At 46.0% G+C, this 576,716-nt stretch overlaps 1 protein-coding gene across 1 annotated transcript; it reads right to left on the bottom strand.

Annotated features, from left to right (window-relative positions):
* Positions 1 to 290,532: 290,532 nt before the first annotated feature.
* LOC147672972 (sulfotransferase 6B1-like) lies at positions 290,533 to 556,624 on the bottom strand. The gene is made up of 7 exons (XM_086947847.1): positions 556,118 to 556,624; positions 436,884 to 436,993; positions 426,989 to 427,078; positions 354,702 to 354,828; positions 346,398 to 346,492; positions 321,752 to 321,908; positions 290,533 to 290,797 (listed from the first exon to the last, which is right to left on the bottom strand). The coding sequence occupies exons 1-7, from the start codon at positions 556,308 to 556,310 to the stop codon at positions 290,667 to 290,669; spliced, it is 903 nt and encodes a 300-aa protein (XP_086803973.1). The 5' UTR covers positions 556,311 to 556,624; the 3' UTR covers positions 290,533 to 290,666.
* Positions 556,625 to 576,716: the final 20,092 nt, after the last annotated feature.

Genomic DNA, 576,716 nt, shown 5'->3' with positions numbered 1-576,716 from the left:
AGCTCTACCAGAGTGGCATTCTGGTCATAACACCGCTTAATTTCCTCTTGGCTGGCTTCCAGATTTGCCTCAGCAAGTTGCCTGAAACACCTAGTCTGATTTCTGAAGACCAGCATGTAGCTATATACATTCTGGGGAGGTTTCCTGCGAGATTGCTCCCAGCCTTCCTTGACCAGACTTAGAGGTCCTCTCACTGGGTGGCCATACAGGCGCTCAAAGGTTTTGAACCCTAGAAACTTCTTTGGCACCTCACGGTAAGCAAAGAGAAGGCATGGCAAGAAGACGTCCCACTTACGCCTCATGGGTTCTTCCAGACCCATAATCATGCCTTTGAGGGTACGGTTGAATCTCTCAACCAACCCATTTCCTTGGGGGTGGTAACCCATCAGTGCACGTCCCACCATGGGGGCCGTCACTGTCCTAAGAGGGATGGCTTCCGGGTACCGAGTGGCATGATCCACCAGGACCAGGATGAACCTGTTGCCCATGGCTGTCCTGGGGTCCAGAGGCCCCACAATGTCAATCCCCACTCGCTGGAATGGGGTACTGACCACAGGGAATGGCTGGAGAGGACCCTTCTGCTTCCTCCCACTCTTTCCACTTGCCTGGCAAGTCTGGCAGGTCCTACAATGAGCATCTGAGCTCCTATGGATTTGGGGCCAATGAAAGTGGGTGACAAGCCTTTCAAAGGTCTTGTCTTGCCCCAAATGTCCTGCCAATGGCACATCATGAGCCAGCCCCATTAGGAAGGCTCTGAAACTCTGGGGTACCATCAGCACACGGGCTGACCCAGGCTCAGCAACCTTTGGCTCTGAATACAGGAGGTCATTCTCCCGATAAATGAAATGTGTTCCAGACTGATCACTGTTGGCCTGGTCTGCAGCTTGCTGCCGCAGACCAATGAGAGAAGGACATTCCTTCTGCACTAGGCAGAATTCCTCCCTGGTGGGCCCTCCTTCCTGCTGCCAATGGGTCAGCTCAGGCAGGTCCCCCAGTTCAGCTATATGTTCCCCTGTAGGTTCCAGGGCATCCCCCTCAAGGTCTGCTTCTTCCTGAACCGTGGGAACTACAGGGGCTGGCTTCCCGTGCCTCCTGCTCCCTCTCTCCAAGGCCGGTTCCTGGGCCTCTCCCTCAGGCTCCAGGACTTCTTGAGCACCCCTACTGACTGTCATTGACCGGGTGGTCACGCACGCCCAGTCAGGCAGACCCACCATCCTCAGGTGAGTACTTTTCTCCACCTTCTCCCAAGGTGAGCTCTCCAAATCATTCCCTAACAAACAGTCAACAGGCATGGCAGTCCTTACAGAGACCTGAAGAGTACCAGACACCCCCTCCCACTCAAAGGGAACTTTAGCCATGGGACACTGAGTCTCAGTGTTGTCTGCGTTCACAACTCGGCAGAATGCATGCGGGACAACCTGCTCTTGAGACACCAGGTGATGCTTGATGCTGGTCACACTGGCTCCTGTATCTCTAAGAGCCCCCACGTTCTTGCCATTGATGGTCACCCACTGCCCATATTTTTTAGTGTTCTTGGGCAGGTGGCTTGCTGGGACCACCTCACAGTCTCCTATTGAAACAAGGGACATCTCTGCGGGACCTCCCCCTCCTTGGACAACCCATTCCTCACCCAGGGCTACAATAGCCATCTGCCGGGGGGCGGCACCACGGGGTGCAGATTTCACAAACTGGCGACACTTGAGGTCATTGGCAAAATGACCCAGCTCACCACACTTATAACATTTCGGGGGCCCTGTTTGAACAGGGGTATCTGTGGGGGCCCCACTCGGTCTTGGGGGTGGGGGAGGCTGAGAACCTTTCCCTTGGTTCCCTTGGGGATTACTTTGGGGCCGCTTTTGGAACTCCCTCTGTTTGCCCTTCTCCCCCCCACTCTTCTGCTGGGGACCCTGCTCACCCTTGGCTGAGTCTCCCACTTGACCCTTGTGGACCCTGGTGCTGACCCAGTGGTCCGCCTCCTCAGCAAGCTTCCTAGGGTTAGTCAGCTTGCTATCAATCAGGTGCTGGCGTAGCTCAGGAAAACAATTACTAGACAAGTGCTCCCATGCCATTAAATCTAAGAGACCTTGAAAATCATTCACTTTGCTACCCTTCACCCAACTATCCAGTGCTCTGCAAAAAAAAGTCACATATTCAACATAGGTGCTCCCAGGAATTTTAGTACAACCCCTGAACCTCGGTCTGTACAATTCAGGAGTAAACTCATACCTTGTCATCAAAGCTTCCTTCATGTGGGGGTAGGAATTATGAACTTCAGAAGGTAGATATAACAGTGTGTCCCGCCCCTCACTGAGGAACCGCCCCCACAACCCCGCTCCCCAATCTCTCTCATGGACCCTGTGGAAAGACATGGCTACCTCATAGGCCTTGAATCACTGCCCTATGTCATCATTCTTATAAAATTCCTTAACCACCTCCTTGGGATGTACACCCTTGACTCTACCTGCACTGGCGATGTGCTGCCACCAGAGGGAGTATGTGCCCCTTGGGCTCTCAGATCCATCTCTCTCAATTTCATCTCATGCTCCATCTGAATTCTTCTTTCTTCAAGAGCCATCTTTATGCTTTCTAGCTCCAATTGCCCATTGATTTTCAGTTTTGCTAACTCCATTTCGTGTGCCCTGGCTTCCTTCCTGTCTGCCAACTCCTCTGGCGACAGGCCTCTGCCAAATTCATGGAGGTTCTCTGCTTGTTCCACATCCACCACATTATCAGGAGCCCTTGACTTTATCCAGGCCCTCAGCGCCTTTAGGTAGTCTGACTTAACTTTGAATACACTGTGGGAAACTTTACATTTCTAGCTAAAGCCCTTCAGGTGGGCTACCGTGTAGCTCTCTAATCTCTCCTCTTCCCAGTCAACTTCAATCCCATTAGAGGTTACAGATGCTGCCCTTTCCACCATGGCTGAACCAGGCATGACTTCTTTAGCAAAACAAAAATTAATCAACAAGTATGTGGCTGCGTTATTAGTCTGAACTCACTACATTGTGTTTAACAATCTCTGTATATATATCATAAATGCAAATTCGGGATCCTTACCGCTGCCTCCAATGTTAGAATTGGCGGTCTCTGGTTGGCACAGGTGAGTACTTGTGACAAGCAGGGACCCTCTCCACTAATCAGGGCAAGGGACTTACTCTTTAAAATAACCCCTGATCATCCTCTAGGTTGCGTGGCGCGAGCAGACAAAGCTAAACCTCAGAGCGTTTTGGGTTAAGCATTCATGACAATATATATTGATAACATGACACACCACAAATGGACGCCACTCTAGATTTATATCAAAAATAAGTATTTATGTAAGGCTTAACACAAGGTCCATATAACGTTTTAAATTAGGCCACAATACTGTCTAAGCAAAAAGAGTTCTTAAAAATGCGTGGTTTAAATAGTCTGTGCGAGTCGGGCCTCTTAGATCGACCATGCGGGGATGAAATGCAGCCACAGATTTAAATGCACGAAGCGGACACTCGGGTCCGAAGCGCCTCAATTGCAGAGGGCGAATCGTACACAGTGTCTGGGGTTGTCACGGACGAGGCGTTGAGCTAGCTCCAAGCGTTAAATGCGGCGTTGTCTTCTTTCGTGTTGCGAGCTACGGCTCGTATGGGCCCAGTGTCACGTTACTGGAGGAGACGGGGCTTTATGTGGTGTGGGGGCTGCTCGTTGCGGCGTGCGCGCCGTACTTGGGGAGCAGATGCCGGGATGTTCTTCCCAGCGCAGTGCGATGCCGGCAGTGTGCTCCGATTGTGCGAGATGTACCCGCCGGGATAATCCTTCAAGCGCAGGCTGATGCCGGCAGTACGCTCCGATTGAGCGAGACATACCCGCCGGGATACTCCTGCAAGCGCTGCAGCCAGTCGATGTCAGAAGCAGGGTGTCGGGGGAATAGGACGGTGCGAAGGGCTGAAGCCAGTGGGCCCAGCAGAGTCCGGCCTTCACTTTGCGAGCTACGGCTCGTAGGGCCAAGAAGTTGCGTTCCTCGGGCCGGGCGAGTCCTGCCTTCATGTTGCGAGCTATGGCTGATAAGGCCAAGAAGTCGCGCTGCTCGGGCAGGGCAAGTCCTGCCTTCACATTGCCTGCTACAGCTCGTAGGGCCAAGAAGTTGCGTTGCTCGGGCCGGGCGAGTCCCGCCTTCACGTTGCGAGCTACGGCTCGCAGGGGGCCAAGTAGTCGCGTTGTAAGGGGTGGACAGCTGGACACGGGTCCTCAGGGTGCGCAGTGATTCTCCACGAGGCGCACACGGCTCCCTGCTTCAGTGCGGCGGGAAAGACTGTGGTTTCAACTCCTCTCCAGGTTGTTAGAACGCAAGTGTCCTGGGGCTCTGTTCAGGGGGAAGCTCACACATAAGCCCTTGGAGATCGTATTTAAAGATGCACAAGTTGAATAAAAATCACTTCAGTCTTTTCCTCTCATTCTTGCAGCAAGGCACCCACCACAGGCCAGTCTCCCAGGTCAGAGACAGTACTCCCCCATGCAGCTTTTCCAGGCCCTTCTCGTCGGGCAGAGGTTCTTCTTGGCGTAAACAGGATCTGGTTTCTTAGGAGCAGGGCATTTATACAGCAAATCTTTTGTTCTTTCAGGCCAGGGGGCCTGTGTCTTGCTCAGTCTGGTTCTGGAGCACCTTGTTGTGGTGACTCTGGCTTGTCTTTTCAGTGTGCAGGGCTGAGACATCAGACACTCCGCAGGAGGTGGAGCCAGCATTGTGGTGGCAGAGCACAGCCCTATTCAGAGTCAAGGGGCACTCCCCCCACCCATCCTGGTGTAATCTCTCTATTCACCACCTGGCAGCCCCAGCCTGTCTCCTGAAATACCCCAGCCCTGTCACACACAAAAACCAGACAGCAGATACACATCCTATCAAGGTGGGCTGAATTGGTTAGGCAAGCTAATACCAACTTTCTGAAAATGGTATTTGCAAATACAGTATATTAAAATAAACTTTGCTAAAATACTTATTTTATTATTCTGAGTTCAGGCATACTAAACTTGACTTTCTCCATGTTCCCCGAGTCTGTTAAGAATGTATGATGTAACAATTCCAACAGCCCATTCTGGCCTATGAGAACAGGTAGCCTTACAATAGTGAAAAATGAAAATGGCTGTAATTCACTATTAGGACATGCCACTAACATCAGGGCTTATCCTACCGTATGCTCATAATGCACCCCGCCCTTGGGCCAACCATAGGGGTGACTCACATGAAGTAAAGGAAGGTTTAGGGCTGGAAAGTGGGTGCACTTACCCAGCCAGCATGACAGTACCCCACTGCACGCAGGTTCTGCAATGGCAGACCTCAGGCACATTTTACAACTTCTGTGGGTGGCACGACCCGTGCTGCACGCCCACTAGCAGCATTTGGAGTTACAAGCCCTGGCACTCCTGGTGCACTTTACTGTGATCTGACAGAAAACCAAATAAGCCAATCATGGAATCCAATCACATATTCACTTTCCATAGGGAGCACTTGCACTGTGGCACTGATTGGCAGTGGCACAGTGCCCTGAGCATCTAACACCATCAAAACACATGAGGCACATCAGCAAAAAGTGGAAGGGAGACTCAGGCTAAGGTGCCAGGTGTAACAACGAGCATTCTTCGTGTGACCCGGCGCTGGACACGTAGTACATCCCAGGTTTACACGCATTATCAGTTTCCTGACTGAACACAGTGAATAGGGGTGCACGATAGTGCTGCTCATTGCGTCCTATGGCCCCTTCATTGGTTGGAAGTGATTGTTGGGCTGGAGAGGAGCTGTGAATGTGCGTAAGCGCGGATATAGCGCCCTAGTGGTTGCGGCACTGGACACAGTGTTTGTGCTGGCTATGAAAGCTGCACATTGAGGTAGGGAGAAAGGAAGCACCTACAGTTGCCTGGGGTGGGGCAATCACCAGATGCTGGCATTCAGTGGCCCAACTTCTAATAGGAAGGCGCTAGCAGCCGAGGGGAAAGCAACTCTTTAATTGGTAAACTTACCGCGACGCCATCGGGCGGTGCCGTGAAGGGAACGGCGGCTTCAGCCAGGCACACAGAGACGCCGGGAGGCATACCGGACTACACCCCCAGCAGCCTCTGGGGCAGCGCGCCCGTGACGCGCCTGGAGCGCCCGGAGGCGCTTGAAAAAGGCTGACCCCGAGAGCCCCGGGGGAACACCAGGAGCTTGGTAAACTTACCGCGACGCCATCGGGCGGTGCCGTGAGGGGAACGGCGGCTTCACCCAGGCACACAGAGACGCCGGGAGGCATACCGGACTACACCCCCCAGCAGCCTCTGGGGCAGCGCATCCGTGACGCGCCTGGAGCGCCCGGAGGCGCTTGAAAAAGGCTGACACCCCTCTCGCCCCGCGAGTCGCGCGCGGGAGCGACCGGGAGAAGCCCGGGACAAGGGCGGGGCCGTCTGTGGCCGTCCGGGGATGACCGAGGACGGGACGGGCCACCCCCCTTGGCATAACTTGTGAGTACGGGCAAGCGGTAATTTGTGGACGTAACATTGTTCATGTTTTTAACAACTGTCCGTGACTTCTGAATTACCCCAAAATGTCTATCCAATCTACCTTACCAGATAACTATTTACTGAAAGTAGTTACCAGAATCAATAGTGACAGAAGGAAATCGCTGGGTAAAAATACTGTATCAGACCTCCCATTGATTTCATCTGTGGATCCTAATACTGCAGATATGAATATTACCAATGAAACTGTAACAGCAGTCGAGACTGATAACATCTGTGTCAATGCTGAACTAACTGAGGCCTCCGACAACTTGATTATGGTGGAAGATAACCCGTGTGAGAACTCTGAAGGTACCCTTCAGCAGTCCATTAGGGCAACTAAATTCATGCGAGCTTGCAGGAAAATGGCACCTAAACGGGGAAATCATTCTGTCAGAAAGAACAAAAAAGACACCATACACAAGGAGAACATAGAGGAAATAGGGCCATTATCTAAAGACAGTTGTGTTTCCATTAAGCCTGACCAAATTGACAAGTTAGTGAGTACTATCGATAATAAATTCAAAATGGTTGTAGAGCCCTTGCTAGCTAAAATTGATGATTTGTGGGCAGAAGTATTGAGACTAAGGGCCGTGGTGGATCAACATGCAGACAACTTGGATAAATCCATATCAAATATTAAAAATACAGCGTGTCCAACCACAGTCCCTATTAAGGATAGGGTACAACCACGCCTTACAAATAGTGCCCCTTCTACTAATAATAGGAAACAACTACCCAATGAGTTACCTGTATCAACACGTACAATAGCTCAGGAGGCGGGCCGACCCTTACAGACACCGGCAGCTGGGTCAACAAGTGTAGTGCCGGGTAGTTCACATAATGATGTTAGACCAATACCAGCCCCAAACAGTGTTAAGACTGTTTCGGTGCCAGCTGTTTTAGCTACGCCTGCTGCCACTGGGGGGACTAATGGGGTACCTGTAAGGATATGTAGGCGCCCAGTAGACCTTCCCCCTGAATGTGTACCCTACGTCGTGGTCTTAACTAATGTCCCGACTCTAAGTCAGGCCCCTCATACCCAGGAGTCGGCGGATTCTCTAAAAAATAAAACAATTTCTTGGTTAAACCGCCACTGTGGTTATCCAGTTGGCTACTCTGATCAAATTATCTCTATCAAAAGAGTCAATTGGATCGGGAATACTAGAAAGACCTGTGGGGGCGACTGCGTGATTATTAATTTTAAACACCCGCAACATGTTGCGACTGTCCTGCTCAGAGCAGCCTCACTCACGCAGTCGGAGACAGATGTAGTTGCAAGACCATTGGGCTATTTCTATAACCACCTTAGCAGGTTGCCTTCTGCTAATTACAGGGAGGGGGCAAAGAACAATTTTAATTATCAATCTATTGTAAATAGACCTGTGTTGTCTAACTTCTGTCCTGGTTTTCAGGATGGTACACCTATCCCGCCGATGCATATAGTGAATTCTGCCCCAGGCGGGAATAGATTTATAACACACACTCCCAACCCATTTTCAACCTGTGATAGCACTCTCTTGCCTGGTAATGGGATGGTCTATCAAGTCCCAATTCAGAATAGGTACCAGTCGTTGAGCTTTCTGGATCAAAATGATTGACATGAGATTGACCTTTCTCAGGGTGATGCAAACACTAATAATATTGGAGAAGTAACTATGTCCGTAAATGAACTGGTCAATAATGTGATTATAGACTGTATGCAGGTTGGGGGAGAATTTGGGAATTCAATGTATAACATAGAGCTTTTTAACCCAGATGACAACATATCCGTATTAAGTGATGAAACGCCTATTGTCAGCCGTGAGAGGGAAAGGGTAACTTGTTACATTGCCAGCTGGAATATTGCAGGCCTAGTGGCCAAGGAGGACATGCTAGGATGGAAAGATTTTGTGAACTTATTTGACATCATTTGCCTACAGGAAACCTGGTGTAAAAACTTCAAGGGCATCGATGGCTTTGTATCCCATGAACTTCCTGCCATGGCCTCTACCCATGGTAGAGCTAAAGGAGGGTTGTTGGTGTTAATTTCAGTCAAGTTACCTATCTCGGTGAATAAGCATGTAATAGTGGGGGCTCATTCACAAATTTTATGGCTAGTACAAGAAGCGGGTAGAAATATACTTCTGATTAATTTCTACAATAATATATTTGATGGCACCAGACATGTTGCAATTAATGAATTAGATAGTGCACTGACTAATTTTGTAAAAAATTTTAAGGGCGTTTTTGATTTTATTTTTGTGGGGGATTTTAATGTTTCAGTTTGCCCCTTATCATCTCAGAAGTTATGCGGTGTGTATAATCGTTCAGGGGATGCTGATGCCCATTTTCCCCATCATTCTTATGGAGAAACCCTGAATAACTTTCTAATAGATTATGATATGGAAATAATGGAAAATGCCAAAAACGACCAGGGAGAATGTATACCGACTTTTAAAGGAAGGGAGGCCAATACTATCATTGATTTTATGTGCATGTCTTCTACCCTAATTCCCCTATGCTCAGAGCCCAAGGTGGTTGATGTTATGTTAAGTGATCATAACTGTTTAACTACTGAAGCCATGATTTGGAACCATGTCTCCACACGTGAACAGGGTAGTATTGTTAATATCGAACCCCATAGGCCAAATGGTTATAGGTTGAGGTGGAAAGGAGAAAAAGCCGATATAACATCTGATTCCATCATCACTAGTTGTTTGATGGAAATCACGGCAATCCTAGAACAGGATGAAATCTTGGCTGTCAGTATTGACCACTTTGATAGAATTAATTCAACCATCAATAAGAAGTTTACCAAAGTAGCTGGGCACAAGAGTAGATCTAAAAGGGGGTGGTTTGACCATGCTTGTTCTACTGCCCGGAGTGATCTTAAAGAGGCTTTAGCAGCTAAACCAAGAGATAAGAGTCTGGTGATTCAACTTAGGCAGGATTATAACTTGATCCTTAAACGCAGAAAGGCTGAACTACAGCAGGAAGCGTGGGATAATCTTAGCCAAGCAGCAGAACTGAAGAATTGTACTCTGTTTTGGACCACGTGAACAGCCCATTCCTAAAGGACGAAAAGGTCCCAAAACTCACATCAAATGTGAGTATTGAATCATGGATTCAACATTTTTCCATTATTTTTGACTCAGATAATAGACCGGCCTCCTATGGAGAAGACTGGCCCATCATAGCCTTAAATATCACCATAGATGAGGTTATGGTTAGTATAAGAGCCAGTAAGGGAGGGAAGGCCCAGGGACCTGATGGGGTACCCATAGACGTGTATAAAACCGCCCCGGAGATTTGGGGCCCATTGCTGGTTAAGATCTTTAATGCAGCTGTTTGCTGCAAAATACCATCTACTTGGGCGGAATCAATAATCGTCCCTATCTATAAGAAAGGTGACCGGGGCGACGCCAAAAATTATCGGCCAATATCATTACTGGACTCATCTGTCAAAATTATGAGTCGGGTCCTTTTAGTCAGACTAGAGGAATGGGCAGAGACTAATGAGATTTTAACTAACTGTCAGTTTGGGTTCGGAAAAGGTCGTGGCACCATTGAGCAGTGCTTGAATTTAGAACTTTTGGTAGGGAAATATACCCAGGCCAAAAAAGGGTCACTTTATTTATGTTTCGCTGACCTAAGCAGCGCTTTCGATATGGTAGACCACGCTATACTATGGGCTAAACTGATTGAAATGGGAGCTCCCGAAGGTATAGTCTACTTTCTGGCCCGCCTGTACGAAAAACTTAGCACCAGTGTTCGATATGGACCTAATGGGGAGTGTACGACTAAGTTCAGGATAGGGAGGGGAATTAGGCAGGGGTGTGTTTTAGCACCCCTGCTTTTTACCCTTCTTCATAAATGAGGTGGATTCTGTCCTGCAGACAGTTACGGCGGACGTCCCTAGAGTTAACAACCTTAACATCCCTGTGTTACTCTATGCGGATGACGCCGTGCTGTTGTCCAGGACTCCCCTGGGTCTCCAACGCTTGATGGACAGCTTTGTGCAGTTCATCAAAAACAAGAAACTGGTGATCAATAAATCGAAAACATATGTGATGGAGTGTGGTCCTGGACGAGCTAAAACGAAAGGTAATTCCCATTATTTTATAGATGGCGAACCGGTCCAAAAAGTCGACAATTTTTGCTACTTGGGGATCACTTTTTCAAAAAATGGTAGCTGGGATAATGAACATAAAGATGTTAAAACAAAGATGACCAGGAGTGCTACTGGGGTCTTCGTATTCCCCAAGAAGTTGGGGAATAGACGTATTAAAGACATGTTAAAAATGTATCAATCTAGATGTCTTTCTGCAGCCCTTTATGGGGCAGGTGTATGGGGTGTGTCACCAGCCGGGAGCCTTCAGGAAGAGGAGAATAATTTCCTGAAAAGGCTCCTGTGTCTACCCAAATCTACCTCCAACAACTTGGTTCATAAGGAAACAGGGACTCAATTCCTGAACGATATGATTATGTTAAGACCCTTATTACTGTGGCGCTCTGTTTGGCTGAGTGATGGCACCTCATTGAATGGAGCCATTATCGAGGATTGCCTTTCTTTGGACCAGCATTTAAAGATCCCTTGGATTAAATATATATTTGAATGTTTCCAAAAGGTTTTTGGGTTTAATGTGATCAATGACCAATATTGTGCCAATGATATCTCTAAATCAAATTTGAAAATTACCTTTTTGAATTATTGTAACGAGAGGCATTTTTTGGAGGAATCTAAATTATCCACATGTAAACTGTACAATAGCATGAACGACTTTATTGGATTTCATCCATACTTGACACAGGTAACTAGAGTTTCGCACCAGTTTGTACTAACCAGAATGAGGATGGGAATAGTACATTATCTTGTTGCGTGCCCTAATGTAAAAATGCGCCCTAACGGACCCTGTGCATGTGATAATAATGCGGAACAGAGCACTACGCACTTTCTTTTATCATGCCAATTGTATAATGAACTACGGAAAATCTTCCTAAAGCCTATGTTGAAAAGATTTGGAGTAAGAACGATTACGGACTCTATGAAATTGCTTTTTAATCTGCACCATCCGGACATTTGCTTTTTTACTGCTATTTTCCTGCTTAAGGCAATTAGCGCCAGGAAAAGTATGTGTTTTTAATCATTTTAAATATGTATTCCACCCCCCTCTGGATAATATATGTATTTTGTGTTTCTTTTTTTTATGAAATGTTTGTATTTGTAACTGTATGTGCTTTTATGGACATGTTTTTTATGTTCCGAATAAAGCTTTATGAATTGAATTGAATTTAATGCTTCACTGGTCCATTCTATGATCAATCCGCTTTTATTATTTTTAACAAACCTTGCCACTGAAGGGTGTTACTTGGTTGGAAATAACATGTTAGGCCCTGGTTCCCCACAATGTTAGTGCATCAATGGATGTAGGTGCTTAGATTAGATTTCTGCACTCCTGGGTGGGCTGTAGGGTAACATGGTGAAGTGAGAGCAGAGATCCTTCGTTGAGAATGATGGCTGTGAAGTTGTGCGACACCTGGTGTGTCCTCACCTTACACCACAAGTGTGATGGAGGTGCTCGTCAGGGGTGCATGCTGGGCCTCAGTTCAGCTGTGTGGACTTGGGGCAGTGATGCCACACATACCTGCCCCCGTGTCTGCTGAGTGGGCCGGACAGTGGTACTATGGATGGGTGGTACTTGCAAGTGATGCTGTTGTAAAGCAGAGGTACTATGGATGGGTGGTACTTGCAAGTGATGGTGTTGCGAAGCAGAGGTACTATGGATGGGTGGTACTTGCAAGTGATGCTGTTGAGAAGCCGAGGTACTATGGGTGGGTGGTACTTGCAAGTGATGCTGTTGAGAAGCAGAGGTACTATGGATGGGTGGTACTTGCAAGTGATGCTGTTGCGAAGCAGAGGTACTATGGATGGGTGGTACTTGCAAGTGATGCTGTTGAGAAGCCGAGGTACTATGGGTGGGTGGTACTTGCAAGTGATGCTGTTGAGAAGCAGACGTACTATGGATGTGTGGTACTTGCAAGTGATGCTGTTGCGAAGCAGAGGTACTATGGGTGGGTGGTACTTGCAAGTGATGCTGTTGCGAAGCAGAGGTACTATGGAATGGTGGTACTTGCAAGTGATGCTGTTGCGAAGCAGGGGTACTATGGATGGGTGGTATTTGCAAGTGATGCTGTTGAGAAGCCGAGGTACTATGGATGGGTGGTACTTGCAAGTGATGCTGTTGAGAAGCAGAGGTACTATGGTTGGGTGGTTTTTGCAAGTGATGCTGTTGCGAAGCAGACGTACTATGGATGTGTGGTACTTGCAAGTGATGCTGTTGCGAAGCAGAGGTACTATGGATGGGTGGTACTTGCAAGTGATGCTGTTGCAAAACAGAGGTACTATGGATGGGTGGTACTTGCAAGTGATGCTGTTGCGAAGCAGAGGTACTATGGATGGGTGGTACTTGCAAGTGATGCTGTTGCGAAGCAGAGGTACTATGGATGGGTGGTACTTGCAAGTGATGCTGTTGGGAAGCAGAGGTGCTATGGATGGGTGGTACTTGCAAGTGATGCTGTTGCGAAGCAGAGGTGCTATGGATGGGTGGTACTTGCAAGTGATGCTGTTGCAAAGCAGAGGTGCTGTGGATATGTGGTACTTGCAAGTGATGCTGTTGCGAAGCAGAGGTGCTATGGATGGGTGGTACTTGCAAGTGATGCTGTTGCGAAGCAGAGGTGCTATGGATGGGTGGTACTTGCAAGTGATGCTGTTCCGAAGCAGAGATACTATGGATCGGTGGCACTTGCAAATGATGCTGTTACGAAGCAGAGGTACTATGGATGGGTGGTACATGCAAGTGATGCTGTTGCGAAGCAACGGTACTATGGATGGGTGGTAATTTCAAGTGATGCTGTTGCGAAGCAGAGGTACTATGGATGGGTGGTATTTGCAAATGATGCTGTTGAGAAGCAGAGGTACTATGGATGGGTGGTACTTGCAAGTGATGCTGTCGCGAAGCAGAGGTACTATGGATGGGTGGTATATGCAAATGATGCTGTTGAGAAGCAGAGGTACTATGGATAGGTGGTACTTGCAAGTGATGCTGTTGCGAAGCAGAGGTACTATGGATGGGTGGTACTTGCAAGTGATGCTGTTGAGAAGCAGAGGTACTATGGATGGGTGGTACTTGCAAGTGATGCTGTTGAGAAGCAGAGGTACTATGGATGGGTGGTACTTGCAAGTGAGGCTGTTGCGAAGCAGAGGTACTATGGATGGGTGGTACTTGCAAGTTATTCTGTTGAGAAGCAGAGGTACTTTGGATGGGTGGTACTTGCAAGTGATGCTGTTGAGAAGCAGAGGTACTATGGTTGGGTGGTTTTTGCAAGTGATGCTGTTGCGAAGCAGACGTACTATGGATGTGTGGTACTTGCAAGTGATGCTGTTGCGAAGCAACGGTACTATGGATGAGTGGTACTTGCAAGTGATGCTGTTGCGAAGCAGAGGTACTATGGATGGGTGGTACTTGCAAGTGATGCTGTTGCGAAGCAGAGGTACTATGGATGGGTGGTACTTGCAAGTGATGCTGTTGGGAAGCAGAGGTGCTATGGATGGGTGGTACTTGCAAGTGATGCTGTTGCGAAGCAGAGGTGCTATGGATGGGTGGTACTTGCAAGTGATGCTGTTGCAAAGCAGAGGTGCTGTGGATATGTGGTACTTGCAAGTGATGCTGTTGCGAAGCAGAGGTGCTATGGATGGGTGGTACTTGCAAGTGATGCTGTTGCGAAGCAGAGGTGCTATGGATGGGTGGTACTTGCAAGTGATGCTGTTCCGAAGCAGAGATACTATGGATCGGTGGCACTTGCAAATGATGCTGTTACGAAGCAGAGGTACTATGGATGGGTGGTACATGCAAGTGATGCTGTTGCGAAGCAACGGTACTAGGATGGGTGGTAATTTCAAGTGATGCTGTTGCGAAGTAGAGGTACTATGGATGGGTGGTATTTGCAAATGATGCTGTTGAGAAGCAGAGGTACTATGGATGGGTGGTACTTGCAAGTGATGCTGTCGCGAAGCAGAGGTACTATGGATGGGTGGTATATGCAAATGATGCTGTTGAGTAGCAGAGGTACTATGGATAGGTGGTACTTGCAAGTGATGCTGTTGCGAAGCAGAGGTACTATGGATGGGTGGTACTTGCAAGTGATGCTGTTGAGAAGCAGAGGTACTATGGATGGGTGGTACTTGCAAGTGAGGCTGTTGCGAAGCAGAGGTACTATGGATGGGTGGTACTTGCAAGTTATTCTGTTGAGAAGCAGAGGTACTTTGGATGGGTGGTACTTGCAAGTGATGCTGTTGAGAAGCAGAGGTACTATGGATGGGTGGTACTTGCAAGTGATGCAGTTGCGAAGTAGAGGTACTATGGATGGGTGGTACTTGCAAGTGATGCTGTTGAGAAGCAGAGGTACTATGGATGGGTGGTACTTGCAAGTGATGCTGTTGCGAAGCAGAGGTACTATGGATGGGTGGTATTTGCAAGTGATGCAGTTGCGAAGCAGAGATACTATGGATCGGTGGCACTTGCAAATGATGCTGTTACGAAGCAGAGGTACTATGGATGGGTGGTACATGCAAGTGATGCTGTTGCGAAGCAACGGTACTATGGATGGGTGGTAATTTCAAGTGATGCTGTTGCGAAGCAGAGGTACTATGGATGGGTGGTATTTGCAAATGATGCTGTTGAGAAGCAGAGGTACTATGGATGGGTGGTATTTGCAAATGATGCTGTTGCGAAGCAGAGGTACTATGGATGGGTGGTATTTGCAAGTGATGCAGTTGCGAAGCAGAGGTGCTATGGATGGGTGGCACTTGCAAATGATGCTGTTACGAAGCAGAGGTACTATGGATGGGTGGTACATGCAAGTGATGCTGTTGCGAAGCAACGGTACTATGGATGGGTGGTAATTTCAAGTGATGCTGTTGCGAAGCAGAGGTACTATGGATGGGTGGTATTTGCAAATGATGCTGTTGAGAAGCAGAGGTACTATGGATGGGTGGTACTTGCAAGTGATGCTGTCGCGAAGCAGAGGTACTATGGATGGGTGGTATATGCAAATGATGCTGTTGAGAAGCAGAGGTACTATGGATAGGTGGTACTTGCAAGTGATGCTGTTGCGAAGCAGAGGTACTATGGATGGGTGGTACTTGCAAGTGATGCTGTTGAGAAGCAGAGGTACTATGGATGGGTGGTACTTGCAAGTGATGCTGTTGAGAAGCAGAGGTACTATGGATGGGTGGTACTTGCAAGTGAGGCTGTTGCGAAGCAGAGGTACTATGGATGGGTGGTACTTGCAAGTTATTCTGTTGAGAAGCAGAGGTACTTTGGATGGCTGGTACTTGCAAGTGATGCTGTTGAGAAGCAGAGGTACTATGGATGGGTGGTACTTGCAAGTGATGCAGTTGCGAAGTAGAGGTACTATGGATGGGTGGTACTTGCAAGTGATGCTGTTGAGAAGCAGAGGTACTATGGATGGGTGGTACTTGCAAGTGATGCTGTTGAGAAGCAGAGGTACTATGGATGGGTGGTACTTGGAAGTGATGCTGTTGCGAAGCAGAGGTACTATGGATGGGTGGTACTTGCAAGTGATGCAGTTGCAAAGTAGAGGTACTATGGATGGGTGGTACTTGCAAGTGGTGCTGTTGCGAAGCAGAGGTACTATGGATGGGTGGTACTTGCAAGTGGTGCTGTTGCGAAGCAGAGGTACTATGGATGGCTGGTACTTGCAAGTGATGCTGTTGCAAAGCAGAGGTGCTATGGATGGGTGGCACTTGCAAGTGATGCTGTTGCGAAGCAGATTGTAGCATTTTCAGCAAGTGGCCTTGAGGCAGTGGTGCCCCTGGCATGTCCTGACAGGAGATGAGATGCTGATGTGAAGCAGAACACGCCCCCTTATCTGCTGAGTGGACCCGGCTAGTGGTGCCACAGGTGGGGGGGCCCTGTCTAGGATGTTGTTTTAAGCATATGGGGCCCATTTGTAATACTTCCAGTCAAGGGGTAGGTTGGCCTTTCTAAAGTAGTCTGCAGGACTGTAACAACAGATGATGGCCAAATATGTGTCCCATGTCCTAGGTTTGAATTGGTAGTATGTGTATTGTAGAAAGTTTCGTAAGTTTATCTGTGGATTTTTAGTTTATTTTCACAATTTTCTTCCATTCACCCTCGATCTCAATAAAGACCGATAATACCTGCAAATCTTAAATATTCACTGTGCAGTAATTTAATTGTTACATCATCATAATACACATTTTAAGATCATAAAAATACATAAAACAAATTTCATTGCGCGCACTGCTTCGCTTTTAGCGATGCAGTGCGGGCATCGAAAATCGTTTTATTTATTCTTATGTTTACTTACCTGTATTTGGCCATATTCCATAGTTCACTACTCCCCACCCTGCCCCTCCCCAACCCCACATCACCGTGTGAAGCCAGTCCCAATGTGTTAAGCTGATATATAACACCCGGCTTGTTTCTAGGCCATGAGTCTAGACTAGGATAATTACTTTTTCTTAGTTTCATTTCATATTTTGTTTACTAGACAATTTGGCTTGTGTGTGGTCTCATTTTGTTATTTTCTTCATTCTTTAGTATTATTGGGCCATTTGTTAAACATGTACGCTAGGAGCCTCTTGGTGCTATAGATATGAAACTGCTTGGTGGAAGCAATTATAGTGCGAAAATACAGGTTTTTAGCCTTTTCCTTTATTTCAGGCGGGATAGTGGTCTGTAATGGTACAGAATGATCTAACACGTTACACAAACACAAGTACAACAACATTTGAAAGTCTTAGTTTAATAAATGCAACTTTATTCTACATAGATTCCCTTCCTTATGCATTTAGATACCTTTCAGGTACTTAAGTATCTTTATATTTATTACTTTGCACTACCCTAGATCTCACCATATATCTCTCGCAATATATTCCCTACCTCCACTCTGACTCATCTCAAACCTCACTCTCCTACTCTCTCCAATGCACTGCCCTATTTTTAACCCTATACCTCTATCAGTATATTCTCTACCTACACTCTTTCATTCATCCTAAACCCCATACTCTTCTCTCTCTACCCCTCCTTCCATCATCTCATACCTCTTTTACTATTCAGGTCTCCCAAACAAGCCTTTCTAAACCCTTCCCTCTGACTCTTCCACCTCCATCCCAAACCCCCTCCTACTGCTATGAACCCCCCCCAAAAAAACACACTCTAGACCTTTCCTTCCTCTATCCCTCTACTATTCCTTTTCAATACAAATAACAGACTAAGATCTCCACCACTCTGTTTATTATCATATTTCCCTATATCAGTCCCCACTAATTCTGTTTGGGTTCCAGACTAGCGTGCTACCCACCAAAAAGCGCTTCAACACCTCATATGGGATAGTAAGTGCTTTATAAAAGCAAACCTTTTCCCTCTTATATCCCTCCGCTATCCTTCTCAATTCAAGTAACAGACTAACATGTCCATCACTCAAATTACTTTCATATTTCATTATACTAATTCACCACTGATCCTCTATGGGTCCCAGAGTAGCGTGCTATTCACCGTAAAAGCGCTTAATCGCCTCATCAGTGTTAGTGAACGCTATATAAATGCAATTACAATAGGAAGTGCACCAGCCGAAGAGGTGAGGATTGGAACTTTGTGACAGGGATATCATTACCAAGTTCTGTGTTTTTGCAGTATCAACAGCCTGGCAATTGACCTGTCTTTTGAAGAACAGCAAATGTAACATGATATTATCAAAATGTAAATGCTTTATTATCTCTCATGCAGCCTCTGAATTCCAGCATGGTTATTATGGGGGTGCTGCTGCACAGCACCCCACCCGCCCCTACTTCCACTGCCTATACATGAAAGCACCATGCTTTAATATCTGTACTGCCAATAAATTAATGTTTGTTGGTGCTATAGTTTGTAGCAACACTGCAAATGGACTCATTGCAAAATCTCAAATCCCTTCTCTGTCTTTGGGGGGTGGACAGAGTCCCCTTTTTTGCGTGAATTATATCTGTGAACAGTCTAGGTTTTTCAGAGAGTAGCATGTTGTTCTGGGCTCTTTTGACTCCGTTTCATGGGTATTCCATTAGGAAACAAGCATTGGCATAGCAATAGGTCTCGCCTTTGGGATCTGTTGCATAACTAAATACTTACAAGGTCCCAAAGGCGAGACCTATTGGCTATGCCAATGCTTGTTCTTTCTGTTTTCTAATAAGGTAAATAGCTGGAAAGCCCTGCCGTTCTCCAGCAAGTCAGACAAAAGAATTGTTACTCACTTGCAACTTGGCGGCATAGACTGCACAGAACACCCCGGTGTGCACTCGCCGGTTCCTAGGCGGGACCTAAAAAGACAGTCATTCAAAGCCCTGTCGGTGGTTTGCCCACAGTCATTCCTTGCAGTCACTCACTACAGTTATGAACTGCTGGCTTAGCCGATTACTCCAACACACTGAAGCCTCTGTAGTTGCCGTAGATACAATCACTGATTAGGCACATTCGCACCTTGTGGGCAGTTACCGACCCCAGACACGGTCAACTGACAAATATCAAATGATTCACTGCAGACACGCTTGGTCGATCACTACAGACAGCCACTCATCACAGTCACTCACTGCAGACACCTACTCACCTCACACATCTCCGCCCCCGGCAGTCTTTCATCCGGACTGTCTGGTTCTTTTTGTAGCTGTTCATGACATGCAGCCTTATCAAGGGTGAAAGAATCACTGGCATTCCTTCACCTCAGATCCAGCCACTGACAACTGACTGTCGCAGGGGACATAGAAGCCAGTCATTACCTATAACCACAGACACTGTCACTGTTACTCTCTGCAGGCAGAATCATTCACTGAAGAGACTGGACTTCATTGCAGACGGTGGGCTAGATGAAGGTAAATAATTTTTATTGATTCTAAAATACCGAATCTTACCGATTCGGTATTTTAGAAACTGTAAATCTGATGTAGGTAAATATTCGGTATTTTTTACAGAATCGGTAAGGTTTGTTAATTACCGAATCATTATTTATGGACTCGGTAATTGCCATTCATTCCTATGGGCCTGGAGGTCCATAGGAATGAATGTCAATTACCGAATCGGTAATTACCGATTCGGTAAATACCGAATAATTCAAGGGTGGCAGGGTGTCACTTTGACACCCTGTTGCACCCCTGATTACGGCGTGTGTGCCATGTGGCACACATACATGCCCTTAGGGCATAGGTGTACATGCACAGATTTGCATATACACAGGTATTCGTTATTTACCACCAACTTATAGTTGGTGGTTAATAACGAATCCTTAAAGCCCTGGGGCACTGTTGACAGTGCCACCTACATCTCAAAATACAGATTCGGTAATTTTACCGAATCAGTATTTTTACCGAATCAGTAAATTTACTGATTCTGTGAAATTACCGATTCGGTAAATTTACAGAATCTGTATTTTAAGATGCCCTACATCTCAGTATCCAAAGCCTTGATTATTCAAGGCGTTATTTTGAGTAGCCTTGACTACTGTAATGCCTTACTATTAGAATCTTCTAAAAACCTAATCCAGAAATTGCAGCGCGTTTAGGAAAACAGCAGCAAAATTGGCCCTGTCCAGACCAAGGGGCTCCTCTGCCTCACTGTGTTTAGCTGATCTACACTGGCTTCCGGTGCAGCAGAGAATACTTTTCAAATCATTGTGCATTGGATTCAGGGCACTGCATGAATTTGGCCCTAGGCCACTTCAGAAGAAAATGGTCTGGTACACACCCACCCGGAGTCTTCGCTCCTCCTCTGCCTACCTGGCAAGTGTACCCAGGTTTCGCAAGGCCAGACTGGGTGGAAGATCCTTCAGTTTTGCTGCTGCAAAACTTTGGAATGAGCCTCTGCTGGAAATTCGACAATGCAGTAATCTGTCCCTGTTTAGGAAAAAGATTAAAACATGGCTTATGGCTAACAATGCTCATGTTGGCTATATTCCTTCTTCAGCCATTTCTCTTGCTCCTGCTGGTCTGCATCTTACGTTTCTTTTAGCGCTAGGGTACCCGTAGGGTGTTTGTTGTGCTCTATAAGTGCTATATACAATACAATACAATACAAATACCGGTCGGTAACGGCCGAAAATCAGTATTTTCGGCCGTTACCGACCGGTATTTGGATACCTACATCTGGCCCACAGGGCCAGATGTAGGAAGCCTAATACTGGTTGGTAACGGCCGAAATTACCGAATTTTGGCTGTTACCGACCAGTATTAGGCTTTTCAGATGTAGGGGCCTAATTTAAGGATTCGGTAATTTACCATACCGGTAATTTAAGAAATCGGTAAATTACCGAATTCTTAAATACCGATTCGGTAGATTACCGAATCCTTAATGTAGGGAGCACTCAAATGAGTGCTTTTACCATTTTAGGATTCGTTATTTACCACCAACTACAAGTTGGTGGTAAATATCAAAAACCCAAAAAGAAGCAATTTTTTGTAAATTATTACAGTGCCATGTGGCAGACATACTTGCCCTTAGGGCATGTATGTGTGACCCATACACAATTCAGGGGTGCAACAGGGTGTCAAAGTGACACCCTGCCACCCTTCAATGTGTTCCCCCTTTTACCGAATCGGTATTTACCAATTCGGTAATACCTATTCATTCGTATGGGCCTCCAGGCCAATTGGAATGAAAGGGAATTACCGATTCGGTAATACTTACCGAATGAATGCCTACATCCCATTTACCGATTCTAAAATACTGAATCAGTAAAATTCGGTATTTTAGAATCGGTAATTCTGGTTTACCTACATCTGTCCCTAAATAATTGTAATTATCTTCAAAGAATTCACCCATACTGATCACTTCGGTTCAGCGTCAGCAATAAGCACATAGTTTTCAGAAAATAAAGTATTGGAGAAAGAAAGCTGAAAACCTGCCCTTAACTAAATGTTTAACTGTTTTTTGGTGGGCTGCTCAGGAAGTGACTCTTACACAAAAATCTCACAGCTGAACCATAATATATGGGATAAAGTATCCCCTGCCATACATTACAATGATATTGCAGGTCACCAAGGAGTTCAATGACATGTATGGGAGCAAGGACGAAGGACGAGTTCCTTTATAAGGTCAGGTAACTCCAACGTGATGAGCAATATCCTTTTAAAGTAAGTAGAGAGTATCTTATTCCATATAATAAATAATCATACCATCACAATTACCACAAACTACTTAAATCAACTGTATCTTGCACTTTTAATTGAAGGGTGTGGTATGGTTACTGTCATGGGGACTTAAAGCAAAATCTATATTGCAAAATTAAACACACCACAAAGTATGTAGTAATTTGCTAAATTTCATTTCAATCTAAATCAAATTTAAAGAATGCAGTAGTTCAGAATATGTAGACACATGCAGAGCGAGTGATTTCATCTTTCCTGTAATTAACTGACAAAACAAAATATAAACATGTCCATAAATATGTTCTTTCTGCTGACCACACTTCATTTAGGAAAAGCAGAGCCGCAGAAGGAAAAGCCAGCTCTTTTACTGATGTTTAAACCAGAGCTGCAATTGTGCCATGCAGCCTGTCTTTCACCTTGGCTGCTAGCTCTGGTAAAAGGCATTGAGACATTAAAACTCAACCATTTAACTTATTACAGTTTAGCAGGTATTTAATTTCCTAATTGGAGGTGACTAAAGAGGTCACAACTCTCCTGTAATGAGGTAATTAGACACATGCTTTTATACAGGGATTGCTGTCTCCTGTTTGCTATAAATTATTTTCATCCTCATATCTTTATTGCGATCACTTAAGATCATAAAAGACTTTATCACGTATCATTAACCCAACCATTTAGGGTAACAGCATAATAAAACATAAAGGACCATATGTAGGAGAGGCAATAACAGTCGGTAACGGTGAAATTCGATAAAATGGCTGTGGACCAAATGATCTGCCAAAGATGGACATCTTTTGTAGGTAATGAGAGGCTTTTTTGGCAGATTCTTCTTGAGGACTTTATCAGCAGTGAGTATGTGCCAGTGTTTTTGAAAGATATTTACTATTTCACCTGATTTGGTATTAAATTCCGTTATCATACGGACCTCATCAGGTGCCTCTGTTTTAAGTTTAGGAACCAGGAGATCCCTCCTGTTTGTTTTAGAGGCTTTATCACTGGCCTGTTTGAGGATGTTGATGTTATATATATATATGTGTGTGTCTAACAGAAGTAATATGTATGTATATTAATGGTTTTTATTTCTAGGTTCTTCAAAGTTGCAGGAAATAACCTGTACTTATACTGTAAGGTGAATGTGCTAAACTGCTTTTTAAGCAGTACATAAGCCAGGGACTAAAATATTGATTGTGCATTGACAAAGCCAAAAGGGTAATAAACAATTTGAGACCTACTGGATTTAACAAGGCTTGTTTATTTTTATGTTGCAAAGAAATGGTACGTACCTGATTCAAGTAGTTTAGTGAAATGTTTTTGCATTTTGTTTTGTGAGCCTGGGGCAGGTTGTGCACAGGTGTCACTGTGACAGAGATTTTCAAATATGTTTCCTGTTGAGACAAGCTATAGCACAACATTTTGAATTCTTTTTTTTTTAGATAATGGATTTTTCTTTAAAGTATCTTATAGGAAAGGCAATATAATTACCAGGTTCTTTCCTTCATTTGGAGTTCCCTCCTTACCTCAGCTAGCCAACATGCAGCATACAGCAGTGCATAGCACAACTATTCCCAGGCCGGTTGAAGTACAGTTGCAGACTTCAGATGGTTGTATATATTTTTTACCTGCTTTAAAAGTTTAAATACCCTTGGAATTATGACAGTATAATGTTTTTGGTGCATATTGCATTTTTGGGAGCTAATGGATGTTCCAAGGTTTCACAACATTACTATTTATGCATCAGCACTAGCAACTAGAGCTGAAAGTGAAAGCTCTTCTGAAATAATGAAAAATATAAAAAAGTTTGTATACACTAACATGCACTGAGAGGTTTCTTTAAAAGTCAGGTTTCCAGGAAGAAGGGCCACATCAGTTCTGGGCTTCAACATGCCAATAATGGAACACAGCTCTTGGCCCAAAGACTTTTTCAAATAATAGACTTCTAACCAACAGTTGTCCCCATTGCCATGAGGAAGAAGGCGGTGACAGCTTGGTCGTTTATGGGTTCAGATGTAGCCACAACACCTGCCGCACAGAAGTGTCTCATCTGAGTTATGTATTTTGTATTATAATATTTTGCAATACTGGCAGAAGTGGCACTAGGTAGATTTAATTGGTTATATCTCATTATGTTAATAGGAAGATTTGTATTGCTTACATTTTTTTTTAATTGCCAATAGCAACCAAGTCAACTCCAATATATCTGTTATCACATGGAGTAAATGGCCCTTGCAAGAATGCAGAAAGGTTCAACACCCCCTCTACCAACACAGTTAGCACCCCAGAATAATTTTATTTGCAACATGTGTCCTCATTTCCCTCCCCTGTTGGAAGTAATAATGCAATAGTAAGAAATAGTGCCCAAGAAGCTAGACCGCATCCTGCTAATGATTCTCTACACAGCATGGGATACAGTCAGATGACAACAATAGGTAGACAATAGGTAGACAGAAGACTAAGGCGCACTGTTACATGACTCATACACTCCCCATGCAGAAGGCACAGATAGATTCTCTGGCTTCGAAATACCAAGAGGAGAGTATGCCTTTGGATAAGGAGTTGAGCTGTACCCTGCCAAGAACAAAGAAAATGGCCCAAATGACCAATACCATCAACGACGTGAACAAGATAGAAAAGAAATGGATTGCTGGAGGAGGTGCCATAGTAGAGAGCCACTGATTGGTTGAACTTTGACTGAATACCTTTGTGGCAGTTCTAAAAAAGGTTTTCGTTTTTGTGTTGCATCCCGCAGATGAGTGTCATTGTATGAAAAGAAATTCAGCACCAAGATAGTAGCGATGAACTACACTAGCATCGGGATTTACCAGTTAGCTGAGTATGAGGACAAAGATCATGTTCATTGAGATGGAACTGGAATACAAATGCAGATGAGCGAAATAGCTGCCCTTGGTACTCACTATGGCATATCGTCAGCTCCTCCACTGCGCCCAGGTAGAGATACCCTGAACAAAAGGCCTGTAGCTGTCCAATATGAATGTCTGCTTAATGAACGAAATGCAGAATATGTCAAAATACTCCTTAGGCCAGATGAAGAAAGAGCCAAGCAAGGAGAGCAACACTAAGACAGCTTTAAGTGCTATGTTAACGACATACCCTGGATTCCCCCACTAGCGGAAAGATCACCAAGATACTCAGTTAAAAGAGTGCTCATCAATGGACAAGAGCAGGGAGATGATAGAGGGTCACATTCTACCATTTAATCACCAGAAAGGGCATTTTTATCGAATTGACCTTGGTAGGATGAAGGTCTGATGTGGGCCCTACTTGGCAAAATCTTAAAATATGCTAAAATGACCAATTTTCACCATATACAATCAGCAAATGAAATCCCACGGATCCCCTGAATCCCTGGGTTTGTAGGCCGAAGCCAAAGGCCACCGCCTTATGTTAACAAAATCCACTGGGCCTAAATAATTTTAAACGTGCAATTCTGATGAGTTGAACAGCGAGGTGACTTGAGCATCCTGGAAAGTACAGTAGCCTTTCACAAGCACCATTGCAAGATACCCCCCACACACACGTACACAGACCCAGCCGGTACAAGTTGGCACATCTTGGACTCTTGCTGAAATATTGTTTTGAAAGATAGCTTGCACGAAATAAAAGCCACAGCACCTGTTGTAAGTTCCGCTCTCACATATATTTTTAGAGATATGTACGTGACAAGATGTTCTTTGTTTATATCTTGCGGTCAAGCATGGCCAACCGACCATTGAGCCACCTGACTATTTCCTGTGTCCTTGGACATGCGGTCAGCCACCTTCACCTAAAATACGTCAGCAAGGGCGTCAGAATAGAACCATGGTTCCGCATTTCCAAGTATATCAGACCCAACTGGCCAATTTGAAGGCAGAACTCTTCTGCTGTGATCATCACAAGCTGGGTTCTCCGGCCGGCCGTTTATCTGATTTGGGACTGTCAAGCCTACTCTCTCAGGTGATGCCCTCCCAAGCTAGATAATATCTTTGCCTTTTTAAATCTCTGACTGTACTCAGTATTTTTTTATCCACACCCAATTCCTTGCATTGAGGTAATTAGGTCCTGTTTGGCTAGTCTCCCTAGTTAGGTGCCTCCTAGCACTGAATTTTTTATAGAAATGTGTCTTTTCATTCCTTAAGTAATTTCAATTGTGCCTTTTTAATAATCCTGGCCCTTCGCATTCTGGGTCTCTTTAAAATGCTTAACCTGCATGAATAATTCTCTTCAGGAAGGCTTGTTTCAAGTTCCTTATATTTTCATAGAATGAATACTGTGTCTTTTTGAGTCTCTAGCTGATTTAAACATGATTTTTAATAGATCCTCACTCCAGCTTGCCTTATAGTTCTCATCAGAAAGGCTTGCTTCTAGGCACTAGAATTTTATAACAAATGTACTCTATGTCTTTGGATATCTACCCGATTTTCAATTATGCCTTTTTAAAAGATACTTATTTCAGCCCGCCTTGCAACATTTGAATCATTTTGTCATCTAGCATTTACTCCTGACACAGTGAAGTCGGGATTTCTTAAATGGCTTTTGCTCAGTAGTATGAAATGATATGCAGTTTTTGTTCTGCTAAAGATACGCATTTTATTTTTCCTCTTGTGAATTAATAATAAACGTGCCACTTCAACATGAGTCTTTGTCAATCTCATAGCTTTGTTCCTTGTCTCTCAGTGAAGTGTTGCGCCGGTGGCCTGTGACTCACAGCTGACGTGACCACACCCAAAAGGGGCTCGAGTTTCCCCTTCATCAGCGGTAAACTCTGCTCTGTTCGCGCAGTTTGTGGAGTTTTCTGTGCTCCGCGGAGCTCCCGGAGTGCAGAAAACTCTGCTTCACGTAGTGCAGCTGAGTTATTTCCCCGCTCGGTCTTGCCAATCATAATGACCAGGGGAGAGAGATAGTACACATTGGATAATTTTTATTTATTAACAATTGTCTTTTATGTCCTTCTGCGTCTTCTCTCAGTTTCCCCTTTCTTTTTATGTGTGTATGTCCTGTTAATCTTCTGCTAAGTAATGGTCCCTCTTCCTCTGTCCAGGGCAGAACAGAAGTCTTTTCAGTGTCCTTCAAAAGAAAGAATGAATACAGGTAAGTGTTACTGACACACCACCTATTCAGACAAGGTAGGGAGGGAGGAGAGGGCTCACCCAAGAGATGGTCACCCACAACCATGTGCCTCAGTAAGGAAAGGGGAGGACAAAGTGTGCAACTACTTTTGGGGCTTATTTGTGGCTTCCCCTGTCAGGCCCATCGCCTCCCTCCTCCCGAACAGTCCCAGGAACTAAGCACATACCTGGCTTAGCTATGCTCATCCATGAGCGTGGTGGGATGATTCGCTGCTTCCTTTTCTTCTTTGCGGCTCTTCGGGTCCTTTGTCTCATCTCAGAACTTCCCGCCTTCTCAGGGCGGAGTTCCTTTTCTCCTCATCGTCTTCTTTTGCGTCTTTGACTGCGGCCTCCAACACCTGAGCCTCCGCATCTCTCTCGGTTTCCCGAACCTCCTCCGTAAGGGAAATTACTGACTTCTCGGGGCAGAGCCTGACAGGAACTGGCCTCTCCTAAAGGGGAAATGCTTGTATTCTACATACTCGCTGTTTGGATTGGTGACAGGGTCAATCAGTTATTTTGTAAAGCGCACTACATACCGCGAGGGTCTCAAGGCGCTGGGTGGGGGCTACTGATCAAACAGCCAGGTCTTGAGCATCCTCCTGAAGGTCAGCAGGTCTTGGGTCCGTCGTAGGCTCAGTGGGAGGGTGTTCCATGTCTTGGCGGCGAGGGGGGAGAAAGATCTCCCGCTGGTGGTGGTTCGGATGTACCGGCGGTGGCGAGTGAGAGGTCGGCGGAGCGGAGCTGGCGATTGGGGATGTAGAAGGAGAGCCGTCTGTTGAGGTAGGCTGGGCCGGTCTTGTGGGGATCCTTGTATGCGTGGATGAGGAGCTTGAAGGATATCCTCTTGCTGATGGGGCGCCAGTGCAGGTCCCTCAGGTGGGGGGAGATGTGGCCGTGGCGTTGTACATCGAGGATCGATCGATTGTGCCGAGGCATTTTGGATGCGCTGTAGTCGTTTGATGAGCTTGGTCGGAGCTCCCGCGTAAAGGGCGTTTCCGTAGTCAAGTCTGCTTCTGACAAGGGCCTGAGTGACTGTCTTTCTTGTATCTGTCGGGATCCATCTGTAGAGCTTGTGGAGCATTCAGAGGGTGTTGAAGCAGGAGGAGGAGACAGCGTTGACCTGCTTGGTCATTGAGAGCGTTGAGTCGAGGATGATTCCCAGGTTGCATGCGTGGTTGGTGGGTGTCGGGGCTACTCCCAGTGCCGTCGGCCACCAGGAGTCGTCCTAGGCTGAAGGGTTGGAGCCGAACATGAAGACCTCCGTCTTGTCCGAGTTCAGCTTCAGACGGCTGGTCTTCATCCAGTCGGCGACGGCTTTCGTTCCTTTGTGGAGGTTGTACTTTGGCTGTGATGGGGTCCTTGGTGAGGGAGAGGATCAGTTGAGTGTTGTCAGCATAGGAGATTATGTTGATGCTGTGCTGTCGGCCAACGTGTGCGAGCGGGGCCATGTAAATGTTGAACAGTGTCGGGCTGATGGAGGATCTCTGGGGTACGCCGCAGATGATCTTGGAGGCTTCGGACCGGAATGGGGGGAGGCAGATGCTCTGGGTTCTGCCAGAGAGAAGGAGGTGGTCCATTTCAGAGCCTTGTCTCGGATCCCTGCTCCGTGGAGGCATGCGCGTAGTGTGCGGTGGCAGATGGTGTCGAAGGCAGCGGAGAGATCTAGTAGGATTCAGCGGTCTTGCCATTGTCCAGCAGGGTCCTGATGTCGCTGGTGGCGGCGATGAGGGTGGTCTCGGTGCTGTGGTTGCTGCGGTACCCTGACTGGGAAGGGTCCAGGATTCTGTTTTCTTCAAAGTAACGGGTTAGCTGTCTGTTGAAGATTTCCTCGATAACCTTGGCCAGGAAGGGGAGCAGAGAGATGGACCGGAAATTCTTGAGGTCTCTTGGGTCTGCCTTGGATTTTTTCAGTAGGGCGTTGATCTCAGCGTGTTTCCAGCTCTCTGGGAAGGTCGCGGTCTTGAGGGAGAGATTGATGACGTTGCGCAGGTGGGGTGCGATGGAGCTGCTTGCTTTGTTGAAGACGTGGTGCGGGAATGGGTCTGACGGAGAGCCGGACTGGATTGTACGCATGGTCTTGATGGTGTCATCGATGCTCACGCTGGCCCAGGCTAGCAGGGGGCCGTGGTTGATGGTGTGCAGAGGGTCTGATGTGTTGCTGTCTGTCGGGTCTGTCTGGGTGTTGAAGCTGTCGTCGATGTCTGTTATCTTGCGGTGGAAGAAGGTGGCGAGGGAGTTGCACAGGGCTTATGACGGCAGGATATCGTTGGTGTTGGAGCTGGGGTTGGAGAGTTCCTTCACAATGTTGAAGAGCTTCTTGCTATTGTGTGCGTTGTTGTCGAGGTGGTCTTTGAACGAGGTTCTCTTGGCGGCCCTGATGAGGTGGTGGTGGTTGCAGATGGCGTCCTTGTGCTGCTCGGTTGTCCGGAGTTTGGTCAATGTGCCATTTCTTCTCTAGTTTCTCGCAGGCTTGCTTTGAGAGTAGGAGTTCTGGGGTGAACCATCTGGCCCTCTTGCTGGTGTCTCTGTGGGGGGGTTTCTTTAGCAGGGCGAGGGTGTTGGCGCAGTCTTCGATCCAGCGTCTGAGGATGTGGGCCGCGTCGTCGGAGTAGGTGGGTTCAATGGGTGGGCTGAGAGTGAGGTTTGCCTGTAGTTGGTCTTTGGTGATTTTGCTCCAGCAGCAGCAGGGGATCTATTGGGTGCGGTGGTGTGTGGTGGGTTTCTGGAAGGTGAAGTGGATGCAGTGGTGGTCGGTCCAGAGAAGTTCGGTGGTGTGGCTGACGGAGACGTGCGGGCTTGAGGAGAAGATGGGGTCTAGCGTGTGGCCGGCGGAGTGTGTGGGCGATGGGACCAGTTGCTTCAGTCCGAGGTTGGCGAGGTTATCGATCAGGGTTGTGGAGTTCTTGTCATTGTTGTTCTCAATGTGAAAGTTCAGGTCTCCGAGGAGGATGTAGTCGGTGGAGGTCAGGGCGTGCGTGCTGATGAAGTAGATGATGGAGTCGCTGAACTGGGGTAGGGTCTGGGGGCCCTGTAGATGAGGGTGTCTCTGAGGGTAGAATTGGGGCCTGTGAGGATCTGGAAGTGCATGTGTTTGGTGGTGCTGAGCGCATTGTCTGTGCTGGTTGAGACCCTGATGCTGTTCTTGTGGATGATGGCGATTCCTCCTCCGACTCCGTTGGAGCGGTCTCTGCAGGTGATCTTGTAGCAGTCTGGCATGGCTATGGTGATGTCGGGTGCAGAGGAGTCGTTCAACCAGGTCTCTGTCAGGAAAGTGACGTCTGGGGATGTTGTGTCAAGCAGGTCCCAGAGCTCGATGGCGTGTTTGCGCGCGGAGCGGGTGTTCAGTAGTATGCATCGTAGGTGGGTGTGGTCTTTCTTGGCGGGTGGTCCGTTGGTTCTGAGGCAGGTGTAGCTGCAGTTCCGGCAGGTGAAGGGAGCGCGTGTGCATTTCCGGGCGGCCTTGAAGCAGGTGTGGGTCCGTCCAGGGTTGAGGGCGTGGAGCGAGCTGGCATCATAGCGGTGGCGGTCATTGTGGCAGGAGCGGGGGCAAGGGGTTATGGCACTGGGCACGGTCCAGGCGTGGACAGGCGCAGACAGGCTTGCCTTAGGTACGCCTTTAGCGCGCCAGCGGTGCAGCCGCACAGCGGCCGGCATATATGGGGAGGGGGAAACAGCTGTTTCCACAAAAACCTTTTCCACGCATGCATTACAACGCATGCGTGGTAACAATGAGAGGCTTTACCACGCATACCTTTACTACGAAATACGTAGTAAAGGTATGTGTGGGGAGGGTTTGGGGGGTCTCCCCCCAAAAACTAAAAAGAGAGTGGGACTAAAAAAGGGGTGTTGGGGGTACCCCCCCCCCAAAAAAAAGAACTAACCTGAAGTGCCGAAGATCAAGCAATCAGCATCGTTAAAGAGGAAACTGAATTAAACTTCTGCTTCCTCTTTACGACGTACGGCCGATGTAACCAAGAAGATGGAGAGGAGACGAGTTAAAAAGGTAAGGGGAAATATAACAAAAAAAAATTAAGGGTTAAGGGCAGGGGTAATTATAAGGAGTGGAGGCTGGGGACGTGTATGGGGAGAGGTGTAACCTTTAACAAGAATATGCCCTCACCATGCATAAATTAACAACGAAAAACGTTGTTAATCTATGTGTGGTAAAGGAATATTAGTGGTAAAGGTTATGTGTAGAAAACGAATTCCGGTGTAACGCATGCGTGGCAAAGGAATGCGTTGCAACGGAATTCGTTGTAACAACATATAACCGCGGGGGCGCAGGGGACACAGCAGCGGGGGCAGCCGAGGGACGAGGGAGGGAACAAAGGGAAAGGGCACAAAACGTGGGAGAAACGAGTGACACAGAAGGCAAAAGGGCACAGAATCAGCAAAACGAGTGGTACAGAAGGCAGAAGGGGCACAAAAACGATGGGGAAACGAGTGGCAAGGGGCACAGAATCAGCAAAAACGAGTGGTACAGAAGGCAAAATGGGGCGAGAGGCACGGGGGCAGCGAGGGGTACAGAAGAAAGAGAATGGGCAGGGGCCACAGCGGGGGAAGAAGAACACAGCAGTCACGGACACCACAGAGAGAAATACGGCAATATAGTAACACATTCAGGCAGGGGCGTAACACAGGCCCCCGCAGGCCCCGCACTGTGGGGGGGGCCTCTCCGCTCCTGGGGGCCCCCTCGGGGGCCCCCTCACTCTCACAGGGAGGGAGACGGCTGCAGCACTGCCTCGCAGTCTTACTCTTCGTTAACTGCCCACACGGACTTAGAGGCCTCCCCAAGTCCCCCTAAATTAAACGGTGCGGGCACACCACGGTGAAGGCCTCTAAGCCTCGCCCTCTGTTCATTAATAATTATGGTGCTGTGCGCACACCCTTGCCGGCCTGAGCCTCTTCTTAATAAATTATTTAAATAGTTAGTGCGCGGCGCGCAGTATGCCCGGGCCGGCTCTTCCTGATTAAATGGTGCGTGGGAGTGGCGTGCACCATGCGGTGCCGCGGTCCTCAGGGTGGGGGCGGGGCTGGTGACTAATGCCTGCCACAGTCATGCGCAGTGTAATGAAAAGTGCGCGTTACTTGTACTGGGCTGGCCGTGATTCCTGACAAGGGTGCGGCCGCCGCGCAAGACTACCTCCGTGCCAGGATAATTATACTAATAAGAGAGAGAGTATAGCTAGCCCCTGCTTGGTGGCTAGCCTCCTCGTCCTGTCGTCACCTCCGAAGCTGCCTGCAGGTGAGTGAGCAAGATGTCCGAGGCACTAAGGAAGGGCAGGCCAGGAGGAGTAGTGGCCCGAAACGAGCCCAAGTCGTCAAATGCAGTGATCCGAGGTCTCTTGTTCGGTTCCCAGTAAGGAAAACTCTGCCTTCTATCTTTCAAATGTCAGCTAATTAAGTACAGCAAACAATAGCTTTAAATGATGCAGAGCCTTAGTGAAGCTGGGCCTATGGTTCTTTATTAATCATTGCTTACTGATGAAATCTGTACTTGTTTGCCCTTTCGTGACCTCTAAAATGGCAACGTCACCAGCATTCAGACAATAAGCCCTGTTGTAGCTCCGGTTTCCCATGGAATATTAGCCTTGTGTATAAACTCCAGCATGGCTTTGCACCAGCAGTTTGCGGCAGGTTGCTGGAGCGTGTGGCTGTGTGTGTTTCCACGGACTCTGCAACTCTGATGTCCCACCAGCAGGTGCAGACCCACCGTCCCCGGGACAGGCCCTCTTTCCTCCATCGCTCAGCAGGCTTTGATCTCCTGCTCAGCAGCTTCCACGAGCGAACGATTTCCCTCCATGTCACGGCCCTGAAAGTAAGCCCTTTAAAGCATCGCTCCCAGGGCGCTCCGTGCGCCAGGAAGCCTGCCAGGAGGCGCTTCTGCGAAAGTTATTACGGCTCGGCGGGCTCTGGACTCAGGGCCGGGCCTCCATGGTCACAGCTGCAAAACCGTCTTTATCTTCACAGAAAGCCTGATAGCGTGGGACCTGTTCGGAGGTCAATGCTGTGTAAGCATGAGCGAATTTTGCGGATCTCGCGTTCGCGAATTTTGCGGATTTGCGGATTCGCAATCCGCAAAATCCGCGAATTCCCGCGAATTTGCGGATTTTTTTTTTTTTTGTGTTCGCCCGTGTTTCTGCCAGTTCGCGAGGGTTTTGTACACTTTCGCAAATTGCGAACTTACCTGTCGGTCGCAAGTTTCGCGAACTTGTTGTTTCTACGTGTCCAGCCTGTTTGGGACACTCTTCTTCATCACTGCCACTCTCTGTCACCACTGCCACTCTCTGACTACTCATGCCACCCTCTGGCCCACCCATGCCACCCTCTGTTTCATCACCACACCCTCTGGTTGTCCAGTGTACATTATTTTCGGCAAAGCAAAGCACACCTTCCCTGCCTCAAGTGACCTGAATTAATTTGGGGCTGATTCATGTGTCACAGAATATTTTTTTAGCTGGCACCTGCTTCCTTAGTGCGCCCTGATTAGTGATCTTTTGCACTTGCTAAGTGCTTTCATTGTTGCAAAATTAGTTACAACACCTGCCCTGCCCCAACTGACAATAATGAATTAGGGGCTGATTAATGGATTTTAACTTCCAGCCTGGCTCCTGCTTGTCTCCCTTAGCTGTAATTCAGGACCTTTGTGGCATATGTGTAACTATTCTGAGGTTCAGAGCAGGGTCACATACTAGTTTCAACTGGCAACTGAACTCTGGAGGGGCCCCTCAGGAAGCACTCCAGGAAATGGCTACTAATGATGAGCCTGAACTTTTGAACCTGGTAAGTAGTTACTTTCAGTTTTGCTAAGATCGTATTTCTGCAATTTTGCACTTATTCGCGGGGCGCGAACTCACGCGAACAGTGCGAGCAGTGCGAGCAAAATCCGCTGCTCGCGGATTTGCGGATTTTGCGGGAAATTCGCAAATCTCGCGGATTGCGGATTTCCCGAAAATCCGCAAAATCCGCGAGCGGAACGGATTTTCCGCCCACGCCTAATGCTGTGCTCTTCATAGGAGGCTTTCAAAATGGAACTGCTCGGGTGGATTTGACAAACGGTAATAAAAATACTAGCAGCAGGCGTTATTTACAACACTTAAACATGACAGAAGCGCTATTTTTAATTAATGTTGTTGGTGACAATACCTTTTCCCACAACAAGTTATGAACTTTCCTTATCTAATTGTCGACACTCTCCATCTTTGTACCTCTTTTGGCCTCTGCTGAATGGTATTAAAGCTGCAACGTGCTTGAATTGGCGTGGTGACAAACGATAGGAAGCGGACATGTCGCCTCACCTGCTCCCGGCGCCTCGCCCACCTGGAGGGCTGTTTGAGGAGTAAATACGGCGAGCCACTGCCCACTGCACTGCCCTGGGCCTGATGGTGCCGCTCACCGTCCCAAGGTCGGACTCAGAGTGGAGTCTCAGAGAGGTGGGTGGTAGGCAATCATGAAATCCTGGTATGGGGCCCTGCCACTCCACTGCTGATTTCTTCTGTTCGTTATACTTTTTGCAGCGCTTCCCGCCTTAAGAGAAGCGCTGCAAAAAGTATAACGAACAGAAGAAATCTGCAGTGACTGGAATCTGAGGGGGCGGGCGACCAGGCCCTGTCAGCCCGCCTCCGCGGTAATTACCCATATAAACTGACCCCAAGAAACAAAGGGATGATAATCAGTTAATTGTCTGATATTTCCATTTGATTGACACAGGATGTAACTACCAAAGCCATTTGCGTAACTAAGATTAATTTAGCCACTCCACAGGTTGCATGTAGTGTTTACAAAAGTCGTGAATTTTCACTTGCTACTTGATTTAATCGTGATGTAATTTTATGGTAGAGCAAACATCTCATTGGTGTGGTGTGGAGTGGGCATTCGAGTGGGGGGGGGGGGAGGGAGAGGGAGGTTCCTCAAAAAATAGTAGAAAACTTGCATTGTGCAGTTATTTGCAAAGCTTGGAAGGCATTCTCCCAACCATGATCTAGTAGAGGGTTGACACATGTTAAGGGTGGGAATAAATAGCTATCCTGTGTGGGGATGGGCAGGGGGCAAGCAACCCTTGATGAATTTGGAGAACATGAAGTTGATATGGGCTTACATTATCTATATCCAAATTGGGAATGTGGAGGGAACACCCTCTAAATTTATGGGGCTGGGGGGAGGGGGGTGTTTCTATTTGAGTCCAAGAAAAGTTACCCACTTTGTTCACTTTGTCCTAGTTATGTACTTGTTTTATAATCTTTGTAATTCCCTGACCTATTGCTAAGTAAACTTTGCACTTCGAGTAGGAGAGAGATGGAATTCACATTATAAACATTCTGCTTAAAGACTGACGTGAGCAACTGTTAGGGGTGCATATTTGAGATGGATATTGGTGGCAGCTACACTGTGAATCCACGGACAGTGAGGAGCGCTATGATTAACAAGCATTTACAATGCAATGGTCTCGGCAATATTATAGGTAGAGCTATTGGAATTGCTCATTATTTTTTTATCTTTTTTGTATCCCTAAATAAATGGCATTGTCATTTGTATTGGCATTAGCTTTGTTTTTTGCATATGTGATACCTATTGCATTAGCAGAGAGAGAGTGAGGTAGTGAGATAGAGAGAGCGAGTGAGGTATTGAAATAGAGAGAGAGTGAGGTAGTGAGAGAGAGTGAGGTAGATAGAGAGTGAGGTAGTGAGATAGAGAGTGAGGTAGTAAAGAGTGAGGTAGTGAGGGAGAGGGATGTTGTGAGGTAGTGAGATATAAGCATAGAGTGATGTTGTGATGTAGTGAGATAGAGAAAGAGGTAGTGAAAGAGTGAAAGTGAGTTAGTGAGATATAAAGAGTGAGGTAGTGAGATAGAGAGTGATTGAGGTAGTGAGTTAGAGAAAGAGAGTGACGTTGTGAGCTAGAGAGTGAGGTAGTGATGTTTTGAGAGAGAGAAGTTGTGAGATAGTGAGGTAGTGAGATAGAGTGGAGTAGTGAGGTAGAGAGTTATGTAGTGAGAGATAGGTAGATAGAGAGTGAGGTAGTGAGAGACAGAGAAAGTGAGGTAGTGAAAGAGTGAGGTAGAGGGATGTTCTGAGGTAGTGAGATAGAAACAGTGAGTGAGTTTGTGAGGTAGTGAGATAGAGAGAGTGAGGTAGTGAGAGAGTGAGGTAGATAGAGTGAGGTAGTGAGACAGAGAGAGTGAGGTAGTGAAAGAGTGAGTTAGTGATGGAGAGTGATTTTTGGTGGTAGGGAGATAGAAACAATGAGTGATGTTGTGACGTAGTGAGAGAGAAGGATTGAGGTAGTGTAAGAGAGAGTGAAAGTGACTTAGTGAGATAGAAAGAGAGAGAGTTAGTGAGATAGAGAGTGACATAGTGAGTTGGAGAGAGAGAGTGAACTTGCGAGCTAGTGAGAGAGAGTGAGTCAGCGAGAGAGTGTTGTAGTTATTTTTTGAGTGAGTGACTTGTGTTATAGTTACGTAGTGAGAGTGATATCGAAATAGAGTGATGTTATGGAGAGAGTTAGTGAGAGAGAGTGAGATAGTTTTATAGGTATAATTTGAGTAGTGATGTAGTTATTTTTGTTTTGTGGGAGAGTGAAGTAGATATAGAGTGAGGTAGTGAGAGATAGAGAGAGTGAGGTAGTGAAAGAATAAGGAAGTGAGGGTGAGAGTTGTTGTGCTGTATTGAGATAGAAACAGAGCGATGTTGTGAAGTAGTGAGCTAGAGAGAGTGAGGTAGTGTATGAGAGAGTGAAAGTGAGTTAGTGTATTTGAGAGAGAGAGAGAGAGAGAGTGCGGTAGTGAGAGAGAGAGAGAGTGAAGTATTGAGTTAGAGAGAGAGTGAAGTTGTGGGGTAGTGAGAGAGTGATGTAGTGAACTTTAGAGAGAGTGTGTCGTGATATAGTGAGAGATAGTGAGATAGAAATAGAGTGAGGTAGTATATAGAGAGAGTGTGAGATACTGAGATAGAGAGTGAAGCAGTGAGTTAGAGAGAGAGTGAAGTTGTGAGGTAGTGAGAGAGTGTTGTAGTGAATTTGAGAGAGCGTGTCGTGATATAGTGAGGCAGTGAGAGTGAGATAGTGAGATAGTAATAGATAGAGTGAGGTAGTGATGTAGAGAGAGTGAGGTAGTGAGATAGAGAGAGTGAAGTTGTGAAGTAGTGTGTTAGAGAGATAGTTACTGTGGTAGTGATATTGTGATGCTGTGAGAAAAAGAGAGTTGAGTAGTGAGGTAGAGATTGAGATAGAGAGAGTGAATGAGAGATAGTGTAGTAGTGTGTGAGGTAGTGAGAGAGATAGTGAGTTAGTGAAAGAGAGAGTGAGGTAGTGAGAGAGAGAGTGAGGTAGTGAGAGAGAGAGTTCGAAGGGACGGTATAGTGGAGCTGAGGAGAGAGTGAAGGGATGGTGCAGTGAGAAGCTGAGGAGAGTGCATCAGTGAAGGGACGGTACCGTAAGAGGCTGAGGAGAGAGTGCAGCAGTGAGTGATGGTGCAGTGGAGGAGTGAGGGCTGCAGCCTGGATGGGAGGCGGGGCTGAGCAGAGAGTGCAGCAATGAAGGGACGATGCAATGGGGGCTGAGCAGAGTGCGTCAGTGAAGGGATGGTGCAGGGAGAGGCTGAGGAGAGTGCAGCAGTGAAGGGACGATGCAATGGGGGGCTGAGCAGAGAGTGCATGAGTGAAGGGACAGTGCAGGGAGAGGCTGAGGAGAGTGCAGCAGTGAAGGGACAATGCAATGGGAGGCTGAGCAGAGTGTGTATCAGTGAATGGACGGTGCAGGGAGAGGCTGAGCAGAGAGTGCAGCAGTGAAGGGAGGGTGCAGAGTGCAACAGTGAAGGGACGGTATAGTGGAGCGGAGGAGAGAGTGAAGGGATGGTGCAGTGAGTGGCTGAGGAGAGTGCATCAGTGAAGGGACGGTACCGTAAGAGGCTGAGGAGAGAGTGCAGCAGTGAGTGATGGTGCAGTGGAGGAGTGAGGGCTGCAGCCTGGATGGGGGGGCTGAGCAGAGAGTGCAGCAATGAAGGGACGATGCAATGGGGGGCTGAGCAGAGAGTGCGTCAGTAAAGGGATGGTGCAGGGAGAGGCTGAGGAGAGTGCAGCAGTGAAGGGACGATGCAATGGGGGGCTGAGCAGAGAGTGCATCAGTGAAGGGACGGTACAAGGAGAGGCTGAGGAGAGTGCATCAGTGAAGGGACAGTGCAGGGAGAGGCTGAGGAGAGAGCATCAGTGAAGGGACAGTGCAGGGAGAGGCTGAGGAGAGAGTGCATCAGTGAAGGGATGGTGCAGGGAGAGGCTGAGGAGAGAGTGCAGCAGTGAAGGGATGGTGCAGTGAGAGACTGAGGAGAGTGCACCAGTGAAGGGACGGTGCAGGGAGAGGCTGAGGAGAGTGCAGCAGTGAAGGGACGATGCAATGGGGGGCTAAGCAGAGAGTGCATCAGTGAAGGGACGGTGCAATGAGAGGCTGAGGAGAGTGCATCAGTGAAGGGACAGTGCAGGGAGAGGCTGAGGAGAGAGTGCATCAGTGAAGGGACAGTGCAAGGAGAAGCTGAGCAGAGTGCAGCAGTGAAGGGACGGTGCAGGGAGAGGCTGAGCAGAGTGCAGCAGTAAAAGGACGGTGCAGTGGGGGGCTGAGCAGAGAGTGCAGCAGTGAAGGGATAATGCAGTGAGAGGCTGAGGAGAATGCAGCAGTGAAGGGACGGTGCAGTGGGGATGAGGAGTGAGTGCAGCAGTGAAGTGACGGTGCAGTGAGAGGCTGAGGAGAGTGCAGCAGTGAAGTGAATTGTTTAACAGAAACCGTAAACGAAAAAGTAACATTACATTACAAACAAAAAAATTATCCATAAAGCAGCTCTTACCTGTATAACTCCCTTGAAGCAAACAACACAAAATGGCTACCGGAAATGCGTGCCCCACCCAAATGTCGGAAATACCGGAAAGGAAAAGAAAAACACTTTCGTCAAAAGTACAAAATGAAACCAAAAAAAACAAAAGCACTTTCGTCAAAAGTGCAAAGAATTTAAAAAAATGTTGAAGTATACTGTATTTAATGGTAACATTTCATAAAAACACACCTAATGCAATGCATGGGGGAATAAGAGACCAGTCCGGCCCCATTTCTTCCCGCACATAGACATTGAGAGTTACACACTCTGTAATAACCTAACATCTGGGCCTATTTGGTAACCACCAGACCTCCTCCTGTGCACATAGACTCGACCTTCTTCGTTCCTTATTTTTCTCTCTAGCACACACACACCACACCCTCTGGGCGCTACAAAATCAGTCACAGCCTATTTCCAAAGTGTCCGTGTGGTATCCGGAGTGTAGCTCACACCACTCTAGGGGAACATACTGAACTCTGTGAGCTACAAATTAGCAGCCTAAGGCCACAATAGTATTGTCAGCAGGGCAGTCTGGGAAGAGCACAGACTCTCAGTGGAACACAGCCTCCATGGGCGCACAGAAACCACGGGGAGCATGCACAAGGAGCATCCGTGTGAGATGTACATTCTAATAGCCTAAACGCAGCTTGTTTGCAATGCTATTTATGTATATTCTTTTTTAAACAATTCAATGGGACTCGTTTAATGCTTTTAAGAAGTATGAAAGACTAAGTCTTTCCTGGCGGGATTTTAACGTGTGAACTGCAAGTTGCACCTAAAACTCTAAAGCAGGTGCATCAACCCACTGAGCAAGCATAGGGCATAATTCAAATCGTTGTACAAGGACCTCATTCCTGATATAAGGATGCCCTTGCACCCAGAGAACTTAGCTTATCTGGAAAATGTCAGTGAGCAGAGACATCCCTCTGAGAACACGAGGGGAGGCGGTATGTTAATGTCTGGGTGCGGTGCTTCCTTCGAGCAATCAAAAGGGCTGTCTGGAAAGAAGTGTATTGCATTGTGATTGAAGAGGTGTGAATTCCGTGTGAAGTGGACGTGAAGGGCTGTCCCCCAATGTGCCCTGGAGACGCGCTGGCGAGGGGCGCTCTACTGTGCTACAACATACACCCACCCTCCACCCATATCTCCAGTCCTCTATAGCAAAGGTACATGGGCCTTTCCCGCCTAATACTACATGCCTTTCTACGAACACTTGTTTTATTTGGGCATTGACTACAAGGGTCGTACATACTTGTGCGTGCAGTAAAAACAATATGCAAGTGCAGTGCAAATTATTATCGAATAAAATTGCAGTATCATGCAAGCGTGTTATATAAATATGCAGTCTACCTTAATGTTTGTTTTTCACGGCTTCGTTACTTACATATAAATGATGCTAGTAAGTACATCAACATGAGGTACATCTGACTTGAAAAACCAAAGAAAACGTAATTACATTAACCGCAGTCTTGCAAGCATAACAGTAGGAATACAATTGGAAAAAGTAGCTCTAAAATAAAGACTACACCAAATTTGTAAAAAATGTTGTGGATTTCTCTTACCAATATGTCGCTCTGCACGTAGCTGTGTAGCCCTATGGTAATTTGAAGTCGAAACACGTCCCTGATGTTAAAAAGACTTTAAAGATAACTTACCTTATACATGCCCTTACACAGAGCTGAAGCAATGAGTACGCAAGTTGTGGGCCAAGGTAGACCTGTAACTGAAAAAAATAAGATTATAAAAGCAATCAGAGCGCACAGGACACGGACACACCGGAAGAAGGGGGCCATACACGGCGGGATGACGATAACACGGAGAAAGCCAGACAGCCACAACTGCAAACACAGCTCACAAGACTCGGGCACACCGGGAACACAGGTGATAGAAACAAAACACAGAAACAGAAAAATGTAAGCAAGAAAGACAATATAGCTTATTTGACTGTTTGTGCATCACGGAGAGAGCGCTACGGCCACTACTGGAAAGGGAGGTCACAGGCACACCGGGAAAAGAGGTCATAAAACAAACAGAAAAAGAGAGAATGGGAACGATAAAAAACAAGCATAACAAAAAGAAATGTGTTATAAAGAGCCTCTGCACATATATGTGCAGTAACAGGCATAGTTGAAACGTTATGGTGGTGCCCTGTTGTATCCGGTATGACTGTTATAAGGACAGGCATGAAAAGTACATGTTCAGGTGTGACAGGCATTCAAGGAATGTTATTAACAAGCATAGCATAACAGTTTCTAATAGAAGTAGCAGTGATGACACGAGAGAAAAGGGGACAGGCTTAACATACACTCTATAATAATGGCAGCCAATGTGTATATTAATTGCCAAACATGACAGAAAGGAGTGAAACAGCGACAGACATGACACATGCGCATGCCAACGACAGACATGGCATAACTATGACGTGTTTTATAGTCACAGGCATGAGAAATCATTGTGCAATAGTGAATGAGACTGTGCATAATAGTAATAGGCGTTACATTAATTTGTGCACTGGTACAAATGTGTCATGAATGTGTCCTATACTGGCACACAGGACAAGAAGGTGTGGAATAGAGACAGAAAGGCAGCCAATAAGAAGCTTTCGGGAAAGTGTGCAATAGTGACAAGCAACACCAAAATGGGTCCACTGGTGACATACTTGATATACATGCGAGCCTAGGGCCATTCATTAAAGGAATTATAAGCATGCCTGAAGCTTGCTCACTAGTACCAGGAATACCTGTGACGTGACCAATAATGACAGGCATGGCGGATAGGAGTACACAGTGACAGCCATTGCAAAAAATGCAGCCAATAGTTAGATATGTATTGTAGTAACATAAACGGCAGATATTAATGCAACACTAATAGTATGCCAGTATGCCGAGTGGTGACAGACTACAAACTGTGCCCATGGTCACAGAAATGTGCCCATTAATGTTAGGCATGACGGACAGGTATAATAGGACTGCAAGGGAGTGACAGTCACGACAAGACATTGCCCATGGAAGGCAAAAGCATGGCAGAAATGTAGCCAAGGAGTACAAACATATGTGCAACAGTTACAGAAATACGTGCATGGGCTCTGCAGCACACAGCAGGTTAGCGCCCGGCTCTGCTCCAAGTTTCTATCGTAGAAACCCATACTAGGGGCTGCAGGAGCTACTAGGTGCCCAAAGGGGAGAGAGCTCTTTTCCCTTACCTGCCTGGGCTGCCTCTTCCTGCACAGTCCCGCGCCGCCTCAGCATGGACGCACGGCCTGCCTGGGAGTCATGCACTGCCCGCTCTGCAGCTCACTACATCTGGCGAGCATCTGTCCACCCACCCCCTTTCAAATCTGATAAAGCTGTTTAACTGGGCTGACTGTTAGCATACGGCAGCGGGAGCAGGCATTAGGACACTGTAATGTTCTGTAACTACTCTTTTCGTTAAGAGAGGGAGTAACCGTTTAGGTGTAAGTCACTGGTCCAAAGTATAGGAGGAGGCACTGCACCGATCTGCCCGTGCACAGACTGTTTAGAAGTCACAGACGTTTCTGTTTGAGGCGCACATACTTTTTTTTTATTACAGAGAACATTAGAATGTTGGCGCTAACACTTAAGTGGTATATTTAATTAAAACTGACGTCACACACACTCACTGACTTACCCGCTCCCGGCGCCCTTCTCCCGCGGTCACAGCAGCAGCTCCAGCCGCCGGCGGCCTCGGCCACCTCGGGGGATCACAGGGGGATTAAGAGACATTGAACATAGGCTGATGGGGGCAGGGATGCCAACACAGACCTAGGGACAGAACGAGACACACCAGGAGGAAGAGACACAGGGAGCATAGATACGGAAATGAAGGGGTATTAAACATAGAAAGGCAGATAACATTAAGCAGACCCAGGGACAGAGACACGCGAAATCAGGAACACTGTGACAGACAGAACTCGGCTGTCTCCCCGTGTATAAATCACTGCAGCTCGGTCCGCGTTCACGCACATTTCACGCTCAAATGGAAGCCGTGTAAAATGTTATTAATTTCGACTTGAAGCACACTGCAGCCCCCCGTGCCTTGTCGCCCCTATTAGGGGCTCGTGTTTTATCAAATGTCTAATTAATCTCGCAGACATCGCCAACTTCTCTACTGGGGGAGGCCCGGCCACAAAGCTCCCTTGAAACCCCCTTTTAATCGCCCAAATTAACTGCGGGAAATTTGCATGTCAAACGGAGAGAGGGAACCGCAGATAAAACGGATCGCTTTAAAAGCCCCCCTCTCTGCCCAGCTGAAGCAAGCACTTGCTGTCCATTAAATGCCGAGGAGACGGGGACTCGCCCCACGGCCGGGGGGGGCTGCCGGGCACGGTCTGGCTCCGACTCCAGGGCTCGGCTCTGAAAGGGGCCGGGGACGGACGCGCCGAGGGTCACTTTATGCCGGGCCACTGCTGCATCTCATTCCGGGGGAAAAGGGATCAAAACGGCGAATAATTAGAGGCATGGGAACACGTTTGGGGCAGGAAACTCACTTAGGCAAGGCAGCCTGGAAGAAGGAGACGAGACAAACAATGGCGGACACAAGCCAGGCACGGCCTGGCTCCAACTCCAGGGCTCGGCTCTGAGAGGGGCCGGGGACGGACGCGCCGAGGGTCCCTTTGTGCCGGGCCACGCTACGCTGTGTGTCACGATGCCAGGGAGGGAACCCGGACAGAGGTATGACTCGGACATCCTCCGCCCGGGGATGCTGCTGCTGCGTGCATGGGAAGCAGGCAGCGGCCCCTAACGCTCTCCACCTAGGGCGGGCTCCGTCGGGGAAACGGGCAGCATTGCGGGCATCGGCGGCCACAGCTGGGGGGGAGGCTTTCCTTTTCCTGGCGTCGGGTCTGCAGACGGCAGTCTCACTTCCTCCCGAAACTACTCCCGGCAGGGGCAGGAGGGAGCCGAGGCTCCGGGAAGTGCAGTTTCGGGGCGCACTGAGCGGTGGAGAGGCACCCCAGGCGCTACAGCAAGCACACACCGCCCAGGCTCGCACTCGTAGAGGATCTGCGCCCTGGTGCCACCAGTTCAGCGCCTGCCACTCATAGCCACCCCCAGTGCTGACAGACCCCACTCTGCCCCGGATCTCACCAACTTTCCAAGAGGATAGGGATTTCTTACCTCGCTCAGGCGGCGAGGAGGAAGGGAGTCCTGCAGCTCATCTTCGGGGAAGAAAAAAAATGGCGTCCACAAACTTTTGAAATTTTTCGGAATTGGGGGCGTGGTTTTGTGGTTCTGAGTGACGGACAACGTCACTGTCTAAAGAACACAAAAAATCACGCCCCCAAATCCGAAAAGGACGGGGCTACATCGGAGTGACTGATCTCTCCTCCAATGGCTGGCCTCCGTTTAGGAAGCCAGCCAATGGTGGACAGACAGAGCAGGGAGGCGGGACCTTCTCCGCTACTGAGTCTCATTAAATCTCCGGCCTAAGTCTGCGCAAGTGCAGCCTTTTAGGCCTCCGACCTAAAAAGGGTGATGTGTGGTCATAGGTTTCTTTGAATAACTTTTTCTTCAGTATTTTGTTGAGGATGAAATTTTGGCGGTGACTTGAAGGATGTGGTGAAAGGAATTCCAAAAAGCATCCCCTGATCTCTCATTGTTTTCCGCATGCTGCTTTCATCTGCATGTGGGACTATTGGAGGACTTGACCTCAGGTTGTTTCCTGGTTTACATTTGGGGTCAAGTTACCGAGATAGAAAGGACCATATACTTGAAATTATTTGTATACATTACATTTGAATGTAATTCTTAGTTTAATGGAAAGCCAGTGCAGCTCCTTCAAGGCAGGAGGTATTAGACTATAATGATTAAATGATGCTCCTTGGAGACTTGTGTGGATGTCATTGTAGCTCATTGACATCATGCATTCATCAAGTAGCGCTGCCTTTTTGTCTGGCTGTGCATCAAGCAGTTTAGAGTCATAATTCTTTAAATTGCAGTTGATTAGTGTGAGGGATGTGTCTTACACCTGTCTTTACTTACTGTCTTACATTCTCCATGTTCTAAATTGACGTGAGCCCCATTGCCAGTCTTGACAAGTGGCATCAATAAATTAATTAACAGAGATGTTAGGGTTTATAAAGCAAGTTAATATTAATCGAGCTGTTGATTACATATGAGACCAGAACAAAAACATTGCTCAATGATTTTTTAGAAACCCTTAGTGGGTGTCTGCTGCACTTCAGATGAAGCTGGGCCAGACGTACAGCTACGTAACAAGAGTGGGAGGGATAAAAGAGGGGTGGGGGCGCTTAAAGACAGAAAGAGAGGAAAGGAGGGAGCGGAAGGTCAGGAAGGAAAGATGAGGAGACTACAGTTAAGAGAGTAGAAGGGAGGGACCCTGGAAGAAAGGAAAAGGGAGTTGTGGAGAGAAGAATGGAGGGTGGAAGGTAAGTATTGAAGAAAAGCTAGAAGAAAGCTTGAGATGTGGTAAAGCAGCAAAGAAGGAAGGAGAGAAGGAAGGAAGCTTGCGAGTAGATGGGGAGAGAGTGATGGGGCAAAGGAAGAAGACTGCAAGGGAGGAAGAGGAGGAACAAAGAAGGAAAAGAAGAATGGAGGTACAGAAAGGGTTGAGGGAGAAGGAAGAGAGGGGAAGAAATAGAAAGAGTGGAGAGTGAGAAGGGAAGTTTCAAATCAAAATATGCTAGATTTCTGGGTGGTAGGGCAAAGTGGTAGATGGTGGGCCACACCACAGGGGGAGGGGGGCCCCCTCCATGTGCTTTGCAGGGGGGCCCCCTCAAGTTTCGTTACGCCACTGCATTCAGGCAGAAGATGAACAGACTTACGGCTTGCAACTTCCTCAGCAGCGGCAGCTGGGGCAGGGACACACAGGCAGAGCTGTGCGGAGGGGGAGCGACCTACCAGGAGGGCCAGGGGTCCAGCGTTCAGTGGCTGCGGGCTGTAAAAATAGAAGATGGTCGGTGTGATGTGGAACACACCACCTCTCAACGTCATCGTCTTCCTGCACTTTAATACCTGAAGTATTGTCTTCGTGACACTCGGGTAGAATTTCTACCCAGGTGGGAGGAATCTGCGGTCTATGCGCCTGCCAGTCATAAGCGTTTTGAAGCAGTGAAATGATGAACCTCACCTAGGAACTTCCTCACCTTGAACAGCAAAAACAGCAGACCCCCTATCACTCCAACCATCTACCAAATGCCAGTACTAAGGAAGAGCCAATCAGCATCCATCGTATGAAACTGCTGAGGGAAGCTTTCTCTCCATCCTCCGTGACCTCAGTGTCTAGTTCTCCATCCCTCAGCCAATCGCGGAAGGCAGGCAATACTTTTCCAGTGTCTGTGAAAACTGCATCCAAGCTCCGCCTTGTGCTCTGCTAAACCAGGGGCACCCAAAATGGATCTCACCGGTCCTGGTGCGCAAACAGAGTCCTCCTACCACACGTGTCACACACCTATCACACATACATGCAATCAGTAGGACCACAGTGCGTCAGTACAAGATGGCACTGCAGAAAAGACGGGTCAATAGACCACACTGTTGACAGAGAAAAAGGTCTGGTCGTACCAAAGACTCACAAAACTTGGCACGCTGCCTCCACCGCTTTATGTGTGACCGAAGCAAGACATGAACATAAGTCTTATACCTGTTGTGAGGACACATTTGATGCACCCCTCCAGGTCACAGAATAGGTTCTGAAACTCTTCTTACCAAAGACCGTCCCAGTCCTCTGCGCAAAGTTCGGATACCAGTTTCACATGCACTCAGGGTTGAGGCATGCACCTGTCCAACACTCGATTTCAACCAATAGAAGCAGCCCTGACCTCTGCTGCTCGTCTCTTTTTCAGGACTATGAATGTCAGCCCGATCACTCCTGCCCCGACCTCACTGAACTGGGTGCATCCAAACAGCAGCATCACCTGAATGCCTTGCAGATCAAAGAAAGCAAATACTGGAAGGGGGGGGGGGGGGGCGGTCTCTGTCTGCCTCAGTCCTACCTGCAAAACATGCTTTTCCACATTCATCGAAAATGAAATTAGCAATCCCTACAGCATAATATTTGCATACCTCTTTTCTCATATGTAAAACCAGTTCTAAACCTGGTGCACTGCTAAGCTAAATGATTTATTTTCTGTGTTTAATATTCTCTGCAAGCAAGACTGAAGAGTTATACCCCTGAAAGTTATTGTTCTCACTTTATTGTACATATGTCTCCTGTTATTACTAATATGCACATTTCCCAAATAAAATGGTTACTCCAAATTAGGACCTGTCCTGGGACCCTTGTGCCATGCGTCCCAGACGCTCCACGCAGCTTCAATGGGTGCACAGATTCAGAGAGGTAAGGACTGGGGGACAATGTGGAAAGTATCTGAATTAGTGGGAACACATTTGAGGTTGCAGATCCCACTTGGCCTCTGTGACGGGTTTGCTTGCAGGAGAGAGCGGAAGCCTGTCTCTGCTGGGCAGGTGTAGGGTCAGCGAGTGAGGATGTCACAGGAGGTGGCTGCTAATCAATCTCTCTGAGATTCCCATGAAAGGTGGGGCACTACTGAGTTGAAATGCACAATTCCAAGTGACGCACCCTCTCCAGGGCACCCTCGTGTAATGGGGTCTGTGGTGCTTGGCAGGGCCGGACTGGCCGTAGCGTGCAGCGGGCGTTTCCCCAGTGGGCCGCTAAGGTTGGGGGGAGGGGGGGCAGCAATGTCTGCTCCCTGTAACAACATCGGCCGACTGCTTGACTGCACTCATGGACGGCAGCCATAGAAAAGTAAGGGCTACAGCTGACATGCCGCAGCGCTTGCTTCAAGGAGAAAGAGTCCCCGGGTGACCCCATTTGGCGGGCAGTTTATTCGTGTTATCGTAAAAGATATGAAAAGTTAGGAAGCTGGGACTCTGAAACTCATCAACGGAGGCAAAGTCCGGGCTAGGCCCTGAGAGCGCTTTGCGTGTCCTTGCACCCTCCCCCGCTCGCTCCCCTGGGTCGTTGCTGGTGGCTGCTGGCTCCCTCCCTCGACATTACTTATGCTTTTTAAAATGATGCGCTGAACAGAGCCGAGAGCAGCTGCCTGGATGAGATGGTGCCAGTAAGGTTCCTCTGCTGAAGGATGGGCAGAGGCAGGCAGGCTGTTTGCCCACGAACTTCGAAGCCCACGTGTATAGCGCTGTACTGATATGTGACCCACAATGGACTGAGCAGAGCTGTGGCATTAAAGCTATCGAACTCCAGCCTGCTACTTGTCTCTGATCTCATGAAGAGACCAGGGGCGGCTGGTGACATTTGAAAGTGGTAAGGCGTAAACTAATTTGCATATTGCACCGCAGCAATCGAGGGCAGCGAGCGAGCCCGAACCACCTTGCATCCATCCATACATCATTCATGCATCCACCCATCTATCCACCCACCCACCCTGCATCCATACATCATTCATTCATGCATCCACCCATCCATTCATCATGCATCCACCCATCATGCATGCATGCATCCATATATCATTCATACATCCACCCATCCATCCATCCACCCATCCTGCATCCATACATCATTCATTCATGCACCCACCCATCCACCCATCCATCCATCCATCATGCATCCACCCATCATGCATGCATCCATCCATCCATACACGCACACATTTCTGCAGCAGATGCTTTAACACACTGAACTATCTCAAGTCATTTGTGCAAGCTAGTTTACTAGAACACCGAAAAACACACACTCTTACCTTGCTGCCGGTCCCGCACACGTCACAGGCTCACAGCGCCCCTGGCCAATCCTGGCGCCAGGGGCACAGGTACCCTCTCGCCCGCAGCACGCCCATTAGGGCTCCTGATGGGCATGCCCAACCCCGCCAAAACACAAGTGCGCATGCGTGGGCACGGGTAAAAATTCACCCTCCGTCCCGATGCATGCGTACTTGTGTTGCCGTCTGTACAATCATGTCAATGAATCAACATGACGCCCGCCCGGCGGTCTGACGTCATGTTGATTCATTGACATGATTGTCATGAGGGAGCTGCGGGCGGAGTCGGGCAGGGGGGGCTACGCCCCCACGCCCCATTGGACGAACCGCGCCTGGAAGAGACTATCTTGATCCGTACTTGTTGCCTTAAGTCAGATGGTCTCTGAAACTATCAATTCACATCCGAATTACTGTTAACAGATTTCTGTAACCGTTTGGCGGGCGCTGCTTGTTAAAAACAACTATCCCATAGTGCCAATATCGGCCCACTCACCAGCCCTCTCGCAACAACATGCATGCCGCAGAAATAAGCAGACAAGACAACTTTTTTGTTGGAGAAAAATTGCTGCAGGTTTATTAGCATATAAAAATGCCAACAAGGTGGGTTATCTTACAGGCGATCCAAAGGCAAGCCGCCCCTCGCGACCTACCACCTGATGGGCCAATTTGCATCGTGGCCTTAGCCAATCGGTGCTAAGCGGTTGCGGTGAGGAGATGGCCCCTCCCAGTTCCGGTGAACCATTGGTCCACCCTCTTGCTCATGCCCCCCCCCCTACGAGGTGCGGAGCGTTCAAGCGACCCCCGGTTGTACAGGTTCTCAACCGCCCGTGGGATAGCAGGGTGACGTCGCACCCCAGGGTCCACCCCACAGACTTCCTGGGGATATTAGGCCTCAGCATCCTTTGTGCTCCTGAAGAGGGTACTCCTGGGTACCTTTCTGCCTCTAGATCGCCCTGTAACTCCGCCACAGCCCTGGGTCGCAGCCAGGGCCCCCCACCAAGGCCGGCATTCCTCCATACTATTACTAGCGCGTTATTTCTAGGGCCTCTCCCCTAACCAGCCTGAACAGGTCCATTTTGAAAACGGGCAGGAGAGCAAAACTGTCCTCCCAAAGCCCCTTGCGCTTGGCGGAAAAGCCTCCCAAGTCTAATGACGCCCTGTCTCCTCTGCCCCTTGAATTACATACAGTGCAGGACATCCTGCGCATAGGCTCCAGCGCCTCCATAGTGAGCGCCTAGCCTACAGAGATGGAGACATGTCTGACCACTGTAATTTACCTGTCCCCCACTGGTGGCAAAACCCACCGTAAGTTCATAGTGGTCGTTCTATCAGGTGCCATAAAATGCCGTAATGACCAGCGCAATACATAGTAAAAAGATCCTTAGTGCACCCCCCAGGTGTCACGGTCAGGATTGGGGAATAAAGAGTATTGAGTCCGATCATGAGACACTGCAAAATTTAAGCAAAGTGTCAACCTACACTGCTTGCTGAACCAGGGACTGGTCACAGATGCCTGGACCCTGCTAACCGCTTGAGACCCTATAAATACACCAGAGTGGTGTCGACTAAATATAGTGTGTCACAAGGTTCCCTATTTGGTGGATAAGGAGTATCCGCTGGAACCTGTCTCTGGAAGTGTAAATACAGTGAAACGCACTTCAGTCCAGAATACCCTTGCCTGATCCTCAGCGGCACCTAGAGCCCGTTCCCCCCGCAACGCAGGCGAGGGAAAACTGGCCCAGAACCCCCAGACTGAGAACAGAATCACCACCACAGTGTCTAGCTAGAGATTGGCTACCCTTGACCTGGCAAGGCCTGTCGGAGGCTAACCCCCCCTCCCTAGTTGACTACCTAGCCCTGGGGAAGGAGAACTTGCAGTGAAACCTGAAGGGGGGTCAGTGACGATTACATCCTGATAAGAGAGCAGCGAGATACTCAAAAAGCCTACTTCCAAAAAATGTGCCCAACTAAGCATTCCCCTCCATGCTCCCCTCAAAATAATGTACCCCAATCAAACAAGACAGTTGGCCTGGCCGCTAACTTCTCTGCCATGAGTCTAAGGCCAGTATAAGTTTAGCTTAGGCACGTCCCTTCTAATACTGTGAGAGGATCCCCTAGTGAAGATCACATGAACTAATCGTCCCCTATTGGCTGGCACTCGTTGGACCCTACGACCACCCTATATAATGTATATACAAGATGGGATACTAGGAGAACTGATACTTCAACATTCGTACTTCCTGGCGTGAGAAAACTGCAAAAGGAAACCTACTTTAGTACCTGAATGACTATTAAGCATGGGCGAATTTTGCGAATCTGGCGTTCGCGAATTTAGCGAATTTGCGAACTCGCAATCCGCAAAATCCGCGAATTCCCGTGAATTTGCGGATTTTTTTTGTGTTTGCAAGTGTTTCTGCCAGTTCGCGAGGATTTGGTAGTAGTTCGCAATTGCGAACTTACTTATCGGCACGCAACGGTCGCGACTATGTTGTTTCTACGTCTGGTTCATCATCACAGCCTCCCAGCACCCTCTGTTTCACCACTGCCACCCTCTCTTTGACCCATGCCACCCTCTGTTACATCAATGCCACCCTCTGGTTCATCATCACTGTAGAAGATGGGGGGGAAAAGCAAGCACACCTGCCCTGCTTCAACTGACATGAATTAATTTGGGGTTAGTTTATTAACAACACCTGCCCTGCCCCAACTGACAATAATGAATTAGGGGCTAATTAATGTGTCACTGAATTTGAAGTTCCAGCCTGGCACCTGCTTGTCTGCTCCCTTAGCTGTAAATCAGGACCTTTGTGGCATACAGTTAAGGTCATAGCAGGGTCACACAATTGTTGCAAGCTGGCAACCGAATTCTGGAGGGCCCCCTCAGGAAGCACAAAAGGGAATCGTTACAAATCATGAGATTGACTTTTTGCACCTGCTCATTTGTTTTGCTATTGCAAAAATCGTTTTTCGGTAATTTCGCGCTATTTGCGAGGCTCGGCGTCGTGCGAAACCGACCGCGGAAGCCGCCAACTCGTGCGAATGAGCTTTATATTTTTTTGCAGCGTGTTATTTCGCGAGTTTTTTTGCAGTATTCGCGAGCCGCTTGCAGCGCAACACGCAAATTTACCCCAAGGTCGAGTACAGGCGCGGCCATTTTGTTTGCGTGACGTATTTCCGTTTCCGCCCGCTATGTATAATCTCGCGAGGTAAGCGCATTGCGAGTACAAGTTCGCACGAGATCGCGAGGAAAATTGCGTGCGAACTTACTTTCGCGCTCGTGAACGGGCGGCCATCTTGTTTTTCATTCATTTCCTGTGTCTGGGCATGGTGTTTATCCTCTTGCTATCTTTGCCATCCTTTGCTTGTTTTCAGTTTTTTTTCGAACGATTTTGCTTCTTATCAATCCCTCTCTTTTCCTAGCTGTATATTTTTGTCTTTTCTGCTATTTTTGTTTACTTTTAAACTACTTTTTAAACTCTTTTCTTTTCTTCTTCCCTATCCTATTCCTTCTTAATTTTCTACTTCCTACCTTACCTGCCCAGACCATGGTGAAGCCAGGCGCCGTGAAGCTGCCCAGGCACTTGAGGGACGCAGCGGCGGCGGGGAGGAGGAGTCCTGGACCCCGTGCCAGGACAGCATGCGGGCGATTGAGGGGGGAGCAGGTGACACGACGGGAGATCTTCAGCCCGGAGGAAGTGGGCGCGCTGGTCTACTTCGTCCAGCGCCGCTTGCCCAGGACCATCGCGGGAGGCGGCAGGATCGCGGCCGGCTACAACATCCGGGAGCGCTGGAAGCGGTGGCAGAAGGTGTGCTGGGCCATGTCCCAACTCTCCGGGGTCCAGCGCACCTACAGCCAGGTCACCCACCGCTGGACGGACGTCCTGGACAGGGAGCGCGACCTGCTGGACCAGCTCGGCATAGAGATCCCCGGGCTTGGTGAGTAGTAGTAGCTATTTCATCACTCACTACTATGTTTTCTCCTGCTCTGTGTTGTTGTATTGCAAATATTTGTTTTTTACATGGAGCAAGCCAATAATGCTGCTGACGATTACATTGTAGTTAAATTATATTTCAAAATCTTCTGTGCATTTCAGGTGCACTGCTCTCCTTCTCAGTGGCGTTGCTACTATGCTCATTTGTTTTCTATTTTGTGGTCTCATTGGCCTGAGTAACAATTATGTATGAGTGTACTTTACAGAACTGCGTAATGCTAGACACTAGGGGGCAGATTACATTTACAAGCCCCTTGCGCCACGTTTACGTTGCCTTGCGTGATGCAACAGTGGCGTAAACGTGGCGCATCCCTGCGAGTCATTTACAGCGTGACGCATCTAGGGAGATGCGTCACGTTATAAAGCCATGGGCCTGCGCCACAATGGGTGCGTTCCTAGTATGCAGGGTGGGCGGTCCTGCGGCTGTGCGCCTCGCAAAAGTGCCTGCGTGAAATCTACAAGATTTAACGCAGGCACTTCTGCGACGCTGCTACGTCAATTCAATTCCTTATGCCTGCTTGAAGCAGGCGTAAGGACTGACACAGCATGTTAAGTATTGGGTGGCCCTGAGCATTACTGGAGTTGCATTGCGTTGGCGACGTGACTTCAGCGATGCGCCGTTCTTACGTGACGAGTTGCGTCACGCAAGTGCCTACCCTTGCGCCAGGGTGCGCTGCATTGTAAATGAGGCGCATCTGTTGTGTCGCAAGGGTAGTTTTGCGTGACGCATTTGATCTGGCGCATCTCTGGAGATGCGCCAGAACGCGTAAGTAAGTATGCCCCTAAGGGGCAGAATTGCAATTACCGTCGCATCCCTGCAAAGTAGCAGGGATGCGCCAGTAATTGTGCGGCCCGCTACCACCACCAAACATGGTGCGCCGTATTTGCAATGCGGCGCACCATGGGCACAAAACGTCACCGAAGCTTTACTGCTGGAGTTGCCTAGCAACGATGGCGCAACTCCAGCAATGCTCTGGGGTACCCTATCTCCCCAATGCTGGGTCAAGCCGTACGTCTGCTTCAAGCAGGTGCAGGGTTTGTGTGACGCATCATTGTCCTAAAGGTGACTGATTGAAATTTTGTAGATTTTCCTCAGCCACTTTTAGGATGTGTTCCAGCGCAGGAATGCCCTCCCTTGTGCCGGAACGCCCCCTGATGGCGCAGGGCTTTATAACGGGATGCATCTCCCAAATGCGTCACGTTGTTATAATATTATACGCCGCACCATGGCGCCTCTTTTGTTTAGCTGCTGCGTCACAAAAGTCACGCATGAACGGAGCAAAAGAGCCGCAAGTGGCTTAAATCTGCCCCTTCCTTTGTACCCCTGACAATAAGAAAAATAGTGGCGGTGGATTGATAGTTTGACTATTTAAATGACTGGTTATGTAGCAGGCAACTGTTAGTGTTGTCACTGATCTGACTGAAATCACAATGGAGTTTGTCTGTCACTTTGCGTCTTGCCTGCGGACTGCTGCCTGCCAGTCCTAGGTGAACCTTTCAGTACTTTGTTTAGTGAGTTACGTGACTTTCGAAGTCGCAGGTCCGCAAATCAATGAAAACTAACCCTAATCAATATAATTTCGCGGAAATATTTTGTTATTGTTGTTTTGAAATGTTTGATTTGGTTGACATTGACAAGCAACAATCATCCATGTTTTCTGTTCTTTCTTTCATGTTGTACGTCAGCTCCCCCCAGGGGCGAGGGGACACAGGAGCAGCAGGCGGCGGATGCTGTTGAACAGGGCCAGGATTGGGCAGGCGAGGGCTCCTTTGCTGGCCCCAGTAAGTTTTCATTTTAGACTAGTACCTATTTTTCCTAGCGTTCCTCATTTGATTTTTTCAAAATCGTCTTTGATCTTCTTGTAGACTGTATCTAAATTCTTATCCTGCCTCTACTATGACTCCCTGTGATATTACTAGATTATTCTTATTAGTCTGTCTGTGTAGCTAACTAAGATTGCACGGTTGGCGAAACTCCCATTCTAGTCAGCAATAGCTCTATCAACTTAGTGCAGTGCAGTCCTCTGGGATTGTCCATAATGTCTTTTGAAGTGTTCTATCTGCTTTGAAAATTCCCAACTATAAAATGTGAATGACCACCAAGAAAGAATAAGATACTACCTTTTGGTTTGGATAGGAGGACAGTCCATAACACTACTGTTGAGGGGACAATTCTTCTGCAGAAACAACTATGGACAATAAATAGTGCATTGATTATCAATTATAATAGGCGCTGTTAGAGTTTCCACATACCTCTGTGATAACAGACTTTGAACCCCCAATGTCCTTACTGACTGACTACATAGTGTGGCACAGTCATTTACCTCCTGAATTCATCGATGATTGATCCCCAATGATGATTATCCAACGTAGCTCAAGAGTACGGAGTCAGAGTCAAGAAGTGTCAGAGGCACGGACTCATGCTTGCAAAAATTGCAAAACCTTTCGCTCAGTCACTCTAGTCTGGACCAAAAAACACAGAGTCTATTTAAGTTTAAAAGCTTTATTAAAAGTAAACACATTTATTAAAATGAAGTCATAATAAAAAAAACTAAACGTTTAACTGAGAATGGAAAAGTGGTTAGTGCTGACGATTAATTGAAGACATTTCTTGTGGTCGAGCCGAGCTCTCACCTTGTTTCAACTTGATCTTGTTCTTAGAAGTCCATACTCTGTCTGTGTGGAGAAAAATGGTGCGTGTTAAAAAGCCAGCCTTCATCAGTTGTGCCAAAAAGTGCAGTAAGACAACACCCTTCCCTGGAAAAAGGGACATTTTTTTTTTTACTTTAGAGTACACAGTCACAAATTACATTGTTTTCACATGTCTTCATTCCTAGACCAAATACTAGTGAGTGGTTTATTCTAACATTCTTAAATGTACTTTGTAGGTGGAACATCTGGTGGCGGGGCCAACGCAGAGGTGGTGGTGCTCGACACGGAGGCGGAGGGCAATTCCTCAGGGGAGGAGGCGGCGGTTCCAGTGCCGGTTGTGAGAGTTCAGACGGTGGTGGTGGCGGGCAGAGGTAAGCTCTTATATATTCCTTACTTATTGAGATTGAAGACGTGGCTGGGAAGGAAAGAATATGAGATGCATGGCTGGATGAATGATGAAGCAATGATTGGTGGAAGGACAACAGCCTGGGTGGGTGACACAGAAACTGTATGTGTCCATAATATACCTGGATCATGCTACTATCTGACTCTTAGATAGCATATGTGTATCTAGAGCAGGGGTACTCATAGTACGGCCCGTGGGCCGGTGGCGGCCCGGCAAGCCTTCCTTGGCGGTGCGCAGACCTTGCAGACAATCACTGCTCCCCCGGCCCCCACAGAGCAGAGGCTTTGTTGTATTTCACCTGTTAGCGCCCCTGCATCTCCACTCTGACAATCACTGCTCCCCCGGCCCCCACAGAGCAGAGTGGAGATGCAGGGCCACAAAGAGGTGAAATAGAACAAAGCCTCTGCTCTGTGGGGCCGGGCAAGCAGTGACTGTCAGGGTGGAGATGCAGGGGCGCTACAACAAACAAAGCTTCAATAATATGTTAATGGTCTTTTAAAGACCTGTTAAGTACTTTGGTGTGGCTGTCTGTGTGTGCGCGTTGAGGAAGCTGTCTCAGCCCGGGCTGAAGGCTGACACAGACAGACACACACACAGTGAGATGACAGAGGGGGAAGGAGAGGGAAGGCAGGAGGGAGAGAGAGATGGAGAGGGAGGGCAGGAGGGAGAGCAGGAGGGAGAGAGATGTATGTAAATGCTGGGTCTGGTGGCTCAGTGGATGAAGGCATCTGCTGCAGGGACCTGTGTGCAACCTCATGGTCACAAGTTTTCGTTTTGCTTTAGCCTTGCCCCCTCTGACTCCGCCCCCCCCCAGTGCGGCCCTCGGCCACAAACTACACTGTAAATTTAGCCCCTGAGAGAAAGTTTGGGAGTACCCATGATCTAGAGAGAGTAGACGGTCAGTGGATGAACTAAGTGTAACTTTGAAGAGCATGTAACACAGCACCCGCACGTCCGTTCCAGTGTAGGAAAGGCAAGGAAAAGAAGTTGTAATTTTGTCCAAATACTACCATCAATATTAGCAGTAGTTTGTATTGCAAGCACAGCATAGATCCGGTTATTACGGTGGCCACTCCCTACCTCTCTTAATAAGTTTAGTAGTACTCAGTCATTCATGTGTGGATGTATCACTGGTCACTCAATAAAAAGCAAAGCACCTAAAGTCATCCCATATGTAAGCAAAAACATCCCATGTGAAGTGATAGATAATCAGATTATTTATCTTCTTCATTTTTCCATTTCTAGTACTCATTTGCACTGTAGGGTGAAAGTAAAATTAATTAAGCAGTAGCCCTTGTAACAGAGTATTCTCAGTGCCACCCGTAATAGAAAAGTAAGAGCTTCATCACCTGCATGTACTGGACCGGTACAGTAACGCAAGTCTAGGTCACTCATCATGGCGTGCGTCTCTTTTTCTCGGGTGCAAGTTCACTGCGCTGGCATTATGCCGGCTTGCAGAAGATAACGTACCAATTTTCCTAAACAAGAGACAAGAAGAAGAATAAGACTGGTGTACTTTCATAGTCGACTCCAATGGAAGTCCATAGTGCTCGTAGAATTTGTTCCTTAAACTCCCACTAATGTTAGAGCAAGGATGAAGAAGTGGGAGGTTAGATAGATACTGGCCTCAATGCGGATGATGCGAAAGATCTTCCCTTTTCTGCCATTAGATGCTCGCAGAACGGTCACGCAGGCCTTAATCACATCACATTTGGACTATGCCAACAGCCTCTACGCCTGGGCCCCCCAATATCAAATTGAACGCTTACAGATCGTTCAGAACGCGGCGGCGAGGCTGATTGGCAATATCCCTTTTCGGCAGTCGGTTGCAGCCTACCGCAAAGAACTGCACTGGCTTCCAATCGCCAGTCGCATCAAGTTCAAGATGCTAACTCTTGCTTTTCGGGCCCTTAACGGGACAGGACCAGACTACCTACGCAAAAGATTAGTACTATCCCACTCTGCCCGATCTTTGCGGTCAAATAACTTGCGCCTCATTGTTGTCCCTCGGTTCCGTCGCTCCAGAATGGGTGGCAGAGCCTTTGCAGTCATGACGGCTAAACTATGGAATAGCCTCCCCTTAGATCTCAGATTTGCTTCTTCTGAAACTCTTTTTCGTAGCCGACTAAAAACCTGGCTATTTTCACTGTTATAGCATCAACCCCCTTTCTAGCTCACAGTCTCAGCGCCGGGACACCCCCTTGGGGGTAGCCGCGCGCTCTATAAGTTTCATAAATAAAATAAATAAATAGTTATGTAATGCGCTTGCAAGTTGCTAGTTGTACTGCAACACAAATTTCTGCTGAATGATTGAGTTAATCTTAAAGAGCATTGGTTACAGACTATGTCTTTCTTTCTTCATATAGATGCTCCTTCCAAACAAACAAGGAGGAAGGAGCTGGCTAGAGCGGCCCGGCAACGGAGGATCGCTGCCACTGTTGCAGAATATCGGTGGCTGGTGGCCCTGGAGGACGACGAAAGTGTGCAGTCGACCACAACAACAACGTCGTCTGCATCGGCCTCCACGCCCCCACGGGCTGCCACCCAGCACAGTGCCACAGCCAGACTGAGCCGGGCTGCCAAAGCCAAACGCCACCGCCGAGCAGCAAGGACAACAGCTGCCTCTCACAGCCATTGTAACTGCAAGGCACGCCTGCGCCGCAGTACCCTGAGGGTGTCCCGCCTTCAGCAGGAGCTCCACCACTTTACAAACGTGTTGGAGGGCCTCCGCGTAGAGCACGCCTTGCTCCGCCAGGAGTATGATGCCCTGGCCCAAAAAGTAAACAGCATCCACCCATAGTGTCCCTTGCCTCTTTTTTAGAGACTTTTGGGGGGTGGGAATCGGGAGTTGGGTTTGGGACTTTTAAAGGACAACCGTTGGGGTTAGGGAGGGTCTTGCGGGAGATTATTTTGTTAGGGATATAAATATACTTTTCCAAACTTTATCTGAGCATACCTGTTTTTTACTGCTTGCCTGGTGGGTGGGGGTTTAACAGTAACTTTGTTTTCCTGAAAGTTTAGTTCCATTTTCTTCCTTTAAGTGTAAATGCCCAAATGTTTTCAACACTAAGTGCCTCTCACAGAGTAAGTGAAGTGAATTCAAGAGTCCTAGGACTTTAGAAGTACTACCGTCAGTCTCTCGTCTCTCCTAATACTCCATTATACTCCCTCCCACCAAACGCTTATCTTACCTGTAACTTGTGTTTGAAAGTAGGGCTAGACCCAGGGCTGGCTCCACGGGAAACAGCGAATAAGGTTGGCGATCCTGGGCGGATAAAATTTCCTCATAGCGGTGGTACTAGTGGTGTGACACAGTGGCAGTTGCATGCCTATGAAAAAAAAGAAAATGAAATCTGGTTTGTCCTCCTGAGCAATACAACGGTACAATAGAGAATATAGCAGGTGACAGTACACTAGAACAGTGCCACATTGTAGCCTAACAAATGGTAAAGTATAAGTACTAATTCGGTTGAAGTTCTTTGACATTAGCCATGGGTCTTTGTCAAGCAGAGTAAGAATATATCCTCGGATTTCTTCACCAGCCTGTTGCTATCACCTTATCCTCCCCAGCAAGTGTGTGGATTTATTGCTGTAATTTAGTCACACATCATTCAAAACCACACAGCCCGGGGGAAGAGGGTTAGGGTTTGAAAAATGGATGGGTACAGGGGTTTTTGGGAAAGGTTTTGGGAGACAAGAAAAAATAGCACAGCATGGGCAAACAATTGTGAACATAAACAAATCTTTGGGTACAAACCTATCCATCAATCTTTGAAAGTGCATGCACTACTGCATGCATGTCAGTGAAAAGTAAGTAGTACTTTCGACAACTGTGGAAGAAAGAATGCGACAGTACAGGGCGTGTGTGGAAATATTGATAACTATATTCAACATAAGGTCTCTGTTGCCAGATACCTGAGAGCCTTGCTGGTCGCTATAAATCCATTCACAACACTCAATGGGGTTGGTCTGGAAGATATAGTAGGTAGAAAAGGAGAAATTGCTCTTTTTCTAGGTGTCCCCTCACTCACCAGGGTTGCCCCTTGGTGACATGCTTCATCATTGGGGCCATCCCAGTCCTCTACGGGCTGGGGCGTGCTGCGACTTGCGAATTACGTAGGAGCACTTACAAATGACTATGTGTGGTGCAGATGTGATAGTGGAGTGGACTAAGTGATGTGTTAAGGGATCAATTTAGAAGCAGAGAGAGATCCAAGAAATGCAGTCCCAGTCATAGAAAGAAACAATGGATACTGTATCTGTATGTTGTTGTAGTTGTCCTGTTGAAATTGGTAAGTAAGTTGCATGCAGAAAAAAATTCCTCTTATTAGCGGCACTCCTCCATTCCATCTGACGCTTCGTCCATCAATGTTGGTCACCAGAAGACAGCCTGTAAAAAAAACACAGCATGGACAAACAATTGTGAACATAAACAAATCTTTGGGTACAAACCTATCCATCAATCTTTGAAAGTGCATGCACTACTGCATGCATGTCAGTGAAAAGTAAGTAGTACTTTCGACAACTGTGGAAGAAAGAATGCGACAGTACAGGGCGTGTGTGGAAATATTGATAACTATATTCAACATAAGGTCTCTGTTGCCAGATACCTGAGAGCCTTACTGGTCACTATAAATCCATTCACAACACTCAATGGGGTTGGTCTGGAAGGTATAGAAGGTAGAAAAGGAGAAATTGCTCTTTTTCTAGGTGTCCCCTCACTCACCAGGGTTGCCCCTTGATGACATGCTTCATCATTGGGGCCATCCCAGTCCTCTACGGGCTGGGGCGTGCTGCGACTTGTGAATTACGTAGGAGCACTTACAAATGACTATGTGTGGTGCAGATGTGATAGTGGAGTGGACTAAGTGATGTGTTAAGGGATCAATTTAGCAGCAGAGAGAGATCCAAGAAATGCAGTCACAGTTATAGAAAGAAACAATGGATACTGTATCTGTATGTTGTTGTAGTTGTCCTGTTGAAATTGGTAAGTAAGTTGAATGCAGAAAAAAATTCCTCTTATTAGCGGCACTCCTCCATTCCATCTGACGCTTCGTCCATCAATGTTGGTCACCAGAAGACACCCTGTCCACTGCCTGCCTGGCGGATGCTGAATTGCGGCTCGCTAAGGTGAAGCCTGACTCCATCCTTTTTTCCCCATTGCACAGACTGAAACCCGGCCTGTAATTTTTCAACGAAAAACAGGAAGTGATATAATATTACAACACCACTGATAAATAAATATAAGGTATGTAGGCTGTGGAGTGCAAAAAGTCACACTTTGATTTTCCTAGTAGACAGTACAATATTTTTTAAAGTGCGTACTCTGTCTGAGTCACCTTTTGAAGGATAACTAAGTATGGGCAAATTAATGTAGCGGATCTTTCCCCTCAAGCTAGGTGTACTGTAAACGGTGTTTTAAAACATAATTAGATCTTCCCAGCAGTGCTCCCACCCAGACCCTTACTAAAGCCAGTCGCAAAAATGTAGAAGACCCCCAATCAAATCTCAAAAAACGAGGCCTAGCAGAAAAGTGGTGACAAAACGTAGGCCCAAATACCCCCTGATCCACCGTGAATTGTATTCAAACCACTTGCAAGCAATCAAGCAAAAGTATCCATAGCCAGCATTGCTCCATGACTCGAAGCCCCCCCCACCCAAACACATGCAATAGAAATACTGCTAACCCTAACGAACCCTAAGTTAAGAATAGTGGCAAAGGCTTTCTTTAACTATGCCAAATCCCCCCTTTTCCACCATGGATTTTCTTCAAATGACTTGCAACCAAAATTACACATTCTCACGAGTGCTCTAAGACCCCAGAACTCAGTTGCAAAAATCTAGAACACCCCGAAACACATGCAATCCTGCTGCTAGGGCTAACCCTAACGAACCCTAAGTTACAAAAAGTGCCAAAAGGCTTTTCGGCGTGGATTTTGTCCCAACCACTTCTATCCGGTATTAGACCTTCCCAGTAATGCCCCAAGACCCGCCAACCCTCCCGCCAAAAAGCATAACACCCCCAAACAGGCCAAAAGCAAAATCTCATACTTACAATATTTCTCGGCCTTCGGTCCAAACGCGCTGTGTAGCTAGGCCATAAGTCCGGTTTACCACCACGGATTTCCTGAAAAGCAAATGCAATCAAGATTAGAGTGTCCCAGCAGTGCTCACAGACCCCGAAACTCACCCACAAACAGCCGGAACCCCCCCAAAGAGCACCTCAAAGGCAAGCAAGTCAGCAAAAACACCAAAAAATTTCCGCCTCGGATTTGGTCCAAACAACTTTTATCCGGTATTAGAGCTTCCCAGCAATGGCCCCAGAGCCGTCAACCCAGGAGAAAACGAGTAGAAGACCCCCAAACAGCCAAAGAGCAAAAGTACAAAAATGGGGACTTAGTCATTTTTTGGCAAATTTCCCAAATCACTCCGCGCGCGCTCTGCAGCTAGGCCCTAACTCCCCTCTGCCACCGTGGATTTGCTTCAAACCTCTTGCAAAGTAAAGTATCCATAGCCAGCAGTGCTTCCAGACCCCGAAACCCACCCACAAACACCAGGAAGGCCCCCAAACAGGCCCCCGAAAACGCTACATTGAGCAAAATGTCAGAAATAGCAAAAAAAAAATCGGCGTGGATTTTGTCCCAACCACTTCCCAGGAATGCCCCAAGACCCGCCAACCCACCCGCCAAAAAGCATAACACCCCCAAACAGTCCAAAAGCAAAATCTCATACTTACAATATTTCTCGGCCTTCGGTCCAAACGCGCTGTGTAGCTAGGCCATAAGTCCGGTTTACCACCACGGATTTCCTGAAAAGCAAATGCAATCAAGATTAGAGTGTCCCAGCAGTGCTCACAGACCCCGAAACTCACCCACAAACAGCCGGAACCCCTCCAAAGAGCACCTCAAAGGCAAGCAAGTCAGCAAAAACACCAAAAACATTTCCGCCTCGGATTTGGTCCAAACAACTTTTATCCGCTATTAGAGCTTCCCAGCAATGGCCCCAGAGCCGTCAACCCAGGAGAAAACGAGTAGAAGACCCCCAAACAGCCAAAGAGCAAAAGTACAAAAATGGGGACTTAGTCATTTTTTGGCAAATTTCCCAAATCACTCCGCGCGCGCTCTGCAGCTAGGCCCTAACTCCCCTCTGCCACCATGGATTTGCTTCAAACCTCTTGCAAAGTAAAGTATCCATAGCCAGCAGTGCTCCCAGACCCCGAAACCCACCCACAAACACCAGGAAGGCCCCCAAACAGGCCCCCGAAAACGCTACATTGAGCAAAATGTCAGAAATAGCAGCAAAAAAATCTGCGTGGATTTTGTCCCAACCACTTTTATCCGGTATAAGACATTCCCAGGAATGCCCCAAGACCCGCCAACCCACCCGCCAAAAAGCATAACACCCCCAAACAGGCCAAAAGTAAAATCTCATACTTACAATATTTCTCGGCCTTCGGTCCAAACGCGCTGTGTAGCTAGGCCATAAGTCCGGTTTACCACCACGGATTTCCTGAAAAGCAAATGCAATCAAGATTGGAGTGTCCCAGCAGTGCTCACAGACCCCGAAACTCACCCACAAACAGCCAGAACCCCCCCAAAGAGCACCTCAAAGGCAAGCAAGTCAGCAAAAACACCAAAAAATTTCCGCCTCGGATTTGGTCCAAACAACTTTTATACGCTATTAGAGCTTCCCAGCAATGGCCCCAGAGCCGTCAACCCAGGAGAAAACGAGTAGAAGACCCCCAAACAGCCAAAGAGCAAAAGTACAAAAATGGGGACTTAGTCATTTTTTGGCAAATTTCCCAAATCACTCCGCGCGCGCTCTGCAGCTAGGCCCTAACTCCCCTCTGCCACCATGGATTTGCTTCAAACCTCTTGCAAAGTAAAGTATCCATAGCCAGCCGTGCTCCCAGACCCCGAAACCCACCCACAAACACCAGGAAGGCCCCCAAACAGGCCCCCGAAAACGCTACATTGAGCAAAATGTCAGAAATAGCAGCAAAAAAATCGGCGTGGATTTTGTCCCAACCACTTTTATCCGGTATTAGACCTTCCCAGGAATGCCCCAAGACCCGCCAACCCACCCGCCAAAAAGCATAACACCCCCAAACAGGCCAAAAGCAAAATCTCATACTTACAATATTTCTCGGCCTTCGGTCCAAACGCGCTGTGTAGCTAGGCCATAAGTTCGGTTTACCACCACGGATTTCCTGAAAAGCAAATGCAATCAAGATTAGAGTGTCCCAGCACTGCTCACAGACCTCAAAACTCACCCACAAACAGCCGGAACCCCCCCAAAGAGCACCTCAAGGGCAAGCAAGTCAGCAAAAACACCAAAGAATTTCCGCCTCGGATTAGGTCCAAACAACTTTTATCCGGTATTAGAGCTTCCCAGCAATGGCCCCAGAGCTGTCAACCCAGGAGAAAACGAGTAGAAGACCCCCAAACAGCCAAAGAGCAAAAGTACAAAAATGGGGACTTAGTCATTTTTTGGCAAATTTCTCAAATCACTCCGCACGCGCTCTGCAGCTAGGCCCTAACTCCCCTCTGCCACCATGGATTTGCTTCATACCTCTTGCAAAGTAAAGTATCCATAGCCAGTAGTGCTCCCAGACCCCGAAACCCACCCACAAACACCAGGAAGGCCCCCAAACAGGCCCCCGAAAATGCTACATTGAGCAAAATGTCAGAAATAGCAACAAAAAAAATCGGCGTGGATTTTGTCCCAACCACTTCTATCCGGTATTAGACCTTCCCAGGAATGCCCCAAGACCCGCCAACCCACCCGCCAAAAAGCATAACACCCCCAAACAGGCCAAAAGCAAAATCTCATACTTACAATATTTCTCGGCCTTCGGTCCAAACGCGCTGTGTAGCTAGGCCATAAGTCCGGTTTACCACCACGGATTTCCTGAAAAGCAAATGCAATCAAGATTAGAGTGTCCCAGCACTGCTCACAGACCCCGAAACTCACCCACAAACAGCCGTAACCCCCCAAAGATCACCTCAAAGGCAACCAAGTCAGCAAAAACACCAAAACATTTCCGCCTCGGATTTGGGCCAAACCACTTTTATCCGGTATTAGAGCTTCCCAGCAATGGCCCCAAAATCGTCAACTCACCTGCAAAGAGGTAGAACAACACCCCCACAAGTGCTGAGTCTTTCTTCATTGGGCGTAAAGCAGCCCTCTGCTTTGATGGAAATAGGAGTCTGGAGGAGGAGGATAGAGGAGCATGTTCTTCTGAACTTGTGAACCTGAGGAATGCAGACTGCGGCGCCTTAAAATCAATTATCAAACAGTTCTGCTGATGGGCCTGTTTTTGTGATTATGTGATTAAAGTTTGAATTATATTAACTGTGAACAACAAAGAAAGACAGACATACAGGAATAAAAGTGAATAAGGACGAAAAAGAAAGTTATTGATTCGTTGTCTCATTTTCTGGGCTCGGTATCACGGTCCATGAATAAGAATAAGGCATCATACTCTGCGAATTCAGGCAGGGTGAGCTCAGTGTCACCTGACAGAGAAGAAATTCCCTCATCTATGTTGCTGTCCACCTCGTCTTCATCCAGCGTGATTTCTCGTACTCTGAAATCTGGTGGTATGGGGTGCTGATTCATCTTGATCATTGTTAACCTCTCCACATTTTTGGGCGAGAGGCGGCTCCGTTTGGAAGTTACAATGCCACCAGCAGCACTGAAAACACGTTCAGAAGACACACTTGCGAGTGGGCAAGACAAGTAGTTTAAAGCCAGGTTGGAGAGCTGTGGCCACAATTCTTTTTTCCCATGCCAATACGCCAATGGGTCAGCATTAACATAGACCTCTGTTGAGTCATTCAGATAGTCCTTCTCCATCGACTCAAGGTTCTCCTCCAAGGTTCCTCCACTTTGCTTAGCTGTTGCTGTGACCTTTTGAGAACCAAACCCAAGCTGAGCTAGCCAATCCTCTTCAGCCTCCAATGTTACTGTTGTGTCTGGTGGTGCAGATGATCTGGTTGCCGGTCTCTTTAACGGCTGAGAGGTCACTTGTGCCGCAGCCACAGGTGCAGAAGTGGATGGTTGTGACTGGGGATGGCCTGCTGATGCTGATGTACTGCCTTTTCCTTCAATTTGCTGCCGTACTCTTTCAAACCTCTTGGCTGAGGAGGCTAGCCACTGTTTGTACTTTGTAACATCTTCATCAGCAAAAGGAAAGAATGCTTGGCCTGCCAGCGCCTTTTTGTAGCGTGGATCCAGAATAGTAGCACAAATGTAATGCTGGTTTGAGTGGATCATTTTAAGACGTTCATCACCTTGTAGGTGCTCTAATAATTTCTCAGCCAGAACAAAAGGCTCTTGGTTTTCTTCATATTTTTCAAACACAGAACACACCTCCTTCAGTTGGTGCTCCAGCATGTACAACAATGGGATAGCTTTTCCCAAATTACAGTCCTCCTTGCTGACTGCATGCGTGAAGAACTCAAAAGGATGAAGCATGCGTGTCAGGCTTTTAACTATGTTCCATTGCGCCGCACCCATCCTCAGGTCCTCCTTCTGAGCTGTACCCTGTGTTAAGAAATAGTGATCGAGTACCGTATACTGCTCATACAGACGCTCAAGCATGTAGAAGGTTGAGTTCCAACGTGTTACCACCTCCTGGATGAGTGCTTTCACTGGCATTTGACGTTCATATAGCAGGCTCCTCAGATGCTTCCGGGCCTTAAAAGAATGGCTGAAATGGTTGCACATTTTTCGGCAGGTGTCCAATACTCTGTACGCTGCACTGTCTTTATCACTAAAGAATTTTTTGACAACCAGGTTTATACAGTGCGCCAAACACGGCACTCTGAAATAGTCACCCAGCTGCATGGCCTTAACTATATTGGCGCCATTGTCCGTGGAAACATAACCAACCTGGCGTTTTTTTGGGGACAGCCAGTCAAGGACCTTTGTGTTAAACACATCCAAAATGTTTTGTGCTGTGTGACGTTTCTCCAAACCAAACATGGCTAGTGTTGCATGTTTCCGAGCAGCTTTAAAAACAATGTCCAGGTCAACACCTGCGTTTAGCTTTGCTTTAACCCCTGAAAAAGAGACCCAGTGTGCAGTGATGCACATGTAAGCATGGGCGAATTTTGCGAATCTCGCGTTCGCGAATTTTGCGGATTTGCGAACTCGCAATCCGCAAAATCCGCGAATTCTCGCGAATTTGCAGATTTTTTTTTTTGTGTGTTTGCGCGGGTTTCTGCCAGTTCGCGAGGGTTTTGTACAATGTCGCAAATTGCGAACTTACCTGTCGGGTCGCAAGTTTCGCGAACTTGTTGTTTCTACGTGTCCAGCCTGTTTGGGACACTCTTCTTCATCACTGCCACTCTCTGTCACCACTGCCACTCTCTGACTACTCATGCCACCCTCTGGCCCACCCATGCCACCCTCTGTTTCATCACAGCACCCTCTGGTTGTGCAGTCAGTGTACATTATTGTGGCAACGCAAGCACACCTTCCCTGCCTCAAGTGACCTGAATTAATTTGGGGCTGATTAATGTGTCACAGAATATTTTTTTAGCTGGCACCTGCTTCCTTAGTGCTTCCTGATTAGTGATCTTTTGCACTTGCTAAGTGCTTTCATTGTTGCAAAATTAGTTACAACACCTGCCCTGCCCCAACTGACAATAATGAATTAGGGGCTGATTAATGGATTTGAACCTCCAGCCTGGCTCCTGCTTGTCTCCCTTAGCTGTAATTCAGGACCTTTGTGGCATATGTGTAACTATTCTGAGGTTCAGAGCAGGGTCACATAATAGTTGCAACTGGCAACTGAACTCTGGAGGGGCCCCTCAGGAAGCACTACAGGAAATGGCTACTAATGATGAGCCTGAACTTTTGAACCTGGTAAGTAGTTTCAGTTTTGCTAAGATCGTATTTCTGCAATTTTGCACTTATTCGCGGGGCGCGAAGTTGTACTGGGAAGCCGCGAACTCACGCGAACAGTGCGAGCAGTGCGAGCAAAATCCGCTGCTCGCGGATTTGCGGATTTTGCGGGAGATTCGCGAATCTCGCGGATTGCGAATTTACCGAAAATCCGCAAAATCCGCGAGCGAAACGGATTTTCCGCCCATGCTTATGCACATGTAATCAGCGCCTGCGCCACTGGTCCACATGTCTGTTGTCAGATTGTGGTAAATAAAATATTACCCTGTCGGAATTTCTATACTTAAACAATGGGTCATGCATATAATGAGAGGCAGAGTCCGTGGTGTCCGATTCAAAAGGGCTTTATTTCAGTAACTCGAGTTAAGGGAGAATTGGGTTCCGTCACCATTAAGGTTCAGGAAGGGTCTTCTGAACTTTATTCACAGAGTACAATATTTATACATGGAATATACATTGCATTGCATTGAGAAGGAGGAGCGCTCCAGGCAGAGCAAGAGAAAGAGAGAGATAAGAGCATGTGGGCGTGCAAGAGGGCGTACATGTAGGCGTTCACTTGAGGAGTCATAGGTGAGTCATAGGTGGGTGGATACATGGAGGGGGTCTGCATGGCCAGCTGGAACCTTTACCCCACTTGTGTGCGCATCTTGGTCATGACGTGCAACTAACGTGTAACTGGGGGAAGCTGGGGGGAGCTCACTTTCGATCTAGTAGAGAGGCCTTCAGTGTCAGGACGACCTGCTCGTCTGGTATTATCTGATATCTTGGATCCGGGGATGTATTATCTGAAGTAAAAGGTCGCTCAAGCAAAGGTTGCTCATCACTAAGAGCCAGTGTGTGCATATATTTCTTTGTGCATTGCGTGGGGGCCATGGGCTTTCTATGGATGCAAGCTCTGTATATCACTTAAACGGAGACAGAAAGGCTAGGCCCTATCTCTGCAGTCGGGTTCTGTTTACCTTCCTCACTAGGCAGGAATGTGTTTTCTGTGGAACAAGCAGATAACTGTGTGCAAAATACTGTCTTGGCACCCCGGGCTGGGCCCCTCTCGGCTGAGCCAGAAGTATGCGAGAGGTCAGGGATACGTAGCTGAGCTGCAGCTTTCAGAGTGTCTGGAGGCATGAAAAACCTTAATTCAGGTCCTGGCTCAGGCTGTGCCACAAAACGGGTTCATCTCGACTTTTAAACGTGCACCATGCAAATACATTGGCAACATAGGCCTCAATGCAGAATTAACGTTTCTTTCATGGCAGGCTTGGTAACTGACATTCTAATGTGGGACGGAAATGCAGAGGCATCATTATTACAGGCATGAGAGGGAAAATGCATGGGTGACATGCGCATACACTAAACGTGGGGTACAAGCAGGGGACACATTGACCATGTAAAATTTCTATTTCCTCATTCCCTCCTTGTCCCCTACTGTGCCCTTCAGGACACATCTATATTCATGAGACCGTATATCTGATCATACAGCATCATTTGTTCGTCTTTTTTCTTATGTATACGTGGATGGGGAATACAGGCAGTGGCACACAGGCCGCAAATCGCCGGGCCACATTGCAGACAGAGACAGCAGCTGAATATCATAAGCAGTATCATTCCTAGGAACGACAATACTTTCCATCCCCATGCCGATATTACACTCCAGAGCCAACCGGACAAAGTCCATGTGCCTGGGTCTTGATGTATCTCGTGAGCAATCTTGTGGAGCCTTGTTATTGCTGCGTACACGGAGGGCGCGTTATTAGGAATAAACACGCAACAACTGGAGCCGATCACTCTACAAGCCCCGCCCCTATCTGCCAGGATGACGTCAAGAACAAGTCGATTCTGAAGAACAACAAGTCGCATGGCGGACTGCTCCTCGGTCAAGTTAGCCAGGGCAGATGCAGTCTCATTCACTACTGCTTCTAGAGTTCTTGTTAACCTGCGTATGAGTTTACTGTTTTGGACGGGACCTATGAAAAAAAAGAATCCTCTATTGAAATCTGTATATTGCTCCCAAGCTGTCTCTGTCTGATCAATCACGGAGGAATCGGTCTCTCTCCGGTGTCTAACATGCTCTAGTCGTGAATCTCGATGATAATGGGACGGGGCTAGAAAGACAGGGGGCAGAAGGAACGATATATAGCATGTTCCACCCGAGTCTAAGGGCAGATGTGCATAGGCTGTCTGACCGCAAATAAAATAGGAATGGCGAGATGTGTTGAAGGAAGACTTTCCTTGATCATTAAACTCGACTACAGTATTACATTCACTGTGTCCCAAATGTACCGATCCTTTCTTTCTGACGCACAAATCACCTTTTACTGGTAGAACTCTTATAAACGGTGGACCTACATTTTGCTTGGGCAGAACATTCAATATCATGAAGTTAAGGGAAGCGTTTCCTTGCTCGTGCTCTTCATTTTCTAGATCGGTCCCCTTCCTTTGTGGAAGTCCGTCTTCGTCTGGGAAACATGCCTCATTCATTACTTTATTCAAATCTCCCCATATCCAATCGCCCTGGGAAACTGTGGACTTTCTGTCTAGTGATGACATTAAGGCAAACCATGCTCCGCACGAACCATTGTGGGAAAACGGAAAAGGGAAGAAGGGCAGTACTCCCTTCGTCTTTTGAAAAGGTGGAAGTTGGCCACATACCCAACAATTTGTCGCATTGCTTGTTTGATGAGAACGGTGCAACATCCGAATAAAAGTATTGTTGCGCAGGGCTAGTCGATATGACAGTTCATGGGGAGGCAGATCACTGAATGTATGCTCTACAGTGTCATTAAAGAAAGAGTGTATTTGTGAGGAAATAGGAGGAAAGAAAACATGTAGTGTCAAGCTGATACATATTATAGTTATACTCAGAAGAGACATAAAAATCAGAGTTACTATACATCTACTGCGTAATATCTTGCAGTATTTCTCTTTCATTCTGCTCTTTTTGCTATTCTGGTCTACGATCTTATACATGTCAGGAACCTGTCTAACCGATTCACCACCTAGTGGACTTAAACAATTAAACGCTGTCTGACTTACTAGACTGTAACTTGGACCTGTATTCTTGTTGCGGAGTCTTTTCTAGCAAAGGGGGCTTAGAATCTGTAATGTCTTTAGTCTTTATCAAAGTTCCAGAATCTCCAAAGAATTTCTTGCAGTGTTGGGCGTGAAGCCAGCCTTTACGTCCTTCGACTTTGACGGCAGTCCTCGTGGTGAGCAATACTAATTTCGGTGTCTTCCAGCGCGGCTCGAGGGGGCTTGATCGATCAAAATTCCGAACATACACGTGATTACCAGGGACGATGGTGTGCTCCTTGACTTGGGTGTTGTCAGGGAAGGCGGCGGCAACCTGTGAACGACAAGAGAGTAGTGCAGACATCAAGGAAGCCATGTAATCTGTCAGCATGTTACTGTCAACATCAGTTATTTTCTTAGGCATAGGCGTACCCCACATATTCGGTGGTCTACCGAAAACCACTTCATAAGGAGATAGGCCTGTTCTGGAATGAGCTACCATACGCATGTAAAAGAGGGCAACCGGCAAGGCTACCATCCAATCCACGCCTTTTTCTGCACAGACCTTTGCTAATTTCGTTTTAAGTGTCTGATTATGGCGCTCGACAAGTCCGGCTGCTTCAGGGTGTCGTACACAATGAAACTTCCACTGGTATCCTAACAGAAGGGACACTTGTTTCATTAATTCAGAGGAAAATGGCTGACCATTATCTGAGTACACGACACGGGGCAATCCATACCGGGGGAAAAACTCACGCACCAATTGCCTAGCGGTGGTCCAGCAGTATAATCTGGGACTGGGTACGCTTCTGTCCATCTAGATAGTGCACATACAACTACCAGGACATACTTGTAACCTCTACATCTGTCCATTTGGATATAATCCATCTGGAGAACTTCAAAAGGATGGTCAGGAGGATAAAATCCGCCTTGTTCCACCGGAATGCCTTTGCCTGGATTGAACTGGCAACAGATCATACAGGTACGTACTTTCTGTTTCGCTGCTGCACGTAGGTGCTTGTTAAACCATATATTCTGTAAGCTGTCTAGCATTGCCTTTTCTCCTAAGTGTGCTGGACTATGTGCTGTGTTTATGATCACTTGTACCATAGAATCTGGGAGAAACCATGTAGCTTTGCCTTTAGTCATCCAACCTTGGTCAGTCTGGACCCCTCCTTGTTCAGTCCATTTCTTTATTTCGTCTGGAGTGGCATGTGTCTGTATGTCGAGTACATCTTGTGAAGGATCCCTGACTGTCATGCTTTTAGTCGGTAATGGTACTTCTGTCTTTGTCGTGTCTGTCGGTGTCTGGGCTGTAAGTTTAGCAGTTCGGTCTGCCAGGTCATTGCCCTGGGAAATGGTGTCTGTAACTTTGGTGTGTGCTTTGCATTTCAGGATGGCTATGGCTGTAGGTAAATGTATTGCTTCTAACAGAGCCTGAATAAGCGGACCGTGCTGAATTTTAGCCCCATGAGAGGTCAGGAAACCTCTCTCTCTCCATAACACTCCGAATGAACAACACCGAATGCATACTGTGAATCGGTATAAACGTTTACTTTCAAGTTCTTAGCTCTTATGCAGGCTTGTGTCAGAGCATGAGCTCTGCTGCTTGTGCTGACAATGTGTCTATTCTTTGTGTCTCTATGACTTCAGTATCAGTGGTCACGGCATATGCGGCCACTAACTCTCCTGTGCTTGTTCTCATGCATGAACCTTCTACATAAAGTGTCAGGTCAGGGTCTGGCAGTGCAATATCTGTCAGGTCTTGTCTTGGTTTCGTTACTGTATTCATTATTTCCACACAGTCATGTGGTGCAGTGTCTACTGTACCTGAGGGCAAAAGTGTAGCAGGATTGAGAATATTGCATCGTCTGATCTCTATGTGTGGCTGAAATAACGTCAGTTCATATCCTGTCAGTCTCGCTACAGTCAAGTGCTGTGTCTGTGTCCTGTTCAAGAGAACTTCCACTGCATGTGGTACCTGGACTGTCAGGGGATGTCCCAGCACAATGGAGTCACTCTGTCTTATGGCTAGGGCTGTTGCTGCAACTGATTTCAGGCACGCAGGCAGAGCCTGGGCCACTGGATCCAGTGTACTAGAAAAATAAGCGCAAGGCTTGTGTTTTCCTGCTTGATCTTGTGTAAGGACAGATAGTGCTGTTCCATCTCGTTCAGTGACGAAAAGCATAAAAGGTTTGCTGTAACAAGGAGTCGCTAAAACTGGTGCTTGACATAAGGCTCTTTTTAATTCTTCAAATGCCAAGGTATGTTCTTGTGTCCAAGGGAGGACCGTCAAAGACGCTGCCTCCTGTGTTGTTAACTGTATGAGTGGTTTAGCTAGATAGGCATACTGTGGAATCCACTGTCTGCAATATGAAGTGAGGCCAATGAAGGCCCGTACTTCCTTTTGTGTCTTGGGCTGTGAAAGGTTAGCAATTAACTGAATACGTTCTTGTGTCAGCTGTCTACCCCTCTTGGACAGCAAGTGTCCAAGGTACACCACTTGCTGTGCACAGAATTGCAACTTCGAAGGGGACACTTTGTGCCCCTTGTCTGCCAGAAAGTGTAAGACTGTCAGTGATGCATTTTCGCAGTCTGGTTCTGAACGTGCTGTGATTAGGATGTCGTCTACATACTGGAGCAGTGCAGTGTTGGTAGGCATATGAATACTGTCCAGCTGTCTTTTTAATGCTTGGCTGTAAATGCTAGGACTCTCTGTAAAACCTTGGGGAGCTCTCGTAAATTTAAAGCTGCGTCCATTTAAACTGAATCCGAAAAGGTACTGACTATCTGGATGAATTGGGACACTGAAAAAGGCATTTTTCAAGTCAATAACAGTAAAGAACGTTGCCTCGGAATCAATAGCAGTCAGTAATGAAGAAATGTCTGGGACCACTGGGTATTGAGGGACTACACATTTGTTCAATTCTCGAAGGTTTTAGTTTAGTTTAGTTTAAAGGAGTTTGTAAAGCGCCTGGTGACGCCTCCCGGCGTGTCCCCGCGCTGTGGAGAGAGAGTATAAAGTAGAGAGATAGACCATTCACACTGTAAAGAGGCAGGTTTTCAACTTCTTTCTAAAAGAGGATTCATTACTCTCCAGCCTGATATCCAGAGGCAGGAGGTTCCAGTGCTTAGCCGCTAAGGTGCTGAATGATCTGCCTCCCATTCTAGCTTTTTTGGGGCAGGCAGTTCTGAGCAGACCCATTCCTTTGGATCTGAGAGATCTGTTGGGTTCATACACAGATACCAGACCCGACAAATAGGCCGGTGCTCTGTGATGAATTATCTTACGGCACCAGAGCATAGCTTTAAAGACAATCCTCTTACTGATAGGTAACCAGTGGAGGGCTGCTAGAGAGGGGCGTGAAGGGGCTCGGCGGGGAAGCCTTAACACCAGGCGTGCTGCCGAATTTTGTAAAACCTGTAGTTTTTTAATGTTTTTCTCCGATGTACCCATGAGCAGCACATTGCCGTAATCTATCCGGGACGTTATCAGTGCCTGCGTCATGGTACGCTTGGAGTTGATAGGTAGCAGGTCAAGGGTGCAATTGAGCGTTTTCATCACCCCAAAACATTTGCCTAAGTTTTTTTTATGTGGCTATCAAAGGACAGCTTATTGTCAACCCATACGCCTAGATTCTTCGCCTCTCGTGTGGGAGAGGGCAGAGGTCCCAGGCAACTGGGCCACCACTCTGCCGTCCATTTGACCTCATTGCCTCCAATAATGAGGACCTCCGTTTTTGTCCCATTAAGTTTCAGACAATGCTCAGTCATCCAAGTGGCCAGTTTGGTCATACAGGCATTAAAGTTATCAGCTTCCATAGATGGAGCCTGGGTCAGAGACATGAGAAGTTGCGTGTCGTCGGCGTAGGAGACAAGCTCCACGCCGAACGATTGCACCACCTCTGCCAGTGGGGCCATGTAGAGATTAAACAGGGTGGGACTCAGGGCAGAGCCCTGAGGGACCCCCTGTTCAAGCATCACCCTGTCTGAGAGGAAAGTCCCTCTTTGAACTTGGAAGCTCCTGTTAATCAAGAAGGATTTCAGCCATCCCAGTGCCTTGTTGGTAACTCCCGCTTTGTTTAGACACTGTAGCAAGATGGAGTGTGCTACAGTGTCAAATGCGGCACTGAGATCGAGCATGATGAGGGCCATGGTCTTTCCCTCATCTGCTCCCTCTCGTAAGGATTCAGTGGCCCTCAGGAGAGCAGTCTCCGTCGAGAAGCCAGATCTGAAATCCGACTGGGATTTATGGAAGACATTATGGGTCTCAAGATGTTCCATAAGTTGATTATTAGCGATTTTCTCCGCTAACTTGGCCACATAGGGTAGCAAGGATATTGGTCGTAGGTTATCCATTATGTCTTGGCTGATGTTCGGTTTTTTCTTGATGGGTAACACTATTGCCTGTTTCCATTCCTCCGGAAGGCAGGAGGTGGTAAAGGAGATTTGTAGTAAGTGCCTGAGGTGAGGTTCTAATACAGAAAAGGCTTCAGCTAAGATTTTCGGGGGCGCCGGGTCCCGAGGAGATCCCGATTTGATCTTGTTGCACAATTTAGACAGGACTTCATAAGAGGGAACTACAAAAGATTTAAGACATTCAGGTGTATTTACAAGGTTGTCATTTTCAGTGAAGTCCACGGCCGGCTCTATCTGTTTGGAGAAGCTAGTATAGATTTTGTTAATTTTACCTGCGAAGTATTGTGCAATATTATTACAAGATTCCACGGAATCATTTTGAGCGGGGGAAGTCACATCCACTATGGATATTTCTTTATATATCTGAAACAGTTCCCTGGAGGAATTGCCTGCTTCCATGATACGGGTGTGATAGTGTTCTGATTTGGCCAGACGTACTGATTTATAGTATTCTCTCTGTGCTGTTTTATATTGCATTTTAGTGTCTGCACAGAAGTTCTGGCGCCAGGCTCTCTCAAGTTTCTTACATGCCGTTTTCAAGGTCTGCAGTTCTTGGCCAAACCAAGGAGCAGCTTTTTTTGACCTCCTGGCATTGGACAGGGTGCGACTGGGGGCTGTGATGTCCAGGGCCTTAGTGACGATATTATTTAAATTCTTATTAGCTGCCTCACAGTCGACCCCTTTAGGAGGGCCTTCGTCTAGGGCGATTTGAATGAAAGAATCTAGAGAGAAATTCTTCCATTTCCTGCGTTTGTATCGCAGGGATTGATGACGAAAATGCTCCGTTCTGTCAAGTTGGACTGTGATGGGAATAATATAATGATCCGACCAGGGTACGGGTATAGGATCAGAGGTATACACTCCCTGCCAATTTCCAAAAACGGGATCTAGTAGGTGTCCTAATTGATGTGAAGGTCACCAACTAGTCTGTAAACTGGTGGTGCATTAGGGTCTGTTCGTTTAAGAATAGGGATGACAGGTGAATTACATACATTCGAGTCAGTCTCCACTACCACCCCTTGTGCAATGAGTTCGTCAACAATTTTCAGTAAGGCTACTACGGCATCAGGTGGTAACTTGTATTGTCGGATACGTAGTAGTACTACTCCTGTTTTGAGAGTGACACGGTGTGGTGTAATGTGCATGTAACCTACGTCAGTCGGACCTTGTGCCCATAGGTGCTGTGGTACATTCTGGAGTCTGTGGTCAAAATCCTTCAACACATAATGTCCCTTAAAATCACGTAAGAATAGTCGTACTCCTTCCGGAGAACAACATATAACTGCTCCTAGTTCTTTCAATGTCTTTATACCAAGCAAGTTTTCTGGACATGACTTTGTAAGTAGCAAGTCTGTAGTACGTGACAATGGACCAACTCCTACGGAAACTGGTTTCGATACTTCGTTAACAATAGGCTTTCCTGAAAATATAAGGGAAACATTCTGTGAGCCTGAAAGGGGTGCCCCTGGAACCTCGTCATGGCTGATGGTAGTTCTGCTCGCCCCTGTGTCAATCAGAAATTTTCTGTCCTTTCCCAATACACGACTATGTACATAGGGACCCTCTTGATCTACAGGAACCTCGATAAGGGGCAAGCCAACTTCCCTCTCTAGGCTGTTTCATGAGAACTGTTGGTATTCTGGATAGTCTGACTGCGTGTACTGATACATTTGTGTCGGGCAGTAACAGGTGGTGGTGGAGGTGGAAAATTTGCTACTGTCTGTTGCGTGTTCTGTGAGGTGCTATTCTGCCTAGGAGGATGCGGTCGTTCTTTTGTCTTGCCTGTAGCTATATTGTGTTTCAGGACAGCACATTCATTTACATAGTGACCTGGTTGCTTGCAATAATTACAGTTCCCTTTGACAGGTGTCGTGGTATTTTTGCCATTTTTGTTCGTTTGTTGGTACCGATTGGGCAACCAGCACTTTCATTTTCGTCTCTTTCATGCGTCTCTTTTCATGATCCTGCTCATCTCTAATTCTGTTCTGGTGATATTGTAACATTTGCAACATTTGGGAAGGGCTATTTGCTTGCCAAGTACTCTCAACCTTCAGTACTCTATTCTTGATCTGGGGTAAGGAATTCTCTACTAATTTGCTCACGAAAAGATGAGGATAGGACTCGCTACTGGGCTTGAGACCACTATTAATAGAAAAACATTTCTCGAATCTAGAATAGAAATCACTTGTGTCCTCGTCTTGTTTCTGTTTACAGGCTGAAATAGCATTCCAATCTTCCTTTTTAGTAATCAATAATCTCGGCAAAACCTGTATCAGGAGTTCAGGTAGTGCTTTAGCTTTTTCCCCAAGACCAACACCAGGGAGTCTGGCTTTATCCTCTGTTTCCAATTCTGTCCAATTTATCTTTTTCTCTCCCACCTCCCAGTCTTTTTCCTTAAGCTTTTCATAAATACCAGCAGGCAACAGTACTTTCAATAGTTTTATAATGTCAGCGTACGTGTAATCCCCTATGCGGAGAATGTCTTTTAATTCTCGGTGAAACCCCCCGGGTCTTTATCATGGCAGGGCAGCATCTTTTTCATTTCCAGTATTTCTAATTTCGTCAAGGGTGTGTAAACATACACTCGCTGAAGGTCACCCGCTGCATTTTTGACGGGATGTACCTCTCGTAGGGGGTTCTGTCTGTCTATGTATAAGTTCTTTCTGTCGTGGTGTGGGGCGGGAAGCATGCATGTGGTCAGAGAAGTTAAGTACTTATGTTGTTGGTCCAGAATGACATTAATTAAGTCAGTACCTAGGCCTGTCCATCTTTCTAGAAGTATATCGTCCAGTAATTTATACAAGTGACCGGGATCAGAATATTGACTCTCGTACAACGTTATTAAATGTTGAACCATGTAAATACCAGCCAAACGCTGTTCGTTCGGCGGAAGGCTCAAGAAAGTCTGGGCCACTATGTCATTGCTATAAATGTTAGAATTGGACACCCATTGGACGACTGACCGGACCAATTCCTGTTCGTGTGGGGTGTGGGGTCTCTCGCTCTCTACCCGTCGTTTCAGTGCTTTTTCAGTAGCTTGGAATACATTTTCAAGGGAATGTCTTTCTTTTATGGAATGTCCCTGTTTACGGTAGTCGACCACTTGGGCCTGTCAAACTGTCGTGCTTTGCCTACGTAATTCATTTTGTCCTTTTCCTCCGTTTCTGGCTCAAGATCTTCCGATGATGACTCATACTTCCCGTCAGACTCTTCACGGTGTATTTCTAAGATCTCCTTTCGTATTTTCTTGTACATACTTTCTGTCTGTCCTAGTCTATCATGCCGACCGGCAGCTATGTTGTCACTCCAATCCATCAGCCCTTTCTTTACATCTTTGTCTGGTTGGTCTTGTTCCCTGATCAGACAGTTAATCATAAAACGTAGAATGAAGTTCTTAACCTCCACCTTCCTGTGGTCCATGGCCTTCTCTATACTCTCGGGTCCCTCCCCCGTTCTAATGAAATGGTATATTTTATCTAGGTGTTCCTTCATGTCTGGTAATGTGACCAAATAGTCGGCGGCATGTCTTAATCTCAGTGAAAACACGAGCATTGAACCCTCTCCTGGTACTGGATCGTATATACAACGTGGAACTGTTACACCTACATACTTAAATGGTGTCGATGTCATTTGTGGCGTTTGTGGTGGCCCTAGCCCTAGCGGTGTTCGTGTCGTTGGCGGTGTTCGTGGCGTTGTCGGTGGCCCCCCTCCCACTGCCCCGGGACCTACGTCGTCTTTCACGACCTGCGGAAGTTGAAGCTGTAAAAGCTGATCCTGTGGTGGGGGCGGAGGGAATTCTGCGTTTACATAGTCTGGTGCGGGCTCTTCTAGATAGGAGGAAATAAAAGCCTCTGAGGCTGTCGGCTTTGTTCTACGTACTCTAAAGGGTACTGGTGGTGGCGTATGCAACCTACGGGGTATTTCTGAGGGGGTCCCTTTAGCTAGTTCCTCTGAAAGGACGGGATAAATACCAGCAACAAGGGCATTTCTTTCTCTATCGGCCTGTTCTGCCTTGACCCGTTCCCCCTCCTCCCGCAGTTCTTTTTCTTTGGCTTTTTCCGCTGCTTGTTTACTTCTCTCTGCTTGATGGAATTCTTTCTCTGCTCTCCTATGCGCTTCTTTACGCCATAACTCAATGGCATCTTTCTGGGACGGTCTTACTTTCCTTTTCCATAGCGCTTCCTCTACTTTCATAATGCATTCAGAATCCCATGTTCCTGAGGCAGGCCATCTGTACTTCTCCTCTAAATCCTTTGTGTAATCTACCCACAAGTCTAAAAACAATATGGCATCTAGCCCATGTTTATTATACATAAAATGACCAGGTGTGTCTCTAGGCGGGACGGGAACTGACTCTTCGAGTATCCCTTTCCTGGTCCCTATCTGACGTAATTTCGAAAACAGTGGCATGTTGAAACTAACTTAACGAAAACGCAATATACACCAAAATAGACTGACTGAAACAACCATTCACACTACAACACTAAAACATCAAAACAGATACATTCTAACTGATACATGGGGAAAAACATGAACTTGAAAACTGTTAACTTTATGCACTGGAATACAGTACAACCATACCGGTCTCGTAAAGAGACACGTCTTTACCGTGCCCACCGAAACGGACACGTCTTTACCGTGCCCACCGAAATGGACACGTCTTTACCGTGCCCACCGAAATGGACACATCTTTACCGGGCTCAAATAAATGAACCCGTCTTGAACTTTATGCGTTCCCAATAACGGTACTCACCGGGAAGCAGAACTTGAAGGCCTCGGAAAACTCGATACTGCATGAACTCGATACTGCTGCGCATGCGCCTCGGAACAGGTGAGCCTCTCGAAACCTCGGACCTTGCTCTCTCACGGCTTGGGCTCTGGTTGGGATGATCCGCGATCCTTACCGCCTCGTGTGGATGCCTGGTCGCAGTCCGTCTCCTCCGTGGGCCTGAGGGAGTAAGCAGGAAATCCCGCTGGCGTGTACACTGTGAAGTCCGTCACGGCTGTAGAAGGGGCAAGGGCTGGACCTACATCACCGGCGCGTGGGGAGGGGGACTAGTCCCTATTCGGGCGCCAGAATTATGTGGTAAATAAAATATTACCCTGTCGGAATTTCTATACTTAAACAATGGGTCATGCATATAATGAGAGGCAGAGTCCGTGGTGTCCGATTCAAAAGGGCTTTATTTCAGTAACTCGAGTTAAGGGAGAATCCGGTTCCGTCACCACTAAGGTTCAGGAAGGGTCTTCTGAACTTTATTCACAGAGTACAATATTTATACATGGAATATACATTGCATTGCATAGAGAAGGAGGAGCGCTCCAGGCAGAGCAAGAGAAAGAGAGAGATAAGAGCATGTGGGCGTGCAAGAGGGCGTACATGTAGGCGTTAACTTGAGGAGTCATAGGTGAGTCATAGGTGGGTGGATACATGGAGGGGGTCTGCATGGCCAGCTGGAACCTTTACCCTACTTGTGTGCGCATCTTGGTCATGACGTGCAACTAACGTGTAACTGGGGGAAGCTGGGGGGAGCTGACCTTCGATCTAGTAGAGAGGCCTTCAGTGTCAGGACGACCTGCTCGTCTGGTATTATCTGATATCTTGGATCCGGGGATGTATTATCTGAAGTAAAAGGTCGCTCAAGCAAAGGTTGCTCATCACTAAGAGCCAGTGTGTGCATATATTTCTTTGTGCATTGCGTGGGGGCCATGGGCTTTCTATGGATGCAAGCTCTGTATATCACTTAAACGGAGACAGAAAGGCTAGGCCCTATCTCTGCAGTCGGGTTCTGTTTACCTTCCTCACTAGGCAGGAATGGGTTTTCTGTGGAACAAGCAGATAACTGTGTGCAAAATACTGTCTTGGCACCCCGGGCTGGGCCCCTCTCGGCTGAGCCAGAAGTATGCGAGAGGTCAGGGATACGTAGCTGAGCGGCAGCTTTCAGAGTGTCTGGAGGCATGAAAAACCTTAATTCGGGTCCTGGCTCAGGCTGAGCCACAAAACGGGTTCATCTCGACTTTTAAACGTGCACCATGCAAATACATTGGCAACATAGGCCTCAATGCAGAATTAACGTTTCTTTCATGGCAGGCTTGGTAACTGACATTCTAATGTGGGACGGAAATGCAGAGGCATCATTATTACAGGCATGAGAGGGAAAATGCATGGGTGACATGCACATACACTAAACGTGGGGTACAAGCAGGGGACACATTGACCATGTAAAATTTCTATTTCCTCAAGATGTATAGTGTGAACAGCACTCTTCTGCAAAGCTGCCCCAATCACCTCCAGAACATCTTCATGTAGTGCTGGAACCGCAACTCGGGCAAAATAGAACCGGCTAGGAACCTTCCATTTAGCGCACAGCGCTGCCACTAATTCTAGAAAACCAACCCCTTCTACAAAAGAAAAAGGGAGAAGGTCCAGAGCTAGCATTTTAGCCAGCTTAGTGTTATACAGACGCGTCAGTGGGTGGTTGCGTTCATATTGCGCTTCTGTAAACAACATCTTTTTAATGTTGCCCTGGACCAAGGATTTACGGGATAATGATGATTTCTTCGACCCAGTTACGCTCGCTGATGAACTTTTTCGCATTGGTGTCTCACTCTCTCCCACACTCTTAGTGTGGCTCACATGGGGTGTGCTGCTGACAGGGGTACTGGGTGTAAGTGAAGTGTTTGAATCGTCTTCTTCCTCCTCGTCATCATCAGATGAAAAATCAACGTTTTCATTACGTGCAATTTGGGCTTCCTTGATCTCCTTTAGGTGCGCATGCCATTTGACAGTGTGCTGTCTCTCAAGATGACCTCTCTGGCCTCCGGTACCAAAGTTGGTACCAAACTTACCACGACTAACTCGAAGCTTACAAATGCTACAAATGGCTACGTTTTCCTTTTTTGGGCAAACACTAAAAAAGTCCCAAACTGGAGACTTGAAATTTCTTTGGGGGCCGGAGGAGGCGGCGATACTGGTGGTGGTGGTCCTGCTGCTAATGCCAGATGAAGTGGAGGATGTGGATTGCCGAACTTCAGTACGTTTTGCACTTTCACCACCACTAATTGAGGTCGAGGTGGATGGATGTCCCTTCTTGCGAGGAAGAAATATGGAAGCGGTAGGTGTTGGTGTACTAGTTAACTCCAAATCCAATGATTGTTGTATTTCCATTGCCTCCTCGTCGACATCATCATCACGCTCAGCAGCTTCTCGGGATAGGGTAAAAATGTCTCTTTGCTGCATGCCCGCTGGGGCTGCAGTGACCTTTATGATGACTGGCTCGTCGTCATCGTGAGAGGCTTCATCAGCAGCAGTATCCGTCACTTCTTGTTGAGCCTCATCACACTCCATAGCTATGAGTTTTTCGACGACCTTCCTTTTACGCTTAGGTACCTTTGTCAGATCATGGTGTGCCTCACTCTCAGAGGGCAGTGGTGCTGGTTCCCAATTGGGATCCGTATCATCAGAAGGAGGCGGGCTTGAAGAAGATGTAGACACCAACCTTGATCTTTTCCTTGCTAGGGATGTGGAAGACAATGAATGATCATCAGGAGGAGTGGCTTCCAATGATACCTCGGCTTGATTGTCGATTTCCTGATGTGCCCCTACTTCGGGGGGAACAACTATTGTGGGCACTTGTGACCCTCCATGCACCTCTGCTTGCGCATCTCCTTGCGCTGCCTCTCCTTCCACATGTACTTGGGCTTGTACTTGCACATGGTGTTGTTGTTGCGGCTGTGGTTGTTCAACACTTATCAGATGAGTTATAATAACCTGTGTTGATTCAGAGACATTGCTGCTACTTTCTTGCGATGAGCCAACATCACTGGTCGATGGTGATTGGAGAAGTACACTTACTGCCTCTGAAGCACTCAAGGGCTTTGACTTAAGTTGGCGTGGTGGTGGAGGCACTGAACCCAATGGAGCGGGGGTGCTGCTCCCAGCTTGGTCCCCAGCAGATCCTGCTGCTGCTGCAGGCGTACTTTTTTTTTGCTCCCAAAAAACGCGGCGGCCGGCACACCAGCCTCCTTGGTAACTTGCTTCTTCTGCTCCTTACTAGCAACTTTCTTGCTAGAGGAGCTACGGAGACCTTTTTTTGGGGCCATCTTCTTCAGAGCAGGTCAGACAGCAGGCCGCAGTTGCACGAATTGTAGAGTTGTCTGAGGCCAGACGTGACCTCGCGTGACGTTATGCTGCACACACACACCGCTGCAGGACTTCTTCCTGGCACTGGTGGTTCTCTTGAGTCTTGTGCACCTAAAAGCAATGGAAGACAGAGGAACATCAGTTCAGTTATACACCCCAAAAAAATCGAAAAAAACCAGAAAAATCAGCACAATCCCATGCCCTCCATGATGCTTAAATTCAAGACACCCCACAGAAAGACTAGGCACATGCAACACTCACTAGTCACTACCCCTGGTGAAAAGGCCACAACAACAGGCCAAAAAAAACCGAAAATCACAGAAAAATCAAGACAATCCCAAGCCATCCAGCCCCTCCATGATGTTTAAATTCAAGACAACCCACAGAAAGACTAGGCACATGCACCAATCACTACCCCCTGGTGAAAAGGCCACAACAGGCCAAAAAAAACGAAAACCGCAGAAAAATCAGCACAATCCCAAGCCATCCAGCCCCTCCATGATGTTTAAAATTCAAGACACTCCACAGAAAGACTAGGCCCATGCACCACTCACTACCCCTGGGCATAATGGATGAAAGCTAGGCAAAATGGGTGCAGGCCTGAGAACACTGCCTGCATTCAAAATGCCCCCCTCCATCACAGCACATGGCCAGGGCCTGTAGCAGCACTCAAAATGGCCCCCAACCACATGGCCTGTCCACAACAGGCCAAAGAAACAAAAATCACAGACAAAAATCATGACCGTCTGGATTCCATCCATCACGGTCGCTCCCCCAGCTCTCCACTCGCTTCACAGAAGCCCTGTGCTAGCTGCCTGCCTTGCCTGCCCGGATTCCTGCTGACTGCCGTCCTGCTACAGCGCATACATCATCTCACAGCGCTTGGTATCGTTTCTGCACGCATTGATTTTCCGACCTAATTACATTAAGTTTGAGCGCTTGTTATCGTTAATGCTCGCATTGCTACATTTTATTTAATTGTGTAAAGCGGCGATTGTGTTTGTCGGTGGAGCGTCTCTTTAGTTACTTAGTAAGAAGAATCTTTGATTGAAGCTCCGGCTGTGCCCCACTTTCGATTTCATTCTGGGCGGCCATTTCGACTTGTTTGTAGTTTCTCCTGTGTCTCCTCCCAGACCCGCCTCCCAGCTGACCCTCCCACGCTCCGCCCCCTCCACACTTCATTTATGCCTGATGCTCCAACGCGCAGCGTCCACGCGCTGCGGCCGCGCCGAAGGTGCGCCAAAGGTAAGCCCGTCTACGCCCGTCCGCGCCTGGACCGCGCCCAGCGCCAGAGCCCCTGGTCCTCGTAATGCCCACCCTTCCCGCATTACTTACGATGCCACCACCCTCCTAGCCCTTAACCCTGGCCGCTCCCCCATCTGCATCCAAGCCGCTCCTGGACACACCCATGGACCCTTTTCCTGCTACTCCTGCAAGTTCGACTGCACCAAGAACAACTCCTCATCTACGAACACACAACAGATATCCGATCCCAACCACCTACAATGCATCCTGCTCAACACCCGCTCGGTCCACAGACACGCCATTGACCTCTGGAATCTACTTGACACCATCTCTCCGGACGTCGCCTTCCTAACAGAAACATGGATGAATGCCTCTTCAGCCCCAGACATCACCATTGCCATCCCGGAAGGCTATAAGAGCACTCGCAAGGACCATACCGGCCACACAGGAGGAGGCATCGCTATCGTCCATAAGAAATCCATCCGCATCTCAACTAGCTCAGACGTCAATCTCGCCAACTCTGAACACCTTCACTTCCAGATCTACATCGACCCCAAGACCACACTCAGAGGCACCCTCCTTTACAGGCCACCAGGACCCCGCGCACAATTTAGTGAAGACATCACAGACTTCATCACTCCACACGCGCTCCCCTCCGAAGACTACATCCTTTTGGGAGACCTCAACTTTCACCTTGAAAAGAACAACGACCGCAACACCACCACCCTTTTGGACAACCTCGCCAACCTCGGACTTAAACAACTTGTCACTACCCCCACCCACATCGCAGGTCACACACTCGACATTATCTTCACCTCCAGCAAGCATGTTTCCTTCAGCCACACCACAGCTCTCCTTTGGACTGACCACAGCTGCGTTCACTTCACCTACAACAAGCCCACATCCAACAACCACCCCCAACCCACTCTGCAAAGAAACTGGAACAAAATCACCATCGACCAGATCTCCTCATCGCTTCTTCAAAAGCCCCCCGCCCACTCCTCAAACCCAGACCAAGCAGCCACCAACCTCACCCAATGGTTATCCAACAGCGCCGACATCCTAGTACCACTGAAAAAACGACAAATCAAACTAGGCAGCAAGAAGGCCTCCTGGTTCAACGATGACCTTAAGAAATCCAAGAAACTCTGTCGCTCCCTCGAGAAGGCCTGGAAAAAAGACCCAATCACCAGCACCAAGGACGCCTTCAAAAACGCCACCCGCATTCACCACCAACTAATCCGAAATGCGAAGAAAGCAGCCTTCAAGGACCGTCTAGATAACAACGCCCACAACAGCAAGGAATTATTCAACATCGTCAAGGAATTTACCAACCCCTCAGCCAACTCCAACGACATCACCACCTCTCAAGCCCTCTGCGACTCCCTAGCCTCATTCTTCCACAACAAAATTGCAGACATCCACAACAGCTTCGACAACCAACCCGGAGACCAACCCACCCAATCCCCTGCAGGACCCCCACCCCCCTGAACATCCTCAATGACTGGAAGCCAATCTCCACTGAGGACACCATCTGTCTGATGAACTCTATCCACTCAGGATCCCCCACAGACCCTTGCCCTCACCACATCTTTAACAAAGCAGACTCCATTATTGCACCGCACCTCCGAGACGTCATCAACTGCTCCCTCAACTCCGCAATCTTCCCGGAAAGCTGGAATCACGCCGAACTCAGCGCCCTCCTGAAGAAACCCACAGCTGACCCCACCGAACTCAAAAACTATCGCCCTATCTCACTCCTTCCATTCCCGGCCAAAGTCATCGAGAAAGCTGTCAACAACCAGCTCGCTGCATTCCTCGAAACCAACAAATCCCTCGACTCCTCACAGTCCGGCTTCCGAGCCAAGCACAGCACCGAAACCGCCCTTATCGCAGCAACAGACGACATTCGAACTCTACTGGACAATGGAGACACAGTCGCCCTCATCCTCCTCGACCTCTCCGCAGCCTTCGACACAGTCTGCCATAGCACCCTTCTACAGCGCCTCAAAAACATCGGAATCCAAGGAAAAGCACTGGAATGGATCACCTCGTTCCTCTCCGGAAGAACCCAGAGAGTCCGCCTTCCACCATTCAAGTCAGAGGCTACTGAAGTCATCTGCGGCGTACCTCAAGGGTCCTCACTCAGTCCCACCCTCTTCAACGTTTACATGAGCCCCCTCGCGGCCATCGCACGCCAACATAACCTCAACATCATCTCCTACGCCGACGACACTCAACTGATCCTATCACTCACCAGAGACCCTAACACGGCCAAAACCAACCTACACGAAGGAATGAAAGAAGTAGCCGAATGGATGAAGCACAGCCGTCTGAAACTGAACTCAGACAAAACAGAAGTCCTCATCTTAGGTACCTCCCCCTCCGCCTGGGACGACTCTTGGTGGCCAGAGGCCCTTGGAAAAGCACCCATCCCGACGGACCACGCACGGAACCTGGGCGTCATCCTGGATTCCTCACTCTCGATGAACAGACAAGTCAACGCCGTTTCTTCATCTTGCTTCAACATTCTTCGCATGCTCAAAAAAACATTTCGCTGGATCCCTACCGAAACTAGAAAAACAGTCACCCACGCTCTGGTCACGAGCCGACTGGACTACGGAAACACCCTCTACGCCGGCATCACCGCAAAACTCCAGAAAAAACTACAACGCATCCAGAACGCCTCAGCCAGGCTCATATTAGACATTCCGCGCAAAGAACACATCTCTGATCACCTGAAAAATCTACACTGGCTCCCCATCAATAAGAGGATCACTTTCCAGCTCCTAACCCACGCACACAAAGCACTCTACGAAATCGGACCCGAATGCCTCAACACACGACTATCCTTCTACACCCCCTCCCGCCAGCTACGATCCTCCAACCAAGCCCTTGCCACTGTACCTCGCATCAACAAAACCACCATGGGAGGTAGATTCTTCTCCTACCTAGCAGCTAAAACTTGGAACTCACTTCCCACTCACCTTCGCCTTACTCAGAACCACCTAGCATTCAGAAAGCAACTCAAAACGTGGATATTCGACAAGTAACTCCCCACCCTTCTTCAAGCGCCTTGAGACCCTCTGAGTATGTAGCGCGCTATACAAATCTTTTGACTTTGACTTTGACTTTGACAAAAATCAGCACAATCCCATGCCATCCAGCCCCTCCATGATGTTTAAATTCAAGACAACCCACAGAAAGACTAGGCCCATGCACCACTCACTACCCCTGGGCATAATGGATGAAAGCTAGGCAAAATGGGTGCAGGCCTGAGAACACTGCCTGCATTCAAAATGGCCCCCTCCATCACAGCACATGGCCAGGGCCTGTAGCAGCACTCAAAATGGCCCCCAACCACATGGCCTGTCCACAACAGGCCAAAAAAACGAAAATCACAGAAAAATCAGCACAATCCCATGCCATCCAGCCCCTCCATGATGTTTAAATTCAAGACAACGCACAGAAAGACTAGGCCCATGCACCACTCACTACCCCTGGGCCTAATGGATGAAAGCTAGGAAAAATGGGTGCAGGCCTGAGAACACTGCCTGCATTCAAAATGGCCCCCTCCATCACAGCACATGGCCAGGGCCTGTAGCAGCACTCAAAATTGCCCCCAACCACATGGCCTGTCCACAACAGGCCAAAAAAACGAAAATCACAGAACAATCAGCACAATCCCATGCCATCCAGCCCCTCCATGATGTTTAAATTCAAGACAACCCACAGAAAGACTAGGCCCATGCACCACTCACTACCCCTGGGCATAATGGATGAAAGCTAGGCAAAATGGGTGCAGGCCTGAGAACACTGCCTGTATTCAAAATGGCCCCCTCCATCACAGCACATGGCCAGGGCCTGTAGCAGCACTCAAAATGGCCCCCAACCACATGGCCTGTCCACAACAGGCCAAAAAACGTAAATCACAGAAAAATCAGCACAATCCCATGCCATCCAGCCCCTCCATGATGTTTAAATTCAAGACAACCCACAGAAGGACTAGGCCCATGCACCACTCACTACCCCTGGGCATAATGGATGAAAGCTAGGCAAAATGGGTGCAGGCCTGAGAACACTGCCTGCATTCAAAATGGCCCCCTCCATCACAGCACATGGCCAGGGCCTGTAGCAGCACTCAAAATGGCCCCCAACCACATGGCCTGTCCACAACAGGCCAAAAAAACGAAAATCACAGAAAAATCAGCACAATCCCATGCCATCCAGCCCCTCCATGATGTTTAAATTCAAGACAACCCACAGAAAGACTAGGCCCATGCACCACTCACTACCCCTGGGCATAATGGATGAAAGCTAGGCAAAATGGGTGCAGGCCTGAGAACACTGCCTGCATTCAAAATGGCCCCCTCCATCACAGCACATGGCCAGGGCCTGTAGCAGCACTCAAAATTGCCCCCAACCACATGGCCTGTCCACAACAGGCCAAAAAAACGAAAATCACAGAAAAATCAGCACAATCCCATGCCATCCAGCCCCTCCATGATGTTTAAATTCAAGACAACCCACAGAAAGACTAGGCACATGCACCACTCACTACCCCTGGGCATAATGGATGAAAGCTAGGCAAAATGGGTGCAGGCCTGAGAACACTACCTGCATTCAAAATGGCCCCCTCCATCACAGCACATGGCCAGGGCCTGTAGCAGGACTCAAAATGGCCCCCAACCACATGGCCTGTCCACAACAGGCCAAAAAAACGAAAATCACAGAAAAATCAGCACAATCCCATGCCATCCAGCCCCTCCATGATGTTTAAATTCAAGACAACCCACAGAAAGACTAGGCACATGCACCACTCACTACCCCGGGTGAAAAGGCCATAACAGGCCAAAAAAACGAAAATCACAGAAAAATCAGCACAATCCCAAGCCCTCCAGCCCCTCCATGATGTTTAAATTCAAAACACCCCACAGAAAGACTCAGTGCACCCACCACTGAGTACCCCTGGGCAAAAGGCCCCAAAACAGCCCAAAAATCGAAAATTCCAAAATTGTAGTTGCAGCAACTGTAATGCCCCAAACAAACTTACTTGTGAAATTTCTAATCCAAAAGTGATCCAAAGAAAGTCAAAAAGGCCTCAAATCCAAATATCCAGCAGCATCCACAAAAAGTAATCCTTCCAGCTCCAGATCCAAATGAAAAGTGACTAGGAGATGGACAAAGCACTGGGAGGAGCCTGCTGGACAGGAACAGGAAGTTGAAGACTGTGGGGCACTTCCTTCCTCCCACCCCCCCCCCCCTCCCCAAAATGGACTCCTCGCAAAAAAAGTGCAGGCAAATGTCAACCTGAGGAGTTATTCAGATAAAAATCATCATTTCCAGAAGGTTTATGCTGCTTGCTGGTGGATTTCTTGTGCAGAATTGCAAATTTTATATTTTCGCGAGTGCGAGATTGTTGCTGCTCGCCGCATCTCAAAGCTCGCAATTGCGAAGTACCGCGATACGTGATCACGGCGTACTCGCGTTGGCAAACTCTTGCTGTAAAAGTTGGCAAGCCGCGATTACGTAATTGCGCTTGCCAAATTCCCGCGGGATCCCGCAGCAAGATCCAAAATGTCGCAGCACTCGCAAAATATCAAGAAAAATAACTCGGCAAACGATGAATGACGGGAAGTAAACGCCGCGCGCCGCAAAATTGTATCACCAAGAAAAAAAAAATCCGCTGCGTGCGAATTTGCGGATTTTGCGGGAAATCCGCAAATCTCGCGGATTGCGAATTTACTGAAAATCCGCAAAATCCGCGAGCGGAACGGATTTTACGCCCATACTTAATGACCATCCCATAAAATGCTGTCTAGGTGAAAGCTTACCAGAGGACTTGCCCCAGGCCCCTCCACTTTGTGTCAACTCCAGATGTTGAAATATTGACTGTTTACAATATTGTCTGCCCACGTCCGTACCCTACAAGAAAGTTGATACAAAACAGTTGCCTGCATGGCCATAAACGCACCAAGCCTGTGTAGGCCGACCAAGCTACTACCCCTGGCAACCCGTCCCTACGACACCAGGCTTACTTCATAGGCATGGCACCATTTGTCCCCAACCTGCGTGAAAGGCTGGTTGGGACCTACTTAGGCAATCACTCTACTAGTACACCGTTCCGAGTAACTTTTAGTGTCTGTCTCTTTGCCAGATAACCCTGTAGGGCACTCGTTGGACCTAAGGCGGCTATAGACAGCTGATAGATCGAGCTTGGCGACTTGGGACCCTACTAATTTCTCACTGTGTACTTCCTGGTGTGGAATACTGCCTACGATCTCTCCATCTTAGGTCCTGAATTACAACTAAAATAATCTGACTCAGGCCGAACTATTACTAGTGCCTCTAGCCAAAGGCCCTCCACTGCATGTGAACCCCAGCAAATCGTCTAAGACTGAGGTCATTAGCTGCCCACCTTGGTCCCTGCAAGTGAAACCTCGCCAAACAATCGCAGGCCCTCCTGCTAGGCAAAACCTTATTTGACTGGATGCGTGCCAATAGGTCTCTAAATAATTCTGGACACCCGAAAATAACAAACTGATATCCCAAGGCAATTGACACCAAGCTCTTGGCTTAACCGTGGCTAAGGCCCGGGTGATTCGTTAATTACAATCTCATAATTCACTTTTACAATGGTGCAATTAGACCGGAGGTTCTAGAAGCACTTTACAATGTCACCCATTGCCTACACCTACAGGCGCGGGCGAAAAGTGCATTTTCTGTAAAATACTCATGCTTACTTCTATATCATAATCACGCTTCCAACAGTTTTGCAATTCACGCTTCCCAAGCGTGTAAGGAAAATAAAATTGGTTCCTAAACGGCTACAGCCGAATCCCTGAATCGAACCAGGAATCTATAGAACAAATGTCAGAGCTCACTGCACTGAGCGGACACTATAGTTCCCCTTCAGATTAGAGTATAGCGCGTGATCGCTCGAAGTGCTAGGAGTGCAACATTCGCCCCGGAAGCTTCTTCGTGAGTCACTCACAGGATAGCAAGCTGCTACGAGTCCCCGAAATACCGCCTGTGACCACATCCTGCGAGGCAGCGCGCTCAGGCTCGCAACACCCATTGGGCTCACGGGGCTTCAGCCCCCCCCGTCGTGTGTGTCAGCCGGGGCTGACACAGCTTCGCAGGCTGGGGCTGGCGAGCATGTAATTGCAGCCGCACCCGAGTAGTTAACAGGTCTTTAAAAGACCATTTAATTGTAAATGAGGCTTTTGAGAAAGAAAACCCGACGCAGACCTGCTTACATATTGCAGCTCTCTTAGAATTAGGAAATGACGTGGGTTAGGGACGTTCTGCCATAAAAGTGGACTTGTACAGTGCACAGTGACGATTTCCTCCTTGAATATGCAGCACATCTTGGTAAATATTTGATGTCGCTTTGGTTTTACTATAGTAGAAGGGCTGACATAGTTTCCTTTGGTAACTGTTTTGTCTTTGGGGTATTTTAATTGGAAGATGCTGGGGATAAGGTGTAAATAAATGACAGTATAATCTGTGCTGTGCCTGCCAAAACATCACATTAGCGCAGGAATGTAAAACTTGCAATCTTAGTGGCTGTGTCTGTAGCAGTGAGACATTATTAACTGAGATGATGGGGGTCCATGTCCTGTACCTCAGTCGTGCACATCCAAGTTCACGAGGAGTGGACACGGTAGCAGTGGAATTGTAACATTTCTGAGTCTTCCACGCAGTGCTCAAACATTTCCCGCTCTGACAACACTGAGGGAATTGTCTTCTATAGCACACACTGCATATTAAGTCACATCTCGGACATTCTTATTTGTATAATAAAAATACTTAAGAAAACATTGGCTGAGAGAAACTACGTATATGATCTGTTAAAGGTTTTCTAGTAGTTCACCCTGATGGGTTCGGCCTGGCTCGCTGACTGGTATGTGTGATGTATTCACAAGGCCCCGTGGCAGCAGAAGGAGCCTCGTATGTCACCTGAACATAATATAAGGACATTGGCATTGAAAGAGACCTCTCCCTGTAGGAGAAATTGCCAAGTTAGCAGGGCTCATACTTTGCCCTGCTTCTTCTCCCTATTGCTACGACTATCTACAGCACTCCAATGCCTTACTAAATCAATGCACAAAACAGAAGAGCTTTAAAATGAACTAAACAAGGATTTTATGATATGATGTTTTCTTTTCGCATAAGGGGTCAGGTCATTCCATATTGTGATTGAATGTGGTATCTCTCGCTGCTTGAATCCTGCCTACCTATCAGGCCACTTCTCACACATGCACTTCTACAAAGGGGACTCTTTGTGCAGGTCTTATGTGGGTCCGTAACAGCAAAATATGTGTTTTTAGTGCCTTCTTAAAGCAAGTCAAGTTGGACGGATAGCTCAGCAATTCTCGGAGAGAGTCCAGATCTTACTGACCGAGTTGATTGGCACTGTCACTCTCCTCAGAGCATCGCAACACTTCTTACTGAAGTTAGCTGTGAGCGCTTTATATATGGTCTCAATCAATCAATCAGATGGATGGGACTAGGGCAGAAAAAGCTCTGAAGCCTTAATTTTAAAGTTGACTTGTGGGACTTTCAAAAACAATTTATCCTGAGTTCTTAGATTTTTTATGTTACAGTAGAGTGAGATTCTGCTGGATAGATAGAGGAGGACCAAGTACATATATTCATCCTACAGCAGTGTATACATGTATACATCCAGCAGTCAAGTTTGAATAGGATTCCATCATATAACTGGTAACCAGTGAAGGGATTTAGAGCTGCTGCTGTACCATGACTGCTTCTACCCAATTCTGAGACCGGTGAGACATTCTGGGCCATCTGAAACCGATTGAGCCATGAAGCTGGAGGGCCACTGTAGATGCAGTTATATTAATACAGTCTCAAGTTAATAACAGCCCCCGCAACTTCAAGGCAGAAGAGAGTGAGTGCATGACGTGTCTCACCTTTGCTTGTTGGTGGCAGCAACTCTTAATTACAAGCCCTTGCTCACCTAGAGGCATGATCTGCGTCACATTTTGGCCTTAAATACTGTCTCTGTCTTTTGCACTCTGACTGTTTGGGGAAGTTGCGAGGAGGGTGGCTCTCTCCTTGGTTCCAATTAGGATTATAAATGTCTGGGGATAGATGGAGTTCACAAAGAATTCACAGCTTTAATGTTCCTTAGTACTAATATACTACATATTTAGGTGATTTTATTACACAGAAGGCAGTAGTATACGAACCCATATTTCACAGGGATTGCCATTGAATATAGATTTCATCATCAAAATTATATCCCCCAAACCACTCTGCGGAGCTTTACATTGTGAAGAATTTTGAGAGTATGTGGCTTGGAGGACCACATTATGCAGCAAGGTTATCTAATTTGTGTCTAAAAAATTGCAATTTAGGTGGCCCATTATATATATATTTTTTAATTTTTAGAGTTTTATATAGCACAAACTAGACCCGAGACATTGAGTATCAGAGCGCTTTACATGAGCACAAGTTTTGTTACAGATGTACACATTCATTTTTGTTAGGCACTGGGAGATTAAGTGATTTGCCTGTTTTACGACAAGGAGATATTTATCATTTACCAGGGAATTAGGGCGCACACCTGTATGTCCGCTAGGTAGAGAGCACGGTGAAGTGGTTAGTACAGGCAATAGGGCGAGCGGTAATCTCACACAACCGCTCAAAGTTGGACCAGGAAGATCCACACAAGTAACAATAGAACAACAATGCCCCTGCACTATACAAGTATAGAACATTAAGGTGATACCATTTGTAGCAAATGACGATCAGTTAGTATACAACCACACTTTCGGAGTGACTTTAGGAGAATCAATGATCCAAGTTCGGGTACAAGAGTTCCAAAAGGAAAGAAATGTTCTGTTCTTGGTGTTACATAAATGTTTTATTGTTCCTTTGATAATGCCAACACGTGTTTCATCGCAGGGAACCTACTGCGAATCTTCAGGGCTTCTTGAGGAAAGTATGACAACACATGTCAGAAGTGTGCGAAATGCCCGTTTCTGGACAAAGTTCTGGTTAACTGTTTCGAGTCGTACGAGGTCTGTGGCACGCTGCCTGCGTGATTACAAGATCTTATTCAGTTTAGGTATGTGTCAAATCCGGGAGGAGTTGAAGAGAGTATACGAGGGGTCTTAATTAAGACATAGTATTCCTTGACAGGCGGGTACACCTTGTGCGCGCTGAACTCCCTCTTGTGGTTCCCGGTGCCGTTTTCCAATGACGGTCCCGTCATTGGAAAACGGCACCGGGAACCACAAGAGGGAGTTCAGCGCGCACAAGGTGTACCCGCCTGTCAAGGAATACTATGTCTTAATTAAGACCCCTCGTATACTCTCTTCAACTCCTCCCGGATTTGACACATACCTAAACTGAATAAGATCTTGTAATCACGCAAGCAGCGTGCCACAGACCTCGTACGACTCGAAACAGTTAACCAGAACTTTGTCCAGAAACGGACATTTCGCACACTTCTGACATGTGTTGTGATGTAAATATATAATTTACCGTCTTAATTTCTATGCAGGTAAGTACTTAATCAATAATAACTCAAATCGGAAAGAAAGAAACAGAGTCCGTGGTGTTAGAGTTCTTAGGGGTTTTATTCCTTAGAAAGGAATGGTCATGACCTGGCTATCATGTTCCCGCAACCACACAGGGTTCAGGAAGGGATAGAGAGCGTGCGCGCTACATTTTATTGACAGTACATAGCTTATATACTTAATTCATGTCATAGAAAACAGTATAGTAGGCGTAACGGCTGAGAGAAGACAAGATAACAGTATCCACGTGTTTACTAGTACGTAATCAGAAGGCGTGGACTAGGCGTGAATTAGAGGTGTGTGCTAGAAACGTCACCAGGTAGGTGTCACAGAAGGGGTGGTACTAACAGAAATGTTGCAATGTCAGCAGAAATCGGAAGCTTGGATGCGCGCGCAGCTGCATGACGTGTGATTGACGTGAAACTGGAGGGTGCAGGGGACTTGACATTTTCACTGACGGAAAGAGACAGAAGTCTGGCATGTCAGATCAACTTGTACTTCTATCATATCTGATATCTGATGTTTGGGAACCATATTATCTGGACGGGAAAGGTCTCTGGGGCAGAAGCTATTCTATACTGACTGTGAGTGCGTGTATAAGCGCCTGGGTGTCTGCATGAGAAGTATGAGGAGCGTGGGGCATGGGGCCTTCCACGGGAGTATGGTAACAGAGGCTATGAATTACTTGCATGGAGACAGGTTGGCCCTTTGCTCTGCAGATGAGGGGGATGTTTACTGAAGCTAGTAGGCAGGAATGTATTTTCGAGGAGCGGAACAGATAACTCGAAGGTTATAGTCAGTCTTGGCAGGCAGCAGGCTGAGCTGAGCGCGGTGGGCCGCGCTGGAAGTAAGTCAGAGTTCACGGGTACAGAGGCAGCCTGGGCTGAGGTTTTCAGAGTCAGAAGCCAGAACAATGGCTCGATGGCAGAAATTCAGGGCCTACTTTGTCAGAGCTGAAAAACGTGTAAGGTACACTATAAAAAGACGTTGGCATAGCATACTTAGGAACGGACTATTTAACCCATTCAGGGTGGGTCTGAAAGAGGATATGTTAACGTTGGACGCAAATGTATTTGCGTCTTCATAGCTGGCACAGGAGGGAAGTTACATGCATTTTAAGTTGGTACATGGAGACGGTGGGGTACGCGCTAGGGAACACAACTTGACCATATAATTTATATTTCCTCATTCCCTCCTTGTTCCCTACGGACCCTTCATGATATATCGATCCTCATGAATCGATCAGTTTGTTCTTGTAACATCATTTGCTCTTCTTTCTTTCTTTTACGTCTCGAAAGGAAACTGGGATGTTCAATACATGAAGTGGCACACAGTCCACAAATCGCTGGCCCACACTGTAAGCACAGGCAGCAACTGAATACTAGGACCAGGCCAATGCCTAGGAAGGATAGGATCTTCCATCCCCAAGCGGTTAACGTTGTCCAGAACCAACCGGACCAAGTCCAGGTGCCTGGATTCTGATGTATCTGATTTGCAATTTTATGGAGACGTGTAATAGCTTGATATACAGATGGTGCGTTTTGTGGAATGAAAACACAGCAGCTTGACCCGATGACCTTACAGGCTCCACCTCTATCTGCCAAGATGACGTCAATAACAAGACGATTCTGAAGGACAACAACCCGCATGGCGGACTGCTCTTCGGTTAGGTTACCTAAGGCGGAGGCAGTTTCATTCACTACTGCTTCAAGTGTTCTAGTTAATCTACGTATTAGTTTACTATTTTGGACAGGGCCTAAAAAGAAAAAGAATCCTTTATTAAAATCGGTGTATTGTTCCCATGCCGTTTCAGTATAGTCGACAAGTGAGATATCTCTTCTGAGTCTATTCTTTACTAGATTTGCATTTCTGTGATAATCAGGAGGAGCTAGAAAAACAGGTGGCAGAAGGAATGCAATGTAACAGGTACCATCCCAGTCGGGAGGCAGGCGTATGTATGCGGTATGACCACAAACAAAATAGGAATGACTGATAGCTTTAAAGGACGATTTACCATGATCACTGAATTTGACCACAGTAGTACATTTACTATGACCTAAGTGTATTGAACCTTTCTTCCTGATACATAATTCACCGGTGACTGGTAATACTGACATAGCGGACAGAACTGGTGCAGCTTCGGATTCAACAGTAAGAATCATAAGGTTAATTGTGTAATTGCCTAATCCATATACTTCATTTTCTAGATCAGTTCCTATTCTAGTGGGGAGTCCCTCCTTATCAGGATAACAGACGTCGAGCAGGACCAAGTTCAAGTTTCCCCAAACCCAGCCCCCGTCGAAAACAGCAATATCAGGGTCTAAGGAATTAATTATTTTAAACCATGCACCACAGGAGCCATTGTGAGTGAACGGATACGGAAAGAGGGGCAGAGCTCCCTTGTAACTCTGGTAGGGAGGGAGTCGGCCGCATATCCAGCAGTTTGTAGCATTATTTGTCTGATGGGAATGATGTAGCATACTAATGAATGTGTTGTTGCGCAGCGCAAGTCTGTAAGAAAGTTCATGTGGAGGTAACTTACTAAAAGTGTGTTCAGCAGAGACATTGTAAGCAGATTGTTCACGCTTGAAAATAGGGTAGTAGATAGGGAGAAGTATACTGGTAACTATTATCAGAAGGCTTAGAAAAAACATTATTAACAATGTCACTATACAGTGACTACGCAGTGATTTGCAGTATGTACGTTTCTTGAATTCTCTCTCTCTCTCTCTATCTCGATCTAGGGGATACATGTCAGAAACTATTTAACCGATTCACCTAGGGGAGGACTTAAACAATTAAACTGTCTGACTTGCTAGATCGGAGCTTAAGTCTGTATTCCTCTTGGGGAGTTTTCTCTCGTTCGGAAGATTTAAAGTCACTGGGCTCGATACAGTTTTTGGAAGGGGTGGATGAGCCTGGGTCGGATTTCAGTTCATTACACAGTTTAACATGGCTCATGTGGACCCACCCCTTCCTGCCCTCAACTTTCACCGCTGTCCTTGTAGTAAGTAGAACGGTCTTCGGCGATTTCCAGCGGGGCTCCAACGGGCTTTTCCGGTCGAAGTTTCTTATGAGGATTAGATCACCTGGACGGACATCATGTGGCTTTACATCAGTGTTGTCAGGGAAGGCTGCAGCAACCTGTGAACGACATGATTGGAGTGCAGACATCAAGGAGGCAAGGTAATCTGTCAACATATTACAATCAACATCAGTAATCTTCTTCGGAATGGGCGTCCCCCACATATTCGGTGGTCTACCAAAGACCACTTCGTACGGGGATAGTCCTGATCTCGAGTGGGCAACCATCCTCATGTAGAACAGTGCCACGGGCAGGGCGACTATCCAGTCGACCCCTTTCTCTTTACATATTTTTGCAAGGCGTGTCTTTAATGTCTGGTTATGCCTTTCTACAAGGCCTGCGGCTTCGGGATGTCGGACACAATGGAATCTCCACTGGTATCCTAGCAATAGGGAAACCTGCTTCATTAATTCGGATGAGAATGGCTGACCGTTATCTGAGTACACGACACGAGGCAAGCCGTACCGTGGGAAGAATTCACGAACCAACTGCTTGGCAGTGGTCGGAGCAGTGTAATCTGGGACTGGGTATGCTTCGGTCCAACGGGACAGAGCACAAACTATTACGAGGACATATTTGAATCCTCGACAACGGTCCATCTGGATATAATCCATCTGGAGGACTTCAAAAGGGTGATCGGGAGGATGAAATCCACCTTGCTCTACAGGGACGCTTTTACCTGGATTGAACTGACAACAGATCATGCAAGTACGCACTTTCTGTTTTGCTGCTGCTCGTAAGTGTTTATTGCTCCAAAGATTTTGTAAACTGTCTAACATTGCTTTTTCTCCTAGGTGTGCTGGACTATGTGCTGTATTAACCATGACTTGAACCATAGAATCAGGGAGAAACCATGTAGATTTTCCCCTCGTCACCCAACCTTGTTCTGTTTGAATCCCTCCTAGTTCAGTCCATTTCTTTATTTCATCTGGAGTAGCATGTGCCTGAATATCGATTACATCTAGTGTGGGATCCCTGACTGTCATGCAATTTGTCGGTCCTATTGTCTTTGTCACATCCGTTGTCTGAGTGTGAGTCAGTGCTGTATGTTTTGCTGTCTGGTCTGCCAGGTCGTTACCCTGGGAAACAGAATCTGTAACTTTAGTATGTGCTTTACACTTCATGACGGATATGCCTGAAGGCAGATGTATTGCTTCTAACAGTGCTTGAATGAGGGGACCATGTTGGATCTTGGCACCATGAGAGGTCAGAAAACCTCGTTCTTGCCATAACATGCCGAAGTCGTGTACAACTCCGAACGCATAACGGGAATCAGTATATATGTTGACATTTCTGTTCTTGGCTAGAATACAGGCTCGGATCAGAGCAATAAGCTCTGCTGCTTGAGCGGACAGTGTGTCAATACGATGTGTTTCTTTTACTTCGGTTTCAGTGGTCACTGCATACGCGGCCACTAATTCTCCTGTACTTGTTCGCATACATGAACCATCCACATAAAGTGTCAGGTCTGGATTTGTCAGTGGAACATCTGTTAAGTCTCGTCGGGGCTTTGTTACTGCATTAATGATTTCTATACAATCATGCGGGGCTGGATCTGTCATAATTGTAGGTAACAGTGTTGCGGGGTTCAGAATGCTGCAACGTCTGATTTCTATGTGTGGCTGGAATAGCGTCAATTCATAACCTGTCAGTCGTGCTATAGTCAAGTGTTGAGTCTGGGTTCTGTTTAAAAGAACCTCTACAGAATGTGGAACTTGTACTGTTAACTGATGTCCTAGAACAATTGAATCACTCTGTCTGATTGCTAATGCTGTTGCTGCTACAGACTTTAAGCACGCAGGGAGTGCCTGGGCTACTGAATCCAATGTACTTGAAAAATAAGCGCAAGGCTTATGTGAACCTGCTTGATCTTGAGTGAGGACAGATAATGCTGTACCATCACGTTCTGTAACAAAAAGTGTAAACGGTTTGCTGTAACATGGTGTTGCTAAAACTGGTGCTTGACATAATGCTTTCTTTAGTTCCTCAAAGGCTTGTGTATGTTCCTGAGTCCAAGGGAGGACAGTCGAAGTTGCTGCCTCCTGTGCCGTTAACTGGATGAGTGGTTTGACTAGAAATGCATATTGAGGAATCCATTGTCTGCAGTACGAGGTGAGGCCTATGAAGGCCCGCACTTCCTTTTGTGTCTGGGGTCGTGGCATATTTACAATTAACTGAATGCGATCGGGAGTGAGCTGTCTCCCCACTTTGGACAGCAAGTGACCCAAGTACACAACTTGCTGAACACAGAATTGCAGCTTCGAAGGAGACCCCTTGTGTCCCTTGTCTGCCAGGAAATGTAAGACTGTCAGTGATGCTTGTTCACATTCGGGCTCACTTTGTGCGGTGATCAGCAGATCATCGACGTATTGCAGCAAAGCAGTGTTAACTGGCATTTGAATACAATCTAGTTGTCTTTTTAGTGCTTGACTATAGATGCTGGGGCTTTCTGTGAATCCTTGAGGTGCGCGGGAAAATTTGAAACTTCGTCCATTTAAACTGAATCCGAAGAGATATTGGCTCTCTGGATCAATAGGTACACTAAAGAAAGCGTTCTTGAGATCAATTACAGTAAAGAACGTTGCTTCTGAATCAATAGCAGTCAATAAGGAAGAGATATCGGGGACCACAGGGTACTGTGGTACAATACATTTATTCAGCTCTCGAAGATCAATCACCAGCCGATATACTGGCGGTGCATTGGGATCAGTACGTTTAAGAATTGGAATGATGGGTGAATTACAGATATTGGAGTCGGTCTCCACGACCACTCCTTGGGCAATGAGCTCTTCAATGATTTTCAGTAAAGCCACTACAGCATCGGGTGGTAACTTGTATTGTCTGATTCGTGGTAGAACAACTCCTGTCTTGAGTGTAACACGGTATGGTGTGATATGCATACAACCTACATCAGTTGGGCCTGTTGCCCACAAGTGACCTGGTACATTATTCAATCTGACATCGAATTCTCGTAAGACATAATGACCCTTGAAATCCCGCAGAAAAAGTCTAACTCCCTCCGGGGAACAGCAGATTATAGCTCCTAGAGCCTTCAATGTTTTAATTCCTAACAGATTTTCTGGGCATGAGTTCGTAAGTAACAAGTCTGTAACTCGTGACAATGGACCCACAGCCAAGGGTACTGGTTCCGATACGTCATTTACTATGGGCTGTCCTGAAAAACCAAGGGAAACATTCTGTGAGCCTGAGAGGGGTGCCCCTGGGACTTCATTATGGCTGATTGTGGTGCGGCTTGCCCCTGTGTCAATTAAAAACTTTCTATCTTTTCCCAATACTTGACTGTGTACATAAGGACCTTCTTGATCTACAGGAATTTCAATAAGAGGCAAGCCAAATTCCCTCTCTAGGCTGTTTCATGTGTATCGTTGATACTCTGGATAAGCAGATTGGGCATACTGGTACATCTGTTGAGAAACTTGTTGAGTCGAAGCGGTGGGCTGTGGTACCGCTACCGTCTGTGCTGTATGAGATGAAGCATGCATAGGCTGTGTATTCTGCATGGGCTGTACATCCTGTGAAGTCTGTTGCTGAACCTGATCTTGTCTAGGTGGATGCGGTCTCTCTTTAGTTTTACCTGTCGCTATGTTATGTTTCAGAACTGGACATTCATGTACGTAGTGGCCTGGCTGCTTGCAATAATTGCACGTCCCTTTAACAGGACCTGCGGAATGGTTTGTCTGATTCGTACCTTTTCTATTTCCGTCGGTATGTACCGACTGGGCTACTAACATTTTCATTTTCGTGTCTTTCATACGTTTCTGTTCCTGATCTTGTTCTTCTCTAATTCTATTCTGATGGTATTGTAACATTTGTAACATCTGGGATGGCGTATTTGCTTGCCATGTACTCTCAACCTTGTATACACGATTTTTGACTGCTAACAGGGAATTTTCAACTAACTTTGATACAAAAAGATGCGGGTACGATTCGCTACTTGGTTTAAGACCACTATTAATAATAAAACATTTCTCGAATCTTGAATAAAAGTCACTAGTATCTTCGTCGGGTTTCTGTTTACATGCTGAGATTGCATCCCAGTCTTCTTTCCTAGTTGCTAGTAATCTTGGCAGAACCTGTACTATTAAACCTGGTAATGCTTTAGTTTTGTCCCCGAGGCCTACCCCTGGGACTCGTTTGTTCTCTTCGTCTTCTATTTCTGCCCATGCAATCTTTTTGTCTCCCACCTCCCATTCTTTTTCCTTTAGTTTCTCGTAGATGCCCGTGGGCAGCAGTACCTTTAACATTTTCATGATATCTTCGTATGTGTAATCCCCCATCAGTAACATGTCTTTAAGCTCTCTGTGGAAACCTGCAGGGTCTTTATCATGGCTCGGGACTAGTTTCTTCATTTCTAACAGTTCTAACTTAGTCAGTGGCGTGTGTACATACACACGTTTCAAGAGATGATCCTCACCCATAACTGGGTGTACTTCTCGTAAGGGGTTCTGACTTTCAATGCCACTCAGGCATTGCATGTGATATGTTCTCCTTTCTGGGGGCGGAGCGGGAACATATTCAGAGCTTATAAAAGTGTTATATCTGTGTCGCTGTTCTAGAATTATTTGTATTAACTTGGTACTTAAACCTCTCCATCTATCCATGAGTAGTGCTTCCAATGTTTCATGTAAGGGACCTGGATCAGAATGTTGGTTTCTGTATTTCGTTAGGAGGTGCTGAATCATGTATATACCTGCTAGTTTCTGTTCGTCTGGGGAGAGATTCAGAAATGTCTGCGCTAATGTATCATCATTATACATATCCGGATTTTCAGCCCATAATATGGCTGACCGGGCTAATTCCTGTTCATCCATTGAATTTAGTATGTGGTACCCCACTCGGTCTCGGAGTCTTTTATCAGTCTCCTGGAACTGGTGTTCAGAAGAATTCGGGTTGGTTAAGGCAGAGAGAAAAACCCTCTTGCTTTCCGGACGGATACCTTTCCTAAGGTAAGTTCCCTTACCTACATACGCTATAGTATCTGTAGTCTTTTCTGGTTCTTCAAACTCTTCTTCCTCCTCGGAGGAAGCCTTTTCCTTCTCCTTTTGGTGTATTTCTATCACTGTTTTTCTAATTTTCTTGTACATACTGGCTATGCAAGTGCCTTTATCGTGTTTTCCTTCAGATATATTTTGACCCCACTTGTTTAGTGCATCTAACTCGCTCTGATCTGTCCCAGGCCTATCTCGTTCTCTTATTAGGCAATTTATGAGAAAACGTAGTATCTGTGCTTGAACGTCAACTTTCTGACGGTCCATGGCATCCTGAATACTGTCAGGGTCTTTCCCCGTCTGAATAAACTCGTATATTCTATCTAGGCGCTCCTTCATACCTGCATAGCATAGCAGGAAATCAGTAGCAGATCTTAACCGTAGTGATGCCATCATCATTATATTGTCTTTACCGGGTACTGGATCATATCTGCAAACTGAAAGGTTTTCCTTGAATATATCAAGGCTGGGAGACTTGAACGTAAAAGGACTCCGAAAGTCCCTGAGCTGTAACCTGCGCGTCAATGGCGGGGTGTGTAGACCCCCTTCCGCACCCCCTGAGGCGGAGGCTTGGGCATTATCTCTCGGCGGAGTCTGTACCTGAACTTGAATTTTTCTTTTAGTAGGATCAGGTAGAAGTGGTTTCGGTAGATCAACTTTAAGTGCGGGAAGTGGTGGAGGTGGTGGAACAGGAGTATTCTGTTGTGGTACTGGCGGAATTTGATCTTGGGGCGGGTTACCACCCCCATTCCTGTCATTAGGCATGGCGCGGACAGGGAGATTGGTGTAAGCGGGTGCTACATCCTCTAGATAGGAATTCAGGAATATGTCTTTAGTAGTTTTATGCATTACTTTAGTTGGAACTAATGGTGGCAGCAGATTTTTCGGTATTTCTGAGATGGCCTCAGGCGAACCCTCGGCCGCGAGATACATACCGTTTACGAGGTTATTTCGTGCGCGGTCTACTTGTTCGGTTTTTACTCGGATCCCCTCGGTAACTAACTCGTTTTCTTGGGCCTTGTCTGATTCTTTAAGTCTGTCTTCTCTACGTAGTGCTTTTTCAGCACGCTTATGTGATTCCTTACGCCAAAACTCTATGGCGTCTTTCTGGGATTGTCTGGCTTTCTTTTTCCATAATGCTTCTTCTACCTTCATGATGCACTCGGCATCCCATGTTCCGTTAACAGGCCATCTGTGTCTTTCGTCTAGGTGCTTAGTATAGTCGGCCCATAACTCTAGAAATAATATGGCATCTATGCCATGCTTGTGGTACATGAAGTTTCCTGGAGTGTCCCTAGGGGGGATAGGAATTTCTTCCTCTAGTATCCCTATCCTAGTTCCTATCTGCTTTAGCTTGTTGAAAAACGGCATCTTGTTCACTTAATACTGAATTCTCAACCCTAACTACTTAATACTGAATACAATTAGTTATACAAGAACACAATAATGCACAAAAAAAAAAACAGTCACACTCATACCACGACATTAATCACATGAAAAGACATTTGAGACATATATCACTACCCTATATAACGGATGTACTGCTAAACAGTACAGATACACTGTCTAAAAACAGTGCAGACCGGACTTGTGTACCCAAACCCGTCTAGATACGTCCCAGCAATGGTACTCACCGGGAAGCACGGAAACTGAAGGCCTCGGAAAACTCGACTAGACTGGACTCGGCTCGACGTCGGAAAACTTCGGAAAACTTCGGAAAACTTCGGAAAACTGGTGGGCCTCTTGACACCTCGGACCTTGCTTCTTTCGGCTAGGCTCTGGTCGGGATCCTCCGCACTCCTCACCGCCTCGTCTGGGTACTGATCGCAGTCTTCGTCACCTCCGTGGGCCAGAGGGAGATGCAGGAAATCCTGCCGGTACGCGTAGTTTCCTTCTAACTGATGGCAGGGGACAGAGCTTGCAACGCACCAACCGGCGCGTGAGGTGGGGGAGGGGTCCCTGTTCGGGCGCCAAAATGATGTAAATATATAATTTACCGTCTTAATTTCTATGCAGGTAAGTACTTAATCAATAATAACTCAAATCGGAAAGAAAGAAACAGAGTCCGTGGTGTTAGAGTTCTTAGGGGTTTTATTCCTTAGAAAGGAATGGTCATGACCTGGCTATCATGTTCCCGCAACCACACAGGGTTCAGGAAGGGATAGAGAGCGTGCGCGCTACATTTTATTGACAGTACATAGCTTATATACTTAATTCATGTCATAGAAAACAGTATAGTAGGCGTAACGGCTGAGAGAAGACAAGATAACAGTATCCACGTGTTTACTAGTACGTAATCAGAAGGCGTGGACTAGGCGTGAATTAGAGGTGTGTGCTAGAAACGTCACCAGGTAGGTGTCACAGAAGGGGTGGTACTAACAGAAATGTTGCAATGTCAGCAGAAATCGGAAGCTTGGATGCGCGCGCAGCTGCATGACGTGTGATTGACGTGAAACTGGAGGGTGCAGGGGACTTGACATTTTCACTGACGGAAAGAGACAGAAGTCTGGCATGTCAGATCAACTTGTACTTCTATCATATCTGATATCTGATGTTTGGGAACCATATTATCTGGACGGGAAAGGTCTCTGGGGCAGAAGCTATTCTATACTGACTGTGAGTGCGTGTATAAGCGCCTGGGTGTCTGCATGAGAAGTATGAGGAGCGTGGGGCATGGGGCCTTCCACGGGAGTATGGTAACAGAGGCTATGAATTACTTGCATGGAGACAGGTTGGCCCTTTGCTCTGCAGATGAGGGGGATGTTTACTGAAGCTAGTAGGCAGGAATGTATTTTCGAGGAGCGGAACAGATAACTCGAAGGTTATAGTCAGTCTTGGCAGGCAGCAGGCTGAGCTGAGCGCGGTGGGCCGCGCTGGAAGTAAGTCAGAGTTCACGGGTACAGAGGCAGCCTGGGCTGAGGTTTTCAGAGTCAGAAGCCAGAACAATGGCTCGATGGCAGAAATTCAGGGCCTACTTTGTCAGAGCTGAAAAACGTGTAAGGTACACTATAAAAAGACGTTGGCATAGCATACTTAGGAACGGACTATTTAACCCATTCAGGGTGGGTCTGAAAGAGGATATGTTAACGTTGGACGCAAATGTATTTGCGTCTTCATAGCTGGCACAGGAGGGAAGTTACATGCATTTTAAGTTGGTACATGGAGACGGTGGGGTATGCGCTAGGGAACACAACTTGACCATATAATTTATATTTCCTCAGTTGTCATACTTTCCTCAAGAAGCCCTGAAGATTCGCAGTAGGTTCCCTGCGATGAAACACGTGTTGGCATTATCAAAGGAACAATAAAACATTTATGTAACACCAAGAACAGAACATTTCTTTCCTTTTGGAACTCTTGTACCCGAACTTGGATCATTGATTCTCCTAAAGTCACTCCGAAAGTGTGGTTGTATACTAACTGATCGTCATTTGCTACAAATGGTATCACCTTAATGTTCTATACTTGTATAGTGCAGGGGCATTGTTGTTCTATTGTTAAGTGATTTGCCCACAGGATGTTGAGCATGGTTGCTGAGACTTGAACCCGGTTCCCCAGGTCCAAAGTCCACCGCTCTAGCCGCAAGGCTACATCATCATTAGCTAGAAGCAACATTCTTTGTTAATTCTAGAGAATAGGTAGTAAAATAATATGGCAACTGTATTAAATCTATAATTATGTGGTAAACCCTGCAGCCATTGTATCACATAAATCCGAAGTCCCCCACCATTGCCCACTGTTATATCAACAATTTTTTCATGCAAGTATATAAAACCTAGACATTTAAACTGGGTTTTCAAGCTAACTACCCAACACAAAGATGTAATATAAAACTACATAACACTAATGTGTAATATGCAGCCATCTCTGGGCTCTCTCCAGGCGTGAAACGCCCATTGGTCTCAAAGGGCTTCAGCCCCTCCCCCCTGTCGTGTGTGTCAGCCCGGCTGAGACAGCGTCCCGGGCACAAACACAGCCACACCCGAGTACTTCACGGGTCTTTAAAAGACCATTTGCTTGTTAATGAGGCTTTGTTGTTTTTTCACCCCTTTTTAGAGAGCCCCTGCATCTCCACTCAGCATACTGCTGGAAGAATTAGCCCCACCCGAAATTTTTTCTTAGCCCCCCCCCGAAATTTGTTTCTAGTTGCGCCTCTGAGCGCGCTCATGACCCCGACTCTCGACCTTGGACCAACCCTGAACTCTTCAGCCCTGCACCCTGCATGCATGCAAATTACCTAGGGATACCCGCGGCTAGGTGCCTCTTACAGGCATACCCCCCGGACTCCTGCACCAGAAATGACAGATACACAACACAAAACGGATGCCCTTTGCCACTGAAGTTTCTTAAAGCATGTTGCCATACTAAGCAGCCGCAACAGATCTGAATTCCGGTACACAACCCCCTCAGCACACGAGGGGCGCTTACCAGGGTGAAATCTATTCGTGACATCAGTCGCAGTGGCCAAAACCGTGAACAGTTCTATTGTTAAGGCTAGCGTGCATGAAAGAGAGGAGAACAAGAAGCCTCTTTCCGGCCGCGTGCAAAATTGCAGCTGAACAGACAATGCAAAAGGCTATAACACGTGTAGATTATACATATCAAAGAATAAAAAGAAATCTCACTCAAAACAATTCTTTTTACCCGGAGTTGTGAACCCTGTACCCCTGCTTAAAGACTCCTCCACCTACTCGCGCCAATAAGTGAAGAAATAACATTGCGAGAGCTTTCCCGGCCCGACGAAGTGCCAAAATCTTAGTGCCTGGTGGTCGTGACACATGCCTACAAGCCAGCTGCACCGGACTCGGGGGAGAAAAACTTGCTGCTGCGCATGTGCGCCAATTCGCCCAGGTCACCAACACACAACGCAACCATCTAGGGGCCCGGCGTCCATAAAATGTACCAACTTGCATTATCGGACGAGTCGGGAGAAGATGGCCGCCAGGCGGTTTCGCCATGTTCCCCAGGCCTCACCAGGGCTGGCAGCCTACCCCCCCCCCCGATACCCCCCCAACTGAGTGAGAGAAAGAGAAACAGCAATCCTCGCTATCTTTGTCAAAGAGACCCTCTCCCATGTCTACCGAGAATGATACCTCCTCCCATGACAGGTTTTGTATCCAGTTCTTTCTGATACTCGTAGTATTTTCTTCTTTGCTTTGCCCTGTCATTCTGTTGTGTGTAGGGTGAAAACTGTTTCGAACAGTGTGTACTTTGGAAGCGCGGCATATTCTTGGGTCTGATGAGAAAATGATGTCTCTGCTTTCGTAAACAAGAAGGTTTGCACTGGCGCTGGGAACAAAGGGAGAAGAGTTGGCCTAACGGCTAGGGTGGTCGACCTCGGAACTCGGGGGCATATTATGAAGAACAGGCGATAAAATTATCACTGCTTTATCAGCAGGAAACTGCCGCTATAGCGACAATAATGGGCTTGATAATATGCCCTTGTGAATTCCCATAGCAGCCCAGGTTCACACTAGAAGCAGCAAAGCAGCGATAATTTTATCGCCTGTTCTTTATATTATGGCCCTGGGTTCGAGTCTCGGCAACGGCGTTGAACATCCTGTGATTCTGTACAAATTTCCCTGTGCCTAACAAAATGAATGTGTCCTCATGTGACGCAGCAGGTGCTATGTAAAGCGCTCTGATAGCCGATTCGGGTCAAGTTCAAGCTATATAAAACTCTATTAAAAAATAAAAGGGTATGTAGCACACATTATGTACCAACTTTGCCCTAACTGCTCCCGGTGGGGTATAGTCAACCGGTCTGTGTCCATTTTTCATTCACTTTTAGTCTGTGATCATCACAACCTTTTGGATCTTTTCAGCCTGCAGATTGAGGAGTGGCTATTACAGTGAGTGTTTTTCGCAAAGGCTATGGGAGTTTGGTGTCAGAGGGCAGGTATTGGAATGGTTTAACAGCTACCTATCCAATCGGACGACCACAAGACAAGTAGGCAAGACTGTGGCCAGTACTCGGCCGGTCAAAAGGGGTGTGCCACAGGGCTCTATTTTGAGCCTCACGCTTTTTAACATTTATATGGCCCCCTTGGCCAAAGTGATCAGAGCGTTCGGCTTTGATGTTCTATCTTATGATGATGACACGCAAATTCTGGTCACGCTTGGCCTTGATGTTAATGAGACCAAAGGGCGTTTTAAAAACTGTCTGATAGAGGTAAGAAACTGGATGGGCCAAAATCACCTGCAGCTTAACGGCAGTAAGTCAGAGGTCATGCTATTTGGTAAAGCGAGTGAACATTGGACACAGGACTGTAAAAGGTGAGCCCATATTACTACCGATGCCCGGGCCGCCGGCGCAAGTCGCCTCTCAGTTCCCATTCTGAATAGTTACCGAATAAAGAGACGGGCGCTGGAGGCAGGAATCACAAGAACAGGATTTATTACTCATGAGGAGAGCCTGTCATTTCGGACACGAAACACAGTGTCTTTCGGGAGGTGCTCTAACAAGTTCTCAGAGGCATCGCCTTTTATACCTTACAGAACATTCCTTATTGCAACAACGGCATTGTGAAACAAGCAAACGACATCCCCCTAATCCTCGTGTCAATCCCACCCCACATGTATCCACAATAGAAACGCTTGACCTGCTGATAAGAGGAGGGGGTAATCAAGCAGCTGAGTGTTCCGCCGATTCTTGGGACATGTGCGCCTGATCATAGCCCAGGGGGTGGGGAGGCCAGAATCAATAGTGGGTCCTTTGAGGAGGAGCGATTTCATACAATAAGGGGCAGTAAACAGTGTCTCCCGGCTTAGGTGATGGCCTCGGACATGTGTGGATAGTCCACTGCGGAGGGAGGGTTACTGACAGAGGGGTTATTCATGAAAGGAAAGGAGGAGTTGGTCAGGCGCGGCCGTGACTCCCAAGGACAGGGTCTTGCAGAAGAAGAAGGTTTATGACTTGACCATGTGAGGGAGGAGGGGAGAGCCAGGGTGCGCACAGGGACTGAGTTGCATACAGAGAGAGGTCTTATGACCCGTACATGAGAGAACGGGGGCAGTCAGATACGGCTGGGGGGGGGTTATGTCAGCTGAGGCGAGGGATGCTTCTTCAAGAGGAAATGGGGGATTTGATGTGGGTCAAGCAGGAGGGTTGCGTTTCGTAGCAGGGTCGCGTAGAGGGAGAGGGTTTCATGGTCTATGTATGTGAGGGGGGGGGGGTTCAAAATACGCGCAGGAGGGAAGCTGGGGATTCCGGTGAGCGAGAAAAAAGGCCATGGTGCCTAAAATGGCTATCAGGTACATGGGGGCACGGGCTTTTACTGGCGGAGTGGTGTGGTTGACGTACAGGGAAGGGAATGGGAAAGGGCAAATGAACACTGCTTATGTACACCAATTTCATTATTTTCCACAGTCGCCGCTTTTTACATAACAAAGTTCATTTTCCCTATTCTTCCTAGTAAATGGGCGTACATATAAACAAGTGTGGTTGACGAAACGGCATTTGTCAATACTAACATATCGCATATAATCATATGGCTGAGATACCCGCCACCCCCTCTCAACACAATCCCCAAGGATGGGAAACCGGAAACAGTTCTGAACTTTTGGAAGGCGGGAGGGAGTGACCCTCCCGGCCGTATTTATTAAAATATGAAACAAAATCAAAACATTAACATAACAGTTTCATATTATGTACAATTTTATTTCCACATTACGATGTTTTGGCTAACCTTAACATATTTCTAATACAAAGGTTCTCCTAGCCGAAACTAACATCCTACAAATACATTTTAACTTAAAATTGTACATCCTAACGTTAAGGGCCAACGGCAAGGTCGTAACCGGTGTCAGATCCCTAAACCAGAATTACCCCCTCACTTGCGAGGGGCGACCGCACAGAGGGCTGTACCTCATGTGCACATACCAATTTCCCTTGACTTGACGGGGGCCCCAATGAACTCGACGCCATTTTATGGTCGTCCGAGGACTCGTGTGAGGTGTCTAGAAGGTAGCGTAAACCCCCCTCCCCACCCCACACAACTTACCACATCTGCCGTCGCAGATGTCCTGGCCCCGGGAAATTCCCAGGAGGGGCCCGTAGCCCCTCCTATCCAGGGAGGGGCCTTGACCGCCTTCCCTTTCCTTTCGGCGTCCCATCCTTAGAAGGGACCGCCTCCCCGTTGAGGGGCCAATGGCCACCTCCCCCCGGGCGCTCCCATCCGTAATGGGTGACGCCCCCACCATAGGGATCTTCCAATTACTGCTCACCGATCATGACCTTACCGCCCGACCAGAATAAATACGACATTAACTAGCAATACTAAATTAAAAACAAGACAATAACCGCTTTAAGTATGACTATTGGAACATCATTGATCAACACTGGTGCAAAATTACTTTATTCGAAAAACATACTGTAAGGAATCATTCACTTTATTGCATACTAAAACCACACTTTAATCACAACAACCTGTAAGAAATCGAGTTACCACATCAAAACTTTATTTCAAAACCACTTGCTGTCTCCAGGGGCTGGTGGGTGGGTCAAAATTGGCTCTTCGTTCCGTCTCGAGCTCACGTGCAGCGGGGAGGTGCAGCTTCAGAGCACAGGAACAAGAGGATGCTTCCTTGGCTTGTTGCTCCTTTTATCCTTCTTCCGGCGGGCGTAAACCCGCCTCCGCCCGCCTCCGGGGGCGTGGCTGGCGGCTTCAGTGTCTAGGACAACCCACTCTAGGGCGGGAGAAAGCGCGCCCCGGCTACGCCGCTTCGGGCATACCAGCCGAGACTCGCCTCCCGCCCAAGATGGCTTCCCGGGGGGATCGGGGTACTCCACCATACGTTCGGGGGGACCGAGTGGTCGCCCCTTTCCATATGGCTGAGATACCCGCCACCCCCTCTCAACACAATCCCAAAGGATGGGAAACCGGAAACAGTTCTGAACTTTTGGAAGGCGGGAGGGAGTGACCCTCCCGGCCGTATTTATTAAAATATGAAACAAAATCAAAACATTAACATAACAGTTTCATATTATGTACAATTTTATTTCCACATTACGATGTTTTGGCTAACCTTAACATATTTCTAATACAAAGGTTCTCCTAGCCGAGACTAACATCCTACAAATACATTTTAACTTAAAATTGTACATCCTAACGTTAAGGGCCAACGGCAAGGTCGTAACCGGTGTCAGATCCCTAAACCAGAATTACCCCCTCACTTGCGAGGGGCGACCGCACAGAGGGCTGTACCTCATGTGCACATACCAATTTCCCTTGACTTGACGGGGGCCCCAATGAACTCGACGCCATTTTATGGTCGTCCGAGGACTCGTGTGAGGTGTCTAGAAGGTAGCGTAAACCCCCCTCCCCACCCCACACAACTTACCACATCTGCCGTCGCAGATGTCCTGGCCCCGGGAAATTCCCAGGAGGGGCCCGTAGCCCCTCCTATCCAGGGAGGGGCCTTGACCGCCTTCCCTTTCCTTTCGGCGTCCCATCCTTAGAAGGGACCGCCTCCCCGTTGAGGGGCCAATGGCCACCTCCCCCCGGGCGCTCCCATCCGTAATGGGTGACGCCCCCACCATAGGGATCTTCCAATTACTGCTCACCGATCATGACCTTACCGCCACAGGCCGGATAGTTGACCGGCTATCCGGACCCCCCACAAAACTCCTGCCTAAAGGTCATGCTGTAAACTCTTTAACCAAGCTATGAGGTCTCCTATGAGTAACACATTCCCCACCCGGGACAAATGGACCCCATCCTCCAAATACATATTGTCCCCCTTGATACAACCATGAGGAATAGAATGCAATGCATTTGAACGAAACAATCTACTCAATTTGTTATTGACTTTCTTTACCGAATGATTTATAGCAGACACCGGATTCGCCCCCCGCCACACCTTACGTGGAATCATATGGGACCATGCAATTGTGCACCCTGGAACCCTTCTCGCCAACCAACTTACTGTGGAAAGTATCGCCTCGAGAAGAAGTCGTCTACCAGTGGTCACCAAATCGTTGCCCCCAAGATGGACTATGATTATAGATGGCGGTGACCTTGTCCGCCCTAACAAACCCTCGACAAAAGGTTGAAACTGGTCAATACAGAGCCCGCCCCTTCCGTAGAAGGTCACCCTGTACCCGTATTCCCCAGCCACGTGAATCATGTCACCTGCTTTGAATACGTCCGCGGCACGCCTCACGTATGAGTGGCCCACGACCCACACCACTTTTTCCGCAGCCGGTGATGTTTGACCGCTGGTTCCCAGGTGTCGGGTCGACTGCACAGTTCGCCCCGCCTCGTAAGCTTGCGAAACTGTAAACCAAACAAAAACAAGAAGCGTGAGTACATGATAGCAGCTTCACAACATGTGCAACCGCACATACCTTTTGTAACAATTCGAGGACCAACGCCCCAATCGTTTCACTTTTTCCACACTCAGACCCCTGGCTGTAGCCTCAGTAGCAGCCCCTATCCGAAAGGAATGGGTCCCAAACTCGCCGGGGTTCAAGCCCGCGGCCGAAATTGCCATTGTAAGCACCCGCTGGAACTGAAACCTCGTCAGTGGGGTGGCATCAGCGTGTCTCAACAAGGTCCCCCCCCATGATGCCGCCCTCTGCGCTAAATATTCCTCTACGCAAACCACAGGGCACATGGGAGATCCGGGAATCCGATGTATGACTACGCAATCCCCAATCGCACCCTGATCGGCCTTGGACCTGACAAACGAGACAATCATCGTCTCCCCCTTAACCTGAATGTGCTCTCGGCACAGTCCTCCCACCGTATCCCGCTTGTTCTTCGCCACCAGTTCGCTTACCCGCATCGCCCCATGGAATGCTAACGCAAAAGCGGCCCGGAATAACACTGTTTCATACTGAGATGAACATGTCACAGGGAGTACGGATAATAACAGGGCCAACCTATCCAGACCTATCGGGTGCCTCTCATCTACTCTGCGACCCTCAAGGCGTTGCCACCCACGTAGCGCTTTCTGCACAACGAAAGACGCTGTCGGGTCCTGGATCCCATGAGCCCTTGCCATAAAGGAAATGGCGGCCCGATGCCTCTGGCCCGTAGCTACTGACTTGCCTGCCTGATGTAAAGACAGCAAAAATTTTACAACAAACTCTTCCTGGCCCCAAAACTCCCCCCTAGCAGCACCCAAAAAGGACCAATAGGAACGGAACGCCCCTTCATATGCCTTTCTTGTCCTGGGTGCTAAACTCTCTCCCACCAGGTTTTGTAGTTCGGGGCACCGAGAGACCAGAGAGCTTCGGGAAAGGGTGCCGCCACCGGGTCCGCTGTGGGCAGAAAACCCCAGAAGGCCTGCATACGGAAACGAGAAAGCGCATCAGCCGCTTGGTTCAGTACCCCCGGCACATGTCTTGCCCTAAAGAGCACATTCAATTGCATACACAATAACACAATTTCTTTGAGCAATCTCAGAATCCATTTGCATCGTGCTGCCTGACTATTGATACACTCAACCACGGTCATGTTATCAGACCAGAACACCACAGAGTGATCCCGGAACCCCTCCGGCCATGTTTTCAGGGCCACCAAAATAGGGAAAAGTTCAAGAAAAGCAATGTTACTCGTCAGCCCGGACTCGTGCCACCATGACGGCCATTTTTGAGCCGACCATTGATTACCGAATATGGCGCCAAAACCTATACTCCCCGCCGAATCTGTCCACAGCCCCAGCTCCTCGGAGGACACCGCCGGCTTGTTCCAGACAATTCGACCATTGAAATCCGCCAGGAATGCCAACCAAATGCGCATGTCCTGGCGAATCTCTGCCGATAGCCTCGTGCGGTGGTGTCCCTCTTTAAGACCGACCATGGCTTGTGCAATCGAGCGGGAAAAGGGGCGGGCCATTGGCATTACTCTAAGGGCAAAATTCAACTGACCCACAGTTTGCTGCAATTGATGCAAGTTCACCTTAGTCTCCCGAATACATGTTTCAAGGGAGGCCCTGAATTTCCCCACCTTTTCCTTGGGTAGCCGAAAACAACCTTCTTCTGAATCAAGCTCTATTCCAAGAAACTCGAGCGAAGTTGATGGCCCCACAGTCTTACCTGGTGCCAATGGCACACCAAACTGACTCATTAGGACACAAAATTCTTTTAAAGCCTGTGCACATTCTGGATCCCCGGCTGGCCCCAGGAACAGAAAATCATCAAGATAATGCATAACATGCTGGAAACCCGTCTTTCTCATGAATACCCATTGCAGAAAACAACTGAATTTTTCAAAATAAGCACAAGATATGGAGCATCCCATTGGCATACATTTGTCCATGTAATAGCGACCCTGAAACATAAAACCAAGGAGACGCTGATCGTCTGGGTGTACCGGGAGCAACCGGAACGCTGACTCGATGTCTGATTTTGCCATCAGCGCTCCGGGCCCTAGGCGATTCAACATGGCGACGGCCTCATCGAAAGATGCGTACCGCACCGAACACACTTCCGGGTCTATCGCATCATTCACGGAAAGACCTCGTGGGGCTGACAAATTATGTATTAGTCTAAACTCACCCGGGTCCTTCTTTGGGACCACTCCTAAGGGGGAACAAACAAAGTTAGCAACCGGTGGTATATCGAATGGTCCGGCAACCCGCCCTCGAGTCACCTCTTTCCCAATCTTTACCTGTACCACCGCCGTATTTTGCAGGACCGACAGTTGGTTCTTACAACGTGCCTTACCCTGAAAATTCCCCACTGGAATGCGGAAACCATACGAAAACCCGTCTCGCAACACCCCAGCGGAGACATGATCCGGGTATTCATTGAGCCAAGGAATCATTGCCATGGTATCAACCGGGGTAGGTAAAGGCGCCCCTCGGACTATTTCAGACCTGTTTGGCGCTTCCCCTACCACCGTTATCACCCGTTTTGGCTCTGCACATGGTCTCAGGATGCGAGGACTGTCCACACCCCCCACACTCGTGCCTAAACTTGCATGACCCCTGGGGCCGTGTACATTTTCCCCTATTAAAATTCCAACAGATCCCCTTTTTACCTGCGTTGCCACTCGGCTTCGAGTGATGCTCGTTACCTGCCCCCGTCCGAAAGGGCGTCCCAGACGAATGGCGGGAAAACTCACCCCCGCTACCCCCCGACAATGGTGTCTTTAACATGCCTGAATTCTCCATTTTTTGCCAAGAAATGGAGTCGTAACAATCCCAGGTCAAAGCTGGGTCGTGCTCCTTGGCCTTACGAAAAACATTATCATAGCAAAACCACTGATTGCCCTCATATGATTGAGAATACTCCATGATACGTGTCTGATATATGGGCAACTCAGCCAACAACTCAGGCCTTCGTTCCCCCATAATTGAAGTGAATATGCCAAACGCTCTGCCCCAGGTACCTATGTTCTCATCGACCTTAAAGGCGGCCATCTTTGCGCGCCAAACACTCGGATGCAGAAACTCTTTTTGACCCTTCACATGCTCGATCTCGTAGTGATCGGTAAGCAAAGAAAACATGTTTACATACTTATCAGCCCAAATCTTTTCCTTGACTTCAATTGGAATATGCTGGGCCACTTTCTCCCTCCGTGAGGGTACAGACCCCTCCCCCGCAATCGGCAGTAGCCGCTTACCTAAATTAGAAGCTGTAGTCACTGCCGAACTCGTGCCCGCTGCGGTTTCACCCACCGGAGCCTGTGGGGGAACAGAAGATGATGCCTTCGCAGCCTCTCTAGATTCCCGCAGTTGCCTCATTACTGCCCTGGCGTCATCTGCCGTGGTGCCCTCACAATCTTTCCCCAACCACGCTGCCAGTTGTGCAGCCAACTCGGGAGGCATATCCCCCTTGTTCACAGGGGTGACTACGACGGGGATCGGTTGCCCCTCCTTCGGAACCGAGACTGGCTCCTCAATCGGTGTATCGGGAACCGGGGCCTCTCCCCCAGGTGCCCCCCTCTTGGACCTCTTGCCTCTACCGCTGGGGACTACACCCGGCAATGCTGGCCCGACTATGCGTTTCGGGCCTCCTGCCCCGTTCATTGCCGCCATCTGCTTCTTCATCTCGGCCAAATCCTTTACGAGCATGCGGAGCATCTGATCGGTACCGACCCGCTTTCCGACGTTCTTGCTCGGCCTTCTCCAACGAAGATATCTGAAAGAACAAGGACAAAATTACAACGCTCAAAATTGGCTCTTCGTTCCGTCTCGAGCTCACGTGCAGCGGGGAAGTGCAGCTTCAGAGCACAGGAACAAGAGGATGCTTCCTTGGCTTGTTGCTCCTTTTATCCTTCTTCCGGCGGGCGTAAACCCGCCTCCGCCCGCCTCCGGGGGCGTGGCTGGCGGCTTCAGTGTCTAGGACAACCCACTCTAGGGCGGGAGAAAGCGCGCCCCGGCTACGCCGCTTCGGGCATACCAGCCGAGACTCGCCTCCCGCCCAAGATGGCTTCCCGGGGGGATCGGGGTACTCCACCATACGTTCGGGGGGACCGAGTGGTCGCCCCTTTCCATGAACAGTTGGTGTGATTGGCAGAATACAGCACATAGGAAATAGTATTTGCAAACGAACTTCACAGCATAAATGCTTCAGATTTTCTCAAAAATGTGACCAATGAACATTTTGACCAAGTAATTGAGGGAGGAATTCAGTCCAAATAAGATCTCTTCGTCACAGTGTCTTTTTAGCAGTGAGCCATCACTGGTAGGCTCTAGTCCGTGTCCTTTTGTTGGCGCTGTTGAGCACCGGCGGTGGAGCTATAGGTCCAGCTCAGATCCATCCTTATGCGTTGCAGGGTGCGGTCAGTCCTCTGCTGTTAGACCACAGTCCTGTTCCTTAACCAATCCTTTTAATGGTGCCTTATGCGCGGCACCTACATTCCTGTGGCGTAACCCCATTTCCACCTAAATGCTGTTTTTCCTTTTGACAAAAAGTCGCGTGGAAAAGAGGGTGTGTGGTTTCGATAGTCGATGGGAGTGAGAGGACGGAGTGGGGGCAGATTTTCCGGGACACACCAAAGGGACCAAGGGAGCAATGGATAACAAGCGGGTAAGCCCATCAACCGGGCTTGAAGAGGGGGACGGAAGCTTCAGGCACGTGTGGGTAGGCGGACAGAGGGCTTCAGGACAGCCTTTCATCCTTTCGTTTACCACATTGGAGAGTGCTGCCTCGCCCCGTATCTTGTTGTGCTGCAGCTCCACCTTTGGTTGAGGTCGCATGTGTCTCGTGATCTCCAGCCAGGCTGTGCGCCACATCCGACCCTTCTCCTCCGATGATCGTATATCTTGGAATGGGTAAAAACAAGTTTTAGAGAACTGGCAGGAGAAGAGATTTTTAACATTTGAATTCCACTCGCAATCCTAGCACCTTGGGGTCATGCTCATTGGTCATGGTCAGAAGTCTATTATCGTGAAGTAAGTATGTGGGTATTTCTACTGTGCTTGTACCAAGTCTAGTCGGCGTTCATTCATGATACATATGGACAGAGGTCAAATTCCTATCACTTGCGCATTTCATCAAAAAAAAATAAACATTCAGGGGAGACTCGTCCTTCCAACCCGAGCCTTAGCAGTCTTACATTTCCCTTATTAGAGCCGGCTAACCATTTTTAAGCAGAGCGGGGGTGCAATAATCATAGGGCAGTGATAACGCATTTCTCTCGAGGGGCGACAGTTGGTCATGGTCATTAATTATGTATCAAGGACAGCAACTGGGGTCAATCAGGTGGGGCGGGGATGCTACGGGCATTCGCGCTTGGTTGAAAAGAGGGTGGGGCAATCTGGGCATTGGGGGCCAATCTGGACATTGGCGCTTGTCTCTAACAAACTGAAAAATAGGGTGCCAGTGACATATAGTTCCCCTATAAAAGGCCAGATTAGGGGACCTAAGTCGTCTTACCTGTCCTTTCTTTCTTAGCCAATTCTAGTTTATTCGTTTTGCAGAAAGGAGAGGTAGTAATATGGCAGATTACAATCATTTTAGTTTCTGTCAATTTCGCTGAACACCTTCGTGTTCGATAAGTATCCAATCAGACCGGTGCCAGCGAGGCACAATTTTATCAAAAAGGAAGATGGAACAGGGGGACTCTCGTAGAGAGTGAGAGTCATCCGCAACCTAAACGAGCTATTCAGTACACGTATGACATGTAGAGAGAGAGAGAGAGAGAGAGAGAGAGAGAGAGATAGATAGAGGGGGAGAGAGAGAGAGAGAGAGAGGGAGACGTGTACGAAAATAGGTCATTTAGTGCGCTCACAACACAGAACAGCAGGGTCAGGTAACACGGAAACACAAAACAGAGGGAAGACATAAATCCCTACACTACACATACACAAACTCAAACAAGGGTTGGGAGGAGAACAGTACGTGTTTTACACAAAAAGAAAGATTCACGACAAAACATAGAACAGTTGTTGGCCAAACAAAAAAATCTCCTTGCGCATGCTGCGTATCTTTAATATCCTATTTATCTATGGGCTGAGCTCTGTTTTTACCTTTTTCTCCTTTTTCCTCTTGCTTGCTACGAGCGTTCTTGATAGTCAATACTTACACCTCGGTCAGCCGGTCAGAAATTAACCTGGTCGGGCTGTTGCCCACGGTTGGATCTTAAACCACTTTTGAGGTTCTTCTTTTGGTGGGAAGTTCTCCAGGTTGAGGCAACAGAGGGTATTGATCAGGAGAACAGTCGGACAGCTTGGTTATATCTATAAGAGTGTGAGAAGGAGGTGGTACATTTCGAACATCAACGACGTTTCTAATCTTCCCAGACGGGTGGTGCCTGGGAACCCTTACCCCAGGACTCTTCTTTGTCCTTTCCCTATCTAGTTAACCGTCATAGTTATATTATCTAACGTGCTAATTCGAGTCAATTTCCGTCATACAGTACCCGTCAAGTTTCTATGTCAGTCCATCCTCCCAGTCGCTACGTTCTAAGGAGGAACAGTCATCTCTAAGTCTAGCATAGGTACTATGCTCAAATCCCCTCCTTCCTTTTCCGTCAGTTGTTCGATCACCACTCCTCCATACCTCAGCCGACGTTCCGACGTGACCTGCAGAAGGGAGGAGAAGGAAGGGGGTGGGGGCAACATTCAAAATACATCAACTTGCATAAATCCGAAAATGTTTTTACCTACCACATACTCGACCTATCTCCACGGGCCGCATTCTCTACCATCTCGGCATTTAAGCCCAGAGGGATCAGTAGCATCAGATAGATAATCATCGATGGTCTGTGTATCTACATGGATCACACGATCGTGGCCTTATAGGTCGTGTGCAAGGGTGGCGGTCAGGTGGTATTTCTGTGTTATCGCTCAAGGGCGTCTAACAACACTTTTCCAGCTGTCCGTGACACATAATGTAGCTGCCAAGTATCGGACCCTTTTAACCTCCAACCTTAGCCATACTGCATGTATTTTACTTATGTCGGTGACAGTAGCCATACATTTCAATAACATTCATAAATACAAGCACTACGAAAATATTTGCGTGTTCAAAAACTTTAATGAAAAGGTTGGCGCACAAATACGGGCCTACAACCCAGTGGGCCGGCTACGGAGCAGACTGGAACTGTGCATAAGGGAAACGAAATCGGTGGCCATTTATTTCATAAAGTGCAGTAGTGTAATGAAAATCATATCGAACTTTCTTGAGGTGCAAGTATAATGCATGTCAGGCTTTCAATAATATCATCTCATTATCCTACTATTTACTCGAGACCTACGTATATCAATTCATTGTTCAAATGCTCAACCCGTGCCTATGTTATATCAATTCATTGTTTCCAACCCATAATTAGTACCCACTCTAAATCAGTTCATCATCCCAGCACGTGATCAATATCCATCTTATATCGCTTTCTTTTCCAAACACATACTCAATATCCATCTTATCTACTTTCATTGTCCAAAAACTGCATACATATCTTGGGGCATCAAGGCTGAGCAATCAGGGCGCAACAAGGATTTTTGAAAGTCTTATTTTGTATCGGTGCCATTTTGGGCGAGGTCAGGCAAGTCCCAGTATAGTCAGATTGCCTCCACTGACTCGTAGTAGGACCAGAACCTTCCGTTGGTAGTTCAAAAGTTTTTCGCAATGTGGTAACAGTCTAGCAATATAGACCATCAGTCAAAGAGTGGGGAGGGCGGCAACAATTTTTCCTACCGGGTCATTCTGATGTTCCACCGGAACTGAACAAGTCTGTACTTCTGCTGTATTTTAGCCATTTCCAAACTGAGGCTGGTGCTGGCAGGAGTGCGCCGATGTCGCGGTTCCCAGTGAGGGGGACGGGGGCGCCCATGCGGAGGGGTCGGGGGGCCCCCCCGGCTCTCATAGAATCTTCAAAGCTGAGGAGAGAAGGCACGTGGCGTGTGCCCGTCCCGGGCAAAAACCGCTTTTCGATGTGGACCCTCTTTAAGCAGGAGCGTTGGGGTGTCGCTGGAAGCCTCCACCTGGAGGGAGGTGGGGGGGGGGGCTCGTTCGCGCCGCCTCCCCCTTCCAGCGACCCTGCGCCGTTCCTCGGCTCCAGCGCTTCGGTATTGGCCATGCCAGCTGATGAAGATGGGGGGGGGGTCGGTGGCTGAGGCAAGACATCCCCCCCTTTTTGACATGTGGCGGAACTACCTGAAACTCTCAGGCGTGGCCATGTGGCGGGACTACCTGCAACTCTCAGGGTTGTCCGACCTCGCCTTGGCTCCGGTCCTCGACGATGGCCAGATCAGGCAAGAGAGGGGGGGGGGTCGGTGGCTGAGGCAAGACATCCCCCCCCGTGGCCTGCAGGGCAGCAGAAGAGGGGAAAAGGAGAGACCTCCACGATTCCTCGGGCCGTCCGCCCTACAGCCTCCCCTTCCGATGGCGGCCAGCCAGGCCCTGCTCTGCACACGCTGAGGCCTCGCCTTCCGGATGGGCGTAACCGCGGACCTGCAGCACTTCGGGAGCTTCCGGAATGGGGGTAGGTGTTTTATTGATTTGTATCTATTTCATGTTACCGTTCTTTGGGCGTGGTGGGCAATGAGGCAGACATATTGGGAGCAGGAATAGGCAGTGGAGCCTAGCTACCTCGTGGCTGTCTTGCCGTCAAGCTCTCGCCATTTTATATTTCTCATTACGAACTATTCCTAATGTTTCTGATTTTTAGTGAAGTCGGAAGCTCATGAGGGGGTTACTGACTTAGCCCGATTTCTTTTTATTTTTCCTTCTTTTCCTTAGCGTGTTTCGAGCTAAAGTTTTCTGTTAGTAGGGTACGGTGATCACTTCATTTTTATATGTCCTTTCATTAGGGGTACCCCTGGACGGACCAGGTGAGTTACCTCCAATAAATGGTCCGGGTGGAACTAGATTATCAATCAGAGGGGAACACATATCCCTTCGTTAGGGTATCATCCTGGACGGACCAAATGATGTACCTCCACTTACTAGGGTAGCCTCCTGAACGGACCAGATGGGTTACTTCCAATAAATGGCCAACGAGTGGGGGCATGTGTCCTCCATTAGGGTAGCCTCCTGGACGGACCAGGTGAGCTACCCCCCCAAATAATAGTCAATCAGTGGGGAGTAGGTAGGACTGACGAATCATAAAGGGGCATAACCTACCCTTTACTACTTGCAAAGAATAGTCAGAATATTTCTATTCCACGTTGTTTGCAAACAGAAAATACCTCAAACAAACAATTCCTTGGACAACAATGTCCAGTCAATCAATCAATCAGTGGGGAGAAAAACAGGCATTACGGATTACAACGGGGACAAACGTCTGCATTACCTGCCCTTCGCTATCTGCAAAGGGAGACAGAATATTTCTATTCGTCTCTGTTTGTGGACAGGGAAGATCTCAAAGAGCAACAATCGATTATTTAATCGATTTCAAACAATCAGTGGGGAGAAAGGTAGGCATGACGGATTACAACGGGGACAAAAGTCTGCATTACCTACCCTTCTCTATCTGCAAAGGGAGACGAACGTTCCTATTCGCCGCTGTTTGCAAACAGAGAATGTCTCGTTCTCAGGAAGAGAACCAATATTTCAAGTAGCATCCAAGGCTAAATGAACCAATAACAACAATATCAGTATTCAAATACCGATTCCAATACAATCAATCAAACAATCAGATGGATAAAACCATCCTACCAATCAGGCGTAAAACGCCCTACTTAATCTTACCCGGACCGGACCATACGAACAGTTCTTCGTCTTCCTCCTCCAGCGCCCGATCGTTCTCTTACTCTATGCAGCATTCTTGTGGGATTCCAGTCAGGACAATAGGTCACTCGAGAGAGGTCCGTTCAGAATCGGTGAAGTTCATTCGATCGGCAGCCGGACGAGGGCCCTCTCAAGGCAGGTATACTCCGATCATTTAGATGTTCACTTCTTCGTCTGGATCTCTCTTACTGGACCTTATGTCACTGATGGGCCCCGCGTTGGGACGCCAATTGTAAAAGGTGAGCCCATATTACTACCGATGCCCGGGCCGCCGGCGCAAGTCGCCTCTCAGTTCCCATTCTGAATAGTTACCGAATAAAGAGACGGGCGCTGGAGGCAGGAATCACAAGAACAGGATTTATTACTCATGAGGAGAGCCTGTCATTTCGGACACGAAACACAGTGTCTTTCGGGAGGTGCTCTAACAAGTTCTCAGAGGCATCACCTTTTATACCTTACAGAACATTCCTTATTGCAACAACGGCATTGTGAAACAAGCAAACGACATCCCCCTAATCCTCGTGTCAATGCCACCCCACATGTATCCACAATAGAAACCCTTGACCTGCTGATAAGAGGAGGGGGTAATCAAGCAGCTGAGTGTTCCGCCGATTCTTGGGACATGTGCGCCTGATCATAGCCCAGGGGGTGGGGAGGCCAGAATCAATAGTGGGTCCTTTGAGGAGGAGCGATTTCATACAATAAGGGGCAGTAAACAGTGTCTCCCGGCTTAGGTGATGGCCTCGGACATGTGTGGATAGTCCACTGTGGAGGGAGGGTTACTGACAGAGGGGTTATTCATGAAAGGAAAGGAGGAGTTGGTCAGGCGCGGCCGTGACTCCCAAGGACAGGGTCTTGCAGAAGAAGAAGGTTTATGACTTGACCATGTGAGGGAGGAGGGGAGAGCCAGGGTGCGCACAGGGACTGAGTTGCATACAGAGAGAGGTCTTATGACTCGCACATGAGAGAACGGGGGCAGTCAGATACGGCTGGGGGGGGTTATGTCAGCTGAGGCGAGGGATGCTTCTTCAAGAGGAAATGGGGGATTTGACGTGGGCCAAGCAGGAGGGTTGCGTTTCGTAGCAGGGTCGCGTAGAGGGAGAGGGTTTCATGGTCTATGTATGTGAGAGGGGGGGAGGTTCAAAATACGCGCAGGAGGGAAGCTGGGGATTCCGGTGAGCGGGAAAAAAGGCCATGGTGCCTAAAATGGCTATCAGGTACATGGGGGCACGGGCTTTTACTGGCGGAGTGGTGTGGTTGACGTACAGGGAAGGGAATGGGAAAGGGCAAATGAACACTGCTTATGTACACCAATTTCATTATTTTCCACAGGACTGGTGGCCGTCCGAGCTGGGGGAGTGCCCTGCCCCTAAGGAATCAGTCCGCAACTTAGGTTTCTACAAGGATAACATGTTATCCATGAAAGAGCAAGTGAACCACACGGTTGGCACCTGTTTTGGAATTATGCGTAGTCTGCGCAGGGTCTTTAAATGGATACCAGCTGAGGCCTGTTAGACTCTGGTACTGGGCCTGATCATAAACAGACTAGACTATGGCAATTCGCTACTTCTTGCCGTAAATGATTGCCATATCAGGAAACTGCAGGTTCTGCAGAACATGGCGGCTCGTCTGGTCTTAGACCTTCCCCGAAGACCTCCTTCATTGCCGTGTTTAAAAACCTTACATTGGCTCCCTGTAAAAAAACGGATCACGTTTAAAACATTATGCTTGGTTCATAAACATTTGTATGGACGGGGCCCAAAATATTGGACCAAGAAACTTACACGGTATGTGCCTAGCAGGCAGTTGAGATCGAGCATCAAGCTACTACTCGCACCATTTAGAGCTCAAACCGCCAGAAATGGAGGGCATGCCTTCTCTTTTTTTGGCGCCATCCCTCTGGAATGAACTGCCTTTGAGCCTCCGTACAATCTCTGAACACGGCAGTTTTCGAAAAAATTGAAAACCTGGCTTTTTTGCTAAAATTTCACCGCTTACCCCTCTGTCAGAACCGTCTGCATGCGCCATGAGACTCTTTTGGATGTGATATGCGCGCAATACAAATGTCCTGACTTGACTTAACCTCATAATCTGTCAAGTCGGCTTTAAAGGTACCACCCAGACCCCTCCTTCTATCGCATCGTCAATCTTGCTGATTCTTTCTTTGTACTTGTCTGTGTTGCTTAACGTCTTCCCTCCCACCCTCCCATTGCCCGTGTTGATTCTCTCGCCCACCTCCCACTCTCCCGTGGTTTGTGTTTCTCACCAATGGGAAAAAATAACTAATATGCGGCCAGTAGTACCCCCATCATTCGCTTTTTTATCTAACTGTCTTCCTGTTAGCCGTGCTGCACATTAGCCACACTGCTTTGCAACATGACTGAAAGGCATTGGTACAGTCAAGGCTTTAAGTGGAAGTGTTTTCAATATCATATACAAGCCACAGCTGCTGCTTATTTATCTTATGCAACTAACAACCACTGACAAAGCCAATAGTCCTGGCTTGTTGTAGGTATGATGTTACTTGCTCTATCGTATATCTGGATGCAATGACAGGAACAGCAAATACAAGTCGGGCGGCACACTATGCTAAGCACAGCTTTTTAGCCTAAGTATTTTAAGCCACACCCTTAATTACATTGGCCAGGCCCCCTTGAGAGACCCCCCCCATGTTTTTAACCCATTTAAAGCCCTAGGCAAAGGTAACGCCGCTGCAATAGCCAAGAGATAGTGCCTTTGTCAGTGCTTGTTCTTTAATATGTGTGTCACAGATCCACCACCACCACCACCAGCAACCGGTTGCTCGAAGAAGCTGGAACAAGATCACAGCCGACCAGCTCGCCGCTTCCCTGAGCCAGCACCCCCCCGCCAGCTCAGCAAACCCCAGCCAGGCCGCCGACAACCTCACGAAGTGGATCAACAACTGCGCGGACGAACTCGCCCCACTGAGGACCCCGCCTAGCAGACCCGGCAGCAAGAAGGCCCCATGGTTCACCGACGAACTCAAGAGCTCCAAGAAGAACTGCCGAGCCCTCGAGAAAGCCTGGAGAAGGGAACCAACACCGGACAACATGACCGCCCTCAAGCTTGCCACCCGGAAGCACCAGCAACTGATCCGCGCCACTAAGAAAACTGCTTTCAAGGACCGGCTGGACAACAACGCACACAATTGCAAGGAACTCTTCAACATCGTCAAAGAGCTCTCCAACCCCAACGCCGGAAACAACGACATCACCCCATCGCAAGACCTCTGCAATTCCCTCGCCTCCTACTTCCACAACAAGATCGCGGACATACACAACAGCTTCAGCACTCAACCGACACACGCCACAACTGAACCACCGCCCCCCACCACCATCCTCCGCGCCTGGACTCCGATCAGCACCGAAGACACCATCCGCATGATGAACTCCATCCACTCCGGATCTCCGACCGACCCCTGCCCTCACCACGTCTTCAACAAGGCCGACGTGGTCATCACACCCCACCTGCGGGACATCATCAACACCTCCTTTGACACCGCCACCTTCCCGGAGAGCTGGAAGCACGCCAAACTCAGCGCCCTACTAAAGAAACCTACAGCGGACCCCACCGAACTCAAGAATTACCGCCCCATCTCGCTCCTCCCGTTCCCAGCCAAAGTCATCGAGAAGACCGTCAACAAGCAGCTGGCCGCCTTCCTCGAGACGAATGGATCCCTCGACCCCTCACAGTCTGGCTTCCGAGCCAACCACAGCACCGAGACCGCCCTCATCGCTGCCACCGATGACATCCGAGCCCTGATGGACAACAGAGAAACAGCGGCCCTCATCCTCCTAGACCTCTCCGCGGCATTCAACACTGTCTGCCACCGCACCCTAGTGCAGCGCCTCAGCAACGTCGGAATCCAGGAGAAGGCACTGGAATGGATCATCTCCTTCCTCGACGGAAGAACACAGAGAGTCCGTCTACCACCGTACAAGTCAGAGGCCACCGAACTCATCTGCGGCGTCCCTCAAGGATCCTCGCTGAGCCCCACCCTCTTCAACGTCTACATGAGCCCCCTCGCGGCCATCGCACGCCAACACAGCCTCAACATCATCTCCTACGCTGACGACACCCAGCTGATCCTCTCCCTGACCAACGACCCCGCCGCCGCCAGAGCCAACCTTCACGAAGGGATGAAAGAGGTAGCCGAGTGGATGACGACCAGCCGCCTGAAACTGAACTCAGACAAGACGGAAGTCCTCATCCTGGGTTCCTCGCCCTCCGCCTGGGACGACTCCTGGTGGCCCCCCGCCCTGGGCAGTGCACCCAAACTGACAGACCACGCACGCAACCTGGGCTTCATCTTGGACTCCTCCCTCACCATGACCAGACAAGTCAACGCCGTCGCCTCGTCATGCTTCAACATCCTGCGCATGCTACGGAAGATCTTCCGGTAGATCCCCACCGAGACCAGGAAGACGGTCACCCAGGCCCTCGTCACCAGCCGACTGGACTACGGCAACGCCCTCTACGCCGGAACCACCGCCAAGCTCCAGAAGAGACTCCAGCGGATCCAGAACGCCTCAGCCAGACTCATCCTCGACATCCCACGACACAGCCACATCTCAGGACATCTGAGAAACCTGCATTGGCTCCTCGTCAACAAAAGAATCACCTTCCGCCTCCTCACCCACGCACACAAAGCCCTACACGATCAAGGCCCGAGCTACCTCAACAACCGCATCAACTTCTACGCTCCCAAACGACATCTCTGATCAGCCAGCCACGCCCTCGCCGCCGTCCCACGCATCCGAAGAACGACAACTGGAGGAAGGTCCTTCTCCTACCTGGCCGCCAAGACCTGGAACTCCCTCCCTCCCGACCTGCGCTTGACCCAAGACCACCTCTCCTTCAGGAAGAAGCTCAAGACCTGGCTATTCGAGCAGTAGCAGCATTCCCCCCCCCCCCCCCCCCCCCCTAGCGCCTTGGGACCCTCCGGGTAAGTAGTGCGCTATATAAATGTCTGTGATTGATTGATTGATTGATTGATTGACAGTGTAAGTGGTAAAACGTGAGGAGGTGGTAGCGTGCCCTACAGAATTGCATTCAATCCTGAACTGAGGACTGACGGACACATGGTCATGCTCCTTCCCCCCTACCCCCCAGCATGCTCTAAACATCACTACATTGTGCTGTGATGTCGAAGCACCACTCCAGCCAGTCGCCACCTCTCTTTCTTTCATCTTCTGTCTTCCGATGTCTCTCCCCTCACTGCCATGAATGCTGCAGAGCAATGGGAAGGGGGGCTGCCGGGTAATTTTAGTAGCACCCCAGTTTCATATGTTCACGGCGTCATTGCGTTGTGTGGTGGTTGAAAAACCTCTCCCCTACCAGCATGTGTGCTTTCACTTACCCACATACTTGTATACTTTAGCTTTGTGAGAGTCACAGCTACAGGCGCGTTTCCATGTGTATTCTGAGGGGAGTCCGGCCTAAAACTAAAAGCAACACAAGTGGACATGAAAAGCGCAATTTTGTACACAGAACCACATGGCAATGCATTTAGAGGCCAACATATCGTATTTATACTAAAGAAAATAATATTGGTAACAAAAAGAATCTTGCTTTCAACAGTGACAGAAATCCTCTTTTTTCTTTTTCATACCTAAAACAAACATGGCTCGGACTTCCATCCTGCATTGTAGAAGGCATGGTACTTTGCACATTCGCTGAACGCTGTGCATTTACATTTTTATATTTTCTCGGAAACGCCTTGGTTGACTCACGGCCCACATGCCACGCCTGTGACTCCTCCGTGCCGGAGGATATAATTGTACCTGATAAATAGGTCTGAGTCTAGACCCCTCTTTCACATGTCAGCCCATATATGATCCTAAAGATAGATTCCTTCCTTTGCTGATAGTTCCAGCATTGAATTGCTCTACTGTGGATTGATCGAAAATGCGAATGATTCTTGCAGCATTCCTGGCTGAGGGCAGCTTGCTTTTATCCCTCTGTATGATATTATGAATTCATTTCAGCAGATCTTCCTGACCAGCAAACCTGTCTCTGCCCCACCTAAAACAAAAAGGAACAAAAAATAAATGTGTTCAAATAAGATAAGACGGCTAGAACAGTTCTTGGTGATAGCAGCATTTCCTGGTCGTCTAACAGCCAATCTTATGGTTGAACATATTCTTGGACTCAACTGGAACTGGGAGGGACTCGTAAATGTGTACAGCACAGCTTTCCAAACTTTTCATGTTGGTAACACACTTTTTGGAGATGCATCATTTTATGACACAGTAAGGCAGTGTAGCAAGCGTGCATAGCGAGCGAGCCCAAACCACCTAAGGTGGGGTTGGGGGGGGTTCTCACTCACTCTGTCTGTCTCCTCTCTCTCTCTCTCTCTCTCTCTCTCTCTCTCTCTCTCTCTCTCTCTCTCTCTCTCTCTCTCCTCTCTGTCTTCCTCTCTCTGTCTCCCTTCCTCTCTCTCCCTCTGTCTCCCTCCCTCTCTCTCCCTCTGTCTCCCTCTGTCTGTCTCTGTCTGTCTTCCTCTGTCTGTCTACCTCCCTCTGTCTCTCTCTGTCTGTCGCCCTCTCTCTATCTCTCTCTATCTCTGTCCCTCTGTCTCCGTTCCTCTGTCTCCCTCCCTCTGTCTCCCTCTCTCTGTCTCCCTCTCCCTCTCTCTCTGTCTCCCTCTGTCTCTCTCTCTCTCCCAATGTCTCCCTCCCACGGTCTCCCTCCCTCTGTCTGTCTCCCTCTGTCTCCCACCCTCCCTCTGTCTCCCTCTATCTGTCTCCCTCCCTCCCTCTGTCTGTCTCCCTCTCTGTCTCCTTCTGTCTCCTTCCCTCTACCTTCGTCCCTCTGTCTCCGTCCCTCTGTCTCCATCCCTGTCTCCCTCCCTCTCTCCCTCTCCTTCTCCCTCTCTCTGTCTCCCTCTCTCTGTCTCCCTTTCCCTCTGTCTTCCTCCCTCTATCTCTCTCTTTTGCCCTCCCTCTGCCTGCCACCCTCTGCCAGTCACCCTCTGTCACTTCACTCCAGCTTCCCGAGCACACACACAGCCACACCTGAGTACTTTGCAGGTCTTTAAAAGACCATTTACTTGTTAATGAGGCTTTGTTGTGAATCTCCGGGCCCCCATAGAGCAGAATGTCTCAGAGTACGCGCTGCTGCAGCGGACTCCGAGACACTCTTTCAAAGGAATGCCTCTTAATTACCAGCATTTATGTGTTAAGTGCCCTTAATACTGGTGTCATCTTTCGACCCACCCACCATTTGCAGGCGACACAGTACTGTGTCGGGACACACAGTTTGGAAAGCTCTGGTGTACAGGAACGTAGTATTGGAGTATTTGTGTCACCGCTGCCAATCCTAGTGTGCTGAACAGAATCCAGAAGTGCTCATTCACTGAGAGAGATGTATTGGCCAGTAACCTAGCACTTGCATTGTAATCTCCTATGAGATCCCAAAAGTAAGACCTATTAGCTATGACAATGTTTGTTTAATGTAATTGTTGTCCATGCATATGCTTTGCAGAAAATGCATGAGCATTTTTTAGCATACTTTATGCCTTTACTTTTTTGCATAAGGTTTGTAAATAGTGTTTAAACATTAACACATTTTAATATTATATATATATATATATACTAATATAATAAAGAGAGAGCCCAAACCTTTGAGGCGGGTAATCTCAGGAACCACAGCACCAATCACAACACCCAATACAGCGTTGGAAAGGGCAATTGCAGCAGAAGGACATAGGCTATGCCCACAATATACATTTAAAAGGTAAAAGAACCGTGCCAGCAAAGTAGTCCCTTGTGGGCATGTCTGCATTGTGCTGTAGGCGTGTGCTGGGGCGTGACAAACGCTGGGGGTGTGTGGTATGTTCCGCCCTTCATGCCATGTCTCATATCGTGTGCTGGGGGCGTGGGCAGAGCGCGGATTACGGAAAAATAAGCGAGCGTTGTGCCCAATATTTCATTGTTTTTTCTTCCCAGGTTCTGTACATTCCAGCTCCGGGTGTCCACCCGGCTCCCTTTAAATACCCCTGCACCCCATAATCATAACCCACCCGTACTCCTTAAAATACCCCAACACCCTTAAACACTAACCCATCTTAACCCTATAAATATACCCTGTACCTCAAAACCCAAACCTATCCCTAAACCCTAAAAATCCCCCTGTACCCAAAAACCCAAACCTAGCCCTGAACCCTAAAAATACCCCTGTACCCCAAATCAAAAACCTACCCCTGAACCCTAAAAATACCCCTGTACCCCACAACCCAAACCTAGCCCTGAATTCTTAAAATACCCCTGTACCCCAAAACCCAAACCTACCCCTGAACTCTAAAATACCCCTGTACCCCAAAACCCAAACTTAGCCCTGAACCCTAAAAATACCCCTGTACCCCAAAACCCAAACCTAGCCCTGAACCCTTAAAATACCCCTGTACCCCAAAACCCAAAACTACCCCTGAACCCTAAAAATACCCCATTCCCGAAAACCCAAACCTAGCCCTGAACCCTAAATATACCCCTGTACCCCAAAACCCATACCTATCCCTAAACCCTAAAACTACCCCTGTTCCCCATAACCCAAAATTATATCTGAACCCTTAAAATACCCAAACACCCCAAAGCATATATCTCAGTACCCCAAAACATATACCCCTATACCCATACTCACCTTATCCAACCATTAAAAAAAACATGCTTTTACCATTCATGCATTTACAACGAATTTCGTTGTAAACGTATGCATGGTAAAAGCATATAAAATGTAATGCCATGCGTTATAATGGCATTGCGGAGTCATGGTACTTTCGTAATGAAAGTATGCGGAGTGATGGTATGCGGAAAGAAAGTTGCGGAATAATGGGTGTTTACCCTCCCCCAGTAAGTACATTGGTGGCACGGCGGCCCACATCTCCAGCAACATACTCATATTTTTTCACCACTGATTTGAAAAATGCACAGGTCTCTCTCATTGATGGCCAGCACCAAAATACACTTTTAGACACACCTCCTGCCACAAGTTCTAGAATTGCGAACTTTAGAGCTGGGGAGCTACATTCGAATCTCGGCATCAGCTCAACATCCTGTGATTCCAGGCAAATCGCTTTGTCTCCCCGTGCCTGCCACAAATGAATGTGTTCTTCTGTAATGTAAATTGTGCTCATGCCATGTTATCGAGTTTGTGCTATATTATATTGCAAGGAAAAATAAAGTGGGAAAGCTCGAGTTCACACACTACTGAACACGCATTCTTAAGTGCATCAGCAGTGCACTGTGAATCGGAGCATTTCACAGGCCTGTCACAGATAAGAAATGCTATCAAAACGAAATCCTACAAAACAATACACTACTGGCCGGCAGCAATTCATACCCGGACAATGTCGGGACGGGCTGCTAGTATATATATATATAAGGGTATGTTCGATCATTGGAATCATATGTGCAGGACACAGGTGACTTCTTACAGAAAATTCAACATGTCAGTTGGGTGGAGGGTGATTGGCTAATGGCACTCAACGTCACCGCCCTCTATACCAGCATAATTCACTCTGATGGGTTGAAAGCTGTTGACCAATATTAATCACGACGTCCCCCCATATTTAAGGATCACAATATGATGTTACATCAAATGTTGGAATTTTGTTCGTGCAATAATGTCTTTATGTACAAAAACCTCCTTTACAGACAGCTACAAGGTGTGGCAATGGGGGCCAGCTTCTCCCTGAGCTTCGCGTGTTTACACATGGGAGCCTGGGAGGAGATGGTCCTCAAAACCACACATAAGGAGGCATTCGAGACCAACGTAAAGGGGTGGTTTAGATTTATTGATGATCTTTTTGTTATTTGGAGGGGGAGTGAGCTACAGGCGATCAAATTCATCAATGCTATTAATACCAATGATCTGAACCTTGCTTTTACTGCAACTTTGAGTCAGGAATCTGTAACCTTTCTTGACACAGTGGTATGTGTATCAAATAGCAAATTGGAAACGAAACTGTATCGGAAAAGCACTGCTGGCAACAGCATTCTACATGCGAGCAGTGCCCACCCTTCCCACCTCATTGCCAGCATCCCCTATGGGGAAATGCTACGCATAAGAAGAATTTTCAGTAATCCAATGATTTAGAGGTAGCCCAGGCAGCTAGTAGTGAAAGATTCTTACAGCGAGGCTACTCTGTACAACTCATTGAGGGAGCATGCCCCAAATCTATGGTTCCCAGCAGACAGGATCTATTCAAAAAATATACTGGAGACAATTTGTCTAGTGAAATGGCCCTGACAACAGATGGTGATATCAAATCTAAAGAAAACAATACGTTTAGGATCATCACTGGGTACAGTGGACAGCATAAGGCTATATATAACATAATCAATAAAAACTGGCCTATTGTCACCAATGACCCTGTCATTGGCTCTACCTTACCAAACAGAGCAACACTCACTTTCAGCAAAGCTCCATCTCTCAGAGATCAGGGAGTAGATACCTGCCCAGAGACCCTAGAAAGGACGACATGGCTTGACAACAACAGGGTTTTTTTCGGTGCAAATCCTGCAAGTCTTGCACACATGGGTTCAATAAGAAATTTTACAGAGATGGATTTAGCACTATTGAACATCCTATCACACAGGTCCTGACGTGCAAAACTGAGTTTGCTGTGTATGTCTTAGAGTGTCCCTGCCCATTAAGCTATGCTGGTAGCACCAAATTGCCTGTACACAAGCGAGTGCTACAACATTTAAGAGCAATAACTAATCAAGACAACACATACCCGGTGGCACGCCACTTTCGTGATCACCACCAGAGCAATAACAACAGCTTAAAGTACTACGTTATCGACTCAGTGAAGGCCAGCCGACGGGGAGGTGATAGGGAGGCCAAACTGCGAAGACTCGAAACCCGATATATATTACAACTTGATACTAAGGCACCAACACTCCTTAACCCCTTCCATGCTGGGCCGTTTCCGCCGCTGTGCGGTAAACAAAAGAACAGGGCGGGGCCGTGACGAACCCCAGCCGTCATCAGCACACGAGCGCCGCAGAGCGTGACGGCTGGAGTTCGTCACCAACATGGAAGGGGTTAATATTACGGAGGACATGTATATATGCCTACCTTGAAGATGATCCCATCACATTCTTGATTGTCTTCTGAGCCTTTGCAGTTCTAATACACATAATATCTCCACTAGAATAATAATCTGCCAGATCATCTATCTATCTGTGTTACCATTATAACTAACCCTTAAAGTATCTATCCTACCACAAAATCTGTAACCATTTAGTGACTGGATTAAACAGGCATGTTGATACCCCGGCTGGGGACAACAGGGTATTTGACTGAGATTACACCTATAAATACCTGACTTTGCTCTATATTGGTATACAAATTGATGTATCAGATGTCTTTTTAAACGCACGGCTGCTACTATGATCAATATGATCAGATGTGTAAATAAATACACTCATATTTTAATATCAATACCATTGTGGGCACTTATTTTGATTTGTCACATTATAATAATTTCAGTAGTAATATGGACATAAGAAGTCGACACACACTATGTATGCTGTATTTGTTCTAGTCAGGGAGGACTAGAATGGAGTGCGTCTTAGCAATACTTATACATCTATTAATCCAGGCAATGCATTATTATGAATTCTCGCTTTGACCTTCTGGGTAGAATTTATTAGTTAGAATGAATCAACCTAACAAGATGACAATTACTGATGTATGTATATGTAAATATATTTATCAATTGTGTAATTTGCACATTATTAGGAGAACATCTTTGCGATTTTTGCACTATTAGCTATTTTGCACTATATGAACAATATCCATAAACCCTTAATATTTCATGGGCAAAATGTGATATATCATGTTTACAATGCATCTTTTGCACTTATTGCGTTGATTTGCACAGATATTGTTATAAAGCGAGATTTTAGGCCAGTACATTTTTGGGATAGCTTATTAGATGTCTACTACAATTTACTTGTTGTGATGTAACAGTATTTTACCATTATTTTATCATGTATTACAATGTATTGTAGTAGTATGCATTACCATCAGCTCTATAACCATTAAAACTAACCCTTAAAGTATCTATCCTACCACGAAATCTGTAACCATTTAGTGACTGGATTAAACAGGCATGTTGATACCCCGGCTGGGGACAACAGGGTATTTGACTGAGAATACAACCCCGCCATCTTTTGAAAGTTGCGGATATCATCAGACCAGCGATTCTAAATATTGTAAACATGTCAATCACCACAGGGAGAGTACCAGAAACTTGGAAATGTGCACAAGTTAGGGCTTTGTTGAAAAAACCCAACCTCGACCCAGAAAAAATGACCAACTACCGCCCCATCTCACTCCTTCCCTGGGTAAGTAAGCTAGTTGCGAAACATATCAACAGCAGCCTTATGCTCTCTCTGGAAGCCAACCATCTGCTCCATGATTCCCAAGCTGGCTTTCGCCCAAAATTGGGGACAGAGGCGGCATTATTGACTGTCACAGAACTAGCCCGTAAGCACATGGATCAAGGCGGCACCACAGCAATTATGCTGCTGGAATTAAGTGCCGCCTTTGATACCGTAAACAGTAACATCCTTATCTCCCGCCTAAAACAGCTCGGAGTGACGGGAAGCGCCATCTCATGGTTACAGTCTTTCTTAGAAAACCGCATTTTCCAGGTGGTGGAGGGTGACATTCATTCTAAAAGTTGGCCTCTCAACCAAGGTGTGCCTCAGGGCTCTTCCCTGAGCCCCACACTTTTTAACATTTACATGCAGCCATTAGCGGAGGTTGTTCATCCTTTTGGCTTTGAAATCGTGACCTATGCTGATGACACCCAGCTTGTGGTGGCCCTGAATCAGCCAGGAAGCACCCCCTCCAACCTGAACAGCTGCCTAGTAGCAGTTACAAAATTGATGGCCTCTTCCCATTTAAAACTTAACGGGGACAAAACAGAACTGATGTTCCTGGGGAACACAGCCGGCCCCAGACCGACCCTACAATGGCCACCCTGCATGGGTCCCCCCACAGAGCCAAAAAAGCAAATCAAAAACTTGGGCATGTGGCTGGATGATACCCTAAGCTTTAACCAGCAAGCCACAACACTCTCCGCCACTTGCTTCGGGTTGATGCGAATGTTGCGGAAAGTCCTACCACTCCTCCCTTTTCAGGCCCGCAGGATAATGGTCCAGGCCATCATCCTGTCCCGTCTTGATTATGGGAATGCTTTATATTTGGGTGCACCGACCAGCACACTTTAAAAGCTGCAAGTCACTCAGAACGCAGCAGCATGTCTACTGCTCGGTCTGACCCGTAGGCATTCGGGCACTGCTGCCCTGAGGAATTTACACTGACTGCCCATCCAGGCCAGAGTAAAATTCAAGGCTATGTGCATAATGCATAGGGCCATGTGGAAAAATGCTCCCGCAATGATCTGTTCCCTAGCCACCCCTTACCATCCCCAAAGATCACTGCGTTCCAGCACGGCCTTTCTGGCAACAATACATAAGATCAAACGGGCCAGGTGGGGCGGACGCTCCTTCTCCCTGAATGCTGCCACGGCTTGGAACTCTTTAACATCCACGCTTCGCATCGAGCCCAATCACCTAAAATTCCGCAAAACCCTTAAAACCTTCCTTTTCTCTAAGTATATCAGTAGACTCCCAGAGACACGCATCCACAGCGCTACGAGGCCTTCGGGTAGTAAATGCGCTTTATAAAACTCACTTTCATTTCATTTCATTTCAAATACCTGGCTTTGCTCTAAATTGGTATACAAGTTGATGTATCAGATGTCTTTTTAAACGCACGGCTGCTACTATGATCAATATGATCAGATGTGTAAATAAATACACTCATATTTTAATATCAATACCATTGTAGGCACTTATTTTGATTTGTCACATTATAATAGTTTCAGTAGTAATATGGACATAAGAAGTCGACACACACTATGTATGCTGTATTTGTTCTAGTCAGGGAGGACTAGAATGGAGTGCGTCTTAGCAATACTTATACATCTATTAACCCAGGCACTGCATTATTATGAATTCTCGCTTTGACCTTCTGGGTAGAATTTATTAGTTAGAATGAATCAACCTAACAAGATGACAATTACTGATGTATATATATGTAAATATATTTATCAATTGCGTAATTTGCACATTATTAGGAGAACATCTTTGCGATTTTTGCACTATTAGCTATTTTGCACTATATGAACAATATCCATAAACCCTTAATATTCTATGGACGAAATGTGATATATAATGTTTACAATGCATCTTTTGCACATATTATGTTGATTTGCACAGATATTGTTATAAAGCGAGATTATAGGCCAGTAAATTTTTGGGATAACTTATTAGATGTCTACTACAATTTACTTGTTGTGATGTAACGGTATTTTACCATTATTTTATCATGTATTACAATGTATTGTAGTAGTTTGCATTACCATCAGCACTATTTTAACTGTGTGTATTTCTTTTATGTCCATTGAACTACACATCACGTGGTGTTAATCACAAGCAATCATTGGCACTTTAAAATGAGCAAATGTATGTGGGGCGTTGTCATGTGAGCAAGGCTCCAAAGAGCCGAAAAGTCATGTGGCATACTCTGCAGTAATTAAAAGATATGCACCTAATTGGTCCGTGTTCTGGTGATTTTTTGGCGTCTTACCTGGCATTGAACTGGATATTCGGAATATATATATATATTCACTGAAACCAACATAGGTTTCAGGGGCGTTATAGTTAGTTGGACATTTCACTTGTACAAAACCATTGAAATTCCCATTATAGTTAGTTCAGTTAACTATAACTCGCACGCCTGCAATGCACTGCTGATGACGTCACCTATTACATCACTCATGACATGGTCAGTGACATCACTCATGACATCATTGATGACATCTCAAATGACATCACTGATGACATCACTGATGACATCATCCAGTGAATGTGTGTTTTTCTGAAAATTAAATATGTTTTATATATGTATATCTCAAGGTCTATGGAAGCATAAATGGGTATATAAGTGTCTAAATGGATGATTTAAAAAAAAATTGATTGTATAACTGACTGATTACGTGTATCTTAGTGAATACATGGGTTAGTGAGTAATGTTTAAATATATAAATATCTGTATCAGTCTCTCACTTTGTGTATAAGTGCTTGCATGGGTTGGAGAGTAGCTACATGAGTGTCTATTTAGGTTATTAGTTGTTTTTTTGAGTATCAGTATGAGTGTCTGAGTGTCTGTATGGTTCGGTGGGGGGTATTACGTAGTGCATAGATGCATGAATGAGTGACTCACTGTTTCTATGTGTTGAAGACAGCATGTGTGCAGGGCTTTATGGGTGGATGAGTGTGTGTATGGGTGTGATAGTGAATGAATGACTGTCTCAATAGTGACTTTATGAGTAACTACATATGTTTTAAACTAGTATATGTGAGTATTTGTGTCTATAAGTGAGTATATGTGAGAGTGAGAGATTGGAAGAGTTCCTGTATAAATTAGTATGTGTTTCTATAAGTGATTGCTTAGGAGAGTAAGTATGTGTAAGGTTCTGTAGCAGTAAGTGTGGTGGTGTGTGTATAACTGTTTATGCAATTTAATGGATGGTTGATACTTAGTTTGCATGTGTGACTATGTGTGTGAGTAACTCTATGGATGAGTGTCAGGGTGTAACACAATGTATAGATGTATGAGTACATATGATGAGTGAATACATGTATGAGTGACTGTATAGGAGTGTTGGTAAATGAGTGGATGTGTGTGTAGATCTTGGAATTACTGATTAGGTGTGTTGTAAGTGGTATTGGTATGTTCATTGTTTTCAAAATGTTAGTTTCTATTTTTGAGTGTATGTATCAAAGGTTATATTAGGGTGAGAGGAGGTCTGCCACTCTATCACAAGGATGATGTCATCAGTGATGTCATTTGAGATGTCATCAGTGATGTCATGAGTGATGTCACCGACCATGTCATGATTGATTTAATGTGTGATGTCATCAGCAGTGCATTGTGGGCGTGCGAGTTATAGTTAGCTGAACTAACTATAACGGGGGAATTTCAATGGTTTTGTACGAGTGAAATGTCCAACTAACTATAACGCCCCTGAAACCTATTGTTTTTTCAGTGAATTTCTAAGTTTTTTTAAAGGCTAATTCCTAACTACAACGTGCCTGAAACCTATGGTTTTTTCAGTGAATTTCAAAGGTTTTTAAATGCTAATTTGTAATGATAACGTGCTTGAAACCTATGTTTTTTTCAGTTAATTTCAAAGGTTTGTTAAATACTAGTTTCTAACTATGCCTACCAAGGTAGGACTTGTGAAGAAAGAAGAAAAACACACAGAAAGAAGAAAAAGAAATGCAGAAAGAAGCAACAGAAGTCCTCAAAGACAAATATTAGTGCAGATAGAAGGAAGACAGGCAGAAGGAACAAACAGAGGAGGAGAAAGAGGCCTTGTTGCAAAATCATCCTGTACCCTCCACTTTTTCAGTTGGGTAATGATGGTAACTGACTCTGACTAACCAGTCCTAGAGCCAGTGCTATACTAAAAGACACTTAGAGTACAGTTAAAACACCTACATACACTAGGGAACACTATGCGTTGGGGTACCCCTGTGATTACCATGGCCTCCTCTGTAAGATCCTAGTACATAATAGGGTAGGGGGATTAAAACTACCTCTTAAAACGTGCCACAGGGCGCGTTTGCACACTGGTGAAGGGGGGGGGCTGAGCTGACTTGTGCAAACACGCCCTGTGGCCGTTTTAATTTGGGGGATAAAGTCCCCTTGAATCTTGAGTGTCCCTTGGGTCCAACTAGCCCACCAGGTATCTCCAGTTGTTAGCGCCACAGAGCTGCATTGCAGAAAGGTATAAAAATGGGCACGGCCTGGACCACCTCTCTGCAACGCAGCGCAGTGGCGCTTACTGGAAGCACCTGGTGGACTAGTTGACCCCCAGGGGCCCTCATGATTGAAGGGTAATTATTTCCCCAACTTAAAACGCGCCACATGGTGTGTTTGTACCCATCACCTAGGCCCCACCCCCTCCCTTCACCACTCCCTGGCGCATACTGGAGGTACCTGGTGGGCTAGTTGGCCCCCAGGGACCCTCAGTATTGAAAGTGAATTAATTCCCCAACTTACAACTCGCCAGGGGGTGCGTTTGCACAGTGGTGAATGAAGGGGGCGGGGCCTGAGGTGACATGTGTGCGAACACACCCTGTGGCGTGTTTTAAGTTGGGGAATGAATTCCTCTTCAATCCTGAGCGTCCCTGGGGGCCAACTACCCCACTAGGTACCTCCAGTATGCGCCAAGGAGCTGTGTTGCAGAGAGGTGTTAAGAGGCCGCGCCCCTTTTGTACAACACTCTGCAATGCAGCTCTGTGGAGCTTAATGGAGGTACCTGGTGGGCTAGTTGGCCCCGAGGGGACTGCAGAATTGAAGAGGAATTAATTCCCCAACTTAAAACGCGCCACAGGGTGTTTGCACACATGTTACCTAAGGCCCGCCCCCTCCCTTCACTACTGTGCAAACGTGCCTGTGGCGCGTTTTAAGTTGGGGGATTAAGTCCCCTTGAATCCTGCGGGTCCCTGGGGTGTAACTAGCCCACCAGGTACCTCCATTAAGCGCCACAGAGCTTCTAGGGGAAATAGTGCTGGAGGGAGGGGGCGGGGCCTCCGGCGCAATGCTGGTCCTTTTTTTAAAGAAGGGGCTGTGTGGCCCCCCTTCTTTTCCTTTTTTATTTGCCCTGCAAACACCAGCCCCTAGGGCCTGACCCCTTTTTCTTTATTTAAAAATTGGAAGGGGACGCGTGGCCCCCTCCCAAGGCCATAATCAGCCCCGGGGACCCCATCCCCTGGGGTATGGCCAGTTTTGAAAATGTATTTATATTTTTGGAGAGGGGCTGCATGGCCCCCCTCCTCAGGCAACTAATGGCCCCGGGGACCCCATCCCCCGGGACCAGCCCTATCCAATGGTGACCGTGGGGCGGTCCCCAATCCCCCACGGTCCCTCAGGCTCCCCGCATCCTGTGGGTGCCGGCATTGCTTTTCCACATGGGGAGCTGCTAAGATGCAGCTCCCCGTGTGGAAAAGCAAACGTCTTTGGTTTTTGGAAGAGAGAGCAGGATTCCCTGCTCTGTCTTCCAAAAACCAAAGCAGTTTGCTATGACAGGGCGGGAGCCTCGAGGCTCCCACCGGCCATAGCAAACAGCAGTGTCCGGGGGTTGGCACCCTCGGACACTGCAGGAGCCGGCCCTGAGGGGTGACGGTCACCAGGGCAATCGAGGGCTCCAGGAGGGGGGACGCGCGGTCCCCCTCCCACCATTTACAAAGCCCCGTGGGGAGGTGGCAGTCCCCGGGGCATGTGGGAGGGTTCAAGCCCCCCCATACAGGTTTTTATATGTTTTAAAAATAGAAGCCCCGGGGGTGGCGGCCCCTGGGGCTGCAGGGGGTCCGTGAGCCCCTCTCAAATATTTTTTAAAAGCCCCAGGGATGGTGGTCCCCGGGGCTTAGGGGGACTTTTGAGCCCCCCCACCCATTTATTTTAGAAGCCCCGGGGGTGGTGGTCTCCGGGGCTGGGGGGGCCATGAGCCCCCGCAAATATCTTTGAAAATCCCCGGGGTCATGGATTCTACCTATCTCCTGAGGCGGAAGCCGGGAGCGCGACTTAAGCATTTTAAAATTGAAAGTCACCTTTTCTTGTGTGTTTTTAAACTCACTTACTTCCTCTTGTGACACCATTCCAGGGCACTTGCTCGCCCCTGATTAGCCCGCGCAGCAGATTTAGCGCTGCTGCGGAACCAGACCAAACACACCTCCTGACGCCATTACCGGCGATTATAGAGTCCACGCTGCTTTCTTAGGCCACGCCCACCGCCGCAACCAACAAAAGACGCTGATTACAAGCGCCGCATATAGATTCTACCTATCTCCTGAGGCGGAAGCCGGGAGCGAGACTTGAGCATTTTAAAATTGAAAGTCACCTTTTCTTGTGTGTTTTTAAACTCACTTACTTCCTCTTGTGACACCATTCCAGGGCACTTGCTCGCCCCTGACCAGCTCGCGCAGCAGATTTAGCGCTGCCGAGGAACCAGACCAAACACACCTGCTGACGCCATTACCGGCGATTATAGAGGCCACGACCCTTTTTTAGGCCACGCCCACCGCCGCAACCTACAAAAGATGCTGATTACAAGCGCCACATATAGATTCTACCTATCTCCTGAGGCGGAAGCCGGGAGCGCGACTTGAGCATTTTAAAATTGAAAGTCACCTTTTCTTGTGTGTTTTTAAACTCACTTACTTCCTCTTGTGACACCATTCCAGGGCACTTGCTCGCCCCTGACCAGCCCGCGCAGCGGATTTAGCGCTGCCGCGGAACCAGACCAAACACACCTCCTGACGCCATTACTGGCAATTATAGAGGCCACGCCCCTTTTTTAGGCCACGCCCACCGCCGTAACCTACAAAAGAAGCTGATTACAAAGCGCCGCATATAGATTCTACCCATCTCGTGAGGCGGAAGCCGGGAGCGCGACTTGAACATTTTAAAATTGAAAGTCACCTTTTCTTGTGTGTTTTTAAACCCACTTACTTCCTCTTGTGGCACTATTCCAGGGCACTTGCTCGACCCTGACCAGCCCGCGCAGCGGATTTAGCTCTGCCGTGGAACCAGACCAAACACACCTCCTGACGCCATCACCGGCGATTATAGAGGCCACGCCCCTTTTTAGGCCACGCCCCTCCTCACCACCCCCTGTCCTATCGCATAAATCATGTGCATCTTCCGGACGCGCAGCAGGAGCGCCGTCTGCGCCCGTCCGCGATCGAACGGGGCTCGGGGCTGAACCCGGCTGCTCTCCTGCATGCCCGGACACAACGGAAACCTCCAGAAATAGGAAATACTACACCAGACAAAACCTACTATCCCTACGTCCAAAACTCAACAACAACTGCTATCACGCCTTGACGGTTGACTCCTTACCTGTCTTCTGTGACACCTGTAAGTACACTACCCCCCTCTTAAAGAAAAACAAAAGGGAAACTACCAATTTAAAACTGTTGCTGCTTAACTGCAGATCCATGAAAAAGCATAAAACAGAGATCTATGATCTACTGACGGATAGCAATCCTGACGTACTATTTCTTACAGAGAGGTGGCTAGACGATGCGTTATCGCCTGAAGCTCTCAAAGCCATTCCCCACGGATACTGCCTACTCAGACTAGATAGACCGAAACAGAGAGGTGGAGGATTAGCTCTCATCTATAAGGCTGAGTTAGAGTGCAACTTACTGAAGGCCACGCTACCGAACTGCGAAAGCGGCTTTTTCACTATAAGAGCAGGTTCCAATAATATCATCAATGGACTACTTATATACCGACCGCCTGGAGGAGCTGCTCAGTTCGGCAAACATCTCACCGAATTGATAACCCAGCCGGCGTTTCGGTACAAAAAATGTCTTATCTTAGGTGACCTAAACCTTCACTTTGACAACACGAACTGCAAAGAGGCCCTGAATGTGATAGAAGCACTAAAATCCCTAGAACTCAAACTTCAATACAACTCCCCCTCACACCAACAAGGACACCTTCTTGACCCCATCTTTGCTAACTGGGAGGATGTCAACGTCTCCCCTCCGATCAGAACAATAGGGTCTGATCACTTCACCATCCCGTTTGAAATAAAAGGCATTCCTCCCGACAACAGGACCAATAATCCCTTACCTCAGAAACGGAGAGATTGTAAAAAGTTCAAACAGGAGACATTCAAGCTTGCCCTACTTGAAACACCACCGCCCTCTAGCAACACTTTGCAAGAGGCGTGGAACAATTACGAAAATTGGATGTCCAATGCTTTAGACAAGGTAGCTCCTTGGACACTTAAACCTCCCGCAAGATTGTCCAAAACTGCCCCTTGGTTTTCGCAAGAACTTAAGCAAGCTAAGGCAAAATTTAAAAATCTAGAAAGACAATGGAGGAAAACACAATCATGAAAGCAAGTCAAAATATACTACAGAACTCAAAAAATATCATAAATTAGTAAGAGCGACAAAAGGTGCCTACTTCAAAGACAGAATAGAAACTGCCGATAATCCCACCAAAGAACTCTTTGCCATCTACAAAGAGTTAACGGTCGCGACTAGACTCAAAGCACAGGACACCTACTCCAGCGAGCTATGCAATTCCATAGCTGACCATTTTGTCGGCAAGGTCGACAAAATACATACCACTTTCACTGAAAGAGCTGACTCCTCTAGCACACAGATGGCAGTCTATAACAATTCCACTATTAAATCCCGCCTAACTTGCTTTAAAATACCTGAGAGAAAGGAACTGCTGAACATTGCTCAAAGCATACAGTCTGGTTCACCCCGCGACGTATGGCCCTCCAACCGCTGCAAAGGAGTCTTGGAAAATATGATAGATCAAATCTCTCATATTGTCACTCTGTCTCTCCAAGAATGTCACGTTCTTGACACATGGAAAACAGCCAGGTCATCCCTCTGAAAAAAGAACCCAATGTCCACATCTCTCAACTCCAAAATCTTCGACCCATTTCCCTTCTTCCCTTCTGTGCTAAAATAGTGGAAAAAGTGGTCAACGGGCAGCTTATGAAATACCTAGAAGAGAACTCCCTCCTGCACCCTACTCAATCTGGGTTTAGGGCCGGCTACTCTACTGAGTCCGCCGTCCTCTATTCCACTGAGTGCTTAAGACAGATAGCGGACGAAGAACAGACAGCAGCGTTGGTTTTACTAGACCTCAGTGCAGCATTTGACACCGTGCTGCACACAACGCTGCTGTCTCGCCTCTCTGACATGGGAGTGGAGGGACCTGCTCTTGCCTGGTTGAAATCCTTCCTGGCCAACAGAAGCTTCCAGGTGCACTGTCCCCCCTTCACATCCTCCCTCCAGAAGATGAGACATGGGGTCCCACAGGGCTCCAGCCTAAGCCCAACCCTGTACAACCTTTATATGGAACCCCTGGCTCACATAGTTGAAGCCTTCGGGGTGGACATAGTGACCTATGCCAACGACACCCAACTAATGATCAAGCTGTCTCCTGACCATACAGAAGATGCTACAAACTTTTCCAAATGCCTGTCATCAGTAGCATTATGGATGAATAACAACTGTTTGCACCTTAATGGCGAAAAAACTGAACTTTTAGTCGTCGGCAAATCCCTCTCTGCCTGGTCACACACATGGTGGCCGGCGGAACTGGGCAACTTTCCCTCCCCCGTGGACTCTGCCAGAAATCTTGGAATAATGCTTGACTCCGATCTCTCTTTCAGATCTCAGGTCAATAAAGTCACGGGAAGATGCTACAGCACTCTAAAAACCCTCCGTAAAGTCCTTGACCTCCTCCCCATCAAGGCCAGAAAAACGCTAGTCCACGCCCTAGTCACACCCCATCTTGACTACGGCAATGCCCTGCTCCTCGGTTTAAGCAACAAATACTTAAACCAACTGCAATGCGTACAAAACGCTGCTGCTCGCCTGGTACTCAACCTACCTCGCAGAGCATCTGGGAAGAATGCCCTAGCGAGGCTTCATTGGCTACCAGTCAAAGATCGAATCAAATTTAAAGCCTTATGCTTTACGCACCGCATCGCCCAGGGCAAAGGCCCAGGCTATTTGCAAAAGCTCCTCACAATCCACCTCCCCACCAAAAACCTGAGATCCGCCGAAGCGATGCTTTTTAAACTCCCTCGCACCTATAGAGCCAAGATGGGTGACCGCTCTTTCAGACTTCTGGCCCCTAAACACTGGAATGAACTTCCTCTGGCTCTTCGGATGGAACCTTCAGAAACAAGAATCCGAGCCAAACTCAAGACTCATCTGTATCCAGACATCTAATTCCCCCTCCTCCTTTATTCCTCTTTTCCTTCTCCCTCCCTTCTTGATTTCAGAGATGTAGTAGAATTCCAGCGCGGGGACACACTATTTTTAGTGCAGCCAGGCGCTTTAAAAATGGCTTTATTATTATTATTATTTATTGGGGGGGCCCCTTTGGGCCCCCATTACAATAAAAGATTGCCCCAGAATTTGGCCCACCCTGGGGCTAAATAATAACGAAGCGGTGGAGCGCCCTTCGTTTTTTTTTCCCACGGCCGCTTCCCGAGATTTAAAAAAAACACATTTTATTTTGGGCCCTGGGGGTCCTTGTGGGACCCCCTAAGCAGGCATAGGTGGTCAGGGTGTTTCTACCCTGCCTCCCTTTTGAGTTTTGAGCATTTGTTAATCTCTTTTCTTGTGCCTCGGTTCTACCGAGGCACAAGATGGCTGCCAACACTTCCTGGTTTGGAGTGTTGACAGCCAATTATCATAAAGCTCATGATCGGCAGGGTGCGCGGATCCTGCGCGGCCATAGATATCATTATTTTTTTAAATTGTATTTTCTCAGCAACTACTGAACGGATTTACACCATTTAACAAAAAGAGTTCTTTCTGAAATAAGGGCTACCTTTTTGCCAAATTTGGTGTTATTCTGTTCAGCAGTTCAGGCTGTAGCCGCGGCTAAAGTTTCCTATGAAAAATTGCATTGAAAAACACTTTTTGGGACCCATCTTTTTTCTCTGCAACAGCCCTGAGATAATTGAATCTGAAATAAGGGTGGGCGTAAAATCCGTTTCGCGGGCGAATTTGCGGATTTTCCGCAATTTCGCGATCCGCGAATCTCGCGAAATCGCGGTAAAATCCGCAAATCAGCGGGGACGAATTTTCAGCCAAGCAAGGGTTACAGCAACAGGTGCAAAAGTTGAACCTAATTTCTTTGTAACCTTTTACAAAAGGGTTAAAAAAAAATTAACTTCAACTTGGACACCTGCTGCTAATTGCTTCCTGGCGCCTCATTGCCTACTTGCAACTATTCTCTGACCCTGCTCTGACCCTTGAAGCAGGATCAGAGAATAGTTACAAGTTGGCAACGAGGCACCTGTCCAAGGAATTAAACCTCATCAGGAAGCACTTACAGATATAAAAAACAGGAAGAAGGGAGAGGATGGCAAATACATCCATTTTGAGTTGTCAGGAGGGGTTAAACTAAAAGAGACCTTTACAGCACAATTTTCATATGCATTTTGCTAAAAATAAAAAGCTGTATGTTCTGTAGGGGCAACTCAGGAATCTGGCCCTTCAGAGATCCGGCCTCTCTTTCTTTCTCTCGTTCTCTCTCTCCCTCTCTCTTTCCCTCTCTTTCTCTCTCTTTCCATCTATCTATCTATCTATCTATCTATCTATCTATCTATCTATCTATCTATCTATCTATCTATCTATCTATCTATCTATCTATCTATCTATCTATCTATCTATCTATCTATCTATCTATCTCTCTCTCCCTCTCCCATAAACGACTGCATGGGTAACTTCGCTATGCAAGCGGCTCGCGAAGACGCAAAAATCCCAGCGAACACGCAAAAAAACATAAATCCGCAAATTCGCACAAATTCGCGAATTTTGCGGATCGCAAATTCGCAAATCCGCTAATTTGCGGATCGCGAATTCGCAAAATTCGCCCATGGGCTGATTAAAAGAGAATCCTGGTTTTAATAAGTGCCCTAAATGCAAGGCATGTAACCATGGTGTAAATAAAAAAGAAGTTCAGCTGCCCCTAATGAATAAACCTTGGGAGATTCCTTGGTATTTCAACTGTAAAAGCGACCATGTGGTATACGTACTTCAATGTACGTGCCCCATGATATATGTGGGCAGCACAATCCATATGGCCCATATCAGGATACTCCAGCATCTCAGGGCAGTGAAGAATAAGTATCAGTCTTATCCAGGTGCTTGTCACACACAATTGTTCCGCAAACACGCCCGTTTGCGATGCGTTTTTCCTGTTTCGTGCTCAGGGAGAAATATCTTACAAACAAACATTTTGAAAGCGCGAACAAGCAAAAAAATCTGCAAATCTGCGGATTGTGGAATTTTTAGAAATTTCCCTTTCTCCGCGGAACGCGAAATTACCCAAATTCTGCAAATTCCGCAAGCGGAACGGAATTTACCGACCAGGCCTACTTATATGTACATCTGGAATAAATATTATAGTTCAGTACAGTAATCCTGGCCCTTCCTCCACACCTCAGAGTTGCATAAGAAAACTAAATAGAGAAAGTAATGATGAAGATTCTGTCCATGGTTCACTTTCTATGGCTTTTTTAAGATTGCATGTAGTGTATATAGACAGCTGTTAGCACTAATGTGATGGAAGAGCAAGCCCTACTGTTGATATTTTAAGAGAGAATTCCTGGTTTTGACTATATTTAAGAATCTGGCATAGTAAAAAAGCAAATTATGTCATATATGAGCCCCTATAGCTGACATCGAAATGTTAATTGTATGAATTTTAACACCTTGGGTGCTAGTGATATTTTCCTCCTGTGCTGAAAATTATATTTTCCCATTGTTTGTGACAAGGTCAACCCCTCCCACGCACAGCGCAGGTAACACCCATGACGAGCTGACCTTGTCACAAGCATCGAAGGGGTTAAATATCTGCCTGTAAACAAAGTTAGGAGACTTTGCACTAGAACACATGCACTTTAAGCTGAAATTGCACTTTTGCACTTTTTACCAAGTAGGTAACTACCAATGGTAATCATTGCTGCTATTGGGAGGATAGTGATGAGGAATGCATTGAAATATTGAAATATTACTTTGCAAATAATGTAGGAGAGCGTGCATTGGAGGAAGTGGACTTTGGTGATGCAATTTTGCATATAGACAAATTGGGTATCTACCGATGGTAAATTGATGCTGTTATACTGGAAATCAGTGTTCCGAAATGTATTGCATTTTAAACCAACATTGGCACTTAAGCACTAGCATTTTTTTATGGCAAAATTAGAGATATGAAGTTATGATATGTGAGGGTGGAATATATATGTAAAAAGTGTCCTTGTAACCCCTTCTGTTATAAAATCTATTAAAGGTATGAATTTTTTCAGGACAGACTCACGTAGGTAAAAGAGTACGTTTGTATATATGCAGCATAAGAATTGCTATTATCAATTTTACATTTTGGGTATGACAGCACTTGCACTTTATAATTTTGATGTATGAAGTTTGCACTTTAAATTTCCAAGTTGGATTGTTTACCATGGAACATGAGCATTAGTTTTTCTAGAAATGGAAAGTGGAATATCAAGCACTTGCAACATTGATGTTTTAAACTTACGGCAAATTATAAGCCTGATAGGTGGTTTACCCATATTGAGTCCAAATATGCTGCAACATATGAATTACAGAGAGTATTTTTCAGTAAAGGGATCAGGACAGGACACATTGAGGCACCAGGTTATGCATTATGCAGTAAGTATAAGGGAGACTTCTTTTCAAAAGGGCTTGTGTCTATGGTACAATAAAGTTCATTGAAATAGTGAAATAGTGACTATGGTAAGTCGATTGCAAAAAAAGAGAATAAAAAAGAAAAACTGTAAAAACAAACAAAAATAACTAAAAGTAAAAATTCTCTGTTTGAAAGTTTTGAGAAATATGTACAGAATGAACTTTAAAAAAAATTCATAATATGTTGTCTATGTTGCCATGTGATGGTAACTGTGCATTTAAAATGAATGGTATACTCTGACTATGTATGTGATTAAGGCAGGGGACCCTGCCGAAATGCGTCATACCCAGGATAAAAGTAAAATAAATTAAGATATACCTGATGCCTGGACTGTGGTGTCATTCTTTGGTACGGGAAGCTGGTGTACCGAAGTTGGTCTTTGATATATATACACATTTTAGTTCATGCTCTGAAAAACCTCCACAAATGTTTATTCCATGATCCGTATAAACTCTTTACTTTCCTAGGATTCTTCACATTTTAATTCTTCAAAATGTACACAAAAGTTCAACAGCCAAGCCAACACATGTTTCACGATATACTCGCTTCTTCAGGGGCTGTGATTTGAAAAACATGGAAAACATTTACTTAGTAACAAAAATAGTATATACAAAACATATTCATTATATTAGTTTATATTCAAATTTCCTGTTTAAAGATTACCAAGTGACAGTACACAAAAAATGTGTTCAAAACATGTTTAGAGAACACAGACAAAGAAAACAATTGGGCAAAAACAATATTAACATTGGAAACAATGTTACACATTAAAACTCCTAGAAAAGAAAAACATATAAGAGAAACAAACCAAACAGATACAAAAGGAGAATTACCCTAATGTGTACAAATTAGTAGTGTACGAAGGAACAGTTTATTTCTTGATTACATGCATCCTAACCTGATGAAATCTGTAGAATAGCTTGATGTTTCATGCTTCTCTAATTATAATCATCCAAGTACCTCATGCAGGCTAAGTTTCACAGTTTATATTGACCCCATTGTTATCATCATAACATACTACTATTTATTTTATGCTCTTGTATCTTGCAGAATTTATATAGTATGGAACCGACTTGAACCTATTAAAGGTAATTCATTCCTCATCACGTATTATACCCCAAAAAATATATTTGGACTCACTTAAAATACGAATACCTTAGAATTAATCAATTCTTAAAGAATTCTGTACCTCGTATTTGATCCCAATCATACTGTCACCACTTGGGTCCATGCCATAGCTCGCACTTTTAAACAACAATTCCTCACCAAAGTCAAATATCTAGATTCCAATTAAAAAAACATATAGAAAATGAAAATACTATCTTTAATAATCAAATTCTCTCCAGCATTGTATTGAAATCAGTGATCCTCCCCATTCGCTCTAAATTATATATAATCTCCCTCTATTTAAACATGTACAGCTATTTCATCGGCTCGTGACTTGCTAAGTGTTAAAACACTACAGGGCCAATTAAAAAAAATACCTTGTATTGAAATAACCCAATCCGTTTTGCAGATCTCAGTTGTTTTCTCGCTATCTCAAATATTCAATTCCATTTACTCTACTTGTTACTATATGTAAAAAATATATATACATATTTATCTTCAAAGGGACCAAGCCCATGTCTCTGACACAATAAAAAACTGCTAACACGATAATAATTTAACCTCGATGCTGAACATGTCTTTTGATTATGAGTTCCCGATACACATCCATTCCTTTCAGTAATTGACATTCAAATCTCCATCACACCTAATTGCTAAAACACCCTTTCAAAATGATGTCAAGTCCGAGCCCCACTTTATGAGCCCAGGAAGATAATCAGCTCTTTATTAAAAGATCGCAATCGCAATGTCACTCATATCCACATGCCAGTAATGGCTGACTGACAAAGAAATTGGGATCTTTTAATAAAGAAAGAGAAATCATTTCAATTGTGGGATGTCCTATCCCTGAAGAAATATATGTAAGTAAACTGCATCCCTAGTGGCTTGAGAACTATTATTTTCCCTACAGAGGATGATTAAGATGAGAACCATGCAGACAGAGGGGAGGCAAAACTTAATCAAACTAGTAGAGAATTAATAAAGATGTTAATTGAGTTTGCAGAATCTCACAGACAGAATTTAACTGAACAGATTAAAGATTTATGTAAAGAGATGGAACATCTTAACTGTCTAGAAAAAAAAAAAAAATTAAAATCTTAGAAGGAGTAATGGACAAATACCAAGACGAACTTCAAGAAAGTAAGAAACAAAAATTTACCAGAGAGGAGAAAGACTATGCTCTTAGTAGAGTTTTTACTTACACAAGGAAATTTGACACAACAGTGAAGAAATATCGGGTGTCCACTAGTCTGAGCAGTGTATCTAGTAGAGCTATTAGGGGAAGTGAGACAGAAAGTGGCAATCCACCCATATCCTATTCCACTGGGAAAAAGGAAACATAATCTTATTTTTTAAGGGAGATGAAATGAATCAGAATGCTACAAATGCAACTGCTAGCAAGGAATGTAGAGAGCCCAAAGTGGGGACGCAAGGTAGAAGTACCAAAGGAGGAAGCATGAGATCAGTCCATAGAAGAGAAAAATCCTGATGGAGTCAGAATAAGATCCCAGAGGACAGTGACAGAATTAAGTAGTGAATGTGTTGAGCAACTTATCAAATAGACCGCTATCACACCATGAGTTACAGGTATTGAACAAAGGTGTAAGATTTGCACCTAAACACACAACCCAATGATTGGACATGGAAAGCTGATTTATTGTGGTTTGCACGTAAACATAAGCTGAAAAACGTCTTTGCCAACATACCAGTTACAAGAAACCATTTATCAGTTTTTAAAGACAGATCTATGTTAATACAACAATTGTCACATATTTCTGTACTGTCAAGTCTAAAGGATGATGATTCTGGTGGTAATATTGAGGACATTGCACATGATTTGGACATAGATTTAGAATGTACAGTAAGTAGTGGGTTAAAAGATAAGTCAACATTTGCTCCGGTGTTACAGAGTGACAATGAAATTGACATGTTCCAAAATCTAGTATCAGAAGATACTAAAACTGTTAAGAGATGCAATGTGAGAGATATTTGAAATAGACATTAAAGACAAACACTAAACGAGTTGGGGCCAGAAAAGTCTATAATTGTGAGACGAGCTGACAAAGGAGGAAATGTAGTTGTGATGAATTTCACTGACTATCATATGGAGGCACTGAGACAAATGAGGGATAATGGCAACTATAGGAGATTGAACACACAAAGGCTAGAAACAACTGTGGTGACATTGAAAAATAAACCGAAAAAGTTCAAGGGTCAAGAACTGATAGATGTAGAGGAGTTTAATTATCTTTATGTCTCTTTCCCAGTTACCCCTGTTATTTATTTTTTGCCAAAAATTCATAAAGGGGGAAAGACTCCACTAGAGCGACTGATTATATCGGGTATTGGTTCCCACATTGAACATGCTTCTAAATTTGGGAATGTGTATATAGCTCAGTTTGTTAGTACACTTCCCTCATACATCAAAGATTTGCAAGACTTTTTGAGTCCAATATCTGAAATAACATGGGACCCAGAATACTTCTTAGTACCTATGAATGCAAATAGTCTTTACACTAACATTACTCATGAGATTGGCTTGGAGGCACTCAAATCTTTTCTTTTTACAAAATCAGCCAACTTTTAATCCTACTCACTGATGATTTTAGAATTTTCTGAATTTGTGCTAACAATTTCTTCTTTTATCAAGATAATCTGTATTACCAATTGAAGGGAACGGTTATGGGATCCAGGCTTGCTCCCTCTTATGCAAACCTCTTTATGGGTTTGTATGAGAGAGAGCACGCTTGGTTCAGTTCCTGGAAGTACTCAGAGAAAGTGGTCTTTTCGGGGCGCTACATGGATGACATGTTTATGATTTGGCATGAATCTGAGGTAGAACTTGCCGAATATCACCAGTACTTGAGTACCAATTGTTTTAATGTGACTTTGAGTTTGGAGTACAGTAAGCATAAGATATGTCTTTTAAAAATCTGGAGCTATATATTAAAGAAGAGTGGCTAATATCCAGACTCTATTAAAGACCTACGTCCACAAACTCCATTTTGCATGCTGACTCTGATCACTCGAGGAAACAGACACAAAATATTTCCCATGGTGAAGTTTTATGTGCTAAAAGAAACTGTCAGGCGCTGACCCGAATCTACCAGTAACAGAGCGCCTACAAAGAGACATCTCCAACAGATGGAACTACATCTCCCAGAAGGCTAGTAAATGGGAGGAGCTTCATCTATTTTACCCAGCAATACGTGGAGTGAGGTGCGCGTAATCTGCAGTTGTTCCTGATTCTTTCCCGTCTCCAGTCTCACGCGGGTTGCGTGGAGACCCTTCTTTGTCGGAGCTTATTGTGCTGGGGATATCGCCAGGACTTCAGTATCTCGCTGGTGGAAGCGCGGTTCTCCTGCTGTCTGTGTTTGATTAACAGACACTGCTGGAAGCGCCACAATTGGGGGACACACATTGAAGGAAGCGTGTTGTTTGTGCCCCCTTCAGAATAACAGAAGCGCTTGTTGGCAACTTTATTTATTGTGAGTCAGAGTTCAGCGTTAAAGGAAGCGCTGCTTTTTCTATCACTGTGGAAGCTGCTCGGGAGGATTCCGCGCTGACGGAAGCGCTTGGCTTCTTGAGAACTTCTTCAAATGTAAGCTGTTTCTTTTCCACAGTTGGGGAGAAAAAACTAATCTAATGAAACTTGGAAAGGGGAGAAGAACATTATATCGCGCTAAGGGAAGCGCTTAGTTGTTTTGGTTCTATCTTCCCATGGAGGGAAAAAAGTTACTTTGAATGGACCTTGAGTTTATTATTTTGTTGCTCTATTTATGGTGTTCTCTGGAGCAAGAGAAACAATCTCATTTACATTGACGTTATTTTGAATCTCAGTTCTGGAAAGGAAGGAAGCACTATATTTGAGTCTGTCTTCTGTTCTTGCCGTCATGAATGTTTGATGGGTATGTGTGGTGAAGTTCCTTCCATATTGACAAGGAGTATGCAGTGAGAAAGGAATAATAACTGGTTGTGTTTATTGTGGTAGGTTTGCCTCGAGGTTAGAGGTTGACGTCTCAGAGAATTGGGTGTACAGTTTTGCGGACTTCCTTGGCCAGTTGAAAGGTACTAGTTAGCCCTAGTGAGAACATATGAGAGTAGTTACATTGGCAGGATCTGTATTAATTCTGTATTCTTTTGTTACAGGTCTCCCGCTCCCCGCTGTTCCTTCCGTAATCCCTTTTTTTCCCTCGCCTAACTACCTTACTACTCTGAGTTGTTATTATCCAGAGTTGGGGAAGTTTGGAGGTGGACCCCTTTTGGCATCATACGAAATCGGAGGAGTGGCCTTGACGCCGACAGAATTACGCGCCCAAGATATAATCACTCCTTTTGTTTCGTGTAACGCACAAACATGGCGTCCTTAGATGATGTTTTACAAGCACTTGTGTTGGTACAACAGGAATTGGCTGCCTCTAAGGCAGAAACTGCAGCTCTTAGAGAAAAATTCGATAGACAGGCTAGAAATCCTTTTGATGTAGTTCCGGGGTCTTCACAGATTCAAGTTAACGTACCCCCACCTATTCCTTTGGTCAGTGCTGAAATACTCTCAGGTGACCCATCTAAGATACAGACTTTTCTTACCCAGATATTATTACACTTTTCCTGTAAACCTGCTTCCTTCCCCACCAATCATTCCCGAATTGCTTTTGCCATTTCTTACATGACCGGTGATGCGGCTAATTGGGCGGTACCACTGGTCAAATATGATGATACACTCTTGTCTGACTGGGACTCTTTTCGTAGGGAGTTTGAAAGAGTTTTTGATAGGCGGGCTACCACTATGTCAACTGATAGAGAGTTGTTAGAACTAAGGCAAGGGAAGCAGGATTTGGTAACTTATTTGACTAAATTCAATAGGTTGATTGCAGAAACAGCTTGGCCGGAAGAGAAATGCATGTCTCTGTATTATCAGGGCTTGAGAGACGACATGACAGACGTTCTTGCTCAAATAGACCCTCAACCCACAACGTATATGGATTTAATGAACCTTACGTTGCGTTTGGATCATCCGCTGGCAGAGAGGAGTAGAGAAAGGGCGTTTGGTCAGGTGGAGAAATCAGAGAGAGGAATTAGACCCTTAACATCCTCAACTGACCAGAAATAGGAGCCTATGGAGATAGGAGCTGTTAGAGCCCCGTTGACTAGAGCCGAGAGGGAAAATCGCAGGATGTTGGGATTGTGCATGTATTGCGGCAAGAAAGGCCATTTTGTGAGAGACTGTCCCGCGAAACCCAAGAAGCCAGGCATGTATTACAGTAACAAGAAAGTGGCGGTCACTACTGTGCCTCCTCCGATTTCTACTCTCACAGAAGTATTGACTGAAAAGAAACCTGAACAGTCCACTGTGTTGCAAGTTACTTCTTTGGCAGGTTCTGAAGTAGCTCCTTCTGTTTCACATATTATCATGCATATGTGTCTTACGGATAACAAAAGAACTCATAACATAGAGGTTATGGTAGATTGAGGGGCTACAGGGAACTTCATTGATAGTGGGCTGGTACAGCGCCTAGAGTTGCATCGTGTACCACGGAGCAATCCTGAAAGAGTACTGGCAGTGGATGGGAAACCTTTGAAGTCAGGTCCCATAACTAAGGTAACAGAAGAGCTAAAGTTGGTTAGGAAAGGGGAAGATACCATGCATATTGAGAGAATCACCTTAAACATCATTGAGGCACCTCAATACGAGGTAATTCTGGTAATTGCCAGGTTATGGACCCATAACCCAAAGATTGATTGGACTCAGAAGACCTTAAGATTTGATTCTGAACAATGCCTGCATTCTTGTATCCATCCTTTAAGTACTCATGTGATTGCCTTAACACAAATGTATCAAGTAGCCACCGCTGCTGAAAAAGAGACGATACTTCCCTTTGAGTATGCTCAGTTCAGAGATGTTTTCAGTGAAACCAAGGCTGAGGTACTACCCCCACACCGTGACTATGATTGTCAAATAGACTTGTACCCTGGGGCCATATTAACATCATGTAGAGTATATGCATTGTCAGAGCCTGAGACACAACACTTACGGGAGTATTTGGATCACTATATTCACATTGGGTTAATTCGACCTTCCCGCTCGCCTGCGGCTTCGCCGCTATTTTTCATTAAGAAAGCGAATGGCGAGTTGAGAACATGCATCGATTTCAGGGTTTTGAATAAAAACACTGTCCAGAACCGTTATCCTCTTCCACTCATCCCAGTCTTGTTGGATCAGGTGAGAGAGGCAGTCATTTATACCCGTTTAGATCTGAGAGGGGCCTACCACCTGGTCCGGATACGAGAGGGCGATGAGTGGAAGACTGCTTTTAAGACACGATACGGCCTGTTTAAATACCTGGTGATGCCGTTTGGGCTTTGCAATTCCCCTGCAGCTTTTCAATTCTTTTTGAACGATGTTTTGAAGAACTATGTAGATAATTTTGTGGTCGTCTACATAGAGGATATTTTGATATATTCCCAGAACACAGAGAGTCATGGTAGTCCTGTAACACAGGTTTTGCAGAGATTGCAGGAGAACGGATTGTATTGCAAGTTGAGCAAATGCGAATTCCATGTGCAACAGGTGGAGTTTCTGGGTGTGATCTTGAGTCCCTCTGTTTTATGCATGGCTGAAAGGAAAGTGATGGCAGTACAAGAATGGCCTATCCCAAAGAGTGTAAGAGATGTGCAGTGCTTTCTAGGCTTCTCAAACTATTATAGGAGGTTCATTGCTCATTTCTCGCAATTGGTTTCCGCTTTGACACGCCTGCTGAGGAAAGGGCTTCCCTTTTGTTGGACTCAGGAAGCAATGAGTGCCTTTGACTTCCTCAAGAAAGCGTTCATACGGCACCCATTCTTCAACATCCACAGATTGAGGTGCCTTTTGTGGTGGAAGCGGATGCTTCTGACATTGCAGTTTGGGCGGTTCTATCCCAACGTGATCGTCATTCGGGACAGTTACATCCAGTGGCATTTCTGTCCAAAAAACTGAGTCCCGCCAAACTGAACTATACGGTGGCCGAAAAAGAGTTGCTGGCCATTAAGAAAGCCTTTGAGGAGTGGCGGCATTACTTATGGGGGGCCAAACACCCAGTCACTGTCTATACAGATCACCGAAATCTACAATACATAAAAACAGCCAGACATCTCACACAACGTCAAATGCGATGGATGCTTTTCTTTGCCGAGTTTGATTTTGTAGTTACGTTTAGACCTGGGTCGGAAAACAGAAAAGCTGACTTGCTATCTAGACAGGAGGATGTTCATGAGACACGGACATCGGTTCCAGAAGCTATCATTACACCCGAGAAGGTGATGTGTTCCCTCACGTTAGAGAATATTCTAGACGAGGTAAAGAAACAAAGAGACATGGAAGGGTGGACAAAATGGGTCAGTTCACATCCACAAAGAACTCTCAAACATGGACTGCCTTTTTACGATAACAGACTGTATCTACCTTCCTTAGAGATTAGACTGAAAGCGTTTTACTGGTTTCACAATTCTGTGTTGGCTGGTCATTCCGGAATCTAAGAAGACACTTCAGCTAATGCAGAGGCAGTTCTGGTGGGAACACATGAAGGATGATATCTGAGACCTGCAGGTGACTTGGCGCTATATAAACCCGCAATAATCAAATAACAAATAACAAATATCTGCCTATGGATAAAACAGTGTGATGTTTGTGCTAGAGATAAAGGAGAAAGTTGCAAATCTAAGGGCAAGTTGGTTCCCATGCCTACCCCTACTCAACCATGGCACATGATAGGTCTGGACTTTGTGGTGGGCTTGCCATTGGATCAAGGTTGTGATGCTATCTTGGTGGTAGCGGACAGTCTTTCAAGAATGGGACATTTCATCCCCTGCAAGAACCTGCCCACTGCTGGGCAGACTGCTCAGTTGTTGCAGTTGCATGTTGTGAAATTGCATGGGCTTCCAAGAGTCATTGTATCAGACCGGGGGCCGCAATTCATAGCCCGGTTCTGGAAGATGTGGTGCAAGGCTCTCTGGATTGAGGCAGCTACATCTACGAGTTTCCATCCTCAGACAGACGGCCAGACTGAGAGGCTAAATCAAACCCTCAAGACTTACCTAAGAAGTTATGCGAAAGAAGCCGGCGATTCATGGGTCGCTATGCTGTGGTTGGCAGAGTTGTCGTAAACAAGTACAATAACTCAGTAACAAGTACAATAACTCATGGCACAGTTCCATCAAGGAATCACCATTCAGGGCCAATCACGGTTTCCATGCGAAGGTTCTTCCACTAACAGTCCCCTGTGACATTACGAATCAACCCACAGTGGCGGTTCTGGTTTAGCGCTTGCAAGCTTTGCATAACAAGCTACATCGGAATCTGGACGTTGCTAAGCGTTTGTACAAGATGTGGGCGGATCGTAAACGTCAGGATGGTCCTACCTACAAGGCTGGTGATCGGGTATGGTTGTCCACCAAGAACATTCGCTTCTGCTATCGAAGCATTTTCCATCCAAGGTTTATCGGACCTTTTGAAGTGCTACGTCCTGTGGGTTCAGTGGCATACAAGTTGAAGTTGCCGGCCTCTTTGCGCATCCACCCGGTGTTTCACTGCAGTCTGTTGAAGCCAGCGCTGGGGGCGGCGAAAAGGGCAGTGCCACCTTTGGTTCGGGACGGTCAGCTGGAGTATGAGGTGCGGAAGTTGGATTCCAAGTACAGGAGAGGCCGTCTCTGGTATCTCATCTCGTGGAAGGGCTACGATGCAGAGGATGACTCGTGGGAACCTTCTTCGAACATCCATGCTCCAAGAGCAGTGAGAGCGTTCCATTTGCGCTGTCTGGGTAAGCCCAGGTCTAGGAGGCGCTTGGGAGGAGGGGATACTGTCAGGTGCTGACCCGAATCTACCAGTAACAGAGCGCCTACAAGAGACATCTCAAACAGATGGAACTACATCTCCCAGAAGGCTAGTAAACGGGAGGAGCTTCATCTATTTTACCCAGCCATACGTGGAGTGAGGTGCGCATAATCTGCCGTTGTTCCTGATTCTTTCCCGTCTCCAGTCTTACGCGGGTTGCGTGGAGACCCTTCTTCGTCAGAGATTATTGTGCTGGGGATATCGCCAGGACTTCAGTATCGCGCTGGTGGAAGCGCGGTTCTCCTGCTGTCTGTGTTTGATTAACAGACGCTGCCGGAAGCGCCACCATTGGGGGACACACGTTGAAGGAAGCGTGTTGTTTTGTGCCCCTTTCAGAATAACAGAAAGGCTGTTGCTATTACTTTAGCGCTGAAGGAAGCACTTGTTGGCAACTTTATTCATTGTGAGTCAGAGTTCTGCGTTGAAGGAAGCACTGCTTTTTCTATCACTGTGGAAGCTGCTCGGGAGGATTCCGCGCTGACGGAAGCGCTTGGCTTCTTGAGAACTTCTTCAAATGTAAGCTGTTTCTTTTCCACAGTTGGGGAGAAAAAACTAATCTAATGAAACTTGGAAAGGGGAGAAGAACATCATATCGCGCTAAGGGAAGCGCTTAGTTGTTTTGGTTCTATCTTCCCATGGAGGGAAAAAAGTTACTTTGAATGGACCTTGAGTTTATTATTTTGTTGCTCTATTTATGGTGTTCTCTGGAGCAAGAGAAACAATCTCATTTACATTGACGTTATTTTGAATCTCAGTTCTGGAAAGGAAGGAAGCACTATATTTGAGTCTGTCTTCTGTTCTTGCCGTCATGAATGTTTGATGGGTATGTGTGTAGTAGTTCCTTCCATATTGACGAGGAGTATGCAGTGAGAAAGGAATAATAACTGGTTGTGTTTATTGTGGTAGGTTTGCCTCGAGGTTAGAGGTTGACATCTCAAAGAATTGGGTGTACAGTTTTGCGGACTTCCTTGGCCAGTTGAAAGGTACTAGTTAGCCCTAGTGAGAACATATGAGAGTAGTGACATTGGCAGGATCTGTATTAATTCTGTATTCTTTTGTTACAGGTCTCCCGCTCTCCGCTGTTCCTTCCCTAATCCCTTTTTTCCCCTCGCCTAACTACCTTACTACTCTGAGTTGTTATTATCCAGAGTTGGGGAAGTCTGGAGGTGGACCCCTTTTGGCATCATACGAAATCGGAGGAGTGGCCTTGACGCTGACAGAAACTGTACCTTACATTCAGATTATGAGGTTCAGGAGGGTGACAAAGAGGTTACCAGAATGCTGTGGTGTCCACAGCAAGTGAAAGGGCCAGAACAGTTGAAAGAGGAGACCTATTGAAACCAAACATTCATACATTGCAGGATACATGCACACCCAATAAAGATATGAGATTCATCACAGTGTATAGTGAAGGGAACAATGATTTACAGGAATTCTTACCAAATACACCCCTAATTACATATAAGAAAGCACCAACCTTGAGAAATCTTTTAACTCTGAGTGATACTTATCAATATATGTTAATTACTCAAGAACCAATGGGTTCTATCTGTTTAGGGGAAAATACAGCTGGATAGTTTAAATGTCCCCAATATATCTGTTGCAAATATGTTCTTTGAATAATGTGATGTTTTCAGAATTTTATGGTGGAACACAATACCAGATTAATGCATATATCAGCTGCAATACAACACATTGTGAATATTGTATCTACTCTATATGCAAAAAGCAATGTGTTGGTTCCACAACCCTAAATTAAAGGAGAGATGGAAGAAAGACATCAGCGCGATCATCAATAATGATTCCAAGTGCCCCAGCAGCAGTATATTTTAATCAGAAACACACAATAAATTATCTACACTGTCTGAGATTCTTAGGTGTAGAACACCTCAAGTCAGACAGAAGGGGAGGAGATAGAGAGAAAAAAAGTCAGAATTGAAGAGACCTTTTGGATAAACAAACATCAATAGTGTATGAAGGTTTAAATACTGATAGAGAGCGTAATACCGTGGTGTAAGGACCCTTAGACCTAGAGTTAAATAGTCATCTTTAGTCCTTTGGCTCTAACATCTGTAAAGTAAGGGCAAGAAGGGTATCCTTATGGCTCAAATGGAGAGACTGCTATGTGCACAATGGGTTTGATGGATGTTTTATCCCTGTCAGGCTACCATGGGTTGAAATGGATTGTTCTTAAGATACACTTTTGTAATTTCAGCGTAAACAGTGTCAGGTGGTTCATGAGTGCTATGAGGGAGTTTTGTTAAATTTTTCTCTGATCCCCAAACTGTTTTCTTTTGACTAAATCTGCTCGGGTGGAAAGGTACAGATCGAGAGCACGTTTTGCAAATAGATAGGTAGAATAGTTTTGTGCAGTGGAGTGGTGTTGGGATATCTGTAAAAATGATGGTAGCAATGGTGATTTTGGAATAAGCATGTTAATGCTTAATTAGTGGAAAGAGACTATGGCTCAGCTGTTAGCTGGTTATGTACACAGTAGTTCTATATTAGAGTTCAAAAACCTGTGACTTTATGTTTCAGGTTATGACATTTTTTTGTTTCATTTAATTTTACAATTCTTTATTTCTATTAGATTTTAACTTTGGGACAACTGCCAAGTAGATGTATAATTATTTTTGACATTACTGTTTACTGCCATTGAAGTAAAGGTTCCTATCATACATAAATAAGGTTTATGCAATGACTGATTGGGAATAGTGACCCTAAGGGCCTTACCCAATGAGAATACAGGGTTTTGAATTTTAAAAACAAATAGGATACTTTGTAATTAAGCAAGAATTATAATGAGGACAGAGTGCGGTATTTAAGGGACGTTTTCAACAGAATTTGTGCTTTAGGCGTGATAGTTGATGGCTACTGCCGTAGGAAAGTAAGAATGTCTGTGTGCATGAAGGGCTCGTTCTTCATATTTTTATAAATGTTATCCAATTTTGGAGTACGATATGCTGTGAGTTGTAAAAGTACAGAGACTAGAACCTGGTAATATGTATCAAGGGAGGAGAACTAAAAGGAAAAATGTGCAAGGAGTATAACATTATACTGAGGATGTACGGTGTAAGAATGACATGTGGATATGACCCTATAGTTTAGTTACTTAATTTCTTTGTTTTTTCATTTATTTTTAGTGGTTTTATAATTGTTTAGTAATTTTCCTAATTGTAAAACCTAATAAGATTAATCATACATGTTTATATTGTTATATTACACTTTATAATTTAATATTATATTGTTTAATTCAGAATTTTAATTGCTTAATTCATTTACTTTAACTTATAGTTTATTCTTTTAGGCCTTTGTACATCTTTTTTAAAGTTATGTTATCCCACGTGACCAAATGCGCATGCAGTACAGTAGAACTTAAGATTCTCCTTGAATGACTGGAAAACTGGTCCGAGTTGAAAAGATCAGCATTTCACTTGTGTCATCAATTTCTTCCAGACCACAAACCACAGCCAGTCAATCAAAATGTGTCATCATCATCATAGTCTCAGAAACTGGTTGGGTGCTTTGTTCCAGAAAGGTCTCCTTCATCCCCTGCTCAGGGTCCCGGAGGGTCTCCTTCATCTCCTGTGCAAGGTTCTGGAATGGTCTTCTTCATACCCATGCAGAATCCCAGAAGGGTCTCCTTGGGTCCTGGAAGGGTGTCCTTGGGTCCCAAAAGGGTCGCCTCAATAGCCGCGCAGGGTCTGAGAAGGATCTATGAAGGAGGGTCCTGGAAGGGTCTCCTTCTTCCCCACACAGGGTTCCAGAAGTTTCTACTTCATACCATGCAGAATCCCAGATGGCTCTCCTTGGGTCCCGGAAAGGTCTCCTTGGGTCGCGGAAGGGTCTCCTTGGGTCCCAAAAGGGTCTCCTCCATACCCACCCAGGGTCCGAGAAGGATCTCCTTCATCCTCCATGCAGGGTCCTGGAAGGTCTCCTTCTTCCCCCACACAGGGTTCCAGAAGTATCTACTTCATACCACGCAGAATCCCAGAAGGCTCTTGTTGGCTCCCGGAAAGGTGTCCTTGGGTCGCGGAAGGGTCTACTTGGGTCCCGGAAGGGTCTCCTTGGGTCGCGGAAGGGTCTCCTTGGGTCGCAGAAGGGTCGCGTTGGGTCCCGGAAGGGTCTCCTTCTCCCCCCGCACAGGGTCCCGGCCTTTATGCCTTCGCAGCGAATTAGCCGTCAAAGCTTGTGCATCAAAACACCATGAGAGAGTGTGAATTTACGACGCTACTTGGAATCGGTAGTCACTTGGAGACAACTTTAGAGATAATTTCCTTTTTTTTTGCCGAGGGTAACAAACAAAATGATATTTAATTCTGACTCATGGACAAACATTTCCTACTCTCTTTGGGAGATCTCTGGGTGTCCTAAGTTAATGCAGAGTTTTTTAAAGCACCAGCTGCCATCATGTAAGTGTCCATCAGTCGTGAGCACTGTATGGAGTATGCAAATATTTCTAGGCAGAGGACGGCTAATGATGTATAGCAGATTTGCATCCACAAACCTTTTTTTGCATAATCACAACACAAGTCAAATCTAAAATTTGAATCCTGCTCTCGGTGTTGTGAATGGGTTCAGAAGGCATTCCGTAAGAGGCACGTGACTGCACAGTTCTTGAGTGAATGCCTGGATACCCTCACAGGTGACAAGAAGCGCTCTACATATCTACTGATTGCTTGATTGAGTGAGAAGTCCTCCTGAAAACCGCATCAAGGCGACAGTGGCAAAACAAACATGGATTCCTCAGTGGTAGTCTGCATGGCCATACTGTCTGCTGAGGCGGCCACCAGTGTCGTAGCCAATGGACTCCTCATTGCCATAAATCTCTGGGGTTGCATGAAGAGCAGATCTGTTGGGACGGCTGAGCTCATCCTTGGAGCTCTGGGCGCGACCCGATTGTGCTTCCAGTTTGCGCTGTTGCTCAACTATGTTATGCAGTTCTTCTTCCCGAGTTTCATCTCCCAGGAGGGGTTCAACAAGCCCTTCATGGTCATCTGGATGTTCTTCTACTTCTCCAGCCTCTGGTGCGCCACCTGGCTCTGCACCTTCTACTGCGTCAAGGTTGTCAACTTCAGCTCTCCCATCTTCACATGGGTGAAACTGGGATTCTCCAAATGGCTGCCCTGGCTGCTGGCCATGTCCTGGCTCTGGTCCATGGGGTGCGCCCTGCTGGTGCTAGCAAACATCGATGGCATGTTCAGTAACCATTCATCACCCTTCTCTGGTGGCAACACTCCACCCGCCTTTATGGCTAAAACCAGTTTGAAATCCTGGATATTCGTTTGTCTCATGGGGTCTTCACCACCTTCCTTGCTCTTCGTCGTGGCTGCCGGACTCCTGGTTGCCTCTCTGTGCCGCCATGCGCGCCAGATGCAAGGGGGCGACACGGGTGGGTTCCGGAGCCCGTCTGTCAAGGCTCACGTTGGAGCAGTCAAAGCTGTGACCTTCTTTTTCCTGTTCTACACTTCCTTCGTGATCACCCTCAACATCTCGGCGTCTGGGGTGGTGCAATCGGAGGGATGGGGAAATTGCCTTTGCGCCCTGGTGATCAGCGCCTACCCATCTCTGAACTCAGCCTGGCTCATACTAAGCAATCCAAAGCTCAGAAATGGCAGCCTTAGGATTCTTTATTGTGGCAAACGCAGCCCGGGTTCAGGAGACGCCTCGCAAGGGATGTCCACCATCACATAGACACTCCGGCTATGCTTCAGACCAGACGTTCACATATTGCGAGGAGACACCCCACTATTTGCAATAACTTTGGCTATGATAGAAGGTATGGCTGAGGTTTCACCACAAACTATTGCCCTTCTTCGATCCTTTTCCACTCAGACATCTGGGTACCCTCACCTCAAGCAGCATCTCTTTCTCCACTCACAAATTTACAAAAAGAGCGCCTGTCTATCTGATTCCAATTCTACATCTGTTGCTTGCTTTTAAGATGCCACGATGGCCGACCCACTGCTATGTGTTGCGATTAACACCAATGCACATTGAAGCCATTTGGGCTAATACAGTGCTTAATTTGTAAATCTAAAAACCAGAAATCAATAAGGGGGGAGGGGGTCCTCCACCACTGGGGATGCCAAATGCTGGGGTTGGGATTCCAATACTTCCTAGTCTTAATTTCACCTCTTTGCTTCTTTCTGCCACCCCTCTACCCTCCTTGTCTCACCTTTCAAGGTTCATTTTCATCCCTCCTTTCTTCCTTTCCACCTTCTCTCTATCTCTTCCTTCTTTCTTCCACCCCTCTACCCTTCCTGTCTCTTTATCTCGCCCTTGCAGGTTCATTTTCATCCCTCCTTTCTTCCTCTACCACCTTCTCTCTATCTCCTCCTTCTTCTGCCACCCCTCTACCCTTCCTGTCTCTTTATCTCACCCTTTCTGGCTCATTTTCATCCCTCCGTTCTTTCTTTACCACCATCTCTCTATCTCCTCCTTCTTTCAGCCAACCCTCTACCCTTCCTGTCTCTTTATCTCGCCCTTGCAGGCTCATTTTCATCCCTTCTTTCTTTCTTTCTTTAACACCTTCTCTCTATCTCCTCCTTCTTTCAGCCAATCCTCTACCCTTCCTGTCTCTTTATCTCACCCTTGCAGGTTCATTTTCATCCCTCTGTTCTTTCTTAACCACCTTCTCTCTATCTCTTCCTACTTTCTTCCACCCGTCTACCCTTCTTGTCGCTTTATCTCACTCTTGCAGGCTCATATTCATCCCTCCTTTCTTCCTTTACCACCTTCTCTCTAGCTCTTCCTTCTTTTTTCCACCCCTCTCCCCTTCCTGTCTCTTTATCTCACCCTTCGTAGGTTCATTTTCATCCCTCCGTTCTTTCTTAACCACCTTCTCTCTATCTCTTCCTTCTTTCTTCCACCCGTCTACCCTTCTTGTCTCTTTATCTCACCCTTGCAGGCTCATTTTCATCCTTCCTTTACCACCTTCTCTCTATCTCTTCCTTCTTTCTTCCACCCCTCTACCCCTCCTGTCTCTTTATCTCACCTTTACAGGTTCATTTTCATCCTCCTTTCTTCCTTTGCCACCTTCTCTCCATCTCTTCCTCCTTTCTTCTTGTTCTCTCTTTATCTCTCTGGGGCCAAACTGTATATTGGAAAATAAGTCCTGATCCCTAAAGACGACTGCAGATGTTCCCCACCTGCAACCACCAGCACAAAGACGAATTCTCCAACCCTTCCGAGTCCTTTCTGAGGTGCACTCTTGCACAGAGAGTAGGGAGAAGGAAAGAGAAAGGAAAACTAAAGGTTGGACAGGTAGTCGGGCTTCATCAAGGTTAGTGATGAGTGAACTGATCAGTCTCTTCTCAGACCGCAAAACAACCGCAAAGGCATGACTTCAAAGCGCAGGGGATGCAGATACTCACATTGAGTTGTCCTGGCCTGGGAGAGCAGGTGTTGGCGCGGGACATGTGGTCTCTTGCACGCACACTGTCCTGCATACATATCACCAGTGGCCACGTGCATGGGCTGGAGCAAAGTCACCATGTAAAACTCCAGACATGCAAACCTTCTCAGATTAGACAAGCAAGGGAGAAGATTGCCTTCTGGCAACATCTACAGACAGAACCCACTAGAGAGACGCACACATGCGCATGCATCCACCCACACCCTGGAGCGCCAAGAAGACAGACTCGGTAGGAAATGCATAAGTGAACCTGCAGAGGGAACATTTGTGCAGCTGCCATTAGTGCAACGGGTGCCATGGCACCGGGGCTCAAACACTGGTCCTGGAAACCGTGATCCTTGCGTGCATTTGAGTCTGTAGCACCTTTGTCTGCAGCTGAAAGGCCATCACCCCGCGACGGATGCACGCACACATTATGGGAGGTTTTGCCAGGTTCGGTAGTGCCTGGATACCCTCGCGGGTGATTAGCAGTGCTATACAAATTCCGTTTGATTGATTGATTGATTGAAACTTTTGTGTGATGAGATCACACGAAAGACCTGAAGACCTCCCAGAACAGATGGATCTTACCATGCAGGTGGGGTTTTGGTGAAGTGCAAACCTAGAACCATCACAGTCGGTGTACTGGGTCACCTCCCAGCGCCACCTCCCCAACTTCTCTGAGGACCCTAAAGGTCACAGCTCAAGATTACAACCTTTCGTCTGCATCTCCATGAGCGTTGAGGAGATCTTGGGAGGTCACCTCACATGGTCTGAGATCTTGCGCTCGTTCTTGAGACTCCCTGGGCAGATCAGAGACGACGCATCGTAGGAAAACGTGTAATCTAGACCACAATTGGGTTCTGCTGTCAGCTGTATATGTTTGTGGGGTTAAAGATGGGAATGTCACCTTAAGTTGGTATTCTGTTCTTAAATAGCGCTTAGAAGAAAGGAGGTTCCAGAGGTTTGATGATTTGTGCAAACCTCTGGAAATACTTACATTTAGATGGGACTGCCAAGCAACACACTCAGTTTTATTTTCTATAATTTAAAGATAGATGTGAAAGAAGGTTTAGGGGTGCTTTAATTTTTTTTACATGTATACAGCCACAACAAAAAGCAGATCACCATTTTAGACTAAAATACATTAAAATCACATTATTGCTAATACCAGCTGATTCTGGCCCTCTGAAGAGGCAGAAACTCAAGCTGGTACAATTTGTGGATACCACACAGACGTTGCTGGGTTTATAGGCTTGCACCCCAGGGCTACGGCGAGTCTTTAAAATGCAACAACAGGGCCTTGGTCCCCTCTGGACATATACTTTGTGGTGCCTGGGCCTTTGACTCTTCAGCTTAATGATCCTGACCACCAGACAGTAGGAGATGACACGGCCCATGGGGTTGTGGGGTGATGAATGTGGGGAGTGGTTGGGTAGGGTTCTGTCACCAGGTGGTTCCACAGCTGGGACTAAGGGTGTGCCCTGATCTCCCTTCATCGGTGGAACGCAGCTCACAGGATCACATAGTGGTAGTGCATTTGCCTCTAGGCAGGATTAGTGCATTGTCTTTTCTCTGCCAGTGGGGCCACACCACCGAGCTCCTAAAAGACTGTGATCTCTGAAGGGTCTCCTACTGACTACAAACACCTTGGGCCCTCCAGCCACCAGCACGCTTTACACAAATATAAGGACAATTGAAAAGAAATGCCCACTAAAGCGGTGGTCAAGAGACAAGACACTCATAAGACCAGAGCAATGATGATGAGATGACCACAGTCCCTCCACACAGAGGCAACAGCAGGGCACCAGAGGCACACTGCACCTGCTTCTTTATAGAGGACTTATTTGGCAAACTTCTGAATGACATTGCAGCCCTCTGAGAAGGTGTCTCCAAGGACTTGAAAGCGACGTGGCATGATATTGTGGAACTGAGGAAAAAGGATCCCCATTCTAGAAGAGGCTGGTGATACCAGAGAAAAAGAACTGCAGTTCTTTTGTAGAGAAGTGCTGGTCTACAGGAAGAGAACATTGACCTCCAATGGCATCTTGAGAATCTAGAAAAAAGACCTAGATGGTCAAAGATTAGGACATGAGGAGCCGCAGGTGATGCTGAAAAGAGGGCATTGAGAGTTTAGTCAAGCGACTATTCCAGAAAATGCAGCTAGATCTCTCGGAACCCCCATCCAGCTGAATAGGACCCATGGTCAAGCCATCCATCCAGTTCCTAAAACACAACCTTGGAAATATGAACCTGTTTTCACCACTTCAGACAGATGGAGGGAGTTATGACAGCTGTCCATAACAGAGGCCTAACATCATTTGAGGCTGTGAGCATATGGCTATACCAAGACTTTTCCCCAATTACTTTGCAAAAACAACTGCTCCTCTGCCAGGCAACCTCGTTCTTGAGAGAGAAAGCAAAAGTCCAGAGGAAGCCACCCTTCAACTTGATTTTTACTTGAAACATTGAGACTCACATAATGTATACCCCCTTGGATGCGCAGCATCTACTGATGTGCTTGAACTGCCCCAGGAGGACTCCCCCTCAGTGTCACAATGTTCAGACAAGAATAGTAGGAGGTGGACCACGATTGCCCCAAAAAAGTCATCACTTACACCATCCCAGGGGGAGATCCATTGAGAAAGAAGGATGTTTAGAGACAAGCTGCAGGAGGAAGAAGTAAGAAACCAACCCCTGCTCTCTATCGATATTGACCGTGTCCACTGGCTCTTCCTACAGGGAGCCCTGAGCACAGGAGGCCTTGGCCTCCCACGGAAGAGCTGGATGTTACGTGGTTACTCCCACCTCACAGTCAAAGTTAGAATCAATAGAATACTATCTCCTTCCTTGGATGTGAGTAGAGGCACAAGGCAGGGTCGCCAGCTCTCATCTCTCCTATTTGCCCTGTGTATGGAAACCCTGCCTGAAATCATCTGAATAATCCCCCAATAACTGAGATAAAAATAGGTTGCCACAAACATAAGTTGGTTCTCTATGCCGACAATGTCTTGGTCACAGTGTCTAATTGACGGAGCCCTAGTCCAGCATTGCTGAAGGAGATGGACATGTTCAGTTGAGTCTCTGGGTTTCCAGAAATCACAGATCCTGAGACTAAATATTTCACAAGACACTAAGAATTTTCTGCTGAGGCTCTTACCATTAATTTTGGACAATCATCGTGTGATTACCTAAGAATAAATTTAGTTTCACTACTGATAGGACAATTTAGCAGAACTGTGTCGCTTCATTAACTTTAGCTCGCAAAGGCTTGAAAACCTGCCGCTTGAGTGGTCTGTCTTGGTTGTGTGGTATTGCACAGATGATGCATCTAGCTAAAATTCTATAAGAGATGCAGAGGATACCCCTGTAGCTACACCCCCAGCGAGATCGATAAACCACAGAAACTATTGGAGGGTTTGCTTGGGAGGGTAACTAAAAAGCCTTGAATAGCAAAGAAACACGCTACCCTGTCATTGGCCGAGGCGGAATGGGGGTACTGTATCTCATGAATTATTATCTAGGCCCCTTGTGGGATGGAATATGTCAGTTTTCATAGAACCACTATTGTCTCCTGTACCAACACATAGTGTGCACCCACATCTGCAGCCCCCTGGCTGGTTTGAAGCACAGATCATGGGGATTGTGTTCTCCTCTAGTGACCAGAGCCACACTAGATGGGTGGACAGACCCACCTCAAAGGGTCTAATGTCAATACCATCACCTCCGACGGTTGTAATTTGCAACCAGGGGTCCTTCCTGGCCCTGGAGGGGACAGACTAGATGGAGTGAAGACCACACACTGACAGGGGACTTCTACAGTGCTCAAGGGCTCCAATCTTTAGAACTAATACAATTGGATTATGATATCCCTGAAAAGAGAGAAAGCATTATTTACAGCTCAGGCACCATTAAGTTTTATGATAACCGACTGCTAGGTTATTACATAACAAGACGATAAATGCATGCTAGCCGACATCTATAAATTGCTTAGAACAGCAGTCCTTCCAAGGGAGTCCTCAGCACAAAGGAGGTGGGAGGAGGAACTGGAGAGCCCCTGAAGGAACATTGGGCTAGCAAACTCTATAGAAGCTGCACCCCCCGCAACAAGCAGCGCCGGCAAGGAGGCACTGATAAAAAAACACACTATATTGGTATTACAGCCCAGCCCAAATACAGAAATTGTGGAGGAGCAGGTGCACTGAAAATGAGTTAGAGTAAATTTAATGTTGGCATCGGATATCCTTCGATTCTCAACATATATTCTATTAGTCCCTCTGAATAAACAAACGTATCTCCTGTGGCCCCGAAAGGGCAAAGAGATTTCACTGTCTCTGTGCACTGCCAAAGAGGCTATTACGGCTTTATGGAGGGAGGAGATGGTTGCAGAACACAGAGCATGGCTCAAAAGATGGTCAGAACTTCTCGGTATGGAGAAACTCTTGGGCCCTTCAGAGAGTGGAGGAACAATTTGAGAAGATGTGGGACCCGCATTGCTTTTTTGTCTCGGAAATTCAGGGAGATCACTTGACCAAGATACCTAAGGTGCTCCGTCTTATGGACTCTCCTTACCTAGAAGATGGCCTGAATCCTTCATATCCCTACACTTGGCGGAGACCTGAAATCTCTACAGCACCACTCACGCAACATTGAGCTTCACCATACATGCCAACGTTTTAGAAGAGCAGAGTGGGAGATTTAAAAAAAATCGGGAGACTTTATTTCTTCCATTGACTTCTGTCAAGGCCTGAATCAAGATTGTCATGTATGGGACTTGCACGTGTGCTGCTGCAAGATTGGGTTTCGAAATGCAAATAAACATTTGTTTTCCCATTACCCGTCGGGAGCATGGAGAAAGTGCTATAGCAGGCAGAGAGTGCGAGACAAAAATGAGCAGGTTACTGTTAGTGCATACTCCGAGTCACACAAGACCAGTCCCTGTCAACTGAAGCCGCTGAGGAATCGGGGGATTGCATGCAGGAAACGGGAGGCGGGAGACGAGCCTTGAGATTGGTACTCAGGAGGGTTGGCATGTATGCTTCACCACACTTGAGTGTGCAATATCTCAAAATCTGTATTGGGTACCGGGGAAGTGAGGATGGTATTTTTAGCTTGAAAGTTGGTGCTATATGTTTTACAATAATTAAATTATACAAATGTGCTCACTTTCTCACTGGCCAATGATTGTGCATGGGTGTATGTGAAACGTATAACAACAATAACAAGGTTTAAACTTAAACTTAAAATGTAACAACACCCAGGAGTCAAACCAGTGATTCTTGACCATTGGTCCGCGTGGGATCCCACACGCCTACTTCGGGGTCCATGCCTGTATAGACAATTCAATAATTGCAGGTTGTTAAAGTATGCGTACATAAAAAGCAACACTGAAAATTTAAAATGCCAAAACACTTGGTAAATGTGAACGAATTTGAAATTGGATGCTAAAACTGAAGTTAGTATCCTTGTCTTGATTTGTGGGAGGAGCTCAAGTGCAGCAAAAGGAATCTAGTATGGAAAGCTGTTGACCTCAAATCAACCCCTGGCGCACCCCCACAGAAAGAGACACCCACTGGCGCCACAAAGGACACAATGTTATGCTTCAAACAGCAAATCACTCCAGCTTTTATAAATTAAGTGACATTTTTGAATACTACAACTTTTGAAATGTCAAATTTTGCATGTTTTTGTTTTGTGAATTAAAGCAAATATGTCATAATTTCTGTATTTGTTGGATATACACTTGTGTCTGTGCTTTTGTGCATTGTTTTGAGGTTCAAATCATAGAAATTGCTCAGGTCCACAGAAGACAACAGACTATGACCCGCAGAGTGAAGCATTAGAGATCTCTTTAAAGCTGTATTCAGGGAAAGGTGATAGTGCCCCAGGCACACCTAAACTTTACTTCATGTATTTATGCTTCATTTCAACCGTAAAAAACCCACGCTGGGTGTTCTAGAGTTTCTAAAACCTCATGACCTTAGAAGCAGTGTTCATCCCCAGATGCCGGAAGTGGTGCCATCTGTGGGTGGGGCCTGGAGGCCCTGTGCCTTCTACTTCCGGGTAGATCCTTATCAGTTAGTGCAACAGAGGGGGCCAACCTGGGGTGCCTGGGTGCAGCAAGCCGCAGGCCCCAGGAATCAAACCAGGGAAGGAGAGGTTGTGAGAAAGGAGTAAGATAGTGAGCGAAGAGAGGGAGAGGCAAAAGAGGTCGAAAAAGAGGGGAGGAAGAGAGGAGAGGTGTTGTTTATAAGTTAGGTAAATTGAGAGGTTAGGTGGTAGAGAGAGAGGGGGGAGAGAGAGAGAGAGGAGCAGAGAGAGAGGGGGGAGAGAAAGAGAGAGAGGAAGAGAGGGAGAAGGGAGAGAGAGAGAGAGAGGGAGGGGAGAGAGAGAGGGCGAGAGGGAGAGAGAGAGGAGAGAGAGAGAGAGAGAGAGAGAGAGAGAGAGAGAGGAGAGAGAGCGGGAGGCGAGAAAGAGGAAGAGAGAGAGAGGGAGAGAGAGAGAGGAAGAGAGATGACAGAGAAAGAGAGAGAAAAAGAGAGAGGAAGAGAGAGAGAGGAGAGAGAGAGAGAGGGACAGAGAAAGAGAGAGAGAAAAAGAGAAAGAGAAGAAGAGAGAGAGGGGGGAGAGAGATAGAGGAGCAGAGAGAGGGGGGAGAGAGAGAAAGAGAGAGAGAGGAAGAGAGAGAGGGAGAGAGAGAGAGGGGGAGAGAGAGATGGAGAGAGAGAGAGGGGGAGAGAGAGAAACAGAGAGAGGGGAGAGAGATAAAGAGAGAGAGAAACAGAGAGAGGGGAGAGAGATAAAGAGAGAGAGGAAGAGAGAGAGGGGAGAGAGAGAGGGGAGAGAGGGTGTAGAGTCAAAATATCGAATTTTTAATATCGACTAGACATAATATTGAGTAAAAAAAATATAGAATGGACATAATATCAACTAGACATAATATAGACAACAAAAATATCGAATTTAAGGTAAGTTAATATTAATTTGTATTTTTTGTGTAATATAATTCTGTAGCGGGTTATGTTATGTTATGTTAAATATGCTTATATAGCGCTCGGCAAAGGGGCGTCCCGGTGCTCATAAAGACAGAAAGCGTAGCTGCAGATGGAACTAGCAGTAAACATAACAATACCAGCTTAACAGAAGAGGTGGGTTTTCATTGCCTTTCTGAAGGATAGAAGATCGTTCAGGCCGCGGATCGGGGGAGGTAAGGCATTCCAGAGCTTGGCCGCAAGATATCGGAAGGAGCGATCGCCCATTCGGGCTAGCTTAATGCGCGGGACAATTGCCAAGTTCTGGCCTTCTGAGTGGAGGGTGCGTCTGGGTAAGTAGAGTGATAGAAGGGGAATTAGCATGGGCGGTGATGCAGTTTTCAAGATTTTAAACGCCATGCATAAGGTCTTGAAGTGGATCCTCTTCTCCACCGGGAGCCAGTGCAGTTTATTTAAGGTGCTTGCCACTGACTGGTGCCGGGGAATACCAGTCAACGCTCTGGCTGCCACATTTTGGGCGCCTTGCAGCCTTGTTTTCTCCACCAGATTGGCTCCTAGGAGCAGGGAGTTCCATGTTTAAATATCGATAACAAAAATATAGTTAACAAAAATATAGATGTAAAAATATCGACTACATAAATATCGAATCCCTATACTTAAACAGGTAAGTACAACAATATCGACTCTAAAATATCGTTGTAAAAAATATAGATGTAAAAAATGTCGACTTTAAAAAAAAAGATCACGTACATTAAATAATTAATTAATATTAATATTATTAACAAAATTAATTCATTTACATTTATATTTTTACTAATTATAACAAATAAACTTAATTTAATGAATATAAACACAATAAATGTGTACATATACATATATTTTCAAATTTACATTTTCTTATTATCTTTATTTAATTTATAAACTTTAATAATTATATAAAAATAAAATAAACACATATATAAAACATTTTGAATAAAAATTACTATTCTATATTTAATTAACACATTAAAGTATTAAAAAAAGAATACATACATTTATTAACAAAATACAAACATTAGTAGTGAACAAATTTGATAGCGAAGGGGTAAAAATTACTATTCCCACTCCAAAGAGTGCAACAGTAGGGAAAGCGTTGGATAGCGTAGGGGTAAAAATTACTATTCCCACTCCAAAGGGTGCAACAGTAGGGAAAACGCTGGATAGCGTAGGGGTAAAAATGACTATTCCCACTCCAGTGAGTACAATAGTAAGGAAAGCGCTGGAACACAAAACAATAAAAAAACTAACTATTATAATTTTTTAAAATTTTTATTTCCAATATAAACATAATTATTTTATACATTTAAATATATTATTATTAACAAAGATAATAACAATTAATTAATTACACATTATTTAAAACTATAACATCCACCACACACACCTAAAATTAATGACACAATTACATTTAATATTTACTAATTAATTAATGACAATTAATGTATTTTTTATTAATTAATTAATTACCAGCTTTCACACCATATACACTTAAAAATACCACAACATACACCTACATTTAATAACACATTTACAAGTAATTATTACTAATTTATTAATGGTAATTAATTAAAAAATTAGTTATTAATTAATCAATAATACATTAATTAATTACCACCCTTCACACCATTTACACGTATGAACTCCCCAACACACACCTAAAATTAATTAAACAATTAACATTATTAATTATTAATTGACTTATTGAAATTAATTAACAACTAATTATTGCACTATTATTAATTAATTAACACATTTTATTTATTTATTTATTTATGGCATTTATAGAGAGCTCTGTAACCCTGCGGGCATCCTGGCGCTTAGTTATATAGCTACAGCTTTATGGTGGCAGGAGCATGGACAGGAAAAGGGGCAGAAAGAATGTATTTATGGTGATGAGTTTTGGGAGAGTTTTTTGGAAAAAGCCAGGTTTTTACTTTTTTCCGAAAGGTCAGAAGGTCATTGGTTTTTCTGATGTCGATGATTTCTTAATCAATTAATTTTATATAATTAAATTACTTCCCACCCTGTTCCCCTATAAACCCACAACCCGCTACGGAAGTAATAACATAAAATTAAACATAATAAACATTAATAACTAATACAATTCCAAAACATATAATAAAATAACAAACAATTCTCATTTCAAACACAAAAATACATAACATTATTAATAAATCGATATTTTTGTAAACTATATTTTTCTAAACAATATTTATTACAACTATGTTATTGTTATCGATATTACTTACCTGACAGTCGATATTCTGGTCAAACTAAAAGTCCAGGAGGATAATGGACACAGGTGGCAACGTGGCCATCATCCTCCTAGACCTTAGTGCCGCCTTCGATACGGTTAGCCACCGTATCCTTCTCTCCCGCCTTAAAGAAACTGGAGTCTCGGGAAAAGCTTTTTCCTGGCTTGAATCTTTCCTCAGGGACAGATTTTTCAAAGTATTTGAAGGAGATTGTCACTCTTCATCACTCCCCCTGCAGTGTGGGGTTCCTCAGGGCTCCTCCCTTAGCCCCACACTTTTTAACGTTTACATGGCCCCTCTTGCTAAGATAGTGGCCCCTTACGGAATCGAATTCATCAGCTATGCTGATGATACTCAGCTTGTGGTGTCACTCAATCAGGCTGATTCATCGCACCCTTGTTTGAGCAGTTGCCTTGAAGAGGTATCAAAGTGGATGGGCCAGTCCCAGCTAAAATTAAACAGTCAGAAAACCGAACTGATGCTATTAGGAAGGAAGGCCTCGTTCAATTCCCCGACGCTTTGGCCCCCGTCCATGGGTGCCAGCCCTACCCCTAAAAAAGCGATCAAAAGTCTGGGCTTCTGGCTAGATGATAGCCTGACTTTCAAAGTACAAGCCAGAAAAACCGCGGCCACATCCTTTGGGTTGCTTAAAACCATTCGCAAAATCCTCCCTCTACTTCCCGAAAGAGCCAAAAAGATTCTGATCCAGGCCATGATTCTATCAAGGCTGGATTATGTATGTATGTATGTATATGTATGTATGTATGTATAGGCATTTATATAGCGCACTACTTACCCGTAGGGTCCCAAGGCGCTTCGACCGCTGCGAAACCCTTCCTGGCTTCCCTGAGAGATGGTCCCTTAATGGGTATCTCCAGGGTGAGACCAGGCATCCCCGGCGGTCTGATGGGGCCGTTAGTGAAGATGAGGCAAGCTAATGCCCAGAGTTGCCGAGTGTGATCGCTGATCAGAGTGGGCACCGAGGCGAGAGAATTATCGAGTCCGCTGACCCTGGTCCAGAAACCTGCCGCGCCGGGCATCAAACCCTGGTCCCGGGCCGTCCTACGGCAACGCGCTCTACTTGGGAGCCCCGATCTCCGTAATCCAAAAACTCCAGGTGGTGCAGAACTCCGCCGCCAGATTGCTGACAAACACTAACCATCGCTCCTCAGCCAAACCGGCTCTGAGATCTCTTCATTGGTTACCCATAAAAGAACGGGTACACTTTAAGGCCCTCTGCATTGCCCATAAAAATCTTCAGGGCAATGGCCCTCCCATCTTGGCCAATCTAATTAAAATATACAAGGCCCCCAGAAATCTTCGTTCCAACGACCAGAACTTGGCACAAGTTAGCAGAATTAATAAGGCCCGCACGGGTGGTCGCCTCTTCTCCCACAACATCGCGAAGCTGTGGAACTCTCTGCCCCTCTCCATTCGACAGGAGCCCAATGATCTCGTGTTCCGTAAGAAAATAAAAACCTGGCTTTTTCCTATCAATTAACTCCTCTCTTTGATTCACTTCTGTAGCTGCAAGCGCTGGGATGCCTCCGGGTAGCCATGCGCTATAAAAGTGCTGTTTTCATTTCATTTAATTTCATTTCATTTCAAACTATATTTTTGTTGTCGATATTTGTTCCATTCGATATTTCTGCGGAGATATTAATGTCAGACGTTATTTCTACGTCGATATTACTACTCTGCACCGGAGCAGAGAGCTAGCGTAGTCCAGCCGAGAAAGAATGGCAGACTGAACCACTATCTGCCGGGTTTTAGGGGCAAAGAACTTTAGGATTGGCCTGAGATTCCACAGGATCCCAAAGCAGGTGTCCACGACCTTTTTTGTCTGTTGGGTATAATTCAAGGCAGAGTCAATCCAAACTCTGAAGTTTTTTATGTGGTTTTTGGGGTCTGGTAGCTTGCCAAGAGCCTCAGGCCACCATTTGGCGTCCCAAGTACTCGCTTATTTGCCTACAAACAGTACCTCTGTTTTACCAGCGTTAAGCTGTAGGTAGTTAGAGGTCATCCAAGTGGTGATGTCAATGAGGCATTGTTTGAAGTTCTTCGCGCTCAGCCGGTTTCCATCCCTCAAGGCCACCACCAGCTGGGTGTCGTCGGCGTAAGATACGAGCGATAGCCCCCCTCTCCTGGCGACCTCAGCTAATGGTCGGACATAAATGTTAAATAGTGTGGGGCTGAGCGCCGACCCCTGGGGGACACCCTGTCTGATGGGACACTCTTTGGAAATAAATGGAGGAGTAGATACTCTGAATGTCCTTCCTGATAGAAAAGACTTGAACCAGTTCAGGGCTTGACCTGTAACTCCAATCTCCTGCAGTCTGAACAACAGCACCTCGTGTGAGACCGTATCGAAGGCAGCACTGAGATCTAAAAGAATCCGTGCTGCCGTATCGCCGGAGTCCAGGATGGTCCTGAGATTTTCCGTCACACTTAAGAGGGCCGTTTCCGTACTGTGACCCGCCCGGAAGCCATGCTGAGAATTATCCAGGATGGAGATGACTGTCAAGAATTTAGTCAGGATAGAGTTGACATATGACTCTGCCACCTTGGCTGGCCAAGGAAGTAACGAAATTGGCCTGAAATTCTCAGGTAGAGTAGGATCTAATGTGGGCTTTTTTATGATGGGAGTGACCCAAGCTTGTTTTCATCTGGCGGGAATGATGGCAGCGGAAAAAGATGAGTTGATAATATCCCTAAGGGGCCCAAGCAGTGTCCTATCAGCGGTTTTAAAGTAGTCTGGTATTGGGGGATCCGCTGGTGAACCTGATTTGACTTTGTTACACAGATGGAGGGAGCAGAGGGGGGCAGTGTGGGGAAAGCCTTGTAAATTTTCTCTATTTTCTCCATGAAAAAAGATGCGAGGTTCTCGCATAAGGAGGGTGACAAAATAAGGTTTTGGACCGTTTGTTTTGTGCTGAGTTCTTTTAATATTTTGAAGATGGTTTTAGAGGTGTTCTGACTATACCTGATTTCGTTCGCATAATAGGTGGCGCGTACTCTGCAAATATTGTGGTGGTAGTTTTTGTGTGCTTGCATATAGAGGGTTTTGAGTTCGGCATCATACTCTTTCCTCCATTTCTGTTCAGCAAGTTTGCATTCTTTTTTCAGAGAAACAAGCTCCTCATTGTACCATGGGCTAGATTGTTGTAGGCGTGCCTTGGTCCATTTGGCCGGAATCAGTTTATCCAGAGCCTGATTAACCCAGTTCCAAAAGCTCTCGTAATCCTGATCGGGGTTCCCACTTGCTGCAGGAGGATCAACTGTAAGGAGTGCATGGAGGTCTTCCAAACGGAGCTTCCTCCAAGATCTTTTCAACACCTGTTGCCCATCTACAGTGTTGTGGGTCCCCTGAATCACTACTGTCATGGTCCCTAAAAAGTGATCCGTCCAAGTCATGGGAAATGGGCTCTCTGCGGTCGCATTAACCAGGGTCGTAAAAATGTGGTCTAAGAGGTGCCCGCCTCTATGTGTAGGGCTGCTAATCAGTTGCCGTAGCTGAAAAGCATTCATGTCCGCTATCAGTGTGTTTATCTTGCTATCGGCGACCAGATCAAAGTGGATGTTTAGATCCCCCATTATATTGAAACTAGCAGCCCGTCCCGACGTTGTCCGGGTTCGAAAAGTAAACTGTGTCATCTTGTTGGCGAAAGGTCCCTCTAGTTAATGTTACTCGTGTTTCCTTGTTTGTCCTTGCCCCCCCGTGAGAATGTTGTTGCTTCTGCCAAGACGATATTTTATGTAGCACTTGGTGATGTTTGCGAGTGAAATATTTGTTTAAGCCCTGAAGTCAAGTTTTCTCCTTAGCGCCGCAATAAGTGGGAGTGTTACACTGGTAACACAGATAGCGGCGAGTGAGTCTGTAGCTTTGTTCTTAGGTTTAGAACGCAAGTACTGTGGTGAACGCTGACTCGCTTAAGAGCCATGCGAAAGGCTGTTTTTTTAATGTATGATATCTCCGTGCGATAAATATTGCAGCTTCAGAACGGCAGAACGCTTACTCACCTAAGCCGTGAAACGCCGTGTAAGCCACACCGCTTTTGCTTGAGGTCATCCTCCTGTGACAAACATGAGCGTGACCAATGGTGAAATCGTTTATAAAATATTCCTCGCAAGGCTTGCATGTGTTATGCGAGTTATGTGGCGTGATTGGTCGGCTGTGAATGCAAGCTGCGCCCCGTCCCTGATGTCAGCGTACAACGGTAACGCCCAGGTCAATGAATCTGCCTCCCCGAAGTGTGTGTGAGTGAATATTTCGCGTTTGCAATAGGCTGCACTGTGATTATTGCGCGTTTGAAATACGCTGCATTGTGAGCACGAATGGTTGAAATACTCTGCACTGTGAGCGCAAATGGTGTGTTTTGGTTTTGCACCGTGACATCTCCTCGCATCTCAATGTTCTCCTCGCACATCTAACGCCTACAACTTACCTCTCTGAATGTTAACGTCCACATCTAACACCCACATCTCACGGCCACATCTCCTCACTGTTTGGTTTTGCACCGTGAACTACAATGTTAACGCCCACATGTAACACCCACAACTTGCCTCTCTGAATGTTAACGCCCACACCTAATGCCCCGAAGGGACTACTTTACCACTGATGGCGCCCCCCCCTTTTTAGTGTATATGGTGTCAATTTATATAGCCTATGTCCATCTCCTGGACCTCCCCTTTCCAACGCTGTATTGGGTGTTGTGATTAGTGGTGTACTTTTCGAGTTTACCTGGCTCAAAGGACTCAGTTCTCTATTTATAATAGTAGTATAGATTGGCAGTGCCCGTGATCAAAGAGCATACATTTTCAAGAAGAGATTTTATAAAGTTGCCCACAGGTCCCAGGGGCCTGTAGATCAGCATGCCTACAAGAGTAAACTGTGCGCTTATCTTGATGTTGTAGCGGGCGCATTCACAGCCTTCAATGTCCCACTTAGTAAAAAGGCATGCAAAGTGTGACCTGGCAATCATTGCTATCCCTCCTCCTCTGGCATGCCTATTTAAAGTGTATGTGGAATAACCTACAGGAGTGGCTAAATTAATGACAGAGATCATATCGTCTTGTAGCCATGTTTCTGTGAGGAAAAGAATATCTAAGGCATGGTTGGAGATAATCTCGTTGACTTCCAGGTGGTGTTTCTGTAAAGACCTCACATTAAGCTGCACCACCTAAATTTGCTCTGAGGCGACTCCTGGGGGTAGGGGATCGATCTTGGGGTTGAGCAGGAAGAACCCACAAGGGCATTGAAAGGTGCCTGATTTACGTGAAACAGAGAATGACTTACAAGTTAATTTGGCGCAATCAAATTTAAGCAGATCGTCCCTTGAGTAGCGTTTATAGTCTTTCCCAAGTTGATCAGGGTCTCTGGCGGGAGGCGCAGAACAGGCGTGGACGGGCGCTGACGGGCTTGTCTTTGGCGCGTCTTCGGTGCGCGCCTGCTGCGCACGTCCGCTGCGCATCCTAGCAAGTGACGGGCTAAATAGGCTCTTGTCCGGATGTCGTGAATAGCTAGAGCGCGTCCCCAGCAGTCACCACCAGGCCTAAGATGGCGGCTGGATCGAGTGGGCGGCCCGAAAGTACCCTTGTTTCCCTCCGCTGCAAACGGGTTGTGGGTTTATAGGGGAATAGGGTGGGAAGTAATTTAATTATATTTAATTAAATATGTTATTCTATTCATTGGTATTTATTTAGAATTAATTGTTAATTAATTATTAATTGATAATTAATTAAAATATAATTGGTAATTAATTTTAATTGATTAATTGATAAATATGTTAATTTTAGTAATTTATTTTCTGTAGCGGGTTGTGGGTTTATAGGGGAATAGGGTGGGAAGTAATTTAATTATAATTATTAAATGTGTTATTTTATTTATTGTTATTTATTTAGAATTAATTGTTCATTAATTATTAATTTGTAATTATTTAAAATATGATTGGTAATGCATTTTAATTGATTAATTGATAAATATGTTATTTTAGTAATTTATTTTCGGTAGCGGGTTGTGAGTTTATATGGGAATAGGGTGGGAAGTAATTTTATTATAATTAATTGAATATGTAATTTAATTTTTGGGTATTTATTTAGAATAATCATAAATTAATTATTAATTTGTAATTAATTAAAATATATTTTGAAAATTATTGCAATTGATTAATTGATAATTATGTTACTTTTATTAAATTAATTTCTGTAATGGGTTGTGTGTTTTTAGGTGAATAGCTTGTGAAGTAATTTAATTGTAAGTAATTACATGTTTTAATAAATAATTTATTGAGTTAATTTTAAAAAATACTTTTAAATTGTTAATTATTTTATTTTTAATAGGTAAATAATTAATATTAGTAGGTAATTTTTATTATTAAATAATTTTTATTTGTATTTTAAATTGATTATTTAATATATTTTACTCAATTGTAAAATATTTTACTTAATTTGAAATTGGTGTTACTATTTATATAATTTATCTTTAAATAAGAAGTATTTACTTGCCCTACTATTGCACTCACTGTAGTAATAGTAATTTTTACCCCTACGCTATCCAACGCTTTCCCTACTGTTGCACTCACTGGAGTTGGAATAGTAATTTTTACCCCTACGCTATCCAACGCTTTCCCTACTGTTGCATTCACTGGAGTGGGAATAGTAATTTTTACCCCTACGCTATCCAACACTTTCCCTACTGGTGCACTCACTGGAGTGAGAATAGTAAATTTTACCTCTACGCTATCCAACGCTTTTCCTACTGTTGCACTCTCTGGAGTGGTAATAGTAATTTTTACCCCCACGCTATCCAATGTTTTCCCTACTGTTGCACTCGCTGGAGTGGGAATAGTAATATTTACCCCTACGCTATCCAACGCTTTCCCTACTGTTGCACTCACTGGAGTCGGAATAGTAATTTTAACCCCTACACTATCCAACGCTTTCCCTACTGTTGCACTCACTGGAGTCGTTACAGTAAATGTAACACTTTCGCTATCCTACGGTAAAAATATTGTATATGTTCTGTAAATATATATATATATATATATATATATATATATATATATATATATATATATATATATATATATATATATATATAAATATGTATTAAAAATATATATATTTTTAAAGTTACATTAATTATTTCTTAATTTTACTTTTATTTAAGTATTTTAAATATGTTTAAATTAATTTATTTATATTATATTACTTTTAATTTACTTTTAAGACATTTAAAAAATTCGATATTTTGACAGTCTATAGTTTTTACACTCGATATTTTTGGAGACAATATTTTTGTATTTACCTGTTTGAAGATAGGAAGTCGATATTTTTTGCAGTCGATATTTTGACCTCGATATTTTGTCCTCTCGATATTTTGTCTGTCGATGTTCTGTCAGTGATCCGGGAGAGAGAGAAATAATACCTTTTTATTGCAAACGCCCGTCTCTCTATTCTCTGCATCTTGGTGAAAGTAATCTGCCCAACTGACTGAGTAAAATAACTGTCTATTGTTTCACACGACTCTAGAGATTGACTCTTATTCTAAGGAGCAAAGTTGTCATGTTTATGCGGTTGTTGGAAAACTGAATCCCTTCTTGTCTGTACCTGGGAAGCTGGTCACTTCCTATTCAGTCAAGAAAGTTTCCAGTGACCTCTGAGCTAGTTGGTAACAAACCCAATTAAGTTTAGCATAGTCAGTAGAGATCTGGAAGACCGCACTTTTACGTCTATACTACTGTTTATGTTATTCCAATGCGCAGGGCCTATAGGGAAAATAGGAACTACACTACAGTTTGATTGATTGAGATGCTCCGTCCATCAACACCCCCTTTTGTACCGCTTTTGGCCGCCATAAGTGTGGCAGGGTATGCTCAGACGTGAGTCCTTTGCTCACTTTGCCACTGGATTCAAGCAAGCCGGGCTGAAGACGGCTGGAATGCCAGAAACTGGTCCTCGGAAGCTTGTTTCCGGTCCAGGGAAGACATGGCTTGGCAGTTCGGGCTGGACTGTTCCCATGAGGCACAGGGTCAGACTGATTTGAATATAGCCATGTCTGAACTGGGGTGGCAGAATAGGCTAAAGAACGGTGATGGATTAAACCCAGATCTTTTGACTGGATGTGAGTGTTTGATTGATTCAGATGCTCTGTCCATCACCACCCCCTTTTGTACCACTTTTGGCCGCCATAAGTGTGGCAGGGTATGCTCAGACGTGAGTCCCTTGCTCACTTTGCCACTGGATTCATGCAAGCCGGGCTGAAGACGGCTGGAATGCCAGAAACCGGTCCTCGGAAGCTTGTTTCCGGTCCATGGAAGGCATGGCTTGGCAGTTCGGGCTGGACTGTTCCCATGAGGCACAGGGTCAGACTGATTTGCATATAGCCATGTCTGAACTGGGGTGGCAGAGTGGGCTAAAGAACGGTGATGGATTAAACCCAGATATTTTGACTGGGTGTGAGTGTTTGATTGATTCAGATGCCCCGTCCATCACCACCCCTTTTTGTACCGCTTTTGGCCGCCATAAGTGTGGCAGGGTATGCTCAGACGTGAGTCCCTTGCTCACTTTGCCACTGGATTCAAGCAAGCCGGGCTGAAAACGGCTGGAATGCCAGAAACCGGTCCTCGGAAGCTTGTTTCCAGTCCAGGGAAGACATGGCATGGCAGTTCGGGCTGGACTGTTCCCATGAGGCACAGGGTCAGACTGATTTGCATATTGCCATGTCTGAACTGGGGTGGCAGAGTGGGCTAAAGAACGGTGATGGATTAAACCCAGATCTTTTGACTGGGTGTGAGTGTTTGATTGATTCAGATGCTCCATCCATCACCACCTCCTTTTGTACCCCCATGATATATGTGGGCAGCACAATCCATATGGCCCATGTCAGGATACTCCAGCATCTCAGGGCAGTGAAGAATAAGTATCAGTCTTATCCAGGGTCTTGTCACATTAATGAGATTCATGGAGGTACGGAGGAGGACCTAACCTACTATGTGGTAGACTCGGTTCCCAAGAAATGAAGAGGAGGTAACTGTGAGGGCAGTTTAATAAAATGTGAGTCTCGCTATATACTAATGTTCGACTGTAGGGAACCTATTGGTCTGACTAGTGACAAGGACTTATATGTAGGGGTGGGGAAATTGCGTAGTCGCGCTAGGCAAAGCTCAGCGAAACTGTAGAAAATCTCATTGCACACACACTTGTTCCGCAAACACGCAGGATTGCTTTTTCTGCCCGTTTGCAATGCTTTTTTCCTGTTCACGAACGCTGTTTGCGTGCTCGGGGAGAAATATCTTGCAAACAAACATTTTGAAAGCGCGAACAAGCAAAAAATTCTGTAAAGCTGCGGATTGTGGAATTTTTAGCAATTCCCCTTTCTCCGCGGAACGCAAAATTACCCATATTCTGCAAATTCCGCAAGCAGAACGGAATTTACCGCCCAGGCCTACTTATATGTACATCTGGAATAAATATTATAGTTCAGTACAGTAATCCTGACCCTTCCTCCACACCTCAGAGTTGCATAAGAAAACTAAATAGAGAAAGTAATGATGAGGATTCTGTCCATGGTTCACTTTCTATGGCTTTTTTAAGATTGCTTGTAGTGTATATAGACCGCTGTTAGCACTAATGTGATGGAAGAGCAAGCCCTACTGTGGATATTTTAAGAGAGAATTCCTGGTTTTGACTATATTTAAGAATCTGGCATAGTAAGAAAGCATATTATGTCATATATGAGCCCCTACAGCGTACATCGAAACGTTAATTGTATGAATTGTAAATATATGCCTGTAAACAGAGTTAGGAGACTTTGCAATAGAACACATGCACTTTAAGCTGAAATTGCACTTTTGCACTTTTACCAAGTAGGTAACTACCAATTGGAATCATTGCTGCTATTGGGAGGATAGTGATGAGGAATGCATTGAAATATTGAAATATTACTTTGCAAATAATGTAGAAGAGCATGCATTGGAGGAAGTGCACTTCATTGTCCTTGGAATTTGGTGATGCAATTTTGCATATAGACAAATTGGGTATCTACCGATGGTAAATTGATGCTGTTATACTGTAAATCAGTGTTCCGAAATGTATTTTCATTTTAAACCAACATTGGCACTTGAGGACTAGCACTTTTTTATGGTAAAATTCGAGATATGAAGGTATGATATGTGAGGGTGGAATATATATGTAAAAAGTGTCCTTGTATCCCCTTCTGTTATAAAATCTATTACAGGTATGATTTTTTTCAGGACAGACTCACATAGGTAAAATAGTATGTTTGTATATATGCAGCATAAGAATTGCTATTATCAATTTTACATTTTGGGTATGACAGCACTTGCACTTTATAATTTTGATGTATGAAGTTTGCACTTTACATTTCCAAGTTGTATTGTTTACCATGGAACATGAGCATTAGTTTTTCTAAGAATGGAAAGTGGAATATCAAGCACTTGCAACTTTGATGTTTTAAACTTATGACAAATTATAAGCCTGATAGGTGGTTTACCCATATTGAGTCCAAATATGCTGCAACATATGAATGACAGAAAGTATTTTTCAGTAAATTGATCAGGACACATTGAGTCATAATACACCAGGTTATGCATTATGCAGTAAGTATAAGGGAGACTTCTTTTCAAAAGGGCTTGTGTCTATGGTACAATAAAGTTCATTAAAATAGTGATTATAGTAAGTCGATTACAAAAAAATAGAATAAAAAAGAAAAACTGTAAAAACGAACAAAAATAACTAAAAGTAAAAATTCTCTGTTTGAAAGTTTTGAGAAATATGTACTGAATGAACTTTAAAACCTTTGCATAGTATGATGGTAACTGTGCATTTAAAATGAATAGTCTATTCTGACTATGTATGTGATCAAGGCAGGGGACCCTGCCGAAATGCGTCATACCCAGGATAAAAGTAAAATAAATTAGATATACCTGATGCCTGGACTGCGGTGTCATTCTTTGGTATGGGACTCGGGTGTACCGAAGTTGGACTTTGATATATATACACATTTTAGTTCATGCTCTGAATAACCTCAACAAATGTCCAATCTATGATCCATATAAACTCTTTTTTTTTCTAGGATTCTTCACATTCTAATTCTTCAAAATGTACACAAAAGTTCAACAGCCAAGCCAACACATGTTTCACGATATACTCGCTTCTTCAGGGGCTGTGATTTGAAAAACATGGAAAACATTTACTTAGTAACAAAAATAGTCTATACAAAACATATTCATTATATTAGTTTATATTCAAATTTCCTGTTTAAAGATTACCAAGTGACAGTACACAAAAAAATGTGTTCAAAACATCTTTAGAGAACACAGACAAAGAGCACAACTGGGGAAAAACAATATTAACATTGGAAACAATGTTACACATTGAAACTCCTAGAAAAAGAAAAATATATAAGAGAAACAAACCAAAGAGATACAAAAGGAGAATTACCCTAATGTGTACAAATTAGTAGTGTAAGAAGGAACAGTTTATTTCTTGATTACATGCATCCTAACCTGAAGAAATCTGTAGAATAGCTTGATGTTTCATGCTTCTCTAATTGTAATCATCCAAGTACCTCATGCAGGCTAATTTTCACAGTTTATATTGACCCCATGTCATGAATCTCCTTACGTCCTACTCTCCAGACTTCATAGAGTCTGAGAAGAGACAGAACTTATAAAAAACCCGCCCCTTTCCCGTGCACCAGCACCTCGTATGTGGTTTAAAGTGTGATAAGTGAATTGTGTACATTTTGTTTATAAATCTTTTACACTGTGAAAGGCGTTTTCATGTTTAATTCTGTGCTACAAGGTTCTTCAATTTATGGCGATTTCATTTCTTATTGTTCTTTTGGTATTAAGACTTATGAGTGCAGCGCTTCGAAGAGGCTTGTCTGGTGAGTCTTGTTCCGCTTGTGAGCCACCGCTATCTGCATTCGGCGCTCAGCAGAGTTTAACGTGTGCGTAAGCACGTATCTCCTGGGTGCGGTTCCCCTATTTAAACCGCACCCAGGATTCTCGAAGACGCTTTGCCTTCTGACTCTCTCGGAGGAAGGTTCGCGTCTGGAGGCTTTCATCTCTGCACGACGAGAACAGCACAGAGACACCTCTTCTGGACATCTTTATTTCTTCCTGAATTCCCTCTCGACGGCTGGACCTGACCTGCGAGGAAGAAAGAGAAAGAAACAAAATTAAGTGCATTTAAGCTTTTATGAGCACGGCGCCCATTGCAAGACAGTCTAATTAGACTTTGAAAGTTTTGCAGATGCCTTCTTGGTAAAGGACCTTCGAGTAGACATTTGGCTATAGACATGGGCACAGAAAGTGTTTAAAGAAGCTGCAGAAATTTTGGAATTAATGTCAAAGAGATTTTTGGAACATTAGATAATACTGGATTTTGTAAAGCGCGAACAGCTACCTCGCTAGGAGGTGTCCCGGCGCTAGTAGAACACAGATGACCTGGGGCTAGAGAGCTAGGAAAGCTAGCGGGGTATGGAAAAAAGCCAGGTTTTCAACAGTCTCTTGAAGCAGGGTTCAGAGGGAGCCTGTTGAATTTCATGTGGCAGGGTGTTCTACAGAGCGGAAACGTTTGCCGAGAAAGTCCGACCGCCTAGTCGAGCCTTTTTCGTGCGTGGGACTGCCAATTGAACACGGCAATTGGACCGCAGTGCGCGGGTTTGGGAGTATCTTGGGAGGCGGTTTTTCAGGTATTCTGGGCAGGAGCCATGCAGAGATCTAAACGCCAGCGTCAGTGCTTTAAATTTTATTCTGCTGGCAACTGGCAGCCAGTGCAGGGAACGAAGATGCGGAGAGACTGACTGCTTGAGTGGAATTCGCAGTAACAGTCTCGCAGCCGCATTTTGAACTACCTGAAGCTTTTGTGTCAGGTATTTTGGTAAGCCCAGGTAGAGTCCGTTGGCATAATCCAGCCGTGAGGTAACAGTAGCATGGATAACCGTTTTTCGGCAGCTCTCCGGGAGGAGTCTCAGGATTTTTCGGAGATTTCTCAACTTGCTCAGGCCACAGCCGGCAACTTGTTGGATATGGGAGGTAAAGGACATGCTATCATCCCATCTCACTCCAAGATTTTTTGCCGTGTGACTGGGTGAGGGGGCAGGGCCCATCTCCGTCGGCCACCAAAGTTCTGTGGCGGGGGTAGGACCCTTGCAAAAAAAGATAACTTCGGTCTTATTGGCATTTAGCTTTAGCTTATTTGCATTCATCCAATGTGCTATGTCTTGGAGACAGCCTTTGAAATTTGAAAAGGACTCTTGCGTCATCTCAGAGTACGGGAATACCAACTGGGTGTCGTCGGCATACGAGATTGCCTTGACACCCCAGTTGGCAATAAGCGTAAAGAGAGGAGCAAGGTAGATGTTGAACAAAAGGGGGCTGAGGGCTGACCCTTGTGGAACTCCACAGCTGAGGGTCTTGGGTGCCGAAGAAATCGTCCCAAGTGCCACCTTCTGAGTTCTCTGGGATAGATAAGAGTGTATCCAGCCCAGCGCCCTATCCTGAATGCCTATCTCTGCCAGCCGGCTAAGTAGTCTGGCATGGTCCACCGTATCGAAGGCGGGCGATAGATCCAGGAGTACCAGCATTGCTGAGTTACCCGCATCCATCGACCACCTTACTGACTCGGCTACCTCAATAAGCGCTGTTTCCGTGCTAAAGCCGGGTCGGAAGCCAGATTGTGTTTCATGTAGGATTTTGTTAACTTCTACAAATTTACTCAGTTGGCGCTGTATGACTTTCTCCAACATTTTTCCCGGGGCAGCTAATAGAGATATTGGGCGGAGATTAGTGAGGTCTTCTGGATCCCCATTAGGCTTTTTCTTTAGGGGTAAAAGAGTAGCATGATTCCAGACATCCGGAAATGTGCCCGAAGCAATGGAAGAGTTCCAGATATGTTGAAGTATGGGCGCTACAAAGTCAGCTATAGAGCTCCATAATTTTCCTGGGCAAGGGTCGTCAGGGGAGCCAGATTTACATCGGATGAGTTCTTGCCTTACTTCACTCAGGGGAATGTTCATGAACTGGGTGAAGGTCTCACCTGGCTCGCCATTACTCGCAAGGTCCTGTTTAACTGTTTTTATTACTGGTCCAAAAGAATCGTACACCTTTTTAATTTTTTGGTCAAAGAACTCGGAAATTTGCTCACATAGCGTAGCTGTTGGTGCAACCTCCCTCTCAATGCACTTTGGTTTAAAAAACGACTGTACCACTTTAAAGATCTGTTTACTTGACTGTTCTGCCTGTAGAATCGAGTCCGCATAAAAGCATTTTTTACTTTTTCTGATGGCTTTCCGTAGTTTTTTGGAGGCATCCTTATACCTAGTTCTTTCCTCCAGGCAGTAATTTGCTCTCCAGAGTCTTTCCAGCTTTTTACAAGCTGCTTTCTCTTTCCTTAGTTCCTGCGAGAACCAGGGAGCTGAGGGAGAGTCTCTTTTTGATAGTGCTTGGGACGCTGGCGCAATGGAGGAGACCATCTTTCCAACCCACTCATTAAGGAGTTGAGCATCAATATTGGCATTGTTTGTCAAAGATGGGATGGTTTGTGCCAAGACTGGGCCCATAGTATCGGGGGTCAGCTTTTTCCATTGCCTTTTTAGGAAGTAACATTTGCTAGGAGCAGGAGTGTCATACACCATGTTTAGTGTGAATGGGACCAGTGAGTGGTCTGACCATGTCAGAGGAAGTGGTACCTCAGGCAGCGCATTCTTGATGTTGGAGAAGATGAGATCAATAGTATGGCCTAGGCATGGGCGGAAAATCCGTTCCGCTCGCGGATTTTGCGGATTTTCGGGAAATTCGCAATCCGCGAGATTCGCGAATCTCCCGCAAAATCCGCAAATCCGCGAGCAGCGGATTTTGCTCGCACTGCTCGCACTGTTCGCGTGAGTTCGCGCCCCGCGAATAAGTGCAAAATTGCAGAAATACGATCTTAGCAAAACTGAAAGTAACTACTTACCAGGTTCAAAAGTTCAGGCTCATCATTAGTAGCCATTTCCTGTAGTGCTTCCTGAGGGGCCCCTCCAGAGTTCAGTTGCCAGTTGAAACTATTATGTGACCCTGCTCTGAACCTCAGAATAGTTACACATATGCCACAAAGGTCCTGAATTACAGCTAAGGGAGACAAGCAGGAGCCAGGCTGGAAGTTAAAATCCATTAATCAGCCCCTAATTCATTATTGTCAGTTGGGGCAGGGCAGGTGTTGTAACTAATTTTGCAACAATGAAAGCACTTAGCAAGTGCAAAAGATCACTAATCAGGGCGCACTAAGGAAGCAGGTGCCAGCTAAAAAAATATTCTGTGACACATTAATCAGCCCCAAATTAATTCAGGTCACTTGAGGCAGGGAAGGTGTGCTTTGCTTTGCCGAAAATAATGTACACTGGACAACCAGAGGGTGTGGTGATGAAACAGAGGGTGGCATGGGTGGGCCAGAGGGTGGCATGAGTAGTCAGAGAGTGGCAGTGGTGACAGAGAGTGGCAGTGATGAAGAAGAGTGTCCCAAACAGGCTGGACACGCAGAAACAACAAGTTCGCAAAACTTGCGACCCGACAGGTAAGTTCGCAAATTGCGAAATTGTAAAAACCCTCGCGAACTGGCAGAAACACGGGCGAACACAAAAAAAAAAAATCCGCAAATTCGCGGGAATTCGCGGATTTTGCGGATTGCGAATCCGCAAATCCGCAAAATTCGCGAACGCGAGATCCGCAAAATTCGCTCATGCTTAGTATGGCCCCCTTTATGTGTAGGGCCCTCATTGATCAGTCTAAGACTGGCCCTGTTTAATGTTGCTCTGAGCAGTTCTGCCATGGCACAGTCGGGTTTATCCATGTGGATGTTGAAATCACCTACCACAATAAAATGGGGGTGGAGGAGCGAGCTCTGAACAATCGTATCCAGTAGGGTGATTAGGGTGGGATCTACGCCGCCCGGAGGACGATATATCACTAATCCTGCTAGTGATAGCTGAGGGCTTATCTGAAAACAGAAGTGAAGGCCTTCGATTCCTTGAATTGTCGTGGGGGCTGACGATGTTAGTATTAGATGTTCTTTAAAAATAATGGCTACGCCACCGCCTCTTTTTGTCCCAGAGCGGTTGGCGAGGCAAATTTTAAATCCCAGAGAGACTGCAAGTGCAATGGAGGTCAAATTGTCCTCCTTGATCCAAGTTTCTGTTAAAAACAGGATATCCCATTCCTGCTCTTCTATTAAAAGCCAAACATCATCAGCATGTTTGGCTAGGGATCTGCAGTTCAGTAAGCCAGCTCTAAGGCCTATCTGAGGAGGGGATTTGGGAATAGGGGGCCTCACAGAATCTACACTGCCAAAAGCTATCTCGCAGTTGCTACATATCTGAGGGGGGTCGAAAGTCAGTGGATCTGTGGTGTGAGGGCAGCAGTTGGAGGGGGGGACGAGAGCCTTTAGGTCCTCACCTGACCACACTATCCTTCCTCCTTGTGCTTCACTACCGGCAGCATGTCTGGCCCCGGCCGCGGTCTGGTCGCGGACGGGCGCAGACAGGCTTGCCTTAGGCGCGCCTTCGGCGCGCAAACGGCGCTCCCGCTGCGCTCGTCCGCTGCGTTTCCGGTGGAAGCACATGTTAAATAGGGGTGGAGGAAGGGGCATGGCCTGTCAGGTGGTGGGCGTGGCCTGCGTGTCCCAGAGCAGGGCGTCCACACCAGGAAGTATCCCGTGGCAGAGGGGGATCGAGGTAGGGTTGTATTTAGTCACAATATTATCACACTCAAAAAGGTAAAATAAAGTTTTAAAATCACTTCAATTACACAGATTTGCACAATTTAAAATCGCTAACGCGACTCTCCCGGCTTCCGCCTCAGGAGGTCTGAATGTTCTGGCTCGCGCTCGATTTGGCGCGCTATTTGAGTGCTCGGTGGCAAAAAGGGGTGTGGCCTGTCAGGTGGTGGGCGTGGCCTGCGTGTCCCAGAGCAGGGCGTCCACACCAGGAAGTATCCCGTGGCAGAGGGGGATCGAGGTAGGGTTGTATTTAGTCACAATATTATCACACTCAAAAAGGTAAAATAAAGTTTTAAAATCACTTCAATTACACAGATTTGCACAATTTAAAATTGCTAACGCGACTCTCCCAGCTTCCGCCTCAGGAGGTCTGAATGTTCTGGCTCGCGCTCGATTTGGCGCGCTATTTGAGTGCTCGGCGGCAAAAAGGGCGTGGCCTGTCAGGTGGTGGGCGTGGCCTGCGTGTCCCAGAGCAGGGCGTCCACACCAGGAAGTATCCCGTGGCAGAGGGGGATCGAGGTAGGGTTGTATTTAGTCACAATATTATCACACTCAAAAAGGTAAAATAAAGTTTTAAAATCACTTCAATTACACAGATTTGCACAATTTAAAATCGCTAACGCGACTCTCCCGGCTTCCGCCTCAGGAGGTCTGAATGTTGATGGAACATTAGAAGAGTTTTTGGAATTTAAAGGCAATTGCAAGAGGTTATATTGCAATGAGAATTTGATGCTTTATTTGATGAAACTAATTTAGCATTTTGGAGTTATAATTAAGGAGTCTGGAGTTTATTGTATTTTTTCTCCATTGTGTTACAACAGGTTTGAACTAGGCATGAGCGGATTTTGCGGATTGGCAATCCGCGAATTTGCGGATTTGCAAACTCGCAATCCGCAAAATCCGCGAATTCCCGCGAATTTGCGGATTTTTTTTTTTTTTGTGTTCGCCCGTGTTTCTGCCAGTTCGCGAGGGTTTTTACAATTTCGCAATTTGCGAACTTACCTGTCGGGTTGCAAGTTTTGCGAACTTGTTGTTTCTACGTGTCCAACCTGTTTGGGACACTCTTCTTCATCACTGCCACTCTCTGTCACCACTGCCACTCTCTGACTACTCATGCCACCCTCTGGCCCACCCATGCCACCCTCTGTTTCATCACCACACCCTCTGGTTGTCCAGTGTACATTATTTTTGGCAAAGCAAAGCACACCTTCCCTGCCTCAAGTGACCTGAATTAATTTGGGGCTGATTAATGTGTCACAGAATATTTTTTTAGCTGGCACCTGCTTCCTTAGTGCGCCCTGATTAGTGATCTTTTGCACTTGCTAAGTGCTTTCTTTTGTTGCAAAATTAGTTACAACACCTGCCCTGCCCCAACTGACAATAATGAGTTAGGGGCTGATTAATGGATTTTAACTTCCAGCCTGGCTCCTGCTTGTCTCCCTTAGCTGTAATTCAGGACCTTTGTGGCATATGTGTAACTATTCTGAGGTTCAGAGCAGGGTCACATAATAGTTGCAACTGGCAACTGAACTCTGGAGGGGCCCCTCAGGAAGCACTACAGGAAATGGCTACTAATGATGAGCCTGAACTTTTGAACCTGGTAAGTAGTTACTTTCAGTTTTGCTAAAATCGTATTTCTGCAATTTCGCACTTATTCGCGGGGCGCGAACTCACGCGAACAGTGCGAGCAGTGCGAGCAAAATCCGCTGCTCGCGGATTTGCGGATTTTTCAGGAAATTCGCAAATCTCGCGGATTGCGGATTTCCCGAAAATCCGCAAAATCCGCGAGCGGAACGGATTTTCCGCCCATGCCTAGTTTGAACACAAATTATTCACAGACCCCCACAGCATTCATCCTAAGGAACCATTTGCAAGTAGGTTAAGGCGCAAAAGGAAAATTAGTGAATAAATAGTTAGAACATTTGATAAATGCATTTCTTTATTTTCATTAGAAAAATAATGCGCAAACAGACTGCAAACAAGACCCTTTGATGACTTCACGCTACAACCAAGACCAAGAAATACTGGACGAAAATCAGGACAAGTTTGATCGCAGGTAGGAGATTCAAGTAGAATCTATCAGACATCGTAATAGAGTAGATCCAGGCAAGGGGAGGGGATTGAATGAGGTGAAGGATCTGTAAGGGCCCCCTAGTAAAATCTCATTTGTTTGTTGATTCGCAGGTCGACAGCAACTACCCTCACCATCACGTCCAGGACCGGCCCTCCTCCCAAAAGTCTAGTTTATTCTTAGCTGTTAATTTATAACCAGCAAGTTTAATAGTTAGATATTTGGGAAGTTGGTCCCTTGCGTCTCTGCGAAATCCTCTACATCGTCCAAGATCTTCTGCACAGCTCAAGGTAAGGGACGACGTAGTTTTGTCTTTGACAGAAGGCAAAGCCCACTAATACATTTCGCCCAGACGCAATGGATCAAGTTACCTTACAGGACATAGCAGCTATCTTAAAGGATTTGAAAGATGAAAATACATCTTTACGTAGAGATATGTCAGCTCTTCAGGAGTCTATCCAACAAAAACCCATTTTGAGACCTGCAACTTTCCAAGGCCCGTCTTCTGAGTCAGGGGTTCAAACTCAAATTCAAGTAGTTACTCCGGTCCCTACTCCTCTAGCTCAACCAGAAAGGTTTTATGGGGACTGTAATAAATTTTCTATTTTTATGCAGCAGTGTCATTTACACTTCTTGGCAAATAAGACAGCCTTCCCTGATGACTCTTCTAAAATAGCTTTCATGCTGTCATATTTCGGAGGTGATGCTGCTCTTTGGTCTATTCCCCTAGTAGAAAATGATGATCCTATTCTGTATAATTTAAAGAATTTTGAACGTTCCTTAAAAAAGATTTTCGCTAAACATGCATTTGTACAGTCTGCCGACAATGAGCTACTTGGTTTAAGACAAGGATCTTCTGACTTACTTCACTATATTTCGCAGTTTAATCGCCTGGTCCTAGAAGCTAGATGGCCTTATGAGAAAAGAGTCTCAATTTTTTATAGAGGTTTAAGAGAAGACCTAAAGGATATGGTAACCCAAATCTTAGAACCTCCTGAGGATATAAACAAATTCATAGATTTAGTGGTTAAATTAAATAATCGCTTAAATGAAAGGAAGGGAGAAAGAGGGAAGAGTGATCACAAACTCTTATTTGTCAAAGAGAAAAGTTCCACACCAAAAGAAGTCGGTTCAAAATTAGACCCTGTAGAACCTATGCAAATAGGTTCAGTTCGAGCCCCCTTAACTAAAGAGGAAAAGGACAAAAGACGTAAGTTGAACCAATGTCTTTATTGCGGTAAGACAGGTCATTTCGTTAAAGACTGCCCTACTCGACCTTCCAAGGTTAAAACAAAATTTTCTGACATAGCAGTAGTCCAAGAGCAGTCGGAAAACTAGAATACTCGGCGAAAGAAGAGGTCAGTTCGTCGAGTGCTATTTCTAATCTGGCCTCTACTGTTCCACCTATTGGATGTAAGCATTTTTGCATCATTGTTGAGTTAAGGAGTTTACTTTCCGCATCTACAACTAAAAGAGTTGAGGCAGTCATAGATTCGGGAGCAACAGGAAATTTCATTGATGCGCCCCAATTCCGACTGATTTTGGGGATTCTTGGCTAATTTTACACAATCCACATATAGATTGGGTATCCAAGACATTAACGTTTAAGTCCACGCAATGCTTGACTCAATGCTTTCTTTTAGAGAAAGCTAAGGACATAATTCAAGGTTTTGATTTTAATTCCGAATCTACTAATATTTTGGCTTTGGAGGGGGTTCCATCTGTTTACTCGGATCTCACTGATGTTTTCGACAAGAAGAAGGCTAATACTCTACCCCCACATAGAGATTTTGATTGCAGAATTGACCATGTTCCAGGTGCTACTTTGCCCTGTAGTAGAATATACGCTCTGACAGAAAAGGAAAATTTACACCTCAGAGAGTACCTTGATGAATACCTTGCAAATGGTTTCATTCGTCATTCTAAATCACCTGTGTCATCAGCTCTTTTTTTTATTCCAAAAAAAGGAGGTGAGTTGCGCATGTGTATCGATTATAGAGCTTTGAACAATGTGACAATAAAGAATAGGTACCCTCTACCTTTGATTCCTACTCTGTTAGATCAAGTTAAAAAGGCTACCATTTATTCTAAATTGGATTTACGCGGGGCTTATCATCTTGTAAGAGTCCGCAAGGGCGATGAGTGGAAGACAGCATTCCGAACAAAATTTGGCCTCTTCGAATACCAAGTAATGCCATTCGGCCTTTGCAATGCTCCAGCTGCTTTCCAATTTTTTATAAATGAAGTATTACACGAATTCATTGACGTTTGCTGTGTCGTCTATATAGATGACATTTTGATTTTTTCTAATTCTGAAAAGGAGCATGTACAGCAAGTTCGTGCTATTCTTCAAAAATTGCTTTCTAATTCCTTATTCGTAAAGCTGGAAAAGAGTCTATTTCATGTTTCTAGAGTAGAATACTTAGGTTATGTCATCAGCCCAAGTGGGATTGAAATGGACCCCAAGAAAGTGGAAGCGGTGAATTCCTGGCCCAGTCCCACTACTGTAAAACAGGTGCAGAGCTTTTTAGGTTTTGCAAATTTCTATCGCCGCTTTATTCGGAATTTCTCTCAGATCATCACTCCCATAACTAAATTACTGCGAAAAGGAGTAAAATTTGTCTGGTCAGATCAAGCAGAAGATGCTTTTCGCGATCTAAAAGTGAAATTTACATCCGCTCCAATTTTAAGTCACCCAGATCCCAGTCAACCTTTTATCGTGGAAGCAGATGCCTCACAGTTTGCACTAGGAGGAATCTTATCCCAAAGAAACATCAACACAGGTCAAATGCATCCTATTGCTTATTATTCCAGGAAATTGTCAGAAGCAGAATTAAATTATGCTATAGCTGATAAAGAACTTTTGGCAATAAAAGCAGTTTTTGAAGAATGGCGTCACTACTTGCTTGGTGCTCGTCATCCTGTAACAATTTATACCGATCATAGAAATCTACAAGCTTTACGATCTGTAAAGGCCTTATCAGCCAGACAATTGAGGTGGTCAATGTTTTTTAATGATTATAATTTCGTAATCACTTATCGTCCAGGAAGAGAAAACTTAAAAGCTGATGCTTTATCTAGAATTGGAGACAATGTATTGGAAACACCCCAAGAAATCCAACCTGTTATTCCTACATCTTGTTTTCAAGCTAGTATATATGTTTGTAATGTAATAACTGACATTAAAAAGGAATTAAAGACAAAAGGAATTAAAGACAAAAGGATTAGACGAATGGAGGAAGGATCATCCTTTCCTTCAAGAAAGAGACAATCTGATTTTCATGCATGATCTCATTTTTGTACCTACAGAAACTATCAGGAAAGATATTCTCCATTTTCATAATGACACTTCTTTAACCGCTCATCCAAGCATTGTAAAAACATACAAATTGATCAAAAGAACATTTTGGTGGCCATCCATGTTTAGAGATGTTAAATCTTTTGTAGAAACATGTAGTGTTAGCATCCAGAACAAGTCTTCTCACCAAGCACCAAGTGGTTTGTTAACTCCACTTCCTATACCACCTCATCCATGGCACACTATCTCTTTGGACTTTATTGTAGAGCTTCCAACCGCAAAGAAGGGGCATTCGATCATTCTAACTATAGTTGATCAAATTTCTCGTATGGCTCATTTTGTTCCTCTAAAAAAGAAGCCAACTGCTTTGGAATTGGCTCATCTTGTCATGATTAACGTCATACGTTTGCATGGCATTCCTTCAGTGGTAATTTCCGATAGAGGATCACAGTTCATTTCACGAGTTTGGCAAAACTTGAGTTCCCTTTTAAACATGGAGGTCCGATTATCGTCTAGTTACCATCCTCAAACTGATGGTTTAAACGAACGCACCAATCAAACCATAGAACAATTCATTCGTTGCATGTTAACTCATGTGGAAGATGATTGGTCAGATCTTTTAAGTCAATTGGAGTTCGCTTATAATAATGTGGATCATACTTCCATAGGAATGTCTCCATTCTTTTGTAATTTCGGTTATCATCCCAAAAGTTTTCCCAAAGATATAAAAGAAAATAATCCTGTACCACCAATCTCAAATTATGTTTCTAAATTATCCTCTATTCAGGAACAGGCTGCTTTCCAATTGGCTCAAGCAAACGAAAATCAAAAGAAATCTGCAGACAAACATAGATCTACTCAACCTACTTATTCATCAGGGGATAAGGTTAGGTTAAGTACCAAAAATTTAAGATTAAAGGGAAACCGGAAATTTAACCCTAAATTTATTGGTCCATTTTCAATTGACAAAGTGATAAACCCAGTTTGCGTCAAATTGGTCCTCCCCTCGAAATATAATTTTCATCCTGTGTTTCATGTTTCCTTGGTAAAACCCTTTCATCCTCAAACTCGCTTCATTCAGCCTCCATCTCCTATAACCATAGAAGGGAATCCAGAGTTTGAGGCGAAAACAATTTTAGATTCAAAACGTGTTTGAGGAAAGCTCTTTTATCTTGTAGATTGGAAGGGCTACGGTCCCGAAGAAAGATCATGGGAACCTTTGGAAAATCTAAAACATGCACCCAAATTAGTAAGAATTTTCCATGTCCGTTATCCACACAAACAGAAACCTATTACACCCGTCTTAGGGGGGATCTTGAGGAGGGAGTACTGTCATGAATCTCCTTACGTCCTACTCTCCAGACTTCATAAAGTCTGAGAAGAGACAGAACTTATTAAAAAAACGCCCCTTTCCCGTGCACCAGCACCTCGTATGTGGTTTAAAGTGTGATAAGTGAATTGTGTACATTTTGTTTATAAATCTTTTACACTGTGAAAGGCGTTTTTATGTTTAATTCTGTGCTGCAAGGTTCTTCAATTTATGGCGATTTCATTTCTTATTGTACTTTTGGTATTAAGACTTATGAGTGCAGCGCATCGATGAGGCTTGTCTGGTGAGTCTTGTTCCACTTGTGAGCCGCCGCTATCTGCATTCGGCGCTCAGCAGAGTTTAACGTGTGCATGAGCACGTATCTCCTGGGTGCGGTTCCCTATTTAAACCGCACCCAGGATTCTCGAAGACGCTTTGCATTCTGACTCTCTCGGAGGAAGGTTCGCGTCTGGAGGCTTTCATCTCTGCACGACGAGAACAGCGCAGAGACACCTCTTCTGGACATCTTTATTTCTTCCTGAATTCCCTCTCGACGGCTGGACCTGACCTGCGAGGAAGAAAGAGAAAGAAACAAAGTTAAGTGCATTTTAGCTTTTATGAGCACGGCGCCCATCGCAAGACAGTCTAATTAGACTTTGAAAGTTTTGCAGATGCCTTCTTGGTAAAGGACCTTCGAGTAGACATTTGGCTATAGACATGGGCACAGAAAGTGTTTACAGAAACTGCAGAAACTTTGGAATTGATGTCAAAGAGATTTTTGGAACATTAGATGGAACATTAGAAGAGTTTTTGGAATTTAAAGGCAATTGCAAGAGGTTATATTGCAATGAGAATTTGATGCTTTATTTGATGAAACTAATTTAGCATTTTGGAGTTATAATTAAGGAGTCTGGAGTTTGTTGTATTTTTTCTCCATTGTGTTACAACAGGTTTGAACACAAATTATTCACAGACCCCAACAGCATTCATCCTAAGGAACCATTTGCAAGTAGGTTAAGGCGCAAAAGGAAAATTAGTGAATAAATAGTTAGAACATTTGATAAATGCATTTCTTTATTTTCTTTAGAAAAATAATGCGCAAACAGACTGCAAACAAGACCCTTTGATGACTTCACGCTACAACCAAGACCAAGAAATACTGGACGAAAATCAGGACAAGTTTGATCGCAGGTAGGAGATTCAAGTAGAATCTATCAGACAACGTAATAGAGTAGATCCAGGCAAGGGTAGGGGATTGAATGAGGTTAAGGATCTGTAAGGGCCCCCTAGTAAAATCTCATTTGTTTGTTGATTCGCAGGTCGACAGCAACTACCCTCACCATCACGTCCAGTACCGGCCCTCCTCCCTAAAGTCTAGTTTATTCTTAGCTGTTAATTTATAACCAGCAAGTTTAATAGTTAGATATTTGGGAAGTTGGTCCCTTGCGTCTCTGCGAAATCCTCTACATCGTCCAAGATCTTCTGCACAGCTCAAGGTAAGGGATGACGTAGTTTGGTCTTTGACACCCCATTGTTGTAATCATAACATACTACTATTTATTTTATGCTCTTGTATCTTGCAGAATTTATATAGTATGGAACCGACTTGAACCTATTAAGGTCATTCATTCCTCATCACGTATTATACCCCCCAAAAAATATTTGGACTCACTCAAAATATGAATACCTTAGAATTCATCAATTCTTAAAGAATTCTGTACCTCATAATTGATCACAATCATGCTGTCACCACTTGGGTCCATGCCATAGCTCGCACTTTGAAACAACAATTCCTGACCAAAGTCAAATATCTAGATTCCAATTAAAAAAAACTATAGAAAATGAAAATACTGTCTTTAATAATCAAATTCTCTCCAGCATTGTATTGAAATCAGTGATCCTCCCCATTCGCTCTAAATTATATATAGTCTCCCTCTATTTAAACATGTACAGCTATTTCATTGGCTACTGACTTGCTAAGTGTCAAAACACTACATGGCCAATTTAAGAAAAATACTGTGTATTGAAATAACCCAATCCGTATTGCAGATCACAGTTGTTTTTTCGCTATCTCAAATATTCAATTCAATTTACTCTACTTGTTACTATATGTAAAAAAAATATACATATTTATCTTCAAAGGGACTAAGCCCATGTCTCCGACACAATAAAAAACAGCTAATAGGATAATAATTTAACCTTGATGCTTAACATGTCTTTTGATTATGAGCTCCCAATGCACATCCATTACTTTCAGTAATTGACATTCAAATCTCCAATGCAGACAGAGGGGAGACAAAACTTAATCAAAGTAGTATAGAATTAATAAAGATGTTAATTGAGTTTGCAGAATCTCACAGAAAGAATTTAACTGAACAGATTGAAGATTTATGTAAAGAGATAGAACTTCTTAACTGTCTAGAAAATAAATAAAAACATGAAATCTTAGAAGGAGTAATAGACAAATACCAAGACGAACTTCAAGAAAGTAAGAAACAAAAATTTACCAGAGAGGAGAAAGACTATGCCCTTAGTAGAGTTTTTTCTTATGCAAGGAAATTTGACACAACAATGAAGAAATATCGGGTGTCCACTAGTCTGAGCTTTGTATCTAGTAGAGCTATTAGCGGCAGTGAGACATAAAGTGGCAATCCACCCACATCCTATTCCACTGGGAAAAAGGAAACATAAACTTATTTTTTAAGGGAGATTAAATGAATCAGAATGCTACAAATGCAACCTCAAGCAAGGAATGTAGAGAGTCCAAAGCGGGGACGCAAGGTAGAAGTACCAAAGGAGGACGCATGAGATCAGTCCATAGAAGATAAAAATCCTGATGGAGTCAGAATAAGATCCCAGAGGACAGTGACAGAATTAAGTAGTAAATGTATTGATCAACTTATCAAATAGACCGCTATCACACCATGAGTTACAGGTATTGAACAAAGGTGTAAGATTTGCACCCAAACACACAACCCAATGTTTGGACATGGAAAGCTAATTTATTGTGGTTTACACATAAACATAAGCTGAAAAACGTCTTTGCCAACATACCAGTTACAAGAAAACATTTGTCAGTTTTTAAAGACAGATCTATGTTGATACAACAATTGTCAGATATTTCTGTATTGTCAAGTCTAAAGGATGATGATTCTGGTGGTAATATTGAAGATATTGCCCATGATTTGGACATAGATTTAGAATGTACAGTGAGTAGTGTGTTAATAGATCAGTTAAATTTGCTCCGGTGTTACAGAGTGACAATTTAATTGACATGATCCAAAATCTAGTATCAGAAGATACTAAAAATGTTAAGAGATGCAATGTGAGAGATATTTGAAATAGAAATGAAAGACAAACACTAAACGAGTTGGGGCCAGAAAAGTCTATAATTGTGAGACAAGCTGACAAAAAAGGAAATGTAGTTGTGATGAATTTCAGTGACTATCATATGGAGGCACTGAGACAAATGAGTGATGTCAACTACAGGAGATTGGACATACAAAGGCTAGAAACATCTGTGGTGACATTGAAAAATAAACCGAAAAAGTGTAAGGGTCAAGAACTGATAGATGTAGAGGAGTTTAATTATCTTAATGTCTCTTTCCCAGTTACCCCTATTATTTATTTTTTACCAAAAATTCATGAAGGGGGAAAGACTCCACTAGAGCGACTGATTATATCGGGTATTGGTTCCCACATCGAACATGCTTCTAAATTTGTGGATATGCATATAGCTCAGTTTGTTAGTACACTTCCCTCATACATCAAAGATTTGCAAGACTTTTTGAGTCTAATATCTGAAATAACATGGGACCCAGAATACTTTTTAGTACCTATGAATGCAAATAGTCTTTACACTAACATTACTAATGAGAATGGCTTGGAGGCACTGAAATCTTTTCTTTTTACAAAATCAGCCAGCTTTTACTCCTACTCACTGATGATTTAAGAATTTTCTGAATTTGTTCTACCTAACAGTTTCTTCTTTTATCAAGAAAGTAATAATAATAATAATAAAAACATTTATTAAGCGCCTGGTTACACAGAAGAACAGTGCGTCGCCGCGCTGAGGATGCATTCCACAAGAGCTCCTAAAAACAGACCCAATGGATAGGGGAGGGAAACGGGAAAGAAGGACCCTTCAATATTCGTCCTTAGGGAACAAGTAGGTCTTCAGTTTCTGTAATCTGTAATCTGTATTACTAATTGAAGGGAACGATCATGGGATCCAGGCTTGCTCCCTCTTATGCAAACCTCTTTATGGGTTTTGAATCAGAGAGAGAACGCTTGGTTCAGTTCCTGGGAGAACTCAGAGAAAGTGGTCTTTGGAGGCTGCTACATGGATAACATGTTTATGATTTGGCATGAATCTGAGGTAGAACTTGCGGAATATCACCAGTACTTGAGTACCAATTGTTTTAATATGACTTTGAGTTTGGAGTACAGTAAGCATAAGATATGTCTTTTTAAAATCTGGAGCTCTATATTAAAGAGGAGTAGCTAATATCCAGAGTCTATTAAAGACCTACGTCCACGAACTCCATTTAAAATGCTGACTCTGATCACTCTAGGAAACAGACACAAAATATTTCACATGCTGAAGTTTTATGTGCTAAAAGAAACTGTACCTTACATTCAGATTATGAGGTTCAGGAGGGTGATATCACTATGAGATTTTTACAAAGAGGTTACCAGAATGCTGAGGTGTCCACAGCAAGTGAAAGGGCCAGAACAGTTCAAAGAGGAGACCTATTGAAACCAAACATTCATACATTGCAGGATACATGCACACACAATAAAGATACGAATCTTGAATGTGCCCGAAGGTTCAGAGGGCTCAGACTTAAAACAATATATAACAGGCTTGTTAAAAGAGTCCCTGAATTTAGACCTCTCTATGGAAGAAATAGCACTGGACATTCAAAGAATCCACAGGGATCCCTTTAGACAAAATCCCCAGAGATCCAAACCCCGTAAAATTCTTGTAAATTTTCACACATATGTTCTGAAAGAACGAATTCTTAATCTTGCTATAAAGCAAAAATCGCTGGTTGCAAAGGGGGTTACTTTCCTAATAAGGTCTGATCTTTCAAGAATTACCCTGGAGAAGCAATGGGAGTTTGGGAGGCGCCTGGAAGCGTTCAGAGCAGCGGGTGCCTCAGCTCAATTAACATTCCCTGCTGGTATGAAAATAATGTATAATAATAAAATGACTAACATTAGAACAGTACAGGCAGCGGATGAATTACTAATGCAGATGGGAAGCAATAAGAAATCTTAGGACTCAGTCAATGTGTTAATGATTCACGGCCATCTCTCGATTTCTCTGAGTTCTTTGCATAAAATGTTATTAAAAAAAAAAAAGGGAAAAGGGAGAAAAAAGAAAAAAAATATATATATATATATATGCCAGGAACCCCTCCACAATGCAGAAGGAAGGAGCCACAGCCGAGGAATCCAGGGAAAGGCTTTAATAGACAGCAGTTTGGGGCATAATGCATTTCGGCTGTGACGCCTTCATCGGATGTCTGCTGCTCACCAAAGTCACGAACATGCCTCCGCGGTGAATGTTCCTGCAGTGCTCTCGTGATAAAGAGCAGGCACCTCCCCCAACCATGTGATCATCCACCTGAGGCAACACAGTAGGTACTGCAACTCCCAGGATGCAACATACCTGGGCTGGTGGTAAGTGGGGAAGTAAATTATTCAACCAAGTGGTGGTGTCCTGCAGGGCAAGGCGCGTGATGTCAGGCGAAATAAAGTCTTTAAGCCTCCCTGGGTCCCCGCTTTTCGTTACACCTTCCAGCAAAAAGTCCTGCATATATATATATATATAAATAAATAGGGGGAAAAAAAAAAGAAAAAGCAGAAGGAAAAAAAAACAAACAAAAAAAAAAAAAAAACATTTTCTCCCCTCGAGTTATCAAACAATATAATTATTTCAGAGTCACTATTAGTTAGGTCTAATTAACTTATATGTTTTGCAACTAAATGGGTGGGGTCTCTATCCGGGAGTTCATGGAGGGGCGCTATCAACCGGACATTGCACCGGTTAGATATCGCAAGGGTTTTCCAGGGAATGGGAGGGGGGAGGGTGGATGGCACATAGTTAGGGTAGGTGGTGGGGGGTGGAAAAAAAGTAAAAATGTCCTCAAAAAGCCAAGATATAATAGTCTTGATAGTAAAAATCCGAAATTACCACTTTATGTAACAAGCTTTAGACAAGTATGGGTTGGTCTAGCCGTATCTTTTTACCTCTCTCTTTTGTCCTTTTTGTTAAATATCTATGTTGAAGATGATTAACATAAAATATTTCTCATGGAACGTTAATGGCCTGCGCACCAAACCAAGGGCAAATAAAATTATGCAATATATACGAGATCTGGATGCGCAGGTCATTGTTCTGCAAGAGACTCATTTAACAAATTCTGAGTCGATTGATTTATTTAAAAGAAATAAGTGGATAGACTTTGTGGTTTCCACTACTTAGACAAGTAATATCAGAGGGGTATCTATAATCTTTAAAAAAGTAGCTAAAGCTAGGCTTATATCCTAGCAGGTCGACACAGGAGGAAGATGGGCCATAGCCTCCGTAGTAATAGCGGGATCTCAAACCACAATTCTAGGATACTACGGGCCGAATCAGGATGATCCTACGGTAATGGAGACTATGTTTTCACATTTACTCTCCTTTCCTGAGCCAACTATTATAGCAGGTGATTTTAATATCGTCCTAAATCCAGCTTTGGACAAATCCCCTAATAGTCGATCCTTACATTTGTCCAAGTCCAGGTCAGTGCTGCAATCTGCAATGAGAACCTACGGTTATGTAGACATATGGAGGGAAAGGTCTGGGGATCAGCAAGGAGTGTCTTTCCGAAACTATAAATATATCACCAATCAAGGATCGACTTTATCTTGATTAGCCAACGGCTGGTTGAACAGGTGAAATCCATTGAATATTTACCTCTTCATCTTTCAGACCACTCTGCTGTACTAATGGACCTAACCTATGTAATGGAGAGATTGCCCTCCAGATGGTCCTTTGATCGTTCTCTTCTCTCCTCATCTGAAGACATATTATATCTGAAAAGAGAAGCACACTTTTTCTTTTCAATCAATAATGATTCAGCAGAAACAAGAATTGTCTGGGACTCGTTCAAAGCATTTTTAAGGGGTCTTATAACAACGAAAGTATCTCACAAAAGGAAGCAATATAAAGAACAAATCCTGTCTATAGAGGGAAGGATAATAAATCTCCAAGGTGTAATTGATAGTAATTCCGGGCTAGATGAATCCGTTATAAACTATTATAGGAAAGAAATGGCGACTTTGAAGGCCAATCTGGGATCAGTACTGAATCTTAGACTACAGCAGAGATGGGAAGCAAGTAAATTAGCCCATTTTGAGTATAGTGAAGGCGCTGGAAAAATGCTTGCATGGAAGTCTAAATCCGATCGGGTCAGGAACAATATTTCAAAAATCAAGGTAGGCAATGATTCCTTAACATCAGATACTGAAATTAGAAGGGCCTTTAAGGCTTTTTTTGAGTCTATCTATAAAGAGGATATTGTAACTCGATCTGAGGAGGTCGATGATTGGCTAAGCCATATTAACCTACCTAGACTTACACAGGCTCAGTCTCAAGCATTGGATGACTCTATCACGGAAGGTGAAGTTAGGGCCGCTATAAAAAAAAGCAAGAAGGGGAAGGCAGCGGGGCCTGACGGCTTACCAGCAGAGATCTACAGATTGTTAGAAGATGAGATTGCCCCGTTCCTTACTGAGATGTTTAATAAGATCCTCCTTGAAGGCCAGACTCCCCCTTCATCATGGGACAAAGCATCCATCACACTTATATTAAAACCTGGGAAGCCTAGAGACGCCTGCGAATCTTATAGGCCCATATCAATCCTGAATGTGGATTATAAAATTTGTACCACTATATTAGCCTCTAGATTAGCCTTGGTAGCCCCCGCAGTTCTACATGCAGATCAAAAAGGATTTGTCAAAGGCCGACAGCTCTATGAATTGACATACGAACTTATAGGGGCTATGGATATAGCAGTGACACATAGTTTACCCTTGACCGCCCTCCCTCTGGATGCGACCAAGGCCTTCGACAGGGTTAATTGGGTGTACCTGTCGAGGGCCCTGGCTAAATTTGGAGTGGGGAGGAGATTTCGTCATACTGTAAGTCTATTGTATACCAATCCATCGGCTAGCCTATTGATTAATGGTGAATTGTCAGACCCCTTTAATATAACACGAGGGACGCGGCAGGGATGTCCGCTTTCCCCGCTTCTGTTCGACTTTTACATTGAACCTCTCGCACAGCAACTGAGAAGAGAGAATGCGATTGTCCCTTTTCATCATAGTGACTGGGAAAAGAAGGTAGCATTATATGCTGATGACCTACTTGTTCTCACATCAGACGCAACAACTGCACTCCCGGTTATATTTGAAATTGCCAAGGGGTTCGGGAAATTATCAGGCTACCAGATCAACACATCAAAAACAGAGATGTTGGTCTGGAATGACAACCCAAGCTCCTTGGAAATACAGGAGAGCGAGTCGCTACGATATTTGGGCGTGAATATCACAAAAGATATCAATACCCTCGCCACAGTAAATATTACAGCAATGAATTAAACAATGTAGAAAATTATTGCAAGCATGGTCGCACCTGCAATTATCCTTGATAGGGAGGGCTAATCTCGTGAAAATGGTCATTTTGCCTAAAATTTCTTTTCTTTTTAATACTATTCCCCTTTACTTTAACTAAACTCAAATAACCAAAATACAATCAGAAATCACCTCTTTCATCTGGAATAAAAAACTACCTAGAATAGCTTGGAAAAAGCTTAGACGGCGTTGGAAGAAGGGAGGAATAGCCGCACCAGATTTAAAATTATACTTGTGGGCTTTTCAGCTATCTCACATACGAATGCTTCTAAATAAACCTGCTGATTATGGGATAGGATTAATGTTTTCGGCAATGCTAAATGGGGAAGGCCTCAGTCAGACGGGATTTTTATTTAAATTCGGCAACCAGAAGTTCTTCAAGAAGATCAAGTTGAAGGTCCTGTATGGCTTGGCTAAAACCTGGTCTGAGCTAATTAAATCTATTATTTGAGGAATATTGGAGTCGGGGGAATCGCGTTGGATTGGCTCCGCTCCTACCTGAGAGACAGGTGGCAAGCGGTAGCCATCCCTCCATTTCAGTCAAAATTTGTCAAAGTCCCACATGGGGTCCCACAGGGGTCAGCCGTTAGCCCTATACTTTTTAATATATATATGCAACCCCTGATAAGCATCATCAAAACCCATGGCGTCAGCGTAATCAATTACGCAGACGACACGCAGTTGATGATATCCCTTGATGGTGCTCAGGCTGACTCCCTTGAGACCTTTCATGCCTGTATGTTGGAAATGACGCTTTGGCTCAATCAGAATTCACTGCAGTTCAACAGTGACAAAACGGAAATATTACACTGTTCGATAGGAGGAATACCCAAGGTCTTACCCATAGACTTATGGCCTCCTGAGCTGGGGAACTCCCCAGTACCAGTGAACTCAGTTAGGAATCTTGGAGTCACATTTAATAATAGGCTGAGCCTTGAAACCAATGTCAACAAACAGGTCAGTAGCTGCCTTGCCCTTATGCGAGGACTCCGCAAGCTGCTGCCCCTCCTGCCTTTACAGGTTAGAGCCACCATAGTCAGGAGTACCATCCTCAGCCGCCTGGATTACTGTAACGCACTCTTATTGGAATCTCCTATATATCTCATTTCCAGGCTTCAAAGTGTCCAGGCGGCTGCAGCAAAGCTGGCATTGTCTCGAGAACGAAGATCATCTACTACCCTTGCCCTGGCTGACCTACATTGGCTGCCTATTCATCAGAGGATCCTTTTTAAATCCCTTTGCATTGTCTTTAGAGCAGTGCATGGACTAGGCCCCCAACCACTCCAAAACAAACTTAACTGGTACAAACCCACCCGATCTCTTCGATCCTCTTCTTTAAATCTTGTTAATGTACCCAGGATTAAAAAAACAACCCTTGGCGGTAGAGCTTTTAGTAAAGCGGCAGCTCAATTATGGAATAGCCTACCTATTGACATTAGAAAAACAAGTGATCTACTGCCCTTTCGAAAAAAGGTAAAAACATGGCTTTTCCCGAAAAACTCAAATCTTTAGATCTTGAGTCCTTGTCCCCTATCTGCTGCACAGTATTCTTTTTCAGCCTAGGTACCCAGCGCCAGGATGCCCGTAGGGTTGCAGAGCGCTTTACAAATGGCAAAATAAATAATAAATAAATATTAAACAGGGATACTACTGCGATAAAACACCACTTTGGGGGCTGCCGGATAGTCCAGCCTGGTTGGAAGATTCCTTAGCCAATCCCTTGAGAGAAGCAGGCCTCAAAGAATGGGGGGATATCTTTTATGAGGGGGATCTGCTTTCATGGGAGTATTTACAGAACAAAATAGGTCCAACCTTTTCAAGGTTTAAATACATACAAATCAGAAGTTGGACACAGACATATAACGATCCACAATCCAAACGCAACAAGTTTCCACTTGGAGGGCACAGCCAACTAATAACTAACCTGGTCGGTACCCCCCCAGCAAAACATGAGATTTCACAATGGTATAGACTCCTTCTAGATGAATCTGATGGGGAATTTGAGTTACCAACTCAACTTTGGGCCGATGTAATTTTGACTCAAGACGTACAAGAACTCTGGTCTACCTCATTCGAACTTTTAATAAATTTGGTGAAACCCTCATGGTTACGTAGAAATCATCTCTTTACCCTTCACAGGGCGTATTATTCCCCCCAAAGATTATCTAAATTTACCTCAGGAACCTCAGCGGCATGTGCAAGATGTGGTTTGATGGCAGCCTCAGATAGCCTTATGTTTTTTGAGTGTCCCCGTATAACACCTTATTGGGAGGCCATAGGTAAGACTCTCACGGCATCATTAGGTACCCCAATTAGTATAGATTTACCATTAGTGATCTTTGGAGTTCTGAGGACAACTAAAAACATAGCTAGAAACCTGGTCTTCTACACGATCCTTTTAGCAAGAAGAGAGATCTGCAGGAGATGGAAGGATTCCATCCCCCCTTCCCACGGGGACTGGCTGACATCAACGCTACAGACTGCACGCATAGATCTAGCCAGATCAGGAAACCAATGCAAAAGGACATTTTGGCACTCGATTGTATGGTCTCAATAAAGATCCGGGGTTGTTTTTTTTTTTTTCCCCGGGTCCAATGATTATACTACTATGGTGCCAACTCAATGGTATCCGGTCATATCCCGGCCCTGGCCCAGCAGTAGGCCTCCCCACTGGTAGCCTAAAAGAATTTCAAGCTGAGACAGTTGCGGGATCTGTGGCTCTCCTCTCGAATGAAATGATTCCTTCCAGTTACTATACTGTGTAAACTCGTCTGATGCGTATTCTAAATGGCTTTCAAAAACCATGGTGGATATGAGGACAAAAAAAAAATAAAAAAAAAATAAAGATATGAGGTTCATCACAGTGTATAGTGAAGGGAACAATGATTTACAGGAATTCTTACCAAATAAACCCCTAATTACATATAAGAAAGCACCAACCTTGAGAAATCTTTTAACTCCGAGTGATATTTATCAATATATGTTAATTACTCAAGAACCAATGGGTCCTATCTGTTCAAGGAAAAATACCGCTGGATAGTTTAAATGTCCCCAATATATCTGTTGCAAATATGTTCTTTGAATAATGTGATGTTTTCTGAATTTTATGGGGGAACACAATACCAGATTAATGCATGTATCAGCTGCAATACAACACATTGTGAATATTGTATGTACTCTATATGCAAAAAGCAATATGTTGGTTCCACAACCCTAAATTAAAGGAGAGATGGAAGAAACACATCAGGGTGATCAACAATAATGATTCCAAGTGCCCCAGCAGCAGTATTTTTTAATCAGAAACACACAATAAATTATCTACACTGTCTGAGATTCTTAGGTGTAGAACACCTCAAGTCAGACAGAAGGGGAGGAGATAGAGAGAAAAAAGTCAGAATTGAGGAGACCTTTTGGATAAACAAACATCAGTAGTGTATGAAGGTTTAAATACTGATAGAGAGCGTAATACCGTGGTGTAAGGACCCTTAGACCTAGAGTTAAATAGTCATCTTTAGTCCTTTGGCTCTAACATCTGTAAAGTAAGGGACCAAGAAGGGAATCCTTATGGCTCAAATGGAGAGGCTATATGCTCAATGGGTTTGATGGATGTTTTATCCCTGTCAGGCTGCCATGGGTTGAAATGGATTGTTCTTAAGATACACTTTTGTAATTTCAGCGTAAACAGTGTCAGGTGGTTCATGAGTGCTATGAGGGAGTTTTGTTACATTTTTCTCTGATCCCCAAACTATTTTCTTTTGACTAAATCTGCTCGGGTGGAAAGGTACAGATCGAGAGCACGTTTTGCAAATAGATAGGTAGAATAGTTTTGTGCAGTGGAGTGGTGTTGGGATATCTGTAAAAATGATGGTAGCAATGGTGATTTTGGAATAAGCATGTTAATGCTTAAGTAGTGAAAAGAGACTATGGCTCAGCTGTTAGCTGGTTATGTACGCAGTAGTATATTAGAGTTCAAAAACCTGTGACTTTATGTTTCGGGTTATGACATTTTTTTGTTTCATTTAATTTTACAATTCTTTATTTCTATTAGATTTTAACTTTGGGACAGCTGCCAAGTTGATGTATAATTATTTTTGACATTACTGTTTACTGCCATTGAAGTAAAGGTTCCTATCATACATAAATAAGGTTTATGCAATGACTGATTGGGAATAGTGACCCTAAGCGCCTTACCCAATGAGAATACAGGGTTTTGAATTTTAAAAACAAATAGGATACTTTGTAATTAAGCAAGAATTATAATGAGCACAGTATTTAAGGGACGTTTTCAACAGAATTTGTGCTTTAGGCGAGATAGTTGATGGCTACTGCCGTAGGAAAGTAAGAATGTCTGTGTGCATGAAGGGCTCGTTCTTCATATTTTTATAACTTTTTTCCAATTTTGGAGTACGATATGCTGTGACTTGTTAAAGTACAGAGACTAGAACCTGGTAATATGTATCAAGGGAAGAGAACTAAAAGGCAAAATGTGCATGTAGTATAACATTATACTGAGGATGTACGGTGTAAGAATGACATGTGGATATGACCCTATGGTTTAGTTACTTAATTTCTTTGTTTTTTCATTTATTTTGAGTGGTTTTATAATTGTTTAGTAATTTTCCTAATTGTAAAAACCTAATAATAATCATACATGTTTATATTGCTATATTACACATTATAAGTTAATATTATATTGTTTAATTCAGAATGATAATTGCTTAATTCATTTACTTTAACTTATAGTTTATTCGTTTAGGCTTTTGTTCATCTTTTTTAAAGTTATGTTATCCCACGTGACCAAATGTGGCCTGCAGTACAGTAGAACTTAAGATTCTTCTTGAATGACTGGAAAACTTGTCCGAGTTGGAAAGATCAGCATTTCACTTGTGTCATCAATTTCTTCCAGACCACAAACCACAGCCAGTCAATCAAAATGTGTCATCATCATCATAGTCTCAGAAACCGGTTGGGTGCTTTGTTCCAAAAAGGTCTCCTTCATCCCCTGCGCAGGGTGCCGGAGGGTCCCCTTTATTTTCTGCACAAGGTCCTGGAATGGTCTTCTTCATACCCACGCAGAATCCCAGAAGGGTCTCCTTGGGTCCTGGAAGGGTCTCCTTGGGTCCCAAAAGGATCTCCTCCATACCCGCACAGGGTCTGAGAAAGATCTCCTTCATCCCCCAAGCAGGGTCCTGGATGGGTCTCCTTCTTCCCCCACACAGGGTTCCAGAAGTTTCTACTTCATACCACGCAGAATCCCAGATGGCTCTCCTTGGGTCCCGGAAAGGTCTCCTTGGGTCACGGAAGGGTCTCCTTGGGTCCCAAAAGAGTCTCCTCCATACCCACGCAGGGTCCAAGAAGGATCTCCTTCATCCCCATGCAGGGTCCTGGAAGGTCTCCTTCTTCCCCCACACAGGGTTCCAGAGGTTTCTACTTCATACCATGCAGAATCCCAGATGGCTCTCCTTGGGTCCCGGAAAGGTCTCCTTGGGTCGCGGAAGGGTCTCCTTGGGTCCCAAAAGGTTCTCCTCCATTCCCACGCCGGGTCCGAGAACGATCTCCTTCATCCCCCATGCAGGGTCCTGGAAGGTCTCCTTCTTCCCCCACACCGGGTTCCAGAAGTATCTACTTCATACCACGCAGAATCCCAGAAGGCTCTCGTTGGCTCCCGGAAAGGTCTCCTTGGGTTGCGGAAGGGTCTCCTTGGGTCCCGGAAGGGTCTCCTTGGGTCACGGAAGGGTCTCCTTGGGTCACAGAAGGGTCTCCTTGGGTCCCGGAAGGGTCTCCTTCTCCCCCCGCACAGGGTCCCGGCCTTTATGCCCTGGCAGCGAATTAGCCGTCAAAGCTTGTGCATCAAAACACCATGAGAGAGTGTGAATTTACGACGCTACTTGGAATCGGTAGTCACTTGGAGACAACTTTAGAGATAATTTCCTTTTTTTTGCCGATGGTAACAAACAAAATGATATTTAATTCTGACTCATGGACAAACATTTCCTACTCTCTTTGGGAGGTCTCTGGGTGCCCTAAGTTAATGCAGAGTTTTTAAAGCACCAGCTGCCATCATGCAAGTGTCTATCAGTCGTGAGCACTGTATGGAGTATGCAAATATTTCTAGGCAGAGGACGGCTAATGATGTATAGCAGATTTGCATTCACAAACCTTTTTTTGCATAATCACAACCCAAGTCAAATCTAAAATTTGTATCCTGTTCTCGGTGTTGTGAATTGGTTCAGAAGGCATCCCGTAAAAGACACGCGACTACACAGTTCTTGAGTGAATGCCTGGATACCCTCACAGGTGACAAGAAGCGCTCTACATATCTACTGATTGCTTGATTGAGTGAGAAGTCCTCCTGAAAACCGCATCAAGGCGACAGTGGCAAAACAAACATGGATTCCTCAGTGGTAGTCTGCATGGCCATACTGTCTGCTGAGGCGGCCACCAGTGTCGTAGCCAATGGACTCCTCATTGCCATAAATCTCTGGGGTTGCATGAAGAGCAGATCTGTTGGGACGGCTGAACTCATCCTTGGAGCTCTGGGCGCGACCCGATTGTGCTTCCAGTTTGCGCTGTTGCTCAACTACGTTATGCAGTTCTTCTTCCCGAGTTTCATCTCCCAGGAGGGGTTCAACAAGCCCTTCATGGTCATCTGGATGTTCTTCTACTTCTCCAGCCTCTGGTGCGCCACCTGGCTCTGCACCTTCTACTGCGTCAAGGTCGTCAACTTCAGCTCTCCCATCTTCACATGGGTGAAACTGGGATTCTCCAAATGGCTGCCCTGGCTGCTGGCCATGTCCTGGCTCTGGTCCATGGGGTGCGCCCTGCTGGTGCTAGCAAACATCGATGGCATGTTCAGTAACCATTCATCACCCTTTTCTGGTGGCAACACTCCACCCGCCTTTATGGCTAAAACCAGTTTGAAATCCTGGATATTAGTTTGTCTCCTGGGGTCTTCACCACCTTCCTGGCTCTTCGTCTTGGCTGCCGGTCTCCTGGTTGCCTCTCTGTGTCGCCATGCGCGCCAGATGCAAGGGGGCGACACGGGTGGGTTCCGGAGCCCGTCTGTCAAGGCTCACGTTGGAGCAGTCAAAGCTGTGACCTTCTTTTTCCTGTTCTACACTTCTTTCGTGATCACCCTCAACATCTCGGCATCTGGGGTGGTGCAATCGGAGGGCTGGGAAAATTGCCTTTGTGCCCTGGTGATCAGCGCCTACCCATCTCTGCACTCGGTCTGGCTCATACTGAGCAATCCAAAGCTCAGAAATGGCAGCCTTAAGATTCTTTATTGTGGCAAACGCAGCCCGGGTTCAGGAGACGCCTCGCAAGGGATGTCCACCATCACATAGACACTCCGGCTATGCTTCAGACCAGAAGTTCACATTGCGAGGAGACACTCCACTATTTGCAATAACTTTGGCTATGATAGAAGGTATGACTGAGGTTTCACCACAAACTATTGCCCTTCTTCGATCATTTTCCACTCAAACATCTGGGTACCCTCACCTCAAGCAGCATCTCTTTCTCCGCTCACAAATTTATAAAAAAAGAGCGCCTGTCTATCTGATTCCTATTCTACATCTGTTGCTTGTTTTTAAGATGCCACGATGGCCGACCCACTGCTATGTGTTCCGATTAACACCAATGTACATTGAAGACATTTGGGCTAATACAGTGCTTAATTTTTAAATGTAAATACCAGAAATTAATAAGGGGGAGGGGGTCCTCCACCACTGGGGATGCCAAATTCTGGGGTTGGGATTCCAAGACTTCCTATTCTCGATTTCACCTCTTTACTTCTTTCTGCCACCCCTCTACCCTCCTTTTCTCACCTTTCAAGGTTCATTTTCATCCCTCCTTTCTTCCTTTCCACCTTCTCTCTATCTCTTCCTTCTTTTTTTCCACCCCTCTACCCTTCCTGTCTTTTTATCTCACCCTTACAGGTTCATTTTCATCCCTCCTTTCTTTCTTTACCACCTTCTCTCTATCTCCTCCTTCTTTCAGCCAACCCTCTACCCTTCCTGTCTCTTTATCTCACCTTTGCAGGTTCATTTTCATCCCTCTGTTCTTTCTTAACCACCTTCTCTCTATCTCCTCCTTCTTTCAGCCAACCCTCACCCTTCCTGTCTCTTTATCTCACCTTTGCAGGTTCATTTTCATCCCTCTGTTCTTTCTTAACCACCTTCTCTCTTTCTCTTCCTACTTTCTTCCACCCCTCTACCCTTCCTGTCTCTTTATCTCACTCTTGCAGTCTCATATTCATCCCTCCTTTCTTCGTTTACCACCTTCTCTCTAGCTCTTCATTCTTTTTTCCACCCCTCTACCCTTCCTGTCTCTTTATCTCACCCTTCGTAGGTTCATTTTCATCCCTCCGTTCTTTCTTAACCACCTTCTCTCTATCTCTTCCTTCTTTCTTCCACCCGTCTACCCTTCTTGTCTCTTTATCTCACCCTTGCAGGCTCATTTTCATGCTTCCTTTACCACCTTCTCTCTATCTCTTCCTTCCTTCTTCCACCCCTCTACCCTTCCTGTCTCTTTATCTCACCTTTACAGGTTCATTTTCATCCCTCCTTTCTTCCTTTGCCACCTTCTCTCTATCTCTTCCTCCTTTCTTCTTTTTCTCTCTTTATCTCTCTGGGGCCAAACTGTATATTGGAAAGTAAGTCCTGATCCCTAAAGACGACTGCAGATGTTCCCCACCTGCAACCACCAGCACAAAGACGAATTCTCCAACCCTTCCGAGTCCTTTCTGAGGTGCACTCTTGCACAGAGAGTAGGGAGAAGGAAAGAGAAAGGAAAACTAAAGGTTGGACAGGTAGTCGGGCTTCATCAAGGTTAGTGATGAGTGAACTGATCAGTCTCTTCTCAGACCGCAAAACAACCGCAAAGGCATGACTTCGAAGCGCAGGGGATGCAGATACTCACATTGAGTTGTCCTGGCCTGGGAGAGCAGGTGTTGGCGTGGGACATGTGGTCTCTTTCACGCACACTGTCCTGCATACGTATCACCAGTGGCCACCTGCATGGGCTGGAGCAAAGTCACCATGTAAAACTCCAGACATGCAAACCTTCTCAGATTAGACAAGCAAGGGAGAAGATTGCCTTCTGGCAACATCTACAGACAGAACCCACTAGAGAGACGCACACATGCGCATGCATCCACCCACACCCTGGAGCGCCAAGAAGACAGACTCGGTAGGAAATGCATAAGTGAACCTGCAGAGAGAACATTTGTGCAGCTGCCATTAGTGCAACGGGTGCCATGGCACCGGGGCTCAAACACTGGTCCTGGAAACCGTGATCCTTGCGTGCATTTGAGTCCGTAGCACCTTTGTCTGCAGCTGAAAGGCCATCACCCTGCGACAGATGCACGCACACATTATGGGAGGTTTTGCCAGGTTTCGGTAACGCATGGATACCCTTGCGGGTGATTAGTAGTGCTATACAAATTCCGTTTGATTGATTGATTGATTGAAACCAATGTGATGAGATCACACGAAAGACCTGAAGACCTCCCAGAACAGATGGATCTTACCATGCAGGTGGGGTTTTGGTGAAGTGCAAACCTAGAACCATCACAGCCGGTGTACTGGGTCACCTCCCAGCGCCACCTCCCCAACTTCTCTGAGGACCCTAAAGGTCACAGCTCAAGATTACAACCTTTCGTCGGCATCTCCATGAGGGTTGAGTAGATCTTGGGAGGTCACCTCACATGGTCTGAGATCTTGCGCTCGTTCTTGAGACTCCCTGGGCAGATCAGAGATGACGCACCGTAGGAAAACTTGTAATCTAGACCACAATTGGGTTCTGCTGTCAGGTGTATATGTTTGTGGGGTTAAAGATGGGAATGTCACCTTAAGTTGGTATTCTGTTCTGAAATAACGCTTAGAAGACAGAAGGTTCCAGAGGTTTGATGATTTGTGCAAACCTCTGGAAATACATACATTCAGATGGGACTGCCAAGCAACACACTCAGTTTTATTTTCTATAATTTAAAGATAGATGTGAAAGAAGGTTTAGGGGTGCTTTAATTTTTTTTACATGTATACAGCCACAACAAAAAGCAGATCACCATTTTAGACTAAAATACATTAAAATCACATTATTGCTAATACCAGCTGATTCTGGCCCTCTGAAGAGGCAGAAACTCAAGCTGGTACAATTTGTGGATACCACACAGACGTTGCTGGGTTTATGGGCTTGTACCCCAGGGCTACGGCGAGTCTTTAAAATGCAACAACAGGGCCTTGGTCCTCTCTGGACATATACTTTGTGGTGCCTGGGCCTTTGACTCTTCAGCTTAATGATCCTGACCACCAGACAGTAGGAGACGACACGGCCCATGGGGTTGTGGGGTGATGAATGTGGGGAGGGGTTGGGTAGGGTTCTGTCACCAGGTGGTTCCACAGCTGGGACTAAGGGTGTGCCCCGATCTCCCTTCATTGGTGGAACGCAGCTCACAGGATCACATAGCGGTAGTGCATTTGCCTCTAGGCAGGATTAGTGCATTGTCTTTTCCCTGCCAGTGGGACCACACCACCGAGCTCCTAAAAGACTGTGATCTCTGAAGTGTCTCCTACTGACCACAAACACCTTGGGCCCTCCAGCCACCAGCACGCTTCACACAAATACAAGGACAATTGAAAAGAAATTCCCACTAAAGCGGTGGTCAAGAGACAAGACACTCATAAGACCAGAGCAATGATGATGAGACGACCACAGTCCCTCCACACAGAGGCAACAGCAGGGCACCAGAGGCACACTGTACCTGCTTCTTTATAGAGGACTTATTTGGCAAACTTCTGAATGACATTGCAGCCCTCTGAGAAGGTGTCTCCAAGGACTTGAAAGCGACGTGGCATGATATTGTGGAACTGGGGAAAAAGGATTCCCATTCTAGAAGAGGCTGGTCATACCAGAGAAAAAGAACTGCAGTTCTTCTGTAGAGAAGTGCTGGTCTACAGGAAGAGAACATTGAGCTCCAATGGCATCTTGAGAATCTAGAAAAAAGACCTTGATGGTCAAAGATTAGGACATGAGGAGCCGCAAATGATGCTGAAAGGAGGACATTGAGAGTTATGTTAAGCGACTATTCAAGAAACTACGGCCAGATCTCTTGGAAGCCTACATCCAGCTGAATAGGACCCATGGTCAAGCCATCCATCCATTTCCAATGATAGAACTTTGGAAAATGTACCTGTGTTCACCACTTCAGACAGAAGGAGGGAGTTATGACAGCTGTCCATAACAGAGACCTAACATCCATCTTTCGAGGCTGTGCGCATATGGCTATACCAAGACTTATCCCCAATCGCTCTGCAAAAACAACTGCTCCTCTGCCAGGCAACCTCATTATTGGGAGAGAAAGCGAAAGTCCAGAGGAAGCCACTCTTCAACTTGATTTTTACTTGAAACATTGAGACTCACACAATGTATACCCCCTTGGATGCGCAGCAGCTACTGGCCTTCTCCTCATCGTCGCAACATACAGACAAGAATGCCCCTGTAAGTTATTGCAGGAGGTGGACCACAACTGCCCCAAAAGAGTCATAACTTACACAATCCCAGGGGGAGATCCAGTGTGAAAGAAGGATGTTTGGAGACAAGCTGCAGCAGGAAGAACTAAGAAACTGACCCCTGCTCTCTATCGACACAGACAGGGCGTTTGACCGTGTCCACTAGCCCTTCCTAGCGGGAGCCCTGAGCACATGAGGCCTTGGCCTCCCACAGAAAATCTGGATGTTACGAGGTTACTCCCACACCAAAATCAAAGTTAGAATCAATAGAAAATGATCTCCTTCCTTGGATGTGAGCGGAGGCACAAGGCAGGGTCGCCAGCTCTCATCTCAGCTTTTTGCCCTCTGTATGGGCATCCTGCCTGAAATTATCCGAATAATCCCCTAATAACTGAGATCAAAATAGGCAGCCACAAATATCAATTGGTCCTCTATGCGTACGATATCTTGGTCACAGCGCCTAATTAACGGAGCCCTAGTCAAGGATTGGACATGTTTGGTTGAGTCGCTGGAATTTAAAGTAAACACCCAGAAATCACAGAATCTGAGACTTAATATTTCGCAAGACAGTAAGGATTCTCTGATGAGGCTCTTGCTATTTACTTAGGACAAACATCCTGTGCATTTCCTAAGAATACATTTAGTTCCACTATTGATAGAACAATGTCTCTGAACTGTGCCGCTTTATTAACTTTACCTTCAAAGGCTTGAAAACCTGCCCATTGGGTGGTCTTTCCTGGTTGCGTGGGATTGCATAGACGCATATAGCTAAAATTCTATGAGATGCAGAGGATACCCCTGTAGCTACACCCTGAACACCTCAGCATGATCGATAAACCATAAAAACTATTGGAGGGTTTGCTTGGGAGGTTAAAAAGCCTTGAATAGCAAAGAAACATGTTTACCTTTCATTGGCAAGGTAGAATGGGGGATACTGCATCTCATTAATTATTATCTAGGCCCCTTGTGGGATGCAATAGGTTGGTCTTCAGAGGACCACTGATGTCTCCTGTACCAACACATAGTCGGCACCAACATCTGGAGGCTCCCTGGCTGGTATGAAACACAGACCATGGGGAGTTTGTTCTCCCCCAGTGACCAGAGCCACACTAGATGGGTGGACAGACCCGCCTCAAGGGTCTAATGTCCATACCATCCCCTCCGACGGCTGTCATTTGCAACCAGGGTCCTTCCTGGCCCAGGAGAGGGCAGACTAGATGGAGTGAAGACCACACACTGACAGGGGACTTCTACAGTGCTCAAGGGCTCCAATCTTTCCAACTAATAAAATTGGATTATGATACCCCTGAAGAGAGAGAGTAAGCATTTACGGATCAAGCACCAGGTTACACACCCCTCCATTAAACTTTGTGATAACCGACTACTCACAAAATGGATTATTACAAAACAAGACGATAAATGCATGCTAGCCGACATCTATTAATTGCTTAGAAAAATAATCCTTCCCGGGAAGTCCTCAGCACAAAGGAGGCGGGAGGAGGAACTGGAGAGTCCCTTGAAGCAACATTGGGCTAGCAAACTCTATAGAACCAGCACCCCGGTAACAAGCAGCGCTGGCAAAGAAGCACTGATAACAAACTATATTGGTATCACACCCCAGCACATATACAGAAATTGTGGAGGAGCAGGTACACTGACCCATGTGCTATGGTGCTGTCCCAAACCACAACAGTACTGGAGAGAGAAATGAGTTAGAGTAAATTTAATGTTGGCCTCGGATATCCTTCGATTCTCAACATATATTCTATTAGTCCCTCTGAATAAACAAACGTATCTCCTGTGGCCCGAAAGGGCAAAGAGATTTCACTGTCTCTGTGCGCTGCCAAAGAGGCTATTACGGCTTTGTGGAGGGAGGAGATGGTTGCAGAAACAGAGCATGACTCAAAAGATGGTCAGAACTTCTCGGTATTGAGAAACTCTTGGGCCCTTCAGAGTGGAGAAACAATTTGAGAAGATATGGGGCCCACATCGCTTTTTTGTCTCAGAAATTCAGGGAGATCACTTGCCCAAGATACCTAAGGTGCTCCGTCTTATCGACTCTCCTTACCTAGCGGATGGCCTGAATCGTACCAATCCCTACACTTGGCGGAGACCTGATATCTCTACAGCACCACTCAACCGCCACATTAAGCTTCACCATACATGCCAACGTTTTAGAAGAGGAAAGTGGGAGATTTAAAAAAAATCTGGAGACTCTTTTTCTCCCATTGACTTCTGTTGAGGCCTGAATCAAGATTGTCATGTATGGGACTTGCACGTGTGCTGCTGCAAGATTGGATTTCAGAAATGCAAATAATCGTTTGTTTTCTCATTACCTGTCAGGAGCATGGAGAAAGCACTATAGCAGGCAGAGAGAGCGTGACAAAAACCTGCCACTGGTCTGGTTCCTGGCAGTGCATACTGTCACACAAGACCGGTCCCTGTCGGCTGAAGCCTGCTGAGGATATGGGTGTTTGCATGCAGGAATCGGGAGGCAGGAGACGAGCCTTGAGATTGGCACTCAGGAGGGTTGGCATGTATGCTTCACCACACTTGAGTGTGCAATATCTCAAAATCTGTACTGGGTACAGCGGAAAAGAGGATGGCATTTTTGGGTTGGTTGAAAGTTGTTTCTATGTGTTTTACAAAAATTAAATTCTACAAATGTGCTCATTTTGTCATTGTCAGGGGTTGTACATGGATGTATGTTAAACATCTAACAACAATAACAAGATTTTAACGTAAAATGTAACAACACCCAGGATTCAAACCAGTGATTCTTATCCTGTGGTCCGCATGGGATCCCACACCCCTACTTCGGGGTCCATGCCTGTATAGACAATTAAATATTTGCAGGTTGTTAAAGTATGCATACATAAAAATCACAACTGAAAATTTAAAATGCCAAAACACTTGGTAAATGTGAAAGAATTTGAAACTGGTTGCTAAAAATGCAGTTAGTATCCTTGTCTCGATTTGTGGGAGGAGCTCAAGTGCAGCAAAAGGAATCTAGCATGGAAAGCTGGTGACCTCAAATGAACCCCTGGCGCACATCCAGAGAAAGAGACACCCGCTGGCGCCACAAAGGACACAATGTTATGCTTCAAACAGCAAACCACTCCAGCTGTTATAAATGAGTGGCATTTTTAAATACTACAACTTTTGAATTGTCAAATTTTGTATGTTTTTGTTTCGTGAATTAAAGCAAATATGTCATAATTTCTGTATTTGATGGATATACACTTGTTTCTGTGCTTTTGTGCATTGTTTTGAGATTCAAATCATAGAAATTGCTCAGGTCCACAGAAGACAACAGACTATGACGTCAGACCCGCAGAGTGAAGCAATAGAGATCTCTTTAAAGCTGTATCCAGGCAAAGGTGATAGTGCGCCAGGCACACCTAAACTTTACTTCATATATTTATGCTTCATTTCAACCGTAAAAAACCATGCTGGGTGTTCTAGAGTTTCTAGAACCTCTTGACCTTAAAAGCAGTGTTCATCCCCAGATGCCAGAAGTAGTGCCATCTGTGGGTGGGGCCTGGAGGCCCCCTGACTTGTACTTCCGGGTAGATCCTTATCAGTAAGTCCAACAGAGGGCACCATCTGAGGTTCCGTGACGATTTGAACCCGTGTTTTCAATATTGTCGGAAATACATAATATTGGTATCAGCGAACCGCAAATGATCCATTTAGCATATCCTGGTGTTTTCGCTACGCTACGAGCAAGAGCACTCCTTTTATAAACACATTTCTGATCTACCCACGGCATCCATCTTAGATCATGGCCGCCATTTTGTGTTTCTTGCCCTCACATACGCAATAACCTCTGATCACTTCATTTCGATTAAGGACACGTAACCTTAGCCGGAGATTCACCTCTTTCATGACACGTGCACCTTAAACCAGATCACGCTGTAGCTGCATGACTCGACAAAGGCTGCCTCCTCTGCCCGAGGCCAGTCCTGCTAAACTGGTCTTCGTGTCCATTGTCCTGATCACGATTAGGCGGCCGAAGCCGGTAGCCTTGCCCATTTACAACCCACAAACATCCCTTATCCTGCTTTTCTATCTTCTGCACCTGGCTCTGCTCCTTTCCTTCTGGGCCTTTATTAGGGGGAGGTAACGAAATTTACGATGAGGCGGTCCGGGTCTTGAATGAAAAGTTGACATGAGATTATGATGGAAAAGTGGGAACCCCTCGTTCGTAATGTTTTGACATCAGATATTGTCGACGATTCCTGTGCAGCACCAAATATTTATTGTTTATGACACAAAGGTTTTGGGAATGTACCAGCATGTGAAGAATTCGCCTAAAGGCCAAAATTTAGTATATAAGGAGCAAACCTCTTTGTACAATTTGAACAGGCTCCTAGTTACTGCCCATGCGTAGTTTCTGTGACTTCTGTGTCCCTGCAGTAATAAACCTTTGGTCTTTGACGCCACCATCGAGAAGCCCGTGTTTCTGTTCATTTGCGCACCAAGGCAGGTGGAACTCCGGGGTCTTTGGGTGTTGTTCCCTGACACCTCTGGACGGAACCAAAAAGTCCAGAACTCCAATTGGTGCCCAACGTGGGGCGACGTCATTCGGTACCGGTCCAAAAGCCTGAAGAGTTCGAGAGGCTTCGTGTGAAGATTCCTGAGGGAGGCGCCCCACTTCATCGATCCCGGCATATCGCAAAAGTGGCCCGAAGTTCTCTTCCACGAGGGTTCCCGTTCAAGACGGCTGCAGTGGGCCGTTGCCTTGACCGTCGCCCTGTCTTGGACCCGAGGTGCAGTCCTTAGTACAGCGAAACGTGACGGGTTTCTCCTTGGTGACGTCTTCAGTGCCTCAGTTAAGTATTTAGTGGTTGCTAGCTAGTTACTTTGTGAGGGTTGTTAAAATCCTTTTTGGTTCTTGGTTTGGTTTGGTCTCGTAAGATTATCACTGGTTGTTCTGGTTACGATAATCTATTTGGTTTAGTTTGGGTATTGATACATCAGTTCGTTTTGGTAGGCCTAAGTTCTTGGTTCAAGTGCACATATCTGTTTCGTGTTTTATTTGTTTTGTGTTCCGGACTGAAAAATGGTAAGTCGGAGAAACTGTATGTTGTCGTGTTTTGGTTGCAACAGTGACTCACGATTGGAGGACTCATGTCTGGTTCCTCCGATTGGGACTCCCCTATATGACTTGTATTGTAAACATGGTGTGGGTCCTATATCCTATAATGAGGTGTGGGTCCGATACACTGAGAAAGATGGTGTCCTTAGTTGGCCACTGCATGGTAGTTTTGAACCCGAAATTCTTGACAATTTAGAAGCGAAATTGTTTAGGAAGAAAGCCCGGCCGGCAATGTTTGATTCTTTCCGTTACTGGCGAAAAGAATCCAAACAGAGAGAAATGAAAAGGTTAAAGAAAGAACAGAAAGAGAAAGAAGAGTTGACTCTAGAACAAGCAACTAAGCAGTTGCAGGATAATGAGTGTGAGAAAGCCGTAGAGGTGGCCATTAGAGAGCATAATTTAGCGATTGACAAGTGCTATCCTGCCTTGCCATCTAAAACAGCTAAGATACTGGAGGATTCTGAAAACGATCCTCTGCTGTCTTATTTGTGACGGTCACCTCCACCGTATGCACAAGGTGCTACGGCCCAATTTGTGCCAAATGTTCAATTGCCGGTTGCTGGACAACCTGGTGTTCCTGCTCCTGTCCCTCAGAATCAGGTTCCCGTACCTCCTGTGGTCAATGTAAATGTTCCTACGGCTCCTCCTCTTCCTGGGTTGCCGACTTCTATACCTGTATCTGTCTCGCTTACACCTACTGTTCCACAAACTATCTTTTTCGATACTTCTACTGTTCCATTATCTGTTCCTACCTCTACTGTGTTTTCTACATCTGCGAGTGTGTTGACTCCACTTTCTGTTCGTCGAAGAATAACTGATTCTGTTTCTAACATGCTGTCTCCTTTATATAAAACCTTAATCAAGACTCCTACTTCCGACTCTGTTCAGAGACGTAGTCAGCTTCCAAGTACTGAGGAACGGGGAATTTTAGATTCCACGGCTCTCAGATGGATTTCGAAGAGTAGGAGATATAGTACGAGAGACGTGCTAGAAACATTTATGCAGGGGAAAGAACCAACGCAACGGTATGTCTTTGACGAGATGTGCTCGTTGTTACGTGAGGAGATAGAAGAAGACGATGTTGAATCAAATTTAGAAGACTTAATTAAGGTTCAGAAAGAGTTTGCTGCTGGAATGATAGTGGGTGATAATATAGGAGAAGCGATGGAATTGATTTTAAGTTATAGGAATGACCCATCACTTCGTTCACCGAGAGATCTAGAGAAAGGCAAAATGAAATTAAGTCGCCAATATCCAATGAGGGAGGTTCCTCCAATTTGGCGCGAAGCTGTGCAAGCTGACCATAATAATGGTATTGTAGCTGCTCCAGCGCAATTCCAAAGGGTGTGGATACACATTCCGTGGAAAGGATCTGAAGTGCTAGCAGTGAAGCAGGCCTTGCCAGATCCGCGTAAAAATCCTGCTGGATACTATAAGGAATTAACACAGACAGTTGAGGCTTGTATAATGAATTTAGCGGACATCGATATGTTATTTGGCAATGTAGTTCCGCAACCAGTGTGGGCTAAAATTCGTAGAGAGGATCATCAAGTTGCCTTAGGTGGTGATTGGGCAGCTATCACTGCAGCGGATGGTCAGCAAACAGGTGGTGCAAAACCTGAACCCTTAATTGCTAATCTTCCAGGTAGGATAATTGATCTAATGAAGACTCTGATGCCCGCATTGCGTGTTAATTGGGACAAGTTATCCGCATGCAGGCAGAAGAAAGACGAAAGTGTCTCCGACTTTTTCACGAGGTTCGAAGAGACTTTTGTAGATCATAGTGGTCAGGACATGAGCACAGAAGGAGGACAAAGACTGTTTGTCGATAAATTTGTGCATAATTTGTTACCTGAATTATGCAATAAATTAAAGGATTCAGAGAGTGCGTGGGCTGTTTCCACAACTGCGCAAATACTTGCAACTGTGCAGTATTACGAAAATAGGGATAAAGAGGAAAAGGAGAAATCAGACAAGAAAACGAAAGACTTAAAGACTAAAGTTCTTTTGCAACAGGCGTATCCGCCTCGCATGAATCAAACTAATACGCAACAGGGTTCGTATCAAAGGACAGATTATAGTACATCGAGACCTCAATATCAGTGGAACCAATGTGCGTACTGTAAGAAAGAGGGTCACTATAAAAATGAATATCCGATCTTAGCGCAAAATAATGCAGCAGCAGCTCAGAGAGGTCGTGGTGGTTTTGTGCAGAATTCTAGAGGTCGAGGGCGAGGTACTATGCCTCCACAAACGAATGATCGTCCTTCCAATCACTTTGATCAACGAAATGGACAGTCTACTCAGCAAAATAGATCTCAACAATATCTTGTTGAAGATTATTGTGAAGTGGATGAGGGATTTCAGCAAATTGGGTACTAGGACAGCCATGGACAGAGAGAGGGAGTAGTATCAGTTCCAGTGGATCAGAGTGGGCCTTATGTCGCAGTAGCAACATCAGGTGTAGTCGAACCGTTTCTGTTGGATACTGGTGCCGCAAAAAGTTCTATCATTCATGCGAAACTCCCTGGCGCACCTTTGTCTGGCTCAACAAATGTTTCTGTAGGTTTTTCAGGCGCCCCTGTTTACAACCCGATATCTGGTCCTTTGTCTATTTCTGTTGGACCGTGTCACTTGAAAGCACCTCTGATTTTGACAACGGGTTGTAATGAAAATCTGCTTGGTTTAGATTTGTTAAAACGACTATATGCGACATTGTACTGTTCTCCGGAAGGAGTACAGCTTACATTGGGTAAAAGAATCACCTCTCCGATGTATTTGTCAATGGATGCACTCCCGCCAGAGCTGCGTTCACTCCCTGATTCTCTTTGGGCGACTGGTCCTAATGATGTAGGCCTGTTAGAGATACCACCATATGTAGTAACTTTGAAAGCAAATGTAAAATTTCCAAGAATTCCGCAATACAAAATATCTAGTGAAGGTGAGCGTGCACTTTTATTGATTGTGCAAGATTTGATTAAGAAAGGTGTGATTGAAGAAACTAGAGGAAATGTCTGTAACAGTCCTGTACTACCGATTCTGAAACGAACTGATCCCACAAAGCCTCCAGTGTATAGGTTTGTTATCGACCTCAGAGAAGTTAATAAGATTGTAGTTCCGCAGTTTCCTGTGGTCCCAGACATTTCTGCCTTGTTAACATTAATTCCTGCTACAGCCACTTGGTTCTCAGTCATCGACTTGAAGAATGCCTTTTTCAGCATTCCGATAGCCGAGGAAAGCAGAGATATTTTCGGCTTCTGTCTAGGAGGTCGAAGTTTCAGATTCAAACGCGCTCCACAAGGCTATTATGAGAGCCCATCTATTTACAGTCAAGCATTAAAAAGCCAGTTAGACTCCTTTGTCCTTCCTCCAGGTTCTGCTCTAGTACAGTATGTAGATGATCTTCTAGTGGCTGCCGATGACAAGGAAACTTGCAAAGCAGCTACGATCTCGTTATTGCATCATTTGTCTAATTTGAATCATAAGGTGTCACCTTCGAAAATGCAATACTGCTGCCAAGAAGTGACCTACCTAGGTCATCTCTTGTCAAAAGAGGGAAGGAAGGTGACCCCAGAAAGAATAAAAGCAATTATGCAGATGAGTGTTCCACGCACACAGAGAGAAGTACGTGCCTTTCTAGGTATTACCTCTTACTGTAGGCAGTGGATCCCAAATTTTTCTCTTTTAGCAAAACCGTTGGTAGCTTTGACTGGGAAAAATGTTCCGAGTCCGGTGCCATGGTCTGATGAATGTCAAGAAAGTTTTACTGAATTACGAAAAGCATTGTGTTCAGCTCCTGTATTGGGTACACCTGATTACAGTAAGCCATTCACGCTCTATGTTCATGAGAGAGAAGGTTGCGCGTTGAGTGTTCTGACACAGAAGTTTGGTGATAAACAACGCCCTTGTGCGTATTTTTCATCAACATTAGATCCGGTAGCTAGAGCGTTGCCTAGTTGTTTGAGAGCTACAGCGGCAGCTGCGGCTTCCATTCGACAATCTGCTGGTTTGGTAATGAACAACATGCTAGTGGTCATGGTTCCTCATGCGGTGGATACACTCATGAATCGAACGAAGACACAACACCTTACCAGTGCGAGACTATCTGGTTATGAGCTAACATTGCTAGCGAGTCATATTCAGATCAAAAGATGTAATGTATTGAATCCAGCAACGCTGTTGCCGACTGATCAAGAGTCGAGTGATTCCGAACCACATGATTGTTGTTTTAAAACGGAGGAAGAGACAAAAGGACGCATTGACTTAAAGGATACTCCGTTATCCGATCCAGATGGCACGCTGTATGTGGACGGGTCATGTTTTAAATTGGAGAATGGTGATGTGACTGCTGCTTACGCAGTAACGACTTTGAAGACGATTGTGGAGACTGCAAGAGTGAGTCAGAATTCTGCCCAAGCTGCAGAATTAATAGCTCTAACAAGAGCGTGTGTTTTAGCTAAGGGAAAGAGAGTGAATGTCTTTACAGATAGTCAGTACGCATTTGGCGTGGCCCATAGTTTTGGCTGTTTGTGGAGTGAAAGAGGTTTCATTACGTCCCATGGGACTAAGATTCAACATGGTCAGCTAGTTAACGACTTGTTGGAATCTCTAACCTTGCCGACTGAAGTTGCGATTGTAAAGTGCAGTGCTCATAAAGCAATCACGGATGATGTTGGTCGCGGGAATGCTTTTGCTGATGAAACTGCTAAACAGACAGCTAGAGACACGATGAGCAGAATGTATGTTGCTACGTCTGCAAGATGGATTGCTGAGTCTGGAATGTGTGAGGATACTATGGAAAGTGTGAAAGAGATTCAGAAAGAAGCAACTGAGGAGGAAAAACGTGTATGGAAAGAAAGTATGGGCAAGTTGGATTCGAATGGGTGTTGGATTGATTTGACAGAACAGCAGCGTTGGATGTTGCCTGATGTGTATGTGCTTGCAGTAGTGACGATGGCACATGGAGTAGCACATATAAGTTCTAAAGGAATCTGTAAAATGTTGGCTCCAGTCTGGAAGAATGATGGAATCAGTAAGTGTGCAGAGAGAGTGGTGAAAAATTGTATGGTATGCCTGATGCATAATCCTGGCAAGGGAACTCCAACTCCAGCTGGTCACTTCGCTCCTCCTTCCTGCCCCTTTGAAGTGATTCAGTTAGACTTCATTCACATGGATCGCTGTAATAATTTGAAATATGTCCTGGTGGTAGTCTGTGCTTTTTCCAGGTGGATTGAAGCATACCCACTAAAGGACAATACTGCCCTATCAACTGCCAAGATTCTTCTCAAAGAATATTTCCCTAGATTCGGTATGCCACGGATTGTATGGTCAGATAACGGAAGTGAGTTTATAGGGAAAGTTATGCAGAGTGTGTGTGCTGGCCTCGGTCTGAAACAAAAGTTCCACAGTGCGAACCATCCCCAGTCTGCTGGTTTAGTGGAGGGTTACAATGGCACCCTTAAGCTGAAACTAGCTAAAATACAAGCATCCACAGGTTTAGCCTGGCCAGACGCACTTCCTTTGGCTTTGTTATCAACGAGAGCAACTGTACATTCTAGAGTGGGGCTTAGCCCTTATGAGATAGTGTTTGGCCGTCCGGCAAATATTTGGGGTGTGCCGAGGCCTAAGGAGTTTTGTTCTCTAGAATATCCTATGTTGATAGACTACCTTTACGACTTGACTGCTAAATTGAGTCTTATTCACCAACAGGTTTTCGATGCTTTACCAAAGCCTCCGGAGAGTCCAGGGCATCAGCTGAAACCAGGAGATCTTGTGGTTATCAGGAATTTCGCGAGGACGAAGAACCTTCAGCCGAGATTCGTCGGCCCCTTCCAGGTCCTGCTCGTAACAAGAACAGCAGTTCGTGTGGCTGGTCGCAAGCATTGGGTGCATGCATCCCATGTTAAGCGTGTACCTTTGCCACTTCCTTACGACGACTGGGTGAAGAAGGGAATTGGTTCCTCCGAATTTGAAAGCACGCCAAAATTCATCCCTTTCAGCGATGCCGAATTAATCACTGACACTCCAAGCTCTGACTCTCCTTCAGAAAAGACTCCTTTGAACTCTGAACATTTGTCCCCTGCATCAGAAAAAACTCTGTCATCTGCGAACTTGAACACTGCAACAGCTACCAGTGAAACGCTATTTGCCGATCAGACAGTACCTGCGAAGCAAAGATATAATTTACGAAACCGTAAAATGGACAAATAAAGCAGGCAACTGCCCATTGTGATATTTTGAAATTTTGAACTTTTGCCTTCAGCCAGGAAGTTTCCTATTATTTTGTTGTTTTAAAATTGCCTTGCCGTCTGGGTAGCCGTAGGGTCGTGGCTGTGTGCCTAGTTGAATTTGCAGGGGTCTGACACAAGGTCGATCTTTCTGTTGGTTCTGGGAACTCCCAGGGCTGATAGAGGCATTTTCATCTACGTACACATCATCAGTGGTCGCGAGCGGATTGTAGAAGATGGAGCTTCCTGCGCTGCAACGAGAAAATGTGATTTATGTTCGCAGAAACAGACTTTACAGAATCCTTCACAGCAAATGCTTTTTGATGCAATGTGCCATTACATTCTTGATTGTTTTGATAACGTTGGTGGGTGGAATCGTTTTCAGTATAAAATTGATTTTTGTGCCAGTTACTACAGTACCTCCCCTTGATCCTGTTATTTCTACTGTTTCTTCTATACACTCTTTTCATTCGTTTCCCGAACATGAGCAAGCCCGACGCTCAGAATTCATTAACAACACTTTTGTACAGCTCTTGCATCAACACCAACTGGTAGTTAACACTACAGACTGCTGGGTGTGTGGCTTGATACCCCACACTATGGATAAAGGTATTCCTTATCTGGTTTTGCCTTTCAGCTACAATGGATCATTTCAGGCCCTTCAAACCATCTTTGCTTATGCCCTTGAAACTTATCCTCCACGTCCACCACGTTCCACTAAATATAACTCTGCCAACAAAGCTTTAGTCCAGGGAATTATTGACATGATCAAGGACGTCAATAATACTCCATCTTACCCTAGAGACGAACTGCGAGTATATTTAAGTTGGAATACTTCAGAGTATCGCCTTAGTTTAAGAGATAGCAAGCGCAAAAGCTCAACTCCAATCTGGGTCGTACCTCACCGAGGTCAGGTCTGTTTGCAAGGGAATGGGAGAAATCCGAGAGCTCAGCTAGGGAGGAGTGAGTGCGTAGAGACTTATGTGTTTCCGGCTAACTCTTCCCCTGCCTTTCTTACTGCTAGGGGTACCTACTTCATCTGTTCAGATAGAGCTTATACATGGTTGCCTGCCGACTTTTTAGGATCATGCTATATTGCTCGATTGTTGCCTCCGACATACACTGCTTCATCTGATTACCACAGAACTAGAGTAGCGAGAGGTGTCTTCAGCAAGGAAGATACTGCTGGTCAGGAAGCTGGAGACTTCTTCAAAGGCTTCCTTCCGTTCTGGGGGCCTATGGCCAATAGTAGAAACATACATCAGCTAACACGGGTAGTTGAATCTACTATCACCGAAACTGCTGGTGCCCTTAGCAATTTGACAGCTGAGCTTCAGGCGGATAGACTCATGACGTTGCAGAACCGTATGGTTCTAGACGTTATCCTTGCAGATCGAGGTGGGGTATGCAGAATGATCCAATCGAGCTGCTGTGTCTTTATTCCTAATAATGCTCCAACAGTCTATGAGGCGATCTCTAAGCTACACAAGATTTCCGACTCTATTCACGTAGACAAGGGAAACTGGTCCTTCATGGAGTGGTTTTGGACTCTGATCTCAGCGTGGGGATGGAAGGTTCTAATGGTCATTGGTGTCATCTTAGTATTCCTGTTCTCATGTTGCCTGATTATCCAGTGTGGTCCTGCTCTGTGTAGTCTTTGTGCTGCAACCTGTCTTAGAAAACCACCTGCGTTTGGAGAAAAGGCACGAGAAAGGATGATGATACAACAGCATGTCACTGACCTGATGAGCATAGAATTAGATTCTGACATAGATTAATTAATTGCCTATGTAAGGGCAAAAGGAGGGTCTGAGGTTCCGTGACGATTTGAACCCGTGTTTTCAATATTGTCGGAAATACATAATATTGGTATCAGCGAACCGCAAATGATCCATTTAGCATATCCTGGTGTTTTCGCTACGCTACGAGCAAGAGCACTCCTTTTATAAACACATTTCTGATCTACCCACGGCATCCATCTTAGATCATGGCCGCCATTTTGTGTTTCTTGCCCTCACATACGCAATAACCTCTGATCACTTCATTTCGATTAAGGACACGTAACCTTAGCCGGAGATTCGCCTCTTTCATGACACGTGCACCTTAAACCAGATCACGCTGTAGCTGCATGACTCGACAAAGGCTGCCTCCTCTGCCCGAGGCCAGTCCTGCTAAACTGGTCTACGTGTCCATTGTCCTGATCACGATTAGGCGGCCGAAGCCGGTAGCCTTGCCCATTTACAACCCACAAACATCCCTTATCCTGCTTTTCTATCTTCTGCACCTGGCTCTGCTCCTTTCCTTCTGGGCCTTTATTAGGGGAGGTAACGAAATTTACGATGAGGCGGTCCGGGTCTTGAATGAAAAGTTGACATGAGATTATGATGGAAAAGTGGGAACCCCTCGTTCGTAATGTTTTGACATCAGATATTGTCGACGATTCCTGTGCAGCACCAAATATTTATTGTTTATGACACAAAGGTTTTGGGAATGTACCAGCATGTGAAGAATTCGCCTAAAGGCCAAAATTTAGTATATAAGGAGCAACCCTCTTTGTACAATTTGAACAGGCTCCTAGTTACTGCCCATGCGTAGTTTCTGTGACTTCTGTGTCCCTGCAGTAATAAACCTTTGGTCTTTGACGCCACCATCGAGAAGCCCGTGTTTCTGTTCATTTGCGCACCAAGGCAGGTGGAACTCCGGGGTCTTTGGGTGTTGTTCCCTGACACCTCTGGACGGAACCAAAAAGTCCAGAACTCCACAACCTGGGGTGTCTGGGTGCAGCAAGCCGCAGACCCCAGGAATCAAGCCAGGGAAGGAGAGGTTGTGAGAAAGGAGTAATATAGTGAGGGAAGAGAGGTAGAGGCAAAAGAGATCGAAACAGAGGGCAGAGGGTAGACGGAAAAGGTGGTGATTATAAGTTAGGTAAATTGAGAGGTTAGGTGGTAGAGAGAGAGAGGGACAGAGAAAGAGAGAGAGGGAGAGAGAGAGAGAGAGAGAGAGAGAGAGAGAGGAAGAGAGAGAGAGAGAGGGGGGAAGAGAGAGAAGGGGAGAGAGCGAGAGGAGCAGAGAGAGGGGGGAGAGAAAGAGAGAGAGGGAGAGAGAGAGAAAGAGAGAGACAGAGAGAGGGAGTGAGAGAGAGGAAGAGAGAGAAGGGGAGAGAGAGAGAGAGAGGGAGAGAGAGAGAGGGAGAGAGAGAGAGACAGAGAGAGGGAGTGAGAGAGAGGAAGAGAGAGAAGGGAGAGAGAGAGAGAGAGAGAGAGAGAGAGAGAGAGAGATAGAGAGAGAGGGAGTGAGAGAGAGGAAGAGAGAGAAGGGGAGAGAGAGAGGAGCAGAGAGAGAGGGGGAGAGAGAAAGAGAGAGAGAGAGAGAGAGAGAGAGAGAGAGGGGGGGTGGGAGAGAGGAAGAGAGAGAAGGGGGAGAGAGACAGAAAGAGAGAGAGAGAGAGAGAGAGAGAGAGAGAGAGGAAGAGAGAGAGAGAGAGCGAGAGGGGGAGAGTGAGAGAGAGAGAGGAGAGAGAGAGGGGAGCGAGAGAGGGACAGGGAAAGAGAGAGAGAAAAAGAGAGAGAGAGGAAGAGAGAGAGAGCGGAGGAGAGAGAGAAAGAGAGAGAGAGGAATGGGACGAGGGGTAGAGAAATATGAAATAAAGAGAGAAAAGTGGAGTACAGAAATTAGGACTGGGGAGGGAGGTGAGGTAGAACCACTGTCGAGAGACAGAGTGTTGTGCAGTATAGAGAGACGGTGAGTGAGATAGGCAGAGTAAAGAGAGAAGAGAGTTTGAGAGAGGAGAAGGCAAAGTAGGAGAGATTACAAGAGGTACATTAAAAACAAAGCAGTGAGATATAAAGAAAGGCTCGAGGGGGAGATGAGGGTGAGGGAGAGATGTAGGGATCAGCAGAGAGAGAAGTGAGGCCGTGAGGGAGAGGCAGAGAGACATACCGTAGAGATGTGCCCTCGGAAAGACGCTTGGCGCACACAGATGAAGCAGAGAGAGTTGAGAGGGAGAAACAGGGAGATCTGGAGACAGGGAGAGTGACAGAGATAAAGAAAGGGACCAGCTAGAAGAGGAGACTTGAAGAAAGGAAAGACAGACAGAAAGATTCATTTTTCACTTGTTTGCCACCACCGGCTGCCTGAGAGTGTGCGGGCTAAGACTGGGCAGCGTGGGCACGCTAAGAAGACACATTAACAATGAACCTGTTTGCATGAATCCCTTTACCGGGGCCCCTGGAAGGTGATGGCCCCGCACCATTGGCTGCCTTGCTCTCTCACGGTGTCCTCATGTACACCATGGTTTGTTGTGGTTCTTCCCCGGTTCAGGTCCAGGGCGACAAAGACCGTGTGGTTGATGGCACAGTGTCAGGGCCCATAGCCAGATGTGCAGATGGCACCATGGACCAGTCACTTGGGTACACTGGCATGTCCTAGGGTCCATTTTGAGGGCTGGATGGGATGCCATGATCCACCCTAAAATGTCTTAGCTAATAGATGTGAAACCCTCTGCATTCGTTTCACCATTTGGACCCCTCGTCCACCACATGGCAAGAAGCAGGGAGTGATCAGACGGTCCAGTGTCACAAACATCTATTTCTGAGCTGGATCACATTTGTAATTTAGGATATTGATACACATGTACTTCATTCATGTTCACAATGTGTTCATGTGTATTAACATGTAATAAACCCAATCATCATATGCCATTTCTGGCTTTCCTGTTCACCATGAAGGTGTAAAGTCATTACAAATGTGTTGAACACATAGCAATAAAGTCAGCCCCATTTTAGGCATGAAGGCAGTGAGCTATGAATCCAGCTCCTCTTCCCTCCCCTGATGCAAGGCCTCACTGGCATTACATCTAAGCGTTCCAAAGACGCCAACCGTTGGTTCACTGACGAATTGAAGATCCAAAAACTCAATCTTCGTCAAGCGGAACGCCTCTGGCGGCGGGACTACGGTTCCACTTCAAGAACTCACTATGTCACCCTTCTGGCCCTCTACAAGAAATCTATTCTGGAAACCAAGAAGGCCTATTTCTCATCTAAAATCCAGGTCGCCGAGAACCGGCCCAGAGAAATTTTTTCTATTGTCCAAGAATTAGCCTACTCTGACAGGGTCTCACTCAAACCCTCTCCCTCACAATTCCTCTGCGACTCCCTCAACTCTTTTTTCTTTGACAAAATCAGCACGATCAGAGCCAAGATTCCTCTTCCCTCGCCCTCCTTCACTAATCCCTGCTGTCCCACAGTCGCAGCACGTTTGGACTCTATTCCTCTTCTCACGGCTGACTCTTTCCTTTCCCTTCTCCCCCTGGTTAAGTCTGGTTCCCCACTGGATCCCTGTCCTACCTACATTTTGAAACAGATTTATTCATACTGTCCCTAACCCCCCCTTTCGCTCCTCAATAGTTCTCTTTCCCAGGGCATCATCACTCCATCACTTAAATTGGCGGTGATTGTACCTATTTTAAAAAAACCTGGTGCTGATCCTTCTGTTTCAACTAACTACCGCCCTATTTCACTCCTGCCGTTCCTGGCCAAGGTACTGGAACGCCATGTTGTCAGAACTTTGAGCTCCTTTGTGGAAAGGAACAGTGTCTTGGCCCCCAGAAAGGCAGGCTTTCGCCCGCACACTCCACAGAGTCAGTGGTAATATCTGTCCTGGATAATCTTCGGGAGGGGATGGACACCAGTCAGCCACAGGCCTTGGTCCTCCTCGATCTCTTCGCCGCGTTCAACATGGTAGGCCATGCCATCTTACTCTCACGTGTCGAGTGGCGGGAATCGGGGGGTCGGCCTTGCTCTGGCTATCCTCCTTCCTGAGCGGCCGCACTCAAGCAGTTCGCTTGGGTGATTATTCTGCTGACTTTTGCCCTGTGCAGTGCGGGGTACCCCAAGGATCCTCTCTGTCCCCATTGCTATTTAATCTTTACATTGCCCCTCTTATTTTTGCTTTACAACAGCTGGAGGTCTCTGTCTACAACTATGCAGACAACCTCCAGCTCATCTTTTCTCTATCCCCTTCCTCTGCGTCAATATCCAATTTTCAGACTGTAATGACCTTCATTCAGGACTGGATGAACCACAACCACCTGAAACTCAATCCCGATAAAACGGAATTGGTGTTGACGGGTGGTTGCTCCAGTCCCTGGTCTTCTCTTTTTTGGCCCCTTTCTGTAGGTTCTCCTCCCTCTCCCGTCTCCTCTGTTAAGACCCTTGGCTTCAAACTCAACGAACAACTGTCCCTTCATTCCCAAGTCAGTGCGGTCGTTTCTTCAGCTTTCCTCTTTCTTCGGACAATTCACAAAGTTTCCCGGTTTTTCTCCCCTCCTGCCCTTAAACTCATTCTCCTGGCGATGGTGACGTACCGCTTGGACTACGGCAATGCCCTCTATCATGGCATGCCGGCGTACCTCATGAGGCATCTCCAGCTGGTCCAGAACCATGCGGCCCGCCTGGTATTCAACCTACCCAAATCACATCATGTCACGCCCCTTCTTAAATCATTACACTGGCTTCCCGTCCAACAACGTGCCCTATTCAAGTTGGGTTGCATTATTTTCAACGCCCGGTCCGGTTGTGCTCCGACATTTATCGGCTCTGCAATCCACGTTTACACCCCGTCTAGAGAACTGCGCTCTGCCACTCATCAACTCCTCATTGTCCCTCGTTTTAAACGAAAAAAATGGGGTGGATCCAAATTCTCTACCTTGGCTCCTGCCTTTTGGAACTCCCTCCCACTTCACCTGAGATCTTGCTCCCAGTACCCCCTTTTTCGTAAAGACCTTAAAACTTATCTTTTTACTCTGGCCTTTCCCTCCTGCACCGTCCCTTGGACCCCAGTCTTTTTCGCTCCTCAGGTGGTAGTACTACATAGCGCCATGAAACCGCTCTGTGTACGCGCGCTCTAGAAATACTTTTAAACTCAAACTCAAACTCAAACTGGCAGGGCTTGGCCTTCTCTCACTCTGGCTTCATGTGTCCTTTCTTGGTTCACACTTCAGCACAGAGGTCCCTCTGAGAGTGAAGGCGTTCTCACTCTTCCTTGCTGCAGGAACAGCCTGATGGTGGTCCTAGCCGCCTTTAGGTTCCCTGCTGTGGGCATCACCTGGAGGGGTCCCTTGAATACACTGACTGGGTACTGCACAAATTCAATGTCTGCATAAGAAAGGGCAGGAAGAGTTTGGCCAGTCCAGAGATGGACCAAGATCCGACAGCCAGCAGGCACTCAGAGAGCTATTGCTCACACCTCTGACTCTGGCTCAGCCTGTACTGCTTCAAACAGTGATGTCACTGTCAAACATACATCCCAGTACAGAGATCTGGGACTTTATCCATCATTTGTTTGCTCACTATGCCACCCCAGTTTGAACCGAGAAGTATGCAAATCGGTCATGACCCTGGTCCCCCCAGGGAACAGTCCAGACCGAACTGCAAGGCCATGTCCTCCCTGGACCGAAAACAAGCATCCTGGGACCGGTTTTGGTGTTTCATCCCTCATCAGCCAGGCCAGCTTGAATCCAGTGGCAAAGTGAGCAAGGGACCCATGTCTGGGCATACCCTGCCAATTTAGGGCGAACAAAGTAAACATAAGGAGATGATACACGGAGCGCTGAAGCTTTTCAGACACTCACCCCTAGTCACAGATCTGGTTTGAATCCATCATTGTTCTTTAGCTCACTTCACCACCTCAATACAGACACAGCTATATGCAAATCAGTCTGACCCTGTGCCTCATGGGAACAGTCCAGCCTGAACTGTGAGGCTAGTTCCTCCCTGTACCAAAAACAAGCATCCTAGGGCCGGTTTCGGAGTTTCACCCTCATCAGCCAGGATAGCTTGATTCTAGTGGCATGGTGTGCATAGGATCCACATCTGGGTATACCCGTCCTACTTGGGGTGACTAATACAAAAACAATTGATGTTCAAAAGGCTGGACGATGGACGAAATGCTAAACAATGTCAAACAGTCACCCTCAGAACAGAGATCAGGTTCTAAACTTGTGTTGCTATTGTATTAAACATGACATGTACACTGTGTGTGAGGGTAGCAGATCCACTTGAAATTTTACTTAGATCAAAACCCTGCTTTCCAAAATCTGCACCGCTCTTCCTTTGTCTCTAGAACCATGCACTACCATCATCATCCTCAGCCGGCAATGGTAGCTGACCCGGCCTGGCTATCCACTGGTTCTGCTGCATGTGGTGGTGGGGTGAGTGACACATCCTATGCCAGTTTGAGAACGGTATGTCAGGGCAAGCTTTGTTTCCTATAGTTTATTGTGGAAAAATTCCAATCTCACTATGGTTCCTTTTGTAGTTTTAATAAACGTGTTGCTATATTCGTGATAGTACGTAGTAGAACAGCCAACACGTGTTTCACCCCTTTACATGGCCATCTGAGGGCAAGCTTGACAAAGAAGGACGACAGTTGCTCAATTAACGGCCAGTAAGGGATTGGGACCTTTCACCCCTCATTATCACTAACTATCCTATGCCAGTTGTAGGAATATTCATGATGCTGTGCCACAGGGGTCAACAGACGAGGCGGTATTACTCAGGAGGCACTGAGCATTATCGTTATTTAGACTAAAGCAGAAGAGCCGTTTCCCATGAGCACTGAGAATAAAACAAGATTTGTGTTCACAATATGCGTGACCCTTGAACTGAGGGGCATATGTACAAGGGGACAGAGCTACCAGAATATCACTCTTTCTGATGTTCCGGTGGCGCAATGCCATGAACCATATTTACAAAGCGTTGCTAAGTCACTTTAAATGGCTGAACACCGCTTTGTAAATATGCTACACTCTCATGCAAGTACCTGCGTGAAAGGGAGGTTCAACGGGTGTTGCTGTCGGCATTCTCCCTATTACTTTTAGACGCTGCCCAAGATTAACAAGGATGTGTATTACTGAGGCAGCACAAAAAAACTAACGCCATGCAAAAGCATGTTAGATTGGTGCAACAAGGAGAAACACTTGTATGTCTCCTCGTTTTTGCTTTTTCCATGTGTGCTGCACTCTGCTCTCCTCCTCCAAATGCCAGGGAGCTCTGCTCTGCTGTTGGGATCTGACAGGAGCCTGTGACACGGCCTCTGAAATTCAGACACAGTGTTATGCAAACCTGGGCGGTATTTGCATGGCTGCATCTACTGGTGATCAATGGCTGTTACGACCGCACTCTGCTGTGTTATTTTAGTCTAGTTAGTTGTTATCACGCCACATGTAAAAGGTTCAGCGCCAGACATGCAAGCAGCGGAAAACTGTTAACAAAATAAACACGCTTTGCAAAGGCACGTCTGACAGTTGTTTTTTGAAATGTAGCATGCTGCTGTGTGGTGTGTTTGGATGTACAACCAGAACATACACACAAGGTAATCTATAGCCATGTAGACAATCCCTGAGACACATGTGTGCACATGTGCACACACACACACACAGAACTCACAAACACACACGCTGACTCTTTAGTGGTCACATTATCATGATCAGAACATCAAGGACTGAGATTTCAACAAGTGAACATGAATAGATCATATATATGTCTTCAAGGTATCTATAGGAACGGGCGGGCAGCAGGTAATAGTCATTTTTAAGTATATTGAATTAATAATTAACTGTTGTTGAAATCATCTCTAAATTAGCCAGACAGTGCCTCCTTGTGGCTGACTGTCACAAGCACCGGTTTTGACAATCAAGTGTTGGTGCTGAGCATCGGAAACCACTGGCTCAAATTAAGCACTGGCAGATGCAAAAGAACTGTCCCAACCAATGCCAGTCCTAAGCACGTCAACTAAATCATTACTATTGTTCTATTTTATGGCAACTTCGACAACATGCAAGAGGAGTGTGAGCTATGACATTAAATAATGTAAATAAAATGGGGCAGATTAACAAGCCCATAGCAACACTTTTGCACCACTGTAGCTTCACTTTTGTGACTCAGCGGCGGCGTAGAAAATTTGACCAAATTACAACTTGACGCATCTAGGGAGATGCGTTGCATTGTAAAGCCCTACCTCACATTATACCTGCATCAGGTATAATGTATGCAGGGTGGGCGTTGCCACGCAAGAAAGCCTCATAAAAGTGACACATTGAAATCTACAACATTTCATGGCTTGAAGCAGGCGTAAGGAGTGATGTAGTGTGGTGGGAATAGGTCTCAAAATGCATTGCTGGAGTTCCGCCATGCTTGCGACACGACTCCAGTAATGCGTGACTTTTTCCCCAATAGATGTGTCAGAATTTCTGACATATCTGTCAATCCTTGCGCCACGGTGCGCCTTATTGTAAATACGGTGCATCCACGGTGGCGCGAGGGTTTCTCAGGGTGGCGCAGGAAAAGTGACGCATCTCTACAGTAGGGTCACTTTCTTGTAAATCTCCCTGAAATACATTGAGGGATAAAATATCGTACCCTCCTGAAAACAAAGTATTTTTTATCTTCTGCAGAACGAAAAATGAAGTTGTTCTGTGAATGCAATGTATAAACCAGAATATATCACTAAATAGGCACACAGGTTTGCATCACATGTGTAATAATTTATTTACACAAGTGATACGAATAGTATTGAAAAACCATAGGAAGAGCTTTTTCGTACAGACCAATGAATATAAATTGATGTCCATCTGAGAAAGAGATGGTCTTTTATTGATATGATCTATTAACTGATAAACACTCTGATTGGTGTCATGTGACTGCCCTTTACCCCACTGCCACACTCACAAAATCCCTGACCGTAGTGCACCATGGCTGGCACAATACAGTAAATCACCCCCCCCCCAACCGGCTAAACATCCACCATTTGGGTGCATTAAGCTCCTAGCCCCTCTGGGCCCCGGTGCCACTGCACCTGCTGCTGTTGACAGCTAAGCATCGATTCCTGAACACATAAACCTACCTCAAAGCCAACCACAAAAACCCACTTTAATTTGACCACAAGCCCGTTGAGGCTTGTCTTGAAGAGAGTTCAAACTACTGTACATTTTGCATAAGATGTAGATGATACTGTAGTCAATATTATCCCTGTTAGACCTGGCACCTTGGCGTGAGTCTCCCTTCCACTTTTTGCTGATGTGCCTCCGATGTTTTGCTGGTTTTCCGATACTCAGGGCACTGCGCCACGGCTGATCCGTGCCGCAGTGCAAGTGCTCCCTACTGTAAATTGTACATGCGATTGGTATCCATGATTGGTTCTTTGGATTTACTGTTAGTCCCTAGTAAAGTGCACAAGAGAGTGCCGGGGCTTGTAGATGCCAATACTGCTGGTGGGCCTGCAGCGCTGGTTGCGCCACCCACCGAAGCAGCCGTAAAGATGTGTCTGGGAACTGCGACCGCAGAACCCGCGTGCGGTCTCGTACTGTCACGCTAGCTGGGCAAGTGTCCCCACTTGCCAGCACCGACCCTTCCCTTGACTACATATTAGTCACCCCTATGGTAGGCCTGCGGGCAGGGTGCGTTGTAGGTGTAAGGTAGGACAAGCCCTGATGTGCGTGGCATGTCCTAGTAGTGACTTACAACCAAGACCGTATTTCACTATTGAAGGCTACCTGCTCCATTAGGCCAGACTGAGCTGCGAGGGTTATTACACCCTATAATCCCCGCAGACTCAAGGAGCATGGTAGCGAGTCATGTTTAGTATGCCTGAACTCAGGATGATAAAATATTTCTTGTAGTCAAGTTTATTTTAGTATCCTGGGTTTGCAAATGCTACTTTTAGAAAGTTAGCATTTGCTTGCTTAACCATTTCAGCCCGCCTCTGCTGGTATGTGTATCTGACTGTCTGGGATGTGTGAGTGACAGGGCTGGAGGGATGACAGGTGGTGAATGCGCAGATTACACCTTAGTGGGAGGTAGGAGTGCCTCTTGACTCGAACTGTAGCTGTGCTCGACCACCACAATGCTGGCTCCACCCTCCTGGGGAGCGGCGGATGACTCTGCCGACGCCTGGCCCAGGAAGGGCGAAGCCCCCATCAACAAGGTACTCTGGCCACCCCTGTCCGAACAATGCTGGCTCCACCTCCTGTGGGGCGTCTGATGCGCCTGCCCCTCACACTGAAAGCAGAAGCCGGAGTACACCCACCGGGGTACTCAAAGACTGTGAGTGGCTATGCAAAGGCCCCCCTGGCCTGCGAGAACAAAAGAATTGGCCTATAAAAGAAGGAGCCCTGCTCCTTGAAAATTAGATCCGGTTTGGGCCACAGAAGGACTCTGCCCTACGAGAAGGACCGTGAGAGACAAGGAAGGGTGCTGACTCTTGCCTGTGTCTGGTGCCTTGCTGCTGAAGGAGAGGAAGAAGAAAAGACTACGAGAAGACTTTTGCTTTACTTTGTGCCAAACTCTGCAAAGAGATCTCCAAGGGCTTGCAACTGAACTTGCCCCCTGACCAGCGTCCCAGGACCAGTGGACGCTACCCCCTTGGAAGAAAGCGACTGCGGGTGCTGACCATCGCCGCAGCACCGACGGAGGAATCTCCTCCAAGGCAACGACATCCACCTGACCACCGTGACCAGGGCCCAAAGCAACAGCGAGAGCAAAGTAAGGGCCAGCCCCCGCTGGCCCGAACACCGTGACCGCAACTGCACCGGGAGCCCGAGAGCAAAGCGAAGGAGGACCCGTCCGGTCCGAGCTCTCGAGGTGACTGCATAACGAGCAGCCACTCACCTGCAAAGACGGACAGTTGCCCTGTGAGAATCCGTAAGGTCGGTAGCCTGCCCGACAGCCCAGCTGTGAGCCCACAGCTGCACCGGCACTTGGCTGGGTACGTCCTGCACTTGGGGACCGTACTGCCACTTGCCACCGCCACACAGCCGCCGCCTCCAGGGTCGGAGCGGACGACAAGGAAAGGACCCTGCCGCCACAGAACACCGCTGCCCCGGATGACCCGTGACCTGCCCGGCTGAGGAGCCGCAACGATCAGCGACCCCGGGAAGGCAACGCGACGTGGGACAGATCCCCTGGACGCCGCCGGCTCCACAAGAACTTTGGTTAACCCCGGCCTACGGGCCTCAAAAGAACTGCATAAGAACTGTGGTAACCTGAACTGAGTAAACTTGCAACCGTTATCATAAAGTATGTTGACTGTATTCACAAGCCTGCTTAAAATCTATATAAAGATATATATTTTTACAGAATACAGTCTGGTCTCGTTGTGTGGTGGGTTGGTTGTAAAGGTGTATTATTGCAAGTGTTTAACCCTATGTGCCCCAAAGATTAGCCTACGACTGCTTAAGCCACACTACCTAGAGGGTAAGCAGAGGTTGTCTGGAAGGTAACCCTCAGCCCTGACGAGGAAGAGAGAGTCCCTGCTTGTCGCTAGTGTTGCACTGCGCCAACTAGAGCCTCCCCCTTCCTACATTGGACGCAGCAGTGAGGATTTCGAATTTACACTTGCGATATCTATACCTGAGCTTCTGACCACTACGCGAGGATTACGGTCCAGTTACTTAGCCACAGACTTTGCGTTTTGAATTTTGCCGAAAGAAGATTCCGAGTGCAGGAACCATGCCGGGCACAAAGAGCCTGGATGGAGCGGAGTCCACGACCTCCGAGGTGTTGGAGGTAGAATGGGACCCCACCAAAGTGGATAAATATTCCAGGGACGAACTGAAGTTCTTTTGCAAGAAACTCAAGGTCCCGCACGCTGGCTGAAAAAACAAGACCCAGCTCTCCAAGGCCCTGAAAGCCTGGATAGAGTCCCGGAAAACCCCGGACGAGCAAGATGTCCTCGCCGAGCAGAATGCGACGGAGGAGCAGAATGCACTTGGGGATCTGATCGATCTCGAGAGGCAAGACAGCGAGCACAGCTTTGGTAAAGGCCTGTCGCCAGAGGAGCTGGCGGACAGGAAGGAAACGAGGAATCACGAAAGAAAGCTGGCAGAATTGAAAATCCAGCTGGAGCTTGAAACGAAAAGAATGGCGCTGGAAGAGCGAAAGCACCAGATGGATTATGAAGTAAAAATGAGGGAGATAAGTCTCAAGGAGAGAGACTTGGATCGTCCTCCCTCTGGTGGCAGCGCATCGCCAGTGCAGGTAGAGTAAAAAGAGTGCACATCCCGAAAGACGTAGTTAAGGAGTTCTTTAAGGGGGATGACATAGGACAGTGGTTTAGGGCATACGAGGTAGCCATGTCCTCCCACCGGGTCCCTGACAAGGATTGGGGAGCGGGGTTGTGGGGAAGGTTCCTTAGCGAAGGGAGAGATACCTTGCTAGATTTGCCCGTTGAAAATCAGAGATCCTATGCCCACATGAAAGAAGCTTTGATGAACAGGTACGGGCTTACCCCTGAAATGTATCGACAGAAGTTTAGGGGATGTACTAAGCGGCCTGGGAATACGTATGTGGAGTATGTGACTTACTTTTGCAGAGCACTGGATGGTTGGGTGAAAGGTAACAAAGTTAATGATTTTCAAGGTCTCTTTGATTTAATTGCATGGGAGCACTTGTCTGATCACTGTTTTCCTGAGTTACGTCAACACCTGATCGATAGCAAGCTGTCCAACCCGAGGAAGCTTGCTGAGGAGGCGGACCGCTGGCTCAGCACCAGGGTCCACAAGGGTCCCGTGGGAGACTCCGCCAAGAGTGGGCAGGGTCCCCAGCAGAAGAGTGGGGGGGACAAAGGGGGAAAACAGAAAGGGTTCCATAAAGGCCCCCAAAGTAGTTCCCAAGGGAGCCCACAGCAGGGTTCTCAGCCTCCCCCACCTCCGAAGCAGAATGGGGCCCGACAGGTAAACCTGTTCCAAAGGGGCCCTTCAATTGTTTCAAATGTGGCGAGCCTGGGCACATATCCAGTGACCCCAAGTGTCGCCTGTTTGGAAAACCCGCACCCACTGGTGCTCCGCCCCGACAAGTGACTAGCGTTCACCTGGGAGAAGAAATGATGGTTCCGGGGGGTGGAGATCCCGTTCACATGACCCTGGTCTCGCTAGGAGACAGTGAAATGATCCCTACAAACTACCTGCCCTCTAACACTAAGAAATATGGGCAGGTGGTGATCATCAATGGTAAGGAAGCTGAGGCTCTGAGAGACACAGGAGCCAGTGTGACTGCAGTGAGGCAGCACCTGGTGTCTCAAGAGCAGGTTGTACCCCATGCCTACTGTAGGGTTATCAACGCTGATAATTCAGAGAGTCAGTGTCCGATGGCTCAAGTTCCCTTCGAGTGGGGGGGGGGTCTCTGGTACTCTGCAGGTCTGTGTAAGAAAAACCATGCCTGTTGACTGTTTGCTAGGGAATGACTTGGAGCACTCCCCTTGGGAAAAGGTGGAGAAGACGACTCACCTGCGGATGGTGGGTCTGCCTGACTGGGCGTGCGTGACCACCCGGTCGATGGCAGCCAGTAGGGGTGATCGAGAGGTCCTGGGGCCTGAGGGAGAGGCCCAGGAACCGGCCTTAGGGAGAAGGCGCAGGGGGCGCGGGAAACCGGCTCCTGAAGTTCCCACGGTCCAGGAGGAAGCAGACCTTGAGGGGGATGCCCTGGAGCCTACAGGGGAACAGATCGCCGAACTGGGGGACCTGCCTGAGCTGACCCATTGGCAGCAAGAAGGAGGACCCTCCAGGGAGGAATTCTGCAAGGAGCAGAAAGAATGCCCTTCTCTCGCGGGTATGCGGCAGCAGGCTGCAGACCAGGCCAATGGTGTTCAGGCCAAAACACATTACGTGTACTGGGAGAACGACCTCCTGTATTCGGAGCCTAAGGCTGCTGAACCTGGGTCAGCCCGTGTGCTGGTGGTACCCCAGAAATTCAGAGCCTTCCTACTGGGTCTGGCTCATGATGTGCCTTTAGCAGGACATCTAGGGATGGACAAGACCTATGACAGGCTTGTCACCCACTTTTACTGGCCCCAAATGCATAAAAGCTCAGACGCTTATTGCAGAACCTGTCCGACTTGCCAGGCAAGTGGGAAGACGGGAGGGAAGAACAAGGCTCCCCTCCAACCCTTCCCTGTGGTCGGTACGCCATTCCAGCGAGTGGGTATTGACATCGTTGGGCCTCTGGACCCCAAGACAGCCATGGGCAACAGGTTCATCCTGGTCTTGGTGGACCATGCCACCCGGTACCCTGAAGCCATCCCTCTGAGGACAGTGACGGCTCCCGTAGTGGGGCGTGCACTGATGGGAATTTTCTCACGAGTAGGATTCCCTCTAGAGGTGGTGAGCGACAGGGGGACCAATTTCATATCGAAATATATGAAGTCCCTTTGGCAGGAGTGTGGCGTAACGTACAAGTTCACCACACCCTACCATCCCCAAGGTAACGGGTTGGTTGAAAGATTCAACCGAACCCTCAAAGGCATGATAATGGGCCTGGAAGGTCCGATGAGGCGTAAGTGGGACGTCCTCTTGCCATGCCTGCTGTTTGCATATCGCGAGGTACCACAGAAGTCCCTAGGGTTCAGCCCCTTTGAACTGCTGTACGGTCACCCCGTGAGAGGACCACTGAGTTTGGTAAAGGAAGGCTGGGAGCAATCTCCCAGGAAACCTCCCCAGAATGTATATAGCTACATGCTGGCCTTCAGAAACCAGACCAGACGCTTCAGACAACTTGCCGAGGCAAATCTGGAAGCGAGCCAGGAAGAAATGAAGCGGTGGTACGATCAGAATGCCACTCCGGTCGAGCTTCAGCCTGGACAGGAGGTGTATGTCTTGGCCCCAGTGGAGCCCTGTGCCCTTCAAGATAAGTGGACAGGACCATTTGAGGTTGTGGAGCGCAAGAGCCCCGTGACATACTTGGTGGACATGAAGACGCCCAGGAACCCTTTGCGGGTCCTACATGTCAACCGCCTCAAGCCCCACTTGCGAAGGTCCGAAGTGGGCATGTTGTTGGCAACCGATGACGGAATGGAGGAGGAGTCGGAGCCTCTTCCTGACCTCTTGGTGGCCTGTGAGAAGGATGGGTCAGTGGATGGAGTTAACCTCTCACCCTCCCTGACCGCCGAACAACAGGAGGACTGCCGCCAGTTGCTGGGGCAGTTTCCAGACCTGTTCTCCCTGGTTCCGAGTGTCACAGATTGGTGCGTCCATGATGTGGACACTGGAGACAGCTTACCGGTGAAGCACAAGGCTTACCGGGTAACTGACAGGGTCCGGGCCTGCATTAAGGAGGAGGTCTCCAAGATGCTTGCCCTCGGGGTGGTTGAGTCTTCCAGCAGTCCTTGGTCCAGCCCCGTGGTCTCGGTGCCGAAGGCTGCTGCGCCGGGAACCACACCCGAACTCCGGTTCTGTGTGGACTACAGAGGACTCAATTCAGTCACGAAGACTGACGCGCACCCCATCCCCAGAGCTGACGAGCTCATTGATCGGCTAGGGGCTGCCCGGTTCCTCAGCACGTTTGATTTGACGTCTGGGTACTGGCAGATCGCCTTGACCGATGGGGCAAAGGAGAGGTCGGCATTCTCTACACCAGATGGGCATTTCCAGTTCCGGGTTATGCCATTTGGAATGAAGAATGCCCCTGCCACCTTTCAGAGATTGGTCAACCAGGTGTTGGCTGGACTGGACGAGTTCAGTGCCGCCTACCTGGATGACATCGCGGTGTTCAGCGGCACCTGGCCCGAACACCTGCGACACCTCTGGGAAGTGTTGATGGCCCTGCGCAGAGCAGGCCTCACAATCAAGGCAAGCAAGTGCCAGATTGGGCAGGGTTCAGTGGTGTACTTGGGACACCAAGTTGGGAGTGGCAAGGTAGCCCCCTTGCAGCCCAAAATCGAAACCATCCTGGCTTGGGAACCCCCCAAGACCCAGACTGCAGTGAGAGACTTCCTGGGGCTCACTGGGTATTACAGGAGGTTTGTCAAGGGCTATGGCACGATCGTGACCCCCTTGACAGAGCTGACTTCGAAAAAGCAGCCCAGGAATGTGATTTGGACTGACACCTGTCAGAAGGCTTTCGACACCCTGAAGACTGCCATGTGCACGGCGCCCGTGCTCCTGGCCCCAGATTTCTCCAAGGAGTTCATTGTGCAAACAGACGCTTCAGAGCATGGTGTAGGGGCTGTTCTTTCACAGATGACTGAGGAGGGCTTTGACCAACCCGTAGCCTTCATAAGTCGGAGGTTACTTCCACGGGAAAGTAGGTGGAGTGCAATAGAGCGTGAAGCATTTGCTGTGGTCTGGGCGCTGAAGAAGCTAAGACCCTACTTGTTTGGGTCTCACTTCCGAGTTCAGACGGACCACAGGCCCCTCAGATGGTTGATGCAAATGAGGGGTGAGAACCCGAAACTGTTGAGGTGGTCCATTTCTCTACAGAGTATGGACTTTACGGTGGAACACCGCCCTGGCACCGATCACGCCAACGCTGACGGTCTGTCCAGATTTTTCCGCCTTAGTGATGTGGAACTCCCTGGGGAAGGGTAGTTCCCCCCACATTTCAGCTGGAGGGGACACATGTTAGACCTGGCACCTTGGCGTGAGTCTCCCTTCCACTTTTTGCTGATGTGCCTCCGATGTTTTGCTGGTTTTCCGATACTCAGGGCACTGCGCCACGGCTGATCCGTGCCGCAGTGCAAGTGCTCCCTACTGTAAATTGTACATACGATTGGTATCCATGATTGGTGCATTGGATTTACTGTTAGTCCCTAGTAAAGCGCACGGGAGAGTGCCGAGGCTTGTAGATGCCAATACTGCTGGTGGGCCTGCAGCGCTGGTTGCGCCACCCACCGAAGCAGCCGTAAAGATGTGTCTGGGAACTGCGACCGCAGAACCCGCGTGCGGTCTCGTACTGTCACGCTAGCTGGGCAAGTGTCCCCACTTGCCAGCACCGACCCTTCCCTTGACTACATATTAGTCACCCCTATGGTAGGCCTGCGGGCAGGGTGCGTTGTAGGTGCAAGGTAGGACAAGCCCTGATGTGTGTGGCATGTCCTGGTAGTGACTTACAACGAAGACCGTATTTCACTACTGAAGGCTACCTGCTCCATTAGGCCAGACTGAGCTGCGAGGGTTATTACACCCTATAATCCCCGCAGGCTCAAGGAGCATGGTAGTGAGTCATGTTTAGTATGCCTGAACTCAGGATAATGAGATATTTCTTGTAGTCAAGTTTATTTCAGTATCCTGGGTTTGCAAATGCTACTTTTAGAAAGTTAGCATTTGCTTGCTTAACCATTTCAGCCGCCTCTGCTGGTGTGTATCTGACTGTCTGGGATGTGTGAGTGACAGGGCTGGAGGGATGACGGGTGGTGAATGCGCAGATTACACCTTAGTGGGAGGTAGGAGTGCCTCTTGACTCGAGCTGTCACTGTGCTCGACCTCCACAATGCTGGCTCCACCCTCCTGGGGAGCGGCGGATGACTCTGCCGGCACCTGGCCCAGGAAGGGCGAAGCCCCCATCAACAAGGTACTCTGGCCACTCCTGTCCGGACAATGCTGGCTCCACCTCCTGTGGGGCGTCTGATGCGCCTGCCCCTCACACTGAAAGCAGAAGCCGGAGTACACCCGCGGGGGTACTCCAGAACTGAGAGTGGCTATGCAAAGGCCCCCCTGGCCTGCGAGAACAAAAGAATTGGCCTATAAAAGACGGAGCCCTGCTCCTCGAAAATTAGATCCGGTTTGGGCCACAGAAAGACTCTGCCCTACGAGAAGGACCGTGAGAGACAAGGAAGGGTGCCGACTCTTGCCTGTGTCTGGTGCCTTGCTGCTGAAGGAGAGGAAGACAATAAGACTACGAAAAGACTTTTGTGCTACTTGTGCCAAACTCTGCAAAGAGATCTCCAAGGGCTTGGAACTGAACTTGCCCCCTGACCAGCATCCCAGGACCAGTGGACGCTACCCCCTTGGAAGAAAGCGTCTGCGGGTGCTGACCATCGCCGCGGCACTGACGGAGGAATCTCCTCTAAGGCATCAACGACCTCCCGACCACCGTGACCGGGGCCCAAAGCAACAGCGGAAGCAAAGCGAGGACCAGCCGCCGCTAGTCCGAACACCGTGACCGCAACTGCACCGGGAGCCCGAGAGCAAAGCAAAGGAGGACCCGTCCGGTCCGAGCTATCGAGGTGACTGCATAGCGAGCAGTCACTCACCTGCAAGGACGGACAGTTGCCCTACGAGAATCCGCAAGGTCGGTAAGCCTGCCCGACAGCCCAGCTGTGAGCCCACAGCTGCACCGACATTTGGCTGGGTACGTCCTGCACTTGAGGACCGTACTGCCACTTGTCACCACCGCACAGCCGCCGCCTCCAGGGTCGGAGCGGACGACGAGGAGAGGACCCTGCCGCCACAGAACACCGCTGCCCCGGACGACCAGTGACCTGCTCGGCCGAAGAGCCGCAACGATCAGCGACCCCGGGAAGGCAACGCGACGTGGGACAGATCCCTTGGAAGCCGCTGGCTCCACAAGAACATTGAGTAACACCGGCCTACGGGCCTCAAGAGAACTTCCATAAGAACTGTGGTAACCTGAATTAAGTAACTTGCAACCGTCTTCATAAAGTTATTGACTGTATTCACAAGCCTGCTTAAAATCTATATAAAGATATATATTTTTACAAGAATACAGTCTGGTCTCGTTGTGTGGTGGGTTGGTTGTAAAGGTGTACTGTTGCAAGTGTTTAACCCTATGTGCCCCAAAGATTAGCCTACGACTGCTTAAGCCACACTACCTAGAGGGTAAGCAGAGGTTGTCTGGAAGGTAACCCTCAGCCCTGACGAGGAAGAGAGAGTCCCTGCTTGTCGTTAGTGTTGCACTGCGCCAACTAGAGCCTCCCCCTTCCTACACCTGCCTAATGTTTTATGGCTGTCGCTGAGGAATGCCCAGATGTGCTCTCTCCAGGGCCGGACTGGGAACCAGAACCGGCCCTGGCAAAGTGCTCGGCTGGCCCCTTTCCCCCCCTTCGGGAGGAGAGGGGAGGGGGGAGACGTGCGACCACGCTCTGTGACAGGGCCGGTTTTTGGCCGTTTTTGTTACAGGGCCGTTTTTGCAGCATAACGGCCCTGTAGCAAAAACGGCCCCCCGTGCCCAAAACCGGCCCCCAACCATGCGGCCCACCGGGGGATTGCCCGGTGCCCTCAACGGCCAGTCCGGGCCTGGATCTCTCGGCCTCTGGTGCCGACTGATACATAGTAATGCCCACTTTCCATAAATGGCATTTCCAAGGTATGCCAAGCCCACCATTACCCTTGGGATGGGTTTGGCCTAATAAATCCATTGATAGGAAATATCCTGATGCTGCGCCCCTGCAATCTATTTTCGCAGCTTGAAATACAGTAGACCCCTAACCCGTCTACCTTAAGGGAAGAGCAAGCCTCCTCAGTAGGGGAACCCGTGTGGGTCTCTTCGCAACCCTGACAGTGAACACCCGTGAGTGACTGCCCATTCCTCCACCGTCCAACTTAGTGGAGGCAACGGGCCTCCTCCGGATAGACATGTTTGCTACAGGCCAACTGGAGTACGCACACAAGAGCGTATAGCAGCACCTGTGGTGGCAGGTCGGACACAGGTTTAAATCACTCAGTCCATGCGCATGCGCACACCGGCCTGCATTGGAAGGTCAGACATGAAGGCGAATCACACCAGTGGTGTCAGTGCGCACCCCGGCCACAATGGCAGGCCTGAGCTACGTTTACAAACAATCATGTCTGCACCACTTCTTAACATTTGTCAGAAGAGTGCATGCACGTTCTCACTGCGGTGCAGTGGGAAAGGGCCTGGAACCACGGGGGAACCAGCATGTCCACCGGCTGACAGTGACAGGCCGGCAGCCTGGGTCTCCCTGACACCTCTGGCGTCCATGCCTTATCCAGCCAACCATGGTGGTCTGGGTTCAAGCTAAGCACTTCCTTGGTGCTAACTTGCACACCAGCCCATCTTGGCAGGCTGGTGTCGGGGCCTAGAAACATCACTGGTGCGAGGGCTCAGGCCTACCGGCACTAGCAGACCAGTCACAGGCCCAGCACAACCTTGGTGCTAGCAGCCCCCCGCTTGTCAGGACAGGTGGACGATTTTTTTCACCCCCTCAGCCAAGCGCCTCTTCCTACAAGGGGTAGGAAGGACATGCCCAACTCTGCACCAACAGTGGGCAAGCGCCCAGGCCTATGGCCTTAAAGGGCCTCAGCACCCTCGGAAGGTATTTCAAGGGTGGAGCTGACCTCCGAGGTACAGGGACCCCATCCAGGGTCACCCCACCCCGGGACATACCCTAGGACCCCATCTGCAGTATGGGAGGTCCCCTCCGGAGTAGTAGACTTAATGGGCAGGCGAGTACCACGAGGCATGACCTGCGCCATGTTCCAGTCACCTCTTCTGAACCCCAGGGTATATGGTGTACCTCTCATAGGGCCCTAAACATGCAAGCATCCTGCCCCTAACCCTTGTAGGAAGGGTGTTCATAGCTTCCCACTTCTGTACAGTGGGCATATATCCCATGTTTTAGGGTCACTATCAGAGAGAGGGTGAAGACTAGGAGGACAGAAAAAGTTCATGTTTCCAAATGTTCCCCTAAGAAAGCCAGGCCCACATGAACTTTCTTTGCAATCTGCAAGACGACCAGGCAAACTACGCATAATGGTTAATCAAAGCAAACTAGCTGTGTCTGTATGCTATGTGTCTGCATGGGAAACCATTTGGTTAAGTATGAAGGCCCTCACCCATCAACCTAGTTGGAGACATGCTTCATCATCGGGCCCCACCCGAGGCACCGAGTGCACCTCAGGTGTGCTGCGACGCCACCTGTGATCCGGTCCCAAGGTCCGGAACTTGCGACCGGATCACAGGTGTTCCATTGGGCCTGGAGACACAGCCAAAGTGCTAATAAGTCCTGACCCACCGGCGGAAGTCCAGGGAGTTTTGTCCTCTGTAGACAGGAGTGCAAGCTGAGAGGAAATCCCTCTTACATATATCAGCACCTTAGCGTGTGCTTCACATACAGAGCACTGATAATCACATAGATCCCTGTAACACCCCCACACATAGGTCCTGAAGAAAGCCAGTTTAATAAAAAGGCCTGACTGAAACTAGTCGACCACACTAGACGTGGGAGACCATAAGTCAACCCCTACACGTCCCAAGCCTTTGTTTTTAACCTCTGCCTGGGGCCCACCAATGAAATAACCGTTAGGGACCCCAAGGACAGAATTTTAAAATCTTACGGAACACACCTGCACAGACCACTCACCTTCCAAAAAACCCGCTCCGCAGTAATCTGGCGTCGCAGCACACCAGAGGCGCGATGATGAAGCATGTCTCCAACTAGATTGGTGGGTGAGGGCCTTCATACTAAACCAAATGGCTTCCCATTCAGACACATAGCACACAGACACAGCTAGTTCGCTTTGATTAACCACTATATCCCAGGGGAAACGAACTTGCTACTCTAGTTCCTCTCTCGATCCTTGATCAACAAAACTGCGCATAATGGGCCTTATTTATGCAGGCCTTGCGCCACCGGTGCGTCACTTTTTCCCATGTTAAAAGTGACGCACCGGCGGCGCAAGGCCTTCATAAATGAGGCCCAATGTTTTTTGCCAGAAGATGGGTAGAGAGTGCAGCTTCTCTCAGTTTAGCAGGAAGCTGGAAAATAGTGCAAAACATGTGTTATTTAGTCATTGGCCGGTGAATCATGAAGTTTCATTTGTGTTTGCTCACCTGCTGTCCAAGCAGTGTATAATGGGTGTTATTTAGCTGCATGCCAGGCAAGAAGTGACGTTCAATGCTATTTACGTGGCTGCGGCCGAACAGTGTTTAAGTGTTGTTGGCTGCACCGCTAGGCTTTTGTTGCAGACAAAAAAGAAATGCATACAAGAGTGCTTTTACTCACCGCATTTAGGGTAAGCAACCATGAGCAGGTCGTCTGTCCTGAGCTGGAAAGCGTCTAGCGCCTGGAAGGTCTCCGGGCTGGCACAGGTTGCTGGGGTACAGCACCCCCTTGTAGGTGAACAGCAGCTCCTCCGGGGTCTTGTCTTTCGCTACAGCAAAGAGCTTTTCGTTTATTTCTTCAAATTTCTTTGCCATCTCGGTGCAGACTGTGCGAGGCGCTGTGCCGAGAAAGGGTGTGCCAAGGAGGGCTTCGAGGCGCTGTGCCGGGGAGGGCTGCAAGGCGCTGTGCCGGGGAGGGCTGCGAGGCGCTGTGTCAAGGAGGACTAGGAGGCGCTGTGCCAAGGAGGGCTTCGAGTCGCTGTACGAGGAGGGCTTCTAGGCACTGTACGAGGAGAGCTTCGAGGCGCTGTGCCAAGGAGCGTTGCGAGCCTGTGAGTGCTGAGAGGGTGAGGCTGGGCCAGCAGAGCTTTGTCGGACTCTGACCCCTGCCACAAACTAATCTCCTTCTGCCCTGCACACAAAAGTTACAACACCTTTTGTGTGAGAGAAACACAAGAGGCGTGAAGGGGAGGGTTTCGCTGTTAACCCAGGGAGGGAGGGAAGTTGGGAAGAAGCTGTAAGAGGTTGGAAGGAAAGCGCCTTGAGTCACAGCTGCTGGCGCTGTGCCAGCTATCATGCCATCAGCCGAGCCTTGCTTTTCAGTTTAAAGGATGTTTAATTCTTCTGGGACACACGTGGTTATGGCTAAAAACAAACGTACATTCTGCTCCCATATTGAGTGTTCGCTCACATCATGCACTAAAACAAGCATTGGAAGTGTGATTATTTTTGTATATTGTGTAGTGTAAAGTGTCATACCAAGCTTCACAGCGCTACAGAGGTACAACATGGACAGCGGCAGCGTCGTCCTCCCTGACACACAGAATACAAGAAGGAGGGAGGGGACAGGATTCCCCTCCCCCACACACACGACAGGTCCAACACAGGCAACTGACACACCAAGGAAGGAGTGTGAAGCGTCAGGGGAGTGTGAGGCGTCAGGGGAGTGTGAGGCGTCGGGGGGGAGTGTGAGGTGTCAGGGGAGTGTGAGGCGTCAGGGGAGTGTGAGGCGTCGGGGGAGTGTGAGGTGTCGGGGGAGTGTGATGCGTCAGGGGAGTGTGAGACGTCAGGGGAGTGTGAGGCGTCAAGGGAGTGTGAGGCGTCCGTCAGGGGAGTGTGAGGCATCAGGGGAGTGTGAGGCGTCAGGGGAGTGTGAGGCATCTGTGGAGTGTGGTGCGTCAGGGGAGTGTGAGGCTTTCGGGGAGTGTGAGGCATCAGGGGAATGTGAGGTGTCAGGGGAGTGTGAGGTGTCAGGGGAGTGTGAGGCATCAGGGGAGTCTGAGGCTGAGGCGTCAGGGGAGTGTGAGGCCTCAGGGCAGGGTGAGGCTGAGGTGCCAGGGGAGTGTGAGGCATCAGGGGAGTGTGCGGCGTCAGGGGAGTGTGAGGTGTCAGGGGAGTGTGAGGTGTCAGGGGAGTGTGAGGCGTCAGGGGAGTGTGAGGCGTCTGTGGAGTGTGAGGCGTGAGGGGAGTGTGAGGCTGAGGCATAAGGGGAGTGTGAGGCATCAAGGGAGTGTGAGGCGTCCATCAGGGGAGTGTGAGGTGTCAGGGGAGTGTGAGGTGTCAGGGGAGTGTGAGACGTCAGGGGAGTGTGGAGCGTCAGGGGAGTGTGAGGCGTCAGGGGAGTGTGCAGCATCAGGGGAGTGTGAGGTGTGAGGGGAGTGTGTTGCATCAGGGGAGTGTGAGGCATCAGGGGAGTGTGAGGCATCAGGGGAGTGTGAGGCATCAGTGGAGTGTGGGGCGTCAGGGGAGTGTGAGGCGTCAGGGGAGTGTGAGGTGTCAGGGGAGGGTCAGAAACAATCAGAAACAGTCAAGACCCTTAAGGGATCGTCATTCAGCCATCTGCACACATGGGGTGATGACCCCTCACCAAACCAGTGCTGCAAACTAAACAACACGCCACAGCTACCACTGGGCTTCAGGTCTACACAAGGGAAGCATCATGTGTGCTGCTGTTCACTGGTTGGACAGACTCCTAGCTATGGCTTCCCTATCTTAGGTGAGATTGTGTCCCCTACATCAGCATTTATGTTCCCCCTTTGTTAAACTGCCAGACTTATATTAAAATTGTGTGTGGGCAAGCTGAAGTGTTATTCAATGGTGTCCCCCACCACAAGAAAAAGAATGCGATGGTCGAGCAATGGACCGTGCTTCTAATCTCCACCAACATGTTTCGGCACTCAAATATTGGCCCCTACATTGTCAGGTCTTAATCAGGAACATTATGCGGACATATTGTACAGGCCAGAGTAGAGTGAGCAGTCATCGCTTACATAACCTCCACAGCTTAGGTGTGAGTGACACGTAGGTTACAGACGGTGCCCTGAAGCGTGTGCTCTGAGTCACTAAGAAGAATGTATAGGTGGATGAGTGAGTGAGTGAATGTCCAAGTTCTGACCCCGCTCTCACTTAGGTGATGTTACATCCCCTAAGCTTCTTGACAGTCCCGCTGCTGTCAGTCGGAGACCTGGTGTTTGTGTTGATTCTTTCACACACTGAGAGTGGCACTTACAAGAGGAAAGAGGGAGACTAGAGAGAGCGTTAATGAGTGACAGGGGGCGTGCAAGGCCCTGGTTCAGCTTCATGTGGCCTCAGGCTGAGCTTTACATGGCCTCAGGCTGAGCTTCACGCGACCTCAGGCTGAGTTTCATGTAGCCTCTGGTTAAGCTTCACGTGGCCTCAGGCTGAGCTTCACGTGGCCTCAGGCTGAGCGTCAAGTGGCCTCAGGCTGAGCTTCACGTGGCCTCAGGCTGAGCTTCACATGGCCTCAGGCTGAGCTTCACGCGACCTCAGGCTGAGTTTCATGTGGCCTTAGTTTGAGCTTCACGTGGCCTCAGGCTGAGCTTCACATGGCCTAAGGCTGAGTTTCACGTGGCCTTAGTTTGATCTTCACGTGTCCTCAGGTTGAGCTTCACGTGGCCTCAGGCTGAGCTTCATGTGGCCTTAGTTTGAGCTTCATGTGGCCTCAGGCTGAGATTCACGTGGCCTTAGTTTGAGCTTCACATGGCCTCAGGCTGAGCTTCACGTGGCCTCAGGCTGAGTTTCACGGGGCCTTCGTTTGAGCTTCTCATGGCCTCAGGTTGAGCTTCACGTGGCCTCAGGCAGAGTTTCACGTGGCCTTAGTTTGAGCTTCACATGGCCTCAGGTTGAGCTTCACGTGGCCTCAGGCTGAGTTTCACGTGGCCTTAGTTTGAGCTTCACATGACCTTAGGCTGAGCTTCACATGGCCTCAGGCTGAGCTTCACATGGCCTCAGGTTGAGCTTCACGTGGCCTCAGGCTGAGTTTCAAGTGGCCTTAGTTTGAGCTTCACATGGCCTCAGGCTGAGCTTCACATGGCCTCAGGCTGAGCTTCACGTGGCCTCAGGCTGAGCTTCACGTGGTCTCGGGCTCAGCTCCACTTGGCCTCAGCTTCAGCTTCATGTGGCCTCAGGTTCATCTCCATGTGGCGTTAGTTTCACCTTCATGTGGTCTCAGACTTAGCTTAAAGGATAATAGAAAAGGGATCTGAGGTGCACACCTAAATAATCCTGTCTTGATACTCTAAAGTAGCTTAATTATTTCTTAACTAATGGTGCTACAGTGCTGCACTTGCTGTCATGACAGGTGCCTCGTCAAACTAAAATAAATACTAAGAGAGCTTGCTTGCACCAAGCACTTTTCACTGGGTTGTAACAGAACCCTACTAGTTACTCAATGTTCCCAATACTTTAAATAATACTCAGAATTAAATGATTCAAGAAATTTCTGATATTCAATCTATCGTTGTAACAAAATCACAAATACAGCCATGGACATTTATCCATCATATGTGAAACAGGGAGTTACCCCACTAACCAAGAGACGGGTACGATAAGTACAATCAACAAGAAGCTCTCTTGGACCGACTTGGATTATCACATGTCATTAGTTCCCACACAGATTCTAAAGAGCTCACCCAATCTACAAGGATCTCACATCAATCCAAACTATGGGGCCCAACAATTATTCACAAGCACATCAATAAGTACATAAAATGACAATTTTATTAAAAAATTATTTCGAGAAACATAAAAATAAAATAATGTAATAAAAAGGTCACAGTTAGAAATTACAAATACAGTACACAAGAGACAGTAACATATGTGAAAGACATTCAAATCATCAAAAAATGGTTATTTCATAAGAATTAGTTTGTTAAAAAAGATCAAACAATAAATATTACACTTAGATATGGACGGCTCTATGAATGTAACCTAAGCAAAAAAGAGGGGCGTCAACGGGTTTGGGTGGCACTAAATTATTCAAAAAACACCTTCATCAGGACTAGAGTTGTAACTGTCTCTCGTAATGTTTATTTTCTGGTTCAAATTCATGTAACCTGTTTGCTAGGAGAGAAATAAGCTGATATTCTCCAATTCAATAAGGAGAAAACAGCGATAATTTAAAAAATCTAAGGACCAAAGGTTCCTGACCATCCATTAAGGATGTGTTTTTAAGAGAATCGAAGAAACGAAAGCAGAGTTATCCTTAATGTTCATGCAACTGTTTATGAATCATCTACCTCTAGCCGGGATAATGCTGGATCCCCTGGGTTATCAGTGGGATACTTAATAATGTTTCTTCCCTGCATCCGGATTATGGGGGACAAGGTTTCTCAATAAGAAATATTGGCGCTGTGTTCCCTCTGTTTTAATTGTGCAATCTCGATCGGAACTAATCGGAAGCTTTTGACTCCGGCTACGAGAGAACCAGTACTGAGGAGGACGTGCTGCCGTATAGTGCCGAAGCCTGTGGTCCAGAGTCAGGCACCCTGGCCGCTGCGCCACACCTCTTCCATTCCATTCCTCTTCCTTTGCATGGGGCCACACCCTCCTTGCAAATGAGGAATGCCCTGTCATGATAGCGCTGGCGCCACATGTCTGCCAGGGCTATTAGTATTACAGAAGGGGCTGCGCAAGTACAGCTGGCAGTGTTGGTCCACAAACTAAGGGGGTAGTGGGTATCACCTTGGGAACTGAGGGAGATTCTGGCCTAGTCAGAACCCCTACACAGGCTGTTCTGATTTGTGATGGGGACATAGATTTGACCCCTACCCTAAGACCCAGTAATCTGGGCAAGTACAGACAGACACCTTTGATTCATGAAAAAGTGGCTCAAGCATACAGGGACACATGTGCCAGTGTCACTATGGTGACACCTAGCTTTGCGGACCCTGGACAATACATACCAGGTGACAATTACCTGGTGACCAATGCCAACAATGTCACTACTACACATAGTGTGGCAATTGTTAATTTCTCCTGGGGAGGGGTAACTGGCCTAAAAAGAGTTGTGGTTAGTGCTGATCTCCCAGTTGAATGTTTGATGGGCAATGACCTGGAGAGCTCTCTATGGTCAGAAGTTGAATACAGGACTCATGCAGAGATGTTAGGGATATCATCACATGTCCTTGCTGTGACAAGGTCACAGGCCAAAAAGTGCCTCTCTGAACCTCAGGTCTTGGATCCTGGAACAACGGATCAAGCACCTTCCAAAAAGAAAAACAGGAGGGTAAAGGCTGTGCCTTCCCAACTGCCTACAAGTGAGGATCAGCCTTCACAGGAAGATGATCTTGAGACCCCTGAAGGAACTGTCCCTGAAGAACTTGAACCTGATCAGGTTGAGTTCCTGGGGACAGGGGGACATTCTAGGGCAGACTTGGGGCAGGCTCAGTTAACCTGTCCTTCTCTTGAACCCCTCAGACAGCAGCCTGCTGCTGAGGCTGCTGAGAATGCTCAAGGTACCCATAAAGTACATTGGGATGATGGGCTCCTTTATTCAGAGGGTAGAGACCCCAAGCCTGGTGCAACCAGGAGGTTGGTTATACCTCTGCAATTTAGGGGCTTCCTTCTTACCTTGGCCCATGATATTCCTTTAGCAGGACACCTAGGCTAGAATAAGACTTGGGACAGGCTTGTCCCTCACTTTCACTGGCCTCACATGTCTAAAGACACCAAGGAGTTTTGTCGCTCCTGTGTAACCTGCCAAGCCAGTGGTAAAGCAGGGGGCACCACAAAGGCCCCCCTGATACCGCTACCTGTGGTGGGGGTTTCCTTGGAAAGAGTGGGGATTGATACTGTAGGTCCAATGGATCCCCCTACAGCATCTGGGCACAGATTCATACCGGTGGTAGTGGACCATGACACCAGGTACCCAGAGGCAATTCCCCTTAGGACCAAAACAGCTCCTGTAGTGGCCAGGGCCTTACTTGGAGTTTTCTCCAGAGAGGGGTTTCCTAAGGAGGTAGTATCTGACAGAGGTGCCAACTTCATGTCAGGATACTTAACAGCTATGTGGAAGGAATGTGGTGTGAACTACAAGTTCACCACTCCTTATCATCCACAGTGTAATGGGCTTGTTGAAAGATTTAACAAGACCCTAAAGGGTATGATCAAAGGATTACCAGAAAAGCTCAGGCGGAGATGGGACATCCTTCTACCCTTCCTTCTGTTTGCTTACAGAGAGCTCCCACAGAAGGGGGTTGGCTTCAGCCCCTTTGAATTGTTGTTTGGGCACCCTGTAAGAGGACCCCTGTGTCTGGTGAAGGAAGGATGGGGGTTACCTCTCAAAAAGCCTAAACAAGACATAGTGGTCTCCGCTCCAGGATGGCTGAGTATATGGAGAAGGCATCCAAAAACCTTGAGGCTAGCCAAGAATTACAGAAAGCTTGGCATGACCAAAAGGCTGTCTTGACTGAGTATCAGCCTGGACAGAAAGTATGGGTGTTGGAGCCAGTGGCCCCAGCAGCACTCCAAGACAAATGGTCTGGACCCCATACAATTGTTGAGAAAAAGGGAGAGGTTACCTACTTGGTGGACCTAGGAACTCCCAGGAGCCCACACAGGGTGCTCCATGTCAACAGACTGAAGGCATATGTTGACAGGGCAGAAATGGGCTTGCTCATGGCTACAGATGAGGGGCAGGAGGAAGAGAGTGACCCTCTCCCAGACCTGTTAACTCAGAACCCTGAGGATGGCTCAGTTGATGGTGTGGCCTTAGATGGCAGCCTCACTGAACATCAGCAACATGACTGTAGACAAGTTTTGCAGTCATACAGACATATGTTCTCATTGAAACCCTGTCAGACTAACTGGTGTACCCATGTGTGGGACACTGGTGACAGTCTTCCTGTAAAAAGCAAGATTTACAGGCAACCTAACCACGTCTGGGACTGTATAAAGACTGAGGTGCAAAAGATGCTGGATTAGGTGTTATTGAGCCTTCAGAGAGCCCCTGGGCTAGCCCAGTGGTTCTGGTCCCCAAACCTCACACCAAAGATGGCAAGAGAGAGATGAGGTTCTGTGTGGATTACAGAGGACTCAATGCTGTCACTAGGACAGATGCACATCCTATTCCAAGGGCAGATGAGCTTATTGACAAGTTGGCTTCTGCCAAATATTTGAGCACATTTGATCTGACAGCTGGCTATTGGCAAATCAGCTTAGCTGAGGAGTCTAAAGCCAAAACAGCATTCTCAATCCCCAGTGGACATTATAAATTTGTGGTGATGCCCTTTGGTCTGAAAAATGCACCTGCCACCTTCCAAAGGTTGGTGAATCAAGTCCTTACTGGGTTGGATGACTTTTGCGCAGGATATCTGGATGATATTGCTGTCTTCAGCATCACCTGGGAGGATCACCTGGTCCACCTGAAGGAAGTGCTAGAGGCTCTGCAAAAGGCAGGCCTCACTATCAAGGCCACCAAGTGCCAGATAGGGCAGAGTAAGGTTATATACTTGGGCCATCTTGTAGGTGGAGGCCAAGTTCAGCCACTGGAGAGTAAGATCCAGACCATAAAGGACTGGTCCCCTTCAACTACCCAGACTCAGGTCAGAGCTTTCTTGGGCCTGACTGGGTACTACAGGAAGTTTGTTAAGAACTATGGCTCCATTGTGACTCCTCTTAATGATCTGACATACAAGAAGATGCCCAAAAAGGTTCAGTGGGCAGTAAACTATCAAAATGCATTTGATGTCCTGAAGAAGACCATGTGCTCTGCACCTAGCCTGAAGAGTCCTGACTACTCAAGAGAGTTCATTGTCCAAACAGATGCTTCTGAGTTGGGAGTGGGAACTGTGCTTTCACAACTTAATGTAGATGGTCAAGACCAGCCCATTGCTTTTATTAGCAGAAGGCTGACCCCCAGGGAGACACGTTGGTCAGCTATTGAGAGGGAGGCCTTTGCTGTGGTGTGGGCCCTGAAGAAGTTGAGACCATACATGTTTGGCACTCACTTCAAGATTCAGACCGACCATAAGCCCCTCTTATGGCTTAATCAGATGAAGGGTGAAAACCCCAAACTACTCTGGTGGTCCATTTCCCTACAGGGGATGGACTTCACAGTGGAGCATCGCCCAGGGACTGGCCATGGTAATGCAGATGGTCTCTCCAGGTACTTCCACTTAGAACATGAAGACACAACTGGTCAAGGTTAGTATAATGTCCTTGTTTTGGGGATGGGGGGTTGTGTGGGAGAGTAGGATCTGCTATCCTACGGTCACCCAAAATATTTGCTTTTTGCTTCACTGGTTTATGATTTAATGTGGCTGTGGGCCTGCTAATCAGACCCAAAGCCTGCTGTTCTCTCCCTAAATTAATGCCAATGCACTCTAGGTGCATCACGAATTGGAACTGGTTCACCATATAGGCCCGTGTAACAGTGTACCATAGGTACCCAGGGCATAGGTGCAGCCAAGGCCTACCAGGGGCTGCAGCATGAATTGTACCACCCCTGGCCTGGCCTCCATATTTGACACAACTGGCTGATCACTCAGCTGGGGTAAGTTGGTGTAATCACCCCTTACTTAGATATAGTATCCCTATATCTAAACCTATCTAGACACATGTTAACCTATAAGCCACTCCTATGGAAGGCCTCAGCAATCCTGGAGGCAGAGTGCTTGGTTTCATGTGAGATAATGCTCTGGCACGAGCTGAGCCCATCTGCAGCTGTCGGGAACAACTCCTTAAGCTGTTCCGGGATATTGCCATACCATATACTCTTAAGTGCATTATAATCCTCACGGTTATTTGCTAACTTTGGTTTGGCATTATCAAAACATGTCGAGTAAGGTGTCATACGAATTGGGATACTACCCCCTCGCCAATTCTGGTGACAGGGGTAGCATTCCACCCTTCTAGAGGGACACGGCATGTACATAACCTTAACCCCGGTTAAAGTTAAACTCGAGCCTTAGCATCACAAAATGGATGCTGCCACCACCGTCACAAGTCTCACCTCCTGCTGCTGGAAGTCTTTCCAGCGAGGAAGGCTTAGACAAAGGGTTTCCTGCCTTGGGAGGTGTGAGCACCACCCCAGACAGGATTTTGTGTATTGTGTAGGACAGGGCTGAATAGAATGAAACATGCCTGGGGCACACAAGGTATCCCCGTGCATAAGCCAGTCCAAACCGGTGCTGGGGCTTTCCAGCCCAGGTCCTGGCGCGGAGCTGGACAAAGGAAGGGGGGTGTAACCACCCCCCTTCCTGGTCCCACCCAGAGGAGGAACCTAGTCAAGTCAAGTCAAGTCAGGATTTATATAGCGCGCTACATATCCAGAGGGTCTCAAGGCGCTTGAGGAGGGGGGGGGGTGGAGTTACTTGTCGAATATCCAAGTTTTAAGTTGTTTTCTGGATGTTATGTGGCTCCGAGTAAGACGTAGGTGAGTGGGAAGAGAGTTCCAGGTTTTAGCTGCCAGGTAGGAGAAGGATCTACCTCCCATGGTGGCTTTGTTGATGCGAGGTACAGTGGCAAGGGCTTGGTTGGAGGATCGTAGCTGACGGGAGGGGGTGTAGAAGGACAGTTGTGTGTTGAGGCATTCGGGTCCAAGTTCGTAAAGTGCTTTGTGTGCGTGGGTTAAGCGGCGGAAAGTAATCCTCTTAATTACGGGGAGCCAGTGGAGGTTTTTCAGGTGACCAGAGATGTGTTCTTTACGCGGAATGTCTAGAATAAGCCTGGCTGAAGCGTTCTGGATGCGTTGGAGTTTTTTCTGGAGTTTTGCGGAGGTACCGGCGTATAAGGTGTTTCCATAGTCCAGGCGGCTCGTGACCAGTGCGTGAGTGACCGTTTTTCTAGTTTCGGTGGGGATCCAGCGAAATGTCTTTTTGAGCATGCGGAGAATGTTGAAGCAGGATGATGAGACGGCGTTGACTTGTCTGGTCATCGAGAGTGAGGAGTCCAGGAAGACGCCCAGGTTCCGTGCGTGGTCCGTCGGGATGGGTGCTTTTCCAAGGGCCTCTGGCCACCAGGAGTCATCCCAGGTGGAGGGGGAGGTGCCTAAGATGAGGACTTCTGTTTTGTCTGAGTTAAGTTTCAGACGGCTGTGCTTCATCCACTCGGCTACTTCTTTCATTCCTTCGTGTAAGTTGTTTTTGGCGGTGTTAGGGTCTTTGGTGAGTGAGAGGATCAGTTGAGTGTCGTCAGCGTAGGAGATGATGTTGAGGTTGTGTTGGCGTGCGATGGCTGCGAGGGGGCTCATGTATACGTTGAAGAGGGTGGGGCTGAGTGAGGATCCTTGTGGCACGCCGCAGATGACTTCAGAGGCCTCTGACTTGAATGGATCCATTCCAGTGCTTTTCCTTGGATTCCGATGTTTCTGAGGCGCTGTAATAGGGTAATATGACAGACTGTGTCGAAGGCAGCGGAGAGGTCGAGGAGGATGAGAGCGACTGTGTCTCCATTGTCCAATAGAGTTCGGATGTCGTCTGTTGCTGCGATGAGTGTGGTCTCAGTGCTGTGTTTGGCTCGGAATCCGGACTGAGAGGGTTCGAGGGATTTGTTGCTTTCGAGGAAGGTGGCGAGCTGGTTGTTGACAGCTTTCTCGATGACTTTGGCCGGGAAAGGAAGAAGCGAGATGGGGCGGTAGTTTTTGAGTTCGGTGGGGTCCGCTGTGGGTTTTTTCAGAAGGGCGCTGAGTTCAGCGTGTTTCCAGCTTTCCGGGAAGGTGGCGGAGTTGAGGGAGCAGTTGATGACGTCTCGGAGGTGTGGAGCTATGATGGAGTCTGCTTTGTTGAAGATGTGGTGAGGGCATGGGTCAGTTGGCGATCCTGAGTGGATGGAGTTCATCAGGCGGATGGTGTCCTCGGTTGAGATTGGGGTCCATTCGTTAAGGATGTTCAAGGGGGGTGAAGGTCCTGCAGTAGGTTGATTCGGTTGGTCTCCGGGTCGGTTGTCGAAGCTGTTGTGAATGTCTGCGATTTTGTTGTAGAAGAAGGAAGCTAGTGAGTCGCATAGGGCTTGGGAGGGGGTGATGTCGTTGGAGTTGGCTGATGGGTTGGTAAACTCTTTGACGATGTTGAATAATTCCTTGCTGTTGTGGGCGTTGTTATCTAGTCGGTGTTTGAAAGCGGCTTTCTTGGCAGACCGGATTAGTTGGTGGTGTATGCGGGAGGCGTTTTTGAAGGCGTCTTTGGTGCTGGTGTTTGGGTCTTTTTTCCAGGCCTTCTCGAGGGAGCGACAGAGTTTCTTGGATTTCTTAAGATCATCGTTGAACCAGGAGGCGTTTTTGCTGCTAAGCTTGATTTGACGTTTTTTCAACGGTGCTAGGCTGTCGGCGCTGTTGGATAGCCATTGGGTGAAGTTAATGGCTGCTTGGTCGGGGTTTAAAGAGTGGGCAGGAGGGTTTTGAAGGAGCGATGAGGAGATCTGGTCGATGGTGAGTTTGTTCCAGTTTCTACGCAGGGTGGGTTGAGGGTGGTTGTGAATTGTGGTCTTATTGTAGATAAAGTGAACGCAGCTGTGGTCCGTCCAATGGAGAGCTGTGGTATGGCTGAAAGAGACATGTTTGCTGGAAGTGAAGATAGGGTCGAGTGTGTGACCAGCAATGTGGGTGGCAGGTGATCCAGCCCCCAGATTTGGAATAAGAGTTGGAGCTGTGTCCCAAGACTTCAGATCATCATGAACTCGACTTGAAACTAAGAAGAAAACTGGACTTCGACATTCTGCTGCACAGAAGACTGAAGAGCATCTCCCTTGTGGCCAAGGAGTGACCACCCTGTGAATACAAGCACCATCCAGCAACTCGATGTCTGCTTTGCCGCCGCCTCCTGCCGGAGCCCGAGCCCAGAGCAAGACGAGACCCAGACTCCCAGACATCTCAGTGCCCGATCCACAGTCCCTGCAAAGAAGAGACCCATGGAGGTAACGAGAGACGTGGGACCAGACATCTCGAAAGACCCCCGAGAAGCTGACTGCGCAGCACCCGAGGCACCCTCGACGTTGTGCTTTGGGGTTTGAGAAGCCCCACCACCGAGCAGCATTTGCACCAAAGATCAGCCCCCCAGCATCTCCACGATCTGCGTGGGGCCCTTTTGCACTTTGCCCCTCGACGCGCCATCCCGGCCACTTGCCACGTGGCTAGCGGCCATCTTGGCGACAAAACCTACAAACAACACAGACTGGCAGTCGCTCCCCTGAAAAGGAGCACCCGCTCTGACCTTGCTGGTCCGAGTGAGAAGCTTGCATCGATTCCTGCGTGGCTTGCATTAGCCAAGGCCTGTTGGCTCCGATCAGGAAGCCAACACCGCCAGCAGCTAGAGCCTTCGTGGGACAGCTCATGACCAACGCCTGGACGTCCTCGACCTCTTCGTGTCCACATGGAGGCAGAGACAATCTTCACCTCTTCGCCTGTTTGCACCCGACATCGCCTGGTTCCATCCTGGTTCCATGGTAGTCACTGGCTAGTGACTTTGAACATTGTCCCCTCTGCTTTCAGGTCTTCAACTCTTCAGATCCACCCTTGGATCCACCGGAACACTCCTCGACGACCCGCCTGCAGCATCTTCATTTTCAGGCACCCTCAACCTGCGTGACGAAACCTGACACTACTTTGCACCTGTGCACCCGCTTCCTGTGGGTGAGGTAACTCAGCAACGCCGGTGTTCCTACACTGGTACACACCTCTAGTGTCTAGGTCTTAAATTTTGTCCTTCTAGGTCAGCCGGAAGGTTTCTTAAACAGTAACTTTATAACTTTTATGCACCATTGACATTGCATTGGTGCATGCGTGTGCTTTAAGCGCTGCACCCGAGTCCTGCGGGCCTTTCCTGACTTCTTCACTGTTAGTCCGGAACAGCTCCAGCGATTCCCCAAGCCCTAGGCCTACTTCCTTTCCGTTAGGTGGTTCTTATACCACTATTTTAGTATATGGTTTAGGTGGCCCCTAGGGCTCATCCATATTGTGCAACTTTTGTATATTTAAACTGTGTTTTGTTTTAACGCATTTGCTTCTGTGCTCATAAAGAGTATAGGGGATATTTGTAGTAAATAAATATATATATATTTTCAATATATATCTGTGTGGTGTCCTTTCATTTGGTATTCAAGGGGATTGTGTATGGTAAAAGAGCTTGCTTCAGATGCCTTTACAGAGTTTAGCCTAAGACTGCTTTATCCACGCTACTAGGATAGCTGGTCTATTAGGTTGACTTACAACCAATCATCATAAGGGTTGCTTGGCATGGTACAAGGCGATCACTAGAACTAGTGAGCATCATATACCAGGCCAACTTCTCACAGTGAGTAGCTAGATGAATGTGAGTTTTTTCTTGTATGTGCTGAAATTTGCTTTATACTGTCTGAAATCTCTGTGGGGACAAAATATGTTGATTTGTTTACTGATATGGCAATAGTGTAAAATATTTTCAGGAAATTGTGGTTGGTTTAGGATTCCTTGTGTTTAGCACATCATATGACTTTGATATGGATTCGTATTTGATCTGTTGTTATATTTTGTTACCTATTACTTTCAGTACATTTATTGTATCTCTAATAAATTTTGCTTTATTTGTATTATTGTTCCTTTTGTTAATTTTGTATCACATTCTCCCTCTGGTCAGTTGTGGTCTCGTTTTGTTTTATCATTTTTGAGACGTTATCAAGCTCTATTATCATTATTTGGCAGGTGACACCTCTCCCTCGCTTTTGTGAGGCAGATTTTTCCTTGCTTTTTGTTGTTTATAACCACTTGGGCTAAGGGTTCCGAGTAGAGGAGCTTGACCCATTCGATGGTACGCGTATCGCATCCCATTTTTGCAAGGACTGCGAAAAGATATTGATATTCGACCATGTCAAATGCAATTGTGGCATCTAGCGATACTATTATCGCTGCCTCTCGAATTGTGGCCGCCCTTCCTATTACTCCGTATATTCTGCGCAGGTTTAATGCGATGGTATGCTGAGGCATGAAGCTGAGGCATGAAGCCCGACTGGATTGGGTGAACCAGTCCACTTATCACTTTAACTAGTCGAGTAGCCAGGAGTTTGGCTATGATCTTGGGTTCCGCATTTAGCAAAGAGATTGGCCTATAGGAGGCACAGTCTGTCTTCGGCTTGCCTTTCTTATGTATTGTGACCAGTGTCGCAATCCTTTGGTCTTGCGGAAAGACACCCTGTTTCTTACTTTCCTCAAACAACGCACGTATGTACGGGGCAAGTCCATCTGGTCTGAGTTTGTAGAGCTCGATCGGCAGGCCATTAGGGCCTAATGCCTTCCCTGATCTGAGACTTCTAATTGCTAGGGCTATTTTGTCGTTCGTGAGATCTCCTTCTAACACCTTTAAGTCATCGGCCGAAAGGGTTGGAAGGGCGATGTCTTTGAGTAGCCCTTGAGAATCACTTATTGTGCACGCTGTTTGTGAACGATATGTTTCCCCATAATGAGCCTCAAATGTGTTAGCTATCTCCTGGGGGTCGGTGATCAGTTGACCAGCACTGCCAGGCAACTAAGGAATCAGTCGACTCGCAAGGTCTTTCTTATATAGCAATTAACTTCCCCGCCTTGTTCCCAAGATCATATACTTTGCCCTGCGTCTCCCTTCCCAATGCTTTGGCTCTGTCGATCACTATGGTATTGTAACTGTCTCTCTTCAGTTGTAGGATATGGAGTCTATCAGATGTTTACTCCACCTCAAGCTCTTCCTCCAGATGGAGGATGTTGTCTTCTGCTGTAACTACCTCTTTTAACTCCTCTTTCCGCACCCCGACTATACAGGAGAGTGCTTTGCCCCTTATTCCAGTTTTAAACGCTTCCCACAACATATGGTGGGAGTGTACCGATCCCTCATTGTCCTGGAAATAGAGCTCCATTGCTTCGTGCAGTGCTTTATGGATCTCTGGGTTACGGAGGTGCCAGTGGTTAATGGGGGAGACTCTACCTACTCTGTGCTGTCCGATAACAAACTGGGCCCGTATTGGGGAGTGATCCGAGATTTCCCATGCCATGTGTCTTATTACCTGAATGTGTGGGATATGGGGTGCTGGAATCAGTAAACAATCAATTCGCGACAGACTATGGTGAGCTTGTGAGAGGCAGGTGTGCTGGAGTCTCTAAGAAGTCTGGCAGCCAGTGATTTGAAGGGCTTAGTTCTTGGGGAATGTGCCTGTCCAGTGTTCCGGAGACTACTGAATTAAGATCCCCTCCCACTATCAGGAGACCATGTGGGACTGATAGTAGTATAGAACCCAGGTCTTTGAATGCGAGCGCCTGGAGGCCGGGTGGACAAACACCGACATAAGGGTCAATGCATTCCCCTCCCATTGTCCCATGATTCCTATGTATCTTCCCCATGTATCAACCCATGTGGAATTTACTGTCATTGGGACAGAGTTCCTCAGCAATATCTCAGTTCCCCTCGAACCCTTGGAGTGCGCTACTAGCTTGTATCCTCATCTATTCAGGGCTTTACAAGTGTTCCCCAACAAATGTGTTTCTTATTTATTTATTTATGCAATTTATATAGCGCACAAATACCCTAAGGTGTCTCGGCGCTGTTCAGATCATGTGCAGAAAGGGATCAAGTTCTTACTGATTAAACAGCCATGTTTTTAATTGGAGCAATACCACATCTGGGGCATGCGGTCTGATATGCTGTAGTACCACACACCTTTTAACTTTGTCCCCCAGACCATTAAAGTTCCAACTCATCAATTTAATACTCTTATCCCATTGCGTACTCATCAGGACCTGCGTGTTTCCAACTATTCCCTGCGATGGATCAATGATTCCTTGTCGATTCAATACAAACAAACAACAATACAAAAACCCCACCCAACTACCCCCCTCCCTACTTCCCAGCACTCTGGGCTAGAAACTGCCCATAACTCCCTTAATGCAGAGTGCCTGTCACCCCACGTTTAAACTAAAAGAAGAAAACAGGGGGGGGGGAGGGTAGGGGGGAATATGACGTCCTGCCCTTCCCTCCCTTCCCTGGCTACGTAGTCCAGCAATTTCTCCGGGCAGGGTCGGCCCATCATCTTTACAGTTTACTAATCATGAGCCCTCAGGTCTGTATCTGTCCCAACCGCGCTCTACCTGCTCCTGCATCAACCTGGCAATTGAGGAAAATTAAATTTTGGTCATGATGTGTTCCCTAGCGCGTACCCCACCGACTCCATGTACCAGCTTAAAGTGCATGTAACTTCCCTCCTGTGACAGCTATGAAGACGCAAATACATTTGCGTCCACCGTTAACTTGTCCTCTTTCAGATCCACCATGAATGGATTATATAGTCCGTTCCTAAGTATGCTATGCCACCGTCTTTTTGTAGTACACTTTTCATGTATTCCTGCTCTAGCCAGAGTAGGCCCTGAATTCCTGCCATCTGAACCTCTTTTGTGGCTCCTGACTCTGCCCAGGCTACCTCTGTACCCGTGAACTCTGTCCTACATTCAGCGCGGCCCCTCGCGCTCAGCTCAAGCCTGCTTTCTGCCAAGACTGACTATAACCTTCGAGTTATCTGTTCCGCTCCCCGAGAATACATTCCTGCCTACTAGATCCTGTAAACATCCTCTCCAGCTGCAGAGCCAAAAGGGCCGACCTGTCTTAATGCAAGTAATTCATAGCCTCTGTTGCCATGCTTCCATGGAAGGCCCCGTGCCCCCACGCTTCACATATAGACATTCAGGCGCTCATACACGCATCCACAGTTAGCATAAGAACAGCCTCTACCCTAGAGACCTTTCCGCCCAGATAGTATAGTTCCTAAACATCAGATATGATAGAAGTACAAGTTGATCTGACATGCCAGACTTCTGTCTCTTTCCGTCAGTGTAAATGTCAAGTCCCCTGCACCCCGTCAATCACACGTCATGCAGCTGCGCGCGCATCCAAGCTTCCGATTTCTGCTGACATTGCAACATTCTGTTAGCACCACCCCTTGGTGCCACCCACTTGCGTCACCTATCAGTGACGTTTCTAGCACACACCTCTAGTTCACGCCTAGTTTACGCCTCTTGATGATGTATTGGTACCACGTGTATACTGTTATCTTGTCTTCTCTCAGCTGTTACGCCTCTTACATTGAACCTTATGATGTAAATCAAGTATATAAGCTATGTATTGTCAATAAACGAGAGCGCGCTCATCTATCCCTTCTGACACCCCTGTGGTGGTCAGAACATGATATCCTGATTCCTTTATGAGGAATAAAACCCTTAGAAACTCTAACACCACGGACTCTGTTTTCTTTCCTTCTGATTGAGTTATCATTGATTAAGTACTTACCTGCATAGAAATTAAGAGAGTAAATTAATTATTTACGTCATTTTGGCGCCCGAATAGGGACCCCTCCCCCACCTCACGCGCCGGAAGGTGCGTTGCAATCCGTGTCCCCTGCCATCAGTTAGACGGACTACACGTATACTGGCAGGATTTCCTGCATCCCCCTCTGACCCACGGAGGTGACGAAGACTGCGATCAGTGCCCAGACGAGGCGGTGAGGAGTGCGGAGGATCCCGACCAGAGCCCAGCCGAAAGAAGCAAGGTCCGAGGTGTGAAGAGGCCCACCAGTTTTCCGAAGTTTTCCGAAGTTTTCCGAAAGTTCTCCGAAGTTTTCCGAAGTTTCCGGGTCGAGTCCAGTCGAGTTTTCCTGAGGCCTTCTGTTTTCCGTGCTTCCCGGTGAGTACCATTGCTGGGTCGTATCTAGACGGGTTTGGGTACGCAAGTCCGGTCTGCACTGTTTTTAGGCAGTGTATCTGTACTGTTTAGCAGTATATAAAGTATTCCGAATTTTTGCACTGTTACACCAGTGTATCCGTACCGTTGAGCGGTACATTCAGTGTAGGGGGTAGTTAGCTATGTCTTTAATGTTTTTATGTGATTAATGTTGTGGTATGAATGTGACTGTTTTATTGTGTATTATTGTATTTCTTGTATCAACTAGCAACTCGTATCAAGGAATAAAGATCTAGCGTTCAAGTAATAAGTAAGCAGGATGCCGTTCCTCAGCAAGTTAAAACAGATCGGAACTAGGAAAGGGTTACTAGAGGAAGAAATTCCTATCCCCCCTAGGGACACTCCAGGCAATTTTATGTATCAAAAGCACGGCATAGATGCCATATTATATCTAGATTTATGGGCCGATTACACCAAGCACCTAGATGAGAGACACAGATGGCCTGTTACCGGAACGTGGGATGCTGAGTGCATCATGAGGGTAGAAGAAGTATTATGGAAAAAGAAAGCTAGGCAATCCCAGAAGGACGCCATAGAATTTTGGCGTAAGGAATCACGTAAGCGTGCTGACAAAGCACTTCGTAGAGAAGACAGACTTAAAGAATCAGATAAAGAACGAGAAAACGAATTAGTTACTGAAGGGATCCGAGTCAAAACAGAACAAATAGACCGTGCCCGAAATAATCTTGTAAACGGTATGTATCTCATAGCAGATGGGACATCCGAAACTGAATCAGAGATACCGAAAAACTTACCGACACCATTAGTTCCAACTAAAGTAATGCATAAAACTACTAAAGACATATTCCTGAATTCGTATCTAGAGGATGTAGCACCAGCTTACACCAATCTGCCTGTTCGTGCCCTGCCTACTGACAGGGATGGGGGTGGCGCTACGCCCCCAGATCCAGTTCCGCCGGTACCGCGACAAACCTCCCCTGTTCCGATACCTCCGCCACTTCCCCCACTGAAGACGGATCTACCGAAACCAGTACTACCCGATCTTACTAAAAGACAGATTCAAGTCCAGATACAGACTCCGCGGAGAGATAATGCCCAAGCATCCGCCTCAGGAGGTGCGACAGCGGGTCTACAGACCCCTCCACCGACACACAGATTGCATTTAAAGGACAAACAGAATCCTTTCCAGTCTCCCTACTCACCCCGGCTTGAGGCATTCAAAGATAGGATGTCATTTTGCAGATATGATCCAGTACCCGGAAAAGACGATCTAATGGTATTAGCATCACTGCGCTTAAGATCTGCCACCGATAACTTGCTATGCTGTGTAGGAATGCAGGAAGCTCTCGACAGACTATACAAATTCATACAGACAGGGAAAGACCCCGACAGTGTCAAAGCTGCCATGTATAAACAGAAAGTTGACATTCAAAAACAGATATTACGATTCTTCATTAATTGTGTGATAAGAGAACGAGACAGGCCCGGGACAGATCAAAGTGAGTTAGACGCATTAAACAAGTGGGGTCAAAATATAGCAGACGGAAGACATGACAAGGGGACTTGCATAGCCACTATGTCCCAGAAAATTAGAAAGGCAGTATTAACTGCACATCAGGAAGAAAATGATAAAACTTCCTCCGAGGAGGAAGATGAAGATGAAACATCAGGAAAGTCTACAGACATTATAGCATATGTAGGTAGGGGAAACTACCTTAGGAAAGGTGTCCGTCCGGAGAGCAAGAGAGTCCTTTTCTCTGCTTTAACAAATCCGAATTCTTCTGAGCATCAGTTCCAGGAAACTGATAAAAGGCTTCGAGATCGAGTAGGGTACCATGTACTCAATTCTATGGATGAACAGGAACTAGCCCGGTCAGCCGTGTTGTGGGCCGAAAACCCAGACATATATAATGATGACACGTTAGTGCAGACATTCTTGAACCTTTCCCCGGAAGAACAGAAAATAGCAGGTGTATACATGATTCAGCACCTCCTCATCAAGTTCAGAAACCATCATTCTGATCCAAGTCCCTTACATGAAACATTAGAAGCACTACTCATGGATAGATGGAGAGGTTTTAGTACCAAATTAATACAAATAATTCTAGAACAACGACGTAAGTATAACACCTTCCTGAGCTCTGAATATATTCCCGCCCCGCCTCCGGAAAGAAAAATGTACCACATGCAATGCGGTGGTGGCATTGAAAGTCAGAATCCCTTACGAGAAGTACATCCAGTTATGGGTGAGGATCATACTCTGAAACGTGTGTATGTTCACACACCACTGACTAAGTTAGAACTGTTAGAAATGAAGAAATTAGTTCCGTGCCATGATAAAGACCCTGCGGGTTTTCACAGAGAGCTTAAAGACATGTTACTGATGGGAGATTACACGTATGATGATATTATGAAAATGCTAAAGGTACTGTTGCCCACGGGCATTTACGAGAAATTAAAGGAGAAGGATTGGGAAGTGGGAGAGTCAAAGATAGCATGGGCGGAGATAGAAGACGAAGAAAAGAAACGAGTCCCAGGGTTAGGCCTTGGGGATCTGACTAAAGCATTACCAGGTTTAATAGTACAGGTTCTGCCAAGATTATTGACAACTCGAAAGGAAGATTGGGACGCAATCTCGTCCTGTAAACAGAAACAAGATGAAGATACTAGTGACTTTTATTCAAGATTCGAGAAATGTTTCATCATAAATAGTGGTCTAAAAACTAGTAGCGAGTCATATCCACACCTTTTTGTAACGAAATTAGTCGAGAACGCCCTACCACTAGTTAAAAATAGAGTGTACAAGGTTGAAAGTACTTGGCAGGCAAATACGCCATCACAGATGTTACAAATGTTACAATATCACCAGAACAGAATCAGGGAAGAACAAGATCAGGAACAGAAACGTATGAAAGACACGAAAATGAAAATGTTAGTAGCACAGACGATTCCAGTCGAGGGTCACAGAAAAAGTGGGGCCCAGACAAATCATTCTGCCGCTCCCGTTAAAGGGACATGTAATTATTGCAAGCAGCCAGGTCACTACGTCCATGAATGTCCAGTCCTGAAACATAACATCGAGACAGGTAAAACTAAAGAAAGACCGCGTCCGCCTAGACATGAACAGGGTCAACAACAGACCTCACAGAACGAACAGGCAATGCAGAATACACAGCCTATGCATGATCAGTCCCATACCGTACAGACAGTAGCAGTACCGCAGCCACAGCATGCTCAGACACAGCCCGCTGCCGCAACACGACAAGTATCACAACAGATGTACCAGTATGCCCAGTCAGCATATCCAGATTATCAGCGTTATACATGAAACAGCCTAGGGAGGGAAAGTGATTTGCCTCTTATTGAAATTCCTGTAGATCAAGAAGGTCCTTATGTACATAGTCACGTATTAGGAAAAGACAGAAAGTTTTTAATTGACACAGGGGCAAGTCGCACTACTATAAGTCATAATGAAGTTCCAGGGGCACCCCTCTCAGGCTCGCAGAATGTTTCCCTTGGTTTTTCAGGACAGCCTATTGTAAATGAAGTATCGGAACCAGTACCACTAGCTGTGGGTCCATTATCTCGAGTTACAGATTTGTTACTTACGAAATCATGTCCCGAAAATCTGTTAGGAATTAAAACACTGAAGGCTCTAGGAGCTATAATTTGCTGTTCCCCGGAGGGAGTCAGACTCTTTCTACGGGATTTCAAGGGTCATTATGTTCTACGTGACTTTGATGTCAGACTGAAAAATGTACCAGATCACTTATGGGCAAAAGGCCCAGCTGATGTAGGTTGTATGCATATCACACCATACCGTGTTACACTCAAGACAGGAGTTGTTCTACCCAGAATCAGACAATACAAGTTACCATCCGATGCTGTAGTGGCTTTACTGAAAATTATTGAAGAGCTTATCGCCCAGGGAGTGGTCGTAGAGACCGACTCCAATATCTGTAATTCACCCATCATTCCAATTCTTAAACGTACAGACCGCAATGCACCGCCAGTATATCGGCTGGTGATTGATCTTCGAGAACTGAACAAATGTATTGTACCACAGTATCCTGTGGTCCCCGATATCTCCTCCCTGTTAACTGCCATTGATTCAGAAGCAACGTTCTTCACTGTAATCGATCTCAAGAACGCTTTCTTCAGTGTACCTATTGACCCGGAGAGCCAATATCTCTTCGGATTCAGTTTAAATGGACGAAGTTTCAAATTTTCCCGCGCACCTCAAGGATTTACAGAAAGCCCCAGCATCTATAGTCAAGCACTGAAAAGACAACTAGATTGTATTCAAATGCCAGTTAATACCGCTTTACTGCAATACGTCGATGATCTACTGATCACCGCACGAAGTGAGCCCGAATGTGAACAAGCATCTCTGATAGTTTTGCATTTTCTGGCCGACAAGGGACACAAGGTGTCTCCTTCGAAGCTACAATTCTGTGTTCAGCAAGTTGTGTACTTGGGTCACTTGCTGTCCAAAGTGGGGAGACAGCTCACTCCCGATCGCATTCAGTTAATTGTAAACATGCCACGACCCCAGACACAAAAAGAAGTGCGGGCCTTCATAGGCCTCACCTCGTACTGCAGACAATGGATTCCTCAATATGCATTTCTAGCTAAACCACTCATCCAGTTAACAACACAGGAGGCAGCAACTTCGACTGTCCTCCCTTGGACTCAGGAACACACACAAGCCTTTGAGGAATTAAAGAAAGCTTTATGCCAAGCACCAGTTTTAGCGACACCATGTTACAGCAAACCGTTTACACTTTTTGTTACAGAACGTGACGGTACAGCATTGTCTGTCCTCACTCAAGATCAAGCAGGTTCACATAAGCCTTGCGCTTATTTTTCAAGCACATTGGATTCAGTAGCACAGGCACTCCCTGCATGCTTAAAGTCAGTAGCAGCAACAGCGTTAGCAATCAGACAAAGCGACTCAATTGTTTTAGGTCATCAGTTAACAGTACAAGTTCCACATTCTGTAGAGGTTCTGTTAAACAGAACCCAGACTCAACACTTGACTATAGCACGACTGACAGGTTACGAATTGACATTATTCCAGCCACACATAGAAATCAGACGCTGCAGTATCTTGAATCCAGCAACATTGTTACCTACAGTTATGACAGATCCAGCTCCACATGATTGTATAGAGATTATTAATGCAGTAACAAAGCCCAGACGAGATTTAACAGATGTTCCATTGACAAATCCAGACCTGACACTTTATGTGGATGGTTCATGCATGAGAACAAGTACAGGAGAGTTAGTGGCCGCGTATGCCGTGACCACTGAAACTGAAGTTAAAGAAACACATCGTATTGATACATTGTCTGCTCAAGCAGCAGAGCTCATCGCTCTGACCCAAGCCTGTATTCTAGCGAAGAACAGAAATGTTAACATATACACAGATTCCCGTTATGCGTTCGGAGTCGTACACGACTTTGGTATGCTCTGGCAGGAACGAGGTTTTCTGACCTCTCATGGTACAAAGATACAGCATGGTCCTCTCATTCAAGCACTGTTAGAAGCAATACATCTGCCTTCAGCCATATCAGTTATGAAGTGTAAAGCACATACTAAAGTCACAGATTCTGTTTCCCAGGGTAACGACCTGGCAGATCAGACAGCAAAACATACAGCACTGACCGACACTCAGACAACTGACACCACAAAAACAACAGATCCGACAATCTGTATGACAGTCAGAGATCCCACACTAGATGTTATTGACATTCAGACACATGCTACTCCAGAAGAAATAAAGAAATGGATCGAACTAGGAGGGATCCAGACAGATCAAGGTTGGATGACGAAGGGAAAATCTACATGGTTTCTCCCTGACTCCATGGTTCAAGTCATGATAAATACAGCACATAGTCCTGCCCACCTAGGAGAGAAAGCAATGCTAGACAGTTTGCAAAATCTCTGGAACAATAAACACTTACGAGCAGCAGCAAAACAGAAAGTGCGTACTTGCATGATCTGTTGTCAGTTCAATCCAGGTAAAAGCGTCCCTGTAGAGCAAGGTGGATTTCATCCTCCCGATCACCCTTTTGAAGTCCTCCAGATGGATTATATCCAGATGGACCGTTGTCGAGGATTTAAATATGTTCTCGTAGTTGTCTGTGCTCTGTCCCGCTGGACCGAAGCATACCCAGTCCCAGATTACACTGCTCCGACCACTGCCAAACAGTTGGTTCGTGAATTCTTCCCACGGTACGGCTTGCCTCGTGTCGTGTACTCAGATAACGGTCAGCCATTCTCATCCGAATTAATGAAACAAGTTTCCTTGTTACTGGGCTACCAGTGGAAGTTCCATTGTGTCCGACACCCAGAAGCCGCAGGCCTTGTTGAGAGGCATAATCAGACATTAAAGATCCGCCTTGCCAAAATATGTCAGGACAAAGGGGTCGACTGGATAGTCGCTCTGCCAGTGGCACTATTCTATATGAGAATGGTCGCCCATTCGAGATCAGGGCTATCCCCGTACGAGGTGGTCTTTGGAAGACCACCGAATATGTGGGGGACGCCCATTCCTAAAAGGATTACTGATGTTGATTCTAATATGTTGACAGATTACCTTGCCTCCTTGATGTCTGCACTCCAATCATGTCGTTCACAGGTTGCCGCAGCCTTCCCTGACAACACCGATGTGAAGCCGCATGACGTCCGCCCCGGGGACGTTGTCCTCGTCCGTAATTTCGACAGGAAAAGTCCATTGGAGCCCCGCTGGAAGTCTCCGAAGACCGTTCTACTTACGACAAGGACCGCAGTCAAATTGGAAGGCAGAAAGGGGTGGGTCCACCTAAGCCATATCAAAACATTCCCAGGACTGAAACCGGAACAAGACACACCCACCCCCACCAAAGACTGTGATAACAAAGACTTTACCGAAGTTAAAAGAGAAAAGACTCCTCAAGAACAATATCGTATGAAATTGCGATCTAGCAAGTCAGACAGTTTAATTGTTTAAGTCCTCCCCTAGGTGAATCGGTTAAATAGTTTCTGACATGTATCCCCTAGATCGAGTTAGAGAGAGAGAAGAAAAGAAAAGAACCTATTGCAAATCACTTCGTAGTCACTGCATAGTGACACTAATAATTATGTTTATTCTCAGTATATTAATCATTGTTGCTAGCATCTTGTTACCCATATATTATCCTATTTTCAAGCGTGAACAATCTGCTTACAATGTCTCTGCTGAACACACTTTTAGTGAGTTACCTCCTCATGAGCTTTCCTACAGACTCGCGCTGCGCAACAATACATTCATTAGTATGTTACATCATTCTCATCAAACTAACAATGCTACAAATTGCTGGATATGTGGCCGACTCCCTCCCTACCAGAATTACAAGGGAGCGCTGCCTCTCTTTCCGTACCCGTTCACTCACAATGGCTCCTGTGGAGCATGGTTTAAAATAATTAATTCTTTAGATCCTGACATTGCTGTTTTCGATGGGGGTTGGGTTTGGGGAAACCTGAACTTGGTCCTACTAGACGTCTGTTACCCAGATAAGGAGGGACTTCCCACTAGAATAGGAACTGATCTAGAAAATGAAGTGTATGGATTAGGTAATTATACAATTAGCCTTATGATTCTTACTGTCGAATCCGAAGACACGCCAGTTCTACCCATTATGTCAGTACTGCCAGTCACTGGTGAATTATGTATCAAGAAGAAAGGTTCAGTACACTTAGGTCATAGTAAATGCACTACTGTGGTCGAATTCAGTGATGATGGAAAATCATCTTTCAAAGCTATCAGTCATTCTTACTTTGTGTGTGGTCATACCGCATACATCTGTCTAACTCCAGATTGGGATGGTACCTGTTACATTGCATTCCTTCTGCCACCTGTTTTTCTAGCTCCCCCTGATTACCACAGAAATAGCAATCTAGTAAAGAATAGACCCAGAAGAGATGTCCCCCTTGTCGACTACACAGAAACGGCATGGGAACAGTACACTGACTTTAATAAAGGATTCTTTTTCTTTTTAGGTCCTGTCCAGAATAGTAAATTAATACGCAGATTAACTAGAACACTTGAAGCAGTAGTAAATGAAACTGCCTCCGCCTTAGGTAACTTAACAGAAGAGCAGTCCGCTATGCGGGTTGTTGTCCTTCAGAATCGTCTTGTAATTGACGTCATCTTGGCAGATAGAGGTGGAGCCTGTAAGGTCATCGGGTCAAGCTGCTGTGTTTTCATTCCACAGAATGCACCATCTGTATATCAAGCTATCACCCGTCTTCATAAAATTGCAAATCAGATACATCAGACTCCAGGCACCTGGACTTGGTCCGGTTGGTTCTGGACAACGTTAACAGCTTGGGGATGGAAGATCCTATCCTTCCTAGGCATTGGCCTAGTCCTAGTATTCAGTTGCTGCCTATGCCTGCAGTGCGGGCCAGCGATTTGTGGACTGTGTGCCACCTCTTGTATTGAACATTCCAGTTTTCACTCAAAACGTAACCAAAAGAAAGAAGAACAAATGATGTTACAAGAACAGACTGATCGATTCATGAGGATCGATATTTCATGAAGGGTCCGTAGGGAACAAGGAGGGAATGAGGAAAATTAAATTTTGGTCATGATGTGTTCCCTAGCGCGTACCCCACCGACTCCATGTACCAGCTTAAAGTGCATGTAACTTCCCTCCTGTGACAGCTATGAAGACGCAAATACATTTGCGTCCACCGTTAACTTGTCCTCTTTCAGATCCACCATGAATGGATTATATAGTCCGTTCCTAAGTATGCTATGCCACCGTCTTTTTGTAGTACACTTTTCATGTATTCCTGCTCTAGCCAGAGTAGGCCCTGAATTCCTGCCATCTGAACCTCTTTTGTGGCTCCTGACTCTGCCCAGGCTACCTCTGTACCCGTGAACTCTGTCCTACATTCAGCGCGGCCCCTCGCGCTCAGCTCAAGCCTGCTTTCTGCCAAGACTGACTATAACCTTCGAGTTATCTGTTCCGCTCCCCGAGAATACATTCCTGCCTACTAGATCCTGTAAACATCCTCTCCAGCTGCAGAGCCAAAAGGGCCGACCTGTCTTAATGCAAGTAATTCATAGCCTCTGTTGCCATGCTTCCATGGAAGGCCCCGTGCCCCCACGCTTCACATATAGACATTCAGGCGCTCATACACGCATCCACAGTTAGCATAAGAACAGCCTCTACCCTAGAGACCTTTCCGCCCAGATAGTATAGTTCCTAAACATCAGATATGATAGAAGTACAAGTTGATCTGACATGCCAGACTTCTGTCTCTTTCCGTCAGTGTAAATGTCAAGTCCCCTGCACCCCGTCAATCACACGTCATGCAGCTGCGCGCGCATCCAAGCTTCCGATTTCTGCTGACATTGCAACATTCTGTTAGCACCACCCCTTGGTGCCACCCACTTGCGTCACCTATCAGTGACGTTTCTAGCACACACCTCTAGTTCACGCCTAGTTTACGCCTCTTGATGATGTATTGGTACCACGTGTATACTGTTATCTTGTCTTCTCTCAGCTGTTACGCCTCTTACATTGAACCTTATGATGTAAATCAAGTATATAAGCTATGTATTGTCAATAAACGAGAGCGCGCTCATCTATCCCTTCTGACACCCCTGTGGTGGTCAGAACATGATATCCTGATTCCTTTATGAGGAATAAAACCCTTAGAAACTCTAACACCACGGACTCTGTTTTCTTTCCTTCTGATTGAGTTATCATTGATTAAGTACTTACCTGCATAGAAATTAAGAGAGTAAATTAATTATTTACGTCAAATAGTCAATGTTGAATGGGCGGTTGCCAGATCACGAACTCCAGCTCCAGTTGCAATCAGGCAGGACAATACCTTTCAGTGTCAATGGGAGTTGTGCTCCTTCGCGTCACTCCAGCCATCCAGCCATCCAGCCATCCAGCCATTCAGCAGCGGCCTCTGGGAAGTCAAAGAATCTGGTTTCGCCCTCAGCCTGCACCCGGAGCCGGGCCGGGAACAGCATTGCACATTTCAGGCCTTTGTCTCTAAGTCTCTTTTTAACTGTCAAGAATGACCTCCTTTGCCTTTACGCTGGAAGTCCGGGAAGAAGGTGATTTCCGAGTTCTCAAAACGGAGCGGTGGCGCCACTCTGGCCATTTGCAGGATAACATCCCTGTCTTGGTAGTTTAATAGTCTAGCCAGAATTGGAAGTGGAGGAGGGGGGGCCCAGGCTTTGGTCGCCTCCCGGGGACATTGTGGGCCCTTTCGACCACAAAGATGTTCGATAGGCCTTTTGGCTGCAGGTGGGCGGTGATTACGTTCTCCACAAAGAGGTCAGTAGCCTGTCCTTATGCATTTTCCCGCACCCCTAAGAAGCGCATGATGTTATGCCTGGTGTTCCCTTCGTAGTCGTCTAATTTGCATTCGGCGAATTTCTGGAATGCTTGCAGTTCCTGGCCGTCATTTTGCAATTGAGTGGTATCGTCCACTAGACTCGTTGTGGTAATTTCCAATTGCTTGGCCTTTTCCCTATTGGTCGTGAGGTCCACCCTAATGAGCATTACCTCAGAGGAGATTGTGTCCATTCTTTGCTCCAAGGATGTACGGACCCCGGTAATCGCCTCCATGACATGCTTCAAGGTAACTTCTGAGACATCACCCTCTGCTCCTCCCGTTGATTTATCTCTGGGTTGCTGCTGCTCGGTTAGCGCCGCCTTCGGGCAGGTATATCTGTCTAGTTTGTTGTGCTAGGTGACCTTGGGGCCTCTAGTGGTCGACATGATGGCGTAGTTTGGCTGCGCCGCAGTCCTGCGGCCGCACAGCTGGTAATAAAGCATCTCAATACAGTCCGACTCCCACTTGGGGGCGAGGGTGGAGTGTTTAGCGATTTTGGCTAATTAGTGAACCTCAGGTGTGAGGCCCACCACTGCCCTTTACCAAGGCAGATCTGTGTCCGGCGGTGGTTGAGCCACAGCTCATCACTGGCTCTTCTCTGGGCCACGACTCCCCATGAAGCAATAACTTCAATGTTAATACCTGACCCCCCCCAGCGGGCAGGCAGAGTCAGGATCCCCGCCGAAGTATGGAGTGGCCCCCAGGGAGTAGCGCCTTCAATTACAGCACAACTCCGGCGTGCACGCTCCACAGTCCTGGATCTTTGGTGCTGTCCGCCCTCACTAACTGTATTGCTGCATCACAGTATAGCGAGGTCCATCCGGGTAGCGGCACATGTTGGGTCCACGGGGTCCACGGGGGCCACAATGAGGGCAAACTGGGGTGCAGGTCTGAGTGCCATCACAAGAGTTTAACAGTCAAAAAAAGAGGGAGGTGCCTGCCGTTCAATGACTTGACACTCTTCTTCCCGATTGTGCCCTGGAGCTCGTGCCCCCAGTTGTCTTTCTCTCGTGCTAAGGGATCCAGCCTATGCTCTCTTGCGGAAGCGTGCTCCTCCAGTGTCTCTCAGTGAATGCTGGGCACCCCTTTGAGTTCAGCGTGTCTCCCAGGCTTCCTCTTTCTCTCAGGAGGTCTCTAGCCCAGTATGTTCCCCTCACTTATCAGCAGCCCCTACCCCCTCACCATCCCGGCCTCGCCGGTAAAGTCTCAGTACCGCCGGAACCTCTTTGCTATACCAGCACTGCCTCCGGTCGCGGCATCACAACCGCTCAATGTTCATGTGCGGCGCAGCACCGCCGGTCAGTTGCACTCGCCAGCTGACTGACCGGTCACTCTGCAGCATCGTCCACGAGAGCACAGACCCAATCGATGGGCCTGCAACAGGATCTATCCTTCGATGCTCCGCACCACCTCAGACGCGACTGTCACTCCAGGCCCGGCTTTCACGCAGGAGACGGCCCCTGTTAGTCCCAGTCATATCTTTCGCCCCGCGATCCTAATGGCATGAGCTTGGTCTCGTTGTTATCAGCGGCGCATCCGTCAATCAATTCCCACCTCGGGGAGCGGATTAGTATTGCGGATTGACATGGAAAGGAAGGGTTGAGCGGAGCAACCCTAGCCTGCGGCCATCTTGCTTCGCCGCGTAGCCACGCCCCCCTTGAGGCCCAATGTTATCCAATGGGGGATAGGGGCCTCCGATTGGTGGCTGCTGGCAAGCAGGCCACTGGCTTGTGGGAGCAAAGCTCCTAGGGATTAGGTCAGGGCAAATGGGGAAACAAGGTAGCACAAAAGGTGCACCCTCAGCGGCGCTGGGGTGGTCAGGTGCAGGGTGCTGTTTCGAGGTTGGGTGCCCTGTTGTTTTCAAAGGAGAACCTCCGGTTTTCAAAAGTGCTGCAGGCAGAGAGACAAAGGACTTCTGGGTGCAACCACCACTTCGAGAGATACGTTGGAAAGTTAACAGTTGGTTAGGGACCATTGGTTTGGGCACACAAGGCCGGTGGGCATCGGGTGGGGGGGTGCCTTTTTGGGGTCGGACCTTCTAAAAGCTCCAGGTTGCGGTTAGGGGGGCCTTCTGGATTTAGGCAGCAGGCATCGGCTGGAGGCTTAAGGCAGGTCAGGGGTCACTGGATCTCAGAGGATTGCCGGGGTGACCTCCTCGTGGTGTTATCCACTTGAGCTCGGGTCGTAGACGGCGGGTGCAGAGTGGGGTGGGTTTGCGGTCTACGGCTGCTGCCAGAGGTTGCAGTTGAACAAATCCGGTGTTCACTGGAGAAGCATTCTTTGGAAGTGAAGGCAGGGAGGCCCTCCGGGGTTTTGAGGTTTCTGGCTGCAGGACACACCGGGATTTTGCAGGAGCAGATTCGAGGGGGGACAGGCCAATAGGGCTGGGCCAAGTCAGTGGGCGTCTTCCTCTTGTTAGCTGGCTGCACGGCTGTTTGGTCCTTCTTCTTCTTTTCTTGTTGTCAGGCTGGATCTGATGAAGCAAGGTACAAGGTGCCTCCTAAATACTAGATTTAGGGGTTTTACAGGTAGGCAGAGGGCAGGGACCAATGGGTCCCCTCCCAGGGATGGGTTTACCACCTATTGTGCCACCCTCCAGTGGGAGGGGGCAGTACTCTGTCCCAGGTTGGTTGGGTCCTCCCATCCTCAAGATGACTGGGACTCAGAGTTGTGCTTCACCTCGCATCCCCCACCTGAGAGGTGGAGTTGGCAGAGGTGGGCACGCCTCTTTCCCTCACTTGTTTTTCCTGCCGGTTCTCCTGCCCAAAGTGGGGGTAGAACCAGTGGGCACCAGATGCTGAAAGCAAAAGCAGTAAATGGTCTGGGGAGGCTCACAATGGCAGCATGCCTTTGAAGCTTCCCCGTAATGAACCCTGCCCATCCTGGGGGAGGAGGCTTAGCACCTCATCCCAGGATGTGCATTGTTTCAAGCCCTTGAGATCATCAGGCTCTCAACCAAGGGGTCCAGAAAAATGTCTGTAGGCATCCACTCAGTCGGGACACTATAAGTTGGTTGAGTTTCAGGGGGCATCTCTAAGATGCCCTCTGAGGTGCATTTTATATTAAATCCCACACTGGCATCAGTGTGGGTTTAATGTGCTTAGAAGTTTGACACCAAACTTCCCAGTTTTCAGTGTAGCCAGTATGGTAGTGTGGAGTTCGTAATGAAAAACTCCCAGCTCCATATACTCTTAAAAACAGCAGCGCTGCACTTACAATGCTCAGGAATGGACTTGGGCACTGTAGGGATACAGGGCTCATGCACCTGTACCCTCACCACTGGCATAGTGCTCCCAACTGGAGGGGTGACCTATCTATGCCAGGGCAGTGGTTTGTAGGCATGGCACACAGGGATGTTTGCCATGTTAACTCTTCACTCTGGTCTGCTCCGAGACACAAAGCCTGAAAAGGCAGTGTGTGAGTGACAAGGTGCAGGGCCTCTAAGGGTGGCACAATAAGTGCTGCTGCCCTTAGTGGCCTTTCCTGGTCACAGTGCCCTGGGTACCTGTGGTATCATTTACCAGGGGCCTACCTGTGGCCAGGAATGCCAATTGGGTTTTGTTTTCAATGTATAGGCATTATATAGCGCACTACTTACCCGTAGGGTCCCAAGGCGCTTCGACCGCTGCGAAACCCTTCCTGGCTTCCCTGAGAGATGGTCCCTTAATGGGTATCTCCAGGGGTGAGACCAGGCATCCCCGGCGGTCTGGTGGGGCCGTTAGTGAAGATGAGGCAAGCTAATGCCCAGAGTTGCCGAGTGTGATCGCTGATCAGAGTGGGCACCGAGGCGAGAGAATTATCGAGTCCGCTGACCCAGGTCCAGAAACCTGCCGCGCCGGGAATCGAACCCTGGTCCCGGGCCGTCCTCTGCTCTCGGGTCTGCCGCCTCTAACCAGTGAGCCACACTACTTCACAATGCAGTTTTAGGGAAAACACATAGGCCCTGGGTACTGGATTGACAGGAGCCCAAGGCACACTCAGTCTCAGCACATCAGCAGTTTAACAAAAAGTGTGGGCAACCATGAAGAAAGAGGGCACTTTCTCAGAATAACTCCACATATATGTACCTTGATGATATATATATATATCTTCATGGTACGTAGATCCAGAGTCAAGAGTAGCAAAACTATACTTACTTATACTTACCATCTACAAAGTGAAGAGTCACCATGGCACACAAGCTTGTGTGCCATGCCTCTAAAACACTGCCCTGGCATAGGTCGGTCACCCCTCCAGCTGGGTGCACTGTACCAGTGGTGAGGGTACACAAACTTCTCTGATGCCAGTGTGGGATTTAATGAAAAATGCACACAGAGGCCATCTTAGAGATGACCCCTGAAAAACAACCTACCACTAGTGTCAAGGCTGAGTGGCTGCTTTTAGCTGCCACCACCAGTCATGTTTCAGGACCCCTGGGTCGAGAGTTTGCTGCTCTCGGGGGCATGAAACAATGCACATCCTCGGATGAGGTGCCGAGCCTTCTCCCCCAGGATGGGCAGGATCCAGGAAGGGGAAGCTTCAAAGGCTTGCCACATTTGTGAACTTTCCCAGGCCACTTGCTGCTTTCAGCAGCTGGTCCCCACTGGTTCTGACCCCCACTTTGGGCAGGAGAACCGGTGGGAAAACAAGTGAGGAAGAGAGGTGTGCCCACCTCTGCCAACTCTATCCCTCAGGTGCGGGAGGCGAGGTGAAGCACAACTCTCAGTCCTCGTCATCTGGCAGATGAGGGACCCAGCCAACCAGAGTGAGGCATATGCCCCCTCCTACCTGAGGGTGGCATAATAGGGGTGTGCCCACCCCAAGGAAGGGACCCTTTGGTCCCAACCTTTACTTACCTGTAACCCCCTAAATCTAGTATTTAGGGGACATCCTGAACCATGCTTCCTCATATAAGAAACCAGAAGAAAAGAAGAAGGACCAAACAGCCATGCTGAAGCTAACAAGGGGAGGATGCCCATTGATTAGGGCCCAGCCCTACCGGCCTGTTCCCACCTCGAACCTGCAGAAGTGAAACTCTGGTGTGTCCTGTAGCTAGCAGCCTCAAGAATCCTGAGGACCTGCCCTGCCTTCAAAAGAAAAGACTCTGTCTCCCGTGAACACCGGATTTGTTTACCAACAGACTACAGGTCCGTCAAAGTCCCTGAGTCGGCACAACTCTGCACCCAACAACCACGGCCCAAGTTTAAGTGGTCCAACCCCAAGAGGAGGTCTCCACGATAATCCTGACCCCAGATCCGGTGACCCCTGAATTGCCTCAAGCCTCCAGTTGTCGCCTGCAGCCTCAAATCAGAAGGTCCCCCCAACCACGACCAGGAGCTGGTAAGAAGATCCGACCCTAAAAGGCACCCCTGCACCCGATGCCCCACGGCCTTGGGTGGCCCAACCGATGGTGCCTACCCAACCCCTAACTTTTCAACTTACATCTCGGAGTGGTGGTAGCACCCAGGAGACCTTCGTCCCCGAGCCTGCAGTGTGTTTACAAACCGGAGACTCCCCATTGAAAACTCTAGGCCTCCAGACGCCAAGACAGCTCTCTGCACCCAGCCGCCCCAGAGCCGCTGAGGGTGCACCTTTTGTGCTGGCTCAAACCCCCATTTGCCCAGAGCTTAAATCCAGGAGCTTTGCTTCCACAACCCAGTGGCCTGCTCGTCAGCAGCCACTAGCCAGAGGCCCCCTATCCGCCTTTGGATAACATTGGGTTTTAGCACTCTGCACCTGGCTGCTCTAGTGTTGCTGAGGGTGAAACATGAGTGCATCCTTGACCCTGGGGTACCCCTGATTCTAACTTCAGAATACCAACTACCACAACAAAGTACTTACCTGCTAACAAATAAGACTATCTTCCTCCAGAGGATAACATTGATGTTTTTCTATGAAAAGTTTCGAAGTGTGGAGCGGGAAAATCTATAAAACTGCAACTAAATAGCAAAAACCCTTTTTCTCACCTCTTTACAGGAAATGTCCCAGTGCAGTATCCAGGTGTACTGCACTGTTAAAGAAAGGAAATCTGCAAAGTAACCTACTTGACATTCTACTAAAAATCCCTAACAAAGTTTATGAACAGTATTTCAAAAGCATTGCATTACCAGCATCTCAACTGTAATCAAACTAAAGAGCATATACAATTGCAATTCAAACTGTTGACAAACTGCATTACTTCCGTAAAGTATTTCTTACCTGTGCCAGGCTTGCTTGCTTCTAGAAAATAAAATAACTAAAAGAATATTTTTATTAAAAACCAATTGGTCTGAAGGTCAGTCCTTGAGTGTGGTAATTCCTTTGCTGACTGAGTGTGTACAACAGATGCTTAACACTGTCCTCTGATACTGCCTTACTGCTCGACCACAGTACCACAAATAGAGAGTGAGGTGCTATCTACCTTTACCTCTGCCCACCTTTGGGGTTCCACTGGACTCTGTGCACACTATAACTCTTTTTTCTTGTTGTTGCAGATTTAAATAGCACAAACTCGAACCGAATGTTTTGGAGCGCTTTACATGAGCACTGGTTACGTTACACAAGGACACACTCATTATTTCTTTTTTTTGGAAGGCACGGGGAGATGAAGTGATTTGCCCAGAATCACAGGATGTGGACTCGACCCAGAGGCACGAACCTTGGTTTCCAGCACCAGAGTCGGCAGCTCAGGCCGTCATACCACATCCTCTCCCCACTTTGGTATAGTTTTTACAGAGTCAGCTTCCTACAGTTACATAGAGTAAAACTTTACTCACCTATAGAAACGTACCTTCTTGATATTCTTGACTCGATATTTTCTCACAATAGTTTTGCTTCCGCTAGTCTGTCTAACACCTGCATTCCAGAGCACCAGAGGTTTTACCTGGTGCAACAAAAATGCCATCCTGGGGTATTCGTCAACACGTTGCAGACTTTGCAAACTGCAGCTGTACTGAGAAAAACCCTGCAAAACCCACTCTGAGGCAAAGATTTAAAAACATCTTGCCTGAGGGGGCCTCAAATTAAGCCCTTGTGCTGAGCATTCCCCGATATCACTCGATTCTCTGGATAAAAGAAGGTGTGATGTCATGAGAAGTTGACAAACTTTGAAACACAGAAGAGAACGTTTGTAAACTTTGCAGGTGATAAATAATGTATACTTTGCTCAGCCCGGGTTTTATGCCGCAGAATCCCCCAGAGGTTCGCACGAAAAGCCAACACTCTCTAGAGAAGGCGCTGGACAAGCAGAGAGGCTGGGACGAGCGAACCCAAGACCACCGAGCTTTGCTTGACTGTTATCAAGGGCCAGCAGCCCACCCGAACCCCAGAAGCACCCCTCGCTCAAAGGAGGCAGACACTGGATTCTAGAGAACAGAGTTTTCTTTTCATATTGAAATAGTTTCAAAGTAAACGTCGAAGATTTCAAATTAATAAAATAAGTACAGTAGATGCATTCTCAAAAAAGGTATTTATTCACCAAAGCAGTGGTGTCAGATTTAAAATAATTCTCCACTCAGATCTTGTAATTCAGGCTGGGCGTGGTTTCTGGCTAATGACGTCACGGGCAGTGTTGAAACGGATGTTTAGCTCTTGCAGTGAGTTTTATAATTCATCATTTCTCCAAGTTTGGTTCCTCCTAAACACTCTTCAAACTTTGCATCCATCTCCCGGCTTTGAGCTTCAGAGAAATAGTTTTTCCAGTCTCCGACATCACCTGTGAATGAAAAACAATCAATCAATATTATCTATTGACAAGGGTGGTTGCATCACTCGGTATCAACAGACATGGGATACACAGAGAGTTGTTTCACCAACTGAAGTATTCTACGCGTCTGGTGCTTTTTCTGGTAAAACAGATAATTATTGTAAATGTCCTATTTCATGTCAATGACGTGACAAGAACTTATATTAAAGAAAAACACAAGACTCCAGAATGCCAGCCCCAGGGCTCCAGACAGGGAAACCTCCATTTCATTAGTTTCCAAACTGAGAAGCCCCCTTTACCTTCTAAAATGTGGAACTCGACACAAACCACCAGAGAAATGGGACACAAAGGTAAATAAATGGCGAAAGAAAACAGTGAGGGGGTAAAAGGAGCATTAGAGTAGGGACTGAGTAGAGGCTATAGGTTGAGAAATTAGGGTATAGTTAGGGGAGAGGTTTGAGGGTTGGATGATGCACACAGTACTGGTCCTAGGATCTTTCTCTTGAGGTACTAGAGTATAGACACGGATACTAAGGTATAGGGATTTGGATGTACGCAGGTTTTGAGGCACTAAGGTATAGGCAAAGGTAGAGGAACTACAGGACAGACACAGGTTGAGGTACCAGGATATATGAGCAATGAAACACTACTAAAGTGTAGGCAAGTGTAGGAGTATTAGGGTGTAGGAAGGTACAGAAGTACTAGGGACGGGGTAGCCTGAGACACACTACAGTGCGGTTGGAGATACTGGGGTACAAGAGCAGTTAGAGAGAGGTCAGGGGGGTTTACATTTAGTAGGGTTTGGGCAGAGGTAGAGGTACTAGGGGACGGAAAGGGGTTAAGGTACCAGGATATAGGCAATGATAGTGGTACTAGGGTATTGTCAGGAGTTGGGGTACTAGGGTGTATGTGCACTTGTAAAGCTACCTAAAATGTAGCCATGGGTGAAAGTAGGGTGTAGTAAAGGGTGGAGGTACTAGGGGAAAGGGAGGGGTTAAGGTACCAGGGTATAGGCAATGATAGGGGTAGTAGGGTATTGTCAGGAGTTGTGGTACTAGGGGTCATGGGCACAGGTATAGGTGGCTAAGGTCTAGTCCTGAGTGGAAGTAGGGTGTAGTAAAGGGCGGAGGTACCGGGCTACGGGTTGCACAAGAGATACCAGGGCTTTGTTAGAGCTTCTGGATACAGGAGAAGAGGTAGAGTGTCAAGAGTAGCTTGAGTTAGTAGGGTATGGGCAGAGGTAGAGGTACTATTGTGCAAGCAGGGATTAAGGTACCTGGGTAGGGGCATTAAGAATCTGTAGTAGGGTATAAGCAAGGATAGACATACTAGGTTATAGGGAAGGGTAGAGGTACTAGAATATATGGGTGGGGTAAAGGAACAAATGTGTAGTCATGAGTAGAAGTACTTAGGGTGTTATAAGGGGCAGAAGTATTCGGATATAGGTAGCACAGGGCATACTTTTTATTAAAGGGTAGGTAGATTTAGTAGGGTATAAGTACAGGTAGAGCTAGGGTATCAGAAAGGAGAAAGGTACACGGGTATTAGCAGCAACAGAGGACGCAGGTAAAGAAAAATATAGTTGAGAGAGAGGAGGCAGGACTAGGGGTAAAGAGAGAGATGAGCATGATGGTGTGCTATGTTGGTGTGTGGCACGAGGGTGGTGCAAGGGTTTCAGAATAAGGGTGGTATGAGGGTTTTCAGATTGGTGGTGGGGATGACGTGTAGGAGATTCGAGGAGAGGGTGGGTCCATTGGCAAGGGTTTGATGCTGCTGGTGTTGTCTGCTGTCTTTCTTTTACAGTTGTGCCTTTGAATTCGGGAGATGCTTCGAGAGGCATGCTTTTGAAGTGCACAGATGCCCTAATTTCCTTGCCCTGGCTCCAGATAAACTACAGGGGGTATGCACCCCTTTGTGTCCAGACAGTCCACAGCCTATTCAAGTGTAAGTGGGTCTGGGCCCAGCTGCTTCCTCCCATCCTGCTAGTGATGGCCCATTGAGTCACACCTAAGCTCCCACTGGCGTGTGATTGTCTAGGAATAATACACAAACCCCAACTAGTACCCATCAACAGTCATGTGACCCAGAGACAAGCTGCAGGCACCAAATGGCTAAGACAAGAAAATGGCAACTTTCTAAAGGGGACATTTTCAGCATTACAATTTAAAATATGACTTCACCATTCGTTTTAAATTGTGATTCCAGAGAAACCAAAAATGAAGGAGATACCTGTTCTCATTTGTAAATTGTAAATAACACTTATAAAATGTAATATGGTAATTCCAATGTTATCCTATAGGAGAGGTAGGCCTTGCAGAAGTAAAAAACAAATATAAGAGTTTTGCTCCTACCAGGGTATTTAAAACTCAAAAGTACATGTTCAACTTTGTAAACACATTGTACCCTGCCCTCTGGGCTGTTAATGTCCTACCCTAGAAGTTACTTATATGAATGAAAAAGGAAGGTTTGGGCCAGGCAAGAGGTGTTTTTGCCAGGTTGACATGGCAGTTTAAAACTGCACACACCGACTCTGCAATGGCAGGCCTGATGCATGTTTAAAGGGCTACGTCAGTGGGTGGCACAATCAGTGCTTTCAGGTCCACTAGTAGCATTTAGTTTACAGACCCGGGGCACAGGTAGTGACACTTTACTAGGTAATTACAAGTACATTAGGTATGAGCCAATTTACCATGTTTTAAGGAAAGCACGTAAGAACATTAGCACTGATCAGCAGTGGTAAAGTAGACATAGTCCTAAGGCCAGCAAACATATAAAACATAAAATATAAAATATAAAATATATTTTCTGGCCACTGATTCGGCCATAATTTACCTTCTACACCAGAGACCACCAGAGACCACAGGACATAAAATAAAAAATCCAATGTTAAGTCCAGGCAACCTTCCTGGGTCTTCACCACCCTGACACACTCAGGAGCAACTGAGTGCGCACGCACCGGGGTCAAGGAGGGTTCACCGGCCACAGCCAGGCGTCCCAGCAGCTGAATAATGGTACAAAACCAGTGGAGAAGCACCTACCCAACCTGGCCGCCATGATACAACTGGCAAAGACAGAAAAGGAGGCCTGCCAGCTGCTGGGCCTGGATGTGCCGGAGGGGGGCAATGACCCTGGGGCCCCTTCCTCAAGACGTGGAGAGCGAGAAACATGATGGAGAAGACAAAGACAGGGGCGCTACTTGGGGAGACTGGACCAGGTAGAGATAGTAAAGGGACAGCTGGCGGCGCTGGAGTCCATCCTTGTGCTGGCGAAATCAGATTAATCTTACTCTACTAGTTCATTATTTCCTCGAGTTTTCAGGGGTTTGCAGTTTGAGGTTACACTCACTTTTAGGCTACACAAAGCAACACTGCCCCAGGTTAGGTGGGAAGCTCCTAATGATAGAGGGAGAATGACATGACTTAGGTTGAGGAAGATGCTTTGCCTTTATCTTACACTAATGCAACCCCCTGCACTTAGAGTACTCACCCTTAACGTAAGGAGACTCAACAACCCAGTGAAGCGCAAAGCAGTTGTCTCATATGTGGAAAACTCAAAGGCAGATATACCTAGTGGCCAGTGACTGTCACCGCCTCAGATCACGTGCCTTTCCCTGCCAATTTTTTTCTCCTCAGGCCTGACGAAAATGGCAGGAGTGGCTATCCTGTTTGCGCGTTCCTTCAGAGGTAAAGTGGTCCATAAAGAGGCTGAAATTACAGGTAGGCTACTTACATATCGGCTTACATTAGGGGGACTGACATTTTAGGGGGTTCCGTCTACACACGAAATGAAGACCAGGAGACGTTTCCCCACACAGCACTGACGGAGACAATGTCTGCAGAAGAACGTAGAGTATTAATAGGGGGGATCTTAAGTTGGTGCTGGATGACACTCTCGATAGATCAGCACACCGTCAGGGGCATGCCGGGGCACTATCCGATGGTGGCCGCACCTGGCAGAGAGAGCTGGGGCTAACAGACCTCTGGAGGGTTTCTCAACCCAGGTCATGTGAGTAGTCCTTCTATTCCAGCGCATGTAAAATTTATGCCAGATTAGATTATTTCATAGGAACAAAGGAAATGCATGCATCCATGAAGGGGATGGGGAGCCTCGCAGCAGCACTCCCTGACCATGCGGTGATCACACTTTCCCTATCCTTCCCTCTGACGGAGCGGCCCACACGACAATGGCGCCTACGAGATACAATACTGCAACACCCTGCGGTGGTGGCGCAGATCCGCCTATCTAGTGAAGACTATTTAGCGCATAACGATCTTCCAGAGGTGCGTATAGCGACACTATGGAAGCGCTTAAAACAGTAATCCGGGGACATTTCATCGCGATTTCAGCAACAGATAATAAAATACGGACAGAGAAAAGAGAGGACCTGTTCCAACAGATTAAAGAACATGAGCCCATACATCAGCGCACAGGGGCCCCAAGAGTATGACGCCAGCTGTCTACACTGCAGTCACAGCTAACCGCAATAGACTTAGATCGGACGGAGTACGCGGCCCTTCAGTTGCGTAATTTTTTCCATGTGGGAGGGGACAGGTGCAGGCGACTCCTAGCCCATGAGCTACGAGTCCAACGGCAAACTCAGGGAGTACAATGGATACATACAGGTACAGGAGATCTGGTGGCGAATGATAAAGACATTGTGAGCGCCTTTTTGGATTTTTATTCAGACTTATATTTGCCCCAACAGTTAGACACCTCGGTTAGAGGACAATATCTGCAAGGGGCACAGACATCCACGATGACCCCAGAACCGGCCGAGCAGTTGGATTGCATAGAGGTGGTCATTTCTGCAATTTCCTGTCTTCAGCTGTCGAAGTCCCCAGGCCCCGATGGCTTCACATCAGCATTTTATAAGACCTTCCATCCCTTAGTAGCGCTCCTTGATGAGACTCTTTAACACGTTCGCCGAGCCAGGGTCCATCCCAGCCTCAATGCTTACGACCTCGATAATTGTGATTCACAAACCTGGTAAAGATAAATCTCACTGTAGCTCCTACCACCCATCTCCCTCTTAAACACAGACCCTAACTTTTTTACTGGCATCTTGGCCAACAGACTGAACCCACTTATGCACCCCCTGATCGACCAAGATCAAGCCAGCTTCATCACCCAAAGGCAGACGAGCGACAACACTAAACGGGTGCTTCACATGATCAAGAAAGCCTCACGAGGGGGGAGGAGCTACGCGGGCATCCAAGATGGTCACGTGAGCAGAGAGCTCCCGAGATCCGCGCCTCCCTCTTGCATCTATCCTTTTGATATCCTGATTATTTAGATGGGCTTTTGAAGTTCTACTTCTGCTGATCCTGCTACACTTTCCAGGGCTGAGATCGGACTTCGGGAACCATTTCTACGTCGTCATTCACTTTCTGGCCTAACCCCGGACGGGACCGGGGTCTCTGCTGCTCTGGCTGGCCGAGACGTAACTCAACAACAGCGGTCACCGGACATCTGCTCCATCGGAGTCATTGTCACTTTCACTTTCGGTATCCCTTCTACCTCCTAACTGACTGCTCTGGACGTGCTCCTCTTCTCGGACCACGGTAGCCTGATCCGCTGTGCGTTCTGGCCACAACCCTGGTCTCGCAGGCTATAATTTTGGGCAGAAGTGTTGATTTGGCGACCTACAGATCACTGCCATTTACACCAGGTCCAGAAAGACCCTTCGGGGCGCTGCTTCCAATATGGCGACTAAACCCGATATTGAGAAGCGCAAGACAAAGGTGCCGACTCGTGGGGGCTCGGTTCAGTCCAATGTCATGGACCGCTACACACAACCGAAAGGTTCCCCCAGTGCTGCTGTCCGTAGTCTTGAGGACCCGAAGACGGACCTGGCGGCGACGTCGGAGGTGTCCCTCCAGGATCTCATGGCCGCCATCGCTGGGATCAAGACGGACATGGGGCACCAGTATGAGTCTATTGTCTCGAAGATAGACACAGTGGCGGTTGATGTCACCCTCATAAGAGCGGACTTGGCTAAGACCAATGAGAGGGTCAAAGCCTTGGACCTTAAGGCCTCCAGTCTTGTCACCGACATGGCGGACGCGCAGTCGGAGATCGGCAACCTGCGGTCATCGCATGATCTGATGGCCAGACGTCTGGAGGAGTACGAAAATAGGGCCCGACGGAACAACATTCGCTTAGTCGGGGTACCTGAGAACAGTGGTGATACTACCGTGGATCTACTGGTGGAGGACTCAATTGTGACTCATCTTGCTCCCGCAGGCCTTAGTAGTTTTTTGCGGTCGAGCGTGCGTACCGCTTCCCGGGTGGACAGACCAAGCCAGGGGCTCCCCCGAGGCCCATCATCGCTAGGCTATTCCACTTTGGGGATAGGGACGCTATCCTCCAGGCCTCTCGTAGACATGGCCCACTGAAATACGAGAACAGCTCCATTTTTATTTACCCTGATTTCACTCCTCAAGTGCAGCGGCAACGGACGGGATTCCAGGGAGTGAAACGTCGATTGCGGGACTTGGGACTTAAGTATGCGATGCTGTTTCCAGTTTGACTTCGCATCGAGTACCAAGAACGCACTTTCTTTTTTGACCGACCGGACAGTGCTGGCGACTGGTTGGACTCGTTGCCTAAGGAAGACACTGGGAGTGGAGGCCCCGGAGGTGCGGATGGAGGTGCATCGGCACAGGAGTGATATTTTGGTTCTGGATGTCTGGTTTTGGGTCGCATTTATCGGCAGAGTTTTGTTTATATTTTCTTATTGCTTAGGCCCGGGGGTGGGGCAGGGTGGGACTGTCTCTCTTTCCTCCTCAGAGGTTCTTTGTGTAGAGTTTTATGAAGGGGCGACAGGCACACTGCAGTTTGGGGTGGCTTTTCAGTCAGCAGAGGTGGAGGGTGGGGGGTGGTGTAACAGGTTGTTGGTTGGGGGTGGAGGGAGGGGTTGTTTGTGTTTTTGTGTATGTTTTTCTCACGTGGTACAATCTCATTTGCTTTTATCCTTTTGTTCTTGGGTTTCGAGAAGGGGAGGTTCGGGGGCTCTGCTGGGACGGGCGGTGATTTGAAATTGTTGTCTTGGAATGTTAATGGTCTGGGTGACAGGATCAAACGTGGTGTTGTACTTCAAGTTGTCAGACGTCATTCCCCTGATATAGTTCTGCTACAGGAGACCCATTTGATAGGGAACACTTGTAAGGCTCTCGATAGACGAGGCTATTGGTTATTAGCACATGCCTGGTTCACATCGGGCTCTAGGGGGGTCGGCATAATGGTTAAATCCTCCCTACCCCTTGAGATCAATGAAGTCGCCCTCGACGATCGGGGCCGGTATGCTGCTGTCTCTGGGCGGTGGGAGGGAAACTGCTTACAATTGTTACTGTTTATATTCCCCCGGGGCTCCAGGCTACCACCTATGCTGATCTTGGAAGGACTCTCCTAGGACTTCCGGATGGTATCCTTATACTGGGTGGAGATTTCAATTCGGTGGTTTCGGGTGAGTGTGACCGGCTACCCCCCAGGGTTCTGCCGGCGTCTCAGATGTGGCTGCCTGAGTTGCTTGAGACTTTTGGGTTTGTGGATGTCTGGCGGATGTTGAACCCCACACAAACTCAATACACTTTCCACTCTGGTGCCCACGGCAGCCTCTCGAGGATTGATTACTTTCTGATGTTAACTGCCCATACCCCCTTGGTGCGTGGGATTCGTCATCTTCCCAGGGGTATCTCTGATCATTCCCCCTTGATGCTTGAGGTTTCGGTGGGATGTTTTGGTGGGAGTAGGGTCCCCCCCCTCCATCCTTGGCATTTCAGGAACCCTAAGCTCCGTTCGGAGCTTATCAAGGCTATTGACTGTTATTTTGATGAGAACGAGGGGTCCGTCTCTTCCCCTATTTCCTTGTGGGAGGCCTTCAAGACTGTAATACGGGGCTCTGCACTGTCCTTCATTGCCGCTGACAAGAAGGCCAAGAGGGAAAACTTGTTAGTCCTTGAGGCCGAAATCACCTCGCTTAAAAGTGACTTGGGTGGTGATGATACCCCTGCAATCTTGCACTCCTTAGCGCTGAAACAGGCTGATTATAGGGCCCTGGTGACCGATGCTGCTGAGGTAATGCACAGGAATCAACTGGGCAGGCTCTATGATGTGGGAGATAAGGCTAGTAAGCTATTGGCATGGTTGGATAAGTCTGAGAGAATGAACCGTGTGGTGCCAGTGATCACCCGTGAGACTGGGGAATGCATGTCTGATCCAGGGGAAATTGTCGAATGCTTTGTGGACCATTTCCAAACAGTATACCGATCGGTGAGTGATAGAGACAAATCTGACTCCCGCTTGCTTCTGCGTGATATTGCGCTGCCCTGTGTGTCGGAGGAGGTTAGGTCCGCTTTGGACGCGCCCATTACGGTGGATGAGGTTGCAATCGCCATATGGTCCTTGCGTTCGGGTAAGGCTATGGAGCCGAATGGTCTACCCATCGAGCTCTATAAGCTTCGGCCTGATAAGATGGCGACCCATCTGCGCAATATGTTCATTGATGCCTTTGAGGCTGGCCTCCTTCCCCTTGATCAGCGCTTGGCCACTATAGTCGTCATCCACAAGGACGGTAAGCCTCATGATCGTTGCACTTCTTATCGCCCTATTTCGTTGCTCAACGCTGAGCCTAAGATCCTGGCTAAAGTCCTTGCGAACCGCTTGCTAATGGTTATCTGTGACTTGATCCATCCGGATCAGTCTGGTTTCATTCCTCATCGGAATACGACGCTTAATCTCCGCAGACTTCAGGGTGTTCTTGCGAGAGCTGGGACGCTTACTGAACCCGCCATCTTGACCTCGCTGGATGCCACAATGGGCTTTGACACTATTGAGTGGCCTTATTTGTGGGCGGCCCTCTCGAAGTTTGGTTTTGACCCTAACTTTATCACGTGGGTACAGCTCCTGTATGAACGTCCGTTGGCCCAGGTAGTTGTTAATGGCAGAGTCTCTGGATCGTTCCCGCTGGGGGGACAGGGCTGCCCGCTCTCCCCCCTCCTCTTTGCTTTGGCATTGGAACCGTTGGCATCGTGGCTTCGGTGGGAGCCTTCGATTAAAGGGATCCGGTGGGCCCTGGACCTTGAGGATCGCGTCTCTCTCTACGCGGACGATATTCTTCTTTACTTTACTTCCCCTAAGAAGTCCCTTAACGTGCTCTTTGATGTTCTCACCTCATTTGGTAAGAACTCGGGGCTCGTTATTAACTGGAATAAATCGTGTGTATACGTTATAGCGGGGGTGCTGCCTCCACTACCCCGTAAATTTCCGATCCAAGTGGCAGAGACTGGGTTCAAGTATTTGGGAATTTTCATTTCCCTGGATCCCTCTGTACGATACGACCGCAATCTATATGTTCCTCTTCGGCACCTTAAACGGGACGTTCAACGGTGGCGCGGCTTGCCTTTGTCCCCACTGGGACGCGCGGCCCTTTTAAAAATTATGTCCCTCCCTAGATTTTTGTACGCCTTGCAGAATTTCTTTGACCCAGTTCCCTCTAGCTACTTCCGTGAGGGTGAGGGGCTTCAGAGGCAATTGATTTGGGACGGACGGGCTCGTATCTCCTTATCTAAACTCACGTTGCCATGGTATGATGGTGGCATAGCCCTTCCGGACATCAAGCGTTACTACTGGGCCTCACAGTTGAGCGCGGTCAACCATGTGACGTATTCCCTGGCCCCCGTCCCTGCCTTCGCTATGGACAAATTACTGTTGCCGGGTGGCAACTTCAATAGGGCTTTGTATTCGAAGGAGCCATTCCGACTTCTGACTGGACCCACAAAATGTGCTGTGCGTGGGTGGAGAGATGCGACTGTGGCTATGGGCTGGGGTGATAGGATGACGCGGCTGACTCCATTGTATGACTCTGAGTGGTTGGGCAGCCTGTGGCGAACGAAAGGGTTTGATAGATGGGATATGATCGGTATTAGCAAGGTGGAGGATCTTTGGTCCAAAGGCATAGTTAAGTCCTTTGATGCCCTTAAGGTGGAGTATCAGCTGGACGACAGGGAGTATTTTCGATACCTTCAGGTGCGCCATGCCCTGGTCTCCGTGTTCCCTCCAGGGACGGAGATCCCCCAGTCGTCGCCGCTTGAGGATCGGATTCTGGATGGCCACGTGCCGGACAGTACGATTTCCTTGATTTATAAAAAAGCTTATCAACACCAGAGCTGATCTTTTGGTGCGGTTTCGGGCCTCCTGGACTGCGGACTGCCTCGAACTAGATGAAGAGGATTGGCAGATAGCGATCGCCTCCCCTAAAGAAGTGGCTATTCGAGCTCGCCTTCGTTTCGTGCAATTGAAGATCCTCCATCGAGTTTACATGGCTGGTTCGTATGGGATACTCGATTGACGGGCTGTGTAAGCGTGGTTGTGGCATGAGTGGCACCTTTCTCCACATCATCTGGGAATGTCCGGTGGTCTCCGCTTTCTGGTCCAGAGTGCATGACATAATGGGGCGGGTCACCGGGGTCTCTCTTCTACCTGAGGCGCGTCGTTGCCTGCTTAATGTCTGGGAGCCTATGGATTGTACGGCCGCTCAGACCTTTTGGGTAACTCTTGGCAACATGGTGGCCAAGAGGGACATAGCTCAACTCTGGGGTTCTCATAGACTGCCTGGGATAACTGCCTGGAAGGAAAACATGGACTGGTGCATGTTTCGGGAGAAGACGGTCTATGAGGCTCGGGCCGTCCCAGGAAGTGGGGCAGGATTTGGTCATAGTGGAATGAGTACCGTGGAGATATCTGTACCCCTCCACTCGAGTACACTGCTGGTGTTCCTAAAGACTGACCAATAAAATTTCTTTGTAATTCTTTTCGCCATCCCCCCGCCCCTCGATAGTAGTCGCTAAATTCTTAGAAATTGGCTTCCTCCTCCTCCCCACCTCACACCCCAGATATTGCTCCTACCATGTGAGTGTTTGTGATGTTTGTTCTTGTTTTCATCAAAATTATAAAAACAAAACCTGGTCGATCCTTTCCTTATGGTGTTTGATGCCAGTGTACCGATATGTTGCAATTTATGGCTTTAATGTTACAATGTGTTGTCTGGTATCCAGAATTTTGTCATAGCGGCCGGCCCGATTGGGTTGTAGGCAGACGCTGTGTACTGTGCAGTCAGAAAATAAAGGTTTTTAAAAAAAAAGAAAGCCTCACGGGTGGCAGGCTACATGAGATTAGCAGTAGATGGCAAGAAGGCCTTCAACAGAGTACATTGGCCCTATCTGGAACAAACCCTTTCACATTTTGGTCTTGGAGAAACGATGCAGACACAGATTCCAAGCTGTTATTGCTTCCCAGTGGCGACAGTTAAGGTTAATGGTCACACTTCTGAGCCCTTCCCAATAGGTAGAGGCACACGTTGTCAACCCTGTTTTTTGCCCTTTACATGGAACCACTGGCACAGAGAGTCAGGGACCTCCCTGATCTCACCGGGGTGCCCTTCAGGAGTGATCAACACACTATCAGTCTCTCTGCAGACAATATTCTGATGATACTCTCCAACCCGGACACAGCACTCGCAACTTTTTTGCGGGAGTTGGAGATTTTCGGCATGGCATCAGTGTTTTAAGATGAACATTGGGAAATCACTGGCACTCAACCTCTCTCGCCGTTCCCGAATGGTGGACCAGCTGATGAAACAGCACACCATCCAATGGTCGACTGACCACGTGCCCTACCTTGGGATCAACCTGGCATCAACCACACAGGCCACAGCAGATATTAACTACCACACACGCAGATCCACGCCGATCTACAACTGTGTAAAAGGCACCAGATCTCCTGTTGAGGTAGGATAGCGGCAACTAAAATGACAATCCTCCCAAAGATTTTGTATCTATTCCAGATTCTCCTCTTGCAGCTGCCCGCAGGTATGATCTCCAAGCTACAGTTTGAACTCTTTCAATTCATATGGCATGGGCGGAAACTCCACATGAAAACATGTATTAGCTTCTTTCCCCCTAGCGAAGGAGACCTGTAGTGTGGTAAATAAAATATTACCCTGTCGGAATTTCTATACTTAAACAATGGATCATGCATATAATGAGAGGCAGAGTCCGTGGTGTCCAATTCATAAGGGCTTTATTTCAGTAACTCGAGTTAAGGGAGAATCGGGTTCCATCACCTCTAAGGTTCAGGAAGGGTCTTCTGAACTTTATTCACAGAGTACAATATTTATACATGGAATATACATTGCATTGCATAGAGAAGGAGGAGCGCTCCAGGCAGAGCAAGAGAAAGAGAGAGATAAGAGCATATGGGGGTGCAAGAGGCGTGTAAGAAGGCGTGCATGTGGGTGTTCACTTGAGGAGTCGTAGGTGAGTCATAGGTGAGTCATAGGTGGGTGGATACTTAGAGGGGGTCTGCATGGTCAGCTGGAACCTTTACCCTACTTTTGTGCGCAACTTGGTCATGACGCACAATTAACGTGTAACTGGGGGAAGCTGGGGGGGAGCTGACTTTCGATCTAGTAGAGAAGCCTTCAGTGTTAGGACGACCTGCACGTCTGGGATTATCTGATATCTTAGGTTTGAAGGATGTATTGTCTGAAGTAAAGGTCGCTCGAGCAAAGGTTGCTCATCACCAAGAGCCAGTGTGTGCATATATGTCTTCGTGCATTGCGTGGGGGCCATGGGCTTTCTATGGATGCGAGCTCTGCAAATCATTTAAACGGAGACAGGAAGGCTAGGCCCTATCTCTGCAGACGGGTTCTGTTTACCTTCTTCACTAGGCAGGAATGTGTTTCTGTGGAGCAAGCAGATAACTGTGTGCAAAATACTGTCTTGGCAGGCCGGGCTGGGCCCCTTTCGGCTGAGCCAGAAGTATGCAAGAGGTCAGGGATACGTAGCTAAGCTGCAGCTTTCAGAGCGTCTGGAGGCAGGAAACCTGAATTCGGAGACTGGCTCAGGCTGAGCCACAAAACGGGTTCATCTCGACTTTTAAACGTGCACAATGCAAATACATTGGCAACATAAGCCTCAGTGCAGAATTAACATTTCTCTCATGGAGGACTTGGTAACTGACATTCTAATGTGGGACGGAAATAAAGAGGCATTATTATTACAGGCATGAGAGGGAAAATGCATGGGTGACATGCACATACACTAAACGTGGGGTACACGCAGGGGACCCATTGGCCACGTAAAAATTCTATTTCCTCATTCCTTCCTTGTCCCCTACTGTGCCCTTCAGGACACATCTATATTCATGAGACCGTATATCTGATCATACAGCATCATTTGTTCATCTTTTTTTCTTTGTATACGTGGATGGGGAATACAGGCAGTGGCACACAAGCCGCAAATCGCCGGGCCACATTGCAGACAGAGACAGCAGCTGAATATCATTAGCAGTATCATTCCTAGGAACGACAACACTTTCCATCCCCATGCTGATATTACACCCCAGAGCCAACTGGACCAAGTCCATGTGCCTGGGTCTTGATGTATCTTGTGAACTATCTTGTGGAGTCTTGTTATTGCTGCGTACACGGATGGCGCGTTATTCGGAATAAAAACGCAACAACTGGAGCCGATCACTCTACAAGCCCCGCCCCTATCTGCCAGGATGACGTCAAGAACAAGTCGATTCTGTAGAACAACAAGTCGCATGGCAGACTTCTCCTGGGTCAAGTTTGCCAGGGCAGCTGTAGTCTCATTCACTACTGCTTCTAGAGTTCTTGTTAACCTGCGTATGAGTTTACTGTTTTGGACGGGACCTATGAAGAAAAAGAATCCTCTATTGAAATCTGTATATTGCTCCCAAGCTGTCTCAGTCTGATCAACCACTGGGGAATTTATCTTCCTCCTGTGTCTAACATGCACTAGTCGTGAATCTCAATGATAATGGGATGGGGCTAGAAAGACAGGGGGCAGAAGGAACGATATATAGCATGTTCCACCCCAGTCTAAGGGCAGATGTGCATAGGCTGTCTGACCGCAAATAAAATAGGAATGGGGAGATGTGTTGAAGGAAGACTTTCCTTGATCATTAAACTCGACTACAGTATTACATTCACTGTGTCCCAAATGTACCGATCCTTTCTTTCTGACGCAAAAATCACCTTTTACTGGTAGGACTCTAATAAACGGTGGACCTATATTTTGCTTGCGCTGAACATTCAAGATCATGAAGTTAAGGGAAGCATTCCCTTGCTCGTACTCTTCATTTTCTAGATCGGTCCCCTTCCTTTGGGGAAGTCCGTCTTCGTCTGGAAAACATGCCTCATTCATTACTTTATTCAAATCTCCCCATATCCAATCGCCCTGGGAAACTGTGGACTTTCTGTCTAGTGATGTCATTAAGGCAAACCATGCTCCGCACGAACCATTGTGGGAGAACGGAAAAGGGAAGAAGGGCAGTACTCCCTTCGTCTTTTAGAAAGGTCGAAGTTGGCCACATACCCAACAATCTGTCGCATTGCTGGTATGATGAGAACGGTGCAACATCCGAATAAAAGTATTGTTGCGTAGGGCTAGTCGATATGACAATTCATTGGGTGGCAGATCACTAAATGTATGCTCTGCGGTGCTATTAATGGAGAAGTGTATATGTGAAGAAAGAGGAGGAAAGAAGACATGTAGTGTCAAGCTGATACATATGATAGTGATGCACAGAAGAGACATAAAAATCAGAGTTACTATACATCTACTGCGTAATATCTTGCAGTATTTCTCTCTCATCTTGCTCTTTTTACTATTCTGGTCTACGATCTTATACATGTCAGGAACCTGTCTAACCGATTCACCACCTAGTGGTGTCAGACTCCACGCTGCCGGATCCGATTGATGCACATATGACTCCACCTCCCTATCTCACCAACACGCCCGTAATAACAACACAGCGTGTTCGAGCGATAAGGCGAGGGAAAAAACAGGAAACAAACAAGGAGGGGACGGAAGGGGGCTGCAGGGAAGGGACAGCTGGAAGACAAGAAAACAATAAATACAGGTTATTCGTATTCACCTTGAATCCCTACACTCTCTCGGTCTTACTATGTAAGTGTAATTATTCACCTTTATAAAAAGAAGAATTCACCTCCTCCTCCCTGTAGTCCTTAATGTTGATGTTCGCCACACTAGTCCCTAGAGAACACAAACACTATTAGTGTTAAGCCTCCTCCTGATTCAACATATAATACTATTCATAGTGATGAACCTACCCTGCCTTGTATTGAAAAGTGTCCAAATTATAATCCAGTGAATATCCCCAAACCCTATGTGAAATCAGCTACAATCCTGTTCTTCTTTTGAGTCTGTTTACATATGTACAACACTCTTTAATCAATACTTGAAGGACACGGTAAGACGTAGCCTCAATACTACTGTCTTCCGCTCTCTGGTTCTGACCCTGCTTTCCTGGTTATCCAGCTCCAAACTAGGCATGAGCGGATTTTGCGGATTGGCAATCCGCGAATTTGCGGATTTGCGAACTCGCAATCCGCAAAATCCGCGAATTCCCGCGAATTTGCGGATTTTTTTTTTTTGTGTTCGCCCGTGTTTCTGCCAGTTCGCGAGGGTTTTTACAATTTCGCAATTTGCGAACTTACCTGTCGGGTCGCAAGTTTTGCGAACTTGTTGTTTCTACGTGTCCAACCTGTTTGGGACACTCTTCTTCATCACTGCCACTCTCTGTCACCACTGCCACTCTCTGACTACTCATGCCACCCTCTGGCCCACCCATGCCACCCTCTGTTTCATCACCACACCCTCTGGTTGTCCAGTGTACATTATTTTCGGCAAAGCAAAGCACACCTTCCCTGCCTCAAGTGACCTGAATTAATTTGGGGCTGATTAATGTGTCACAGAATATTTTTTTAGCTGGCACCTGCTTCCTTAGTGCGCCCTGATTAGTGATCTTTTGCATTTGCTAAGTGCTTTCATTGTTGCAAAATTAGTTACAACACCTGCCCTGCCCCAACTGACAATAATAAATTAGGGGCTGATTAATGGATTTTAACTTCCAGCCTGGCTCCTGCTTGTCTCCCTTAGCTGTAATTCATGACCTTTGTGGCATATGTGTAACTATTCTGAGGTTCAGAGCAGGGTCACATAATATTTTCAACTGGCAACTGAACTCTGGAGGGGCCCCTCAGGAAGCACTACAGGAAATGGCTACTAATGATGTGCCTGAACTTTTGAACCTGGTAAGTAGTTACTTTCAGTTTTGCTTAGATCGTATTTCTGCAATTTCGCACTTATTCGCGGGGCGCGAACTCACGCGAACAGTGCGAGCAGTGCGAGCAAAATCCGCTGCTCGCGGATTTGCGGATTTTGCAGGAAATTCGCAAATCTCGCGGATTGCGGATTTCCCGAAAATCCGCAAAATCCGCGAGCGGAACGGATTTTCCGCCCATGCCTACTCCAAACACGGAAAGGTGTAGGATCTCCCCCCACTACCTTCCGCTTTGGCACTTGCCTTAAAAAGCACTAGTGTCTTTCTTCGTAACGGAAGTACGCAGAAAGACCAGACCGCAGTACTCCGTTCTCTTAATGGGCAAACACAATCCTGTAATTCACTTACAGGTTCGACCGCCTGTGTCAGGTTACAAAACAGCGTGTGACAAACTGACGCGTTAACTTCACGCGTTCATTGTCTAAACTCACAGTACTGTGGCAGCAGAGCAATCCTCGAGGTATCCAGATCTCCGGGAAGCGCCAACCTCGCGCTGCCGATGAAATGTCCGAAGGCGCCGAACCTCGCGCTGCGGGGAAAACAAACAAAAAGCGCCGACCTCGCGCTTCGAAACTGCAGGACCAATCGCGCTGAACTTTCTTCTTCGCGCTAATCGCCAGCAGAACTATCCATGAACCGAAATCTCCTCCAACAGGTTTAACCAGCAATACTATTCTCCAGTATCTCCCAAACTCGGGAGAAACACAAAATCACGAACAACGTGATGAGGGGCCGTCTTGCTTATATGTTGCCCCGCCCCCACACTAGAGTTCTGGGAAATGTAGTCCTGATTTAGGTGGCGCTGCTTGGCCAAGCCTGACAGAATGTCCCCCTCTCTAGCGCCTTCTAGGGCCCGGCTTATTTGGAAACCTCCTATGGAAAGAGCGTACCGCCGCAGGAGCATGCACGTCCGTGCTCTGCTCCCAAGAATCATCCTCAGCAGTATACCCCTTCCAGGACACCAGGTATTTTAGCACCCCCCGGCACCACTTGGCGTCCCTGATACTCCTTACTTCATACTCCATACCCCCATCACACAACACTGGCGGGGGGGCTACTCTGCGTGAAGTAAGGGCAGGTTTCAACAACTGCACATGGAACACTGGGTGTATGCGCATCGACCCTGGCAATTTCAACTTATAGGTCACGGGGTTCACCTGTTTCACTATGGTGTATGGGCCTATGAATCTTGGGTGAAACACGCTGCGCAATTTGAACCTGATGTTCTTTGTAGACAGCCAAACCTTATCCCCCACTACGTACCGGCGACTCTCTATCCTGTGACGATCCTCCCATCTTTTGTACACCTCCTTCGCTTTGTTCAAATGCACCTGCACCCCCTTATGGACCCTCCTCAGCATCAAAATTCTTTCTTTCACTGCTGGCTGGTCGCTAAGATCAGAGGGTATGTCAACTGGCAGTGTATTAGCACCGAAACCATAATTGGCCTTGAAAGGTGACATTCCTGTTGAGCTATGCCATGCGTTGTTATAGGCCAGCTCTGCCATCCATAACAGATCCACCCAAGACTCATGAGCTTCCTTAGCATAGCATCTCAGGTATTTCTTTAGCGTCTGGTTCAAACGCTCAGTCTGCCCATCAGTCTGAGGGTGGAAACTGGTAGATAAGTTGGACTCTATTTTCAGGGCACTACACCACCTGCGCCAGAAACTTGCAATAAACTGCGGTCCTCTGTCGGACACGATCACCCTAGGAATACCGTGTAGTCTGACCACATTACTAGCCAGCAATTGGGCTGTTTGGCTGGCATTCGGGAGAGTCTTACAAGGGATAAAGTGTCCCATCTTGGTGAGACTATCTATCACTACCAACACGGCTGTTGAGCCCTTATCCGTTGGAAGACCTGATACAAAGTCCAAGCTGATATGCTGCCATGGTTGACTGGGGGTAGGCATAGGTATCAATTTTCCTGCTTTCTTGGTGGTCATCCCCTTGGCTCTAGCACACACCTCACAACGGGCCACCCACTCAGTAACATCCTTACTCAGGGTTGCCCACCAGAAGTGTCTTTTGACAGTATCGAGAGTTTTACGTATACCAGGGTGTCCTGACAGTTCCCCTTCATGACACCAGCCAATAGCTTTCTTCTGCAAAGGGATTGTGGGTAAATACAATTTTCCCTGAAAGAATGGCAACCCGTCTCTCAATTTGCAATCCAGTCTGTCATGCGCCCATGACCCCCATCCACCCGGATACTGATAGTTCCTCACCTCCTCCAAAAAGGATTCCGCCCTCACCACACACAGGACCTTCCCTGATGGTATAATGGCCTGTTTCTCATCCCCACACTCCACTGGCATTGTTTGTCTAGACAATGCATCGGCCTTCCTATTCTCAGACCCCGGGCGGAAAGTGACCACAAAGTTAAACTCTGCAAAAAAGAGCGTCCATCTCATCTGTCTCGCTGTCAAGTGTCTAGCAGAGGACATACATTGTAAATTCCTGTGGTCTGTGTACACAGTAATGGTATGCAGGGCCCCCCATAGATAATGCCTCCACTCCTGGAATGCTCTCTTGATGGACAACAATTCCTTTTCGGCTATGGTGTAATTGAGTTCAGCCGGACTCAATTTCTTTGACAGGAAGGCCACTGGGTGCAACTGACCTGTACTACTGTCCCTCTGTGACAGTACTGCCCCGATTGCTTCGTCCGAAGCATCCGCCTCAACCACAAAAGGGTGTTCTAAATTGGGATGTGACAGCACCGGAGCAGAGATGAAAGAAGATTTCAGAGTTTGAAATGACTCTCCTGCAGCCTCTGTCCACTCGAAAGGAACCCCTTTTTTCAATAGTTTCGTAATGGGCACTGCCAGCAAGGAGAAATGCAAAATGAAGCGCCGGTAGTAGTTAGCGAAGCCCAGAAAACTCTGGACTTCCTTCACGTTCTTCGGTACCGGCCAGTCTCTCACTGCCTCCACCTTGCGCTCAGACATTTGCAACCCCGAGGGACTAATCATCACTCCCAGGAACTCCACACAGTATACTCCAAACTCGCATTTGCTGAGTTTAACAAAAAGGCTATGTTCCCTCAATTTCATCAACACCTGTTTGACCTGTTCCACATGACAACCTTCATCCATTGAGTACACCAGGATGTCATCGATGTACACTACAACGAACAGGTCAATGTACTCTTTCAAAACGTCATTGATAAAAAATTGAAACGCCGCCGGGGCATTACACAGCCCAAAGGGCATGACCAGATATTCATATAGGCCATACCGCGTCTTGAATGCCGTCTTCCACTCATCTCCCTCAACCCCTGATAAAACAGAGTCATTCTTTTGCCCTCTGGCCACTCAGTTTCGGCAATCAGACGATTGAACGTAGTCAGGTAAGTAATCAAATCACTCCTACCCTGCCGCAGGGACAACAGCTCTTTATCCGCACTGAAATTAGTGGCCCTCCTGTCAAAGACTTTTTCGAATTCTTCTCTGAATGCCGTCCAATTGGACAACATGGCATCGTCTCGCTTTATAAGAGGAACTGCCCAATTGGCAGCATCACCCACCAAATAAGATATGGCAAATACTACCCTAGAATGGTTATTGGGAAAAGAGGCAGGCTTACAAGAGAAATGGAGCATAATCTGCGTCATAAAAGCCTGTGTTTTACTAGGATCCCCCCCATACCTCTCAGGGGTGGCTAACGGGATAGGAGGGGGAACCGTAACCTGTATCTGCGCAGGACCTGTAGAAAAAGGGTTCTTGGATAACTGTTCCACCCTATCTTTAAGTAGAACTGCCTCTGCCTTGGATGCTGCCAGTTCCTGTTGAACCAAAACCAAGGCCCTCAACACATCATCCAAGGTGGCCATATGTACTCCAACCCGACCCGGCAGAATGCAATTCGTGGGTTCGTGATTCTGTCAGACTCCACGCTGCCGGATCCGATTGATGCACATATGACTCCACCTCCCTATCTCACCAACACGCCCGTAATAACAACACAGCGTGTTCGAGCGATAAGGCGAGGGAAAAAACAGGAAACAAACAAGGAGGGGATGGAAGGGGGCTGCAGGGAAGGGACAGCTGGAAGACAAGAAAACAATAAATACAGGTTATTCGTATTCACCTTGAATCCCTACACTCTCTCGGTCTTACTATGTAAGTGTAATTATTCACCTTTATAAAAAGAAGAATTCACCTCCTCCTCCCTGTAGTCCTTAATGTTGATGTTCGCCACACTAGTCCCTAGAGAACACAAACACTATTAGTGTTAAGCCTCCTCCTGATTCAACATATAATACTATTCATAGTGATGAACCTACCCTGCCTTGTATTGAAAAGTGTCCAAATTATAATCCAGTGAATATCCCCAAACCCTATGTGAAATCAGCTACAATCCTGTTCTTCTTTTGAGTCTGTTTACATATGTACAACACTCTTTAATCAATACTTGAAGGACACGGTAAGACGTAGCCTCAATACTACTGTCTTCCGCTCTCTGGTTCTGACCCTGCTTTCCTGGTTATCCAGCTCCAAACACGGAAAGGTGTAGGATCTCCCCCCACTACCTTCCGCTTTGGCACTTGCCTTAAAAAGCACTAGTGTCTTTCTTCGTAACGGAAGTACGCGGAAAGACCAGACCGCAGTACTCCATTCTCTTAATGGGCAAACACAATCCTGTAATTCACTTACAGGTTCGACCGCCTGTGTCAGGTTACAAAACAGCGTGTGACAAACTGACGCGTTAACTTCACGCGTTCATTGTCTAAACTCACAGTACTGTGGCAGCAGAGCAATCCTCGAGGTATCCAGATCTCCGGGAAGCGCCAACCTCGCGCTGCCGATGAAATGTCCGAAGGCGCCGAACCTCGCGCTGCGGGGAAAACAAACAAAAAGCGCCGACCTCGCGCTTCGAAACTGCAGGACCAATCGCGCTGAACTTTCTTCTTCGCGCTAATCGCCAGCAGAACTATCCATGAACCGAAATCTCCTCCAACAGGTTTAACCAGCAATACTATTCTCCAGTATCTCCCAAACTCGGGAGAAACACAAAATCACGAACAACGTGATGAGGGGCCGTCTTGCTTATATGTTGCCCCGCCCCCACACTAGAGTTCTGGGAAATGTAGTCCTGATTTAGGTGGCGCTGCTTGGCCAAGCCTGACAAGTGGACTTAAACAATTAAACGCTGTCTGACTTACTAGATCGTAATTTGGACCTATATTCTTGTTGCGAAGTCTTTTCTAGCAAAGGGGGCTTAAAGTCTGTACTATTGGTACTATCTTTAGTCTTTATCAAAGTTCCAGAATCTCCAAAGTATCTTTTGCAATGTTGGGCATGAAGCCATCCTTTACGTCCTTCGACCTTGACGGCAGTCCTCGTGGTGAGCAGTACTAATTTCGGTGTCTTCCAGCGCGGCTCAAGGGGGCTTGATCGATCAAAGTTCCGTATATAAAGAAAATTTCCAGGGACTATGGTATGCTCCTTGACTTGGGTGTTGTCAGGGAAGGTGGCGGCAACCTGTGAACGACAAGAGAGTAGTGCAGACATCAAGGAAGCCAGGTAATCTGTCAGCATGTTACTGTCAACATCAGTTATTTTCTTAGGCATAGGCGTACCCCACATATTCGGTGGTCTACCGAAAACCACTTCATAAGGAGATAGGCCTGTTCTGGAATGAGCTACCATACGCATGTAAAAGAGGGCAACCGGCAAGGCTACCATCCAATCCACGCCTTTTTCTGCACAAATCTTTGCTAATTTCGTCTTAAGTGTCTGATTATGGCGCTCGACAAGTCCAGCTGCTTCAGGGTGTCGTACACAATGAAACTTCCACTGATATCCTAACAGAAGGGACACTTGTTTCATTAATTCAGAAGAAAAGGGCTGACCATTATCTGAGTACACGACACGGGGCAATCCATATCTGGGAAAAAACTCACGCACCAATTGCCTGGCGGTGGTCACAGCAGTATAATCTGGGACTGGGTACGCTTCTGTCCATCTAGATAGTGCACACACAACTAGGAGGACATACTTGTAACCTCTACATCTGTCCATTTGGATATAATCCATCTGGAGGACTTCAAAAGGATGGTCAGGAGGATGAAATCCGCCTTGTTCCACTGGAATGCCTTTGCCTGGATTGAACTGGCAACAGATCATACAGGTACGTACTTTCTGTTTCGCTGCTGCACGCAGGTGCTTTTTAAACCAGATATTCTGTAAGCTGTCTAGCATTGCCTTTTCTCCTAAGTGTGCTGGACTATGTGCTGTGTTTATGATCACTTGTACCATAGAGTCTGGGAGAAACCATATAGCTTTGCTTTTAGTCATCCAACCTTGGTCAGTCTGGACCCCTCCTTGTTCAGTCCATTTCTTTATTTCATCTGGAGTGGCATGTGTCTGTATGTCGAGTACATCTTGTGAAGGATCCCTGACTGTCATGCTTTTTGTAAGTGATGGTACCTCTGTCTTTGTCGTGTCTGTTGGTGTCTGGGCTGTAAGTTTAGCTGTTCGATCTGCCAGGTCATTACCCTGGGAAATGGTGTCTGTAACTTTGGTGTGTGCTTTGCATTTCAGGATAGCTATGGCTGTAGGCAAATGTATTGCTTTTAACAGAGCCTGAATAAGCGGGCCGTGCTGAATTTTAGCCCCATGAGAGGTAAGAAACCTCTCTCCTTCCATAATACTCCGAAATCATGAACAACACCGAATGCATACTGTGAATCTGTATAAATGTTCACTTTCAAGTTCTTGGCTCTTATGCAGGCTTGTGTCAGAGCGATGAGCTCTGCTGCCTGTGCTGACAGTGTATCTATTCTGTGTGTCTCTATGACTTCAGTATCAGTGGTCACGGCATATGCGGCCACTAACTCTCCTGTGCTTGTTCTCATGCATGAACCATCAACATAAAGTGTCAGGTCAGAGTCTGGCAGTGCAATATCTGTCAGGTCTTGTCTTAGTTTCGTCACTGTATTCATTACTTCCACACAGTCATGTGGAGTAGTGTCTAGTGTGCTTGAGGGCAAAAGTGTAGCAGGGTTTACAATATTGCATCGTCTGATCTCTATGTGTGGCTGAAATAACGTCAGTTCATATCCTGTCAGTCTCGCTACAGTCAAGTGTTGTGTCTGTGTTCTGTTCAAGAGAACTTCCACTGCATGTGGTACCTGTACTGTCAGGGGGTGTCCCAGCACTATGGAGTCACTCTGTCTTATGGCTAGGGCTGTTGCTGCAACTTATTTCAGGCACGCAGGCAGAGCCTGGGCCACTGGATCCAGTGTACTAGAAAAATAAGCACAAGGCTTGTGTTTTCCTGCTTGATCTTGTGTGAGGACAGATAATGCTGTTCCATCTCGTTCCGTGACGAAAAGAATAAAAGGTTTGCTGTAACAAGGAGTCGCTAAAACTGGCGCTTGACATAAGGCTCTTTTTAATTCTTCAAATGCCAAAGTATGTTCTTGTGTCCAAGGGAGGACAGTCGAAGACGCTGCCTCCTGTGTTGTCAACTGTATGAGTGGTTTGGCTAGATAGGCATACTGGGGAATCCATTGTCTGCAGTATGAAGTGAGGCCAATGAAGGCCCGTACTTCCTTTTGTGTCTTTGGCTGTGAAAGGTTAGAAATTAACAGAATACGTTCTTGTGTCAGCTGTCTACCCCTCTTGGACAGCAAGTGTCCAAGATATACCACTTGCTGTGCACAGAATTGCAACTTTGAAGGGGACACTGTGTGCCCGTTGTCTACCAGAAAGTGTAAAACTGTCAGTGATGCATTTTCGCAGTCTGGTTCTGATCGTGCTGTAATTAGGATGTCGTCTACGTACTGGAGCAGTGCAGTGTTGGTAGGCATATGAATACTGTCCAGCTGGTTTTTTAATGCTTGGCTGTAAATGCTAGGACTCTCTGTAAAACCTTGAGGAGCTCTCGTAAATTTAAAGCTGCGTCCATTTAAACTGAATCCGAAGAGAAACTGGCTATCTGGATGAATTGGAACACTGAAAAAGGCATTCTTTAAGTCAATGACAGTAAAGAACGTTGCCTCAGAATCAATAGCAGTCAGTAATGAAGAAATGTCTGGGACCACTGGGTATTGAGGGACTACACATTTATTCAATTCTCGAAGGTCAACAACTAGTCTGTAAACAGGTGGTGCATTACGGTCTGTTCGTTTAAGAATAGGGATGACAGGAGAATTACATACATTCGAGTCAGTCTCAATTACCACCCCTTGTGCAATGAGTTCGTCAACAATTTTCAGTAAGGCTACTACGGCATCAGGTGGTAACTTGTATTGTCGGATACGTGATAGTACTACTCCTGTTTTGAGAGTGACATGGTGTGGTGTAATGTGCATGTAACCTACGTCAGCCGGACCTTGTGCCCATAGGTGCTGTGGTACATTCTGGAGTCTGTGGTCAAAATCCTTCAACACATAATGTCCCTTAAAATCACGTAAGAACAGTCGCACTCCTTCCGGAGAACAACATATAACGGCTCCTAGTTCTTTCAATGTCTTTATACCAAGCAAGTTTTCTGGACATGACTTAGTAAGTAACAAGTCTGTGGTACGTGACAATGGACCAACTCCTAGGGAGACTGGTTTCGATACTTCGTTAACAATAGGCTTTCCTGAAAATCCCAGGGAAACATTCTGTGAGCCTGAAAGGGGTGCCCCTGGAACCTCGTCATGGCTGATGGTAGTTCTGCTCGCCCCTGTGTCAATCAAAAATTTTCTGTCCTTTCCCAATACACGACTATGTACATAGGGACCCTCTTGATCTACAGGAACCTCGATAAGGGGCAAGCCAACTTCCCTCTCTAGGCTGTTTCATGAGAACTGTTGGTATTCTGGATAGTCTGACTGCGTGTACTGATACATTTGTGTCGGGGCATTAACAGGTGGCGGTGGGGGTGGAAAATTCGCTACTGTCTGGTTTGTGTTCTGTGGGGTGCTATTCTGCCTAGGAACGTGTGGTCATTCTTTGGTTCTGCCTGTAGCTATATTGTGTTTCAGGACAGCACATTCATTCACATAGTGACCTGGTTGCTTGCAATAATTACAGTTCCCTTTGACAGGTGTCATGGTATTTTTTCCATTTTTGTTCGTGTTTGCTGGTACTGATTGGGCAACCAGCACTTTCATTTTCGTCTCTTTCATGCGTCTCTTTTCATGATCCTGCTCTTCTCTAATCCTGTTCTGGTGATATTGTAGCATTTGCAATATTTGCGAAGGACTATTTGCTTGCCAAGTACTCTCAACCTTCAGTACTCTATTCTTGATCTGGGGCAAGGAATTCTCTGCTAATTTGCTCACGAAAAGATGAGGATATGACTCGCTACTGGGCTTAAGGCCACTATTAATAGAAAAACATTTCTCGAATCTAGAATAGAAATCACTTGTGTCCTCGTCTTGTTTCTGTTTACAGGCTGAAATAGCATCCCAGTCTTCCTTTTTAGTAATCAATAATCTCGGCAAAACCTGTATCAGGAGTTCAGGCAGTTCTTAAGCTTTGTCTCCAAGACCAACCCCCGGGTGCCTGCCTTTATCCTCTGTTTCCAATGCTGCCCACCTTAACTTTTTCTCTCCCACCTCCCAGTCTTTTTCCGTAAGCTTTTCATAAATACCAGCAGGCAACAGTACTTTCAATAGTTTCAGAATGTCAGTGTACGTATAATCTCCTATGCGGAGAATATCTTTTAATTCTCGGTGAAACCCCCCCCCGGGTCTTTATCATGGCAGGGCAACATCTTTTTCATTTCCAGTATTTCTAATTTCGTCAAGGGTGTGTAAACATACACTCGTTGAAGTTCACCCGCTGCATTTTTGATGGGTTGCACCTCTCGTAGGGGGTTCTGTCTGTCTATGTACAAGTTGTTTCTGTCGTGGTGTGGGGCGGGAAGCATGCATGTGGTCAGAGAAGTTAAGTACTTATGTCGTTGATCCAGAATGACATTAATTAAATCAGTACCTAGGCCTGTCCATCTTTCCAGAAGTATGTCGTCCAGTAATTTATACAATGGGCCGGGATCAGAATATTGGCTCTCATACAACGTTATCAAATGTTGGACCATGTAAATACCGGCCAAACGCTGTTCGTTAGGCGGAAGGCTCAAGAAAGTCAGAGCCACTATGTCATTGCTATATATGTTAGAATTGGACACCCATTGGACGGCTGACTGGACCAATTCCTTTTCGTGTGGGGTGTGGAATCGCTCGCACTCTATCCGTCGTTTCAGGGCTTTTTCAGTAGCTTGGAATAGATTTTCAAGGGAATATCTTTCTTTTATAGCCTGTCCCTGTTTGCGGTAGTCGAGGCACCTGGGCTTGTCAAACTGTCGTGCTTTGCCTACGTAATTCATTTTGTCCTTTGCCTCGTTTTCTGGCTCAAAATCTTCCGATGATGACTCAAACTGCCCGTCAGACACTTCACTGTGTATTTCTAAGATCTCCTTTCGTATTTTCTTGTACATACTTTCTGTCTGTCCCTGTCTATCATGCTGACCGGCAGCTATGTTGTCACTCCAATCCATCAGACCTTTCTTTACATCTTTGTCTGGTTGGTCTTGTTCCCTGATCAGACAGTTAATCATAAAACGTAGAATGAAGTTCTTAACCTCCACCTTTCTGTGTTCCATGGCCTTTTCTATACACTCGGGTCCCTCCCCCGTTCTAATGAAATGGTGTATTTTATCTAGGTGTTCCTTCATGTCTGGTAATGTGACCAAATAGTCGACGGCATGTCTTAATCTTAGTGAAAACACGAGCATTGAACCCTCTCCTGGTACTGGATCGTATATACAACGTGGGATCGTTACACCTACGGAATACTTAAATGGCATTGATGTCGATTGTGGCGTTCGTGGTGGCCCTAGCGGTGCTCATGGCGTTGGCGGTGGCCCCCCTCCCACTGCCCCGGGCCCTACGTCGTCTTTCACGATCTGCTGGAGCTGAAGCTGGATGAGCTGATCTGCTGATGGGGGCGGAGGGAAATATGCGTTCACATAGTCCGGTGCGGGCTCCTCTGGATAGGAGGAAATAAAAGCCTCAGATGCTGTCGGCTTCGTTCTACGTACTCTAAAGGGTACTGGTGGTGGCGTACGCGACCTACGGGGTATTTCTGAGGGGGTCACTCTAGCTAGTTCTTCTGAGAGGACAGGATAAATACCAGCAACGAGGGCATTTCTTTCTCTTTCAGCCTGACCCGTTCCCCCTCCTCCCACAGTTCTTTTTCTTTGGCTTTTTCTGCTGCTTGTTTACTTCTCTCTGCTTGGTGGAATTCTTTCTCTGCCCCCCTATGTGACTCTTTACGCCATAACTCAATGGCATCTTTCTGAGACGGTCTTACTTTCCTTTTCCACAGTGCTTCCTCTACTTTCATAATGCATTCAGTATCCCATGTTCCTGAGGCAGGCCATCTATACTTCTCCTCTAAATCCTTCGTGTAATCTACCCATAAGTCTAAAAACAATATGGCATCTAGCCCGTGTTTATTGTACATGTAATGACCAGGTGTGTCTCTAGGCGGGACGGGAACTGACTCTTCGAGTATTCCTTTCCTGTTCCCGATCTGACGTAATTTCAAAAACAGTGGCATGTTGAAACTAAGTTTAACGAAAACACAATATACACCAAAATAGACTGACTGAAACAATCATTCACACTACAACACTAAAACACTAAAACAGATACATTCTAACTAATACATGGTGAAAAACATGAACTTGAAAACAGTTAACTTTATGCACTGGAATACAGTACAACCATACCGGTCTCATAAAGAGACACGTCTTTACCGTGCCCACGTTTACCGTGGACCCGTCTTTACCGTGCCCGTATGAACAAACACGTCTTTACTGAGCTCAAATAAATGAACCCGTCTTGAACTTTATGCGTTCCCCATAGTGGTACTCACCGGGAAGCAGAACTTGAAGGCCTCGGAAACTTGACACTGCGTGAACTCGATACTGCGCATGCGCCTCGGAACAGATGGGCCTCTGGAAACCTCGGACCTTGCTCTCTCACAGCTTGGGCTCTGGTTGGGATGATCCGCAATCCTCACCGCCTCATGTGGATGCCTGGTCGCAGTATATCCTCCTCGTGGGCCTGAGGGAGTAAGCAGGAAGTCCCGCTGGCGTGTACACTTTGAAGTCCGTCACGGCTGTAGAAGGTGGCAAGGGCTGGACCTACATCACCGGCGCGTGGGGAAGGGGACTAGTCCCTGTTCGGGCGCCAGAATTATGTGGTAAATAAAATATTACCCTGTCGGAATTTCTATACTTAAACAATGGATCATGCATATAATGATAGGCAGAGTCCGTGGTGTCCGATTCAAAAGGGCTTTATTTCAGTAACTCGAGTTAAGGGAGAATCGGGTTCCATCACCTCTAAGGTTCAGGAAGGGTCTTCTGAACTTTATTCACAGAGTACAATATTTATACATGGAATATACATTGCATTGCATAGAGAAGGAGGAGCGCTCCAGGCAGAGCAAGAGAAAGAGAGAGATAAGAGCATATGGGCATGCAAGAGGCGTGTAAGAAGGCGTACATGTGGGCATTCACTTGAGGAGTCGTAGGTGAGTCATAGGTGAGTCATAGGTGGGTGGATACTTAGAGGGGGTCTGCATGGTCAGCTGGAACCTTTACCCTACTTGTGTGCGCAACTTGGTCATGACGCACAATTAACGTGTAACTGGGGGAAGCTGGGGGGGGGAGCTGACTTTCGATCTAGTAGAGAAACCTTCAGTGTTAGGACGACCTGCACGTCTGGCATTATCTGATATCTTAGGTTTGGAGGATGTATTGTCTGAAGTAAAGGTCGCTCGAGCAAAGGTTGCTCATCACCAAGAGCCAGTGTGTGCATATATGTCTTCGTGCATTGTGTGGAGGCCATGAGCTTTCTATGGATGCGAGCTCTGCAAATCATTTAAACGGAGACAGGAAGGCTAGGCCCTATCTCTGCAGACGGGTTCTGTTTACCTTCTTCACTAGGCAGGAATGTGTTTCTGTGGAGCAAGCAGATAACTGTGTGCAAAATACTGTCTTGGCAGGCCGGGCTGGGCCCCTTTCGGCTGAGCCAGAAGTATGCGAGAGGTCAGGGATACGTAGCTAAGCTGCAGCTTTCAGAGCGTCTGGAGGCAGGAAAACTGAATTCGGAGACTGGCTCAGGCTGAGCCACAAAACGGGTTCATCTTGACTTTTAAACATGCACATTGCAAATACATTGGCAACATAGGCCTCAGTGCAGAACTAACATTTCTCTCATGGAGGACTTGGTAGCTGACATTCTAATGTGGGACGGAAATCTAGAGGCATTATTATTACAGGCATGAGAGGGAAAATGCATGGGTGACATGCACATACACTAAACGTGGGGTACACGCAGGGGACACATTGGCCACGTAAAATTTCTATTTCCTCAGTAGTCCCTAACGTACAACTTTACTACCAAGTAGAGTAGTTACGCTTCCTGGTGGAATGGAGCTGTGCTGAATCAGAGAAACATTGGTTGTTCCAAGATAAAGCAGTCGCCAGCATATATCTGTCAAAGGTCCCTTTCCTGACGAAACCCCATAGGCCACGCAATGTCTGTCTTTCTCAGATTACAAAGGCAACTATGGTGGTGTGGGAACAGACTAGCACCGAATATGGCTTGAGCATATTTCCCTGACCCCACTTCAAGATAACCAGACTTCCCCCAGGGAATGGGAAATGCAAACTATGCTAGGTTGAGGCTCTCAGAGTGTCGCTCCATGGGCCACCTCTTCGACGTGGCAGGAATTCTCCTGTTCCATCAGATTCGCACAGACTTTGGCATTCCCGAGTCAGATCACCTCCAGCACCTACAGCTCAGACACTGGGTCTCTCCCACTATGAAAAATGTCTCCTCACTAAGACCTCAGGCAAGATGCTGATTTCCGAACTCTATGCATTACTGAACTCGCAGAATAAACACAAATACAATGCAGGCCGAGTCATGTGGGGAAGAGATCTGGGTAGGCAGCTGAGTAGAAAAGAATGGGAGGGAATATACTACAGAGCCAGGCATACCGCCACCAATGTTGCTCTCACTGAAGCCTTCACAAAAATTGTTACTTACTGGTATTATACACCGGAATGGTGACATAAGGCACTTCCTTCGCAGAGTGCGGACTGCTGGCAGGGTTGCGGACATCCCGGAACCTTAGTTCACGTATTATTAAGGGAATGCCGACTGCTGCAGCAATACTGGTCTCAAGTTCTCGATGAAATCGACTCCTATCTCAATGCCCAGCTTCCACGATACACTACACACATAATACTCAACCTCCCAAATCCATTGACATACCCCCTGAAAGCTAGAAGGGGGCTGCAAACAGGACTAGCACTGGGAGCCGCTGTGCAGAACATCCTTATTCACTGGGACACTCAACAAATACCTACCCACCTTGGCTGGCTCCACAGACTCTGGCATATCTTAGGTATGGAGACGATAACGCTTTCACTAGCAGGGCAGGGGTCGACGTTCAGGGAGCTGTGGCGTCTCTTCTTATCCCTAACAACACAAGAGTTTCATGAGCTCACGTGTCATAGATAGTTGCACATTCTGCGTCTCCCAGAGGCGGCTTTACAATCACCAACTTAGTTCCCTACATTTGGACACCGTAGCCTATATGTTTTAGCCTGGAAGTGAGTGAAGTGAGTGAAGGGAGGGAGGGTTCATTGATTGGGGGTCTGAGAAGCCCAGTAAGCACATGGTCCACTGATGGTTTTCTTTACTTGTTTAATATTGAAATTTTAATAAAAAATATTTGAACCATAAAAAGATATTTGCAAACGTACCTTTTCGGAAAACATGGGAGCCCAAGATTCCATGCGTCTCTCTGGACCTTTCTTTCATGGCTTTGAAGCAGCCCCGTTCGGCGATCAATTGTATTTGCTCTTTAGTCAGATTAATCTCAAAAAAGTCTGCTATTTTCTGAACTGCCGCAGCCAGATCCTGAAATGAGAATAGAGTTGGCCTTGAAACTTATGTTCTTGCACAGCTGCTTCAAAGACACAAGGCCTCTTTGAAGTGTCATTAGATGCCACCCAAAGACAGAGTTTAGCTGTCTGTTGTCAAAGACCTATTGTATACAATTCCAACACTTTGGGTGCGCTTTCGATCTTCCCATTGCTTATTATTTGTCTACTTTCTTGTCAATCTCATGTTCTTGCTTTTTATCAAATGGCTTTCCTTCCTTTTTCTGTGTTAGTGCCTTCCCTAGAGGGTAGCTTCATTACCAGCCTTTTGATTGGAAGGTGTATATCCTTCCACAGCTCGCATCAGTGAACTACTTTTTCCATTTTCTTTGAGCCCTGCATGGGAGTGCATGTGTTTTCTTGCTCTCTCTCCCATGAGCTGCTTCCCTCCTCACACCCCCTTTCCTTACGCTCACTGTACTGCTCCCCACCTTCCCAGCTCATCCCTTAAATCACAGCAACAGAGATATTGTTGCCAGGAGTGACTCAAGATCAGATTCCATTGGTTTTTTTTGGTTTTTTTATATCCTTCCTTTCACATGTTGCATGAAAGACAGGCCTCAGCACACAGAGGCTGCATCTATGGAGGTGGGCCATGCTTCTGGACTCATCCTGCTTGTGTTGGGGGCCAAAGATGTACTCAGAGTGAGTGAAAAGATGTATCTTCTACCGGGGGCCCATAAATGCTCTCTCCGGGCTGCTGGAGAGCGCCAAATGTATGCAGCATTGGAACCCGGTCCTAGTCACTTGGAAAGCATATGGAAAGGCTTTTCCTATAAATTATGACATTTCCCAGACACCTGTTATGTTCTTGAGTCTAATCCAGTGTGTTAATTCCTTATCTGGGTCATGGGCAACTGGCTTTTTAAAATCTGTTCAGTTTCTTGCATACAACCTGACAAATAAACCATGCTGTGTACAAAGATTGAAAAAAGTGACTTCAGTGTTCTGTTTGGGGATACCTTACGATGTTTGTTTGTTCTTCCTTAAGTTTTTAAAAAACACGCTTTACAAACAAGTATTGGCAAAACCAATAGCTTAGCACTTGCATTATAGAAGTGAGGTGTATTGGCTTTGCCAGTGTTTATTCATCATTTGGTTACGCCCATCTATTGGTAGTGCCACACATCTCTCTACAGACAGTAGAGTGTAGTAACATTCTACATCTGTCAGTCTCTGGTGATCAGATCTGCTGATGTATGCCATTTAAGTTTGGAATTTTTGCTAAATTGCTAAAATGATACCCTTATGACACATAATTACACCAACACTCCTGGTAAAATTACAGCATAAGAGTGCAGGAGCAGTGCAAACAACCACAATACGAGTGACTTGTTCAGGCAACTGTGTGTTTGCTCTATTTTTTAGCACAAAATATGCCCTCAATTTGAAAATGGTCCTGGTGCCGTGACTGCTAATGTATAACACACAGGTGTCTCGTTAGTCCCGGCGCTGTGACTGCTAATGTATAACACACAGGTGTCTCGTTAGTCCCGGCACTGTGACTGCTAATGTATAACACACAGGTGTCCCGTTCCCGTCACTGCTAATGTATAACACACAGGTGTCTCGTTAGTCCTAGTGCCGTGACTGCTAATGTATAACACACAGGTGTCCCGTTCGCCCCGGTGCCGTCACTGCTAATGTATAACACACAGGTGTCCCGTTCGCCTCGGTGCCATGACTGCTAATGTATAACACACAGGTGTCTCGTTAGTCCCGGCGCTGTGACTGCTAATGTATAACACACAGTTGTCCCATTCGCCCCGGTGCCGTCACTGCTAATGTATAACACACAGGTGTCTCGATAGTCCCAGTGCTGTAAATGCTAATGTATAACACACAGGTGTCCCGTTACTTCCTTGTGCCGTGACTGCTAATGTATAACACACAGGTGGCCCATTAGTCCTGAAGCTGTGACTGCTAATATATAACACGCAGGTGTCCTGTTAGTCGTGGTGATGTGACTGGTAATGTATAACACACAGGTGGGAAACATCACTTACAACGCAACTTTTACAACGACATACCATTACAACGCAACTTTTACAACGCAAAAACTTTTACAACGCATGTATTTACAACGAATGTTTTTACAACGCAGGTACCTTTACAACGCATACACCAAAAAGAATTTAATAAGTAAAGTATCACTTCTGTGGACAATGGAATTAACAGGGCACCTGTGTGGGATCTATGTTGATACAACGCATGTTATTACAACGCATGCTTTTACAACGCATTTTTTACAACGCAAAAACTTTTACAACGCATGTATTTACAACGAATGTTTTTACAACGCAGGTACCTTTACAACGCATACCATTACAACGTAAGTATTGGTAAGTATATAATTATATTTAAATGTTATATGTTTGGGGTAAAGGGGTATTTTTAGGGTTCAGGGTCAGTTTTTAGTTTTTGGGTAAAGGGGTATTTTAGGGGTTCAGGGTCAGTTTTTAGTTTTTGGGTAAAGGGGTATTTTTGGGGTTCAGGGTCAGTTTTTAGTTTTTGGGTAAAGGGGTATTTTTGGGGTTCAGGGTCAGTTTTGGGTTTTGGGGGTACAGGGGTACAGGGTAAAAATATTTAAATGTTATATGTTTGGGGTAAAGGGGTATTTTTAGGGTTCAGGGTCAGTTTTTAGTTTTTGGGTAAAGGGGTATTTTAGGGGTTCAGGGTCAGTTTTTAGTTTTTGGGTAAAGGGGTATTTTTGGGGTTCAGGGTCAGTTTTTAGTTTTTGGGTAAAGGGGTATTTTTGGGGTTCAGGGTCAGTTTTGGGTTTTGGGGGTACAGGGGTACAGGGTAAAAATAAATTAAAATTAAATTTAAATTAAATTATATTAAATTATATTAAATTATATTAAATTATATTTTTTTAAATTAATTTAAGATTATAAAATTAATATATATTTACCAATACTTACGTTGTAATGGTATGCGTTGTAAAGGTACCTGCGTTGTAAAAACATTCGTTGTAAATACATTCGTTGTAAACGTTTTTGCGTTGTAAAAAATGCGTTGTAAAAGCATGCGTTGTAATAACATGCGTTGTATCAACATAGATCCCACACAGGTGCCCTGTTAATTCCATTGTCCACAGAAGTGATACTTTACTTATTAAATTCTTTTTGGTGTATGTGTTTACATTTGTATTTTATAAAATATGTTTTTTTCTCCCAGACCGGGTTTATTGTCTAGGTCAGTGTAAGACAAATAGCTTGTAACAGTCTCGGGCTATCAAACAGAGTTTTATCAAGATCCGGTGCAGTCTATCTCCCCTCAGAATACATGTTTGCCTTACAGATGTGGATTTTACTTCTCAGGAAGCAGAGGATTTAATTTCAAAAAGGGATTAATACACAAAATGACTTCGATTATTCAGGCTTCTTAAGCAACCTTTTTCTTTAAAAAAAGCAATACATAAAATTAAGACCAGCGATAAATCTAGCCCATTTCAACCATTTTGTTGTTTACAGGCATTTCAAAATGGAAACAATTCGCCACCTCTGAAATTGCCCCTAGTATCCGAATGGGGGGTTTCATCAGATTTAAAAGATGCCTGTCTTTCGGTACCATTCCTCCTTCTCATTGCACAATTCTTCAGTTTCAATGGGACAGCTCCGATTACTATTCCACAGCCCGATCTTTTGGCTTATCCTTGGCACCGTGGTGTTCCACCAAACGTTTGAAACTGGTATTTGTCGTGACCCGACAGACAGGCGACCGATAGGGCAACAGGACAGGAGGACGCTAGGACCCTGTGGGTCATGAGGGAGGTGACCAGGTCACCGGACACCACATCCTGTTAGGGGACAGGAAGGACAACAGAAAGAATCAGGACTGACCAGAGGACAGACGTGATGAAGACCGCTCCTGTGTAACTAATAAAACGAAGATTATAACAACTAACCTGTGTCCAGTGTTTGGTGTGTATTGCCGCCACAACGGACACGACATCTGGCGACGAAGGTGGGATCCGGTCCCTGCGTGCAGAAATCGCGATTTGAAACCAGGAGCCCACCCTGGATCGCGTTGTGGCCAAAAAGGAAGAGGGAAGAGTGAAGCGCCATCCAGAAATCAGCAGCTACGTGGGAGCCCACCCCGACCGCCGCAAAAGAAAAAGCAACAAAGCCGGTAAGCGCCAGCAACAGGAGCGCGAAGTTCGAAGAGCTGAAATGTCAGCGCGAGGTCTCGCGAGAGTCTCGGCGGCCATATTGGGGCCAGGCGGGAGAGCCAATAGAAACGAAGGATAAGCGCGGCGGCTATTTTAAAGTCAGGCAGCATTGTAATTGGTCGCGAAGTCCCGCGAGAAGACGGCAGCCATCTTAGAGTCAGGTTTCTAAGCCAATAGGAACAAAGAACGAGTGCGGCGGCCATTTTGAGGCGAGGCACAACGCGAAACAGAAGAAAAAGTGCAGAACACCACAAGAAAAGACAACGACAGCAAATAAAAGCTGGATAAAAAGAAAAAAGAAGAAAAGAAGAAAGAAGATAAAGAGATAAGAAGAAAATAAAGAGAAAAGAGAAAGAGAAAGGAAGAAAGAAAAAAGGAAAATAAAGAGAAAAGAAAAGAGAAAAAAGATAAAGAGAAAGGAAAAGAGGGAAAGCAGAAAAGAAGAAAAGAAGAAAGAAGATAAAGAGATAAGAAGAAGACAAAGAGAAAAGAAGATGAAGAGAAAGGAAAAGAGGAAAAGCAGATAAAAGCAAGGATGGCAGACCCAAAGCCCAGCGCACAATACAGGAGGCCACTGCCATTCAACTTATCGGAGCCACAAACAGGAATACGGTGGGAGAAGTGGATCAGACGGTTCGAAAGATATATGGAAGCAACAGACACGACAGAAGGAAAGAGACTCGGGTTACTACTGAACTTAGCAGGGGACGACATTGAAGAACTTCTAGTGACACTACCAACTGAAGAAACAAAGACATATGAGACACTAAAGAAAGGCCTGACGGCCAAATTCGACCCACAACGAAACATTGAGTTTGAACGGTACACATTCACTATTGCGTGTCAACAAGTGGATGAGACGCTGGATGATTTTGCGACAAGGCTGAGGAAATTAGTGACACACTGTGAGTTTGACAAGTTTGACAATGAACAAGCAATAAGACTACGGATCATTGAAGGCTGTCGCGACACAGGATTCAGGGCAAGAATCTTGAAAGAACAAATCTCATTGGAAAACATCCTGTCTCTGGCAAGAGCAGAGGCAAGAGCAACGGCACATGCCCAAGAAATTGAAAAAGGGAAGAACGTTGAAATAGAAAATGCACACTACGTGACGAACAAATATCGCACAGGCCGGTGGAGGAACGACCGGGGAGAACAAACAGAGAGGAGACAACCTGAAGGAACCTGTTACAAATGTGGAATGGAATTTCCACACAGAGGTCCGTGCCCCACGTTTGGCCAGACCTGCAAAAGATGTAATGGGAGAAATCATTACGCCAGCATGTGCCAAAGCACACAACTCAGAAATGACAGGAGAACAACAGGAAGACAACAAGAGTCGACAACAAGACACGTCAGATGTCGACAGAGAAAGAAGAAGCTCATCGCGAGGATCAAGCGAAGATGAGGAAGAAGAGAGAGTGGAAAGACTATACCACATGTCGGAGGTCCAAATAAAACTGAGTGGGGAAAACAGAAAAGGAGAAACAACAACTCGCACAGGCAGTAGTAACCAGGAAAAGATGAACCTGGCAAAGATAGGAGTAGGAGAACATGATGCGGAATTTGTACTGGACAGTGGTGCAACATGCAATGTCATGTGTGCATCAGAATACGAGAAAATGGAATCAAAGCCGGCACTGAGTGTGTCCAAAGTGAAAATCTTCACCTGGGGGTCAAAGAAAGATAAAACAAATTTGGGAAAGTTCACAAAGGAACTGACATATAAAAACAAGAAGAACAAAGAAGACATACACGTGCTGAAAGGAGACGTGCCAGGACCATGCCTGCTAAGCAACAACACCGCCCAAACAATGGGTCTCATAACCATGACCTATGACAAAAAAGAAAATGAGCAACACACTGACAACAAGCAAAGAGAAGAAACGGGAACCAGAGAAAGAGGAAGGGCACGGAAAAGAACAACTGAAAGACCAGACAAAACAAAAGCCGGCCGTAGAAAGAGAGGAGCCAACAGAGGTAGCGCCAGCTGGCCCAGGACATTGGGCGCACGACAAGGAGCCAGAAGCGGAAAGATAGAAGCTGCCCCGTGGAGAGCAGCAAGAAGACAACAAACAAACAAAAGAAAAAGACGATGGCAAAGAACAGCGACCGAAAAGGAATGCAAGGAGACAAAGAGACTAAGTGATAAAACATAGGAGTCAGAAAGTAGAGAGACGAGTCAATGATGACATCTCTCTCTCTCTCTCTCTCTCTCACTACAACAATGAGTCAATGATGTAAAGGGTGATGGGGCAGAATTGATCACCAGAACTGTACCACGAACTTTGTTTGCATAGAACTGTACCACAAACTTTTGTTTGCAGCAAAGGGGGAGATGTCGTGACCCGACAGACAGGCGACCGATAGGGCAACAGGACAGGAGGACGCTAGGACCCTGTGGGTCATGAGGAAGGTGACCAGGTCACCGGACACCACATCCTGTTAGGGGACAGGAAGGACGACAGAAAGAATCAGGACTGACCAGAGGACAGACGTGATGAAGACCGCTCCTGTGTAACTAATAAAACGAAGATTATAACAACTAACCTGTGTCCAGTGTTTGGTGTGTATTGCCGCCACGACGGACACGACAGTAGTAAGCCTACTTCTTTACATAGTGTCTAGTTGCATGTTTCTTTCTTGTTCCTAAATGTACACTCGTCCAACCAAACCTCTGACAACAAAGATTTCAGAGAGCAGATGCCTCCTCTCGGGTGATGTTCATCTGAGTCTACGTTCATCTGTTCCTGCTCTTAGAAAAGTCAAATTAACTCTTCTATCAGCAAGAAAGGTGTCCCTGGAGGCCACAAGAGGTCTTTTTATACCAGAACTAATGAGACACCTGTGTGTTATACATTAGAGGTCATAGCACCAGGGAGTTCTGGGAACTGTAGTTTTGTTTCTTTATTCACTGTTTGTTTATCTGGTGCTATGTTCATAAATGAAAAGGAAGAAGGTATAATACTCGCCTCCGTCTCTTTATTAAAATTAGGACTTTGCAGCAATAGCTCTTGGAAAATCCCGATTATCCTTTCATGAGTTAGGTAAAAAGATTTCGATTGCTTTTGGTTCCTTAAAAAAATGCATGAATGAAGGTTAATAAGTGTCTGAGTGCAGGGTGAAAGTGATTGATGTGTGTTCAGTGCAGGATAAGAATTGTGAGAGTGTCCAGGTTGAGGGATGTTACCCTGGATTGTACGTGGGAATGTTTTTATTCTTTAGCATCAACTAATGCAGTGCCAATAGACAACCAGGGAAAGTAAACAAAATGCAGTCGTCTAACAAAGCCAACAAAATGGAGTGTGCCCCAGAAACAAAGAAATCATACAGCTCTGAAAACCTTTCACAATGCGGGCTGAAACAATAAAATTATATTTTAAAAATGTGTGTTGAAACAAAAGGAAGCAAAGAGCATTAACAGGCAAGGAAAAAGCATTAACAGTACCATTAATTAAAAAACTAGTCATTGCAACCCAAAACATAATAAATATTACAGTTCTCAAAAACATTGACAATGCGTGGTGAGCAGGGCCAGACTGGGAACTGAAAGCAGCCCTGGCAAATTTTGTCAGACCAGCCCCCGCAAGGTACGTAGGGAGTGAGTGCAGCGAGCGAGTCCGACCACTGGTAGCGGGGTGTGTGGGGGTGGAGGGGGGGGGGGGGGGGGGGTTCCTGCCCCCAAGAGAACTTTGGAAAAGAGACCAAAATGATGCATTTTACAACACATTTTTCTTTACATATTTAATTGCATTACCTTTCAAAGCACTTTAAATAGCAAATGATGACCTTAAAGAGCACCAGGTTACCCAGTCATGTGTACCCATAGACATTCTAACAGAGAACTCCAAAAATAGACAAGAGAGTAGTGAATTAGAGAGCACAAAGTAGAAGTCAGACACCTGGTGGCAGTCCTGTGGTGCTGAGCAGCCACTTAAAAAAATTAAGTGGAAAAAGATACAAACACAGGCACCATTCTCAGTTTCTTCAGTGGTGGAGCATTTTTCTTTGTTGTTCCTGGTCTGCTATGCTTCGTCGATATGATATGATATATATGAATATATGTGTATGCACACCGGCTAATACAGACTCATCACCATGGCTCCTGTAACTTGTTTATTTGAACAAGCACCATGAAGGGTGAAGATGGTGGAGGGATATTATGCGGGGGTGAAGCCTGGAATGGAGTTGGCACTGGTTCAAAGAGGTTCAAAGAGTGTGCCAGGCGCATGTGGATATGGTGAGGAACAGCCCCCGTCTGAGGTCCAAAATGAGATTAAACACCAAGGTAGTAGGGCCCCTGTGGTGCCTTACCTGGGTAACCTGGGAGCGTGCAGGAGTGTCTACTCACATGTAGTGGTAGTTACCTAATGTAAGTACAAAGCGGACGTGCGGTGAGACTTCTGTGCCTATATCTAGCTGTGCTTGGAGATGGACGCTGTAGTGTCGCCCACTGTGGTTCAAGTGTTGTGTCTTGGATAGCTGCCAAAAGAGGACTGCCCTTGTTTGTAAAGAGAGTGAAAAGTGCAAGTGGCGCTTTTTTGTATGTCAGGTAGGATAGATCAGTGAGGTGATGTGCAATTCACAAGTTAGATTCCTTGCTAGGCTGACTCAGTCTTTAATCTTCCTAACCTGCTAGTGCTGTGAAAAGGTTTGTGGGGAGCTTTTAAGAAACAAATCAGAAAGGTGATAGGTGGTCTCAGACATGGTTTGCCTCACAGGCTCAGTTGTGGGGACAAGTTCTTATTTTCCATCGTTAGAATTTGAGCCAAAGCAAGACAAAAAAGGGGGAAGGGGGGAAACAAGCATAAAGAGGAAGCTAGGAAAACATTGACAGAGAGAGAAACCTGTGATGGAAAAGAACCTTTGAAAGAGACTAAAGAGACAGGAAGTGTAGGTGGTGAAAGAAAGATTCATTAGGTGAAATCAAGACTAAGTTGCCCTTGGTATTTGGCAACCATGGCATTGAACAGCAGGACACTCATAAGAAAGTTTTTTGAGCCCTACATTTATTACAAATTATGAGACTGTTGGCTCATTTTTCTAAATATAACAGTGCAATATGAAATCCTAGTCCATTGCACAATATATAATATCGATTCATGTCTAAGCAGCAGATAACTCCGCAACCGTAATGAAACTAGTTGTACAATTTGTTGTGACCAAGACCCTGTGTGCTTAGTGTGAGACAGCATCAAATATTTGTAAACTCCTTGCCTTTATTTTCACATTACAGGCAAGTTTTAATGAAAGGCTTTCATCACTGTCAGAAATAAAGTTAAAAAGTGTTTTAACCAAAACCAACACTGCCCAATGCTGACAAAAATCAATCTTAGTGGTGGCACATCCAAGGTGCTAAAATGGAGGTTGAATGCCCTGTTGAGTTGTTGTCATGGAGAGACGTGAAGCCGGCCCCTCCCGGTACCGTGTGCATGCGCATTTGTTGAATAATGTTGAGCCTAAAATGTTGTTAAATGAATGGCCGTTCCATTAGCAACATAACTAAATCTCTGGGGATCATCGCAGACAGAAATCTGCCCCTTCAAGAGCACATAAACTACTCATTACAACTTACTCTGTATCACCTCAGACTGCTGGAAAGATACAAACCTGTCATTCCTCCACCAGACTTCAAAAATGAAACCAAGGCTATGGTCTTATCTAGACTTGACTATGGGAATGCTCCGTTGACCGTTGCCGGAAAATCACGCCTAACACCAATAAAGGCCATCCTAAATGCGGCAGCCTGGCTAGTATCCGGAGCAAAGTGATTCAGACACATTACACCTGTTCTCCTCACTCCCAAGTGGCTTGCAATAGAAGCAAGGTGCCTCCCTCAAGGTAGACTGCACTACTCAAACACTGCACTTCGGCACCCCAAAAAACCTGGCCACAAAACTCACTGTCTAGAGGCAACCACATCCTACTCAGTGCTGATTGGCTATTCCTGGAAGCTCATAGAATCAAGAAACAAAATACCTCCTTCTCGGGCAGTACATCTAACATTGGGATCTAATTACCGCCAGCCGTCTTGGAGAGGAAAGTTACATCTCTTCTCACTAAGTAATTCCTGACAAACTTATCGATCGCCCTCATCTTCCACCGGACTGAATATGGCATGGAATTCACCATTCTTGTGTTTGGTAAAATTGTCCTGTGTAACCTCCCTGGTGATTCCTAGCTTGTCCTTGAACTGGCAGAATATGCCATGTATATCTAGTTATAATGATGTGTACCCTTGTTGATCTGTAAACACATAGCCTTGTCATTCAGCCTTGTAGTTATCGTCTTGAACTGATATTTATGTGAAATTTGTACTGTACAAACGCTCTTCTACCTCCGGGTCTTCCTCGAGCTTTATAAAACCTCTAAATACACAAATAAATATTCATCGATTGAGGCTTTTTGTCAGCAAAAGTTTTTAAAATCTGCATTTCTTTAAACGAGTTTTTACTTGAAATGATCTGTTTGACTGCCAGTCACCTTTGATTGGGAAATCAGGGGAAAGGCGTGAGAATGGTAAATTAAAAAATATAGAACCGATCTTAGCATCCCACTTCACTACAAACATTTTGTCAGCAGTCTATCACTCAGTGGCAAATTGCACTGGCCTGGAGTGCATGCAACTCAGCATTAGGGGTATCTCGAAAACGATGGCATGAAACCATCTACTTCCTGCCCAACGCGTGCTCAGTGCACTTTGGCTCATTGCGCACCTTTCTAAAATGTTGTTATGTAATATAAAGGTACACGAACCAATTTTGTTTTCTTTTTTAATTCTTTTGTAAAGCAGTAAATTACACTTACTTAAACACCTGGAGGCCTCAGGCCTACACATGCTAATGCTGTTCTGTCTGCTGCTTGTTTCTCTGGTGCGTGTGACTCCCTAAGAGGGCAGGGTCGCGCTGTGTACTATGCTGCAGGGGGGCAAACTTGGAGAGGGGGCGCAAATGATTGGTCCGGCTCGCGCATCATGCCCTAAACTCTCTCTGGCATTGGCAATGACAGTGAGAGTTTAGGGTGCGATGCGCGAGTCGAACCAATTATGGCACTTCCGGATAGATTCTGGTGTTGCTTGCACTGCCACAATAAGGCGGTTGGCGATTACGCGCACCACCGAACACTAAATACAGAGGTCAGAGTGCACTGCAGGGTCTGTCACGGTGGCCTTCTGATTTTGTTACTGGGGGCTGATTTTGCTCAAAATAAAAATAAAATCAGCCCCCAGTAATAAAATCGGCCCCTGTGACAAAACCGGCCCCCACCCTTCCAGCCTACCGGGGAATTGCCCGGTGTCCGCCATCACCAGTCTGGCCCTGGTGGAGAGGGCATAACATGATATCGAAGACACGTTGCCCAACCATTAGTTGGAAGGAAAACCAAGCAGAGCGCCTAATTCAAAACATTTGAAGCTGAAACAGAAACAAGCAACAAAAGCTTTATATGCGTGGAATCTTTGTTAGTGTTATCATGCATTAAATGCGTGCAATGGTCGTCGGACAAGCAACTAAATGCTGTGCTTAAACAGCATGCAACGATGGCTGTGACACAGTTTCAATGCGCGCAATCAGGGAAAGTAAACCAGAAAAAGTTCCACACAAAAGCGGATGAACACAGTACTTGGATGAAGGGGAACTGATAAGAGCCTCTTAAGATATATTAAATACAAGAGATTTCACGCTGTGCAGACGAAACCTAAAAATGAAAACCTTTGAAATGATGGCACCTTTGCTGGCACTGCCCATCTACATAAGTTTAATCCTGGACATTCTGAGCATGAGACCTCTCCACAAACAGTCACCTGAGCCTGCAGGTACCACAACCCAACACATTATAACAAAAGGCTGAACAGGTCATTCTCTGTCTTCCAACATGTTCCTTATGACAGATTCTGAAATCCAGGACACATGAAGCACCCTTAGTGAATGACAGTCTGACGGGATGTTGGACAAACAGGTGAAACATTTATTTCACTCTGTATTTATTTATTTATTTATTTATATTCTTATAGCGCGCCTGAATCAGCCCCGAAGGGGTATCTCCGCGCGTGGCTTCTGTAAGGGTTGAAAGAACTTATTGAGGGGGTGACAGTGTGGGGAACAGAAGTGAATTAATCGTGGGTGAATAGGTATGTTTTTAATTTTTTCCTAAAAGAAAAAAGATTAGAGATTCGTCTCAACTGTGGTGGGAGGGAGTTCCATAGCAAGGGGCCTTTGAGAGAGGGAGCTCGGCCTCCCTGTCTCGCTCTGGTAACTTTGTATATCTATATAATGCCATATCAGGATTAAACCACAATGGCTTACTCATTATTCAAATATCATTTTCATGATTTGAAGCCTTAGTGCTTTAAAAATCTCAGATATCTTTAAACTGAACAAGGCCTGAGCTGAAATCTGCACAGAGCAATAAGCTGGCACACCCAATATCCAGACTGTATTAATTTCAACGTCTGAGAGAGAACTCTTGATCTAGGAAATGTTATTTTAACGGGTCTTGTTGTAAAACACTGTTTTTATAGAAATGTTCGAGTTATTTGTGCTGTGTATATGATTGTAAGTAATGATGCAATATTGTGCTTCAGAATTTGAACAAATAAAAGTTCATCTTGGGTTATCGTGACCCATCTGTATATGAACAGAGAGTCCTCATCTTATCATGTGCACTTGGTGTACCTTCTAAAGTACCTGTTAATCTAAGGATGAGAAATGCATATAAGGCATGGAGACACATATGTACCATAAGAGACACTGTAATAAACTTGGTACATGGAAACAAGGCAGCAGTATCCTCTACATATTACATGCCAGTCACACATCCGACTGTAATGAACTTGCTATATTTTATAACAGCACAACAGTACCCTCTACTTATTACATGTCAAGGGCATGCAGGAAACTGTAATACACTTGATATATGTGAACAGGATAATGGTACCCCCCAATGTATTACATGTCATGTCAAGGACATGCTGCGAACTGTAATGATCTTGACATATGTAAACAGGACAGCTGTACCCGCAAAATATTTCATGCCAAGGGTATGCAGGTAACTGTAATGAACTTGGGAGAGAGGAACAGGACAGCGGAACCTTCAACATATTTCGGCTGTAGGGTTTTAGGTTTAAACCTATAATAACTGATAAAACCCCACTGAAAAAGAAATAGCCCTCACCAGTGAAAACATATAAACACTGAAAAAACACCTGAACAACCGCAAACTAAATGCCATTCAAAGAATGGAAAAAGAGAGTGAGTCATTTATTTTCTTCCTGAAGGGGCCAATACAATGTAACTTTGTTATACAAGCTAGCTGTAAGAAAGACTGGGCTAACATTATTCTGCTTGAGCTTTGATGTTTAGGGATGGAACTAAAATATTGTTTCTTCTTCCTTTTGCTTGTTTCAGGTTTTGTGGTCTTTGGTCTAAAGATGCAGGGACTAGAAGCATGTTTTAGGTCTCGTTTAATTATTTTATAAACTGTTGAGTATCAGGAAATATCAAAATCATGTTTGATATTTTGGCTGCGTTTGATTCTTTCACTGATAGGTAAGTTGGCTGGTTTCAGAAGAATCTTTCCTATAATGTGTCATCACATTTACCCACAGAGAATGACTAAAAACCCTTAATACATCAGCCCACAGTTTATGGTGGGTCAGTATTGATAGTAGGCGAACTGCCAACACCTCAGGCTTTAAACATTCAATGCAAGGTATAGTGACAAGTAAGCATGGGCGAATTTTGCGAATCTGGCGTTCGCGAATTTGCAAACTCGCAATCCGCAAAATCCGCTAATTCTCGCGAATTTGCGGATTTTTTTTTGTGTTTGCAAGGATTTCTGCCAGTTCGCAAGGATTTCTGCCAGTTCGCGAGGGTTTTGTACCAGTTCGCAATTGCGAACTTACATGTCGGCTCGCAACGGTCACGATTATGTTGTTTCTACGTCTGGTTCATCATCACAGGTTCCCAGCACCCTCTGTTTTACCCCTGCCACCCTCTGTTTCACCCATGCCACCCTCTGGTACATCAATGCCACCCTCTGGTTCATCATCACCATAGATTATGGGGGGAAAAAGCAAGCACACCTGCCTGCCTGCTTCAACTGACATGTATTAATTTGCGGTTGATTTATTAATGTGTCACTGTTTTAAAATTCCAGTCTGGCACCTGCTTCCTTATCTGTAATTTGCTTTCTGTTGCAGTGCAATTTTTTTTTCCAGGACCTTTGTGGCCTACTTGTAGCTATTCTATGAGCCTGCTGTGAGGGTCAGAGCAGGGTCATACAATTGTTGCAACTAGCAACTGAACTCTGGAGGGGCCCTTGTCAGGAAGCACTACAGGGAATGGTTACTAATGATGAGTTTGAACTTTTGAACCTGCTTTCACTTTTGCAAAACTCATTTTTCTGCAGAACAGCATTACAGCAACTGTAATGCCCCAAATAAGCTTATATGAGAAAGTTGATTTCTAATCCAAAAGTTATCCAAAGAAAATCAAAAGGCCTCAAATCCAAAAAAGTGCAGGCAAATGTCAACCTGAGGAGTTGTTCTGATAAAAATCATAATTTTCAGAAGGTCTATGCTGCTTGCTAGTAGATTTCTTGTGCAGAATTGCAATTTTTGTAATTTCGCGAGTGCGAGATTGTTGCTGCCCGCCGCACCTACATATTCGCAATTGCGAACTTACACCGCACCCCGCAAAATTGTATCACCAAGAAAAAAAAATCCGCTGCGTGCGAATGTGCGGATTTTTGGTAAATTCGCGAGCGTTCGCGGATTGCGAATTTACCAAAAATCCGCAAAATCCGCGAGCGGAACGGATTTTCCGCCCATGCTTAGTGACAAGTATATGTATAAAGAGCGCTATCACCAAACATCTGGGATAGTGGTGAAAACGCAGTGTCACTTGGAATGCTCTGCAAAAAAAGGTTCTTTCCAAGTTCAACAAAGATTGAAGGGATATTGTTTGTATTTGCAGTGATTCAGCTACGTATATGAAAAAGTTTTGTGATGACCTGTCAAAATTGATACCTGAGCTGAACTAATAATTCCCTGTAGGAGATCCTTGCCACTTGTTAGATGGTATGCTGAAAGCATCTTTACATTCTTCAGAGTTAATGAGGGATGTTGTTTACTTTTTAGTCCATTCTGGAACACTGTTTTCTTATGCACAGGAACTAAAACGTAAATATTGAAAATTTCTTGCTTTGTGTGGCATCAAATAAAGAGTCATCCCAACTGTGTCCTTTAGCTGCTTGTTCTCAGTTCAAAGGGTTATGAATGCTATATTATGCATCTGGCAACCATTTACAGAATTTTTGCTGAGTGATGATGCCAAAGGCAAGAAATGTGAGGATCTTTGGTCGCATATTGATAGTGATGTAAAAAAAAGTACACTCTACTGCATTCTTTACAGGAAAACATAACTGCTGTAGTGGACATAATAAAAAAACTGGAGTTTGAAAAAACCCTTATCTGCCAAGTGTTCAGCATAATTGGTGTAGATGTGAAACATCTCCTTGAGAGTAGACTGGGCGACACCTTTAGTGACGTTGGCACTGCAACATGTTCCATGTTAGAGTGCTTGCAACTTGGTAAGCAAAGCAATGTTGAAGAGCAATTCAGGGTCGTTTATTTTACAATGTATGAGAAATGGATTCCAATGATGCATATAAAGGTCCCTTCATCACCACTAGCATTTAAAGTCAATGAAACTTCACTGTGGTACTCTGTACAAGTTCTAGATCCTTTCAGTAAAGGGGAATTTCATCCGTAGTTTCAAAAGTGCTGCTTCATTTTTTTTTTGTAAAATTTTTATTTTGCAGATATAAAGAAATGAAACATCAAACAAAAGGTACCACATAGGGTGCACAGATGATCCCACACAGTGGGAAAGCAGTAGATTAAGACGAGGCAATGCTGCGATACAAGAAAGTTAGTGAACAAGAGGCATCGCCAGCCGCAAGAGTAGGCAGTCCTGTCCGTACACCCCAAGGCGGGGTTGCTCAATTAGATCAGCCGACCGGGAGTCCAGAATCACCATGCCGTCGAGGTGAGCCTCGTCTTATCGATACAAACGTCCCGACAGTAGCACCCAAACTGAACTCCCCGCTACCCGCCCCCCCCTCCCGTGACGGCGCCTCACTCTTCCCCCATTCATCCGTCAGTCATACTTAGAGCTGAAATAAATGTAAATTCCTCAGAGACGCCGGCACACTGCTGAGGGCAAACCAGTAGAGAGAAAGGACACCAAGGGGCCCCATATGTGTTTGAAGTTTTTGTAGTTGCCTAGGAAGATGTCCGCCATTCTCTCGAGACTCAGGAGCCTCCATAGTCTAGCGTGCCAAAGGGAGATCGCCGGTGCCTCTTTCCGCTTCCAGGCTGATGCCAACGTGAGTTTGGCCGCGCCTAGACATAGCCAGAGAATCTTCTTGTCTGCTCGCGTCTGGTGCTCGAGGCCAGGGTCTCTCAAGCCCAGGAGCACGAACTCCAGTGAGTCGTCGATAGGGTACTTCAGGATATCTTTAATATGGGATAAGATCTCAGCCCAGAAGGGTTTGATGACCGGGCAATCCCACCAAATGTGGCGGAAGTCGCCCAGGAGGCCACAGCCCCTCCAGCACCTATCCGTGACAGCCGGGTAAATGCGGTGAAGCCTGGCCGGGACCATGTACCACTGCGTGAGGGTTTTTAAATCCGCCTCCCTCAGGAGTATGGAGTGATTAAATTGCGTCATGTCCCTCCAGAGCGCCGACCATTCTGCATCAGTGATATCCCTCCCTACCATCTCCTCCCACTGCTCCATGTAGCGCGGTCTAGGGGAAAGGGCAGAACGAAGCAGCAGTTGGTAGAGAAAGGATGTTTTCAGGAGGAAGGCCTCAAAGTCGGACGGAGGTCTCGTCGCAGCCTCCCGCACTCCCGGTGACGTGGCCCAGTGGAGCAGTTGCAAATGCCTGTAATTTTCCACTGGCTGCACTTGGTAGTCCCGCATGCAGTTCCCAAAAGTCAGGGGGTCAGGGCCGTGGAACAGGTGGAGTAGCGCCCGACAACCCCCCTCCCTCCAGGCGTCAAAGGGGCCCTCGGTGAGTGCCGGCGGAAACTCCGGATTGAAATGCAATGGAGTGAATGGAGACGGAAAGGTCGTCCATCGCTCATCACCCGCCAAGGTATCCCAGACTTTCAGCGTAGTCCCCGTGGGGGTACTAATGTACGTATTCGCTGGGCGGTCCCGCTTTGGCTTCCACGCCAGATCCCAGATGGACCGACCCGCCACACTCCGGTCCATATGCAACCAGTGTTTGTCGGAAAATTGCTGTGACCATTCCACCATGACTCTAAGTTGGGCAGCTTTATAATAGAGGTGTAAATCCGGGAGGCCGACCCCCCCGTCAGTCCGCAGCCGTCGCAGGAGTGCAAACGAAAGTCGCGCCCGACCACCCTGCCAGACAAATTTCAAGATCAATGACTTAAGGTGGCTAAAAAAGGAAGAGCTCAGTGGAATCGGCAGGGCCTGGAACAGGTACAAATATTTGGGGAGAAGGACCATTTTGATGGCGTGCACCCGACCCAGCCAGGATAGGAATCTGGGCTTCCACTTCTCCAGCTCTGCCCGCGTCTTGGCCAGGAGGGGCGGGAAGTTGGCCGCGAATAAGCCACCCACCGTAGGGGTGAGGTGGACTCCCAAGTATAGTATGGAGCCCGAGGCCCAGGCCAGAGGCATCGCCGCTCTCACCGGTGCCACCTCGGCCTGTGACAGAGTCAGGTTCAGGACATAAGACTTGCTGTAATTAATTTTGAAGCCGGCCACTTCCTCAAATTCCAGCAGGATATTTCGAACGCATGGAAGAGAGTTAGCGGGGTCGGCCACTGAAAGCAAAACGTCATCCGCAAAAAGGGAGATCTTGTGCTGTTCTCCTGTGAATGGGATGCCCTTAACCCCCTCATGCACCCGAACCGCCATCGCCAGGGGCTCAATGCTGAGCGCAAACAACAAGGGAGAGAGGGGGCACCCCTGTCTGGTGCCCCGGGAGTGCTGGAAGAATGCTGACAGGTGGCCGTTCACTGCCACCCTCGAGCGTGGGCTGCAGAAGTTGGCCCTCACCATGGCAATGAATCTTTCGGAGAAGCCAAACGCCTGTAATGTGTGGAATAGAAAGCCCCAGTCCACCCGGTCGAAGGCCTTCTCCACGTCCAGGCCCACCAAGACTGCCGGAATGCGGAACCTGTCCGCTTTCTCAATAAGGTGGATCACCCTCCATATATTGTCGTGCGTCTGGCGACCTTTGATGAAGCCGGACTGATCGGCGTGGACAATCGACGGTAGGAGGTCCTGGAGGCGGCCTGCCAGAATCGCCGAGTACAGCTTCGCGTCGATATTGAGTAAGGCTATGAGGCGGTATGAGGCACACCGCTCCGGATCTTTCCCCGGCTTCGGCAGTACCGTAATCACCGCTTCCGCGAGGGTCCCGGAATTCACACCGGGCCCAGCCATGTCGTTAAATAGGGCGACCAGGAAGTCACACACCTCAGTTGCATAGGTCTGATAGAAAACTGCAGTGAACCCATCGGGCCCGGGGGCTTTGTGCAATTTCAAGTTTTTGATGGCGGAGAGGACTTCCTCCCTCGAGATCGGGGCGTCTAGCAAGTCATTCCAGACCTTGGAGACCTGCGGAAGCGGCAAACGCTGCAGGAACTCCCGTTGCTTAGCAGCATCTAGCTCCTCTCCCTCGTATAAAGCAGCATAGAAGCGGCCAAATATGTCCGCCTTCGCCCCGTCACGATGGTGGAGCGCTCCCGCGGAGTCTCTAACCCCACCTATGTACTCACGCTCCCTCTGATCCCTCAGTTGTCGGGCCAAGTGTCTGCCGATCTTGTTACTACTGGAGTAGGAGTGCCGTCCCAGCCGCAGGAGGGTGAGTTCGGCCCTGTTTGTATAGTGCGCCTTCAGCTTGCCCCTAACCGCCGTCAAGGGACGCAGGGTTATCCTCGAGGGGTTAGCTTTGTGTGCCCTCTCGAGCGCGAGCACCTCGGCCTCCAGCGCCTCCCTCTCCTTCCTACGCAGAGTGTTCAGTTGCGAATTGAGGCCCAAGCACGTCCCCCTGATCGTCGCCTTGAAGGCGTCCCACGTGGTCATCAGAGAAGTGTCCGATGGGGGATTGCAATCGAAAAATTCACGTATGGCCAGACGTAAGGCTCGATTGGAGACCTCGTCCCTGACCACCGATGCAGGGAAGTACCACTTCCGATTCGCGGTGTCGGGTGGCGACCAGCGGAGCGTGAGCACCATGAGGCTGTGGTCCGACACCGATATCGGGAGAATGGCGGCATCTAGAATGTCCCCTCTAAGGGACTGGCTAAGGAAGACGTGATCCAATCGAGAGTAGGAGTGGTGCACATGGGAAAAGAACGTATAGTCTTTCACGGCAGGGTGAAAAAATCGCCATCCATCTATTAGACCCAACTCCTCCACCCCACGCTGCGCGGAATCAGAAACCCTGTGTCCGCCCGCCGCCCCCCCGAGCTGTCCATATCTCTGTCCCATACCAAATTGAAATCGCCCAGCAGGAACATGAGACCTTCTGCAAAGTCCCCCACCTTAACCAATAAGTCTTGCAGGAACTTGTTCTGACCGGCATTGGGCAGATAAAGCACAACAAACGTACACAATCTACCCTGAATGTGCCCCTTTACCATCAGCCAACGCCCCTCCTTGTCGCTGCGGACCCCCACAGGTTGAAAGTGCAACGTTGCCCTGAACAATAGTGCCACCCCCCGGTGCTTCGTGACAGCAGAGGACCTGTATACAATGGGGTACGCCCTATGGCGGAGCCGCAACTCATCCTTTCGTGCCAAGTGAGTTTCTTGCAACCCTACCACATCAAGGTGATGGTCTACCACATATTTCAGGACCTTCTGTCGCTTCTGAGGAGAGTTCATGCCCTTGACATTCCACGTCCCTATACTAAGCGGCATGGCAAATACAGACCACAGACCCCGCGTTCAGCAATCCAATTGGCACCCATCCCGCACTCCTCCCCACCCCCAGGCAGAAAACACCCAGGCGATTCCAGAACATTCGCCTATCCACAACCTCAACATTAAAGTACGCTCTCATCCGCAGGCACGCCACATTCACCCCCAATGGCCTTCCGTCACGGGTCCCTCCCCCCCATCCCCAACAACCCCCAACCAAACCCCCCCCCTAAACGATATGTAAACCCAACATTGTACAAAATCAAAAGGAAAAGTGCAGTAACCATACTCATCGAGATCAGTAGGCCGAAGTCCATAGGAGGCCCCCACTCAAGGAGCAGGCCGGGGGAATGAAGATATTATTCCCCTTGACCACAGTCGAGGTCGTCTCCCACAAGAGTACTTTCAAAACCCCTCGACCAGAAGGCCCGGGCCCCTCCGGCGCCGATCCGCCATTCTTCGGGGATCACGCCGCCCCAGAGCTATGCTGTGAGTCGGTCAACGTGGCCGATGCCACCGAGGCGACTGCTGCTCCCCGTTCTTGCAGGCTGGTAGAAAGATCTGGTCGTTGTCTGATGGGGGAACCCCCACCCTGTGCCATGAAGATGAACGGCGGCGCCGCCGAGACGGGGAAGCCGTCGCGGCCTGCGAAGACGGCACATCCTCCAGGCCCAAAAGCTCTTTTGCCGCCTGAAGCGTGCGGATCTGAGCAAGGCGATTCTGCCACCTAAAAATGATCCTGAAAGGGTGTCCCCAGGAGTAGGCGATGCCCCTCTCTCTCAGGAACGCTGTCACCGGTCGGAACTCCCTCCGCTTTTGCAAGGTAGATGCAGCCAAGTCCTGATACAGTTGCGGCCGATGCCCCCGGAACTGTAGCGACTCGATGGTCCTGGCCTTTCGTAGAATCCTTTCCTTGAGCTGGAAATCGTGGACGCACACCAGAATGTCAGGGGGGGGCCCCCCCCGCGCCGTGGCAGTCCCACCCAGTGTACTCTGTCCATCTGTATCTCCTTCGTGTCTTCCTCATCGAGGACCTGGAGGAACAGCTCCTGGACGTACCCCCGTAGGTCCCCAGCCTCACCGTCCCATGGCACCGCCCGTATTCGGATGTTATTTCTACGGGAGCGGTTTTCAAGGTCTTCCGTGTGTAGTTGTAAGTCCAGATTTTGCTCTGTGAGGCGAATGATGTCTTGCTGAAGCATATGGACGTCGGTAGCCACGCTCAGATCCCGGTCTTCCAGGGTCGCCACCCTTTCGCCTATGCCGTCCACGTCTCTCCGCACCTCCCTCAAGTCGGAGGCTAGCTGCGCCCTGAGCTCAGAGATGTCCTCCTTGATCGAGGCAAACAACTCTGTCATGAAAGCCTTCGTCGCTGGGGCATCTTCGTCCGATTGCTTCGACGATCCACTCGCTCCAGGGGAGGCCGGTTGTTGAGAGGATTTCGGGGCATTGTCTTTTCCCTGGCCCCGTTTGCGCGGCATAGTAGTCATGGCGGCTCACAGCGCTCTGGTCCGGCGCCACGTGGCCCTGGAGAGCAGCGGAGCCTTTAGGCAAACCAAGCGGTCGGGAAGGCGCTCACGGATGCCACCAAGTATGTCCAGTCCCCCGCACACAGCTACTCGATCCGTGGGTCCCACCAGAGCCCAAGAAGGGTAAGACCCGAGAGCCTGTTTGCCTGTGCCCTCCGGGCCTCCTCCGAACACGTGCTGCGCCAACAGCCACTGGAAGGTCCGCTCCTTAGCTCCGTAGTAATCTCGGCCCTGCACAGCGCCCAGGCCCCGCGCCTCGTGGTCAAGTGTAGTGGCGGGCTTCGAAGCCCCGATCAGGCGGCAGATGCCAGCCGAGCCCAGCCTCGCAGAGGGAATGGTGGGTGGTGCAGATCGTAGAACGCCGCCGCTCGTCCAAGTGCCACAGCCAGTGCTAGGAACCGGTGCCTCACCTCCCCCAGGGGCAGGGGGGTACGATCTGAGTCCGCCGCTAGGTCACCAGTCGCCTATGTGCAGCTCCTTCTAGCCTTCCGCCTGCTCCGACGACTTCAGGGCAGATCCAGGGCCCCGCCCATCGACCGCGCCGGGCCTCGATGTCAGGAGAGCCCGGGGTCTCACAGGCCGTTGGGTGCGTTCGATGCCAGAGGCGCACCCGGGGTCACACCGCCTCGGCGACCACACCAAAGCCACCCGCTCCATCAGGCGGACTTCCCCGCCGCTTTTGGGGCAGGTGAACTCCCCCAAGTTCGTGCTTTTAGATGCTTTGCTGGATCAGCGCCGGAGCGGCACGGAAAGGCGTCCTACTCCGCCGCCATCTTGGCCACGCCCCCGCTGCTTCATTTTTTACCGCTTCACTAACTCTGAGGGCATAAGCGCCAGCTCAATGCAAATGTAGCAGAACCTGCCATGAGATTCGCAATATTCAAGTGCTCCAGTATTGGCATGAAAAGCTCTGTCAGTGGCCAGAGTTAACAAATTGTGTACTGGCTGTTTTGGCGTTGCACATCTCAAGTGCCAATGTTGAGAGGGCCTTTTCACAGAAGTTTACTTGGGAAGGAAAGAGAGAGCACACATGACCAAAGACTCACTGAAGAAGTATTGTATGGTGTACTACAATAAGTTTAATTAGCAAAAATATATTTGGACCTTATATACACTATAAGTACACTGTCTATATACCATGTTCTATCAGTGCAGAAAGCAAGCAATAATAAAAGCAAAACGTTCCATAAACACCGGAAAAACACTTTTTTTGTTGTTTTTAGTGGCGCGCAAATGTGTAACCACTGATAACAACTGTGTTTTAAGATATTGAACACACTGAAAAAACCCCACCAGAATATACTAAAAATAGAAACTGAAAACAGGAAAGCCTAAACATATTACATGTCAATGGTACACAGGGAACCGTAATTAACTTGACATATTTAAACAGGACAGCAGTACCCTCAACATATTTCATGACAAGGCTATGCATGGAACTGTAATGAACTTGGGAGATGTGAACAGGACAGCAGAACCCTCAACATATTACATGTCCAGGGTATGCAGGGAACAGTAATGAACTTTATTATATGAGATTGTGACAGAAGTACCCTCAACATATTACCCACCAAGGACACACAGGTAACTTTAATTAACATGGTATATCTGAAACGTATAGACAGGACAGCAGTACCCTCAACATACTACATGCCAAAAACACACAGGAAGCTGTAATGAACTTGGTATATGTAAACAAGACAGCTGTTCCTTCAACACATTATCTGCCACTGACAGGCTGGGTACTGCAATGAACTTGGCATATGTAAACAGGACAGCAGTACCCTCAACAAATTACATGGCAGGGACACAAGTAACTGTAATGAACTTGTTATATGTGAACAGGACAGTGGTACCCTCAAAATACTACCTGCCAGAGACATCCAGGTCTTCTACACGTGTCCCCTCTCACACTGTGAATCTGTGTGTATGTTGGATGGACAGTGTGCATGGGGGATCTGCCTTTGCTCTATATTAATTTCCTAAACTCCTCATAATTGAACCTGTGCAGCAGAAGTGCAGCAGCTTGACATACAAAGAGTCTTTTCTGTCAGCTAAAGCTTTGCTGGATGCCTCTTCAGCAGGGGCGGCTCATTCGCATTGGCGGGGGAGTGTCATCCCAATTGCTCAGAGCCAGCATGTGAAAGATAAAATGATTTACTATAATTGTTTTATTTTTAATTTGCGGGCTCTGACTCAGCGTGTGCAGGGAGGGGCGGGGCGGGGCCATGGGGGAAGACTAGTTTGCGCACTTATAAGTGCGCATGTGTGTTTGGGAGGCCATCTTTGACCGGAAAAACACACATGTGCACTTAGGTCTCTCCAACCAAGCTGTATTGAAAAGCCGGGTTGGAGAAACAGCACAGACTCCCTGCCCTGAGTGGAGCGTCAAACCAGCACGCTCAGGCCAATCCCTGGGCTGTTCTCATAGCATGAGAGCAGCATGGAGATTGCACAGAGAGTCTCTGCTGCTGTCCCAGTGTCTGCTGGGACCAGGAAACAGCAGAACAGAGAGGCGCAAGGAGCAATGCAGCCAGCAGTTACAAGAAAGTGTTTTTTTTTCTTAACTGTTAACCCCACTCCAGGCTACCCCACATCCTCTCAACCCACCTCACCACCTTTTCAGTGTGTCGGCCGCCACTACTCTTCGGGACCAGTAGAGCAGAGATAGGGATGTGCTGAGTTACTGTCTTTGGGCCATTGTGTCATTTAAGTCTCAAACAACTATGTACATATTCCAAGTGGATGCTAAACCCCACAAAGCGATGGAAACCACCAGCAAACACTTCTTACCGCTTTCATGTCTTCGAACATTATTACCATCACATTGTCATCATCTATATGTTCATTCCAGGCAACTGCATGTTCAAACCATGAACCGTAGGTCACTGAAACAGAAAGGCATGTAGGTGAAGTAGTGTCACCAAAAACAGAGGATACACTACATTTTAGCACTTTTCTACCCTACAGATGAACAGATCAACAATATACTTTTCAGAATTATCACCCATAGTGTCCCCACTCTGGCCACTACATTCTGCACAAAGGGCTAAAGGTTTTTTGTGGTCACAAAGACTCTGATCTGCACAATCAGAGCCTTTGCTACTCCAAAATAGCCTTTGGGTATGTTCAGATCCCTTATGGTGATTCAGTCGTTTGATACTATATCGCAAAACAGGTTTGCCACTACATACTAAATTGCAAATTGAAAAAGGCATGTGTAGTGCGTACCTTCCAGTCTGTGATTTCTAATGATATGAACCAATGGTAACAAATCATTGAAAGGTTACAGACACCCCAAAGGAGGTAGTAAGCCACTCGCAAACATGAAGGGGGCTCTTAGGGACCCATTCCTCTTTGTCAATGTTGTAAAAAACATTTTTTTAGGAGTAGACAGTGGTCTCTGTGACCTCTGTTTTCTGGTTAAAAAAAACGTTTTACAAACTTATCTTCTTTAAACCCATCCTGTTTTCCTTTGAGGCAAACAGGCTGTGTTACGAAAATAAGATTGCTTTATTTAAAAGCAATCACAAACATGGTGGTATGCTGACCCCAGCAGGCCACCATCCGTGTGATAGTAAACATAGGTACATAGTGTACATAGGTAAAACAACTCAGGAAGTACGTCAAAGGATGTCCCAACATAAATCACGAATAAAGAGAAAAGTTGTCACTGCCCCATTAGTTCAACATTGGATTGACCAGCTCCATGGAGAACATGATCTGAAATGGACTGTGATATCTAAAATCGACCCTGACCCAAGAGGCGGAGATGTAGAGGCCAAATTGCGTCAACGCGAAGCCATGCTAATTCTGAAATTTAATACGACCACACAAGGATTAAACGAAATGTCGGAACTATACAGTCTGTAAAATACTACAATCTTTATTCCCTGATTTTTGGTTCCACATAGAATGCACACTTCTGCATGGTTCGTATTACATCTCCGTGTTACCTACACGGTTTAAAGACCCACTGAATAGAACCCGGAAGTTCCATTCCGGCTCCTCCAACTACAAATCCCATGACTCTCCTTGTTTAAACCCGGAAGTGACTTAGATTAAATATGAAGAGTTTCCGCTCCACTGGTATCGCGTCTTCCACTGACCGCGACCCAGTACGGAGGAGAAAGACGCCAAGCCTAAGGTAAGCAGCTCCTTTGAACTATTCTATACCGTGAGCGGTATAGATAACTTGTCTGCTCCCTCCCGCTTTCCCTGTATGCTTCGAGGAGCCTACAACGGAATACTTACCTCCGTTGTCTTTTTATTTTAGATTGGTTCACGAGGCAAGTCAGCCCCTTGTAAAACAACTTTTTGGGAATCGAGAATATGCACCCCCTTCGGGGAAACCCGTAATAGGTTTCACAAGACACCACTTTACTGTGAGTACCATATACTCTTGCGCTAATTTTTCACAACGGTCATTTTTTAGATTGACGCTGATACATATTATTCAAACTTCTTTTTAGTTTACCTCCACGCCCAAGTCGCAGCAACATTGCTGACAGGTAATATACTGAGTGTATATGGGTGCAGAGTGAAAGTTTGAGAGTCTTTCTTTTGTTTCCACTGACAGAGTATTTTATTCATTGTTTTCCACAGATTTATTTTGTGTGGTCCTGAAGAGAATCCTATCCAACAATTTAGGATTCGAAACGCGTCGACCTATTGAGGTGGTAGTTGAAAGTTGGCGCCACTGTAGTGGCCGTTTTTGAAAAGTTGTGGCCAAACGTTGGTGAAAAATAAGTTGAATTTTGTAAAACTTTATTTAAAAACCGATTGTCTCGCTGTTTGGCAAAGAGAAAAATATACATTTAGTTGGTTTCTAAATAGGCCAAACCCCATTTGGGACAAAGGATGACGATTACTATTGCTTCATGATAAATAGTTTGAAACAACGCCAATAACTTCCACCGACCTCATTTTGTTTTGTACTATTCAGTGTTCACGGTTGTCTAGTGTCTGTTGTATGTCTAGTGTCTAAATGTTGTCCAAAATGCTTTATTGACCCCTACCCCTGCCCATTCACTTGTTTCTCCTCCAATCAATTGTATATTGTTGTATATAACCAATGTATCTTTGAAAAAATAACACAAAAAAACAAAGTTTAAAGTAATAAAATCAGAAATAGTTTAATAAACAAAGATCAACCAGAAGCTTCTTGTTTAATACTTTCATTGACTGAAAAAGTGGTCAGTTTGATAGAGCAATCAACAGCTCTTCAATTGAAATCTGTTGTTAATCATTGCACAGTACTGGCAAACTGTTTTGTTTACTTCTAGATTGGGCGCAGCCTTACTGTGCTTCACGCCAAACCTATTTTGTTACATCCGTGTGATGGCCTCAATTCGCAGTGGGTCTCAATTTTCGACCTACCTCATGCATAGCTGTGAAGTAGGTCAAATTCCACCCCCTACAAATTGTAATTTTAGTGAACCATGTTTGTAATTTTGTGAACCATGTTTTAATATATATTGGTTTGAAAAAATTCAATGTATTCGAATAACGTCGGTGGACAAATGGCGACCACTTTTGCTGAATGCTGTGTACAAACATAAGGCCCAAAGTCCTGAATCTTGAAGCTAATAAAAATGTAATCTTGGGGTCGAGAGAAAATGGAAATGTGCAGACTGTAATATGTAGTGTTCTGCATCAGAGAAGCAAACCTACCTAAATTAAACAGCGGTACAAAAGGGGGTGGCAATGGACGGAGCATCTGAACCAATCAAACACTCACACCCAGTCAAAAGATCTGGGTTTAATCCATCACCGTTCTTTAGCCCACTTTGCCACCCCAGTTCAGACATGGCTATATGCAAATCAGTCTGACCCTGTGCCTCATGGGAACAGTCCAGCCCGAACTGCCAAGCCATGCCTTCGCTGGACCGGAAACAAGCTTCAGAGGACCGGTTTCTGGCATTCCAATCAAGCATCCTGGGACAGGTTTTGCTATGCCACCAGATTCGAACTATCCTGGCTGATGAGGGATGAAACTCCAAAACTGGTCCCAGGATGCTTGTTTCCGGTCCAGAGAGGACCTGGCCTGGTAGTTCGGTCTGGACTGTTCCTGTGCGAACAGAGTAAAGACCGATTTGCATATGGCTGGGGCCAAACTGGAATGGCGTGGCTTACAAAAAACGATGGATTGTAATATGTGACTGGGGGTGAATGTTCGATTGATTCAGCATTCCGTCCATCATCTGTTCTTTTTGCAATTGTCACCCTGAGTGGGAAGGGTATGCCCAGAAGTGGGTTCTATGCTCGCTACACCACCAGATTCAAGCTATCCTGGCTGATGAGGGGTGAAAGGCCGAAACCGGTCCTTGGATGCTTTTTTCCAGTCCAGGGAGGACCTGGCTTGGCAGTTCGGGCTGGACTGTTCCCATGGGGCACAGGGTCAAGACTGATTTGCATATGGCTGGGTTCAAACTGGAAAGGCATGGTGAGCAAAAAAACGATGGATTTAGGCCCAGATCTCTGTACTGGGGTGAATATATGACATTGTTCTGCATTCTGTCCATCACCTGTTATTTTTGCATTTCTCACCCCGAGTGGGACGGGTATGCTCAGACGTGAGTCCCGTGCTCTCCATGCCACTGGAATCAAGCTATCCAGGCTGATGAGGGCTGAAAGCTCGAAACCGGTCCTTGGATGCTTGTTTCCAGTCCAGAGAGGACCTGGCTTGGCAGTTCGGGCTGGACTGTTCCCATGGGGCACAGGGTCAAGACTGATTTGCATATGGCTGGGTTCAAACTGGAAAGGCATGGTGAGCAAAAAAACGATGGATTTAGGCCCAGATCTCTGTACTGGGGTGAATTTGTGATATTGTTCTGCATTCTGTCCATCACCTGTTATTTTTGCATTTGTCACCCCGAGTGGGACGGGTATGCTCAGACGTGAGTCCCGTGCTCTCCAAGCCACTGGAATCAAGCTATCCGGGTTGATGAGGGCTGAAAGCCCGAAACCGGTCCTTGGATGCTTGTTTCCAGTCCAGGGAGGACCTGGCTTGGCAGTTCGAGCTGGACTGTTCCCATGGGGCACAGGGTCAAGACTGATTTGCATATGGCTGGGTTCAAACTGGAAAGGCATGGTGAGCAAAAAAACGATGGATTTAGGCCCAGATCTCTGTACTGGGGTGAATGTATGACATTGTTCTGCATTCTGTCTGTGAGACTTGGCCCTTTCCCCAAAATGTTTCGCCTTTTATTTCCCTTTTAAATAAGAATGCCCTCATGGTAACAACAATGTATAGGCCTTGTGTGGTGGAGAAAGCCCTGTGTAGTTTAAAACTAGTGTTAAAATGCAGGTGTCTTATACCCCTAACATGGCTGCCACTGACCACTGCTGCTGCAGCGGGGTTTAGTGGGCGCATTCTAGTGGCCAGGGCCTGGCTGGAACCCTCCATACAATGTATCAACTTAGCCTGTCAGCCTGCCCACAGGTAGAATGGTGGAACCTCCTGGACGCCTCTGGAACCTTCTGGAAGAGGTGAGGTGACACCAACTGCCACCACCAACTGTCAACTGGCAGTATATAAGGAAAGGGGGGGAAACTTTCCTGTCAGAGTGACTGAGGGGAGACCTGGGGGAGGAACCTACGCAGGAGTTTAGGCAGTGGGGCCTAGTCAGGGACTATGATACTTGAAGTGACAGGGCTTAGAGTGCTGCCTTAGAAGTATTGAGGACTCCTGTAAATCCCCCCCCTGACCTAGCCCAGCGGAAGGGAACCCCAGGGACCACTTGAAGGGATTGGCTGAGAAGAACTTGGAACACCAGCCACCAATGTATCCCCCCCTTCAAGGAACAAGAAACCAAGCAACTAAACTAAAGGCGCAAGAAACATCACGCCAAGAAGAAACTAAGCCACCACAGGACTTTTGAGGAACTACCCAGGTATTGGCGCTGTGTCGCTCCCTGTGCCCCCTGACGCCACCTGGGGTCCCTGCACTAACCTGCCACTGCTGTGTGGCTTGACCTGTGAACTACCTTTATTTAAAGTCAGCTACTGCTGAAGCGCTAGCCTCCAGAACTGCCTGAATTTGGCCCCAGCGCTAAGGCTGTCATATGCTGTGCCCCTGAAAGCGCTATAGTCTATTAGTGCAAGCGCTATTGACTGCCTATATTAAGCGCTGTCTTTTTCCCTCATCTGGAGAAGCGCTGTGTTAGTGCCTCAAGTGCTTTCTTGTGTGCCCCCAGAGGAGCGCTGTGAGGAAGAGCGCTGTATTATGCCTCCAAGCGCGTGACTGGCTGGGAAATACCTGTGACCCTGTGGCGCTGTGTGGCCAGCGCTGCTGTCGGAATTGCCGCTATTGCCCTGAGGCGCCGCGAAGTCCATGGGCTCGATCTCTACCTGTAGCGCTGTGAGGGGGAGGAGTGCTGTCTGAGTGCCCCGACGCCGCCGTGGAGCGGACCCGATCGCGTGCAGTGGCTGCAGCGGCCCCCGGAGTCTTGGGGAGGCCCCTCCGATCGCCTGGGAGCCTCCTGCCCTGTTTTGTATCCTGCTGCGGCGGCCCCCAGTGTGAGGAGAGGGCCGCCAGAGTTCCAGTCGGGCCACGCTGGGCCTGACAAGCCTTGAAGCCTCTCAACTCGCGTCATGTGACGGAGGGGGGGCACCGGAAGAGATTCTGCCCCCGCCACACTGTGACTGGTTTCCCCGGGTCCTGACTCTAATGCGCCTTCCTGCCGAGTGGTTTCCAGGCCCCAGACGTGCTTGAAAGCATGGGGACCGGACACGATACTGCGGAGGGCTCCAAGGAGCAAAGGAGTCCCTCCCTGTTAGGCTGCAACCTCGGGCCGGGCTGTCTGTCAGTGCGGCCCTGCTAAGCCTGGCTGTGCCTTGTGGTCGCCCCCCCCCCCCCGCAGTACCGGAGACACCTCGGAGGGCCCTGAGAAGAGCGAGGGCCCTCCCTGACATCGGAAACCTCCGCAAGGGCCTTATATAGGCCAAAGAAGAGAAGGTAACCATAGGGGAGGAGGGCGGGAACCCCCAGGAGGTCCCGATGCCGACCCTCCTCTTGGGAAAATTTATTGCTGACCTCTCCTGGCCCCCCACAAGTACTGGATTTGGGCCAGGGTTCATTAACATTTTGAAAGCCCATTAGGGACAGTTGGGCTCTGTGTTAACCTCTGACTAGGGGAAGGATTTCTGTTAATGTGATTGGATTGAAAGGAATGTTTATCCTTGCCTAGGTAGATGATGATGAAATGCTCTTCCTAGTTAAAAGAAATGTTTTTAGTAGCTTAATGAAAGGCCTAGGCTTGCCTATTGAAGTATTCTACTCTTAGCCTTATGAATGGTTATTCGGGCCTGATGAAATGTTGGCTTTGCCAGATGAGACGTTCCCTAGACTCTAATGGATTGTTTTATACTCCTGCCCCAGTGTTCCAACTTCTACCCAACAAGAGGGTTACCCATGGGTGCTAAAATGTTTAGGCCTGTGTAGAGTAAGTAATAATATGTTGATACCGGGGTAAGGAAACGTTATTCCTGCAGGAGTGTGTCTGGCAAGTAAAAGTTGATTACTTACCTCCAAGGGGTAAACCAGAAGATTATTCCTGATTCCTTATTGAGCAACTGTTTATCACTCATGTAAGGTGGAATGGCCTAACTTCTAACGAAGAGTGTTACATGAAATGCCTATGCCTGAGTGTTGAAATGTCTTACTTCTAAAACTGGAAGGGAGTTTCGCCAACCTAATGCTACGGTTAAGGAAATGTTTTACATTTAATAAAAGGGTTTATACTCATTTAAGGCATGGCATATTCCTGCTGAAGAAAATGTTTACTGTGCATAAGTAGTTTTCTTCCTGCTCATAAAAGAGGTTACTTCTTAATTGAAATGTTGATGCATAACTAATAGGAAGTTCTTCTTCAACTGTTGAACTGTCCTATGCTTCAGGCTAGGAAAATGTTCACTCCTACTGGGAGGTATTTATAAAATGGTTAGTCCTGATTAAGGATGTGGTTATACCTACACAAGGGGATGTTCTTCTTAATGAAATGTTTTCTCCCGCTTATTGTTGTATTTATTGGAAGCATACAGCTATTTATTTAAATGATTACGACTAAGGAAATGCTCATCCTTGCTTGGTGAGACATGGGTGGAATACCTGCAGGAACAAATGCCATGTTATTTGGTTGTCTCCTTAATGCATTTTTACAGGTGCTGTCAAGAAGCAAGGCGAAGGACAGGCCTGTGTTTTACTAAAAATTTATTTATCTAACTAATATGTATTGATCCAATATTTAATATCTATTGATTATTTAATATCTATTCATCCAATATTGATTGCAAGTTTTGAGACATATGTATTTTAAATGAACTTGTGATTTTCCTGATCCTGCTCTATCTATCTATCTAACTATTTATCTTAATACAAATTACTTGTTTTTATACAAGCACTGGAGTGGAGTCATTTATTGCGTGCCCATGTTTCTGTCTCAGTGTGAGTGTGTGCTGCATGATCGCTTAACACATGTGCTTTCGGATGCCTACCCGCTCGTGCCATGCTACCCTAGGGGACTGGTGACCCCAGTTCCAACACTGTCCATCACCTGTTATTTTTGCATTTGTCACCCCGAGTGGGACGGATATGCTCAGACGTTAGTCCCGTGCTCTCCATGCCACTGGAATCAAGCTATCCAGGCTGATGAGGGCTGAAAGCTCAAAACCGGTCCTTGGATGCTTGTTTCCAGTCCAGAGAGGACCTGGCTTGGCAGTTCGGGCTGGACTTTTCCCATGGGGCACAGGGTCAAGACTGATTTGCATATGGCTGGGTTCAAACTGGAAAGGCACGGTGAGCATAAAAACGATGGATTTAGGCCTAGATCTCTGTACTGGGGTGAATGTATGACATTGTTCTGCATTCTGTCCATCACCTGGTATTTTTACATTCCTACTGCAGCATTCCCACTCTTTTTCTAACCAATGTAAGCCAACCAAGACACAGCACATTTCATGGTAATAAACAAGGAAGAAGGCTGTGATGCTCCTCCACAGCGCAATGCGCCCTTAAACATGGCAGCCCACTCGAGACGCCATTGGCAACAAGGTTTTCAAACACTCTTCGTCCATTTTCAATAAAAAGGAAATTACCTTTTGCGCTGATGAAGTGCTCGAAACACTCATCCCAGGAGTTGAAGATAGGAGCTACAGACAAACTATTAAGGAAGTGGAACAGCGACACTGCCGTGTCTTTGGGATTTCGAAACACCACCAAAGTCTGTTGGGAAGAATCAACAGTGTAAACAAGAACATGATAAAGAACTTTCAATTCTGTAATTTTTTAAGAAGGCTGACATGCAAAAATTAAATAATGCACATTAAAAGATCACACTACCAGCCCAAGTCATAACATAACTACACTCTGTAGGTAACATTTAGCTCTTTTCATTAAACTGCTGTATCAGTGGAATAGGTTTACACAAAGCATACTTGTACTGAGTCCATGGCCTGCATAGCAATGGACCAAGCCACTCTTCGCAGGATGTTGAATGTTCTTTGTTTTCTCTACTGCATGAGAGAGGGGAGATGGGGCAAGGCCAGCGACGGCGGTTGGCCATCATGTGTTCCAGTTGAACCCAGACCTGAACCAGAGACAGACCTTTGGCACTAGTCAGGCTGGGTCCCTTCATTGGCTCTCCCATCTATGCTCAGTCTCAAACAGCAGAACTATCCCATGAGAATCACAACCTGTGGCTTTAAACAGCACAGGTGTTCCCAGGGGGCACTGCACTTACAAGCTCACCCCAACACAGCATGGGTGTCCCTTAGGTCACTTGGAATGCATTTATAGACGTTGGCATCACAAAGCGATGCCATCCCTCAGCGTACACTGATTTTACAGAATGGAATTTTAAAGAGCATCAGGTTATTAGGTTTATACAGGTCTCTGCATAAAAGAGCAGAGATACACCTCTGCTTCACAAATTGCACAGAATCAGTCCTCACCCAGCATACCTCGCCTGGTGCACCTTTTGAGCGCACTTCAGTATCTTAAGCCGTAAACTCTCCAGAGGAATCATTCTGTCATCCTGCATTAAATGCCATTCTCAACAGAAAGCTCCTCGGCTACCTTTACATAGGCTTCAAAACTCACATGCAAACTCTTGTCTTTAGGCCAGCCTTTTTTTGACACTCCTGCTCGGTACAGATAGAGACCTCTTCAAGGTCCACAGCAGCTGAAAGATAATACCTCAATTCATCAATTTAAAACGCTTCACCATCATCCTAAAAAGGAAATCCTAAGAAGTAGCCTGCCCTGCCAGTTTTCCCTCAAGTATGTGAACAACAAATTGATATTGCAAAACCCTAGAGGCTAATCTGCCAATCCTAGGGCTAGAGTTACGTGCCTTCCCACCATTCAATGTATATGCATATATCAGTGGCTTGTGGTCAGTTCTCAAAATGAAATTTCTGCACCATGCATAACAGCTACATTTATCCAAAGCACAACCACAATGCATTAGTTACTTGTCAATTACCGAATAATGTAACTTTCCCTCTATTAAAGAATGTAACTCATAATGCATCGTCACCTCTTGCTCCTCCATTCCATTAGTAAAGAGTGCACTCAGACCATGGTAGCTTGCATGCGCTGTAATGATGCATGATTTCAAAGGATCATAGGGTAACAATGCACAAGCATCAGCTATTTTCCCCTTAATCTATTCAAATGCCTTTTAACAAACTGAATCACACACTAACAGAGCTCTTTTCTTAATTATTGAAACATCTCATTTAGGCGGCATAGCCAGATATAAAATGTGAATAAAACTCTAAAAATTCCATAAATGCCTTCAAACCATATTTGTCTTTGGTTGGGTGAATCTCCTTAACAGCTTCGATAAGACTAGGCCATAGTTTACACCACCTTTCGTCACTATATGTCTCATATTTTCAACCTGTTGCTTAGGAATTTGACATATTCTTCTTTTGGCTACTACTCCGAATTTTTGGAAAATGCCAAGGACTATGTACAGATAGGATCATGTGCCTCACTGTTTGAAGCATAAATCAAAACATCATCCTGAAATACAGCCACACCTTATATATCCTTGAGCATATGATACATAATCTACTGAGAAACTGAGGCTGTCCAAGCCAATCCATAGGAAATTCACCAGTACTGGAAAGACCCAATAGACAAAATACAATTAGTCAATTGTCTTGATTCTGTGTTCAGAACTTCTTGTTGTTAAGCTGTGAGCGCTGTCTTGGTCAACCACAGCACCACCCATAATTATTTTTATCTTGGGATTTGCCTCTACCCAAATATCCTAGTTCAAGTTAAGCAGGTTGACACTCTCTCTCGGTTCAACCCTGAGCTTGCAAGCTACAACTAAAATTGAGCGACAAAAGGAAGATTCCATTGGTTCAATGTTGGCCCAAGACAAAAAATATTCAATTATTTTTCAAGATCCTTTCTGATACTGAAAGGTACTCCTAAAAGTTTGTGTTTGATAGGAATTGTCCCTTGTGTGACCCTGTCTTCTGTTTAAAACTTTCGATTCTTCCCAGTTCTCCAGAAAAGTCTCTATGATGGCTTACCATTAATACCACTTAAACAGTACTTGCTCTTTGACACCAGATCAAAAAGGCCTTGGTGAAACCATCCTAAATGTTCATCCTGTTAGTGGCCACATACATCATTCCTTATATTCCTCTACCCTTGAATTGAAGTATTTCTTTAGAAACGTCCCTGTAGGCCAATTTTCAGTCCCTCACATGATATGGGGACCAATCAGAAAGGACTGCTTTTCTTTTTCCCCCAGTGTTTTCGAAAAGCTCCCTTATTATCATGGTGATCCTGGCTCCTGATTCTATCAATAGGTGTAGGATCTAATCCTTCACCCCAATATCTACGTATGTTTCTACACAGTCAAAAGGGTTGTTTTCATTCATACATTCCCATTTGAAGCCACTAGAATCATATCATGCATTCCTTCTTGTAAATATGTAATGTCATCACCATCGTCTCCTTATTGTTGTGCAACATTAGCAATGTTGTCACTACTCGATTTGGCCCTCTAGCATCTTTGGCAATATGACCCAACTTATTGCACTTCCATGTCATCACATTTTTTGTGGGACACAACTTCACTCCTTTCTCATGACTTTGATTATTACATACATTTATTTGTTGGAAATATTGTTCAATGGACGTTTTTCCCTTGATCTAAATTCTCTTGGTAATCTGTCCCTTTCTTGCTTAACTACACAGATTGACTCCAACCTGGAATTGTTCGGTTCTCTTACTCAACCTTGAAAGGTTTCTATATTTGTAGCCATTTTTGTTGTTTATTCCAAAGATGTATTAACTAAAGAGAGCATTTTTTGCTTTATTCCTTTGTACCATTGGTCACAAAGGAGTTGATCAGTGAAATCTTCATACTCACAATCTGCTACAAGTCTCGGTAATACAATGACATATAAATCAATATTTCCTCTTTGTCTCTGAACCGCAATACCGGGTTGGATGCCAAAGCGTCTTTCTAGCTTCTTAATTACTTCCTGGTATTCATTTTAAAGTTCACATTCGGCTAATTCAATGTTTGGTAGATGTTTGAAAATCATCCTTTCCTCAAATCCCAACAAATTTAAAAGAAGGAATTTCTTTCATTTGGATCTCAATCTTGAAGTACCCATTGCTCCCAAATAAGTTTTAAAAGCTCATACTACTGTCTACTGTGCAATTGATGGATCTAAGGAATTTCAAAAAATGGAGGCGGTTGATTTACTGATTGCATGGCAGAAAGAATAAGAAGTAGATATGAGAATCAAGATTAAAATTGCAATCCTAAATTGCAATTATAAATGCCTGAGAATCAAGGAAAGAGTAATACCAGATAAGCAATGTCAACCAGACAGATGGCAGAGGAATGTATCACAGTCCAGGTAAAATAACTTGTATTAAGGATGATCAGTCTGAAACGTTGATACTGGTGAACATGTAACAACATAAGCATGGAAATAACTAATAACTTGGTACAACAGCTCTGCGATTTAATAACCTAAATTGTATTTCAAGATGTCACTCAGCATTGTGATGTGTTTGTCACAATCAGAATGATGGATTTCTGGCTCCTTTGGTAGAACTGAAACTCTTGTATTCTTTATAAGCCTAAATAACCACATAGTGAGTGTCACGGGTTGTGGAGCTGACACAAAAGTGCTGTGGTTTGAAAATACAATATATAGGCCTTGGAACCTAAGATGTATTCCACTGCAAGTTGCTGACACTACATGGCCTTGTGACATGTATGCCATTGATAGAGCGAGGTACAGAAGATTTTGTGTGTACCCCATTCAGATCTATCACCCCATAACAAAGTAAATATATTAATTTTGATTGCTGTGCATTAATAAAAACACACACATTTCATGTGGGGAATGCTTTGCACTAACAGGTTTGATTAACATATTATTTGAAGATGTAAAACGCATGTTTAATCTATTTTGTACATTTAAGTAGTGTAATAGTGCATGTCTATGTTGTAATGTACATTGTGCACTGCATGCTGCTTTTCTGCTTCATTTATTTAATGGCTTGCAGTGTGATGCTTTTCTGCTAGGTAACAGTTTTCAAGGATAAATATTAGCACTGGTGGGTGGGGGGACAGAAAACACTTATATTCTGTGTATTTACATTTTCTTTTTGTGTTTATCGTAGTTTTGGTTCGTTGCCAAATGCAAAATGGCTTCGCTTTTCCCGGTTCTGCGCAGTAGAAAAACCTTACATCATTTTGCTGAGAGAAGCTCGTCCATGCCCTGTGCTTCACTGAAAACCTTGCAACTTCAGCTGACTATATTCGAGGCCATTTGATATGAACGCTGGTGAGTGGCTGTGGGCCAAAATGATAACCACGAGAACAGCTGAATGTCTGCCAAGGATAAAAGTCAAATGCCTTACAAAAATGACCACGTGGAAACAGCTGAATCAGTGAAAATGAACATTTAAAGGCTTGATGATGAACCGGAACGTTCAAACTTTTATTTATCAGTTTGTCAAACAAAGTTATTCCCGGACATCCTGGAAGTTAAGAAATGCATGGACAATCGAATTTGTATCTGTCAGCTTTTTATTCAGGAAGTTATTCATGGACATCCTGAAAATTAACAAATACATTGTGAATTAACGGACATCCTGAGAGCTAAGAACTGCAATGTCATGACCAATCAGAGAAAGGGAAACGATTAGTGTTGAAACATTTGAGGGTAGAGAGCCAGCAAATACAGTATAAATATCAGAGCAAAATTGGGGTTTATTGACACAGAAGCTGATCGCAGAAAGATGCTGTTTGCACTGCAGCAGTTTACAGAGATGCTGGGAGCCTAAAACTATGCCAGAAGGCTCACTGATAACCCCTGTAGGTTGGAGATCGTAACGGGACACTAGCCTGGATAAGAGTTGCGCCCGAGGAGGCCTGATTTAGTACGTATAGATTGGGTTTAGTGCTGGGTAGGAAGGTTTTAGTGTAGAAATCTTTAGAAATAAATACATGTTTTAACTATGGTTCTCTGATCTTTTCATGAAGAATTTCTCTTTCAGTTATATGACAAAAGATTGATTGAGCTTTTTAATTAGAGAATAATGGAATTAATGTGAACCTGAATTTTTTCTTCATGTCTTTTATTAAACAGTTTTCTTGGTTTATTTCCTGAATAAATGGCAATGCTCAGTGAAAATTAATAATAACAGCATAAATGCAAATTTTCTTTTATGCAAATTAATTACATAAAATCTTTTAAATGATTTCAGGTGTTTGTGATTCTTTTAGAGTCAATTAATTATGCAAATCAATGTATTGTTGTAGTGAGGTTAAGCTGGTCTTGAAAATCACCATTAACTTACTCAACTAATTGGTCTATCGACCTAATTGCCGGGGTACATTGATGCATAGATTAGTTTAGTAGAATTATTGAGGAAAACAAATGTTGGTGTTCAAATCTGTGATTAAAAGGTATCCTGTTGGAGTTCTGGACTTTTTGGTTCCGTCCAGAGGTGTCAGGGATAACACCCGAAGACCCCGGAGTTCTACCTGTCTCGGTGCACAAATAAACAGAAACACGGGCTTCTCGATGGTGGCGTCAAAGACCAAAGGTTTATTACTGCAGGGACACAGAAGTCACAGAAACTACACACGGGCAGTATCTAGGAGCCTGTTCCATTTGTACAAAGTGGGTTGCTCCTTAAATACTAAATTTTAAGCTTGGGGCAAATTCTTTACATGCTAGTACATTTCTAAACCTTTGTGTCCTAAACAATAAATATTTGGCGTTACACAGGAATCGTCAACAATATCTGATGTCAAAACATTAGGAACGAGGGGTTCCCACTGTTCCATCATAATCCCATGTCAACTTTTCATTCAAGAGCCGGACCGCCTCATCGTAAATTTCGTTACCTCCCCCTAATAAAGGCCCAGAAGGAAAGGAGCAGAGCCAGGTGCAGAAGATAGAAAAGCAGGATAAGAGATGTTTGTGGGTCGTAAATGGGCAAGGCTACCAGCTTCGGCCACCTAATCATGATCAGGCCAACGAACACGAGAAACCAGTACAGCAGGACTGGCCTCAGGCAGAGGAGGCAGCTTCTGTCGAGTCATGCGGCCATGGCGTGTTCTGTTCTAAGGTGCACGTGTCACTAGCAAGGTGAATCGCCGGCTAAAGCTTACGTGTCCTTAAGTGAAAGAGGTCACTGCGTGTCCATTGACTATGTGAGGGCAAGAATACAAAATGGCTGCCATGATCTAAGATGGATGCCATGGGTAGATCAGAAATGTGTTCATAACAGGAGTGCTCTTGCTCGTAGCATAGCGAAAACACCAGGATATGCTAAATGGATCATTTGCGGTTCACTGATACCAAAATTATGTATTTACGACAATGTTGAAAACACGGGTTCAAATCGTCACGGAACCTCAGACCCTCCTTTTGCCCTTACATAGGCAATTACTCAGTCTATGTCAGAGTCTATCTCAATGCTCATCAGGTCAATGACATGTTGTTGCATCATCATCCTTTCTCGTACCTTGTCTCCAAACGCACGTGGTTTTCTGAAGCAGGTTGCAGCACAGAGACTACAAAAAGCGGGACCACATTGGATAATAAGGCAGCACGAGAACAGGAATACTAGGATGATGCCAATGACCATCAGAACCTTCCACCCCCATGCTGATAGTAGAGTCCAAAACCACTCCATTAAGGACCAGTTTCCCTTGTCTACGTGAATAGAGTTGGAAATCTTGTGTAGCTTAGAGATCGCTTCATATACAGTCGGAGCATTATTGGGAATAAAAACACAGCAGCTCGATTTGATCATTCTGCATACCCCACCTCGATCTGCAAGTATTACGTCTAGAACCATACGGTTCTGCAACGTCATGAGACGATCCGCCTGAAGCTCAGCTGTTAAATTGCTAAGGGCACCAGCAGTTTTTGTAATAGTAGATTCAACTACCCGTGTTAGCTGACGTAGATTTCTACTATTGGCCATAGGCCCCCAGAACGGAAGGAAACCTTTGAAGAAGTCTCCAGCTTCCTGACCAGCGGTATCTTCCTTGCTGAAAACACCTCTTGCTATTCTGGTCTTGTGATAATCTGAAGAAGCAGTGTATGTTGGAGGCAGCAGTCGAGCAATATAACATGAACCTGAAAAGTCAGCAGGCAGCCATGTATATGCTCTATCTTGGCAGATGAAGTAGGTACCCCTAGCAGTCAGAAAGGCAGGGGAAGAGTTAGACGGATACACGTATGTCTCAACGCACTCACTCTTCCCTAGCTGAGCTCTTGGATTTCTCCCATTACCTTGCAAACAGACTTGACCTCGGTGAGGTACGACCCAGACTGGAGCGGAGCTCTTACGCTTGCTTTCTCCCAAACTAATGCGATACTCTGTAGAATTCCAACTCAAATATACCCGTAATTCATCTCTAGGGTAAGATGGGGTGTTATTGACGTCTTTAATCATGTCAATGATTCCCTTGACTAAAGCTTTGTTGGCAGAGTTATATTTAGTGGAACGTGGTGGACGCGGAGGATAGGTCTCAAGGGCATAGACAAAAATGGTCTGAAAGGCCTGAAATGATCCATTATTGCTAAAAGGCAAGACTAGATAAGGAATGCCTTTATCCATAGTGTGGGGTATCAGACCGCACACCCAGCAGTCTGTTGTGTTAACTACCAGTTGGTGTTGATGCAAGAGCTGTACAAAAGTGTTATTAATGAATTCTGAGCGTCGAGCTTGTTCGTGTTCAGGAAACGAATGAAAAGAATGAATAGAAGCAACAGTAGAAGAAACAGGATCTGGGGGAGGTACTGTAGTTGTTACCGGTGTAAAAATTAAATGCATACAAAAGACGATTCCACCCACCAACATTATTAAAACAATCAAAAACGTAATTGCACATTGCATCAAAAAGCATTTGCTATGAAGAATTTTGTAAAGTCTATTTCTGCGAACATAAATTACATTCTCTCGGTGCAGCTCAGGAAGCTCCATCTTCTACGACCGCTCGCGACCACTGATGATGTGTACGTAGATGAAAATGCCTCTATCAGCCCTGGGAGTTCCCAGAACTAACAGAAAGATCGACCTTGTGTCTGACCCCCGCAGATTCAACTAGGCACACAGCCACGACCCTACGGCTACCCAGACGGCAAGGCAATTCAAAACAACATAACAATACAGAATATTAGCAAACTTCCTGGCTGGAGGCAATGTATCAAAATTCAAATGTGTAAAATAGGCAGTTTCCTGCTTTATTTGTCCTTTATGTGAGATCGTAAGTTGTATCTCAATTTTCCTGGAGCTGTTTGATCTGGAAACAGTGTATTTTCAGCAGGTGTTGCAATTTTCAAGTTCGCAGATGGTAAATGTTCTTTTGATGCAGAGGACAAATGTTCGGAGTTCAAAGGAGCAGTTTCAGAAGGGGAGTCAGAGTTCGGTGAATCAGTGATCAGTTCTGCATCGCTGAAAGGGATGAACCTGGGGACTGGTTCAGTATCAGGAGCACCGATTCCTTTCTTCACCCAGTTGTCATAAGGAAGCGGCAGGGGCACACGCTTGGCGTGCGTTGCATGGATCCAGTTCTTTCGGCCAGCCACACGTTTAGCAGTCCTCGTCCCCAACAAGACCTGGAATGGTCCGACGAATTTGGGTTGGAGATTTCTCGTCCGTCCAAAATTTCTTATGACCACCTGCTCACCGGGTTTCAGCTGATGACCTGGACTCTCCGGTGGCTTTGGCAATGCATCGAAAACCTGTTGGTGAATAAGACTCAATTTAGCAGTCAAGTCGAAAAGGTAATCAATTAACATTGGGTATTCCAGCTGCTTAAACTCCTTCGGTCTAGGTACTCCCCAAACATTAGCAGGTCGACCAAATACAGTCTCATAAGGACTAAGCCCTACTCTAGAATGCACAGTCGCTCTTGAGGATAACAGAGCCAAAGGTAGTGCATCTGGCCAGGACAAACCCGTGGAGGCTTGTATTTTAGCAAGTTTCAGTTTGAGGGTGCCATTGTAACCCTCAACTAAACCAGCAGACTGGGGATGATTCGCACTGTGGAACTTCTGTTTTATCCCTAAGCCAGCACACACAATCTGCATAACTTTCCCTACGAATTCACTTCCGTTATCTGACCATACAATCCGTGGCATTCCAAACCTGGGGAAGTATTCTTTGAGAAGGATTTTGGCAGTGGGCAAGGCAGTGTTGTCCTTTAGTGGATATGCTTCGATCCATCTGGAAAAAGCACAGACTACCACTAGGACGTACTTTAGATTATTGCAACGATCCATGTGAATGAAGTCTAACTGGATCACTTCGAAGGGGCAGGAAGGAGGAGCGAAGTGACCAGCGGGTGTGGGGATTCCCTTGCCAGGATTATGCATCAGGCATATCATGCAATTTCTCACCACTCTCTCTGCACACTTACTAATCCCATCATTCTTCCAGACTGGAGCCAACATCTTACAAATTCCTTTAGAACTGATGTGCGCTGCTCCATGCGCCATCGTTACCACTGCAAGCACATACGCATCAGGGAACATCCAACGCTGCTGTTTTGACAAATCAATCCAACACCCACTCGAATCCAATTTACCCGTATTCTCTTTCCATGCAAGCTTTTCCTCCTCAGTCGCCTCTTTCTGAATTTCTTTCACACTTTCCACTGTATCCTCACACATTCTAGACTCAGAAATCCATCTTGCAGACGTTGCAACATACATTCTACTCATCATATTTCTAGCTGTCTGTTTAGCGGTCTCATCAGCAAAAGCATTCCCACGACCAACATCATCCGTGATTGCTCTATGAGCACTGCACTTCACAATCGCAACTTCAGTCGGCAAGGTTAGAGATTCCAACAAGTCATTAACTAGCTGACCATGTTGAATCTTAGTCCCATGGGACGTAATGAAACCTCTCTCTTTCCACAAACGGCCAAAACTATGGGCCACGCCGAACGCGTACTGACTATCTGTGAACATATTCACTCTCTTTCCCTTAGCTAAAACACACGCTCTCGTTAACGCGATCAATTCTGCAGCTTGGGCAGAATTCTGACTCACTCTTGCAGTCTCCACAATCGTACTCAAAGTCGTTACTGCGTAAGCAGCAGTCACATCACCATTCTCCAATTTAAAACAAGACCCATCAACATACAACGTGCCATCTGGATCTGGTAACGGAGTGTCTTTAAGATCAATTTGTCCTTTTGTCTCTTCCTCGGTTCTGAAACAACAGTCATGTGGTTCCGAATCACTCGACTCCTGACTAGTCGGCAACAATGTTGCTGGATTCAATATATTGCATCTTTTGATCTGAATATAACTCGCTAGCAGTGTCAGTTCGTAGCCTGATAATCTAGCACTGGTAAGGTGCTGTGTCTTGGTTCGGTTCATGAGTGTATCCACAGCATGAGGAACCATGACCACTAGCATGTTGTTCATCACCAACCCAGCAGATTGTCGAATGGAAGCTGCAGCTGCTGCTGTAGCTCGCAAACAACTAGGCAACGCTCTGGCTACCGGATCTAATGTTGATGAAAAATACGCACAAGGGCGTTGTTTATCACCAAATCTCTGTGTCAGAACACTCAACGCGCAACCTTCTCTCTCATGAACATAGAGCGTGAATGGTTTACTGTAGTCAGGTGTACCCAATACAGGAGCTGAACACAGTGCATTTCGTAACTCAGAAAAACTTTGCTGACATTCGGCAGACCATGGCACTGGACTCGGAACACCTTTCCCAGTCAAGGCCACCAATGGTTTTGCCAAAAGAGAAACATTTGGGATCCATTGCCTACAGTATGAGGTAATACCTAAAAAGGAACGTACTTCTCTCTGTGTGCTAGGAACATTCATCTGCGTAATTGCTTTTATTCTCTCTGGGGTCAACTTTCTTCCCTCCTTTGACAAGAGATGACCTAGGTAGGTCACTTCTTGACAACAGTATTGCATTTTCGAAGGTGACACCTTGTGATTCAAATTAGACAAATGATGCAATAAGGAAATTGTAGCTGCTTTGCAAGTTTCCTTGTCATCGGCAGCCACTAGAAGATCATCGACATATTGCGCTAAAGCAGAACCAGGAGGAAGTACAAAGGAATCTAACTGACTTTTTAATGCCTGGCTGTAAATTGATGGACTCTCACAATAGCCTTGTGGAGCACGTTTAAACCTGAAGCTTCGACCTCCTAGAGAGAAGCCGAAAATATCTCTGCTTTCCTCGGCTATCGGAATGCTGAAAAAGGCATTCTTCAAGTCGATAACTGAAAAACATGTGGCTGTAGCAGGAATCAACGTTAACAATGCAGTAATGTCTGGAACCACAGGAAACTGCGGAATCACAATTTTGTTAACCTCTCTAAGATCGATTACAAATCTATAGACTGGAGGCTTTGAAGGATCAGTGCGTTTCAAAATTGGCAATACAGGACTGTTACAAACATTTCCTCTAGTTTCTTCTACTACGTCTTTCTTGATAAAATCTTGCACGATCAATAAAAGCGCACGTTCACCTTCACTAGTGATTTTATATTGTGGGATTCGTGGAAATTTGACATTCGCTTTCAAAGTGACTACATATGGTGGAATTTCCAAAAGACCTACATCGTTAGGACCAGTCGCCCAAAGAGTATCAGGGATAGAAAGCAGCTCTGGTGGGAGCGCATCCATCGACAAGTACATCGGAGAGATGATTCTCTTACCCAATGTAAGCTGTACTCCTGCCGGAGAACAGTACAATGTCGCGTACAGGCATTTTAACAAGTCTAAACCAAGCAGATTTTCATTACAACCAGTCGTCAAAATCAAGGGTGCTTTCAATTGACGCGGTCCAACAGAAATAGAGAAAGGACCAGATACGGGGTTGTAAACAGGGGCGCCTGAAAAACCTACAGAGACATTTGTTAAGCCAGACAAAGGTGCGCCAGGGAGTTTCGCATGTATGATAGAACTTTTTGCTGCACCAGTATCCAACAGAAACGGTTTGACTACACCTGATGTTGCTACTGCGACATAAGGCCCACTCTGATCTACTGTAACTGATACTACTCCCTCTCTTTGTCCATGGCTGTCCTAGTACTCACTTTGCTGAAATTCCTCACTAACTTCACAGTAGTCTTCAAAGTGATACTGTTGAGATCTATTTTGTTGGGCAGACTGTCCATTTCGCTGATCAAAATAATTAGAAGGGCGATCATTAGTTTGTGGAGGCATAGCACCTCGTCCTCGACCTCTAGAATTTTGCATAGAACCACCACTACCTCTCTGAGCTGCTGCAGCATTATTTTGTGCTAATACTGGACACTCATTCTTATAATGACCTTCTTTCTTGCAGTAAGCACACTGATTCCACTGATATTGCGGTCTCTGGGAACCATAATCTGTCCTCTGATATGACCCTTGCTGTGTGTTAGTCTCATTCGTGCGAGGCGGATATGCTTGCTGCAAAAGAACTTTAGTTTTTAAATCTTTCGTTTTCTTATCTGACTTTTCCTTCTCCTCTTTATCCCTATTTTCATAGTACTGGGCAGTTGCAAGTATTTGCGCAGTCGTAGAGACAGCCCACGCACTTTCAGAATCTTTTAATTTATTACTGAGTTCTGGTAACAGATTGTGCACAAATTTATCAACAAATAGTCTCTGTCCTCCTTCCGTGCTCATATCCTGACCACTGTGATCTACGAAAGTCTCTTCGAACCTTGTGAAAAAGTCGGAGACACTTTCGTCCTTCTTCTGCCTGCATGCGGACAACTTGTCCCAGTTAACGCGCAATGCTGGCATCAGAGTCTTCATTAAGTCGATTATTCTACCGGGCAAATCAGCAATTAGAGGTTCGGGTTTGGAACCACCTACTTGTTGACCATCCGCTGCTATTATAGCTGCCCAATCACCACCTAAGGCAACTGGATGATTTTCTTTACGAATTTTAGCCCAAATTGGTTGCGGAACTACATTACCAAATAGCATGTCGATGTCCGCTAAATTCATTACGCAAGCTTCAACTGTCTGTGCTAACTCTTTGTAGTATCCGGCTGGATTCTTACGCGGATCAGGCAAGGCCTGTTTCACTGCTAACACTTCAGCTCGCTTCCACGGAATGTGTATCCACACTCTTTGGAATTGGGCCGGAGCGGCAGCAATACCACGATGCGCATCGGCTTGTACAGCGTCGCGCCAAATTGGAGGAACCTCCCTCATAGGATATTGGCGATTCTGCTTCGTGCTACGTTTCTCTAACTCTCTTGGTGAACGAAGGGATGGATCGTTCCTATAACTCAAAATCAATTCCATCGCTTCCTTTATACTCTGACCAACTATCATACCTCCAGCAAATTCTTTCTGAACATGAATTAATTCGTCTAAATTTGGTTCAGAATCATCCTCTTCCAATTCCTCACGCAAAAGGGAGCATATTTCATCAAACACATATCGCTGCGTCGGTTCATTCCATTGCATAAATGTATCTAATACATCTCTAGTACTATATCTTCCACTTTTCAAAATCCATCTAAGAGCTGTGGAATCTAATATTCCCCGTTCTTCAGTACTGGGAAGCTGACTGCGTCTCTGAACAGAGTCAGAGGCAGGAGTCTTAATTAAAGTTTTATAGAAGGGAGATAGAATATTAGAAACAGAGTCAGTGATTCTCCGACGAACAGAAAGCGGAGTCATAATGCTAGCAGAAGCCGTAAGTAGAGTAGCAGTTGGAACAGATAAAACAGGAACAGTAGGAGTAGAAGGCAAAGTAGCTTGTGAAACAACAGGCATGAGCGGTACACTCATAGGCAAAGAAGCCGGCAACCCTGGAAGAGGGGGTGCCGGAGGAACATTAACATTGACCACAGGAGGTACAGGGGAGCAGGAGCAGGAATACCAGGTTGTCCAGCAACCGGTAATTGAACATTCGGTAAAGGTGGAGCCGTAGCACCCTGTGCATACGGTGGGGGTGACCTCAACAAGTAAGACAACAGAGGATCCTTTTCGGGGTCCTCTACTATCTTAGCTGTACTCGATGGCAAGGCGGGATAGCACTTGTCTATCGCTAGATTACGCTCTCTATTGGCCACCTCCATCGCTTTCTCAGACTCGTTGAGTTGCAGCTGCTTAGCAGACTGTTCTAAAGTCAACTCTTGCTCTTTCTGTTCTTTCTTTAACTTTTTAGTTTGTCTCTGTTTGGATTCTTTTCGCCAATAACGGAAAGAATCAAACATTGCCGGCCGGGCTTTCTTCTTAAACAATTTTCTTTCCAAATTGTCAAGAATTTCGGGTTCAAAACTACCATGCAGTGGCCAACTAAGGACACCGTCTTTCTCTGTATATCGGATCCATACCTCATTATAAGATATAGGACCCACACCAAACTTACAGTACAGATCATAAAGAGGAGTTCCAATCGGAGGAACCAGACATGAGTCCTCCAACCGGGAATCACTGTTGCAACCAAAACACGACAACATACAATTTTTCCGACTTACCATTTTATAATCCGGAACACAGAACAAACAAGACACAAACCAAAAAGGTGCGCACTCGAACCAAGAACTTAGGCCTACCAAAGCGAACAAATGTATCGATACCCAAACTAAACCAAATGATTATCGTAACTAGAACAACCACTGATAATCTTACGAAACCAAACCAAACCAAGAACTAAAAGGATTATCCAAACAGGAGCAACCCTTACGAAGTAACCAACTAGCAACCACTTAATACTTAACTGAGGTACTGAAGACGTCACCAAGGAGAAACACGTCACGTCTCGCCGTACTAAGGTCTGCACCTCGGGTCCAAGACAGGGCGACGGTCAAGGCAACGGACCACTGCAGCCGTCCGAACGGGAACCCTCGTGGAAGAGAACGTCGGGCCACTTTTGCGATATGCCGGGAACGATGAAGTGGGGCGCCTCCCTCAGGAATCTTCACACGAAGCTTCTCGAACTCTTCAGGCTTTTGGACCGGTACCGAATGACGTCGCCCCACGCGGGGCGCCAATTGGAGTTCTGGACTTTTTGGTTCCGTCCAGAGGTGTCAGGGATAACACCCGAAGACCCCGGAGTTCTACCTGTCTCGGAATAGAAATAAACAGAAACACGGGCTTCTCGATGGTGGCGTCAAAGACCAAAGGTTTATTACTGCAGGGACACAGAAGTCACAGAAACTACACACGGGCAGTATCTAGGAGCCTGTTCCATTTGTACAAAGTGGGTTGCTCCTTAAATACTACATTTTAAGCTTGGGGCAAATTCTTTACATGCTAGTACACTTCTAAACCTTTGTGTCCTAAACAATAAATATTTGGCGTTACACAGGAATCGTCAACAATATCTGATGTCAAAACATTATGAACAAGGGGTTCCCACTGTTCCATCATAATCCCATGTCAACTTTTCATTCAAGAGCCGGACCGCCTCATCGTAAATTTCGTTACCTCCCCCTAATAAAGGCCCAGAAGGAAAGGAGCAGAGCCAGGTGCAGAAGATAGAAAAGCAGGATAAGAGATGTTTGTGGGTCGTAAATGGGCAAGGCTACCAGCTTCGGCCACCTAATCATGATCAGGCCAACAAACACGAGAAACCAGTACAGCAGGACTGGCCTCAGGCAGAGGAGGCAGCTTCTGTTGAGTCATGTGGCCATGGCGTGTTCTGTTCTAAGGTGCACGTGTCACTAGCAAGGTGAATCGCCGGCTAAAGCTTACGTGTCCTTAAGTGAAAGAGGTCACTGTGTGTCCATTGACTATGTGAGGGCAAGAATACAAAATGGCTGCCATGATCTAAGATGGATGCCATGGGTAGATCAGAAATGTGTTCATAACAGTGAGTGCTCTTGCTCGTAGCATAGCGAAAACACCAGGATATGCTAAATGGATCATTTGCGGTTCACTGATACCAAAATTATGTATTTACGACAATGTTGAAAACACGGGTTCAAATCGTCACGGAACCTCACTGTCATAGGAAGGAATTCACTCAACCCATTTTCTATATATATTTGCAAGGGTCTGGGGTAAAGTGTGTATGTGTGTGACTAGGTGTGTTGTACTTCGGTGTTATGGGCCCCACCGGAGTGACCTGGACCCTGGGGTGGTGATATTTTTGGGTGAGCGCTGCATCAGATTACTTGGTCGCAGCACAGTGGTTATTATTGACTAGTTTGGTGATTAGTGATGGTTATTTTTATCAGCTTAGCGTATATAAAACCCCTATATTCAAAGGTTAATGTATATAGAATTTGATGTACAGAGTTATGACTAACATCTGTGGAGTTTCGTATTATGTTATATGTAGTCCTGAAAAAGCTTCCGAGGGTTGCATGAAGCTGGTGCCTCTGTCTGCAGGCAGAGGAAGTGTGGCAAGTGAATTCGCACATCGCATAGTCTGTTTCAAAAAGTAGTATCGTCGTATACTGCAGTGGTATTGTCGCATATCACAAGTGGTGTCTTCGCACATCACAAGTTTAGGGACTTTACGTGTGAAAGGATAAATGCATAGCAAGGACAGTCTATAAAATCTTAGCCTTCAAGTACAGGGATCATTGTGTATCCTGATTTAAAACTTACTGCTAGGAGAGTAATAGAGCTTAACCCGTGCTTGTGAAAAGGGTAAAGGTAGAGGTAAGCCCTGCTTTATTGGCGATTGTAAAATTCTGTTGTAGAGAAGAGGTAAGCGCAGTCTACTGGAAATGCAGAATACTTGTGTGATTGAGAACACTATCACTTTGTTTAGCGAAACAGACAAATGGAGTTGTTTTATGCAAGTTACTAACCGATTCAGTTGTATATTTTGTAAATAAGGTTTCTAGATAGATTTTGTAAAGGAGGGGTCAGGAGAAGCTGCAGAAGCCGGAGCAGAGCTGACGTCAAAAGTGTCGTGCAGCGATTGGTCCTCGTGACCAAGACAGAGTTAGGGCTGATTGGTGCATCAGCAAAAGCATCAAAACTATTGGTTAAGCACTAAGGAGATGTATTTTGTTCTAATTAGTACGCTAGTGTAAACCGTGCTTGATAGGCTGGTGTTACGGAGCAGCAACAGAAGAGTGCGCAATCTTTTGAAAGACAGGAAATTAACAGAAAAATGTATTATATTGATAAAGAGAAGAAAGTTTCACTGTTTGGAAAGGTAAAAAGATTGTTTGTGAAAGACAAGCCTGCAGTAAAACCGGAGTGGATTTAGTCTTTTCCATGGGAACGCCTGTATCTCACATGCTACTGAAGTATGGCTGTCTCACTTTTTTGTGGGTTGAGAATTGGGTGCAATACACGAAAGGTGATGGTGTGCTTGCATTTCCTCCAGAAGGTTCTTTTAACATAGATGTTTTACAAAATTTGAGAGAAACAATGATGAAACTTAAACCTACACCCAAACCTTCACAATTTGAAGTGTTAATGGAATGGGAAGGTGAGGTGTATAAGAGAGAACAACAAAGATCAGGAAGAGGTTATGATTTTGGTTTGGATAAATATCGGAAAGAGAATATTGAGGACAAAATATGTAGGTGGGAGCAGGTAGATGTACCAAATGATTTATTTCCTGTCAGGAGTATGGGAGGCTCTACAGGAGATAAAAAGAAAGAGGAAGAGAAGCATGTTCAAATTTTAGACTGTAGATACAGTGACACAAAAGATGAATTGCTAGATGTCATTCTGGATAACAGATCACCTATATATCAAGGGGAGTTTGCAACAGTGGTGCCAAAGGCATCGCCAGCAGAAACTACAAACGCTTTCAAAACTGTTCCAGTCCCCATAGAGAGTAATGAAATAAATAGACAGGAACCTGTTCAAATTAATAATACAGTAACAAAGCCAGAACTCTTTCCAATGAGCAGTTGGGAAGAAAGACAAGTGATAAATAGGTCAAATAATAAAGAAGAAGAAATTGAATTAGCAGTCAAAACACGAGAATTGTCTGAAAAACTGAAAGAAGTGCCTATGAATATGAAAGCTTTAACAGACCCAATGAATATAGATTATGAAATTCCTGTTTGCAAAAACAAGGTAAAGGAAGAACATTCACTGACCATACCGTTAAATGAGGTAAAACCAGATCTTAAAAGAGAGTTATTATCAGAAAGTGTCAGGAATAAACTGCCTAGTGTGCACAAATTAGATACAACAACAGATCTGACAAAAGCTCTGACTTACGCAAATTGAACTGAGATACTAGCTGAAAAACAGACTGGATGGTTGCAGGGAATGCAACATAGAGAGAGATTAAGCAAAGTCCCTTTGGGTCTGACAAATGAGGAATTGGGAGAGTGGGTAGAAAGTGGCTATAGAAAAGATGGAGAACACCAACAGATAGATATTGCAGAATTAAAGGTAGAAATTAAAGGATTACATTTTTGAAAGGTAAGTATGAACAGATTAAAATGTTACCAGGATGAAGAGATACTCTTTATGAGTAAAAAAATTACCTGGAAAAGTAAAAATTTGCAGGAAAATATTGAAGAAGCTACCAGTGAGACAGGAGTAGATATTTCCAAATGTAGGGATTTGCAGACACCATATAGATCAGACCTCACAGAGAAAGGCATAGAAAATGTAAACAAAGCTGGAAGAAAAGCTAAAATTAAAGAATTGCTGAGAAAAAGAAAGAAAGTTGAAAAATGGAAGAGCAGGAGGAGAAAGAAGACAAAAACGAATAGCTAATAAGGGATCATTAGTAGTTCCTGCTGCTCACAAATGTGAAACTGACCACATTACCAGAGGTAATTGGTTAGCAAATGAATTGGCAAAATATTGCACAAAACAAGATTGTTGTTTGAATAAGACAGGGCGAAGAAAGATACTTTTTCCCAATATCACATGCTTACTAACACAGTAGCAACATGGGAAAAAGTGAGGTAGTTGCAGAATCAGGCAAGAGATGAGGAAAGGGAAACATGGGTAAAAGAAGGTTGCACACAAAAGAAAGAGAATGATGTTTCGGACTACCAAGATGAAAGAGCTGTTATGCCCAATAGTACGTTTGCCCATTTTGTATCATGGACAGGCACATACAGATAGGAAACTGATCTTCCCAACAAAGTTATAAGTCTGATTTGTGAAATACCGAGCACTAAAAAGAAACCAAAAATTTGTGATTCCACTGTCTTGAAATGGCTGGATGCTTTGCCCCTAGTTCTAGGGACCATGAGAAATACAAATGATGGAAGGACAGATTTAAATCCTTACAAGGTACTAATGAAACCAGCAATGAGAAAAACATATATACCTGGTCAACAAGACAGGCCACAGAGAAATAGACTGCAGATTTTGGATACATGTTCAGAATCAGGTGCTAAGCAACCAGAAGCTGGTAACACAAGAGAAACAGACTGTAAAACTGGTGATTTAAGACCAACAGACTGTGAGAGTGTACAGCATTGTGTAAGACTTAATGATTTTTCACCTGACAACGATTTAGACAGTACCTCAGAACTAAGACAACAGACACAGAGACCAAATCTGAAGTACAAGTCACTAGAATGGACATATATGGCACTTTCTGATATACAGGAGGAAGCGGATAGCCAGGAAAGTCTGAGAGTGACTGTACGAGAGGTGGTCAAGGAAGAAGAAAATTCAGAAATACTAAGAGTTATCTTATCTTACTCTAGAGGAGGAAAGGATGATCAAGAAAATCCAAACAAAGACTGATAGGGATGATTCACACATGAATTCAGGGATTAATTGAGGTGACCATAACAGTGTTACAGAAAACAATTCTGGGTTTAGCACACACTATGAAGACGATTTTTGATGAACCATTTCCAAGTAGTTAAAATAAAAGAAGGGGCAAAGGACTGAAAGTCATTCAAGTGTGGAAACACACTTTGTACATACAGTTCATATTTAGTAGATTTTATTTATAGGATAACTTGGATACCATAGAAAATATAACAATGTTTTGCTTTAGGTATAAGATGTGTTTATGTTGTATTATTTTTCTAAATGAGACTGTTAACAATGTACCAATAGTTGCCGCCAGTAGATAGAATTGCACTTCATAAGGATAAATAAGTTTCGATTTAGAACTAAAGATAAAAAATGTTGTCGAGACAAGGGAAATGAGAAAGAAATTTATTGAACTAACAAAATTATTGAGAAGTGTTTGATCTTAAAAAAAAAGAAAATTGGGAATATATGGGTGGTTTTGGGTCTTGGTGATGATTTGCAAATCATTTAAGGTATTCATGATTTGTGATCATCAAAGGAGGGAATTGATAGAGCGAGGTACAGAAGATTTTGTGTGTACCCCATTCAGATCAATCACCCCCATAACAAAGTAATATATTAATTTTCCTTTTGGGCAATTTTTAACAGACGCCAGCCTCACCTTGGACTTCTGGTGGGTTCTGCTCCCTGCTGCCGCTGTTGCCGCTGCGACTGGCCGGACCCGCTTCGCGGGTCCCGCTGCGCGGCTGACAGCTTTGCCATCGTCGATTTCCTGCGGAGGCTTGGCCGTTTCTGCTGACCGGCAGGGCTGCGAGCTCCTAGCGGGGGACTCCGAGGACCAGGAGTCCCCGCGCGCCCGTTACCACCTGGGCTGCTCTCCCTGCCGGCTCCACCCCCATCTTTCCCTCTTAACCGGCAGCTCAACTCCCGTCAAGTGGATTCCTTTTGGGCAATTTTTAACAGACGCCAGCCTCACCTTGGACTTCTGGTGGGTTCTGCTCCCTGCTGCCGCTGTTGCCGCTGCGACTGGCCGGACCCGCTTCGCGGGTCCCGCTGCGCGGCTGACAGCTTTGCCATCGTCGATTTCCTGCGGAGGCTTGGGCGTTTCTGCTGACCGGCAGGGCTGCGAGCTCCTAGCGGGGGACTCCGAGGACCAGGAGTCCCCGCGCGCCCGTTACCACCTGGGCTGCTCTCCCTGCCGGCTCCACCCCCATCTTTCCCTCTTAACCGGCGGCTCAACTCCCGTCAAGTGGATTCCTTTTGGGCAATTTTTAACAGACGCCAGCCTCACCTTGGACTTCTGGTGGGTTCTGCTCCCTGCTGCCGCTGTTGCCGCTGCGACTGGCCGGACCCGCTTCGCGGGTCCCGCTGCGCGGCTGACAGCTTTGCCATCGTCGATTTCCTGCGGAGGCTTGGGCGTTTCTGCTGACCGGCAGGGCTGCGAGCTCCTAGCGGGGGACTCCGAGGACCAGGAGTCCCCGCGCGCCCGTTACCACCTGGGCTGCTCTCCCTGCCGGCTCCACCCCCATCTTTCCCTCTTAACCGGCGGCTCAACTCCCGTCAAGTGGATTCCTTTTGGGCAATTTTTAACAGACGCCAGCCTCACCTTGGACTTCTGGTGGGTTCTGCTCCCTGCTGCCGCTGTTGCCGCTGCGACTGGCCGGACATGCTTCGCGGGTCCCGCTGCGCGGCTGACAGCTTTGCCATCGTCGATTTCCTGCGGAGGCTTGGGCGTTTCTGCTGACCGGCAGGGCTGCGAGCTCCTAGCGGGGGACTCCGAGGACCAGGAGTCCCCGCGCGCCCGTTACCACCTGGGCTGCTCTCCCTGCCGGCTCCACCCCCATCTTTCCCTCTTAACCGGCGGCTCAACTCCCGTCAAGTGGATTCCTTTTGGGCAATTTTTAACAGACGCCAGCCTCACCTTGGACTTCTGGTGGGTTCTGCTCCCTGCTGCCGCTGTTGCCGCTGCGACTGGCCGGACCCGCTTCGCGGGTCCCGCTGCGCGGCTGACAGCTTTGCCATCGTCGATTTCCTGCGGAGGCTTGGGCGTTTCTGCTGACCGGCAGGGCTGCGAGCTCCTAGCGGGGGACTCCGAGGACCAGGAGTCCCCGCGCGCCCGTTACCACCTGGGCTGCTCTCCCTGCCGGCTCCACCCCCTTATCCACCAGTCTCACAGACATAAAAGCCAAGTAACTTCCCCGCTGCGCGGGAGCGCGCGGGAGGGCGCCGGGAGAAGCCCGGGACAAGGGCGGGACCGTTTGAGGCCGTTCGAGGTCTAAGAGGACTGGCCTGGCCCACCCCCCTTGGTTCTTCTCAAGGTTATCGTGCCTGGGCATTGACTCTAGTGAGTACCATAGAGAAACTGTAACTGTCACACATCATGTGTACCAGGGGGAGTCGCAGTAAGACCGCGCTGGGTTTAACCAAGCCAAAAGCGACCTTGGACGATTTCCTCGTAAAAACAAATTTGGCAATAGATGCCGAAATCACAAAAATGCAGAAGAGGGTTTCAATCGAGTTAGATGCTGCACGCAGGCTTTCCCAAACATTTGCTAACTCTAAAAAATCCTCCCTGGGAAATATTGCGTCTGCTGCATCTCCCCAACAGGTGGAACGTCCGCCTCCTTTATTGATCCTTGCTGACGTTCATCATTCCCCCCCTCCTTCCTCTCCACCAGCATTAGACTCCTCATTTATTTTCTCCCCCATGACCGTCCAACCTAGTGAAAGTGACCCACCTACCGAGCAGGGAAATTCCACCACCTTCCCGGTTATAACTGCCCCCTCCTTCTCTGTACCAAAAAGTACAAACCCAGGTCGCCAAGCATCGAAGAAGAAAAACAATGTAAAATCTGCCTATGCTCGTAAAAAAGCCAAAGTTGCAAGGCAGCAGTTTTTCAACCATAGAAGACCACTACCCAACGCAGGGGATCCTAAACAAACACCACCCCCAGCTATCCACCAAATAGGGGGTGATAGTAACCTCACTACGGCTCCTGCGGTAGAGAATCCTATTATCCTCGCAGATAATCCAACACTGGGAGGGCCAAACAAGACAGAGAGGGACAAGGATAAAGTGGGTGATGATGAAGACTTTCTCCAGACAGTCTGGGTCACTTTAAAACAACTATTGACACCCTTCGAACTCAGACTGTCACGTATTGAGAATCACTTACTCGAGATGGATAAAACGTTAGTATCCCTGGCCACGCTTAGCCTAAAACAGCTGGAAGCAACACATCCCCATATCAATGAGAGTCCACCTCTGGCTAGAAATGCTGGCATCCAACCTGCTCCAGCCTCTAACACTGGCACTAAAGCAGCTACAGCGCCTAAGGAGGTTCCTCCCGCCCCCTTGATTCTTCCTGCACCCTTACCCCCCCGTTATCCAAGCCGACTCCGATCCCCAAACCTAGGACACTTGCAAATGTCGCTGCCAACCCCCCAAAATAGAGGAAAAACCCCCTAAAATACATCTTCAGCCCAAACCCCCTCCTAGAGCCGACCAGAAGGCGAATAATCCCATCACTCCTCTCTTAGAGCGCACACCAAATTTATACCCAAATCACCAGAACTTTCGTGGAGGCTATATTGATCTTCCCCCTGAGGCTGGGCGCTATGTGGTTATCTTGGCAGGGGTACCACCGCTTGCCCCGGATATTGTTGAAACCCAGTGGTCCTTAAAAAACAAAGTGATCCACTGGTTAAATACCAATAGGCAGATCCCTCACACCAATAGGAGTAGGGTACTAATGGTCAGGAGAGTCCCTTGGGTGGGCCGTACCCACAAATCGATACCAGGAGACTGTATCGTGGTGTCTTTTGCAGACCCTCATACAGCCCATCTCATTACCACATGGGACCAATACGTGACTGAACAAATCATTGTCACCAAACCCCTAACCTTTTTCTACCCTCCAAAACAGCTAGTAGAGCATCCTGGGGCTTGGACCACAATCCACAACCACAGATGGAAGGGTCAGGTGCAGGGATGGCAACCCATCAATAATTGGTGGGAAGGTGCACACACCATGAATAGGTTTGGATGCTTAGATCAGGTGGATTGACTGGGAACAGTCGATCAAACACCCCGATCAAGTGATCAAAACCACGCAATGATTGCCATTAATAGCAATACATTGCCACCCATTGTTAAGAACTTGACCCATTTGATGGTGGTTCCACCCACCTCTGCCCAGCGCCCGCCCCCTGTGCAAGCCATACAACACCTAGACAGGGCACATTTCCAAGATCAGGTAGAGTTAATAGAGAGTGAGGGCCACATACATCAGGTAGATAGTGAACCGAAACACTCATTATTGTCCTGGAATGTAGCAGGACTGGGCAATAAGATCAAGCATATACCCTGGTTGGAGACGGTCCACAAGCATGGCATACTTTGCCTGCAAGAAACCTGGCTGGTAGAAGAAAGGCACATCCTGGGGTATCGAACGTTCCATACACCTGCTGCTCCCGCCATTCAGGGCCGCAATAAAGGGGGTCTGTGTATATACGTTTCGAATGTGGGGGATATAAAAGTGTATAATTTTCACTCTGACCAATATTTTCAAATCCTTTCTTTTAAATGGGGCACCACACAAAAGGTCATACTGGTGAATTTCTATAACAATATGCCACCAAATGAGATGGAACCCATCTTAAATAAAATGTTAAACCGCATCCATAAAGTGAGGGACCAAAACGCGGGAGACCATACAGTTATTTGGGTGGGAGATTTTAATTGTGCAGTCTGCCCACTTTCTGAGTTAGGTTTGTGCGGCCTTGCAGATCGTGAGGAGGACGGCCCTTTTCACTTCTCACACACCAAACTGGGGTCTCTCCTTAACAGTATTATGTTTGCTTTTGACCTCACCTTCGTTAATCAGGCATGCTCTCCCCCAGTTCCCTTTGCCCCAACATATAATGGAAGAGGTTGTGAATCCACAATTGACTTTGCACTGATATCCCCCACCTCGCCCAACTTTATAACCTCTTGGGAGATAGGGGAAGATCCAATGAGTGACCATTACCCTATTACCTTTGGGGTTAGGCTCCCAGTGGAGAAACTAAAGGAACCTAGCGGCCCACTATATCCATTGGAGGTCACCTTAGCAAAGATAAATGGTTATGTGCTAAAGTGGGAGAAATTGAACCCCTCCATTTTCTTCCACAAATTAATATTATCCTGCCTTGAAGACATATTCGTCTGCTTAGAAGAAGATGCGGAACCTAAGGCGATTATGGCAGCTTTCGCCAATATACAGGAGTACATAAAAGGCGTTTTAACTAAGAGCCACAAAAAGAAGGGGAGACGTGCATCCAGGTGGTTTGATTCTAGGTGCACAGCCGCCTTAAAGAACTTGAAGAAAGTTTTAAACACCATCTCGAAAAATAGGGCCCAAATCTCTGAGGCTAGACGAGAGTACAAGAGAGAAATTAACCTCCGGAAAGCAACCATAAAAAAGGAGGCCTGGGAAGCACTGGGAGAAGCTGCCAGGAATAAGGACACCAACCTTTTCTGGAAAGTGATTAGATCAGTATACAATCCAAAACATACTGATAATTGCATAGATGTAGCAATTACAGCAGAGCTCTGGGTTGAACACTACGGGAAACTCTACACCAACAGACAGGGGAACAGCATGAATCAGCAAAGCGACCCCCTAGTTTCGCCGTATCCAATTGACTTGGTCTTTACCACCCTAGAAGTCGAAAATGCAATCAGGGAAAGTCCTTCAGGGAAAGCTCCTGGTCCGGATCACACACCAGTGGATGCCTATAAAACAAACTTGGAATTTTGGGCTCCGCTCTTAACGAACGTTTTGAACATGGGAAACAAATGCGGCTTAATTAAGACCTGGTCAGATGCCATTGTAGTTCCCATTTTTAAAAAGGGAAACAGGGACGATCCGGCTTGCTACCGTCCCATATCCTTACTAGACGGCCTCATGAAAATTGCAGGAAGGATCGTCCTAAAGAGGATCCAGCACTGGGAGACAGAAAATAAGGTTATTTCGGAACTCCAATATGGATTCCGAAAGGGACTGGGCACCCAGGAGCAATGCCTAAATCTGTCCTTATTAATGTCCAAATATACTGAGGCTAAAAAAGGGGATCTGTTTGTTACATTCGTTGACCTTAGCTCAGCATTTGATTGTGTGGATCATCTGCAGCTCTGGTCAACATTGGAGCTCATTGGGGTGGATCCCACAATAGTGGTTTTTATCAAAGAACTTTATAGAGATGCTGGTGCCAGGGTGAGGTTCGGGACCCAGGGGCAATGTACACAGAAATTCCCCATAAATAGAGGGGTTAGGCAAGGTTGTATACTCGCGCCCCTTCTATTTAGCTTTTATATTAATTCTGTTGTAGAACATCTAACAAATCTCCAGAATGACTATCCAGCTGTCAATGGTAGGCCTGTACCCATCCTATTATACGCCGATGATGCGGCTATTATGTCTAGGACTAGGCTAGGGTTGCAGAGAGCGGTAAGAGAATTCTCGTCCTACATGGGGAAAAGAAATTTGAAAGTGAACATCTCAAAAACTTTCTCCATGCCGTGCACCCAAAAGAGTAAAAGGCCACAATGTTCGATATACCTTGACGAGCAAAGAATCGAGACCACAGACACTTTTTGTTATCTGGGTGTTGTCTTTGAGAGAAAAGGAGCCTGGAAACATGCAGTATCGGCTAGGAGGCTTGCCTTTACCCGTGCTATTGGTGCCCTGAGAACTTTTGCAGCGAAAATTGGGGGCAAACCGACTGCTGAGATGATACAGATTTACCAAGCAAAGTGTATAGCGACAGTCACTTATGGAGCAGGCTTATGGGGCTTTGAAGACGTGTCCTCACTCCAAATTTGCGAGAATCTTTTTATTCGTTACTTATTGGGGGTGAGCAAATCTACTTCAACTTTTATTACTCACATTGAGACTGGCCTCAAATACCTTAGCGACTTCATAAAGCTGTCACCATGCTTGCTTTGGCACAAAATTTGGACTACTAGGGAATGCCAACTTAACAGAGAACTAATCAGGGATTGCATGAGCTTGGATGCCGCATCCAAAATTAAATGGTTGCGACATGTCCGGTTGATGTTTGCCAAGATTGGTTGTCCCGAATACTATGATGACCCAGAGTCCCTTGAAAATCTGTCTAGGTCGTCTCTCAAAAAACTTTTAATTACCCACCTGGAAGGTGTTAGATGGGATGCAGAGAAACTCAAAAATACTACCTTGAGCTACCAAAGAATTACTCCCACCGAAGGTTTGCAATTGTACCTCAGGTCCGAAACTGCACCTTATCCTCGTATGCTTCTCACCAGGCTGCGCCTAGGCACCTTTTTCCGTATGGTCACCCTCCCTAAACAAAATGACTGGACTGCCTCGAACCTAATTTGCCCATGCGATGATCACTCATCACAAAGTAATATTCATATTATGTTCTTTTGTAATCTGTATTCTGCCCCAAGGAAATTGTACCTATTACCTCTTCTAAAACACTGGGGCATAAGAACATGCAAAGACGCTTACTTCAAATTACTTTTGTTAGATGAGGTGTATGTTATCTTTGTCGTTTCACGTTTTTTAATCTCAGTGATGAAATATAGAAATTCCATGATGTAACCCTTACATGTTTTAACTTTTGCATATGTTTTTACATGAGGTTAACTGCTGTAATTTCATCATTGAATCTTATGATCTGGAAAACTGTTTTATAGAGTCTCATAAAAATTTCGTTGGGGACAACTTTTTAAACTTGCTGTATAAAATGTACTTGTATGCTTTTATGATTTTATCAAACAAATCGAATAAAGCTAAATTTGAATTTGAATTTGAATTATATTAATTTTGATTGCTGTGTATTAATAAAAACACACACATTACATGTGGGAAATGGTTTGATTAACATATTAATTGAAGATGTAAAACGCATGTTTAATTTATTTTTTGCATTTAAGTAGTGTAATAGTGCATGTCTATGTTGAAAAGTACATTGTGCACTGCATGCTGCTTTTCTGCTTCATTTTTCTAATGGCTGGCAGTGTGATGCTTATCTGCTAGGTAACAGTTTTAAAGGATAAATATTAGCACTGGTGGGTGGGGGGACTGAAAACACTTATATTCTCTGTATTCACATTTTCTTTTTCTGTTTATTGTAGTTTTGGTTGGTTGCAAATTCCAAAATGGCTTCGCTTTTCCCGGTTCTGCGCAGTAGAAAAACCTTACATCATTTTGCTGAGAGAAGCTCGTCCATGCTCTGTGCTTCACTGAAAACCTTGCAACTTCAGCTGACTACATTCGAGGCCATTTAATATGAACGCTGGTGAGTGGCTGTGGGCCAAAATGATAACCACGAGAACAGCTGAATGTTTGCCAAGGATAAAAGACAAATGCCTTGCTAAAATGACCACGTGGAAACAGCTGAATCACTGAAAATGAACATTTAAAGGCCTGATGATGAAACGGAACAGTCGAACTTGTATGTATCAGTTTGTCAAACAAAGTTATCCACGGACATCCTGGAAGTTAAGATATGCATGGATAGTCGAATTTGTATCTGTCAGCTTTTTAATCAGGAAGTTATTCATGGACATCCTGAAAATTAATAAATACATTGTAAATTAACGGACATCCTGAGAGCTAAGAACTGCAATTTCATGACCAATCAGCGAAAGGGAAAGGACAAGTGTTGAAACATTTGAGGGTAGAGAGCCAACAAATACAGCATAAATATCAGAGCAAAATTGGGCTTTATTGACTCAGAAGCTGATCGCAGAAAGATGCTGTTTGCACTGCAGCTGTTTACAGAGATGCTGGGAGCCTAAAACTATGCCAGAAGGCTCACTGATAACCCCTGTAGGTTGGAGATCGTAACGGGACACTCACCCGGATAAGAGTTGCACCCGAGAAGGCCTGGTTTAGTAAGTATAGATTGGGTTTAGTGCTGGGTAGGAAGGTTTTAGTGTAGAAATCTATAGAATTAAATGCATGTTTTAACCATCGTTCTCTGATCTTTTTCATGAAGAATTTATCTTTCAGTTACATGACCAAAGATTGATTGAGCTTTTTATTTAGAGAATAATGGAATTAATGTGAACCTGAATTTTCTCTTCATGTCTTTTATTAAACAGTTTTCTTGATTTATTTCCTGAATAAATGGCAATGCTCAGTGAGAATTAATAATAACAGCATAAATGCTAATTTTCTTTTATGCAAATTAATTACATAAACTCTTTTAAAGGATTTCAGGTGTTTGTGATTCTTTTAGAGTCAATTAATTATGCAAATCAATGTATTCTTGTAGTGAGGTTAAGCTGGTCTTGAAAATCACCTTACTCAACTAATTGGTCCATCGACCTAATTGGTGGGGTACATTGATGCGTAGGTTAGTTTAGTAGAATTATTGAGGAAAACAAATGTTGGTGTTCAAATCTGTGCTTAAAAGGTTTCCTGTCATAGGAGAGAATTCACTCAACCCATTTTATATATATATTTGCAAGGGTCTTGGGTAAAGTGTGTGTGTGTGTGACTAGGTGTGTTGTACTTTGGTGTTATGGGCCCCACCGGAGTGACCTGGGCCCTGGGTTGGTGATATTTCTGGGTGGGCGCTGCATCACCATGTGAGGGACAATGTTTGTCCCTCAGCATTCTTGATTTCTGGTTGTGCCGCTGCAGACTTTGGTGTTTTGAAATGCAACCAACGTTCCATATGCTTTTAGGTGGCCAATGATAGAGCTCTTTTCTTCATGCAAATTCTGGTGCAAATCCAGGTTCAAGAAGCAATCTTTGATGCCTCTTTAGTTTTGCATGAGGTTAAGCATCAGAATCAATACAGTTCAATACTGTGAAGCAAATTAGGAACCAAAAGCAAGACAGATTGTTATTTTTAAACCATGAAGGTTTATTAAATGAATAGCAAAGGCACAAATTCATATGCTCAAATAAGTTATAAATCAGTAATCGATGGCTTTATAAGTCAATATGTACCTAAAAGAAATTCAAAATCATTGAAGCAAAGTGATCTATTCTAAAGTTGTCTCAAAATAAAGTTAACCCCTTCGCTGCTAGGCCTTTTCCCCTCCTGTGCTAAGCCCTTTTTTGGCAATTTAGGGTAGTGCGCGCTTAGGCCCTTGTAACTTTTTGACCACATAAGGTATCCACGCCAAATTTGCGTCCTTTTCTTCCAACATCATGTGGATTCTAAAGGTGCCCAGGGTTTGTGGATTACCTTGGAGGGGTCCCAGAAATTAACCCAAATATAGTGATTTTATTGTTTTTTTCAGAAAAATGGGAAAAACGGCCTGCAAATGAAAGCCTCTGGGTTTTTCCCTGAAAATGTTATCAAAAAAGGGTTTGTGGGGCTGAAATCTCCATTTTCTCAGCTTTTAGGAAATGACAGTCTTTTGTCAGAGAACCGACATTTTCACACAGTTTTGGCATTTTTCTGGGACATAGCCTATTTTTGCTATTTTTAGAGCTTTCCACCTCCTTCCAGTTAATGGTAGAAATGAGTTTGAAAGCAATAATGGATCCTAGAAAGCTGTACATTTTCAAAAAGTAGACAAAATTCTGAATTCAGAAAGGGGTCATTTGTCTAAATCCATGAAGGTTTCTTTATAGAAACTAACAGTTAAATATTGGAATAATTGAAAATTTGTTGAAAAAAACAGCCTTTTGTCTCAACGTTTTCACCTATAACTTTTTCTAGTTTTGACAGCTCTTAGAAAGCAATATACCGTTACATCCGTTAGACCTTCCTGGTTGTGGGGATATATAGGACTTGTAGTTTCACCAAGAACCCGACGAACCCAGATCCAAAAACTGAGCAGCAACTTGCAATGGTATTTTTTCATTTACTGGGTATAGAGCACTTTGTCTTGGAAAATGTATACATGGAAAAATCTGTATGAAAGACACCTATGTATTTCTGAATTGGGTACAAAATATAGAGTTCAGAAACAGTATATTATTGCTAATTTTCAAAATTGGGAATACTCATACTAGCATGAGAATTATTGGTCATTTTTCAAAATTATTTTTTTTTTACACAATGTCTTTCATTGAAAGGGAGAAATGCGCAAAAGCTCAATTGGTAATAACAGTTGATTTACAAATCTGAATTACCCCAAGTCTCCCGATAAAAACGGTACCTCACTTGTGTGGGTCGCCCTTGTGCCTGCGACAGGAAACGGCGCAAAATGCAAAGTGGTGACACCTAAATTTTGCAGTTACAAATTGACCCTTTTTTAGCAAAGTGCCTACCTGTAGTTTTTGCACCCTGGCTCTGCCGGCACCTAGGGAAACCTAGCAAACCTATACATTTTTGAAAAGTAGACACCCAGGGGAATTCAGGATGGGGTGACTTGACTGCCTACCACCAGGTCTTGTTACCCAGAATCCCTTGCAAACCTACGAATTTGACAAAAAAAACACATTTTCCTCACATTTCTGTGGAGGAAAGTTCTGGAATCTGCTTGGATCAACAAATTTCCACCCACCCAGTGTTCCCCCAGGTCTCCCGAAAACAATGGTACCTCACTTGCGTGGGTAGGCATAGTGGCTGCGACACGAAACAGCGCAAAACGCAACGTGGTTGCACCTCAATTTCCCAGTGAAATCTTGCGCTCTTTGGACAAAGAGACTACCTTTTGTTTTTGAGCCCTAGCTCTGCCAGCACTTAGGGAAACCTAGCAAACCTATACATTTTTGAAAAGTAGACACCCAGGGGAATTTAGGATGGGGTCAGTCGACTACCTACCCCCAGGTTCTCTTACCCAGAATCCCTTCCAAAGCTAAGAAATTTGGAAAAAAAACGCATTTTCCTCACATTTCTGTGGTGGAAAGTTCCGGAATCTGCGTGGATCAACAAATTTCCACCCACCCATCGTTCCCCCAGGTCTCCCGAGAAAAATGGTATCTCATTTGCCTGGGTAGGCATAGTGGCTGCGACAGGAAACAGTGCAAAACGCAACGTGGTCACAACTCAATTTTTCAGTGAAATTGTGCACGTTTTGGGCAAAGAGACTACCTTTTGTTTTTGAACCCTAGCTCTGCCGGCAGCTAGGGAAACCTAGCAAACCTATACATTTTTGAAAAGTAGACACCCAGGGGAATTCAGGATGGGGTCACTCGACTGCCTACCCCCAGGTTCTCTTACCCAGAATCCCTTGCAAAGCTAAAAAATTGGGAAAAAAACGCATTTTCCTCGCATTTCTGTGGTGGAAAGTTCCGGAATCTGCGTGAATCAACAAATTTGCACCCACCCAGCGTTCCCCCAGGTCTCCCGAGAAAAATGGTACCTCACTTGCGTGGGTAGGCATAGTGGCTGCGACAGGAAACAGTGCAAAACGCAACGTGGTCACAACTCAATTTTTCAGTGAAATTGTGCACGTTTTGGGCAAAGAGACTATCTTTTGTTTTTGAACCCTAGCTCTGCCGGCACCTAGGGAACCCTAGCAAACCTATACATTTTTGAAAAGTAGACACCCAGGGGAATTCAGGATGGGGTCACTCGACTGCCTACCCCCAGGTTCTCTTACCCAGAATCCCTTGCAAAGCTAAGAAATTGGAAAAAAAAACGCATTTTCCTCACATTTCTGTGGTGGAAAGTTCCGGAATCTGCGTGGATCAACAAATTTCCACCCACCCAGCCTTCCCCCAGGTCTCCCGAGAAAAATGGTACCTCACTTGCCTGGGTAGGCATAGTGGCTGCGACAGGAAACAGTGCAAAACGCAACGTGGTCACAACTCAATTTTTCAGTGAAATTGTGCACGTTTTGGGCAAAGAGACTACCTTTTGTTTTTGAACCCTAGCTCTGCCGGCAGCTAGGGAAACCTAGCAAACCTATACATTTTTGAAAAGTAGACACCCAGGGGAATTCAGGATGGGGTCACTCGACTGCCTACCCCCAGGTTCTCTTACCCAGAATCCCTTGCAAAGCTAAGAAATTGGAAAAAAAACGCATTTTCCTCACATTTCTGTGGTGGAAAGTTCCGGAATCTGCGTGGATCAACAAATTTCCACCCACCCAGCGTTCCCCCAGGTCTCCCGAGAAAAATGGTACCTCACTTGCCTGGGTAGGCATAGTGGCTGCGACAGGAAACAGTGCAAAACGCAACGTGGTCACAACTCAATTTTTCAGTGAAATTGTGCACGTTTGGGCAAAGAGACTACCTTTTGTTTTTGAACCCTAGCTCTGCCGGCAGCTAGGGAAACCTAGCAAACCTATACATTTTTGAAAAGTAGACACCCAGGGGAATTCAGGATGGGGTCACTCGACTGCCTACCCCCAGGTTCTCTTACCCAGAATCCCTTGCAAAGCTAAGAAATTGGAGAAAAAAAACGCATTTTCCTCACATTTCTGTTGTGGAAAGTTCCGGAATCTGCGTGGATCAACAAATTTCCACCCACCCAGCGTTCCCCCAGGTCTCCCGAGAAAAATGGTACCTCACTTGCCTGGGTAGGCATAGTGGCTGCGACAGGAAACAGTGCAAAACGCAACGTGGTCACAACTCAATTTTTCAGTGAAATTGTGCACGTTTTGGGCAAAGAGACTACCTTTTGTTTTTGAACCCTAGCTCTGCCGGCACCTAGGGAAACCTAGCAAACCTATACATTTTTGAAAAGTAGACACCCAGGGGAATTCAGGATGGGGTCACTCGACTGCCTACCCCCAGGTTCTCTTACCCAGAATCCCTTGCAAAGCTAAGAAATTGGAAAAAAAACGCATTTTCCTCACAATTCTGTGGTGGAAAGTTCCGGAATCTGCGTGGATCAACAAATTTCCACCCACCCAGCGTTCCCCCAGGTCTCCCGAGAAAAATGGTACCTCACTTGCCTGGGTAGGCATAGTGGCTGGGACAGGAAACAGTGCAAAACGCAACGTGGTAACAACTCAATTTTTCAGTGAAATTGTGCACGTTTTGGGCAAAGAGACTACCTTTTGTTTTTGAACCCTAGCTCTGCCGGCACCTAGGGAAACCTAGCAAACCTATACATTTTTGAAAAGTAGACACCCAGGGGAATTCAGGATGGGGTGACTTGACTGCCTACCACCAGGTCTTGTTACCCAGAATCCCTTGCAAACCTACGAATTTGACAAAAAAAACACATTTTCCTCACATTTCTGTGGAGGAAAGTTCTGGAATCTGCTTGGATCAACAAATTTCCACCCACCCAGTGTTCCCCCAGGTCTCCCGAAAACAATGGTACCTCACTTGCGTGGGTAGGCATAGTGGCTGCGACACGAAACAGCGCAAAACGCAACGTGGTTGCACCTCAATTTCCCAGTGAAATCTTGCGCTCTTTGGACAAAGAGACTACCTTTTGTTTTTGAGCCCTAGCTCTGCCAGCACTTAGGGAAACCTAGCAAACCTATACATTTTTGAAAAGTAGACACCCAGGGGAATTTAGGATGGGGTCAGTCGACTACCTACCCCCAGGTTCTCTTACCCAGAATCCCTTCCAAAGCTAAGAAATTTGGAAAAAAAACGCATTTTCCTCACATTTCTGTGGTGGAAAGTTCCGGAATCTGCGTGGATCAACAAATTTCCACCCACCCATCGTTCCCCCAGGTCTCCCGAGAAAAATGGTATCTCATTTGCCTGGGTAGGCATAGTGGCTGCGACAGGAAACAGTGCAAAACGCAACGTGGTCACAACTCAATTTTTCAGTGAAATTGTGCACGTTTTGGGCAAAGAGACTACCTTTTGTTTTTGAACCCTAGCTCTGCCGGCAGCTAGGGAAACCTAGCAAACCTATACATTTTTGAAAAGTAGACACCCAGGGGAATTCAGGATGGGGTCACTCGACTGCCTACCCCCAGGTTCTCTTACCCAGAATCCCTTGCAAAGCTAAAAAATTGGGAAAAAAACGCATTTTCCTCGCATTTCTGTGGTGGAAAGTTCCGGAATCTGCGTGAATCAACAAATTTGCACCCACCCAGCGTTCCCCCAGGTCTCCCGAGAAAAATGGTACCTCACTTGCGTGGGTAGGCATAGTGGCTGCGACAGGAAACAGTGCAAAACGCAACGTGGTCACAACTCAATTTTTCAGTGAAATTGTGCACGTTTTGGGCAAAGAGACTATCTTTTGTTTTTGAACCCTAGCTCTGCCGGCACCTAGGGAACCCTAGCAAACCTATACATTTTTGAAAAGTAGACACCCAGGGGAATTCAGGATGGGGTCACTCGACTGCCTACCCCCAGGTTCTCTTACCCAGAATCCCTTGCAAAGCTAAGAAATTGGAAAAAAAAACGCATTTTCCTCACATTTCTGTGGTGGAAAGTTCCGGAATCTGCGTGGATCAACAAATTTCCACCCACCCAGCCTTCCCCCAGGTCTCCCGAGAAAAATGGTACCTCACTTGCCTGGGTAGGCATAGTGGCTGCGACAGGAAACAGTGCAAAACGCAACGTGGTCACAACTCAATTTTTCAGTGAAATTGTGCACGTTTTGGGCAAAGAGACTACCTTTTGTTTTTGAACCCTAGCTCTGCCGGCAGCTAGGGAAACCTAGCAAACCTATACATTTTTGAAAAGTAGACACCCAGGGGAATTCAGGATGGGGTCACTCGACTGCCTACCCCCAGGTTCTCTTACCCAGAATCCCTTGCAAAGCTAAGAAATTGGAAAAAAAACGCATTTTCCTCACATTTCTGTGGTGAAAAGTTCCGGAATCTGCGTGGATCAACAAATTTCCACCCACCCAGCGTTCCCCCAGGTCTCCCGAGAAAAATGGTACCTCACTTGCCTGGGTAGGCATAGTGGCTGCGACAGGAAACAGTGCAAAACGCAACGTGGTCACAACTCAATTTTTCAGTGAAATTGTGCACGTTTGGGCAAAGAGACTACCTTTTGTTTTTGAACCCTAGCTCTGCCGGCAGCTAGGGAAACCTAGCAAACCTATACATTTTTGAAAAGTAGACACCCAGGGGAATTCAGGATGGGGTCACTCGACTGCCTACCCCCAGGTTCTCTTACCCAGAATCCCTTGCAAAGCTAAGAAATTGGAGAAAAAAAACGCATTTTCCTCACATTTCTGTGGTGGAAAGTTCCGGAATCTGCGTGGATCAACAAATTTCCACCCACCCAGCGTTCCCCCAGGTCTCCCGAGAAAAATGGTACCTCACTTGCCTGGGTAGGCATAGTGGCTGCGACAGGAAACAGTGCAAAACGCAACGTGGTCACAACTCAATTTTTCAGTGAAATTGTGCACGTTTTGGGCAAAGAGACTACCTTTTGTTTTTGAACCCTAGCTCTGCCGGCACCTAGGGAAACCTAGCAAACCTATACATTTTTGAAAAGTAGACACCCAGGGGAATTCAGGATGGGGTCACTCGACTGCCTACCCCCAGGTTCTCTTACCCAGAATCCCTTGCAAAGCTAAGAAATTGGAAAAAAAACGCATTTTCCTCACATTTCTGTGGTGGAAAGTTCCGGAATCTGCGTGGATCAACAAATTTCCACCCACCCAGCGTTCCCCCAGGTCTCCCGAGAAAAATGGTACCTCACTTGCCTGGGTAGGCATAGTGGCTGGGACAGGAAACAGTGCAAAACGCAACGTGGTAACAACTCAATTTTTCAGTGAAATTGTGCACGTTTTGGGCAAAGAGACTACCTTTTGTTTTTGAACCCTAGCTCTGCCGGCACCTAGGGAAACCTAGCAAACCTATACATTTTTGAAAAGTAGACACCCAGGGGAATTCAGGATAGGGTCACTCGACTGCCTACCCCCAGGTTCTCTTACCCAGAATCCCTTGCAAAGCTAAGAAATTGGAGAAAAAAAACGCATTTTCCTCACATTTCTGTGGTGGAAAGTTCCGGAATCTGCGTGGATAAACAAATTTCCACCCACCCAGCGTTTCCCCAGGTCTCCCGAGAAAAATGGTACCTCACTTGCCTGGGTAGGCATAGTGGCTGCGACAGGAAACAGTGCAAAACGCAACGTGGTCACAACTCAATTTTTCAGTGAAATTGTGCACGTTTTGGGCAAAGAGACTACCTTTTGTTTTTGAACCCTAGCTCTGCCGGCACCTAGGGAAACCTAGCAAACCTATACATTTTTGAAAAGTAGACACCCATGGAAATTCAGGATGGGGTCACTCGACTGCCTACCCCCAGGTTCTCTTACCCAGAATCCCTTGCAAAGCTAAGAAATTGGAAAAAAAAACGCATTTTCCTCACATTTCTGTGGTGGAAAGTTCCGGAATCTGCGTGGATCAACAAATTTCCACCCACCCAGCGTTCCCCCAGGTCTCCCGAGAAAAATGGTACCTCACTTGCCTGGGTAGGCATAGTGGCTGCGACAGGAAACAGTGCAAAACGCAACGTGGTCACAACTCAATTTTTCAGTGAAATTGTGCACGTTTTGGGCAAAGAGACTACCTTTTGTTTTTGAACCCTAGTGTAGAAAATCCTGTGCGACCCCGCTGCGAAAAGCGACTCTCCTGCTTGACCCGCACGAAACCCCCTCCATTCCCTCTTGAAGAGGCATCCTTCGCCTCAGCTGACATAGCCCTCCCCAGCTGCACCTGGCTGCCCCTGCTCTCTCACGTACGGGTCATAAGATCTCTCTCTCTCTGTGTGACTCTGTCCCTGTGTCCACCCTGGCTACCCCTCCCTTCTCCTCACATGGGCAAGTCATAAACCCTCTTCTTCTGCAAGGCCCTGTCCTTGAGAGTCACGGCTGCGCCTGACCAACACCTCCTTCCCTTCCATGAATGCCCCTCTGTTGACAAAGCCTTCCCTCCTCGCTCGATTGTCCACGCGGCATGAATACCACTCCTTTGATGACCCCTTCCCCCGAGTCCGGCTGACCACACATGTCCGAGGCCATCGCCTGAGCCAGGAGATACCATTTACTGCCCTTATTGTATGAAGTCACTCCTCTTCAAAGGATCCTCTATTGGTCTTAGCCACCCCACCCCCTGGGCTATGATCAGGCGTACACATCCTACGAAACACTCAGCTGCGTGATTGCCCTCCCCTCTTATCAGCAGGTTAAGGGTTCCCATTGTGAATGTATGTGGGATAGGATCACCACGAGGATTATAGGGATGTCTTTCTTTTGCGTCATACTGACCTGATTGTACCATCAAGTGTTTTGTAAGATATAAAAGCAAGAGTCTCAGCTCACTTGTCAGAGCACCTCCCGAAAGACACTGTGTTTCGTGTCCGAAATGACTGGCTCTCCTCATGAGAAATAAACTCTGTTCTTGATTCCTGCTTCCAGCGCCCGTCTCTTTATTTGGTAATTATTCAACATGGGAACTAAGAGGCGGTTTGCGCCAGCGGCCTGGGCATCGATAGGATTACGGGTTCATTTTCCACAATTGGCGCCCCACGTGGGGCCATCAGTGACATAGGGTCCGATAAGAGAGATCCAGACGAAGAAGTGAACATCTAAATGATCGGGGCATGCCTGCCTTGAGAGGGCCCTCGCCCGGCTGCCGATCGACAGAACTTCACCAATTCTGAACTGACCTCTCTTGAGTGACCTATTCTCCTGACTGGAATCCCACAGGAATGCTACATGGAGTAAGAGAACGATCGGGCGCTGGAGGAGGAAGTCAAAGAACTATCCGTATGGTCCGGTCCGGGTACGATTAAGTAGGGTGTTTTTACGCCTGATTGGTAGGGTGGCTCTATCCACCTGATTGATTGATTGTTTGTATTGAAAATCGGTATTTGTATACCGAAATTGTTGGTATTGGTTCATTTAGCTTTGAAGGCTACTTGACATATTGGTTCTCTTCTGAGAACGAGACATTCTCTGTTTGCAAACAGCGGCGAATAGGAACGTCGTCCCTCTTTGCAGATAGAGAAGGGTAGGTAATGCAGACTTTTGTCCCCGGTATTAATGCGTCATGCCTACTTTTCTCCCCACTGAATTGTTTGAAGTCGATTAATAATCGATTGTTGTTCTTTGAGATCTTCCCTGTCTACAAACTGAGACGAGTAGAAATATTCTGTCTTCCTTTTTGGATAGCGAAGGGCAGGTAATGCAGACATTTGTCCCCGTTGAAATCCGTCATGCCTGTTTTTCTCCCCACTGATTGGTTGGTTGCCTGGACATTGTTGTTCCAGGAATTGTTTCGTTTGAGGTATTTTCTGCCTGCAAACAACGTGGAATAGAAATATTCTATCTAGTCTTTGCAAGTAGTAAAGGGTAGGTTATGCCCCTTTGTGAATTCGTCAGTCCTACCCACTCCCCACTGTTTGGTTATTTGGGGGGTAGCTCGCATGGTCCGCCCAGGAGACTACCCTTATGGAGGACATATGCTCCCCGCTCATGGGCCATTTGGTGGAAGTAGACCATCTGGTCCGTCCAGGAGGCTACCCTAGTAAATGGAAGTACATCGCTCGGTCTGTCCAGGATGATACCCTAATGAAGGAATATATGTTCCCCTTTTGATCGATAATCTCGTTCCACCCCGGACCATTTATTGGAGGGAACTCGTCTGGTCCGTCCAGAAGTACCCCCTAGTGAAAAGGACACATAAAAAAAATTATGAAGTGATCACCGTTCCCTACTAACAGAAAACTTTAGCTCGAAACACGCTAAGGAAGAGAAAGAAAATAAAAAGAAATCAGGCTAAGTCAGTAACCCCCTGATGAGCTTTTGACTTCACTAAAAATAAGAAACATTAGAAGTAGTTCGTAACAAGAAATATAAAATGGTGAAAAGTTTGAAGGAAAAAATAGCCACGAGGTAGCTAGGCTTCACTGCCTGTTCCTGCTCCCAACATGCCTGCCTCATTGCCCGACACGCCCAAATAACGGTCACATGAAATAGAAACAATCCAATAGGTACCTACCCCCATTTCGGAAGCTCCCAAAGTGCAACAGGTCCGCGGTTACGCCCATCCGGAAGGCGAGGCCTCGAGGCACGAGGGGCTCGCCTGGCCACGGTCAGGAGGAGATGATGTTGGGCAGGCGGTCCAAAGAATGGCAGAGACCTCTCCTTCTCTCCTCTTCTGCTGCTCTGCAGGCCACGGGGGAGGGGGGCTGTCTTGCCCCAGCCACCGACCACCCCCCCCTTCTGTCTCTCGCCTGGTCCGACCCACGAAGAAGGCCGAAGCCAAAAGCGAGAATGGCGGCGCTTGCAAGTAGTCCCGCCACATGTCAAATTCCTGGACAGTTCCAGGTAGTGCCGCCACATGTCGCCGCCTGGACAGTTCCAGGTAGTCCCGCCACATGTCAAGAGAAAAGGGGGGGCTGTCTTGCCTCAGCCGCCGACCACCCCCCCATCTTCAATAGCCAGCACGGCCAATATCGAAGCGACGGAGCCGAGGAACGGCGCGGGGTCGCTGGAAGGGGGAGGTGACGCGAACGAGCCTCCCCCACCTCCCTCCAGGTGGAGGCTTCCAGCGACACCCCAATGCTCTTACTTAAAGAGGGTCAACATCATAAAGCGGTCTTCTGCCCAGGATGGGCACATGCTCCATGCCTTCTCCCCTCAACCTTGAAGATTCTATAAGAGCCGGGGGGCACCCCGATCCCTCCGCATGGGTGCCCCCGCCCCCTTCACTGGGAACCACGACACCGGTGCAACTCCTGCCGGCACCAGCCTCGGATTGGAAATGGCTAAAATGCAGCCGCGGCACAGACTTGTTCAGTTCCGGAGGAACACCAGGATGACCCGGTAGGAAAATTATTGCCGCCCTTCCCACTCTTTGACTCATGGTCCATATTTGATAAACTGTTAACCACATAGAACAAAACTTTTTGAACTGCCAACGGAAAGTTCTGGGCCAACCACGCGAGACTAGAGACTTTCTGACTATGCTGGAACTCGCCTGACCCCTCCCAAAATGGCGCCGCCACAAAATGAAACGTATTTGAATAAACTTTGTTGCACCCTGATTGCGCAGCTTGTTGCCCCGAGATCTATATGCAGTTTTTTGGATAATGAAAGTAGATATGAAGGACGTTGAGTATGTGCTTGGATAATGAATTGACTTAGGGTGGGTACTGATTATGATTTGGAAAATGAATTGGTGTAACTTAGATAACGGATGAGTATTGGATAATGAATTCATGAATTAATTAAAAATGAATTCTTGACATGCATCATGCTTGCTCTGTAAGAAAATTTTAATGCGATTTTATTGCACTGCTGCACTTTATGCAATGAACTGCCACCAATTTCGTTTATTAAAAGTATTTCGAAAAAGAAAGCATGGTTGTAGCAGTTGCCTTAATGAGTTTTGGATGTCTTACTACTGTGAGCGAAGAATAAGTATGATGAAGGATGTAGATCAAAAAGGGATCAGGTATTTAGCAGCTACATTATGTATCGCAAGCAGCCAGGAAAAGTATTTTGGACACCCTTAAAATGACACCACAGAAATGCCACCTGACCATCACCCTTGCACCCGATAAAGAGGGTTACGACCAAGTAATGCATGTAGATACGCAGATCGTCAATGATTATCTATCTGACACCACTGGTCCCTCTGGGCTTAAACGCCGAGATGGTAAAAGAAATGCAGTACGCGGAGATAGGTCGAGTAGGTGGTAGGTAAAAACATTTTTTGACTACTACATGCTGATGTACTTTGAATGCTGCCCCCCCCCACCCCTTCTTTTCCCTCCCTTCTGCAGGTCACGTCAGAACGTCGGCTGAAGTGTGGAAGAGCGACGGTCGGACCCCCGACGAAAAAAAGGGAAAGAGGGAATATGTGTGTAGTCGTTATAACGATAAGTTTTCAAAAGACGTAGACTTAACATGACTGTTCCTTCTTAGGACATAGCGACTGAGAGGATGGACTGACATAGAAACTGGACAGGTACTGAATGACGAAAAATTGACTAGAAATGACGCGTTAAATAATGTAACTGGACGTTTGACTAGGTAGGGAAAGGACAAAGAAAAATTATACGGGTAAGGGTTGCCACGGCACCACCCGTCTAGGAAGTTAGAAATGTTGCTGATGTTCAAAATGCACTACCCCCTTTCTCACACTCTTATAGATATAGCCAAGCTGTCCGACTGTTCTCCCGATCAATACTTGCCGTTGCCTCAGCCTGGAGAACTTCCCACCAAAGGAGGGAACAGAAAAATGGCTTAAGATCCAACCATGGGTAACTAACACGACCAGGTTAATTACTGATCGACCGACCGAGGTGTGAGTATTGGTAATTGGGAACGCTCGCAGGCGTAACAAGCGAGAAGGGAAAGGGGGGAAGGGTAGAAAGAGCTAAGCACGTAGATAAAATAGGATAGTAAAGATACGTAGGATATATATATAAAACCAGATCTTGTAGGCTAACCATTGTTTCCTGTCTTGTCGTGAATGTCTCGTATATGTGTAATGCATGTGCCGTCTTCCCTGTCTGAGTTTGTGTGTGTGTAATGTACGAATTCATGTCTTCCCTCTGTTTGTATCTGCATGTTACCTGACCTTTTGCTGTTCCGTGTTGTGAGCGCACTAAATGACCTATTTTCGTACACGTCTCTCTCTCTCTCCACCCCCTTATCTCTCTCTCTCTCTCTCTCTCTCTCTCTCTACATGTCATACGTGTACCGAATGGCTCGTTTGGATTGCGGACGACTCTCACTCTCTATGAGAGTCTCCCTATTTTCTCTCCCTCTTTTGGTAAAACTGTGCCCCACCGGCACCAGTCTGATTTGATCCATATTGAACGCGAAGGTGTTCAGCGAAATTGACCGACACTAAAATGATTGTATCTCGCCATATTACTGCCTCTCCTTTCTGTAAAATGAATGAACTTGAATTGGCTGAGAAGGAAAGGACAGGTAAGACGACTAAAGTCCCCCAAATCTGGCCATTTCTAGGGGAACTGTATGTCAATGGCACCTTATGTCTGTTCATCAGAGACGAACGCCAACGTCTAGATTGACCCCCAATGCCCAGATTGCCCCACACCCCCCTTTTGCACCGAAGCGTAAGCGCCCGAAGCATCCCCGCCCCATTTTGATAGAACCCAGTTGCTGTCCCGGATATGAACATAATGACCATGAGTAGCTGTTGACCCTCGAGAAAAAATCTTGTTTTGCCTGACTCTCGATGATGGCACCCCCGCCCTGTCTGAAAATGTTAGCCAGTCCTGAAGGGAAATGCTCCGTAATGTTGAATATGATGTAATGCACAGTTGATGGGAATCTCATTTATCCTCACTTGAGTTATAAATAGGACAATGAATAAACCTGCCATAAACTCAGTAGGAATGCTGACACGTGCACTGCTTGGTAATAGGACCTCTGACTGTGACCAATGAGCGTATCTCCCAAATGCGTAGAATTGAGGGAGGAATTCACATGCGTAGATATCCTCTTCTGCCATTTCTCTAAAACCTTGTCTTGTACCTATTCAAAGATTCACGATCACCGAAGGAGATGGGTCAGATGCGACGTACAGCCTGACTGCGGATCTTGGGACTCGTGTGACCTCGACCAAAGGTGGAGCCGCAGAGCAACAGGATACGGGACGAGACCGCAATTTCAACGTGGAAAATGAAAAATGACGGGCCGCCTTGAAGCTTTCCGCCTGCTAACCCACGTGTGCCTGGAGTCTCCATCCCCCTTCTTTGGGCCCGATGGATGGGCCTGCCTGCTTGTTATCCTTTGCTCCCTTGGTCCCTTTTGTGTGTCCCAGGAACTCTGACCCAACTCCGCCCTCTCACCTATCGACTATTTGAACCACACTCACCCTCTTTTCCACGTGACTTTTTGCCAAGGGAAAGAACCGCATTCCACTGGGAATAGGGTGCTGCCATAGAACTATGGGTGCCGAGCATAAGGCGCCACCAACCGGATTGTTTAGGGAACAGGACTGTGGTCTAACAGCAGAGGACTGACCGCACCCTGCAACGCGTAAGGATAGAACCGAGCTGGACCTTTAGCTCCACCGCCGGTGCTCAACAGCGCCAACGAAAGTACCCGGACTAGAGCCTACCAGTGATGGCTCACTGATAAAAAGACACTGGGACGAAGAGATCATGTGTATTGAACTGAATTCCGCTCTCAGCTACCTGGTCGAAACTGTTCATTGGTCAAATTTTTTTTTAGTCAGAAACATTTATGCTATGTAGTGCTTTGAAATGGTAGGAGCTCGACAAATGCAATCTCCTATGTGCCGTATTCTGCCAAACACATCAACTGTCCATGATTATATGCCATATGCTAATATTGACAATGCTAATTCTGCGACCGCGCCTGTTTATATGTACCATCATCGATCACGAAAATGAACTTTTGCTATGTAAAAAGGGGCGACTGTAGAAAATTAGAAATATTGATGTACATAAGCAACGTTCATTTCCCTTTTCCCCCTCCTCTCCCTGCGCGTACCATGAATACCGTAAAGCATTAACTACATCCCACTGCCCGCAAAGGCCTGTACCCATGTATACATGACAGCCATTTTAGGCACCCTGGCCTTTTGCCCGCCTAAGATTAGAATCACCGGCTTCCCTTCTGCGTGTATTCGAAACCTCTCTCTCTCTCTCTCTCTCTCTCTCTCTCTCTCTCTCTCTCTCCCTCACATGCATAGGCCATGAAACCCACTCCCCCTGTGCGACCCCGCTGCGAAAAGCGACTCTCCTGCTTGACCCGCACAAAACCCCCTCCATTCCCTCTTGAAGAGGCATCCTTCGCCTCAGCTGACATAGCCCTCCCCAGCTGCACCTGGCTGCCCCCGCTCTCTCACGTACGGGTCATAAGATCTCTCTCTCTCTGTGTGACTCTGTCCCTGTGTCCACCCTGGCTACCCCTCCCTTCTCCTCACATGGGCAAGTCATAAACCCTCTTCTTCTGCAAGGCCCTGTCCTTGAGAGTCACGGCTGCGCCTGACCAACACCTCCTTCCCTTCCATGAATGCCCCTCTGTTGACAAAGCCTTCCCTCCTCGCTCGATTGTCCACGCGGCATGAATACCACTCCTTTGATGACCCCTTCCCCCGAGTCCGGCTGACCACACATGTCCGAGGCCATCGCCTGAGCCAGGAGATACCATTTACTGCCCTTATTGTATGAAGTCACTCCTCTTCAAAGGATCCTCTATTGGTCTTAGCCACCCAACCCCCTGGGCTATGATCAGGCGTACACATCCTACGAAACACTCAGCTGCGTGATTGCCCTCCCCTCTTATCAGCAGGTCAAGGGTTCCCATTGTGAATGTATGTGGGATAGGATCACCACGAGGATTATAGGGATGTCTTTCTTTTGCGTCATACTGACCTGATTGTACCATCAAGTGTTTTGTAAGATATAAAAGCAAGAGTCTCAGCTCACTTGTCAGAGCACCTCCCGAAAGACACTGTGTTTCGTGTCCGAAATGACTGGCTCTCCTCATGAGAAATAAACTCTGTTCTTGATTCCTGCTTCCAGCGCCCGTCTCTTTATTTGGTAATTATTCAACATGGGAACTAAGAGGCGGTTTGCGCCAGCGGCCTGGGCATCGATAGGATTACGGGTTCATTTTCCACACTAGCTCTGCCGGCACCTAGGGAAACCTAGCAAACCTATACATTTTTGAAAAGTAGACACCCAGGGGAATTCAGGATGGGGTCACTCGACTGCCTACCCCCAGGTTCTCCTACCCAGAATCCCTTGCAAAGCTAAGAAATTGGAAAAAAACGCATTTTCCTCACATTTCTGTGGTGGAAAGTTCCGGAATCTGCGTGGATCAACAAATTTCCACCCACCCAGCGTTCCCCCAGGTCTCCCGAGAAAAATGGTACCTCACTTGCCTGGGTAGGCATAGTGGCTGCGACAGGAAACAGTGCAAAACGCAACGTGGTCACAACTCAATTTTTCAGTGAAATTGTGCACGTTTTGGGCAAAGAGACTACCTTTTGTTTTTGAACCCTAGCTCTGCCGGCACCTAGGGAAACCTAGCAAACCTATACATTTTTAAAAAGTAGACACCCAGGGGAATTCAGGATGGGGTCACTCGACTGCCTACCCCCAGGTTCTCTTACCCAGAATCCCTTGCAAAGCTAAGAAATTGGAAAAAAAAACGCATTTTCCTCACATTTCTGTGGTGGAAAGTTCCGGAATCTGCGTGGATCAACAAATTTCCACCCACCCAGCGTTCCCCCAGGTCTCCCGAGAAAAATGGTACCTCACTTGCCTGGGTAGGCATAGTGGCTGCGACAGGAAACAGTGCAAAACGCAACGTGGTCACAACTCAATTTTTCAGTGAAATTGTGCACGTTTTGGGCAAAGAGACTACCTTTAGTTTTTGAACCCTAGCTCTGCCGGCACCTAGGGAAACCTAGCAAACCTATACATTTCTGAAAAGTAGACACCCAGGGGAATTCAGGATGGGGTCACTCGACTGCCTACCCCCAGGTTCTCTTACCCAGAATCCCTTGCAAAGCTAAGAAATTGGAAAAAAAAAACGCATTTTCCTCACATTTCTGTGGTGGAAAGTTCCGGAATCTGCGTGGATCAACAAATTTCCACCCACCCAGCGTTCCCCCAGGTCTCCCGAGAAAAATGGTACCTCACTTGCCTGGGTAGGCATAGTGGCTGCGACAGGAAACAGTGCAAAACGCAACGTGGTCACAACTCAATTTTTCAGTGAAATTGTGCACGTTTTGGGCAAAGAGACTACCTTTTGTTTTTGAACCCTAGCTCTGCCGGCACCTAGGGAAACCTAGCAAACCTATACATTTTTAAAAAGTAGACACCCAGGGGAATTCAGGATGGGGTCACTCGACTGCCTACCCCCAGGTTCTCTTACCCAGAATCCCTTGCAAAGCTAAGAAATTGGAAAAAAAAACGCATTTTCCTCACATTTCTGTGGTGGAAAGTTCCGGAATCTGCGTGCATCAACAAATTTCCACCCACCCAGCGTTCCCCCAGGTCTCCCGAGAAAAATGGTACCTCACTTGCCTGGGTAGGCATAGTGGCTGCGACAGGAAACAGTGCAAAACGCAACGTGGTCACAACTCAATTTTTCTGTGAAATTGTGCACGTTTTGGGCAAAGAGACTACCTTTTGTTTTTGAACCCTAGCTCTGCCGGCACCTAGGGAAACCTAGCAAACCTATACATTTTTGAAAAGTAGACACCCAGGGGAATTCAGGATGGGGTCACTCGACTGCCTACCCCCAGGTTCTCTTACCCAGAATCCCTTGCAAAGCTAAGAAATTGGGAAAAAAAACGCATTTTCCTCACATTTCTGTGGTGGAAAGTTCCGGAATCTGCGTGCATCAACAAATTTCTACCCACCCAGCGTTCTCCCAGGTCTCCCGAGAAAAATGGTACCTCACTTGCGTGGGTAGGCATAGTGGCTGCGAAAGGAAATGGTTCAAATTGTACGGTGGTGAATTTACAATCCCAAATTGCAAAACAACCTTGATTTTGGGGGGGGGGGCACCTGAGTTTTTGGCCCGGGGCTCGGTGGTATTCTTTGGAAAGTACAAAACCCATACAGTTCTGAAAAGTAGACCCCCGGGGGAGTCCAGGAAGGTATGGCATGCGTGGGTCCCCGAACGTTTTCCTACCCAGAACACCTTGCAAACCTTAAAATTAGGTAAAATAATCACTTTTTCAAACTTTTTTGCGTGGAATCACCGTGCCGGCAAAAATGTCCTACCACCCAGCGCTCCCCTTGTTCTCCCGAGTAAAAGGATACCTCACTTGTGTGGGTGCCCCAAAGCAGAACAGGCCAAAAACGAATGTTGAAAAAAGTAGTATTTCAGTGTAACAAATTAAGCCCCCCTGCCTTAGTCACAGGCCTTTGGCCCACCCACACAAGTGAGGTATCATTTTACTCGGGAGAACAAGGGGAACGCAGGGTGGTAGGACATTTGTGCCGACACGGCGATCCCACGCAAAAATGTATGGAAAACTGTTTTTTTAACCTAAATTTGTGGTTTGCAGGGATTTCTGGGTAGGAAAACATTGGGGGACCCACGCATGCCATACCTCCCTGGACTCCCCCGGGTGTCTAGTTTTCAGAACTGTTTGGGTTAGGTAGTTTCCAAAGATGCCCGCCGAGCCCCGGTCCAAAAACTCAGTCCCCCCCCCCAAAAAAAGAAGGTAATCTTGCTATTGGTTATTGTAATGTCTCCACCGTACGATTTGGACCGTTTCCTGTTGCAGCCACTATGCCTACCCACGCAAGTGAGGTACCATTTTTATCGGGAGACCTGGGGGAACGCTGGGTGGGAGGAAATTTGTGTGAGCCCAGTGACGCCACGCTTTCCCACACAAAAAAAGTGTGTAAAAACTGATTTTTCCATCAAAAATTTAGGTTTGCAAGGGATTCCGGGTAAAGGAACGTTGGAGAATCCACGCAAGCCATACCTCCTTGGAAGCCCCCGGGTGTCTACTTTTCAGAAATGTGTGGGTTTGGCAGGTTTCCTGACATGGCCGTCTCGCACGGGGCCAAAAACCCAGGTAACCCCTTTTGCAAAAGCTGGTGGGATTGACATTCAATACCACCAGCTTTTGAAAGAGGGGTTACCTGGGTTTTTGGCCCCGTGCGAGACGGCCATGTAGGAAAACCTACCAAACCCACACATTTATGAAAAGTAGACACCCGGGGGCTTCCAAGGAGGTATGGCTTGCGTGGATCCTCCAACGTTCCTTTACCCAGAATCCCTTGCAAACCTCAATTTTTGCAGAAAAAGTCAGTTTTTTCACACTTTTTTGTGTGGGAAAGCGTGGCGTCACTGGGCTCACACAAATTTCCTCCCACCCAGCGTTCCCCCAGGTCTGCCGAGAAAAATGGCACCTCACTTGCGTGGGTAGGCATAGTGGCTGCGAAAGGAAATGGTTCAAATTGTACGGTGGTGAATTTACAATCCCAAATTGCAAAACAACCTTGATTTTGGGGGGGGGGCACCTGAGTTTTTGGCCCGTGGCTCGGTGGTATTCTTTGGAAAGTACAAAACCCAAACAGTTCTGAAAAGTAGACCCCCGGGGGAGTCCAGGGAGGTATGGCATGCGTGGGTCCCCGAACGTTTTCCTACCCAGAACACCTTGCAAACCTTAAAATTAGGTAAAATAATCACTTTTTCAAACTTTTTTGCGTGGAATCACCGTGCCGGCAAAAATGTCCTACCACCCAGCGCTCCCCTTGTTCTCCCGAGTAAAAGGATACCTCACTTGTGTGGGTGCCCCAAAGCAGAACAGGCCAAAAACGAATGTTGAAAAAAGTAGTATTTCAGTGTAACAAATTAAGCCCCCCTGCCTTAGTCACAGGCCTTTGGCCCACCCACACAAGTGAGGTATCATTTTACTCGGGAGAACAAGGGGAACGCAGGGTGGTAGGACATTTGTGCCGACACGGCGATCCCACGCAAAAATGTATGGAAAACTGTTTTTTTAACCTAAATTTGTGGTTTGCAGGGATTTCTGGGTAGGAAAACATTGGGGGACCCATGCATGCCATACCTCCCTGGACTCCCCCGGGTGTCTAGTTTTCAGAACTGTTTGGGTTTGGTACTTTCCAAAGATGCCCGCCGAGCCCCGGTCCAAAAACTCAGTCCCCCCCCCCAAAAAAAGAAGGTAATCTTGCTATTGGCTATTGTAATGTCTCCACCGTACGATTTGGACCGTTTCCTGTTGCAGCCACTATGCCTACCCACGCAAGTGAGGTACCATTTTTATCGGGAGACCTGGGGGAACGCTGGGTGGGAGGAAATTTGTGTGAGCCCAGTGACGCCACGCTTTCCCAAACAAAAAAGTGTGTAAAAACTGATTTTTCCATCAAAAATGTAGGTTTGCAAGGGATTCCGGGTAAAGGAACGTTGGAGAATCCACGCAAGCCATACCTCCTTGGAAGCCCCCGGGTGTCTACTTTTCAGAAATGTGTGGGTTTGGTAGGTTTCCCGACATGGCCGTCTCGCACGGGGCCAAAAACCCAGGTAACCCCTCTTGCAAAAGCTGGTGGGATTGACATTCAATACCACCAGCTTTTGAAAGAGGGGTTACCTGGGTTTTTGGCCCCGTGCGAGACGGCCATGTAGGAAAACCTACCAAACCCACACATTTATGAAAAGTAGACACCCGGGGGCTTCCAAGGAGGTATGGCTTGCGTGGATCCTCCAACGTTCCTTTACCCAGAATCCCTTGCAAACCTCAATTTTTGCAGAAAAAGTCAGTTTTTTCACACTTTTTTGTGTGGCAAAGCGTGGCGTCACTGGGCTCACACAAATTTCCTCCCACCCAGCGTTCCCCCAGGTCTCCCGAGAAAAATGGTACCTCACTTGCGTGGGTAGGCATAGTGGCTGCGAAAGGAAATGGTTCAAATTGTACGGTGGTGAATTTACAATCCCAAATTGCAAAACAACCTTGATTTTGGGGGGGGGCACCTGAGTTTTTGGCCCGGGGCTCGGTGGTATTCTTTGGAAAGTACAAAACCCAAACAGTTCTGAAAAGTAGACCCCCGGGGGAGTCAGGGAGGTATGGCATGCGTGGGTCCCCGAACGTTTTCCTACCCAGAACACCTTGCAAACCTTAAAATTAGGTAAAATAATCACTTTTTCAAACTTTTTTGCGTGGAATCACCGTGCCGGCAAAAATGTCCTACCACCCAGCGCTCCCCTTGTTCTCCCGAGTAAAAGGATACCTCACTTGTGTGGGTGCCCCAAAGCAGAACAGGCCAAAAACGAATGTTGAAAAAAGTAGTATTTCAGTGTAACAAATTAAGCCCCCCTGCCTTAGTCACAGGCCTTTGGCCCACCCACACAAGTGAGGTATCATTTTACTCGGGAGAACAAGGGGAACGCAGGGTGGTAGGACATTTGTGCCGACACGGCGATCCCACGCAAAAATGTATGGAAAACTGTTTTTTTAACCTAATTTTGTGGTTTGCAGGGATTTCTGGGTAGGAAAACATTGGGGGACCCACGCATGCCATACCTCCCTGGACTCCCCCGGGTGTCTAGTTTTCAGAACTGTTTGGGTTTGATAGTTTCCAAAGAATACCACCGAGCCCCGGGCCAAAGACTCAGGTGCCCCCCCCCCCAAATCAAGGTTGTTTTGCATTTGGGTATTGCAATTTCTCCACCGTACGATTTGGACCGTTTCCTGTTGCAGCCACTATGCCTACCCACGCAAGTGAGGTACCATTTTTATCGGGAGACCTGGGGGAACGCTGGGTGGGAGGAAATTTGTGTGAGCCCAGTGACGCCACGCTTTCCCACACAAAAAAGTGTGAAAAAACTGACTTTTTCTGCAAAAATTGAGGTTTGCAAGGGATTCTGGGTAAAGGAACGTTGGAGGATCCACGCAAGCCATACCTCCTTGGAAGCCCCCGGGTGTCTACTTTTCATAAATGTGTGGGTTTGGTAGGTTTTCCTACATGGCCGTCTCGCACGGGGCCAAAAACCCAGGTAACCCCTCTTTCAAAAGCTGGTGGGATTGACATTCAATACCACCAGCTTTTGCAAGAGGGGTTACCTGGGTTTTTGGCCCCGTGCTAGACGGCCATCTAGGGAAACCTACCAAACCCACACATTTCTGAAAAGTAGACACCCGGGGGCTTCCAAGGAGGTATGGCTTGCATGGATCCTCCAACGTTCCTTTACCCAGAATCCCTTGCAAACCTCAATTTTAGCTAAAAAAAATCATTTTTTTCACACTTTTTTGCATGGGAAAGCGTGGCATCACTGGGCACACACAAATTTCCTTCCACCCAGCGTTCCCCCAGGTCTCCCGATAAAAATGGTACCTCACTTGCGTGGGTAGGCATAGTGGCTGCAACAGGAAACGGTCCAAATCGTACAGTGGAGAATTAAGTTTTCAATTTGAGAGCGTGTGATTCAAGGAAATTGTGACAGACAATTTCAAGTTTGCAGGAGATTCTGGATAAAAATCAACAATAGAATTCACCAGAAAGACATGACCATATACTTCCATGGTTTAACAATAATAACTAAATTTAGTAAGTTATTTATGGCTATAATGTACACCGTAACAGAGTTACTCAAAAGTCAAACATTCAAGGCAAGGCTAACTATTCCTCAAAGACACACACATACAGGTTGGATTTGGCACGAGGGCGAGTGATGGTTCAGTACATAAAATTTAATTAACAAGATATTTCAAAAAATGAAATGCTCTGTCAATAAATAAATGCATAAAAACCGAACCAGTGACTCGCAACTCGTGAGCTGTAAAGCCACGACAAGGCACCAACCGTTTTACAGGCCATTCACGCGCCTTTCATACCTGATACAAACCAGACCATTGACACCATCCGGAAAGAACAGCAACACATTACAACAATCACAATAAGGGACAAGGTACACCCTACTTCAGAAAGAGATAAAAGACAAACATTAACGCACAGCCATCAAATCCGCAAGCACACACACATTCTGGTTGGATTTGGCACGAGGGTGAGTGATGATTCTGTACATACAATTATATTTGCAAGTAATTTCAAAAAAATGAAATACACTGCTTATAATTGAAAGTATGATAAACTGAACCACTGACTCACAGCTCGTGAGCTGTAAAGCCACGTCAAGGCACCAACCTCTTTACAGGCCATTCATACACCTTTCGTACGTGTGACACATACAAAACATTCACACCGCCAGCCGCGGACCCATCACATTTCAACACTCACACCAGCAGACAGCGCCATTCAAGGGCCCATCACTTTCACACGCCCACATTTCTGAAATTTCAACAACACAAAATGATGGACTGCGTGGAGTGTCACTCACCTAGCAGTGTGTGTAGTGACCAAAGTAACTACTCACACACCGCCAGCCGAGCGCCAGTCCACCGACACCACCACCCAAGCACCAGACCATGCACACCACTAGCCAAACACCACTCAGCGCACACCGACAGCCAAGTACCACTCCACACACACCACCAGCCAAGCAACACACCACGCACACTGCAAGCCAAGGGGCACTCCACACACAACGCCAGCCAAGCACCACTCCGTGCACAGACAGCCAAGTACCACTCCACACACACCGCCAGCCAAGCGCCACTCCACGCGCACCACCATCCAAGCACCGGACCATGCACACCGCCAGCCAAACACCACTCAGCGCACACCGACAGGCAAGTACCACTCCACACACACCACCAGACAAGCACCACTCCACGCACACCCCAAGCCAAGTGCCACTCCACAAACACCGCCAGGCAAGCACCACTCCGTGCACAGACAGCCAAGTAGCACTCCACGCACACCACCAGCCAAGCGCCACTCCACACACACCACCAGCCAAGCGTCACTCCACACACACCACCAGCCAAGCGCAACTCCACACACACCGCCAGCCAAGCACCACTTCGTGCACAGACAGCCAAGTATCACTCCACGCACACCACCAGCCAAGCGCCACTCCACGCACACCACCAGCCAAGCACCACTCCACGCACACCACCAGCCAAGGACAAATCCAAACACAACACCAGGCAAGCGCAAGAGCACGCACATGGCCAACAAAACACCAGACCACGCACACCGCCAGACAAGCACCAGTCCACAGACACCGCCAGACAAGCACCAGTCCACAGACACCGGCAGCCAAGCGCCAAACCATGCACACCGTCAGACAATGGACACTACACGCAAACCAACATCATACTTTAGTTTTTTTTGAAAATGAAAGAAAAACAAAAACAAATTGCAAATTGATACAAATCTACTAACTCAACAACTACACTAAAAAGACTACACAAATGCAAACTTTAAAACTGAACAATAAGACCAACCAGTTCACTTTACCACTCATTGATACTCCCAAAAATTCTTTTGCGTGTGGTACAATCTATAACAAGCAGGTACACACAGCCCGGGGTTTGAAGGGCAGTCAGGGCAGTACATACGAACCTCCTTCCGCAAACCTCTTCGCCAACAGACTCTACATCTCCGACTGGGAAAGTCTTTTGAGGTTGTAGGAGGAATTTGACCAGGAAAATGGCGATCTTTCAATCTGGCAATATCCTCCACCACTCCAACTCTAGGAACACTTGCCTGTTCAACTAAAACAAGGCTGCCTATTACAGACTCCTGAAACTTTTCAAAAGTAATCTTTGACTGGGGACAAGATTTCTGGAACACAACAAAAGCATTAAAGGTTGCCAAGTGGAAAAGATGGATAGCCAACTTCTTGTACCAAATGTAAGCCTTACGAAGAGCAGCATACGGTTCCAACCTCTGATCTACTCTGTCAACACCACCCATGTACTTATTGTAGTGCATTATGCACACAGGTTTGCGCACTTCTGCAACCTGACCCCAAACAGTCACCGGTTCAGTGCTTTCATCATGTATTGTAGTCAACATGTAGACATCTCTCCTGTCTGAAAACTTCACAGCTAGAAGCTCCTCACAACGCAATGCACTACACTGTCCCGAGCAAGCTTCTGACACACAAGTTCTTTTGGGAAACCTTTACGGTTTGAGCGGATTGTGCCACAAGCAACAGTGTCCACTTTGCCCAATTCCCTGAACAACCGCACACCAGTGTAGAAGTTATCGACATACAAATGATGGCCTTTGTTAAAAAATCCACGACCAAGTTCCCACACAATTTTCTCAGTCACTCCAAAAGTCGACGGACAACCAGGGGGGTTAATCCTGGATTCCTTACCAGTGTACACCCTGAAATTAGAGACATATCCAGTCTCACTGTCACACAGCATATACAGTTTGATTCCATAGCGTGCCCTCTTACTAGGAATGTATTGCCGAAATACCAAGCGGCCTTTGAACAACAGCAAAGACTCGTCCACTGCAATTTCTTTCCCAGGATAAAAGATCTCAGAAAATCGATCAACGAAATGATCAATGACAGGCCGAATCTTGAAAAGACGGTCACAATCAGGGTGATCTCGTGGCAAAGCAAGACTATTGTCAACAAAATGCATCATCCGAAGCAGAAGCAAATACCGATCACGACTCATGACTGCCGGAAATATAGCTGTAGCCATCAAGGGACTAGTAGACCAATATGAAGCCATTGATGGTTTCCTAAGCAAGCCCATCAAAAAAGTTAAACCCAAAAACTTTTTCATCTCCTCCAAATTTGTGGGAGTCCACCGGGTAGCTCTAGCGTGGGGCTTAAGGCTGGCACTGTTCACCCTCAAAAAATTTTCAGCATACAAATTAGTCTGCTCTACAATCTCTGCCACAAACACATCATCCATAAACAACTTGAAAAAATCAATAGGCAAAAAGTTTTCTGTACCCTACACCCTGGAACACCAGTAAATTCAGGCAATGCCGGCTGCACCATGCCTGGTGCAACCCAGAGGTCAGAACTTTCAACATCAAGTCTTGCAGCCGCAGGCTGCCGCCCAGCTGCCTCTCGTCTTACTGCACCAACAGGAATACTAGCAACCCCAGGCTGCAGCCCAGATGTCTCTTGCCGCACTATTGGCACAGGAATGTCCTCCGCAACCACAGACACAACAATGTCCTCTGCAACCACAGGCGCAGCAATGTCCTCCGCAACCACAGGCACATCATCCACACCAAAAGTAGCTTCATCAGCACTCAGAGTGTCTTCATCATCAGATGAAGCCATGTGTAGAGAAAACTCACTACCTGAATCTTCACCTCCCACCTCTGGTTCAGAATCAGAGTCAGACTCTGGACCATGGTCAGAGGAAGAATCAAAAAGCAATCCAACAACTTGCTGAGCAGTAATCCGGCGGCTAGCCATTATCCTTACAAATAAAGGAGTCTGCACAAACAACAACAACCCCAACACTGCGCAAAGTAAGATGAAAAATGTAAGCCTTTTCCAAAAAAAAACTAATTTAGAAAATATATACAATTCACTTACAAGATACAACTACACTCACCAGCACCTACTCTGCAAAGACACAGCAAAGGGGCAACGATATCCCACTAGAAAGAAGAAGAAAACACACTTACATCTACAGAAGGACACATCAAAAACAAATGCAAAACATGTTTTACAATCACAACAAACAGAAACCAAACATACTCGTATTTTACTACACACTTTTCAAAAAAATACAATCACAGTACAATTGAACAGAAAAGAGGTCTCTTACCAAACACATACAACTACAGAAACAGCAGAACAACCAGTAACGGAACCGCACACTGCAACACTCTAAAGAGAAAAAAAAACAACACACATTACAACAGGCTATGTCACAGGGTATGTCACAAATGGGGTGTCTGTCCCCAAGGGGGGAAGATTATAAATCATTATAAACGTGGGCCCCCTGGAAGCAACCCTACGGAGGGCAGAGAGGCCAAATAAAGACACGGCAGAACATACTGAAAACAAATGGGCCAAAGGAAGCAACCCTTGGCCAAGGGGTCGCTCCCTATAAAAAACAAAAACCTGGAGTACAGTGGGCTTTTCTATAACCCCCCCCCCCCCCTGGGACCAGAAACTGTAAAAAAAACAGCCACTCCGCCCCCAGGGGGGGGGGGGGGCAGAATAGTCTACAATATTTATAATGCCCCCTGGAAGCGACCCTTGCCCAAGGGGTCGCTTCCGTTATAAATATACTAAAATCCCTGGTGTCTAGTGGGCTTTTCTACCCCCCCTGGGTCCAGATGTGGCCCAGAAAATGGGTGATCTGCCCCCAGGGGGGGGCAGACAAGTCTACAAAAAATTATGGGCCACTAGGAAGCGACCCTTCCCCAAGGGGGTCGCTTCCTTTACAATTAGAAATAAATCCCTGGTGTCTAGTGGGCTTTTCTGCCCCCCCGGGGTCCAGATAACGCACTAACATGGGAGATCTGCACCCAGGGGGGGCAGAAAAGTCTGCATTGAAAAATGATGGCCCTAGGAAGCGACCCTTCCCCAAGGGGTCGCTTCCTTTACAACTATACATAAATCCCTGGTGTCTAGTGGGCTTTTCTGCCCCCCCTGGGTCGAGATCGCTCGCTAAAACGAGCGATGTCGACCCAGGGGGGGCAGAAAAGTCTGAATGACAAAATAATTGCCCCTGGAAGTGACCCTTGCCCAAGGGGTCGCTTCCTTTTCAAACATAAACAATCCCTGGTGTCTAGTGGGCTTTTCTGCCCCCCCTGGTTCGAGATCGCTCGCTAAAACGAGCGATGTCGACCCAGGGGGGGCAGAAAAGTCTGAATTATAAAAATATTGCCCCTGGAAGCGACCCTTCCCCAAGGGGTCGCTTCCTTTACAATTATACATAAATCCCTGATGTCTAGTGGGCTTTTCTGCCCCCCCTGGGTCGAGATCGCTCGCTAAAACGAGCGATGTCGACCCAGGGGGGGCAGAAAAGTCTGAATTTCAAAATATTTGCCCCTGGAAGCGACCCTTGCCCAAGGGGTCGCTTCCTTTTCAAACGTAAACAATCCCTGGTGTCTAGTGGGCTTTTCTGCCCCCCCTGGGTCGAGATCGCTCGCTAAAACGAGCGATGTCGACCCAGGGGGGGCAGAAAAGTCTGAATTACAAAATAATTCCCCCTGGAAGCGACCCTTGCCCAAGGGGTCGCTTCCTTTCCAACAAAAAACATCCCTGGTGTCTAGTGGGGGCATTACTGGTGCAGGATCGCGACGCTGTGCGCGATCCAGAACCAGTAATGCCCAGCATTGGGACATCAGGGGAGAGGAAACAGTGTTTCCTCCCCCCTGATGCCTCAAGGCACCGAGAAATGGCCCCCCCGCCCCACCGGAGCACCAAACACCGACCTTGTTCCTGGACGCGCTGGAAACAAATGGCTTCCAGCGCGTCCAGCGCTTCCTGATGACGTCGGCGCGCGCTGTGCGCGCTGACGTCACCAGGAAGCGTGGGGGGGCCAGGGGGTGGCAGCGGAAAGTCTTCCGATGCCACCCCAGCAAAAAAAACCAAGATCGCTGCACAGGGGGGGGGAGCGCCAGCGCTCTCCCCCAGGGCTGTACTGATGACGGAGCGGTTCCGTCATCAGCACAGCCCAACCGATGTTGATGACGGAACCGCTCCGTCATCAGCATCGAAGGGGTTAAGGAAAGTAGTTCTACCATAGAGTACTCCACACCCTGCCCTAGCCAGGTAAATGTCAGGGTAGTTCTAGACAGAAGACAGGACAATGAGGTTCTGCTGCAAATCCTCTGAAAGGCACGAGAAAGGCATCTGGGAAAGTGTCTGAACTATCACCTACGCAACATTAAATCACACAATTCTAACACGTGATACACGCACACATGATTCCCACACAAACAACCAATCAGTTTAAGCTACTACACATTGAGGTCACTCAGTGCAAACAATGCCGATAGCCACCATACTTCATACATCTGCAATTGTTAAATGTTGGCGGACCAGTGTCCCCAGTGTGTAGGGGGCCACTTTTATTCATCACTGAGAGTAGGGGGGAGTGCCCCAGGGAGTTGAATGGTGTGGGCGTTGGAAGAAGGAGAGGGGGCTGCCTGTGGCCTCTGCAGGGGCCACCATTAAAGGGCGGCCCTTAAGTGCCATTTGGGCCCTAACACACCCCTCACTAGTGGTTGGACTCCACTTAGGAGACTTCTCGCAGTGGCATCGCATACTTTTGTATGGAATAAACCTGCAGCAATATTTTCCCATTACAAAAATTGTCTTGGGTATTTATTTATTCATGCATTCTCTGACTGTGGGTGGGGGAAGTTATCAATAATGGCACTATGAGAGGAGCACTGTGCCCCCAGCCTATTGCGTTCAATGGGGCGCTAGGGGGGGTGTAGTCCTTGTCAATGCACATAGAGGGGTGCCGGAAAAGTGGCAGAGGCCCATGGTGCAGAGAGGGGTCGATACGTGTATGTGTCCGTGGGGAAGGGTGGAAGTGTGAGAGGGTGAAGGGCAGTAGTGGGAAAGATGGAGGATTAAAGACCGGGGAGAAGTAGATTGTAGATGTGGAGGGATAGACGAGTGATACGAGAAAGAGAAGGGTGCGGGAGCTAGAGAGGGGGAAAAGGGGGGAGGGGGAAGGGGGAAGAGGGGACCGTTGGAAGGGAGGGAGGGTAGGGGAAGGAAGGGGATGCAGGGTGGAGGGGAAAGGGGGTAACGCAAGGACAATGATTGGCCTAGGTCAAGGCCTCACAGCATCTCGCCAAGAAGGGCCATCATGGTCCGCAGGTATATGGGCCTCTTTGGTCGGGAATTGAGGGGTGCAGGGGGGGCACATTTTAGGGATCGTCTCGTAAGGAGGGTGTCATGTATGCCTGAACATCTCCGATTGGTCCTGCAGGTTGTAGATAACACGTTCTCACGTCACTGTCTGCATCATTGCCAAGGTCCAGTCTCCCTGCGATGGGGTGTGGGGGACCTCCATTGACAGAGAATGCATATTTTGGCTGCAGTCAGCGCTTTATGGAGGATGGGGCGCTGCGGGGGGGGGGGGAGGGTGAGGAGATCTGGTGAGTTCCCGTCGTCATGCAGGAGGGTCAATGAGGGGGTGAGGGGATGTCACAGTATCATGGATGCCCCCAGGGTATTCCCAACAGCCGTCCAAAAGGGTTGGATCGAGGGGCATGGATGTGAGTAATATTGCAGCGGGGGCAGTGGATCTCCAGCGTTGACCTAGGCCATTGGACAGTCCCCGATGCAGGTGTAACTTGTAATTAATTGGTCCCCAAGGCCAAACCTTTCAAGATTGCAAGGAGGTATCCCCATTCAATGCGATCAATGCTTTCCATCATCAAGGGAGGGGGCCAACGCATCGACAGGTATGTCTTTGGCCGCCCAGAGGGTGCAGGCGAGGGTGCAGAGATGGTTCCTGGAGGAACGTCCTGTGACAAAGCCTACCTGCGTGGGGGGTATCAGAAGGGGAATGACTCTGCTGAGGCGCTCTGCCCTGCTGTTGTTCTCTGTGGAGTGGGAATAGTAAATTATTCCCCTACGCTATCCAGCATTTTCCCTACTGTTGCACTTGCTGCAGTGAGAATAGTGAATTATTCCCCTCCGCTATCCAACGCTTTTCCTACTTTTGCTATCTCTGGAGTGGGAATAGTAATTTTATCCCCTCCACTATCCAATACTTTACCCTACTGTTGTACTTGTTGAAGTGTGAATAGTAGTTTTAGCCCCTACGCTATCTAACACTTTCCTTACTGTTGCAGTTCCTGGAGTGGGAATAGTAAATTATTCCCCTCCGCTATCTAGCACATTCCCTACTGTTGCACTCCCTCGAGTGGGTATAGTAATTTTATCTCCTCCACTATCCAACACTTTCCCTACTGTTGCACTCCGTGGAGTGGGAAAAGTAAATTATTCACCTCCGCTATCCAACACTTTCCTACTGTTGCACTTGCTGGAGTGGGAATAGTAAATTTTTCCTCTCCGCTATCCAACACTTTCCCTACTATTGCATTCCTTGGAGTGGGAATAGTAATTTTATGCCCTACGCTATCCAGTATTTTCATACAGTTTTAGTAAATGTAGTGTAAATGTTGTTTTAAAAATAAATATTTTTTTTATATTTTATTTTATTATATATAAATATATATATCATTTATTGTTATATTTATCTTACATGTTTAAGAATATATATATATGTATTTATAATTGTTATTATGTATGTAACATTTTATAGTTTATTAAAATAATTATTAAATATTATTATTAAGTAAATATATATATAATTTTTTATATATGTATGTTTAATTTATTTTTATACTACATTTATTATTTATAAAATGTTTTAATTTTTAAATATTTCTAAATACGTTTTTATTAATTATATTTATTATTTAATTTATTCCAGATTAATTTTAGGACATTTAAAAAAACAATATTTTGAACAACGATATTTTGGTTTTGATATTGCTGTACTTACCTTTGTAGCGATAGGATGACGATATTTTGTCCATCAATAGTCTTGACACGATATTCTGGTAGGTCGATATTGTTGTCGTCGATATTATGTCGGTGATCCCTGGAGGGCAGAGTTGTAGTTCCCGACCTTGATGGACCTTTTGTGAGTTCCTCCTGTCAGGCTTCCTTCCTTTACCAGGTTTCTAATGAATCCAGTGGGGGGTACTTCATCCTCTTGTTCTGCAAGGCTCTCTTTAATTGATGGTGTGGTGAATTCCAGGTGTGACTGGCGACTGCCTGGTGTTTCGGAGCTTGCTGGGTTCTTCATTTATCAACTGTGGGCTTCTGGATCCCACAAACGATATGCTTCAGCATGGCGTTGATGGGTCAGTTGGTGTGAATCATAACGTGTTGATTCCGTGTGATTGATTTCCTGTTCGGCTTCCGAGCCAAACACAGCACTGAGACCGCACTTATCGCAGCAACAGACGACATTCGAACTCTACTGGACAACGGAGACACAGTCGCCCTCATCCTCCTCGACCTCTCCGCTGCCTTCGACACAGTCTGTCATAGCACCCTTCTACAGCGCCTCAAAAACGTCGGAATCCAAGGAAAAGCACTGGAATGGATCACCTCGTTCCTCACCGGAAGAACCCAGAGAGTCCGCCTCCCACCATTCAAGTCAGAGGCCTCTGAAGTCATCTGCGGCGTGCCACAAGGATCTTCACTCAGCCCCACCCTCTTCAACGTATACACGAGCCCCCTCGCGGCCATCGCACGCCAACACAACCTCAACATCATCTCCTACGCTGATGACACCCAACTGATCCTCTCACTCACCAAAGACCCTAACACCGCCAAAACCAACCTACATGAAGGAATGAAAGAAGTAGCCGAGTGGATGAAGCACAGCCGTCTGAAACTGAACTCAGACAAAACAGAAGTCCTCATTTTAGGCACCTCCCCCTCCGCCTGGGATGACTCTTGGTGGCCAGCTGCCCTAGGAAAAGCACCCATCCCAACTGACCACGCACGGAACCTGGGCGTCATCCTGGACTCCTCTCTCTCGATGACCAGACAAGTCAACGCCGTCTCATCATCTTGCTTCAACATTCTTCGCATGCTCAAAAAAACATTTCGCTGGATCCCCACCAAAACTAGAAAAACGGTCACCCACGCACTGGTCACGAGCCGCCTAGATTACGGAAACACCCTATACGCCAGTACCACCGCAAAACTCCAGAAAAAACTCCAACGCATCCAGAACGCTTCCGCCAGGCTCATACTAGACATCCCGCGTAAAGAACACATCTCTGGTCACCTGAAAAACCTCCACTGGCTCCCCGTAAATAAGAGGATCACTTTCCGCCTCCTAACCCACGCACACAAATCACTTTACGAACTTGGACCCGAATGCCTCAACACACGACTGTCCTTCTACACCCCCTCCCGTCAGCTACGATCCTCCAACCAAGCCCTTGCCACTGTACCTCGCATCAACAAAACCACCATGGGAGGTAGATCCTTCTCCTACCTGGCAGCTAAAACCTGGAACACACTTCCTACTCACCTTCGCCTTACTCAGAACCACCTAGCATTCAGAAAGCAACTTAAAACTTGGATATTCGACAAGTAATCCCCCACCCTTCCTCAAGCGCCTTGAGACCCTATGGGTATGTAGCGCGCTATATAAATCTCTCTTGACTTGACTTGACTTGACTTCCCTCTCTAGCAGCTGATGGTATGGCGTATAAGCCGGTGAGTGCCTTCAGGCTTAGCAATCTGCTACATAACATTATTGATATAACCCCGGGAGTCAGTTGTTGATTGCGCTGCAGAAACCCTTTGGTCCATGTCGGTATGGCAAGTTAACCTTCTTGCAGGGCCCAAACCATAATTTTTAATACATAAAAGTCACCTATAAGATAGGCCCTGGACTGCCCAGTGGCAGGGTGAAGTGTATTTGAAATTTTAAGTTTTACATGTCCTAGTAGTGAAAAACACTTGTGTTTGTTTTTCACTACTACGAGGCCTATCTCTCCCATGGGATAACATTGGGATAACCTACTTAAATTTGTATAAGTGTAATTTCTAATTTGGAAGATATTGAACCTCCAAGTTTGGTGTCTCTGAAATCACGATTTAAAATCAAAACTTATGGTGAAGTCGGATTTCAAAATGTAATTCTTAAATGTCACTTTTAAAAAGTTCGCATTTTTCTTACTTTAGCCATTTGGTGCCTGCTGCCTGTCTTTGAATACATGTTTAGGGTGGGTGACAGCTGGGCTTTGTGCATTCCCTCTAGACAGCTACACGCAAAGGAAGCTTAGAGGTGACTTGATGAGCAATCCACATCCTGATGTGCCATCCTGGGCAGGATAGTAGAGAGATGCTGGACACAGCCTCATACTTATACCTGCATAGAATATGTCCTGTCCCACACAAAGGGCTGCATTCCCCCCTGTAGTGAGTCCGGAGCCAGGGCAGGGACTCCATGGACCAGCTGGCTGGCTTCCTGATTGAAGTCTCAGGGACATAAAAGACTTCCAATCACCCTGCTCCTGCACCTGGACTCTGCCATCTGTGAGTCTGCCCTGTCAAGAGGAGCCACTTCAGTCCTGGACCCTTGGAAGTGAGCCTAAGGTGGATTTATGCATCCTCTAGTGCGTGAGAAGAATCGATGCAATGGCGCTGTTAAAGAAGCAGGATCAGTGCATCGCCTTCAGAACCAGCGCATCGCATTTGGAACACTGCTTCATAACCAAGGCATTGCCACCACAGTGTGGAGAAAATTGATGCATCGCCTCAACTACGTGTAGAAACATGGCATTTGACCTCGGAACCACCGCATGTCAGAACTAGCGTACCACCCTCGCAAGCAACGCATATCCGCCATTGTGTGTGGAGAAAATTGAAGCATTAGCCCAACTGCGCAAGGGTGAACACCAAAAGCATCGCTCAGCTGCGTACCGCTTCTTTGTCGATGCAACCAGGATTAAGTTACTATTGTTCAGCTGGCCTCACTGAATCCCTGGATCCGGCCCATGCTCCATCACGGTCGACCAGAACTCTTGACTATGTCCTGGTCTGCCATGAGCAGATATTCTATTTAAGCGCTTATTGAGGCTTAGCTCTATTTTACAGTTTATTCTTTAAAATTCATATCTCAAATTCTAGTGATTGGATTTTTGTCATTTTGGTCTTATTTTATTTATAAAATTACGCTTTTTTTTCTAACCTGGTTTAGAGTCTTTTTGTGATGTTATCACTGTGTTACTGTTTGAAGTGTTGCACAAATACTGTACACATTGCCTCTTAAACTAAGCCTGACTGCTCGGTGCCAAGCTGCTGGGGTGAGCACAGTTTAATTTAGGGTGTGTTTGTGATTTACCCTGACTAGGATAGTGGTTCCTGCTTGGTCAGGGTACACACCTCTGCCAACCAGAAACCCAATTTCTAACAACAATGCACTATAGGCAGGACTTGCAGAAGTATGTGATTTTGTGGATGCAGCATTTTCCGCATAATTATGGGCCTGCTATAGTTGCCACATAATCCATCACCTGCTGCATAATCTACAGATTTTAACAAAAATGTACTAAAAACACCGTGACAACTGCCTTCCAAAGCTTGATTGGTCACCTTTCTGTTGTTTATTGCTGTATTTGGGTGTCAAACAGGTACTAATGAGGTCCGACCTTTTTATTGATACTGTTAATATGTGTAAACATGACAAACTAATGTGGTAATACTATCACAAAATGTGCTGCATTATGCAGAAGAATTTACCTTTTCTTCCTGAATAATTTACTAAACCCTGCCATATAATTTGGCCCTCCTCTGCCGCATAATTCCAGTTACCCTGATTATGGGAAAATATTTTTTTTCTTTAAATGATCTCACAGCAAAGAATCTGAAAAGACAATTAAATGATGAAGCAGTGGAGTGATGAAACAGGTGCAAGCAGGTCACTTAAAAGGGTGTTTGCAATTTTGAAAGCTGTTATGCAAGAGTTACTGGCAAAGATGATCAAAATTGCATAATAACCCATTCTACACCAGAATTTAATTATCGTATTTTCCGATCTGGTGCGAGCAGATATTCGATTTAACAGTGTATTGATTACAAAGCGCTGTTTCACAGTTTATTCTTAAAAAATCATATCTCAACTTCTATTGATTGGATTTTTGTTGCTTTGGTCTTGTTTTATTTATAAAGTTAAGCTCAATTTTTCTAACATGGTTTGGAGTATCTGTGTTGTGTTGTCACTGTGTTACTGTTTGAAGTGTTGCACAACACTGTACCCATTTCATCTGAAGTTAAGCCTGACTGCTCTGTGCCAAGCTACCAAGGGGTGAGCACAGGTTAATTTAGGGTGCGTTTGTGACTTACCCTGACTATGACTGTGGTTCTTGCTTGGTCAGGGTGTATACCTTCGCCAACCAGAAACCCAATTTCTAACAACAGTACATTATGGGCAGGACTAGTGTAATCATGCGATTTTGTGGATGCAGCATTTTCTGCATAACTATGGACATGCTATATTTGCCACATAATCCATCACCTGCTGCATAATCTACAGATGTTAACAAAAATGGCTCAAAACACTGTGAAAACTGCCTTTCAAAGGTTGATTGGTCACCTTACTGTTGGTTTTTGCTGTATATGGGTGTCAAACAGGTACTAATGAGGTCAGACCATAGCCCTGATACTGTTAATATGTGTAACAATGACAAATTAATGTTGTCATATTATCACATAATGTGCCGCATTAGGCTGAATAATTGACCATTTCTTCCTGAGTCATTTACTAAACCCTGCCGTATAATTTGGCCCTCCTCCGCCGCATTATTCCAGTTGACCTGATTATATGAAAACCTTTTTTTCCTTTAAATGTTCTCACAGCAAAGAAACTAAAAAGACAACTAAATGGTGAAGCAATGGAGTGATGAAAGAGGAGCAAGCAGGAGACTCCAAGGGCGTTTGCTATTTTGAAAGCTGTTATGAAAGAGGTAATTTGTGTAATACCCCCTCCTACACGCTGAATTTAATTTCCGTATGTTTTTTCCTCGCCAAGAAGTATGCTGCTTTGACAGAAAGACAATCTTCACCTGCAGGGGGTGCAAGGCCTGCACCCCAGTGACTGGGGGAAAGGGGTCTCCTTTCAGGGGCTCCCTTCAGCCAAAGAAATATGGTAACTCACGGGCCTCTCTTCACCTCTGCTGGGGCCCCATCATTTTGTCAGACTCAGGGCCCCCTTGGCCCCTCAGTGGCCCCTGCTGTGGTTTGAAGAGCTCAGTGTGCCTGAGTCCCCAGGCGAGGAAGCGGCCGCTCTCACGTGCTGTTTGCGCCTGAATCAGGACCCGGATGTAGATCAGATGACAGCTATGGGCGTGGCTTCAGGGGGTTGGGTGTGACACCCCCCTAATAAATGTATAATTTAATAAATAGTTGGCTACAGGATCTTTCAGTCGGGTATGGGAGGAGTCTGTCGGATCTCACCTGGGATTATTCCATACTCACTCAGTCAAAAACTGGTCTTAAACAGGGTTATTTGACAAAATACTGTGGGGCAGATTTACTACTTCTGGCGCATCTCTGCTAATCAGCAGTGATGCGCAAGAAGAGTTGCGATGAATCTGCCCACCCGTGCGCCACCACTGATGCGACGCGTTTACAATGCAGCGCACGGTCAGATGCGTGTCGCATCCTCTGTCAAAAAGGCGGCCCATTGCTGGAGCAAGGCTTGGGGGTGCCCTATCCCTAAAAATGCTTCGTCAATCCTTACCCCTGCTTCAAGCAGGCGCAGGGTTTTGACGCAGCATGGCCTTAAAAGTGACTGAGTGAAATCTTGTAGATTTCACTCAGCCACTTTAGGAGGCGTTCCTGCACCGGAACACCCCCACCCCCTGCGCAGGAACGCCTACATGTGACGCAGGGCCCTACAACGTGACGCATCTCCCAGATGCGTCACGTTGTAAATACCCCGCAGCATGGCGCCGTCTTTGCACCCCCGCTGCGTCACAAAAGTGACGCAACGGCAGCGTAAAAGATGCGCAAGGGGCTTGTAAATCTGCCCCGGAGTTTTAAGTACCCCTCACAACCCGCACTCCTTTCCTTTTCCATTGGCCCTTAAGCCCCCCCCTCACGCACTGCGTCTCATATACGAGTTAACGTGATTGTCAGGGAAGCTGCACGGGTTTGTAAAGTCAAAGCCCACAACACGGTACTAGTGTCGCTGAGTTTACGCGTGGGCGAGGCCAGCTATCGGCATGCGGAAGAGAGGAGGCAGAGACAGGGGGCATGTTTCAAACTCCTGCACGCTACTGCACGTGGGCGGGGCTCTCCCTTTTTTGTTCATTCACTCATGTCTTCTAATGGGGGGGCGCATCAGTGTGAAGTCACTTGTGAAGTCACTGTCGACTACCCAAAGCAGTCCCACACTAATACCCAGTCTCCTAGGTAGAGGTCCGATTCCTTCTCTCTCTTGGTTATGCTGGCATTTCTGTTGTTTGCGGCTCTACTCTGCGCGTGACTTCCACATTTAGAAGTTCGGGGATCCATCCTCCCACATGCAGGGTGCTGTCTCTCACTGCCCTTCCATACAAGATGTTAATGGCAGTGGCGGCTGGTATTTGAAGTCTGTGGGAGGGCGGGACGTAGTGGTGTGGGGAATGAAATAAAAAGACACACTTACCTGTCTGCCACTGCCACCCGCTGTCGCCGCCGCCTCTTCTCAGTCCTCTTCCCCACTTCCAGGGCAGGAAGCAGGATGCACCCGGCTCCCAGCCTCCTGATAGCCAATCACAATGCTGCAATGCAGTGTTGTGATTGGTCTGAGCACCGTTGATCGGCTCTCAGCCAGAGAATGGGTGGCTGGGTATGTTCTCCTGCATGGAGAACATGCAAAGTGTGCAATAGTGTTTGGCTGGCCCTAGAGGGCAGCCCAAACTTTCATGCGCACTTTAGAGAGTGCAAACCACTCCTCCCCTGCTCTGTCAGCAGAGCGGCCTTGCCTGCAAAGCTGCAACAACAAGGAAACAAAAAATGATTAGCGGAGGAGCTGCCAAGGGTTGTCCTTTGGGTGGTACGGTGAGGGGTACGCAATATATCTTCTGGTGTATTGCGACACTCTCTGCTTTAGCCCATGTCAATAGAGAGCGCCCCCAGGCTAGCACATGCTGGGGCTCAAAAGCTTTCCATCTCTTAGTGAGCAACCTTTTAGCTACTGCCGAGCCTAATTCTAGGAAGCAAGAGGTTACTTTGTGCTTTTTACTTCTGCTATGAAGGTGTAGGATGTAAGTCTCCCATTCGAATGGAATGTCGCATTCAGGGCAGGCGGCATCGATACAATAAAAATATCTATTGATCTTGGCTGGGGTGAGGTATGCTCTCTGTGTAAAATAATACTGAATCTAGCGCAAGCTCATGTTTCGGGGAATGTGCTTGGGGCTCTCTAACCCCACCTCCCATTCAGGATCAGTTAATTGGCAATTTAGGTCCCCCTCCCAACGGAGCCTCAGTGGTGTAAATGTGAGCTGCAGTGTGTTGCCTAAGGGAAGCGGTGAACCACTTTGTGAAGTGTCCACCGAGACCCATCACATGCAGGTACTCAGTGATGGAAGAAACTACAGACGCCTGAGAGAAGACCCTCCCAATGCTTTCAGAGACACCATTGTGGCACTGGTAGAATCAGCAGAAGGAAGCAAGCACATCGCGAAACAGGAGGCTGATTTTCTTTGCACCAAAAAGGCCAAGGTACCTTACTTCTACACGGAGCCTAAAATACATAAAGAGACGAGACCCCCCCGGTACGGCCCATCGTGTCAGGAATAAATTCCCTTCTAGGACCCTTGTTACGGTTCTGCAACTTTTTCTGAATCTCTTAGTGCAGAAGTCCTCTACCTACATCAAAGACACTAAACACTTACTCAATCTCATCATAGACATGAGCTTTGACCCCACTTCCCAACTTCTGGTGGGATTAGACATCAAAAGCCTTTACACTAGTCTTCCTCAAGACGAGACACTGAGGGTCCTCCATGATATGTTAATAGACACCACCTGAGAATATACGACCACCAGGGAGTTCATTCTACAATGCGCCACACTAGCTCTGAAGGAGAACTACTACAAATTCGAAGGTGAGTTCTTCCTTCAGACAAACGGAACGTCCATCGGCAGCATTTTTGCCCCGAGCTTGGCTGGCCTCTATGTGTATCACTTTGAGAAACTATACATCCTACCAGCCAAAAATCCATACACCAACAATATCAAATTCTGGCGTCTTTATATTGACAACATTCTTATGGTCTGGACAGGATCACAAGATTCTCTAGCCTTCTTCCTCATCTGGCTCAATGAGCGTGACTCCTACCTACGCTTCACCAGCAGTGCGAGCGCCCAAAGCATAGCCTTTCTGGAACTCACTATTGAGCCTAAAGCAGGGCTTCTTCAGACTACCACATATTACAAAGCAACTGCAAGGAATTCATTACTAAAGTTTGAGAGTTTCCACCCCGTCCTCTCAGAGAAAACCTCCCATTCGGCCAGTTCCTCCGCATACGGAGGAATTGCAGCCTGACCACGGATTATACGCAAAAATAGGCACATCCTAAACACAGTGACCTCTACCTGGGACCAACCTTTTTTTGCCTATAAAAAGGCAGGCAACCTCAAAGACCGCTTGGTACCCGCCCGTAGAAACACCAGATTCCTGTCACCAACACGGTGCTTAATACCTGGGCACTCCCTAATGTAGTCGGACACTATCCCTGCTGTGATTGCAGTGTCTGTCATTTGACACGAGCAACGAAAACACTGGATCTTGAGCAAGGCAAAATCTGGCACCAGAGGAAACATACTAATTGTAATTCGACCAATGTTGTTTACCTTATCGAGACCCCATGCAGACTCCCCTACATTGTAATGACGACTCGCAAGGTGAGGACCAGGATAGTAGAACACCGCAGCCCCATCCGGTGCAAAAAGAACACCAGCGGAATGACAGACAATTTCATTCAGAGAGGACACACTCCAAATGACATAAAATGGACAGTCATAGAACAAACCGAATGTCACAACATTACCAATGACAAACATCTGCTCCAAAAGGAACAACAGTGGATATACCACCTTTCCACCCATAAAGAGGGATTAAACTACAACATTCCGTGGAACAGCCTGAACAACTGAACTCCTACACTGACAGCAAACATAACGCTCAGTCACCTTTTTTTTTTCCTTTTCCCTCCTCTTTAAAATCCTCATGCTTCTACACTCAGCATGAACATGCCTCCTCCAGGTACCCTGGACCTCACAAACCACAAGATTGAGTCCAGAAGCTGCAGCGAACAATCCCCCTAATATTGAGCAGTGAAACAACTTGGGCATCACTGCCCTTACCAGGGTCTGCACTTAGTGCTTTTACCATGGGGATCATGCTTTCATGTCAGCCCCCACCATCGGGACAGATAGAGTCCCTTCACAACCATGAGGACCATACGGCGCTTTTCCATGCCTACATGCATCGCATGCGTTCCCCTTAACCCAACACGGGGATACGACATGCGTCTCACCAGCAAGGAACTACATTTCCTCAGTCTTTCTTCACTGTTTATAGACACAATACGATTGATGCCCTAATATATTCATTAGGTGCTATCACTCACACATAGTTAATCTGTCTACATTACTGGTCGCTCTTTAAGATAATGTTATTTCAGGGCCACCACTGTTGCCATACACACATACAGATGCATGTCCATCTTCTGTGTTTTATTCCTTCTGTCCACAGATGCTACTCACATTCAGCTTCTGATCGCGTACACTTGCGAATACGGAAGGATATTTAAACATACCCACGGCCAATGGCCGGCATCGACGGAGTTCCGAAGCAGGCCCCAACAGGTTTGAACAGTGGGTCGCAGACTTTGGCAAAGTAAGGCCTAGATGTATCATGCATCAAAAATTCGCAATTTAAGGAATCGCAATTTTGCGATTCTTTAAATGCTATGTATGTAGCCTTTTTCATTTGCGAATTTTGGTTCAGAAATCGCAAATTACCACCAACTTGTAGTTGATGTTAATTTGCGAATTCTTTTAAAAATGCACAATTTGACATTTTTTAAAGTGGCATGTGACGCACACACATGCCCATTGGGCATGTATGTGCGCCATATGCACACACATGTACATTTCAGGGGGGTTATTCTCAATTTGCGATTAGCATATTGCGAATCGCAATTTGAGATTTAGTTCACAATCATTCCTATGGACCTCCTGGCCCATAGGAAAGAATGGGAAATTATTCCTTAATTGCGAATTCGCAATTTGCGAATTCGCAATTAAGGAAGATTAAGAAATCGTTAAAAAATAGCGATTTTTTACATACATCCCATTTTGCGATTTCTAAATAGCGATTCTTTAAAAATCGCTATTTAGAAATCTCAAAGGGGTATGTTGATACATATACCCCCTAAGTGAGGTGTGCCGGGGGGGTTTCTTCCCCAACAGTTTCCGACCGCGGAGACCTTCTCACGCAGTCAGACTACCGCATCATTGAAGTTTGCTATGTCTGTTTCTTTCTTTCCCAAGAACACACACAGTGTGTGACTAAAGGTTGGGCCCCCTCCCGGAACTCATGGGGCTTTTCTCCATAATTACCAATGTTTTCAGTGCTACTGTTTCTAGAAAGGATATTGCAATTACGCTATTGATTTCTCCGCACCGTAGCGCATAATCTAAAGCATTTTTTAAATTTCACCTACCATCCTCCGTCATGTTCCGTTTTCACTATCGCCCTTTACTTGCATAGAACACGGACACGACGGAGTTGAGTCACATAAACCTTATGTGCCATTTTGAAGCTCACTCTATTTTGTGTTTGTTTGTATGTCTTGTTGTTTTTTTCTTAACAGGAACCAAGCCGCTAGAGGAAATCATCCTCTTACACATACCACACCTTAGCGAGTGCTCCACATAGCTGGTCTTTACATTCTTTTAGACAACCACTATAACTTTCACCCACATATGGTCCTGATGAAAGCCGGTTTAACATGAGGCCTGGCTGAAACATGTTGACTGCACAGGATATGGGAGTCCTTAATCACCTCCACTCATATCCACCGCCTTCTTTTTAAATACTGCCAAGGGCCCACTATTAAATTAGTCTTGTGGATATCTGGGAGCCGTAAGACAGTTTTTTAAACCTCCACTCTTTTCACCAACACATCACATTCATGAAACAAAACCCGCTCTGCTGTAGTCAGGCGTCGAAGCACACCCAAGTAAACGAGCCCCTTTTCCTCTCTCTCCCGCTTGATACTGGTACAATCTAGCACATGACAAGGGTTGAATCTGGCCATGTGCGACCTAAAATAAACCAACGCACATCTGGCCCATTGTTCTGGATATCACAGTAAAATCATTCTGATACAAAACATTTATGATGCTGAGCAGAGATGATTAAATATCTGTCACCCATGGAAGTTAAGAACTCACCATCTGAGAGCAGCGCTTACCTTCACTTTGCTCACTTCCATTGACTTGGGGATGTTGTCGCGATGCAGATGCGTCGTTAGGACTCTTCGAGAAGGGATCTGGTTTATAATCTGGAAGAGAAGAAGTGGCCAATGACAAGTCTGACGTGGCAGAGGGCTGGACCCCTCAGTGGCCCCTCATTACCAGCTCGTCACAGCTGCAGGTCACATGGCAAGCACACAAGGAGCTGAGCTGGCAAGATGGCTCAGTGAGCTGAAGGCTTCCTGCTTACATCTGCACATCACCACTTTCAACCTTGACCAAGACAACTCAGCCTGTTATCCTTCAGAGGTTGAAATTCGACCACCATTACAAATTGAGTAATAGTGTTATTGGCAGTACTTCAGCACTCCTATATAAAAGAAGGTTGAGAGTCGCCCAGGGCATCTGAATAAGGGATTCATTTTTAATACTAATAATAATAACATTAGCAAAGGTCAATTGCAAGTCATATCATGCAGCAGAAAAGAATATAAACTATAACTGAATATTCCAATGGCAACTTCAAGTGAGGCAGAGATGTTTTAAAAGATTTACACATTACAAATGAACAGGGGATTCACCATCCTTGCTGGTGCTCAGAGGCAAGGTTACTTGTCAGTCTTTATTTGCTGGACCAGCCTTCTGTACATCAACCTACCTCAGAGGGACCTATCATTTATAATATTATTATTACAGAAAAGGGAAAAGAGGAGTAAGAACAGGAGTAAACACTAAGACCATCACAGGAACTCCAATAAAGACAGGCAAATATCCATACAGGAAGAGAACACGGGGGAGGTTTCCAGAGTTGGAGGTGACATACATGTGACAATAGCGTAGAAATGTAGTAGAAAACAAGTTTATTAGAACAATTGGCCATAAAACATTCTAAACAATACATAAAAACAGTTGGAGTTTAAAATTGACTTAAACCCCACAAGACCCATCGACCACCCCCCTCCCGACTGTACCCCATCATGAAAACTCTGTTTAACAGAACGTAAAAACCGAACAATCCCAACGGCCACATCTGGGTAAGACATTTCTGACTGCAACTCTACAGCCTTCATCCTTTGTACTGATCTGTATTTAAAAACAAAGGTCTGAGGACCTAATGTGGTTCGGAAAATAACAAACACAGTCCATAAGTATTGACAACTAAGCGCATTTTACATTCGGGGGCAGGGACAATGACCACTCTTATGCTGGACCCTGGCCCGACAGGAGCGGGGTGAGTGTAAAGTAGCCTGTCTTCATAATAAAGACTCTGCAGCCGTTTGTGGTGTTAACACTTATTTATTTCTCATAACTACAGTAAAGAGCGCCGAGCCGATCTGTGCCTCCAGTCGGCTTTTGCGCCTCTCTAAAGCTGCGCGTGCAGCTGCCAACATGGCCGCCCGCACGTCACGTCATGACGTGACGGGCAACAACTAGTGCGCACACTACATATCTCCCCTTTTTCCAAACAATGAATGTGTAACTTACAGTTCGCTGTCCATATCAAAGTCTTGAAACCTTGCGTGTCTCACAACAGTTCTTCCGCTCCGGGTTACCCTAGCAGGGGTAACCGGCGTCCCTCTGTCCTGGGTTTCTGTGCTTAACCTTCCCTCTCTCAGCGCAGCCACGCTCCCATCAGTTCTCCTCACTTGCATTTCCATTGCAGTTTTTTGACCGCTGCCAGGGTTATTCTCCTCGTGCTGTTCGCCTCTCCTCTCCGGCGACTCCACGGCGTGTTGTTCCTGCTCTCCATTGGGTACCTCCATGTCTTCCCATTCTGCTCCTCCTTGATGCAATCGTAAGACTTTGTTGCACCTTGCCATGCGGTCTTGGGACCACACATTCCCATCGCTCAGCAAGGCCGCTCGGTCATAAACCTCCCTGACCTGCATAGGTTTACTATATTTGCTGTCCCCCTTCCTCTGCAACGTTGCCAACTTTACCCGCACCCACTCGCATTTTTCCAGACCTGTCCTTTTCACATTCCTGCGTTTGTTGTAGTGGTTGGCATAAATGGTCTGTGTTTTTTCCAGGTTGGCTTGTACCACTGCGGGGGACCACTCACTCGTTATGATTTTTTCCTTCCATGCACAGTTGTCATGCGTGAATGGTTCGCGACCTCTTAGTATCTGGAAGGGACTGTACCCTGTCCCGGTGGGTGTAATTCTGTATGCCCACACCATGTGCCATATCTCCTTTTCCCAGTCCTTATAGTTGAAGATCGCTGCCTGTACAGCTCCCATCACTACTCAATTGAATCGTTCCACCAGACCGTTACCAGCCGGATGGTAGATCGACGTGCGTTTGGTGATGATTCCATTCCTCTTCAAGAAGTTGTTCTATTTTTCAGAAGTGAATTGTGGGCCATTATCACTCAGGATGGATTTGGGGATGCCCTCTCTCACGAAAGTGTCCGATAGAAACTTTAAAATGTTCACAGCATCCATGGCTTCATCTACTTTTACCTTTGGCCATTTCGAGTATCTGTCTATTAGGACACATACGTAATTTGGATACCTTGGCCGTCGAGAATTGGGCCCAGAATGTCTATCGACAGTTCTTCCCACGGATTCTGTGGAGGGTCGAATTTTCCTAATGCTGGCCGCAAGGGTTTGAGTGTCTTGTCTGCTCCCTGGCACTGTAGACAATCTCTGACATGTCTCTCTGCCCGTAGGTCCATACCTGGCCACCAGTAATTTTGTTTGGTCCTCAATTTCATTTTTCCTATGCCCAGATGGCCTTCGTGTAGTATGTCCAGTAACTTGGGAATGATGCCTCCTGGGGGGATAACTTTATCTCCTCTGTACACGAATACTCCTCGGTCATCCAACGACAGCTCTTCTCTGACCTCATAGTACGGTTTAAGGCTCTCGTTCATTTGTCTTATGTCCGGCAAACCCTTGACGATGTGTAACTTCACTTCCTGTATGGTGCTGTCTTCCTCGTAAGCCTCTGTCCACTCTTGATTGCAGATGACTCTCTCTTGGTCCTCCGTGAGTGCTACCATCTCCTCCTTGCCTTCCTGGTCTTCTTCTCCTGGTTCCATGGCCGCCGACCTGCTTAGGTAGTCTGCTACTCTGTTCTGATTTCCTTGAATATACTCCACATCGTACCTGAATTCAAGCAACTTCAAGGTCATCTTCGAGATCCTGGGCGTGGCGCTGGCATGTCCGCTGGATGTTAACACTTTCACCAAGGGCTTGTGATCTGTCCTCAGTTGGAATCGGGTGCCCCATAGAAATTGCCTGAACCTTGTCATTGCCCACACGACTGCCAGCATCTCTTTTTCGATGACACTGTATTTCTTTTCCGTATCACTCAATGTGCCGGATGCGAAGCTGATTGTCTCCATTTTTCCTTGTCCCCGATCTTGCATGAGTACTGCCCCCCGCCCTTTGTCGCTGGCGTCGGTTGTGGGCACCGTTGTGCCCTGGGGGTCATATCCCTGGAGTGCTATAGCTCCGGCTACGTCCTTTTTAATGGTTTCAAATTCACTCTGAGCCTCTGCTGTCCACTGGAACGCAGTGATCTCCCTTGTCAGCACCCTCATGTGGTGTGTCTTCGAGGCAAAATGTATCACAAATTTGCTGTAATACTCCGCCATGCCCAAGAATGACCTGACCTCCTCTTTGTTGGTGGCTGGTGGAGCCTCATAAATAGCTTTTACGTTTTCTGTTTTCGGCGTGATCCCTTGCACCCCTATCTCGTGGCCTAGGTAGGTTACCGATTCCAAGCCCAGTCTGCACTTGGTCCATTCTGCTGTGAGGCCCTTGCCCTCCAGGGTCTTCAGCACCTTGTTGAGCTTCGAGTCATGGTCCACTTTGTCGCGCCCCATTACCAGGATGTCATCCTGGAAGTACTGGACGCCATCCATGTTCCTAAACAGCTGGTGCATCAGTTTCTGGAACACTGCAGCCGCCGAGGCCAGTCCGAACGGCATGCGGCGGAACTGATAGCATCCAAATGGGGTGATGAATGATGTGAATTTCTTGCTGTCAGGGTGCAAGACAATTTGATGGTAAGCCGAGGTCAGATCGATGGTGGAGTACCACTTGACTCCCCTGGTCTTTGCCAACATTTCCTTGATTCTCGGTAGAGGGAACTTCTCCACCACGATATTCTTGTTCAACTCCCTCAGGTCAACACATAGCCTGACCTTTCCGCTGGGCTTCATGACCACCACTAATGGCGCGAGCCACTCTGCACACGTGATGGGTTCGATAATTCCTTCCTTCTCTAAGTCCTGTAGTTCTACTTGAACAGCGTCTCTCACCGCTAGGGGCACATTTCTCACTTTGTGGGCGACTGGTATGGCTCCTTCCTTCAGTACTATTTTGTGTAGGAATTTCTCCAGCCTCCCCACTGTGCCTCCGAATACTTTGGGGTAGTCTTCTTTCCACTTGACTAGGTCTGGCCATGCTTCTGGTTCTGTGAGGAGTATCTGTTCCTTCCTGCCTGGATCCAATTTGATACCCAGGTCGCCTTGATCCAGCCATCCCAATACTGACGGTCCCTTCTCTGATATGTATAGCTTGCAAAATGCGGATCGGCCTCTGAACTCAAACTTTAGGGGTCGGAATCCAGCCATCGGTATGCGGTCCAATTTTTCCAGTTCTGGGCCTGAGTGTGGCCTGAAGGTTTCATTCCACACGGCTCTCTGGACGATGGTGTAGGGAGAGCCGGTGTCCGCCACTACGCTTATGGGTATTCCGCCGATCGTCATTTCTAAGACAGTTTCGTTGTCCTTTTGCCGTCTATACTCAGCACCTGGTCGTATATACACAGTACGGTGACTACTTTTTCCTCCGTGCTTCCCTCATGGTCTTCATGATCCTGGTCGATGTATTTCACCATGTTCTTGGAAGATTTTCTCCGGCACACCTTCTCGTAATGACCTATTATGCCACAGCACATACATTTGGCCCGGAACGCTGGGCATTTCCTGTCGTGTGCTTCATGGGACCAGCTTCTGCATCTCTAGCACGTTTTCTTGTTGTTTCCAGCTTGTTTCCCTGGTGGTCCGGGGTTGCCTTGCCATTTATTTGGTCCCTTTGGGGCAGAACCTTTGTATTTATAGTCTCTGCGCGGTTCCTCATCGTCTACTTTGTTCACCATGGGACTGGGTGTCGTTTCCTTCTTTGCGGCATCTGCACACCTGCGTGCCAATTCCGCCCTTTTGACAATGACCATCACCTCCTTCAGTGTGGTTTCCCCACTGGCCCACAGCTTGTCCTGTACGCTCGTGCTCGTGGTGTGCATCACATGTTGGTCTTTGATGAACTCATCTTCCCACGCGTCATATTTGCACGTGATCGCCAGTTTCTTCAGAGCCGCCACATACTCCTCTACCGACTCCCCAGGACGTTGTTTCCTTTGTTGGAAATTAAATCTGTCGACTGATACGCACACTGCCGGCCGGTAGTGTTCATTCAAGTCATCAATGGCATGGGCATACACGTCGTCGTCCGTGCTCCCTCTCGGTTTGGGTACCAGGCTCTTGTAAAGTCTGAGTCCTTCCGGTCCTAAATTGAATAGTAGGATGCGCTTTTTTCTCTTGGGATTAAATTGTTCCTCATTCTCATCTTCTAGGACTCCTATGAAGTTGTCTATATATTCCCTCCAATCTTCCCACTTCATGAGTGCTTCTCCCGGTTTGGGCAGGAATTGGACTGGCGCTATAGCATATCCCGCTTGCGCACTCATCTTCTCCTCTTTGACCGTGGGCGGTGTGTTTCCTTGGCTTCTAGGACTGCCTGGGGTGTTGTCAGACTCCTGTTTTTCACCTTGTAACTGGGGACTATTTGTGTCAGCCCCCTCACCCTCCTTTAAGGTAGCCAGCACGATTTCCCTTGTTTAATTTGGCCGTGTGGATTCGGCACGTTCAGTCTTTGACTACGCCTGGTTCCTTTACGTACCCCCCTGCGTGGTTGTCTTCCCCCTGGGGTATATCTGGGCTCTGCCGCGCTCTCTAAGGTATGGTACCTCTATCAGTGGCTTGTTCGTCCTTCCTTGACCCTGTGCTTCTCTTGGCTGCTTAGCCGTGCTGTCCTGTTCCCTGCTTGGGTCTGGGTTCACCGGTGTGCTGCTGTCTCCCCCTGTGTGTTTCCTGATGAGGTTCGTTTTTTTTTTCCAGGGTGCATGGGTTTAGCATCCCACCTTTGTCGCCATTGTAAAGTAACCTGTCTTCATAATAAAGACTCTGCAGCCGTTTGTGGTGTTAACGCTTACTTATTTCTCATAACTACCCTAAAGAGCGCCGAGCCGATCTGTGCCTCCGGTCGGCTTTCACGTCTCTCTAAAGCTGTGCGCAGCCGCCAACATGGCCGCCCGCACGTCACGTCATGACGTGACGTGCAAAAACTAGTGCGCAGACTACAGTGAGTAGATTGTATTACATCCCACTCTTCCCTTAAAACTTCATTCCACTGGTTGGGATCAGACACCGGCTCGAGGTAGGATGAAAACCTGACCTGGAGAGGGAACTGATCGAAGGTTTCTGACTCAGGGGTCAAGGGTCGCTAACGCCTTTTCCGCAGACTCTTTTACAGAAATGCACAAGGTTTCGGCTACCCCAGCACAAACACAGAAAAATGATATTATAAAGCAAAGCATAACATGAGAAGAAGAGGAGAAAACACAATCAATTATAGAATTCTTATAACATCCACCATTGTAAACCCAGGATGGTGTTATGCAGGTGTGCATCAGTGCTTAATTTGTAAAAAAAATAAGTGACCAGGTCTTTTTAGGGATGCAACTGCAGCCTCCTCCACCCATTGCCCCTGTCAGCTCCTTCAAAGACAGCATCATCACAAGTGCCACCCATCGCAATCCTACAAGTGTAACAATCCAGGCTATTACAGGTCACCCAAATCTGTGGCCGCCACTGTTCCTTTTAATGTATATAGACTTAATAAAGTCCTAAATACGCCATCTCCAGAAAAACCATTTCCGTAAGAGTGCAGCTGCAGACAGATAGCACCTCAAACATGGCGCTTCGACTGATCGCAGCAGGATCCTTGCGCCTGGATACCCTCACGGGGGATTAGCTACGCTCTACAAATCATGATTGATTGATCGATTGGTTAATGATTGCAATCTAAACTTAGCATGTCATATATCTGACCCTGGGCAAGCAGTTCAATCATTGTTAGTAGCGAAAGTGGGATCTGCTGGATTCCATTTGAAATAAATAAATACAACAACCTAATCTCCCTCATGGTCCTGCCCCACATCTCGCTTCCCTCACGAGACAGCGGTTATGGCTGTGCATTTAATGTACATCCATGCAAGTAGCGAGTATTAAAACCTCACAGAGATCAATGCACTAGGACCAGCCTGCTGCTGTCTCCACCCACCCTTTCACAGCTCATCACAGTGGGAGGGGTCAGCGAGGCTTTCTCACCTCATCCCGCCCTGTGACAAGCTGCGAAAGGGCCTGTTTTGCATTGCGGCGGGTGCTGCTGGCAGCTCTGCCCACCGCAACACAAAACTGCGAAATGTGCCCGCCAGTGGGGCGGGCGCATCCTAATTGTGCATGCAGGACTGCCGCAACTATTGTGGATGGTCCAATTTCCCGGGGCGAACGTAATAGACCCCAAAAAATTTGCCAGGCTGATGACCTAATAGGCTTCAACACAAACTTGGCTTGGAATTCACCAGCTATACCCACTCAAGTGCGCTCCCAATTCTTTTTTATTTTTGCAATGATTAGGATCTGATTTACATCCATGATAAGTGTGGGAACGCTGATCCCCAAGGTTCCTATTTACTTTGATCTCTACTTTGATGCTATGGCCAAGTGAGCTCTTGGTGCTGAACAAGTTGACAAAGGAGGAGGAGTGTGGCTCAATGGTTAGAGCGGCAGACCTTGATGCAGAGTTCTGGCCAGGGACCAGGGTTCGATTCCCGCCTCGGCGGGTCTCTGGCTCATAAATTCCGCTGACTGGATATTCTCGCCTCAGTGCCTATTCTAATCATGGGTCCCACGCTGCAACTCTGGGCAATAGCTTGCTTAGCCTCCACAACGGCCCCCTACAGCGCTGGGGATGCCTGGTTGCACCCCGGGGATGCCCAGGAGTGGACATTTCACGGGGAAAAGCCAGGACGGGTTCCCTAGCGGTATGAGTACAGCGCCAGGACACACTGCTTGCCGGGGTATCAGTGCGCTTTACAAATACATTTACATTTACATTTACAAAGCCCATCCGCCTCCTATGAAGATTGGAATTCAGGACTTTAGTGTCTACAGATCACTTAAAACTTTTCAAGTTGTGTTTTTCCCTGATGCCAAGAACAGAGGCCTTCCGTGAGACAGGCGGACACTCTCTCTTGGTACAGTCTCAACTCCTTTCAGGGAATGTCTCAGAAACACCATCTGAGCATGTGCAGCGGGACTGCCTAACAGGCCATCAGGGTAAACCTGACCAGCAAATGCAAAGTGAATCTTTGCTATTCAAATAGTGGCGGGTCCTTAATCCAGGACTATTTGCCTTCTCTGCTGTGCTGTTTATACAACTGTCGCCTTTTGTGTTAGCGCTTCACTGAAGCATAGAACCACACAAACATTGTTACCACCAACTCTATCCTGTTCGCTTTTTACCCTCTGGACTGGACTGGGCTGGTGTGGTCCTGGCTATGATGCAAATCATATAGTGCTTATTGCACTCCATATTGTATGGGTGCATTATACTCATGGTTCAAACGCACTCACATATATTTGTATTGTTTGCAGTGTATTATGTTTATTAAATGCATTTATTCAACATCCTAAGCACAGAAATGCAATGTGCGCCTTTATATAGAATTTACATGTATTAGAGACACTATCATTCCTGTATTTATAATGTGCATGATGGCATTATAGTCATCTCAATGTAACTGTGTGGTGTTTAAGTTGCCTGCATTGTAGGCCCGGAGCTGCAAGTTGTTGACAGTTTAAAAATCCTTGGTTGCTAAAGAAATAATTAAATGAATCTCTTGTGTGTCCCAGGACAGTATGCTCTCATCTCACTGCAGGTACAAGAATTCAACCTCATTATTCTTAGCTTAAGCAAATAACAGGAATGTCTTTGAAGAGTCTGAGAAGCTGGAGGGGGGATACCTTCTGTGCCTGGCCTATCTGAACCTCAAGGCCACTGGAAGACAAGAAGAACTTAATTAAAGAAGCAATGGAAAGCTACTAGGGAACCTTGCAAGTGAAACAATTCGTCATGTGATACATTTAGGGGGGGCTGAGTTTTGTCTTTTTGTATGATGCGCAGGGACAGAAGATCAGGAACAGTTTAAGAGCGAGCTCCATAGCCTTAAGCTATTTTGACCCATTGACGTGAGTACTTCTTAGGAAGTCTACACGTGCTGACCCCTTTGGGAAAGAAGTTAGGGGATATAGCCAGGAACCTCAATGAGAGTAGTGGAGGGAACGATAACTTATGCTTTCCTTCCTATTGAATAAGGATTTAGACTCAGCCTCAATTCTATGTTGTATTTTAATTCTTGAGTTCGTCACCTTATGCCTTTTCTGCCGAATTAATTATATTCGTCGGTTTGGCTCTGTATTGATTTTTATGTACCTATATTCGCTGATTCTCAGATGTGTTTACATCCAATTATTATTTTTTATTAAAAACCATAAACTGAAATTCGGAGTCTGAGGTCTTTTAAGCATGACTGAATTGTAAGTATAATCTTGAAGTGTTTACTCCCCTCAACCACTTTCAGCATGCAAATAAAAGACCATCAGTGATAAATTTGGAAGGGAAGGCAAGGACTAAATTTAGCGTAATCACAAATATAAAACTGTGTATGAATGAGCACTGTCCACTTAGGTGTATTCTAAAACAGTACGGAATAAGTTTGCTGGTACATTATACAATGTCACTGTTCCTTGGCACTGACCTCAAATTTGTCCGGCGATCCGAACTCAAGGATGTGAGTGAAGGTTGGCGGCTCCTTGCCGTGGATGTTGTACATCATGTCATGTAAGATGTGAAGGGTCCAGTTGGTTCCTGAAACACAGCAATGCAGCCATTAAGACACAGAAAAGGCCAGGCCAGCCTCATTTCATTAGGTACTGATACTGAAAGGTCAGAGGTCACAATATTGCATCTGTGTCACCTGTGTAAACGACCACCTGCCTGTTGTCCCTGCAGAGGGAGCGGGTTTGTTTTAAGCTGGGTACTTGGGAACCCACCCATGAGGAGGTGGGCATTCATTTCAGGGGTCAATGCATAAAGGAGAAACCCCAGTGCCCGACCCATGCTTCATATTATGGAACATGGGAGGACGGGGAGAGGCAGGAATTGAGGGGAACAACTATTCTATTGCAAGGAATGGCATGGAGAGCTTGGGTGGAGATAAAGTCCTTCAGAAGGAGAGCAAACAATGCAACAGAGAGGGAGCTTATCATTATAGAAGTGACTATTGACCAGGGTGCCGGCCAAAGAGTATATCATATCTGGTATTTACCCAGCAGCAGGCAAAATAGTACATAATCTCTGCAGTTTAGCAGGTCTCAGGCTAATAGGAGAGATGATGAGCAATTTGACTAGTGTCTGGGTAAATAATGTGAAGGAGGTCTTCATTTTGTTGACCAAGAACTACAAATTGGCTCCCGGCAATGGTAGGGTAGTGGCCATCTTTTAATGCGGCTGCGGCGTGTGTAAAGCAATTGAAAGTAAGTGCACATGCAAATGTGCAATAGTATATGCAAATGAATGTGGGTACAATAAGTTTTGCTGTTTATAAATGAAAATCAATTTTAAATGAAACATTTGTTGTTTGAATATTCAAATAAGACGTTTAGTAATCAAACTTCAATTTTCGGAGCTTTAGTATAAGTCACACATATATTGTGGACTGCAGTCTAGGAGTATTTTTCTGCCTGCAAAGAATAATGAATGTGCTTTTAAAACATGTTACATAAATGCGTTATTCACTCATTCATTTTTTTTTAATGCTGGTGATCCACCTTTTGATGATTATTTAGGGCTGGGCTCTTTTTCTGCTTCTTGTGGAAGGCTGAGTCCTAGTTTTAGGCTTCTTTGTAAGAAAGATTGTGTCTGGCAACACAGCAGCAGTCAACAAACAGCAGCAAACAGGGAAAACAAACAGACAGGTGGTATCTGGGCTCCAGAGGGAGGGGCACATACAGTAGGTGATTAGTGCTTGGGGGGCCAATGATTTGGGACACTGGCAGGGGCTAAATTGAGTGAGACACAGTAATGGGACTTCAGTGGAATGGGGAAGTGAAAGCAGGAGACAGGCAAGCGCTGCATCTGGGTAATTCATGGGAGGAGTTCACTCAACTGCCTCTGAATAAAAATGTATTTTTCATATTATTCACCTAGTAGAGTGGGTTTCAGGTATAAATGCTTGTTGGTCCCATTTCATGAGTGGCCCCTTCAGCCACATTGATATTTTAGTCACCACATAATGGGCCAGATTTATCAAGGGCTTGCGTTGACCTTGCATCACGCAGGGTAAAGTAAAGCCAAGCACGGCCTAAAGTGATATTTACTCTGTCACACGTAGGGCCACCGTGCGTGGCTCTGCATGGCATACTGAATCTGGAGTAACGGAGGCAGCGCAAGTCACTGCCTTACTTTATTCTGCCCGGGGAAGATGTTCCATGGGTGGAGCGTGGGTGTTCCATGGGTGGAGCGTGGGTGTTCCATGGGTGGAGCGTGGGTGTTCCATGGGTGGAGCGTGGGTGTTCCATGGGTGGAGCGTGGGTGTTCCATGGGTGGAGCGTGGGTGTTCCATGGGTGGAGCGTGGGTGTTCCATGGGTGGAGCGTGGGTGTTCCATGGGTAGAGCGTGGGTGTTCCATGGGTGGAGCGTGGGTGTTCCATGGGTGGAGCGTGGGTGTTCCATGGGTGGAGCGTGGGTGTTCCATGGGTGGAGCGTGGGTGTTCCATGGGTGGAGAGTGGGTGTTCCATGGGTGGAGCGTGGGTGTTCCATGGGTGGAGCGTGGGTGTTCCATGGGTGGAGTGTGGGTGTTCCATGGGTGGAGCATGGGTGTTCCATGGGTGGAATGTGGGTGTTCCATGGGTGGAGCGTGGGTGTTCCATGGGTGGAGCGTGGGTGTTCCATGGGTGGAGCGTGGGTGTTCCATGGGTGGAGCGTGGGTGTACTATGGGTGGAGCATGGGTGTTCCGTGGGTGGAGCGTGGGCGTTCCGTGGGTGGAGCATGGGTGTTCCGTGGGTGGAGCGTGGGTGTTCCATGGGTGGAGCTTAGGTGTTCCATGGGTGGAGCGTGGGTGTTCCATGGGTGGAGCGTGGGTGTTCCTTGGGTGGAGCGTGGGTGTTCCATGGGTGGAGCGTGGGTGTTCCATGGGTGGAGCGTGGGTGTTCCATGGGTGGAGCGTGGGTGTTCCATGGGTGGAGCGTGGGTGTTCAGTGGGTGGAGCGTGGGTGTTCCGTGGGTGGAGCGTGGGTGTTCCGTGGGTGGAGCGTGGGTGTTCCGTGGGTGGAGCGTGGGTGTTCCGTGGGTGGAGCGTGGGTGTTCCGTGGGTGGAGCATGGGTGTTCCATGGGTGGAGCGTGGGTGTTCCGTGGGTGGAGCGTGGGTGTTCCGTGGGTGGAGCGTGGGTGTTCCATGGGTGGAGCGTGGGTGTTCCATGGTGGAGCGTGGGTGTTCCATGGGTGGAGCGTGGGTGTTCCATGGGTGGAGCGTGGGTGTTCCATGGGTGGAGCGTGGGTGTTCCATGGGTGGAGCGTGGGTGTTCCATGGGTGGAGCGTGGGTATTCCATGGGTGGAGCGTGGGTGTTCCATGGGTGGAGCGTGGGTGTTCCATGGGTGGAGCGTGGGTGTTCCATGGGTGGAGCGTGGGTGTTCCATGGGTGGAGCGTGGATGTTCCATGGGTGGAGCATGGGTGTTCCATGGGTGGAGTGTGGGTGTTCCATGGGTGGAGCGTGGGTGTTCCATGGGTGGAGTGTGGGTGTTCCATGGGTGGAGCATGGGTGTTCCATGGGTGGAGTGTGGGTGTTCCATGGGTGGAGCGTGGGTGTTCAATGGGTGGAGCGTGGGTGTTCCATGGGTGGAGCGTGGGTGTTCCATGGGTGGAGCGTGGGTGTACTATGGGTGGAGCATGGGTGTTCCGTGGGTGGAGCGTGGGCGTTCCATGGGTGGAGCATGGGTGTTCCGTGGGTGGAGCGTGGGTGTTCCATGGGTGGAGCTTAGGTGTTCCATGGGTGGAGTGTGGGTGTTCCATGGGTGGAGCGTGGGTGTTCCATGGGTGGAGCGTGGGTGTTCCATGTGTGGAGCGTGGGTGTTCTGTGGGTGGAGCGTGGGTGTTCCGTGGGTGGAGCGTGGGTGTTCCGTGGGTGGAGCGTGGGTGTTCCGTGGGTGGAGCGTGGGTGTTCCGTGGGTGGAGCGTGGGTGTTCCGTGGGTGGAGCGTGGGTGTTCCGTGGGTGGAGCGTGGGTGTTCCATGGGTGGAGCGTGGGTGTTCCATGGGTGGAGCGTGGGTGTTCCATGGGTGGAGCGTGGGTGTTCCATGGGTGGAGCGTGGGTGTTCCATGGGTGGAGTGTGGGTGTTCCATGGGTGGAGCGTGGGTGTTCCATGGGTGGAGCGTGGGTGTTCCATGGGTGGAGCGTGGGTGTTCCATGGGTGGAGCGTGGGTGTTCCATGGGTGGAGCGTGGGTGTTCCATATCTCTAGTAAACCTGGGAATATATCAAAATGGTAAGTCTTTCCTGGTCAGGTGTAACTAGGAGAAATATTATTTCTCCACTTGTTTTCCTCTGTCTGCGTGTGCTGCAGTGCACATAGGAAGAAGAAGACAAAGTATCAGAGGGTTGTTTTTGTGAAGAAAGGTGTCAATTCATGCACAAAAACAATCCTGGCTGCAACGCAGGCATCTCTGCAGCATGGCGCAAGGGTGCCTGCGTTGGCGCTTGACGGCCACAAGTGTGCCAGCGCAGAGGGAGAGCAGGAACGCGGCGTATCTTAGTAGATATGGTGCATTCCTGCCTTTTCCATTTGACACAGCGCTGCAAGTTGCCTTTCTGTCCTTGACAGAGCTGTCTCAACAAAAGAAATCAGAAGACAAAAACAAAAATAGACATTTGATTGACAGGCTTGCAGGCTGTACCAGACTATAGACATTGTGGAGAGGGCTGGGGAAGGAAGGAGCAGGAGCAGTATGAGGAAGATGATGGCCAGCAGGAGAAAAATCAGGAGGTGGACAACCAGGAGACCGAGGACTACCAGGTCCACAAGGACCTGGACAAGAAGTAGGGGCGAGAAGCGAATGGACCAGGATACGAAAGAGGCTAACAGGACCAGGAGACCCGAGATCTGAATGACCTGAAGGGATATAAAGGGTCAGGAAGTCCAGGAAGACTAGGAGCAAAAAGTCTATGAGGGTCAGACTCACAGGGATCCTAAACCAGGGTACAAGGACTTCATGAACCAGGGTGACCAGCAACATCGGGACTAGGAGGACCAGTGCCTGAGGGATGACCCTACCCAGGAGTAGCATTCCTAGGAGGACCACAGTCCAATGAACAAGAGAAAGGTGGAAAAGGCAAACCAGGAGAGCAAGTAGGACTAGGATGGGGCAGGAGGACTAGAGGCTAGGATGGCGTGGAAATCCATGGCCAGTGGGACCAGCAACTAAAGGGCTACCAGAACAAAGACCAGAACTACATGGACCAGTGGGTCAGCAGCAGAAGGATTAGGTACAGACAAACCAGAAGACTAGATAAAACCGGGGGAGCAGGACCAAGAGGACTGATAGATAACAGTAGAGGGGAGATTATGAAAAGTACACAGCCAGTAACCTGTGAAACAGGAGACCCAAGATCCAAAGGACCAGGGGCAGGAATACATGAGATGGTGACCACGAAAAGCTAAGAACCATGCGGGCAAGGAGCAGGTGGGCGAGGGCCATGAGGATCAGAACCTGATTAACAAGGACTATGAAGATCACTGCCTGGAAGTTAATGGGCAGCAGAACTAGCAGACGAAGATAAGCTGACAAGAGACTAGGAAGACCATGGGAGCCACCATCAGAAGACCAGAGCAAGAAGGAGGAGGTGAACTAAAAGGATAATGACTAAAAGGAATGGAAACAGGGCCAAGAGGATCATGAAGATCAGAATCTAGGGGACCAGGGCTAGGAGAACCAAGTATTGAAGAACAATCATTATGAGTAGCAGGACCAGGGTGAGGAAGATCTGACGTAAGAAGGCAAACCAGCATCTGGAAGACCAAGTGGAATGGACAGCGGTGCGAAGGAGGACCAGGACCAAAATGACCAGGCTCAAGAGGACCCAAACAAGGAGAAACTGGATGAACAGGACCTGGAGCAATGGCTGCAGTGCCAGCAGGAATAAAAGGATAAGAAACAGGTCCAGGAGGACCTGGGCAGCCCAATTGAGGAGGACGCAGACTAAGAGGACCAGACATGAGAGGCCATTTGGACCAGGACCTGCGCTGCCAGGGCTAGGAGGTTTAGGGCATAGGAGAACCAGGACAAGGTGATCATGGCCATGAGGGCCAGAAAGTAACAGAGCTTGATGGACCAAGACTGTGGGAAACAAGAAAGGCCAGGATGGCCAAAATGCAAGGTTTATGATAACAAGCACAATAGTACAAGACGGACCAGGACAAACAAGATCAAGGAGACCAAGGCTAGGATGGCTGGTGAACCAGGTTCGGACGAAGAAGCCCAAGAGAACCCAAACAGTAAGGACCAAGATGATAAGTGCCAATGGGCACAAAATCGTAAGATGGACATGGGCTATGAAAAACAAGTATAGCATGGCCTTGGCCAGGAGTGCCAGATAGGTGAGACCAGAGACGCAGGCAATCAGAGCTAGAAGGAAAGAGTTTTAAGATCACCAGGAAACAACGGATTGGGGGGCATGGAAGATCAGGGCAAGGAGACTCAGGATTCTGTGTATCAAGAAGACCAGGATGTGGAGGAAAATGAGGATTAGGACCCAGGGCATCGGTACAAGGATGACCAAAGCCCGATTTCCAGGTCAGAGGGCCAGGAACAGGATAGACAAGAAGATGAGGAACAGGAAAGCTAGGCCCAGGAGGATGAAGAAAGGAGGATCATTATCAGTTTGTGAGGAAGAACAAGGACAGGGAGCAGGAGGGCCAGGAGGATCAGGACCAGATCCAGGAAGACTAAGGAGAGTAGGCCTGGGAGGCCAGGAGGTCCATGATTATTAGACCTGGGCCCAGAGGGACCAGAACCTGGGTGTAGCAAGACCAGGGTGAGAAGGAACAGAACAGACAGAGCAGGGAAGACTGAGGAGATTAGGAACATGGATATTATGGCCAGTAGAGCTAGGGGACCAGAATAAGCTAGCAAGATGAAGGGGTCAGTACCAATGATACCAAGAGGACCAGAAAAAAGAGGATTAGAGGGGTCAACAACAAGAGGACCAGAAACATGCCTAGAAGTGCCAGGAGGACCATGATCATTGGACCAGGCACAGAGGACCAAGACCTGGGGTAGCAAGACCAAGGTGAAGCAGATAAGCAGGGCCAGAACAGCCAGGAAGACCAGGGTGGATGGACCTGGATGTCCAGCAGCACCAAGACCAAGATGCGAAGGCTCAGAATGACCCAAACAAAGAGAACCAGGACCAAGAGGGCCCAGACCATTGGATGCATTGTTGGAAGAACCATGAAGTTAAGGCACAGAGCCAGTAGAACCAAGATGATCCAAACCAGGAAGACAAGGGCTAAGAGGTTAAGGCCTAGGGGAACCAGGACACAAGAGGTCAGGTGGACTGAGTGGATCAGGAGGTCAAAGAACTAATTAGATGAACAAGGAGAGAAGGACCGGAAGGACCAGGTCAAGTGGATGGGGGTCAAGAGGAACAGGAAGGTATAGTAAGAGCTAGGAGAAGGAAGCCTTGTAAGACTAGGATGGCCATCTTTACCAGATCCACGAGGATCAGGAATCCAAAAGATCCAAACAAGGAGGACCAGAAAAAAAAGCATCCATTCTAGTGGGCACAAACTAGGAAGAGAACACTGACTCAGTGGACCGGTAATAGGATGGCCATTGCTGGGCAAACCAGACTGAGTGGATAAGACTAGCGGAACAGAACCTGAAGAATCAAGAGGAGACGGCCAGGCAACCAGAGCCAGCAAGGCAAGACCTAAGAGGACCCGGGCAAAGAGGGACAGTGGGACCACAACCCCGGGGAAATAATAAGATAAAATCACAGAGGCCCAGGAGAATCAGGACCAGGCAAACCAGGACAAGGAGCACTGGGGTAAGGAGGAAAAGGAGGGCCAGGATGACAGGAGCCAGGATGATCAAGCCGGGTGGCTAAGAACAGGATAAGTTGAACAAGGAGGATCAGAACTAAGTGGACACTTTATTGCAGAACCAGGATGACAATAAGCAGGAGAACCAGAGCCAAGAGAATCATGACACAATGGAAAAGGACCAGGATAACTAGTTAGGTCAGGAGAAGGTGGCATAGAGCCATTAGGATCAGGGACCAATTGGGGAAGGGTAGGTGCAATAAAATGATCTGAATAAGCAGCACCAGGAACAGGGCTGGGAGGACTAGAGAGGTAAGAACAAGGGGACCAGGACCTGAAGCAACAACTGGGGCAGGAGGACTGGGAACTGGGGTATCAGGACCAAGCTGGCAAGGATCAGGGGGGGGGCAGGACAACCAGAGCCACAAGGACCAATAAGACCAAACCAGGACCAAAATCAACAAGCCCTACCCAAGAGAACTTAATGAGGACCAGGAGCAGTGAGCACAGTGCCAGTTGAACCATAGGGACCAGGGCAAGGAGAAGTGAGATGACCCATACCAGGAAGACTAGGGGTGTCAGAACCAGGACAACAGGGAAAGATGGAGAAGGACCCAGCAGACCAGTTGGATCAGGGTGAGGATCAGCAGTATCAGGACCAGAAGGCCCTGGAAGGACTGATACACGGATGGGCCAGAGGACAACCAGGAAGACCAGAGTCAGGAATCAATAAAAAACTGGTACCAGGTTTAAACATGAAGCAGAGTTGCTTCCCGCAGGGAATGGCACTATTCCATATTTCATAGCTGTGTGTTTCCAAAAGATATTTGGTCACAAAACCCAACAGGGGCACTCCTTGTAAGTGATCACAGTAAAGGCTTCTTGTTTAGACTTGTTGAATTTTATTCATTCAAAAGAAAAAAGTTCATTTGCTTCACTTAATTCTTATTTCATTTCAGATATTTCAAAAGCATCATGAAATTATATGGGTTTTGAACATATTCCAACCTCCAATGCATTTCGAGCAGATTGTCCGCTCTTCATCAGGGAGTGCATTCTAAAATAGATACAATGCAACCAATGAATTCAGGTTCAACACGAAAGTATACATATTATAGGTACATTAATGCAATTATCATCACTCAATAGTAAGCAACACTTCTATGATACAATGTGACTAGTGTGCTGGATTGACCTTATGACCCAAGTGAAAAACGTGCTATGTAAAAATGCTGCAACAGGTCAACTACTCACGTAATCAGATTGTCGAGATTGAGGTAAATCTGAAAAAAGTAATCGGAATCGCGTGTCAGACAATGAGAGGGCTGACATTTAAGAAAAGAGCTCGACTCGCGCTTCGAGAAATAACCAAAGCGCTTCAAGAAAGCAGCGTAACGTTTTCAGGACTTCTTACCTGAATTTAGATGAAAAACGCGCGTTCAGTAGATCGTCCGGTACACCGTGGGCGGTGATGTTAGTAACGATCGGGTTGCCGATTTAAACGCGAGTGTTAGAGTAAATAGTGAACATAGTAAGATGGACTGGAGTAAACAGTCACGTGATCAAGAGCCAAAGGGTGGCGGCCATCTTAAGGTGGTAAAATACCAGCGTATAAAGTTACAATACTGAGTGCAAAGTTTCAAATCTGTCAAAATCTAAAATAACAAATAATGAAAATCAAATTAAGGCATCACATGTTCAGAAGATAAAGAGCAATATAAACAATATTCAGAGAATATTATAAATAGCAAACAAATTCAGTCCGTTCATTTAAACCATTCGGTTTTAGAGCCTGTAAGTGATAAATCCAGTAATTCTCTCTGCGCAATAGTTCTTTGTTGTTATCTTTTCCCTCAGTTTTTTCAACAATTTCCAGTATGAGGAACCTTAATTGCGCAATGTTGTGTTTAAATTCAAGGAAGTGGGTAGCCACAGTGGATTTAGCATTCTTTGTCCTAATATTGGATTTGTGTTCATTGATGCGCAAACGAATTTTGCGTTCAGTTTTCCCTACATAGATTTTTCCGCAGGGACATTTTAGAAGGTAAATTACATTGTTGGTTTCACAAGTGGCAGATACTCTTAGTTTGATTTCCTGACCCCGCATGGGGTGATGAATAACATTTCCACGAATGATGTTATGGCAGTTTTGACAGTTCAAGCAAGGCATCGTGCCTGTGTACGTCTTTTTTCTTGGTTCTTTTCTCTTGATGATTTCTCCTAGGTTTCTATTCCTAGTGTAAGCAAATAGTGGAAGTTCAGTGAATGAGTTTTTAAAGTCAGGTTCCATGGTAAGCATTGGCCAGTATTTATTGATGATTTTTTTAAAAGTCTGACTAGACGTTGTGAACTTCGTAACTACCACCATCCTGGTGGTTTCTTTTCCTTTGCTTTTAGTTAGAGTTTCATTCCGTGTGATTTGTTGACATTTTAGGGACGATTTAGCAATGATGGTTGCAGGATATCCTCTTTTACTGAATCTGTCAGACATTTCTTTAATTCTTTGTTCAACTATGTGTTCATCAGATACAATTCTTTTTATCCTCAACATTTGAGATGTGGGTAAGTTATTCTTCAAGGAGTGTTGGTGATGACTTGAGTAGTGGAGAATGCTGTTTTTGTCAGTTGATTTTCTAAACATGTCCGTTTCCAAGCAATCACTTTTTTTTTATATGAGTACATCAAGAAATGTAATTTGAGTATCAGAGATTGTGTGAGTAAATTGAAGATGTTCATTAAATGAATTCCACGTTTCAATGGCCAGTCTTGCACTTTCCTCATTACCTTTCCACAACATAAATATGTCATCAATGTAGCGTTGATACATTAGGATGTGAGGCATCCACTCCAAGTTTGATAAGATGTGATCTTCCTCAAATCTTTCCATAACCAGATTCGCATACGAAGGGGCCATACAATTTCCCATGGAAGTACCGCTTAACTGGAGGAACCACTCCTCCTTCCATTTAAAGTAGCTATGGTACAACGAAAAGTTCACCAGTTCCATGATGAATACTTGCATGGTGTGTTCCAGGTTGCTATTTAACAAAGTATGTTCAATGGCTTCCAAACCTAATTGGTGAGGGATAGAAGTATAGAGTGATGATACATCAGCTGTACATAGGATGATTTCCTCTCCTTCTAGCCATTTGATTTTTTGTAGTTTTAGGATGAAGTCAGTCGTGTCTTTAGTAAAAGATTTCATTCTTTTTACACTTGGTTGTAGGTATTTGTCAATGAATTGACCAGTATGTTCGTGAATACTCCCACAAGTAGAGACTATTGGTCTAAACGGAGGGTCTGTAAGGTTTTTATGAACTTTAGGTAACATGTATATGGTCGGACTTTTGGGATTAGTGACAAGTAGAAACGATTTTGTTTTTTCTTTTATAGTGCCCATCTCTACAGCTTTTTCAACAATCTTTTTCAATATCAGACTGAATTCTTTGGTGGGGTTATTTTCAAGTTTCAGATAGGTATTAGGATCCATTATGTGTTCCAGTACTTTGTTCTCGTAATGTGAAGTGTTGATAATAACCAATCCTCCTCCTTTATCAGCTTTTTGAAAAGTAATTTCAGGGTTATTAGATAGTTTTTTTAAGGTATCCCAATCTCTTCGTATTAGGTTTTTTCTGTCGGTTGGTTTGAATTTTAAGGAATTGAGTTCTTTTTTCACCATATTTTCGAATAGGTCAAGAGTCTTGTGGCTCATGGGAGCCATGTATGTACTACGATTTTTTAAACCCATGAGTTCATCATCTTCCTCTGTTTCATCAGTTGTTTGGGTTTGTATCACATTGAGGTTGTGCACTTGTCCTACTTGTTTGACTATTCCATATTTCTACACCCTGCCCAAGACGCACAACAATTGCATGCCCCCTCCTAGGTGCCCTATCGTCTCTGGCATTGGATCCTTACTCAAACCTTTGTCACGTTACTGTGATTTTTTTCTGACACCCCTGATTCAGAAGACCACCACCTACCTCAAAGATACCAAGAGCTTGTTAGCCCTACTCCAAGATCTCAAAGTTGATACTGAGTCCACATTTCTGGTCTCATTGGACATCGAGGGCCTGTACACCCGTATCCCCCAGGATGAGATCATCAGGGTTCGAAGTGAGGCTCTGGATGCAGCACCATGGGATTTTAACATACCCAGGAGTTTCATCATTGACTGCGCTACATTAGCATTGAAGCAGAATTTCTTTGAGTATTATTATTATTATTATTATAATTAAATTCGTTTTGTAACGCACACAGCTACCCAAAAAGGGTTTCCCGGTGCCTATCACACAAATTGCTAGAAGAGAGCATTCAAGAACCATTTGCCACTAAAAGAGCCAAGTTTTAAGATTTCTTCGAAAGCTAAGATAGGACGGGTCATTCTTCAAGGACACCGGAAGAGAATTCCAGATTTTGGGGCCAAGACAAGAAAAGGAATGGCCTTCCATTCTTGCAAATTTAAATCTGGGAATCACAAAGTCTCCGTGGGCAGTAGAGAACAGGGGAGAAGGAATGTAAGGATGGATGAGCGCTTGCAGATACGCTGGAGCCACACCTTGTTTGATTTTAAAGATGTAACACTGGGTTTTAAATGTAATTCTTTGATCAATTCTAAGTCAGTGAAGGTCACGTAAAAATGGCGAGATGGAAGCCTGTCTAGGAACTTGACAGAGAAGGCGTACTGCAGAGTTCTGAACTACCTGTAGCTATCTCAATACCATTTGGGAGCTACCGAGATAGAGAACATTGCCATAATCGAGGTGAGAGGTGATGAGTGCCTGGACTACTGTATGTTGGGTTGAGGCAGGAAGCATCCAAATGATCTTACGAAGCCACCTCAAGATCGTAAATCAGATGGCAGCAACACTCGCCACCTGTTGTCTCATATAGAGACTATCATCAATAATGATGCCCAGATTACGGACGTGGGTGACAGGTAGGGGAAAGGAGCCCATTTCCTGAGGCCAGTGATGAGGGCCCCATAGGTCCTTGTGCTTGCCCAGGATAAGGACCTCAGTCTTATCCCCATTTAACTTCAAAAAGTTAAGGCGCATCCACTCTGTCATTTGCTATAGGCCGCATTGAAGGGCAGATGTCGTAGCGCCTTTAGTGATGAAAAGCGAAAAGACAATCTGCGTATCGTCCACATACGAATATAGGGAAAGACGCGCCTCTTGCACAATCTCTGCCAGAGCTCTGACATAGATTTTGAAGAGCAGGGGACTTAAAATAGATCCCTGTGGGACTCCATATGCTGATACACAGATCTTAGATGATGCCTTAGCAGAGAAGACTTAGAAAGTGCGACCATCAAGGAATGAAACAAACCAGGATAGGGCAATACCGTCCAGCCCAAGAGACCTAAGGGCATTTAGCAAGGTGTTATGCGACACAGTATCAAATGCAGCACTCAAATCTATTAGAATGAGTGCCGCAGTTTCCCCTTGATCTAAATGCTGGCACAGGTTTTTTAGTAACCCCAAGCAGAGCGGTTTCAGTTGAAAAGTTGGCTCTGAACCCGGATTGTGAATATTGAAGAAAGCCAACTTTGTCTATGTGTTGTGTCAATTGGGTGTTGATATATTTCTCCAAAATGTTGGAGAATGCTGGAAGCAGAGATATAGGTCTAAAGTTAGATAGTACAGAAGGATCTGCTCCGGCCTTTTTCAACAACGGAATGACCATGGCTCGCTTCCACGCGTGGGGTACCAAGGCCTCCCGCATAGAGGCGTTGAGAAGATCTATAAGGACGCCTTTAGATGTGGCAGAGAGCTGACGAAGGATGTTAATAGGCAAAGGATCAAGAGGAGACCCAGATTTAATACTGTTTAAACAAGTTTGGAAAGACTTCTCATCAAATGGGTGCCAAGAAAAAATCTTGCCAATCTGGTCACATTTACTGAGATATATAGGGTCAGAGTACAAAGGTGACCTGTACCTACAGTCGACAGGGACTTCAAAGGGCAGTACTTTCGCCCCAAGCGTAGCCGGGCTGTACACCTATGATTTCGAGTGTAAACACATACTGTCAGCGGATAATCCTTACTCGTCCTACGTGTCCTTTTGGAAGAGGTACATAGATGACGTGTTTTTTATTTGGCAAGGATCAGAGACCACCCTACTGGAGTTCTTCAACTGGATAAATACCTGCTATCGGAATCTAAGGGTTATGCATTCCTACCACAGAGAAGAAATGATCTACCTGGATGTGGTTATAAGGAAAGCAGGAGACAAACTACTCACCAAAACTTATTATAAACCTACAGCTAAGAACAACTTGCTGCATTTCTCCAGCTTCCACCCAAGACCATTAAGAGAGAATCTCCCATTCGGCCAATACCTCTGCCTAAGGCGCAACTGCAGCCAAGTGGAGGACGTTCGCTATCAAGCAAAAGAACTGACTAGACTGGCGAGAGCTCAAAAAAAGGCGAGGAACCTGCCGAGGGAAGCCCTTTTGGAAGACAATCCAAGACACACTGAAGAAATACCACTCATGTGTGTCACAACGTACAGCGTTGCTCCGAATGCTATCAGCAAATCTATCAGGAAGCATTGGTGGATCCTTGAGAGCAACTACATCAAGTGGGAGAACCCACTATTTTGGTACCGGAAAGCTAAAAGTATTAAGGACACACTGGTACACACCCGTCCTAGAAGATCTGGACCTGAGGAGGACAACACTGTTCTCAGGGCCTGGGGGCTCCCCAAAGTCACAGGCCACTTCCCATGTGGTTCATGTAGTGTGTGTTGTCTGACTACTGCCACTAAGACTCTAGACCTGGAGCTGGTAAAACATGGGCTCGCGCTCACACAAACTGCAACTACACCAACGTGGTGTACTTGAATACATGCTCCCGTGGTTCCAGATATGTAGGGATGATGACACAGAAAATTAAGCAGCGGTGTGTGAACATCGCAGCAATATCCGTTATCGTAAGAACACCACTGAACTTATGGAGCATTTTTTACAGTTCAATCACACGCCCAATAACATGTTTTGGACCGTGATCAAACGTGATCAGAGGTTGTTTGAGAAGGAGCAACGCTGGATCTACAGACTTTGTACCAATCTACGTAGGTTAAATGATAATATACCCTGGGGCACAGTCATGAGACGCTAATCATCCAGTGTAATGTGGAGGTTCTGGAATCCACTCTTCTTACATCCACAATTCTAGACACTCTATCCCCATCTTAGAGCAGTAGTTTAACTTACATGGGACCCCGGCTTTAACTTCACTCTGCTGTATTTCAGTTCAATTTAGCTAGTCCCACTGTTCTGTCTCTCTATTTTAACCTTGCCGGCATGATCAGCCGTCGATAAACACACCCAGATAGTACTATGAGAGTTTATTTATTTAATTTTATTAAGAAAAAGAAGACTCCACTCGTACACCAGGGTCCACAACTAGTGCTTTATTCTTTAAGTTTCCCCCTGGGTTCTGTGCCTGCGTTCTGCTTCATTAATAGGATCCTGTTAACCTGTATTTGTGGCATTTTTGTGATGGAGTCTTATTTGCATGAACATGCGGGATCAGTGAGACTGACGATTCACATAAATTACCTCCTCATGAAGTTAGAGCACCAAATACAGAGAACATTCCTACTCAAGCACTGTGGTTAGCGGCCTAGTCTTGGTCCGAATCCGCATCATGTGACTGCAAGCGTCACACGCACCCGTTCGGTCTCCTGGTATATTTACCATACTCCACAGATCCCAAATTAACATTTGGGTCCATGGAGGGCAACCAGTAGCTGCCGAACGGGCGTGGTCCTTCAGTGAAGAAAGTAATCATGTTCCTTTTTGGGGGTGTTCGGATTCGGCCAAGTGAGTGCGTTCCATGCTCATCTATTTTTCCGTTACTTTTAGGGCTTGAACTGATGTCAAGCGCCCGCACCGGGACACATGTTGAGAAGTCCACTACTTTTTTACTTTGTCATGAATACATTTGCCTGCATTACTGTAAACGTGAATTTTGACTCTCTCACGTTTTAACAGTAGAGTCATTTTCCTTGTTTTGAAGTACGAATTCCAACCAATTTGGTGTTTGGCGGCATTTAACGCGCCATTTTTCTACACCTACCATACGGTGAAGGAGCACATTTAGCATTCACCTGGTTGGCTTAGTGTATGAATGTTCAGTCACGGCTGAGACAATGGCCACATATGAGGAGCGGTACAAAAGGGGGTGGTGATGGACGGAGCATCTGAATCAATCAAACACTCACACCCAGTCAAAAGATCTGGGTTTAATCCATCACCGGTTTCTGGCATTCCAGCCGTCTTCAGCCCGGCTTGCTTGAATCCAGTGGCAAAGTGAGCAAGGGACTCACGTCTGAGCATACCCTGCCACACTTATGGCAGCCAAAGTCGGGCTGAAGACAGCTGGAATGCCAGAAACCGGTCCTCGGATGCTTGTTTCCGGTCCAGGGAAGACATGGCTTGGCAGTTCGGGTTGGACTGTTCCCATGAGGCACAGGGTCAGACTGATTTGCATATAGCCATGTCTGAACTTGGGTGGCAGAGTGGGCTAAAGAACGGTGATGGATTAAACCCAGATCGTTTGACTGGGTGTGAGTGTTTGATTGATTCAGATGCTCCGTCCATCACCACCCCCTTTTGTACCACATATGACGAGAGCGCAACGATAAACGCATAAAGCACAAAACGAAGAAGTTGCCTATGCGTATGAGCAACGAGACAATCTTTGCAAATATTATTGTGTTTGTGTTTATGTATGATTGTTCTTACAGATCCTTAACGGCTTTCGGAAATCCTGAAACGCTGAACCGGATAAACCGTGAGTTTGTTCGATACACCCCCACAGGTTAGGGTGCACCTTAGCGTGCGCATACCACCGTGGAGGTTTGGTCCTGATGAAATCTTTGCAAAAAGCACATAAAAGCAGAAACATGTTGACCACTTTTAACACACTTGACAAATTGGATGCGTCTGGTCAATTTAGCTAGGTAGTCTTCATCCTACTCACCTGTTTTTACTGTTGCCTGGTTTGCCACCATTAAAGTTTTTGGGGAATAAACCGGGGCATCTTTTAAATCTCACACCTTTTTCATTATCACGTACATGATTCACAAAAAACCAGCTCCGCTGTAACCAGGCGTTGTAGTACAGCAGAGAGGCACTCGGCCTCTCTGGTGGGGACCCAATGATGAAGCATGTCACCAACTAGGTTGGAGAGTGTGGGTTCTTCTTAAACCAAAAGGTTTTTCTGTTTGTTGCCTTTTCCCTCTCTTTCGTCCATTAATTTTGTCTCACTCTTCAATTGTTTTTGCCAGACTCAGGCAACCAGTAGCAGGGTGACCAGGACCACTTGGAATAGGGCCGGGATGATGGTCAGGAGGATCAAAGCAAACACAAGGAGATGATGGACGGAGCACTGAAACTTTTCAGACACTCACTCCCTCCCAATCATAGATCTGGGTTGACTCCATCATCATTCTTTAGCTCACTTCGTCACCCCAGGTCAGACCCAGCTATATGCAAATCAGTCTTGACCCTGTGGCTCATGGGAACAGTCCACCCGAACTGCCAAGCCAGGTCTTATTTTAGGCACAGACATTGCTTGGGAACCCTTGGAGCAGCCCATCTAGGGTGATGGCTTGGATAAACCAGCTCAGCGTCAACACGTGATATATCACGCAATCCAGCTGATTTTTGAAGTCAGATAAATAAATAAAGCTTGTATCAAATGACATCACCCCATGTAACAGGCAGGCCAGGCAGCACCTTCGCTGCCTGCTGATGTTAAATATATCCTGAGGGAAAAGAGTTTCTCATATTTTTGCATATGAATGGTCTGTGTCGCAGTTGATGATACTTGCGGAAACCCAACTCCCGGCTCCTAAGTTCAGATCCAGTGGCTAATCACGCTGGATCTCGCTTGCACTGCCGAACACAGTGGGGAAACAGATGTCCGGTAAGGCTCTGACCGCGCCTTTTATTGGACCGTCAAAGACCAGTTCCTGCGGAGATAGGGGCTCTGAACAGTGGGAATTGTAGCTCCCATGGTTAGACACGGGTAAGCAAACAGTCTGGGAAAACCTCTGAAAGCGTTTGCAACGTAGATCACGCATCACACATCATGTAAAATATGACTGGGTTATAAAATACTCGAAGAGTGTATTCCTTTAATATGTTGAAACTTTGATGTTAATACTGCACATTATTGCACGGCACTGAGAGGTACTTGTTCAAAGTGATAGTTTTAAAACATTTTTTAAAAAGTGCGAAGAGCCCTTGCAGTCGGTGGATCAGGAAAGGAGGAGCGAATGCAGCGTTAGGCCAGAGCTGTAGACTACGGACCTGGGAAACTGAGTCAGAGTCTCGGCATCGGCAGAACATCCTGTTATCTGGGTCAAATCACTTATACTCTAAGGGCCTCATTTATCAGGCTGTGCGTCACTTTTACGCCGCCGGTGCGTCACTTTTTGTGACGCACCAGTGGGTGTAAAAAATGCGCCTTGTTGAGCCATATTTACAAAGTGACGCATCTAAGCAGATGCGTCACTTTGTAAACTGCTGCGCCCATTAAACATGCGCCAGGTATAATGTATGCAAGGGGGGCGTATTGACGCAAGGAAGGGTCGTAGAAGTGATGCAGTGAAATCTATGAGATTTCACTGCATCACTTTTAGGACACCGTTGGATCAAAATCTTGCGCCTGCCTCACAGCAGACGTAAGACTGACGCAGGCCCTTTCACATGGGGCTTGCCCCATGTGAAAGGACGCATTGCTGGAGTTGCGTCACTTTTGTGACACACTCCAGCAATGCGTCACTTTTGCGCTTACAGATACGTCAGAAATACTGACGTATCTGTAACTCCTTGCGACATGATGCGTCATACATTAAATATGACGCATCAGGAATGTCGCAAGGAGTGCGCACTGAGAAGTGACGCATCGCTGCTTTCACGCAGCGATGCGTCATTTCTCATAAATAATGCCCCAAGTTTGTACAAAAACGAACGTTTCCTTGAGTAAAGTAACTGTGCTCATGTAAAGTGTTCTAATAATAGATTCGGGTACTGTTTGCACTATATAAACATGCATTTTTAAAAAAATAGGAGACAGAGTGAGTGATGAGGTTTATAAAATACTAGAAGAGTGTATTTCTTTAAAAAGTGGAGACTTCGATATAAATAAGGCATGTTATGGCACTTGTTCAAAGTGATAGTTTTTTTTTTTAAAGTGGGAAGAGCCCTTGCAGTTGAAGGTTCTGGACAGGAGGAGAGGGCGTTATGGCCAGAGGTGCCGACTATGGAGCTGGGAAACCGGGTTTGGGTTTTGGCACAACATACTGTGATCTTGGGCTAATCGATTAATCTCTCTATCCCTGCAAAACCGAACGTGTCCTTATGTACAGTAACTGCTGCTCACGTAAGGGGCCATATATTTTTGTTCGGTCGCACATCGTTACTTGCGGCCGCCATTTTGTTTTTGAATTGTTGCCGCCCAGACTTTCTCCTCATGACGCTCAAGTGCCTCTTTCATTATTTTATGCCCCACATGCTTTCCGGTGAATATTGACAGCAAACACTATTTTTCTAGGATGTCATTTTTATTTCTTTTGCTCCTCATATGTTGCATAAAGCGCACGTCATCTTTTGGAAGGTTCCTGTCACAGAGGTATTTTCTTGAACTCCTGACTTCTCTAGGCTTATGTACAGTAACTGCTGCTCACGTAAGGAGCTCTTTCGGTATTAGCACAACATCCTGTGATCTTAGTCAAATCACTTAATTTCCCTATTCCTTCAAAAACGAATGCATCCCTGCGTAAAGTGTCTGGCCCTCAAGTAACATGCTCTCATAATACATTTGGGTGCTGTTAGTGCTCTTTAAAACTGCATTAAAAAAAAGAGAGACAGAGGATGGAGTGAGTGACTGAAAACACGAGCATTGTGTGGAATGCTTCCAGACAAAGAAAAAAAGTTGTTCCCAAAATGGGGTCAGTGGATGTTTTCAAGTACTTAGTCCTTGCTCCCGGGGGAGGGTCAACACAGGAGAGGTATGACACATTCATGCCATATACAAATGGGGACGGGGTGTGGCTTCGGCGCCAACGAAGATGTCTTCCCTTGCGTGGAGCTCTGTGGCGGAGTGAGGGGACAGGTTGTCTTCTGGCAGTATTTCTCGTTGTCTGGACCCCACAACCCCACACAAACAACTATGAAGTCCAGAGGTATGCTTTGAGCCGTCTGCCAGTGTCCTGGGTGAGCACTACCTGCCATTTTGTTTCCTGTTCGGCCGCGCTTCATCACTTGCGGCCGCCATTTTGTTTTTGAATTTCTACCACCCAGACTTTCTCCTCATGATGCTCAAGTGCCTCCAGTGTTTCTTTCATTATTTCATGCCCCACATGCTTTCCTGTGAATATTGACACCAAACACTATTTTTCCAAGATGTAATTTTTATTTCTTTTGCTCCTCATATGTTGCATAAAGCGCATGTCATCTTTTGGAAGGTTCCTGTAACAGAGGTATTTTCTTGAACTCCTAACTTCTCTAGGCAGTATCGACTACTACATTTAATTTATTTTGCATAAGGAACTCCTGTTTGGTTTATATTTTACGTCTAAAGCGTGCTCTATCCATGGTGGTGTTATTTCCTTTGACTGCACTCCAATAGAGGATTATAGCCCTTTCAGCATTTTACAGGAGACTATGGAAGACTTATATTCTGGTCATTCTGTCACTGATGGTGCAAAACCCACTATGCCTCGCAATGCTTCTAAACAGTCATCTAAAATACCTTTTGCCTCATCATCTGTATCAGGTAAACATGTCAAGAAGGACCCACCTTCTCCTTCCAACTCTTCAACATCAATATCTATGGAATTGCTTCTTGAGGAAATACATGCTCTCAAACCTTATGTGGAGGAAACAAATACTCATCTCCAAAGTCTTGAGAACAAATGGTCACACATGGAACAAAAGGTTACTCACTTGCAACAGCAAGTTGGCTCTATTCAAGCTGTTACCAACCAAGTTCCTTCCTCACATTTGGAGATTTCACACCTTAAACAGCAAGTGGAACATTTGGAAAACCGTAATAGGCTTAATAATGTGCGCATTTATGGCCTTGCGGAGGGTCTTGAAGGTGTGGATTCTCTTTCCCTTTTTCAATCCTTTCTTTCGAATCTACTGGGCCTTCTTGAGTCTCCAAAAGGGAATATTCAAAGAGCTCATTGCTTGGGGCAAAGCCCAAGACATCATCTTTTGGAGTAAACTGATTTGTTTATGGTCCTACAAGCTGCCAGAGATAAAGGAACAATTTCCTGGCAAGGATCCAATCTTTTCTTCGCGCAGGACTATGCCAAAGTGGCAGCAGACCAATGGAAAAAAAAATGGACATAAGACCTCCTCTTTGCAGTTTGAACGCTAGATATGGTTGATTCCATCCTTGTCTTTTGAAAGTGACTCTTAACAATAAAACCACTGCCTATGAGGATCCGGCTTGTCTATAACATTTCTTGGATACCTGCGAAGAAGAAAACATGGAGATTCCTCATTCATCGATGATTTGATTGTTATCTTGTTGTTTGTTATGAGTCTATATTTTATACATATGGATATTTTTTATTGTTTGTTGTACTTCTTATAACCAATTTATTTTCTACTGTCAGGTGCGATTTATCGTGGTCCCCTTTTTCCACCTGGATGATGTCTCCCTTTCCAGTCTTCTTCCTGGAGTTTCCCGCTTGACTGTGTCGTCTTCCTTATGTGGCTCCACCACCCCCATATTCATTATATGTTTGTGGTATGTCTTTTTGTTTATCTATCATTTCTCTTTGTACTGTCCTTTTCCAGCATATCTCTTCTATCCTATTATCCTTACATGTTTTGTTTTTTCATCTTTTCACACATACTCTTCTTTTTTCTTCAAATCCCTTTTTCCCTTTCTAATTCTCTTACTGGCCTTTCTCTTTCCTCTCTATTATTGCTAACATTTTGATTTGCTGTAATAATCTTTCTTACTTCATATCTTTCTTATCTATGCATACTGATATTCTTCTGGGTTCTTCTTTTCGGGAAAAATTACTCATGTTGCATTATTGTAGTCTGCTACTTGCAGTTTTTTCATATCAAGCTTTCTTGAATGTTTTGCATATTTAGATGTTGTTAAAAGTTATATCCTGGAATGTTAAGGTCTGGGATCTCCCATAAAACGTTAAAGGGTTTTATCACATATTGCTGGGTTAAAAGGTAATATAGTTTTATTGCAAGAAATTTTTGTAGCAAGTTAAGAGATAGCCAAACTTCAACGCCAATGGGTGGGACACATTTATGCATCTCCGGGTTTGGGGAAACGAAATGGAGTAGCTATCCTTTGCCATTAACTTTTAGATATTCAACTTATACATCAGGATGCAGATTCTGAAGGTAGATGGGTTTCAGTTTCATTACTAGTTAATACAATTCCTTTGACCGTTTTTAATTTATATGCACCCACTTATCCTGATAAGCACTTTTGCCCCCAGATTTTATCTAAATTTGTGACATAATGATGATTATTTAATACTTGGTGGAGATTGTAATATGGTTTTTGATCCTTTTATAGACGCTCTTACTCTCAATTTACCCCCTCCTTCATACATACTCAATTCACATCTACTATAACTCAAAGATCCCTTGTTATTGTTGTTGTTGTTATTGTTATATTTCTTATACAGCGCCAGAATCGACCCCCGAAGGGGTATCTCCGCGCTTGCCTTGGGAACCCGTCCTGGTTTTTCCCTGTGAGATAGCCCCTACAGGGCATCCCCAAGGTGAAAGCCAGGCATCCCGCCGCGGGGGGCCGTTGTGGAGATTAAGCAAGCTTAATGCCCAGAGTTGCAGAGTGTGAACCCATGATTAGGTCAGGCACCGAAGCGAGAATTATCGAGTCCGTGGACATTTGAGCTCAACACCCTGCCGCGTCGGGAATCGAACCCTGGTCCCGGGTCTGACCTCTGCTTCAGGGTCTGCCTGCTCTAACCAGTGAGCCACACTTCTCCTTGTTGATGCTTGGAGATTATGTCACCCCACTCTCCAAGAATATACTTATTTCCCACCGGTTCATCCCTCGCAATCTCGTATAGACTATTTATTTACTTCTAAGGCCCTTACCCGACATATTTTCCATTCTGACATAGGATCTATATTAATTTCTGATCATGCCCCTGTCTCCTTAGATTTAGACCTACTCCCTCCCATTGAAGGAATAAGGAGATGGAGATTTAATAATGCCCTTCTATTAGATCCTAATTTACACCCACTTTTCAGAAATTTGCAAACACTTTCTTTATAGAAAATTAATCTTCCCATTCCTCTCCTCAACTTATTTGGGACACTTTTAAAACTGTTTCTAGGGACTTCATTATTTTGTTTCTAGCTCAGAAACGGAGAGCATCCTCTCAAAACATACAATTGCTTAATTCACGTATTAAGCAATTGGAGCATTCCTATTATTCTACAAAGGCCCAATCTGATTTGCATGAAATTATCAAAGCCAAATTTGCTTTTAAAAAACTTTCAACTGAATCCACTAACTTATATTTACTTAGATCTAGTGCTAAATATTATAGTGCACAAAATAAAGCTGGCAATCTTTGTGTAAATTATCTCAAGATTAAAAAAGAATGCACTAAAATTGAATCCATTTTAACTTTAGCTAATACTACGAATGAGGATATTCTTTTGGAATTTACAGACTTTTATCAAAACCTCTATACTCCTGAATCTCCTTCTCAACAGACTGATATTATACAATCTGTAGCCTCTATTCCTCCACCTTCTTCTCTTAATGTAGATTTCTCTTCCTTAGAAGATGATATTAAAATTAATGACATTCTTACTTCTATTCAATCTATTAAAAAAGGGAAAGCCCCTGGACCTGATGGTTTTACAATTGAATTCAACACACATTTTTCCCAGCTCCTCCTTCCCAAATTAAATCAATTATTTATATGTGTGATCTCTACACAGAAATCGGAATGTTAATTTCAGGAAGCTTTGATTTGTCTTCTCCCTAAAAAAAAACAAAGACCACACATTGTGTAAAAACTACAGACCCCTTTCTTTTATAAATCTCGATTATAAAATATTTGTGAAAATCTTTGCCCTCCATTTGGGTTGTTTATTGGCCCAATTGATTGGAAAAGAACAATGTGGTTTCATTAAGGGATGACACTTATCTGATAATACTAGACTGTTTTTCAATGTCCTAAGTAAATCTAAATCATATAAAAAATCGTTAGCAGCAATTTCACTAGACGCCGAAAAAGCATTTGATAGAGTCAGTTGGTCTTTCATTTTCTCAACACTTGCATTGTTTGGTTTTGGCCCAACATTTATCAATTATGTCTCTTTACTTTGTTCTTCTCCTAGCTCCTTTATTCTAGCTAACAGTCTTGTATCCCCTTCTTTTCCTCTTCATCAAGTTCAACAAGGTTGCCCATTATCTCCACTTTTATTTATCCTTGCCCTGGAACCTTTTTTAATAAAAATTCGATCGAACACAAACATTACAGGTTTCTCATATGAAATCAATCATTTAAAACTATGCAGATGATATTTTATTAATTATTTCAAATCCGCAAACCTCCTTGCCAGAATTTTGATGAGAGGTGACTGATTTTGCTCTTGTTTCAGGTTATAAACTCAATGCCGACAAATGCAAAATCCTTCCACTAAACAAGCTCTGTTTTCATGCCGATTTTTTTATCTTCTTTTCATTGGAATCCAGTTAAAATGAAGTATCTTGGACTATGGTTTATTCCCTCTGTTAAAGATATGGTGGCTTCAAATCTAATAGAATTAAAAACAGCATTAACTACTACCACGTCCCGTTGGCACCCCTTGATTTTATCCTGGTGGGGTAGATTAGATTCTGTAAAAATGATGCTTGTTCTATCCAACATTCCGATCAATAGCCCTAAGTCTTTCTATAAAAATATGTATAGTATTCTTTCAAAATGTTTATGGCATAACAAAAAGGCTAGGATGTCTCTCTGTAAACTTAAAAAACCTAAACACATGGGTGGTGTTAATTTTCCGTAATTTTATTCCTATCACACTTCATTTTTTCTTAAACAATCCTCTTTTTTAGTATGTGATAGTGAAACATATTCTAACCTTTACCCTTTATGGGTAGATATTGAAAAAAATGTTTTTCATCCTTTTACCTTCGAAGAATAGATTTATTTTTCCCATATTCCCTTATCACTATCTCTTCCTATCCTTTAAAATACTCGTAAAATCTTCCAACCACTCTTCTCATCTGTTCTAGATGAACGTACACAATTTTTAAATTCTTCAATTTGGTAATAAACATATTAAACTTACCAACAGGTTTATTTTCTGGAAAGATTGATTAACTTACGGCCTAAAATGGACTCATCAACTTTTTCAAGATGGTATTTGTATACCCTTTTCAGTATTACAGTTCCCTTTTTCTCTTCCCTCTTCATATCATTCCAAATATATATCTTTGACTGCAGCTGCTCAAGTCTCTTAAAATACTTTAGTTTCTTCTTCTACCCTTACCTCCTCACCTTCTATTACAAAATTGTTTGTATGTAACTCTCCCTCTGCATCTCAAATATACAAAAAGGTAATGCACATCCCTATTACTCGTGATAAATCTGACGTGGAAAGTAGTTGGGAATCAAATTTGGGAGAATCTTTTCCTATTCCAATATGGAATAAAATCTGGGCTAAAATAAGGAAGTCTTCTAGAGCAGCAAACACTACTCACACTCTGTTTTTATCTTTAATCGGCTTCTGAGCACACCCGCTAAATTATATAAGATTGACCCTGGCATCCCCTCTACTTGTTGGTCGTGTATTGCCTCATCAGCAGATCTCAAACATATGCTATGTGACTGCCCAGCCATTCATTCTTTTTTTGGACCCAAATTATACTATTTGTCACACCCATATCCTTTTCTCTCTTTCTAGGTAGCATTTCCGAAGCTTGGTCCTCTCCTGCTGCTAATTTTTGTATTACTGATTTACTCATAGCCGTTGCATTTCAACAAATCACTAAGTCATACAAAGATACATCTGCTGTATCCTTTCAAGCATGGTGGTATGGAGTTTGCTATAACCATAGATTGGATGGAGCCTATGTACACCCAATCACGCTTGCTATTAAATGAGATATACTTTGGTTGCCCGTTACAGATTTCTCAAATGTCTCAGCTAAAATGCTACCTTAACATAATCCCTACATTGAGGAAGTACCCAAATCCCCTTGATTTGACAAATACTGTTGTTTTAAATAATATTTATCCTATGATTATGAACTAATGTAATATAGTAAGAATTTGTATGCATAACTGTTGTTTTTTGCTTATACGGACTAGTATGGAATTTACTTCCACTCCCCCTTTTTCCTATCTTTCTATACGCCTTTCTTTCCTCACTTTCATTCCTCTCCTCCCTCCCAGATAATCACCGTCCTGAACAAAGCACATGCTCTTAGAGCTATCACCACCAAGGAAAGCAGGACTAGGGGTATGTGAAGTTTGCATAATTTGCTTTTGTTTGATAACGCATAATTACTACATTATGCAAAATTACTTGCAATTACACATTATTTTAGCATAAAATGCATCCTCACTTCGGTTTTTGATGGGGGAACGCATTTTGTGGTTAAAAAAAGTACAAAAAGCCAAACCATTTGTTTTTTGTTGTTCCTGTTTTGTTCATATGACACACTTATTGTAAACCGACAAACTCACTGTAAACCAACACGCTCACTGTAAACCTTTACTGCGACTGGCTTCATATATCTAAATGAGAGATTTCAGGAATTTCATGTCGCAACATGAAATTCAAAATATTAATAAAATTACACGAATTATGCTGGCATAATTCCGTACAGGTGTAAGCAGTCCCTGATGCAGCTCTCTGAACCCCAAGTAAAGAAATCCCGCACTGGACTGAGCGTGGCTGCAGGGGATTTAAGAATCCAGTGAAAACACTATAAAAATAATAAATAGAACGAAAAAAGATGATCACAAAATGTACCTTATACTCACGCTGGCAAATGTAGATCTGCGTGCTGGGGTTCACACAGAAGCTGTTTTTTAGTTGTCTTGGACTTTTAAGTTATGTCTCTGAAGACAAAGTCTTATGATGTAAGGACTGGGAAGAGGAAGACTACGAGGAGGTAATAGACAAGCCCAGCGATTCACAAAGTGGACTTGTGCCCTACTGAAGGCTAAGAAAACATTTTCGCTATATCATGGCCGAAACACATTTGTCAGTGCTTTTTTTACTTTTTTACTTGACACATGAATGAAGTTACTTAGTGTCCCCGTCCTGAGCCAGGCCCACTGAAACAACTTGAATCTGTGTGTGGGGAGATTTCTACATAGTTATGTATTTCCTGCAGTTTTCACTTATTTCATCCTCTGTGGCGGAGTATCCTCATTTAACTATAAAATACGTTTCGTTTCTAGCTCACAGTGAATGAAAGCTACAGTAGAAAATGCTACACCTGTGATGCAATGAAGTGACAGACACTTTGCAAAGGATTACTGGAGAACCTCCAGGTCCTCAGAGCTGTATTTAGAAGTTAAAGTGACACTAAGGGGGTGAGATGTTTGCCCAGTCAGTGTTATTGCCCCCAACTGATGAGGGACTAGATAAGGACTTTTGTTTCCTGAGCATGAAAACAGACTTACATAGTTTAATGTAATTTAAACAGGATGGAAACACACATTCCTGCGTCATCAACATGTTTATTCTCTGCTGATAGATTCATATTGCAGCACATAGTGGTCTCAACGGAGAAGGGGTTTCTAGAAGGCGACCAGAGGGAAGAAATATCTGAAACTTTTTACTTTTTTCTTTAATGCCTGGTTCCGTGAATATTACAGCGCCTACTAGTGAAGGACATACATTTTTCCTAGGTATTGTAAAGTTCTGTTCTACGGCCTGTTTTATGTTGGAAAAAGGAACTTCCAGAAGCTCTGCGTGGACAGAACATAAAACCCAACCTGAAGATAATTTCTCAAAAGTACAGTGAGTCACAAATAATTGAGTTACGCCTTTTATTGCAAGAAGTGTGTCATGCCTTTTATCTGCTGCCTGCATCTCTCTGCGCTTTACAGGAAGTTAGAAGGACCAGTGGTACAAAAGCTGTGTTTTTGTGCTTCCCTAAAAAATAAAACCATTGTTTATTGGTGAGTAACATTAGAATCTTCAGGGGCATGGCTTACTCATCCGTACTAGATGGCTGTGATCTGATGAGCTCTGTCTATTCACGGAGCAAGGGACCTAATTGCCGACCACATTGAGACCATGCCCATTGCTCTTAAATATGGTCTCCGGCAGCACATTGTTGTGGCAAGCTTTTGAGTTAACGGGAGACTCAATATACCCGTTTTTCATTACTTTTCGTTGCAGCGAAATTTTCTCATCATTCGCGAGCGGCTGCCATTTTGGGCAGTGTGTTGCTCTCGCTACTTTTTCCTTAGATGCCTCATGCGACCAACCATATCTGGGTGAGCTTCTCTTAACTTTTCACCTTTTTCACCATTCTTCATGATTTTCTGATTCCTGCCATGGTTTCATTTCAAACAATGCTATGGTGCTTTAATTCTATGTTTTCCTCCTAACCTCTAATTCCACTTGGTCCTAATGATCTCTCAATTCTGTCATGACGTAAGGAATTAATTTGATGGATTAAGCACCTACTACTGGAGTTTGTGTTCTTTTGGTGCCCATAGAGCATGCGATTTGGAGCTGTTTTTTTTTTGAAAACCTTTATTATATCTTCACATCTTTACACAGCATGTCGCCTACAACCCCGAAGGGCTGGCCGCTAATCTTGAGTATCACATCGGAACGACAGCCTTAAGTAACTACAGTGCACACGTTGAAAAAGTCAGTTCAGTAAGGGTCGCCGGAAGAATTAGTGAAGGACAGAAGCAAATGTTTCATACAGAATAGATGAGGTTTTCATTTTCTATTTTAAACAAACAAAAAGAACAACCAAACATCGGGAAATCACAGTGCGATCATTGCTAACGTATATTGCTAGATAGATACGGGATTGTACCTGGAATATGACAAAGCCCTTTTTATCCTGGAATCAACGCAGGGCGTAAAGAAAGCAACGCCCCCCCCAATCCCTCCTAAAGGACCCCACCCCACAGCCAACCACCCTCATTCCAACCCTTCATCATCATCCGAGTCCATTGGGTCATCTTCTGGCAGCGGGTCGCAGATGTCGCCCCGGTAGGTGTTCCACGGGGACCAGACCTTGTTCCACTTGCCAGGACAGGCCCGGCTTAGGTATACCGCCCGTTCTGTAACCATCGTCCTGTCCATGTTTGTGCACCATTGTGATGTTGTCGGGAGGTCTGCCACCCCCCAACGCTGCGCAATGTCTCGCTTTGCTACCATCATACCCAGTGTCACCCAAAGGCGGCCATACCGGGACAAATCTGTTGGTTCACATACATTGAGGAGGCACCGTCGTGGCTCCGGCAGTACCGAGACCTCCAGCACCTGAGATATAGTGCGTAGGACCTGACGCCAGTAGTTGTGTATGCGTGGGCAATCCCAGAATGTATGGAAGAATGTGCCCTCCTCCCCGCAGCCTCGCAAACAAAAGGGGTCTGGGGTTCGGTGTATGCGGTGTAGTAGTGTTCTAGTGTAGTATGTTCTGATGAGGACTTTGAGCTGAACTAGCCGCATCCTGGCCGATATACCCGCCTCCTTAGGGGAAGCCAGTGCCTCATTCCACTCATGCTCATCAAACGCGCCCACCTCTTGCTCCCATCTTTCCTTGAGGGGCATCAACGGATCTGGAGAGTTATTGAGGAGCTTCCGATATGTGAGGGAGGTTGCCTTCTCTACCATATAGTCTGTCAGGAGGCGATCCTCCAGCGGGGAGGACTCAGGAAGAGTCGACCCAGCGGGATGACCGAGAGTAAGGCGTGGCAGATTTGCACATATCGGTATGTCTCGTGCGGTCCCAGATCATAAATCTCTTTCAAACGGGCGAAGGTGATGACATCCCCTCGCTCCCACATGTCCCCCACCGTGGAAATTCCGATGGAATCCCATCGGGAGAACCCCTTACTGAACCGAAGATTGCCCAGAGCACGCGTGTCCCAGAGCGGAGTCAGTTTAGTTAGCGTGCCTTTCCATCCCAGTGCAACGGTGGCTGCATGCCAAGTGGCTACGGTGAGCCTAGTGGGGCCCACAAGCGATCTGAGCTTCCTCCGATCATAAAGTGGGGCTAGTATGTTATTGGCGCCCAACTGAGCCCTGTCTGCTTGGAACGCCGGGTCGGATTGCGGTGCATGTAGCCACTGGTTAATGGGCCTGAGTTGTGCTGCCCAGTAATATAAGTGCAAGTTCGGGAGTGTAATTCTGCCCTCGTACCAGCTTCTGCAGAGTTTGGCTTGTGCTATGCGCGCAGGGCGATTGCCCCATAACAATCCGGAGATCACTGCTGCAATCTTCCTGAAGTATCCCGTTGCCACCGGGAATGGAGTGTTATCCAGGATGTACAGGAAACGGGGTAGGGACTTCATTTTAAACAAAGCGGCTCTCCCCAGCATCGTTAACGGCAACCCGGCCCAGAAGCCTGCGTCTTGTTTGAGACGATCCAGTGGCGGTAAGAGGTTTAACCTCTTGTATTCGGAAGGGTCTCTCGTGATGTGAATGCCTAAATATTTAAATGAGGAACCGGCCATCCGCAGAGGGCAGTCCGGCCCAAGTGGTGGGGGGTCTCCTGCCAGTACATACAACTCCGACTTGTTCCAGTTGATGGTGTAGCCTGAAACTTCGCCGTGGTCGTTACAGAGATGTAAAAGGGCTGGTACGCCATGCTCAGGATCTGTTAGGTACACCAGCATGTCGTCAGCATAGAGAGATATGCGGTCCTCCCATCCCTCCCTCCATTGAATCCCCTTGAGGAGGGAGGTAGTTCTGATGCGAATAGCCAGGGGTTCTAGGGAGAGTGCAAAGAGCAGGGGGGAGAGAGGGCAGCCCTGCCGGGTGCCACGGCCAAGCGGGAACGTGCGTGATATGTGGCCATTCGCCACCACGTGTGCCACCGGTGCTGTGTAAAGTAACTTTATCCACGAGATGATGTTCGGGCCAAATCCCATGTGTGCGAGGACTTCAAAGAGGTAGGCCCACTCCACCAAGTCAAAAGCCATCTTCGCATCTAAAGCCAGTATAGCAGCACTATCGCCAATGCAATCCGCCCTTGCCAGCACCCCGTGTACCCTTCTAAGATTGAGCGCGGTGTTTCTGTGGGGCATGAATCCTGACTGGTCCGGGTGGATAAGGTCAGACAGGTGTGGCATTAGGCGGTTAGCCAGGAGTTTTGCTAAGATTTTACTTTCCGCGTTTAGCAGAGAGATAGGGCGGTAGGATGAGCACTCCTCCGGGGGTTTACCGGGCTTAGGGATAGCCACAATAGTGGCCGTCCGTTGGTCCAGCGGGAGCATCCCTTTTTCTCGACATTCCACATACATTTTAAGTAAGTGCGGGCAAAGAGCGTCAGCACGTGCCTGGAACCACTCAACCGGAATGCCATTTAGCCCAAGTGCCTTGCCGGGTCGGAGGGCCCCAATGGCCGTCCGAAGTTCATCGATGGTAAACGGTGCCTCTAGCTCGGCTACGGCCTCCGGCTGCAGCGACGGGATATCTATATTGCTTAATGCACATTGGGCCGCAATCAAGGTCACTACTCGTTCGGGGGTATATACTTTTTCAAAGTGGGACGCCAGCCCCTCTACCACTCGATCAGGGTCGGTTAGCATCCTGCCATTGCCATCCTTCACCTGCTGAATCCCCCTGGAGCTACCCCCTCTTCTATCAAGCCAGGCCAGCATCTTCCCTGCCTTGTCCCCCACATCGTATACCCGGTTCTGTGTGTCGGTTATATGTCCCTGTGTCGTGAGGCGTGCATGGTCTGTGTACAGTTGCTGGTGAAGTGTGAGGGTGTGTGCCGTATCAACCGTGGGGTCTGCTTCGTGGGCATTAGTGGCGTCGCGCAGACGGAGCTCGAGGGCAGAGTGTTCAGCTGTCTGTTCCTTTCTGTGTGTTGCTATAGAGCCTATCGCCTGTCCCCGCAGCACTGTTTTATAGGCCTCCCAGAGAATCTCAGCAGAGGCCGCAGTTGGCTCATTTTCCGTGAAGTAGTGCTCCGTGGTCTTTTGAAGGGCCTTCCTGATCTTCGGGACTTTAAGGTAGGAGGCATGGATGGGGTATATGCGGCGACGGGACCGTGTCCGTGAGGTAACAGTAAGAGTCAGTGGTGAGTGGTCGGAGATGCCTCGAGGGTGTATATCTACCTCATCTACGCGCTGTAGCCCATCCCCTAAAGCCAAGAAGTAATCAATGCGAGATAGGCTGTTGTGAACTGTGGAGTGGAACGTGTATTGCCGGACCATCGGGTGAACGTGGCGCCAAACATCCACCAGCCCCAGTGCCTCTAGAAACCGCCGAAACCGGGAGGGGCCCCCCGGCAGGGCGGTCGCCGGAAACCTGTCGAGCTGCGGGTCTGCAGCCGCGTTGAAGTCCCCACCTATGAGCATGTCCCCCTCCGGGAGGGTCAGCAGGAAGTCTCCCAGGGCCGGTAGCATCACTGAGTGTAGGGAAGGTGGGATGTACACTGAAACCACTGTTAATGGGCGACCGTCCCACTGCCCTGCCACCGCCGCAAAGCAACCCTGTGTGTCGGTTTTAGTACTAAGGGTGATGAAGTGGGAGGATTTCTTGATCAGTATGCCCGTGCCCCGTGAACCAGTAGAAAATTCGGAGTGGACCAGCATTCTATACCCTCTTCTGTCCAAGGCCTTGGTAGCGCCACCCACCAAGTGGGTCTCCTGCAGGAGTATTAAGTCTGGTTTGTAGCGTTTAACCTCGGACAAAACAAGGCCGCGTTTTACCTTATCACCCAGGCCTCGCACATTCCAAGCAAGAAGTCGGAGAGTGGAGCCGCTTGTCTGCGTCTCATCCACCCTCGCGGCATTGAGTTGTTCACCCGCCATCATTATTGATCAGACACACAGTTTGTCTATATAGAATCAATCGCACTAGCAACATTTCAATAACAGTCAAAGCACACTGTACAGTTCGAGATCGACTTTGTGAATTTCCCATGAAAAAAAACCACCCCCCCCCCGTCCCTTCCCACCCTGCCTCCCTGCCAAACGGACCTGCAACTGCCCGCCACCCCAACTCAGCAGAGCGCTTATCCCATTCCAAAAACAGAGCACTTGCGCGTCAGGGGAGAGTGTCCCCCAAAGCAGGCGGTCCCTCTGCCGCCCTCGGGATGTCCAGGCCAGCGTCCATGAACGACGAGAACAGCCATCCTTATGGGAGAAAGCCAGAGTCCATCACGTGCGGGTTTCATTCGTCCCCAGCGGCCCCAGAGCGTTCCTGTGATGGCGACTTGCTCGCACTTCCCCTAGCCGAAGACTGTGAGCCCGGTCGGCCGTCGTCTTCGGGCCTGTTGCGTCGACGATTAGAAGCGCGATCCACCATGCGCCATCCCTCCAGCCAGTCTCTCGCTGACTCCGCAGAGTCGAAAAACCAGACCTTCTTGTCGGCCACCACTCTCAATCGGGCCGGGAACAACATGGAATATGGCAATTCCTGTTCGCGAAGCGTTTTCTTCACCTCCAAAAAAGTTCTCCTCCTGCGGGTGACCTCTGCTGTGTAATCCGGGAAGAAGGATATACGAGAGTTCTGAATTTGGATAGGTGGTGCCACCCTGGCTGCTTGGAGAATAGTGTCTCGATCTCTAAAATTGAAAAGTCTTGCCAGGATGGGACGCGGGGCAGCTCCCGGCGTGGGTGTCCCGCCGGGCACCCGATGAGCACGCTCCACTGTAAAGAAATTGGAGAGCCCCTTCGGGGCCAGCTGGGTCTTTATCAGGTCTTCTACGTATAAGTCCATGGCCCCTTTTGTCTCCGATTCCGGGACCCCCAAAATGCGGACGTTGTTGCGTCTGGAGCGTCCCTCATGGTCATCCAACTTGCTTTTCAGGAGTTTATTGTCTGCTTGCAGTTTTTCCATAGCCACCTGCAGGTCAGAGACATCCTCTATGAGCGATTTAGCCACTACCTCCACTTGTTTCACTCTTTCGCCCATCTTCTGGAGGTCGGCTCTTATAAGGGTCACTTCGGTAGCAGTCGAGCCCACTGTTGCCTGAACTTGTTCCAGGGCACGCAGGACATCATCCAGAGTAGCCTTTTTCATTCCCTCATTGTCCGTACCCTTGCCAATGGACTTGCGCTGCTCAGGCTGAGCGGGTGACTGGTTGTCGTAGGCGACTTTGCCGAGTTTCGCCTGAGCGGCGGTTTGCCGTGGCCCTTTCCCCGCCATTTTGGCTCTACGGCGAGGCACTTTCTGTGGTGAGGTGAGCAGATCGTCCGCAGCCGATCGTGCCGATGCGGCCTTTCAAGCGGTTCAGTTCGGGAATAGGCCAGTGGTCGCTGTCGATGTTGTGGTGTTTCCGGCAGCAGCGGACCCGATTCAGCCCCGGCAGGCCAGAGCAAGATGGCGGTTGTTGCGCAGTAGGTCACGGGTCTTGGCCGGGTGCCGTTGTGGGGCACTGCTTCGTAGCGCCACTGGACAGGAAACGCTGGAGATCAAGTGTTCGAAGGGGAACCGCCGGTTCGGTGATTCGCTGGTGTCGAGCGCTGTCGTCAGCGGGCACTTCCGGTCGATCGTGCCGAGGAGGGTCTACTTCCGCTCGGCCAAGGGCTCGACTCGGCACCGCGGCTGCACTCGTGTCACTAGGCCCCTCGCCTGTGAAGGACTAAGTTGAGGTTTCGTCCTGTTTCCGGGGTCCGAGAGCTCCCAATTTTCTCCTGCGGTTGCCGTTCGGTCGCCGCACCCAGGACACCCCGTCTGGGACGATTAGTGAACGGATAGGCATGCGGATTGTTGCGGGAAGCCGCCTTGCTACGGGAGCCTCTCTAGGTTGCTGCCGCCATCATCGGCTGCTAGCCACGCCCCTCTTTGGAGCTGGTTTTTGTTACCTTCATATATTCCTACATAATCCTATTGTGCCCCAATAGCATAAATTGTTTTTGGATCAATTCTGCCTCTACTTCTTCTCGTGCCTGTTCCTGAGGTGTAGTGAGTGTGTTTACATCTGCTGTGAAATGGTATGTCACAAACCTTTCCTTTTACTGTTATGGGCAGACTCTCTCCTAATAAAAAGCCTCCTTAACATCAGGCACACACCATTAAAATGTCTAGCGAGTCGCTTAGCCTCTCTAAGGCTTCCTCTTCTGGCACCAAGCCTAAAACAGTCAAGAATGACCCACCATCTCCGATTCAGTCATCATCAAACCCGGTCCTGGATACAATTCTGGACAAACTACGTGCACTCAAACTATTCATGAGTACTACAGACGAAAAACTGCTGTTGATTGAGGACCAATGGATCAGCATGGAAGGCAAAATCAGTGAAACGGAACAACGTGTGGGCCATCTCCAGGACATGATGACTAAAATTCTTCTGTCGGAACAAGAAATCCAAAAGCTTAAGCTTCACACCGAGGATCTTGAAAATCGTAACAGAAGAAAAAATCTGCATATTTATGGTGTACCTGAGAATATTGTAGGCCCTGATCTTCTCTCCTTCTTGAAAACATTTTTGCCTAAACTCCTAAGTCTTTAGTCTTCTGCTCCTCTAAACATCCAAAGAGCACATCGAATTGGTCGCCCTCAGCCTCATTCCACCAGACCGCGTTGTATTATAATGCTCTTCTTAGAAATCACCGACCTAATACGCGTACTGAAGAGTGCCAGAGAGAAACGTCGTCTTGTTTGGTCCGGTCATAACATCTATATTTCTCAGGATCTTTCTAATGCAACCAACGCTAGACGTAAAAAATCTTTGGCACTATGTCCTCAAATGAAATCTCTGCATATGCGCTATGGCACATTACATCCTTGCCCCAGAAAAATTACCTATGAAGGTGGCTCCCGCTCATTTGAAGATCTGACCAAAGTAAAGCTGTTTCTGCAAACCATCACCAGGACACCTATGGACACAAATGTATAATGTTCCTAAATTGTTACAGTGTGTTTATTAACTTCTGACTTTTATTTCTAGTTTATTCTCTAGTTCTGTTTTTCAACTGCAGATTACGTGGCCGGAATGTTCTTTGTTTACCATTGTCTTTTCTTCTTCGCTGTTGTTCTTGTTTTTGGGTGCTGATTTTCTTTTTCTTTCAGATCTGGCTTCATGGTCTTGATCTGTCTCTTCTTTTTTCTATCTTCCTTATTCCTTTCTTATTCCCTCTCCCTCTACCCTATCCTCTCCATTCCCTTTTTCTTTTTCTATCTCCTTTTTCCTTTATTTATGAATCCATAAGGGTCTTTTTGAATACATTTTCCATGTTTTTTGTAATCCTCCTATATTACTCCATTTTTAATGAACGGGGTCTCTTTGTTATCATTTATGTCTTCACAGTGTGTCTTCATTGTTCTTGTATCCTTGTCTTTATGCTGCAACATGTTTAATGTGGTGTCATGGAATGTCGGTGGATTAGGTCATCCTGATAACCATCAAAAGGTACTTTCTCATTTATCGAAACGTAATTGACAAATAGCTTTTTTTACAAAAAACTCATTGTAATGACATTGAATCACTCAAACTCAATGGGTGGGCTAAGTATTTTCTTACCTGCTCTTAACCGTAATGGATGTATTGCCATTCTATATCACAAGTCCTTAACGCTTCAAATTGTATCTACTGAATGTGACACAAGTGAACGATGGGGAATACTTAATGCCAAGGTATCTAATAAACAGGTCACCTTCTTTAACATCTATGGAACCGTCAAACCTGATCCAGACTTTTTTAACATGAGCAAATTAAAGTTGTCCTCTATTACTAATCCAAATATCATTATGTTATGTTATGTTATGTTATGTTATAATGGCTTTTGTAGAGCGCACGGCTACTCAAAAAGAGTGTCCCGGCGCTTTTAGTAAGGAGGGCTACAGTATACTAACATAACACATTAAAAAAGAAAGTATCACAGACAGAAAGAACACAACAAGCAAAAAGGCCTACTGGGTAAACAACCAGGTTTTGAGGCCCTTTCTAAAAGCAAGTAAGCTGGTGGCTCCCCGAAGTATAAGCGGCAGAGAGTTCCACAGCTGTGGTGCCTGTAGTCCAAAGGAGCGACCTCCCAGGCGCGCTCTCTTCACTCGTGGAACAGTCGCCAAAAACAGGGATTCTGACCTCAGAGAACGAGCCGGACGGTAGAAGGCAAGTCTCTTTTGGAGGTACTTTGCTCCCGTCGCATGGAGGGCCTTGTAGGTCAGGGTCAAAGCCTTAAAGGCGATCCGCTTGCGGATTGGGAGCCAATGCAGGGTCTGCAACAAGCCCGCTGCACTATCGCGTCTATTCAAGCCAAAAATCGCTCTCGCCGCAGCATTCTGCACAACTTGGAGCCGCTGTAGCAGGTACTCTGGCAGGCCCAGGTACAGAACGTTTGAGTAATCTAGCCTAGAGCCTATCAGGGCCTGCACAGTCAGCTTCCTGTGCTCCTCCGATAAGAGGGGAAGAAACCTCCTCAGCATCCTAAGGAGGCCGAAGCAGATGCCCGACACCCCCAGTATCTGGGACTTCATAGTCAACCCCTTGTCCATCTTGACCCCCAAGTTCTTAGCCATTTGGGATGAACAAGTTGGGGGGAACATATTAATAGGCCACCAAGCCTGCCAGTCTGGCTCCGTGTCACACCCAAAGAAGAGTACCTCGGACTTATCGGAATTGCACTTGAGGCTGTTCAGTTGAAACCATTGGAACACAGCCCCAAGGCAATCCCGGATACTCTCCCCATCAAAGTCTCCTCCTCTCTTACACGAGAAGAGGAGCTGGGTGTCGTCTGCATAGGATACGATCCGGGCCCCAAACGACTCCGCCAACGCCGCCAAAGGGGTCATGAAGATATTAAAGAGGGTCGGGCTCAAAATAGAGCCCTGAGGGACCCCGACTCCCAGCGGCGGCATCACGTCGGAATCTGGCGAGGCCCAGACCGTTTGCCGGCGGCCGGCTAGAAAGGAGGAAAACCAGCTGAGCACCGTCCCCCGTAGTCCAATCTCACAAAGTCTTGTGAGAAGGCCATCATGGGGGACGGTGTCGAAAGCCGCCGACAAATCCAGCATTGTGAGAAGTTGGCCTGGTATATAATGCTCACTAATTCTAGTGATCACTTTGTACCATGCCAAGCAACCCTTATGATGATGGTTGTAATTCAACCTTGTAGACCAGTTATCCTAGTGGTAACGTGGACAAAGCAGTCTTAGGCTAAACTCTGAAAGGCATGTGAAGCCAGCTGTTATACCATACACAACCCCCTTGAATACCAAATGAAAGGGACACCACACAGATATATATTGAAAATATATATTGATTTATTAACTATTAAAATCCCCTGGACTCTTTATGAGCACAGAAGCACAAGCGTAAAATCACAAGACAGTTTAAAATACACAAAAGTTGCACAATATGGATGAGCCCTAGGGGCCACCTAAACCATATACTAAGAAAGTGGTATAAGAGATACCAGGAGGAAAGTGAAGAGGCCTAGGGCCTTGGGAATCGCTGGAGCTATTCGAGACTGGAGTTAACTAAGTCGGGAAAGGCCCACGGGACTCGGGTGCAGTGTTCAAAGTGCACGCACTTCTCAATACAAAGTCTATGGTGCGTAAAAAGCACAAAGTTAGAAAGTTAGGAACCTTCCGAGTGACCTACGGAGCTGAAACTTAAAACACAGGCCCTTGGGATGTGTACCAGTGCAGGAGCACCGGCGGAGCTGAGTTACCTCACCCACAGGAAGCGGGTGCACAGGGTCGAAGATGTGTCGGGTTTCGTCACGCTGGTCGATGGTGCTTGGAGCTGAAGATGCTGCAGGCGGCTCGATGAGAAGAGTTCCGGTGGATCCAAGGGTGGATCTGAAGATGTGAAGACCTGAAAGCAGAGGGGACAGTGTTCAAAGTCACTAGCCAGTGACTACCGTGGAACCAGATTGGAACCAGGCGATGTCGGGTGCAAACAGGCGTTGTCGGGTAGCTTCTTTCTGCAGCCACGTGGATACCCGGGGTCGAGGACGTCCAGGAGTCGGTCACGAGCTGTCCCACGTAGGCTTCTCGCTGTTGGCGGTGTCGGCGACCTGATCGGAGCAAACAGGCCTTGGCAAATGCAAGCCACGCAGAAGTTAAAAGATGCTGTTCACTCGGACCAGCAAGGTCAGAGCGGGTGCTCCTTTTCACAGGAGCTTGGGTAGGTCTGGAGCAACCAGACCTGCTGTTTAAATCTTCGGGTTCGTCGCCAAGATGGCCGCTGGCCGCGTGGCTAGTGGCCGGGATGGCGCGTCGAGTGGCACAATGCAAAAGGGCCCCACGCAGATCGTGGAGATGCTGGAGGGCTGATCTTCGGTGCAAGGGCGGCTCGGTGGTGGGGGTTCTCAATCCCCAAAGCACAACGAAGAGGATGCCTCAGAAGCTGCGCAGTCAGCTTTTCGAGTGTCTTTCAAGAGGTCCGGTCCCACGTCACTCGGTGCCTCCACGGGTCCCTTCTTCGCAGGGACTGTGGATCAGGCTCTGAGAGGTCTGGGAGTCTGGTTCTTGTCGGGCTCTGGGCTCGGTCTCCGGCGGGAGGCGGCGGCAAAGCAGACGTCGAGTTGCTGGTTGGTACCTGTGTTCACAGGGTGGCCACTCCTAGGCCACAAGGGAGATTCTCTTCTGTCTTCTGTGCAGCAGAATGTCGAAGTCCAGTCTTCTTCTTGTTTAAAGTTGATTTCGGGATGATCTGCTGTGCAATGGCACTGCTCCCCCTCTTATTCCCAAACTGGGGGTGGATCACCTACTAGGTCCCTCCTCTGGGAGGAACCAGGAAGGGGGCGGTTACACCCCCTTTCCTTTGTCCAGCTCCGCGCCAGGACTGGGGCTGGAAGGCCCCAGAACCGGTTTGGACTGGCCTATGCACGGGGACACCTTGTGTGCCCCGGGCATGTCTGATTCTATTCAGCCCTGTCCTACCTAATACACAAAATCCTGTCTGGGGTGGTGCTCGCACCTCCCAAGGCAGGAAACCCTTTGTCCAGGCCACCATCTGCCGAGTTTCGGTCAGCAGCAGGAGGCCAGACTTATGTCTGTGGTGGCAGCGTCCATTTTGTGAAGCTGAGGCTCTGTTTAACTTTAACCGGGGTTAAGGCTACACACATGTCGTGTCCCTCTAGAAGGGTGGAATGCTATCCCCGTCGCCAGAATTGGCGAGGGGATAGTATTCCAATTCGTATGACACCTTACTCGACATGTTTTGATAAAGCCAAACCAAAGATAGCATTTAACCGCGAGGATTATAATGCACTTAAGAGTATATGGTATGGCAATATCCCGGAACAGCTTAGGGAATTGTTCCTGACAGCTGCAGACAGGCTCAGCTCATGCTAGAGCACCATCTCACATATTTCCAAGCACTCTGCCTCCAGGATTGATGAGGCCTTCCATAGGAGTGGCTGATAGGAACATATGTGTCCAGTTTAGGGTTAGGCACAGACATACTGTACCTAAGTAAGAGGTGGTTACACCGACTTACCCCAGCTGAGTGATCAGCCAGTTGTGTCAAATATGGAGGCCAGGTCAGGGGTGGCACAATACATGCTGCAGCCCCTGGTAGGCCTTGGATACACCTATGCCCTGGGCACCTAGGGTGCACTAATACAGGGGCTCATAAGGTGAACCAGTTCCAATTCGTAATGCACCTAAAGTGCATTGGCAGTAATTTAGAGAGAGAACAGCAGGCTGTGGGTCTGATTAGCAGGCCCACAGCCACATTAAGTCAGAAACCAGTGAAGCAAAAAGCAAAAATTTGGGGTGACCATAGGATAGCAGACCCTACTCTCCTACATAACCCCCCCCCCCCAAACGCAGGGACATTAGACTAACCTTGACCAGTTGTGTCTTCATGTTCTAAGTGGAAGTACCTGGAGAGACCATCTGCGTTGCCATGGTCAGTCCCTGGGCGGTGCTCCACTGTAAAGTCCATCCCCTGTAGGGAAATGGACCACCTGAGTAGTTTGGGGTTTTCACCCTTCATCTGATTAAGCCATAGGAGGGGCTTATGGTCGGTCTGAATCTTGAAGTGAGTGCCAAATAAGTATGGTCTCAACTTCTTCAGGGCCCACACCACAGCAAAGGCCTCCCTCTCTATAGCTGACCAACGTTTCTCTCTGGGGGTCAGCCTTCTGCTAATGAAAGCAATGGGCTGGTCCTGGCCATCTACATTAAGCTGTGAAAGCACTGCTCCCACTCCCAACTCAGAAGCATCTGTTTGGACAATGAACTCTCTTGAGTAGTCAGGACTCTTCAGGATAGGTGCAGAGCACATGGCCTTCTTCAGGTCATCAAATGCCTTTTGACAGATTTCTGTCCACTGAACCTTTTTGGGCATCTTCTTGGATGTCAGATCATTAAGAGGAGTCACAATGGACCCATAGTTCTTAACAAACTTCCTGTAGTACCCAGTCAGGCCCAAGAAAGCTCTGACCTGAGTCTGGGTAGTTGGAGGGGACCAGTCCTTGATGGTCTGGATCTTACTCTCCAGTGGTTGAACTTGGCCTCCACCTACAAGGTGGCCCAGGTATACAACCTTGCTCTGCCCTATCTGGCACTTTGTTGCCTTGATAGTGAGGCCTGCCTTCTGCAGAGCCTCAAGCACTTCCTTCAGGTGGATCAGGTGATCCTCCCAGGTGGAGCTAAAGACAGCAATATCGTCCAGATAAGCTGCACAAAAGTCATCCAACCCAGTGAGGACTTGGTTCACCAACCTTTGGAAGGTGGCAGGTGCATTTTTCAAACCAAAGGGCATCACCACAAACTGATAATGCCCACTAGGGGTAGAAAATGCTGTCTTGGCTTTAGACTCCTCAGCTAACCTGATTTGCCAGTAGCCAGCTGTCAAGTCAAATGTGCTCAAATATTTGGCAGAAGCCAACTTGTCAATGAGCTCATCTGCCCTTGGAATAGGGTGTGCATCTGTCCTGGTGACAGCATTGAGTCCTCTGTAATCCACACAGAACCTCATCTCTCTCTTGCCATCTTTGGTGTGAGGTTTGGGGACCAGAACCACTGGGCTAGCCCAGGGGCTCTCTGAAGGCTCAATGACACCTAATTCCAGCATCTTTTGCACCTCAGTCTTTATACAGTCCCTGACGTGGTCAGGTTGCCTGTAAATTTTGCTCTTTACAGGAAGACTGTCACCAGTGTCCACCACATGTGTACACCAGTTAGTCTGACTGGGTGTCAAGGAGAACATATGCCTGTATGCCTGTAGAACTTGTCTGCAGTCATGTTGCTGATGTTCAGTGAGGCTGCCACCTAAGGCCACACCATCAACTGAGCCATCCTCAGGGTTCTGAGTGAGCAGGTCTGGGAGAGGGTCACTCTCTTCCTCCTGTCCCTCATCTGTAGCCATGAGCAAGCCCATGTCTGCCCTGCTGACATATGCCTTCAATCTGTTCACATGGAGCACCCTGTGGGGGCTCCTGGGAGTTCCTAGGTCCACCAAGTAGGTAACCTCTCCCTTCTTTTCCAGAATTGTATGGGGTCCAGACCATTTGTCTTGGAGTGCTGCTGGGGCCACTGGCTCCAACACCCATACCTTCTGTCCAGGCTGAAATTCAACAAGGACAGCCTTTTGGTCATGCCAAGCTTTTTGTAATTCTTGGCTGGCCTCAAGGTTTTTGGATGCCTTTTCCATGTACTCTGCCATCCTGGAGCGGAGACCAAGTACATAGTCCACTATGTCCTGTTTAGGCTTTTTGAGAGGTAACTCCCATCCTTCCTTCACAAGACACAGGGGTCCTCTTACAGGGTGCCCAAACAACAATTCAAAGGGGCTGAAGCCAACCCCCTTTTGAGGGACCTCTCTGTAAGCGAACAAAAGGCAGGGCAGAAGGATGTCCCATCTTCGCCTGAGCTTTTCAGGTAATCCTTTAATCATGCCCTTTAGGGTCTTGTTAAATCTTTCAACAAGCCCATTGCATTGTGGGTGATAAGGAGTGGTGAACTTGTAGTTTACACCACATTCCTTCCACATAGCTGTCAAATATCCAGACATGAAGTTGGCACCTCTATCTGATATTACCTCCTTAGGAAACCCCACTCTGGAGAAAACTCCAAGTAAGGCCCTGGCCACAACAGGAGCTGTTGTGGTCCTAAGGGGAATTGCCTCTGGGTACCTGGTGGCATGATCCACTACCACCAGTATGAATCTGTGCCCAGATGCTGTAGGGGGATCCATTGGACCAACAATATCAATCCCCACTCTCTCAAAGGGAACCCCCACCACAGGTAGTGGTATCAGGGGGGCCTTTGTTGTTCCACCTGCTTTACCACTGGCTTGGCAGGTTTCACAGGAGCGACAAAACTCCTTGGTGTCTTCAGACATGTGAGGCCAGTGAAAGTGAGGGACAAGCCTGTCCCAAGTCTTGTTCTGGCCTAGGTGTCCTGCTAAAGGAATATCATGGGCCAAGGTGAGTAGGAAGCCCCTAAATTGCAGAGGTATAACCAACCTCCTGGTAGCACCAGGCTTGGGGTCTCTAGCCTCTGAATAAAGGAGTCCATCGTCCCAATATACTTTATGGGCACCTTGAGCATTCCCAGCAGCCTCAGCAGCAGCCTGCTGTCTGAGGGGTTCAAGAGAAGGACAGGTTAACTGAGCCTGCCCCAAGTCTGCCCTAGAAGGTCCCCCTGTCCCCAGAAACTCAACCTGATCAGGTTCAAGTTCTTCAGGGACAGTTCCTTCAGGGGTCTCCAGATCAGTTTCCTGTGAAGCCTGATCCTCACTTGTAGGCAGTTGGGAAGGCGCAGCCTTAACCCTCCTGTTCTTCTTCTTGGGAGGTACTTGGTCCATTGTTCCAGGATCCAAGACCTGAGGTTCAGAGAGGCACTTTTTGGCCTGTGACCTGGTCACAGCAAGGACATGTGATGATATCCCTAACATCTCTGCATGAGTCCTGTACTCAACTTCTGACCATAGAGAGTTCTCCAGGTCATTGCCCAACAAACATTCTACTGGGAGATCAGCACTAACCACAACTTTCTTTAGGCCAGTTACCCCTCCCCAGGAAAAGTTAACAAGTGCCACACTATGTGTAGTAGTGACATTGCTGGCATTGGTCACCAGGTAATCATCGCCTGGCATGTATTGTCCAGGGTCCACAAAGTTAGGTGTCACCATAGTGACACTGGCACATGTGTCCCTGTAAGCTTGAGCCACTTTGTTGTTAATCAAAGGTGTCTGTCTGTATTTGCCCAGGTTACTGGGACTTATGTCAGGGGTCAAATCTATGTCCCCTTCACAAACCAGAACAGCCTGTGTAAGAGTTCTGACTAGGTCAGAATCTCCTTCAGTTCCCAAAGTGATTCCCACTAATCCCTTGGCTTGAGGACCAACACTGCTAACTTTACTAGTGGGTGCAGGTGCCTTAGGGGCTGCAGTGCTGGGGGCTCCACCCTTTTTACACTCACTTGTCCAGTGAGAGGTGTTCTTACAAGTTTTACACCAGGGTTTCTTCTGACCTTCTTTCTTCTTCTTCTTGGAAGTTTGGGACCCACCCTCTGTCTCAGTTTGGGGCCCTGTTGAAGACTTCTGGTCTTTAGCTTTCTGCTCCCCACCCTTCTGGTCTGTTTTCTTCTGGTCACCACCCTGGTTCTGGTTCTGGTTCTTTTGCTTAACTCTGGTTCTTACCCATTTATCTGCCCTCTTTCCCAATTCTTGGGGAGAGGTCAAATCTGAGTCAACCAAATGTTGATGCAACTGCTGGTTCTGACAATTATTTAAAATTTGTTCTCTCATCAGCAAATTATACAATCCTTCATAGTCTGTAACCTTGCTTCCCAGCAACCATCCCTCCAGAGCCTTAGTGGCACACTCAACAAATTCAGACCAGTCCTGAGTCTGTGTCTTCTGGGTATCTCTGAACATTAACCTGTACTGTTCAGTGGTTAAGCCTAACCCATCAATCAGAGCACTCTTCAGGACCAGGTAGTTTCTAGAATCCCCATCACTAACTGTGAGGAGTCTGTCTCGGCCTCTACCTTCAAAGGAGAGCCACAAGATTGCTGCCCACTGCTCCTGAGGGATCTGCTGTACTCTGCAGGCTCTCTCCATTGCAGTAATCCATTTATGGATATCATCCCCAGCTTTGTAGGGGGGCACAATCTTACTCAGGTTTCTATTATCAAAAGACCTGTCTTTATCCTTGTGGATATTGCTGCCACCAGTGGGTTCTATTACCCCACTCTCTCTAGGCTGTCTTGCTCTAGCAAGTTTCTCCTTAGCCAGGGCAACCTCTAACTCTTGCCTCTGGATCCTAAGCTCAGCCTCTCTCATCTTGGCCTCATGTTCCCTTCTCTGAGGGCTAGTCATCTCCTTTCTGGGGTGACCATGAGAGCCTCTAGAGACATGGGAGGTATTGGATTCACCTGAGTGATGCCTCCTCCTCCTATGGCCCTGGTTAAGTCCACCTGGGGGTCTGAATGGGTTGTTACCTGATTCATTCCCAAGTTGACTTAAGTTAGCCTGGTTCAGTCTACTGACCAGCACCTGACTATCTCTGTCATCATCTGACTCACTGCTTTCCACCTCCTCCTCTTCCTCTTCCTCTTCATCTACCTGAGGAGCTCCAGTGGTGGAGGCTTCCTCATCTACCAGGATGATAGGGGCAGGGGGGTCTACAGTGTCATCCTCTGAAGGATGGCCTCCTTCAGCATCCCCTGTGGGGTTTGCCTTAGAGGGCTTTAGAGTCTCAGACTGGTCTAAGAGCTCTCTTAGGTGGTCTGTAGTAGGGGAAGGCCCTGTCTTCAGACCCCTTAAGACACAAAGCTGTCTTAATTCCTTAAAGGAAAAAATAGCAAATTTGGATGGTGCCCTTGGAGGGTCACTCTCAACAGGAGTAAGTCCACTGGACCCCTCTGCTCCAGACATTGCTCTAGTGTGGGTGGATGTGTTGCAATCTACCTACACTGGTGTTTACCTACTAAACCTATCTAGTAGTTGTAGCTAGGGTGTGCTACTCCCTTTGCTCTACAACAACTAAGTTCAGTAGAACTTATGTATACTAGTCTTGTTTTATATGTACCTAGCAGGTACCTGTATGATCTTTCAAATGATAATCTCAAAGATTGTAATGGTAAAACAACAGCAAGCTCAGATCCCACCGCTGCCACCAATGTGAGAAGTTGGCCTGGTATATAATGCTCACTAATTCTAGTGATCACTTTGTACCATGCCAAGCAACCCTTATGATGATGGTTGTAATTCAACCTTGTAGACCAGTTATCCTAGTGGTAACGTGGACAAAGCAGTCTTAGGCTAAACTCTGAAAGGCATGTGAAGCCAGCTGTTATACCATACACAACCCCCTTGAATACCAAATGAAAGGGACACCACACAGATATATATTGAAAATATATATTGATTTATTAACTATTAAAATCCCCTGGACTCTTTATGAGCACAGAAGCACAAGCGTAAAATCACAAGACAGTTTAAAATACACAAAAGTTGCACAATATGGATGAGCCCTAGGGGCCACCTAAACCATATACTAAGAAAGTGGTATAAGAGATACCAGGAGGAAAGTGAAGAGGCCTAGGGCCTTGGGAATCGCTGGAGCTATTCGAGACTGGAGTTAACTAAGTCGGGAAAGGCCCACGGGACTCGGGTGCAGTGTTCAAAGTGCACGCACTTCTCAATACAAAGTCTATGGTGCGTAAAAAGCACAAAGTTAGAAAGTTAGGAACCTTCCGAGTGACCTACGGAGCTGAAACTTAAAACACAGGCCCTTGGGATGTGTACCAGTGCAGGAGCACCGGCGGAGCTGAGTTACCTCACCCACAGGAAGCGGGTGCACAGGGTCGAAGATGTGTCGGGTTTCGTCACGCTGGTCGATGGTGCTTGGAGCTGAAGATGCTGCAGGCGGCTCGATGAGAAGAGTTCCGGTGGATCCAAGGGTGGATCTGAAGATGTGAAGACCTGAAAGCAGAGGGGACAGTGTTCAAAGTCACTAGCCAGTGACTACCGTGGAACCAGATTGGAACCAGGCGATGTCGGGTGCAAACAGGCGTTGTCGGGTAGCTTCTTTCTGCAGCCACGTGGATACCCGGGGTCGAGGACGTCCAGGAGTCGGTCACGAGCTGTCCCACGTAGGCTTCTCGCTGTTGGCGGTGTCGGCGACCTGATCGGAGCAAACAGGCCTTGGCAAATGCAAGCCACGCAGAAGTTGAAAGATGCTGTTCACTCGGACCAGCAAGGTCAGAGCGGGTGCTCCTTTTCACAGGAGCTTGGGTAGGTCTGGAGCAACCAGACCTGCTGTTTAAATCTTCGGGTTCGTCGCCAAGATGGCCGCTGGCCGCGTGGCTAGTGGCCGGGATGGCGCGTCGAGTGGCACAATGCAAAAGGGCCCCACGCAGATCGTGGAGATGCTGGAGGGCTGATCTTCGGTGCAAGGGCGGCTCGGTGGTGGGGGTTCTCAATCCCCAAAGCACAACATCGAGGATGCCTCAGAAGCTGCGCAGTCAGCTTTTCGAGTGTCTTTCAAGAGGTCCGGTCCCACGTCACTCGGTGCCTCCACGGGTCCCTTCTTCGCAGGGACTGTGGATCGGGCTCTGAGAGGTCTGGGAGTCTGGTTCTTGTCGGGCTCTGGGCTCGGTCTCCGGCGGGAGGCGGCGGCAAAGCAGACGTCGAGTTGCTGGTTGGTACCTGTGTTCACAGGGTGGCCACTCCTAGGCCACAAGGGAGATTCTCTTCAGTCTTCTGTGCAGCAGAATGTCGAAGTCCAGTCTTCTTCTTGTTTAAAGTTGATTTCGGGATGATCTGCTGTGCAATGGCACTGCTCCCCCTCTTATTCCCAAACTGGGGGTGGATCACCTACTAGGTCCCTCCTCTGGGAGGAACCAGGAAGGGGGCGGTTACACCCCCTTTCCTTTGTCCAGCTCCGCGCCAGGACTGGGGCTGGAAGGCCCCAGAACCGGTTTGGACTGGCCTATGCACGGGGACACCTTGTGTGCCCCGGGCATGTCTGATTCTATTCAGCCCTGTCCTACCTAATACACAAAATCCTGTCTGGGGTGGTGCTCGCACCTCCCAAGGCAGGAAACCCTTTGTCCAGGCCACCATCTGCCGAGTTTCGGTCAGCAGCAGGAGGCCAGACTTGTGTCTGTGGTGGCAGCGTCCATTTTGTGAAGCTGAGGCTCTGTTTAACTTTAACCGGGGTTAAGGCTACACACATGTCGTGTCCCTCTAGAAGGGTGGAATGCTATCCCCGTCGCCAGAATTGGCGAGGGGATAGTATTCCAATTCGTATGACACCTTACTCGACATGTTTTGATAAAGCCAAACCAAAGATAGCATTTAACCGCGAGGATTATCATGCACTTAAGAGTATATGGTATGGCAATATCCCGGAACAGCTTAGGGAATTGTTCCCGACAGCTGCAGACAGGCTCAGCTCATGCTAGAGCACCATCTCACATATTTCCAAGCACTCTGCCTCCAGGATTGATGAGGCCTTCCATAGGAGTGGCTGATAGGAACATATGTGTCCAGTTTAGGGTTAGGCACAGACATACTGTACCTAAGTAAGAGGTGGTTACACCGACTTACCCCAGCTGAGTGATCAGCCAGTTGTGTCAAATATGGAGGCCAGGTCAGGGGTGGCACAATACATGCTGCAGCCCCTGGTAGGCCTTGGATACACCTATGCCCTGGGCACCTAGGGTGCACTAATACAGGGGCTCATAAGGTGAACCAGTTCCAATTCGTAATGCACCTAAAGTGCATTGGCAGTAATTTAGAGAGAGAACAGCAGGCTGTGGGTCTGATTAGCAGGCCCACAGCCACATTAAGTCAGAAACCAGTGAAGCAAAAAGCAAAAATTTGGGGTGACCATAGGATAGCAGACCCTACTCTCCTACAAGCATCACCAGCATGGCTTTGCCCCCAGTATCCAAAACCCCTTTAATGGTTTCTGAGACCTCAAGGAGCGCAGTCTCCGTGCTGAGATTTGGGCGAAAGCCCGACTGGGTGGCATGCAGAATCTCATTCGTCTCTAGAAAATTGGACAGCACCGTCTGCACGTGCTTTTCCACAATTCTCGTGAGAGCCGGCAGCAGAGAGATAGGCCTGTAGTTGACTGGGGCCTTTGGATCCAGACCAGGCTTCTTGAGCAGCGGGATGACCATTGCCTGCTTCCAAGCCTGCGGAACCACTCCCTGGCTCAGCGAGATTTTAACAATTGGCTAGACCCTTTTTCTGACAGGAAATCAAATTGTAAATTTAAACCAGATAAATCTCATAAAGCATTTCAGTCAGCTATTGCCTCTTGTCCACTCTATGATGTATGGAAGACAAGTAATCCTGATAAATATGAGTTTACATTTTTCTCTAATGTTCATCACACCATGTCAGGTATTGATTATTTTTTAGTTTCAAAGTCTTTACTCCCCTCCATACAATCTTCTGAGATTGGGTCTATTTTATTTCTGACCAGGCCCCTGACTCTTCCTCATTTGATTTGTCCCTTACTACTTCCAAGCATGCCTGATGGAGATTCAATAACTGCCTATTATCTGACCAAAATCATGTTTCAGAGGCTACCTCCTTTATAAATGATTTTTTCCAGTTTAACAAAGCTAATGATACTTCTGTCCACAATAACTGGGACGCCTTTAAATCCTCTTTTCAGAGCCTTTACCACCACCTATACTAACAGAAATAAAAAATTACTGAACTCCCAATACCTCTCTAGTTTCCAACATATCAAAACTCTTGAACATGCCTACTTTACGTCCAATTGCGCTATACACTTCGAGGATCTTATCAAGGCAAAATGAGATTTAAATAAACTAGCTACTAATGATGTTTGCAATATTTTACTTAAAATAAAGTCCAAATATCATGGGGATCAAAATAAAGCAGGTATAATGTTGGGCAATTACTTAAAAGTGAAAACGGAAAGGAAAACCATTGGTCCCATTCGTAATACTGTAAATTTTCTACACTCAGACCTTATAAAGGCTTTCCAATCCTACTACAACTCACTATATATGGATGATACTCATCCTTCTGTAAATGATACTCAGTCATGTTTTGATCATCTTCCTTCTCCTCCCTCCATACCGGATGTTATGACTCTCCTTGAAAAAGATATTTCGCTGCAGGAGATTTTGAATGCCATTAAATCTCTAAAAAGAGCCAAGGCCCCTGGACCTGACGGCTTTTCTATTGAACTTATCTCCACTTTTTCATCCACTTTTGCTCCTCATTTACTTGAGCTTTTTTCCTCTTTTATATCAAAATCCAAACCTGAAGGCTCCTTTTTAGATGCTCTTACTGTAATCATTCCCAAACCTGATAAAGATCAAACCCTATGTCAAAATTATCTCCCAATCTCATTAATCAATTATGACTGTAAACATTTTGCAAACGTTCTTGCCTCTAGGCTAGATGATGTTATACCCCTGCTTATCAAACCTGACCAGTCTGGCTTTATCAAAGGTAGGCTCACTTCTGACAATGCTAGAATGTTCTCTAACATTCTTACATTGGGGAGAAATTGTCTGGATCCTCTAGATGCATTATCCCTTGATGCTGAAAAGGCATTTGACTGTATAAATTGGAAATTAATGTTTAAAACTCTTCATTGGTTTGGATTTGGCCCCAAATGTATTTAATTTATTAAGGTATTATACTCAGAACCTTGTGCCTGTGTTTCTGTGAATGGTTTTTTATCCCCGTACCTTTGTTTGCTCAGAGGTACTAGACAAGGCTGCCCCCTTTCCCCTCTTTTATTTCTTTTATGTCTCGAACCTTTTCTTGAACACATTTGTCACAATCCCCTTACAACAGGTTTTCAACACAATTCCCATGAAATCAAATTTTCCGCCTATGCAGATGATGTCTTGATCTATCTTTCAAACCCTACCACTTCCCTACCCCCTTTCTACAGGAGATTGATTTGTACTCCAAAATATCCAGCTACAAATTAAACTTCTCTAAAACTGAAGTCTTACTTATGTTACCAATACATGTTCTCTAACACCAACTTTAAGTGGTGTCCGTCTAAACTCAAATACCTAGGTGTTTGGTTTCACCATCTCTTGTCCGCGACGTACCCATTCAGTCAATGGGAGCCCATGTATGCGTCGTATGACCGGCTCCTATTGACTTCAATGGGACTCTGACCCAACCAAGTCCGACTGCATACGGCTGCATCGTACTCGCACGGTTGGACTGCAGGAGTCTGGATCAGTCGGAAAACACCCCGGATCCGGTTCGGTCGGAGTGCTTTCCAACACAGATCGGAATCGACCTGTTGTATAGCATTTTAGGACCCTAGTGTAATTTTACCGATTCATACCCTTATATAGGTACAATTCACCTTGCCCTTATATAGGCATAGAAATCATAACCATATTTAGACATAGCCCATGCAGTCCAAATACGGCATGGCTATTTCCACTAATTCCGAAAAGCCACCACGATTTCTTGGAAAACTCGCCTTCAGCAGTCAGGGACTTCTCCATTCTTGAATATTGATTTATCCAAGAACTCATGGAGTTTTCAAAGAACTGAGAATCTTTGATGACGTTATAATGTCCAACCTTATGTCAAACTCGGCACCTTCCAGGTATAAATATACCCACACTTGCAATAGCAAACACGTGGTGGTTTGGAGCAGTTCGACTATCTACTTGCCCGACGCAGCTCGCTACAGCCGAAGATAGCCGACCCTCCAGCAGACGCACTGAGAGAGACGCTGTCTTTTCTCCTGCCAAGAAATCCAGCTCCAGTGTTTCCAAGCTCCCCTTGCGGGGTGTTGGGAAATTGAGTCTCGAGACAGAGAGATACCAGACCTCCTTCATTCTAAACTAAGGTATGGAGCTGATTAGACACTAAGAGAAATCTTGGATAGATTCTTGGCAACAGATAATAAACTTATGCTACACCACAATTACTTCTTCCCGAGTACTAGACTTAGGTTAGGTACATTGGGGTAGGCGTATTTTAGAAGCACCAGTTGAGTACTTTTAGACTTTATTTATTTATGTATGTATTCTATGGCTTAGAAACCATACCATGCTTTTACAGTATTATTTTATAATACTCTTCCTGCTGTATGCATTATACTTTACAGACAGTATTACAATTGTAGCAGTTCATTTCTTTTGCATGAGAAAGAAGACTGTTCAATAAATACCTTTTATTGAAAACGCCCGTCTCTCTATTTCTCTGCACCTCTGATGAAACGAAGCATGCACGATTGACTAGGTGAAATATCTATTTATTGTTTCCACAACTCTAGAGATATGTTTATTCTTGGGAGACAAAGTTGTCATGTGTATGCGTTTGTCAGAAACTAATCCCTTCTTGTGAATTCGAGAAAGTTTCTAGTGACCTCTGAGCTAGCTGGCACTCACAATTAAGTTTAATATATTCGATAGAGACCTAGTCGACCTAAGTCCTTCGTCGAATTCTATAGGATATATTATTCCAATGCCCAGAGCCTATTGGGAATATAGGAACTACACTACATGGCGAACAACGTTTGGTAAGGCACTAATTTAACGCTAGATACTAGAGTAACTCAGACGTGCTTTTCACAGAGACTCCTTTTTTCCCGTAAAACACTCCAATAGACGTCTGGAGTGGGTAAAAGGATAAAATATCCACCATAACTGAGTAGGACGAAAATGCTATGTATTTGTTTTTGGTTTGTTCAACGTTGAAGGATACAGTGTTCCAAAATATTGTGCACCTTATCTTTGTTTTCTTGAAACTTGCTCTTCAAAAACTTTCAACAAAATGTCGAATAGTGACACCGAAACCGGTGGAGCTGCAGTAAATGCAAACCAAGCGGTTTTAGAGACAACAGGTTTTAATGAAACCGACCCGGATGCAATAAACATCCCGGCAAATGTAAGGAAAACCATCACTATAAAGCTTATAACAAATGGCGTATCATCGAGAGGTGGTAGGGTAATATTTGTTATAGAGGCACACGAATATTGGCAGACAGAGGTATTCTATTAATGGATTGTCTTTCCCGCAAGCAAATCCAGTAACACATGAGTTCCACTTCTATAAAATAGAGGAACGTTCAGCGGAATACACTCCTTTCGAGGATGTTGAAATTCCATTAACATACCAAGAGCATGCGCTCTGGTTTAAAGGCGCCCTACAACATCAAAATCACATTACCAGGCTCGGTCCACTAGGTAGACCAGAAGCAACATGGCGGGTACCAGCCAGCTATACACCACATCCTGCCATTGAAAAAATGACAGGCTCAGAACTGTTGATTAAACTAAAACAACTAATTAAAATACATAGACAATTGGTTCAATATGTCATGCGATAGTACACCTCATGAGAAACACAGGATTCTTACAGTCTGTTTACCAATGGGGATCACACCACACCTGGAAAACTGTGACACTTGGGGTACATTCTTTGCTGCAATCTACACTAAAATACATGGTGTTCCATCCATGGCGGTGATACCAGACGTCCTGAAACAGATTCAAAATGAATACGGGGCAGAGCCTGTTTTCAATCTAGGTATGAAGTTACTTAAAGATTTCAAACAGGTCTTAGCTGACATCAAAGGTGAAGCAGCATCCGTGGCAATCCGCCAGAATAATCGAAAAATCCTATGAAGAACTAGGTAGAGATAGTTTGGGGGGAAACCCGTAAAACCCAAACTAACAGAAAATCCTGAATTTTATTTTTTAAAACACTCTCACTACTCCGAAAAAGAATAGGGAAAACACTAAACAAACCTCCTAAAGAGAAGCATTCTAAGTCCAGAGGAAGGTCTCCTCAACGGGAGCCCTCTGAAAAGAGGTATAACCTCAGGAACAGGGATAATTTGAGAAAACCTGATAGATATCAAGACACTGATACACGTTCCTCTCGTACCTTTCCGACTTCCTCACAGAAATCAGAAAGTAGAGGACAGTCAGAACACAAGGAAGAACGCGTGAAGTCCAAAGACGATCAACACGTTCCAAAGAATAAAAAAAACACAATTCACCAAGAAGTAGGTAGCAGGTCTAAAAATCAGACATGCTGAGGATCTTGAGAATGCAACTCAAGAACGGGGAGTGGGCTCAGACAATTCTAGACAGTGCATCAGAAGTGACCATAGCTCGCAAGATCCTGAAGGATCATCTGGAGACAGTGGACTTGAATGAATGCATTCAGGTTGAAACTGCCGACATCAGGGTTAGTGTACCCCATAAGTTATATGAAATAACGCTCCGGATGGAGGGGGACATAACTAGGAAAATAAGAGCACTCTTTTGGGAGAAGCTCTCTAAGGGTTATGACATTCTTCTGGCTGAAAAGGACTTGCCACCAGAATTTGTCAAGGATTGCCCACATGCCAAAGAGATCATTATGCCGGCCTTCTTAAATCATATTCCAATTCATAAAAAATACACATATGTCAGAAAATGGGCTGTAGCCCAGGCTCCAGTATTATATAAAAATCATGTAGGATGGCATGAGGACTCACCTCACCATAAAATCCAGTTGAAAAATCACCCAACAATGCAAAGGTAGTATCCAGCAAAGCAAGAAGCTAAAAAAGAGGTCAGGGAGATCTTAGGTCAACTTGAATACCAAGGGGTGATTGCAAAATGCACCTCGTCAATGAACAATCCTATGTTTCCTGTCTCCAAACCAGACAATACATATCATCTTGTTTTGGACTACAGACATTTAAACTGTCATTGCGAAACATTTGCAGTACAAAATGCACACAGTGCAGCACTGATGAATACCATCGTGCACAGAAAATACAAAACAACATTAGATATTTCTAACGGTTTCTTCTGCCAAAATATTGCACCAGAAAGCAGGTACGTTACCGCTTTCTCAATAATGGGAACACAGCGCCATTTTTGCCATCTCCCCCAGGGATTCAGGAATAGCCCAGGGTTATTTTCAGCCAGAGTAACAGAGTTACTATAACCATATGATGATGAGGCATTATCTTATATCGATGACATCTATCTTACAGATGATGATTTGGACAGGCACTTGAACAGAGTGAACACCATTATACTCGGGTTCGCCTCCGAAAGGGTACAAATTCAATTTTAAGAAATCACGCAATGACCACCTCAACGTCCTATTTCTGGTATATGAACTTTCAAGTGAAGGCAAAGGACTAGCAGCCAACTTTTTAGAAAAATGTGTGCTGCTCCAACCTCCAAAAACACTGAAAAACTTACAGTCAATTCTAGGTTTCCTGAATTTGGGAAGAACTTACATTCTAAACTACGCAGAAAGGGTTAAACCTCTCTACAAATTAATCAAGCCTGATTTCAAATCAAACAATTGGACTCAAAAACACACAGAAAGTTTGCGTTCAGAGCAAACAGACATGTTGGCAACAACACATTTACAGACACGCATAAACCTGCGCAACCTTGTAATCCAAATCATCCCAGGGAGATTCGGATTCACGTACTCGACCTTTAATGAAGGAGAAAAAGTACCAATAGCATATAAATCACACTTGTACACACAAGCTGAAATGAAATTCACTTTAACAGAAAAAATTCTGACAGCGGTTCAAACGGCATTAGCAAAAGAGAGAGCCCTCGCACAGGGAAAACGCATAATGGTCGTTACGCCTGTACCTGCCTTAGAGGCAGTAACAAAAGAGAGCATTCCAAATGCAAAGGCTTTGCATCCAAGATGGATACAATGGGCTATTTTTCTTGCTGCAACAGATGTTGAATATGTATTTGACCCTTACTTGAAAACACAAGAATTTCTACAATACGAACAAGAAAGTCCTTTGCCTATTGAGATTCTGCCATTAGAACAGTACGAATGTATAGATTATACAGACCGATCAGCACAACCGGCAATTGGGGGTAAACAAGCCTATAGTGCTGCGTGCGCAATTGTTAAAAGTCGCTGGCGCGATGGTAAATTCCGACCTATGGTCAAGAAAACACAATCGCTCAGAGACTGTACAGCTCAGCGAGCTGAACTACAAGCATTCAAGATGGCGCTTGAAAATACCGATCGCGAATTCCCCACACTCATAGTATGCGATTCTTATTACTGTGTTATATCATAAAATGAATACTTGCAGAACTGGGTTCAAAACGGTTTCAAAGATTCAAAAGGTGGCACAATTAAGTATAAACTGCTTTGGGAACAAGTAGTTCTATTACAGAAAGAACTACAAAAGACTCACGTGATCCATACACTGAGTCAGCGTGATGGCGTTCACGTTGCAGGGAATTCATTGGCTGATGAAGCCGTGAAGACAGCTGTGCAAATGGTCTCCGTAGCTGCAATCACTCGTTCAAAAACAAAAATAGACAGCGAAATAATGCAAGCTGTCGCTGCTTCAGTAAAAGACAGTGGTAAAACACTGCCAAAAGGCTTTCCATTCAAGTACTCATATATAACTGATGCAAACTCCGTTCCTTTTGCTCGAATCCCTGGAGTGGGGGAAAGAGTCATTCCAAACTGGAGACAGAGAGGTGCTTTGATACAGAAAGCACAAATGGAGAGGGTCTGGTACATCAAGGGATCTCTAAATCTATACCAGAATTAAAAGGGAAGTACTGGTGGCCTGGGATGATTGGTCACATTCACTAATTTACATTAAATTGCCATAACTGCAATAGAGATCGCAGCAGAAAACGCCCCAGATACCTGACTACAGTGAAGCCAGCCCAGTACAGACACCATTGTTAGGCAGCATTAGACTATCTACATGTGGACGTCCGGATGGACAGATGCAGTCCCACAACTATTAGGAGAAGATTTTTTTGGATGTGGCCTCAGCTCTCGGCTGACGCCCGAACTGTTATAAAAGATTTGCGAGTCTTTATCGGCACATACGCAATCGGCACGCTACATTCTGATCAGGGTCTTGCGTTTAGCTCAAAAGCTTACAAGGAGGCCATGGCCAGTTTGGGCGTTGCATTGCGGTACTCAAGTCCATTCCATCCTGAAGGAAATGCGGTAGTGGAAAGAAAAAACCGGGACATAAAGTAATCTATAACAGCTAGGGTATTAGGCTCGGGTGACAGGTGGGTCAAACATCTAATAAATGTCCAACGTAGTCTTAACAATCTGTCAAGAAATTCTCTGGGTGGAATCACTCCATATGAAATGCTTTTTGGTACTAGATTGATTATCGAAGACCTTGATCGTCATACTTCAGTGGTAGAACAAAAACCCTTTGATATCAAAGTTCGTTTGGCTGTTTTGCAGGACCTAAATGAAACAAGAAAAAGTCGGAGCAACACAATACAGAAGCCAGCGACCACTGAAGAACAACCACCTGTCAGAGCAAGGCCTGTCTGGATTCCAAAGATTGGGGATCTAGTCAGAGAAAAGATCGCGGACAAGAAGGAATTTGGGCCTTCATACAGAAAACCAGTACCTGTCATCCACGGGTACCTGTCATCCATGTATCAAGAACAGTGCTACTGCCGCCCCTTGCTGGAAGAAAGGAGAACCGGTTCATGTCACTCGACCTGGTAAAACCACATTATGTGGCCAGTAATAAGTAGTAGGCCCAGTGGACTCAAAAAGAAGTAGCAGACGACCAAATCTCGCTACTATCCAAGAGGTTCAAACTGAGAGACTCATCACCTTTGATGAACCAGCAGTAAGAAAGAGAAAAGAAGGACTATGCAACAAAGCAATGGAACTTGTACCTCTTGATATCCAAATAACAGTTCATCAAGAAACGCCTGTCTACAATGATATAGCATACTAATATGACAGGGGATCAAGCAGCTCCAGCAATTTCAAGTAATCCGGATGCAATCCTACAATTGACAGAACTGCCTCTGGCTATTTCTTCAACTTTGATACATTTTCTGAGGATCCCAGTGAGCCTGAAACAACGGCAGTCAAAACGACTTTTGAGGGACAATTAACAGAACTTTGCAGCCAGCTTGCAAATACATATCTGGTTTCACCATGAGTTGAATTTTGGATTGTGTTAGGTGTACTTTTTCTCCTACTTTGGCTCATTCCTGTTTTAAGTTTGGGAAAACTGATAGATTGAAAATATAGTAAAATGGACACAGCAAGTAAGAACATCAACTTGCTCCTGAAGCCACACAAATCATCTCATTGTGAGCAAAGAGACCTGTCATCAGTGAACATCACATCGTTTCCAATACCTGGTGGTATAGCATGGGACAGAACTGATTATGACATTTATAGTCCATTTGAGCTGTTGAAAATTCCACACCAATTTTAGGTTTCCTTGAGTGACTTTGTTTCAACGAGCACATTTTCTGATGATTGGGACTTTGAGACTGTTAATAATATGATGTTAGACTTAGAAATGTCAACAAAATTCACAAAACATGAATACTTGGAAATATTCATCAGATTATGAACAAATGTATTGTTTTAATCATTATGGTCATCATTATTTGCATAAATCTGCAAACCCTAGAAATGTTTATACTAATAATCAATGGGAAGGGTAGCTAAAAACATTCTATGAAAAGTTCCCATACTTCTCAGGTTTTAATATCACAAATCCAGAAACGTTTTACTTTAAAAATGTTAATAAGACAGGAAAAAAAAACATGTTAACTAATACCAAGCAAATGTATTCTGCGAACTTTTATGCTCAGCTGTCTACATTAGGATTTGACTTTTGGAAAGACAAAATTGAGACAAAAACTGTCTGGGGCACAAAAGACTGGCAGGTGCAGGGATTAGAAGCTCTACTTAGAGCCTGCAACATCCTGGAACAAATAATGTTTTTAAATGACACTGTTCAACAAACATCTTGTCTTGCCATAGCCAAGATAAAGGATTTAAACAAACTCTCCATACCAAGACCCACACCTGATAGTAATGACACTACAGATGAGGAGGTAGACGTAAAACATATTTTACAACAGAACAGAACTAATCCTGATTGGAAAAAATTGTTAATCTGGCCCATAGACACAAATAACTGTCAAGACAGATTCCTGAATAAAACACAAGGGTTCACAGTACATAGGCCAGATCCAAGATATGCCCAGAGACAACATCCAGGGATAGTTACAACATACAGTGTAGGAGAACTATGCCTTGAGTGGCTACAGAAATCCACACTTCCTGAAATTAAACAACACTTAACTTTATTTAAAGATGGCATTGATTTGAGAGACTTATTACTAGGTCCTCGTAAACCACGTCATAAATGTTTCATATACGCCGGTATGTATGCTGCTTATTATGAAGCATGGAAAGTCACACATATGGAAACTGCAGAAAGAATACGAGAAATTGATTGTGTTAATTTAGAGAAAGCTCTCTCTGTAGTTGACAATGGATTAACAACTCGGTCATCCAGAATGTATTCTTTGGACAGCATTGTATCCTCTGCCATAGACATAATGGAACAGGACTTATTCATGTTACAACATGGACAGTCTCAATTGCGTTCTATAATGCTGTTAGGCTAGACGTTACAAAATCTTCGTTCAGGCTACCCGCCTTGGTGTTTAATCAACACCACGTCATTGTTTACTGGATTAACCCTTATAGATAATCAAATCTCTTTGGCACAGAGGGGAGAAGACTATACGGTGCTGAGAATACAAAAACTGGAAAGATTACCATTAACTGTTTCTGAGAAACCAGTCGTGGAATGGATAATACATGGCACCATCACGATACCAGTCACAATTTTCCAGTTTCAGTATTGCTTGAAACACATACCAGCAGGCCTGTATTAAAGGTTGGGTAAAGATTAGTGTAGTGTAGTGAGGATTGTCTATGAAATCGTAGCTTTCGCTTATAGGGACCTCTGTCCTGTTTTAAAACTCACTGTGAAAAGAGTAGTAGAATTCATTCAAGCTTGAGTGAAGGGTAAGGAAGCATTGTCTATCTTACTGGAGAGTGAGGATTTCTATTGGTGGATTAAAGTCCTACTAAAGAATTATGTATGTATGGTTAGGGATTTTTTCCGTATAAATGTGTGTAAATGAATTTGTAATATACGATCGAGTGAAACTCTAAATTGTCTCTAAGGAGGTGTAAAAATCTCTGTATGTGCATTTGAAGAGAAACAAGTTCGTTATTACTTGCTAGAAGGGTAAAGTAGCCTTACTTTATCGACAAATTTGAATATTCTGTGAAAATAGCGTCGTCTATTTCACGTAAATGAATACTTGAATGTTTGAGAAAGCTATCACTTTATTTTAGCGAAACAGACGAATGGTTTGTTTTGTGGAGTTATTAACTGAATTCAATTGAAAGTTTTTTAAATATGGCGCTGTGAACATGTTTTGTGAAGGAGGGGTCAGTTTAAGGAGCGAGAGACAGAGAAGCTGCAGCGGTAGCATACGTCACTAGTGTTGCGCTGTGATTGGCTAACATACGTCACAGTACTCGCGCAGCTGATTGGCTTATTCTGAAAAGCAATAATTCTATTGGTTGAGCAAAATAGTGATGAAGCTTAACCTGATTGGTTTGTTGGTGAGTTTCGCGCACGGATTGGTTGATGTTACGGGATAACAAGGAAGTTGTTACGATCTTTTCCAAAGTAGAGGAAATTGTTTAAAAACATGGATTATTATTTTATGAAAGAGAAAAAGAAACTTTCATGGTTTCAGAAATTGAAAAATAAAATTAAACCTGACAAGAAAATTCCAACGCGAGGCAGAAGATTAATTCATAAGTACAAAACACCTGCAGTTTATATGCTAGGTGAATATGGTTATCATACTTGTCTCTGGATTGAGAATTGGATGAAATATACTGAAAATGATGGTGTGTTAGCATGGCCAGAAGACGGATCATTTAACATAGCGGTTTTGAAAAACTTAAGAGAAAGAATGATGAATCTTGTACCAAGGCCTAGACCTACTCAATTTGAAGCTTTAGTTGAATGGGAAGATGAAATGCATGAATTAGAATGCGAGAGTAGAGGAATACCAAAAAGATTAGATAGAGAAACACATCAGGATAGAATGCGTCGATGGAGAAGTGCAGATATGTGTGATGGTTTGTACCCAGTGAGATTAATTGATGAGGTAACTGGAAAAAAGCATTCCCCAAAGAGAAATAATACTAGAGAAGAGAGTGATTCAGAAGATGCGGTATTAGAAGAAATTTATACTAAGAAACCGCCACCCTATCAACCAGTTTGCACATGGACTTCTCCAAGTGCCCCCCAAAGAGAAATTATTGTTGAGACATCTCCTGAAACAGATCCGAATAAAAGTAAAACACCCGAAAGAGTAGAAACAGGACGAAATTCAAATATATCAACAGAAAATAGAAATTTTACTGAAATCCCAGTTCAAAGAAATGAAACCCCAAGAAGTGAAATTAGACCAGAAAGGTGTGAAGGATTACCATTACCAGATACTTCAGAATATATTTGTTCTGCAAATGAATTAATACAACAGTTAACTAAAAGCATGGAAGCAGTAACAGTGCCTGTAACGATTGGACCTGTTCTTCCAGCATTTGATCAAAAAGAAATTAGACATTCAGCTTTAACAGTTCCATTAAATTCAGAAATACAGAAAGTGACTGAACATTTTTATTCAGATTTGTCTGAATTACATCGAGAGAAAATGATGATGCCTGACTTAACTTTTAACAAAGTTTGTCATGTAAAACTCCAACTGGTGCAGATTCTGACTATGGATCTCCAGAAAAGAATTTGAATACAATAGATTTAACACAAACTCCAGAATGTAAATTACTTGATGTTGGAAAATTGAAAGCAGATTTAGAGGAATTAATAATAGGTACAATTGGAACTGACAGTTTGAAAGCATATCAGGATGATGAATTATTATTTATTTGCAAAAGTATAACATGGAAAACGAAAAACAAATATGATCAATTAGAAGATATGGCTTCTGAATTAGAAGTAGATTTAAGTAAGCAGAAGAATTTGCAGAAAAATTACAGGGTGGATTTCTCTGAAAAAGACATTGAAAATATGAATACCTCAGGAAGAATTACTCATATAAAAGATTTAATTGTGATTTTTAGAAAATGGGTTGAATTAAGTAAATGGAGAGTGAAATGGACTAAGAAAAGAGATGAAGACAGAACAAGTTTAGCTTTTCCTGTCAGAGAAAAAGAAAAAAAGTAACAAATGAGTTTCCAATGAGAGAAATAGCAGGAGGAGGGTATGTACATGTCCCATGGACAAGACAGGACATTTTACTGTTCACAAATGATTTTCCCCGATTGAGAGAAAAACCTGTGGAATGGTATCGACAGGTAGAAAGATTTGTGAAAGTTTTAAAAGTGTTGTGGGTTGATCTTGATGGATTATTTGACATAGTTGTTTCATCAGATCTTTGGACAGAATGTAAAACTGCTATGGATTGGCCCAGAGAGGAATATGAACGCGATAAAGTAACAGGTGCTCCTTCTCCAGAGGTAATGAGAAAGTACGAACAAGTAATTGTGTTTTTGAAAAATACAATTCCTTCAAAAGAAATATATTGGGTTAAAATAGATAGAACAATTCAAGAGACAAAATAATCTGTACATTCATTTTATGAAAGACTACTGCTGGTATTTAAACAATACAGTGGTTATGAGCATTTAAGTGAAAAGGATATGAGCCATTTTATATACAGATTTGTATATGGCTTGAGACCTGAAATTAGTGAAATGGTAAGAACTGGAATAGTTGGTTGGCAATCACACACAGTAGATAATATTTTGAGAAAAGCAAAATACTGTAGTGATGAAATAGAATCTAAACAAAAGAAGCTGAAAAAAAAAGCCATGTGGGCACAAGTGAAAGTGGCTGAACAGCAAATAGCAACTTTAGGAAATAAAAATGTTGATCAGAATCAAGAAAAATTTAAAGGTAATTATAATAAACCAAAATTGATGGGAAATATAGAAGAGTTGAAACAGAAACTCCCATGTTTTAATTGCGGCGAAATTGGACACTGGAAACGTGAGTGTAAGAATCCGCCCCGAACTTATGTAAAAAATACATCATTAAATCCACAGATGCAGAATGAGATAAATGAGCAGCAACAGCTACAGCGACAGGTAGTGAATCACCAAAATCAGTTACCACAACGGCCACTTCCAAACTGTGTGCATTTGCAGAGATACAGTGCAGAATCAGGATTCAGCAGAGGTGAATAGGTAAACAGATCACCAAGAGTGAATGTGTCAAACGTGTCTCAACAATATTGGTTGAAAGAAGATGGAGGGAGTGAATCTGAGGATTACTTCTGACGGTGCCTGAGAGGGGAGGAAGAGTGTGTGCTTGGAGCCACTCTTGAGGTATATCAATCTGGTCCATTTGTAAATGGTAAAGTGAATGATGTAGAAATTACTTTCCTAGTGGATACAGGTGCTACCCGTTCTACTGTTAAATCAGTGGAAATAGAAAACCTTCCTCTCTCTGGTGACAAAATCCAAGTAGTAGGTGTAGCTAATCAGCAAATCAAAACAGATTTAACTGAACCAGTTGAAGTTGAAATAGGTAAATTTAAAGACATGCATAGATTTGTAGTTTGTGACAGCTGTCTTGTAAATTTGTTAGGTAGGGATATTCTTTGTAAAATGAACTGCGCAATATATTGCTCACCGGATGGTATAGAGCTTCAAACTCCAGAAGAAGACGGATTTTACAAATTAACAATGTCAATGGTTGAGGCAGAGGAAAATAGATTATTTCCTGTGTTTGATAGAAATAATTTACCAGAAGAATTGAAAGACACAGTGAATGAAAAAAATTGGGATTTCACTGGAAATTAAATGGGCTTGATGAAAAATGTAGATCAGTACAAATAACAGTAACACAAGGAGCAGATTATCCAAACATTCCACAGTATAAAATGAAAGCAGAAGTGATTGAAGGAGTTATTCCTGTAATTGACAAATTCATAAAACAAGGTGTTTTAAGAGAAATCGACAGTAGCCCATGTAATTCACCGATTATGAGGATCAAAAAGCCAAATGGAACCTACAGAATTGTTCAGGACTTGAGAAAGATTAACAAAATTGTTGTTCCATGTTGCCCAGTTGTACCAAACCCAGCGGTAATTTTATATCAGATTCCGCATGATGCAGAATGGTATACAATTATTGATTTATGTAATGCATTCTTTACTGTTCCATTGCATCGAGAGAGCCAACAAATTTTTGCGTTCCGGTTCAAAGAGCGCATTCTAGCATGGTGTAGAATCCCTCAAGGGTACACTGAGAGTCCATCTATTTTTAATCAGTTGTTAAATCATTAGAGAATCTAAATTTACCTGGAAAATCTACATTAGTGCAGTATATTGATGATCTCCTTGTTGCTGCAAAAACAAGAGATAATTGTGTAACAGATACCATTACTCTTTTAAATCATCTGGCAGATGAGGTACACAAAGTATCTCCTGCGAAATTGCGGTTTTGCAAACAAGAAGTAAAATATCTTAGTCACAGAATTGCAAAAGGAATCAGACAGGTGACAACGGAAAGAATAAAAATGATTCAAGCAATGCAACCTCCAAAAACACAGAGACAGGTTAGAATGTTTCTAGGAATGGTAGGTTATTGTCGCCAATGGATTAGTGGATTTTCAGTAATTGAAAAACCATTGCAGAGACTGACAAAAGCAGACATAAAAGACCCAATTAGTCTAACAAAAACTGAATTAGAAGCGTTTGAACAGTTAAAAAGAAGTTTGTGTGAATCTCCAGCATTGGGAATGCCTGATTATGAAAAGAGAATTTGAGTTGTATTGCAGTGAAAGAGAAGGATGTGCATTATCAGTTCTGATTCAAGGACATGGAAGAATGAGAAAGCCAATAGCATATTTCTCAGCTGTTCTTGACCCTGTTGCAAAAGCATTATCAGGTTGCTTAAAAGCAGTAGCTGCAACAAGTGTAAGTTTGGAACAAAGTGAAGGAATAATAATGGGATTTCCTGTAAAAGTATATGTGCCACATTCAGTTGAAATTCTCCGCACTAGAAGCAAAACACAGCACTTGACAAATAATAGGCTGACAAAATATGAAAAAGTGATTCTTGGATCAGACAATGTTTCAATTGCGAGATGTGTGAATTTAAATCCTTCCACATTGTTACCTGACACTTCTGAAACAGAATATATATATAGGGGTCCCAGACCAAGCACAGAATCAATTATTGAATATCACAATATTTTGTTAAATTGATCCAAAACAAATGAGGGTGCCCAGTGTTTTTTATCTTCACTGCACCGTTATAACCATTCAATGATCAGTAAATAGGTAATAGTATATACAAATTCAATGCGCCCACAAGGGGAAGGGGGAAGGGTGCAGGGGAAAAAAACATTTTTGATAGTTGTACATCACTGATCAAATTTCTCATATGCATAAATCCATGAGTGTAAATAATAAATGCAAATTGATCCCCATACGAGAGGTCAAATAAGATAAGCATACATCAAAACATTTCCATAGCAAGAGAACTCCTAATCTGCTGTGTACATCATGCTATTGTTAGGAGTTCGTGGTGTAGATAAAAGTCTACGTTTCGACCCAGAAGTTGTAGGACAGTAGATCCTTACTGCGCGGGTCTTCGTCAGGACGTGAAGGATGGGGGGGGGGGGTGGGGCTGATTCCTAAACATAATAGAATAGAGACTAATTACTTGAAATGGTCTCAAAGAGTCCCGAAAAATAATAATAACGGAATAGCCCGTTATCTTAAAAATTAAAAATAATTAAAGATAGGAGATTATACTGAGGATAAGCCACATGTTGCACGCAAAACATTACTAAATTTACCTGGTAGGAAGGCAAGGAGGGTGTTGTCTAAGGCGGCCAGAAAAAACGTGGTCCGTGAAAAATCTGTGGCTTTTTTTGGAACGGTAGGTGCTTGGAAAACGCTATCCGTATCTAAAGGACCGAGATGAAATAATGGGGCCAATCATTCATATGAACGTCAAAGATATCACTTAAACCATACAATTTAAAATATTTATAGAGGCCTACCTCAGCATTCAGGGTAGCGGGATTAAAGAAATTATCTGGTTCATGCTCCTCCGTCAAAATGGGAAAGGGGTTTTTTCAAATCTTTAAAGCGGAACGATCACTCGTTTTTATCTGCAATATCGAAGGGTAAAAAAACAGAGTCATTTCTAGGGCCATACACGAGCGATTAAGTCAAAAACTTGAGGGAAGGATGGTTTTTAGGATGTCAGAGAGCGGGCGCACTGCCAGTATGGAAGCACTGTGGGACCAAATGGAGTGTGGTGCAACTGGGTGAGTGGACAACCATATAACCACTCGAAGGAGAAGCGAGCAAGCTCACTAATCCACAATAACAAGAGACAACAAACCCTATGCACACACTTGACAAGTAGAAAACAGATACAATGTCCAGATGTAAGAGTTCGATAATGCAGAGAAACCACAGTAATGTGCAACTGAATATGTATAAAAGAATAAGTGTCAATAAAGAAGTCTTGGTCTCCTTGCTTACAAAGTGATCGAGAACCACACCTTCCCCCGGGCAACCCATAACAAGCGCATTACGCTTGCAAGCTATTGTACCTCACTTTTCAATAGAGTTTGGATGGTCTTGGGCCCTTCCGGGTCGGAAGTATCACCGGAAGAGCGACCATATAGTCCAATACACAACCAATGGAGCCCTGAAGATTCGCAAGATGCGATGAAACACGTGTCGGCTGGTTGTTCACATGCTGTGTTGGAATAAAGCAAGGAGACCAAGACTTCTTTATTGACACTTATTCTTTTATACATATTCAGTTGCACATTACTGTGGTTTCTCTGCATTATCGAACTCTTACATCTGGACATTGTATCCGTTTTCTACTTGTCAAGTGTGTGCATAGGGTTTGTTGTCTCTTGATTAAGTCAAAAACGCCCGCAGACACCGCCTGATAGAGACTCACCCGAGGGGATTGTAATTGTTTCGGAGCGTTCGAGCCAGCGTCTCTGCGCATCTCCTGAAACCAGGAAGTGCTGCCACGGGTAACACAAGAGGTTTACAAACCTCGGTGACTATGAGTGAAGAAAGACTCCCGTTGCTATTGGTAACAGGGAAGCATTTTTCGCGTGATAGAGTTATGGTGAGAATTTCCAAATAATACTAACCAGATTGGCATACACCCTCTATATGTTTTGAAATGCGTGGCGTGTCTATTTACAATCTAAACATCGTTTATCAGCCAGAGCAACAAAGCCTGTATCATCGTGTTGCGCGGACCTGCCAAACAGAGCGGTCAAGGCGCATGGTGATTCATAAAAATGCATTTGAACCCTTGGGACAAACAGATTTCTTGACACAGGGAGATTTCGCCATTTGCAAAGTGGATTGAGTAGTATGTCATTATTCATCAGCAAATAACAAAGTAGCTAAAGCATTCATTATAAAGCGCGAACCTGCCGAGCATGGCGGTCGGGCGCATGATACATCATACTGATTCAATTTTCATGTGAAGCAACACAGAGAATTATTGAGAGATACAACAATGGCAGTAAGTGATCATGTCGCCAGGTTTGCGTGAACCTACCACACGGTGGTTAAACGCACAGTAAACATGAAATCTTGGAAATTCAGAGGGTAGCCAATTGAGCAAAACTACTCTCGGACTCATTCAAGCCCATGTACTGAATCAAAAAATCGGATCCATTTGATCTCCCTAACATTAACGATAAGTTCTATATTTCCACCCCTTGGACCCAGTTTAACCTGTTCCACTATACTCCACTTTAGGCTTTCAGGGGGGTGATTCTTGTCATTACAATGGTCAACCAGGGGAGCTCCTTCAACCTTACACCTTACACGGCTGCAGTGTTGCAAAAAACGCACCTTAGCGCGTTGTTGTGTCTGTCCCACATATATCAAATCACAGGGGCATGTTATGCAGTACACCACATTGGTGGAATTACAGTTTGTGTGTGATTTTAGTGGAACATGCTGTTGTTTGTAAGAAAATACTTTAGTTTGAATTGTCGCTGGACAAGCCTTGCAAGAGCCACATCGGTAGTGTCCCACAATGGGAGGTAGATTCCACATAGACGCGATAGATGGTTCATTACGGGTCGTGAGGAATGAGCACACCACGTGATCACGGATGTTCTTCGCTTTCTTAAAGGCGTGAAGGGGTAGGAAACTGGTATCAAGGTCTTCCGAGATCAAGTTCCAATATTTATTGATAGTTTTCTTTATCACATTACTTTTTGTTGAAAAAGTGGTTACGCAGATAAGGCTTTGGTCATTGCTGCTGTGTTGCTCTCCAGGTTGTAGTAAGACTTCTCTTGGGTTAAACCATGCTCTCTTTTTGGCTTTCTTGATCAAACGTCTCGGGTATCCACGTTCCAATAATCGGTCCATCATTATTGCCGATTGCTCCATATAGTCATCTTTTTTGCTACAATTGCTCCGAATTCGTAAAAATTGGCCAAAAGGCAAGTTATCCCGGAGCCCTCTCGGGTGATGACTGGAATATAGAAGTAGGGAATTTCTCTCCGCTGGCTTCCTGAAAAGGGTAGTGTGAAGGGTCTCATTCTCCACGAAGATAGTAAGGTCCAAAAAATCAATGGATTTTTTATCAAAATGGATGGTGAGTTTTATATCTGGAGACCTACCATTAAGCCAGTTGAAAAAGTTGGTGATTTCATCTTCAGTTCCGGCCCAGATTAAAATGATGTCATCAATGTCCCACATCCACATGTGTATCTGGGATCTGAAAGGGTTGACATCATTGAGTACGAACATGTCTTCATACATTGACATAAAAATTATGGCCAGGTCTGGGGCCAACGCCGCCCCCATCGCGACCCCCTTGGTCTGGAGGTAAAAACAATTCCGGAAGATGAAAAAATTCCTCATCATAGGAATTTTAAGTAGTAGGATGATGAAGGATGTGGGGACCCGAGGAGGTGCCTCCCGCTTGTCGAGCGCGATCGTCATAGCCACAAGGGCCTCCTCTTGGGGTATGCTGGTATAAAGTGACACAATGTCACATGTTGCCAAGAGTTCCTGTTGTGAGTCATATGGACGTCCGTCAATCATGTTAATAGTGTGTGTAGTATCTCGTAGATATGTTGTGGTCGCTTCCGCCAGGGGTTTAAGAAAAAAATCTATGTATCTACATAGTGGTTCCAAAAGTGAGCCGCACCCAGATATTATGGGTCATCCTGGAGGCTGGTGAAGATCCTTATGTACTTTAGGTAAAGTATAAATGGTAGGAAGGCGTGGGTTCTTCTGGTTCAGGTACTGAAATTCATGTTCCGATAGGAAGCCTTGTTGTAGACCATCCTGTGTGACCCTCAGGATCTCAGCCGTTAGATCTTTTGATGGGTCACCGCCCAGTTTTTTGTAACTGATCCCGTCATCCAACTGCCTCATGATCTCCCTCGTATAGTTATCCAAATCCTGGACGACGATGGCACCACCCTTATCTGCAGGTTTTACTACCACTTCCGTGTTGTTTCTTATAGATGTTAGCGCAAGTTTCTCAGCTCTGCTGGTGTTGTACGTGACAAATTTCTTCTCATCCAAGATTTTCTTCACATCACGTAGCACAAGACTTTCGTACGCCAGGATGCGCTGCGTCATAGCATAAGTTGGTGGTACAAAGGTAGATGGTACCCTCAAATTTGTAGCTGACGAGGACTGTTGGAAGGGTTTATCCTTAAAGAAGTATCTGAGTCGTATTTTCCTGAAGAACTTATGAAGTTCAACTACAGTGTTGAAGGCATCAGGTGTAGATGTGGGAACAAAAGATAGACCGCGACTGAGTACTTTGATTTCATCATCCTTTAAGGTGTATTTTGAGATGTTTATCACAGGGGAGGTTTTTTCTACCATCTGTAGTTCTTCCTGCGGGTTGATCTTTCTCCGTGTTCCTCCTGGGGGAAGTTCACCTGTTTTGTGCCTCTCGCTCTCCCGGAGTCCCACTCTTGCCCCACATTGGATTGGCCTCTGCCGGTGCCCCTGTTCCAGTTGTTCCCTCTGCCCCGTGGGGGTCTCCATCCTCCCTGTCCTAAAAAAGGAATGGGTTGGTATGACGGTCCGTAAGAGTCTTGATATCCGTATGCCCCACTTGGGCCCGCTCGTTCTGAATCCTCACCAGAACTATATGAGGAATCAGAGAAAGTCGTGAAGTTGCGTCTCCCCCTAAAGGAGCCACGACCACGGTTGGTGAATCTTCCTTGGCTGTCCTGTCTGTAGTACTCGTCCTGTAGGTAGGGATATGTTCTTTTTTTATCATAAAGTCTCACGTCACGTGCTAGTTTTTCAAGTTTCCTTTTTATCGTGGTTGTCTCAAAATCCTGAAGGGTCGCCACGAGTTTGGTCAGGGCTTCTTTTGCGTTGGTAAGGGTGGAGTCCCCGGTTATTTCAGCCTTCAGTTCCGCTATCTGCTTGGTTAGGATTGCAATTTGTTCATTAGCCGTTTCGATGTCAAGGACCATCCAATGTCGCGGACAGTTGTTCGCGACAAAACTGAAGCCTTCACGAAACTTAGGCACATCAAAGATTGCGGGTTCAACTTTGACCTGTAAGCCTACAGGGATGATGTTGGATTGCAAGCATTGTGCTAAGAAATGTCCATGTAGTTTCGTTCTAATAGTCCAACAGTTCCAACAGTCCTCGTCAGCTACAAATTTGAGGGTACCATCTACCTTTGTACCACCAACTTATGCTATGACGCAGCGCATCCTGGCGTACGAAAGTCTTGTGCTACGTGATGTGAAGAAAATCTTGGATGAGAAGAAATTTGTCAAGTACAACACCAGCAGAGCTGAGAAACTTGCGCTAACATCTATAAGAAACAACACGGAAGTGGTAGTAAAACCTGCGGATAAGGGTGGTGCCATCGTCGTCCAGGATTTGGATAACTATACGAGGGAGATCATGAGGCAGTTGGATGACGTGATCAGTTACAAAAAACTGGGCGGTGACCCATCAAAAGATCTAACGGCTGAGATCCTGAGGGTCACACAGGATGGTCTACAACAAGGCTTCCTATCGGAACATGAATTTCAGTACCTGAACCAGAAGAACCCACGCCTTCCTACCATTTATACTTTACATAAAGTACATAAGGATCTTCACCAGCCTCCAGGACGACCCATAATATCTGGGTGCGGCTCACTTTTGGAACCACTATGTAGATACGTAGATTTTTTTCTTAAACCCCTGGCGGAAGCGACCACAACATATCTACGAGATACTACACACACTATTAACATGATTGACGGACGTCCATATGACTCACAACAGGAACTCTTGGCAACATGTGACATTGTGTCACTTTATACCAGCATACCCCAAGAGGAGGCCCTTGTGGCTATGACGATCGCGCTCGACAAGCGGGAGGCACCTCCTCGGGTCCCCACATCCTTCATCATCCTACTACTTAAAATTGCTATGATGAGGAATTTTTTCATCTTCCGGAATTGTTTTTACCTCCAGACCAAGGGGTCGCGATGGGGGCGGCGTTTGCCCCAGACCTGGCCATAATTTTTATGTCAATGTATGAAGACATGTTCGTACTCAATGATGTCAACCCTTTCAGATCCCAGATACACATGTGGCTGAGGTACATTGATGACATCATTTTAATCTGGGCCGGAACTGAAGATGAAATCACCAACTTTTTCAACTGGCTTAATGGTAGGTCTCCAGATATAAAATTCACCATCCATTTTGATAAAAAATCCATTGATTTTTTGGACCTTACTATCTTCGTGGAGAATGAGACCCTTCACACTACCCTTTTCAGGAAGCCAGCGGAGAGAAATTCCCTACTTCTATATTCCAGTCATCACCCGAGAGGGCTCCGGGATAACTTACCTTTTGGCCAATTTTTACGAATTCGGCGCAATTGTAGCAAAAAAGATGACTATATGGAGCAATCGGCAATACTGATGGACCGATTATTGGAACGTGGATACCCGAGACGTTTGATCAAGAAAGCCAAAAAGAGAGCATGGTTTAACCCAAGAGAAGTCTTACTACAACCTGGAGAGCAACACAGCAGCAATGACCAACGCCTTATCTGCGTAACCACTTTTTCAACAAAAAGTAATGTGATAAAGAAAACTATTAATAAATATTGGAACTTGATCTCGGAAGACCTTGATACCAGTTGCCTACCCCTTCACGCCTTTAAGAAAGTGAAGAACATCCGTGATCAAGTGGTGTGCTCATTCCTCACAACCCGTAATGAACCATCTATCGCGTCTATGTGGAATCTACCTCCCATTGTGGGACACTACCGATGTGGCTCTTGCAAGGCTTGTCCAGCGACAATTCAAACTAAAGTATTTTCTTACAAACAACAGCATGTTCCACTAAAATCACACACAAACTGTAATTCCACCAATGTGGTGTACTGCATAACATGCCCCTGTGATTTGATATATGTGGGACAGACACAACAACGCGCTAAGGTGCGTTTTTTGCAACACTGCAGCCGTGTAAGGTGTAAGCTTGAAGGAGCTCCCCTGGTTGACCATTGTAATGACAAGAATCACCCCCCTGAAAGCCTAAAGTGGAGTATAGTGGAACAGGTTAAACTGGGTCCAAGGGGTGGAAATATAGAACTTATCGTTAATGTTAGGGAGATCAAATGGATCCGATTTTTTGATTCAGTACGCTTGGGCTTGAATGAGTCCGAGAGTAGTTTTGCTCAATTGGCTACCCTCTGAATTTCCAAGATTTCATGTTTACTGTGCGTTTAACCACCGTGTGGTAGGTTCACGCAAACCTGGCGACATGATCACTTACTGCCATTGTTGTATCTCTCAATAATTCTCTGTGTTGCTTCACATGAAAATTGAATCAGTATGATGTATCATGCGCCCGACCGCCATGCTCGGCAGGTTCGCGCTTTATAATGAATGATTTAGCTACTTTGTTATTTGCTGATGAATAATGACATACTACTCAATCCACTTTGCAAATGGCGAAATCTCCGTGTGTCAAGAAATCTGTTTGTCCCAAGGGTTCAAATGCATTTTTATGAATCACCATGCGCCTTGACCGCTCTGTTTGGCAACACGATGATACAGGCTTTGTTGCTCTGGCTGATAAACGATGTTTAGATTGTAAATAGACACGCCACGCATTTCAAAACATATAGAGGGTGTATGCCAATCTGGTTAGTATTATTTGGAAATTCTCACCATAACTCTATCACGCGAAAAATGCTTCCCTGTTACCAATAGCAACGGGAGTCTTTCTTCACTCATAGTCACCGAGGTTTGTAAACCTCTCGTGTTACCCGTGGCAGCACTTCCTGGTTTCAGGAGACGCGCAGAGACGCTGGCTCGAACGCTCCGAAACAATTACAATCCCCTCGGGTGAGTCTCTATCAGGCGGTGTCTGCGGGCGTTTTTGACTTAATCGCTCGTGTATGGCCCTAGAAATGACTCGGTTACATATTGCAGATAAAAACGAGTGATCGTTCCGCTTTAAAGATTTGAAAAAATCCTTTCCCATTTTGACGGAGGAGCATGAACCAGATAATTTCTTTAATCCCGCTATCCTGAATGATGAGGTAGGCCTCTATAAATATTTTAAATTGTATGGTTTAAGTGATATCTTTGACGTTCATATGAATGATTGGCCCCATTATTTCATCTCGGTCCTTTAGATACGGATAGCGTTTTCCAAGCACCTACCGTTCCAAAAAAAGCCACAGATTTTTCACGAACCACGTTTTTTCTGGCCGCCTTAGACAACACCCTCCTTGCCTTCCTACCAGGTAAATTTAGTAATGTTTTGCGTGCAACATGTGGCTTATCCTCAGTATAATCTCCTACCTTTAATTATTTTTAATTTTGAAGATAACAGGCTTTTCCGTTATTATTATTTTTTCGGGACTCTTTGAGACCATTTCAAGTAATTAGTCTCTATTCTATTATGTTTAGGAATCAGCCCCACCCCCCCCTTCCTTCACGTCCTGACGAAGACCCGCGCAGTAAGGATCTACTGTCCTACAACTTCTGGGTCGAAACGTAGACTTTTATCTACACCACGAACTCCTAACAATAGCATGATGTACACAGCAGATTAGGAGTTCTCTTGCTATGAAAATGTTTTGATGTATGCTTATCTTATTTGACCTCTCGTATGGGGATCAATTTGCATTTATTATTTACACTCGTGGATTTATGCATATGAGAAATTTGATCAGTGATGTACAACTATCAAAAATGTTTTTTTCCCCTGCACCCTTCCCCCTTCCCCTTGTGGGCGCATTGAATTTGTATATACTATTACCTATTTACTGATCATTGAATGGTTATAACGGTGCAGTGAAGATAAAAAACACTGGGCACCCTCATTTGTTTTGGATCAATTTAACAAAATATTGTGATATTCAATAATTGATTCTGTGCTTGGTCTGGGACCCCTATATATATATATCGACTATTTACCCAGGTCCCACTGACTACATGGGTTCAACCCAATTATCTATAACATACTTCGAGCAGACGCTGGTCTGCGAGGTTCTTTCCTTTTTCTTAAATTCATTCATCACTTTTTTAACTTTTGCACTTTAATTTGTTTCTACTCAACCAATATGGTTGATAAGGATGTCCTTTCTTATACTGAGGATTATATTAAGCAACTTTTGCTAGATCCAGCCAACAACTTTCTGTCTCCAACCATACCTGCCATTGATTTTTCGCTCAACGATAAAGTCAATAAGTTAGAACGTTTGGAGAAAAAACTATTTAGAATGAAACTACATGGACATTTCTTAGCACAATGCTTGCAATCCAACATCATCCCTGTAGGCTTACAGGTCAAAGTTGAACCCGCAATCTTTGTCGATGTGCCTAAGTTTCGTGAAGGCTTCAGTTTTGTCGCGAACAACTGTTCGCGACATTGGATGGTCCTTGGCATCGAAACGGCTAATGAACAAATTGCAATCCTAACCAAGCAGATAGCGGAACTGAAGGCTGAAATAACCGGGGACTCCACCCTTACCAACTCAAAAGAAGCCCTGACCAAACTCGTGGCGACCCTTCAGGATTTTGAGACAACCACGATAAAAAGGAAACTTGAAAAACTAGCACGTGACGTGAGACTTTATGATAAAAAAAGAACATATCCCTACCTACAGGACGAGTACTACAGACAGGACAGCCAAGGAAGATTCACCAACCGTGGTCGTGGCTCCTTTAGGGGGAGACGCAACTTCACGACTTTCTCTGATTCGTCATATAGTTCTGGTGAGGATTCAGAACGAGCGGGCCCAAGTGGGGCATACGGATATCAAGACTCTTACGGACCGTCATACCAACCCATTCCTTTTTTAGGACAGGGAGGATGGAGACCCCCACGGGGCAGAGGGAACAACTGGAACAGGGGCACCGGCAGGGGCCAATCCAATGTGGGGCAAGAGTGGGACTCCGGGAGAGGGAGAGGCACAAAACAGGTGAACTTCCCCCAGGAGGAACACGGAGAAAGATCAACCCGCAGAAATGAACTACAGATGGTAGAAAAAACCTCCCCTGTGATAAACATCTCAAAATACACCTTAAAGGATGATGAAATCAAAGTACTCAGTCGCGGTCTATCTTTTGTTCCCACATCTACACCTGATGCCTTCAACACTGTAGTTGAACTTCATAAGTTCTTCAGGAAAATACGACTCAGATACTTCTTTAAGGATAAACCCTTCCAACAGTCCTCGTCAGCTACAAATTTGAGGGTACCATCTACCTTTGTACCACCAACTTATGCTATGACGCAGCGCATCCTGGCGTACGAAAGTCTTGTGCTACGTGATGTGAAGAAAATCTTGGATGAGAAGAAATTTGTCAAGTACAACACCAGCAGAGCTGAGAAACTTGCGCTAACATCTATAAGAAACAACACGGAAGTGGTAGTAAAACCTGCAGATAAGGGTGGTGCCATCGTCGTCCAGGATTTGGATAACTATACGAGGGAGATCATGAGGCAGTTGGATGACGGGATCAGTTACAAAAAACTGGGCGGTGACCCATCAAAAGATCTAACGGCTGAGATCCTGAGGGTCACACAGGATGGTCTACAACAAGGCTTCCTATCGGAACATGAATTTCAGTACCTGAACCAGAAGAACCCACGCCTTCCTACCATTTATACTTTACCTAAAGTACATAAGGATCTTCACCAGCCTCCAGGACGACCCATAATATCTGGGTGCGGCTCACTTTTGGAACCACTATGTAGATACATAGATTTTTTTCTTAAACCCCTGGCGGAAGCGACCACAACATATCTACGAGATACTACACACACTATTAACATGATTGACGGACATCCATATGACTCACAACAGGAACTCTTGGCAACATGTGACATTGTGTCACTTTATACCAGCATACCCCAAGAGGAGGCCCTTGTGGCTATGACGATCGCGCTCGACAAGCGGAAGGCACCTCCTCGGGTCCCCACATCCTTGATCATCCTACTACTTAAAATTGCTATGATGAGGATTTTTTTCATCTTCCGGAATTGTTTTTACCTCCAGACCAAGGGGGTCGCGATGGGGGCGGCGTTTGCCCCAGACCTGGCCATAATTTTTATGTCAATGTATGAAGACATGTTCGTACTCAATGATGTCAACCCTTTCAGATCCCAGATACACATGTGGATGAGGTACATTGATGACATCATTTTAATCTGGGCCGGAACTGAAGATGAAATCACCAACTTTTTCAACTGGCTTAATGGTAGGTCTCCAGATATAAAATTCACCATCCATTTTGATAAAAAATCCATTGATTTTTTGGACCTTACTATCTTCGTGGAGAATGAGACCCTTCACACTACCCTTTTCAGGAAGCCAGCGGAGAGAAATTCCCTACTTCTATATTCCAGTCATCACCCGAGAGGGCTCCGGGATAACTTGCCTTTTGGCCAATTTTTACGAATTCGGCGCAATTGTAGCAAAAAAGATGACTATATGGAGCAATCGGCAATACTGATGGACCGATTATTGGAACGTGGATACCCGAGACGTTTGATCAAGAAAGCCAAAAAGAGAGCATGGTTTAACCCAAGAGAAGTCTTACTACAACCTGGAGAGCAACACAGCAGCAATGACCAACGCCTTATCTGCGTAACCACTTTTTCAACAAAAGTAATGTGATAAAGAAAACTATCAATAAATATTGGAACTTGATCTCGGAAGACCTTGATACCAGTTGCCTACCCCTTCACGCCTTTAAGAAAGCGAAGAACATCCGTGATCACGTGGTGTGCTCATTCCTCACGACCCGTAATGAACCATTTATCGCGTGTATGTGGAATCTACCTCCCATTGTGGGACACTACCGATGTGGCTCTTGCAAGGCTTGTCCAGCGACAATTCAAACTAAAGTATTTTCTTACAAACAACAGCATGTTCCACTAAAATCACACACAAACTGTAATTCCACCAATGTGGTGTACTGCATGACATGCCCCTGTGATTTGATATATGTGGGACAGACACTACAACACGCTAAGGTGCGTTTTTTGCAACACTGCAGCCGTGTAAGGTGTAAGGTTGAAGGAGCTCCCCTGGTTGACCATTTTAATGACAAGAATCACCCCCCTGAAAGCCTAAAGTGGAGTATAGTGGAACAGGTTAAACTGGGTCCAAGGGGTGGAAATATAGAACTTATCCTTAATGTTAGGGAGATCAAATGGATCCGATTTTTTGATTCAGTACGCATGGGCTTGAATGAGTCCGAGAGTAGTTTTGCTCAATTGGCTACCCTCTGAATTTCCAAGATTTCATGTTTACTGTGTGTTTAACCACCGTGTGGTAGGTTCACGCAAACCTGGCGACATGATCACTTACTGCCATTGTTGTATCTCTCAATAATTCTCTGTGTTGCTTCACATGAAAATTGAATCAGTATGATGTATCATGCGCCCGACCGCCATGCTCGGCAGGTTCCCGCTTTATAATGAATGCTTTAGCTACTTTGTTATTTGCTGATGAATAATGACATACTACTCAATCCACTTTGCAAATGGCGAAATCTCCCTGTGTCAAGAAATCTGTTTGTCCCAAGGGTTCAAATGCATTTTTATGAATCACCATGCGCCTTGACCGCTCTGTTTGGCAGGTCCGCGCAACACGATGATACAGGCTTTGTTGCTCTGGCTGATAAACGATGTTTAGATTGTAAATAGACACACCACGCATTTCAAAACATATAGAGGGTGTATGCCAATCTGGTTAGTATTATTTGGAAACTCTCACCATAACTCTATCACGCGAAAAATGCTTCCCTGTTACCAATAGCAACGGGAGTCTTTCTTCACTCATAGTCACCGAGGTTTGTAAACCTCTCGTGTTACCCGTGGCAGCACTTCCTGGTTTCAGGAGACGCGCAGAGACGCTGGCTCGAACGCTCCGAAACAATTACAATCCCCTCGGGTGAGTCTCTATCAGGCGGTGTCTGCGGGCGTTTTTGACTTAATCGCTCGTGTATGGCCCTAGAAATGACTCGGTTTTTTTACCCTTCGATATTGCAGATAAAAACGAGTGATCGTTCCGCTTTAAAGATTTGAAAAAACCCCTTTCCCATTTTGACGGAGGAGCATGAACCAGATAATTTCTTTAATCCCGCTATCCTGAAGGATGAGGTAGGCCTCTATAAATATTTTAAATTGTATGGTTTAAGTGATATCTTTGACGTTCATATGAATGATTGGCCCCATTATTTCATCTCGGTCCTTTAGATACGGATAGCGTTTTCCAAGCACCTACCGTTCCAAAAAAAGCCACAGATTTTTCACGGACCACGTTTTTTCTGGCCGCCTTAGACAACACCCTCCTTGCCTTCCTACCAGGTAAATTTAGTAATGTTTTGCGTGCAACATGTGGCTTATCCTCAGTATAATCTCCTACCTTTAATTATTTTTAATTTTGAAGATAACGAGCTTTTCCGTTATTATTATTTTTTCGGGACTCTTTGAGACCATTTCAAGTAATTAGTCTCTATTCTATTATGTTTAGGAATCAGCCCTACCCCCCCCCTTCCTTCACGTCCTGACGAAGACCCGCGCAGTAAGGATCTACTGTCCTACAACTTCTGGGTCGAAACGTAGACTTTTATCTACACCACGAACTCCTAACAATAGCATGATGTACACAGCAGATTAGGAGTTCTCTTGCTATGAAAATGTTTTGATGTATGCTTATCTTATTTGACCTCTCGTATGGGGATCAATTTGCATTTATTATTTACACTCGTGGATTTATGCATATGAGAAATTTGATCAGTGATGTACAACTATCAAAAATGTTTTTTTCCCCTGCACCCTTCCCCCTTCCCCTTGTGGGCGCATTGAATTTGTATATACTATTACCTATTTACTGATCATTGAATGGTTATAACGGTGCAGTGAAAATAAAAAACACTGGGCACCCTCATTTGTTTTGGATCAATTTAACAAAATATTGTGATATTCAATAATTGATTCTGTGCTTGGTCTGGGACCCCTATATATATATATATCGACTATTTACCCAGGTCCCACTGACTACATGGGTTCAACCCAATTATCTATAACATACTTCTGAAACAGAAATCAGGGATGAAATTGTTGATCATGAATGCCTGGATGTATTAGAATATTGCACAAAACCAAGGCAGGACATTAAAGATGTACCGTTGCCCGAATCAGACTATGTTTTGTTTGTTGATGGTTCCTGGATATAGGAGAATGGATGGCTACCAACTGCCTAAAACTAAATTCGGAAAAAACCGAGGTACTCATCTTCGGACCTCTCTTACCAGCCTGGCCTACTATTTGGTGGCCAGAGACCTTCGGTACCCCTCCTACTCCTACCACCAAGGTTAGGAACCTCGGAGTCATCTTCGATGACGGTTTAATCTTCATGGACCACGCCAATAAAACAGTGTCTACGGCACACCTGAAATTAAAAATGATCAGGAAAATAAGTCCTTTTCTCCCTGACTCTGCCATCAAGACTCTTGTTACTGCTCTTGTCCTCTCATCCTTGGACTATTGTAATGGGCTATTTCTTAATGCTCAAACTAGAGTAATCACTAAACTCCAAACGATACAAAACGCGGCGGCACGTCTGCTCTCTGGCAAGACAAAGTTTGAATCCATCTCCAAAAACATAAAGGATTTTCACTGGCTCACTGTACAGAAAAGAATTCACTTTAAGTCCCTCTGCATTGTGTACAAAGCAGTTAACAATCAAGGACCACACTTCCTAAAAGACCAACTTCAACATTACAAACCCACCAGAGCTTTGCGATCGGCCACTCTCCACCAACTGGTCGTCCCTCGCACCAAAACAGTCACCTGGGGAGACCGTCACTTTTTGGTGGCGGCCCCCAGACTCTGGAACACCCTGCCTCTTAACATTAGGCAAAGCACCACCCTCCTTCAGTTCCGTAAACTACTGAAAACCTGGCTGTTCATTCAATAATCATATCACCCTTTACAGTTCGCCTTAAGTTATCTGCTTCTCTACTTCAGTTATCTGGTTCTCAACTCCACACCTCGTACTCAAACAAATGATTTATCAGCGCCAAGACACCCATGGGTATATGCAGCGCTCTATAAATATTAAAAATAAATAAATAAATAAATGGTTCATGCTTAAGAACAGATGAAGGTGTTTTGAGTGCAGCATATTCGGTGTGTACGGTTGCAGATGTGATTGAAGCTTCCAGTCTCAAGGGAATTCGTTCAGCTCAAGTAGCGGACTTCATTGCTTTGATTCGTGCATGTGAATTGGGAAAAGGGCAAAAGATTACCATAGTGACTGATAGTCAGTATGGCTATGGTGTAGTCCATGACTATGGCCAGCTCTGGTCTCAAACAGGTTATTTAACTTCTGCGGGATCACCAATAAGGAATGCTCAGTTAATAAAAAGATTGATTGATGGAATTCAATTACCAGAAAAAAAATTGCGGTAGTTAAATGCACAGCACATAAGAGAGGAGAGGACTACATAACAAAAGGAAATTCATATGCTGACACAATAGCAAAATTTTGTCCAAAACATAATGTATCAGTTAATTGGGAAAAAGAAAATGAACATGTTTTGAACTCACTTATGTTAATATCAGTAGTTGAGACTTGGCAAGGAGTAAAATAGTTGCAAGATGAGGCAAGTGATGAGGAAAAAGACACATGGTTAAACGCAGGATGCAGACAAAGAGAAGAGGATGAGATTTGGGTTTACAAAGATGACAGAGCAGTAATGCCAGACAGCAAGATTTCTGATATGGCACGCATGTATCATGGTCCAGGACATATTGCCAGAGATTCTATGATCAGGTTATTTAAGCTAATATGGTACAATCCAAAATTCAGAATAATTGCAGAATCCTTTTGCCAGAGATGTCTTATCTGCCAGCAGATCAACCCAAACAGAAAAACTGTTGTAAGCATGGGAACCATAGGACGGGAGGGTGGTCCATTTACCAGAATACAGCTTGACTTCATTGACATGCCACCTCACAACAAACTCAGATATGTCTTGGTGATTGTTTGTTTGTTCTCAAGATGGCTGGAAGCATTTCCAACACGTCACAATGATTCAATTACTGTGGCAAAATAGCTTTTGAGAGAGTTCATACCAAGGTATGGATTCCCAGTGTCGGTCGAGACAGATCGCGGCACACATTTTGAAAACAGATTGCTAAAACTTATTTGTGAAGCATTGGGTATGAAGCAAAAATTGCATTGTGCATACAGACCGGAAGCATCAGGTGTTGTTGAGCAAGTGAATGGTACAATAAAAAACAGAATAGCTAAAATGTGCTTAGCAACAGGAATGAAGTGGGCAGATGCACTTCCACTTGTTTTGATGTCATTGAGAAGTATCCCAGATAGAAAAACAGGTTTGAGCCCTCATGAAATTTTAATGGGCAGGGTCATGTGGCAAGCATTTGTTCCAGTTGATAAACTATTGAGTATAAATGATAGCGTCATTATGGATTACTGCAAAAATCTATCTGACATGGTGACTTCTGTGTTCCATAATGTAGGAACTGAAGTACTTTCAAAAGAGAAAGAACAAACTCATGATCTGTTACTAGGAGACTGGGTAAGGACAAAAGTGCATCGAAGAAGAAATTGTCTAGTACCAAGGTGGCAAAGGCAAGACAGGTGATTTTGGTCATGACAAATGCAGTAAAGTGTAGGGGATTGAAAAGGTGGATTCACGCTAGCCACACCATACGTGTGCCAACACCTGAAAACCCTGACGAAGAAGGTGATACAACAGCTGATTCAAATTCAGAAGAAGAGCCTGAAAGAAATCCAGATCCTAAAGATCGACAAGAAAGTCGACATCTGGAAGATTCAAATGCGAATGAAGCTTTGAATGAAGAAAATGAAGAAATTGTAATACAAGATTCTGAGGAAGAAAATGACAAAGATCTGCTAGATCAAGAAGCAGAAAAAGAAACTGATCAAGAAGTGATTCAAGATCAAGATCAGGAGAGTATTGAAAAGCAGATTGAAAACTTTGGAATAAGGAACGTAAATTCTGAAACTGGAGGTTTGGAAGTAATTGAAGAAGAAGAAGAAGAAGAAATTCCAAGTACCAGCTGTAAGGATGTTGTTCCTAACAAAGTAAAACTGCTGAGTAAAGAAGTACCTGAATCTAAAGAAGAATCTGACTCAGAAAAACTGATCATTAATGAGTCAGCTGAAAACACAGAAAGTGAAACAAATGACAGTGAAGATGAATCTAAATGAAAAAAAATCAGGTAAAAGAGCTTGGAGAGTGGAATATAATTTGACAGAACCGAAAAAGAAGCTAACAAGAAAAGGAGATAATTGGCCAAAAGAAACTGAAGGCCTAAAATTCAAATTAGTAAATAGAGCAAGGGAGCAGGTGAATGAGATCACAAGTCAAAAAGAGGAAGACTTGAATAAGAAAAAACAAGCAGGAAAGAAAATAGAAGTGATGAAAAGCAAAGCAAAGAGAATTGTAAGGCCAAATCAAAAGTATAAGTCACCTGAGTGGACTTATATAATCATCCCACGAGTAGTAGAAGTAAACAGTAGTCAAGAAAATTTTGATGATGAAAGTGACAACGATGGATTTTGTTCATTAGGTGACACAAGGTTGAAGAAATTGTGTTAGGAGACACAAGGTCGAAGAAATTGTGTTAACTGGAAAACACATTTGATGTATGACATAAGGTCGAAGAAAAGCTGTTAGAAGAAAAGCTATTAGAAAATAAGGTTATCTGTTTAAAGAAAAAGAGGGGAGTATATTTAGTAATTTTTCATTTTTTCATTTTTTCTTTTTCTTTTTAGCTGTTATTTTGAAAGTAAAGATGCCTTATACTAATAATAATTTGAGATGTTCAATTCTCAAAAGATGTAAATTGTCTTCAATATGTGTAATACTGATAATTTTAGGCTGGTTAATTTTAGCTGTTGTTTTTCCTTTTGGAATAGATAAAGAGAAGTATAAATCTAACATGACAAGTAAAGTTGTGATCAATTATGCTAAAACTGATGAGACTAATAGAATTATTGGACATAAACCAGAAATCCATCAAGATAGATCTGTTGGAGATTTTTCTAGCAATACCTTTTCAGGACTTTTATCTGAATATGTTAAGGTGATGGATGCAAAAGATTGCTACATCTGTGTGAAGTTACCTACTTCTGTGTCTGAAGGTGTTACATATAATATGCTTCCACTTACTTATGGCATACCTTGTAGTGTAATAGCTAGTTTATTTTATAAAACTGGACGTTTGAAGTACTATTACTCAGATTTTGATGAGATTTTTGCAAATGTAAAAGTTGAAAATAATTTGAATAAAGTGAGACCTGCTAAACAGATGAGGGAATTTTTCCTAATGACTAGTGAACTTACTTATGAGTGTGCTTATAGAAATAATTTGACATGTAAATTGAGAACAGAAGAGAAGTCATTCTTAAATATGGTTGAGGAGAGAAGAGCAATTTACAAGCGAAATGAGATGTTGAAAACTACTAAGTCAAAATGTTGGCAGATTGAAGATGAAAAGCTCAATGGTAGAAATGAAAATGTTGCAATTCATATAGATAAACCTGTTAGTGGAAAATGTTGTCTAAGAAGAGATAATACTTTATATGATAATTATTTTGTAGGTGCAAGTCAATGTGTAGATACTTATCGTATTATAGGGGGTTGGGGATTTAAAGGAGGCAAGGATCCAATTTTTCCTGGAATTTATTTTGTTTGTGGGAATAAAGCTTATTACAGTCTCCCTGATCACTGGTACGGGACGTGTTACGTAGGTTTAGTTTTTCCAAAAATGTTTCATGTAGATAGAAATGCAAAAGGTTTATTTGAAATTAGCAATCATTTGAATAGATTTAGAAGAGAAAGTTTTACAGAGATAATGGGAGATATATTTGGTGCATTATTACCTATGGTAGGAATAACCCTGAATGCAACAAGATTAGAAACATTTCTACAATTGTTGATAGATTGTCAACAGACACTGCAAGTGGATTTAAATTAGTGAACACAGAACTTATTGCTATGAGGACAATGGTGATGCAGAATCGTCTTGCACTAGACATTCTGTTGGCAAAAGAGGGTGGAGTCTTTGGAATTTTGCATGTTCAACACTGTTGCACATACATTCCTGATAAAAGCCAGAATATAGAGATGTACATAAAAAATATTACCGAATTACATGAAGTGGTAGAACCTTTAGAAGATTAGAGTTTTTCAGAACGTTTAAGTAAAAGATTTGCAGCAGTTAAACACTGGTTTCAAGAGATTGGTAGTTCAATTATAGGTAAAATAGTTTTCCCTTTAATAATTATAGCTATAGTGATACTTTTGTTAAAAATTAGTTGCATGTTACATAAGAGAAGAAAACATGTAATAGAAAAGAAAATAATGTATAAACTAAGAGAAGAAAAGGAAAAGGAAATAAAATTAGAAGAGTTTCGTAGAACTCAATATGAGAAATGCAGAAAATCAGATGAATCAAAAGTTTAGAAATACTAATATTAAGAAAGTCCAAAACATGTTCAAGGGTTGAAAATTTATAAATGTTGGGTATTGTTTGGTGATTAAGAAATCACCAGATGAGGGAGTTGATGGAGCAAAGTAAAGAACAACATTTTGTACAAACTTGTGAAGTTAATCTTTCATAACAAAAGTAATCAGACTAATAAGCTTGTGGTGAAATTATTAATCAACTTAGTTTAAAAGATACATTCACGAAACCACACGGGACTAATGTGATTTATGTTGCAAACGCAAAGAATAATAATAATAAACTAACCTTGTCTATTGTCTTTGCCAGTATTAAATGCGGCAGTTTAATTTAATGGCATGTGCTTATTTTATGTGCTTATGTTATGTCTTTTAGTGATAAAAGCTCTTGGAGTTTCTGCCCTTCGAAAATGACAAGTACATATAATGCTGTCTTTGTGTGCTTTTGCTAGATAACATAATTAACAGGATTAATTAGTCAAGGTGGAGGATAACAGAATGGGTCTCAATTCTTTAATTAATTGATGTTTTGTGTTTGTTTAATAATAGTTTCCAAAGTGAGGCCTAAAGATGATGCAGAAAAATGGCTGACAGAGCTACAGACGCGAAAGCTTGACCAGAGTGATTTCTTACACATGTGCAGTTGGGAAGACTTTTGCTGCAAAGTCATTGTGAATTGTGAATTACTTCTTTGGTCGCATTGAATGTGCTCATGGAGAGACAGCCCAAGGACAGGAAACCGATATGCCTGACAAGGTTAGGAAGCGAATGCTCGGAAGCTCGAAGAAAAGTAACATTTTAAGGAAGCAGAGAGAAACGTGGAAATGAAAGACAATAGGGCTTATTTTGAAGCCTGGATTTTGTTCAAGAGTCGAATGACCTAACAATTTATTGTGGACTGACACGGAACAGCCAATGAAAAGCTTGGATTCGTACAAAAGAATGTAAAATGTAGAAAGTTTAACTAGAGAGAAAGGTATAAATTATGACACCATGAGCAGGGAAAAACTCTTACTTTCCGATTCCTGAGTGGTGTGTCATGCCGTTGGACCTTTGGCGCATGTAAGGACAGCAGACTTTTAATGATTTATTCTTTTCTAGGTAAAGTGAGATTTAGTCAGGGAAATAGATTCAGAGAATGGAAACCGTTATTTTACTAATTCTTCATGTTTCTGAGCTTGCTTTGAAATGTCAGTTCTAATTTCATTTCCTTATTAAAATGCTGCTTTCTAATTTACTTTTAAAATAAAGTTTCTAAAACGTAAAATGCTCTTTCATTATGAAAATAAAGTAAATAAAATTAGATTCGAAAAGACAAGCTGGTCTTGTTTATTCATGGTCTAGTTTCCATCAGTTGATCCATTCGCCATAAGTGGTTTGATTTTTAGGTAACAAATGATTTAAACCCATGATAATGAAAAATAAACTGCAGTTGTATATATTAGTGTAAATATTATGTGAATAGATTATAAATCAAATCACCTGATTCAGTTGCTCAAAAATTGTCTCATTGGTGTTATGGGCCTGTATATGTGTTTAATAATTAATAGTGAGTATTGAGGTGATAGGTAGTGTTTGTGAGACAGTTTTCCAATCAGAGCGCTGGATCAACATGTTTAGATGTATATAGGCTGGGCGCCAGGACATGTTTATGTATATAGGCTGTGCGCTAGGACATGTTTAGATGTATATAGGCTGTGCACCAGGATGTTTAGATGTATATAGGATGAACACAAAGACATGTTTAGATGTATGTAGGATGAACAGGAGGACATGTTTAGATGTAAATAAGCAGGGCATGAGGACATGTTTAGATGTATATAGGATGAACATGAAGACATATTTAGATGTATGTAGGATGAACAGAAGGACATGCTTAGATGTATATAGGCAGGGCACAAGGACATGTTTAGATGTATATAGGCTGTGCGCCAGGATATGTTTAGATGTATAAAGGATAGGCTGAGCACATGCTTAGATGTATATAGGCGGGGCACAAGGACATGCTTAGATGTATATAGGCTGGGTACTAGGACATGTTTAGATGTATATAGGCTGGTCACGAGGACATAGACCCTAATCCATCTGCAGGTCTCAAAGTCTTCCCGCCACTGGATCTGGCTGGAGTGGATAGTCTCCTTGGCAATCTTAAATCTGGCTCCCCGGTAGATGCTGCACCCCCGGCAGTTCTGAAACAGGTATCAGGGACAGTATGCCCTGTGATAATGCAGGTCATCAATGCGTCTCTGGCCTCCGGTGTTGTGCCCCCTAATTGGAAGAAGGCTAAGGTCAGAGCCCTGCTAAAGAAACCTAGCTTGGATCCTGAAGACCTGGCCAACTACAGGCCCATTTCTCTTCTACCGACCATCAGCAAAATAGCTGAAAAACATGTCAACCAGGTTCTCTCGTCCTTTATTGAATCCACGGATGGATTACACTCCACCCAGACAGGGTTCAGAGCAAAACAAGGAACAGAGACAGCTCTGGTGGCGGTAGTGGAGGCAGTTAGGGGTATTGTAGATGCAGGAGGCTGTGCTGCGGTGGTCCTGTTGGACCTCAGCGCAGCCTTCGCTACAGTAAACCACTCTCTCTTGCTGCATCGGCTGCATCTCACAGGGGTCTCTGGAGTGGCCATCAAATGGTTTCATTCTTTTCTATCAGAAAGAAGCTTCTCCGTCTTTGAGGGAGAGATGTCATCCAGCCAGCTGCAACTGAATCACGGCGTTCCCCAGGGATCTTCCCTCAGCCCCACTCTATTTAATATCTATATGAGACCTTTGGCTGAGGTGGTTCTTCCCTGGGGAATCCAACTTGTTACCTACGCCGATGACACGCAGCTGGTTGTATCCTTGGTGAGGAACGATGCCTTAAATCAGGGGATCAACAATCTGACCCCGTGCCTCACCAAAGTTCTGGAATGGATGACCTCCTCCTTTTTGAAGCTAAATGGGACCAAAACGGACATTATGCTTCTGGGCTACAAAGCCCCAATTAACTTGGACCCTTGGTGGCCTCACTGCTTAGGACCCCCCCCTCAGCACCTAAGACCCATATAAAAAGCCTGGGGATCTGGCTAGATTCCTCCCTTGGTTTTCACTATCAGGCTAAAAAGGTAGCCGCAACCTGCTATGGGCAGCTGAGAGTCTTAAAAAAAGTGCTAGACCTCTTGCCATTCGAAGCCAGACGATTGCTGGTCCAGTCGCTGATTATGTCGCGGCTGGATTATGCAAATGCCGTCTATATGGGGGCTCCAGTCGGCACCATAAAAATTCTGCAATCTGTGCAGAACTGCGCTGCTCGGCTGCTTATGAAAGTCCCCAAAAGATGCTCAGCGAAAGCCGCACTTCAATACCTCCACTGGCTACCCATCAAGGGAAAGATTATTTTCAAAACCCTGTGCTTGGCGCATAAGTCCATCCATGGTGCTGGCCCGCCGATTCTGGATCCCCTCTTTCGTCGCCATCAATCAGTGAGATCTCTGAGATCCAACCAGCAGAACTTGATGGTAGTCCCCAGGATAAAGCTGGCCCGGATGGGTGGCCGCCGGCTCTCTGTGCACGCAGCTAAAGAATGGAACGCACTCCCAGATGACATCAGGCACGAGTCTAACCACCTCGCTTTCAGGAAGCGTTTAAAGACACACTTGTTTCAATAGTGTCTTCCTTGTCCCTTGGTCTTACAGCGCTGGGATGCTCAAGAGTAGCCATGCGCTATAGAAGAGGGTATTCATTCATTCATTCATTCATGTTTAGATGCATGTGGGCTGGTCACAAGGACATGTCTAGATGCATGTAAGCTGGGCACGACGACATGTTTAGATACATGTAGGCTGGCCATGAGGACATGTTTAGGTGCATGTAGGCTGGCCACAAGGACATGTTTAGATGCATATACGATGGCCACGAGGACATGTTTAGATGTATATAGGATGAACACGAAGACATGTTTAGATGTATGTAGGATGAACAGAAGGACATGCTTAGATGTATATAGGCAGGGCACGAGGAAATGTTTAGATGTATATATTATGTTATATAAAATGTTATAAAAGCTTTTATAACGCGCTTTGTTGCTAGAAAGTATCCTGGCGCGGAGAGAGGAGGCAAAGATAGCGAGGGGGGGGCAGGAAGTTACAGGTTCATATTAAACAGATGGGTTTTCAGCCCGTTCTTAAAGGCGACGATGGATTGGGCAGCCTTAAGATGTAATGGAAAAGTGTTCCAAGCCCTGGCAGCTCTAACTGAAATTCTAATTTCTAATTTAAAACATTTATAAAGCGCAGCATACACCGAACGGTTTCTTGGCGCTAGTGGAGGGGATTGGCTACAGAAACGAAAGGGGGCCAGGGATTCAGCTCTAACTGAAATGGACTGGCCTCTAACTCTGAAAAGCTTAAATCAAGGCACTGTCATTTGGCACTGATTAGCCGAACGGAGACAGCGCTTCGGAACATACAGGGTAAACCGCTGCCTCAAATACCCAGGTCCGAGTTGATGGATCGCTCTGTAGGAGAAAACCAGCATTTTAAACATAATCCGGTGAGCCACCGGAAGCCAATGGAGGCTGCGTAAGTGAGATTGAACGCTAGACCTCCTGGGCAGATTAAACAAAAGTCGCACAGCCGCATTTTGAATAACCTGAAGCCGTTGGATCAAATACGCAGGTAAGCCACTAAACAGGGCATTCGCATAGTCAAGCCTAGAAAGGATTAAAGCACGTAACACAGTCTCCTTGGCCTCTTTCAGAAGCAATGGGAAAAACCTACGTAGGACTTTAAGAGTAGAAAAGCACACACACGTGAGTTTTTTGATGTGGTCCTCAAACTTGAGATCACTCCCAAACCAGACCCCCAAGTTCTTGGCAGGGCCGCCCATGGACTTGGGCAGGGCAGATCTGGTGGCCAAAGGTGGTTTTTAAAATTATCCGGAAAGGAGCCATAAAAGAGAACCTCGGACTGGTCTTCATTGCACTTGAGCTGAGCAAGTGCTAGCCAATGAAAAACAGATGAAAGGCAAAGCCGAACAGTCGACGTGTCCGAGTTGTCCTTTGGCCAGGTGAACAACAGTTGGGTGTCGTCGGCGTAAGCCATTATTTTAGCCCCCAACTGTTCGGCCAGATGAATCAGAGGCGTCAGATAAACATTAAAAAGTAGGGGGCTCAGAGTAGACCCCTGTGGGACACCTGTTGCAAGTTTCTTAGGCAAGGAGGCATGGGGTGGCATCCAGACCTGTTGCGTCCTGTCATCCAAGAATGACGTCAGCCAATCAAGAGCTAACCCAGAGATGCCAACGGCAGCCAATCTGGTAAGGAGTAGGGTGTGGGGCACCGTATCGAAGGCGGCAGAGAGGTCTAGTAAAATCAGAACCGCTCTGCCACCTCCATCTAAGCACTCCTGAATCGCCTCGGACGGTGCACAGACATAATATCGAGTCCAAAATATCGATTGGACATAATATCGAGTTTTAAATATCGATTGGACAAAATATCGACAGGACAGAATATAGATATCAAAAATATCGATTTTAAGGTAAGTGATGTAATATCGACTGGTAAAAATATAGAAAGTTAAAATATCGAAATATATAATATAGATTGTTAAAAATATCGATTTTTTAATAATATCTAATTTTTTATAGTGTTTTTATGTTATAATATGTGTGAAAAGTGTGTATTTATGTTATAATTAATTTTAATTAATGAATTTTGTTTTTATAATTTTTGCATAATTTAATTATGTAGCGGGTTGTGGGTTTATAGGGGAATAGGGTGGGAAGTAATTTAATTATAATTCATTAAATATGTAAATTTATTTATTGGTATTAATTTTTAATGAATTGTTAATTCATTTATATTTGTTAATTAATTAAATTTTAATTGGTAATTAATTTTAATTAATTGATTAATTGGTAATTATGTAAATTTTACTAATTTATTTTCTGTAGCGGGTTGTGGGTTTATAGGGGAATTGGGTGGGAAGTAATTTAATTATAATTAATTAAATATGTACAATTATTTATTGGTATTTATTTAGAATTAATTATTAATTAAGTTTTTATGGGTAATTAATAAAATTTTAATTGCCAATTAATATATTTTAATTGATTAATGGTGTATTTAAACAGACCAAAGCATTGGTTAGGTGGGCTTCTGGGTGGGAGCTATGTGATGTGTGGAGGATGCCTCATCCTGGGCAAAGGGCATATTCCTTCTATTCTGCAGTACATGACCTACACACTAGGATTGACAGAATATTTTGCTCTAACAGAATAGCCATGCAAGTGCTTCACTCCACATACCTGCCCAAGACTTTCTAAGATCACAAACCACAGGAGATAGTTATTACATGGGGTAAAATACCCACCCCGGTCCCTACGTGGCGGTTGTGGCACAGTTGTTGGAAGCCTCAGTGTTCCGTAGTGATCTCTCACACACTATAGATTGTTACTTTGCAGAAAACAGTAACATGGCAACTAATAGGCTCGTGGAGTGGGATGCCTTTAAAGCTGTCATAAGGGGTAAGGCGATTAGTGTGAGAGTGGGCGCAAGACAGGAACTCCATAAATCCTTGGTGGAAGTGGAAGAAAGATGGGCAGACTAGAGCAGGAGGCAGCAACTGACGGAGAACAAAAGGGCTCGTTCCAAGAGGCGCGAATTAAACACGCCGACCTCTTGGAGTTACTTAGAGTCTTAGACTATAAGGCATATACCCGACGCGCACATGCTGACGCATATAAAGCAGGAACTTTGCTTGCTAGATTGATCCGGAATACCCCTCCTACAGTAGCAATAGGCGAAATTAGCATGGAGGATGGAACAAGGGTTTCTAGTCAGGGAGATATCAATAAGGCTTCAGGAAGTATTACGCCACATTATATGGTGCAACAGCAACTGCCACCAGTGAGGCTTTCCTTTCCTCTTTACCATTTCCAGTGCTCCCGATCTCGGCACAAAAAGACTTGGCAGGGCCCATCACGCCACAAGAAATCAAAAGCGCTATGAAGGGGCTACCACGTAATAAGACCCCTGGTGTGAATGGGCTTCCCATCAAATTTTATGCCACATATGCAGAAACGCTAGTACCCCAACAGACAGACTTGTATAAAGCGGCTTGGGAGGAAGGCTCCTTACCTCTTACCACTGCACAGGCACTAGTCCTATCGCTACCAAAGCCCGGGAGAGACCAGGTGGATATGGCTAACTACTGCTCACTGTCGTTATTGCGCACTGAATACAAAATACTGAGTAAAGTGCTGGTCACTAGGTTACTGCCATATCTGTCAAAATTGGTACACATAGACCAAACAGGGTTTCTCCCTGCCCAAAGTACCTCACTGAACATTAGGAAATTACATTATTTCATGACAGAAGCGCCAAAGCGGTTCCCTCATGCGGGCTGTATATCTTTAGATCTCATGCAAGTGTTTGACTCAATAAACTGAGAATATATGTTTAAGGCGCTACTGAAGTTTGGGATACCGGAAGGGTACATAGCATGGATGCGTCTACTATACAAGGCCCCGACAGCGCGAGCAAGAACAGATGAGCACATATCGGAAGAATATACGATACATAAAGGGACCAGACAGGGTTGTCCGCTGTCGCCTCTTATCTTTATTCTGGCACTGGAGCCCTTGGCAATGAAAATGAGACAGAACTTCCTGGGGTGAGGAATACCGATAGGGAACACGACACATCTATTCTCGGCCTATGCCGACGATATTATTGTATATATACGAGACCTCCATCTGCCCCTAGCTCCAATGTTTGACTTATATGAACAATTTGAAGATTTGCCAGGCCTAGCTTTAAATAACACCAAATCGCATGCATTTTTCTTTATGGAACATGCAGATGACATGGACTTAGAATTCGGAAATACCAGACTTCAGATAGCACCAACCACGTTTAAGTATCTGGGCATCCAGATATACAGGGCACATGTACATATGCTTGAAGATAACCTTAATAGGGCAATTAGAGCCTTACGGTCCAGTGTCACCTTTTGGACTGCGCTGCCATTATCCGTTATGGGAAGAGCAGCAATAGCGAAAATGGTTGTTCTGCCAGGATTACTGTATTATTTTACAAATTTGCCATTAATAGTGCCGCAGTCCACCTTCACAATGCTGAATATTATTTTAATATATCTTATATGGGGCACGGGTAGAAGACGTATAGGTTTGAAGAAACTGCAAGTGAGTACTCGTATGTGGGGACTGGGAGTTCCAGACTTCCGCGTCTATTACTACGCATGCCAATTACAATGGTTTTCATACTGGATGGCAGGACGTAACCTACAGGAAATAGGATATACTTACACGGACATAGATAATGGAACATTACACGCTTTGTTATTGGCACGACATAGACCCCCCAGAGACTTGCCTCTGACACTGCGCTTAAATGTAGGAAAGCAGCACTGCGATATACAAATGCGCTCCCTGCATACGCTGGCAATATTCCACTGTTAGGTATCCCACTAGCGAGTGGCGAATTCACCAATCGCAAGTTAGCACCCTGGACTGAAGCGGATGTCAGCATGGTAGCGGACCTATTTGGTAATGAAACACTGCTCGATACGACACTTTTGTTCACAAGACGGGAGCCCCAGCACACCTGTACTTAACGCACGTTGCGCTGATCCAATACGTAAAAAAGTTTTGGGCGCCGCAGAGAAAGGAACCTACCAGCAATGAGCTGGTCAAGATGGTACACTACATGGGAAGAGGTAGACACTGGATCCGCTGGATATACAACGGTATCAGCGCTCATACACAGGTCTCTCTGGATACCCTGAAGATCGTCTAGATGGGGGATGTAGGTAGAGACCTGACAGATAAGGAATGGTCGGCAGTCATTGAGCATCCCAGAAAAGTAACGAGAAATTCAAAATTCAAATTAATCCAAACAATGGTGTTACACTGTGCTCATTTGACCCCGAGTAGGTTGGACAAAATGTTCCCCCACACACAACATTCATGCCCATGGTGTAGGACAGAAGGGGCAGACTTAATAGACATGCTGTGGGTGTGCCCGACAATAAAGGGATACTAGAACACGATTAAAAGGGTGACCGGGGCAGAAGCGAATCACAGGATCCAAGACACAGTGGAGGAATGCCTTTTGGGTTCGCCCAAGCATTTATCCAAACACAAGACACAATATCGATTCATAGATCTTGCACTAATATTGGCTATTAGAACCCTTACAATGCGCTGGAAATCGAGTAAGCCTCCTAAAGTGTCGAGCTGGCACACGGAAATGATACGATGGAGTTGTGCAGAGGGTGCAGCACTGCACAGGAAGAAATCAGGGGACTGCGTAAGACACCAATAGCACTGGAATGGGAGACTATGGTGGAAGAGCTGAAATCAACTGATATGGATGTAGATGATTAGTCGTCTTACGTGAAATGTTAACATATGATACCCATGCCTCGACTCATTGTGCAATACAGAGATGTTGTATGTTCAAATGCACGCAATTAGGGTATATGTTATGATACCAATGGTTCAAAACAAGATCAGTAAAGGAACTCTGACCGGGGATGTTTGGGGAGGGGGTTTTAAAGAGTTCGATTGGCATCAAGAAAGCTCCTAGCTCCATGTACTGCCCAAATGAAGAAATAATGTATGTTCATGTATAACGTTGCTACTGCTGGAGACCCTCAGTTTTAATATTGTTGAAATGTACATGTAAAAATATGTTTTTGGAATGCGGCTATATGGGACAGATATACATTGAGAATTACATATTGTATTGATATGTGATATACAATCAAATTAAAATCAATAAAATATGTTTAAAAAATGTATAAAGAATGGGCACAAGAACATGTTTAGATGTATATAGGATATGCAGGAGGACATCTTTACATGTATATAGGCTGTGTGTGAGGACATGTTTAGATGTATATGGGCTGGTTGCAAGGACATGTTTAGATGTATATAGGATATGCAGGAGGGCATGTTTAGGTGTATATAGAATGGGCATGAGGACATGTTTAGATGTATTTAGCCTGTGTGCAAGAACATGTTTAAATGTATATAGGATGGGCAAGAGGACATGTTTAGATGTATATAGGCTGTGCACGATGAGTTGTTTAGATGCATATAGGATGTATAAGAGGTCATGTTTAGATGTGTAAAGGATCGGCACAAGAACGTTTAGATGTATATAGGATGTGCAGGAGGACATATTTAAATGTACATAAACTGTGCACGACGTCATGTTTAGATGTATATAGGCTGGGTACGAGGACATATTTAGATGTTTATAGGATGTGCGGGAGGACATGTTTAGATGTATATAGGCTGTGCACAAGAACATGTTTAGATGTATATAGGCTGTGTAAGAGGAAATGTTTAAATGCATAAAGAATGGGCACGAGAGCATGTTTAGATGTATGTAGGATATGCAGGAGGACATGCTTAGATGTATATAGGGTCTGCGCAAGGACATGTTTACATGTTTATAGGCTGTATGCCAGGACATGTTTAGATGTATATGGGCTGGGCGCAAGGACATGTTTAGATGTATATATTAGATGAATATAGGCTGTGTGCGGGGACATGTTAAAACGTATAAAGAATGGGCACGAGAACATGTTAAGATGTATGTAGGATATGCAGAAGGACATGTTTCGATGTGCATAGGATGTGCACAAGGACATGTTTACATGTATATAGGCTGTGGTTGAGAACATGTTTAGATGTATATGGGCTAGGCACAAGGACATGTTTAGATGTATATAGGATGTGCGGGAGGGCATGTTTAGATGTATATAGGATAGGCATGAGAACATGTTTAGATGTATATAGGCTGTGTGCAAGTACATGTTTAGATCTATATAGGATGGGAACAAGGACATGTTTAGATGACTATAGACTGTGAGCAAGGACATATTTAAATGTATATAGACTGTGTGCGAGGACATGTTTAAAGGTATAAAGAATGGGCACGAGAGCATGTTTAGATGTATATAGGATATGCAGGTGGACATGTTTAGATGTATGTAGGATGTTCACAAGGACATGTCTACATGTATATAGGCTGTGTGTGAGGACATGTTTAGGTGTGTATGGGCTGGGTGCAAGGACATGTTTAGACGTATATAGGATGTGCATTAGGGCATGCTTAGTTGTATATAGGATGGGCATGAGGACATGTATAAATGTACATAGGCTGTGTGCAAGGACATGTTTAGATGTATATAGGATGGGCACGAGAACATGTTTAGATGTATATAGGCTGCGCGCGAGGACATGTTTAGATGTATATAGGATGTATAGGAGGTCATGTTTAGATGTGTATTTGATCGGTCAAAAGGACGTTTAGATGTATATAGGATGTGCAGGAGGACATGTTTAGATGTACATAGGCTGTGCACAAGGTCATGTTTAGATGTAGATATGCTGTGAACGAGGAAATGTTTAGATGTATTTATAGGATCTGCAGGATGACATGTTTACGTGTATATAGGATGGGCATGAGGACATGTTTAGATGTATACATTTTGGGTGCGAGGACATGTTTAGATGGATATAGGATGTGCACAAGGACATGTTTAGATGTATATTGGATGTATAGGAGGTCATGTTTAGATGTGTATAGGATTGGCACAAGGACATTTAGATGTATATAGGATGTGCAGGAGGACATGTTTAGATGTATATAGGCTGTGCAAGAGGATATGTTTAGATATATATAGGATAGGCAGGAAGACATGTTTATATGTATATAGGCTGTGCGCGAGGACATGTTTAAATGTATGAAGAATGGGCAGGAGAACATGTTTAGATGTATATAGGATGTGCAGGAAGACTTGTTTAGGTGTATATAGGATGTGCACAAGGACATGTTTAGAGGTATATAGGATGCGCATGAGGGCATGTTTAGATGAATATGGGCTGGGTACAAGGACATGTTTAGATTTATATAGGATGTGCACGAGGACATGTTTAGAGTTATATAAGTTGTGCACAAGCATATATTTAGTTGCATATAGGATGGGCATGAGGGCATGTTTAGATGTATATAGGCTCTGCGAAAGGACATTTTTGGATGCATATAGGCTGGGTAAGATCACATGTTCAGAGATATATAGGATATGCAGGAGGGCATGTTTAGACATAAATAGGATGGGCATGAGGGCGTTTAAGATGTATATAGGTGTTGCATGAGGATAGGTTTAGCTGTGTATGGGCTGGGCTCAAGGACATGTTTAGGTACATATAGAATGGGCACGAGGACATGTTTAGAAGTATATAGGCTGTGCGCGAGGACATGTTTAGATGTATATAGGATGGGCATGAGGAAATGTTTAGATGTATATAGGATGTGCACAAGGACAGGTTCAGATGTATATAGGCTCTGTGCGAGGACATGTTTAAATGTAAGAAGAAGGGGCACGAGAACATGTTTAGATGTATATAGGATGTGCAGGAGGACATGTTTAGGTGTATATAGGATGTGAACAAGTATATGTTTATATGTATAAAGGATGTGCACAAGGACATGTTTACATGTATATAGGCTGTGGTTGAGATAATGTTTAGATGTATATGGGCTAGGCACAAGGACATGTTTAGATGTATATAGGATGTGCGGGAGGGCATGTTTAGATGTATATAGGATAGGCATGAGAACATGTTTAGATGTATATAGGCTGTGTGCAAGTACATGTTTAGATCTATATAGGATGGGAACAAGGACATGTTTAGATGACTATAGTGTGTGAGCAAGGACATATTTAAATGTATATAGAGTGTGTGCGAGGACATGTTTAAAGGTATAAAGAATGGGCACGAGAGCATTTTTAGATGTATATAGGATATGCAGGAGGACATGTTTAGATGTATGTAGAATGTTCACAAGGACATGTCTACATGTATATAGGCTGTGTGTGAGGACATGTTTAGGTGTATATGGGCTGGGTGCAAGGACATGTTTAGACGTATATAGGATGTGCATTAGGGCATGCTTAGTTGTATATAGGATGGGCATGAGGACATGTATAGATGTACATAGGCTGTGTGCAAGGACATGTTTAGATGTATATAGGATGGGCACGAGAACATGTTTAGATGTATATAGGCTGCGCGCGAGGACATGTTTAGATGTATATAGGATGTATAGGAGGTCATGTTTAGATGTGTATTTGATCGGTCAAAAGGACGTTTAGATGTATATAGGATGTGCAGGAGGACATGTTTAGATGTACATAGGCTGTGCACAAGGTCATGTTTAGATGTAGATATGCTGTGAACGAGGAAATGTTTAGATGTATTTATAGGATGTGCAGGAGGACATGTTTAGGTGTATATAGGATGGGCATGAGGACATGTTTAGATGTATACATTTTGGGTGCGAGGACATGTTTAGATGGATATAGGATGTGCACAAGGACATGTTTAGAGGTATATAGGATGTGGATGAGGACATGTTTAGAGGTATATAGGAAGTGCATGAGGACATGTTTAGATGAATATGGGCTGGGCAAGAGGACATGTTTAGATTTATATAGGCTGTGCGAGAGGACATGTTTAGATGTATATTGGATGTATAGGAGGTCATGTTTAGATGTGTATAGGATTGGCACAAGGACATTTAGATGTATATAGGATGTGCAGGAGGACATGTTTAGATGTATATGGGCTGTGCAAGAGGATATGTTTAGATATATATAGGATAGGCAGGAAGACATGTTTATATGTATATAGGCTGTGCGCGAGGACATGTTTAAATGTATGAAGGATGGGCAGGAGAACATGTTTAGATGTATATAGGATGTGCAGGAGGACATGTTTAGATGTATATAGGCTGTGCAAGAGGATATGTTTAGATATATATAGGATAGGCAGGAAGACATGTTTATATGTATATAGGCTGTGCGCGAGGACATGTTTAAATGTATGAAGAATGGGCAGGAGAACATGTTTAGATGTATATAGGATGTGCAGGAAGACTTGTTTAGGTGTATATAGGATGTGCACAAGGATATGTTTAGATGTATATAGGATGTGCACAAGGACATGTTTAGAGGTATATAGGATGCGCATGAGGGCATGTTTAGATGAATATGGGCTGGGTACAAGGACATGTTTATATTTATATAGGATGTGCACGAGGACATGTTTAGAGTTATATAAGTTGTGCACAAGCATATATTTAGTTGCATATAGGATGGGCATGAGGTCATGTTTAGATGTATATAGGCTCTGCGAAAGGACATTTTTGGATGCATATAGGCTGGGTAAGATCACATGTTCAGAGATATATAGGATATGCAGGAGGGCATGTTTAGACATAAATAGGATGGGCATGAGGGCGTTTAAGATGTATATAGGTGTTGCATGAGGATAGGTTTAGCTGTGTATGGGCTGGGCTCAAGGACATGTTTAGGTACATATAGAATGGGCACGAGGACATGTTTAGAAGTATATAGGCTGTGCGCGAGGACATGTTTAGATGTATATAGGATGGGCATGAGGAAATGTTTAGATGTATATAGGATGTGCACAAGGACATGTTCAGATGTATATAGGCTCTGTGCGAGGACATGTTTAAATGTAAGAAGAAGGGGCACGAGAACATGTTTAGATGTATATAGGATGTGCAGGAGGACATGTTTAGGTGTATATAGGATGTGAACAAGTATATGTTTATATGTATAAAGGATGTGCACAAGGACATGTTTACATGTATATAGGCTGTGGTTCAGAACATGTTTAGATGTATATGGGCTAGGCACAAGGACATGTTTAGATGTATATAGGATGTGCGGGAGGGCATGTTTAGATGTATATAGGATAGGCATGAGAACATGTTTAGATGTATATAGGCTGTGTGCAAGTACATGTTTAGATCTATATAGGATGGGAACCAGGACATGTTTAGATGACTATAGACTGTGAGCAAGGACATATTTAAATGTATATAGAGTGTGTGCGAGGACATGTTTAAAGGTATAAAGAATGGGCACGAGAGCATGTTTAGATGTATATAGGATATGCAGGAGGACATGTTTAGATGTATGTAGGATGTTCACAAGGACATGTCTACATGTATATAGGCTGTGTGTGAGGACATGTTTAGGTGTATATGGGCTGGGTGCAAGGACATGTTTAGACGTATATAGGATGTGCATTAGGGCATGCTTAGTTGTATATAGGATGGGCATGAGGACATGTATAGATGTACATAGGCTGTGTGCAAGGACATGTTTAGATGTATATAGGATGGGCACGAGAACATGTTTAGATGTATATAGGCTGCGCGCGAGGACATGTTTAGATGTATATAGGATGTATAGGAGGTCATGTTTAGATGTGTATTTGATCGGTCGAAAGGACGTTTAGATGTATATAGGATGTGCAGGAGGACATGTTTAGATGTACATAGGCTGTGCACAAGGTCATGTTTAGATGTAGATATGCTGTGAACGAGGAAATGTTTAGATGTATTTATAGGATGTGCAGGAGGACAAGTTTAGGTGTATATATGATGGGCATGAGGACATGTTTAGATGTATACATTTTGGGTGCGAGGACATGTTTAGATGGATATAGGATGTGCACAAGGACATGTTTAGAGGTATATAGGATGTGGATGAGGACATGTTTAGAGGTATATAGGAAGTGCATGAGGACATGTTTAGATGAATATGGGCTGGGCAAGAGGACATGTTTAGATTTATATAGGCTGTGCGAGAGGACATGTTTAGATGTATATTGGATGTATAGGAGGTCATGTTTAGATGTGTATAGGATTGGCACAAGGACATTTAGATGTATATAGGATGTGCAGGAGGACATGTTTAGATGTATATGGGCTGTGCAAGAGGATATGTTTAGATATATATAGGATAGGCAGGAAGACATGTTTATATGTATATAGGCTGTGCGCGAGGACATGTTTAAATGTATGAAGGATGGGCAGGAGAACATGTTTAGATGTATATAGGATGTGCAGGAAGACTTGTTTAGGTGTATATAGGATGTGCACAAGTATATGTTTAGATGTATATAGGATGTGCACAAGGACATGTTTAGAGGTATATAGGATGCGCATGAGGGCATGTTTAGATGAATATGGGCTGGGTACAAGGACATGTTTAGATTTATATAGGATATGCACGAGGACATGTTTAGAGTTATATAAGTTGTGCACAAGCATATATTCAGTTGCATATAGGATGGGCATGAGGGCATGTTCAGATGTATATAGGCTGTGCGAAAGGACATTTTTGGATGCATATACCCTGGGTAAGATCACATGTTCAGAGATATATAGGATATGCAGGAGGGCATGGTTAGACATATATAGGATGGGCATGAGGGCGTTTAAGATGTATATAGGCGTTGCATGAGGATAGGTGTAGCTGTGTATGGGCTGGGCTCAAGGACATGCTTAGGTACATATAGAATGGGCACGAGGACATGTTTAGAAGTATATAGGCTGTGCGCGAGGACATGTTTAGATGTATATAGGATGGGCATGAGGACATGTTTAGATGTATATAGGATGTGCACAAGGACATGTTCAGATGTATATAGGCTCTGTGCGAGGACATGTTTAAATGTAAGAAGAAGGGGCACAAGAACATGTTTAGATGTATATAGGATGTGCAGGAGGACATGTTTAGGTGTATGTAGGATGTGAACAAGTATATGTTTATATGTATAAAGGATGTGCACAAGGACATGTTTAGAGGTATATAGGATGTGCACGAGGACATGTTTAGAGGTATATAGGATGTGCATGATGACATTTTAGATGAATATGGGCTGGGTGCGAGGACGTGTTTAGATTTTTAAAGGATGTGCACGAGGACATGTTTAGAGTTATATAAGCTGTGCACAAGGATATACTTAGATGTATATAGGATGGGCATGAGGACATGTTTAGAGGAATATGGGCTGGGTACGAGGACATGTTTAGATTAATATAGGGTGTGCACGAGGACATGTTTAGAGTTATATAGGCTGTGCAAGACGATATGTTTAGAGATATATAGGATGGGCACGATGACATGTTTATATGTATGTAGGCTGTGCGCAAGGACATTTTTGGATGCATATAGGCTGGGTAAGATCACATGTTCAGAGATATATAGGATATGCAGGAGGGCATGAGGACGTTTAAGATGTATATAGGCATTGCGTGTGGATATGTTTAGCTGTGTATGGGCTGGGCTCAAGGACATGTTTAGGTGCATATAGGATGGGCACGAGGACATGTTTAGAAATATATAGGTTGTGCGCGAGGATATGCTAAGATGTATATAGGATGGGCACGAGGACATGTTTAGATATATATAGGATATGCACAAGGACATGTTTAGATTATTTAGGCTGGGTACAAGTACATGTGTAGATGCATATAGGATATGTGCGAGGACATGTTGAGATGTATATAGGCTGTGCAAGAGGATATGTTTAGATATATATAGGATGGCCATGAGGACATGTTTATATGTATATGGGTTATGCGCAAGGACATGTTTAGATGTATATAGGCTGTGTGCGAGGACATGTTTAAATGTATGAAGAATGGGCACGAGAACATGTTTAGATGTATATAGGATGTGCAGGAGGACATGTTTAGGTGTATATAGGATGTACAAAATAGAGATGTTTAGATGTATATAGGAGATGCACAAGGACATGTTTAAAGGAATATAGGATGTGCATGAGGACATGTTTAGATGAATATGGGCTGGGTACGAGGACTTGTTTAGAGTTATATAAGCTGTGCACAAGGATATATTTAGATGTATATAGGATGAGCATGAGGACATGTTTAGATGTATATAGGCTGTGTGCGAGGACATGCTTAGATGCATATAGGCTGGGTAAGATCACATGTTCAGCGATATATAGCATATGCAGGAGGGCATGTTTAGACGTATATAGGATGGGCATGAGGACGTTTAAGATGTATATAGGCATTGCATGAGGATATGTTGAGCTGTGTATGGGTTGGGCTCAAGGACATGTTTAGGTGCATATAGGATGAGCACGAGGACATGTTTAGATGTATATAGGATGTGCAGGAGGACATGTTTAGGTGTATATAGGACGTTAACAAGGATAGTTTTAGATGTATATAGGATGTGCACAAGGACATGTTTAGAGGAATATGGGCTGGGTACGAGGACATGTTTAGATTAATATAGGGTGTGCACGAGGACATGTTTAGAGTTATATAAGCTGTGCACAAGGATATATTTAGATGTATATAGGATGGGCATGAGGACATGTTTAGATGTATATAGTCTGTGCGCGAGTACATGTTTAGATGCATATAGGCTGGGTAAGATCACATGTTCAGAGATATATAGGATATGCAGGAGGGCATGTTTAGATGTATTTAGGATGGGCATTAGGACGTTTAAGATGTATATAGGCATTGCATTAGGATATGTTGAGCTGTGTATGGGCTGGGCTCAAGGACATGTTTAGGTGCATATAGAATGGGCACGAGGAAAGTTTTAGATGTATATAGGATGTGCGCAAGGACAGGCTTAGATGTATATAGGATGGGCACGAGGACATGTTTAGATGTATATAGGATGTGCAGGAGGACATGTTTAGGTGTATATAGGACGTTAACAAGGATAGTTTTAGATGTATATAGGATGTGCACAAGGACATGTTTAGAGGAATATGGGCTGGATATGAGGACAAGTTTAGATTAATATAGGGTGTACACGAGGACATGTTTAGAGTTATATAAGCTGTGCACGAGGGTATATTTAGATGTATATAGGATGGGCATGAGGGCAACAACGACATCACCCCTTCGCAAGACCTCTGCAACTCCCTCGCCTCCTACTTCCACAACAAGATCGCGGACATACACAACAGCTTCAGCACTCAACCAACGCACGCCACGACCGAACCACCGCCCCCCACCACCACCCTCCGCACCTGGACCCCGATCAGCACCGAAGACACCGTCCGCACGATGAACTCCATCCACTCCGGATCTCCTACCGACCCCTGCCCTCACCACGTCTTCAACAAGGCCGACGCTGTCATCGCACCCCACCTGCGGGACATCATCAACACCTCCTTCGACACCGCTACCTTCCCGGAGAGCTGGAAGCACGCCGAACTCAGCGCTCTACTAAAGAAGCCATCAGCCGACCCCACCGACCTCAAGAACTACCGCCCCATCTCGCTGCTCCCGTTTCCTGCTAAAGTCATCGAGAAGACCGTCAACAAGCAGCTGGCCGCCTTCCTCGAGACGAACGGATCCCTCGACCTCCCGCAGTCCGGCGTCCGGGCCAACCACAGCACCGAGACCGCCCTGATCGCAGCCACCGATGACATCCGAGCACTGCTTGACAACGGAGAAACAGCAGCCCTCATCCTCCTAGACCTCTCCGCGGCCTTCGACACTGTCTGCCACCGTACACTAGTGCAGCGACTCAGCAACATCGGAATCAAGGAGAAGGCACTGGAGTGGATCATCTCCTTCCTCGCCGGAAGGACACAGAGAGTCCGCCTCCCCCCGTTCAGAACTGAAGCCACCGAAGTCATCTGCGGCATTCCTCAAGGCTCCTCGCTCAGTCCAACCCTCTTCAACGTCTACATGAGCCCCCTCGCAGACATCGCACGCCAGCACAACCTCAACATCATCTCCTACGCCGACGACACCCAGCTGATTCTCTCCCTGACCAACGACCCCGCCACCGCCAGAGCCAACCTTCACGAAGGGATGAAAGAGGTAGCCGAATGGATGAAGAACAGCCGCCTGAAACTGAACTCGGACAAGACGGAAGTCCTCATCCTGGGATCCTCACCCTCCGCCTGGGACGACTCCTGGTGGCCCCCCCCCCCTAGGCAGCGCACCCAAACCAACAGACCACGGACGCAACCTGGGCTTCATCCTGGACTCCTCCCTCTCCATGACCAGACAAGTCAACGCCGTCTCCTCGTCGTGCTTCAACATCCTGCGCATGCTACGTAAGATCTTCCGGTGGATCCCCACCGAGACCAGGAAGACGGTCACCCAGGCCCTCGTCACCAGCCGTCTGGACTAATGCAACTCCCTCTACGCCGGAACCACCGCCAAACTCCAGAAGAGACTCCAGCGGATCCAGAATGCCTCAGCACGACTCATCCTGGACATCCCCCGTCGCAGCCACATATCCGGACACCTGAGAGACCTGCACTGGCTCCCGGTCAACAAGAGAATCACCTTCCGACTCCTCACCCACGCACACAAAGCCCTACACAACCAAGGCCCAGGATACCTCAACAGCCGCCTCAACTTCTACGCTCCCAAACGCCAGCTTCGATCGACCGGACACGCCCTCACCGCCGTCCGCCGCATCCGAAGAGCCACCACATGGGGACGGTCCTTCTCCTACCTCGCCGCCAAGACATGGAACTCCCTCCCGACCCACCTCCGCCTGACCCAAGACCACCTCGCCTTCAGGAAGCAACTCAAGTCCTGGCTGTTCGAGCAGTAGCGGACCCCCCTCCCCCAGCTCCTTGAGACCCTCTGGGTGAGTAGTGCGCTATATAAATGCATTGATTGATTGATTGATTGATTGACATCGTTAGATGTATATAGTCTGTGCGCGAGGACATGTTTAGATGCATATAGGCTGGGTAAGATCACATGTTCAGAGATATATAGCATATGCAGGAGGGCATGTTTAGATGTATTTAGGATGGGCATGAGGACGTTTAAGATGTATATAGGCATTGCATGAGGATATGTTGAGCTGTGTATGGGCTGGGCTCAAGGACATGTTTAGGTGCATATAGAATGGGCACGAGGAAAGTTTTAGATGTATATAGGATGTGCGCAAGGACATGCTTAGATGTATGTAGGATGGACCCGAGGACATGTTTAGATGTATATAGGATGTGCACAAGGACATTTTTAGATGTTTATAGGATGTGCATGAGGACATATTTAGATGAATATGGGCTAGGTACAAGGACATGTTTAGATTTATATAGGATGTGCACAAGGACATGTTTAGAGTTATATAAGCTGTGCACAAGGATATATTTAGATGTATATAGGATGGGCATGAGGACATGTTTAGATGTATATAGGCTGTGCGCGAGGACATGTTTAGATGCATATAGGCTGGGTAAGATCAAATGTTCAGAGATATATATAGGATATGCAGGAGGGCATGTTTAGACGTATATAGGATGGGTATGAGGACGTTTAAGATGTATATAGGCGTTGCATGAGGATGCGTTGCATGTGGAGTGGTGTGGCTCACTGGTTAGAGGCGGCAGACCCGGAAGCAGAGGTCGGCCCGGGACCAGGGTTCGATTCCCGACGCGGCAGGGTCTTGAGCCATGGTCAGCGGACTCGATAATTCTCACCTCGGTGCCTACTCCAACCATGGGTCCCACTCAGCAACTCTGGGCAATAGCTTGCTTAATCTCTACTAACGGCCCCATCAGCGCCGGGGATGCTTGTCTTCACCTTGGAGATGCCCAGGAGGGACCATCTCACAGGGAAAGCCAGGATGGGTTCCCCAGCGGTATACAGCGCCGGTACGCCCCTTTGCTGGGGCAGCTGTGCCCTTTACAAGCATACGACATTTAACATTTAACATATGTTGAGCTGTGTATGGGCTGGGCTCAAGGACATGTTTAGGTGCATATCGAATGGACATGAGGACATTTTTAGAAGTATATAGGCTGTGCACAAGGACATGTTTAGATGTATATAGGATGGGCACAAGGACATGTTTAGAAGTATATAGGATGTGCACAAGGACATGTTTAGATTATTTTGGCTGGGTACAAGGACATGTTTTTATGTATATAGGATGGGCACAAGGACATGTTAAGATGTATATAGGATGTGCACGCGCACATGTTTAGATTTATATAGGATGTGTAGGAGGTCATGTTTAGATGTATATAGGATCGGCAAGAGGACATGTTTAGCTGTAAATAACATGTGCAGGAGGACATGTTTAGCTGTATATAGGATGTGCAGGAGTACATGTTTACGTGTATATACAATGGGCACGAGGACATGTTTAGATGTATATAGGCTGTGTGTAAGGACATATGTAGGTGTATATTGAATGGGCACGAGGACATGTTTAGATGCATATAGGCTGTGCGCAATGACATGTTTAGATGTATATAGGATGGGCACGAGAACATGTTTAGATGTATATAGGATGTGCGCAAGGACATGCTTAGATGTATATAGGATGGGCACGAGGACATGTTTAAATGTATATAGGCTGTGCACAAGGACATGTTTAGATGTATTAAGGATACCGCTATACATACAAATAGTACAATGATTGACAGAGCACAGCACAATATAGTATATAACTGACTCTTCACAGTCACATTTAAGTTTAATCACAATAACAAAAACAATACCTGAACATTTGTTGAGCGCACAGATCTTCACCACTGTTGCTACGTTGTTGCAGCAATGAAACAGCCGACACGTGTTTCGTCGTATTTACAACTTTTTCAAGGCTTTAAATATACGTAGTAGTTATCTATGATAAGGTAAGGCCTTATTGTTAATCCAAACAGCACAGTATATGGATAAGATTGTCCAGAATCCTGTATTAAAGTTGGGAATGGACCAACATCTGCTAAAATGTGTTCAAGGTCCCCCTAAATGGAAGACAGTAGTTGCAATCACAGATTGTGCTTTCTTGTCATTTTTGGGCCAGGTGATTGCATGGACCATTTTGTCAGATCGGGTACTGCCTCTCTTCTATGAGAAGAGGGGAGGTTCCTTGAAAGGGGCATGAGTGCGCAATACGGACCAGTTTCTTTTGATCACCTTACTGACCATGTTGCTGGAGGTACTTTAGGTAGATACAAACGGGAGGCGTATGTTGGTTCGTTTGGGGGAAGGAGAGAGAAGTACTTCCCTGTGGCAGTACCATACCCATTTGGACGCACGGGAGACAATGCATTTAGGGTAGGCCTATTGATCAATTTCTCGGAGAGAATGGCTGCTTCTCTGAAGTGGTCCTTGCACCACTTGCAATTTCTCCGGATACGAAGAAGTTGACCGTAGGGTAGGCCATCCTTAAGGCCTCTGGGATCGTAGCTTGAGTACATTAAGAGAGTCTTGCGTTCTGTGGGTTTACGGTATAGGGTGGTGCCCATCGCCCCTTCCTCTGTGTGAAGGGTGAGGTCGAGGAAGGGGAGGTCATTGGTTCTCACATCCGAGGTGAACTTGAGGAGGGTTTGGCAATTGTTGAGCCAAGATACACAGGATGACAGATCTTCGTGTGTGCTATCTACGTGTGTGTTATTTGTGAGTGCACACAAATAACTAGTTCCTTTACAAAGACACCTTTTTTCTACAGATTAAAGGCATTGCCATGGGCACTTGTTTCGCCCCCAATTTTGCCTTTATGTAAACCATCTTGAAACCACGCATTTCCTATCTGCTCGAAACCCATTTCTAAATAGGATCAACCTCTGGCATCGTTACATCGACAACATATTTCTACTCTGGCAAGGCACACACGAAGATCTGTCATCCTTTATATCTTGGCTCAACAATTGCCAAACCCACCTCAAGTTCACCTCGGATGTGAGAACCAATAATGTGACGCTTTAATATGGCCCTAAATGAAGAGGACGCATTTTTTTGTTGTGTGCTGTTTCTGTTTTTTCTGAACCCCACCCTTGTATATTGTCCCTCAGCCACTTTTGTTTGATTATACACTGTATTTTTTGTACTGTTTGTGTAAACCTATGAGCGCCAACATTGTCTTATTATTGTTTGTCTAATTTAGTTAATAATAATACAAGTACATTCTTGACTTCAGTGAAATATTGTATATATCGGTGGCCCCCCTGGTGAATATTGTAAGGGAACATGGGTTCACGCCAATATCCTACGCTGATGACACCCAGCTACTATTCCCATTCCAAAACATGACTCCAGCAGTAAAAAATTCTTTCGCTGCAGGAATGAGAGGGATAGCCGGATGGATGACCTCCAATTGCCTACAATGTAATGTAGGTGAGACGGAGGTCATGCTCTTTGGAAATGCCCCCCTCCTTTGGTCGCCTGAGTGGTGGCCCCCTGAACTAGGTACGGCCCCATGCCCAAAGGAAAACGTAAAAAATCTGGGTGTTAGGCTTGACCAACCTTTGGTGCTAAAAGACCATGCCATACAGGTCACAGGAACTTGTATGAGGGTGATTGGCTTACTTAGAAGGGTCTTCCCCTATTTAGCAGATCATCATAGGAAAACACTAGTGCAGACCTTAGTAATTAGCAGGTTGGATTACTGCAATGGATTACTTATATCTGCTAATGAGGAACAGCTGGGGAGGCTACAAGTAGCCCAAAATACGGCCGCTAGGCTGATTCTCAATGCCCCTGCCAGATCTTCCTCTCGTCCCTTACTAAACCAGCTACACTGGCTTCCTATTCGCCGGAGAGTACAATTCAAGATCTGCTGTACTATCCATAAATGCTTGTTTGGAACTGGCCCTAGATATCTAACTGAAATCTTTAAACCTTATCAACCAGGTAGAAACCTACGCTCAGAAAACCAAGCCTTGCTCCAGATCCCCAGGATCAAAAGAGAAAGACAGGGAGGCCGAGCCCTTTCATACAAAGGCCCCACTCTCTGGAATTCATTACCCCTCACTCTTAGACTAAATTCCAACCTCTCCACATTTAGGAAATGTCTGAAGACGTACCTATTCTCTACTCAGTAACTCCAGCAATGCCACACGGATATCATTGTTCTAGTCCTGCTTTCGAAAAAAACAAAGCGCGGAGATATCTCCTCGGAGATCGAATTCCTGCGCTATACAAGAACCGAAAAATAAAATAAAATAAAATAATCCTGTGCCCAAATAATACTGCGCTCTCTTTTCTTCTCTCTCTTTTTCTCACATATTTCCTTTTTGGGTGGTTTAATTATTTGAGTGTTATACCTGAACCTTTGTTTGGATTCCAGTGTTATCTTTAGTTCATGGTGCTTGAGGTTAGATGGTTAGAGCATGGCTGGCAGGCCAAAGCCACATGCAAGTCATTTGCCATGTGAACCGTACACGCAGTCCAGATTCCTATTATATATGGAGTAATAACGCACTAAATTAAATGCAAGTGAGAGATTTGCTTAGGATCACACAATTTGGTCAAGTGTAGACGCTGGGATTGATCCCAGGTTTGCTGCTTTCCCGACGTGCAATTCAGTCACTAGATGGGTATGATTTTAGTCATTTTTTACATGAAAAGCTAATGTTTGTATTTAATTCTTGGCGCACGAGGTAGGCCTATGGTTCGCAGGTAGAAGTCACACGAAAGGCATTTGTCATGTGCACACCATATGTGGTCTAGATTCCTAATATACATGGAGAAACATCACAGTCTATTAAAATAAACACAAAAGAGAGATTTGCCTACGATCACACCATTATGTTAAGCCGGGAAGCGATGCAATCCATCCACCAGATGGACATCTCTTTATGTCTCCTATTTCACATCAAAGGTAATGTTTTATCTTTAATTCTTCGCGCATGAGGTGAAAGTGCGGCTGGCAGGCAGAAGCCACATGCAAGCCAACTGTCATGTCTCAGCACCGGGACACTCAGTAGAGTAGCTGGGCGCTTTATAAAACCCCGGTTAACATAACATAACATAACTTGTGCACCCTATACATAGCCTAGATTCCTATTATATATGGAACAAAGCTATAGTTGATTAAATCATGCAAAAGAGTGGGTCCGGGCGGACTGGTTAATTCTGCTGATAGAATCTGTGGAATTTGGTAATTCTGCTTTGCTCTTGTAACACGGAATTACTTATGATTTCCGCTGCTCCGCCACAGGAATTAATCTGCAGTTTGTTGTTTCTAAACAGTGCTGGAAGGAGGAGCCGTCCCACTATGTATAAAATTCACTGTAGAGTAACCTTTAATCTGTGGTGATTTTTGAATATAGAGGGACGGCTCCCTCTTGGGGCCTTGATTAAGAAACCAAACAACTGCGGTGCACACCCCTCGGTGCCCTTACCTACTCTGCAGAATACTGCAGACTGCTGCGGAGTATGTAAGTGAGCTGCGAGGTATGCACTGCAGACTGATATGCAGTGGTTCAAAAGTTTAGAAACCACTCCATACTATTTGAGGGCGGTGTCCTTACATACTCAGCAGTATAATCAATGCAGAGTGTGTAAGGGTGCAGAGTGGTGACTGGCTGTGCTGTTTTCAAGTGCAAAATGTATCCTTGCATCCAGTTTTAGACCAAGTGCCCACTCTGCTCTGCCACAGAATTTCGCTGAACTTCATGGAATTTTAATGTAATTCTGCGAATTCATCAGAATCGAACTTCGCCAATTCCATCCAACCTTACTAAACAGGTATTTGCGTACCACTCCTAGCTCGGCCCCGGTTCAGTGTCCATTTACTGCTGCATGTTTGTGAAAGTGCATAGACTGATGTATGCATGTTACACTTCTCAACTTCCACAGAACATTTCATGTTTGGCCCGTACCAACAATTGATTCTCAGTTATTTGCCACCTTGTAAAATCCTCCTGTTCGCTTCTTCTCTCATCCAAGCTGCAAATGTGCATTTCACCTTGAATAAGGGCTGCTCGCATAATCCTGCTTGCGCCTCTGTGACCCAAGGATCTCAGTTTTGTGCAGAGGGATCTAAATCCTTCCCTTCCACAAAAAACAATGATTTCCAAACGTTTGACAGGATGGGCTTTATTTACCTGTTTCAAAACATTAAATGTTGAAGAGCTGTTTTCCTTGAAAGGTAGAGAAGTTGCTTTTTTATAGTTGTATAGCTGGATAGCGCACTGTTAATGTTTGCGTAGTTGTAACCCCTCCTTTGGGCATAGCTGCCCTTGTTCTTTGCCCTTCTACAGCGATGCTGCAGAGTTTGCGATGTACTGTCTTATAAAACAATAACTCTGTGTAATTTTGCTGTAATGATGCTCGTAGGTCTGGAGATGGGTGTCATTCAGAGCTATAATATGTGTAAGAAGAAAGTTTATGTGTGCTTACAAAGGGCTCGGCCTCTCAGGATAAAGTTTCTGTGAGTAGGCGAGCCCATAGGTCACTGTTACTATGATCAAGTAGGTCACGTAGGCCTTCTTCAGTGCACGGTGTTGGCTGTGTAACACGTCTAGGATGTACAAAGTTCTTACTAGTGAGCGTAGTCCAATGTAGATGCTGATTACTGGCCATAGTTTGTGGTGTCTTTCACTGTTTCCACATCTCCACTCTAGGGTAGTATTTCTATACAAACTAGCAATATTTCCAAGTGAAGGCAAAACTTCTTGAAAGTTCATGTTGAGACATGAAGTGCATGTACCTTTTTCTTGTGAGTTAACTTTATCTCCATTTCCTTCTAATCCTTAAACACTGGTTAACGCACCAATACTTTGCTATGCGGGTGATACCTGTACGTTAACATGCATGGCTCTGTGTGTGGGTGTTCTGCTGGTACTCCTTCCAGGCTGAGGTGTTCTTACGCTGCGCTGGTGAATGTGAGAGTGGTTTAGCTATGATTATGCCAACAACAAGAACACAAGAGGTGTCTGCTGCTAAATGTGTAGGTGACAATCTTTTGAGGGCTAATTAATGACATTAATGCCGGACACCAAACATTTTCTTAGGCTCTCATTGCTGAATGCCGGGGTTGTCATTATGTTTTTTCTTTTACTATCCTACCCTTGATTTGATGTTATCTTAGACTTGCGGGTTCTTTTTTCACCCCATTTTCTGCCTTCATCATTGTTTTCCTGTCTCCCTTTCTCCTTTTAGTCCTGGAGTAAGATGAGTTTTAAACTGACGAAGGGCACCATTGCTTTATGTGTAGCTTACAGAGGTGTGAATCTTCTGCCTGAATCATCAGTGCAGGTGTATACACTTTTTGCCCCTTGGCTTCATAATCCACTTCAGAATCTCTGCAAGCATGAAGGATGATTTCCAAACACAGCAAGAAAGGAACTCACCTCCAGTCCCATGTCTAGTCCACTCATCTGTCTGACACGTTTCAGCACTGTTTTTGGCTGTTACTAAGGTCTTACTCTCGTGGTGGTGGTGCTAAAGGTACCTAGAGAGCCAAAATCCAAAACTTTGGGCTTAGAAACCTTAGGCTAAAAACTGCTCTGGGAACCGATCGAAGACCAGGACCAACCTGCTTGTCTATCCGCCCAAGGTGCATTGCCCGTTTGGCCTGACTTTGTGGCAGCTCTTGCCACGTTCTTCGCTGCAGCAGCAAATCCTGTTCGGCGGTCCTTCATGAAAGGAGTATCTGACCTTGTGGCACTCTCATCAGCTACAGCCTCCTGCTAGATGTCAGCAGTTGGTGCTTTGATCTTTTAGGCATTGGATGTTACTTACAATTTTAAAAATTCATAATTCTGGTTCTACTGATTGGTATTTTGTCGTTTTAGTGTCAAATAATTTATTAACATTTACTCTAGGTTTCTACATTGGTATAGAATGTTTCATATGTTATGTTTTTACTTTATGACTGTGTGTGTGCTGCATAATTAATTTACACATTGCCTCCAAGTTAAGCTTGACTATATTTGTGCCAAGCTATCAGATGGTTGAGCACAGGTTAGTTTAGTAACTTTTGTGGTTCACCCTGACAGGGATTGTGGCTGTTGCTTGACCAGGGTTTTAACACGCAGTCAACCAACAACCCCATTTCTAACAAGGTGTTTAGACGGTAGCCGGGTAATTAGTGAAGTTTCTCTGCTTTATGCATACCTCCGGCCAAAGTGTGCAAAGTGTCTGCTATTAGCCAGCAGCCTGGTAAACAGTGAACTGTTGGAACTATCTGGTTGGCCGAAGGGATGCTCCAGCCAGGCAGAGGCACTGTTCCCATCAAGGGCAGGTGATTTTACACACTGCACAACCCGTGCTGACTCTTGTGTACCTTGGCACTGAGCAGTCAGGTGCCCTTCAGAAGAAATATGTAAACAAGAGCACAGCATGCCACCACAATAAATATTCAGCAGGACACAAAAGAGAGACTTCACACATTATGTCGAGAAATGTCATTTATATTCAACATACATATGAGACAATGCAACATGTTACTAGCAGCCAGGGCATACATCGCACTTGGTATTGCTACTAGCAGCAGTAGGCCCGATTGGTGTTGATCAGATCTCGATAATATGTAGACATGTTAAAAGCCTGTCTCTAATCCCCCCACAGCACCCTTATGTGGTGCAAAACGTTGTCCACGCCCGGCCCACCCCCACAATCCTAATAAGGCAAATTCACACAGCCATAGGAGGCACCCAGGGCTACAATGATATCAGTAAATGCATAGAGAGAGAATTAGAACACCTTAGCAGCACCGCCCGACGAGGCACGGCAGGTAACCCACTGTCGTGGGCTAAAATGCTTTGGACACGAAAACAACATTTAAGCCAATACTGCTGACCTGTGTCATGAAGCCTTGGCAGTCCACAGATGGTCACTCGCACTCACTTTGCACCGCTACACAGTGCAACAGGTACCAGCCCAGTCCGTATGGGCACTTTCACACACACACACACACAGCTCTCTAATGCGGTGCCACTGATACCACACAGGTTAATAGGTAGGACTCAGCAGACACCGTGGTTCCAAGCCCCCGCCACCCTCCAGTTCATTCCTACTGTCCATGACCCCCCGGAGGAAGTTTATCAACCCCTTCTTCTAGACATAGCACCACGCATGGCTGAGGTCACACCCCGTCGGGGTCCCCGGAAAGCAGGTGGGGATGGATAGTAAGCATAAACAAGAGATAGACGTAAACAAAGGGGGTCTTGGTACCACTCAGCAGAGTTCACCACCAAGCCAAAATGGACCAAGAGCAACACTTCATTACAAACAAGGGTCTTCTGGCGCCAGCCCAATTCTGCGAAGTAAAGGGGGGTCATGCAGCCTCTTGACTGCTCCCGAACCTTCTCAGAAGCGTCTCTCCAGCCTAGTCAATTCCTCTCACTCCTACCTGGTGCCAAAAAGTGTTTAGAAGAGCCAGATGGGGAGCGGCCAGTTGGTCCGCCATTATGGGCTAGAGAGAGAACAAGCAGCGAATGGGGAATAACACACAGGAAAGCCTCTCGGTTTGAGGAGACACCCCGCCTGATACACGTTATTTCTGGTGGTGCCCTGGCAAACAGGGCACAGGGTCTGGTGCACGACAAGATGAGTCGCGTCATACACTTCAGTTTTCACAAAGTAGAGTTACAATTCCGTCCCTCCCTGGAAATGAGGCACAATGTCCTGCACATCTTGATGCCAGTTTCCCCAGACGATTCCAGTAACGCACACACAGGAGCAAGTTCAGCAATGCCTCAGCAGGTAGAATGAGACTCTGCAATGGTTGTGTTACCCACATCCGAGGGTCGCAACCTGTGAATTGAACACTGCATGCAATGAACATGCAGTCGGCATGGCACACAAGAGAAATGCAGCACAGTGGATGAATCGGCCACTTTGGAGCTCGCAACCAAGGAACCCGCTCACCTCCAACAAGACGCTTATGCGTGCCGAGGTTCCTGCATATATACGGGCGACTTCTTAAGCTCCACACTAGGCACTCCAGACTCCAGGCGTGGTTCTGTAGTTCCAAGCTCACACCGCGCTTTGCAGCTTTCAGCAGGCAATGTTAATGTTAATGTTAATGTTAATGTTAATGTTAACTGTCATTTATTGAGCGCTCGTACGCCTGGAGGTTTCATGGCGCTGTAGGAAGGAACAGGGCGCGTCAGTCGTTTGATAGTAGGAAGCAGCTCAATGATGTGCCTGAGAAAAGAGCCAGGTCTTCAGAAGATGTCTGAAACTAAGGAGATTGTCACTTAGTTTTAGATGAGGGGGGAGAGAGTTCCAGAAGGCAGCTGCAAGATGGTCAAAGCAGCTGCCTCCGAGACGTTTCCTTTTGTACGGAGGAACAATCAAAAGGGATTTATGGGTGGACCGGAGATAGCAGGGGGGGCTGTATCTTTGGAATAAATCTCTAATGAATTGGGGGCCAATGTCATGTAGGGATTTGAATAAAATGCAGCCCACTTTAAAGGCCACGCGTTGCTCCACCGGCAACCAGTGTAAATGTTTCAAGCCAGGTCTGACTGATTGCCTTCTGGGGATGTTCAGAAGCAGTCTGGCTGCTTGATTCTGAACCAACTGGAGGCGTCTAAGCTCTCCTTTTTGGAGCCCAAGATAGAGACTATTGGAGAAGTCCAATCTGGATAGGACCAAGGAATGTGGGCACTTAGAGGGCTCCGCTCTCCAGACATCACCAGTAGATGGTGTGGGCCCCTTGCAGGAGATCTTTGATGTTCCTGAATCCTCCAAGAGAACAGGAGACCAGCTGACTGGTCCTTGAAAGACCCCTTCAGGGTGTCACTTGTCCGCAGGTTTGTTGTCCCAGGTCAGCCACTATTCAGGAAGGCACGCTGTCCTTTCCACGGGCAGTTATCCTCCATGTGCACAACAAAGTCCTTTGGCAATGTGCACCACGCATTCCAGATTATCCGGTCCTGTGTCCCCACAAGCTGATTTCTCCTGTTAATGGGGTAGCACTGGGTAGTTATTCTCCATGGATCCTTTGAAGTTGGGGAATGGGTCAAAGGGTATTCCTTTGAACCACAGATGTGTCCCCTAAATTTCTGTCCTGTCTGCCATGAGGCTGCAGAATGCAGATCTCTGTCCTTATGGGGGCAGTGATCTGGTCCTGGAGGCCAGGTGTCACACTCTCTGCCTCCATATATTCTGCAAGGCTCGCAAATGGCAGAGGTTGGCTATCTCAATTGCCTGCCTCATGGTTTATGGCTGTCGCTGAGGAATGCCCAGATGTGCTCTTGCGGCCTCTGGTGCTGACTGATACATAGTAATGCCCACTTTTCATAAATGGCATTTCCAAGGTATGCCAAGCCCACCATTACCATTGGTATGGGTTAGGCCTAATGAATCTATTGATCGGAAGCATCCTGAGACTGCGTCACTGCGATCCATTGTCGCAGCATGAAATACAGGAGACCCTTTCCCCGTCTACCTTAAGGGAAGAGCAAGTCACCTCAGTAGGGGAACCCTTGTGGGTCTCCTCACTACCTGGGCAGTAAACACATGTGGGTGACTGCCCAGTCCTCACCCTTCCAACTTAGTGGAGGCAACGGGCCTCCTCCGGATGGACCATGCTTGCTACGGGCCACACAAGAGCGTATAGCAGCACCTGTGGTGGCGGTCGGACACAGGTTTAAATCACACAGTCCATGCGCATGCCCACACCGGCCTGCATTACAAGGTCAGACATGAAGGCGAATCACACCAGTGGTGTCAGTGCGCACCCCAGCCACAATGGCAGGCCTGAGCTACGTTTACAAACAATCATGTCTGCACCACGTCTTAACATTTGTCAGAAGAGTGCATGCACTTTCTCACTGCGGTGCAGTGGGAAAGGGCCTGGAACCACGGAGGAACCAGCATGTCCACCGGCTGACAGTGACAGGCCGGCAGCCTGGGTCTCCCTGACACCTCTGGTGTCCATGCCTTATCCAGCCAACCATGGTGGTCTGGGTTCAAGCTAAGCACTTCCTTGGTGCCAACTTGCACACCAGCCCATCTTGGCAGGCTGGTGTCGGGGCCTAGAAACATCACTGGTGCGAGGGCTCAGGCCGACCGGTACCAGCAGGCCGGACGCAGGCCCAGCACAAACTTGGTGCCAGCATGCCCCCGCTTGTCAGGACAGGTGGACGATTCGTTTCACCCCCTCCGCCAAGCGCCTCTTCCTACAAAGGGTAGGAAGGGCATGCCCATTTCCACCCTGCACCAACAGTGGGCAAGCGCCCAGGCCTATGGCCTCAAAGGGTCCTCAGCACCCTTGGAAGGTATTTGAAGGGTGGAGCTGACCTCTGAGGTACGGGGACCCCATCTAGGGTCTCTCCTCTGTTTAGGCAGCAATCATGTTTTGGCCCTGCCCAGCTACTCTCCAAGCCGAAGCGTCACCCCACCCCGGGACATACCCTAGGACCCCTCCCGCAGTATGGGAGGTCCCCTCCGGAGTAGTAGACTTAATAGGCAGGCGAGTACCACGAGGCATGACTTGCGCCATGTTCCAGTCACCTCTGCTGAACCCCAGGGTATATGGTGTACCTCTCATAGGGCCCTAAACATGCAAGCATCCTGCCCCTAACCCTTGTAGGAAGGGTGTTCATAGCTTCCCACTTCTGTACAGTGGGCATATATCCCATGTTTTAGGGTCACTATCAGAGAGAGGGTGAAGACTAGGGGGACAGAAAAAGTTCTTGTTTCGGAATGTTCCCCTAAGAAAGCCAGGCCCACATGAACTTTCTTTGCAATCTGCAAGACGACCAGGCAAACTACGCATAATGGTTAATCAAAGCAAACTAGCTGTGTCTGTATGCTATGTGTCTGCATGGGAAACCATTTGGTTAAGTATGAGGGCCCTCATCCACCAACCTAGTTGGTGGCATGCTTCATCATCCGGCCCCACCTGAGGCACCGAGTGCGCCTCGATGTGCTGCGACGCGGAGCGGGTTTTTTGGAAGGTGCGTGTGCTGTGCAGGTGTGTTGCGTGAGATTTTAAAATTATGTCCTTGGGGTCCCTAACGGTTACTTTATTGGTGGGCCCCAGGCAGAGGTTAAAAACAAAGGCTTGGGACGTGTAGGGGTGGACTTATTATCAGTTTGTACGCCTGTCTACAGAGGACAAAACTCCCTGGACTTCCGCCGGAGGGTCGGGACTTATTATCACTTTGGCTGTGTCTCCAGGCCCAATGGAACACCTGTGGAGTACAAACTGAGAGGAAATACCTCTTACATATATCCGCACCTTAGCGCGTGCTTCACATACAGAGCACTGATAATCACATAGATCCCTGTAACACCCCCACACAGAGGTCCTGAAGAAAGCCAGTTTAATAAAAAGGCCTGGCTGAAACTAGTCGACCACACTAGACGTGGGAGACCATAAGTCCACCCCTACACGTCCCAAGCCTTTGTTTTTAACCTCTGCCTGGGGCCCACCAATAAAGTAACCGTTAGGGACCCCAAGGACAGAATTTTAAAATCTCACGGAACACACCTGCACAGCACACTCACCTTCCAAAAAACCCGCTCCGCAGTAATCTGGCGTCGCAGCACACCTGAGGCGCGATGATGAAGCATGTCTCCAACTAGGTTGGTGGGTGAGGGCCCTCATACTAAACCAAATGGTTTCCCATACAGACACAGCTAGTTCGCTTTGATTAACCACTATATCCCAGGGGAAACTAACTAGCTACTCTAGTTCCTCTCTCTCTCCTTGATCAACAAAACTGCGCATCATAGTCCAGAATGATTTAGAAAACCCGTTCAGAGGTAAAAACTGTCACTAGACAAGAAGTTCCCGTGGTATTCTTGTCCGGAACCCCGCTACTGCCCTGCCTGAAATCCTTATTACAGGGATGGGTGGGTGGGTGTCTTCTCTAGGCGACGTCCGACTCCTGGGAGGTCAGCAGACAAAGAGGGGGCCTCTAAGATGGTCGCGGGCTTTTATGCCTCGCGCCCTACGACTACTTCCGGGTTTTTGCCAGAAGATGGGTAAAGAGTGTAGCTTCTTCTCAGTTTCGCAGGAAGCTGGAAAAATAGTGCAAAAATGTGTTATTTAGTCATTGGCCGGTGAATCATGAAGTTTCATTTGTGTTTGCTCACCTGCTGTCCAAGCAGTGTATAATGGGTGTTATTTAGCTGCATGCCAGGAAAGAAGTGACGTTTCAATGCTATTTACAAGGCTGCGGCCGAACAGTGTTTAAGTGTTGTTGGCTGCGCCGCCAGGCTTTTGTTGCAGACAATAAAGAAATGCATACAAGAGTGCATTTACTCACCGCATTTAGGGTAAGCAACCATGAGCAGGTCGTCTGTCCTGAGCTGGAAAGCCTCTAGCGACTGGAAGGTCTCCGGGCTGCACAGGTTGCTGGGGTACAGCACCCCCTTGTGGGTGAACAGCAGCTCCTCCGGGGTCTTGTCTTTCGCTGCAGCAAAGAGCTTTTCGTTTATTTCTTCAAATTTCTTTGCCATCTCGGTGCAGACTGTGCGAGGCGCTGTGCCGAGAAAGGGTGTGCCAAGGAGGGCTTCGAGGCGCTGAGCCGAGGAGTGCTGTGAGGCGCTGTGCCGGGGAGGGCTGCGAGGCGCTATGTCAAGGAGGGCTAGGAGGCGCTGTGCCAAGGAGGGCTTCGAGTCGCTGTACGAGGAGGGCTTCTAGGCACTGTATGAGGAGAGCTTCGAGGCGCTGTGCCAAGGAGCGTTGCGAGCCTGTGAGTGTTGAGAGGGTGAGGCTGTGCCAGGAGTGCTTTGTCGAACTCTGACCCCTGCCACAAACTAATCTCCTTCTGACCTGCACACAAAAGTTACAACACCTTTTGTGTGAGGAAACACAAGAGGCGTGAAGGGGAGGGTTTCGCTGTTAACCCGGGGAGGGAGGGAAGTTGGGAAGAAGCTGTAAGAGGTTGGAAGGAGAGCGCCTTGAGTCACAGCTGCTGACGCTGTGCCAGCTATCATGACATCAGCCGAGCCTTGCTTATCAGTTTAAAGGATGTTTAATTCTTCTGGGACACGCGTGGTTATGGCTAAAAACAAACGTACATGCTGCTCCCATATTGAGGGTTAGCTGACATCATGCACTAAAACAAGCATTTGAAGTGTGATTATTTTTGTATATTGTGTAGTGTAAAGTGTCATGCCAAGCTTCACAGCGCTACAGAGGTACAACGTGGACAGCGGCAGCGCCGTCCTCCCTGACACGGGAAGCACCGCTTACAGCGGATATATCGCATCGCGCTGACAGTGCATCGCTGCTGTTACATCGTGCACGACATCACATCGCATGTCATCAGGACGCATGCAAGTGCATCGCATTTCATTGTACATCGTTAACCATTACATCGGAATCCGAATCCGGGAAGAAGAGACTTTTGCCATCACATCGGAATCCGTCCATTTGTTTATTTAAGAGACTTTTGAAAATGCCGTAATTTCAAACAGTAGGAGCCACATATGGTATTGCAATTGCAGCGTCATACTTTACATTAAGTGGCTTGTTTATTTAGGACACTTTTGCGAGCACACACTTTACAGCGCTTGAAGACAGAAAGGGCCTGTTAAAAATGAATACAGATGATTTTCTGTATAGTTCTATTTAAGTATCATATCTGGGACTTTGTAGGATCTTAAAACGAACAATTGCCAGTACGTTTTCTTTGCTCTGGAGAATTTAGCAACTCTCGACACGTATCTCAAAAACGTTCTTCAGCATGCCGTCATTTAGCAAATATAATGTGTTGCTATTTTTTTAAGTTGTTGGCTTTGTGAGCTACGCATTCACTCAGCACACAAAAACAATACTTAAGCATCATATTTTGGACTCGCTTACGGTGAAAAGTGCATTTTGGAAACGTGCTGACAGGATAATGTAGCCATTAGACGCACACACACACACACACACGCATATTTAATCGATAAAAGGTTTGTTCTGCTGCTAAATGGATCCGTACATAAGGATGGGCACCAAAACGGGATGAATGAATGCATAAATGAGTGGATGGGTAACCAAAGGGTAACTGGATGGGTGGATGGCTAAACGGAAGGGCGGAGCACACAACGAAGATTAAAAGGGTATACAGTCGGTTAAAAAGATGCCTACAGGGATAGGCGAAGCGCTAAACAGATGATTGACTGACAGATAAATGGGCGGTTGCATCGTTGGGTGGAGTGGACAAGATGGACGGACGGACAGACGGAAGGTGAGGATGTACATCAGGGGTGGTTGTGTACGTCATTTGGTATGTTGCTATGCAATAGATTGACACGGCTGGATGGATGGTACACTAGACTCATGTGTGAACAGATGACTAAAGAGACAGATGCTTTCATAAAAGCTGCCTACGTGGGTGGAATGAGGGCTGTCTACCTACAAGTGCCGCTGACGGTGGCGATGGGTGGTAGGCTAAACGCACACTCCCAGGCATTGAAGCCCGTGAATGATAAGGACTTGAACTGTAATTGTTGCCGCCTGTGCTGATGATTCGGGGGTGCTGTGGGGGCACTGGTGTGCTTTGCTGTTCTTGTCTCCTGTTTGCTGGAGTGATGTCTATTCCTCGCTTCACCTTGGTGCCTCGCTCATCCCTTCCAGGCGCTGTGTGGCTGTCAGGTTGTAATGTGACAGTGTGCACTAACTATATATCGCGCACCCGCAATCCACTGCTGATGATGTCACATATTACATCATTCATGACATGGTCAGTGACATCACTGATGACATCACTGATGACATCTCAAATGACATCACTGATGACATCTCAAATGACATCACTGATGACATCACTGATGACATCTCATTTGACATTACTGATCACATCACTGATGATATCATTCATGTGATAATACGATGAACCTCTTCAGACTCTAATATAACCTTAGATACAATCAGTGTAAACAGACACTCACAGACTGTCACTCATCCATGGAGTTACTCACACACCTAGTCAGTCATGCAAAGAATCAATCACACCTCCATTTCCTCAACTATACAGTTATACAAACTTTACTTATTCAAACATATACTAACACATATTTACTCTCTTATACAATCCCTGATACAAGTTCACAATGATCCATACAGCCACTCACACATTCACTGGCTCTTATGCACAGTTATTTATATATGTCAACTCTCACATGTACTGTGTTTTACATATGTACTTACTTTGACATGTAGCACTGAGATATCCATTCACTCACCAATACACTCATGCACACAGTCAACCGCCCATACAGCTGTTTCCACATGCACTTTTGAAACCATACATCTAGTGAATCAACTGCTCACACATCTATGCACAGAGTCATACACCTCCCAGCCACCCACACACACACTCAGTCTCCCATACAAATACTTGGGCAACCAATCAATAACCCATATAGTTACTCATATAGCTACTTATCAACACATGCAACAGTTTACAGAACAACAGACATAATGATGCACAAATTAAGACAGTTTAGTCACTAACCCATGCACTCAGTGAGACACATTTAATCACTCACTCATACAGTCAGTCATGCACCTACTAAATCCTTCATCCAGACACTTATACATCCACTCATTCTTCAATATGTAAGACATATTTTAACTTTACAGAAACATACAGTCACTGGATGTTGTCATCAGTGATGTCATCAGTGATGTCATTTGAGATGTCATCAGTGATGTCATCAGTGATGTCACTGACCATGTCATGAATGATGTAATATGTGACATCATCAGCAGTGGATTGCGGGTGCGCGATATATAGTTAGTGCAAATAACTATATATGGAATTTCAATGGTTTTGTGTGAGTAAAATAAGGTTTTGTAAATGCGAATTCCTAACTATATATGGTCTATAACCTATGGTTTTTTCAGTGAATTTTCAAGGTTTTGTAAATGCTAATTCCTAACTATATATGGTCTATAACCTATGGTTTTTTCAGTGAATTTTCAAGGTTTTGTAAATGCTAATTCCTAACTATATATGGTCTATAGCCTATGGTTTTTTCAGTGAATATATATATATACATACATATATAAACATATATCATCTGTATATCTATATAAATACAAACATAAATGCATGCATACATATACTTATATGCATACAGATGCATGTTATTTACATGAAAGTTGAAAAAACACTAATAAAAGCAAAGCTAAAAAGCCACCTCATTACAAACAGAATGGCTTTAACTTAAACGAGGGCGAGATCTATTGCATTTTCAATGCTTGTTTACTTTGGTTCCATCAAGAAGGCATTCAGATGTGTCACACATTTGCCATAAATTCTGAATGTTAGCACTCTAGTTGCACATTAGATCACTGTAGTAAAGCTACTGCTCACCAGGGACGTCTGCTGCTGGTATTCAAAGTGCATGTTTCAGTCTGCATGTCAGAATTTTTTTAATGAAATAGAAGAGGATTTGAGAAGTCACTCAAAATGATCCCTAATTTTTCTTTCTGAAGCACTAATCATACTTTCTATGGCAAAATTAACCCCCTCATGTTGTTCCTTTTTAAATTGAGTGTTTTCAGACTTACCACTTCATTCCAATCAAGATGGCTTCTGGTGTGCCATACTTTTGTCATAAGTAAGACTGTTAGCGCTCTAGTTGTTCTTTAGAACACTCTGGGACATTCTGTCATTGGGCTATACTTGGGGTACATCTGGGTGATATTTGGGCTACATTTAGGCTCTTTTGTCATGTTACTGTACACAGTCCTAGGAGTTCAGTGCATGGTTGTTCCTGCTGCGTGCACCATGCGGTCCTCCACTTGTCGAATGCGGGAGTTTCATAGTTGCATACAGGATCTCACACGCTACCCGGGTGCTGCGGGCTAAACCATCGCGTTGTCATGTCGCGCGATGTAAAGTCGCGCGATGTGACATGCGATCCTATTGCATGGCCGCATTTGCGTTGCTACATCGTGCGATGCTAAAACGGCCGATGTGACTGCATTTGCGATGTAGTGATGGCGATGTGAATTACCGCGATGTGATTCACTACGATGGATTGTCATACAACCCCCTGACACACAGAATACATGAAGGAGGGAGGTCACAGGGTTCACTCACACACACAAGACAGGTGCCACACAGGCAGCTGACACACCAAGGAAGGAGTGTGAGGCGTCAGGAGAGTGTGAGGCTGAGGCGTCAGGGGAGTGTGAGGCGTCAGGGGAGTGTGAGGCTGAGGCGTCAGGGGAGTGTGAGGCGTCAGGGGAGTGTGCGGCGTCAGGGGAGTGTGAGACGTCAGGGGAGTGTGAGACGTCAGGGGAGTGTGAGGCGTCCGTCAGGGGAGTGTGAGGCGTCAGGGGAGTGTGAGGTGTCAAGGGAGTGTGAGGCGTCCGTCAGGGGAGTGTGAGGCGTCAGGGGAGTGTGAGGCGTCAGGGGAGTGTGAGGCGTCAGGGGAGTGTGAGGCGTCGGGGGAGTGTGAGGCGTCGGGGGAGTGTGAGGCATCAGGGGAATGTGAGGTGTCAGGGGGGTGTGAGGTGTCAGGGGAGTGTGAGGCGTCAGGGGAGGCTGAGGCGTCAGGGGAGTGTGAGGCCTCAGGGCAGGGTGAGGCTGAGGTGCCAGGGGAGTGTGAGGCATCAGGGGAGTGTGCAGCGTCAGGGGAGTGTGAGGTGTCAGGGGAGTGTGAGGTGTCAGGGGAGTGTGAGGTGTCAGGGGAGTGTGAGGCGTCAGGGGAGTGTGAGGCGTCTTTGGAGTGTGAGGCGTCAGGGGAGTGTGAGGCTGAGGCGTAAAGGGAGTGTGAGGCATCAAGGGAGTGTGAGGCGTCCATCAGGGGAGTGTGAGGTGTCAGGGGAGTGTGAGGTGTCAGGGGAGTGTGAGACGTCAGGGGAGTGTGGAGCTTCAGGGGAGTGTGAGGCGTCAGGGGAGTGTGCGGCGTCAGGGGAGTGTGAGATGTGAGGGGAGTGTGTGGCATCAGGGGAGTGTGAGGCATCAGGGGAGTGTGAGGCGTCAGGGGAGTGTGAGGCATCAGTGGAGTGTGGGGCGTCAGGGAAGTGTGAGGCGTCAGGGGAGTGTGAGGTGTCAGAAACAATCAGAAACAGTCAAGTCCCTTAAGGGATCGTCATTCAGCCATCTGCACACATGGGGTGATGACCCCTCACCAAACCAGTGCTGCAAACTTCACAACACGCCACAGCTACCACTGGGCTTCAGGTCTACACAAGTAAAGCATCATGTGTGCTGCTGTTCACTGGTTGGACAGACTCCTAGCTATGGCTTCCCTATCTTAGGTGAGATTGTGTCCCCTACGTCAGCATTTATGTTCCCCCTTTGTTAAACTGCCAGACTTATATTAAAATTGTGTGTGGGCAAGCTGAAGTGTTATTCAATGGTGTCCCCCACCACAAGAAAAAGAACGCTATGGTCGAGCAATGGACCGTGCTTCTAATCTCCACCAACATGTTTCGGCACTCAAATATTGGCCCCTACATTGTCAGGTCTTAATCAGGAACATTATGCGGACATATTGTACAGGCCAGAGTAGAGTGAGCAGTCATCGCTTACACAACCTCCACAGCTCAGGTGTGATTGACACGTAGGTTACAGACGGTGCCCTGAAGCGTGTGCTCTGAGTCACTAAGAAGAATGTATAGGTGGATGAGTGAGTGAGTGAATGTCCAAGTTCTGACCCCGCTCTCACTTAGGTGATGTTACATCCTCGAAGCTTCTTGACAGTCCCGCTGCTGTCAGTCGGAGACCTGGTGTTTGTGTTGATTCTTTCACACACTGAGAGTGGCACTTACAAGAGGAAAGAGGGAGACTAGAGAGAGCTTGAATGAGCGACAGGGGGCGTGCAAGGCCCTGGTTCAGCTTCATGTGGCCTCAGGCTGAGCTTTACATGGACTCAGGCTGAGCTTCACGCGACCTCAGGCTGAGTTTCATGTAGCCTCTAGTTAAGCTTCACGTGGCCTCAGGCTGAGCTTCACGTGGCCTCAGGCTGAGCTTCAAGTGGCCTCAGGCTGAGCTTCACGTGGCCTCAGGCTGAGCTTCACATGGCCTCAGGCTGAGCTTCACGCGACCTCAGGCTGAGTTTCATGTGACCTTAGTTTGAGCTTCACGTGGCCTCAGGCTGAGCTTCACGTGGCCTAAGGCTGAGTTTTACGTGGCCTTAGTTTGATCTTCACGTGTCCTCAGGTTGAGCTTCACGTGGCCTCAGGCTGAGCTTCACGTGGCCTTAGTTTGAGCTTCATGTGGCCTCAGGCTGAGTTTCACGTGGCCTTAGTTTGAGCTTCACATGGCCTCAGGCTGAGCTTCACGTGGCCTCAGGCTGAGTTTCACGGGGCCTTCGTTTGAGCTTCACATGGCCTCAGGTTTAGCTTCACGTGGCCTCAGGCTGAGTTTCACGTGGCCTTAGTTTGAGCTTCACATGGCCTCAGGTTGAGCTTCACGTGGCCTCAGGCTGAGTTTCACGTGGCCTTAGTTTGAGCTTCACATGGCCTCAGGCTGAGCTTCACATGGCCTCAGGCTGAGCTTCACGTGGCCTCAGGCTGAGCTTCACGTGGTCTCAGGCTCAGCTCCACTTGGCCTCAGCTTCAGCTTCATGTGGCCTCAGGTTCATCTCCATGTGGCTTTAGTTTCACCTTCATGTGGTCTCAGACTTAGCTTAAAGGATAATAGAAAAGGGATCTTAGGTGCACACCTAAATAATCCTGTCTTGATACTCTAAAGTAGCTTAATTATTTCTTAACTAATGGTGCTACAGTGCTGCATTTGCTGTCATGACAGGTGCCTCGTCAAACGAAAAGAAATACTAAGAGAGCTTGCTTGCACCGAGCACTTTTCACTGGGTTGTAACAGAACCCTACTAGTTACTCAATGTTCCCAATACTTCAAATAATACTCAGAATTAAATGACTCATGAAGTTTCTGATATTCAATCTATTGTTGTAACAAAATCACAAATACAGCCATGGACATTTATCCATCATATGTGAAAAAGGGAGTTACCCCACTAACCAAGAGACGGGTACGATAAGTACAATCAACGAGAAGCTCTCTTGGACCGACTTGGATTATCACATGTCATTAGTTCCCACACAGATTCTAAAGAGCTCACCCAATCTACAAGGATCTCACATCAATCCAAACTATGGGGCCCAACAATTATTCACAAGCACATCAATAAGTACATAAAATGACAATTTTATTAAAAAATGATTTCGAGAAACATAAAAATAAAATAATGTAATAAAAAGGCCACAGTTAGAAATTACAAATACAGTACACAAGAGACAGTAACATATGTGAAAGACATTCAAATCATCAAAAAATGGTTATTTCATAAGAATTAGTTTGTTAAAAAAGATCAAACAATAAATATTACACTTAGATATGGACGGCTCTATGAATGTAACCTAAGCAAAAAAGAGGGGCGTCAACGGGTTTGGGTGGCACTAAATTATTCAAAAAACACTTTCATCAGGACTAGAGTTGTAACTGTCTCTCGTAATGTTTATTTTCTGGTTCAAATTCATGTAACCTGTGCGGTAAAAGTGAAATAAGCTGATATTCTCCATTTCAATAAGGAGAAAACAGCGATAATTAAAAAAAATCTAAAAAGGACCATAGGTTCCTGACCATCCATTAAGGGTGTGTTTTTAAGAGCATCGAAGAAATGAGAGCAGAGTTATCCTTAATGCTCATGCAACTGTTTATGAATCATCTACCTCTAGCCGGGATATTGCTGGATCCCCTGGGTTATCAGTGGGATACTTAATAATGTTTCTTCCCTGCATCCGGATTATGGGGGACAAGGTTTCTCAATAAGAAAGATGGGCGCTGTGTTCCCTCTGTTTTAGTTGTGCAATCTCGATCGGAACTAATCGGCAGCTTTTGACTCCGGCTACGAGAGAACCGGTACCGAGTAGGACGCGCGGCCGGATAGTGCCGGAGCCTGTGGTCCAGAGTCAGGCACCCTGGCCGCTGCGCCACACCTCTTCCATTCCATTCCTCTTCCTTTGCATGGGGCCACACCCTCTTTGCAAATGAGGAATGCCCTGTCATGATAGCGCTGGCGCCACATGTCTGCCAGGGCTATTAGTATTACAGAAGGGGCCGCGCAAGTACAGCTGGCAGTGTTGGTCCACAAACCAAGGGGGTAGTGGGTATCACCTTGGGAACTGAGGGAGATTCTGGCCTAGTCAGAACCCCTACACAGGCTGTTATGATTTGTGATGGGGACATAGATTTGACCCCTACCCTAAGTCCCAGTAATCTGGGCAAGTACAGACAGACGCCTTTGATTCATGAAAAAGTGGCTCAAGCATACAGGGACACATGTGCCAGTGTCACTATGGTGACACCTAGCTTTGCGGACCCTGGACAATACATACCAGGTGACAATTACCTGGTGACCAATGCCAACAATGTCACTACTACACATAGTGTGGCAATTGTTAATTTCTCCTGGGGAGGGGTAACTGGCCTAAAAAGATTTGTGGTTAGTGCTGATCTCCCAGTTGAATGTTTGTTGGGCAATGACCTGGAGAGCTCTCTATGGTCAGAAGTTGAATACAGGACTCATGCAGAGATGTTAGGGATATCATCACATGTCCTTGCTGTGACCAGGTCACAGGCCAAAAAGTGCCTCTCTGAACCTCAGGTCTTGGATCCTGGAACAACGGACCAAGCACCTTCCAAGAAGAAGAACAGGAGGGTAAAGGCTGTGCCTTCCCAACTGCCTACAAGTGAGGATCAGCCTTCACAGGAAGATGATCTTGAGACCCCTGAAGGAACTGTCCGTGAAGAACTTGAACCTGATCAGGTTGAGTTCCTGGGGACAGGGTACCTTCTAGGGCAGACTTGGGGCAGGCTCAGTTAACCTGTCCTTCTCTTGAACCCCTCAGACAGCAGGCTGCTGCTGAGGCTGCTGGGAATGCTCAAGGTACCCATAAAGTACATTGGGATGATGGGCTCCTTTATTCAGAGGGTAGAGACCCCAAGCCTGGTGCAACCAGGAGGTTGGTTATACCTCTGCAATTTAGGGGCTTCCTTCTTACCTTGGCCCATGATATTCCTTTAGCAGGACACCTAGGCCAGAATAAGACTTGGGACAGGCTTGTCCCTCACTTTCACTGGCCTCACATGTCTGAAGTGAAGAAACAGAAATTTTATGTGGCCAGTGTGTCCCCCCCTCGCACCCTATCCACATACCTATGCTCCATGTATGTTATCGTGTAATTCCTTTTCCGTGCCTGTCACAATAATGCCCCTGCATTTCCGTCTAATGTTAACATGTCAGTTATTAGGCCTTCCATGAATGAAACGTTAATTCTGCACTGAGGCCTACATTGCCAATGCATTTACATGGTACACGTTTAAATATCGAGAAGCACACGTCTTTGTGGCCCAGCCGAGCCAGGCCCTGAATTCAGGCTCTGAGCCTTTTCTGTCTCTGAAAGCTGCAGTTTAGGTATGCATCCCTGACCTCTCCCTCACTTCCTGCTCAGCCGAGAGGTGCCCAGCCTGGCCTGCCTGCCAAGACGGTATTTTGCCTACAGTTATCTGCTCAGCCTCCGCAAAAACACATTCCAGTCTAGTGAAAGAGGTAAATATTGTTCCGCCTGCAGAGCATAGGGCCTAGCCTTCCTGTCTCCATGCAAGTGATTTACTGAACCCGTTGCCATAGTAGGCCCATGGCCCCACGCAATGCACGAAGAAATATATGCACACACTAGCATTTAGTGATGATCAGCCTTTTACTCGAGAGACCTTTATTTCAGACAATACATCTTCCAAACACAAGATATCAGATATGCCAAAGGTACAGGTCGTTCTGACATCCCAGACTCCAGACTCCTCTACTAGTGCTAAAGTCAGCCCCCAGCTCTTCCCAGTTACACGTCAATTTCACGTCATGACCAGTTGCGCGCACATGTAGGGTAAAGGTTTCTGCTGACCCTGCAGACCTCCTCTATGCATCCACCCACCTATGACACACCTATGACTCATCAAGTGAACGCCTATGTGCACACCTCCTTACACGCCTTCTTTTACGCCCATGTGTTCTTATCTCTCTCTTTTCACTTGCTCCGCCTGGAGTGTTCCGCCTACTCTATTCATTGCAATTGTATGGTTTTACTATATATAATGTGTGATGTTAATAAAACGTTAGATATCCCTTCCTGAACCTTAGTGGTGATGGAACCCGATTCTCAATGACTCGAGTCATTTGAATTAAAGCCCTTTTTGACTCAGATTCCACGGACTCTGCCTCTCAATTTTATGAGCTATCCTTATTCTTTATTAAAGTATAGAAACTATGTCCGGGTAATTTTATTTACCACATTAATCTGGCGCCCGAACAGGGACGAGTCCCTTTCCCCATGCGCCGGCGATGTAAGCGCAGCCCCCTGACCCCTTCTATAGCCGTGACGGACCCATTCTGAGCACATTCGCTGGTTTTCCTGCCAACTCCCTCAGGCCCACGGAGGAGACGGAGACTGCGACCTGGCATCCACACGAGGCGGTGAGGATTGCGGACTATCCCGACCAGAGCCCAAGCCGAGAGAGCAAGGTCCGAGGTATCCCGAGGCCCACCTGTTCTGAGGCGCATGCGCAGCAAGAAGCCGTAGCAGTCCAGTCCAGTATCGAGTTTCCGAGGCCTTCAGTTTTGCTTCCCGGTGAGTACCGTTGTTGGGAACGCATATAGACGGGTTCATTTATTTGAGCCCGGTCAAGACGGGTCTGGGTACACAGATCCGGTAAAGACGTGTCCATTAAGGTGGATGCGGTAAAGACGTGTCTCTTTATGAGACCGGTATGACTGTACTGTTCTAGCAGTGCATCCAGTAAACAAGGTTTATTTTTAGGATTTCTAGGATTGTGTTATTCTATGTACTAGTTAGTATCTGTTTCTAATGTTTTAATGTCGTGGTATGAATGATTGTTTACAGTCTATTATTGTGCTTATTGTGTTTTCGTTCAAGCTAGTTCAAACATGCCATTGTTTTCAAAATTACGTCAGATAGGAACCAGGAAGGGGATACTCGAAGAGGCAGTTCCCGTCCCGCCTAGGGACACGCCTGGACATTTTATGTACCACAAGCATGGCCTAGATGCCAAACTGTACTTAGATTTATGGGTAGATTACACAAAGGATCTGGAAGAGAAATATAGATGGCCTGTCTCAGGGACATGGGATGCTGATTGCATCATGAGAGTAGAGGAAGCACTGTGGAAAAAGAAAGCTAGACAATCCCAGAAAGATGCCATAGAGTTGTGGCGTAAAGAAGCACATAGAAGAACAGAGAAAGAAATCCAGAAAGCAGAAAGAAGTAGAGAAGCATCAGAAAAAGCCAAGGAAAAGGAGCTACAAGAAGAAGGTGAACGGGTTAAGGCAGAACAATTAGATAGACAAAGAAATGCCCTTATTAAAGGCATGTATCCCCTCCTTGCCGAGGGCCTACCTAATGTGACCCCAGAAGTACCTAGTAACTTGCCGCCACCATTGATCCCGACTAAACTCCGTAGTCATAAACAGACCGCAGCGGACATTTTTCTTTCCTCCTATCTAGACGCCGCTGCTCCAGAATATGTAAATGAAAATTTACCTCCTCCTCCCAACCCTACTAATCCTCCTGCCACCCTCCCTACCAATCCGTTTCGCCCAGCACCCATGGTACAAGACCAACCTGCATTACCAGCGACAGCGCTGGCAGTGAAAGCCGATTCAAGCCTAGGCGACTCAAGTCAAGGAGCATCGGGAGGGGGGCCCTCTAGAGATATACAGCACACCCCACCACCAATAAAACGAACACTACGAGATTTAGCACTACAACACACGCCAAAACCAATGACATTAGCAACCCTTAGACAGTCCCTCACCGATTGTATATATGATCCAGTACCAGGTGAGGGCACAATGCTCATATACTCAATACGATTAAGACGTGTTGCAGACTATTTGATTACTCTACCAGGCATGAAGGACCATTTAGACAGAATATACCACTTCATTAGAACGGGGGAGGGACCAGAAAGTATACACGAGGCCATGGCAAATAGAAAAGTGGAGCTTCAACGCATGCTCTTACAGTTTTTGGTTAATTGTTTGATCAGGGAACGAGACCAGCCAGATAAAGAAGTAACTAAAGGTATGACGAACTGGAGTGACAATATAGCTATGGGTAAGCATGATACACAGAATAGAGTAGAAAGCATGTACAGGAAAATTCGTAAAGAAATACTTGAGATACACAAGAATGAACAGGCCGAGAAACAAGCTGAGGAAGAGGACGACGAAGTCTCAGAGGACGATGATGCAGTAACAGGGGAAATGAATAAAATGAATTATGTAGGTAGGGCAAGACCGTTTGATAGACCCATACGCCTAGAATACAATACACGTTCTCTCTCTCCAATACCAGACCGATATTCCCTTGAACACCTGTTCCAAGCTACTGAACATGCACTGAAAAAACGAGTAGGGAGTAGCGAACTTAGTACTATGCATGAACAGGAACTAGCCCGGTCAGCAGTTCAATGGGCTGGAAATTCTAACATATATAAGGATGACGTAGTAGCACAAACATTTTTGAGTCTTTCTCCGGAAGAACAGCGTTTAGCTGGTATTTACATGATTCAACATCTCATCACACTGTACGAGAGTCAGCATTCTGATCCAGGACCCTTGTATGAATGGTTGGACGATTTACTCCTAGCAAGATGGAGAGGCTTAGGCACCGAATTAATTAATGTTATTCTAGATCAACGACATAAGTACTTGACTTTTCTGACCCCGCACTTGATTCCTGCTCCACACCGAGAAAGAAAGACCTTTTACATAGACAGACAGAATCCCCTACGAGAGGTTCATCCCGTTAGAACTGAAGCGGGTGCACTGCAACGAGTATACGTTTACACACCCTTGACGAAAATGGAATTATTGGAAATGAAAAAATTACTGCCCTGTCACGATAAAGACCCAGCAGGGTTCCACCGTGAATTAAAAGACATGCTCCGCATGGGGGAGTATACGTACGCTGATACGATTAAAATGTTGAAAGTACTGTTACCAGCAGGCATTTACGAAAAACTTAAAGAAAAAGAGTGGGAGGTGGGAGAGAAAAAGATTAACTGGACAGAATTAGAAGATGAAGATAATACACGAACCCCTGGTACTGGTCTCGGGGACAAAGCTAAAGAGTTACCCGAGCTATTGATACAGGTTTTGCCGAGATTATTGACTACTAAAAAGGAAGATTGGGATGCTATTTCAGCCTGTAAACAGAAACAAGATGAAGATACTAGTGATTTTTATTCCAGATTCGAAAAATGTTTTCTTATTAATAGTGGCCTGAAGACCAGTAGTGAATCATACCCACATCTTTTTGTGACCAAATTAGTAGAGAATTCCTTACCACAGATCAAAAATAGAGTACTGAAGGTTGAGAGTACCTGGCAAGCTAATAGCCCTTCCCAAATGTTACAAATGTTACAGTACCATCAGAACCGAATTAGAGAAGAACAGGAACACGAAAAGAGACGCATGAAAGATACGAAAATGAAAGTACTAGTTGCTCAATCAGTTCCAGCCGATGGCCAGAAAAAGGGCACGGCACCTGTTAAAGGGAACTGTAACTACTGTAAACAGCCAGGTCACTATATAAATGAATGTGCTGTCCTGAAACACAATATAGCTACAGGCAAGACGAAAGAAAGACCGCGTCCTCCTAGACAGGATAACATTCCGCAGAACACGCAAACGCCACAGAACACGCAACAGACAGTAGCTGTACCCCAACCTATTGCTGCCACACAACATGTCACACAACAAATGTACCAGTATGCACAGTCAGACTACCCAGATTATCAACAGTATTCATGAAACAGCCTAGAGAGGGAGGTTGGCTTGCCCCTTATCGAGGTTCCTGTAGATCAAGAGGGTCCCTATGTACATAGTCATGTATTGGGGAAAGACAGAAAATTTCTGATTGACACAGGGGCGAGCAGAACTACCATCAGTCATGACGAGGTTCCAGGGGCACCCCTCTCAGGCTCACAGAATATTTCCCTGGGATTTTCAGGAAAGCCTATTGTTAATGAAGTGTCAAAGCCAGTTTCCCTAGAAGTTGGTCCATTGTCCCGTACTACAGACTTGTTGCTTACTAAATCATGTCCAGAAAACTTGCTTGGTATAAAAACACTGAAAGAACTAGGAGCAGTGATTTGTTGTTCTCCGGAAGGAGTGAGATTGTTTTTACGTGATTTTAAAGGACATTATGTATTGAGAGATTTTGACCCCAGACTCCAGAATGTACCACAGCATTTATGGGCACAAGGTCCGACTGATGTAGGTTACATGCACATTACACCATACCGTGTCACACTCAAGCAAGGAGTTGTACTGCCACGAATCCGACAATACAAGTTGCCACCTGATGCTGTAGTTGCATTACTGAAAATTGTTGACAAACTCATTGCACAGGGAGTGGTTGTAGAAACTGACTCAAATATATGTAATTCTCCTATCATTCCGATTCTTAAACGAACTGACCCAAATGCACCACCGGTTTACAGATTAGTGATAGACCTCCGAGAACTGAACAAATGCATACTACCCCAGTACCCAGTGGTCCCAGACATTTCTTCACTATTGACTACCATTGATTCCGAAGCGACGTACTTTACTGTAATCGATCTCAAGAATGCCTTCTTTAGTGTCCCGATCCATCCGGAGAGCCAATACCTCTTCGGATTCTGTTTAAATGGCCGAAGCTTCAAATTTGCAAGGGCTCCTCAAGGGTTCACAGAAAGCCCTAGTATTTATAGTCAAGCATTGAAAAGACAACTAGACAGTATTCACATGCCTACTGACACTGCACTGCTCCAATACGTTGATGATCTTTTGATCACAGCACGGACAGAACGAGACTGCGAACGTGCATCACTGACAGTCTTATACTTCCTGGCAGACAAGGGGCACAAAGTGTCCCCTTCGATGCTACAATTCTGTGTCCAGCAAGTTGTGTACCTTGGTCACTTGCTGTCCAAGAGGGGTAGACAGTTGACACCTGACCGTATTCAGTTAATTGCACATCTTCCACAGCCCAAGACACAAAAGGAAGTACGGGCCTTCATTGGCCTCACTTCTTACTGCAGACAATGGATTCCCCAGTACGCATATCTAGCCAAACCACTCATACAGTTGACAACACAGGAGGCAGCGACTTCGACTGTCCTCCCTTGGACTCAAGAACATACACTTGCATTTGATGAATTGAAAAAAGCTCTATGTCAAGCACCGGTTTTAGCGACACCATGTTACAGCAAACCTTTTACACTTTTTGTCACTGAACGCGATGGCACAGCATTATCTGTTCTCACACAAGATCAGGCAGGAAAGCACAAGCCTTGTGCTTACTTTTCTAGTACATTGGATCCAGTGGCCCAGGCTCTGCCTGCGTGCCTCAAATCAGTTGCAGAAACAGCTCTAGCAATCAGACAAAGTGATTCCGTAGTGTTAGGACATCCCCTGACAGTACAGGTTCCACACTCAGTGGAAGTTCTCTTGAACAGGACACAGACACAGCACCTGACCATAGCAAGACTAACAGGATATGAACTGACATTGTTCCAGCCACACATAGAGATCAGACGTTGCAACATTCTAAACCCTGCTACACTTTTACCCTCGAGCATAACAGACCCTGCACCACATGACTGTGTGGATGTAATTAACACAGTGACTAAACCAAGACAAGACTTGACAGACATTGCATTACCCGACCCAGACCTGACACTTTATGTGGATGGTTCATGTATGAGAACAAGCACAGGAGAGTTAGTGGCCGCATATGCAGTGACCACTGATACTGAAGTCATAGAAACAAAACGAATTGACACCCTGTCTGCTCAAGCAGCAGAGCTCGTCACTCTGACCCAAGCCTGTATACGAGCCAAGAACCTGAAAGTAAACATATACACAGATTCACAGTACGCATTCAGAGTCGTTCACGATTTCGGTGTCCTCTGGCAAGAGAGAGGTTTTCTGACCTCTCATGGGGCCAAGATTCAGCATGGTCCCCTCATTCAAGCTCTGTTATATGCAATACACTTGCCTACAGCCATAGCCGTCATGAAGTGCAAAGCACATACTAAAGTCACTGACACTATTTCCCAGGGTAACGACCTGGCAGATCGAACAGCTAAACTTACAGCACAGACTCAAACAGATATTGTAACTGACACGACAAAGACAGAAGTACCATCACTGACAAATTGCATGACAGTCAGGGATCCCTCACAAGATGTACTCGACATACAGACACATGCCACTCCAGACGAAATCAAGAAATGGACTGAACAAGGAGGGGTCCAGACAGATCAGGGATGGATGACAAAAGGCAAAGCCACGTGGTTCCTCCCTAACTCCATGGTTCAAGTTATCATAAATACAGCACATAGTCCAGCACACTTAGGAGAAAAGGCCATGTTAGACAGTTTACAGAACATCTGGTTCAACAAGCATTTACGTGCAGCAGCGAAACAGAAAGTGCGTACCTGCATGATCTGTTGTCAGTTCAATCCAGGCAAAGGCATTCCCGTGGAACAAGGTGGATTTCATCCTCCTGATCACCCTTTTGAAGTCCTCCAAATGGATTATATTCAGATGGACAGATGTCGAGGATTCAAGTATGTCCTCGTAGTTGTATGTGCACTATCTAGATGGACAGAAGCGTACCCAGTCCCAGATTACACTGCTGTGACCACTGCCAAGCAGTTGGTCCGTGAATTCTTCCCGCGATACGGCTTGCCCCGTGTCGTGTATTCAGATAATGGACAGCCATTCTCTTCTGAACTAATGAAAGAAGTATCTCTCCTGTTAGGGTACCAGTGGAAATTCCATTGCGTACGACACCCAGAGGCAGCTGGTCTCGTAGAACAAGGTTAGCGAAGGTCTGTGCAGAAAAAGGTGTGGATTGGATGGTAGCCTTGCCGGTTGCCCTCTTTTACATGCGTATGGTAGCTCATTCCAGAACCGGACTATCCCCGTACAAGGTGGTTTTTGGTAGACCGCCGAATATTTGGGGTACGCCTATGCCACGTAAAATAACCGATGTTGACAGTACAATGCTGACAGATTACCTGGCTTCCTTGATGTCTGCACTACTCTCTTGTCGTTCACAGGTTGCAGCTGCCTTCCCGGACAACACCCAGGTGAAGACTCATGAGATTGTTCCAGGAGACCTGGTGTTCGTCCGCAACTTCGACCGTTCAAGCCCTCTGGAGCCCCGCTGGCGCGCGCCCAAATTGGTCTTGTTGACGACGAGGACTGCCGTCAAGGTCGAGGGACGAAAAGGATGGCTCCACGCCCATCATGTGAAGCGTTTCCATGGACTTGGTTCAGTAAAGGACTCTGAGAACTGCCCCGAGAACATTGACACTAAACTCCCTTTGCTAGAAAAGACTCTGCAACAGGAATATAGACAGAAGCCACAGTCTAGTAAGTCAGACAGCGTTTAATTGTTTAAGTCCCCCTCGGGTGAAGCGGTTAGACAGGTTCCTGACATGTATAAGATCGTAGACCCAAATAGTCAGAGAGATAGGCAGAAGAAAATGAGAGAAAAGTATTGCAAAAACTTACGCAGTAGATGCATAGTAACTCTGATCATTATGTTTTTTCTAAGTATATCGATTATATGTATAAGCTTGACGCTACATGTTTTCTTTCCTCCTCTTGGTTCACATGTACATTCTTCCTTCAACGACACTGTAGAGCACACTTTCAGTGACCTGCCACCCCATGAACTATCCTATCGACTAGCACTGCGCAACAACACTTTTATCCGTATGTTACACCATTCTCACCAGACCAACAATGTAACGAATTGCTGGGTATGCGGCCGACTCCCACCTTATCAGAAAATGAAGGGAGTTCTGCCCCTCTTTCCTTATCCGTTTTCACACAATGGTTCGTGCGGAGCATGGTTTGCTTTAATGTCATCACTAGACAGTAAGTCCACAGTTTCCCAGGGCGATTGGATATGGGGAGACCTGAATACAGTTATGAATAAGGCATGTTTTCCCGATAAAGATGGTCTTCCCCAAAGGAAAGGAACAGATCTAGAAAATGAAGTGTACGAATTGGGGAATGTTTCCCTTAACCTCATGATTCTGACCGTCCAGTCCGAGACCAATACAGGTTCACCGTTTATAACAGTCTTACCGGTGAAAGGTGAATTATGCGTTAGGAAAAATGGTTCAGTATACCTAGGACACAGTGATTGTAATACTGTGGTCGAATTCAGTGATAAAGGAAAGTCTACTTTCAAAGCTTCCCGCCATTCCTATTTCATTTGCGGTCAGACAGCCTATGTACGTCTGCCCTTAGACTGGGGTGGAACGTGTTATATTGCGTTCCTACTGCCACCTGTTTTTCTAGCCCCATCCCATTATCATCGAGATTCCCGACTTGTGCATGTTAGACATAAGAGGGACCTTCCCCCAGTTATCGATTACACTGAGTCAGCGTGGGACCAGTACAAGGATTATATTAAAGGATATTTCTGGTTCATAGGTCCCGTCCAAAATAGTAAATTAATACGCAGGTTAACAAGAACACTGGAAGCAGTAGTGAACGAAACTACTTTTGCTTTAGGAAACTTAACGGAAGAGCAGTCTGCTATGAGACTTGTTGTTCTTCAGAACCGCCTTGTTCTTGACGTCATTCTGGCCGATAGGGGAGGAGCTTGTAGAGTGATCGGCTCGAGTTGTTGTGTGTTTATTCCTAATAACGCACCATCAGTGTATGCAGCAATAACAAGGCTCCATAAGATAGCTCACGAGATGCACCAGAACCCAGGCACCTGGACTTGGTCCGGTTGGCTCTGGAGTGTGATATCAGCCTGGGGATGGAAAGTGTTGTCATTCCTAGGAATAATACTGCTCATAGTATTCAGTTGCTGTCTCTGTCTGCAATGTGGCCCAGCGATTTGCGGCTTGTGTGCCACTGCTTGTATTCCCCGTCCACGTTCACGTTCCCGTGCACGAATGAAAAAAGACGAGCAAATGATGCTGTATGAACAAATAGATGGTCTCATGAAAATAGATGTATCCTAAAGGGCGCAGTAGGGGACAAGGAGGGAATGAGGAAACAGAAATTTTATGTGGCCAGTGTGTCCCCCCCTCGCACCCTATCCACATACCTATGCTCCATGTATGTTATCGTGTAATTCCTTTTCCGTGCCTGTCACAATAATGCCCCTGCATTTCCGTCTAATGTTAACATGTCAGTTATTAGGCCTTCCATGAATAAAACGTTAATTCTGCACTGAGGCCTACATTGCCAATGCATTTACATGGTACACGTTTAAATATCGAGAAGCACACGTCTTTGTGGCCCAGCCGAGCCAGGCCCTGAATTCAGGCTCCGAGCCTTTTCTGTCTCTGAAAGCTGCAGTTTAGGTATGCATCCCTGACCTCTCCCTCACTTAATGCTCAGCCGAGAGGTGCCCAGCCTGGCCTGCCTGCCAAGACAGTATTTTGTCTACAGTTATCTGCTCAGCCTCCGCAAAAACACATTCCAGTCTAGTGAAAGAGGTAAATATTGTTCCGCCTGCAGAGCATAGGGCCTAGCCTTCCTGTCTCCATGCAAGTGATTTACTGAACCCGTTGCCATAGTAGGCTCATGGCCCCACGCAATGCACGAAGAAATATATGCACACACTAGCATTTAGTGATGATCAGCCTTTTACTCGAGAGACCTTTATTTCAGACAATACATCTTCCAAACACAAGATATCAGATATGCCAAAGGTACAGGTCGTTCTGACATCCCAGACTCCAGACTCCTCTACTAGTGCTAAAGTCAGCCCCCAGCTCTTCCCAGTTACACGTCAATTTCACGTCATGACCAGTTGCGGGCACATGTAGGGTAAAGGTT

Source organism: Lissotriton vulgaris (assembly GCF_964263255.1).
Source record: "Lissotriton vulgaris chromosome 7 unlocalized genomic scaffold, aLisVul1.2 SUPER_7_unloc_1, whole genome shotgun sequence".
Taxonomy (NCBI): domain Eukaryota; kingdom Metazoa; phylum Chordata; class Amphibia; order Caudata; family Salamandridae; genus Lissotriton; species Lissotriton vulgaris.
The sequence above is the reverse complement of the archived record's forward strand: the minus strand, read 5'-3'. Positions and strand labels throughout refer to the sequence as shown.

What these genes read in the sequence shown, in the direction of transcription:
- LOC147672972 (XM_086947847.1), bottom strand. Translation starts at nt 556,310, where the DNA reads ATGGCAAAGAAATTTGAAGAAATAAACGAAAAGCTCTTTGCTGCAGCG. An exon ending in TGGAAGTGAGCAAAGTGAAG is followed by an intron (nt 354,829 to 426,988) that starts GTAAGCGCTGCT and finishes TCTTCCCAACAG; the next exon opens with ACTTTGGTGGTGTTTCGAAA. An exon ending in TGTTCGAAGACATGAAAGCG is followed by an intron (nt 321,909 to 346,397) that starts GTAAGAAGTGTT and finishes TTCTCATTTCAG; the next exon opens with GATCTGGCTGCGGCAGTTCA.